Raw genomic sequence first — 576525 nt, 5'->3', positions numbered from 1 at the left:
TTAAGAGCAGGATCTAATGAAAGGTAATTAGGTCTTGTGCAGAGGCTGCCTTCAGAAGGGATTGATATTGTTCTCAGGGGACCCTATTTGTTCCTAAGAGAGTGAGTTGTTATAAAAAGAGAATCCTGGCCCCCGAATCTCTCTTGCCTTCTTTCTCATGGTAAGACTGTTCTATCTCACATGTGCTTCTGCCATGATGCCATCTTCCAAGTTGTGACGTGGCTAGAAGTACAGCACCAGAGGCTAAAATGGTGAATCTTCCTGACCTTGGACTCTCAGCTTCCAAAAACTGTGAGCTAAATAGGGCTCTTTTTTTTTTTTTTTTTTTTTGGTACCGGGGATCCAACTTGGGTCCTTGCGCTTGGGAGGCAGATGCCAGAACCACTGAGCTAAATCCCTGGCCCAGTAGGGCTCTTTTAAAATGCATTGTTCAGATATTTTGTTACAGCAACAGAAAATGGGCTAATAATTACAAAGGACTAAAAGAATTGATGGGGGGGGGTTATTGAGGTTATTTAGAACACTGTTGAATTATTTTAAAGTTTTATTTCCCAGGATATGGAAAAGCCCTTCCTTTTCCTTCTTTCGCTGTCTGAAATTCACCATAATTTAGTAAATTCTGCTTTCATAAACTAAAATGAAACATTTAAAAATGCTATATGATCCCCACTGATGCAGTTCCCTCCCTCCAATTTGAGAAGCACCCAAACTCTACATTTCATGGCAATACAGTTGTTTGCATAGGTTCAGTAAGAATCTGTTTTCCTTTGTGCCAGTATATAATTGGACAAATCGATTATGCAATCAAGACCTTGACCAAGAATGTCGTATGCGAAGGTGACACTCATTTGACTAATCATAGCAAGCCATTTTAAGGGACAAAGTTTGGCTGTATTTATAGAGTCCATGTCTATAAAATTGGCTTAGGTCTAATAATAGAGTCTAGATTGATAGGCAATAAAGAAGATCATCTCCAGGAAAGCCCTTATTTTTTTGAAAGCTGAAAAAAAAAGAATTTGCAGGTAAAATTTTGTGGAGCTTCTTGGGCTTGGTTCCTAGCCTCAGTAGGATAGCAAGCAATAGATGCCTTTAAAAGTCTAATATTCCTTATGGCAGCTTCCAGACAGAAGCTAATTTGGAATTGTTCAAGAGCATAATGGCTCAACATTTTGCAAAACCAGCTGATAGAAGCCTCTATGGTGATGACATTCTTTGATGAATCTATGGAAGAAGTCAGCCAAACCTAAGGAGACTAACCTCTGAGAGAAAGAGAGAGAGAGAGAGAGAGAGAGAGAGTGTGTGTGTGTGTGTGTGTGTGTGTGTGTGTGTATTCAAGAATAATCTGTCTTTGAAACTATATATAAACACAAGGAGAAGGAAGCTGTTCCAGAAAATATCATTAGCCTTTAAAATAGGCAAAAGAGATTACTGAATGTCCCTTTCATAGAATCCTGAGCCCTGTCCAGTGAACCTTCCCAGAATTATCGGATTTTATAGGATGTGTGCCTCTGATTGTCCTTGTCTCAGCTATTTACAACTCTGTAAAGGTAGACATTAAAATGTAGAAAACTGACATTAATGTATATCTTTCCTGTCTGGAGCTATACAAATTACTCCTTTTGTCTGATAGAGAATATAAATCTCTGTAGATCAGATCCTCATTTGAGTCATTTGTAACAGCTTACTGATCCCCTCACTGATTAATGAATTAAATAAAACTTTTGATATTTGTTCATTTTATAGGAATGTGAGAGTCTGCTTTTATGAGTCATCCTGTAACAAGACTGTCAAGAAATAGATGTTGACACATACAGAAATAAAGGCAGAGCACAGGATGTCTGCAGAGGTAAATGTGAGCTCAGCATGATTAGACAATTTGTAGTGATTTATCGACCTGAAGAACCAAGTGACAAAGGGGAGATATTCTGGGGCTGAGTACATCAAAATGTCCAGAGCACTAAGGTATGTCAGGGATTGGGAGGGCATGAATGGATATTTGATGCCAGATTGGAAAATATCTTTCTCTATTATTTAGAGGCCAGCTCCAGGGTCCAGAAATCTGGGCATAACCAAGAGAGCAAATCCAGAAGTCCTCAAACATGCATTTCCTATTCTGTCCCTCTCAGAACCTTAGCAGAGAGCTATCTCAGCAAGTCAGATTAGCTCAATTGAAGGAGAAGCTGATACTAGCTGCCAAGCCTTCAAGGCAGAGTCCTGGGGAGAGGGACCCCTCTTCAAGGCTTCTGTTTTTGCACCAGCTAACTACACCCAGCCCAAGCACTCCTCCCTCTGGGATCACAAGAGCCCAGAAAGCTGGGTACCCTTTGCTGCTCCTCTGCTTATAAGCATTTTAAACAAACTTCATTTCCCATTAACACCACAGGCTCTGCTGTGGAGAACATCTTTGCCGTTCTTTGTAGGACAAAGACCTAGCAGGTAGGACCAGCACCTAGTTTATGAAGGTTCTAGACTGACTGAAGTATCACATTTCCAGATCGATTTTTAAAACTATTTTTTTGGCCAAATTCAATCTCTTTCCTTTACTCAATATGTAATAGAGATCTAGAGGTTAGACCTACAGATGCCCAATGGGTAACTAAAAGCAAGATGAATCTTACCATCTCTACCTGCATTTTTGTGTCTGTCCCCTTTATTACCTTAAAACTTTAGGTCTGATTCCTGCTTGGCTCTTCACATAAGCATTCTAATCACTTAAGGAGTGTTACCAATATAAGGTTCATTAGCGCTAATTATCTAGCATATTTTATCTTCCTTCAAGACTGAGGATACTAAGATAAGAGTAACTGAAGTAATTTGTCAGGATTTGTGGAGACATCTAATTGCCTAGTTTTACAACTGTCCAGTTCCAGACACTTTGGAGTATACCTACTAGTCTTCAGCCATTGTCCTAAACGTGTAGTTACCTTGGATTCCAGCAAAAGCAGAGTGTTGCAGACCACCCCATGATGATATTTCCCCCTAACCAAGTGCAATTACCCCATGATGGAAATTAGGGCTGCTCCCCCGTCCTCCACAACAGAGCTGTCATGTCATGAAGGGTACTGAATTGCCTCCTCAAGCAATGATGGGTCTCCCAGAACCTCACAGAACCAGTCCTGAGATACAGTCTATTAGCCCATGTTTGACCAGGATTACCAACGCTACCAGCTATGTAAACTCCCAAGCTTTGCCTTTGTTACTGTCAAAGTTACTTTTCTCATTGCTGAGACAAAATACCTGAAACCCAAGTTAAAGAAGAAAAGGTTTATTTGGCTCATATTAAGTACAGGTTTCAGTTCATAGTTGGCTGGCTTCATGGCAGGGTGGCATGGCAGAGGGGCATTGAAGAGGAGAGACAGATCATGAAAGGCAAAAGACAGGAAGGCAGCAAGCAACAAACAACAAGTGATGACAGTAGCCCTCTTTCTATCCCTTATATTTTATCCAAGCTACCCAGGATGGGTAGCACTCACACTCAAGATGGGGCACCCTTAATCCTAGCATTGCACCATGAATCAATCCCAACATCACACACTCTACATCCAACCACCTCCGAAAATCTCCACCTGTGACCACATGAGGCTTTGGGAGGACATCTACACACAATCCATAACAGTTATGCTTTTCTATAAAACCCCAAAGTTTCTTTCAGCCCCTTGAAGAGAATCTTGAACTTTTTAATTTATTCTCCTGGCAAGGCCATGCTGATTAAAGTTCCTTTCCTCCCCTTCACTGCTGCTTATCTCCTTGACTGATTTTTTTTTTTGAAGGTTAATGTAGATCCTTTATTGATTCCACCAATGTACTAGTAGATATGATAATAACAAATGGTACTTTTACATTCTCTTAACCAAAAATATAACAAATATTTACACTCAGTAAAAATACAAAAAGCATACAGAGGCACTGTCTTTCTAAAAGACATAAGTTTTAAGAGGTATCAAAAAGTAGGAGGCAAACATTGCTTGTTACAGGATACCTTACAATCACTGAATTGTGCAGTATAACTGTTATTTGATTATTACCACTGTGCAATTTTGTCTTTTTAAGATAACCTTACACGTTTCAATTTAAAAAGATCAAGTTCAACTGAATTATGTATATGAAAAGAAAGAAGCTTTTTAAAAAGCGTAACAAAAGCTAATGATGAACTGGGGTTCAAATTGAAATCTGAAAATGTACTGTGACTGTGACACTTTTCTGAAGATTTATCCTTTTTTTAGCCTTTAATGCTAAAGGGATACATATGCTTTAACGTAATGTTTTGCAGAAACTTTTCCACCCAAATAACAATCACTGTTTTAACTAAATAAAGGAATATTTTCTCCTCTTTTTCATGGGTGAAAGAACACTTGATAACACTTTTCTAGGTTTGTTCTTAGAAATTCCATGATTACTGCTGTTCCCAGGCAGGGAGGTGATGTAGCTGTCACCCTCATGAAAACCCATCCATGGGAGGAGTTTTCTTCCCTAAGTAATAACTTGGCAGAAATGAGAGTCTATTATTTATAATAAATTTTAATGGAAGCATGCATTGGATCTACTGATTCTCTAGCTCAGCAGCTGGCCAGAGTCTGCACCAAGGGTCTGCTGATTCAGCAGGCTTGGTGTCAAGTTGTGGTGGGAAGAGAAGGTGCCAATCTCTTCAATGCAGTCATAAATTTAAAATGAAAATAAGAAAAAAGGCGATTTGGAATTGGAGCACACACAGGTTAAGGCTTCGTTGTTCTAGTCATAGGATAAACTAAGAACCCTCAGAAATGCACCCTAAATTAAGATTTTTTAAAATCAGGAGTTTATCTTTTAAGAGCATCAAACTGCAAAGCATTTGGTTTTAGTCCCTGATCAATGTGACCTGAACACTCACAGTTAAAGCCACATACAGCAAAGGCAGTGACATGGTGCAAGTCCAAAACCACAGGCCTCAGCTCTCTGTCCAGGTATTATTTATACCATTAAGGACAAAGATAAGTAAGGCTTCCATTTGTTTTGAAAACCTGCTAAATAAGGAGATGCAGTGCAAATAGCACATTTTTTCCTGAAGTAATGTAGATAAAATAGTGAGAATAAATACCAAAACTTGATAAAAAGGTGGTTATAGCAAAAATACTTTTCATTTTTTGTTTTCCTCTGGACATGAAAACAATAGTACATAAATCAGTGAATAAAAAGTCTAGACTCAGAGGACCACTGTTCAATAGGCCAAATCACTACAGTGTGACTTTCAAGCCAGGGTTTGGATTCAGGCAAATCGTCACTTCAAAGGACCAAGAAAACTGTGGAGCCACATAGCTTTATTTTTAACATACCTGGGGCTAATTTCTAGGGCTTAAGTTTCATGTTAATATTTTTACCCCAGGGGGATTTTTCAGATATGTTATTTTCCCTAAAATATAGTTAATAATTTTGATGGGAAAAATGAACTATTACCATTTACCACATGGAAGTGACATGGTTCTAAAAAGAAGGCGTTACCCAGCACTTGGAAATCTGAGGCAAGAGGATCATTGCAAGTTTGAGGCCAGCCTGGGCTACAAAATAAATCCAAGGCCAGCCTGAACTACATAGTGAGACCTTGTCTTTGAGAAAACAAAGAAAATCAGGGCTGGGGATTTAGCTCTGTGGTTTCACTGCCTGCTGCACAAGCATAAGGACCGAAGTTCGATCCCCGGTACCAAAAACAAAACAAAAGAAAAGAAAATCAGACAAACAAAAAAAAATGAAATGAATGGCATAGGCAGGAAATAGAAAAAGTGCAGTAGAGAAAAAAGTACACACTTTTAAAATAAAGTCACAAACTAAATCTTATATGGCCACATGCAGACAACCACTCTGAAGTAATCCATTTTGGCTCCAAGTTGGTCTGAGTAGTGCACCTTAATGTCTATGGCTTTCTTTTTTTTCTTGTAGTCACAGAATCTCATGAAATCTCACTTGCCTTTACACTGAAAACAAGTGAAAAAATTCACAATATATATATACAGAGAGATAGAATACATTAAAGTCATAAAAATGTGGAAAATCTGCTTAATCCAGTAAACACTTATTGAAATTTTATACTTAAATACTTAAATTAAGAGTCCCATGCCCAAGAGGCCAGAGAGGCATGTCCTCTCAAGGGCTAAGTGAGGACCAAGAGACAATCATTCCCATCATTCTGGCTCCTCTTTCTCCCACAGAATTTTCAAGCAGTTCTTTGACCTTTACTGAGAGCTCAGGGTTTGAAGATGGATGTAACCTGGCGCTGTGAGATGCGGCGTGGTGTGCTGCAAAACGCTGCACATCAAGCTCATCTTCACGACTACAAACACCTATGATCACACTTCTTTAAAAAACAGGAATTCGGGCCGGGGTTGATTGATGTTTTTGATGTTGTTATTTTGAGACAGGGCCCCACTATGTAGCCCAGATTGGCCTCAAACTCATGCCTCAGGCTTCCAAGTAATAGGATTACAGGTGGGCTTCACCATGCCTAACACTTGATTGGTGTATTGAGATAAGTGACTGACTCTGGTGTATTGGGACCCCTAGAGCAGGGCTTTGGCTGAAAACTCTGGTAACAAGTATGTCAGTCTCCATTCTCCCTCTTCTTTTTATTCCTCAGCCATCATAGCCTTCCCCACACCAGCACAGGGCATCCAGGGCAGAAATTCCTTCAGTGGAAGAAGGACCAGGCAGTACTTGACTTTAGCTGACTTCAAGTGTCCCCTTGGTCTTCAATGACCCCTTGCTTCTAGCCCTCAAAGCCACCCCAACTCTGCACACAAGGTACTCATTGACTGATTGGGTGAACGTCAGACTACACACCTAGCCTGTTCCAAGACAGCAGCCCCAGATGTTCATCAACTGCTTTCAAGTTGCGCCCTCTAGAACATTTCTAGGTGCAAGCACACTACTGCTTCCTTCTGAACATTCCTAAACATGGCCTCCTAGCATTGGGCTGGACCTGGCCATTTAGGGAATTAAAGAGCAAAGCAAAGGGATTTGATGAAACAATGACAAGAAGAGTCAGCTCTCAGTCCCTGATACAGGTGCTTCACTGCATTATCTAGCCCACAATATAAGCTGCAAGAGTAATCAAGACATTTGTATTGTTCAGCTTTCCATTACTGTAATAAATACCTGAGATAATCACCTTGTAAAAAGACTGAGTTTATTTTGAATCAGTTTTAGAGGTTTCAGTTCATGATCAGTTGGCTGTGTTGCTTTGGGTCTGTGTCACTACATCATGATAGGAGCACATGGTGGAACAAAACCTCTCACCTCATAACTGGGAAGCAAAAAAAAAGAGAAAGGAAGAGAACAGTTTCCCACAGTCTCCTTCAAAAACACAACCCAATGACCTAAAGACCTCTAACCAGGCCCCACTTCCTAAAGGGTCCACCACCTCCAAATAGCATCATAACCAGAGGACAAAACCTTTGACAGATGGAACTTTGGATGACATTTAAGACCCAAACTATACCAACATTCAAAGATCAACAAATAAAATAGGATATATTTATATTTCATGTGCAGAAATGGGTAGTTCAGGCTGATAGAGAAGTCTGCTCCTGGATGATGTTCCTTCCATCTTGTTGTTTCTTACATACCTGGTTAAATTCTGATTTTCAACCTGACTACAGTTTAAGCCATGGGGAAAAGCAAAGAGAAGAAATAAAGGGCAAGCTACTTTCTTTTCACCAAGGGACACAGTGGCTGCACTCATCACCTGTATTCACATTTCATTGCTAAGAACCTGGCCTCTTGAACACTCTTAACTACAAGGGGTCTAAAGAATGCAGTCTCTAGATGAATCATCTTCTACCTAGCTAAAACTCTATCACTGTGGAAAAAATGAAGAATAAATTTATTCAGCAGTCTGCTGAATTCACCAATTTCACTTTCTATTCTGAGTCAGGCAGCTTTCCTAGGCCTCTTTTCCCTTTGGCCTACTTTCTATCTGGGGCTAACCACTCAGATAAGTCAGAACATCAAAATAAAACAGCATGAGAACAAAATGTTAGTCAGACCATTAATATAGGGGCCAGGGCAGACCATTAATATAAGTCATGACAGGAAGGCTGTGGTATTTATAGTTTGCTTCCAAAGTAACCACCCTTGTTTTGCATCTACTATTTTAATTCAGGTCAGATTTCTTGATCTCTAGGTCTTTAAAAGCCCATCTGTAATGTGCCCTCTTTGTCATTTCTCTGTCATCTTTTCCTTGCTGAGTTTCCAATTCTGTCAACCAAATGGTGCCACACTGAAAGCACTTAACTTACTAAAGTTATTGAATATGGTGGTGACAATAAGCTATTTGGAGATTGCCCACTATCTGTATTGAAATTTTTATGACTGATGGGATATCTGGATTAATAAGAAGACTCAATTAGCTACAGTTAATTTTATTTTCACAATCTGGACACACCCAGCCCAATATTCCATAACTGCTTCCACCACAACTACAGTGGTAAGGATCAATAGTTCATTAAACTAAGACCTTGATAGCAGAGTTTAAATTCATTTTTTTTCCAAATTGATAACCTTTATTTCACAAAGATTCTCGATACAATTACTATAATAATCCATACATTATGGTTTCTAAACATTTACCCACTAATGGCTTTTGTGAGAGGCTGTTGTCCTTCATGGTTCGGGGATAGTTTAGATGGCTGATGTTTGTAAGAGCCCAACTTTTCTTCCTTTCTACTCGGCAAGTTAGTCTTTTCAGAAGTCTTGCCGGATGTTTTCTTTGTTTGCTTCTCCCTGTTGCTGCTTAATTTGACAGATTTCATTTTCTAGTTGCACAATAGTCTGTTCAATCTCGTAATTCTTACTCACCAGGGACACCCAATTTGACTCCATTTCTCTCGATTTAGATCCAGCTGTGAGTTGCATGTTTTTTCGCTGCCATTTTAAATCTTGAATATGTTTCCTTAACTTCTGAAGCTCTTTCTATGCATGTTCAATCATATGAACTAGATTTTCATTATATACTTTCCAGGCATTACATCCGTGCTGTTACATTAGCTCCAGATTCTCAATTCGTACTGCTTGGTGCTCTAATTGTGCCATAGAATTGTTTACCCATTATTGCCATGCAGTAATGTCATTTTTCTGACCTGAGGAAGGGGCTGGAAGCTCATATCATTTCATACTGAGCAATTCAATTGGTTGTCGAGCAGCCAATCTCAAATTCATTTCTCATTATGTCAGTTTTGAAAGCAGAATAATCTGGGGCTATTAAGTAGCTAAGGTAGTTCTTGGTAGGTCGGTATCTGCGAGTTTCCTCCTCTACCAGAGCCGCAGCTGCTTCCCGCACGCCTGGCACCTCATAGCCTTGATCAAGATATGGCAGCGAATCCACCACTACCTCTCCGGCCACCAACTCTGTGCCCGCCATGGCACAGAATGCACTCCTGCCTGCATTTTTTCGCAGAGTTTAAATTCTAACCATACATTTTTTCATCATAAGTACCACCACAAACTTGTTGTCTGACAATTAGCAAAAGCCAATTAATAAACATTTGTGTTTAGTTTTTTTTTAAATGTTAGTATCTAGTTGTTTCAATACCATTTGTTGGAAAAACCATCCTTTTTCATTGAACTGAATTTGCTCCTTTGTCAAAGATCAATTGGCTCTGATTTGTGTGGGTCTATTTCTGATATTCTTATGCTGTTACACTAATCTATGGTCTATTTTTTTGCCAATAACATACTGTTTTAACTACTATAGCTTTATAGTAAGTCTTGAAGTTGGGTAGTGTCAGTCCTCCAACTTTGTTCTTCAACATTGTATTAACTAGTCTAGGCATTTTACCTTTCTACATAAATTTTAGAATCAGTTTGTCAATATCCATTAAAAAAATTTGCTGAGATTTTGATTGGGATTGCATTGTGTGGTGGTTAGGATGGAGTTTCAACTAGATTAGCTTTGATATCCACCATGGGGATTGGTGGAGCACACTTCTAGGTGTGATGGGGGTTGGGGGAAGGCTGATATAGGCATGGCCTTGGAGCCTATATCTGGTCCCTCACCCTTTCCACTCTGTCATTCTTCCCCTGCTCTGCTTTCCAGCTGACATGAATTAAGAACCTTCACTTGGCCACAACATTCCACCATGATGTTTCTGCTTTGAAACCAGCCAATTTTGGACTTAAATCATAGGCAAATTAAGCCTCTCCTCCTTTAAATTGTGGGTGTTGGATATTGTGTCTCAGTGACAAGAAAGCTAATACTGAAAATTGGTGCCAGAGAAGTAAGGTTATTGCTTTGACTGTACCTGACAATGTGGTTTAAAAGCCTTTGAAACTGGTTTATGGGAGAAATTTGGGGAATTTTGGAGATGCAGGCTGGAGAAAAACCTGATGTGTAATTCTGATTGGAGATCATAAGACCAGGATGCTGATAGGAATATGGATAGTAAAGGCCAGGCTTAGGAGATTTCATTTGGGAACAAAGACTCCATTGGCTATTGAATTAGAGGGCATGTGTGTTACACTCTGGCAGAAATTTTGTCTACATTTTGCTCATGTACAGAGACTCTGCAGGTGACTGAGACTAAGAGGATTAGACTAATCTAGTAGAGGAAATTTCACAACATTCAGGTATGGGTATTGGTGTTTGCTTTTAGGTAGGTTTATAGTGAGAATAAAGGGGAAAAGACAGATCAGAAAAATGTGAAAAACTTAAACTTTGGCTCAGAAGATACCATATGTAAAGTTGGAAACAAAAGAGGGGTGGTTGTTAAAATGATTGGCACTGTTAGAAGGAAAACTAAGTACCTTGTACAGGGACAAAAAGAAAGATAACTTTAAGGCATCTTAGGAATAAAAAAGACACAACCCATTGCAGGTTCAAGGGTGCAAAACTGTTAACTTTTGTTTTGTTTTTTGAGAAGAGAATCCCTGGGACTCCTGCTTAAGAGAGGCCTCTTACAGAATTGATTCCTTGGATTTCATTTCACCACATTCAGTCATTCAGGACTCAGGGGTCCCTGCAGCCATGGTCCCAGGGTTCTAACTACTGCTTCCACTGATGATTGTCTATGTGTTGTTGGTTTTGCTGGTGTGCAGAATGCAAGAGTTGTGGGGTTAGAGAGGCTTCCACCTATATTTCAAAGCAAGGCCTGGAAGGCCAGGCAAAGAATTCCTGAGAGAGCAGTGTGTGAGGCTGTTGGAATGACACCAAATGTGCAGTGGAGTCAGAGATATCAGGAACATGGAATGTCTATGGAGGAAATCTGCAGGCTGTGAATGGAGCCAGCCCAAAAGATGATGTGGGCTGCAATGAGCAAGGCCATATGGGTGGAGGTGCCTAATTTGCATTTTACCACAGTGAGCCCCAGATACCAGACTTGGAATTAAAGGATGTAACATTTACCCTACTGAGTTTCAGTTTTTCTTTAGTCTGATTCTCTTCTATTCTCCTATTCATTCCTTTTGGAATGGGAATGCTTAGCCTGTGCCATTATACCTTGGGATTATGTAACTTGCTTTTGATTTTTACAAAGACTCACATTTAAGAATTTTCCTTGAGCCTCATGAGAAACTTGGACTTGAACTTTTGAAAAATGCTGGAACTGTTGACACTTTGGGGGAAGGGATTACTTTGTTTCTGGTTGTGTATGAAATAGTATTATGTTAGGTGGAATTATAAACTTTTTATTGTCTTTCTTTGGAGAGTAAGTATGGTTTAAGGAGATGTGTTTGAGTAGCAAGTTGAAAGGGGGTGGGATATAGTGGTTATGGTAGAGTTTCAATTTGATTGGTTTGGGACCCTTCCTAGGGTTTGGAGAATCATACTTCTAGGTATATCTGAATGGATCATGTAGGCATGGCCTCGAGTACTATATATGGTCCCTCACCCATTCTTTTGCTCTGATTCCCAGCTGCCAAGGACTAAGCAACTTTTCTCTGCCCTACCATTTTGCCAAGATATCTCTGTCTTAGAGCCAGCCAATAATGGATTGAAACTGTGAGCAAATTAAACCTCTCCTTTAAATTGTGGATGTTGGGTATTGAGTCTCAGCAATGAGGAAATAATATACGTTGAATCTAGAGATCAAGTTGGGAAGAATTAAAACTTTAATACTAAGATTTCTTCTTCAAGAATGCAGAGCCAGGGATTTAGCTCAGTGGTTCTGCTGCCTGCCTTGCAATTGCAAGGACCCAAGTTCAATCCTAGGTACCAAAAAAAAGAATGTGAAATATTGTTCTATTTAGATTTTCTTGATTTCTTTCAGTATATGAATAAATGAATTGATAGTATAGTCACTAATACTTTATGTTTGAAGTGATTTGAGGAATGTTAAGAATCCGTGTAATATTGTAGAATTCTCTTATTTTCAATTTCTCTTCTAATGAATAAGGAGACAAACTAACAGGTTTTGAATCCTACTTCCAATAAATAACTTGGATATCTATTTCTCTGGTTGTACTGCCACTACTCTCTTCCTTTGACCACTGCAATAGCTTCTTAACTATGTTCCAATCTCCAGTTCATCCTTAACCCCTTTGCCAATTATCAAGCTTTTTTGACTTTGTGATACTAGGGCTGACCCTGTAAACCATATTTTCCTTTGCCAGCCACCATGATGCCAGGCTTTGCCTATGGAGGGTACAGATTATAGTCTGCAAGGCTGGAAGAAAGAGAAGAAATTTTTCTTCTTACTGCTTTAATTTTTTTAAACTATTATTCATTAAGTTTATTGGTACATTTTAGGTATACAATATGATGGCATTCATCATATAGAATTTATACCTGTACATGATATATCTTGGTTCTTATTTTTTCCCCATTCCCCTGCCCTCCCTTCAACCCCTCCACGCCTCCTTATTTACAAAGATTTTGATTCCATTTTTTTCTTTTCTCATATTTTTTTCTTTACCTTCTTTCCTTTCCCCTACCCACCATTTCCCCTTCCCCTTCCTTTTAGGACCTTTGCTTCCTATTTCACAGTATCTATTGGTCCTTATTTACATTTTTAATTTCTCACACGAGAGAAACTATTCAGTATTTACACATATGTATCCTATTTCTTTCACTTAAGAGTATGGCCTCAATGTGCATCCATTTAGCTATAAATGTCTCTAGTTTCTCATTTTTTATGGCTGAGTAGTACTCTATTTTATATTTTAAAAATCTTCTTTATCCAGTCACCAATTGATGGGCCTTTGGGCTGTTTCCAAGATTTAGCTATTACAAACTGTTTCACTATAAACATGGGTGCACATATATCACTGTGGTATGATGCTTCTAATTCTTTTGGGAAGATGCCTAGCAGGGTCAAAGGGGACCTCTAATCTTAATTCTTTGAGGAATCTCCATACTGATTTCCACAGTGGTTGCACCAGTCTACATTCCCACCAATAGTAGAGAAGGGTTCCTTTTTCCCGACATTCCTGCCAGCATTTTTTATTGGCTGATTTTTTTTAAGGTTCCACTTGAACTCTTTTTTTTTAAACTAATTTTATTGGTACATTTTAGGTATACAATATAACGACATTCATCATTGGAAATTTGCACCTTTACATAAACACTCTTGGTTCTTATTTTTCCCCCTTCCCCTGCCCTCCCTTCAACCCCTCCATCCCTCCCTATTTACAAAGACTTTCTTTCCATTTTTTCATTTTCTCATATTAATTCCAATCCCTTCTTTCCTTTCTCCTACCCCTGCCACTTCCCCTTCCCCTTTCCCCCTTTTCTTCCTATTTCACATTATCTATTATACATTTTAGTCCTTATTTACACTTCCACTTTCTCACACTAGAGAAACTATTCAGTATTTACACATGTGTGTCCTATTTATTTCACTGAAGAGCATCGCCCCAATGTACATCCATTTAGCCATAAATGTTTCTAATTTCTCATGTTCTTATGGCTGAGTAGCCATTTTATTTAAAAAAAAACATTTTCTTTATCCAGTCTCCAGTTTTAGCTATTACAAATTGTGCTGCTATGAACATGGGTGCACATATATCACTGTGGTATGATTCTTTTACTTCTTTGGGGAAGATAACCAGCAGGGGAATAGCTGGGTCAAATGGGACTTCCAGTCCTAGTTCTTTGAGGTATCTCCATACTGATTTCCACAGAGGTTGCACCAATCAACACTCCCACCAGCAGTGGACCAGGGTTCCTCTTTCCCCACAGCCCTGCCAGCATTCATTATTGGCTGATTTCATGATAGCAGCCATTCTTTCTGGGGTGAGGTGGAATCTCAGCGTTGTTTTCATTTGCATCTCTGGAATGATCAGTAATGTTGAACATTATTCCATATGTTTATTTGCTGTTTCTACTTCTTTGTCTGAGAAATGTCTCTTCATTTCAGATGCCCATTTTTGGATTGGGTCTTTAAATTTGGGAGGTCTGATCTTTTGAAGTTCTTTATAGATTCGAGATAGTAGACCTTTGTCTGAGGAAGAGCAGGTGAAGATTTTTTTCCCACAATGTCTCTTCACACTGCTGGTGGTTTCTCTTGCTGTGCAGAAGATTTTTAATAAAAAGAGATCCCACTTGTTGATTGTTTGTGCTACTTCACAGGCAACTGAGGTTTTGTTCATAAAATCTTTTCCTACACCAATGTCTTCAAGAGCTCTACCTAACCTCTCTTCCCCCCAGTTCAGAGTTTCTGTTTTAATATTTAAATTTTTAATCCATTTTGATTTTAGTTTAGTGCATGGTGAGAGATATAGGTCTGGTTTTGATCTTTGGCAAGGTGAAACCCAATTTTTCCGGCACCATTTATTAAAGAGGCTATCTTTCTTCCAATAAGGATGTTTGGCTCCTTTGTCGAACATGAGGCGGCTGAGTGTGTCTGGCGTTGTTTCTGCATCTTCTAATCTGTTCCACTGGTCCTCAGGTCTGTTTCTTTGCCAGTACCATGCTGTTTTATCACAGTAGCTTTGTAGTATAGTTTCAAGTTGGGGGCTGTGATACCCTCTGCCATATCTCTGTTGCCTAGAGTTGCTTTTGCTATTCTAGGTCTCTTCTTGTTCCAAATGAATTTTTGGATTGTTTTCTCAAGGTCCATGAGGTATGCTGCTGGACTTTCAATTGGGATTGCACTGAATCTATATAGCAGTTTGGGAAGTATGGCTATTTGCACTGTTGATCCTTCCTACCCAGGAGCAAGGGATGTCTTTCCATTTCCTAATATCATCTTCAATCTCTCTTTTCAGAGTGCTATACTTTTCAGAGAAGAGGTCTTTGATTTCTTTTTTTAGGTTGATTCCTAGGTATTTCAGTTTTTTGGATGCTATTGTGAAAGGAATTGTTTGCCCTATTTCTCTCTCAGTGAGTCTATTTTTTGTGTAGAGGAAAGCTATTGATTTTGTGTGTTGACCTTGTATCCAGCTACTTTGCTGAATTTGGTTATGAAGTCTAGAAGACTTTTGGTGGCATTCTTGGGGTCTTCTATATAGAGTATCATGTCATCTGCAAATAATGACAATTTGACTTCTTCATTTCCTATCTTTATTCCTTTTACTTCTTTCTCTAGTCTAATTGCCGTGGCTAATGTTTCCAAAACTATATTGAACAGGAGTGGTGATAGTGGACATCTTTGTCTTGTTCTTGATTTTATAGTGTGAAGGATTTCAGTTTCTGACCATTTAGCATGATATTAGTTGTTGCTTTTCACATTGAAGTAGAAACAGTCCATTCCAATTTTTTGTAGGGTTTTTATCATAAATGCATGTTAGATTTTGTCAAATGTTTTTTCTGCATCTATTGAGATGATCGTATGGTTTTTGTCCTTGGGTCTATTGATATTGTGTATTACATTGATTGATTTTCGTATCTTGAACCATCCCTACATCCCTGGGATGAATCCCACTTGATCAGGGTGTATGATCTTCTGGATGATCTCCTGCATTCTATTTGCCAGTATCTTATTAAGGATTTTTGCATCCATGCTCATTAGTGAGATTGGCCTATAGTTCTCCTTTTCAGTTGGCTCTTTCTCTGCTTTGGGGATCAAGGTGATGCTTGCTTCCAGGAATGAATTTGGGAGTATTCCTTCCCTTTCAATTTCATTGAAGAGTTTAAACAGTAGTGGGAGTAGTTCCTCTCTAAATGTCTTGTAGAATTCATCAGTGAAGCCATCAGGACCCGGAGTTTTCTTAGCTGGTAAGTTTTTAATTATTTTTTCAATTTCATTGATTGATATTGGGTTGTTTAGAATTTTTATGTCTTCTTTGATCAACTTCGGTAATTCATATGTATCTAGGAATCTGTCCATTTCTTCTGTGTTTTCCATTTTATTAATGTATAGGTTCTTGAAGTAGGGATTGATGATCCTCTGGATTTCTGTTGGGTCCATTGTAATTTCATTCCTAATTACATGGATTTGGGCCTTTTCTTTCCTTTTTCTCATTAGGTTGGCTAAGGGTTTGTCAATTTTGTTGATTCTTTTGAAGAACCAACTCTTAGATTCATTGATTTTTTGTATCATTCTCTTAGTCCCATTGCATTGATTTCTGCCCTGATCTTTATAATTTCCTCTCTTGTGTGAGCTTTGTGTTTGTCCTGTTCTTCTTTTTCTAGAAGCTTGAGGCTCCGCATCAGGTTGTTTAGTTGGGCTCGCTCTGTTTTCCTAATATGAGTATTCACTGCTATGAATTTCCCTCATAAGTCTGCTTTCATTGTGTCCCATAGATTCTGATATGTTGTGTTGACATTGTCATTTAATTGAAGGAACTGTCTGATTTCTTCTTTAATTTCCTCTGTGACCTATTGGTTATTCAGAAGTGTATTGTTCAATTTCCATGTGTTTGTGAAATTCTTGTGGTTTCTTTTGCTACTGATCTCCAATTTCATCACACTATGGCCTGATAATATACAGGGGATAACTTCAATTCCTTTGCACTTACTTAAACATGTTCTATGAGCAAGTATGTGGTCTATTTTGGAGAATGATCCATGTGCAGCTGAAAGGATTATGTATTCTGATTTTGTGGGGTGGAACACTCAGTACACATCTGTTAAGATCATTTGTTCAAGAGTTTGATTGAGTTCTAGTATTTCGTTGTTTATTTTTTGTCTAGTTGATCTATCTATTTGTAACAGTGGGGTATTGAGGTCCCCCACTACTGTTGCATTAGTGCTCATTTGATTTTTCATGTCCATTAGTATTTGTTTTATATAGTTGGGCACACTTGTGTTTGGTGCATATATATTTATGATTGTCATCTCTTCCTCTGGGATTGTTCCCTTTAAAAGTGTGTAGTGTCCTTCTTTTTCTCTCTTAATCAGTGTTGGTTTGAAATCCACTTGATCTGCAAAGAGGATAGCTACTCCTTCTTTTTTCCAGGTTCCTGTTGCATGGAGTATTGTTTTCCACCCTTTAGCTTTCAGTCCATGAGTTTCTTTTTGAATTAAGTGTGTTTCTTGTATGCAGCATATCCTTGGATTTTGCTTCTTGACCCATTCTGCCAGTCTATTTCTTTTGATTGGAGAATTGAGACCATTAATATTGATGGTTATGACTGATACGTATTGACTAATCATTGCCATGACTTTTTCTTTCTGTTGGATTCTGCCCCTTTGTGTTTAATTTCTTGTTGTACCCAATGGATTCATTCTGCTGGGCCTCCTGAGGTTGTGATTCTCATTGTCTTTTCTTAGGATATTGTCTAAAATTTTTTGGAGTGCTGGTTTGGTATTCATGCAGTTCATAAGGTGCTCTTTATCATGAAAGTATCTTATTTCTCCATCAATTTTGAAAGATAGTTTTGCAGGGTACATCAATCTGAGTTGGAGGCTGTTTTCCTTTAGGGCTTGAAATACATCACTCCAAGCTCTTTTTTCCTTGAGGGTTTGCATTGAGAAGTCTGCTGTGATTCTGATGGGCTTTCCTTTGTATGTGATTTGTTTCTTTTCTCTCACTGCTTGTAGAATTTTGTTCTTCTGTTACGTTTCTGGAATCCTAACTATTATATGTCTATGCGTAGATTTTTTTTTGATCAAGGCTAGCTGGAGTCCTATATGCCTCACTTATCTGTATGTCAAGTTCTTTTCCCCTGCTTGGGAAGTTTTCTACCATCACTTCTGTGAACAGTTTTTTTATGTCATCTGCACTCTATCCTGTTTCTTCATTGATTTTAATCAGTCTTATGTTCTTCTTCTTTGCATTGTCTAGCAGCTGCTGGATTGATTTCTCACGGTCCCTTACTATTTTAAAGAAAGTTTTCTTTTCCTGGTCACTAATTGCAATCTTATCTTCTATAGCTGAAATTCTGTCCTCACATTGGCTCATTCTGCTGTGTAAACTTTCAATGGAGTTTTTAATCTCCTGGAAATCTGTTTGCATCTGTTTTATGGATTCCATTTGTTTCCTATGTTGGAATTCCATGATGTTCCTCAGCTCCTCTATTGTTTTATCTGTATCTTCTCTAGATTTATTAATCATGTCTTGCACTATGGCACAATCTCTGCTGTTATCTGAGAAATTATTTCTTATTTCATTTTTTCAAGTTGCCAGTTCAGAGAGTCCAGGTGATTGAGTATCAGATTGTTCCATCTTGTTTCCCTTTGGGGTTGCTTTAGGTGATCTAGAAGTCTGGTTTTGAGACTTGTTTATGTGTTTTCTCATTTAAATGGGGGCTGGTGCTGCTGGTGCCTGCGAGGCTCACCTCTTCAGCGCTGGGGGCAGTGGTACAGTGACCCGGAAGGTTCACATTTCACCTCCTCAGTGCTTGAGGCAGCTCTGCTCCTTGACACTGGGGCTATTGGTTGATTTGTTGATAGCAGCCACTCTTTCTGGGGTGAGGTGGAATCTCAGCATTATTTTCATTTGCATGTCTTGGATGACCAGTGATGTTGAACATTTTTTTGTATGTTTATTTGCTCTTCCTACTTCTTTGACTGAGAAATGTCTGTTCATTTCAAATGCCTGTTTTTGGATTGGGTCTTTAAATTTGGGAGGTCTGATTTTTAAAGTTTTTTATATTTTCTAGATAGTAGACCTTTGTCTGAGGAACAGGTGGTAAAAATATTTTCCCACATTGTGGGTTGTCTCTTCACTCTGTTGGTGGTTTCTCTTGCTGTGCAGAAGCTTTTTAATAAGATGAGATCCCAGTTGTTGATTCTTTGTGCTAGTTCACATGCAACTGAGGTTTTGTTCATGAAGTCTTTTCCTATGCCAATGTCTTCAAGAATTCTACCTAACCTCTCTTCCAGCAGGTTTATTGTTTCTGTTTTAATATTTAGATTTTTGATCCATTTCAATTTTAGTTTATTGCATAGTGAGAGATATGGGTCTCATTTTAATGTTTGACAACTTGAAACCCAATTTTTCTAGCACCATTTATGAAAGAGGCTATCTTTCCTCCAGTGAGGGTGTTTGGCTCCTTTCTTTTTTTTTTTTCCTTTTCATTTTTGTCAATTTATTTAGAAAAAAATTAACATGGGCAAATGAGATACCTCAGTGCTACAAGAGTATAGAAATGTCTAGCAATAGTCAAATAATTTGATCTTTAAATACAAAATAACCACATGAACACCTAATATACAGGTTTCATCTGAATACATATTTATTAGATAAATATTAGAGGTTGTCACATCATCTAACTACATACAGCTTTGCAAGACTAGAAATCACAATTAGTTTTCTGAGCAGTTTAAAGTATGAAATGATTTTTGCATTGTACATATGATGTACAAAGACGATGATGGTCTGTGGTAATCACTTCAGGCTGCACTGGTGGGTGTGTGGATGTGGATACGTGTGAATCACCTGCGATCATGATATCAAAAATTATACAAAGTATGAATTTGGTTACAATTGTCTTCTGAAATCCCCGTTTCTTTTCATTATTTCCATAGCACCCTAAAAATACACAGGTGGCAGGACTAAGTACACTGAAGCTAAATAGTACATGTAGGTAAAATAAAAGCAGAACAGAACTGCCTTTCCACACAGGTCAGAGTATATTACATGAGTGATACAGAAGTGGAAAACTCACAAACGCTAACAAACAGGATCTAGTTTTTCCACGTTAAAATGGAGTTCCAAGCCATTTTTTTTGTTTTGTTTTGTAAAATAAAAACAATACACATTTCGAGAGAAATGAATGCATCTGTTGACAGGTCTATTTCTCATTTACATATGTACACACATCCCTTGAGTCGCTGCTGCTCACCTGCCCTGTCTGGACCAGATGGGCCCGAGGCCCATTGGGAGCAGACTTGTAGCTCTCTGGGGGTTAGGGCTTCCATTAGAGAGAAAGTATTAGAAGTTTCTTAAAAAATAAAATGGCTACAGGGAATATGGTAAAGCTTCGAACCAAGGAGATGGGGGTGATTGCCTGTTCCAGGCCCTTCCACCTGCCCACTGGCTCTCAGTCCATCTTGTGGAGTGGCGGCAGAATCATGCCATGGGTGGGCTGATGCTTGTCATGGGAAGGTGGCTTGCTAAGGCCTCGTTTTTGCAGAGGTCACTTATGGCTGCAAGTCATTGTCTGAAAACATCATGGAAGGATCTTTCCAGAGCTTGGGCCTGCCTCTGCCCATGTTGCTGCCTTGACCTGCACCTGTGACTCCCCAGGGACCAGTTAGCCCTCAGTGATTGCTGCCTGTCCCTTACACCCTGGCTGAGCACCTGTCATTCTGGTCCCAGAGCAAGAGCTGCAGGCACCATGGATTGGAGCCAGCTGGAAGGGAAGCTCTGTAATGAGCTTGCTGGTGGAGGCTTGCTTGACAGGGAACCCAGGCAACCAGCCTCAGGTGCCAGCCCAGAGATGGCAGCGAGGTGCCTGGAGTCTGGACTGCTGGGAGTGGCTAGAACCTCTGCACTGGAAAGCTGAGGATAGGCCTGGGAGCAGGATCTGGGCACACTATAACAAGACCCAGCAGGGACCCCAGGTCTTTCTGGGGCAGTCTCACAGCAGGAAGCAGGAGCTGCTAAAGAAGGCATTTGTCAGTTTGTCTACAGCTGAACATTCCAGATGGTCGGAAACAGAGCGTGGCCATCTGCCAAGCCACAGGCACTGGGCAGGGACAGCCACCAGCTACCTTGTCCCCACCAGCTAATTTGGAGATGGCTCTCAACAGTGGACTGCCTGGTCTTCCAACTTCCAATGAAGCCACTCGTTCTGTTCGCCCCTCATCTGTACAAATAGCCCTGGTTGCTTTTTTTTGTTTTTGTTTTTTTTAAAAAAAGGACTCGGTTTTTGTTGTTGAGTCAAGGTATTTTTAAAAACACCAGCAAAGGCTATAACCAGGTCATGAAAATGTCAAATATTATCAAAGACAATACTAAAATATTCACAAAGATATTTACAAAAGCGATTCTTAAAATAAGTGATTTGCATACTGAACAACACACTGTTTGAAAAAACCTCGATGACAACAGGGACAAAGGAAGAGAAGGGGTGGGGTGATGGCAGCTCTCCTACAGAAAACCTTGTGCCGCTTGGTACGGTGACTGCAAGTCAACAGCTGGGGCCACCTTTCTGGTTTGATCCACAGAAGAGTGCCGGGGACCACCCACCATACAGAGGGAGATGGGAGAGCGACGATGACTGAGGACACTGACAGTGGACGGCAGGGCAGGAGAGAGCCCTGGGCGGTGGCAGCAGGGAAGGGCACAAAGAACTTACAGACAGGACCCAAGTGACCGGACAACCCAGCATCACTACAGGCCGAGGCTCAGGGGACACGGACCAGCTCCCTGGGGACCCCGAAGTGGATGGAGTTAAGCAGTGGAGGAAGACCAGAGGCCGCTCTTGTGAAGCAAGCTCAGGAGGGGGAGGCTACAGGGACACTAGGAGTGGCCACAGGAACACTGTGGTGCATGCAACAGTGAGCACAGATGGGCAGGCAGGGAGGCTGGAGAGACGTGGGGGTGCCGAGCTCCTTCTGCCACCAAGGCCTCATGTCCTGTGCTGGCCCTGCCTCTCTGCTGCACTGCGGCCACCCAGCAGGACAGAGGACATGGAGGGGAACGGATGTCCCATGAAAGTCTTGCAGAGTGGGTGGGTGGTGGGAAACAATGCAGGAAGGGAAACTGATTGCTTGCTGTTCAAGTGCGACGTTCCTGTCCTCCAGAGCTGTCACCAAATACCAAGTGGCCTGGGGTGAAGTTGTGAGTGGCTGGTGACATCCCCCATGGTCCCCAGCCCAGGGTACAGTCACTCTAGCTGGATGCACATGCACACTCTCTCTGCCCCTCAAGGCTGGGCCCTGCTCTGGGTTTCCTGAGATTTGGCTCCTTTCTTAAGGATGAGGTGGCTGAGTGTGTCTGGAGTTGTTTCTGCAACTAATCTGTTCCACTGGTCCTCAGGTCTGTTTCTTTGCCAGTACCATGCTGGGTTGTTTTTTTTTAAATCACAATAGCTTTGTAGTGTAGTTTCAAGTTGGGAATTGTGGTACCTCCTACCTTGTCTTTGTTGCCTAAAATTGCTTTTGCTATTCTAAGACTCTTCTGGTTCCACATGAACTTTTGGATGGTTTCCTTTAGTTCTGTGAAATATGTTGTTGGAATTTCAATTGAGATTGCATTGAGTCTATATAGCAGTTTTGGAAGTATGGCCATTTTCACTATATTGGTTCTTCCTACCCAGGAGCAAAAGATGTCTTTCCATTTTCTGATATCCTCTTTGATCCCTTTTTATAGTGCTGAGGTTTTCAGAGTAGAGGTCTTTTATTTCTTTCATTAGATTGATTCCTAGGTATTTCATTTTTTTGGATGCTATTGTGAAAGGAGTTGTTTCTCCAGTTCCTCTCAGTCAGTCTGTTGTTCGTGTACAGGAAGGCTATTGATTTTCATGTGTTATCCTTATATACAGCTACCATACTGAATTTGGTTCTTAAATCTAGAAAATTTTGGTGAATTTCTTGGGATCTTCTATGTAGAGTATCATGTCATCTGCTTTGATTTTTTTAATGGAGCAGTAAGGAGCCCAAGGTGTAGTTGATCCCTACTCCCCAAAGTGGGGGAGGTTCTGGTGGCTCAGCAAGCATCTCTCAATAAGGTCTTTCTTCTCTGCGGTGGTGGGCAGCTTTTTCCTGTAAGAGTCACACTCTCATCAGAATCTGGGTCCCAGACCTTACAGGACCTCCCCTAAGTTCCTAAGTTTCTTCTTGGTTCTTCCCTCAACCCTAAGGATTCTCTCTGCAGTTGCTGCCTTTGTCCAACCCAAGGTCCTATTCAGCCTCTTTTAATAGTTAACCTCCTTATCTCCAGTTAACAACTCCTCGTAGCAACTGTTCCCTGATTGGATTATTGGTGAGGTTTCTTCCTTTTGACAAGACTCTGACTGATATACTCCCTGTATTATTCCCCAGAGAGCATCCAGAGTGATTTATTTTTATTCTTTCTTTCTTTCTTTCTTTCTTTCTTTCTTTCTTTCTTTCTTTCTTTCTTTCTTTCTTTCTTTCTTTCTGTACCAGGGATCAAACTCAGGACCTTGAGCTTGTGAGGCAGGCGGCGGAATCACTGAGCTAAATCCCTGGCAGAGTGATTTATTTTTAAATTAATGTTCCCATCAATTACTTTGTAGAAAATGGAAGAATATGGTTTGTTATTTGTTTGTTTATTCTTTTCTTTTAAACATAATCTCACTATATTGTCCAGGCTCTAGACAAAAGTGATCCTCCTGCCTCTGCCTACCAACTAGCTGGGACTACAGGCATGTTGCCACCATTCCCCCTTGAAAAACAGGTTTTTAGGTATAGGATGGCTGAATCTTTTACTATATATTGATACTTCTGTGGTTTCCCAATGTACTTTGAACAAAATATAAATTCTTTACTTAGCTTTAAGACCTCTTCTCAGTTTCCCAAGTTTATCTAGTTTCTTTGAATGTCTCACTATGCTCCAGACATTGTGCTAGATGTGATAGTTTCCTGCTTTGGTAGTTTAACATGGCAATATAGCTATACCTTAGAACTCAGTTATTTAATCAAAATCTAACCTAGGTTTTTCTGGGGAACTATTTTGTAGATATAGTTAACATCTACAATCAGTTGATTTTATATAATGGAGATTATCCTTGATAATATGGGTGAATCTCATCTACTCAGTTGAAAGGTCTTAAGAACAAAAACTGAGACTTCCTCGAAGAAGAAATTCTGCCTCAAGAGTATAGCATTAGCTTCTGCCCAAGAGTTCCAGCCCACTGGCCTGCTTTGCAAACTTCAGATTTACCAGCCCCTACAACCACATAATAAAGTAGGATATATATACTGGCCTTGCCTTGAGCTCTGGCATTATGTTCAGAAAGTCCTTCTCTACACCTGTCTTGGAGAGTTTTACCTATTTTATCTTCCAGCGATTAAATGTTTCTGTTTTAGTACCTAGGTCTTTGAGCCATTTTAATTTTAATTTGAGATATATGGGACTGGATTCAATCTTCTGCATGTGGAAAATCAGTTTTCCCAGCACCATTTGATGAAGAGGCTGTCTTTCCCCCAGCATAGGTTTTTGGCACCTTTGTCAAAGATGGCTAAGTGTGCCTGGATTGTTTCTGCACCCTATATTCTGTTCTATTGATCCATGTGCCTGTTTTTATGCCCATACCATGCTGTTTTTATCACTATAGCCTTAATTATAACAGGAAATCTAGGATTATGATTCTTTCTACTTTGCTCTTATTATCCAGGATTGCTTTTGCAATTTTTTTTTTTTATTTAGGAGTTTTCTCTAGTGCTGTAAGGAATGCTATTGGTAGTTTGTTTGGAATTGCACTAAATCTTTACACCAGTTTTGGAAGTATAGCCATTTTGAATATATTGGTTCTGACAATCCAGAAACAGGGTATATCTTTCCATTTTCTGATGTCTTCTTTAATCTCCTTTTCTGAAAAGTACTGTAGTTTTCATTGTAGATACCTTTCACTTCTTTGGTTAGGTTGATTTCTAGATTCTTAATTTTTCTTATGCTATTGGGAATGGTATTGTTTTCTTAATTTCTTTCTCAGTTAGTTCATTATTGGTAGAGAAACTATTATTTTTGTGTGTTGACTTTGTATCCTGTTATGCTACTGAATTTGGGTATTAATTCTAGGAGTCATTTGATGGAATTTTGGGGGTCTTCTATGTAGAGGATCATTTGTCTGCAAATAATGATAAGTGGGCTTCTTCTTCATCTGTACCTACTCCTTTTATTTCTTTCTCTTGCCTGATTTATTTGGCTAATATTTGGAGAACTATATTGAATAGGAGTGGTGATAGTTGAAATCTTTGTCTTGTTCCTTAGAGGGAATGCTTTCAGCTTTTTCCAATTTTATATGATATTGGCCATTGGTTTGTCATGAATGGCTTTTATCAGATTGAGATAAGATCCTTCTACACTTTTTTTATTCAAGGTTTTTGCTCATAAATGGATGTTGGATTTTGTCAACGACTTTTTATGCATCTTTTGAGATTATCATATGATTTTTATCTTTGTTTCAGTTTATGTGATGTATTATATTTATTGATTTATGTATCTTGAACCATGTCTACATCCCTGGGATAAAGCCTACTTGATCATGATGTATGATCTTTTTGATGATTTGTTGCATTCTGTTTCCCAGTATCTTTTTGAGGATTTTTGAGATTTTTTGAGATTTTTTGTGTCTATGTTCATTAAAGAGGTTGGCCTATACTTCCGTTTTTTGGTTGGGTCCTTGTCTGTATTTGGAATCAGGGCAATGCTAGCTTCCGGGAATGGATTTGATAGTACCCTTTCTCTTTCAACCTCACTGAAGAGTTTGAACAGTATTGGCATTAGATCTTCCATAAAGTTCTTGAAGAATTCAGTCGTGAATCCATTGGGACCCCAGCTTTTTTTAGTTGTTTTTTTTTAAATACTGCTTCAATTTCATTGCCAGTTATTGGATTAATCAGGGGTTTTTTGGAGAAGGGTGCAGAAAGGGACCGCTGGCCCCGCCTTCAGTCTCTACCCTTCGGAGGACACCACTTGCCACCACTGCCTTGCTACTGCGGCCGACACCTAAAGTTTGCTTTTTTATTATGGCTGTAGTAAATCTAAAAAAGCCCACAGCAGATCAGGTCAAAATCTTTCCTTGCAGAGTGTGGAGGGCGTTTGTTTGTTGACAATGATAGTGAACCCTGTAAGGGATACGTGTTGCTTCTAGATTATTCCATAGTATTCACCATTAGTTTTTGAAACTAGAATACTTACATATATAAATTTTCCAGTTGCTTCTCTTTCAGGGATTATTTTAGAGAATTAAGGCTTTATACTTACTGCTAAAATATTTAGTTACTCTATGTAAAAATTCATAATGCATAATGCTTGATTTTTTTCCTTCCAAAGTAGTTAGTCCTCAGAGAAATACCCCACTCCCTACTGTTCTACAGTTTCTTCAGGAAAAACATTGAAAGTATAGGGCCAGGGATTTAGCTCAGTGGTTTCACCACCTGCCTTGAAAGCGCAAGGACCTGAGTTCGATCCCCAGTGCCAAAAAAACCAAACAAAAACAAATGAACAAAGAAGTAAAGTGGTAACTCTGGGGGGAAGGATAGTGAGTCATGACTAGGGCCTATCTTGTTTCCACACCCACTTTGTGTATGTGTGTGTGTGTGTGTGTGTGTGTGTGTGTGTGTGCACGTGCTGAGTCCTGCCCCACATTTCCTGCAGGGCAGGGACAGTTTCTGCCCTAGGGCTGTATTCACTCCAGAAGCTCTCAGTGTCCATGCCCCTATGTACCCTTGGCTGCTATCTCTGCCAAGCTCCATAGTCTGTTGATTTGTGAGGTGCCTCCTTGTTCCAGAGTCCACTGTGTCCATACACCCCAGAGTATAGTAATCATCTGAGCCAAGGTATATTCTGGATTACATTAGCAGATGGGGAAGGCAAACAGGCCACTGAGCTTTGTGCTGGATGTAGGCAGCAGCAGGTAAAGGTATCCTGCTGTCCACTGGACTTAAGGCCAGCACTATCAGACCCATCCTCCTCAGAAAATCACAAGCATTGGCTTGGCTTCTAACCCCAGATGGTGGAACCATCATGTCCTTCCCAATCTGAGCTGGCCACTGCTTAAACTTCTGAGCAAGTCTATGACTAGTCTGCTCTCTTTCTGCAACTATCTTTTGTGGCTGTTTTCCCACCCAGGCATGTGGTAGGGTGGTCCCAGAAATCCTGAAGTGTACTTGTTCCTTTACTTCCAATTCTTAGAGTATCACAGCCTTAAAAAATTAACTTCTTCTCCAAATGACTCCTGATTAATTGCTCCCAAATATGTTAGGAAGTACACTGGATTTTTTCTTCCACTCCAGCATACCATGTGGAAAGAGTCATGTTCAGAATAAAATTCCACACTGTGTTTGCATCTTACAATACTGTGGGCTTCTCTTGGGATCAATGCTGCTGATCTTTTGTTTCTTCTGGGGGGTTGCCAACCCTCTCAAGGTTCATCTTGTGTTTTCAGACACAGATCCTTTCCCTGGGAATTAGGGTTAGCTTTCCAGACTTCTTCATACTGTTCTAGCTGTGGTCTTCAGTTTTTCCAGCTTTTCTGTGATTTCTAATATTCCTGTCAGCTCTTTCTTGATTCTCAGATCTCTTCTCTCTCTCTCTTTTTTTGGGGGGTGGGCACTGGGGATCGAACTCAGGGCCTTATGCTTTCGAGGCAAGCACAGCCCCACTGAGCTAAATCCCCAGACACCCCCCCCCCCCGCCGCCAATCCTTCTTTTTCTCTTTGGTAAGTTGCTATTTTCTAGGTGTCTGGATTCCAGGTCCTGGAGGGGCTGTGTTATGCTGCTGGTCTTTATGCTGTTGTTTTCTCTCCTCCACAATTAGGTAGCTTAAAGGCTAAAGACCTTTGATTAGGCTCAGGAAAACCAAAAGAAATCCTTTTCCATACAGGTACTACATCTCTTCATTGTATTTGGAAAAAATATAGGTTTGACTGAAACCGGCTCAAACAAAAAAGTATTCTTTCATAAAACAAAAATTGCAGGTAACAGGGTCATTTGATTTAGTGGTCCAGAAATGTCAAAAACACAGGTTCTTTCCTTTCTTCCTTCTTACATGAGTCTTCTTTTTTCCCTCTTTTGCCATTTTCCTCAGGGTTGAACTATATTTGCCAACAGCTACATATTTCTTTGTTTATATCCAGTAGGCAAGAGAAGAAAAACATCTTCCTGGAGCATGGAAGACAAGCTCTTCCTCTCAGTCTCACTGGGCCAAGTACGATGACAAGTTCACCTCCCAATTAATTATATTTACCAGCAGGGAAATGTGCTCTGATTGCTCTACACTAATTGGGTCCCCTTGTGGACTGGGAATTAGACGGATATTGATCGATAGTAGTTCTGAGCAAGAAGGAGGAAGACAGGGTGGATGGTGAGTCAGCCACTAATGATACCCACTGTCTGTACACTGAATACATAATACTCCTGGGCTGGTGCTACCAAATGGCTTCATGGATGTTGTAATTAACAACAACCAAATCCCATTTGGGAAGTATAGCTGAATTTGTAATGAATTTTAGCTATGTACTTCCTCTAGACAACTTCCATAGACATTAAAACTATGACTACCATCATCTGATATGAACAGAAAAAGGAAGGAAGGCAGACTGGCTCTGTATGTCAACTTGCATTTTCTAGGGAAAGTGCAATCCTGTCTCCCTCTGCTGGAATTCTAGTAAAATTGTCTAAGGTAAACTTACCTCTTTGCAAGTCTCCCTTTAATCAAAACCCGTAACCCATAGGCTTCTAGGCATAAATATAACTTTACAAAATCCCCTGGTTTCTTACTGATGGAGTTTGGTGTGTTTGTCACATTTCCAGGGAATCCATGTGGCAGTCATCATAGTAAAAAGAGGAAATTTGAGATTCATTGAGGGCTAGGCTGAAGCCACAGTGACAGTGAGGAGCCCTTTGTGGGGGTTGTCGGATGAAGTGGGGTGTGGATATGGTGTCTCCTCAGCAGTGTTACAAGTTGTCTGAGGACTGAATATAAAATAGAGACTTCTTATCTACTGCTCCAAAACAACTCAGCTGCTGCTAAATAATAATTGTTTGTAGTTGAATGATCCTTGGTATTTAGAAACCATTTTCACACCCATATTTCATTTGGTGCCAAGAACAAGCCCTGGAAGTAGGCATAGCATTTTGTCTGCGGGGAACCTGAGGCCACAGACAGAAAGTTGTTTGCCCAGGACACGTGGTTAATAGAGAGGAAAATTTTGTGCTTTTTCATTGACTATATACTCCCCTCCCCTTCCTAAAATGGCTGATCTATAAAATGATTGTGACACAGTCTTCTTACTTACCATGTTGCACAACAAAGCATTTTAATGACAATTCAAATCTTTCAGCTTATTAATTTCAGATTATTCCCTGCTAATTATAGGAGCTAATTCACTTGAATGAAGTAGAGGCATTTTGGTAATGGTAAGACTGAATTCTTTGAATGAGAAGCCACATTTGAAATTGTCAACTCTTAAAGACATCAAATGGGGAAAAAATAAGAACCAAGATACATCATGTACAGGTACAAGTACCCAATGATAAATGTAAATGTATTGTATACCTAAAATGTACCAATAAAAGAATTTAAGCAAAAAAAAATATCAAAGAATCTAATTTAATTTTATGATAACATAAATAACAGATTTGAATTAGACTCATGTGGAAATGCACAATAGAAAAGAACACACATAAAAACAGCATAACATAGCATAAGTTGTACAATTTAATGGGTGAGTACCTTTTTCAGTACACAAATATCTTGACTCATAGATTAACTTTGCATAATTTCTTAAAATCAGTTAACTCCTACTCTCTCTTTGAAACTTTTAAAAAGTAAAAACAAAATAGTAAATCGTAGGGTTTTTGTCTTTGTTTTTTAAATTGCCATCAGAAAACTGGTCTAAATGGGTTGATTTGGGTTGCTTTTTCTGAGTGACTGTAAGTCATAGGAAGTTCTCAGATTTTAATTCCATGTAGGCAAAACTGGTAATTTCCTGTCGGTCTTCATCATTGCTGAAGATAGAACTGGCCAATCCCTAGTAATATGGTCTTTGGTGCTGTGACTTCTGCTTTGAATTGTTTTGTAGAAAATGCTAATTATAACAGTGCAGGTGGTTTTCTCAGTTGGTGTTTCTTGAGTTGAATGTGCAGTAGTTTCAGGAGTTGCTAAGTTTCACTTAGTTTAGAATTTCTACAACTCATGATCTGAAACCTCAGTAATAGGGACGTGTAATTTTTAGACAACCATTTACAAGTGTTAATTGTTGATCCCTAGCTATTTTTAAGTGGAAAAAAAAAAAGAAATGCTGTTCTGTCCATCCCCAGCTGTCCTCTCTGTCATGCAAGGTGTGTTTCCATAGTGTCCATAGCTTCTCACTAAGGAAGGCAGAGCATGAGGCACTAGAGAAGAGCGTGAGGCTACTGTAAGTAGCAAGGTCAAACTATCCAGGCAACGAGGACAGAAAGATTCAGATAAAAGACAAAATCCTTGGATGGAGAATTATCCTTTCTTGGCATTTGATGTCACAAGGCATTTTCCACTTTATTTGGACACTATATAGAGTGTCCTGGGAAAGACAGCCATATGTAGGAGTTCCTGGAGTCTGTTCCATCATGTTGGTGGTTCTAAGTGTCCCATAAATATGAAGATAGTCATGTGTGCAAAAGCAATGTGGTTGACTCAGTAGTCTCACTACAAATTTCCAAGACAAAAATGGGAAAAATTCTTGGAGAACTTTCAGCTCGCTTCTGTTATGTCCAATGGGTAATACTCCAAAGGGTGTGAACATAGCAACACTACCACGAGAAAAGGAGGAAAGGCAACATCGTCTTAGAAAAGCAGATGGCATAGAAGTAACAGCTGAGCCTTGAGTCAGTTCTGCCCAGATCCGAATCTCAGGGATGTCATTTACACTTGTGTGGCCTCTGGGAGATAAACCTAACTGGACCTTAAATTCTTTATCTGTAAAATGAGAATGATAGCAAGAGTATTCCTTTATAAGCGAAATAAATGAATTGTAAATGTAAAATCCTTAGAATCTTATGCTCAAGCTTAAATTCTCAATGTAATAATGTTTGGAACTGGGGCCTTTGGGAAGTAAATAGATCATGAGGGTGAACCCTTCATGAGTGAGGTTAATGCTTTTATAAAACAAGACACAAAAGAGGTGATCTCTCAATATCTCTCCCCCCTCATCTCAACTCCTCTATATGAGGATGAAGAGAGACCTCACCAGACACTGGTTTTGCCAGCACTGTGATCTGGGACTTCCTAGCCTCCAGACTGTAACAAATAAATGTTTGTTGTTTAAGCTACCCCTGCTAAGGCTTTCTGTCATAGCAAACTGAAGTGATGAAGACAGTCTTCCACTGTAGTTGCTCAAGGGAAAACTGTGTGAGTTTGTCACACAACTACAACCTTGCACTTATTCAGGCTTTTAAGCTGATAGATGCTTTTCTACACTTTTTCACCTTTACTTCTCACAATAACCTGTGAGGTAGCTGAGGTAGAAATCAGTGCCTGCATTTTAAACATAAGGAAGCAGAGTCCAAGAATTTTCTCCACCTTACAATGAAGCAATAATCGCCCATGAGGAACAACTAGTTTCCAAACTATAAACGTGTTTCAAACCAAGCCTATTTTCTTCATTTGATTGCATTTGGTACTTCACAACTTTAAAAAATACATGAATTGAGGGCTGGGGATTTAGCTCAGGGTGGTTCTGCCACCTGCCTAGTAAGAGTTCAATCCCCAGTACCAAAAAATTAAAAAATGCATGAATTGGTTTTTGTTTTTGCTTCTTGCTAATAAACTTTTTCCATAAATTCCTCACTTGACCCTATATCCACTTGAAAAAAGTTTACATTGTAAGTTTGCCACTTCTGAGTCATAAGTTGGCCACTCCTGCCACCCAAGAGTATCTGTCTTTGCGTGGGCATGTTTCTGCACTAAGACGTGCACATCTCTCACACACACTTGTCTGTTTTTTTAAAGACTTAAGTGAACACTTCATTTAAATATAACTCCCAAAACACAATTAACCAAGGAAAACAGATAAATTGGATTTCTTCAAAATTAAACACTTTGGTGCTTCAACAGACACCTTCAGAAAGCAAAAGGAAGCTGAATGTGGTGTTGCATGACTGTAATCTCAGGACTCTGGGAGGCTAAGGCAGGAAGATCAAAAACTGAAGCCCAGCTTGGGCAACTTAGCCATGTAGAAACACTCTTTCTCAAAAATAAATAAATAAATAAATAAATAAATAAATAAATAAATAAATAAAAATGTCTAGAGATGTAGCTCAGGGCAAAGGCTCCAGGTTCAAATCCCAGTACTAAATGTTAGACCCAATGAGAAAGAACCAACCAGAGACTGATATTAAATCCACACAGGAGTTTATTACTGGCCAGGACCTGAGCCGAGCATCGGACTTGAGCCCGGACTGGGGGGAGACAAACATGTTTTATGCACCTTTGAGGCCAACAGTTTCTAGGCCCCGCTATGGGATAGAACTAGCAAAGCAAGGGAAAGGTACAGAAGTGGAACATCCTGCTGTTAGAATATTTATAAAACAATAATTGATTAATTGTTATTTCTAAAGAGACTTTCTAAGGGGAGGAGGTTTCTAAGCTTTCTCCTTCTGAGTTCATCTAAAGGGCAGGCAGGTGGGTCAAGCAGCAATATGGAGTCTGTCTTGCTAACTAGGCTCCATCACTAAAAGCAAAACAAAAACCACAATATCAAAAGAAGAAGAAGAAGAAGAAAAAAAGTGAAAAGACAGTCATTGGTTGGGAGAAAATATTTGCAAAGCATATTTAATAAGGAATTTGTATCTAGGATATATAAACAATTCTTCAATTCAATAATAAAGAAAAGCCAATCTTTAAAATGGGCAAACAATCCAAATAGACATTTCTCTGAAGAAAGTATACAAATTGCCAAGAAGAGTTACCAGTGACCCTTGCAGCAGATCCTGATCTCCTGCTCAGTGCTATAACACATGGCAAAAAGAAAGACAGAGACAGAGTTAAAGAGACAGATATGGGGAGCCAAGATGACTAGTGCTTGAGTAGCTGTAGGCTTGAATAAGCAAAGACCCTGAACACTCAGAGCCATTGATATTTATTGGTGACATCGTAATTAGATTGAGGTAAAGGGGCTATGTTGGGTTGCTATGGATATGTTGCTAATGCAGGCAAGGCTTATAAAGGAAAAAAACAAAGCATTCTTTTTTTGTTGTTGTTTAAATTCTTTTATTGGTACATTTTAGGTATGCAATACATTTACATGTATCATTGGGTGCTTGTTCCTGTACATGATGTATCTTGGTTCTTATTTTTTTCCCCACTACCTGTGCGCCCTTCACCCTCTCCACCCTTCCCTATTTACATAGATTTCGTTTCCATTTTTTTTCTTTTCTCATAATTTTCCTTTCCCTTCTTTCCTTTCCCCTTCCCCTACCCCTTTGGATCTTTTCTTCCTATTTCAAATTATCAATTATTTGTTTTAATCATTTTAATCCTTAATTACACTTTCAGTTTCTACACTAGAGAAACTATTTGGTATTTACACATGTGTCCTATTTATTTCACTTAAGTGTATGGCCTCAATATGCATCCATTTAGCTATAAATGTCTCTAGTTTGTCATTTTTTATGGCTGAGTAGCACTCCATTTTATAAAAAAAAAAACAAAGAAAAAAACCACATCTTCTTTATCCAGTTTCCAATTGATCGGCACTTGGGCTCTTTCCAAGTTTAGCTATTACGAACCGTGTCTGTATAATCATGGGTGCACATATATTGCTGTGGTATGATTCTTTTAATTCCAAAGCATTCTTGAATTAGGAACAGAACAGACAAAATGTAGGTTGTGGTTAATAATTAATTTTGTCTTTTTAGTAAAGAAAGTTTTAACTTTGGGAATGGAATTTGAGTGTCACTCTGACCGGAAGGTAAGCTTTGGCCAGACTCACTTCTACAAACAAGCCAGTTGCGGGGCCAATGCTTTACAGCCTGCACTGCTTACAGCCTGCTTTGGGTATAATCCATGGGGCAGTCTACCACAAATAAGCGAGAGAAGATTCCAAAAATCATTGTTGCATCTACATTAGAAAAATATGAATCAGGCCCACCAGTCCATCGGTAAGTGCGCAGATCCCGGGGAGCAGCTGCGTGGGCCAGACCACGCGGCTGCAGGCAGATCCCAGCCAGGGCACACCCGCCCAAGCCAAAGTCCCACCCAGAAAAGAGCTCCACTGGCGCACAAGCTTCAGACAGAGGCCCGCCATCCCATCCGGCTGTAATCAACGATCCAGAACAAAATTTGAACATTGAGAAACAAGGAAATGCTCATATCCTTCCAGCTTCAAAGAGACCAACTCTTCAACCTAAGAGAAGAACACTACGTGAAACAAAAAATGGATGTGATGCCTGCAGAGATCTGATTGGGTTCTTTTTTTTACCAATGACCAGTTCCTTATAATATATGAATATCGACGGTTTGGAAAAAATAAAACAAATGTGCTTCCATTTGTTCCAAAAAACATTTATAATCATCAGTGTGGACGAAGAAAAGGAAAACAGTACCAACTTGGTGACTTTTATATTGGTGCAACCTTGACATTTTTGAGCTCTGATCATGCAAGTCTTCCACAAAGCATAAAAGAAAATATATTACTTAGACTTCGAATCACAAATATTGAACAAATGTCTTTGGATTCTATGAAAACTGCATCCATGGCACATGATGAAGATTTAATTGTTCAAGAAGCCAGTGATAGGCTGGTCTTCAAGGCCATTCAAGATGCACTAAAAGAAAAATTGCAGAAAAGAGGTTTTCCCATTTTGTCTGGATTGGGAAAATACTTTCAGCAGTTGGACAAGGAAGGACATGGACTTTTAAATAAGGCAGATTTTAAGCAAGCTTTAAAATGATGAAGTATATGAAAAGGTCACTTTGAAGTATATGAAAAGGTCATTCCGCAGAGGAGGAAATCAAATCAACTTTTCTAGAAACATTAAAAGATGCTGGCAGCAACTCTGATGAACTGTCATATGGTGAATTTGAAGATTACTATGGTCTAAGCTTAGGGATAGTACATGATGAAGATTTTGTTAACATCTTACGTACTCCATGGGGAATTTAGTTTTTAATAATCCATATACTATCAGCTCTAGACAGTTTATAGAGAAGATGAATTTTATGAAATATACAATCAAAGCCTAGGATATATTTTTTTCAGAACTCCCTTTATTCTGTTTTTTTCCTCAGAAAAGTTGAGTTTGGAAATAAAAATATTCAAAAAGATAGATGTAGGGGTGTGTGTGTGTGTGTGTCTGTACATTCACATGCTTACCTGTCCATGAGTTTGTAAAGATATACGTTTTTGGTTTATTACTTATTTTGAATCTATTTTAAGGATAACTTTTTAGCGTCCATAGGAAAGTTACATTGGCATCAAACTGTAGGAAAGCATTAACCATTTAGAATGATTGGAGTTTACCTCTATTATGCTCCTTTAAACCGACTTGACTTGGAAGTTCTTGACTTCTAAATTATGTAGAGTTGTTTATTCAATAGACATAATTATTTTGGCAGCCAATCATATATACATATATTTTTCAGTCTTTAAGTGCAAAAATGATTATCTGTAGCATAGAAATATCACTTGTCTAGAGACAATATAGGAGAGGAAATATTCCCTTAGATTACTGAAAAAAAAACTCCAATGATGCATTATTAAATATGTTGATCTAAGGGATAATTTAGTATTTCCTATCTAAAATATAAAAGCGTATTTTGTATCACAAAAGGAATGAATGCTATTCTAAATACCTTTTCATGTACCAAGCAATCAAAACATTTTCTTCTAAATATATCTTGCTTAATGATTAAAAGTATTATAATCATTTTTTCTAAATTCTATGTTTTTCACTTCTTCCCAGAGAGAAAAAAGAGAACTTTATAATAGAGTTGTTTCCAACTTCATAATATTTATATGTTAACAAATCAGAAAGAATTATATGAAGCAAATATAACTGGTTCACTTTGCCAAATACAACTTCAAGCATATCATTTTATATACAGTCTATACTTGGCAATATTATCAGAAGCCTGGTATATGTGAACTCAATAAACAAATCTTTCTAAGATTTCCTGAACTACTAAAATTTACTACTGAAATATCAGAAAGAAAAATGTGCAAACCCATGAGTGCAATTTTCACTGTTTTAATTCTTTATTTCTTGACATTTTTTCCAATTAGGTTATTGAAATTAAACTGATATGTTAGAAGATGTCTTGGCAGAAATAAGTTTGTACCAATATTTCTAAGTCACATTTTGTAGAATTCATCCAACTATTGACATCTTTAGCTCTATAAGTTATTCTTGTCTTAAAATAAATGCTAAGGGTCCTGACATATGTATAGTACTTTTCACTGATAAAGTTTTAATTCTCCTTTAAAATATTATTGTTGACACTGACAATTCATATTTTTCTGTGAATATGATCAGAATATATACAAATTGTCATATTGTAAAAAAGGGGGACGTATTTCTGGAATTTAACATGTTAATGTGACAGTGTACTCAGTATGTCTTACTATCAATACAGATGTTCACATGTGATTACTTGTGGTATCTCTACTTATGAGATGTAACATTTTGTAGTTAACTTATCTTTCATCTTTTTAAATGCAGATTTAAATCGCAAATAATACATGTTTTTTGGTATATTTTGTTAAATCAAAATTGGTGACACAATAAATCATTCTGCTTTTGATTTTGAAAAAAAAGAAAAATATGAATCAAAAGTACAATGAGGTACCACTTCAAACCCACTAGGATAGCTAAAATAAAAAAGCATCAGCAAGGATCTGCAGAAATGGAAAGATTCATATATTTCTGTAAGGAATGTAAAATGGTGCCTGCACTTTGGAAAGCAGTCTGGAAATTCTTCAATAAGTTAAATATAGAGTAGGCATATGACACAATTCTACTCTTAGATTTACACCCAGAAGAAGTAAATAAATATGTCTTACAAAAACTTGTACACAAATATTCACAGCAGCATGATTCCTAATAGCCAAACACAGAAACAAACTAAATGGTCATCAACTGATTGGATGGATGAATAGAATGCAGTCTACCTATACAATGGACTTCAGTGCTGAAAAATGCTATGAGGGCTGGAGATTTAGCTCATTGGTTCCGTCGCCTGCCTTGCAAGTGCAAGGCCCCGAGTTCGATCCCCGGTACCAAAAAAAAAGGAAAAAGAAAGAAAAATGCTGTGACATGGATGAACCTTGAAAACATAATAAAAAGTGAAATGTCAGTCACAAAGGACCACATAGCACATGATTCAATGTATGTGAAGTGTCCAAAATAGGCAAATTTACAGAAACAGGAAGTAAACTAAGGTTGCCTACAGAGAGAAGGAATGGAAAAATTAGAGGATGAAAGGACAAGAAGTTTCTGCGGAGATGAAAATGTTCTAAAGTTATTGTTGTAATGGTTACATGAATCTGTGAGTGAATATAAAAACCATTGAATATGTCAGACAGCTAAATTTTTCGGTATGTGAACTGTATGTCAATAAGGCTGTTTCAAAAAATATGTACTCTGACTTAATACTCAATAATTCTCTCTCTAAGTGTATACCCAGGAGAAATAACAGCATCTGTTCACACAAAGTCTTGTACACAAATGTTTTTAGAAGTAAATTTGTTATTAATTTATAATTAATTTATTGTTATTGTAATTTATTATAAGAAACTTCATTTCTCCAAACCAGAAATGACTCAAATGTCCATGAACAGAAGAATGAATAAAGAAATTATGGTTATTCATATAATGCGATACTACCCAGCTGCAAATAAGAATGAATTACTAATACATGTGAGAACACGAATTAATTTCAAAAATGTTACACTGACTGAAAGAAGCCAGACATTAAAAAGTACATACTAAAGAAATAAAAATAAAAAGTATGTACTGGCGAGGCACAGGGGTACATGCATCCAATCCCAACTACTCAGGAAGCTGACTTAAAGTTGCAAGTTCAAGACCAGTCTGAGTAATTTAGCAAGACTCTGTTTCAAAATAAAAAGCAAAAAGGACTTTGAGCCTTCACAGTCTGTTCTGAAGAGAATTGCCTTGGATTGGCTGGTTCCACTTGCTTGTCATAAAACTGGCAGAGTTGAAGGGGAAAGAAAGATATCCTTTAGGTACAAAGATAACCTGGATGACCTGTAGGTATAGAGCACTTCCCTAGCATGTGTGAGGCCCTGGGTTCAATCCCCAGCACCACAAATAGAAGTATATAAAATGAATCTACTGGTAATAGAACTCAGATGGTGGTGAAGTAAAAGGGAGGTGAGTAATAGCATTGTTCTGAGGCCTCAGAGAGCTTTATGAGGTGTCAGAAATATTCTGTCTCTGGTTGGGAAGAAGAGTTAATGGTACACTCTTGTCAAAACTCACCAAAATGCACACAATGATATGTGTGTTTTATTGCATGCAAATCATACATTAATACAAGTTGTCAGCTATAGGTAGTTTCACAGTTATTTAATGATACGTAAGCAATTAGTGGCGAAGCCTTGCCAGTCCATGCCAGGGAGAAGACAGCTTTCACAGTCTCTTCTGAAGAGAACTGCCTTGGGTTTACTGATTCCATTTCCTTGCCCTAAAACTGGCACTGTGTAGGGGAAAAAAGAAATTCTATGCTTTTTCAGAATAAGTGATGGTGGGGACTTAACACTCATGTCCTATTTCTTAGCACAAAAATGTTCTAGGTTCTCTTGAGCTCAGCTGTGACAGAAGCACCTGGTGTCAACACTGCTCCAAAAGACCCATTGATTTTGGACATCTGCTTTACCCTTGAGGTAGGAACAAGTGGGTATCTGAGTGGAAGGAATAGAGGAAGGAGGTGATGACTGAACATTTTGTCCTAAAATACAAGCTTCTCAAAGATTCTCAGCTGGTGCTTCATGGAAACAAGTGGCTGCGTTCTTGGGTCTCTGGCAGGAGCTCCTCTTTCCTCCACTAGATGATTTTCCCTTTCTTCTAGAATCCCATTTTTATCTAGACATATGCCTACTGAAAGCAAATACTTCCCCCAGCATCCTTTTCAGGTGGATGTGGCCCATAGACAGTGTGATAGCCTCTGGAGCCTTTCTTGAAAGACAGTTGGCATGCCCCCTTCTTTGTTCCTTTAGCAACTTTGCTTCATCAGATTCAGAAATGATGGCTAGAGCTTCTGCCACCCTCTTGGATCATGAAGTCCACTGGACCACTGGACCCTCTGTGGCAGTGAGCAACTAACTGGTAAAGCTTGACTTTTAGTCCTTGAGTACTTTGTGGAAGAGACCTAATAGACCATCCTCAATTATCTACTTCCAGGCTTATGTCTTATTTAACTTTTTGATCTTGTGTTTTGCTGTTTTGTTTTGGTATTAGGGATTGAACCCAGGGCCTTTGCACTGAGCTACATCCCAGCCCCCTTTTTTTTTTTTTTTTTTTTTTTGGTACTGGAGATTGAACTCAGGTCCTTGCACTTGCGCAGCAGGTGGCGAAACCACTGAGCTAAACCCCCAGCCCCTAGCCCCTTTTATTTTTTAAGAGAAGATCTCATTAAATTGTTCAGTGAGGACTGAAACTAGGCAATTCTTCTGCCTCAGCATGCCAGAATGGTTTTGTTTGTTTGTTTTTTCTTGGTTCTAGGGATTGAATCCAGGACCTTGTGTATACTGTTATACCTTCAGCCCCCTCATGTTATTTTTATGCTGTTACTTGTAGCTGAACCTAATTAAAACTGCTATAGGTGACTTTCAACAAGTCACTAAAAGCAAATGTATAAATTTGGTGGCATTTCATGATATCAAGTAAAAATTTTTGAAGAAAATATGCTCTAGGAAACAATGAATAATATGATATACTCTATTCAAGAGAGAAGTCATGAATAGGCAAAAAAATATGCCACCTGAAAGAGACATTATTAGGGCTTCTGTTGCAGCATAAGGATGAACCGTGTATGGACCGAGCCCTTACAGATATAGGAGCGGTTGCTTACATAGGAAAATAAAATGCAAATGCAGGGTATCCTGCTGGCTAACGACAGTATCCTCAAGGACCTGATTGAGAATGGCTGCAGAGGTCAGAGTGGTCCAGAAAGGCTGTGGTGAGGTCATCTGGGATGGACCTATGACCAAAGTTTGCTGAAACCAAAGCCCAGGTCTCTTGGAGCAGCCATGGGGCAGCTGATCCAAGGCACAGGGCAGCTATAGAAGAAAAAAAATAAAAATAAAAATACCTCATGGGGACTGCTGGGTCCTTCCTTCCTGTTTCACTCCCCTCTCCTCTCTTTTTTCTACTTTGTGTTTTCCAGGATGAGTACCTTAGACTCACTCAGTTTCTCTTCACAACCACCCCAGGATCCAAGAATGCCATCTTTTTTAATAATTTTTTTCAGATGGAGAAACTTAACACTCAGAGAGATTAAGTGAATGACTCAAGGTCACACAGCAAAGTGCATTTTCTTAATCTCCAGGCTCCTCCTCTATACTGAACATGAACGAAATACCTCAGTATCTAACAGGAGATGACAAAATGTAAGCAGCTAGAACAGTGTGCAGCACCTTCTGGGCACTTGCACAGAGGAGTTGTTCAATACTGCTCAAAATTTACCACAAACAGCACTCCTTAACTTCTATGGTCCTTCCCTCTTTTGAACCATGTCCACTGCAGTGTAAGCTTCTTACTCACTGAAGGGTGCTTCTCGTTTATTTATTTACCTGCCACTGCTTAATCCCTCAACAGCAAGGCCTTGAAGGCAAGTGCTTGATAAATCTTGGCTCCTTTCGTCTCAATATGTTCAGCCACCAGTTTTTGTATGTTTCCCATTTCTTTTATTCTAACATATACATTTTCCCATAATTTAATATTAGTGAAATCAAGATTCATCTTTTAATTTAACATCATCATGTCTAGATTTAATTAGCAACATTTTTACTTTCTTAGTGATACATAAAATATGGGAGCATCTTCTATTTGATGATACCTTAGATTCAGTGAAATAAAGTATCATTCAAGTATTCTTGATAATCCTGGGTCTTCCTGCCTCTTGGATGAATCATTCCACAGTCTCAACATTTCCTTAGTTCAGTTTCTACTCCTATTGTTGGTGCCTCCAGATTACGACCTTTAATTTTCTACTTTTCTCAAGTACAGTCAGACTATTACATTGCAATGAATCATTGCTAAATACAATAGTGTCATTGTATCATAGTCCAACATAACTAAACACTGTTAATGATGCTAAATATGTTTGGTATAAAATTAACTCAAATATATCAGCTAGCAAAAATACTCTTTATTTGTTTTGTGAATAGGCAACCATGTTATATGAGCCACAGTTTATGAAGACAATGTAGTTGGAAGTAATGTTAGAATTAAATAAAACAGCCAAAGCAACACAATACATTTAATCACAATATAATTATTCTTTGAATAGCATTGTGGCCTGGGAAAGTCTCTGGAGATTAAAGGTTTTTAAACAAATCCAGATGTTTTGTGCCATCCGAATATCCTGTTTATATACTTTCATTCTTCATTGATCTATGAGGTGGTCTTGGGCCTAGTAAGTCCGTGGAGGAGAAGCAGTCCTCATTAGGAGTGACATGGAGGGGGACCTGCCATAAGTCCTACTGTGGAAAGATCTGCCCTCTCGCCTGCTCTCCCCATAGCCTAGGACCCAAGCAAAATGGATGATTTCCCTCACAAACTCTATACTCAGCAATTCCTAACTTGTTCTCTTCCTTCCATGCCCTTGTGCTATCTGACAGAACATTCTGTCATTGTGGAAATATTTCACAGATCTGCGCTGTCCAATTCAGTAGTCACCAGGACCTGTGACTACTGAGCAGAGCATTTGTATGGTTAGTGCAACTGAGGAACTGAGTTTTCAATTTCTTTAAAACTTTACTTAATTTACTATATGGCAGGTGGTTACCATATTAGAAAGCACAGATCTAGCATGTACTTTACCCCAATTTTTCTTCTCCAAACCCTTAAACTTCATGGGCCATCTCAGTGGCTGTTTTCTTTATGAGATCCAGTCCTCCTGATGGGATTCAATCCTTCTTCACAATTCTCTTAACCATTTGTGCCACCAAAAACTGTCATGGTTTGAATGTGCTAACCAAAAGTTCATGTTTTGGAAACTCAATCCCCAAATTCTTATGTTAATGGGATTTGGAGGTGGGGTGTTTGGGAGGTAATTAGGGTTAGATGACGTCATGGGGGTGGGGCCCTGTGATTACATTAGTGGCTTTATAAGAAGATGAAGGGAAACCCAAACCAACACATGCTTTCTGTGTTGCTGTGTGATACCCTCCACCATGTTAGGATGAGGCAGGAGGTCCTCACCAGATGCTACTAACACTCTTGAACTTTCCAGCCTCTAGAACCATAAGTCAAATGAATTTCTATTCTTTAGAAATTTCCCAGCCTCGTGTATTTTGTTTTAAAGACAGAAAATAGACTAAGACAACATTTGTAAAATGTTATAGTTACTATCTGTCATGTCCTCTGTTAGTCCCTTCTTCTAGAGAGAGCTGTGACTATTCTGAAACTTAATTTGGACCCCACTATACCAGATGGTCTATGTTAAGAATGTGATTAATGATGTGGGTCTTGGGCCACAAGTTATCAGCTCAGCCTCTGGAAGGGCTTGAGACCAAGATCTGCTATGTATGAAGTCAGCTGTCTCTGTGTGACCAAACTCTATAACACCTTGTGAACTTGGGCGAGTTTCCCTAGTTGGCAAACCGCTATTCACAATGTCACACATCACTGCCAGGAAAAATAAGTGCAATCTACCTAACTTCAATGGGAGAGAACAATTCAGAGTTCTATGCCTGTCTCTCCTGGACCCTCCCCTGTGAGTTACTTTCCCTTTGCTCATTTTAGTCTGTATGCTTTTGCTGTAATAAACCGTAACCATGAGCATAGTGGTTTTTCTGAGTTCTGTGCATGTTTCCAGAGAATCTTTTAACCTGAGGATGGTCTCAGGAATCTACTGAACTTGCAGTCACTCAAGGTAATAAATGTTCTAATGGTGCCTGGAACTAGCCCAGCTGAGAGTTCAGTTTATTGAATCTTGTCCAATCGCACACCCTTTGGACTGGTGGGCTGGAAGCCACAGTTCAAGGCTGGAGACTGGGCCTCAACATGGGCAAAGGACTGGTGAATCAAGTGTCTGGGACCAGGCTCACACATGTACACAAGAGAATATAGGAAAGGAGTGGAGGTCTGACCCAGGGAAGGAACGGAGGAACATGAATTTGTACAGCAACCACATGGTCAGTGACAGTGAAGAAGTGGGAGGGTCAGGTAGCCACAACCCCTGACTTGAAACTCCTGGAGGCTCCCCAGTCCTCAGGAACTAATCTCTGCCCCTAGGAGTCATGAGTATGGAGCAGACTTTACAGGCTGGAACTTGATTTAAGGCTGGTTTATGCCCTCTTTTTTGATGACCATTTTTCTACTCTTGATCAAACATCTAGACCTTGGAACGAATCTGGTGGGGCAACAAGGGAGAACAGAGCAAGGTCCTTCAGTGAATAGGGAACCCAACTCCCAAGGACAGCCTTCTGACTCCAAGGAAGAGCACCCTTATAAAAATCATGTCCTGGGCCAGGGATTTAGCTCAGTGGTGCCGCCGCCTGCCTCACAAGTGCAAGGTCCGGAGTTCGATCCCCGGTACCAAAAAAAAAAAATCATGTCCTGGGGCCGGGGATTTAGCTCAGTGGCACCACACCTGCCTTGCAAACACAATGTCCTGAGTTTGATCCCCAGTACCAAAAAAAAAAATCATGTCCTTTATGCCACCTAATATTCCACTAATGAGAGATTCACTCAAGTTAGCTAGAAATCTCCTAAAACGGGTTTAAGAGAAATGGCTCTTTAGAGTTTAGTGTAGATTCAATAAATCAGATCGTTTTCCTAATTCTGAGCTTGGCTTTGTTAGAAGGAACCATCTCTAGCTTATGCAAGGAAAGAGAAATCATTCTCAAGTGTGGACTCTTCTGGTTAGAGTAGCTGGGATTCCTGCAGTGGGAGCTGGACTTGGACACAAGGATGAGTATTATCCCTCAGGACACTGTTGTGCTGGAGAAGGGAGAAGTCCAGAAACAGAAGTAGGATGGGTGTCTGAAATAGATTTCCACAGCAGACCTGTGCTCACTTCTCCGAGACCAAATGTGTTATCACTAAATCTCAACTCCATGTCATCCTCCCTGGATGCAAGTTGTTCCGCATGAACATTTCAGGGCAGGAAGCACTGAGATGGCTTCATGAGGACCCCACAGGAGACAGGAAGTAATTTTCTAGACAGACCTAGAGTAAAAGCACCAGTAAACAGAATGGGGCTATGAGATAAGAAGGGTGGAGGGAGAGGGAAAAGTACAAGTACATGATGAAATGTGAAGAATTAGCAGTTTAGAGAAGTTCTATGAAGAAAAAACTATTGTTCAATTCCATAGTTCCTGAAACAAAGTAGGTTCAATATTTAATGAATGGTTGAATGAATGGGTAAGTGAATAATCTCCCCTAATATTATACAAGCATGTGGGTTGCCAGCTTCACATAGGTCATACTATTTCCTGTCTAGAGTCTAAGTTTTTTCTTTCGTAGGTAGGCACTTAATCCAGTTATATGAGATCACATATTTTTTTTTGTTGTTCCTGATTTCCTGTATCCTACCCAGAATTCCCCTAAGCTTGCCCTTCATTTTTCCTTCCCCTCCACAACTGAAGTCTAGGCTTCATGGGTGTCTCAGAACATCTGGGAGGCATTTGAGTCTCTTTTTTAATAGGAAGGGAGTTCTTGTGAACAAGTTCACATGCCAAAACAGAAGACTATTCTGTTCAGAGATGTAAAGCATGACACAGAACACAGCATAAACAAGGGGAAAACCCATGAAGATAGGGTGAGGACAGTAAGAGGGCCCCTTGGTTCCTCTGAGAGAGAGGTGCTGTTCATGGTGGTCCAAGAGCTACTGCTCTGTCTGGTGTGTGGAGCATGGCCAACAGGTCCCTGTGTTCACCAACAGATGTTCATGCCTTTTTCTTACAACCTTGGATCCCCTAGGAAAAAACTGACCAATATATTAAGTTGAAAAATATGTAGGAGGCAGGGAATATCAACCTGGAGTATTTGTCGATGGCATGGGTGTTCTGGAAGAGGTGAAGCCCCATCTGGCCCTTGAGAAGTCCCTTCTTCCTGGAGGAGCTGGATTCACTGCTCAAGGCCAGGTGGACCACTATTTTGTCTTGCCTTTCTTCTTCTGTCAAAATGTGACTTCGTGGGTACCTAGCCAGGCTGTTGGCTTCAGACTCACTGTTGCTTCCATCCAGCATCATGGTTCTCGAATGAGGCATTCCACACATGCATGGAAACTACGGGGAGCAAACACAGAGCTCAGTGAAGCCTGTGAGCTGGGCGGAGGAAATGGCCTGGTTTGAGAGCAAAGCCATAATGCTACTCAGAAGTACATAAAGCCAGAGTTAGAAGGACTTCCAGAGAGCATTTAGTCCAGTAATTCTCTACCCTGGCTGCATATCACTCACGTGGGCCATGCCCAGGCCCCACACTAGATAATTAACTAAAAATGAACCTCTGATGTAGTGCAATTGCAGAGGCAAAAGCTGAGACCCAGAGAACTATACCCTTTCCCTGAGAACACAACACCATGTGAGAGCCAGGAATTTAAATTCACATATTATGATCCCAGTGCAGGAGTCAGAAGATGATTAGGTAGAAAAGTGCCCTTATTCTAAAGAGTTACATTTAAGAATTAAGGGTCATGGTGCCTATAATTTTTTTTTTTTTTTGAGACAAGGTCTTGCTATGCAGCTCAGACTGGCTTTGAACTCACTACGTAGCCCAGGCTGGCCTTGAACTTGCAATGATCCTCCTTCCTCACCCTCCTAAGTGCTGGGATAACAGGCATGCACCACCACACCTCGCTATAATGTATTTTTATTTACTGAACCAACAAAAAATGTTTATATGGGGAAAGAGTTCACACAAAAAAGACAAAACATTAGCAACATTGGATCTAGGTGTGGAGTATTTAGATTACAGTCCCCCATTCTTTTTCAATCATTTCCTCAAGCATGGAAATGTTTATAAGAAATTCTAAATCAGAGGGGAAAAATTATTTCCTTTGACTTCAGCCCATGGTCCAAGTCAGTAGAATGTGGCTCTCAGCGGATGCTTCACTGGTTGTGTTGGATGAAACATGAAGCATGCTGGGTATAGGCAACTGGCCATGGACTTATTCTCTTCAGCTTGTTGACTTTAGTTGCTTCTAACCAGGACCAGGATTTTTACCATCCTGGCAAGTGAAATAATGCAGTTTCACAACTTGCCTCTTATTTCTGTGTAAAATATACAGATAAATACCTTGAGGCTTTTGAATGCAAAAACAGATGGTTATGTTCAAAATTAGAATTACTTGAAGCATTCTCATACTTGAAGAAATCATTTGTGATTTAGGGGCTTTTTTTAAAAAATCAGGTATTGGGTCGAGGATTCAGCTCAGTGGTTTTGCTGCCTGCTGCACAAGCACAAGGGCCCGAGTTTGATCCCAGGTAGGTACAAAAAAAAAATCAGGTATTATTGTTTCATTATATCTATGCCTTGTCCCATCAGTAACAGTAATTAACACATCATATATTCCAGAATAATTAACATAGACTCATAGCCAGAGGAAGAGATTATCTATTCAACTCTCAAACTTTGATAAAATTGTGAAGTTTTGTCATTGGGTTTTTTTATATACTTATTCAATAAAGGCATAGGTCTTTACTTCCTTTCTTTGCTCTAAACTGAAATTCTTTCTGCTACACTGCAAACAGATCTGTTGCCTGAGATTTAGAGTTAGAATCAGGAAATGGCAAAAATAATAATAAGTCCCTGTTTTCCATATCAGCTTATTCCTGAGAAAGAGAATGGCTCCTGGCATGTTAGATGGGTCTGGATAATTGGCTCCTGGTATTGAGTAGCTGAGGAGGGGAGGCTTTTCTTTTCCTTCTTTTGTACTTTTTTTTCAGAGTAGCAGACCAAGCCCAGGGCTTTGCATGTACTAGGCAGGCACCCTATCCCTGAGCCTACCCTCCAGCCTGGAATCTTTATTTTAACAGGCATGGATGGGCCTTTATTTCAAGGCAGGTGCTCCTTGGCTCCCACATGGGACCATGGGCTTCACTGGGGCCAGTTTAATAATCATCAGTGTTGGTTCCTCTGTGGGGCAGCAGGAGAGAGATTTTATGCCTCCCACTGCTGCCTACCCTCCAGCAGCTGCACTTCCCATCCTCTAAATTGAACATGTGACCCCAGTGGAATATAAGCTCTCACTCCCCCAACCCCCACCCCTGTGTCTGTCCTCACATAGAGCAAGACAGGCTTAAGGACCCAATGGCTTTTCCTCCTATGACTTCCCTGTTGCTCTTCAGTGTCTTATAATCACTGGCAAAGACCAGGGCCCATGGTACAGCAATAGGTTAATGAACTGCCTGACTGTAAGATCCATGCTGTTAATGGATCAAGAGCCCATGTTTGTCAGATAAAGGCTTTGCTGTTCTTTGAAAAGGAAAGTCTAATGGATTATAAATCAAAAGTGTTTAAATATAAACCAAAGGCATTTGATAACAATCAACATGCAAATTATTGAAAACTCAAACAAATACTCAAACACTGAAGTAAAAAAGCTTTGAACAGTTTTAAAAATAAATTCTTAAATAATGGTATATTAGGAGACCAGCATAGAAATATGTGACCAGCATAAAGTGGGCATTAAAGACTTTTTTGAAAACGGAATATGCCCTCTTTTCCTAAAATGTAAAGTGCCCTTATGCTAAGGGCCCAGGAGTCACCTATATGTGTACAAACGTGAAATTCGTATGTTCGCTGATCTCTATACCTTTTAGATGATCACCATTTGGATTAATGCAATGATTAACAATGATTTGGTGACAGACTAGCATTTTATTTCTTATTGTGATTAATAAGAATCAGAATATGAGTGAAATAGACTCCTTTCTGTACCCCAAAGCCCATGAACATTGCCTTATAAAATTTCCCATTTGTGTTGTTTCATTCTATAGTGTGGTACAGTGCAGTTTAGTATATAGATAGTGTAGTAGCTCCAAAGAGTCTAAAAGTTAAAATGTAATACTTAGCTATCATCTTTACTGTGACTTAATTTTTACTAGACCAGAGCACTTATCAATAAAGCAGGTTTTTGTTCTAGAACTCTCCCTTCCTCTGGTCACAGAAGAGGGAAGCATGTTCCCTAGATGTGTTCAGAACAGTGATACTTTATATGCGTTCTTTATATGTGTTGAGAACCCTATGCTTTCAAAGCACCCTGCACACATGTTACCTCATGTGACTCTTATAATAACTCTGGGATGAAGGTGGGATGAGAGTTGGTTAACCCTCTTTTTACAGATGAGGAAACTGAGGCCCAGCTTAGGTGGCAAGTTGGGCCTACACCCTAGTCTTCCTGTTTCTAGTCTTTTTCCAAAGACTTTCTGCTTTCTCAGATTCTTTGTAGTAGAAGCTAGAACCCATTCTAAAACAAGAGGGTTCTGATTCTGCCACATACAAAATCCCCATATTGCCCCTGCTGGATGGACCACCTCATTCTCTTCCAACCAGCAGCACTGGCTGATCTGGGGAAATGATGAAACCTCCCTCACCTTCTCCCGAAGCTTCCTTTCCTTCCACTCCTGCACAGTAGTCAGGTAGTTGACAGCTGCGTACTCCAGCACGGAGAGGAACACGAACACGAAGCTGACCCAGAGGTAGATGTCCACAGCCTTGATGTAGGACACGCGGGGCATGGAGGCGTTCACGCCTGTGATGATGGTGGACATGGTCAGCACTGTTGTGATGCCTGCAAAACCCAGTCTTGATTCAGCCACTGATATTGGCATGGAGCTACCCCAAAATCTCACAGAGCCAAAATTCACATTCTCTATTTCTGAACTGGAATGAGAAATTGTCCAGGTGTGTTCCTTCCTAGTAGAGCTGTGGGGTTCTGCTCCTCAAACAGCCAGGGCTTTTCCACATCCCACTAGCTGGCTGTTTGTTCTCAAGCACTTTGGGACACTGAGTAGATTCGGTGGTGTGGCTGACAAGGTTAGGAGTGCTTAGAAAAGAATCTGCTCTAATGTGAAATTAAAAACAGCTACTCAAAGCTGGGTATGGTGGCACATACCTGTAATCCCAGCACTCTGGGAGGATGAGGCAGATGGATCACAGGTTCAAACCCAGCCTGCACAATTTAACAAGATGCTGTCTTTTCAAATAAAAAAGGGCTGGGGATGTAGTTAAGTGTGAAGGGCCTGGGGTCAATGCCCAGTGCAACAAAACAAAGCAAAAAGGCACCTCTAAAAGAATTTTACCAAACCTCAAGGAATGAACATATTCTCTTTCTCATCTAAGCTGCATTTATTAAGTCCTTGAAGATGTAAATTCCTGGATGCCTACCATGCTGCTTCTCCACTGTGTCTTGCTGTTGAAACGCTCCATTTCTCAGAGCTCAACTTGACTTTGTCCAAACTGCATTCATAAATTATAAGCACTTAAGCTGGAATTCAGGGTCTGGGAAGGGCTAAAACTACAGCTCCAGGGAACACAGCCCTTCCTTTCCCTCGAAACTGTATGGTAGGGGCCCAGCCTCCAGAATTTCAATCTGTCTAAACAAGACCAACAAGGGAAGTCTTTATAGTTACAGAATAAATTTTTGTCATATCCAGAATCATCTATTTATCTAAGTACTGAGCTCTAATACTGCCAGTTGCAGACATCTGTACCCCAAATAGGCTATGTCTTTATGAATTCATTCCAGGTTGGTGTAGTTTTAGCTCCCCATTGTTTTCATAATGTAGAGGAAACTGAGGCTTCATCTCAATGGTGCAGGCAACAGGCAGCAGAAAAGTTACTCCTTCTGACTCCACCTCCCCATCCATTAAGACCCCTGAAGAATCATTAGTTTTCCTTTACCTAGTGATCATTTGAAAAAACAGCCACTCTACCACACTTTCTCAAATATTTTACCCAATGAGACTCTGGCAGGCACAGCTTTGTGGTCAATCCAGAAGGACACCCAGGACAGCATGACCATCAAGGTAGCAGGGAAATAGGTTTGCAGCAAGAAGAAGAAGATGTGGCGATGCAGTGTGAAGTTGATGTACAGACGGTTGTACCAGCCTGGGAAACACAAGAAGCCAATGAGGTTCCATCGGGGGTAAAAACGAGCTCCTTCCCTGGAGCCATTCTCCCTGACATTGTTCCCATTAGCAGCAAATTAACTAAGTAATCAGTTGGCTTAATACAATACCTTTCTTTTCCAAACTCTAAGGTGTCTCTCCTATGAATAAATATCTTGTCAATACCTAGTACATTTCTTGTCTTATGTTGTGTTATCTAATATCTATTCATAACAGTTTGGGGAAAGGCAGAATAAAACAGAGATACAGATTTAGCTGTTGGTTTAGCATTCATTATTTGCAAACCACAGTAGTAGTTCCTGAATGACTAGCTGCTCAGGAGCATAGTTGGGGTTGGTTTTGTTGTTATTATTGTTGAAGCCAGTACTACTGAAACAGGAGCCAGGAGATCTAGGCTTTCCTTGCTGTCCTCTTAATTGTAAAATGGTCATTCATTCAATCTCTGTATCCCTCTCAAGAAGTAACAGGGCCATTCACATGACCTTAAAGTCTGTCATTAGTTCTACTCCTGACATTCCATCCTTCTTTTATAAGAAGGGTGGACCTTTTGATCATAGCTCCAAAAAAATGACAATATGGGTCCATCCTCATTATGGTAATCTGAAAATCACTAATTGAAGTTGTAAAAAGGGATTCAAATTGTAAAGTTTCAAAAGATTCACAAGATCATTGCACTACCACTGGGACCCACAATGGTGCAAGGACAGTGTGAATGAATGCAAAGTGAACTAAAGCTGTGTGCAACTCTTTCCCCATCTCAGCACAGTCTCATCAGAGAACACTAGAACTCACAGGTGTCGCAAAGTGTGGAGGACACACAACAGCACTATAATACAATGACCTCAGGGGTACAGAAACAGATATGGTTTGCTTGTGTGTATTTATTACATTTCCTATTAAAATCATCTCATATTTATGTCAAATGATACCAGTTTTCCATTGATTACAGTGATTTGCAGTGATTATGCTTCCTTTACAAAATAAAATACAAAAGGAAAATTGACTGAAAGAAAAATTAAGTTGATGAACATATGGGTAGCATAATAAGTAAAACAAACATGGTAGAAGTGTTGAGTGAGTAAGGGAGGTTCAGGAACCCCACACTGAGTCTGTCTTATTTGGGATTGATGAAATAAGACTCCCAGAGGCTTTTCCTGGACCTCTGCTTGAGTCTCATTTGATCTTGGTTCATGTTGGGTCTCTAATCTACAGCCTAGGGCTCTTCTCACACAATGTCTCTTTAATTGAGCAGGTGCTCACATGATAGCCCCTCACTCCTTTCACATCTGACTCCTGCTTGCCATGGGCACAGAAATCTGTTTGTTGAATGTATTCCTCTGATGGTATGGATACTCGTGAGTCCCAGGGAAATGGGACTCAGAGAAATGTTGTTGAGGAGACAAGGACTGTCCTGTGGAGTAGAAGGTTGGTACTGAGTCAGGAGAGGGAATGGCAGGGCTGAGCTACAGGGAGGGTCTAGGAAAGTGGTGAATTATTGATTTGAACTAAGTAAGAATAAGTAAGAAAAGGAAATTGTGTGACACATATCAGAGTGAAAGAGAAGACATGGGTGCACATGTACCCTGTGGGCATAAACTGAAGTGTGGTAGGGGAAGCTATCCTAATAGCCACACAACCTTGGCCAGGCCTCTCGGTGCTGGAACAAAGAGTAATGAGGTGAGAAACTCCCTAGGGTAGTGGTGGTCACAGAGAGCTGTTTGTTGTCTTGAAAGCTCTAAAATGTTCATCACTGCTGTAGGGGCCTGTGCTATTGAGGTTTACCTGTGTCCCCTAAAAAGATATGTCCTAACTCCCAATCCCAGTGAATGCGTAACCTCATTTGGAAATTGGGTCTTTGCAGAAGTGAGTAAGGTAAAATGAGGTCATTTACGATTAGGATGGGCCTTAATCTAATGACTGGTGACTTTACAGAAGAGAGAACTTTGGGCCTAGACACAGGGAGGAGAACAGCATGTGATGACACACAGTCTCCAGGCTGTGGGGTGTGGGGTGTGGAAGGCCATGCAATGACAGAGATTGGAGCAATGCAGCTTCAAGCCAAGGAATGCTAAGAATTCCTGGCAACCTTTGGAAACTGGGAACAGGCAGGAAGGATTCTTCCCTAGGGGATTCTTCAAAGGGAGCATGGCCCTCAGACCTCTGGCCTCAAAAACAATAAGAGACAAATTTCTACTGTTTTAATCATCTGGTTTGTGGTACTTTGCTACAACGATAGTAAGAAATGAATCCTAGAGTTAAAGGTGAGATTAGAGAAGAGCTGACAAATGGATCCTCTCAAAGCTTCAAAGGTAGCCTAAGGCCCAAGAAGACATTAAACTAGGCATGAAAAAATGTACCTATTGGCAGGGTGGGGTGGGGTAGGGTAGTGGTAGAGCATGTGGTTAGCGTACTCAAGGCTCTGGGTTCAATTTCCAGAACCAACCAAAAACAAAAAATCTATAGTCTCAATATAGCTCATAAATATATTCCTTGGGAAACCATCCATTTGTCCATCTATCCATCCATATTTGTAAGCAGAACAAATCAGTTTATAGAATAGCATCTAAAACATGACTCCCTCCTTGGAAAACTATGCAGTTAAATAAAGCTAGATACCCTGAAGAATGTTATTGCTGGTAATGGGTTCTCAGGGGAGAGCAATTTTTTTTTCCCCCTCTGCTCCTTGCTTTTAAATAGTTTATATTTTGGAACTACACATTATTTTAACATTCAGACTTTATTTTCATTGGAAATAGAAGAGTCTACAGCTGAAGAAGAATTTTAATGGATTTTTTTCTCCCACATTTGAATCAAACTGTGGCAAAAGTTAGCTACCAGTACTGCTGTAGAAGGCCAGTCTGGAAGTTGTGTGAAATTTCTGAATCAAAAACTGAGATAAGGAGATCTTTTCATCTGTTTTCAGGGATTCATCCCCATTCTTCCAATACAACATCAGGTCTTCATCTGTATATGCATCTTTGGGAAGAGGAAAATAAGTTACTTTAACTCCTCTGCTTCAGACACAGTGTGAAGCAACAGAGAAATCCTACATCAGCCGAGGGGGAAAGAGGTTCTAATGCTGGGAGGTAGTACTCAGTCTCAAGGTTATTCAACTAACAGAAAGATGAGAGGTGAGGAAATTAAAAACACTGATACTTACAGCTCTCCAGTTCCAGTGAGCAGGTCTGGGAGTCCAGGGGAAAGTGGCTGAAGTCCATGTTGCACATGGCAGTGACAGTAATCCTGCACAACCCAAATGCAAATGTTGGCTTGTGCAGTGAGTTACCAGCTCGTGCACCTGCCCAGTGTTAGGAAGACACAGAATACGGCAAAGAGCAGTTGCCTTCTCATGTCTACTTCTGAAGTTTGGAAACACAGGCACATAACTTTCACTTCTGGTTTTGTCTTCTATGGCAGAGGTTACTGCTGCCCTGCTGGATCCCCTTTACTGGGCTGCTGCTCCCCTCTCTGGCTACTAGGGAGTCTTGGCTGTTAATGACCCACCCCACAACCCTTCTCTGGTTACAACCCTCAGCCAGAAGGGCTGCCTCCTCTCAGAGATGTCTAGGAGGCTCCTGCCCTATGCCCCATTCTCCACCCAAGGCCACAAAGTGATTGGTATTAGCATTTAATTCTGGTGAACTATACAAGCAGGCCAGGAAGCTGAGGAATAAATGTGATGGTTTAAATCACTCTGGTTAGCCCAGAAGCCAATCTGGAATAGCATTTAATACCCATAACTATTATTTGGGTTTTTTTCAGCTTTATTACCAATCAACTAGAATTATAGACTCTCATAGAAGACATTTGTGTCCAGCAACTCATTCTGGCCAAAGTAGTCTTCTAATCTAAGCTTACAAGCTACAGTGATGAAGTCACCACCTACTGGAGTGACCGTTTCATCTTTAGAAAATTCTGACGGACCTCAGAAAGCTCGTACCATCCCACAGACCCAACCACAGTGACAAACTCTACAGGGACAAAGGGACTGACCGCAATATTGGCACGGTATGGGACAAAGGGACAGTGGTTTTGTGAACAGTTACCTCATGCTGTACAGCACATGGCCATCTGGGAACAACCTCAGCATGATGTTGTCAGTGGTGGTATCGTGGATGAATGACCTTTTGGAGTGAACAAAGAAGACATCAGGGACCCAGATCTTCTTCACCAGCCGGCCATCGAAGGTCATACTCTTGTTGCTGGTGCTGGAGAAGGCCAGCCTTTCATCCTTCCAGTAGTGTCTCAGATATAAAGTCATGGTGAAGTCCTGAGGAGCCAAGGGCAAGACCAGACAGCAGTGACTTAGAGAGCTCCCTTCCCCACAATCCCATCATACTTCACTGTGGTGGACACCTCGGCTCAGCTCCACTCAGAAGTGACAGTTCTGCAGCTCTGGTACAGTGGCCAAGGTAGTGGCACTGCAGGAGACTGAACTGCCCATTCTCGGCAAATAAACTGTAGCTGTAGCTATTGTGGTGGCATATGCCTAAAATCACAGCTACTCAGAGACTGAGGCAGAGGGATCCCAAGTTCAAGGCCAGCCTGGGTAACTTAGCAAGACTGTGTCTCAAAATAGAATAATTTTAAAACAATTTTAAAAAGGGTTCTGAGGATGTAGCTCAATGGTAAAATTTGCCTAGCACATACAAGGCCCTCAGTACCTCAGTTTAACCCTCAGTACCACAACAAACAAACAAAACCCTGTGTGTGATGCATTGGTAGCCAGCAGGGTGGGATTTCCCCAAAGCCTTGTGCTTTCTGATGAGACCCTGTGCACATGGCTCCTTAGCTGCTGAGTTAACCATTCATTTCAACTTAGTTCTCAGTTCCAAAATCCTGCTATTCAAATATCCCTGTAAGGAAAATTTCTACATTAGACTTGTAAGATCCTTAAAGGCAGAAATGTGTCCTGTTCACCACTGAATTCCCATTCACCATTAACTTTTATGCCTAGCAAGGGACATACTAGGTGTTCCATAAGTATCTGTTAGATGGAAAAGTGGGGAAACAAATGGATGAGCAACTACATACCTACTATAACTTCAGCCTGAAAGCTTATTCTGTTTAAACCTATCCCCCGCCTGGGTAATGAATGCCCTCAGTTAAGAGATTTGTCTTTATGCCATAGCCAGGGCCAAGACACAAGGTACAAAAAGGGAAGTGCCCAGAAGACCCACTCTAGGAGCAGATGGAGGAAGGATGGAGGAAGCATATAACTGGTAGTGATAGTCCAAGAGAAAGCCCAGGAGGGGAGAAAGAACCTGAGATGCTCCCTATATGCAAATCTGTCCTGGGACTGATCCTGGCCCCAGTGCATCAACACTGGCCCCAAACTTTCCTTCCACTCCCAAGGAGAACATCTAACACATGAGTAGGAAGAGAGCAGCCAATGTCTCTTCTAGATCACACAGCCTTGGGGCATGGCATGCCTTTGGGGACACTGCCCCCAGGGAAGTGCCACATTGCAGACTTACAAACCAGCTGTGAAGTCCGGGTCAGTCAGTTCAGGTGGTACCTATCTCCCACCTCTGTGATGGTCTCATGTGTTTGGAAGGTGATTGGGGCATGAGGACACTATACTCAACAGTGGATTCGTCCATTCCTGAGTTCATAACTGAAAGTGCTGCTAGGAGGCAGGGCCTGTATGGAGGTGGTCACTGGGGGTATGACTTAGATGGGTATATTCGTTGCTTTTTTAAATTTAATTTTATTGGAACATTTTAGGTATACAATATAATGACATTCATCATTGGAAATTTGCACCTTTACATAAACTCTCTTGGTTCTTATTTTTCCCCCTTCCCCTGCCCTCCCTTCAACCCCTCCATCCCTCCCTATTTACAAAGACTTTCTTTCCATTTTTTCATTTTCTCATATTAATTCTATTCCCTTCTTTCCTTTCCCCTATCCTTCCCACTTCCCCTTCCCCTTTCTCCCTTTTCTTCCTATTTCACATTATCTATTATACCTTTTAGACCTTATTTACACTTCTACTTTCTCACACTAGAGACTATTCAGTATTTACACGTGTGTCCTATTTATTTCACTGAAGAGTATTGCCTCAATGTACATCCATTTAGCTATAAATGTCTCTAATTTCTTATTTTTTATGGCTGAGTAGTACTCCATTTTATTTTTAAAAACCACATTTTCTTGATCCAGTCTCCAGTTGATGGGTATTTGGGCTGTTTCCAAGTTTTAGCTATTACAAATTGTGCTGCTATGAACATGGGTGCACATATATCACTGTGGTATGATTCTTTTACTTCTTTGGGGAAGATAACCAGCAGGGGAATAGCTGGGTCAAATGGGACTTCCAGTCCTAGTTCTTTGAGGTATCTCCATACTGATTTCCACAGAGGTTGCACCAATCAACACTCCCACCAGCAGTGGACCAGGGTTCCTCTTTCCCCACAGCCCTGCCAGCATTCATTATTGGCTGATTTCATGATAGCAGCCATTCTTTCTGGGGTGAGGTGGAATCTCAGCGTTGTTTTCATTTGCATCTCTGGAATGATCAGTAATGTTGAACATTATTCCATATGTTTATTTGCTGTTTCTACTTCTTTGTCTGAGAAATGTCTCTTCATTTCAGATGCCCATTTTTGGATTGGGTCTTTAAATTTGGGAGGTCTGATCTTTTGAAGTTCTTTATAGATTCGAGATAGTAGACCTTTGTCTGAGGAAGAGCAGGTGAAGATTTTTTCCCACATTGTGGGTTGTCTCTTCACACTGCTGGTGGTTTCTCTTGCTGTGCAGAAGATTTTTAGTAAGAAGAGATCCCACTTGTTGATTGTTTGTGCTAGTTCACAGGCAACTGAGGTTTTGTTCATAAAATCTTTTCCTACACCAATGTCTTCAAGAGCTCTACCTAACCTCTCTTCCCCCCAGTTCAGAGTTTCTGTTTTAATATTTAAATTTTTAATCCATTTTGACTTTAGTTTAGTGCATGGTGAGAGATATAGGTCTAGTTTTAATCTTTGACAAGTTGAAACCCAATTTTTCTGCCACCATTTATTAAAGAGGCTATCTTTCTTCCAATAAGGATGTTTGGCTCCTTTGTCGAACATGAGGCGGCTGAGTGCATCTGGAGTAGTTTCTGCATCTTCTAATCTGTTCCACTGGTCCTCGGGTCTGTTTCTTTGCCAGTACCATGCTGTTTTATCACAGTAGCTTTGTAGTATAGTTTCAAGTTGGGGGCTGTGATACCCTCTGCCATATCTCTGTTGCCTAGAGTTGCTTTTGCTATTCTAGGTCTCTTCTTGTTCCAAATGAATTTTTGGATTGTTTTCTCAAGGTACACGAAGTATGCTGCTGGAATTTCAATTGGGATTGCACTGAATCTATATAGCAGTTTGGGAAGTATGGCTATTTGCACTGTTGATCCTTCCTACCCAGGAGCAAGGGATGTCTTTCCATTTCCTAATATCATCTTCAATCTCTCTTTTCAGAGTGCTATACTTTTCAGAGAAGAGGTCTTTGATTTCTTTTGTTAGGTTGATTCCTAGGTATTTCAGTTTTTTGGATGCTATTGTGAAAGGAATTGTTTGCCCTATTTCTCTCTCAGTGAGTCTATTTTTTGTGTAGAGGAAAGCTATTGATTTTGTGTGTTGACCTTGTATCCAGCTACTTTGCTGAATTTGGTTATGAAGTCTAGAAGACTTTTGGTGGCATTCTTGGGGTCTTCTATATAGAGTATCATGTCATCTGCAAATAATGACAATTTGACTTCTTCATTTCCTATCTTTATTCCTTTTACTTCTTTCTCTAGTCTAATTGCCGTGGCTAATGTTTCCAAAACTATATTGAACAGGAGTGGTGATAGTGGACATCCTTGTCTTGTTCCTGATTTTAGTGCGAAGGATTTCAGTTTTTGACCATTAGTATGATATTGGCTCTTGGTTTTCCATAGATGACTTTTACCAGATTGAGGTAGAGACCATCTATTCCAATTTTTTGTAGGGTTTTTATCATAAATGGGTGTTGGATTTTGTCAAATGCTTTTTCTGCATCTATTGAGATGATCATGTGGTTTTTGTCCTTGGCTCTATTAATATAGCATATTACATTTAATGATTTGCATATGTTGAACCATCCCTGCATCCCTGGGATGAATCCCACTTGTTCAGGTTTTATGATCTTCCTGATGATCTTCTGCATTCTATTTGCCAGTATCTTATTAAGGATTTTTGCATCTATGTTCATTAGTGAGATTGGCCTATAGTTCTCTTTTTCAGTCGGGTCTTTCTCTGCTTTGGGGATCAAGGTGATGCTGGCTTCCAGGAATGAATTTGGGAGTATTGTTTCCCTTTCAATTTCGCTGAAGAGTTTAGTTTTGTTTTTTGTTTTTGGTACCAGGGATCAAACTCAGGTCCTTGTGCTTGCAAGGCAGGCGGCGGAACCACTGAGCTAAACCCCCAGCCCATCACTGGACAGTTTGAAGAGTAGTTCCTCTCTAAATGTCTTATAGAATTCAGCAGTGATACCATCAGGACCCAGGCTTTCCTTAGTTGGTAAGTTTTTAATTATGTTTTCAATTTCATTGATTGATATTGGGTTGTTTAGAATTTTTTAGGTCTTCTTGGTTCAAATTTGGTAATTCATACTTATCTAGGAATATGTCCGTTTCTTCTGTGTTTTCCATTTTATTGATGTATAGGTATTGATGTATAGGTTTTGATGATCCTCTGGATTTCTGCTGGGTCCATTATAATTTCATCCTTTTCATTCCTAATTGCATGGATTTGGGCCTTTTCTTTCCTTTTTCTGATTAGGTTGGCTAAGGGTTTGTCAATTTTGTTTATTCTTTGGAAGAATCAACTCTTGGCTTCATTGATTTTTTGTATGATTCTCTTAGTCTCCATTGCATTGATTTCTGCTCTGATCTTTATATTTTTTTTCTGTTGTATGAGCTTTGGGTTTGTCCTGCTCTTCTTTTTCTAGAAGCTTGAGGTTCAGCATCAGGTTGTTTAATTGGGCTAGCTCTGTTTTCCTAATATGAGTATTCAGTGCCATGAATTTGCCTCGTAAGACTGCTTTCATTGTGTCCCATAGATTCCAATATGTTGTATTGGCATTGTCATTTAATTGAAGCAACTCTCTGATTTCTTCTTTAATTTCCTCTGTGACCCGTTGGTTATTCAGAAGTGTGTTATTCAATTTCCATGTGTTTATGAAATTCTTGCGGTTTCTTTTGCTATGGATCTCCAATTTCATCACACTATGGTCTGATAATATACAGGGGACAACTTCAATTCCTTTCTACTTACTTAAATATGTTCTATGAGCAATTATGTGGTCTATTTTGGAGAACGACCCATGTGCAGCTGAGAAGAATGTGTATTCTGATTTTGTGGGGTGGAAGACTCTGTAAACATCTGTTAAGTTCATTTGTTCAAGAGTTCAATTGAGTTCTAGTATTTCATTACTTATTTTTAGTCTAGTTGATCTATCTATTTGTGACAGTGGGGTGTTGAGGTCCCCCACTACAATTGTATTAGTGCATATATGACTTTTCATGTCCATTAGTATTTGTTTTATATAGTTGGGTGCACTAGTGTTTGGTGCATAGATATTTATGATTGTCATCTCTTCCTCTTGGATTCTTCCCTTTACAAGGATGTAGTTTCCTTCTTCATCTGTCTAAATCAGTGTTGGTTTGAAATCTACTTGATCTGCAAAGAGGATAGATACTCCTGCCTTTTTTCGGGTTCCCATCCCATGGAGTATTGTTTTCCACCCTTTAACTTTCAGTCTATGAGTTTCCTTTTGAATTAAGTGTGTTTCTTGGATGCAGCATATTGTTGGATTTTGCTTCTTGACTCATTCTGCCAGTCTATTTCTTTTGATTGGTGAATTGAGACCATTAACATTGATGGTTATAACTGAAACATATTGACTCATCATTGCCATGACTTTTTCTTTTTGTTGGGTTCTCCCCCTTTCCATTTAATTTCTTGTCATGCCAGATGGGTTCATTCTGCTTTGCTTCCTGGGGTTGTGATCCTCAATGTCTGTTCCTAGGATATTGTGTAAAATTCTTTGGAGTGCTGATTTGGTATTCACAAAGTTCCTAAGGTGCTCTTTGTCATGAAAGTATCTTATTTCTCCATCCATTTTGAAAAATAGTTTTGCAGGATACATCAATCTGGGTTGGAGGCTGTTTTCTTTTAGGGCTTGGAATATGTCACTCCAAGCTCTTCTTGCCTTGATGGTTTGTGTTGAGAAGTCTGCTGTGATTCTGATGGGCTTTCCTTGTATGTGATTTATTTCTTTTCTCTCACTGCTTGTAGAATTTTGTTCTTCTGTTAGGTTTCTGGAATATTAACTATTACATGCCTATGTGTAGATTTTTTTTTATCAAAGCTAGCTGGAGTCCTATATGCCTCACTTATCTGTATGTGAAGTTCTTTTCCACTGCTTGGGAAGTTTTCTGCCATCACTTCTGTGAAGCTTTTTTTATGTCATCTGCACTCTCTCCTGTCTCTTCATTGACTCCAATCTGTCCTAATGTTATTCTTCTTTGCATCATCTAGCAGCAGCTGTATTGATTTCTTGTGGTCCCTTACAATTTTAAAGCAATTTTTCTTTTCCTGGTCACTAATTGCAATCTCATCTTCTATATCTGAAATTCTGTCCTCACATTGGCTCATTCTGCTGTGTAGACTCTCAATGGAGTGTGTAATCTCCTGAAAATCTGTTTGTATCTGTTTTATGGATTCCATTTGTTTCCTACGTTGTGATTCCATCATGTTTCTCATCTCCTCTATTGTTTTATCTGTGTCCTCTCTAGATTTATTAATCATGTCTTGCACTATGGGCACCATTTCTGCTGTTGTCTGAGAAATTATTTCTGATTTCATTTTTTCCAGATCCTCTTTTGTTGCCAGTTCAGGGAGTCCAGGTGGTTGAGTATCAGTGTCCCATCTCATTTCCTTTTGGGGTTGCTTTAGGTGATCTGAAAGTTTGTTTTTGAGGCTTGTTTATAAGTCTTCTCATTTTGATGGGGGAGGGGAGCTTCCTTTGTGCTGCAAGCAATGGTACAATACCTGGAAGCCTCCTCCTCTGCACTGCGAGCTGTGCTATGGTGACCCCGAAGCCTCTTCCTCTGCCAGAAGGGTATATTCTTGTTCCCAACTCCTTCCTTCTTTCTCTGCTTCCTGGCTGCCATGAGTTGAGCACCTTTTCCTCTGCCATGCCCTTATGCCATCCTGTTTCTGTCTTGGATCCAGCAGACCACGGACTGAAACAGTGAACTAAAATAAACCTCTCCTCCTATAAGCTGTGATATTTTGTTTCAGATATGGGAAAGTAACTAAGACAATCTTTTTTGTGCTGAACTCCACTTGCCTTCCCATGGGTTGGTGGTTGCTCTAAGAGAGGCAAGGCATTCTGGCTACCTCTCCCTGGTATGCTGAGCCACACTTGGAGAAGGGTTTTCACACCTAGAGTAGACAGCTGTGCTGACTCAGGCTTAGGGCAGTCAGGCTGTTGGATATTCTAAGGAGCTGGTAGTGTGCACTCTAGAATATTAGAGACTGTCACACTGATACCTTTCACACTCAAGCCCCATACTTACCACATGTTGGAGCTCTGAGGGGTACATGGCATCATTATCATATCAGCTATGCTGTGCTGGGTCAATTAACCAAAGAAGTTCCCTCCCTTCCTTGAAGGGCACATGACAGCCTATACATGGGAAGGAGGAGCATTTCCCACTTCTCTTCATTCCAAACATGTTTTAAAGGCCCCCAGTGGTCCCATACTAGGCTAGGTTTGGAAAGATAGGAAAAAAATAACTTCCTGCATTGATGGAACTTTTAGTCAAGTGTGGAAAATGACCAGTATATGAGAAACCCACAAATAAACATACAGTGTTGGATAATTATAAATGATGATGATGTGGACTATGAAGGAAAAACAGAAACCATTTAGACCAGGTGGTCAAGGAGACCTCTTTGAAGAAGACTTATCTCCACTGAAACCTAAAGGATAAGCAGGAGACAGCCTGGGGAGGACCAGAGGGAGAGCATTGTGAGGTCCCTGAGGCACAAGAAAGTGAAAATTCACAAACTGAAACAGGGTACAGAACAGGGAAGAAATGAAGTGGGAGAAGGCTGCTCCCCTTCAAAATGAACCCCTGCAGGATACCCAGGAGGTGTATTCCTGTGGCAATGGAGCAGAAATAGAGTAGAGTGAGGGCACTGCCACAGAGACGAAGATCAAAGAATTGCAGGATTTCCAACTAAATATCTGCCTCCAGTGCTCTTCCAAGTGTGCTTCAGGGGCCCACTTGCTCACTTGGGGTGTATGTTCCAAATGCACAGTCTGAGTCTCATTCCCAGAGATTCTGAAAGCAAGGAGTACAGGGTGGGACCTGGGGAACCTGCATTTTAACAAGCTCTTCAAAGTTACTTTTATCCATGAAGCTTGAGAACTCTGCTCTAGATTTTACTGTACCTGAGCCAATTTCCAAATCCCTGTTCATCACCTTCAGCTCTCACTGTGTGCTCACAGGCACAGCTGCACCACCAAGGCCACCATGCCACAGGCTCTCACAAAATCTGAACCACATGACCTTCCCTGGGGACTGCCAACCAAGGGCTTGCATACCATGTCCACCTCAGAGATGCTGTCCAGACTCTCCACCTGCACGTCCACACCCACCGGGATGGCAGGGCCTGCAGAAAAGCAGAGACAGCTGGTTAAAGCGAATTCCTCTCTGTGTTGAGCTATGAGATTGCCCCAACCCTTCACAGCAGCAGGGATGACAAAGTGGTTCACAGTTTTGTTCTCCTCTGTGCTACTCACTTTCTTATTGCTGAGACACAATACCCAACTCCCACAACTTAAAGGAAGAGAGGTTTATTTTGGCTTACTTTTTTTGTGTGTGGTTTAAGTCCATAGTCAGCTAGCTCTAAGGCAGAAATGGCTTGGAGGAAGGGCATACTGTGCAAGAAAACTGCTCATATCAGTGAGAGCGGGAAGAAGAGAGGAAGGGAGGCCCTGGGGAGAAAAGTAGCACTCCTCATATACATCACCTTCCAGAAACTTCACCTCTGAGCACAACAGACTTTGCAGGGACATTTCAGACCAAAACCACAGCACCCTCCAATATCCAAAAGCACAGAATGAGGCCCAACAGCCCCTGACCTGAGGTTGGTTCACCTGCATGCCTGGGTTTTGCACTCATTCAATCACTGGCATTCAGTCTACAAAGAACACAACATGAAGCAGGGGTCCTGTCCTCTAGAAGCCTTCAATCTAGTGGGAAACAAGATCTCTGTGAAGTTAGATCACAGTGAAAGAAAATATTGTACAAGAGTTTGAAATCTTTCAGGACATGTACCACAAAAACTAGCATTCAATTTCATCTGACCCCTGGCAGGATTTCTAAAACTGGAAACAAACAAAAAAGATTTCTAAAACTGGATTCCTCTGTGGGGTCCTGACCTTTTCCTTGAGCTGGATGATAGCTACTTTGGCAAGTTCATTTTGTGACAGTTTAGTCAGCTGTACATTAATAATTTGTATAGGCCGGGGATTTAGCTCAATGGTTCTGCTGCCTGCCTTGCAAAAGCACAAGGTCCCAAGTTCAATCCCCGGGACCAATAATAATAATAATAATAATAATAATAATAATAATAATTTGTACACTTTTCTGTATATATATTATATTTTAGTAAAATAGTTTTTAGATTTTAATATAAAAAAAAGGATAAAATTTAAAATCTGTATCTGTCAAGCATATAAACAAATGTCCTTACAGTCATAGCCAAAAAAATATTTCTGGAGAGAGTCCCAGGCTGTGCCTTTTGGGGAGAGGGCACTGTCAAGAGTCCAGCCCCTGTGTACCTGAGCCCTTTAGCCCTGCCCAGGAAGTGTAGGAAAAAGGTATTCTGATCCTGTGTGGCCTAAGCAGGGAGAACCATCGGAACAGGGTGAGCCTAGGTCTCAGAAAATGAGAACTGCAAGAGTCTGAGGGTTTGGCTGAGGACACAAAATGAGGAACAGAGGTCCTGACAAGGTGTAAGTAGGAACTAGATGGCTCAGTCCTCCATTCCAGCCCAAAGGTGGGGTGAAGAGTCCTTTTGGAAGTGGCCCAGGACATTGGATGCTCTCATAGACTCTCCTCAAATCTTCTCCAGAGATTTGCTAACCCTTAAAATTCCACAGTTCAAGGACTGGGGATTTAGCTCAGTGGTGCTGCTGCCTGCCTCACAAGTGCAAGATCCCAAGTTCGATCCCCAGCACAAAAAATACAAAAAAAAAAAAAAAAAATTCCACAGCTCAACATTGGGTTTTTTGGCTGAGCCTGATAGAATAGAAGCATTTTATTATTATGAGATTGAGAGAATGTTGTGTTCTTAAACATGAAAGTAAATGAGAGCAATTGTTTTATTTTTTTATTTTTCTTTTTCCCTCTCAGATAAAGTAGAGTGAGTTGACCTTTCTGGTTTACTGTGTTCCTCAGTTGTTGGCTTAGGTCAAAGCCCATGTGAAATTCCTGCTCTGACAGCATTTTCTCTTCTTACAACAGGCTCCAGAGTGCTTTGGGGTGTCCAAAGTGGAATGGTCAGTGGGGGAAGAGCCCTCTCCTCAGGGCCAACTACACTGCACCCCTTTTTCCCCAAGGGCTTGCAATCTGGGGGAGGTCTGCAGGAAACCTAGCCCAGACCCTCCCAGTTCCCGAGATCCCCACATGATGGTGCAGGTTCCCAAGTAGGGAACAGAGGCTGGTTAATTACTTCATGACCCGGGACCCTTCCTTCATCTGAGATATTAAAGCAGCCCAGCATCAGGGCTTGGAGATCCAGGGCAGCATTGCCTCTAGTGGAAAATATTCTATATTCTGTCTACCCAACTCCCGAGTACTCCCTCCACTCCTCCATGCCCTGATACTTGTTTCCAAGAACCAAAAGAAAGAAACACTACCCTCTTTGGACAAATGTCTAGTGGCCTGGTTTGCAGATAATACTCCCAGTGTTTGACCAGTTCAGCTCAGAGCATTTTTCAGATGAAATATATAAGTGTGCATGGTTTCATTACTGTGCCTTTCTGTTCTCAGTTCCTGGCCTGCTCTGCACAGCTCCAGCCAAACTTTCAAGAAATTTGACAAAACCTTTGAAGGCTCAGTGCTCTCTAGATGTTGCCTACATAGAGTGCAGGTCAAGACCTTTGGTGCCCAGGTTATTGGCAGCAAATACTCTGATAAAATGTATATTCAGGAGCCTACAGGGCTGCTTTTGGGGGAGCTCATCCCTCTAGCTCTAACAGAGCTAATGGCCCTGCTTTCTGACTTCTGAGCTCTGCCTTTGACCCGCCTTACTGCTGCTCACCTGACCTCTCCATTTTGTGGCCCTTTCCAGGCTGGTTTTGTGTGAAATTCTTCCAGAGTAATGGTCTTTCTCTCCTTCCATTAACAATTTTGTTTTGAGTGGAGCTGAATCCTATCAGTGGTTAGAAGGAAAATACTAGTCTAAGAGCTGAGGATAGCTCAGTGGTGGAGCACTTGCCTGACATGTGTGAAGCCCTAGAACACACTATGTGTGTGTGTGTGTGTGTGTGTGTGTGTGTGTGTGTGGCAGGGGGGTTTCATTTATCGTAGGGGTTGAAAAACCTAAAATAACTTTGTATTGCATTATCGGGGAGAACAGTAAAAGCAGCTGATTGACATACAAGTATGACAAGCCAATGGTTCATGTCATTTTCATTTCTGGCAGGACATCAAGAAATAGCAAGACAGAACGCACTTCACCAAGAAATAGTAAGAGGATGTACATTCCAAATTGAAATAGAAATAACCAATAATAATCCAAAAGAAAGCAGAGAGAAAAATAGGAACAAAGAGTGGATTGGACAATAGAAAGGATATAGTGGAATAACAATTACCATAGAGCATTTTAACAGAATTTTAAAGGACTAGAATTTATATAAGATATGACTTTAATGATCACTAGAAATTAGTAACAAAAATGTTAACAAAATCAAGCATGGTGGCACATACCTATAGTCCCAGTTCCTAGAGAGGTTGAGGCATGAAGGTCTCTAAGAGGGCCCAGAAGTTCAAGATTACCCTAAGCAAACTAGTGAGATTCTGTCTGAGATACAATATATATATATATACATATATATACTTATGTAGAAAATCTCCATATATTTGGAAATTAAGGAATATACTGAAAATCCCATTTAAAAGTGTAAACTAAATGATTTTTAAAATACATATCAAATTTTATAGAACATAGACTGTTTTTCTTATAGAGAAATTAATAATAACTTTAACTGAAAAAATCAGAAAAGCAGAAATGATTGAACTAATAAACTAATCATCCACCTTAAAAGTTAGGAAAAGTACAACAAATTAAATATATGGAAGGAAATTATAAAGATAAGAACAAAAAGTATTGATATAGAAGCAAACATACAACTAAGAGGATTAATAAAGCCAAATATTTGTTCTTTGAAAGGATGAATAAAATTGATAAAACTTTGGCAAGATTAATTTTGAAAAACAGAAAGAAGGTAAAAATAGCCAATATCAGCAATGAAAAAGATATCACTATATATTTTGCACACACAAAAAAGATTAAAAGAGGTTCTTCTGAACAAATTTTTGACAATACACTTTCAAATGCAGATGATATGGACAAATAATCAGAAATATATAAAATATCAATGAACATTGATAAAAGGCCAAATATGAAAACCCAAAAAGTGTTATAACTATTTTTTAAAATTTGAATCTGTAATTAAAAATTTCCTGCAAAGAAAATAACAGCTCCAGATGGCTTCACTAGCAGTCTACTCAAGGTTTAGAAAACATTAACAACAATGTTATATGTACTCTTCTGGAGAGTATCAAAAGAATATTAACAAATCAAATGATATCAATTTATTTTATGTTATTAGGAAAGGACTGTATGAGAAAGCAAAATTACAAGTTAACCTTACTCTGGAACATAGAATCAAAAATCCTATATAAAATATCAACAAATAAGCCAGGTATGATAGCACACCCCTGTAATCCCAGCTCTCTTGGAGGCTGAGGCCAGTGTATCACAAATTTGAGCCCACCTGGGTGACCTGCTGAGAACTTGTCTCAAAAATTTTAAAATTAAAATAAAATTTAAAGGACTGGAATGTAATTCATTGCTAAGGCTCTGGATTAAATCCCTGGAACCAGTAAAATCTTGAAGCAGGAGTGTGCTGGGCACGTAAATCTCCAGTACCACCACCACCAAAAAAAAACCAAAAAATATTTTTTAAGTGAGAGAAGGTGAGCCAGTCTCAGAGCCCAGGAGGAGGCTCCCTCACCATCATTCCATGCTCCTAGGGCAGAGAAGGTGAGCCAGTCCCAGCACCCAGAAGGAAGCTCCCCCACCGCCATTCCACGCTCCTCCGGCAGAGAAGGTGAGCTGCATGGGTGCCAGAAGCACCGCCCACCCCCTGTGGAAATGAGAAGACACATAAACAAGCCTCAAAAACAGACTTCCAGATCACCTACAGCAACCCCAAACAGAAACGAAATGGAACAATCTAATACTCAACAACCTGGACTCCCTGAACTGGCAACAAAAGAGGATCTGGGAAAAATGAAATCAGAAATAATTTCTCAGAAAACAGCCAAGATTGTGCTCATAGTGCAAGACCTGATTAATAAATCTAGAGAGGACACAGATAAAAAAATAGAGGATCTGAGGAACATATTGGAATCCCAACATAGGAAACAAATGGAATCCATAAAACAGATGCAAACAGATTTCCAGGAGATTAAAAACTCCATTGAAAGTCTACACAGCAGAGTGGGCCAATGTGAGGATAGAATTTCAGATATAGACAATAAGATTGCAATTAGTGACCAGGAAAAGAAAAATTGCTTTAAAATTGTAAGGGAACATGAGAAATCAATCCAGCAGCTGCTAGATGATGGAAAGAAGAACAACATTAAGACTGATTGGAGTCAATGAAAAGACAGGAGAGAGTGCAGATGACATGAAAAAACTGTTCACAGAAGTGATGGCAGAAAACTTCCCAAGCAGTGGAAAAGAACTTCACATACAGATAAGTGAGGCATATAGGACTGCAGCTAGCCTTGATCAAAAAAAATCTACACATAGGCATATAATAGTTAGGATTCCAGAAATCCAACAGAAGAACAAAATTCTACAAGCAGTGAGAGAAAAGAAACAAATCACACACAAAGGAAAGCCCATCAGAATCACAGCAGACTTCTCAATGCAAACCCTCAAGGCAAGAAGAGCTTGGAGTGATGTATTTCAAGTCCTTAAGGAAAACAGCCTCCAACCCAGATTGATGTACCCTGCAAAACTATTTTTCAAAATTGATGGAGAAATAAGATATTTTCATGATAAAGAGCACCTCAGGAACTTCATGAATACCAAACCAGCACTCCAAAAAATTTTAGACAATATCCTAGGAAAAAACAATGAGGATCACAACCCCAGGAAGTCCAGCAGAATGAATTCATTGGCCGTCACATATTAAATGCAAAGTGTCAAGGCTTTTAAAACTTTTAATTTCGTCTGCCTAATGAGTGTATAATTCAATCTTGTTATTGTACTGATTAATATTTTTCTGATTCTAGAGTTGCACACCTTTCCTTGTGCTGTACTGGCTATTTATCATCTTCTTGTGTCTACTTTTTAACTGGGTTGTCTATTAATGAGCTGTAAGAGTTCTTTATATATTCTGGTCATAGATTATATGCATTGTAAATACGATCTGTTTAAGGACTACTTTTCATTTTAATGATGTCATTTAAAGTTCTAAATTTTGATGGAATCTCATTTTATCAATTTTTTTCTTTTATACATCATGTTTTTTGTATCCTAGATAGTTCTTGCCTACCCTAAATTCATAAACATTTTCCCTTATAATTTCTTCTTAAAGTTTTATACTTTTAGGCTTTCATATTTAGGTTCATAGATCCTTTCAAGTTATTTTTATGTATGGAAATAAAGGGTTGAGGTTAATTTTTTATATACGGATACCAGGTGTTCTAGTGCCGTTTGCTGAAAACACTATCTCTTCCTCAGCTCTTGAATTGAGTTTATATTCTATAAAATGCTAATGTTAAATAATCTTTCAAAACTCAGTGGACCATATATGTGTGGTTCTATTTCTAGATTCTCTGTTTTATTCCAATGATCTATATGTCCTTCCTTACATCAGCACTGCCTTGATTACTGCAGCTTTAGAAGAAGTCTTAAAATTGGGTACTAAACGTCTTCCAACACTGTTTTTTTTTTCTTTTTCTTTTTACTTTTCTAGGTCCTTTGTACTCCTACATAACTTTTAAATTTCAATATCCAATTCTTCATTTATAGCAAGTATACATAGACCTGAATTTTTATATATACCTTGTGTTTTCTAATCCTGCTAAATTTAAATACAAGTTCTAGGGGCTCCTAGAGATTTCTTAGTATTTTCTCTGTAGATGATCATTTCATTTACATATAAAGATTTTGCTTCTACCTTGCAAATCCTATCCTAATTGTGTCATTTTATTGCCAGACTGTTTTGGTTTGGGCCTATGTTTCAAAGTTTAATGGACAGATGAAGAGTAAGCATATCTGCCCTTGTTCCCCACCTTAAGGAGAAAGCTTTGTATCTTCTCCATTCATATAAGGCATTCTCGCTGGAAGTATGGAGTACATGTCTTTAATCTGTTGAGAAGGTTCTGTTCTACTTCTAGTCTCCTGATAGCTCTTACCATGAACAGCTGTGGAATTTAGTCCAATACTTTTTCTCCAACTAGTGACAGGATCATATGGCTTTCTCCTTTTCTCTGTTAAAATGATGACTTTTGGGGGTGGATCTTCCAATGCTGAACCAACACTGCCATCCCTATAATAAAACCACTTTCTACATCCTGCCAGATCTGACTTCTAATAGTTTGTTTTGTTAAACAAATTTCTATCTATGTTCATACTTTTTTCTTCTATTATCTTTATCCAGTTTTAGGATTAGCACAATGTTGAGTTCCTAAAATGAGGGGAGAAGTGTTCCTTCTTTTTTCTGCTTTAATTGTTTGATATAATTTATCAGTTAAAATGTGTATGAGCCTGCTGTTGTCATATAGGTAGGTTTTCAAGCTAGGAATATACTTTCTTTAATAGGTGCTATTCAAATTTTATATTTCCTCCAGAGTTAGTTTCATTAATTTGTCTGCCAAGGTACTTCTTAGAAGTTGTCAGATTTATTTCAAAACAGATTTTTGAAATATGCTTTCTATATCCTTTTAAATTCTGTAAAATCTGCAGTAATGTCTCCTAGGTCTTGAGATTGTAATTTTAAAAATGTATAATTGATAATGTGTAATAGGAAGAAAAGGTCTAAAGGAGCAGGGGAAGTGGGAGGGGTAGGGGAAAGGAAAGAAGGGAAAAGAAAAAATGAGAAAAGGAAAAAAATGGAAACAAAATCTTTGCAAATAGGGAAGGGTGGAGGGGGTGAAGGGAGGGCAGGGGAAGGGGGGAAAAAATAAGAACCAAGATACTCATGTAATGGTACAAGATCCCAGTGATGTATGTAAATGTATTTTATACCTAAAATGTACCAATAAATTTAATGGGGGAAAAATAAATTTTTGAAGCTGTTTTTTTTTTGTTTTGGGGGTTTTGTGGGGTTTTTGGTAGTACCAGGGATCGAACTCAGGATCTTGCATTTGCCAGGCAGGTACAGCACCACTGAGCCACATCCCTGGCTCATCCAGTAATAAATTTTAAAAGACAGTAAATCAAGTTTAATATCAGGTTTGTTCCAAAACTTTAATATTCATTTTAACCTTGGAAAATCAATAAATAACTTCTACTTCCAGTAATAGCAAGCTAGGTAATTCAAACTAAAGTTTCTATTAAAAATTTAAAATCTGGGGCTGTGGATTTAGCTTAGTGGTTAGGCCGCCTGCCTCGAAAGCGCAAGGTCCCGAGTTCGATCCCTGTTACCAAAAACAAACAAACAAAAAAATTACAATCTGAACAAAAATAGACAAAAGAAGCTGTCTTCTTTTTGAAGACAGCAGAGTTAACAGAATAGTTTAGGCTCGGGGAGTTGGAGCAAAACAGAGGCCCAATGAGATGGGCTCAGTGTTTGGATTCACTTCTTCTGGAGCAGTTGAGGGTGAGCGATGCTCTTGATGATTTAATGCAGCCAGGAACCAGAGCACACCAGGTTGGCTGATTTGCACCCAGACCTTGAAAATCACACCTTAGCGATGAGGATAGACAGGTCCTTGCAAGGTGTGCTGCCCAGCTTCAAATTCTGTCATTGCTGGAAGTTGATTAGGGCTTCCTAGAGTGTTGCTGCCACCAGATACCTGACAGAAATAAATACAAATCCTCTCTGGAGGACAATAACATCATCTGAGGTCTCCAAAACCTTCCACTAAAATATTGTAAATATGTAATTCATAAGCAAAAGTAACCAGGCACATAAGAAAATAAGATATATAGATAAACAGCAGGAAAAACAGATAATAGAAACAAAGGGATCCAGAGATTGAAATAACATAAACTTTAAAGTATCTCAATCTATCACATGCAAAGAGATTTTTTTAAATGACCCCTGAGAGCCAAGAGCAGTGGCAGACTCTTGTAACTCTAGTTACTCAGGAGGGTGAGGGAGGAGGATTGTAAATTCCAGGCCAACTTAGTGAAACTGTCTCAAAATTCTAAAAATTTGAAACAGCTGAGAGTGTAGGTCAATGGTAGAGCACCCCTGGATTTAACCCCCAGAGACAGACAGGAGAGAGAGAGAGAAGGAGGAGGAGGAGGAGGAAGAGGAGGAGGAGGAGGAGGAGGAGGAGGAGGAGGAGGAGGAGGAGGAGGAAGAAGAAGAAGAAGAAGAAGAAGAAGAAGAAGAAGAAGAAGAAGAAGGAGAGGAGGAGGAAGAGGGGAGAGAGAGAGAAAGAAAAAGGAAGAGGAGAAAGAAAGGGGGGAAGGAGGGAGAGAGGAGAAAGAGAAAAGAAAGGAAGAGCTGGAAATTATAAAAATAAAATCAATTAATATAATTTTACAGACTAAAAGAGAAAAACGTATCTCAATAGGAGCAGGAAAAGCCTTTGTGAAATCAGTATCTATTTCTAATTTTTAAAGACACATGGGAATACAAGGGTCTTTCCTTTATCTGAAAAGAGATAGCTAGAAATAAATAGCTAGAGTAAATAACTGTATCTAATGGTAAAGTGTTATGGTTTCCTTTAAGATTGAGAATGAGTCCAAATGCCTATTCATGCCACATCTACTTAATGTTATACTATAGGTCCTAGCCTGTGCACTAAGGGGGAAAAAATGAAAAAAAAAAAGTCACAACAACTGGAAAGAAACCACAGTGTCATTATTTGTATGTTATGATTATCCATTTTAAATCAGCAGATAAATTACAAAATTAACAAGAGGCTTTAATAAAATTATTGAATAAAAAGTCAATATATTAAAAAAGTATATTGCTCTGTGCCAGCAGTTAGAAAAGGAATTTTTTTCAAAATGTCAAAATATCTAAGAATTAGTAACTAGAAATAGATCTAACAAACTATCTAAAAGTCTTTAAATAAGTGGAGAAATATATCAAGTTGATGGCCTGGAAGATTCAATCTTATACAGACATGAATTACTCATATTTATCTATAGACTCAATGCACTTCCAATTAAATCTCATTAGGATTTTTTGTAGAAGTTGAAAGATATGATTATAAAATTCAAAGGCCTAAGAGAAGTTCTCCTTGAAGAAAATGAAGGTAAAGATTCGTTCTACCAGTAGTCAAGATTCATTCAGCATGAGAGTAATTACGACAGTGAAGGGCTGGCTTGAGGATGGACAGTGGGCAGATGGAACAGAGTGGAGAGTTCAAAAGCACACAAACTTACAGGCACTTGGTTAATGATAAAGATATCACTGCAGGTCATTGGAGGAAAGTAGGATCTTTAATAACCAATCCTGGAACAACTGGCTATCCATATGAAAATCATTCAAAATACAAAATAACTCCAGGTGGATTGTAGATCCAAATATGAAAGGGGAAAACAAAACAAAGAAAAAAATCACCCCAAATGTAACATAAGAGAGTACATTCCTTTCTCAGGGTAACAATATATTCATATATTTATTAAAACACAAAAGCACAACCATAAGGAGAAAAACCAATAAAGATATATTAATATTAAGACCATTTAGCAAAACTAATCTTTGCTATTAGAAGTCATGATGGTTACCCATGATGAAGGTATAGTGACTAGGAAAAGAAGGGAGGGAGCTTTTCTGAAGTTGTGGAAATGTTATGTCTTGATGTAGGTGTTGGCTACAAGAATATGCTCTCTTTTTGATAATTCACTAAGCTGCACACTTATGTTTTGGTTACATTTCTGTATGTGTTATGTTTCAATGAAAAAATTACATTGAAAGAGTCAGTAATTTTTTCAAAAGACACCAAGAAGAGAGTGAAAAAGCAAATCACAGAATAAAAGAAGATGTTCATAATACACATAACTGACAAAGGGCTCATATACAGAAAATATAAGTAACTCCTAACAGTATCATTAAGAACAAGTCAGGGGCCAGGGATTTAGCTCACTGGTGCCGCCGCCTCGCAAGTGCAAGTTCACAAGTTCAATCCCTGGTACCAAAAAAAACCCAGAACAAGTCAGACAACCCAATACAAGAGCAGGCATAAGACTTCAATAGGCATTTCAAAAGAGAGGAAGTAAACAATGAACAATAAAATGTGCTCAATCTTATCAGTAGTTCCATTAAAACCAATAAAATCCAATTACTACCTACCAATAAAATTGGCTCAAATGAAAGAATGGCTACACCAAGTGTTGACAAGGATGAGGAGCACATGGAACTCTCATACATTACCAATCAGGGTGAAAATTGGTACAACCACCTTGAAAGACAGTATTTAGCAAAATGGAAGGTTTACATACTACAAGACCCAGTAATTCCACTTCTAGAAATGAATGCAAGTGTGCACCAGAAGACACACATAAAATGTTCATAAAATATTTTTGTAGTAGCTAAAAGTTGAAAAATCTCCCTAAATGTCCATCTATAGATAAGTTGGACTTATCTATAGTATTGGATATGTCCATTGTGATATATTCATACAATTTAATACTAATATTCTATTATGGATATTAGTATTAATATGGATTAATACTAATATTGGATGATATGTATGGCTCTCATTTAATGGATGAGTTTGTGCAGTATGATTCCATTTATATAAAATTCCAAAATATACAAAATTAAATTATGGGGTTGAAAGTTTCATACCTTGATTCTAAAAGCATTAAGAAAAGGGAGAAAGTGATTACCATGAGGTAACTAACTTCAATGGCATGTTGAAAGGGGATAGGTTTTTCTTTCTAGATCTGAATGTTGGTTACCTGGATGTTTATCTTTATTTTAAGCCTTTTTATTATACATTTTTAGTGTCCTTTGCTCAATGTGTATTATAGCTCAAAGTGTTAACAAATAGTTAAAACATAATAATATTTATTAATAGATTGGGAAATCAGTATCCGGAAACAGTGGCTTAAAAGTTTTTCAGAGAAGGTGAGGCTGATGAGTTTGAGAAACTTAAATCTAGTAAACTGGCCAGGTCTCAGTTTAAACACCATCTGACACTGTAGGTGAGGCTTCACTGCCTCTCTGAGTCCTGTTCATTTCATATCATAGATTAATGAGATTTACATTACTGTAACAAATACCTAAGTTAATCAACTTACAAAGAGAAAGGCTTGTTTTTGCTCACAGTTTTGGAGGTTCTAGTGCATAATGCAGCAGATACACTGTTTTCAGGTCTGTGGCAAGGAGACTTTGTGTCATGGTGAGTATGTTAAGTAGAGCAAAACCATTGCTCGTATGGCCAGCAAGAGAAAGGAAAAGGCCTGTTGGGGAGGGCAAAAAGGCTGGCCTGCGAGGGTTTAGTCTGCACTGAGAAAGGAACATCTACCAATCTCTTACGTTCCCAAGGAGGTCAGAGGCACCCACTGCTGCCTTGGGGACATGCAGCTTTGCTTATCTCTAGCAAAGCAGGCAGAACCAGAGGGTTTCAAACTGTGCCACAGAATAAAACGAGGGAAGCCCAGCAGGAGAAAAATTTGTGGGCTACACTCAAAGAAAGGTGGGTAATCATTAGCAACGCACACCCACAGTTAGCATGTCGATTTTAAAAAGACTATTTGTATAGTTCTATATTAGCCAGGGAGAATTTGTGATATTAAAATGAACAAAGAAATCAAGGATTTGCCAGAGTGTGATAAATGCTGTGGTCAATGAGCACTTTAGGTTTCTGTACAAAGCTTCTTTTTATGATGAGATTTTCTCAAACTTTTAAAATTAATTGAAAGAAAAAACAAAGCTGCAAAGCAATTTCTTATTATTACTTTTTTTCATTAAGTTTATTGGTACATTTTAGGTATACAATACAGTTACATTCATCTTTGGGATCTTGTACCTTTACATGATGTATCTTGGTTCTTATTCTTTCCCTAATCCCCTGCCCTCCCTTCACCGCCCCCCTTCCCTATTTACATAGACTGTTTCTATTTTTTCCTTTTCTCATATTTTTTCTTTTCCCCTCTTTAATTTCTCCTACCCTTCCCACTTCCCCAACTCCTTTAGACCTTTTCTTCCTATTGCACATTTTCAATTATACCATTTGAACCTTTAGTTTTTCACACCAGAGAAACTATTCAGTATTTACACATGTGTGTCCTATTTATTTCACTTAAGAGTATGGCTTCAATGTGCATCCATTTAGCTATAATGTCTCTAGTTTCTCATTCTTTATGGCTGAGTAGTACTCCATTTTATAGAAAAACCACATCTTCTTTATCCAGTCTCCAGTTGATGGGCATTTGGGCTGTTTCCAAGTTTTAGTTATTACAAACTGTGCCGCTATAAACATGGGTGCACATATACCACTGTGGTGATTTTTTAAATTCTTTCAGAAAGATACCCAGCAGAGGGATAGCTCAGTCAAATGGGACAGAAAAAGCATTCGACAAAATCCAACACCCATTCATGATAAAAACCCTACAGAAAATTGGAATAGATGATCTTTATCTCAAGCTAATAAAGGCTATCTATGAAAAACCAACAGCCAACATCATACTAAATGGTCAAAAACTGAAAACCTTCATGCTAAAATCAGAAACAAGACAAGGATGTCCACTATCAGCACTCCTGTTCAATATAGTTCTGGAAACATTAGCCACAGCTATTAGACAAGAGAAGGAAATAAAAGGAATAAAGATAGGAAAGGAAGAAGTTAAGCTGTCATTATTTGTTGACAATATGATACTCGACATAGAAGACCCAAAACTTCTGCCAAAATACTTCTAGACTTAATTGACAGATTCAGTACAGTAGCTGGATATAAGGTCAACACTCAAAAATCAATAGCCTTCCTGAACACAAATAACAGACTCACTAAGAGAGAAATTAAGGAAATAATTCCTTTCACAATAGCATCCCCAAAAATGAAATATCTAGGAATCAGTCTAACAAAGGAGACAAAAGACCTCTACACTGAAAACTACGGCACTTTGAAAAAAGAGATCAAAGAGGATATAAGAAAATGGAAAGACATCCCTTGATCTTGGGTAGGAAGAACCAACATAGTTAAAATGGCCATACTTCCAAAACTGCTATACAGATTCAATGCAATCTCAATTGAAATCCCAACAGAATATTTCACAGAACTAGAGAAAACAATCCAAAAGTTCATTTGGAACAAGAAGAAACCTAGAATAGCAAAAGCAATTCTAGGCAACAGAGACATGACAGAGGGTATCACAATCCCCAATTTGAAACTAAACTACAAAGCCACTGTGATAAAAACAGCATGATACTGGCAAAGAAATAGACCTGAGGATCAGTGGAACACATTAGAAGATCCAGAAACAACTCCAGACACACTCAGCCACCTCATCTTTGACAAAGGAGCCAAATACCCTCCCTGGTGGAAAGTTATTATTACTTTTAATTTGATATTTTAGGTGCTATATATTTAAAGAAATAAACTAGCAACACAGGTCTTATGGTTTATGTCTAGGCTTCCCACCAAAACCTCATGCAATTATGGGCAGAGCTTTAGGGAGGTGATCGGATCATAGGGGGCTATATATTCCTCAGTGGATTAGTCCACCAAGAAATTTATAGCTAAATGTGCTCTTAGGAGGTGGGACCCTTTTGGAAGAGGTGGGTCACTGGAGGCATGGCCTAGAAGGGTATGTTTCAGTTGTCAAGGGGTGTATTGTGATAGTTAATTGTGATGTCAACTTGAATGGATTAAGAAACCCAGGAGATTAATGGAGCACAGTTCTGGATGTGTCTGGATGATTGACATGTAAGCTGCAAACTGAGGAGGGAAGACTTACCTTGGATGTGGGGGGCACCAACTAACAGGCTTGTAGCCTGGATGGAATAAAAAGGGAATGTAGAAGAAAGTCTTCACTTTTGTTCTTTGGAGGAGCTCCAGTTTTTACCACTGTCTTTGAACATTCATCTCCAGTTCCTTCAGGCTTCCAACACAGGCTCTTTGGCCTTCCAATGCAGACCCTTCAGCTTTCCCATATAGGCTCACACCAGACTGCAGTGAGCTCCAGGCCTTTGATTTTGACTTGATCCTCTGCCTCTCCAGTACACAGACTGCCATTTTTCATTCTTCCACCCTTGATTCCACAAGCAGCCATTGTAAAGCTACTTTGTAAATTCATATATGTGTGTGTGTGTGTATGTGTATATATGTATATGTATATATGAGTGTGTATATATGTACATACATAAAGATATATATATATATATATATATCTTTTCCTCTAGTGAACCCTAACTGATATAGGTGACCTCCTCTTCACGGCCTCCCTTCCCCCCAACATACACTCCTCCCTGAGGCTAGTGACTCACAATCCTTCTCCTGGGCTTGATCTCTGACCAAACTCCAACTGTCTCTAAATGCCTAAAAGAGGTCTGACAAATTTCTTAAATTTTATGTCCCAAATAGATCTGAGTATGGTATGAATCTAGAACTGTCAAATTCACAGAAGCAGAGAGAAGGGTGGTTGCCAGGGCCAGGAGATGAAAAAAATGAGGAGGTATTGGTCAAAGGGTATAGTTTTAGTTATGCGAGATGGAGAAGTTCTGGAGATCTGAGAACTATAATTAATATTACTGTACTGTGTGCTTGAGATTTGCTGAGGGAGTAGAATTTAAGTGCTCCCATCACACACACACACACACACACACACACACACACACAAAGGCAAAGAAAATGCTGAGATGATGGATATGTTAATTAGCTTGATTGTGGTGATCATTTCATAATATGTATATGTATCAAAACATTAAGCTGTATAGCTTAAATATGTACACTCTTTTATTTGTCAATTATACCTCAAAACTGAAAAATTAATTTTAAAAAAACAACCCAGGTTGTGGATGTAGCTCCAAGGTTGAGTGTTTGTCTTTTATGAATGAAGCCCTCATGTAAGGTGCCTGTGTTTAGGGCGTCCAGACTAGATCCCAGCCCTGCCAAAAAGAGTTTTTTAAAAAAAGATAACTAAAAATTCTTAACAACAAAACACCTATAACAGGCCTATCTAGTAAGAGCCCAGACGTGTCTCACAACCCCACATCCATTCCCTCAGGAACAGGGTGATTTCATCAGACATCTGCCCTCAAGTGGGGTCACAAAACACAAGGCAAAGGAAGGAGATTTCCACAAGGGTGAAGACAGTAGAGAAAGGAAGTCTGAGGTGTCGGGGGAAATTCTACATAATTTGAGGGAAAAAATCATTTCACAATGAAAATTATCATTAGGCCTAGTTTTCCTGCCTACAGGCCAGCTGTGGTACGTCGAGACATAACTCCATTTTGGCCTCCAGTCACAGCTAAAACCTCAATGGTCAGGTGATGCTATGATGCTCTCGGGTAAGATTACACCAGCTGAAGACATCCCAGAGGAATAAAATCTTCATCTTCATAGTTCCTCATTGTTCTAGGATTTTCACCACCACTGCCCGCTGAGTTATCTGTTAGTTACGTTTGTTTCACCCAATGTACTGAACTCTCTGTCCTGAATCATCTGTTACATTTGTTTCTTCTGATGTACTGAATAAAAGGTGGCAAGCTGGGGGGCTTTCGTCTTTGCTGCCCAGAGCAGCATTGATCAGGCCCAAAGCTCAGCTTCTTCTCTAAGTCTCATTTTTTCTATGTTTTCTGTTTAATAAGTTAATTCGCCTTGTGCTGTCATGGCTCTCAGGGGACTAGAGGTTCTAGTAACGTCCACTTTCCCTGTTCCCTACACTGAGGGGTACTCAAAAGGGGAGGCCCTAGCCCCAAAGCAAGGTGAGGCCACCTTGCTCTTGCTTTAGCTGGCTCCATGGGCCTCACTGGCCCAGATGAGTGGCATCTGGGGTCCTGGTGACCAAGCTCCTGCGGCTTGGAAGTTCAAGGGTTGTTTCTCTTCTAGAGAGGAGGCCACAGAATCAAAGACCAGGAAAGCCATGGGGGCCTGGGGGAGGGTCTATACTCACAAACACAGAGAACCTTACATGTGGTGGTACTAAAGTTTCAAGCAAGGTGAAAATCATGTGTCAGAATTACCCTAGGGAGGGGGCTGGGGATTTAGCTCAGTGTTTTCGCCACCTGCTTTGCAAGCGAAAGAACCCAAGTTCAATCCAAGGTACCAAAAAAAAAAAAAAAGAATTACCCTAGGGAATTGCTTAGGAAGGCATCGCCTTGGAGACAGTCCAACTGGGGAAGCAAATTGCCAATAACCTGAGGGTTGCAGTTTGTGAGTTACATGTACGTCAGTCATCCAGAGGTACCCAGAACTGTGCTAATCCAATAGGCATTTCTTAATCCACTGAAGTTGATATCACAATTAACTATCAATCCACCTCTTGCTAGCTGCTCAGCAGTAACCTAAGCTGTATGTGCCCTCACCCTAGGGGTTCTAAAGGAGCTGAGGTATATCAGGAAGGCATAGGTTTTATGGTTTTGTTGTGGTGGTGCTTTTTGTTTTTTTGTTTTTGAGAGAGGGTCTCACTACGTAGTTCAGGCTGGCTTTGAACTATGGAGCCCAGGCTGATCTTGAACTCAAAATGATTCACCTACCTTAGCCTCCTGAGTGCTGGGATTACAGGCATGCACCACCACACCTGGCTTCTTGCAGAGCATTCTTTTTTCTTTTTTTTTCGTACCGGGGATCGAACTCGGGACCTTGTGCTTTCGAGGCAGGCGCCGGAACCACTGAGCTAAATTCCCGGCCCTTGCAGAGCATTCTTAATGAACAAAAACAGCATTTATTGAGTCCTTCCAAGGTGCCATCCACTACTAGGAACTCCATTTATATTACTCAATACTTAGAACAACCCTTTGAGCTGATACTATTATTATCCCCCACTTTAAATAGGAGGCCACTGAAGAGCAGAAAGGCTCTGGAATTTGCCCAAGCTCACACAGCTAGTAACTGGCCAAGCTGAGGTTTGCAACTGGGCAGCATAGCCTTAGTGTGTGATTTTCCTTAACCCTGTTCTTATGAGAAGACAGAACCTAATTCCCCTCCCCTTGAACCCAGGTGGACCTTTGTGATCCAGTCAATGAACAAAATGCAGCAGGAGTGAGGATTCAGGTTTCTCCTTAGCTACCAGGTGGTGAGAGGCCAGAGATGGGGGTAAGAAGAGTAGAAGGGTAGGGGGAGTCCTAGGGTCCAGCTAGGGAAGAGCGGTTGCATCTCATACTGTTGGATATGAAGGGAAGCCCTGGAGTTTCACTGAGAGCATCACCAAGGAAAAGATGTTTTCAGAAGGGGAACCTGACCAGGAGGGGGTGATGTTGGAGCAGCAAAGTAACATTGGAGGATTAAGGCCATGGTATTGGTGTAAGACAATGGTTTCAACTTCCTTATTATTGTTTCCTAAGGAGAAAAATTGAATTTCAGTTCATTAATGAATTAAAATTAATAAAGAATAAGATTTTGCTGGGGAGGGTTTTGCATCCCCAAAATATATCAAGAACATGTGGTGTAAGGAACAAGGGCCTGGACCAGACCAGGAGCAGTGTCATGGGGAAGATCTGCGTGGCAGTGATGGATAGATTGACTCAACTCCACTGATCTGGACAGGGATGGACAAAGGGAGACAAAATCAACAAGAGCTCCTGGCTCAGTTACTGTCATCTGAGGAAGGGCCCACAGCAGGACACTAAGCAAGGCTGGAAGGCCTAGCTTTGCAGTTATCTCAAGGAAGCAGGGGAGTCCATGTTTCCTGTCTCTTCACAGCAAACTTCAGAATTCTCAGGCTCCTCCACATCCTAGGCTGCCTGTGGCAGTTTACAGACCAGACCCAGCTCATGTACTTCCTTCCTTCCCATGACAGCAGCACCCTGTACGTGCATGTGGGCACCCCACAATATATTAAGCCATTCACACCTGCTCTAAACAGCTTCATTCTGACCACTTCATAGGACTAAAGCCTCATAGGCCCCCTTAGGTTCAGCTAGGGGAGAGGCCTGTGCAGGTTCTGGAATTAGACTCAGCCCTATGGATAGGTGATTCTAGGTCCCAGTATCCAGATGTGACCTGGAATGGAGGGGACAGTTGCCCCATCTCAGTGAATGGTCTCACTCAAGTCTGATCCTTAGAAGCTGTCCAACATTCCTCTGATTCTGTCAGATGCCAGGCCCTGGTTGTTCTCTCTCCTTAGCATCTCTTAAATCCCTCCACTTCTTTCTGTACTCTTGGCTCAATCCTCATCAGCTCTGGATGGACTACTAAAACCCCCAGGCAGTATTCTGCATCCATTCTGAGCCCCTCCAGCATCTTCCACACAGGCCCATGGCGAGCTGTCCTAGGCACATAGCTGATCCTGTTATTCCTCAGCCAGGGCTGTTCTCCTGAGAGTCTAAATATAGCAAAACCTTCCTAGAGCGCTATTGCTGGGGCTGCTCCTTCCTTACCTTCCTGTGCGTCCCTGCCCTGCACTCCTCCCCAATTTACACATGCCCACACTAGAACCATCCAGACACATGGAGCTGCTTCCTTCGACACACACTTCGCTGCTTCATGCTCCAGCCCTGTGAGCATCCTCTCTCAATTATCTTCTGACAGGTGCTCACCTCCTACCCCTGCCTCTAGACTCCTTGCAAGAGTCACCTCCTGAATGTAGGTTTTTCAGGTGTTCACTCTGGGCAGAACTGGCTGTGCCCTCGTCCCCATCCCACTCCTGCCCCACACTATCAGTAGGGATATCCTATGTTGCTTTTGTGATACTTCACTACATTTAACCATCTACATCCTTCAAGAGGTTTTGGCTGCCTGAAGACAATATGTTGTTTCACATAAAGTAATGTAAAGCAAAAAGGATGCCGCTAGGGCTAGTAGACCGAGCAAGAGTGGATTCTTCTCAGTCCATGAACGGACCTTGCTGTGTGCACCCTGACAGCTCCCACGACTCCTTCCCAGCAGCCCTCACAACTGGACATCCCCACATAAGATTTCATTAATACTGGTCTCCCTGACTAGACTAGAAACTTCAGGGACCCTTTCTTTATTGTTACTTAAGTGCCAGGGACCCTACCTAAAATCTCAAAAAGTAACATTCATCTTATGAACAAAAGCATTTTGGTCAGAGAACTTGATTTATGTTTTTACCACCATTTTTCCTGACCATTCTGACAAACTCCTTGGATATATTTTAAAAGAATACTTGATGATATTACATCTTTCCTTTACTACATCTATACAGCCTGAATTAAAAATCAGCACTATGCTAGTAGAAATGTAAAATACAGTCACTACTGTGGGAAACAGTACTGCATGATGCTTCCTCAAAAAGGATTACCATATAATCCAGCAGTTTTACTTCTGGATATCAAAAGCAAAGTCTCAAACAGATATTTGTATACCCATGTTCTTGACAACATTATTCACAATAGTCAAAATGTTGAAACAACCTATATGTCCATTCATGGATAATGGATAAGCAAAATGTATTAACATGTAATGGAATGTTACTTAGCCTTAAAAGGGAAGAAAACCCTATCGTATGCCATAACACAGGTGAATTTCTAAGACATTATGCTAGATGAAATGAACCAGTCACAAAAGCTCATAAAAACTGTATAATTACACTAATATGAGACACCTAAAATATTCAAAATCATAAGAGACAGAAAGTAGAATAATGAGGCTCAAGGGCTTCTCAAGGAATACTAGGTAGTTACTGTTTAAGGCTATGGAGTTTCAATTTGGAAAGATGAAAAACTTTGGGAAATAGCTGGTGACAATGATTGTACAACAATATGAAGGTACATTATACCACTGAATGTACTTAAAAATGGTTAATTTTGTGTTATGTATATTTCACCAAATTTTTGTTTTATTTTCAGCTCTATTTGAGGTATGATTGACAAACCATATAAATTTAAAGTACACAACTTTTGTAAATTAAAATTTATTCTTAAAACATCCGTCCTGCAGTGAGCCCTCTGGAAGTTCTTCTAACCAAGCCACACAACTGAATCAGGCAGCTGGTTGCTTAAACTAGATATTTGTATTTCAACTGATCCCTGAGATTATTAGGAAGCGGATAGATTTTTAATCTTTTCTCCTCTCAATCTAAAAAGGTCATCCCAGGGGTATCTTGTGTGAGAGGAATTCCTCTTTGCCAGTTACTTTTAAACAACAATCAACAAGAAAGTTCCTCTTAGAGAAATAAGACAGGAATGAGGCGCTGGGGAGAATGTGGCCTCTCAGGTGCACCTACAAGGAAGGCTCAAGGTACTGAGCCATCTTCAGATGCCTCCAGGGTAGGTGACAAAGCCCACTGAAACCACAAGTGGGGAGCCCCCTCCTGGGATGGCCCCTTTGCCCACGTGGCCAGTACTCTGAGCATTGCAGATTCTGTGTATGGAAACATGGGGGCATGGAGCCCTGGAACCCCCTTCCTGTTTTGTCCAAGTAACAGCTGGACCTCCAGGAAAGCCGGGAAGGCGGTGTGGCCCCGCTTTGCTTTAGTGACTGACATCCTGATAGCTCACTGTTAGAGCCTCGGGGCTTAGCATATTTGTTGTGCTGCTTCCCAAAAGTCAGGGTTTTTCCAGGGGTAGAAGCTTAGCCAGGCAGCCGGTGATGGGCTCAGCAGATGCAGTGACTGGGACATAGGAAGTACAGTTTGCTCCTCAGAGGTGCCTTGAGGCAGGAGTACCATGACTAGGACTGCTGCATGCTGCATGAGTCTGCTCCAAGTCAGGTTTTCTGGGAATGTGGCAGGACTTCACCTGTCAGTCCTAAAAGTTAACTCCTGCTTTCTCCCAAAGGCTTTCAGTTTACAGCACATATTACATGAGAAACCAAAATTCGGGCCCCAGCTCTTCTGTGGCCATCACTTATCCCGCTGCACCCCAGGATCTTCTTCTATTGACCCATCCTGGTCCTGACTGCAACAAGTAGAAAGGTACAAGGCCCATCCTCAAAAATGCACCCAGACACTGGCCTTCACTGAGACACTTACACCTGCCCCACATATTGTGTACTGAGGCAGGGTCACAGTATGACACCTGAGGGTTGGGGCACTTTTGTCCTCAAGAACCTCTTCCTTTATACAAAAAAAATTAAATATACTTTACAACTGCTTTTGTAAAAAGATAAGTATATTAATAATATAGAGTAAAATGATTTCTTCTACCTAAAATTTCATTTTCCTAATTTTAAAATAAAACTTTTTGTTTTGTTATTTTTTGGTACCGGGATCGAACTCGGGAACTTGCACTTGCAAAGCAGGTGGTAGAACCACTGAGCTAAATCCCCGGCCCTAAAATAAAACTTTTTGAGGGACTCCTAGAAGTGTTGTGGCCTCAGGCGGCACACCTTCTCCACCTAATGAATATGTCAGCTCCCCTAGGAGGGACTTGGGGATAGGAGATAAAAGAAACCCAGCTATGTGGGAAGGCTCAACCTTAGCTACAGTATGACCTTGGCCACTCATTTCATCTATTCTTGCCTCAATTTCTTCACCTGATGATTATGATGTATCTATCTCATAAAATTTGAGAGGATTACATTAAGATCATATATGGGCTGGGGGTATAGCTCAGAGGTGTGTGTGGCATGTGTGAGGCCCTGGCTTTGATTCCCAGACCACACACACACACACACAAACACACACACACACACACACACATCTTAGGATGGTGTCTGACACAGAACATGGACTATAAACTGGTAGCAGCCTTTCTTATTTTTGTTACTGTTCCTAGCCTCCCAGCTTACCACCCGTCTTAACTGATGCTATGTATGGGGAAAAAAGTAAGGTAGAGCCTCCAGCTTACGGGGACATCTAGTTTAAACTCCCTAGGGCACAGGCAGATCATTCAGTAAAATTTTATTATCATAGAATTCTTTGGCAGAATTTCCCATGACAAACCCTGAGGAAACCTAAACTAAATCTGATGACCTTCTCTTGACCTGAGACTGAGGTAAATCAGATTGCTGGGTGGAGAGGAGGGGAGTCACTGAACTGTAATCTGCCACCTATTTCTCTCCTTCTGTTTAACAGGTGTCAGAACCCAGAGAATTTAGTCCCTTTTAAAATCCAAAGGACTCTGGGATAAATTAATTTCTTAATCCCTTAACAGACACCCAAGAAGAAGGTCTGACAGCTGGGTTTTCTGAGAGGATGTGAATGAGTATGTGTCAGGGTCTTTACATACATTATCTCGTTTAATCTGGACAATAACTCTATTGGTATGGATTATGGTCCCCATTTTATAAATGTGCAAACAGAGGCTCAGAGAGGATTTGTGACTTGCTTGAAGGTCATACTCCTTCCTGACATCCTAGAAGAGCAATGAGTACTGAGAGAAGAAAGATAAAGTAGAAAGGGAAGCACTCTGCCTGACTACAGCTGATCTGCTGAAATGCACTGGCCCTTAGTTTCCCCAATGCTCCAGGAGAGAGTTGACCCAGGGATCCTAAGCAATCTTCTGTTCTCACCCCAGTCCTTGCCTGGTCAGAGCTACCAACTGGCTCCTTTCCCATGGCTTTGATCTGAAGGCTTGTGTCCTCATAAAATGCATATGTTAAAAACCTAACCCCTAAGGTTATGGTATTGGCAAGTGAGGTCCTTGGGAGGTAATTAAGTCATGAAGGTAGAGCCCTCTTGTGAGGGAATTGTCCCCTGATAAAAGAGACCTCAAAAAGCTCCCTCCTGCCTTTCACAGTCTGAGGTTAGAGTGAGAAGGTGGTAGACACAGACTTTGTCAGTACCTTGATCTTGAACTTTCAGCCTCCAGAAATGTAAGAAATAAATTCCTATTGTTTCTAAGCCACCTCACCAATGGTACTTCCTTATGGCCACCCAAACTGACTAAAATGCAGGCCTGCCTGTGACATTTCCTCAGTTCCTGGGAAGGACAATCCCCTCCTCCCCCTGTGATGCCTCCCCTCCCTGAGCCCCAAAGTATCGCTCCTTTGAGGTCTTTCTAATGAGTTAAATTGTTGCTACACTGGAAAGCTTGTGGGCCCCTGAAAACTGGAAATCCCCAGTTAGTCACAGAATAGCCACCCAGAGGATCTCCCTGCATGCTTGTTTTTTTTAGCAAAAGACACTTGCCAGTATGGCTGGTCTCCTCTGTGAAGGTAAACATGTGAGTCACCTGCAGCAGTCAAGAGCCTCTCCACCACTTCCTGCCAGCTCTCCTCTCCTCAGGAATGTGAGTGACTCCAAAAGTGGAGTCCTGGGGCTGGGATTTAGCTCAGTGGTTTGGCTGCCTGCTGTGCAAGCGCAAGGACCTGAGTTCGATACCCCGGTACCCCCCCCCCAAAAGTGGAGTCCTGCTTGTCTGACTGTGAGGCATGAAATCACACACCCAGGGAGGGCTGACAGAGCCAGACAAGGCAGCTCTGAACAGGAGCAGTAGGGGATGGGATGAGGCCCCACCCAGCAGTGAGGGGAGGACACAGTCCTACCTCCAAAGGCTGGTCTCATGGTGAAGTCATGGTCATCCACTCGGAGAAGTGGCTGAGGTTTTCCTGTTCGGATTCTGGTCACATCAAGGTTCTTTTTATATGAGTGACTGCAAAGACAAACCAGAAATACTTTTCCAGTAGTCTGCCAAGGCAGGGAGTAAGATGATTTGAGGAGCTGTCTCTATCCTGCCAGTCCTTCTCAGCCAGAGAGGGGGAGAACTGAAGGATCCTTCCCACCATCATCCCACATCCACACAGTATTATAGTCAGCTAAGTTAGATAGAAATTAATATACAGCCACAAAGGAAGTCAGCACACATACAAAAAAGACATCAGAATTGCAGGTGGAGGTACATCTGAAGAAAGCCAGTTCTCAAGATAAAGATACAATGTCCAGGCCTACATGCCTCCTAAAGGGATAAACAGTAACTTAAAATTATACTGTAATTAGCACCACCTGGTCCAGTAGGTTGAGCTAGGCTTCAGACACCCAGGTGACCAGAGCATCTGGACCCATTCCTTCCCCAAAATGCTTTTGTTCTTTCCTTGTACCCCTGCTATGTGACTCGTTTCCCTGCTGAATCAATATTAGCTAAGTGGTTATACTTGTAATTCTATAGGTTGATTGTAATTTGACCCATGTTGTGTGTATAAATTACCCCTGACAAAGGGTATCAGTGGCCACCCCATTCAGGACCCCTCCTGGAAATCCAGGAGCTATTCTTCTCCTTATTTCCAATAAAAACTCTTCTAACTTCTTACTTTGGTTTGCAACTTCATTCCTTAACGTTATGGGACTACAGACTCGGTACATTTGACATCAGCAGGTCAGGAGTTATATTTCTCCTATATCAACAGGACCAGATCTTTCCACAGTCTTCCTAAAGTAGACTCCACCACTACCTCCAACACCACCTCCAACCTGGGCAAGCTCTTGATTGTCTTGCCAAAATTATGATTGGATGAAAATGGCTGGGTTAGGAAGAAAATGTTCAAATGGGAGGGGACACTAAGGAGGGAGGAGTGGGAAAGGAAGAAAGAGAAAAGAAAAAAATGAGAAAAGAAAGATAAAATGGAAACAAAGCTTTTGTAAATAAAGAAGGGAAGAGGGGTCAAAGGGAGGGGAGGGGAATGAAAAAAAAAAAAAGAATCAAGATATGTCATGCACAGGGCTGGGGATTTAGCTCAGTGGTTCTGGCGCCTGCCTTGCAAGTGCAAGGTTCTGAGTTCAATCCCTGGTACCAAAAAAATATATATATATCTTGTACAGGTACAAATTCCATATGATAAAAGCAATCAATATGTATATCTGAATTGTACCAATAAATTTAATTTTTAAAAGATTTTTAAAATTTTAAATTCTTAAAGATTTTAAATTTTAAAAGATTTTTTTAAAAGAAAAGAAAAGAAATGGTTGGGTTGAGTGATGGAGGGATTTTTTAATTTCTTTTTTTTTTTTTGTCTTTTCAAAACTTTCTTGTTGTTGAGGTGCTATAGAAGAAATAAAAAGTAGGTAGAAAGGAGACAAGAAAATTGAGATTTTTTTAGGTTGTACTTTTAAGAAACACTGCAGCTTCAAGACAAGCTTTTTTCCTGCTTCTGGAGGCTACCCTAGCTTGTGACCCGACCCTGCCTTCCATCCTCTGGGCACTGGACTTGTCTTTTTCACCTGCAAAGTGTGCCTGCAGATTGCTCTTCCTCCACCCCAGAAAGCAGCTGCATTGGCAGCAGCATATCGCAACTTCAAACATGGATTGATGGCCCGCACTATAACCTGACAGACATGAGAATATACATCCTAGATCAGTGGTGGCAAACCTATGGCATGCATGTTGTTTTTCTTTTAAGACCAAAAATGTTAATGTATGAGTTGTTTTTTCTAAACTAAAACCTCAGTATTCAGGTTTAATTGCAGTGTTGGCACTTTGTGATAAATGAGTTTGGGGTTGCAGTTTGGGCACTTGACTCTAAAAGGTTTGCCATCACTGTCCTAGATCTCCTATCTTGAGGACACCCTTGAAATGTGCTCTGCTCCAGCTTGTAACATGTTCTCATTTCTCTGAGCACCCACACTCAATTCTGAGTGTGTCCTATATCTCCAATAAACCTTCTCATATCTCTTTTTAAACTAGTAAATTTCTTTTTAAACTAATAAACCTTCTCACATCTCTTTTTTACTGGCACATCCAGAAAATTCCTTTTCTATGAGGAAAGTCAGTGAACCTGCAAACTTACTTTAACAGGGTGGGATAGGATCTTTATTTCAGCCTCAGGGACCTCACAGACTCAACCCAGGGACGTTGTTTCTGGGTTTGTAATAAATATGCCTCTGAGACAAATGTAGTCACGGTTTTAAAATGCTGGGTTTTTTCCTAGCCCAATTCCATGCTTTCATTGAATTGCCATCCCAGTGGCAGGTCTACATGCCACCCCCTGTAGAAAGCTCCCATCCTCAGAACAGAAAACCCACAGCCAGCTGGGATCAAGACTGAGTTAAGAACTGAATTGGTCTGGACACCCAATGAGATGGTGGCAGCCAGGTGGCGGCCAGAGCTGAAGGCCAGGACTGCAGGCTTTGATCAAATCCTTTTCCTCTAAATTAAGTGACAAAGGACTGATTCTCTCTTCATTCTCTTTCCAGATCATTGTCTTTACCAAAACTACACACATCCCTAAAGCAGTCAAATTCAAAATACCTAAAGTCATTGTCTACTGACAAGGTTCTAACTAAGAAAAAGAAAAAGAAGAGGAAGAAGCAAAGAAAAGAAGAAGCACTGAACTAGCAATAAAGTTTTTTGTGATTGTGGAACTTCCTCTCCGGAGCTGGACATGGATCTGAGGTCCTGTCCCCTTGAAGCATGTGTGCTTGAAGCCTGGTGTCCCAAGGAGCTTCCACACCCACCAGTCTCTGCCCTAATCCTTGCATCCAGGGGTCAGTGTAACCCGGTTCCCTGGGCAGTCAGTGTAAGAAACCATGACCAGACATTCAGCAAAGATGCCAGGGAAGGCGGATGAAGGGCTCAGCCAAGGGCTTATCAGATCATAGACATTAAATTGTGAGTACAGCCGGCTCACTGCTGCTCTACCTCATGGGGAGCAAATCCCTCCTGTCAACACAGTTTCCACATTTATTTAGGGGAGGATTAGGGAACCGGAAGTCCCAGAATGCCTCCATCCCAACAAGAGAGAGGAGATTTAAATCCTGTTGGCACTGAGGGCTCAGAATTTGTTTTTTTTAAGGGCCCAGTTGTTTGATCACTGAAGCTGCTAAGATCCTGAGCCTTGGGCTGTTTCCATGTGCCGGCTCTGCTCTATTCGTCCTTTCACAGGGCTGGCCCATCACTGTCAGGATAGCCTCTACCCTCAGCCCCAGTCTCTTGAGACCTCTCCCCACAACAAGGCAGCCAGACTTCAGACCTGGCCTTTGGTGGGAGGATGTTGGTGATAGAAGAAAATTGCTTCAGTGTGCCTTTGGAAGCAAAGCTAGAGTCATCACGTGGTTTATTCAGCAGTAGCAATGATCACACCCCTATCTGCTCCTGCTATCATCTTTAGCCACTCCTCACCCTATTCTCACTCCCCCTCTTCAGTTGGAGAAACTGAAATCAGAAATAAGAAACATAGCCACATGACCAGAGAGTGGCAGAACCAGGCCCAAGCCTAGTTTCCTTGACCTCTCGCCTCCTTTTCCTTCCCGGGACCTTCAGCAATGAGCAGGAGAGCAAAGCTACTTCTTGGTCCAGCATGAGAGAACCATGACACAAACCAAGAAGAGGGCTAAGAGCAGACATCCCAGGGAGGCAGCAGATGGGAAAGGGAAACACAGGGGCCCTCCAGGCTGGCTCTGAGACAGAAGGGACCATACTCCCACAGCCAGCTGGACATTTGGTTTATTTTTCACATCTTAAAGGGAGAAGGACATCCACAAAAAGAAAGCTATCAGAAGCCAACTTGGACAGCAGACTGGGAGGAGTTGGGGCAAAGTGGGGAGGCTGAGAAGCAGAAGAAAACAGCTGGGAGAAAGCAGACTTGCTTGGCAGCCATTAAATAAACAGGGACACGAGCAAGAAACACGAAGCAGTTTTTGAAAAAGCAACTTTTGGGTAGAATAATTTTGTGTAGGTGCATTGGCCTGGGCAATGCAGGGAAGACTGACAGGATAGAAGAGTTCCTGACAGTGCATGTGAGTGACTGTGTGAGTGTGTGACCATGTGTGAGGAACCATGTATGAGTACAAAACCACGAGTAGTATGTGATGTGAGTGCACTACCGCATGCTCACAGTAGTTTTTGTGTATGACCAGAATTGCCAGGAAGTGTTCTAAGACTATAAGCAAAAAGAGTCAGGTCATTTTATTCCTAGTTATTAGTATACTTTTTAACCGTGTGTATAGATTAGATAATGAAAGTAGTTTTGAAAACTGGTGTCAGATGCACAGTTGGAATTTTACTCAGGGCCACAGTTGCTAGCCTTCCTCCCAGCCTCAGTCCAAGAATGATTTTGTTTCCCCACTTTAACACCTCAGGAGATGACTTTCAAGAAATTCTCCTCACCATAAGAGTCAGATTTATGTTGTCCCCATGTGCCCATGCAAGCATCTAGAAATGAGCCCCTGTTTATGCATCTGCACAGTGACCCTGTCTGGGCTGTTTCCAAGGTGTGCTCCCTGGGATAGCAGTCCTACAAGATAATTGTTGTCCCTGTTTTTCAGAAATACTGAACAATTCGTCCCCCCTCTTCAAGGTTCACCTTGCCTATTTGCATAACAAAGGTTCTGGAAGTTCTGCTGTAAAGAATTTCTAGAAAGACCATCTGTTTAAACTTTTTTTGTTTTTGTTTTTTGTTTTTAGTACCAGAGATCAAACTTGGGACCTTGTGCTTGCAATGCAGGCGCCGGAGCCCATGACCATCTGTTTAAAATGGCCTAACCCAAAATTTTCCAGTCTCCTTTGGCCACGCAACAAGGATAAATCCTCCAGTGCAGTGCCTCTTTCCATCATTCTGGGGTACTTTGATCTGTTTGGTTTCTAGAGTATGACTCAGCCTTAGAATATTTATATCTCTACTGTGGTGCCACAAGTAGAGATTATAATTCTTATTTATATTTGTTTCTTTTCTAAAAATAAGCAATTTATAATATTATAATAGTACATGTATATAATTTGTAAGTAAATATAGATATATTGGAGGGACAGTTTCAAAAGAGTGCTACTGGTAATAGTACATGACCACTGAACTAGAGAATGTGCCTTAAAATATTAACTTCAGAGCTGGGATATAGTTCAGTGGTAGAGCACTTGCCTTAAGCAAAGGAAAAAAGACACTAGTTTATATCCAAAACCAGTAGTTCACTCACTATTAAGAATGGAAAACAGTTGGGTAACAATCCACACATAATGTTTATATCTCAGCTTCTTGCTCTTCTTTTCTTCTTTAGGCCTAACAGTCCTTGTTTCTGCCTCAATTTGGAGTGTCACGTTCTATACATCAGTTCAAAACAAACTTACTAAGGAACTAAGATCTGTAGTGTAATGGTTTTGAGTGCTAATTCTGACTCTAACCAATATTTCTTGGAAATGTCTCCATCACATCCATGAAATGCCATTGATTGTTGCCCACACATTTATGATAATCTGGCAAATTTCAAATACTTTTTTATAAATTTGAAACAGCAAAATAAAACCCAATATTATTATAAGTTATTCTCTATCAAATATTTTAGAGAAAACAATTCTTGGTTATATTTTTTTCTTTTCTCTTTTTTTGTGGTGCTAGGGCTTGAACCCAGGGCTTTTCACATGCTAGGCAAGCACTCTACCACTAAGCTACACCCCCAGCCCTGTTTTTTCCTAATAGTTCAAGCTAAATTCCTATATACAAGTCCACCTAAGAACCTTGAATGTAACTATTCTGCAGGCCTCTTACTGTCCCTTGCAGAATGTAATCTTGAGAAACAAAGCAGCAGGTTCTAACCCACTAAGGCTTCAACAATCTTCCTTAACTCAAAACCCTGGCAAAATTCTTAGGCTATACAGGCTCACTCTTGTCTTGCTTTGCTCTTGGTGCTTATGACACTGAGTATTTGATTTATGCTCTAGTGAAGTACGGGTCCCTCTACCTGTAGCTGGAAGACAGATTCTAATAAGACATTTAAGGATGGACCCAGGCCCTCTTCGGGACTCTCCCACTGTGCTGCAGCTGCTGCTACTGCAAAAATGGGTTTCTCCCCTCCCACCACTACCTTACCTTGGCTTGGATATTTCCAGGTGCCCTGTCCATCTCTTCCTCCTGGGTTTTCGGCTCTCTGCAAGAACCATCAGGCAAAACAAGAACAGAATGATTCTTGTAAAATAAGGCATTTTGTGGATGTCTATGATGCAACAACGGGCTGCTTTCCAGTAACCTCCTGTGGGGCAAATCCCCCGTGGCTTGACCATTAATTCAGTCTTTGGCCTCCAGTGGATGCTGCTCGGAGGGCCTGTGAGAGGACGGTTGGCAAGGCCAATTTTCCCAAGTTACTATTTGATACTGATGCATTTCCTAACCCCCCCATGCCCCACCCACCAGGCCATGACACAAACACCAGCCTTGCCCTCCCTGCTGCTTCGAGATTGGCCATTAATCAAGAAGTTTGCCCTCCTGGGAAACTGCTTCCGCTGAACCCTAGAATGGCTTTGGCTAAATCTGTTACATAAAAAAAAAAAATTAAATCTCTTGAACATGCCAGCTTTTTTGCTGGGATCATTAATCCATCTCTCTGGGTGTATAAAACCAGTCTGTCACATCCAGCAGAGAGTCAGCATGGTTTCCAGATAGATCTGCTCGTGAAAAGAGTACATGAATGTGTTCAGGAAATGCTGAGAAAGCACACAAATGACCCATTTTCAGAGGGTTGTTTTATTAATCTAAGTAAATGTATATTTCCTATGGTCAAGGTTTACTATTTTCCCAAATATATACCTGGGTTTTGTTTTCTCAGTGTAAACAGCATATCAAAGCATAAAACAGATCTTGATATTGAAGGATAACATAATTCAAAAAAGAATTTCTGATTATGTAAGATCTTTTTCCTATCAGGATTATTAAGTTCACTTTGATCTGTGACTCTGAAATGTATATAGACAAACATCATAAACTGGGTTTGACTCCTATCCTGTGATATGGGATAATGCGCATTCAAAGTATAGAGATATATGCGGTTATGTTTAACTTACTGAACAAAATATAGTATGTTTAAAATTGCTTTCTGCTTGGCTGCTGTGCACTGGCAGTGGGGAGGAATGTGGTAGAAACAGAGAGGTGGGAATCAGAGGTCAGGAGGAGGGAGGAGGGAGAGCTGAAAAGGAAACAGAAATGGGGTTTTATTATGTAGGTAAGAAAAAAGCTAAAAGTAGCAAAGCAAGATGATATAATCCATTTTATTTTTTAAGGAATTCCTAATTGGGATCAGTTGAACAAGAGAAAATATAATAACCAAACAGAATGAGTTCTTTCTGTAAGTAAAGCAGGAGGGAAGGAGAAGAGGAAGAGAAAGAAATGAGATGGTCATTACTTCTGAAGTGGAATGCATTTGATGACTCCAGGAGGTGAAAGAATGAGAAAGAGAAGACAACAATGACATCATGAATTCTAGTTTAGAGGACTGAGGATGTAGCTCAGTGCTAAGAGCACTCACCTACTGTTCGAAGGGCCCCGTTTCAATCCCCAATACAAAAAAGAAAAGAAGTCCTCTAGCTTGGAGGTAGGTCTGAAGGCTTAGTAGGAGGGCACTACCATTAACTGATATCCATTAGAAGTGGACAAGTTTGGTGGAGAAATGAGATAAATTTGGACTTGTAGAGTTTATGGGTTTACTAGACCTTCAGGTGGCCAATATGCAGCTGGAGTATGAGGCTGGAACTCAAGAAAAAGATCTGGATTGAAGAATAGATTTGAAGTTATTAGGCTGTGATGGTAGTTTAACCCCAGGAGTGAGATCTTCCTGGACACAGAAAAATTTCAAGTCCAAGCACAGGATCCTGGAGAATCTAAACTGTTAATGAATGAGGAAACCAGAACAAACACATAGAAGGAATGGCAAAGAAGTTGACAGTGAAAATCAAAAGAGTTGAAGGGAGGGAGGGAGGGGGTAGTCAACAGCACTATGAGGGAGTCAAGCAACATGAGTACAGGAAACAAGTAATTGGATCTGGCTACCGGAACAGCATTCCTGACCTCAGCAGGTGCAGTTTGGGTTGTGAGATGTGATGAGGGTCCAAATTACAATGGGTTACATAGATGCTTGGGAGTGGAAATAATGTAGTGATTCCCAAATTGGGGCACTCACTGGAATTATCCAGAGGTTAACTGTTAATCAGGGCCTCACACATGGTAGACAAGGACTCTACCTTTGAATTACACTGCTAGCCCAGAAATTTGTTTACAAGTCTTGCTCCTTTCAAAGATTCAGTGGCGAGATACAAGACCTGTTAAAGTTCTTTTTTGTAGGTTTTGTTCAAAAAATCTTTTTTCCTTTCTTCTCTTCGGAACAAGTCTCTAAAGGACCAGCTAGAACACTAGAATTGTGCCTGGATGTTGTTTTCAAGAAATAGTTGTCTTTTTGCATTCAGTCCTGCTAAATATTTTCTTTAAAATTCTCATATCAACAGTTTAATTACTTATCTTTTTCTTTGATTGCTTGTGATCTTTTATCTAAGAATCCACTGTCTAGCCCACTGTGACAAAGATCTACTGTTTCCTTCTAAGAGTTTTATATTTAGTTCTACATTTAAGTCTTTGATACATTTTGAGTTAATTACTGTCTATGGCACGAGTCTATGTAGACAGCAGAACTTTTAACACTTGCTCATTTCTTTGAGGACAGAGGATCAGGCCCCACTGGTCCAGGGCTGTGGGAGGGCCTCAACACAATTTCAGGAGATCAGATTATTCCAGAAAGCTAGGCAGGACTCTGGTCAAACACAGCTTTGTGTCCTAGCATTAGAGTTAGGTGTACCTTAAGAGGAATAGGAGACAGTTCAAATCCGTGTGCTGAAGAACAGTCTGGCTGTGTGAGGAATGAAGGAAAACTAGAGACCTTTTAAGAGGTAATTGCAGTAACTTAGAAAAGAGAATGGCTATTTTAGAATAGTGACGAGAACATGAAGAGAAGAGGGAAGACAAGAAAAAGGTAATCAAGGGAGTAGAAGATATGAGAGATATGGAAGAATTCAACCTTTGGTCAAAAACAAGGTATGGACACAGCCAGTGGTTTTATTAAGCAGCTCAAACTGGTTCTGAAGGCACCTGACCTGCCCAAGAGGTGTTCCAAACAGCTTTGGGACATGCACACCTCCTACAAGGGCTTCAGTGGTGCATAAATTAATGTATACATTATTCTTGGCTAATGTCTGGTTCACTAAACACATTCACATCGCATATATGAATTTGCAAGAAATCAAACAATGTAGACTTACTTCACCCTAGGTTCCTGCTCAAGTCCAAGTGCATGAGGTTTACTTGTTCAGTGATTCTGATCTATAAAAAAGGAGTCTAAGGGCCGGGGATTTAGCTCAGTTGTTCCGCCACCTGCCTTGCAAGCGGAATGACCTGAGTTCGATCCCCAGTACCAAAAAAAAAAAGGAGTCTAAGACATCAGAATGTTTATTCATAAACCAAAAGGAAGAGTTATTTGCCTGAAATAGGAAATTTTATATTTCCATAGTCAAAACAATAAACAATTTTTAGTTTTAAAAATTGAGTATTTTTATGAAACTCTTCTATTTCAGTAGAATAAAATAAGCAGCATGGAAACAAAGTGCTACATAAAAGCCTCACATTACATAAAACCTGAAAGGTTCATTGGCTTAAAGTTACAGATGCAACATATGTATTTTGGAAGCATGCTACTTCAACCATCTTGATAAGTAGTCACGTATTGTGGTGCCAAAGAAAAATGTATGAATTACCTAAATTTCAGAATTAGGGCAATAAGGAATTCTAAGCCTTCACCTACCAGATTATACATCCAGTTTGGGCTTATGTTGGAATTAAAGGATTAAAGTGGAGCTTTAAAAATAAGAGTTTTCTGAATAGGACCTTTAGAGGGAGTTTCAATTAAAATGGCCCCAGATCAACTTTAATGTGGCTTTTTAGCCCCATGATGAGGGTCAGAGTGACAACTTAAGGATTTCTAGGGAGTGTATGTAAGGTGAAAGCAAAATGTGCCACTTTCAGATGTGCTATCAGGTGCTATAAATCCTAACACAAACAAGTAGCCGGTTACTTGATGGGTGAGGGAACACAAGTACATCAGATCAAACAGTCTGCACAACACTTAATTATAAACTACAGGCACACCTCATGGAAACATGCAGCGAGATCACACAGATCCACAGGCTGGCTCAAGTGTGATTAGAGAATTAAATGAAAGGAAGACTATTTCTAGCATACAACCTCAGCTTAGGTTGAGGGCATGAGTATTTCTTCCTCAGGTGACAATGCTACCTGGTCTTCCCAGTTGGGTCAGTGACTTCTAATATTTCTAATAGCTGTGTCATGAACCAAGACCTCAAAATGTATTTTCTCATGGCAATAAAGTTATAAAATGGTAATCTATAACTTTCCTGACATGAGGAAATTATAAATGCATTTCTAAAGCATAACTTGTTTGGAACCTGGAGACTGCTTATATTTAAAAATTAAATCTTCATTAGCAACATCCAAAGTGCTGCTAACTGAACATGCTGAAGACAATGTTTTTTGTGATTATATGGTCTCAAAAGACATTGTGATGATAAAATTATCTTACTAGCATATGTGGAAGTGGATAGCACTGAGATATTGATTTGTTTCACTGAAAATCTTTCTTGGGCTTTGTTAGGTAGACAATTCTAAGTAAAGGTTTTTCTAACTTCTATCACTGCTTCTGGGGCCCTGAGCTTTTCTATTAAAATGATACGTGAAATTGTACCTTATGTATATTCCTGGAATAATTAAAATTTATTGTGATTACAGAGCTAGGCGTATGTTTCAAAAGATACTTCAAAGCACAGCAAACATTCAAATCCTAAGATCCTCCCTCTTCTAGAAGAAAATCAAGTCTTGGGCTTTTCCTTCCAAAGATCTATGAAGGACTGTCTTTTCTTTTTTCTCTTTAATCTGTATGCATACTGGAGAGAGGGGGATGATAACAGCATATCAAAGTGGTTACAAAGTACTTCCTCTTCAAGTCACATCCAATAACAAAAATGTGATCTCATTTCCTCAGAAATGTTTGACCAAAATAAAGTTATTTTCATTCAAGTTATTTAGAACACAAAGTGACAGAATGGGCAGTACCAATATATATCCTATAAATGACACTTTAAAGAAGCTACTTGGAATTTTGCTTTTTCCCTTTTCAATTCTTCTATCCCTATGTCATTCTACCTATTGAGCAGTACTCAATAAATGGTTCTGAGTAATTAATAATACTCCTAGGAACTTAAAATAACATCTTTAACTGAAAATTTCGAAGAACTATATAGAAAGGTATTGCAAATTTAAAGAAGAAGAAACTGAGGCATGAGAAATAACAATAAGTTACTTCCCTGTGAAGCAAATCAAACAGTGAGATAAGGAACTCTGAATTCCAATCTCTTAAACTATGCAGGATACATTGCTTGGCATGGTCTGAATGTCTAGCTAAATTTATAATAAATTTATAAAAATCAAAAAAGGAATGAAGGGTAGATACAAAATAATTTCTTTGTAAACAATTCTTAGATTATACCCAATGCAGAATGTTTAATGAAGCAGCTGAGTCACAGCTCTTAATTCACAAAACAATATTATAACTCAAAGTCAAATATGTATTCATTGGCCATGTATATTCGTCGGAATATAAGAGCTGCCAATGCCAAAGTCAGGATGACAATCAGTACAGCTGATCCGCCATGATCTGTGTGGTTGTCTCTTGGCTGCTGGCCCTGTATTACATCTGGTGACATTGATGACCTTCTTTGACTCTGCTGTTGGGCCCGGCGTTGTCGAGGGCTCATGGAGGTATTCTTAGCTGCAGGTTGGGTAGGCTGTTGAAAGGATGCTGCTGAGGGATTCTGGACTCCATACTAGAAAATTTTAAGAAATTTTGCTTGAAACTGGCATATAAAATTTGTAGATATAGTTATCTATTCAAGAATACAAGGAATCTGAGAGTGTTAAATATGACTGGGGGCAAAAACTACTAAGAATTATGTGAATGCTGAGACAAGTAACTCATCCTGCTAAGTAACAACACAACTTATTCTGAGTACCCATGAGGTAAAGGAAGAATTTACCAGCAACAAAGTAGACAGTAAAAGTTTACCTGTTTTCTCCACAGATGGCTTTCTCATCTCCCTCAGATACAATTCTAGCAGTATTACTAAGTATCAGTTACTTCTCTTAGAGATCCAAGGAGGGAAATAATTTGATTTCCACTTTAAGGTTGAAAATTACACATTTTAAATGGCAAAAAGGCAACTCTCAATAGTGTGCCTTTCATTAACCAGGTTTCTTCCAGTATTATCTTACTATATCAATATACTTTACTACTAATAATAGACCACAGGAAGTAATTTCAAACCATAAATTCTTCATAGTAATACTGTAGAAATTTTAGATGTGGTTTTCAAACTAGGCTTACTCTTTCTCACAATTACTGAGAAGTGAACTGAACACAAGTCCATACATATCTTTTACTTAGTATTGGATACTTTACATTGTCAAGGTTCCCTGGGCACGTCTAAGAACAGTATCGAAGTAGTTAGATGCAGCTCAGAGTAGCTTCTACTTTGGCACACTGACTGCTGCTTTTATGACTGGTCACAGCATAACCACAATGTGACAGCAAGTGCTTTGATCTTAAACATGGCTTATCGATAAGAAAACTGGTGAGGGCATATTGGAGGAAGCTATGCAAAATATGAATTCCATAGTATTTATACAGGCACCTTAACTCTGTATAATAACTTGATGGACTTTCATTCTTTTAATGAAAACAACCAATGTACACTGGGTACATGTTGCCAGTACACATTCTTTCAAACAAAAAAAAGGCATGTTTTATACAAATAATATACATTAAGTATAAAATGCTTTAAAATGGTTTCTATTAGAGAACATTTAAATATCTGGAAGAAAAAATAATAATATAATTCAAATACTCTTCTTAAAAGGTAAGCAGATGAGCTTTGTGTTGGCAACAGCTTTAAACATAAAGAGAAAAAAATCTGCTGACCTAAATTACCTGCAGAAGAATTTCCATTTTAAATTTACCTCAACATTAAAAGGCTTAAATCTGAGTTTCTTAAAATTGTTCTTTAAAATCACTCAAATGTAGGACTCATAATATACAGGTAAAAAAGAACTACTGACTTTGAGTTAGAAATAAAAGTTAGTGCTGATACTGAATTGGAACTGCGTGTACTTGGGTGTCCATAATCCAAGACTCCAAGGAGCAATCTGCTCACTGAAGAGTGCAAACACAGCCCAGCATTTTATGAGTCACACACATTGTCACAAGTGTCATATGGTGAATTAATAAATACTCAAAGAGTTTAGTTGAGTTATGGCAGCCAGCAAGAAATATTCCAGTAGAAGCTTCCCATTCTTCTGACTGCTCAGCCAAGAACATAAAGTACCAAAGAGAGCCAACATATTCAAGACTTAAAGGGAAAGAGGTTCTTAAGGAAAAGAAAAAAAAATATGATGGTAATTTCCATCAAAAAATTAGCACAAGAGATTGGTTCAGATTAAAGCTTTTATTTTTTTCCATTAGTGTGAGGGGAGAACATTATCCTGCCTAAAAATCTGACCAAAACAGGAAGCCTTATCATTACTAGGCTGGCTTTGCCACTTAGTAGATGTGTAACCCTAAGCAAGTTATTTAACCAAATCTCAGCTCCCTCATCTGTACAATGAGGATAATATCCAATTCAGCAGTTGTGAGGATTAAATGAGATAATGATATAAAGTGCTTAGAATACACAACTGCTTATTATTTGGAAGCATCTAGAGTAAGGTTCAAAAAAATTAAAAATTACTTAGAGCTTTCTGGTCTTATATTAGTATGATATATTTAGAAAAACAATTCTTCAAAATATTGACTGTAGATAATAGTTCACTATATGGACTTAACAAAAATATTTATTTATATATAATGTTTTAATTACATTCCTACATTTCAGATGCCTTTTAGATGACACATTACTAAAACCTAGTGATATTACAAAGTTCTACAATGTTTCCTATTCAGAAGAATCATACTCATAGTTAAATCCCTAGAAATTTATATCAATTTTTCTATAATAACCTAGAATAACCAGCAACTGTGAGGGAGTTTTGTATTAGTTTCTATTAGGAAATGGAATGGCTGATTCAGAACCTCAATCCCTAGGAAGAGAGGAAAATCTAATAAACTGGAAGAACATAAAACTACCATCGGCTATTTTTTCCATTTCTACATAGCTAAAAAATCTGCATCAAAAACCAATAGATGGCCTGATGTTATCTGCTGTGGTTAGACTTTCCACAATCTCTTGCCCCCTCAAGGATAAAGAAAAAAAATGTAGCTTATCTGGGATATGATGTATAACATCTCAGTGAATTTATATTACACTTGCATCTAAAGCAGCTACCCCTCACCAAAACCAGTTAATTTCCCTTAATTCCATAGTGGTCAAATTATATAATCACATTTTTGAGAGTTTATATGCAAATGTAATTAAAAGATCCACTTGCAATTGTAGACAATTTATTACTCATGCATATTTTAACTAAAATTGGTCTCAACTAGTGAACTGTATCTATGAAAAAGAATTTTATGTACGTGAAAATGAATACTACTACAATAATGAAGTTGTAGTCTAGTTGACATATTTCTTGATTTCTTTACCTGTATTTCTACTATTATTTTAAAGTATCAATCCTAAGGTTTATTCTTTCATTCAATAAATATATAATGATCACCTACTATATACAAAGCTCTAAGCCAGGTATTAGGTGAACAGATCAAAAGAAAACTCTTAAGGAACTTACATTTTGGTGTATGAGATAAGGCAAGAATTACAAAATAAAATGCAATGGGAATAAGTAAAACTGGAATATGTAAGAAGAACACTTGACATAGATTTAAAATACACAAAAGACAGATTTAGGTACATCATCACAAATATTAGGAGACTGTCCTAATAGGTAAGATTACCCCTTCATTTTAGGAATAGAATGGCTCTATTGTGTGTGTGTGTGTGTGTGTGTGTGTGTGTGTGTTTGTGATACTGGGGATGAAACCCAGAGAGCCCTGCAAAAGCTAGGCAAGTGCTCTACCACTGAGCTACATCTGCAATCTAGGACAAAAACTTTATAAAATAAAAAATAATCAGAATACTAATAATGAAAAATAATCTGAAAGTTTAGCACTTCAAATTACAACTATTTTAAAATCAATTCATTATATTCCTCTGCATTCATACAATTGCTTTGGGATCATGTAAAAACAAACTCATCTACATTACTTTTGTCCCTTCATCTCCAGTCCTCCCCCTAGTACACACCTCCCTTAGCGGCCCCTCTCCCCTGCTCTTCTCCACCCTACTTTTCTCTGCTCAGTTCACTCGAAATAGGAAAAATCCACTCAAGACTATTCAGTGCACTTATATGTTATTCCTGAGTAAAGGACAAACCTGCTTTTTCCTAGCTTCATTTTCAATTTTCCTGACCTTTTAAAGTCCTCCATAAACGAGAGAGAAAAAAATAGATGTGACTACCTAATAATACAGTAAGAAATATTCCAGTAGAAACTTCCCATTCTTCTGACTGCTCAGCCAAGAACATAAAGTAACAAAGAGAGCCAACATATTCAAGAGTTAAAGGGAAAGAGGCTCTTAAGGAAAAGAAAAAAAAATACGATGGTAATTAGAAAGACCCCAAAACAGTTCAGTTTGTCTTTTATATATAGAAAGAAGTCATTGTTTTTCCCTGTAATCCTATTTAGCCCAGCCCAGTTAAACTTTTTTTGGTACCGGGGATCAAACTCGGGACCTCATGCTTGCGAGGTAGGTGGTGGAACCACTCAGCTAAATCCCCGGCCCCCCAGTTAAACTTTTTAAATCAGTCTCTCTGATGACCTAGGCCCACCAATCTTTTTAAGACAATAGGTCAAGGAACAACTAACAACATCCACAGCATTCATTCATTCTTTCTTCAAAAATTATTTTTTGGATGCTAAGGGCAAGGGAGCATCAGCCAATAGAGCTGTGCAGTGATAGTAAAGTTCTATGTCTACATGTCTATAGATGGTAACCACTAGCCACATGTGGCTACAGAGCACTTGAAATGTGGCTAGTGTGACTAGGGAATTAAGTTTTGAATTTCACTTAATTTTTATTTATTTAAATGTAAACTAAGATTGTCACATGTAGCTAGTGGCTTGTGTACTGGACAAAGGAGTCTAAGGTAAACTTTTGGCTCCATATATGTATCAAGTCAGGTTTTAACAAACCTGCCAAAGGTAGTGTTCATTTAGAAAGTGGCTAACATATTTTGTTTTATTCAGAGTCTAGCTCTATATTGAAAATAACTTTTCAAAAATATCACAGAATTCTGGAGGGACAACAGGACTGAAAAATTATTTAGTCTAGACTCACTTAAAAAAAGAAAACTAAATCCCAGGAAGTTTGAATAAATTGTTTAAGATAATGCAGTGGTACCTCAGTTCATGAACTTGATTCTTTCCATGATTCTGGTTGCAAACTGATTTGGACAAGAACCAATTCAATGGTTAAGTTCAAATTCAATGGTTAAGTTCAATGTTAACCTTATGGAGAAATTTGATTCGGTTCTCATACCATTTGGTTTGCAACAAGAAATGTGGAAAGAATTGAGTTCGTGAACCAAGGTACCATTGTACAAGTCATCAGAGCTGGGCTGAAACCCAACTTTTCAGAGAACCAAATTTTTCATATATTTGATCTGAGATCTTCTATTCCAAATAATGATAATGATATAGAAATATATATATTAACAAGTAAGAGCCATACCGAAGTGCTGGCCATAGCATCCTGGAATGTTGTAGGTATGTTATCTTGTAAATCATTTAGTGAAAAGGAGTGGTTTAACTCTGACTCAGCAATGGTCTTTCCAGATGAATTGACTTCTGCCTATAAACAAGAAATATCCAACAACAGTGTTACAAGAAGAAACATATAGAACAGCACACAACCTATTAAATTCTCTTTTGGATTTATTTTCATTGCTACTTTAATAGCTACTATTAATCAGTAACTTTATTCAACCTATTTCTTTTTTTTTTTTTGGTACTGGGGATCAAACTCGGGTCCTTGTGCTTGTGCAGCAGGCAGCAAAACCACTGAGCTAAATCCCCAGCAATCAGTAACTTTAACAGCTACTATCAATTACATAGCACCTATGTGTCTAACATTGTGCAAGGCATTATAGGAAGAGATAGAGACAATCCCTGTTCTCAAGGAGCTGTTACTTGGTGAGGAACAAAACCAATACCATGCTTCACAATCTGTAATCTAAAAAGTTCTCATAAAAATCTTTTTTGGACAATTTTTAGGCAAAGCCTGATATATGAAGTGATGTGAAACAACTTAAGTCTTTTTTTTTTTCCAGTGCTGGAGATCAAATGAAGCATGTCATATGTGCTAGGCAAGCACTCTACTACTGAGCCACATCACAGTCTTTAGGAATGTCTGTTTAACTTTGGCAGTGTTGGAGATCAAACCCAGGGCCTCACACTGCCAGACAAGGGCTCTACCACTGAGCAACTTTCCCAGGCCCCTAGTAGTCTTTATCCCTCATTACTGTAAACAGCCCTGGTTTGCTAAGAAAATATAAATGTGTTTGATTATGAAGTGCTGCTTTACATTCTACTGCAGCTTGAGTTAATATATGGTATATGTAAGATATTTTCTAAAATCTGAAAATTTGTGATGAACAAAACATATCTGGGCCAAATCCTCTCAAAGAAGAAATTATAACCAACACTTATACCTTCTCTTCCAGGCACTACAATAAAATAGAAGGGAAAACTTCCAAGAACTGGACCCAGAAGGACAGACAGGGTATAGAGAGGTAGAGAAGGGGAGGAGGTAGCATGTTGCTTAATACAGGTTGATATTTTTTTAAGAACTTATTAAATTAGAACTGTAAGTATAGCTACTCAGTGTTAAAATACTATATAAATTCTATGTTTGGGTAAAACATGCAGACAAAGGAATAAAAGGGATATATGGCAAAATGTTACACTTGATCTTAGCCAAAAGGCCAAGAAGCGATATGTGGCAAAATGTTAAGTGTTATTTTGGGGAAATAAAATTATGGGTGATGATAATTTTTTTTTTATTAAATTTTTCTTTTTTAAAACATTCATATTATTGGATAAATATTTCTTAAAAATATAACATGTACAAAAAAAAAAGAGCAGGCTCTCAATCAGGATGGGTCAGTTACTTCAGGTTCAGTCACTTGGTTTGCATCCCCCAGTAGGTCACCAGAGCTGTGGACACTGAGGGGCAGGCTGCTGCCCTAAGCTGGGCCTCTTCCTTCCCACATCCAGGAAGTCATAGGCCTGCTCCAAGAGGTCGAAAGGTTCATGGACCCTGTCCTGCAATAGCAGAGCCTGCAAGGCGCCCTCATTCTCATGGGTTTGCCTGAAGTCAGTGATGATTTTCTAACATGCAGCCTCGGTCTCTTCTTCAGCCCACTTGAAGCGGGGCAGGAGAGTGGAGTGCAGCAGCAGGAGCACGCAGTCATGGTAGATCAGGAGGAAGCTGACCTTCAGAAGCTCCCTGTCTCTCTTCTCTGATCTTTTCAATGTGCTTTCTTTCTCAGCTCACAAACTCCACAGAACATCCATCACTTTGGGCTGCTCCAAGGGCTTGGGGAAGGAGGCCAGCATTGGGTGACTGATTAGATCAGTACTTTGTGAGTTCATCCTGTCTTTCAGCAACACATCTCCAAGAATTTATTGATACAATACCAAGTGAGAGCAGCACATACTTCCAATCAATGTATCTGGCAGGAGACTTGGCATGTTTCTTGATCTTTGGTTCAGAGACCTGTTTTATTAGAAGTTGAGGCTGCTTTCTCATGGTCAGCATCTGATAGAAAACACTGCTGTGTGCTCTCCTGGACACAGAAGGGTCCACTTCCACACCTTTCTCATAGGGAGTCCTGCCGTTCAACAAGAGTTTTGGCAGGCATAGGAACACCATTGGCATCGAACAGCTTCAGAAATGCCCAGCCACAACTTAACTCTCCTCGTTCACCAACTGAATTGTGAACATAAGAAATTCCAAGTTCAAACAATATTCTGAGGTCTGGAGATGAAGAATTGGACCTGATGAAACAATCACTATCAAGCAAGCAGGGCAAGAGGCCAGTAACCTGGGGAGAAAAAGCCCATGTTTTGGGCTTTTTAGGTTGCCACGTGGCTCGGACTGTATGAATGTTGCTCAGAACCTTTCTGTTATTGATGTCTAATTTAATTCCATGTGCTCAAAGACAATATATTGTATGGGTTTCAATTCTTTCAAATTTGTGAGGTTTGTCTTCTGATCACCCATCTAACTTTGTGAATATTCCTATGTACCTGTTACTGTCGAACATACAAGAGGCGCACGTGCCTGCTGAGGACCTGAATGCTCGTTCCCAGGAGAGGAATCATCTTACAGCTCCACAGGGTCAGGACCAACGAAATATGGCTGGGTCTTGACCTGACAGTGCCCAACTTCACATCCCACACTAGGTCTTGGAAGGCCCGCTGCAATGCCGTGAGCTCTTGCTGTAGGAAGTAACCTGCTCAAAATTGATTCCCTTCCTCCAGCAGCCGGGAGAGTGTGGAGGGCCGGAAGCCTGCAGGAATCGCCCCCATTGCCGTCAGCACATCTACAGTGTTTATCTCTGAGATAGCTTTTCGAACAGCATTCCAATGGGAATTAGTTCTTTGCTTCACTTCATTTCCATCTGCTGCTTCGTCTCCCATCTCCACATCTTCTTCACTGTCTTGTTCACTTGATTCTTGGTCTTCTTTTTCTTTATTATAGGGCTCCACATAGGTTTTGGGAATAAGACCTTCATTTCCTTTGGTATTCTTAGCTATCCAGCAACCATCAGGCTTTTTTTCAATTATAAGGAGAATTTCCCCTTTCTTAAATGTAAGATCCCCAGCTTGCTGAGCAGTAAAATCTCCAAGTGCAATGTATTCTTTATTTGCTGCTTGAGAGATTCATCTCCCTGTTACTCTTCTTCCTCTTCAGATTCTTCTTCCTCTCCAGCATTTTCTTCACTGTCTTCTTCTTCTTTGTTGTCATTGTCGTCACTGTCATCATCATTTTGTTCTTTAGTAGAATCACCATCTTCTTCTTTTTCAGTAGGTGCACCTGTCAGTCTCTCCCCATGTCGGGATCTGCCCTGCTTGCTTGATGAGCGGTGCCTGCAGACAGCTGCTGTGATATTCTGCCCCAACTTCATGGTTAGTCATATTTTCTTTACTTATGGCCACAGCAAGTCCCTGCAGTTGGTGGGTAAGCTTGTCCAGCAGGGCCTGCTCCTCTTCTTTCCTCTGATCATAGTTTCCGACAGGTGCAGCTTCATCAGCCTTCTTTAATTTTTGAAGAGTACTTTTACTTTCATCTATTGCCTGTTTTAACTGAATACATATTTGGTAAATATCTTGCCTTTTATTGGGTTCCAGAGCTCCTTTCAACTGGCTTTCAGAAAACAAACTATCAACCTGTAGCTTCAGCTCCTGGCTGCAGTGCCATACCACCTACCTATTTATTTATTTTTTAAGAGACAGGGTCTCACTATGTAGCCCAGGCTGGCCTGGAATTTGTGGCGATCCTCCTGCCTCAGCTTCCTGAGTGCTGGGATTACAAGCTTGTGCCACCACATCTGGTTTATAATTTTATTCTTGTTACTTACCTGTGTTTTCTATAACAGCTAGAATTTATTAAGCACGAGGGGCAGAGGTAAATGTAATACATGTACTACCTATATTAACTCACTTAATCCTTATACCGTTCCAATAGGATGGGTACCCTTATTACTTAGGAAGAGAAAAAAAACACATTATGGTTAAGTAATATGTCTGACATTATACTACTAATAAAATGCAGAGTTGAGATTTGAACCTAGGTATTGTTGTATACCAGAGTCCAGGTTTTAACTGCTCTGCTGTTAATGCTTTAACTTTTTTTTTCTTTTTTTTTTCTCTTGAGACAGTGTCTCACTACGTAGTTCAGGTTGGCCTTGAATTCACTGTGTAGGCCAGGCTGGCCTCAAACTCACAGGAATCCTCCTGCCTCAGCCTCCAGAGAGCTGGGACTAGAGGCCTGCACCACCCCCACCAGCCTGTAATGCTTTTATGAATGTGAACTGTGAGTTTTGTGATAAGAAAGAATTATTTGTAAAACCTACTGCAATAAAACTATATTGCTTTCTTTCTATCCAAAATTCAGTAGTAAACAAAAAGTCTAGATAATTAGAATTTATTTAGTAATTTATGGTACCTTAAAACTGATTTGTCTTGCGAGTTCCTTGGCTTCTTGGTCAGCCTGGCTTGAGTCCCTTCCCATTTTTAAAGGCATCAGGACATCCTTCATGGCAGAGCCACAGCCTTCACAACAAAATTCTTGTGATCTGGTAGGAAATTATTTTGTATTAAAAAAAAAAGTCCAGAGCTTAGATTTCTTTTTTCAATAAACTACCAAAAGAAAAATACACTTCAAATCTATATAGTGACAAAATGTATAAATTATCTATGATATTGTCCTTAAGTTTAAACATAACAAGCTTATTTAAAGGTCATGAAAAAAGCCCATTATAAAGCTCAAACTATCTTTTAGCAGAAACATAAAGCAGTAAATAAGTCAACTAAAAATAGCTTCACAATTATTTCTTGAAAAAATTCACAAACCTCAATTAAACAGCAGTATAATTTGAAGACTTGGAAGAACTTGTGGAAAATACTAAGAATGAATCTATCACTGATTATAAAGATAAACCTGTTAACTCATCTATTTCCTTAGATATGATTTTCCATTATGCCCTTTGTATTCCAAATTGCTATGAGGATTTTAATGACTGAAAGTAAACATGTATAATCTACAGAAACACATAGTTACATTGCTGAACTTCTTTTTTAAAAAATGTTTTTAAGGGCCAGGGATTTAGCTCAGTGGTTCCACCGCCCACCTCGCAAGCACAAGGACCCGAGTTCGATCCCCAGTAAAAAAAAAAAAAAAAAAAAAGCAATAAATAAATAAATAATGTTTTAGGGTTGAGGATACCGCTCTGGGTAGAACAGTTGCCTACCATGTGCAAGGCTGTGAGTTCAATCCCCACCACCACAAAAAAATAAAATAAAAAAGTAAAACTTCTTTTTATGGTGCTTCTAGATTAAGTCAAAAGCCTAAGATCTTGCAGAACATGCTACATAAATTTATAAAATAAAAAAAGTGGAGAGGGGAAGGAGGGAGGAAAAAGTAAAAATGATCAAGATAGTGTTTGTACTAATTCACCAAGACAATTAGTTATTGTGTATAAAAAACTTTCTGCAGCAAAAGAATTTTATAAAATGATGTAAAAATTTCTAAAAGTAACATTTTGTATTTATTATAAATATTTTTTGTTTCATCAGAAGCAGCATTGTTGTTCATATTTCCTTAGGATATCTTGTTTTAACTGAGAAGTCAGATGAACCTTACAGGAAAATGTTTATTCTTAATGTATGGTTTATCCACAAGGACAGTAGGCTACCATGGCTGAATGCAAAGTCATTTTTATGCCTTTTTTGGGGCGGGGGGGGGGGGTACCGGAGATCGAACTCAGGACCTGCGCTTGCAAGGCAGGCGGTGGCACCACTGAGCTAAATCCCCGGCCTGCAAAGTCATTTTTAAAAGGGCTTCTATCATAGACCGAGAACCTAGAATATATATACTGAAAAGCTGTATGACAGTAAGAAACCAAATTCATTTTTTTTAAAAGGTTGTACTTGGGGCCGGGGATTTAGCTCAGTGGTTTCGCCACCTGCTGCACAAGCGCAAGGACCCAAGTTCAATCCCCGGTACCAAAAAAATAAAAGATTGTAGATGAAATCAATTGGATAAAATTATCTAGAGAGAAAGTCAACATAGGATCAAATAAAAATACTGTGTATGCGAAGTACATATTGTAAACTGTGAACAGTAGCTTCAAGTATCTCCAGAATTTGGGAAAAAGGTTTAAAAATAATAGTTGCTAGTAAGAACAGAGTGTCTATGTCTACCAAATCTTCCCTAAAATATTACTTTATTTTTATTTCCGGGTATTGGTAATCCAGTGTTGGCAAGTACTCTACCACTGAGCTATTCCCCCACCCCCTAACTATTTAATAAGTATCTATGGAGGGCCAGTGTGGGCTGTGCTAGGGTAAAATGTGCTTTAACTCAACATAGTAAGGCAGGCAGCAGATTCCAGTACAAGGAAATTTTCAAATCAAGAATTAGATCTCAGCACTAGCCATAGGAAAGATGACTTTAAATTGAATGACTAACCTTAGTTATGTAGACAAAACATGCACCTGGAAAAAGACAGTGTTAGGTAATAACACTGGGCAATCACAACTTGATAAAATCTTTATTCTAATCATTTATTATGTCAGTGCTATGAGGGAGATACTGTATGTACAAGTGGATTCCCTCTTTACCCTCAAGCAGTTTTTAATCTCATGAAAAGCTAAATAAAAGTAATCACTTTGATTCTTTTTCTTCCATAATGCTTTCTGAGCGGAGACAACCAGAAATGGTCTTCAGGAGAATATGTCTCCCACTATAGTAAAATGCATCTTATGGGAATACTATCGACTGCTTTTACAAAATGACATAGCAGGGCTGGGAGTGCAGCTCGGTAGAAGAACACTTGCCTAGCACTGGTAAGGCCCAAGGATCAACCCTACTCCTCCAGAGCCACAAAAAAAATCATAAAATTTTGTAGATTCTGGTAACCCCAAGGAAATCAGTAGAGTTGGATTTGTACAATAGCAACAGCAAGATAAGACTGTGAGGGGCCGGGGGTTTAGCTCAGTGATTCTGCCACCTGCCTCACAAGCGGAAGGACCCGAGTTCGATCCCCAGAACCAAAAAAAAGATTGTGAGCCAAGGTCACTCACAAAGTAAGAGACAGAGCCTGCTTCCTAACAGCCATTACCCACAAAAGCACTCAGACCTTAACAAAGAATGAAATGCAAAACTTACTTTTTGGCAAGTGCTCTTCTTTCCTCAGGTGTGTAATCTAGAGAACCTATGGCTCCCTCTCCTTTTGTTGGCATAAATCCAATGATGGCCAGTAATGCTGTCCTTACTGAAATAAAAAAGAAAACATCAATCTAAGTTGCTTTGTAAAGGGAACTGGGTTTATTCTGGAAAGAGAAAAAAGACATGAAGGTTTTCACAGAAGAAGTACAAATACAGAAGTTATATTAACATGCTAGCAAAAATCTAGACATGAAAAAGCATTTTTATTATTTATTCAAAAATATCAAATTATTTACTCAAAACAACTTCAATCTTGAGTGTATTTTTATTCATTATTATGAACTGAATAAAGCTTTATAAGGTTCAAATTCATTATTAATTAATACTCACTACTCCATGAAGGCTGCCAAGTTTCAGGATGATGTCCTGAGATGCTCAAACAGATTTTCTTGCCCACTTCAAATCTTCCATTAGCCTTAGAAATAAACAATAAAAATTATACAAGTGTTTACTGTTTCATAGCTTCCAGAGGAAATATATTTTATATATAAACAATAATTGTAAAGTTAATTTTAAAAAGAATATAACTCTAAGGGAACACATTTTTGGCCTGTTACAAACACTCCAAAATATTTGATGGATGCTGAATGAATAGTAAATAAGCTGCTTTTAAAAGTTGTATTGGCATGTTTTTGAAACTGATTTACACAACTGGAATCTAAATAATTAATATATAAAGATATACTGATGACCTCTATGCCCAGTACAGAGCTATTCTCAATTAAGGATCTTAAGCAGGCTAAGACAAGAGGCTAAGAATCTAAGAACTTAGTGTCAGCTGATTAGACATTGGTAAAGAGGGGAATACAGAGGAAGGCTTTGAGATAAAAAGTGATTTTCAAAAGGATGATGCCATTTAGTAAGTCAGGAACACAGAAGAGGTAGATCAGAGATAATGATTTCAGGTTTGGACATGGATCTGATGGCTTGGTAGGAGAGCTGTTAATGTTGTCTAGCAGGCAGGTGAAATGGAAGCATGATGATATACAAAAAAGAATGAATATATACATATATATTTGGGGTGGGCACCTCTCTTCACAGAGATGACCACTGATACCATGTCCTAGAAATAAGAAAGAAACAGGCTGAACAGAAAGGATACCTATACTTAGGCAAAGTGCTCTTCTTTCCTCAGAGGTGTAATCTAGAGAACCTATGGCTCCCTCTCCTTTTGTTGGCATAAATCCAATGATGGCCAGTAATGCTGTCCTTGCTGAAATAAAAAAGTAAACATCGATCTAACTTGCTTTGTAAAAGCTGTGTTTAGGGAAAGGATAAACCAGAAGAAGAATGAAGTTAGAATATATGTTCCAGTCGGCCGCAGACTTTAACTTATCCTCTGCTGCACCCACAGGGCTTGGCACAAGACACATGTTTACGAAATATTTGCTGAATACAAGTTGAAAAACATTTTCAGAAGCAGAAGTAAACCAGAAAGAGTACAATACTGAATAGTAAAAGAGAAGGGCTAGTTTTCATGATGGTAAATATAACCATACCACTGGTTAACTACTGAAATACTTCTGTACCTGTGGAACTGCTGCCAATGACCCCCCACCCCCACAACATATCCACCAGTTTCCCCACACACCTCCCTCTGGGCCCCTTGGTTGTCCCCCAGGGTCTGACAACTAAATGAAGTGACTACTGACACAGCAGGATGCCTCCAAGACCCAGCTCCAGCCCTACTCCCAGGATTAACAAGTCTCACTAACACCTAGTACTTTTTAGCAACTTCTATATGCCAGGAACTATATAGCATGATTATATTTACCATACACAAAATTCCTTTTGACAGGTGAAAAAACTGAATTTCAAAGTCAGTATATTTTCCATTATACAAAGTGTAATGGAAAGAGTATTAGTCAGAATCTAGGTCTATTGGCACTAAAGCAGATGCTGTTTCCATTGTATCAAATGTAGGTAAAAGATGCACTCGTTTGCTATTTATTGATGAACACCTTTTGTTTCACCATTTGCTACCTCTGTGGGTCAGGTAACTTAGATGGAACAGGATGAAGACTGAGAAGAGGCAGTGGGATTTCTCAGACTGCTCTCTGAGATTGGTGTAGAGGGCACTATGTGTGGAAGCCGGAATGCAACAGCTACACTAGAGTAAGGAGGCCCTAGAAGTTATCAAAGCAAAAAACAGAAACAGCTTGAAGTGGTAATAGAAAGGTTTTGTTTTTCAAGGGTAGGGGAGACTTAAATATACTTGAAATGGGAAAAGGAAAGTATAAGAGGGGAGTCGATCAATAGTTTTCTTTCACATGAAAATAAAATATGTAATTTGTAATAGCTAAAACTTGGAAGCAGGCCAACTGCCTATCAACTGGAGACTAGATAAAGAAAATGTGGGGTTTTTTTTTAATAAAATGGAGTTCTACTCAGCCATAAAAAAACGAGAAATTAGAGACGTTGATAGCTAAATGGATGCACACTGAGGCGATACTCTTAAGTGAAATAAATAGGACACACATGTGTAAATACTGAATAGTTTCTCTAGTCTGAGAAACTGAAAGTATAAATAAGGACTAAAACGTATAATAGATAATATGAAATAGGAAGAAAAGGGGCAAAGGGGAAGGGGAAGGGGAAGGGGTAGAGGAAAGGAAAGAAGGGAATGGAATTAATATGAGAAAATGAAAAAATGGAAAGAAAGTCTTTGTAAATAGGGAGGGATGGAGGGGTTGAAGGGAGGGCAGGGGAAGGGGGAAAAATAAGAACCAAGAGAGATTATGTAAAGGTGCACATTTCCAATGATGAATGTCATTATATTGTATACCTAAAATGTACCAATAAAATTAAAAACTTTTAGTTTTATTTGAAAAAAAAAAAAGAAAATGTGTAAAGACAGAAATTCTGAGGTATAAATTATAACAAAATAGCCAGCTTTTGAGGATTCTGTGTCAAGTCTATTCTAAGAGCTACACACAAGATTCTGACACTTAATTCTGTATCAATTCAATGAAGTAGGTATCATTCTCATTGCAAAGAGAGGAAACTGAGGAAAAGAACAAGACTAGTAGAAAGTTAAAGGAGATGATATGGCTATGAGATACCCTAACATTACTGAATACCTACCATGTGCCAGATATTATGCCTAGCACTTTGCACACATTACTTCATTGAGTCCTAATAACTACGCTGCAACATTTACACATTCATTAGTATCTCTAGCATTTCTCCGGTACATCAGCTTCTTAGGAATTCTTTTGTGGGGAAAAATATTGCAGTTCAATGGCCTGGACTCCAAAGGCAAAATTAAAATAATGCTCCACTTTATTTCTTAATGAAAATAAGCATCTGACTATATTTTACACCCATCAGGACGAGTTAAACCACACGTTGTCCAAAAAGCCAAGAATTCTTACTGTTAGGAGAATAATGCTTGGTGGTTTCATGGGATACTCTGGTGGTAGTACTATTCGTCCATGATAAACGCCTCCATCGAAATCAGAATCTGGGGGCCCTCTTACTGTGAAGTGCCATTCAAAAAGGTTATCCTAAATGAAAACAATAATTGACAAGGAATCAGTAACATTAAAAAGTGTGATCATTTTAATCAGTATGAATATTAGAAATATCAGGTGAGAAAAATCAAATATTTTATATTATTACTTAGTTTCTAATGCACAAAATGTCTTAAGAATTAAAAGGTATAAAGAAAAGCAGTTTAAGTTTTTGTTTTGTTTTGTTTTGTTTTTGGTACTGGGGATTGAACTCGGGTCCTTGAGCTTGCGAGGCAGGCGGTAGAACCACTGAGCTAAATCCCTGGCCCAGCAGTTTAAGTTTTATGTCTCGTAAGAGCTAAAATATTTTTAAGCAAATACATTAAAAACTGAATATTGTTATATATTCATAACTAAGATTACAGATTTAAATTGGAAGTGAATCCTTGAAAGGATACCAACTTGTGATAATTACCATATAATCAAATAGTTACTATAAATTTGAGTTATTTTAACAAATCTTTAAAAACTGTTCCTTATAACTTGTTTATAAACGGTCAGTGATATTAATACATTTGCTATTAATATCATCTTGGAGTTACCAAGTAATTTTCAATTTGTAAAATGCTGGCACATATATTATTACATTTTTATCCCTGCTATTACCATGAAAACCTGACCGAGCAAATTATATTACCATCCTTTTACAAATGAAAAGACTGAAGAAAGGCAAAGATGTTTGTGGAAAAACCCCAGAGGAGCTGCAAAGACTTCTCAAGGGACTGAGTCTTCTAAACTGTAAAGAGTTTGGGGTTCTTTCTACTTTTCCTGCCTCGCACTCAAGACCTAACACTAATTTGGTATCTGAGACTCACTTACAGACCAGAAATCTGCTTTATCTAAAATGTCTAATTCTGAAAGCTAATGAAATACAGAGAATAAAAGAGATCAATAGATTATATCAAACACATCTGTAATGGCTCTAAGCAATGAAAAAGCAGTTTTAAAGCACTTGTCTTAAATAGTAAAGTATAAAAATCCACATGAAGAACTAACCTCTAAAGGCTGTGCATGGTAATGATCTGTTGGATCTTTCAATTCTGCTGCTTCTTTCATTAAACGTTTAACAGCTAAAATAAAATTCATAAAATAGAAATATTAAAATATATTTTTCTGAGTGATTAGTGCCAACTTACAAGCCTAATGAAAAAGTTCAATGAAAACTGTAGCTCAACTGAACATATAGTAAAAGTTTAACTATGGGGTAACAATAATGAATGGAGGAAGAGAAGGAAATAGTAGCTTGGCATCAGAAGAATGGCATACTGTGAAATGTTATATATCAAATTAAATATATATGGAAGGTACTATTTTTATTTAATAAGTATTTATGTGTACTTCCTGTATGGTAGCATTTATCTATGTGGTTTACAAATACTGTGTTAACTCATTTAATTCTCAAAACAACGCAACTAGATTGCTACTATTTTTATCCCCACTTTCCAGATAAGGAAATTGAGTTATAGAAAGATTATTAAACTTGCTGAAGGTCACACAGCTAGGAGATGACAGCTGGGATTCCAACAGAGGCAGTTTAACTCTCCTTGTTAAATGCCTGTATTAAAAATGTGCCCCTTGGATCTCATGCTCAGGGAGAAGTAAACTGCCCATGTCCTCAACTCCTGGGGTCTTTCCACCCACCATCTAGCATTAACTTAATGCAGTTGTCCTTGGAGTTCACTGACTCTCCACAGCCTGAATTCAGAATGACTGTTCAGATTACTTAAAACCTCAAATACACTTATCCCATAACCTACTTTACCCCACCTACACCTATATTGTCTTCTCTCTTTATCCACACACTTGGCCCTTAAAAGTCCCTCTTTCATGCTTCCCTAATCAAATTCAACTCTAGCTGACTCACCACTACCTCCCTATTTGGTGTCTATACTCAAACAGCTAATCATTAGTGAAGGGGGGGTCCACAGGTGCTGGCACACTGATGCCATTACAGTCATCATCAACAAGTTCACCAAAACACAGTGCCACCTAATGCTCCTGTATTTCTCTGGTAAGCCACCAGCTCACACTCTCCACCTAGCATCCTAAGACTGAGTCACACCTATTTTCATCTCTCTTATCTTTCACCTCTTTCAGTTAAAAGCATGGCCTTTTATCTCTATGATAAGTAAATATCACCAGGAGAGCACTTGAAGCCTGCAATACTATCTGTATCTGCACCCTCTTTCCTTCCCTACTGTTCTCAAAGTTCAATCCTTTGATATGTGCTCTGGATCCCAATCCCTCTCACTTCAAGTTGTAGGTGTGAAGAAAATATCAGGATATTAGAGTTCATTGGCGAAGCCAGAGAGAAGGCTTCTAGAAACTTCCTGAAACCACTAGTTCAATATATGCTACAAGAGAGGCATTTGCCAAATGTTGGGAGGACCAAGTGGGCACTATATAACTATAGAAGAGACAGAAGAGAAAAAGGGTTGGGTACCAGTCTTTGAAAGGAAAACAAGTATTTAGCCAAGTGGATACAAACAGGTAGAGGGAATAACAAAACCAAACATGTAGAGGATAGTTTCAGATGTTATGGGGAGAGGTTAACAAAAAAGCAACTCTCACATAAATAAAATCAGAACAGTTTGGTATCACAATTTTTCCATAAAACTCCACTTAAATCAAGAGTTCATAAGATTTTTTAAAAGTGAAGTCAATATCCTATTTCATAATTATTAGTAATCTTTTCTACCTCCTACTCTGAACTAAGCTCCTATAGTCAGAGACTTTATTCACTTGATCATCAAATATTTATTGAGTTCCTACTAGGTGCTGGAGCAAAATATAGTTTTTGTTACCAAGGAGCTTATAGTTGAGAGGGGCTGTCAATATAAAGCAGCACGATGAATGCTATATTAGATACCCTTTCCCTGGGCTTTGTTCAACTAATTCTCTGAATACACTCCACCTTCTCTCTTCAGGCCTTCCTGGATAGTGTTTGCAAAGCTGCGCTGGCCCCCATCATCTAGATTGGCTCCCATTTTTATAATCTTTACATAACTTCCTCAGAAAGCTCTCCTCGACACCTTCTGTTACCCTCCTAAGAGCGACTAGAGATTCCCATCTGGGCAGGTAAAAATCTCTAAGGAATCCTGGGCAGGGGTGCAGACTAGTTATGCCATCCAAATTATTCTAATGCCAGTCAGGTTTGGAAACCACTGCCCTAGAGACAAGGTAGAGCCCCTTGCTATATGCCATCATTAACACTACATCTTTTAGAAAGTTTATCCCACTTGCAGTTATTGCTTAACATCTGCCTTTCCTGCTAAACCATGGTAAGGATGGTGTGCAAATCTACTTCACCGCGGTCTCCTCCAGGCTTAGCAGAGTAAGCACTCAAATATTAGTTGAACCAAATGTTAATGTCTTCTAACATACCTCTTTCCAAGAATCTGATTAAAGACAATGGTTTCAAACTTACTTGATAATAAGAAAAAATGCTTTATTCAAAGAAAAGCTTAAAGAGAAACCCAATGTGAAAAATAAATAACATCTATTTTGGCTGAAAATGCCAGTGTGGAAGGAGCTGCAGGCTATTTACTGCCATGCCTCTTTCCATATATTTCACTCCTAAGGGGCCCAAGGAGCAGGGACTGAAAGCCCCTGGTTTAAAGTCATATAGTTGGGTGTGTGTTGCATGCCTATAATCCCAGCATTTCAGAGGCTGAGACAGGAGGATCACAAGTTCAAGCCTGGACAGGGCAACTTAAAGAGATTCTGTCTCAAAAACAGATCATTCTTTTAAATTAATATTATTTGAGATATATAAAATTAAGGAAGCTCTGATGAAGTTACGTAGTTTGGCTGCTGTCAGCGTTCAAAAATGCCAAAGAGACTGTTATTTTGTTTGTTTTCTTTATTCCTTAACAGCTGGCTGGATACAAAAATGATTGAGCTGAAGAAGTCAGATTTTATGTCACCCTGTACCCTTACCACATTTTATCAACTCTTTCCTACTCAGCTCAGTTCAATACGAGAGAAGAAAATAAACACCCAACAGTTGTACCTGGATATTCTGAGACATGTATGAAAAGGTCAGAATAGTTAGAATACATTTGTTAGCCAGAAATGGTGATGCAAACCTGTAAGTCCAGCACCCTGGGAGGCTGAGGCAGGAGGATCACAAATTCAAGCCCAGCCTGGCAACTGAGCAACTTGGTGAGACCTTGGCTCAAAATGAAAAATAAAAATTTAATTATGTGCACCCATGTTCATAGCAGCACAGTTTGTAATAGCTAAAACTTGGAAACAGCCCAAATGCCCATCAACTGGAGACTGGATAAAGAAAATGTGGGTTTTTTTGGGCCGGGGATTTAGCTCAGTGGTTTCGCCGCCTGCTATGCAAGTGTAAGGACCTGAGTTCAAACCCCGGTACGAAAAAAAAAAGGAAAAGAAAATGTGGGGTTTTTTTATAAAATGGAGTACTACTCAGCCATAAAAAATGAGAAATTAGAGATATTTATAGCTAAATGGATGCATATTGAGGCCATGCTCTTAAGTGAAATAAATAGGACACACGTGTAAATACTAAATAGTTTCTCTAGTGTGAGAAACTGACAGTATAAATAAGGACTAAAAGGCATAATAGATAATGCGAAATAGGAAGAAAAGGGGCAAAGGGGAAGGGGAAGTGGGAGGGCTAGGGGAAAGGAAAGAAGGGAAGGGAATTAATATGAGAAAATGAAAAAATGGAAACAGTCTTTATAAATAGGGAGGGGTGGAGGGGTTGAAGGGAGGGCAGGGGAAGGGGGGAAAATAAGAATCAAGGCGATTATATAAAGGTGCAAATTTCCAATGATGAATGTCATTATATTGTATACCTAAAATGTACCAATAAAATTAAATTTTAAAAGAAAAAGAAAAATATAAAAGACCTAGGGATGCAAAGGCCTGGGTTCAATCCTCAGTACTGACAGAAAAAAAAAAACACCAAAACATTTGTACCAGTCCTATAAAGGAACAATCACTGGCTCAACAACTGGACATGTTGATTTTATTAGTTCTTACATCACACTACACAGGCACACATCATGTGAGCAATGGAGCCAGACAGCCAAACTGAAGGTGAGATTAGGGTTTTCACAAACTTTTTTTCAGGAATAACATATATTATGATTGCTTGAGTGAAAAAGAACAGGGATTCTGGATTTAGAGCTATATTAAAATTCTGGCCCTGACTTGGAGAGGGGAGGAGAAAGGAGAGGTTGAGAATACAGTCTTCTCAGTGATTCTTCCTGGTTCTAAATCAAGCCTAAGCACATGTAGTTGCCCTAAGGCAGGATTCCTTTGGCTCCTGAGGAGAAATAGCCAAGGTTCAGAGTGCTGCCTTGCAACTAGAGCTAAAGCACAGTCTGCTTCTCCTGATACCCCATATCTCTTGCTTCCACATGGCTAGAGGAAAGGTTTTTGCTCTAGCTCTTGTCCTCTCTTTGCAAAATGATTCTAGCTTGCAGGGCTGCTCCTGCATGCCTGCTCTTACTCTTCCTTCTCTAGGAGGCCCATGTGGTCATTCTGATGGAAGTTCTCAGCTGCCAAGCATCAGCACTCTTCACATGTCCATGCTGGCTCAACAAGCTTACACTGAGGTTTGGAGCCAATGTCTGGCTGGAGTACAGGGATCTTTTACAGGTTACTGTCTCCCAAACATCAATTTCTCTTGGAACGCAGCTTCCCAAAGCACAAGAAATACAAGAGGCAGGTATACCGAGGATGTGAACCCAACGTGATGCTCCCAACTGCCTTTTCCTGCCTCTGCACTTAAGCAAATGTTTAAGGACTGATGTTTCTGTCATGAAGACCCTGCAAATGTATCCATTCAACAAACATTTCAAGAGTGTGAGTGTTGGAGGCAGAGAATGACCAAATTCATCTTTCTGTTCCCAATAAGCTCATTACAACACAATGTGGCAATATTGACCGTATGTACAAGAATAGGGACTACGTTAGTCTGCCTAGGGGGGCTGGGCAAGGTTGAACCTTAAAGAAGCTTGAAAAATTAATAGGAATTGCAGGTGGATTAAGTGGAAGGCATTCCAAGCAGAGGTTCCAATAGAAATCAGGGTATATAATAACGGAGAAAGGCAGAGTGGTTCCAGTAAAATGGATAGACAGTGAAAATGCAAAAAGAGTGGTGAGCAATGAGGCTGGGAGGTCATATCTTGAGCAGTCCTGTAGGCCAAACTAAGTAGTCTACCTAGAACTTTATCCACAGCTATAAGAAAATTACTTAAAATTTTTCAATTTGGGGAGTGATCTAGTCAGTTTTTGTTTTGCTTTAATTGATCTGATGACAACAGTGACTGATTATGGGTATCTACATGTGCGTGTGTGTGTGTGCACACACACGCACATGTGTGTGTTTTATGTGTTTCAGGGTAGGGGTAGAGCAAAGGAGTTGGCCAAGAAATCAAAGATGACTCCAGGGCTGGAGGTGTAGCTCAGTGGTAGAGCATTTTTGAAGCCCTGGGTTCAATCTCCAGTACTTGAAAAAAAAAGAAGGCTCAGCTAGGCACCTAAGTGCTGTCAATCACCAGTATAAGGAATATCAGTGTGAGGTGCAAGATTGAGAGAGGTGAAAAAAAAACTGATGAGTTTGGATTTTAGAACTTACAGAGACTTTTTTCAATCTATGGAAAATCTGGCGTGCCTGCCTCAAAAGTGAAAGGTCCTGAGTTTGATCCCCGGTACCAAAAAAAAAAAAAAAAAAAAAATTGGGGGAGTTTTTGGTTGTTGTTGTCGTCTTGTTTTGTTTTGTTTTTTGAGACAAGGTCTTGCTACTTAGTTCAGTCTGGCCTTGAACCTGCAGCAATCCTACTACCTCAGCCTCCAGAGTGCTGGGATTAGAGGTGTGCACCATCATGTCTGGCAACAACAACAAAAAAATTTTTAAAAATTCTTCTTAAAACAGCAATATCACCTCTAGGAAATGAAACCAAAAAGATGATGCAATTTTTAAAACAGCTACAAGGATGTCAACCAAAGCTCAACCTGCTGATAGGTCACATACTTTGGAAATATACAAAATTCTGGAAAACTTTTAAAGATTATCATCTCAGCCAGGCTAGCCTATCAAAACTAAGCAATTTCCTCTCACTACAACCTCTTAGAACCCGTAACTTCTCCACCCCAAATTTCACTCCTATTCACATTGCATTATTCTCTGGACAATTCACCGAGTATCTCTGCTTATTAGGAATCATGTGACTGAGCACTCACCATACAATTTTACCACAGTTCTACTTAAATCTACCACAATCTAAATAATTCAATCATTCTATGATCAAATCTTGATAATTTAAGCTTTTCTGCCTCTCTGAATTTTTCTTCTTCCTGGGGTTCTTCAAGTGACACACTGGGAGGATAATTTGTGAACCAATGAAATTGCACTGTGTAAATGTTCTTGCAGAGGCCACAGCCTTCACTAGATTTTTAAAGGGACCTATAATCCCCAAAATACTTGGTTGATTCTACACAATTGGTCAATTAAGGGGTTTTTTGTTGTTACTGTTGTTCTGACAACACTCAGGCTAACAAAGCTCTGTTCAATTAATATTCTGAGACTTCTCTGGAGTTTTTGCAGATTCTGAAATAGTTCTTAAAAATCAAAGAGTCACAACATCAGTGCTTCTTAGAAGGATACTAATCTTGATTCCTACTCAGAAGCATTTATGGAAAGGAAATATAAGCAGCGGTAAGAGCTGATTAAACAATCACTAATATCCCATGATGTATCATTTAGAGCTAAACTAGAGTTTCTTCCTCTTGACAAATTTATCAAAGTACACATCAGAATAAATATCTATACTAAACATGTGAATCTTATTTGTTAAAAGGAAATTGAAAGAAAAACAAATGAATAAAAAAATAAATGTACTATCTAGTGATTCATTTCAAGCCTGTCTTAGCCTTAGAGAGCTGGTACTTTTATTGCATTTTTAATGCACCAAAAAGTAACTGGAGGCTTGATTGTCTGTGCTGCTTCTGAATAGAACAGGGGCATTAAACGAAGTTTTAAAAAACTCTATAACTGAATTCAGATATATATCATACTAGCTTGCGACAAAAATCATGGTTAGGTCTCAAGTACATGGCTCAATTAGATTTCCAGCTTCTTGGTTAAATGGCTTAGTTACAGAACACTTTCTTTGTCTGTAATTCTACTCGCCCAAACTCTGCAAAAAGAATACATTTAAGCGACCAAATCCTCAAATAGGACTGCATTAGCTAATAAAATCCGGTGGCAGAGATGCAGGGAGCTCGCGTCAGTATGGAGAATGCAGGCACAGCAAAGGCTGCTGAGAATCACGCACGGACATTACCCTTCCCCCTGCTCTTAGGCAAGGGTCTTTGACCCGGCTCTCGGGGCGAAAACGAGGAAAGGGAGTAGCTCGGCTGGCAGCGATGCCGCGCCGCGCCCCGCCCGGGCCGCCCTGCGGCCTGCACCTCACTGGCAGGCGGCGGTCTCGCGTAAGGAGCGAACACCGGGACGCAACCGCGAGGGGTGGCGGACGCGAGGAACCGTGGCGCCCGCCCGGAGTCCACGGCTGCCCGCCCCCGCCACCGCCACCGCCACCCACCGTCCCTGCCCAGCTCGCCGCGCGGCCCAGCTTACCCGGGCTCTTCAGGTTGTAGCGGGTCTCCATGGCAGGGCACTGGACCGGCTCCGGGCTCCGGGCCGCGGCTCGGGCCGACTGGGCCTTCTCCAGGACCGCGGGCGGGAGGCGGGGTGCGGGCGGGGCGCCACCTCCTCAGGGCTCCCCGCCTCCCTGAGGGCCCGGCGGGCGCCGGCGCAGGCGGGCGTTGCGCAACTGGGCGCCAAGGCTGCAAGTCACGGTCTCTCTGGCCACAGACCCAGCCACGCTGCAGTCGCTCGGCTTGCGTCACCGCCCTTGTCCGGGTTTGTGAAGTTGTCCTGACGTGGCAGCCGCGTCGTGGCGGCCGGTCGCTTCGCGAGGCCCTCCCGGCGCCCGCCAGCCTGGGCTGCGCCCTAAAGGCCGCGGTCAGCCGGCACACCCGGGTCCGGCCGAGGGGCGAACGGCAGGTTGTGGCAGCTGCTTGGGGTGGGAGCGCCGGACGGACTGTGTTAAGGGAAACTAATGATTAGGGAACGGGTAAGGTTATCAGGTGCAAGACATCGTTTTCGGCAATGCAGGAAAGTAAACCTGTTTTTAAAAAAGCTAAAGGAATTACTGTAGATTGAATTCAAGCGAAGGCATACGAACATGAAAGGTTAACCTCGAAAGACACGCTTCAGCTTCTTGGTCCCCAGAGTGGGACGGAGAGGACTGTGGGTTCTTGAAGGCTTAGGAGTGAGGACCTCAGGACAGAGGAAAAAAAAGGGGGGGGGCGGTTAGAAGGGGAAGGAAGCGTTTCTGTGTGGGACGAAGAGGTTTAAGCAAGTTGGGCAAGTTTTTGTTATATATAGAATAATCCTAGATTTGATCTGTTATAATGTCAGAATTAGCAATCTAAATCTATAAGTGAATGTACCAGCCAGCAGCCTTTTTTAAAGAGTGAAACTGAGAAAGAAATGAAGGATAGCTGAAATGAGATATACCCCCCACCAGCACCACCCAGAATTCAACCCTGGGCTTTGCACTGAGTTACATCACCAGACTTTTGTTTTTTTTGACAGGGTCTCCCTCTGTAGTCAGGCTGGCCTCTAACTTGCAGGGATCCTCCTATCACAGCCTCCCTAGTGCTGGGATTTCAGGCCTTCCCCTCTTTGCCTAGCTCCCACCTCTTTTTTTAAATTTTAAATTTTGAGATAAGAGTCTCACCAAGTCGCTAAATTGCCCAGCCGGGCTTTGAATTTGTGATCCTTCTTACTTAGCCTCCCAGAGTGAGATGGTGTCTTTTAAACCATTCCCTGGTGATAATTTCTGAATAGTAATCTAGTCAACATATACAAAACCAAAACAAATTCCAAAGTACTGCTTCATTCCCTAATTTATTCTTTGTGTTCAGTCTTCAAATTGTCTAAAACTTGACATCTTCTCCTGTATGGCTCTGTAAAAGGCCCTGGCTGGTGCAGTGAGCCCTATGTTAGTCAGACTTGCCAAATAGGTAGTTGGGTAGTTTTCCTCTGGGACTTTCCTTTTCTTCCTCTCAGCAGAGACAAAGAATATTTTTCTTTTCATTCATTTTGGAAGCCACCATTACATAATTTGGCCTTTTGGGGCTCTTCTCCCTACCAGACTGGTTCTGTAGGAATTAAGGTCTCTCCTTCCATAGCTAAAGAACAACAACAAATCAGTTCTGACAGTTTACCGGCATATGTCAAAGCTTAATTATAGTCTTGCTATACAAGCAAAGCCATTCCAAATTTTCTCTAGGCAGAGACATTTACAGAGAAAGGAACATTTAGATGCAAATAGAAGAGTAATTTTATTTAAAGGTTATTAGATTCTTGACTGGCAGCTGGGCAAGAAGGAGCTAGTAGTTTCCCCCAAAATTTAATTTTACCTGAAAATTGTTTATATTTTATCAAGTACATTTATTTCTTCCCAGAAGAAAGTTGTAATTTACATCAGGAAAAGGATTCTATTACAGATCAAATTTGGGTATAAGGCCCTGGGTTCAATTCCCACAGTGCCAAAAAGAAAAGCTTTGACATTACAGCTCTGGATATTAGTAATGGGGAAAAAGAAACTTGCTTAGGAATGTGCTTTTTCTCTATTTGCACGGATTGCATGTGGGTTTTTTCCCCCCTTAAAGGTGCTTTTAAAATTAATAACAAAACTTATGGTACTTCTCTTTACATCTTAGTTCTGATGAACTAATGAGTTTGGTAAAAGTGATTTCATTTTCTAAGTTTAGCTCTAAAGGATACACCTGCAACTAAGATAAAAACTGCCATTTGGGGGTGAGGGGACAGGCACCTCAGGGTGTGTTAAAAGACAGCTGGAGCACTACAGTATCTTTACACTCCTTCCCTCCGAGTCTTCCTCCGCTCTGCCCCTTTTCCACTGGGCATATGCCTTTTCTCTTGTGTCCCATACCCCATCACTTCAATTTGTTATTCTCTGAACCCTTTTAGCCACTTTCCAATTGATGAAACTTGATCATCCACATACTAACTTGGATAGCTTACAATTCTGGGCAGTTTCAGTTTCTGCTCACTAGGAAAATGCAAAATGACAAAAAATTACTGAGTTCAGTACTTTAAATAAATTAATATTTTATTCACTATAGCATCCACAAACTTTAAAAAAAAAGTTTGTAGATATGTGAAAATTCTTCACTTGACAAAGGTCAGCATTTACAACTTTTTACAGTAATTCTGCAGCCACAGAGCATGGGCAGTATTATTAATGTCTTTAGAACAGTCAAAGCAAAATCCGATTTCCAATTATAGGCAAACTTGAAGGATGGAACCAAGTCATCAACTTCTGAAAATCAGCCCTGGACTTCCCTACAATTTATTCTTTTAGCACTAAACCAAAAGGTATGGGTATACTACAATCTCTCTGCTTATAGCATTCTGTGAGAAAATATGGAGGCCAATTTAGCTTCCTCAGGGACTTGAAGTTGGGTTTAGGTGCATTAAATTCTTTTTTCTTTTTTTTTTTTTTGGTATGGGGGATTGAACTCAGGACCTTGTGCTTTTGAGGCAGGCGGTGGAACCACTGAGCTAAATCCCTGATCCTTGGTTCTTATTTTTCCCCCTTCCCCTGCCCTCCCTTCAACCTCTCCATCTCTCCCTATTTACAAAGACTTTGTTTCCATTTTTTCATTTTCTCATATTAATTCCATTCCCTTCTTTCCTTTCCTCTACCCCTCCCACTTCCCCTTTGCCCCTTTTCTTCCTATTTCACATTATCTATTATTATACTTTTTAGTCCTTATTTACACTTTCAGTTTCTCACACTAGAGAAACTATTTGGTATTTACATGTGTGTCCTGTTTATTTCACTTAAGAGTATGGCCTCAATGTGCATCCATTTAGCTATAAATATCTCTAATTTCTCATTTTTTATGGCTGAGTAGTACTCCATTTTATAAAAAAAACATTTTCTTTATCCAGTCTCCAGTTGATGGGCATTTGGGCTGTTTCCAAGTTTTAGCTATTACAAACTGTGCTGCTATAAACATGGGTGAACATATATCACTGTGATATGATTCTTTTAATTCTTTGGGGAAGATACCCAGGGGAATAGCTGGGTCATATGGGACTTCCAGGCCTAGTTCTTTGAGGTATCTCCATACTGATTTCCACAGTGGTTGCACCAGTCTACACTCCCACCAGCAGTGGAGCAGGGTTCCTCTTTCCCCACAGCCCCACCAGCATTTGTTATTGATTGACAGCTCACAATGTGGGAAAAAATTTTCACCTGCTGTTCCTCAGACAAAGGTCTGCTATCTAGAATCTATAAAGAACTTTAAAAAAATCAGACCTCCCAAATTTAAAGACCCAATCCAAAAATGAGCATCTGAAATGAAGAGACATTTCTCAGACAAAGAAGTAGAAATAGCAAATAAACATATGAAAAAATGTTCAACATCACTAGTCATTGAAGAGATGCAAATGAAAACAATGCTGAGATTCCACCTCACCCCAGAAAGAATGGCTGCTATCATGAAATCAACCATGCACTTAATTCTTAAACAGTAATATATACTATGTATGCCAGAATAGGAAGCAAAATTGTTCCACAACTATAATTTCTCAGAAAAGTTGCTTTATATTTTTATTTCTGCTCTGTCATTTTTGAACAAAGAACTCTTCAGGGAGATAAGATATCTTGAGAGTCTGAAACAATGGTACTTTCCTGTTATAAAAGTCATCCAACAAAATCAGGGGGCAAAAAAGGCAAAGACATGTTTATTATTCCTGAGGGTATGAGATTGGTGAACATATAGTGGAGATCATTATTAGTAGGTTTTCAGGCAATCATTAATTAAATAAAAAAGAACTTATTTGTGGAGATCAAAAATAGGTAGGAAAATAAAAACTGTCCTGAGTTGAGGATATAGCTAAGTAGGTAGCATTCAATTGAACCTAGCAGGTACAAGGCCCTAGGTTCAACTTCCAGCATTACAAAAATAAAACAAGCAAACAAAAACTCTTAACCTTTAACAAATGGGAAAAAAACCCAAAAAAACCACAAAGGGCTGGGGATTTAGCTTAGTGGTTCCACCGCCTGCCTTGCAACCGCAAGGACCCGAGTTCGATCCTGGGTACCAAAAAAAAAAAAAAAAACCTTTAACAAATGGTTCTAGAAGTTCGATAAAATCTGCACTGACAGCAACCTACCTAAATTTAAATCATGGTCTATTTTAAATAACTAGGAGGGAACTGTTAGATCACTCAAAATGTCCCAGTGATGAATGATAAAGAGTGAGCTATATAGAAGATGCATGTAAAGAATTTGAGTATAATTATTTGAGGAAAAAGCAATTTGAACAGTTTTTCTAAATTAACACCATTTTGTATAATTCTTGATATTGGGAATGACTAAATATCTAAGTTAAATTATTTAGGTGGGTTTTAAGACCATCTAATTTACATTTATAAACATTTCCATTTAAATTGTAAGTTGAACAATGTCAGTTTTCAAAGCTCCATAATCAAGTTGGAAAAAAATCACTGGATATTCAAGAAAGCTCCCCTAGGTGATTCCACCCTCTCTACCAGTTCCCCTCCCTATCCCTTTTAACACCTATATGGAAAACAATCTCTCAAATTGTAAGAATTGCCTAGGGTGCTTACCTAAGACACACAGAGAACCCTTCCATAGAGATTCTGAGTCAAGACTAGGGTAGGGAATCTGCCTGAACACCCTAGATGATTTTCCCCCAGTAGTACTCGGGATTGAACACAGAGCCTCAGGCAATCTAGGCTAGTACTCTACCCTTGAGCTACTTTCTCAGTCCTTTTGATTGAGATTTTTTGATTTGAGATTTTGAGTCTTGCTAAGCTTCCCATGGTGGCCTTGAACTTGTGATTCTCCTCCTGCTCAACCTCTGAGTTGCTAGGATTAAGGTGTGCTCCACCACACCCAGCCTAGAGGATTCTTAAGGCCAGGTAACTTTGGGAAATACTGGCCTAGAGTATTAATTGAAACAATATGCAAATTGGTGGCACTATTTCTTGCACATTATGAGTTTCTTCCTCTCCCACTGAGCTGGAAAGATGTACAGGGCTAGTCTCTGCAGGCCAGCCCCTTTAGTGCACTGCTTTGGAGGCAGGGTGAGCAAAAGCCTAATGACCACGGCTACCTCATAACGTGTATTCAAATATTCTGGTCTAAGTCCAGAATTAGTTACAGGTTAATGACTACCTAGTGGAGGAAGGCTGAGTATTAGAGGACTTAGCTCTCTGCAAGGGCAAAAAGACAAAATTAGGTGGCAGCCTGGGGGACACAGGCAGTAATGCAAGCAGGGGGCAAATAGAAGCAGCCTGTAGGAATGGAATTCTCCATGGTGGTGGTGAGGGTTAAGTTAGCATGGGACAGTCTAAAGTTGCTCTACTGTAGTTGAACATTGATTGTCACAGGAGTGGTCCCATTCAGAAGACTGTACTTAGTCTTATGACTCTCATTTTTGGGAGATTAGAATAACCCCACTTGTCCCAGGATCTAATTACTAAAGAGTGATGGTCAAGGGTCTTAGGCACTGGACACCAGTTAAAGCCCTCCTCTACTCTCAGTAATAGCTTGGTTGTTGGGAGTATGGAACCAGCACAAACAGGAAAACTCATGGGTTCTTTTTTTATTTTTGGTACTGAGGATTGAACTCGGGTCCTTGTGCTTGCGCAGCAGCCAGCAAAACCACAGAGCTAAATCCCCGGCCCATCATGAGTTCTTAATACTGGAGGAGATGATCTCACCTGACGTATTAACAAAGGTATGAGATCTTGAATCACTAAACTCCAAGTAAAGTCAGTTCTATCACAGTCAGTGATCCTGTTAGGACTGAAGCCCCCTGAACCTCTCACCCTCAATACAACCCAGTATGCAAAAAATATCCACAGGTGGACAGGAAAAGTAAAACTGCTAAAGTAAAAACAGAGCAGAAAACCCTGATCAAATAAAAGAAAAATTCAAGAACCTACTCAGAACTTCCTGTATGTTAAGCCCTTAAATGAACAAAGGGAAAACAAAAATATCTTATTCAGGAAAGAAAATCCTCAGGTGTACCTGATCTAGCCAGTGGGGTTCACTCTAGCATTGATTTACCCACCGCAGTTTGTGACTTATTAGTGGACTGTGAGATTTTTAAAAAGGAAACAAAAGAAAAAAAATGCCAGAACGCATGGCATTAGATAGGGTATTTCACGTCATTTTTTGCTTTGTTTTGTAATTACGAGTATGATAATTTGCAATGCAAATTGTATTTATTATGGCTCACAACAGTTTTAAATGGATTTCATAAAGGGTCAACTCCTATAGTCTATCCCTGGGCAGCTTTATCATTGCTTAAGGTGTAAGTACACATGGATAGTCTGCTTTTAAGATAGTTTATTTTTTAAATATTGAATATGAGAACCAGACTCCATCTCTGCTTCAACTGCTAAGTCACTTACTGAAGCAAAAGTGCAATATTCTACCAAGAAAAGCTATTAACTGGTGTTTACTAGGCTAGTTTTAAATATTTTTTAAAATTATTTTTTTCCTTCTTCTTCCACCCCCGCCTCCCTCACCCTTCCTCCTCTTTCCTCTTTTGTAATCATGGAATTGAATTGTTCCTTGGGAGAATACCATGATACAATTTGCACTATCTTTAAAACTATGATAGAGACTACTAAAATCTCTATTTTTACTTTACTGTGACTATTATGGAAAACTGCAAAAATAATGATGCTGCAACTGAAAGAGGATCACTACCTGAACTTAACTATCATTTATGATAAAAGTAGTCCTTTTATCAGATGCTGTGGTGCATGCCTGTAATCCCAGCTACTCAAGAGGCTGAGGCAGGAGGATTATGAGTTCAAGCCCAGCCTGGGCAATTTAGTGAGACCCTGTCTCAAAACTTTAAAAGGCAAGAGATGTAGTTCAGTGGAAGAGCACTTTCCTAGTATGTGTGAGGCCCTGGATTCGATTGCCAGCACCAGAGGAGAAAACAAAAGTAAGCCTTTTAAGGACCCCTTTAAATCCGGCATTTTAAAATATCACTCAGACATCCCAACTTCTATGTGATCTAAAAGGGCTCTGAATTACCCTCTGTTCTGCCACCAGATCCTTCTCATCTCTTCCTCAGGTCAACATATTAAGACCAAAAGCCACCTACCATTTTAGGCAACACTCAGTTCCCTGGTATAAACAGATTAAAAAGAGTAGAACCAGTAAATAGACTTTTCATTAAAATGGTTGTGGTTTCCCGTGTGCATTAAGTTAGGAAAGTATGGACATTAAAAAAACTTGAGGCCCAGGGATTTAGCTCACTGGTTCCACTGCCTGCCTTGCAAGTGCAAGGACCCCAGTGATCCCCGGTACCCCACCACCACCAAAAAAAACCTTGAAACTTCATACTGTTCAATTGGACATAGTGGTGCAGGTCTCTAATCCGGACTTGGGAGGCTGAACAGGAGGATCTTGATTTTGAAGCCAGCCTGAGCTACACAGCAAGGGCCTTTCTCAAATAAAAGCGAAAAGTTCATACTTTTAACATAAGTCATCTCTTAACTATAAGGAAAGGCAACATTTTCTTTTATAGCCTGTTTCTTATAGTATAGTCTTACATGAAATATTAATGTAATTATTGATCTATTGGTTAAACAACTCAGCTTCTCAGATGCTAGTTGCTACTCATAGACTACTGGAGAATAGTAAAGTTTTATACAATTACAGTTCTAAAAACTAACACCTATAAAAATCTAACTAAGATTAGTTTCTTTTCTATTTTTTTTTTAGGTATTAAAATCTTTTTCATCTCTACTATCTGCCTGTTAGCCATTTTACCAGCACAGTCCTGGGCCTGTAGTAGACACCCTATAAATATTTGTTGGATGAAAGAAAACTGTAATATCCCTCAGAAAATGATTAGCAAAGGAAGGACTAAAACTCCTGTCCTTCCCTCCACCTCACACCATGTGGACAGCATGTCCAGCTTTGCTGAGGCTGAATGAGCCAGGGCTGGTAAGAACCAGGGAGGTGGGGTCTTATAGATCTTGAAGGAGTTTGGACTGATGTCTGAAAGGAAGAGAGAGCAACTGGAGGATGTTAAGCAAGGGAGTCTAAAAGAATTATCATTTAGAAAGGTCACTTTGGGTCTTGGGGAGAGAATGTAACTGATGGTTAGATGAAGTAAACACTGGTGAGAAAGCTATTGTGACAATTAAGAGGACATGGCAGGCTAAGCCAAGATAGTGGCAGCGGAAATGGAGAGAAGAAAAACAATTCAACAGACATTGTAAGGTTGAGCTGAAAGAACTGGTGACTATAGGAAGTGTGGAGGAAGGAAGAGTCAAGAATGAAACCCAAGTGTCAGGCAGGGACATTAGGAAGGAAACCTACAATATTATAACAGCAAGAGGGAAGCCAATTTTTGATATAAAATTTGAAGGTCTTCTTATAGATGATCCCAGCAAAGGTATGCAAGTGGTAATTTTTATGTTGGTGTGAGCTTAAGAAAGGATTAGGATTGAAATGAACCTTTTTGAATTTTAATCCAAATCAATGTTTATTTTTCTATAAGTGAGTGTCATACACACTGAAAACTCAAGTAAAAGGTTGAATGCTTCTAAGATCAAGTTTATTCTTTCTCAGAGCTTGACACACTATTGTCTATTAGAAAACCAAATGGCTATAAAAGGTATTTAAATTTCTTTTTGGTATTTAAACACTGTCATCTGAGGCATTAGTTACTTAATGGATTAAGAAAAATGCATCTTTGTTGAATTTTTTCTCTAAGGGAAGCCTTCTATTTCTATTAGTTTTATAAATATGCCAGAGCAAAAAGAATAGTTATTTTTAAAATACCTTAGTATTTAAGCTTATGCAGCCCTAAATCCAAGTGGCCCTTTTCATATTTATGAAAGGAAAGCATTTAAGACATTCAGTGAAGCTACTTTATTGCTGTAGTTGAGTGGACTACCAGGTCAGATTCCTGGCCTTGCATCTTACTAGCTGCACGATCTTCACCAATTTAATTCTCTGGTCTTGGCTGCCTCATCTGAAAAACAGTGATAGTACTTACCTCTTGGATTCATGAGGATTGTTATGTAAAAGCTCCTATCTATTATTGTTGAATAATTCTGTTAAAGATGTTTTCTTCTTCTTAAACTTAACATCATCACTGATTAAAAATCTTGGAAATAATTCTTTCCAAGATCAGGTTTTCCAATCAAAAGCAGGGTTTCATAGTTAAGATATAACACCTAATGCTAGCCTTCTCTGAGAACTCCCAGGGGATCTGTAAAGGTCACCTACAGAATAGAATTTTACTAATAAGCAAAGTAATGGATGACAAAGTAGATTTCCAGATGACTAAGGGATTAGGATCAGAGCAACAGGAATCAATATCTCAAGTTTATTGAAATAACAGTCCTAACCACCAAGTCCCTCCCATAAAAAAAATCTGGAGAGAAAAGAGGATTTATAGGGGCTTAGAGTGTAGCTCAGTTGGACAGTACTTACCTAGCATGTGTGAGGCCTTGTGTTTGATAAGTTCAGTTTAAACAGAACAATTTATCCTTATTTCTCTAAAATAAGAGGTGGTTACCAAGACAAATTTTACTAAATAGCCAGGTGTGGTGGCATGGATCTGTAGTCCTAGTTAATCTGGAGGCTGAGGCAGGAAAATCACTTGAACCCAGGAGTTTCAAGACCAGCCTGGGCAACAGAACAAGACCACTGCCTCAAAAAAAATTATCTTTAACTAAAGGGACCTAGCAAAGTCTCTGAAACAGTAATAAAAAGTGTATGGTAAACAACTTCTCAAATGTGAAAGGCCATACTTCCTTTTAACCAAACAGACCATTCAGCTCCAGAAAGTTGAATCATGAATATGCTGGAAATAAAACGAGAGCCTTACCAAGCCATGAATATATGATGCATGCTTTTAAGTTGGCAGTTAACATTCTTGGAAGCAACAATTTAACAACACATATAAATGATGTACTGCTTAAAGTATAACACAGTACACTTGATTACAAATTACATCCAGTCTATAAAAATTGAATACATACTGTATTTTAATAATCACAACAGATCAGCTGTTTTTCTGGAGTATGTTTCAAACAGAATTGGCATATAACCCACACATAACAGTATTGCTGTGATTTTTAGCTATTTTATTTAAGGGTCCAAAATATATTGGGTTCACAAAATAACACTATTTGTGAATGTTCACCAGTTTTTTATTTATATTCCTTCAAAAACACTCCATACTGGTCATTCATGCTAATCTACATCACTGAAAATAACCAAAGATGATAATTTACAGTTTCACCTCTATATAGAAATTCTAATTGACTCAAAAGGCAAAGGCCTCCCCTGCTCTAGAAACCTTCAGGTCAAATTCTCAACCTTTAAAACTGAGCAAAAATGTCCAGTGCAGTCACTATAGCCATGTGTTTGGTCTTTCTCTTTATAGCCATGTTTAAGCATGAAATGTGACCATACAGATTGCCCAACGCTAACTCCAATAGCAATGATAAAATGCAAAAGGACTCAAAGAGGTGCAGAGATTCCAGTAGCACAGACTTGAAAAACTGAATGCTTAGATATAATTCCCATATCTTTCTTTAATTAAGAGGTCATTGTCATACAAGCTATCAGGCAGTAATCTATATTAGCATGTGATTCATCAAAGAGTACACTTACTACCACAAATTTGGGTCCTATATCTAGGATTATTTTTGCCTTTCCCCCAAAGAATCACTTGCTCTTGAAGTAACAGGCTTTTTAAGGCACATTTTAACAAAAACCCATCATATACCCAGCTTAAAAATGGAAGCTCCACTTGCTTATAATAATATATATACTAGGAAAAGTGTGATTTACCAAATAGGCAAGTGTCTCTATCTTGAGGATAAAGTTGTATTAGAAACTTGACTCTTTATTTGCTTAGAAAGAAAAACATTCCATAAAAAATATTCAAGAATTAGATCTGTAATAACCCATATGACCAGGCCTGTTGGCAACAGTTGAACAGGATATAGCTCCAGAAGTTAGGGAGAAGACTTCCCTGGAACCCTAGGTTTCTAACCATCCAGGTTTCTGGGTGGAAAATGTGAGAAGGGAATTAGGGTGCCTTAGTGATTTTTAGAAATCTCCTTTCAAAATGCACAGACCCTTGGTAGGCTCAAACCTTAAATCCTAGTGAACTACCATCTTCAATTGTAGTTATCATCTTTAAAGCAATAGGATTTGGGAATAGGGAGTAGAGAAAGGATGGAAAGAAGCCACTGGTATGAGTGGGAGAGTTTCAAGGACAAGTTGTTTTAGGGATTTTGCACATTTGGTTAGGACTAACTTTCTTGTCTCAAGCAGGCTCTGCTTTTTTTTAAAAATTTTTTTTCTAATGCCCCACAAGCATGCCAGAGTACTAACCTTTGAGAATTATCTACTTGGAATGGTTTGGCATAGGAGTAGAGTTAGGATTCAATTTTCTGCTATTCTAAGGTAAACTTAAGTGAAGGAACTTCTTGGAAACAATTGGAAAGCTGTAATTCCTGGTCTGGCTATCCTTTCTCACTATTGCTAGGGTTTTCAGGATGGCTCCTCAGCCTTGCAGAGCAAGCTGGGTGGCAAGCTGAGCTCAGTATACTGTGAAAACAGGTTGAGTACACGAGGCACATTATCACAGATGAAAAAGTGATTCAGGTGACAAAGACAGCCAACAAGATTAAGTTCCATGGTGGAGATTTGCTGTATTAACTGTGGCCAGGGAGCAATAAAAAACTGGTCTTAAATAAGATTTTAAAGGTAATACAACAGGTCCCTGCACAGGGACCAAACATACAGAATTGTACCTATGTATTTTAGGCTGCAGTTGCCATTCTCCTACATTTTATAAATCTTTAGCCTCTGATGTTACTTTAGTCCCAAGCAGCAGGTACAGAGGAGCCTCCAGAAACAGGCCTCAGTGACATTCTTATTTTTCCCCAGTGATTGGCACCATTTTGGAAATCTGGTCCGAAAGGTTCTAAAGAATAATGCAGTAAAAAGAAATCACCTGTCTGTATAAAGTGATTTATAGAGATGTGTACTGAGGAAAAAATGTTGATTTAGGAAGTACAGCCGTGGTAATAGAAATTTTTAGGTAAGTTTGGTGCTGAAATTATTCTATAAAACTGTTTACACCTGTTATAAATAGGGGACAGTTCTTATTGCTCCTGGAGCTTGCAGACCAAATCTGTTCCAGCTCCACTGAAAAATGATTTCTCTCAATAACTGGTAGCAAAGATTCCCAAATTTACAAAAAGTCATTACCAATGCATCATTTTGATTAATTTCTGATTGACATAGGATATGAGCTACAGTATGCATGTCCTTGACACCAAGTACAGAAAAGAGTTTAGAAATGTCATCTTATCAAAGTTCAGTTCAATGAGAAAAAAACATGAAAAAGTGCAAAATATATATACTTCCTAGCAGTTCTCACACAGGATTTTTCTAACTACTGACCACAAAAGTTTACATTTGTGTAATGAAAGTACAGTGGATTTTACTTCATTGTTAATATACAAGTTTTTGCTTCAAAGTGCTTACTTTATTTTAAAAAAGAGAAGATCAAGAGGGTTACAGGAATTTTTTTTAAACAACAAATCCATGTCATATGTTCTAGTCTCCTCCTTCCCCTTTCTTTAGTGCAACATGGTGCAGCAGCCTCATCAAAAAGGTCCGATTTCAAAGATGTTCCTGAAACCTCACCTACAGCAGCACTCGAGGGGTCCCATTAGGGGTAGCTCCTTTTTTTTTCTGTAGCCGATTCTGAACCTTTCGAGATTTCACCACTTTCATTCTCACTTCAAAAACTTCATGGATGGCCTTCCGGAAGCAATGAAAATTATAGTCAATAAGCCCTGAAGAAGAGAACAAAAATATTTATAAATGTCTCAAGAATGCCCATCTTTTCGCGTCAACAGTTTCGGACAAACCAGTAGGAGGCGGTAGAGGAGCAGTTGTGACCTAAAGGGCCAGCTTCCCTAGGTCTGTCCCTGGGCTGCAGGTACTGATGGCAGTTCTATGAAGGTAGTAGTTCCTGAGGCAATGTTCCAGAGCCATATTATCAAACAACACTGTGACCCAAAAGATTTGAAGAACCACTGAACTGCACTTTTTTCTTTTTACCTTTCAGAATTAAAGGTTACAATTAACATATTTTAAATGAAAAAGTTTCTCCCAAAAGACATTATTAAATTAACACTGAATGGAAGCATATCCTGACTTGGGGTGTAGTTGACATATTAACCAATCATATGTATTCTGTATCTATTATATTTAAGCCATCCTAAGCCCCAGGGAAAGCAAAGTCCCTGATTCTGGAATGGTAACAGTCTACTCCAAGCTCAGGAATTCAACAACCAGTGACATATTCAGCTTTTCAATATTAAGTAGATTTTAAATGGTGAAATAATGGGGGAGAATCTTCTGTGTTTTCAGAAATAAATATTTGTTAGAATAAAAGACAATCTAAACTCTTGAGGAATGTTTTCATTGTTACTATTAGATTGTAAGGGTTGAGAGCAATGCTATATTTACACCAATTAGGGTAAGGATGTTGGTTCTTGTTGCATCTATCTCTAGCCTAATAATTATTTCCATCTATCAGGCGATGCTTTCAGAGACTCAACCAAAGAGCTAGGATTCCAGCCAAGAATGAAATTCTTCAAATTAATTATACAGCTGTTTAGTGTACTGGGGCAGAAACAGCCATTGCCGCTTCCAGGGCAGAAGAACCTCTGAGCAGTGCCTTCTGTACTTTTGTGGACATAGTGAAGCCTGGTGCAGTAAAATGAGGAGCTGGTTCCCTCAAGAAAAGACCACCAAGGCAATCTGGGCAAAAGTTATAAGAAATAACAAGCAAAGAAGTGACTTTTATTTAGTGGATATTTGGATATGAGTCATGTTCTTTGCTTATATGTGAAAGAAACTGCCTTAAGAATAAAACTGAGCTCAAAGAATTTGGCTCAACAAGAAGGGTACAATTAAATGCTCAACTAAGGAAACTTTAGAGATATTCTATTGATAGTTCTTGACAAACTTCTGGGGGGTGAGTAGTACTAGAGACTGAACCAAGGGCCTTCACTCTAAGCCACATCCAAAGCCCTACGTATGTATGTATGTATTTTTGAGACAGGTTCTTGCTAGGTTGACCAGGCTGGGTTCAAATTTGCAATCCTCTTGCCTTAGCCTCCCAGAGTGCTGGAAGCACAGGCATGTGCCACCAGGCACAGCTCAACAAATCTTAACTCATTTATCCTCACACATTTCAAAATATGACAACTCTTGCTGTATTGAGTTTTAAAAGTTTTTTTTTAAAGTTCTTTTTGTTTTGTTTTGTTTTGTTAGTACAGGGGACTGAAGCCAGGGCCTTCTCACTGAGCTATATCCCCAGCACTTGTTTTTTTGAGACAGGGTCTAAGTCACTAAATTGTCCACAATGGCTCTCACTCACAATTCTCTTGCCTCAGCCTCCCAAGTACGGGGACTGCAGGTGTGTGCAACCATGCCTGACTCTACAACTGAGTTTTTTAAAGAATGTAACCACTCATAAAAAATGTTCACTTAGCTGGGAGTGGTGGCACACACCTGTAATCCCAGTGCCTGGAAGGCTGAGACAAGAGGAGCAGGAGTTCTAACCCAGCCTGGACTACATAATGCGACCCTGTGTCAGAAAAAAAAAAAAAAGACACTGGCTATATTGACCCTTTTGTTAAAGCCAGTTGAAAATACAAGAACAGAAACAGCAGAATAAATAGCTTTGCCATCATTCACAGTTAATACAACCCACATCCTCTGATTCAGTACACACTGAAAATGCTTGAGATTAAAAAAAAAAAAAACAACTAACAAAATCGAGGCCAAGTCCCATGAATTCTATTCTTTTTTCTTTTGGTACCTGGGATCGAACTCAGGATCTTGCGCTTGCAAGGCAGGCACCAGAACCACTGAGCTAAATCCCCGGCCCCTTGAATTCTATTCTTAAATCCTTGGAGGAGGGCCCCTGTACCCATATATTTAACCGCTCCCTTCCCTGTGGTGCCTATCACATGCATCTGATTTGATCCTCTGCCTTCTGCAGCCATGGAGATCATCAGTCAAAACTTGGAGAACCAACATGAGGAAAACTAATCAAAAAGTGCTGATTACCAGCACCAACAGACTCAGCAATACCACAATAAATTCAAATATTCTATTCATCTACAAGCATTAAGTTCTCTTTCAAGATACCATACAATAGCAAGGGTGATCAATGCATCAGGTTTACATGGGACTTTCGCAGCACTGAAGGTCTCCTGACCCAGCCACTCTAAAAAGCACCCAACTTCAACATGATGAGATTAAACAGTAAGTGTGCCCATTTTCTTATGTTTCTTAGTTATAGCACTAAAACTAACACCTAGGTTTTAACAGTCTAATCTGCCTGTCATTAGAGATGATCCAAACCTAGGTGGTTTAGCAGTAATTTACCACAGACCCATGTTATAGATTCCTGCTTTCATTTAGTTCCCCAACCATACATATGGATGTTAAAATCAGTGGGCAAAAACTGTAAGGAGAAATGGGATTTACATAGTTTAAAAGTACAGTGGTACCTTGGTTCACAACCTTAATTCATTCCATGATTCTGGAAAAGATGGCCATGCTCATGTTCATACAGGAAAGATGACCACAGCCATGTTTGTCACTCGATGCAGAGTTCAAAAACAAAAACAAAATTTTGCCAAACACTTCTGTTTGCAAACCAAACTGTTCACAAACAAAGTTGTTCGTGAACCGAGGTACCACTGTATTCATTAACTTGGAAGTTTACAGTGGAAAATCACCTATCTTTGTGGTACTCTTGCCAAAGTGCATAATCTCATCTCAACTGTAAGAAGTCACCAGACATTCTACAAAATGACTGATCTTCACAAGTGTCAAGGACACAGATAAACTTTCACAGACTGGAAAAGATCAGGAGAGATAATTAAACCAAGTTGGGGAGTTTAGGACAAAAAAAGAACATTTGGAAAATCTAGTGACATTCGAACAAGGCCTATGGTTTCATTAATAGTTTTATACCACTGCTAATTCCCTGGTAACTAATAGTATGTAAGATGTTAATGTCAGGGGAAGCTGGATGAGAAGTATATGAAAATTATATACTATTTTTGCAACTTTTCTTTTAAGTCTAAAATCAAGTCAAAATAAAGTCACCAGGTTGACTAATGTTTCCTAAATTTTAGAACCTGTCTACGTGCTTTTGGAGCTAAAGTTGTATTACTTTTATTTTCCTTAGCTTCCAAAATCAATATGAAATATCAATCACTAATAAATTTGAGAAATATCTTTAAGAAAATAGGTGTATAATGATTAAACACACACACACACACAACTAGCTCTCTACAAAGAGAAATCCAGCTTTACTTAGCTCTGACTGCCATAAATTGGTGGTGTGAGCTTAGGAGAAAGTTACTTATATTTTCTAGGCATGAGTAAAACCATCCATAAAACAAGATATAGTCCTGATTTATCTTCAAAATTCCATGAGTCTAACATATAATTTGTTCTTGCTTTCAGCAAGATGAAAATGAGTAAGAGATAAACATTTAATTAAAAGTTTTGAGGACAAAAGGCAACACGGTCAGTAATAATAAGCACAAGACAAATATATAGCTTCCTGAAGCAAGGAAACACAAATTTAAATGATATGCCAGCTTTCAATTATCAACTTTTTAAAATACTAAAATCCAGTAAGAATGATAATAATACACCAAACTGAACACACTCATATTCTCTTAGTAGTGTGAACCCATAAAATCTTTCTAAAAGACATTTTGGTAATACGCATGCCCACTCTTTTGATCTAAGTAATTCCTTTGAAATTTTTCCTGAGCAAACAACCAGGGATGCACGTAAATATTTAGTGTATCAACATACGTAAACCAATAACATTATGTAATACACTATATTAATAGAGTCAAGGACAAAAACCATATGATCATCTCAATAGATACAGAAAAGGCATTTGACAAAATCCAACACCCATTCATGATAAAAACCCTACAGTATAGGTCTTTATCTCAACCTGATTAAGGCTATCTATGAAAAACCAACACCCAACATCATACTAAATGGTCAAAAACTGAAAACTTTCACACTAAAAACAGGAACAAGACAAGGATGCCCACTATCACCACTCCTATTCAATATAGTTCTGGAAACATTAGCCACAGCAATTAGAAAAGAGAAAGAAATAAAAGGAATAAAGATAGGAAAGGAGAAAGTTAAACTGTCATTATTTGCTGATGATATGATACTTTACATAGAAGACCCAAAAAACTCGGCCAAAAGACTTCTAGACTTAATTGACAGATTCAGTAGAGTAGCTGGATATAAGGTCAACACTCAGAAAACAATAGCCTTCTTGTACACAAATAACAGACTCACTAAGAGAGAAATTAGGGAAAAAAATTCCTTTTACAATAGCATCCAAAAAAAGGAAATATCTAGGAATCAATCTAACAAAGGAAGCAAAAGACCTCTACACTGAAAACTACAGCACTCTGAAAAAGGAGATCAAGAAGGATATAAGAAAATGGGAAGACATCCCTTGTTCCTGGTAGGAAGAACCAATATAGTGAAAATGGCCATACTTCCAAAACTACTATATAGATTTAATGCAATGCCGATTGAAATTCCAACAATATACTTCACAGAACTAGAGAAAACAATACAAAAATTCATTTGGAACCAGAAGAGACCTAGAATAGCAAAAACAATTCTAGGCAACAGAGGGGTATCACAATCCCCAACTTGAAACTATACTACAAAGCTACTATGATAAAAACAGCATGGTACTCACAAAGAAACAGACCCAAGGATCAGTGGAATAGATTAGAAAATGCAGAAACAACTCCAAACATACTCAGCCACCTCATCTTTGACAAAGGAGCCAACCATCCTCATTGGAGGAAAGATAGCCTCTTTCATAAATGGTGTTGGAAAAACTGGATTTCAACCTACCAAAGATTAAAACTAGACCCATACCTATCACCATGCACTAAACTAAGATCAAAGTGGATTAAAGATCTAAATATTAAGACCAAAACACTAAACTTGCTGGAAGATAAGTTAGGTAGAACTCTTGAAGACATTGGCATAGGAAAAGACTTTATGAACAAAACCTCAGTAGCATGGGAACCAGCACAAAGAATCAACAACTGGGTTCTCATCTTATTAAAAAGCTTCTGCACTGCAAGAGAAACCACCAACAGAGCTAAGAGACAACCTACAATGTGGGAAAAAATTTTTAGCAGCTGTACCTTAAACAAAAGACTACTATCTAGACTATATAAAGAACTGAAAGGGGCCGGGGATTTAGCTCAGTGGTTTTGCTGCCTGCTGCGCAAGCGCAAGGACCTGAGTTCAATCCCCATTACCAAAAAAAAAAAAAAGAACTGAAAAAAATCAGACCCCCCCCCCCAAATTCAAAGACCCAATTCAAAAATCGGCATCTGAAATGAACAGACATTTCTCAGATAAGGAAGTAAAAGCATCAAATAAATATATGAAAAAATGTTCAACATCACTTGTCATTCGAGAGATGCAGATGAAAACAACACTGAGATTCCACCTCACCCCAGAAAGAATGGCTGCTATCAAAAAATCAACCAATAACAAATGCACCACTAAAAAAAGAAAAGTAGTTTTCTGAGTGAGAAACATGTTTGCTATTTCTAAATTTTCTAAGTAAATCTATTACTTTTGTGATAAAAAGAAACAAAATCTAAATTTTGTTTTCATGGCCAATGAATTAGGAAAATTTCATAATATAAGTGAAAAAAATAGGATATAAAACTACCTAAATAATATGCCCCCAGTTTTGTTGGAAGGAAGGAAAAAAGGGAGGAGAGAGAGGAAAAAGGAGGTGGAAGAAAAGCTCAGAAATTTAACATAAGTTTTAGCTCTAAGGCAAAATAAGTGGTTTTATTTTGTTCTTTACACTTTCCTAAATTTTCAAAGCATTTTATAATGAACATGCATTGCTTATAAGAGGGGGAAAGGCTATTTCAGTGAATGTTATCCTTGCCACTTTGTAGGGAATTTTTGTACTCAACAAATTGGTAAAATATATCCTATTTACTAACAAACTCCCTCTATACATCAGTAAGCTGGTATTTCTCAGTTTAGATAGTAGGAGAAAGATTGGTGTTATTTTATAATAAACTCAACTTTGGTCCTAAAAAGATATTTAGTATATTCATGCTTTGTCTTTTCAGATCCTTGTGTTTTGAAGATTTAAGGGTGCCTGAAGGCTAAATAGAAAATACCACCTAGCCTCAATGTCGTATGAGTTCTGTTCCCTCCTTTACTTGGGGAGAACAAAGGGTCACTCAAGTCACCTATGGCCTTCTAGCAGGGTGGACCAAGGAGGAGGCCACCACCTTCAATGCAGGCTGTGGAGTCCTTTTCCTGGTCAGAGATAACCTGGCAAGGATGTCCCAACATGCAGAAAGAAGCAAAGGCCCAGGGAGGGACATCTGGTTCTATTTCCACCCTTGCAATACCAGCTGCACCACTAGGGGCAACAGGATCTCTGGCCTGAGGCCTGCCCACCCCTGGCCCACCTCCAGCATGCCAGCCAAGGTGAGCTGGGACTAACGTTCACTTCCACAGTGGGCAGCCCTCGCCCACGTTCAACAGCAACAAAGGCATTATGAATTGAAAGGCTTCCTTTAAACCACAACAAAAAATTACCTTTTCTTTCAAAGCTTTCCTCTCTGACAAAGCAAACGAGAGCCAGGAACTTTGTCACCTCTTTTAAGTAAAGAACTGTTGTATTATTCAGCTTTATAATGGCTGTTGATTCCTTGTCATAGGGCGTTCCTGCACCATCTTCTTTGAGACTACATGGGGGCAGAAAATAAAATGTATTTACCAACTTTAACACACAGAAAAGCCATGACAAGTCAATTACATTTCTAGTGTTTTTCAACCAAAGAGCTCAGTGACACATAGCCACCAACCAACAGTCTGGTCATGACAGTCACTGTCCTACTGACACAATGAGTGGCAACTGGGTGCCTGAGGAACACAGGTGAGGGATGGAGGTGAACTCTTCCTCCCTCCACAGCCAAGGGCTTTTTATTTTCTCATGGTAGATTAATCAGGCTGTCAAAAGCATGGTCTGGGCCAAGAGTAGTGGTACAAACCTGTAATCCCAGCTGCTGGGAGGCAGAGGCAGAAGGATCCCAAGTTTAAGGCCAGCCTGGGCAACCTAGTGAGACCCTATCTCAAAATTTTTAAAAAACTTTTTTTAAAGATGTGGAGATGTAGCTCAGTGGTAGAGTACTTGCTTGGCATGCACAAAGAGGTACTAGGTTCGATCCAGTACCAAAAAAGGAGGGGAAAAAAAAAAGCATGATCTGATGAAAGACCAAAAAGATAAAAACAAAGCCTAAAAGGGACATAACAGCCAAATACTGGTCTGGACCATGAACCCAAGAAAAAAAAAAACTACTATAAATAATTTGGGACCTTTGGTAAAATCGGAATATGGTCTGTATATTAGATAACAGAGTATGCAGCCATGCTACCTGCTTAATTGGATAATTTAACCATGGTCCTGATGAAGAATGTCCATTTTCTTAACAGATCCATGCTCAAGTAAACAAATCAATGAATCTGGAGGCCTGCAACTTACTCACAAATGGTTCAGCAAAAACACACAAATAATAAGTATTAGAAAAGGAGAAATACTGCAAATACATCAAGTTGGTAAAAACTGCTAAATCCCAATGAAGGGTGTACAGGACTTTCTCCTACTAGTCTTGTTCATTTTCTGTAGATATGAATTTTTTTTCAAAATAGTTAAGTATATTGGTCTATTTTGTTAAGAAAAGATATGGTCTTCACTGATAGGGTTTGAATCCTACCTCTCTTATGTAGTATGTGAGCTTAAATCTGGGTGCAGTGGGGCACCCAGAACTCTGGGAGGCTGAGGGACGAGAATTGCCAGTTCTGGCCCGACCTGGGCAATTTAGCAACTTAGCAAGACCCTGTTTAAAATAAAAAAGGGCTGGGGATATACCTCAGTATGAAGGGCTTGGGCTTAATCCCCAGTACTCCCACCCAAAAAGTAAGTTTAGACAAACGGAGTAACTCCTATATACTGACAGCAATTTCTCCAAAGTTTCCTAATTATTTCCTCATTAAGAAATAATACATACATAGCACTGAATATAAAATGTACAATGAATGTTAACTGCTATTATTAGGATTATGGCTTTAATGATCAAAACTAGGTGTGCTGAGCTGGGGATAGCAGCACACATCTGTAACCCTGGCTACTTGGGAGACTGAGGTAGGAGGATAGCAAGTTTGAGGCCAGCTTGGGCAACTTAGCAAGTAAGTCCCTGTCTCAAAATAAAAGTTTTTAAAAGGAGGCTAGGGATGTAGCTCAGTGGTAAAGCACTTGCCTAGCATGCATGAGCCCTTGGCCCTGGGTAAATCAGTAACATCAAAAACAAAACAAAAAAACCTGGATGTGCCAAAGACATGGGTATAATAATCAGTTATGAGTGCTTTCTTCATAGCAAAGGACATGTCCCTATACTTGTTTTCTCTTATCTGAAACTATGCATATTTCCTAATTTATAGTTACTTCCTTAATCTGTGAATAACTGGCCATAAATTTGACTTAATTGGAATTGTGCTAAACCTTTCCAATTTTACATAAGAGGCAGCATTTATTAAATATTTACTATCTGACACCATTCTTAGTTCTGACCATTCATCATACACTGTCAGCCAGAAGAATCCTGTAAACTAGATAATAAGGAAACTGAGGCTGAGGGGAAATAAGACAACTTAGGCAAAGCTGTTGATGAACTCACACCTAGACTTGACTTATCAAAGTGAATGCTTTAATCTCATAAACATATAAAGGGAGGGAGTGATAAGGCTGATTTAATGAAAAGCCGAACTATAGAGTATTTTAAAGGAAATGTGATTTTCTTAGCTTTAAAGTATTTTAGGGGCCGGGGATTTAGCTCAGTGGTTCTGCCACCTGCCTTGCAAGCGCAAGGTCCCAAGTTCAATCCCCAGTACCAAAAAAAAGTATTTTAGATGCCAGGCATGGTGGTGTGTGCCTGTAATCACAGCATTTGGGAGGCTAGCAGGAGGATCGCCACAAAAAAGAAGAGAGACAGAGACAGAGACAGAGAGGGAGAATATTCTAAACTGCATATACCCAGCTAATTACAAATAAATTATAAGGGTTGAGGATCTAGCTCAGTGGAATAGCACTTGCCCAGAAAGCATGAGCCCCTGGGTTTCATTCCCAGCACCAAAAAAAAGGGAAAAAAAGGTAAATTGTAAGCAGGAAGACCCCTTAAACCTATGAGTTCAAGGCTAGCCTAGGCAATAGGGAGATCCTGTTTCCAAAAAAACAAACAAAACAAAATATATATATAGTTTACAAACAAACTATATATATTTATATTTTTTTAAGGGATTCAACTCACTACAACCTACTAAAACATTAAAGAAAAATTCTCTTAAGTTTTGGATCTTGGATATTAAAGATGATTTAACAGAATTTTTTTTTAAATGTTTATTGTGTTTACACTTCAGCTTTTTTTTTTTTGGGTACTGGGGATCAAACTTGGGACCTTGCACTTGCTCAGCAGGCGCCAGAACCACTGAGCTAAATCCCCAGCCCTAACAGAATTCTTAAATAACACTGCACTGTTTTTAACTTTTTTTTTTTTTTTTTTTTGGCACCGGGGATCGAACTTGGGTCCTTGCACTTGCGCAACAGGCGGCGAAACCACTGAGCTAAATCTCCGGACCAACTTTTTTTTTTTAGTACTAGGGACTGAACCTAGAGCCTTCGAAATGAGCTATATCACCATCTCCTTTATTCATTTTTACTTTTATTTTTGTTTTGTTCTGGGTTTTTTTTGAGACAGGATCTTGCTAAGTTGCTAAACTGCCCAGGCTGCAATCCTCCTGCCTCAGCCTCCCAGACTTTTTACTCAATGAAGAAAATTGTATTTAAATTTTTTAAGTAGATATAATACATATCCACTTAAATACATATATACCAAATATTGTTTATTAATAAATAGCACTTAACACAGGAAAATTCTTAATAATGCTAAATAAAAAAAGGACACAAAATTGTGTGTAGACAGTGATCTCATCCAAAAAATTACAGAAATAAGAGTAAAATATATAAAAATGTAAACAGTAGCTGACTTAGATGTGAAATTATAGGCTATTTTAATTTTATTCTTCATACTTTTATGTGTTCTGTGCACAACATATGTATCACTTTCCCTACCAAAAGAAAATATCAAACCAATTAGAAAAAACAAACAAACAAAAAACAAAAAATTACAAGTAGAAATTGGTGAGATTTTGCAATTACAATTATGTTCTATTTAATTTTTCTTCTAGGAACAATGAAAACATACAAAGGTGGAACATATTTTAAAGTGTGTGTGTGTGTGTGTGTGTGTGTGTGTGTGTGTGTGTAGAGGTGTCGGCCGTGGCAAAAGCTCAGCTGAGAGATTCCTGAGGCACCAGGTTACCTGCTTCTGGGGCCGTGACCTGTGGTCTCCACCGGCCTCTGAAAAGAGCAGCAAAACCTCCATCACAGGGCCCAGGGCTCCCAGGCATCCCCACCCTGCCCCCTGCTGGTTCACGGGGCTGGCTCCTTTCAAATCCAGCAAACAATCTGAAGACACCCCACTGCCCACAAATCCTCTGTGATCCAGTCTGGTTCTTACTGAATCCTATGGGTTCTCAGGAACACTTCACCACAGAAAAACAATCTGATGGCAAAGCCTAGTTTCCTCCTGCCAGCGTCCTCCCTTCCCCATGTTTGTTTTAGCTGTGTAAAAGTAACTCTGATTAATATCATTTACGCGAACAATTTACCACTTATGTCAAATTACCATATGGCACAATAATGATCATGCATATCATTAAATATGTGCCAGATTAATTGTGTTGTTCATTGTACTTGATTACCACAGTAATCTAGACTATAATCAGGGTTCACTCAGCTTCCGTGACTATTTCAAGGTCATCCACTTACAGCTTAACAATAATAAAATACTGCAGAGTGGTAATCTTGGGAAATAAGGTCTGTTTTGAAACCCAGAAAGCAGTGTCTAATAATAATAATAATGATGATGATAGTAATAAATTATGGCAGCTACATTTATCCACAGTCTACCAATTCAAGGCACATTATAAGCCTAATGGTGTTTCATCCTCACCACAATCCTGAGAGCTAAGTATTGTTATCCCTATTTCATAACAAAAGGGACTGACTGTGTTGTAGGGCAGGGTAACAGTTTGGACAAAGGATTTTCAGACAGTGGAAGACATAAGTGTTGAGACTGACAGAGGAGGCAGAGTCAGGCTGTGGCGGGAGGCAGGTCACAGGAAGTGAGTAAAAATGGGACACGAACCAGGGCTTTCCACCTCACCCATGACAGAATGAACATGCAAGATCCAATATAAACAGAGAGCAACATTTGATGTCATGAGATAGATAAACACCTAGTTCACACTCACTCGCTCTGCATAATACTTGTTCAACAAATTCATGATTATGTAGTATTGTTTCTATCTCTACAATCAATTTTCTCCTCTTCATTTATTTGATACGATCTTTTTTTTTTGGGTACCGGGGATGGAACTCGGGTCCACTTGCGTAGCAGGCGGCAAAACCACTGAGCTAAATCCCTGGCCCCTTTGATACAATCGTTAGTGTATAAGAAGTTGTGTTTTCTAAGAATGTGAGACCATAATAATAAGAAGCAGGTAATGTTTGCTTAGTTTTATAATTCTCTGTTGCCTATAGACAATCAAAATCATATGTTTTAAAAACAAGTTATTTTTGGTAACAGAGAGGATAATAGAAATATTAATTTGAGCTATTTATTTAGAGTTTTAGTCTCCTAGAAAAGTATATACCATCATAATATGTTGACAGCTTTTTTTCAGTAGAGGATCAGGTATCAGACCCGAGTTCAAATTCTAGTTCTGTTTGTTACTGACACTGAACAGTGGTTAGAGATTTAACCACTCTGAACCTTAGTCTCTTTATCTGTAAATTAAGTATAGCAATCCATGCCTCATGGGATAGTTGAGAATTAAATTATAAGATACATTGCAATAAGATTATTAGCACAGCCAGTAATTTGCTCAATAATTGTTTGTTATCATTATTCTACAGGCTAAATGGTATATTTATAGATCTCAGTCATTTAAAACAGAAGTATGAGCTGGGAATGTGATTCAGTGATACAGCATTTGCTTAGTATGCACGAAGCCTTGGCTCTGATACCCAGTACCACAAGAAAACAAAAAGTATTAAAATTAAATAAGTAAATGCACAATGCCTTGAAGGTTATGAAAGAGAATGATAGCTTGATGTGGCCTTTAAGAATGCTTTACTTGGAGTCGCGCGGAAGACGCCGAATCACCCCGCTGCAGACAGGCAGGTCTGCCCATGCCCTACCTAGGTCCTGAGTCGCACAGAACACGCCGAATCAGCCCGCTGCAGACAGGCAGGTCTGTGCACGCACTACCAAGGTCCTGAGTCCCGCGGAAGATGCCTAATCACCCCGCTGCAGACAGGCAGGTCCGCCCATGCCCTACTGAGGTCCTGAGTCGCACAGAACACGCCGAATCAGCCTGCTGCAGACAGGCAGGTCTGTGCACGCCCTACCAAGGTCCTGAGTGGCGCAGAACACGCCGAATCAGCCCGCTGCAGACAGGCAGCCAACTGATTCCACACTACAAAGACGCAGAGGACACCACACCACCAGACCAAGGTACTGAGTCCCACTGTTCCCGGCCCAGAGGTGGGGGCTTCTGAGCCGTCGTCCCACTGCTCCTGGTCCAGAGGAAGGGGCTTCCCGATCACCATCCCTCCCGCTGCTCCCAGCCCAGAGGAAAGGGCTTTTGAGCCACCTTCTGTCCCGCTGCTCCTGGCCCAGAGGAAGGGGCTTCCAGACCACCATCCCTCCCGCCGCTCCCGGACCAGAGGGAGGGGCTTCTGAGCCACCATCCCACTGCTCCTGGTCCAGAGGAAGGGGTTTCCCGGCAACCATCCCTCCTGCTGCTCCCAGCCCACAGGAAAGGGCTTTTGGGTCACCATCCCTACCGCTGCTCCCGGCCCGTTCCACCTCAACCAGCTAAGAGGAGGTAATCCATGCAGGCGCTAACAGCCCACCCGCCCCAGTCGAAATGAGAAAACACGTAAATAAGTCTCAAAACCAGACTTCCAGATCACCTACGGCAACCCCAAAGGGAAATGAGATGGAACACTCTGATACTCAACCACCTGGACCCACTGAATTAGCAATAAAAGGGGATCTGGAAAAAATGAAATCAGAAATAATTTCTCAGATAACAGGAGAAATTGTGCCCCTAGTGCAAGACATGATTAATAAATCTAGAGAGGAGCTGAGGAACATGATGGAATCCCAACATAAGAAACAAATGGAATCCATAAAACAGAGGCAAATAGATTTCCAGGAGATGAAAAACTCCACTGAAAGTCTACACAGCAGAATGAGCCAATGTGAGGACAGAATTTCAGATATGGAAGATAAGATTGCAATTAGTGACCAGGAAAAGAAAAACTGCTTCAAAATTATAAGGGAACATGAGAAATCAATCCAGCAGCTGCTAGATGATGCAAAAAAGAATAACATAAGACTGATTGGGCTCAATGAAGAAACAGGAGAGAGTGCAGATGATATAAAAAATCTCTTCACAGAAATAATGGCAGAAAACTTCCTAAGCAGGGGAAAAGAGCTTGACATACAGATAAGTGAGGCATTATAGGACTCCAAATAGCCTTGATCAAAAAAAATCTACACATAGGCATATAATTGTTAAGATTCCAGAAACACAACAGAAGAACAAGGTTCTCCAAGCAGTCAGAGAAAAGAAACAAATCACATACAAAGGAAAGCCCATCAGAATCACAGCAGACTTCTCAACACAAACCATCAAGGCAAGAAGAGCTTGGAGTGACATATTCCAAGCCCTAAAAGAATACAGCCTCCAACCCAGACTGATGTACCCTGCAAAACTATCTTTCAAAATGGATGGAGAAATAAGATACTTTCATGACAAAGAGCACCTTAGGAACTTTGTGAATACCAAATCAGCACTCCAAAGAATGTTACACAATATCCTAGGAACAGACATTGAGGATCACAACCCCAGGAAGCAAAGCAGAATGAACCCATCTGGCATGACAAGAAATTAAATGGAAAGGGGGAGAACCCAACAAAAAGAAAAAGTCATGGCAATGATGAGTCAATATGTTTCAGTTATAATCATCAACGTTAATGGTCTCAATTCACCAATCAAAAGAAACAGACTGGCAGAATGAGTCAAGAAGCAAAATCCAACAATATGCTGCATACAAGAAACACACTTAATTCAAAAGGAAACTCATAGACTGAAAGTTAAAAGGTGGAAAACAATACTGCATGAGACAGGAACCCAAAAAAAAGCAGGAGTATCTATCCTCTTGGCAGATCAAGTAGATTTCAAACCAACACTGATTAAGAGAGATGAAGAAGGACACTACATCCTTGTAAAGGGAAGAATCCAAGAGGAAGAGATGACAATCATAAATATCTATGCACCAAACATTAGTGCACTCAACTATATAAAACAAATACTAATGGACATGAAAAGTCATATATGCACTAATACAATTGTAGTGGGGGACCTCAACACCCCACTGTCACAAATAGATAGATCAACTAGACTAAAAATAAGTAATGAAATACTAGAACTCAATCGAACTCTTGAACAAATGAACTTAACAGATGTTTACAGAGTCTTCCACCCCACAAAATCAGAATACACATTCTTCTCAGCTGCACATGGGTCATTCTCCAAAATAGACCACATACTCACACATAGAACATGTTTAAGTAAGTGCAAAGGAATTGAAGTTATCCCCTGTATATTATCAGACCATAGTGCGATGAAATTGGAGATCCATAGCAAAAGAAACTCAAAAAATTTCATAAACACGTGGATATTGAACAACACACTTCTGAATAACCAGTGGGTCACAGAGGAAATTAAAGAAGAAATCAGACAGTTCTTTCAATTAAATGACAATGACAATACAACATATCGGAATCTATGGGACACAATGAAAGCAGTCTTACAAGGGAAATTCAGAGCAGTGAATACTCATATTAGGAAAACAGAACGAGCCCAATTAAACAACCTGATGCTGAACCTCAAGCTTCTAGAAAAAGAAGAGTAGGACAACCCCAAAGCTCATACAAGGGAGGAAATTATAAAGATCAGAGGAGAAATCAATGCAATGGAGACTAAGAGAAATATACAAAAAAATCAATGGAGCCAAGAGTTGGTTCTTGGAAAGAATCAACAAAATTGATAAACCTTTAGCCAACCTTCTCAGAAAAAGGAAAGAAAAGGCCCAAATCCATGCAATTAGGAATGAAAAGGGTGAAATGACAACAGACCCAGCAGAAATCCAGAGGATCATCAATACCTACTTCCAGAACCTATACACCAATAAGATGGAAAACACAGAAGAAATGGACAGATTCCTAGATACATATGAATTACCAAAGTTGAACGAAGAAGACCTAAAAATTCTGAACAACCCAGTATCAACCAATGAAATTGAAAATGTAATTAAAAACTTATCAACTAAGAAAAGCCCGGGCCCTGATGGCTTCACTGCTGAATTCTACAAGACATTTAGAGAGGAGCTGCTGCCACTACTATTTAAACTCTTCGATGAAACTGAAAGAATTTCAACTCCCAAATTCATTCCTGGAAGCAAGCATCACCTTGATCCCCAAAGCAGAGAAAGACCCAACTGAAAAAGAGAACTATAGGCCAATCTCACTAATGAACATAGATGCATAAAATCCTTAATAAGATAATGGCAAACAGAATGCAGAAGATCATCAAGAAGATCATACACCCTGATTAAGTGGGATTCATCCCAGGGATGCAGGGATGGTTCAATATACGAAAATCAATTAATATAATACACTATATCAATAGAGCCAAGGACAAAAACCATATGATTATCTCCATAGATGCAGAAAAAGCATTTGACAAAATCCAACATGCACTTATGATAAAAACCCTACAAAAAATTGGAATAGATGGTCTCTCCCTCAATCTGATAGAAGCCATCCATGAAAAACCAACAGCCAATATCATACTAAATGGTCAAAAACTGAAATCCTTCACACTAAAATCAGGAACAAGACAAGGATGTCCACTATCACCACTCTTGTTCAATATAGTTCTGGAAACATTAGCCACAGCAATTAGACAAGAGAAAGAAATAAAAGGAATAAAGATAGGAAATGAAGAAGTCAAATTGTCATTATTTGCAGATGACATGATGCTCCACACTGAAGACCCCAAGAACTCCACCAAAAGTCTTCTAGACTTAATAACCAAATTCAGTCAAGTAGCTGGTTACAAGGTCAACACACAAAAAGCAATAGCTTTCCTCTACACAAATGACAGACTCACTGAGAGAGAAATAGGGCAAATAATTCCTTTCAAAATAGCATCCAAAAAACTGAAATACCTAGGAATCATCCTAACGAAAGAAATCAAAGACCTCTTCTCTGAAAACTATGGCACTCTGAAAAGAGAGATTGAAGATGATATCAGAAAATGGGCAGACATCCCCTGCTCCTGGGTAGGAAGGATTAATACAGTGAAAATGGCCATACTTCCAAAACTGCTATATAGATTTAATGCAATTCCAATTGAGATCCCAGCAGCATACTTCATAGACCTTGAGAAAACAATCCAAAAATTCATTTGGAACATGAAGAGACCCAGAATAGCAAAAGCAATTCTAGGTAACAGAGACATGGCAGGGGGTATCACAATCTCCAGCCTGCAACTATACTACAAAGCTACTGTGATAAAAACAGCATGGTACTGGCAAAGAAACAGACTTGAGGACCAGTGGAACAGATTAGAAGATGCAGAAACAACGCCAGACACACTCAGCCATCTCATCTTCGATAAAGGAGCCAAACACCCTTACTGGAGAAAAGATAACCTCTTTAATAAATGGTGCTGGAAAAATTGGGTTTCAACTTGCCAAAGATTAAAACTAGACCTATATCTCTCACCATGCACTAAACTAAAATCAAAATGGATTAAAGATCTAAATATTAAAATAGAAACTCTGAACCAGTTGGAACAGAGGTTAGGTAGAACCCTTGAAGATATCCGTGTAGGAAAAGATTTTATGAACAAAACCTCAGTTGCCTGTGAACTAGCAAAAACAATCAACAAATGGGATCTCTTCTTATTCAAAGGCTTCTGCACAGCAAGAGAAACCACCAGCAGTGTGAAGAGACAACCCACAATGTGGGAAAAAATCGTCACCTGCTCTTCCTCAGACAAAGGTCTACTATCTCAAATCTATAAAGAACTTCAAAAGATCAGACCTCCCAAATTTAAAGACCCAATCCAAAAATGGGCATCTGAAATGAACAGACATTTCTCAGACAAAGAAGTAGAAATAGCAAATAAATACATGAAAAAATGTTCAACATCACTGGTCATTTGAGAGATGCAAATGAAAACAAGGCTGAGATTCTGCTTCACTCCAGAAAGAATGGCTGCTATCATGAAATCAACCAATAACAAATGCTGGCGGGGCTGTGGGGAAAGAGGAACCCTGCTCCACTGCTGGTGGGAGTGTAGACTGGTGCAACCACTGTGGAAATCAGTATGGAGATACCTCAAAGAACTAGGACTGGAAGTCCCATTTGACCCCGCTATTCCACTGCTGGGGATCTTCCCCAAAGAATTAAAAGAATCATACCACAGTCATATATGTGCACCCATGTTCATAGCAGCGCAGTTTGTAATAGCTAAAACTTGGAAACAGCCCAAATGCTCATCAACTGGAGACTGGATAAAGAAAATGTGGTTTTTTCATAAAATGGAGTACTACTCAGCCATAAAAAATGAGAAATTAGAGACATTTATAGCTAAGTTGATGCACATTGAGGCAATACTCTTAAGTGAAATAAATAGGACACACATGTGTAAATACCGAATAGTTTCTCTGGTGTGAGAAACTGAAAGTGTAAATAAGGTCTAAATGTATAATAGGTAATCTGAAATAGGGAGAAAAGGGGCAAAGGGGAAGGAAGTGGTAGGGCTAGGGGAAAGGATAGAAGGGAATGGGATTAAAATGAGAAAATGGAAAAATAGGAACAAAATCTTTGTAAATAGGGAGGACTGGAGGGGTTGAAGGGAGGGCTGGGCAAGGGTGAAAAATAAGAACCAAGAGAGACTATGTAAAGGTGCAATTTTCCAATGATGAATGTCATTATATTGTATACCTAAAATGTACCAATTATTAGAATGAATAATCGATAATGTAAAATTGGAAGAAAAGGTCCAAAGGGGTATGGGTAGTGGGAGGGGCAGGGGAAAGGAAAGAAGGGAAAGGAAAAAATGATGAGAAATGGAAAAAATGGAAATAAAGCCTTTGTAAATAGGGAAGGGTGGAGGGGGTGAAGGGAGGGCTAGGAATGGGGAAAAAATAAGAACCAAGATGCATTATATAAAGGTACAATTCCCAATGAGAAATGTAATTGTGCTGTATACCTACAATGTACCAATAAAAGAATTTAATACAAAAAAAAAAAGAATGCTTTACTTACCCATAAATACAAGAGATGTCAATAACCACATCTATCATATCACAGCAGAGTTCATAGGTTTGCATATCCACTGGAGTACTATCAGTTGCAATATAAATTTTACTGACCACATCAAATAGAAATGCCTTTTCAATTCCAGAATTCTGAAAAAAAAGGTGTTATTGGCAATAGCCAATTTCAGACCATGTTGTGTTTACATAAAATTATATACTACAGTATTCTCCATGTAAAATATGAATGAGCAAAATTAAGTTATTATAAACTCCACTAGTACAATTTTTATTACAATTTCAACTTCACTGTCATAAACTTCTTTATAATGGACTTGCAGAAGAAATGAAAACTAGAATTATCACACATTATTTATTTTAGATAAAGAACCTGGACAGTATTTTCTTATTCTCAGGCTGGTGGTTTGTGGAACTCATTCAATGCATCATTCATACAGGGTTAAACATAAAAAAAATTATTCAAGTATATGGTTCATCAGCAAAACTAAATTGTATGGTCTTTACTCTGGTAGAGTTCTATTAATAATGATGATTGCCTACAACTTGAATAAACACTTCAGTTATACTAGTGAAGTACACATTTTGAGAGTTAAATTTTAAAGGTAAAACATGTAGGAATAGTCATCAAAAGTAATCCTTATGTGACCTTGAAATGCTGTAAAAGCAAGCAAAAATAAGATCTTTTTCACTCTTACAGTGTTATTCTCAAATCCTGCAAATGATTCTAACAGGAGCAAATTATTTACTTACTGAGATAAAGATGTTTAGCAAATTCTCTAGAGTTGGGAGTTGTGGAATCAGTTTCTGAACCACCTTGCTAAAAGCTTCAAATATTGAATGATCATATATGCTTGTCAGATAAAAGCTAAAAGAGAAAACAAGTCTTCATTATGTTTTCCCTTTGACTGAGAAACAGTTTGCTTAGGCTATGTCATAACACCAGGAATCTCCCTTCTATAACTACAGTTTTAACACACATACTAGCCCCCTGCAGAATTCACAACAAACTTCGTAAAAAATAAATAGATTTTAAGTCATCCCTCCTCATCCCCTAAGATGCCAGAACTGTGCCTATTCTTGTCTGCTGACTGGCATCCTTAAAAATAAGGCCATATCTGTCCACACCATCTTCATATTCTTCGAGAGAAGCCACACCTGACCATCTTCACATAAGTCATTAGCTGTCTGGTTAAATTATCAATATTGATGCATGTAACTGTTTTCATTTGCCAATTTGCAAAATGAATGATGCATACACTACCCCACAAAGAATGATGAAAAAAATTGTTTTTCCCTGTATCTCTAGCTGACCTAAATTTCAGACTATGCCTTTATTTACAGTGATAGAGCCCACCATATTTATCAAGAATTATAAAGTTTAACATTGATTAACTTCATGGATTAGATTTTTTTGGTTTTGTTTATACTTTTCATATGAGGGAAGAATCTTAGTTTTGACCACTTGTTAAAAACAACCTTTCACCAAAGATTAGAATTAGAGTGTTCAAAACTAGATGTTTTTCCTAAATCCTATCCTAGTGTCCATAGCACAAGCAGGTAAAACAAGGTAAATTAGAACCCATGCCAAGCCAACCAAGGCAACTCTAGGGCCCAAGCTGCTTTTTTTCTATCCTTTACTAGGATCCCTAGGTGACTTCTGTTCTTACCTGAGGTGAATTTTTTCTAATCCAGCATCTGCAAGATCATCATTTGCCCTCTGGTGAACGTCTCTTTGGGTTTCAATTTTGTGGTCATCTGACAGACCATCCACTTTATGAATAAACACTTCGAAGTTGATGTCAGTATTCACCTTGTAGGCCCTGGTCACTGTAAGATGGAGCCTGGCCAGGGCTTCCATGTAGTCATCCTGGGAACAAAAGCAACACCTGTAAGAGGAGACTTCCATACAACCTCTTTGCTGGGATCACATGGTTATAACCCTAACACCACCATCAAGTACAGTATTTTGCAAATGCTCCTCCAAAAACTTGGCTTTATAGAAGTCAAGTTTGAAACCCTGTTTTGTTGACACAGAGAAGGGAAAGCTAACAAAGTGCAGTCATAATTTAGGCTGATGATAGCCATTAAGAGCAGAGTTGCAGTTTCAGGAAGAGAAACTGACCTCATACTACCTAGGACAGTTCCTCCCAGCTTTCTGAGTCTCTTGGTAAACTGTGTGACTGATTAGAGATGGAGACATGAGAGGTGTCACTAGGAGGATGGGAAAGAAGCTAGGGGAACAACTTTAGAACACCAGCTCAGAGGAGAAGTCAGCAAACCATGGTCCACAGGGCCCCTGCCTATTGTTTTTTTTTTTGGGGGGTTTTTTTTGGTACCAGGGATCGAACTTGGGACCTTGTGCTTGCAAGGCAGGCAGCAGAACCACTGAGCTAAATCCCCGGTTCCCTGCCTGGATTTTGTATGGAAGTTATACTGGAACTCGGCCATGCTCATTTGTTTGCACACTGTCTAAGGCTGCTTTCATGCCATGATGGCACAGTTGAGTAGTTTTCCTCTGTGGAAGCTCCTCAGAGACAGCATAGCCTCAGATATTTCACCATCTAGCCTGTTACAGAAAATTTGCTGACCCACAGGGTAGGACAGTAATTACCTGAAACAATACAAGCGGAAACCTTCCTACACTTATACAATACTATAAACACCTATGTATCCATCGATACCAAAGTTAAAAGTATTTCTCCCAACCCAGCCTGTCCCTCTATTCTCATCCTCCAGGGAAAACCTCTACCCGAGTTTAGTGCTTATTGGCCCTCATCTTTCTGCACCACACATATACATCCCCAAACAACATAATATTCTTTTACATTGTTTAAAATTTCACATACATATCAAGTTTGTATGTATGCCTTTTTTGTTCAACACTATGTCAGGGAGATTTACCTATGTTGAAGTGCATAACTCTAATAATTCCTTTTAATGACTCTGAAATTTCATTTTATGGATGATCTATCATGTATCACGTATTTGCTTGCTAACAGACATTCCAAATGTTTCCAAGCATGTATTATAAAGTGGTAATGTGTATCTCAGGTGCATACAGTTTACCTGAGGGCTTGTCTGTCCTAGCTATGAGCACCTTAAATGTGACTGGATAGTGTTATATAGCACCTAATGCTCCAGACTCTCACCAACACCTGGTGTTGCTAGATCTCTGAGTTACTGCTAGTTTAAAGAGTGTGGAGAGGAAAAAAAAAAAAAAAAAAAGAGTGTGGAGAGGGGCCAGGGATTTGGCTCAGTGGTTTCGCCACCTGCTGCACAAGCACAAGGACCCGAGTTTGATCCCCAGTACCCAAAAAAAAAAAGTGTGGAGAGACCTTGTTTTTATAGCAAAAATAGGAAAGGTACCTGTCATAAGAAATTTAAAGGACTTCACCACCACCACCCTCGGCCCACCCCCCAGCTGATTATGACTCCAACTCTGGAAAATAAAGGAAACTGATATAACAGGGCATATTTTTTTACTTTCTGTTCTCCAAACTAAATCAAAAGAAATGTAGGCCTAAGCCAGGTATGGTGACACATGCCTGTAATCCAGGTATTCTGAGAGACTGAGGCAGGATTGCAAATTTGAGTCCAGCCTGGCCAACTGAGCAAGTCCCTGACTCGCAATAAAAAAGTGCTTGATATGTAGCTTAGTGTGAAGGTTCTGGGTTTAATCCCCAAGGTATGCACATGCACACACACAGGCATGTACACACAGCACCTAAAAATGACATTAGAAGGAAGAAAGCACAATGGGAATGTAGCTCACTGGGAGAGCACTTGCCTAGCATGCATGAGGCCCTGGTTTGATCTCCAGCACTACAAAAAGAAAATGCTTCATTCATTAGAACAGAGGGGTTGGAGATGATTCTGTCCACTGTGACTGTTACTGCCTTCAATGACAAAGAGAAATAAAGGAAAAATATACTGCCTAGTTTCTACTCTGAAATTAGATCTAGGAATCATAAGCAGGTTACAGTCACCATGAACACAGGTCAAGTGGAGACACTGGGGTCCAAAGGTTTGTATGCAATGGTTTCAGGAAATGTGATACATTCCATGGTCTCCTTAGAGCGGCAGGGGTGTCACACATTCAGCTCCCACAAAATCACTCTTGCTTTTACTCTTCGTTATTTCTCAACATTCTGTGAGGACACATTTTCTCCTTGGGGACATATTTATCTAGCAGTCCTGTGATTGTGAAGAATTCATAGGCAAAATATAAAAACAAAGTGTCAGAGCAAAAAGCACTGCTTAGAAATAAAGGAAAGGACACCATGTGCTGCTGAGGCACTTTCTTGAAACCTGGTTTTCCTTTTAGTGCTTGTAATCACATCATGTAAATCTTCCAAATATAATTTTTGCAGTCTGGTTTCAACAGAAAAGTATTAGATATCTCTGAAACTGCTTTCTACATTATTACTTATCTTTAGTAAACAACAGTGCTCAACAATGTTTTTCCTACTCTGTTTCATTTTGCAGTGCTAGGGATTGAACCCAGGGCCTCTGCATTTTAAGCAAGTGTTCGGTACTGCTGAACCACATTCCCAAACCTCCTAGTCATGTGGTTTTTTTTTGGTACTGGGCATCAAACTCAGGACCTTGTGCTTGCAAGGCAGGCACAGCTAATCTAAATCCCCCCGGCCCTAGTCATTTTTAAAAAGTAACAAAAAGACAAATCTCTCAATTCTCTTACCTTCCTCTCTTTTACAGCTTAAAAAAAAGAAAAAGAAAAAAAGAACAAAACTAAAACAGGAAACACATTTACCAACCCAGATGGAAGGTCTGACCTCTTTCATGTTCAGGTAAAACCAAAAACAAATTACAGTTGCAATCTAAAAAATAGGCAAATGTACCTATTTCAGCCAAATTACAGCCATATTATAAACACCTAAAATAGATTTGCACTGGAAATTTGAATTTCATAAATGTAAATTGGTATGCAAGCACAACAATACTTTAGCATTTACTAAGCCATTATCTTGAAATGGTGAGTCGTCTGGTTACAATCTACTCATGGGCAGGACTACTATACTTGCTACCTAAATAACTATAGAAACAGGGCTGAGTGACTCAGGGAGAAAATGGAGCTTAGAAGAGATGACATCTGCAGAGCATGCCCTCCCTGGAGTATGTGCAACCCCTGTCCACTCCCTGCAGGCTCCAAGCTTCCTGGATTTATGGTGCTGGCATACAGAGATGGAAAGGCAGGGGATACTGCCAAGGCCACAGATGGGCCAGAAACAGGTCAGTACAAGTGGGACAGCCAGGAAAGCAACTGCTGACAGCAGGCCCTGGACAGATGCAGGTGTCTACAGCATGCCCAACACATGCATTGCTGGGTGGGCCCAGGGAAGAGACAAATGCTGTTCATGGATCAGGCAATGGATTTAATGTGTCCCCCATCTGCACTCTCACCACAAAGGCAAGAGAGAACCCCTTCTAACCTATGGCCATGCTTCCACAGCTACACAGTGCAGCCTCTTGAAACTAAATGGCTTCACTGAAAATTTCACTAGTATGTTATATAAACAGGCACCCAGATCCCAATCCTCTGAGGCATGAGCAAGCAGTCTCCTCAGAGAATGGCTGTCCAAGTATGGGCTCAAGACCATGATTATTAAGAATCTCCATAACATCCCTAGAGGGGACTGGTGTTCAGACAGGGGTCATACAGGCCAGTAGCTGGAGGACCTAATTGTAGGTGCAGTTTCAGGGAACTATCAAGATTTGAACTTCAGAGCTGGTTTAGCACACACCTGGAGGACTTGCCTTTTATTCCCCGACAACTACAAAGGAGACCCTAAAAGAGCCTACAGTCTGGGATGAGTCACAGTCATTTTCTAAGAGTGTTTGCAGAGCACCAGTACCCCAATCCTGATACAGGTACCCTCCCCGAAACTAATCTGTTTGAGATGCATCTGTGATCCTGCTGCCCCCTTTCCCTCCTCCCCAGTTACTGGAGAAAGGCCCCAGGTATAAAACACCAAGGTGTCAAAGAGCCAGTGCAAAGCTAATGTGAATCTGATAAAGAGAATGACTAATGGCTGGGGAATAAGGCTCTCCACTAGCCAAGGGATTCCTATTTCTTTGTTTCCAACAAAGCTGAAGGAGTACCTAAGCAGGACATCTATAAACTATGAAAGTAAGGTTTCATGATAGAAACCTGGGTAATGTAGGGGATATAACATGGAAAGATTTTAAATAATTGGACAAATGCTCTAACAAATGCTACTTCAAGCAGAACACAAAAAGAACTGCTCCAAATCTTGTCTTATTCAAGAACAGATATGTAAACTAAGCAGAAAAACATCAACTATCCATCTTAGTCTTTTTTCTTTGTAGTACTGGAATTGAACCCAGGGCTTTGCACATGCTATACAAGTGCTCTACCACTACAAGCTACATCCTTCTCCCTTTTATTTAACATAAAGTCTCGCTAAGTTGCCCAGGTTGGCCTCAAACTCACAATCCTCCCTGCTCAGCCTCCTGAGTAGCTGTAATAGGTGTGTCCCACCACGCCCTGCTATCCATCTTTTTAAGAGATATTTATCACCAATTTTACTTTTTAATAGTTACTTATAAAATACATAAAATAGTTATGTTATTTTAGTTGTATATTAGTTACAATTATTATTTGATACAAAGGTAAGATTTTCATTTAGTCCTTTATCTTCATAGGAAATAGTAAACATTTTAAAATGTAAACTTGTATACATGTTTTTTGCAGGGAACCTGTGTATAAGATGTTTGAAAAATTCATCTTTCTAAATTACAGGGTTGTTTTTTTTTGAGACAGGGGCTCACTATGTAGTTCAGGATGGTCTTGAACTCACTATGTAGTGCAGGCTGGCCTCAAACTCACGGTGATCCTCTTGCCTCAGCCTCCCAAGTGCTGGGACTACAGGCCTGCACCACCACACCTAGCCTGTTAAGTTTTAAACATGACTGGGAAAGACCTTTTGGAGATGTCTGTCAAGGGGACCATAAGGGGATGACACATATTTTTTGTCCTTCACCTGGACAGTCCCCACCATCTGTGAGGTTTCCCAGGTCTATGACCTGTGGAAGTGTATCCAGCTCCATCATGGTCAGGTGGTTCTTGGTCAGGGATGGATGGAGGACACCTTTCCTCCTTTGCAATGTCTGAGGGCCCTAGGAAACCTATCTGGTAAAAAGGCCTGTGCTAGACTTAAAAACCCAACAGAAACCATCACAAATGAGTAGGGTGAGCTTCTGCCTCTCCTGGGGCTACAGGGCCATCAAACCCTTGAGACTCGTGAGCTGTACCTGGGAGTCGATGACAAATATTAGTGCTCCTGTTCCCCTGAAGATCATCTCATAGTCAAACGTAGGGTCAAAAAAGTCGATCTGTCCTGGGAAGTCCCAAATCTGAAAATTTACAAAGGAGCTGTTGGAAACATCTTCCCGGCATATCTTGTTAGTACTCTCCAAGAACAGTGTTTCGTTGGGAGACATTTTGTGAAAGACAACTTTCTGAATAGACGACTTGCCACTTCTCCTCAGACCCATAAGCAGGATTCTCGGCTTCACCTCAGAGCTGAAAGGATCGCTGAAGTCCAGAACTGGAGAAACCACAAAACAAGAATGAGGGTGAGTTGTTTTCACAGTGGTTAATTAGAGGAGTTTCACTTCCACCTCGAATATGATTTATGACTCACAGATGACGCTCCTCTTCCAAATACAGGGAATGACAACTCCACCGGCCCGAACGTGCAGGGGACAGCTCTGGGAAGTGCAAAACACTGAAAAATGCTGTTTCACTACCTTTTGCCATCTCACAGGGGCAGAGACGTGTAATCCACATCCCAACCAGGGACTCTGGAATATGAAGAGCAAAGATTTCCTGGAGCAGACTATCCGTAGAAAGAATGCAGGTGAAGAATGCAGAATGCAAAATGTTTAGCATTCTGGAGCAATGTCCTTTTCTACATCATTATCAGAGTCTCTATGTGCTACAGAAACACCTGTATATTGAACTACACCTCTCTCGGTTCCCCTCTCCTGGCCAGTGCTCTCACAGTCCACAAAGGCCTACACAGTGGGCCTGGACTAGATGCCTCAGATTTAGACTAAGTCAGAAAGTAGATGCACATTTCGGGAGGGGCAAACCTCTTATAGGCCCACTCTGGCTTCTGGCCTACACCACCCATAAAGGTAATTACTAACCACATATACCTATCTAAATTAAATTAAATGGGTTAAAATTAGAAATTCAGAGGTAGGTATAGTGGTACATGCCTATAATCCTACCTGCTCAGGAGGCTGAGACAGGAGAATCTCATATTCAAGACTAGCCTTTGTAGTTTAGAGATCCTCTCAAAATTTTTTAAGGGCTGGGAATATAGCTCAGTTGTAGAGCATGCTTGCCTAGCATGCAAATGACCCTGGTTTCAATCCCCAGTACCAAAAAAAAAATTTAGAAATTCCGATCCTTCTTACAGGATGTTCCTAAGGTAGTCAAATGGAGACACAGAAAATAGAATGGCAGTTTCCAGGGCCTGGAAGGAGAAAGGAATGAGGAGTTATTGTTTAATGAATAAAGAGCTTCCACGGGGGAATATGAAAAAGTTTTAGAGGTGGATGAAGGTGATGAATGTATACCAATGTGATTACACAGCGCCACCAATTTGTGCCCTCAAAAAAGGCTAAAATAAAAGCTGAGTATGGTGGTACACGCCTGTACCCCAGCACTTGGGAGGCGAAGACAGAAAGACTGGTGAATTCAAGGTCAGCCTAGGCTACACAGCAAGACCCTGTCTCCAAAAAAAAAAGTTAAAACTACTGTATATATTTTACCACAATAAAAATGATTTAGTACCTTGGTTTCATAACTCCTGCCAGTCTCAATAGTCACAATGGCAAGTGGCTAACCTAACTGCACAACACCAATAACAGAACATTGTTATCATCACAGGAAGTCCAAGAGGTTAGCACTACTCTATTCCCTGGTAACAAAACCTTATCCCTAAAATCCTCTGCCAAGAGTGCTAGAGGGATGACCATTACTGGATAAGAGTAGAAATTGGTGCAAAACTTCAGAACACTGCAAGACTGTTTGGAACATGTAGTATTAGTTTCACAAAGCTCTTTAGTCCAAGACAGCCACTTACTTTTTAAGCAGTCTTCCTGCTTGACCAAAAGCTTGCACATTTCATAGAAGCAAAGGGAGAGTAGCCTAGTGGGTGTTAGGGAGGTCCCTGAGGTTACCAAACCTTAGGGCTTCAGCTATCAGACCTTGAAAAAGATACTTAGCTTTTAAAACCTAAGTTTCAAAACCCATAAAATGGAATTGGTAATGATAATGAACATCCCATAAAACTGTTATGATAGTTAAATGAGATAAAGGACCTAAAATAATTATTAAAAATAGGACTCATTTAACAAAGGGTGCTGGACCACCTAGTTATGCACATGCACAAGAATGAAGGTGACCCTTGCCTCACACCATACACAAAAATTAACTCAAAATGCACCAAACACATAACAGTAAGAGCTAAAACTATAAAACTCATAAGAGAAAACATAAGTATAAATCTTGGCATCTTTGAATTAGGCAGTAGTTTCTTAGCTTTATGACAACAAAACCAAAAGCACCCACAGAAGTAAAAGACATAAACTGGACTTCATCAAAACTTAAAAAGAAATTTTAAATTCATCAAAATTTTAAAAGACAGCAAATTATATATTGCAAATTATATCTACAATAAGGGTCTAATAACCTGAACATATAAAGAACTCTGAAGCTCAATAGTAAGAACCCCCTCCCCCGCAAAAAAAGGGCATATGAAAAGATGCTTCACATCAAAATCAATGAGATACCACTTCACATCCACTAGGATGGCCATAATAAAAAAGACAGATAGTAACAAATGCTGGTAAGGATACAGAGAAATTGTAACCCTCATGTACTAGTGGAGGAAATATAAAATGGTTTATTTTGAAAAATAGTTGGCAGGCAGTTCCTCAAAAGCTTATATGTAGAGCTACCATATGACTCAGCAATTCCATTCCTGAGAAGGAAGTGTCCAAGCAGAAGTTTGTACATCAATATTTACTTATAATACCCAAAAATGTGGGAAAAAACAAAACTCCATCAACTGATGAATGGATAAGCAGAATGTGGTCTATCCACACAGAAATTATTCAGATATAAAAAGGAATGAGGTGCTAATACACAATGTAACACAGACAAGCACTGAAAGCATTACACTATGTGAAAGAAGCCAGACACAAAACATTCCATATTGTATGATTCCATCTACATGAAATACCCAGAAAGGACAAATCTATTGAGAAAAAGAGATAAGTCGTGGCCAGGAGCTGGACAAGGGAAAATGGGAAGTGACTGTTAATTGGTATGTAGTTTCTTTGAAGTGAAGAAAATGTTTTGGATTTAAAGTGGTAATGATTGCATGCATTTGTGAATATCCTAAAAAAATCCAATGAATTGTACATTTCCGGGGGGTTGTTTTGTTTCTTTTTTGTTATTGTTATTTGTTTTGTTATTGTTTGTTTGGTTTTGGGGGGTTTTTTTGGGTACCAGGGATCAAACTCGAGATCTGGTGCTTGTGGGCAGGCACTGGAACCACTGAGCTAAATCCCTGGCCCCTTGTTTTGTTATTGTTTTGTTTATTAGATAGGGTTTTGCCATGTAGTCCAAGCTGGCCTAGAACTCAGGCTGGCTTCAAATTCACAATCCTTCTGCCTCAGCCTTCTAAGTGCTGCAATTACACATGAATGCCACCATGCCTACCTTGAATTACACTACACTTTAAAGTGGCAAATATTATGTATGCTATCTGAAGTATATTCAATTGTTTTTCAATACTAAGGATTGAACTCAGAGCCTTATGCATGCTGGGGCAAACACTCTACCACTGAACTAAATGCCCAGTCTTTTGTTTTTTTAGACAGGCTTCATTAAGTTGTCCAGGCTGACCTTGAACTTGCAGTACTCCCTCAGCCTCTTGAATAGCTGGGATTACAGGTATGTTCAGTTCATTTCTCGATTTTTTTTAAAAGGCTTCATGATGACCCAAAATACAGATACATAAAAACAAAAGTCGCATTATTAAATTTTGAGAAAGATCAAGAAACAAACATCTTTAGTGAAAGAAAATGCCAGACATGGTAGCACATGCCTATGATCCCAGCTGCTCAGATGAGGCAAGAATTGCAAGTTCGAGGCCAGCGTGGGTACCTTAGGAAGACCCTATTTTTAAAAAATTCAGAAGAGCTGAGGATGTAGCTCAGTGTAACCTGGGTTCAATCTCTAGTGAAGAAGGAAAAGGAGAACGAGGAGGAGGAGGAGAAGGAGGAACAGGATGAAGAGAAGAAGGAGAGGAGGAGAAGGAGAAGAGAGAAGGAAGCAGAAGAATATGAGCAAATATAGTTATACATATATTAAATTATTTTTCTAAATTTATTTTTGTTACATTACGTCTTTCTCTGTCCCTGGTCCTAGTAACACCATAATCAAATAAAGACTGAAAAAGTAATATTTTCCTAATGTAATTAACCATTTTCCCCTAAAATTCTAGTTTTCTAAAACATAATGTTAATATTTGATATCTTAGTAAATTTACTGTATATAATATTTTGATGTTTGAATTTGCAATAGTATAGGTAAACACATAAATTTCAGAAAAAACAATGATTAAATAAAGAAAAAATAGGCAGATACAGATGTGCGTAGACAAGACCTCACTATAAGCAACATCTCATCCATGCCAAAATATACTGTTTTCCAGTTCAACTTAATACAATTCAACAAATTGCTGATGATGTATGATACAGGCTGTAATGTGAATGAAAACAGCCCAAAATGTCACCAGCTTTCTTCTTCCTTAATGCTTACATGCTACTTACACTACTGCCATTAAAAGTCTACCTTACCAAATGCAGGTCATGAATTGAAAAAGACAACAGAACTTCAAGTTCAAAAATATCAGACTGCTAACACGTTACAGTCTCCCCCGTCAAACTAAATCCCTAAGGAAAATGGAAAAGGTCCGCATAATAAATAAATAAATACAACACGGATAGCTGAGCTTGAAACAAAAAGAACTCAAGAGTTGATAATTGAGAAAACCTCTAAGAAACACAAAGATCAGACTGAAGACAGAACCTGCAGTCCTTGGCTCTGAATGGTAGGGTTCTGCTGCAGAAAGTAGGACCCACAGCAGGAAGGAAATGAAGACAATCTACAAGGTCATTATCTGAAGAATCACAATGAGAAAAGCCAAGCAGAAAAACTCTGTGCCATTGCCCACTCATGCAACCCTCCCCCACCAACATATAAGCACACATATAGGTACTAGGTTATCTTCCAAGCGGGGGCAGTAAATTCCGAAGCCTGGGCATGAGAAGGAAGGCAATGCCTCAGGAGCTAGTGATGCCCAGAAGAAACAGGGGGCACCCACACTACTGCCCTCACTCTCACTACAAACCATGGAATACAGCACCATCAAAGAAGGAACCACACCATCTTCCCTTCAGACACTTCCTCAAATGCCAAACACTTGGGGAATACCATCATTATAAAACAAAATATACACTCAACAAGTGGAAGAATGTACAGCTGTAGAAACAGTTAATAATGGAATCAGAGCGATCTCTCAAGTATAATTACAATACTCAGAGATAAGACAAAATGTGACATTTGTGAAATAATAGACACAGAGCAAGAGCAGATATGAGAAAGGTCCATAGAGATCTTGGAGATAAAAATGTAACTGTGGAAGCTGTGAGTAGTGGGACACACCTGTAATCCCAGCACTGTGAGAGGTTGAAGCAGAAGAATCACAAGTTCAAACACAGCCTGAGCAACTTAGACATCTCAAAATAAAATATTTAAAAGGGTGTGTTCAATCTCCAGTACCAAAAAAATTTTTAAAATAAACCCTCCTTAAATTATGATGTCAACTCTCTATATTTTTTTCTCTAAATGACTGTCTTAAATTGTTCTGTTTTAGGGATACAATAAATATGTTGATTAACATACCAAAACTTGGTAAACCTTGGCTGGACAAAAAGATATGTATAACATAGTTCCCATCTTGGAGAAACTTCAAAATCTATTCTAAACAATTATGATGTTGACAGAAAGACAGACAAATAAATAGATCATTGGAACATAACAGGGAGTCCAGAGACAAATCCATGCATACATGGAAAACTGAGTTTTGACAAGAATAGAAAGTTAATGCCAAGGAAAAAGAATAATCATTTTCACCAAATGGTGCTGGATCCATATGCAAAAGAAAAAAAAGAATTTCAATCCACACCTTACGCCACATACAAAAATTAACTCAAAATAAATCATAAGCGCTGGGTGGCACATACCTACAATCCCAGCTACTCAACAGGCTGAGACAGGAAGATCACAAGTTCAAGCCCAGTCTGGGCATCTTAAAATAATTAATTAATTAATTAATGGGCTGGGAATGTAGCTCAGCTTTTCCTGGGATCAATCCACAGTCCTATGAAAAGAAAGAAAGGGACGGGGGGGGGGGAAGGAAAGAAAGAAAAGAAAGGAGGGAAAGAGGAAAAAGAGAAAAGAAACAAAGAAGGAAAGAAAGAGAAGAAAATGATGTTGATGAATATCTTTCTTCCTAATTTATACTGCCAGATGTGAGTACAGGTTTTAATTATCTTTCAGCAGGGTCTCTAAGTCTCTATGCAGCAGGATCATCCAGAATGGTGCACTGGAGGGGCTGAATCTCCTCCTCTGGGAGAACAGGGTAGTGAAGGAGACCACTGTGAAGAGGGGGTGGGTGTGTGCAGGTTTACAAACATAGAGCAGCTGAGAAATGAAATACACACAGCTGTAACAACACAGACACTCTGCAGTGGGAGTGGCAGAGGCAAGGAGCTCTCCCCAGGAAGGGAAACACCTCAGCCTCTTGGCCTCCTGGAGCAGGCTGGAATTATTTTCTTTTCCCTGCCTGCCAAATTCAAGACCATACCACTGACTATAAACAGCTGAGAAACGGTGGCCCAAATCAGCAGTGACCTCAGCTCTGCAGAGACCTTTTAGACCCCTGCGGATGCATTTTATCACATATGACTGCATGTATGGAAATACTCTGGGTGCCCAGGACTGCTCTGGACACTTCTACAAACTACCTAGCTGGTGAGGAGGTACAGGTCTATTTTACACCTGAGGATTCTGAGGGAAGGAAATTGTCAAGGTCACACAGCTGGTATGTGGCAGTGTGCTCACCAAGAGTCGAAGCCACCAATCAGCTCTCTTTGTCACATTAAATACTACACTATGGTTTAATCTGCATATGTCATAAATTAACATTCACAACAGAACTTTCCCTGGAGTCATTCTACAAAATGGCTTCATGCTCACTGTACAATCTTCTAACCAAATATTCTATACCCATTATTTTCATCATATTCATGATTCCCAAAACTTAAGTCAGAACACATTTGTCATCACAAAATCAATTAGTGGGCATTAAACAGCAACAGCACTAGACAACAACAAAGAAATTAAAAAAAAAAAAGCTAGGAAATACTAGAGTACATCGTGCATAGTAATACTGTACTACTTAGTGAAACTCAGGTTTATTTACACATATGTGGACATTGGTTTATAACATAAATGGGTTTTTTTTGGTACCAGGGATCAAACTCGGGACCTTGCGCACTTGAGTCAGGTGCCAGAACCACTGAGCTAAATCCCTGCCCCTACATAAATATGTTTTTGATTGTGGGCTATAGTCAAAAAAATTGTAGGACTCTGCTGTAGATTTCTAGGAAAAGTTCCTTTTACATTAGAGAGGAACTGCTGGCAAAGAATGACCCTCTAATCCTCTCCATTCTTCCCCTTAAATATCTGTTTAATAAACCCCAGAGAGCCTGAGTAGGTTGGTCTCTAGAACAACTTCTAACTTGAGACTTCTAACTTGAGAGTCTAAGGTTCAAGTTCCTGTCCAGGTATCCAGAGAATGCAGTTCAGAGTTCCCCCAAAGGGTCCCACTCTACAGTGGGAGTGGCAGGGGCAGTGAGCTCTCACCAGGAAGGGAAGCTCTCAACTTCTTGGCCTCCTGGAACAGGCTAAGCTCTCCACCAACACCTCCCTGAGGTCACCCACTGGGGTCAAGCTTAGTAAGAGCAACCTGAGAAAGGGGAAAATGTGAAAGAGAACAAAGGATGGCTGCTGCTCTGGAAGGGGAAATCACAGGACGAATCTTTAACAAACATGAAATCAGAAACCAGCTACAGGAGGTCTTGGGATGAAAGAGGCAGCCCCAGAGAGGGCTCTAAAGGTGTCAACAGAATTGGGGGCAATTGCTGAAGTGGGGTGAACTTTATAAGAAGATAGTCTGTTCTCGTTTCATACAGGTTCCCTGATCACCTATCAAGCAGGGCTGTGCCAGGGCTGCAGATACAGGGAAAAAAGGTCCATCCTTTAGCAATAGGAGAATAGACACGAGAAAAAGAGTATGATGCTCAGCTAGCTAGGTGTTCTAGACACTGAGAATATCTGAATCTTAAGGAAGAGCATGCATGAAAGAAATGACTGAAGGAGAAATTGCTCCATGAAGAGGTTCTGGCAAGTTGAGGAAACTGGAGGGTAAGAAATGCAGTTTGAAGAGGAGGAGACCCAGTCCAGAGGTTCCCCAAAACATTTACAGTAAAGTTCAGATAATGCTTCCTCTCCCCCAAATGCTACACTGGCTTCCCTCTTTCCCACACCTAGATCTTCTCCTCACTGATTCCCTCTTCTCCAGCCACTGAGGCTTTCCAGAAGGTTCTTCCTCAGGGTCTTGTAGCTTCTCCTCCACTCCATCCAGCTACAGTGTCACCTCTGATGTAGATCATCCCCTACCACTTCCCAGGCCAGAGCTCTATGTCTTCTTTGTTTCTGTTTTTGTTTTTGTTGGTAGCAGGGATCAAACTCGGGTCTTTGCGCTTCGGGGCAGGTGGCGGAACCACTGAACTAAATCCCTGGCCCCCCTATGTCTTAATAACCCTTTTCACTATACAATCATCTTTTTACTTCATGTCTGTCTTCTTGTCTCTCTCACAAGCAGAATACACTGTAGCATATGGCATGAGTTCAATAAATACCTCTGAATTAATCAGTTGACAGACTGGTAGCAGGTTAGTCCACCAGTGCAATACTGGGAAGCTTGGAGTTTAATTGTGCAAACACCTAGCAGATTAGGTTAGCACAGCTCTAGGTGCATCTAGATGACTGACTTGCTGAAGAGTGAAGACCCACCCTGAATATGGATGGCACTGACCGACAGGTTTGTGGCTTGAATGGACTAAAAAGGGAAAGAAGGTAGTCTTGCTCTTGCTTCTTTGGAGAAGCTCCAGTCTTCACCATTGCCTTTGGACATCCACAGCAGACTTCAGCCTTCCAATACAGACCCTTCATCTTTCCCATACGGACTCACACTGGACGCTGCAGTGAGTACCAGGACTTCAACTTTTGACTGGATTCTCTGGATCTCCAGTGCACAGACAGCCCTTCTGCATTCTTCCACCCTGACTCTGCAGGCAGCCACTGTTAGTCTATCTTGTAAATCCTTTATATATCATATAAATATTTTATATTAAATCTGCTCTTTTAGTAAACCCTAACTGGTATAGTCAGCAATAATACATTCTAATCTTAAAAGGGTTCCGAGGATAAGTCTCACAAGATGTTCCCATTATAATAAACACTTTTAAAAACTGCATAAACATAAATGGGAGAATATATGAACTAATCCGAAGATACTTTCTGGTACACCAGGGCATTAAGAACTTTTATGTTTGTAGAAAACTATATAAGGCAACAAAGTGTGTTTTACCTGCAGATGTCTAGTGTATATTAAACTATGGATAATGGGGCCCTCGCTGATTTTTAACTGTTATCTTCTTCCTATTTAGGAAATATCAATTTTGGCTCTTTACTATTCTTCTCCAAGTTTGCTATGTTTTGGACATGGTCTGAATGTGTCCACCAAAGACTCACATGTTAGAAGTGTGGCAGAACCTTTTTATGAAGTGGAGCCTAGAACATGCTTGGGTCTCTGGAGGCACTGCCCTTGGAAGGGATTAATGCTGGTCTCAGGGAGCAAATCACCTCTCAAGAGGCTGTTACAAAGCAAGGCAAGCCTACATGCTAGGCTCTATTTCCTTGTCTGTTTCTCTGCTATGTTGTTTATACAACTGGGGGCGGGGCACAGGGGCCAAACAGATGGGGCTGCCTGATCTTGGACTTTCAGCATACCAAACTGAGAGTTCTAAAAACTGTTTTTCTTTATAAAGTACTCGATATTAAGTATTCTGTTATAGTAACACAAAACAGGCTAATACAGGGTTATGAGACATATATGTGAAAAATGGAAAATGTCATTTGAAGAAAGTTTAGGTATTGGTAGTAACTTCTGCCAATCTATAAATTTTTAATAGTATTTTTTCCTTTACCTTCTTCCTTTTTTTCCCCCTTATGTTACTGAGGATGGAATCCAGTGCCTCATGGGTGCTAGGCAAGTGCTCCACCACTTAGCTATATCCCCAGCCCTAATAATATAGTATATTCTAAAGAAGGCTTTTTTCCTTCTGGCCTAAAATAGGTCCAATGGCCTGTGAACTACAAAGTATAGATTACAAAAACATCACTTTGCAAACAGTCTATAGCTAAGTACAATTAAAATTGTTGTAAAAACAAAACAAAACTGGGCATGGTGGAGCATACCTGTAATCGCAGCATTCTGGGAGGCTGAGGCAGGAGGACTGCAAATTCAAGCCCATCCTGCAGTTTAGCAACTTAGTGAGAAACTGTCTAGAAAAAATTTAAAAAAAAAAAAAAAAAAAAAAAAGGGCTAGAGATATAGCTCAGTGCAAAGGCCCTGACTGGGTTTAATCTCCATTACTGGAGAAAACCAATAAACGAGGCCTCAGTGCTTAGCACAATTAACACTTTAATAAAAACCTCCAATGATATTTGTTGGGATAATTTAAATGAGAGTGACAGAGAAGAATTTAAAGCTAAATTAACTAAAGATTTAAAAAGAAATGTCTTGTCTGACTTTGGCCCAGATCAGCACTTGGAACTGGATATCAAGAGGATCAGCTTTATGCCTAGGTAAATTTTATCTACTTATAGTCTGGGACACTAAAGAGAACTTATCATTTTCACCTGGCTCTGACAGCACTCAGATTTCCCAAATAGCCCAGCTGTGAAACTGACCCTGCCAAAACTCAGTCACCACCCAAGGAAATGGCAGTAAGGGGAGGGGCCGTCTAATTGTGCCATTATTGGTCTTTAACACCTGCATGCTAATTCTTAATCTGGAATTATCCAGTAACCAGCCCTGACAAACCTTGTAAATACAGAAAGAAAGATGGATTAGTGCTCCGACCACAGGGTTATCTGGGAACCCCTGCCCGGTTGATCTCTGGGTTGGGAATGTTCAAAACAAAGAAGGAAGCGGAAATCAGGAAAATGGGAATTGAAAGCCAAGTACCTCCGTACACAGCTCTTAACCACAGTGGCCCTACCTTCCTAAATCCAAAGGGTCTCTCTAGGAAGAATGACGCATTATATGAAATGGACTTCATAAATTCTGGCACATTACAACTGAGATGTATTAAAATTAAGAAAAGTTCTCTGAGAAATGAGAACAGGCCCCAAAAAGGAAAATAAAACAAAGATAATTTAATGAAAGAATCAGAAATAGGTAGTAGAGATTTGATGGCAAAGTACTGGGTTAGTGTCCCACGAGGGTCCAAGTTCCGGTTCTGCCATTTACAAGCCATAGGCGACCACATACATATCCCCTAGCCCATGAATCTTAATTTTTTTCTTTTACCCATCTCTCAATGTATACATACACACACACACACACACACACACACACACACACACACACACACGCACGCGCCTTTTTTTCCTCTCCAGCCCAAGCCTAGGCAACGACAGGATCTTTTGTGGAATGTGACTACAGTGAGAGGCTCACTCAACTTGAAGGGGAAGACAGAATGTCTTTGCCATTAATATTCTGTGGAGTCCATGAAGGCATATGGATCTACATACTTATGGTTTTAGGAACAGGCTCTCAATTTGTTTCTATTTGCAACATTATCTTTGGCTCCTTTAAATTTCTAGAAGTTTGCTGATGAACGTAACTACATACACATTCAAGACCCAGTTCTTCAAGAAGAAATTTCAACCCAAAAAAGACTGAATCCTTTCAATAATAATAGCACTACTAATAGGAGAATATACAAAAGTCATGAAGATTCAGTGTTCATTTGGTCAACTACTTAGGAGAATTAAATGAGAATCAGAGAAATTTTCAAAGACATTATGGCAATTTTTATTGTCTGTGAAGACCAACTCTTTCTCTACGAAATCCTGTCAAATCACACTAGCAGGCAACTAAAAAAACACCATTAAAACCATTTCCTTAACATATATATTCAATGACATCCCTACTGTGTTCAGATTTACCAATGCTTTCCAAAAGGGGAATAGTGCTCAGGGAGAACTTTTTAACAATCATTTTGAGAGCAACTCTAGTTGCTTCAGGTAGCGCTCTCATATTGAGCTGTGGTCTTTCTCAGAGGTCTGCAAGAAAAGAAAGTCAATTAGCAGGGCTGGGGATTTAGCTCAGTGTTTCCACCGCCTGCCTTGCAAGAGCAAGGTCCCAAGTTCGATCGCTGGTACTAAAAAAAAAAAAAAAAAAAAAAGACAGAGAGAGAGTAAATTAGCACCTTGGACAATTTAGTCCAAGAGTGAAAAACTTATTTGAATGTTATAGCTGAACAAGGGACAGCCACTGTAACCAGAGAATTCTAAGGCTATGACAAAAGGATTTTTAAAGCCTTTTAAAAATATAAACATTAAAAAGAGAAGTAAGAAAATTAGCAAGAAAGAGGTGGTAGCTAAGGTAGGAAGTGAAATGGTAGGAAATGAAATTGTCATGAACTGGTATGAGATGGGGAGGATGGAATAAAGCAGAGGGTGAACTGGGGCAAAGAGAAGAGATGATCTTTCAAACTCAGAGCTCTTAGGGCTGGGGATTTAGCTCAGTGGTTCCGCCGCCTGTCTCGCAAGTGCAAGGATCCGAGTTCAATACCGGGTACCGAAAAAAAACAAATAAAACTCAGAGCTCTTATTCAGAATCCCCAGAATGTCCTGTTTCTACCTCACAGTTCCATTAAACTATCCTGTGTATGTTCTAACAGAAAAATGAGAGAAAGGCATGAAATGTAGTTCAGTGGTAGAGAATATGCCTAGCATGCACAAGGCCCTGGGTTCAATTTGATCCCCAGTATGACCAAAAAAAAAGCAATTTCTAATAAAAGTAGAGAGTAAGGGTCGGGGATTTAGCTCAGTGGTTTCGCTGCCTGCTGCACGAGCACAAGGACCCGAGTTCGATCCCCGGTACCAAAAAAAATTTTAAAAAGGAGAGAATTAGGCTCATCTGACTCTGAATCACTGAACCTTGCTTTCAAAACATATCATACACATACGCTCTATAATATGCATATTAGAGCAAGCACTTGATTAGGGTGTGACTTTGGTCGCATTTTTTAAAAATTAATTTGCCTCTCATTCTTGTACAAGGGCCATGCTAATCTTCTCTGTATTGTTCCACTTTTAATATACATGCTGCCAAAGCAAGCACTGGTGACATCATTCTTAACTATTCTGTACTTCTATCTATTCCACCACTTCTGTATCACAGGCACTAGAGCCAGGAGGAACTCTAGAGATTAACTGTGGCCATGGGTGTAGTCAACCCAATGCTTTTAGAACAAAACAGAATTTTGAAGAAAGGGACTTACATTTCCACACACTTGACCCTCTTCTAATCCTCACTCACACGATGGAGCTTCAGAAAAATCCCGTCCTCTCTGAGCCATGACCTCAATATCAGAAGGACAACCATTTCTACTTATTCAAGAAATGATGAAAAGATAAATTCACAAATAATTTTTAAATTATTTTTTAAAAGGGCTGGGTATGTAGCTCCATGGTAAAGAATTCTTGCTTGGCATGTAGGAGGCCCTGGGTTCAATTCCCAGCACAGCCAGAAAAAAAGAAAAAAAGTAAGAGTGTGTGTGTGTATGTGTGTGTATTAAGGGGAAAAGCTAACACTTAGTAGATGGCAACAGTTGAATTCACCACATGTATGCCCTATAAGAAAGTATCACTTGCTGACCTTGGATCTCTTTCGTTGCCTCCAGTAAACACCTGAACTGTCACCTCCTCACTCTTAGGGGATGTGTCAGCTGCTGTGAAAACATAAACCAAACTTACCTGGACTGTGGTGACCTTAAAACTTAGAATCTGGTGGTGCAAATTCTCTATGATGAGTGTTAGCATTATGTATGCCTAAGATGTACCAATAAATGTTTTGCTATTAAAAATAAGTAAGTTTTTAAAAACTTGGAATTTTAGGGAAAATACTTTAAAAGTTTTTTGTACTCTGAATCAAACTTGGGGCTTCCCACATGCTTAAATACGATCTTTTGGGTTGGGGATGCAGCTCAGTGGTAGAGTGACTTCCTAGCACCACCACAAAAAGAAAACAAAAAGCCTTTTAATTGCTTCCCTTGTTACTACAGATTTTAAGATATAGAAATTTGCTAAAGATTTAAGGTTAAAAAAATAATTTATAGTGAAACTGTTTTTTAGGTAAGGGATGTTGCTGAGGATTGGACCCAGGGCTTTGGGCATGGGGCTCTACCACTGAGGTACAACACAGCCCAATGTTATTGTTTTTAATGGCTTAATCATTGCCTCTTTTTGGGAGTTTTATCTGTAATATGGGGATTGAGGGTGAGAAGCACCTATTCTGTGATTAACTACAATGAAAGAAGGGTGAAAAGTGCTGCAATCTGTCCTTAATGAAACTGAAGGGCCTGAGAATACTCCTGCTATTCATGAATAAAATATGGAGTGGAAGCCAGAAGTGCAATTTAAGTCTCACCTTAGCTGCACTACATTTTCAAACTTTGCATAATGTGGAAAACTTATAAGGCACTTGGTTTAAAAATAAGATCGGAGGTTTCTAAGTCTTAGAGACAAAGGGAAATGAAAATTGTATTACCCACCTTCAGACTACATTCTCTTGCACAGCTCCTGACAAGTGGTCTTGTAACTTAACTGGTGATGCTAGCTGGTCTTGCATCCCATTCCCAAGAGCCCCACTTCCAGCCAGGGTGGATTTCTGAACCTCCTGGGAAAAACCTCAGGTCTCAACTAAGAACAGGCACTAAACCAAAGCTGTTTAGAAGAGGAAGGGGAAGGAGGGTTCGCTAGTGAAAAGTTTTGCTCACAGTTCAGAGTACACTATATTCATCTTTTTTCAAAATAAGTAAGTCCTTGTTCTTCACATTCCATTTCCTAAGTCTGAGAGTAGGTAAATGTAAATTTCACTGAAACTACAACAGGATTATAGTGCAACATGTCAAACAACCTTCTAAAGGACACTGGAAGGCAAGTCAGATCTCCCAGCTTCCCCTCTCCCAACCCCAACATCCCTTATCAATGGACACAACAGTCAGGGATAATCCCTGCTGGAACTGAGGAGCCCATCTGTAGAAAGCAAACATTCTCAGACATTCTGCATCAAGCCCTAAATCTCCACATTAAAGCCGGGGAAACCTGGAAAAAGAAGAGTGGCCCAAAGATAACTGAGGAAATCTTAGAAGCAGTAAACCTAACCATAGCAGACTTAGGTGGAGAGAGGTTAGGCTTCAGTAATGTTTGCCAGGGCAAATATTAATGTGTTGCTCTTCTCACTACATACTCAATCCTTTTATAGCAAGATTCCAGGCTGATCTCAAGAACTCACGTAGGAGGATTTTATTACTGAAGTCATCAAAACATCAGTTACAAGGCAGGTCTGCCTTTAGGTTAGCAGCAGAGGGGAGCCTCCAAGTCTGAGCTCTGGGGAAGCCTTTGTTCAGGGAATCCTACCCCTCAGGCAGGGCTGTAATTTCAAGTCCCCAAATCAAATTTTAAAAGTGCCCCCTTGGAGAGCTGCAGAATAAACAAACAGGTCTGGTACTTTTCCTGGAACCTTTTTGCTCCCTCCCCCCACAATATCAAATTACTGCCCCCCCTACAGTTCCTTTTTTTTTAAACCGAATCACCCTATTGTGCATCTACCATTTCAAATACCTTGTAAATACATTCCCATTCTCCCCTCTCCCAAGTCTCCTAAGAATCTGGGAGGAGCTAACAAATGCAATTTGAATAATAATGAAGCAACCGAACAATTTAATTAGGAAAGGTAGCCCTAGAGACTCCAATAAAAGGGTTGAAAGCCTTTATCTATAAAAATGTGGCCGGGTACTCAACAGTGGGACCAATTAGGGAGAGTGCACAGGACAGAAATGCTCAGGTGCACACACCAGTTTAAGCAAATGGGAATCAGCACAAATCCTCCCAGGAGAGAAGACACTGGGGAAAAAGGGTGACTTTGCTGCTTTCTCATCTGCCATACTCAAGCTTAGTTAACTTTATTCTCTTTCGGATTCATTGCAAGTCGTGCCTAAACTGTCCTCGGAGAAAGACTTTGTACAGAGAATTTAAAGCAAGTGAATTCTCAACAGACGTTCTTAAAAATCAAATTACAAAGGTACTTTCATCCCTCACACAATTTCTTCAGGGTGAAGCATTAGTTATTTTCTCTAGGATGCAGACAGCTTCGCTGAGACTATCCTGTTTAACAGACGCATTCTACTGACCTTTTCAGATGACCTTACAGATCTTTTGCTTGCTTTTGAGGAAATAAAGATTATTCTTTCTGGAATCCTAAAAAGCTCTCAATTTCCTTAGGTCTTAAGAATAAAATTCAGGAAGCCCCCACAGGCTGAATGATTACTAAAACCAGCTTCTTGAACAGGAAACAGAGTTTGCTTCAGAGACAAATAGTTCCCCCGCCCCACTCTCACTCCCGGCCAGGCACTGCCATGCCCTGCTGGTTGGTAACACTTAGCACAGATAAGGTGTCCCAACAATGGCCTTCGCCTGGATCCCGGGAAACCCTCGGCCACTCGAGAAGTTCCTCTCCACCCGGGCGCGCGCGTCCACCCGCCCGCCCGCAGGATGAGTCCCGCGGCGACACAGGGCGAGACTGACACCCGCAGCTGCCGGAGACCTTACCAGTCACGCTGCCGCCCGCTGCCTTTTTTTAGCCTCGACATCTGAGCCCCCCCCCGCGTCCCCCCCCCTTAAACAGCAGTGTTCTTGGAGAGGTCCCAGGGCACGCAAGAGGTCCTCTCCTGTCCGAAACCCCCGGACCCGGCGCAGACCTCGCGGCGAGGGCTGGGGAGGCACCGGCCCGGAGGCACCGGCCGGGAGGCGCCGGAGAGCGCGCGTTTCTCCTTCCCAGACTCTTCCGCCTCCCCTTTCCTCACCGACCCTGGTCCCCATTCGGCCTCCAACACCGGGCTCCCCCATTTCGCAGCTCGAGGTCGCCTCTCTAGCGTCCCCCACGCGCCCCCCTAGTCAGTCCCCTGGATCCCCTCCAAGTCCGCAGCCCGCGCGCCCGGCCCGGCGGGGGCGGGAAGACTCGGAGGAGCGGAAGGGCGCTCACCTCCCTCCTCCGCCCCGCTGTCCAGATCAGCGTCCGAGGAGTCGGGGCCGTCCCCGTAGTCCGCTAGCCCCACCAGCTCATCCTCCTCCTCATCCTCCTCCTCTTCCTCGTCCTCGCCGTCGTCCTCGTTCTGCGGCTGCGGCTTCCCCAGCACCTGGCTCATCGCGCCCCCCGGACAGCTGGCGCTAGGACGGCTGGGGTCCCAGTGCGAGCCAAGCCTCCTCGCCAGCCGCTAGCAACCTTTTTGTGAATTGGGGTTTTGTCTGGAGCTTCGCGGTCGGCGGCGGAGGCACGGGCTGCGTGTCCCCTGCGGCGGGCGGCGCCCAGGTCGGGGTCCCGGGGTTCCCAGCACTCCAGGAGCCCCCTCCCCCGCCCGCCCGCCGGCGGACTCAGCCGGAGCGCGGCAGTTCCTCCCCAAGGAGGGAGAGGGAGAGACTGCGTGACCCAAGTCACCTGACACACACTGTCACACACACACACTCCGCACGGGTGCGCGCGCGCTCGCCCGCCCGGCCGCAGGCACCGCTCGGCGGGGCGCCGGGCCACACATACTCTCAAGCACTAGGGGTGCAGGATGGCACAGCGCCCCCCACCCACCCAGACACTCTCACAAGACACTCGCGCCGAACATGGGTCCCCGGGACGCGGCACTGTCACTCACTGCGGCGGCTGTGCGCCAGGGGCCCCCACGCGCGGCTCCCGCACGTGGTCTTGACACGGGCGGCTAAGCTGGGGGAGGGGAAAGCCTGCAAATCCGGAGAAGCCACCCACACCCCGCCAAGCGCGCACCCGCAGCGCCCCTACCTTGGGCTAGATGAGGTTCCAGTCCCAGTTGGGCTGCCCCCAACATTGCGGTGCCCAAGCCCTCAACGCAGAGCAGTATGGTAGGGACACCCTGTAGATGCTGAAGCGCCCCAGGAAAAGAACTCAGAAATGCACAGCGGCGGTGCAGTCTCCATACCAATTGCCTTTTAATGTGCCTTTATGGCTCAAAGTATTTCCCATCAAGAATATTTTAAAAATCGGGCCCACGCTGATGTAAATATTTCTGAAGAAATCACACGTCTCATGGTTGCCAAGACTAAATAATAATTCCGCTGCAGCCTTTTGGAAAAGGTCTCAGGTGTATAACAAGCTCAGGGTTTATTCATAGCTGCCTCCTCATGTCTCCTTGTTGCATAGACTGTGATTTAAATAAAATAAAATTTTCAAGGCTTTTGTGGGAGGTGTCTGGGGTGTGGGGACAATCCTCAAATAGGAATAGCAGCAATGCGGGGGCGAGCCTAAAACGTGCGATCCTCCTTCACAAGATTTTCACCACAGGATACACAGTACCCACCCTTTCCGAGTATTGCAAAAAAATCACATGGGTGAACTTCCTTCTGTTCAACACAATAAGAAAAAAAAACAAAAACGGGCTGGTCAGCAAGGTGATCCAGATCCCACAGGTGCCAGCAGCTCAGCAGGTGGTGTGGCACAGAAGAGGAGAAAGGGAACTCAGACTGGAGACTCCTGGGGCCAAAGAGGGACTTGCCTTACTAGGGACTGTTTATTTAGCACCTACTATACTATATCCGGGGGCAGAATTAAAGGGGTCCAAGAATTTGCGGGGCAGGAAGAAACGTGCTCTCAGTCTACCAAACTATGACTTGTGTCCTGGATCTTTTAGTAGTTCTGGGTATTGAAGGTGGGTGGCTTCTTCTGATAGGAAAAGTCCTAAAATTTCCGGGAGGAGCCAGAAGGAAACTATTGGTGCATGCAAAAATTTTAACTGAAAAGCCTTTAAGTGAAGTGACAATTTACAGGACTGTGGGCAGAGTTAGGGAATCAATACAAGGATTAGTGGTAGTGGGAAGATATTACCAGCCCTAAAACTCCAGGAGTAAAGGAAGGGGTCTAGGGTGCTGGAAAGGTCCCCAAAAAGGCATTATAACTGATGAAGAAGTGGTGACATCAAGGAGATCACTGTGGAAAGAAAACCCTGATACACACACACACACACACACACACACACACACACTCCCTCTACTCTCCAGTACATGTTTCCCATTAGTCAAAGCCAAATGAAAGTCAGAAGGCCAGGGAATCTGGAACCTCCTCCAGGACAGATTGAGTAGGGAAGGTAGAGGGCAGGTCCCAGTGAGGTACAAACCAGTGGGGTTGCAAACAGCATCACCAGTACCACTAGGCACTACTTAATCTTTTCTAAGGGAAGTTACCTTTCTGAACCTGGCTGCTCATCAGTAAAACATTACCTCCTAAAAGGTAGTAGGAAGATTAAATGAGAAAAAGAAATTCTCAGGTTCTTACAAAGCTCATTTTGTAGGGGCAGTTCTCCAACCCTTCTTTTTTTTTTTTTTTTTTTGGTACCAGGGATCGAACTCAGGTCCTTGCACTTATGCAGCAGGCGGTGAAACCACTGAGCTAAATCCCTGGCCCAGTCCAACCTGTTTTTATCCTTTACAAAGATTTTCCCAAGTAGGTGTGTGATTAGCCCAGAACAAGCCCACCAGCCTGAGGAGGCCTTTGAGCTGAGCTGATTCAAGCTGCAAAAAGCTACTTCTTAATGAGACCTGAGAAGTTTGTCCAGGTTCAACCCAAATTCAAACTGTCAGGGCATCCCTGGGCTGGCTGCTGAATGTGTCTGTCCCATGGACCCAGCAGTGAGAAGACAACTCATACATAACCCAACAACTTCACTTTGCCTGAGACGGAAAAAGAATGAAAATGTCTGATGATCCTTTGACTTTCCCCAGGAAGAGAGACCTTAGAGAGGGAAACACCAGCAACAGAACAAAGCACACCCTGAGATAACTGAAAATTAGGCTAGTCTTGAGGATAAAAAGGACCAAGTCCCACAAAAATCAGGTGAAAGTAAATTCCCCATCACTCTCCAGCCCAAGCTAGATAAATGAGATATTCAGGTTTAAGACATTCTAAATCACCATCATTTCAGAAATGTATAGTATTTGCAAAGTTTGACCAAACAGGAGGGGGAAAACCTTTAATGCTTATCTTCTGTTGCTATTATTGCAATACTGAAGCTTTCAAACAAGGGATATATTGGGGGGGAACCCTAGAAGCAGTTCTTAAATTAAAAAAAAAATTGTGTGTGGATTCTTTCAAAATTAAAATAAAGTTGAAAAACGCTACATGAACCCTGAACACCTTCAAGAAACTCAGTGTGGAATCTGGTGACTTGGCTGCTGCCTTGGCCCCTCATTGGCTCCAGCTCAGCCTGTCTGTGGATGTCTCCCTGGGAGAGTGTTCTCAAGAATGTGAGGATGTGACTCGTGGCTACTTTGTTCTTGCTGTTGTATATAACCATGGCAGGTGTCTTATATTTGATAGGTGCTTGATAAGTGCAGGCAGAAAGAAAAGGAGGGGAAGAATAAGGGAGGAAGAAAAGAAAGTTAGGAAAAAAAAGTAGATAATATATGACCTGTTATCCACACAGATCTCATATATTTTAGAAAGAAACATCAGCAAGAGTGAGAAGCCAAATCTGAAATGAACAGACATTTCTCAGACAAAGAAGTAAAAGCAGCAAATGAACAGATGAAAAAATGCTCAACATCACTGGTCATTCAAGAGATGCAGATGAAAACAACAGTGAGATTTCACCTCACCCCAGAAAGAATGGCTGCTATCAAGAAATCAACCAATAACAAATGCTGGTGGGTTGTGGGGAGAAAGGAACCCTTCTTCATTGTTGGTGGGAGTGCAAACTGGTGCACCCACTGTGGATATACCTCAAATAACTAGGATTAGAAGTCCCATTTGACCCAGCTATTCCCCTGCTGGGTATCTTCCCAAAAGAATTAAAAGAATTGTACCACAGTGATATATGCTCACCCATGTTTATAGGGGCACAGTTTGTAATAGCTAAAATTTAGAAACAGCCCAAATGCCCATCAACTGGAGATTGGATAAAGATGTGGTTTTTTAATAAAATGGAGTACTACTTAGCATAAAGAGTGAGAAACTAGAGACATTTATAGCTAAGTGGATGCACATTGAGGCCATCCTCTTAAGTGAAATAAATAGGACACACGTGTAAATATTGAATAGTTTCTCTGGTGTGAAAAACTAAAAGTGTAAATAAGGATCAAAATGTATAATTGATATTGTGAAATAGGAAGAAAAGGTCTAAAGGAGTAGGGGAAGTGGGAGGGGTGGGGGAAAGAAAAGAAGGGAAAAGAGAAAATGAAAAAATGGAAACAAAGTCTTTGTAAATAGGGAAGGGAGGGCAGGGGAATGGGGAAAAAATAAGAACCAAGATACATCATGTAAAGGTACAAGATCCCAATGATGAATGTAACTGTATTGTATACCTAAAATGTACCAATAAAGAATGGGGAAAAAAAAAGAGCGAGAAGCCAAGTTTGGGCTTGGGAAATGGGAAATGGCAGAGTGAGCTGAATATGAACTGTGAGCCATGCATGGTGGTACGTGCTTGTAATCCCAGCACTGAAGCAAGAGGATTGCAAATTCAAACCTAGCCTGGGCATCTTAGCAAGACCCTGTTTCAAAATAAAAAATATAAAAAGGACTGGGGTTGTAGCTTAGTAGGAAGGCCCTGGTTTCAATCCTCACTACTGCATTAAAAAAGAACTGTGGGCTACAAAAAAGCAACTAGGAATAAGCTGACACTCAAGAGCAAGACAATAATTTGTAGGCCTTCATCCTTCCAGGGTTTTCTGAAGATTTGAAGGGATTACAATATAATGACTAGTTAATGCTTATTTTATTTCTACTAAGTCTTCTTTCTAAAAAAAAGCCTCTTAAATTAAAGAGACATTTTGTAACATCATAAAAGACGAGCTTCGTCTATTGGCCATTAAAATTTAAGAGACTAACAACCCCTAAGAATTTCCATGAATAAGGCACTGTTCCAAAATAATGTGAACATCATAATATTAAGTAGTATTATTTCCCCTACTTAATAGATAAGGAAACTGAGGTTAAACCATTTACCCAAGGTATCACAGGGAGTGGATCCTGGAACTACTTGAGAACTCAGCCTTTACACACAACTATTCATGTTTTGTTTGTTTGTTTTTGCAGTACTGAAGAATGAACCCAGTTTAACTCTACCCCCGAGCTACAGTCCCATCTCTTTTTATTTTTCATTTTGACACAGGATCTCACTAATTTGCCTACACCAATAGATGATCCTTCTGCCTCAGCCACCTGAATAGCTGAGATTACAATCAAGTGCCAACAAACTCGGCCTTATTCCTTCTAATGGCCAGGCTAAAGTATACATTACAGCCATTCAACTGAAAAGGGTGGAAGACAAGGGAGGGGCTGGCTGCCAGTCTCCTAGGTCAAAAAGCAAAACTCACATAGATGAGGTTGTCTCAGGCATTTAATTTACAGAATTCACTAAGAGGAAGAGGGAAGAAAATGAACCCCGAAAAGTTTCCTAACCAACAAAAGATAGAAGACTTTTGGTTAAAATTGCTGATTATCGTCATTCCTTTTGTTAGGAATACAAATAGTGCTTACTGCCCTTTCTGGTTTATATGGCTCTGTTATACTCTATGCTAAAGTACAAAATCTACATGTACTTTGCTTGAAATTCTGAATTTTATTTTATTTATTTATTTATTTATTTATTTATTGGTACTGGGGATCGAACTCAGGACCTTGCACTTGTGAGGCAAGCGCCAGAACCACTGAGCTAAATCCCCAGCCCGAAATTCTGAATTTTAAAAGCCAGAAGTTTGTTTCCGTATTTCAGTGAATTATTTTGCTATTACCAATTAGATGTCTTGTCACAGAGAATATAAGAGCTATTTAAAAGAAACCTGTACAGCGTAGGCAGAGTAATTATAATCCTGACTAGGGCAAGCAACTAAATACACCCTGCAGCCTGAATCTGAGGGTATTTTGAGGCATCTTGTGGCAGTGAGTCTGGTTCCTCAGATTCACATGTTGAAAGCTTTTCATGTTTCCTTTTAAAATATGTATTTAAAGTTATTCATTCTCCCTCTCCAAGCAAACAAAGGAAAGAGCCTTCTGCAGAATCTTGCTGGACTCTTATCCAGGGAAGCCAATCACATTTCACAACTGTGCACCTCAAAGCCTCTGTTTCACCTAAGGCAGTCGATGACCTGATGAAATTATTACAAATCATTAAATCATTTTCACTGAGGCACACCATCATGAAAGAGATCTTAGGAAAATAATGTTTTACTATTTTAAAAACATACATATGGTAAAAGAGCCAAGCAACACAAAAGAATATTTATTGAAAAAAATTTATCTCCTTTCCCTGACCTATAGTCTCCAGGTTTCCTTAGAGAGAACTACTCTTACCTTTTTTTTTTCTTATTCAGTACTGGGGATTGAACCCAGGGCCTTCCACATGCTGGGGAAACAATCCACCATTGAGCTACCTCCTCAACTTTTTTTTTTTGGTACCAGGGATCGAACACACGACCTTGCTCTTGCGACGCAGGGATGGTGCCACTGAGCTAAATCCCTGGCCCTTAAATCTTATTTTGAGATACAGTCTCACTAAGTTGCCCAAGCTGACCTCAAACTTATAGTTCTCCTGCCTCAGCATTCTGAGTAGCTGAGAGGCTTAACATTCTGCCTTTAAATGTATAAACATGCTCATAGCCACTAAACATATTCATATTTTATAAGTGCATCCTTTTAAGAGATGACAATTTTTTTTTAAAGGGCAATGGGATGTTCAAGACTGTGCTTTGAAGGAAACAAACGGGGGTCAGTGAAAGAGTAACTGGGGTTGAGGTAAGGGAAGTCACTTGATTTAGATAGGACAGCAAGAGGTGACCTCTCTGAAAAGGTGATATTGGAGTTGACCATGAGCAAGAGCCAGCAAAGTAAAAGTCAGGGAGGAGAGTGTTCCTTTTTTTTTTTTTTTTTTTGAGAGTGTTCCTTTTGATGGTGTGCTGGCCAAAAGAAAAGCTAAGGAGGACCAGGGCTTGGTGTTGGAGGAAGTGAAAGATCAGTGTGATTAAAAAAAAAGGAGGATGGTAGGCTCCAGGCACAGGTCATCTTTCCAGCCAAGGTGGGATTTTTTTTTTTTCCAAGGTGGGATTTTGCCTAAGCATTGAAGAGTTTTAAGAAGAGAGGTGACCTGTATGGTTTACTTTTCTAACACTGCATTCTGTTAGAGTGTTTCCTCAGATACCACAACAATCCGTTCCATCCCACATGCTCTTTTGCAAATGTGACTTTGCCACTCCTCCTATCTACAAAGTCTGCCAGAAAAATGTGTACACACTTCAAGAAAAGAAAAATAATAAATATCTGGCTAATGGCCACCACTCTGAGCACCTCTTCTAATTGTAGGGGCCAAAGGTGACTTGTATTAAACTCATGATGTCTCAATAAATTTAGCATTAAAATATGTATACAAGTTTTTCTTTTCCTAAAATATGTATACATTTTTTAGCAGACTCTGTATTTCCTTCCTCTTGAATCTGGGCACGCTCTGTAATTTGCTTTAACCAATAGAATATAGTAGAAGTGACAGGAACATGGTGCCACTTGTGAGATTGGACCATAAGAGGCATGGCTGCTTCTTTTTGTAACTTTTTTGGAAGCTTGAGCTACTGTTATAGTTTATATCTAGATGTCCCCTCATGGCCTCATAGGTGGGGTTTTGGGGAGGTGATCAGATCATGGGGGCATGATACTCATCAGTGGATTAGTTCACTGATGAGTTTATAGCTAAATGTGATGTTGGGAGGTGAAGCCTGGTCAGAGGAGGTTGGTCATTGGGGACATGGCCTGGAAGGATCTATCTCCTTCCCTCCTTCCTTGATCACTCTCTGCTTCCTGCTGCCATGCCAATAGCTGTTTCTCCTCTGCCATGCTGCCATGCCTTGGAGCCAGCCAACTATAGACTGAAACCTCTACAAACTGTTAGCCAAAATTAACCTTTCCTACTTAGATCTGTGAGTGGAGGATGTTGTGACTCAGTGATGAGAGAGGGAACTAAAGCAACCAACTTGAAAAGAAGTCTGGGTTAGCCTGCTGGAGAGGGCATATGGCGAGGAGACCCTGAAGTATTCCAGAGCATGAATACAGAGGCCCCAGTGCTTCAGCCATCCCAGATGAGGGGCCAGACATGTGAGTGGCACCATCTTGGTCTCTCCAGCCCAAACATCAATCAGGAGAACAAGTGCAGCTCATTTCACATGGCAGACAGACTTACTGTCTCAGCTGAACCCTGCTCTGGCAATCCACAGAACCATGAGCAAATGAAAGGACTGGTTTGTAAAACCATTGAGATTCATGGTGATCTGTTAAACATACCCTGGCTGATATGGAGAAAATGGGTTGGAAAGGACATAAAAGTAGAACCAGAAATAACATTCAGAGGCCACTATAGCTGCCCAAAACACAAATGACAGGGAACAGTGGAAATGGAGATAAGTGGATAGATTTGAGATAAATTTTGGTGGTAAAATAGATAAGATTTATTGATAGATTTGACATTGGAGGTCAGGAAAAGATTTCTCATAAGTAGTTGGTTTGAGCAGTCAAATGTATGGTGATGCTGTTTATTAGAATAAGATTTAGGAATAGGATTAGCAAGCAGGAACAAAATCAAAATCCTTGATTTCTACATTTAGATTACTATATATTGTTACAAGGAGCTCTCTCTTTTAATCCTGCAGTTTTGGCCTTTTCTTTGTTATCTACCATGTTGACTTTTTATTTTTAGATTTGATTTAATTGTTAAATTTGGCAGTGCTAGGGACCAAATCCAGGGTGGACATTAGGCAAGTGCTCCACAACTGAGCTATAGCTCCTGCCCTATCATATTCTCTTTGAAATAAATAAGAAAGTTTTCCAGTTCCAAGCCATGGATGAACTAAAGATGACATTTGTGATTACCCAAGAAAAGTCCCAAATTAATGAGAGAAATTGCTGCCTATAGAACTAATTTACTTTGAATTCATATGGACTTTTAAGCATAAGCTTCCGACATAATGATACCAGAACACGAGAGCAGAAAGCTTTCAACAACAGAATCAGCACAACAGAGATATTAAGTGTTCCACATGTCTGTAGATCAGTTTGGACTTGGCAGCTCCTAGTTTGACTGAGCTAGTCACATCAACTCATATATTCAATGATGCAAGAAAACAGACTAAGATAAACAACTTTATTGAAAATTCACTAGAAGCCAGCACCATGTTGTAAGCATGCGTATAATCCCTGCTACATGGGAGGCTGAGGAAGGAGGATTTAAAGTTCAAGACCAGGGCCGGAGATTTAGCTCAATGGTTCTACCACCTGCCTTGCAAGCACAAGGTCCCAAGTTCAATCCCTGGTACCAAAAAAAAAAAAAAAGTTCAAGACCAGCCTGGGCAACTTTAGTTGCACTGTCTTAAAATACAGAAAATAAAAAGGGTTGCAGATGTCATTTAGTGGTAGAGTGCCCCAACATTCATCTCCAGTAACTGAAAAAAAAAATCCACTACAATGAAATCCCAAAACAATTGCATATATATTTCATTTATTTTATCTAACAAAAGTAGCAGACAGTACCATTCGTTACTTACCAACCATTCTCAAAGACCTTCTGGAGGAAGAAACATGCTGGGGAATTTCTAGGAAAGATTTTGTCTTCTGGTAAAAGAGGCTGGTGAATCAGAAGAGTCCCCTGATATACCTTTTCCTAATTGGAGCACAGTTGTGTTAGAACATGGTAGTTGGAGGTGGGGAAGCTATCTTACAACCATGTGGTGATAAGTATAAAATTAAAACCCCATCTCAGGAACAGTAGAATAGAAGAAGTAAAGGTCTTCTCTTTGATGACTTTGCTGAACTGCTACACTACAACCTGAAAATTCTTCACCCCAAACTTTTTTCACCCAAGAAGCTATAACTTTATTAATGATAGAAACAGTACATATTTCAAGCCAAGCTGCAGTCACTTTCTTGACACATAAAAAAAAAGTTCTCATTTTCAGCTGGTTAAATTGTTAATTGTATAATAGGACGTATGAGATCATTACTATTGTTCTTCTTAGGGCTTAGATTGCCTTTGCCCTGACTGACACAAGACTGACACATTTGGTCATGACAACACCAATTCATTCATTCATTTCTTTGTTTATTTAGAGACTGGTCCCCAGGCTGGCCTTGAATTCTTATGTTCAAGGAATCCTACTCCTGAGTAGCTGGGACTACAGTCACGTGCCATCATGCCCGCATCATCAATTCTATGTCTTTAAATTTCACACCCGATTTATCAACTTCCTCATCAGTCTTCTTTTGCACAATTGGAATCTGTGTAATTTCCCTATTTGGAGGGATACTGGGTATTGAACCCAGGGCCTTCTTATTCAGCTACATCCTCAGCCCTTTTTTATTTTCCATTTTGAGACAGTCTCCCTAAGGTGCCCAGGCTGCCCTTGAACTTGGTATCCTCTTTCTTAAGTCTTTAGAGTATCTGGGTTCCTAAATGTTTAAGACAACTTCACCTTGAACTTTGCCTTTTTTTTTTTTTTTTTTTGGTACAGGGTATCAAACTCAGGACCTTGTGCTTGTGAGGCAGGTGGTGGCACCACTGAGCTAAAACCCCAGCCCTTTCACCTTGAACTTTGAATTCCTCAGCTCCTACTAACTCCTACCCTACCTATGCTTAATGATAAAAATCCTTGATCTTGGCATTTCTCAAAACTATATAGGAATCTGAAGGTGGGCTCTTATAGACATCTGGGTTTATGAGCATAAAGAGGAAAGTGGATATTCCTATATTTTGGGATAGTGACTCTAGTAACATCTATAACCTGCCAAAGGCCCAGTTTGGAAGTAGTCTTCCATGCCTTCTTTTTATTCCAACTTTCTTTTGCTTTATTAACATTCTTCATAGATTTAAGCTGCTGCTGCCCACTGGGTTCCTTATGTGGTTGCCCATGTGGAATCTTGATCTTTGAGCTCTGACACTGATTCATCACTGTCAGATTTAGTTCCACACCTGTGCAGGGAACACAAATCAAGATGGTGGCAGAAAGAGCCCAAACTTCCTATTTCATGAGAAAAGTAGAAGTGTACTCCTTAAGATGGTACTTCTCCACCTTGTCCAGTCATGACACACATAGAAAATGATACTGGTTGTAAATGTTCAGAGTGCTTACAGCCAGAGGCAACTGGCCTGAACTTTTGTTACCTCAAGCCCTGCCTAGTTGCCCCAGAGTCTGTGGGGATCAATAACTTGGCCATGCCTGCAAACTACTTATGGCACACAAGTGGTGGTAGTAAATTAGTTGGGAAGTTCTGCTTTAGCTATGAGGGTAGGAGTGTTCTAAACTTTACAGCAAAACACAACCTATCTGACACAATATATACTCTTCATCCTAGGAGGAGAGATGGATGACACTTGATCACACTTCTGGGAATAAAGTTCAGAAATTATGTCATATTCAAAAGATCCTGCTGAAGGTGTCTCAAGATATAACAGGAGACAGGCTGAGGATTTAGCTCAGTGGCACTGTACCTGCCTTGAAAGTGCAAGGTCTTGAGTTTGATCTCCAGTACTGCAAAAAAAAGGACGTAACAGGAGATAATTGAGGCTCCACCAAAAAGAGACTTTGCTTTTGCTTCTCCTTGTATTTCGCCCTTCATTCTTCTCCCTATGCATGAAAACCAGTTTTCTGTGCTTTTCTTATCAAATGGCAGAAAATTACTACCTCATCTTCCTACCCTCAGGATAGTGACCCAGGATCTGGATCCAGCTATCTGGATTCAAATCCTAGCTCCACCACTAACTAGCCATGTGCCCTGGACCAAGTTACTTAACTTTGTGTCTTAATTTCCTCATCTGTAAAACTGGTGATAATGTTCTATCAATAGTTCGTGGAAATAATTAAATCTTTTAGGCTATATAAAATAATTTAAAGCAATAAGCACTATACAAGTGGGTATTATTATCTATTATTACTAGGCAAAAAACAAAACAAAACTGATCAGTTGAGTTTGGGCCAATAGTCCATCCTGGCCTAATCTCCCACTCATACTTTACATATAATCATGTACTACTCTTTCACAGCACTAATCTCAATTGTAATTTAATATCTAATTGAGAGCTAGGCATGGTGGCACACAGCTGTGTGAACTGTGGGAGGCCGAGGCAGGTGGGTCACAACTTAAAGCCCAGTTTTGAGACCAGGGATGTAGCTCAGTCGTGCAGTGCCTGCCTGGCAAGCACAAGGCCCTGAGTTCAATTCCTGGTACCCCCCCCAAAAAAGCCCAGTCTTAGCAACCCATTGACACCCATATCCAAATTAAAAGAAAAAAAGAGAGAGGAATAAGAAGAGAGGCTGGGAATGTAGCTCAGTGCAAAACTCCTAAGTTCAATCCCCAGTATCACCAAAAACAATTTTTTGACTGAGGACTAGACTCCAGGACTGCTATGGTTTAAATCTTAAACATCCCTCAAAAGTCTAGTGTTCAGAAGTAGGGATTTTGTAAGGTAATTGTATTATGGGAGTGCTATACCCATCAGTTCATAGATGATAAGTTCGTAGCTGACTGTGTTGTTCAAAAGTAAAGCCTGGGCTGGGGATTCAGCTCAGTGGTTCCGCTGCGTGCTCCGCAAGTGCAAGTACCCAAGTTCGATCACTGGTGCCAAAAAAAATGTAAGGCCTGATCAGAAGAGGCCACTCACTGGGGGTGTGACCTGGAAGGGTGTGCTCTTGAACCTAGCTCTTCCCTTTTCTCTCTCTGCTTCCTGGCTACCATGTGGTGAATGACTTTCCTCCACCATGCTGTTTCTGCTTTGGAGCCAGCTGGTCATGGACTAAATCTACTGAGACTGTGAGCCAAAATAAGCCTTTTCTCTTTTAAGTTTCCAGACTCAGGTATTTTGTCCCAACGATAGGAAAGTGACCAATACAAAGATCATCTGCCACTGCTCACCATTCTATCCTTTGTGACTAGACCAGTGGTCGGAATCTCCATGAAGTACAATCTTAGAGTACATCATTTTCACTGTATTTGATATGAAACATGGTAGCTTAATGCTGATCAAGTCCCAATAAACATGTTTTGGTGACTGAACTAATGATCCAAGTTATTATGGCCGGCAGTGCAGCTGTATGGCTGCTGAGGTCCACTTTCATAGATGAGGATGCTGTGCCTCAGTAGAAACCTCAAAATACATCCACCATTGGCCAGGAAAGGAAATACAAAGTCAAACAAGTATCAGGCAGACATAATCAATCACCTCCATTTACCTTAGTTTTTGTTTATTTCTGTGCAGTGTTGGAAATTGAACCTAGGACTTCACACTAAGCATGTACTCTACCATTGAACAACTCTCCCAACCCTTCCTTAGTTTGTTAGCATCAAACATTGTTAGGTATCAACATACTTAGGAAGGAAACCCAGACATGAAAGTTGGTGGCCCCTTCTCCCATCTTTGTGACTCAGTTGTAACCAATGACATGTGTTATGGCTCATATCTAGATGTCTTCCCCAAAGCCTCATGAGCTCATAAGTGGGGCTTTTTGGAGCTGGCTGGATCTAGGGTATGTGATACTGGGATTAAGTTAGTCCACTGAGTGGTTTAGCATAGATTTGGGTATGGATAATAGGAAGCCCCACTCTGGGTGCAGGTGGCACCACACAAAAAGCTGGCAGCCTGGATAGGATAAAAGGAAAAGGGAGACTTGCTGCCTACTGCCTGTTCTGCCATGGACTGTTTTTCTCTGTGATGCCCCTCATGCTACCCTGCCTTGGAGCCAGTCAACTATGGACTGAAACTTCTACCAACTGTGAGCTGAAATAAACCTTTCCTCCTTTAACTTTGGGTGTCAGGTATTGTGTCTCAGCAATGAGAAAAGTAACTAAGACAACATGTAAGGAGAAATATGTTTAAAGGATATCTGAGAATAATTTGTTCCTCAATTAACGTAAATACAGTGGGAAGGCCTTCATCCATTTCCTGCCTATGTATGAAGCCAAAGCAAAAGGCAAAACTAAGGGTTGCATAGTAGAACAGTAGATAAGCCCAGATTTCTTTTAATATGTAACTTATTACATGTCTTTATTGTTTAAGCCACTCTAGACAAGTATACTCTTTCTTGCAGCCAAACACACACAAACTAATGAACATGGTCCCCTTAATGAAAGGGAACGGGGTCCCAGAAATGGAAGTCAGTGCAGGAGATGAATCAGAAAATAAGTAGCTTAAAATTAGGAACAGAGAAGGATGCCCACTATCACATCTCCTGTTCTACAACATACTGGATATATTTGCCGGATGATAAGATAGAAAAAGAATCAAAAGAATCATGACACTAAAAGTACATACTATTGGGCCAGGGATTTAGTTCAGTGGTTCTGCTCCACTGCCTGCTTCACAAGCACAAGGACCCAAGTTTGATCCCCAGTACCAAAAACAAAACAAAACCCAAACTATAAAGTAAAAAAGTCAATAAATTGGACTTATTCACCAAAATTAAAAATATTTTCTCTGCAAAGACCTGATTTGAAGGATGAAAGTTAAGATACAGACTAGGGTAGGATACTTGATAATCACATATCTGACACAGAACTCATATCTAGAATGCATAAAGAATTCTCAAAACAGTGTAAAAATACTATTAGAAGGGCTAGCTCAGTAGTGAAGTGCTTACCTAACCTGCCCCAAGGGTTCAATCCCTAATAACGTAAAACAAAAGCCAAGCCAAAAACCCAACAACAATCAAACAAATACTATTAGAAAATAGGCAAAAGACATGAAGAAGCATTTCACTAAAGAGCATATAGATGATCTAGGTGAGATCTGGAATGACCTGCAAAGGCTCAAATGTTAAAGACTTAGTGCCCAGCTTGGCACCATTGGGAGACAGTGGAAGCCTTTAATGGTGGGGCCTAGTGGGAGGTTTTCCTACTGGGAGTGAAGGAGGCATCCTTCACAGGGGCTAATGGGACCTTATCCTCTCCCTCTCTCTCTTTTGCATCCCACCCATGGTTTTGCCATGAGTTCACAACATGATGTACTGCTTCACCACAATCCCTAAAGCAATGAGGTCAACCAACTATGGACTGAAACCTCCAAAACTGTGAGCCAAAAAATGCTTCCAGGGCCGGAGATGTAGCTCAGTGGTGCCACACCTGCCTGGCAAGCACACACACAGTCCTGAGTGTGATCCCTGGAACCAAAAAATAAAAAAAAAATGCTTCCTCTTTTCACATTGATTGTCTTAGGTATTTTGTTACAGTGAAGGAAAGCTGACTAATATAACAGGAATGTTAAGTAAACATTCGACCCAGGTGTAGGGGTGCATGCCTGTAATCCCAACACTTGGGAGGCTGAAGCAGGAGGATCACTGTGAGTTCAAGGCCAGCCAGTCTGACCTGCACAATGAGACTCTGTCTCAAAAAATAATGTAAACATATCAAAAGATGTTCAACATCATTAGCCATTAAGGAAATGCAAATGAAGACCAAAATGAGATACCACTAATACTTATCAAAATGACTGAAATAAAAAATAGTGACAATGCTAAATTCTGGCAAAGATGCAGAAAGACTAGATCTCTCATACCTCAATGATGGGGATTAAGTGGTATGACTATTCTGGAAAACAGTTTAGCAATTTCTTTTTTTTTTGTACCTGGGATTGAACACTGGTCCTTGTGCTTTTGAGGCAGGTGGTGGAACCACTGAGCTAAATCTCTGGCCCAGCAATTTCTTTATGACACTAAATACACAAATACCAAATGACCCAGTGTGTTAGTCAACTTTCCTTCACTATAACAAATATCTGAGATAATCAACTTTTTAAAAAGTTTATTTTGACTCAGTTTTAGAGGTTTCAGTCCCATAATCAATTGGCTTTGCTTTGGGTTTGTGGCAAGGTAGCACATCAGTGTGAGAGTATGTGGTAGAGTAAAACTGCTCACGTCACAGGAAGCAGAGAGAAAGAGACAACAGTCCCCCAGTCCCTTTGGGGGTAGGCGCTCAATTCCACTAGGCTCACCCTCTTAGAGTTTCTACCACCTCCCAACAGTGCCAAGTTGGAGACCACACCTCTAACATATGGGCCTCTGGGGGATGCTCAAGATTCAAGGCATAACACCCAGCAACAGCCTTTTTGGGTACTTATCCCAGAGAAATGAAAACTTATGTTCGTATAAAAATATGTATACATGTATACAAATATTCATAGCAGATTTATATATAGTAACCAAAGAATATAAACATTCCAGATGATTTTCAACAGGTGAATGGCTGAGCAAGCTGTGGCATAGTCACATCATGCAATACTACTCAGCAATAAAAAGAATGAGCTATTGATAAAAACAACTTGAATGCGGGCTGGGGATTTAGCTCAGTGGTTTCGCTGCCTGCTGTGCAAGCACCAGGACCCAAGTTCAATCCCCAGTACCAAAAAAACCACAACAACTTGAATAGATCTTAAAGGTATTACACTAAGTGAAAAAATTCAGTTTCAAACTCAGACTGGTGGTACACATCTGTAGTCCCCGTACTCTAGGAAGTTAAGTCAGGAGGATCACACATTTGAGTTCAGCTTGGGCAACATAGTGATTTGTCAAGAAGACCCTGTCTCAAAATACAAAATAAAAAGGGCCAGGGATGTAGGATAGTGCAAAAGCCCTGGGTTCAATCCCCAGTACCAAAGAAAGGGAAGAAGGGGGAGGAGGGAATGAGGGAAAGCAAGAGGAGAGGCAGCCTCACAGGGCATCACATACTGTATGACTCCATTTATATGACATTATTGGAGTGACAATATTACAGAAATGGGAAACAGATTAGTGGTTTCCAGGATTTAGCAACAGTTTGGGTGCTATTTTACTGTAGCTGAATGAGGAAGATTCTTTGGGGGCAATGGTATAGTTCTGTACATATACGAGGTCTGATAAATACAATGAATTGTTTAAATGTTAAAGTTATAGGAAAAGATACATCATCATTAATACTCTTCAAAATACCCCCTGCTTCAAATACACACACTTCATTTTTCTTGCTACTTTCTTTGATTTTTATTTTTATTGCTGAGGACCAAACTGAGGACCTCATGCTTACTAGGCAAGTGCTCTACCACTGAGCTAAATCCCCAACGACTGTTCTTGCTACTTTCTGAAGCAGTTCTGGATGTCTTTTTAGTGATTATCTTTAGTTGTGCTGTCATGGCTGCTTCAACGTCCCGAATTAATTGAAAACATTTTTCTTTCATGCTTATATATTTGACTTTGGGGAAGAACCAGAAGTCACATGGTGCTAGATCCGGCGAATAAAGTGTGAGGATGAGGACACAATGTAAAGTTTTGTTTTTTGGGTTTTTTTTTTTTGGTACTGGGAATCGAATTCGGGACCTTGCACTTGTGAGGCAGGTGGCGGAACCACTGAGCTAAATCCCTGGCCCCTACAATGTAAAGTTTTTACAAGCCTGACTTTCCATTGGATGGCACTTGGCAGCAGCATTCACTATGTTTTAAAAATCATACTTCCTAAAGACATGCATGAAACAGGATTTCCACAACTGCTTCAGAAAGTGGCAAGAAGTATTTGAAGTGAGGGAGAGTATTTTGAGGAAGACTAATAGCAATGTGTCTTACTGTAACAAAGTTTTCAAAACTTAAGTTATATTCAAGTTTTAGTTTGATGGGCTGGGGATTTAGCTCAGTGGTTTGGCTGCCTGCTGCACAAGCACAAGGACCCGAGTTCCATCCCTGGTACCAAAAAAAAAAAAGATATAGTTTGATAATCCCGTGTGTGTGTGTGTGTGTGTGTGTGTGTGTGTGTGTGTGTTCAGTACTGGGGATTGAACCCAGGGCTTTGTGCTTGCTAAACAATCTCTCTACCACTGAGCTCATCTCCAGCTCTTTTTATTAGTTATTTTGAGAGAATGTCATGCCAAGTTCCCCAGACTGGTCTTGAACTTGGGATCCTTCTGCTTCGGGCTCCTAAGTAGCTGGAATTATAAGTGTGTACCTCCATGCCTGGCTTAGTTGTGTATCTTGATTGTGGTGGTGGTTACATGAAACTAAACATGTGATAATATAGCATGGAGCTATGCACACATCTTGTATAAATGACTTGGTACTGTGAAGATGTTAATTCTCTTCAAAGAGTGACCAGTTGATTTCTCAATTCAATTACATAAAAGCTGAAAACTTCAGTTGCTAAGATGGATTCTTTGTGATTTCATCTATCTTCTCATTCTAGGATCCTGGCTAAAGAAGAAGCCACTCTTTGGGGGCATGATGCTCTCAGGGCAGAGGGAAGACCCTCAAGGGGACTGGAGAAAACAATAAAGCATACATCATATTCAAGTTTCTGCTCCAATGTGGCATTGACCAAAGTAAGTCAACACGAGCTCAAAACCAGTGCAGCAGAAAAGTCTATACCACATATGGGAAAATACTATAAGCCTGGAAATGAAACAAGTAATTTTGAATGAACAATGCAACACGTCACACAGATTTACTATGATTCCACAGCAATATCCCAAATTTTTCATGAAGCCTAATAAACCAATTCTAAATGTTAACTAAAGAGCAAAGGGCTAAGAATACTTATGATTTTTATAAAGGAGAAAAACAAGTAAGTTGGGTGAGATGCCCAAGATCAGAAATCAAGATATGAAATAAAACCACCACGGATTGTCAGGCAATATGCTACTAGCAACAGGATAGACAATGGAACAAAAGAGGGGACCTAAAACAGAACCAGACATACATGAAGAACCATTATAGGATACTGCTAGAACTGCAGATGAGAGAAACAATGAAGTTCAGATGCAATGTGGATACGGTGGAGGATGAAATTGAAAAACTTTTGGGAGAAAATATGGGAGAATAGTTTTACATCTTTGGGGTCAAACAGGACTTCTCAAAACACATGGAATAGAACTGAAGATAAGACCAATGAGCAAAAGAGAAAACAAGAATGGTTACCAAACGTAAAAGAAGCACCACCACACTTGTAATCAGGGAAATACAAATTACAGCCATTGTAAGAAATCATTTCACACACAAAGAAAATGAGCTGGTGAAGATGTAGGGTATGAGGACTGCTGGTAGAGATAAAAATTGGGACAACCAGTTTCAAAAACAACTTGACATTACCTAATGAATTTGCCACACCATACCTTAGACCTAACAACTCTACTTCTAGATACATATTTTGCACCACTAGTTGTGACGGTGCATGCCTGTAATCCTAGTACTCTGACATGCTGAGGCAGAAGGGTTACACTTTCAAGGCCAGCCTAGACAATGTAGTGACTTAGCAAGACCCTGTCTCAAAATAAAAAATAAAAATAAAAAGGGGCTGGGAATGTAGCTCAGTGCAAAAGTCTGAGATTCAATCTTCAGTACAGCAAAAAACAAAAACAAATTCTTTTGGTTTTTTTTTTTGTTTTTTTTTTTTGGTACCGGAGATCGAACTCAGGTCCTTGCCCTTGCGCAGCAGGGCGGGGAAACCACTGAGCTAAATCCCGGCCCTAAATGCACGATGAGAATTTTTTTTTTTTTTTGGTACCGGGGATCAAACTCCAGACCTTGTGCTTTCGAGGCAGGCAGCGGAACCACTGAGCTAAATCCCCAGCCCTACAAAAACAAATTCTTGCACACATGTATTAGAAGAAATATTGGAGAAGCCAGGTATGGTGGCACATGACTGTAATTTCAACACTCTGGGAGACTGAGGCAGAAGAATGGCAAGTTTGAGCCTAGCCTGGGCAACTCAATGACTTAACAAGATTCTCTCTTAAAATAAAATGCGGGGGGTGGGGAGTGGGGGGGTGCTGGGGATGTAGTTCAGTGCAAAAGCCCTGAGTTCAATCCTCAGTACTGGGAAAAAATTAGTAATATTGAAAATTGTTCACAGCAACATTCTTTGCAACAGCAAAAACTGGAGGTAACCCATTGTCCAAAAATAGAGTGGATAACTAAATCATGGTATATTCTTTTTTTTTTTTTCATGGTATATTCTTACAATGAAAAACTATATGACAGTGAATATTGTGAATCTTAGAAACAATGCTGAGTGAAACATGCAAGTTGTATAGTAATGATGCAAAATTGTACCATTTGCAGAAAGTTCAAAAACAGGCAAAAAATAAACCACATAGTGTCTAGTGTTTAGGGATACATATATTTGTGATAGAATTATGAATTCAAACATTCCAGGTGGTGGTTTCCTCTGGAGGAGCAAGATATGGAGGGCACATGGAAGGCTTCTTACTTGAGTTGAAGCTGTAGCAAAGCTAGGTCTTGTGGAGTGGCAGGGATAGAAGCCAGAACAGGGTACTGAAGGTTAAATGTTGAAGCTAACACCATGAAAGATAGCTAGTGCGGTGAATTCATTAAATAAATGCTGCAAGAAGTAGGAACAGATTATATTATCACAAAGCAGGGGCTCTTATTTGCAGAGCACACTTCTTTCTCATGAAGCTGAAGAAGCAGGTGGTGGGGTGCATATATGAGGCTGGCTGTGATTGAGCTGGTCAGAGGAGCAAGAACAAAGCTGCTGGCTGGGAGCCTTCCTCATACAGAGGGTAATGTAGGAGACTCCTTTCATTGATTGCTCTAAACCGTGTGTCTACTTGGTGATGAGCAAGCAAGATCTCCAAGCTGATCAGCCACTGCCTGCCTTGGCTTTCAATGGGGCCCCCTGCCAGGAATTGTCATTAATCAAAGTCTGGGAACAAATGCAGACTAATCAGCTCCCAGAAGCACATGTCTTACAGGCTGGCTTGAGCTTTCTAGTTTTTTTTCTTTCCAACTGATTGCTCTGACAGCCAACAAATATAACTTAAAACCCCTTCTCATAGTGACTTGTTATGGTGATATTTTAAAAGCCTCTCAGGGAAATGGAGCATTCTACATCTTTGGAAGTTTATTCAAGGGACCATATGAGACAAATTTCTTTATCTGAAAAGCAGAAAAAAGAAACAATCATATTGAAAAGTCATATGTACATACCTTGCCTTTGGGGGTTCTCCTGGAGCTTGGTTGTGACCTGCTTGGAGAGGAACCTGGAGCTACTATTGGGCAGGAAAAGAAAATGTGTTCTATAGCTTCAGAAGGGGAGCCACAGAATCAGGAACACTCAGATGGCCAAAGAACACTCAAAAGGGAGTTTTCATACCTTGCTAAATACAGCTACAGCTACGTCTATGGGGATGGGGGTTATTCCCAAAGCAGTGGTGAAAATCATACACTAACCCTTCCCTCAAGGGGGCAGGAACTCTTGGGATTTCTCCTGCCAGATTTTCCCTGGAAGAGAGAGGGAAACAAGTATCATAAGGAAATGGAGGAGATCCTCATGTTTCTTTCCCGCTAGAAACCAGGCCTATTTCAGAGAGGATAAGAAAAATCAGATTCACTATATGCTTATCCCGAACCTCAGGTAAGACCAAAACTCCACTTTTGGTGTTCCACCTGCCTCAATCTCCACTTCTGTGGTTGGAGAACAGACATCTGTCCAAGCCTTTTCAAAATGTTTAAAGGGTGAAAATTTTTTCCTACACTGTGGGTTGTCTCTTCACACTGTTGGTGGTTTCTCTTGCTGTGCAGAACCCTTTTAATAAAAAGAGATCCCGCTTGTTGATTGTGGTAGTTCATGAGCAACTGAGGTTTTGTTCATAAAATCTTTTCCTACACCAATGTCTTCAAGAGTTCTACCTAACCTCTCTTCCAGCCAGTTCAGTGTTTCTGTGTTTTTTGTGGTTTTTTTGGTACTGGGGATCGAACTCGGGTCCTTGCGCTTGCAAGGCAGGCGGCAGAACCACTGAGCTAAATCCCCGGCCCTAGTGTTTCTGTTTTAATATATAGATCTTTAATCCATTTCAATTTTAGTTTGGTTCATGGAGGAAGATATAGGTCTAGTTTTAATCTTTGGCAAGTGGAAAATTTTTCTGGCACCATTTATTAAAGAGGCTATCTTTCCTCCAGTGAGGATGTTTGGCTCTTTTGTCAAAGATGAGGTGGCTGAGTGTGTCTGGAATTGTTTTGAGAATTTTTTTGGGGGGGGGTACTGGGGATCGAACTTGGGTCCTTATGCTTTCAAGATAGGCGGTGTAACCACTGAGCTAAATCTGCAGCCCTGGGTCTGGAGTTGTTTCTGCATCTTCTAATCTGTTCCACTAATCCTCTAGTCTGTTTCTTTGCCAGTATCATGCTGTTTTTATCACAGTAGCTTTGTAGTATAGTTTCAAGTTTGGGATTGTGATACCCCCTGCTGTTCCTCAGACAAAGATCTACTACCTAGAATCTATAAAGAACTTTAAAAAATCAGACCTCCCAAATTTAATGACCCAATCCAAAATTGGACATCTGAAATGAACAGACATTTCTCAGACAAAGAAGTAGAAATAGCAAATAAACATATGAAAAAATGTTCATCATCTCTGGTCATTCGAGAGATGCAAATGAAAACAATGCTGAGATTCCACCTCACCCCAGAAAGAATGGCTGCTATCATGAAATGAAGCAATAACAAATGCTGGCAGGGCTGTGGGGAAAGAGGAACCTTACTCCACTGCTGGTGGGAGTGTAGACTGGTGCAACCACTGTGGAAATCAGTATGGAGATACCTCAAAGAACTAGGACTAGAAGTCCCATTTGACCCAGCTATTCCCCTGCTGGGTATCTTCCCCAAAGAATTAAAAGAATCATACCACAGCGATATATATGGACCCATGTTCATAGGAGCAGCACAATTTGTAATAGCTAAAGCTTGGAAACAGCCCAATTGCCCATCAACTGGAGACTGGATAAAGAAAATGTGATTTTTAAAAAATAAAATGGAGTACTGTAACTCAGCCTTAAAAAATGAGAAATTAGAGATATTTATAGCTAAATGGATGCACATTGAGGCAATACTCTTAAGTGAAATAAATAGGACACACATGTGTAAATACCAAATAGTTTCTCTAGTGTGAGAAAATGAAAGTGTAAATAAGGACTAAAAGGTATAACAGATAATGTGAAATAGGAAGAAAAGGTCCAAAGGGGTAGGGAAGTTGTGAAGAGTAGGGAAAAGGAAAGAAGGGAATGGAATTAATATGAAAAAATGGAAACAAAGTCTTTGTAAATAGGGAGGGATGGAGGAGTTGAAGGGAGGGGGAATGGGGAAAAAATAAGAACCAAGAGAGATTATGCAAAGGTGCAAATTTCCAATGATGAATGTCATTATATTGTATACCTAAAATGTACCAATAAAATTAATTTTTAAAAAATGTTTAAGGGGGGGTATAATTCATTCATATACTCATTCAATAATACTGCATTGAATGCTTATGAAAGAGTTAAAGACAAGCCATCTCAAAATATGCCAAACTGTCTTATTTAAAATATGCTATTTTGTCTTATTTCAAGACAAAATCATTTAAGGAACTGTAACTTTAGAGAGGGCCACTTGGCTTATCTTTTCCTATATGCAATGAGCCATGAAGATTTTCTTGGGAGGAATGTCCTCATATCTAGGCTGGGAAATAGTTTGGATCACCATTGTGGCTGTATTGACTCTGAATAAACAAACTCTTTGAAGTAACTCTTAGTTTCCACACTTTTGGGGGGGGGGGGACCTGGGATAGAACTCAGGAGCTTGTGCTTTCGAGGCAGGCGCGGTGCCGCTGAGCTGAATCCGCGGCCCTCCACTTTTATATCCCTTAGGCCCCATAGACATATCTTTTGGTAACATGACTAGAATTTACTACCCTAGTCTTATGTTTAGGGAGCTCTTCTAGGTATGGAAGAAGTAGTTGTGTATAAAAATAGACAAAAAGACTAAGACAATGATGTATAAGATGTGATAAGAATAATTTTGCAGGGTGCTTTTGCCTGCTCCGGATGGGAGGGACAGTTCTCACAACCAATTTACAATCTGTTTGCATTAAAGGCTTCCTTTCTCCCCTCCAACTACCTCAGCGAATCTGGATCATTCATCATTTTTGTTCCATTTGCACAGAGCAGCCTCAGTTAAGTGAACTAGAGTCGGAGGTTGGACGTTTCTTCTCCCAATTGCCCTCTTGTTCAAATAACCCCCCTTGGGAACCATTCGAGGAAAACGTAACTCCATCACAATTCCCCTACCCCACTTCTCAGAAGTCAACCTCAATCCAGAGAACTTCAGGCCTTGGGGGGGCGGGGGAGGTCCCCTCACACTCGGGATTCTGGCGTGTTCCGGCTGGCCGCTGCGAGGCGCTGCGGCTCCAGTTTCCGAGCCGCTTGCTGCGCGGGGGCTGTGGCGGGGGCGGGGGCGGGGGCGGGGGCGGGGAGGGGCGTTACGGGGCGGGGCCTGGGCTCGGCCACAGGTAACCGAGTGGCGCCTGGAGTGTGGCTGGGGGGAGCAAGCTCCTGGAGGCGGTGGCGCGGGGTGGCGCCCAGGCCCGGGGGCCGGCGAGCCAGCTGGAGCCCGTCGCCTCGTCTGCGCTCGCCCCCACCCTCTGGTCCGCGTCGAGCCCTGTGGCGCGGGCGACTGGTGCGGGAGAAAAGGTACGGTGCCGCCTCGCTGAGTCCCTTGGAGAGCCCCTACCTCCGAAGGTGGGCGCGCCCCACTCCCGGTGCCTCTGAGCCTGAGGACGGCGCCGTGGGTGGCAGGCGCGGCTCCTCGACGCCCCAAGGTCGCTGGCTGCCGGCGGTGGCGGTGGGGACCCAGACGGAGAGCGTCCACTGCGACCAGCGGCCTTCGGGAAAACCTGGGGGCGGGGTCTCCCCGGGGTGTCTCCTCGTCTTGCCTCAGTTGCCTCCCTAGGATGTGGAACTTTAGACCCGGCGTGTGTGTGTGTGTGTGTGTGTGTGTGTGTGTGTGTGTGTAGAACTCTCTCTTCTTTGCTCGTCCCCCTCTTTCCCTAGTGAGCTCCTGGAGTTTGAAGAAACTGGTGGTGGTGGTGGTGGGTCTCCAGGCGTCTCTCTTCGCCGCGGTCTTCGGGCTGAGAGGTCCTCGCTTGTCTCCTGGCGCTGCTCGCTGTCCCCGGTCTGCAGGCAGGGCTAGGTGACCTGGCTGGGCGCTGACGCGTGGGCAGCACGGATCTTGCACCCCACACCTTGGAGGATTGCGAAGGTGCGGGGGCTGCGGTGGTCGGGACCCCGCAGGACCCCAATTCTGTAAAGCCTACATGAGGGGCAACTCCTGCAGAGTGTGGTCTCGTTTGAGTTCAAGCATCAATTTACCTTGCCTTGGGGATTTAAGAGTGGCACTTTCCGGAGATGTGTGGGGAAGGAGGGAAAGTGAAGCATTATTTGTGATCCAAGAGGGACTTGAATTTTGGAAAGCTAGTCAAAAGTGTTTTCCCTGAGCCATAATGATGAGAAGATTCACTTGGTGGTGAGGAGATTCATTTTGGCCTGAGTGGGGAGTGTTGGGGGGAGATGGGTCACTAGTTTAGGGTCGTGAGATTGAGTCTAGATGCTGCCACTTGTTAGGTGTGTAGCTTTCAGAAACCCACTTTTTTAAACCTGGAAATATTGGTGTGGAAATTCAGTGAAATGATGCAAGTAAAATGCTTGGCATAGTGCTTTGAGTGTTAGACATCACTTTTGTGAACCTGTGGGATGATGAAAACCATTTATATTAAGGTAATATCTTTTAGGTCAATGTAAGTGGAAAGAACTTGGGAAATTAAGACAAACACACCTGTGTCCAAGGTGGTCCCACGATGTATGTACCCATTATTGTTCTTATCCTTAAAATAGCAATAGCAACCTTGTTCCTGCTTGTAGTGGGTGTGTCTCTACATGTTTAACTTCCTATGTCTCCCTAGTATGTGCTAATTTTTAAAAAATTAAAAAGAGCCGGGGACATTGCTCAGTGTGAAGGCCCTGGGTTCAATCCCCAGTACCATCAAAACTAAAGCTGAATGAAAATTTAAAAAAGATGATGAGAGGTGAAGAGGAACTAGAGACCAGAAAACAACTAATTGCACAGTTCAAGAAGTGAAAATTGATGTTGATTTTAAAATGCTAATTTTTGTTAATTCCTTGTTCATAGTGACATCAAAAATTAACCCTAGCCTCCCCATTAAGTCCATTAGCCTCTCCAAAGTAGCATATACTCCAAACCAAAGCAAACTGCTTGTGATACAACTCAGCGTAGTGATAAGGCTCACTTGCAACTCCCAGGGCCCTCTGTCCCATATAGAGGAGATTCTGGTCCTGTCTCTGATATATATACTTGGAGAACTATGATACTTACAGGTACAGGTTCCAGAAGAACGATCGAACATACACCTAAATACCCATCAGCTCCCTGGGTGATGAGCCTTCCATTTACTTCTACCCCATTCCTCAAGCAACCACTATTCTGGATCTTGTGTGGATTTAAATTTTTTCCCTTGCTTTTCACACATATTTTAAATAAAAAACTCTGAAGAAGTGATGTTCCCAAACAAGCATTTCCACTATAACTGGATGCATTCTGAAGTTAAAAGCAAGATATTGAAAGTAGGATATAAACACAAAAAACTTTAAAGTCTCATTGTGCAAGGATGGCCCAGTCCCTGTCTTCAAGGTTTTGCTCCAGTTTCCCCGGCACAGACTCCATAGGTGTGTTCTGTCTGTGTCAAGGAGGCTCTGTCTCTTCAAGCATAGCTTGGAGGCTCTAATTTTAAAAGCTTTGTTTGAATCCCTAAGAATTGGGAAAACAGTAATTTGTGTGTATGAGTTTTAGAAGAGTTTTTTAAACACACAAATTATCCAGAAGGTATTTATGAGATTTGAAGGATTAAGCTGACTGAAAGTGACCTCTAAAAATGGTTTTAACCCAAATTCTTCTTTTCTTCATTTTTGTGCTTGTGTTATATTCTTTGTTTTAAGCTATTTCTTCAGGATCACAAAACTCTGTTCAGTGATCTTGCACAACTCTTTGCCTTTATTTACTAGTGGATTCCTGTACAACACTGGGAGTCAGCCACTAACTCTTCTAGTAAAATAGGAATTTTTGACCCAGGATTCATTGGTGATCCTGTGAATTGGATCCTGATTGTTGGATCCTGTGAGCTACACAGGCTCTAAGAGCACCCTGAAACTAAATATTTGAGTGAATGCGCAAATGTGTATCTGAAGGGGAAGAAGTTCCATAGTTTTCATCAGGTTCTCATGGAGCCCTAACTTAAGAAAGATTAGTTGGCACTATAGAAGAGCATGGTTTACCGATCTCTGCCCATCCGTGACAGACTCCTTCACTTGGTCATGTTAGCCCCTTTTGGTTCTCTTTCCTCCTACCTGCTCTTGAGGTTCTTTCTGCTCAAACTTGGAATAAACCTGAGCAATTCTTTTTTGTCCTCAGAGCTTCTGGCCATTTGGTTGGATGCTGAAAACTCCAGGTACCGTTCCTCAAGGGCCAGAAATTGCAGGTGAACACTTTTGGAGTCCCCCATTGGGCAGAGGTGTAACCAGTCTGTGCAGTCAGCCTCAAAGCTGGCACATCTTTCCCCACCTTGATCAAGCTCTAGAAAAATATGGAGTAATAATCTGTGAGATACAGAGCCGTGGAAAACACATGAAAATGGTACTGATGACTAAAGTTGGCACTGGAGCTGTAGTTAAGTGGTAAGAACTTGCCTAAAATGTGCAAGGCTCTGAGTTTGATCCTTAGCACTGGAAAAAATTGCTTCAGTTGACTTTTGTTTGCAGTGCTCAAACAAACCAGGGCCTTTTGCAAGGTAAGAAAGCTACTGCTCTAGCCCCTTAGGGAGAACAAACTTAATTCTAAGATTGTCTTCTGGTTTATACAACATAAATATACAGTATATAAATAATACACAATACATTTGACACTGTTTAGAATTAAGTGATTTAGGGGAACAACAGTATTTATATTTTAGAAAAGATGTTAATATTTACTTAAAAGGGGCGGGGATTTAGCTCAGTGGTTCCGGGACCTGCCTTGCAAGCGCAAGTTCCCGAGTTCGATCCCTGGTACAAAAAAAAAAAAAAAAAATTTACGTAAAAATTGGGCTTTCCAGTTACTGAGACTGGTTTTTTACTTATCCAAAATGACAAAATTGGCAATTTGCAAGATTCCTCCCCTCCCTGCTTTGGTACAAGTGATTAAACCCAGGGGCTACATCCCCAGCCCTTTTAATTTTTCATTTAGAGACAGATTCTCACTAAGTTGCCCAGGTGGTACTCACACTTGTGATCCTCCTGTTTCACCCTCCCGGAGAGCTGGGATTTTAATAGTGCACCACCAGGCCTGGATTCAAGCTTTTCTTATATATATAATTCCTCAAAATTTGTATTAATCTTAGAAATTCTCTCAGAAATAATGCATAGTCTGTTAAGGTAGACTATCTTCTGGAACAAACATTTCAGAGTCGACGTGGCTTACCCATTGAAAGCTCATCACTAGCTCACACAAAGCCTTAATCATTTTAGGTTGACACTGTTCCTCATAGCTTTCCTTCATGTGACTTAGGGATCAATGTTTCTTTCTTTCTGTAATGCTACCATCTTAAACAAGTGGCCTCCAAAGTCACTATAATGGGGAAGAGACAACGGAAGAGGCATTCCACAATGACATATCACTTCTGTTCACATTCCATTAGCCAGAGCCATTTGCATGGCACTGCCTGAATTCTGGGAGGTTGGGAGTCTCCAAACTGTTTCTGAACATAATCATTTACTTTAGAAGAGAAAAAAACCTCGGTATATAAGTAACCATCTTTTATACAAATAAGCTAGTCTTTTTACTGGTCAGTTGAATGTAGTTGGCTTCATAAAATTTATTTCTGATTTTCCAAACAACCAAATAACCAAACACACACAAATGTTACGTCTTCATAGTGTAAGGTGTGGATGAGACCTTTGCACAGGAAATAATTGTATCGTAGTTGCTATGCAAGCAAATATAAGTGGTATTAAGCCATCTAGGTTAAAACATTTATTAGGGAATGAAGCATATTTAATTTATTCAGAGTCATCCAACCATGTAGAAAATTGTACATTTGAGAAAGATGGAGCAGAGGAAGATTAGCAAAGGACAAGAATATGCATGTCTTAATGGTTTCTTGAATGTTATTGTAAGAGTTTAAAGCAACTTCAAGCTGCTGGCAATAGGTTAGTGTGAAACTTTTTTCCCTTTCAAAACAAAAAGTCCTTGCTGTGGAATGTATTACATAATCACAAAATGTATGTGCCATTTTTACTTATTTGCTCTTATGAGAAACTAAACTTGTAAAATTTGGACCTGCTTAGCTTTTTCACTTGAAGTCAATATGTGGCTAGGAGGGCACCATCCTGGCTGTCTCCAGGATCTGACAGCTACAAATGGGACCCATAGAGGGATTAAAAGAAAATCATGTGAAAGATCCCAATATCCAGTTAGTCATGGAGAAACTTAAGTAATGTATATCAGCTATAGTACTGTTCCATTTATCCATTAATAATTAGGATTGAAATGGTCTACCAAAGAAAAAGGTCTAAATAATGATGATGATAATAATAATAATAATAGAGAGAGTCTTGACTATGTTGCCTAGGCTGACATTGAATTCCTGGGCTCAAGCCATCTTCCTACCTCAGCCTTCTGAGTAGCTGGGACTGTAGGCCTGTGACACTGTACCTTGCTTATTTACCATCTTTTAAGTCATAAACACAAATGGTTTGGGTCTAGATATCCCCCCAAAACCTCATGTGGTCATAGGTGGCTTTTTCAGAGGTGACTGAATCTAGAGTTCGTGATGCTCGTATTAAGGGCATCTGATTATTAAACCAGTACATTGATTGGTTTGACACCGCCCTAATCCCCGTAGTCTGGATAAGATAAAAGGGGCAGAAAGATGCTGTTAGGTTTCCTTGATTGCTTGCTTTTGCTGTCATCTGCTTGCCATGAACTGGTTCTCCTCTACAATGACCCCCTGAAGCCATCCTACCTTGGAGCCAGCTGATTATGGACTGAAACCTCTACAAACTGTGAGCCAAATAAACCTTTCCTCCCTTATGTTGTGGGTGTTTTGTCTCAGCAATGAGAAAGTAACTAAGGTATATGACTTAAAAGATGGTAAATACATATATATATATATATATATATATTTTTTTTTTTTTTTCCCCCTCCCCAGAACTGGAGATTGAACTCAGGGGTTTGCACACGCTAGGCAAACACTCTACCACTAAGCTACATCCACAGGCCTTAAGTCACAATTTTTAAAAAAGTTGTCATATTTCATGGTTCCTGTGTATGTGTAGGAGAGGAATAAGTAATACTTGATATATACATGGAAGTAAACTCAGGGAAAGAGTAACTCTCAAAAAGGGAGCTTATAACTCTGATTTATATGTCATCTTCAATATAAAACAATAAATTTCTAGAGAAACTACAACACAAAAGAAAAAGGCCTTAAGTCTTTAGAACTCGTAAACTGTTGGAAGGTGAATGTATGGAAACTAATGGTAGATAAAGGCTAGTTGGTCCAGTCTGATATATAGAGTCCTCTGGTGTCATTTCCAGGCCGGTAAGAATGTATGTAAAGTTAAATGTCCTTGTTAGTTGAGAGGGTGAGAAGGACACTTTTAAATTTATGTCGTACTTTTAGGCAGAGGAAGGGCAGACAACTTTGCTTGTATCTACTTCTCAGTTGCATTCAGCTTAAAATATTCTTATGTCAAGTTGCATATTCTGTTACCCTTCACTGGAATTAAAGATATGTTAGAGGGTATAGCTCCGTGGTAGAGTGCCTAACATTTGTGGAGCCCTGAGTTTGATCTCCAGCACTGGAAAAAAAATACAGTAGAATGTGCAAGGCCCTCATTCAATCTTCAGCAGGGCAAAGGAAAAAAAAATGCTGGAAGAAAGGTCAGCAAATAATAGCCATGGGGCAAATCCAGCATACTGCTTATTCTTGTAAATAAAGTTCTATGGAACACAGCTATGCCCATTCCTTTACCTACTGTCTACATCTGGTTTTACAGTACAGTGACAGAGTTGAGTAGTGAAATAGAGGGTTTTTTTTTTTTTTCGGTACCGGGGATTGAACTCGGGTCCTTGTGCTTGCGAGGCAGGTGGTGGAACCACTGAGCTAAATCCCCACCCCTGAGTAGTGAAATAGAGACCACATGGTCCACAAAACCTAAATATACTTCTAATCTATTCTTTTACAGGAAAAGGTTTGCTGAACCCTTTACTAGATGTGCAATTAGTATAATACTGAGAATAACTCTTGTCTTAGTTAGAACCTCCTTAATCTCTGTGGTTTACTGTTATTTCATGGGAATAATAAAACCTTCATGATATGATATGAAAATAAATAAAATGATTTTAATGTTAAATTAAATGATCTTGAGCAAGTTACTAAATTTGTCTTCCCATCAACTTTCTGTCCATTCTCCTATTAGTTTCCTTAGACCAATGCTTTTCAAACTTAGCATGCTTAAGAATTGTCTGGGGATTGCCAAATTCCCTTGCTAGATTCTGATTCAGTAGGTCTGAGAAAGTACACACTTAACAAGTACCCCAACTTCTAATGCAAGTAACCTGTGGTCCACACTTAAATTACTCAGGACTTGTGGCAACTTGTTTTTAGTGCCCTAAAAATAGTTTGTCTGGCAGCTCTGGATATGCTTCTTGTCTCAACCAGCACTGAAACTTTGTCTACTTGATAGGGGAACCAGAGGGAAATGCCCGGTGGCATTAATCGTTAACATTATCCTATAAATCAAATCACTTACTGCCTGAGCTCACCTACACAGACATCTGCTGCTTTCCTTCCAAATAGAAAAAACAACAGGAAAGTTGGCAGTGGGACTTCAGCAAATGTGACATATTTACAGTGGAACTCAGTACACCTCTTGATGCTAAGAGCGAACAATTTAAAGCTAAAATTAGCACTATTACCCTTGGTTAGCCAGGTTTAAAAAAAAAATCAAGGTAAAGGTTAATAGTAGAAGGAGTTATGATGAGAGGAAGAACCTAAGTCCTGGTGCTTTATAGGCACTTTAAGAATGGATGGTTGTTTAATTGTGAAGTCCTTAATCTCCAGAATGTTTTATCTGGGATTATGTGATATTGAATGGCTTGCTTACTGAAGCCTTTGTTTTCCTCCACATGTTCAAACACTTGAGGAAGAGCTGCAAAACCAGTAAGCAACAGTAGTGAAGCCCTGAAGGTTGGGTTTTTATGCAGTCTGGAAAAAAATCTGGACCACAATTTTTTTTAAATCTCAAAAATAAAAAATGAAACAATAAAAACCTGAAAAATCAAAAGACATGTTGCTTGAACCACTGTTGTAAAGCTGAGGGTCAGGGTTGGGCATATAGCTGAGTGGTAAAGCACTTGCCTAGAATGCACCAGGTCCTCTGTTTGCTTTCCAGCACCACAAAAAACAAAATGTGAGGATTAGATGCTTTAAATTACTTTGCATCTTTGCTACCATACTGAAATAAAATCTGGGTGTTTGGGTATAAATTAGGGTATTTTGTACTTTAAAATATAAATACTTTATCATCCAATGAAGGACTTGCAGTTAGATATCTTCCTTTTGGGAGAATATAGGGAAATTGATTTTTTAAAAATCCTTCTAATGGAGAATTAAAAGATCCCATATAGGATTATCAAAGGATTCTCAAATAAAGAACTCTCTTTGTCCCCACAATATTTAATATATAACTAGAATTACTAAAATTTGAGGCACATCTTCTTTCAAGGAGCCCATCATTGTTAGGAAGGGAGAAATATTTTTGAAAAATGTATTTTCAAACATTTTCTAAATAAACAACCATCCTCTATTGGTAGCTCTAAATCATTCCTCCTCCAAAATGTGTAATGGATCTAATCCATCTTTAGGTGACAGAACGTTTTTCCTTTCTATTACTAAATTCTGGAGAGAGGGCCATTTTGAAGAAAATGAGACTTCATTTTCTTATGTCTTTATAACTTGCGTCTTAAAATTTGATTATTATTTTGATATACCAGAATCTAGTTGTCTTGGTGTTTGGTGTATATACATCTTTTAAAATCCTGGACAAATTTATATTCTTCCTTAGTAAAGAATAAAAAAATAACAACACTGTACTTAGAATTTACTGGTTGTGTCAAAATGCATGTTTTTATGCATCTGAAAATAAGACATAAAATATTGTATCCATTTGTGTCCCAGGACTTCTGTGCAGTTTCTTATTACATCCTCTGTCCCTCAATCTTTTTGAAATTCCCTTAATGTCAGAGATATTTATTTTAAGAGTAAAAGAATAAATCTTAAAAGACATTTAGTGTATGCTCTGAATTACTAGCCAACCAAATTGGATGGAACTCAATATCCAAGTTACATAAGACATATTTCTTATTAGTATTAGTGAAAGATGTGTTAAAAATGAGAACATATTCCCCAAACAAAAAGCAGATAGAAGCCATGTGATACTTGATGAATTTTATATTAAAAAATAACATCAGAAGCTATTAGGGTATTTAAGTGAGAGAGAAAATGTTATGCTACAGTACTAAATCTAGAAGGAAAGACCAAGTATTGATTGTAAACCACTCAGATATCATAAATACACAGCAGAGCTGCCTGAGCCCTATAGAACAAAAGACAGTTATTAAGGCTGAGTATATTGTTGAGCTAGAATCAGGGAGGCAAACTGTCTTACTGTTTTCCATGAAGCCAGATTTCTCTACCTGAAAAATAATTTTTTTTCCTGAAAAATAATTTTAATAAGTTGTTTTTGAGACTTTTGACCTCCTGTATTTTTCACTTTTTCTCTGTGGTTAGCATTAAGGAATGCCTCTGAAAACCCTAGGCCTCCACATTCAAACCTAGCTGATTTATTTCCCTTGCAAATGGATAGTGAAGATGCCCTTTATGCCAAGTCTGTTTGATGAAAGGCTGGCAAGCTATAAAGAGAGGGGGGCAGGCCTGGCCACCAGCAAGGCCTGGGTTCTGATTTCATGTCTGACACCAGCCTTTGTGTTCTCTGCCAAGTACCTTTCCTACTTCTGTGGCTGAACTTTTCTTTTTTCATAGAAAGGTGACCACTGCCCCAGTGTTGAGACTAGTCTTCATTGATTGTTCCCTTTACTCCCATGGATTTAAATCACAGTAACATTGTTACTTTACAAATAATCAACATGCAAATACCCTTCTGACCACCATTCTCATGAGGAAGTAGAACTTGCCAGTCACTCCAAAAGCTCCTGCCTGTGTCCCATCCCAGTCATAACTCCCCCTCTGCCTCCAAAACTGACCATAGTCTTTGGCTTTCATGGTATTGTGGCTATATAAAAATGATGATGCATGCTGAAATCCTCATAAGCTACCTTAATACCAGTGGAAAATTGCTCTTGTTCTGGGACCTTTAAGTTTATTTTGTTTCACTTTTTTTTTTGGTGTGATGGGGTCTTACTGTATTGCTCAGGCTGGTCTTGAATGCCTGGGCCCAAGCAATCCTTGTGTCTCAGCCTCCTGAATAGCTGGGACTACAACTAATCACCACCATGCCTGGCTAAGAACCTTTACAGTTTATTACCAAAACATGAAAAGCTCACTTATTGCCTAAGTATATAGGGAAATGAAGAAATAGTAAAATTTAGTACACTGTCATTTACAACGTTAGCAACGTTAAGAATTAAACTTTGGAGCCAAGCATGGGTGTGCATGCTTTTAATCCCAGCACTCTGGGAGGCTGAATAGGAGATTACAAATTCAAATTCGGCCTGGGAAATTTAGTTGATTTAACAAAACCCTGTCACAAAATACAAAATAAAAAAGGGGCAAGGATATAACTCATGCAAAACCCCTAGATTCAGTCCCCAATACAACAAACAAAACCAGACATACACACATAGATAACTAAACTGCTTTAATTCTTTGTGAAAAGGTGGTTTGAACAGTGCTTGTCTTCTTTTTCTCACCATACAACATATGACATAGAGCAAGCATCTTTGGTATGCCTTGATGAATGTTCACACTTCTTTTGAAATTTAAATCAACTTCCAACATTTTATCCTTCATGCTCTCAGTTTTGTGAAGTGTCTCCAAGAGTTCCTTCGATGAGTTTTTGCTCATGTCATTTATCTCAACTGCTTTTCTCATTTATGTCAATAAATTCTCTTTATGAAATTCCTCTGAGTGCACATCTAGGGTATTTAAGTGGTGGCAGTGCCAACATCCCCATGATCAGCTATTTCCCCTGTAACTGTTCGCCTTCCATTCAAATTTTACTTCCAATGTTAACACTTTTCACTTCATTTCTGCACTTTCATCTTTGTTGGCCAGTTACTTCTTTTTCATTCATTTTCTTAAAATATTAAGTGAGTCTATCCCCAGAAGACTAGGAGGCAACACAGATACTGTGCATATTTACTTTGCTATCTGTTGAACTGGTTAACAGGTGAGGAGACCAATCGCAGACAGCTTTGAGAGGAGTGTTGTGATTGGTCAGTGATCATGATATACATCTATTAATTATGATGGCCTGAAGCTTGTACTTTATGCCATTTTTCAAAAGATAATATGGTGAGTGAAATTTGAACTGTGTTGTTAGGGAAATGGTGTAATTTAATCTGTGGAATTGAAATTGTGCATACTGGAACCAAGTAAAGTGAAGATGGCTTGTATGATTCCTTTTTGTGTGTGCAGTGCTGGGGGTGGAACCCAGGGCCTTGTCTATCCTTGGCCAGTGCTCTAGCACTGAGCCACATCCCCCAGCCCTATCTGCATGATTCTAACCTGTATAGTAGTCACTTCCTTATTCAGGTATGCATCTTTAGACACTGGAGTTTAGTATTGATCTTTTTTTTTTTGTTATGTCTTTTTAAAAACAATCTGTATTAGTCCACTAGCCACAGAATGGAGGGTTGAATTGACAGAAATGCATTTTCTCATGGTTCTGGAGATTAGAAGTCCAAGATCAAGGTATCCGCAGGATTGGTTTCACCTGAGGCCCCTCTCCTTGAAGATGGCCACCCTCTTGCGGTATACTTAGATAGTCTTCCCTCTGTTTAGTGCATATTGGGTATCTTTGTATGTTCTAAGGTTGCCAGTCAAACTAGATGAGGGCCCACTCTAATGGCCTCATTTTAACTTTTTTTCCCCATGCTGGGGATAGAACCCTGGGCCTCACACATGCTAATCATGCTGTCTACTACTGAGCTACATCTCCAACTCCAACATTTAAAAACCTTCCGCACTCCTCCCTTCTCCTCCTTCTCCCCTCACCTCACCCTTTTCCTTCTCCTTTTATGGTACTAGGGATTGAACCCAGGGCCTTTGTACTGAAAATCCAGTCCTTTTTTTATTTTTTATTTTGAGACAGAGTTTAGCTAAGTTGCTCAAGCTGGACTGAAACTTGCATTCCTCCTGCCTCAGCCTCTCATAGTGTTGGGATTACAGATGTGCACTGCCAAACCTGACCAAGATTTAAAACACTTTATTTTTAACAGCCCTCATTCACTAGTAGCAACTTAGAATAATTTGTTAAATGAAGATGTTTTGAGTTCATTTATAAAATTTGAATCATTATTAAAAGATCCTGAGAGTATAAGCACTTGTATACTGTACTTAGTTTAAATTTTAATGGCTTCAGAAGCAAGGGCAGTATTCAATCCAGACTTGTGAATAGAGCATTCAAAGTGATGTTGTTGAATCTTTATACCTCTGCAAATTTGTCCAATAAATCAAGTAGTTGTTATACTGTTTCATATATAGTATGGCCATATCTTTTAAATGTTGCTAAATGAATATATTTATCTTCTGCTTTACTCCACAGATACATTAGAGCCACTGCTAGTTTTAAAAATGAAGCTAAGGGGGTTTGCAGTGTTTGTGTCCTTTTGGGATCAGGCTGTTTTGCAGAGTTAAGGTTATGGAAATGTGTAGCAGAGATGGATGAATAATAATTTGTTTTAGACATGTAATATAAGCTCCTTGTTGGCCTCTGTCTGCCTTTGAAACAAAGATGTCTCTGTGCTTCAAGGTAGAGAACTGAAGTGAAGTGACTCTTCCTGGTAAATGCTAAAGAGCACAACAGCCCTAACCTGTGTAGGAGGTAGAATCACAGTGACCAATTATGATAACTAGATTGCTTATGAAATACTAGTATCCTAAGTATTGATCTGACTGGGCTTCATATGTCTGTATTCTGCCTTTCATATTTAATATATAGCATTTCTTTTTTTTTTTGGTACTGGGGATCGAACTTGCACTTGTAAGGCAGGCGCTGGAATCACTGAGCTAAATCCCCAGCCCAGCATTTCATTTTAAAGACAGAACAAGGTCTGTTGGGAAAGACAATGAAAGATTGTTTTTAGGCAATTCCTGTAACAGATTTTTCTTTTTAAACAGATCTCTTAAGTTATTAGAGCCATTTATTTATTTTTAGTGCTAGCAAACGCTCTACCATTAGCTATATCGCAACCTAAAATATAATTTTTAATAACTAAAATATTTTACATGGGATTGCCATAATTATACTGGTTTTCTCTTATTGGACATTTAGGAAACATGTAGAATATAATTTTTAAAAATAGAATGAAACTATATGCATAAATGTTTTGTACTCTAGTTAATTTCTTAAAATGAATTATTAGAAATTAAATTATTGGGTGAAAGATATGGGCATATTTTTAAGGTTCATTTCATACTTTCCAAATAATTATACCTTAACACAGTATTTCATCAAATTGGAGATCTTATGAGTTTTTCAAAGAATATATAGAAACTATTATTTAATATAATAATCTTATTTTACAAAAATGTAGAACTCATTTTTGATAAATCTTTACCATTGAAAGAGCTCATCCTAATCAATCTATCTCTGTAAGACAATCTTTTGTTGAGTTCATTTTTGCAAACAAAAATATGATAATGCATATCTGTGTACTAGAAATATGAATCAAGCTCTCTAATTTATCAGTTAGGCATAAAACCACAGCCCTTCAGTAGTAGAGTCTTGCCTTTAATAAGGTCTAGAATAACAGAATAAATACTTCTTTATGAACTGTAGCTGGGGAGGACTGTTATTAGTGCTGGAAATTAAAAAACTATCACTGTTCTTTAATAAGATAATTTTATCATTAGTGGTGATATTTTATCAGGTAGTCTAAATTCGTACTTCCACTGGTAGGAACTTAACTTCATTTTAACCTGATCAAATGTCCAATTTTAGAATAACAGGTGGCTAGAGCTTGCTCACTGATTAGTAATATTTTTTTCCTCTAAGATACAGAAAACATTTCCTTAGTTCCTTGCAACTTGATCCTCCATGCCCCTTCACAGAAAACTCAAGGCAGCAAGAGTACCTTATCTACAAGCACTTACATCTGTCAGGCTTTTGTTTGAAAGCCAGAGTAGGAATGTCACATGATACATAGGAAAAGATCCTAAGATCTTTCCTATTCATTTGTGACCTGCAGTAGTTTGTCTTTTGTATTTTAATAACACCTTTCCAAAAACTTTCACCTAAACTACCTTGTAACTTTCTTAGGGGAAGACAGTATACATTTCTTTTGGGAAGATTTATTCTAGATTGTGAGTCTAATAGATCTGGAGGGGTTACTGACGGGACCCACTTTAGCTTTTCTACCAATTCTAGGCAAGTGCTCTACAACTGATCTACAATCCAGCCCTCACCTTAGCTTCTCAAGGCCGGGAAATTGGATGAGCTGAGAAGGGGAGTAGGAGATGTTGCCATATACAGCATGAAATTTCAATAATGTTGCCTTCCTGTGTACTGAAAGGAGGGAAAATGGAGGAAATAGATGAATTTTCAGATAATTGTAGTGAAACCTAAAGTAAAAAGATTCAACCTGATAAGACAGGAGAGAAATTTCACTTTCTGAATTTATCCTGAAAAGTCCAGCCCATTCAGATTCTCTTCAGAACATGTAGTGCATATAATTAATTATAGGTTATTTTGCATGTGCTTGAAATTATTTATTCATCAAATTTTTCCTGATGCTGAGGATTGAACCTAGTACCTCTCACATACTAGCCAAGCATTCACCACTGAGCTACATCCCCAGCCATAAATTATTTTTAAAATTTCTATCATTGCAAAGTGGTTAACAGCTAGATCTGGAGCTAGGTCAATTAGGAAAAAATCCTAGCTCCATTACATAAGTCAGGTGTTCAAGTTTCTTTCATTTTAAAATGGGTATAATAATAGTATCCACCCTTTTAGGTAGTTATGCCTAAAGTATTTAGCCAGCAAAATTAATGTATATTTTCTTTCTTTTTTTTTGGTACTGGGGATCAAACTTGGGACCTTGCGCTTGCGAGGCAGGCAGTGGAACTACTGAGCTAAATCCCTGGCCCTTAATGTATATTCTTTATAGAAAGGTAGATACAGAAATGAGCAGAAAAGAAAGTAAACAGCGCCAATTCTTCTACCTGTAGTTAACCCATATTACAATATTGGTACATTCCCTTCTCTGTTTTTTGATATACAAAATTGAGATCATACTCCTTGTTATTTTGTAACTTTTCTGCCTTCGTAATGTATCATGAGCATTTATCATACCATTCAGTTTTTAATGTCATGTGTAAAAGATAGAACCATCATGCTGAGTGGATATATTTCAGCTTATTAAGCTTGTTTCCAAATTGTTAAAGTTTCACGTAGTTCTAGTTTTTCACTCTTACATGTGATGCTTTTTGCACATTAATTTCACACTTCAGATTACAGTGGACCCTTAAGTTAATGACCAGCCTGACATATGAACATCTTGGGTTAATTAGGTTAATGGGAGATTCATCTGCCTCTTGCTATCTATAGCATGTACCCAAGTAAACATCCAGATATCAGCTGTATTGACTTACAGCCAACCTGAATTACAACCAGCCCTTGGGAACTGATTGTGTTCATGAATCAAGGGCCCACTGTACTTTTCTTGAAGAAAAATGGAATTGCTGAATCGACAAGTATTGTTTATATTTTTAAGGTTTTGGACACATATTGCCAAATTGTCCTCCAGAAAATTTTGCCACCAATGAGTAGGTGTTTATTGTTTTCCCTTCTTGTCAGTATTTTTTTTATTGGTATATTTTAGATATTCATAATGATAACATTCATCATAGGGAATTTTTACCTGTACATGATATATCTTGCTTCGTTTTTTCCCATTCCTCTCCCCTCCCTTCAACCTCTCTTCCCCTCCTTGTCTACAAAAATGTTAACACTTTTTCCCTTGTCCCTTCTTTCCTTCCCTCCCTCCACCCTCCTTTGTTCCCCTTTTCGTTTGAACATCTTCTTCCCATTTCCCAATATCTTTTATACATTTTGGTCCTTATTTATACTTTGGATTTCTCATACCAGAGAAACAATGCAGTATTTAAACATGTGTGTCCAATTTATTTCACTTAAGAGTATGGTCTCAAGGTGCATCCATTTAGCTAGAAATGTCTCAAGCTTATCCTTTATGGCAGAGTAATACTCTATTGTATAAATAAAACCACATTTTCTTTATCTATTCATTAGTCGATGGACATTTGTGCTGCTATAAACAAGGGTGTGCATATATCACTGTGGTATGATGCTTTTAATTCTTTTGGGAAGATACCAAGAAGTGGAATAGCTAGGTCGAATGGAACCTCTAGTTTTAGTTTTTTGAGGAATCTCAATTCTGATTTCTACAGTGGTTGCACCAGTCTACACTCCTACCAAAAGTGGAGAAGGGTTCTTTTTCCCCACAGCCCCAGGAGCATTTGTTATTGGTTGATTTTTGTTGTTGTTACGGGGATCAAACTCGGGACCTTGTGCTTACAAGGCAGGTGGCAGAGTTGATTTCTTTTTTTTTTTAATTTTAAATGTATAACTTTATTATCAAACACACACATATACAAAAATTAAAATTATTCAAAGAAAAACAATGCAAGGGAAAAAAAACTAATAATATTCAAATATGGTAGAACTCAACCAAAGCAAAACTGAAAAGTACTTAAACATTTTTCCATATAATTTTTAAAAAATCTCAAGCATTAACAAGACATCAGAGGATGTGATTTGTTTTAGAAAGATTTTCAAAACTAATATTGAACAAATAGTGGTCTGGAAAAAAATTCTAATTAGCTAGTAGACTCCACATAGGCCAACTTTTTTAAAATTTATATTTCAATACAGTCATATGACACGTGCTGGAAATATAATCTGAGAAATATTAAGCAATTTCATCTGTGTGTATCCCAAAGTACCACACAGAGTGCCAGCTTCTAAGTGCAAACTGAAAAGGTATATGTCAATCATCTGTGATGGCCCCTTGATGTTATCCAAATATGCAGTTAAACACGAGATACATGAGGCTACCACTGGCATAGCAGCACACTGTTTTACAGTAAACTCTTTTATGTAAGGAGGATTATGCTCTAAAGGATGAAAAGCACAGCATGTTATGATAAGTACCTAAAACAGTAACACTCATTTATCACACTGTCGAGTACTGTGTACTATACAGAGTTGTATGTGCTTCTTCTGGAAACATACCCTTCTCTCCTTTGATCTCAGTGACTCTTCCTTCCCAACCCACTGATGAGCTCCAGCCTACTCTCTATCTGTATCTCTTCCTATAGTTTTAAACACAATCTATATATGGATTCTTTCCAGATTCCAGCTTGTAACTCTGACGTCTCCCCTTCCCCACCTGCCGTCCTTACCCCTTTGAGCCTTTTCTTTGTATTTCAAATTATCAATTATTTGTTTTAATCATTTTAATCCTTAATTATACTTTCAGTTTCTCACACTAGAGAAACTTCAGTATTTACACATGTGTGTCCTATTTATTTCACTTAAGAGGATGCCCTCAATATGCATCCATTTAGCTATAAATGTCTCTAGTTTCTCATTCTTTATGGCTGAGTAGTACTCCATTTTATAAAAAAAAAACCCACATCTTCTTTATCCAGTTTCCAGTTGATGGGCACTTGGGCTGTTTCTAAGCTTTAGCTATTACAAACTGTGCCGCTATAAACATGGGTACACATATATCACTGTGGTATGATTCTTTTAATTCTTTTGGGAAGATACCCAGCAGGAGAATAGCTGGTTTGAATGGGACCTCTAAGCCTAGTTCTTTGAGGTGTCTCCATACTGATTTCCACAGTGGTTGCATCAGTATGCATTCCCACCAACAATGGAGAAGGGTTCCTTTCTCCCCACACCCCCGCCAGCATTTGTTATTGGTTGATTTCATGATAGCAGGCATTCTTTCTGGGGTAAGGTGGAATCTCAGTGTTGTTTTCATTTGCATCTCTTGAATGACAAGTGATGTTGAACATTTTTTCATATATTTATTTTCTGCTTTTACTTCTTTCTCTGAGAAATATCTGTTCATTTCAGATGCCCATTTTTGAATTGGGTCTTTGAATTTGGGGGGTCTAATTTTTTTCAGTTCTTTATATATTCTAGATGGTAGTCCTTTGTCTAAGGTATAGCTGCTGAAAAGCATTTCCCACATTGTAGGTTGTCTCTTAGCTCTGTTGGTGGTTTCTCTTGCAGTGCAGAAGCTTTTTAATAAGATGAGACCCCAGTTGTTGATTCTTTGTCCTAGTTCCTGTGCTACTGAGGTTTTGTTCATAAAGTCTTCTCCTATGCCAATGTCTTCAAGAGTTCTACCTAACTTATCTTCCAGCAAGTTTAGTGTTTCTGTCTTAATATTTAGATCTTTAATACACTTCAATCTTAGTTTAGTGCATGGTGATAGGTATGGGTCTAGTTTTAACCTTTGGCAGGTTGAAATCCAGTTTTTCTGACACTATTTATTAAATAGACTATCTTTCCTCCAATGATGATGGTTGGCTCCTTTGTCAAAGATGAGGTGGCTGAGTATATCTGTAGTTGTTTCTGCATCTTCTAATCTATTCCACAGTTCCTCGAGTCTGTTCTTTGCCAGTACCATGCTGTTTTTATCACAGTGGCTTTGTAGTATAGTTTCAAGTTGGGGATTGTAATACTCCCAGCCATATCTCTGTTGCCTCGAATTTCTTTTGCTATTCTAGGTCTCTTCTGGTTCTAAATGAATTTTTGGATTGTTTTCTCTAGTTCTGTGAGATATATTGTTGGATTTTCAATCAGTGTTACATTAAACCTATATAGTAGTTTTGGAAGTATGGAAGATTTCTTGATAATAACCATTCTTTCCAGAGTGAGATGGAATCTCTTGAATAACCAGTGATGGTGAGCATTTTTTCAAATATTTATTTGCTGAGAAGTGTCTATTCATTTCAGGTGTCCATTTTTGGATTGGGTCTTTAAGTTTGGGGAGTCTGATTTTTTTTGAGTTCTTTATATATTTTAGATATTAGTCCTTTGTCTGGGGAACAGCTGGGAAAAATTATTTCTCACTCTGTGGGTTGTCTCTTCACTCCGTTGATAGTTTCTTTTGTTGTGCAAAAGCTTTGTAATAAGATGAGATTCCAGTTGTTGATTCTTTGTGATATTTTCTGTATGATTGGGGTTTTGTTCATAAAGTCTTGTAGTTGCGGATGACATGATACTCTACATAGAAGACCCCAAAAACTCCACCAAAAGGCTTCTAGATTTAATAACCAAATTCAGTAGCATAGCTGGATACAAAGTCAATACTCAAAGTAGACAAATAACAAACTCACTGAGAGAGAAATTGGGGAAACAACACCTTTCACAATAGCATCCAAAAAAATGAAATACCTAGGAATCAATCTAACATAGGAAGTAAAAGTCCTTTATATTGAAAACTACAGAACTCCAAAAAAAGAGATTGAAGAAGATATCAGAAAATGGAAAGATATCCCTTGTTCTTGGGTAGGAAGAACCAATATATTGAAAATGGCATACTTCCAAAATTGTTATACAGATTTAATGCAATACTGATCAAAATGCCAATAGCATATCTCACAGAATTAGAGGAAACAATCCTAAAATTCATTTGGAACCCAAAGAGACCTAGAATAGCAAAAGCAGTCTGGACAACAAAGGCAAGGCAGGGGCATCACAATCCCTGACTTGAAATTATGCTACAAAGTTACTGTGATAAAAACAGCATGGTACTGGAAAACAAACAAACAAACAAAAGACCTGAGGATCAATGGAACAGATTAGAAGGTGCAGAAACAACACCAAACACACTCAGCTACATTTTATATATATATATATATATATATATATATATATATATATATTTTTTTTTTTTTTTTCTTTTTTTTTTTGTACCGGGGATCGAACCCAGGTCCTTAGCTTGTGAGGCAGGAGGTGGAACCACTGAGCTAAATCTCCAGCCAGCCCAGCTACCTTATCTTTGACAAAGGAGCCAAACACCTTCACTGAAGAAAGATAGCCTTTTTAATAAATAATACTGGGAAAATGAGCTTTCCACATATGGAAGATTAAAACTAGACCCACATTTTTCACTGTGCACCAAACTAAAATCAAAATAGATCAAAGATCTAAATATTAAAACAGAAACACTAAATCTTCTGGAAGATAGAATAGGTAGAACTCTTGAAGAAATTGGTGTTGATTATTCTTCTTTTACAATTATCATTCTTGTTTTATTATTGTTTGATTTAAAGAAGGGGTTTTAGCTCTGGTATTTCTTTTTCTTCTCTGTGTGTGAAATGCTTGTGAATTTCTTGTATCCATTTTTTTCCAAATATCCACCTTAGTGTCAATTATGAACTTGTAAGATATATATATATAAAAGCTGTTGATTGACTTCATTAATTTTTTTCAAGTAAACTTTCAACAACTTTGTTAAACTAAGCTTGGTCAATTAAGCTTCATCCGTAAGCTTTCTAAGAGAAAATTTACAAATTAGGTGATATTTATAATATTACAAGGTATATTATTTATAAAAACAATAGGGACAATTTTTCCCACTGAACATACCAAGTACTTGCTAGTGAATTGATATAATTTTTGGAGTTAGCTTTATTGGTAGAATATGGCTCATTCATCCCCACTAGAAATTATGTGACCTATTTTGTGTGATACCTATGATATCTTGATGATCCCTTAACTATTTGCTGGACACTATTTCAGTATTTAGACACTTCAACTGCAGTGTTTATGTGCTATGTTTATCAATAACTCCTGTGTAGATAGATGAGAAGTCAAGATGAAACCCATAGATGGAAGGCCAGAGGGACCACAAAAGGTTCTAAAGCTGAGTTAATAGTGCTTAGTATCCTGATACATTCAGTGACTTGAAAGATGGAATTCTTCAAAAGACTGGAACAGTTGCAAAAAGTTTCTGCTTCACTGATTCTCTTTGAAGAGGACCACAAGGGCTGGCCTGTGTAGGGCTGATCATTGTCACTCAGCCTCCTGTTCATTCGGCCCCTGAAAGTGTCCAGTGTTGTTGCCTATGTTGGAGGAAGCATTATCTGTGCAGCATTGTGAGGCTTGAGCACGAGCATGTATTTTTGTAAGACTTGGAGCTGCAGTGAATTCCCTTGGAGTGCAGTTCAAAACTGTACCAGTACCTTTGAATATGTTTTAGAATTTAAAACTGCTGTTAAGCATTCCTGATCCACTGGCAGAGTTCCTAAAGCAATGAGGCTCCTGTTCCACCTTTATTTCCCAGGCTCCCTTGCGTACTGAAAGCTCCCTCCAGGTGTCCTAGTAAATGTTGCTGACAAGCAAGAAAGTATCCCCAAAACCATGAGGTGACCTACACCAAGCATGTATGGCTTTGGGTCTTACAGCTCACAGCTCACCGCACCCCCCCTTTTAAAAAAATAATTTGGCATCTCACTCTAAAGAGATTTCAGAAGTTCTGACCCAGGAAGCCTAAAAATGTCCATTTTATCTAATAGGAGATAATGAGGGTTTTTATCTTACCTCTCTGAATTATTTTGTTTTGTTTTTTTACTCAAAGGTTAATGAAATAGTCTGCATTACCTGCAATCATGTGTATGCATTTGTGCATGTGTTACTAGGGATTGAACCTAAGACCTTCACACCCAGCGATATCCCTAGTTCTTTTTATTTATTTTTTATTTTTTATTTTTCCCACTAAGTTTATTGGTACATTTTAGGTATAGAATACAGTTACATTCATCATTGGGATCCTGTACCATTACATGAGTATCTTGGTTCTTTTTTTTTCCCCATTCCCCTGCCCTCCCTTCACCCCCTCCACCCCTCCCTATTTGCAAAGACTTTGTTTCCATTTTTTTCCTTTTCTCATATTTTTTCTTTTCCCTTTTTTCCTTTCCCCTACCCCTCCTACTTCCCCTGCTCCTTTAGACCTTTTCCTATTACACAATATCAATTATACATTTTTAAAATTACAATATCAAGATCTAGGAGATATTACCACAGATTTTACAGAATTTAAAAGGATATAGAAAACATATTACAAAAATCTTTTTTGAAATAAATTTGACAACTTCTAAGAAGTACCTTGGAAGACAAATTAATGAAACTAACTCTGGAGGAAATAAGTTCTTTTTATTTTTTGAAAAAGGGTCTTGTTAAGTCTCTAAGTTGCCCAGTCTGGACTACAATTTGCAGTCCTCCTGTCTCAACCTCCCAGAGTGCTGGGATTACAGGCCTGGGCCAGAACATCTGGCTAGGCTTGGCTTTCCCTTTCCCTTTTCTTTTCCTTTCCCTTTCTTTTTTCCTTTTCCCTCCCTTCCCCTCCTCTTCCCACCTCTCCCCTCCCACCCTTCTCTCCCCTCCTCCTCTCTTCTCTTTTGTTTTCTCTCTCTCTCTCTTTCTCTGTCTCTCTTTTTTTTTCTTTTAGCATTGTGGCTCCAAAGAGGGCCTTTCCCATGTCAGGCAAGTGCTCTAACCCTAAGCTACACCCTAGTTTTGAAGTTTGCTCAGAATTAATTATTTTTTACTTTAATTTTTCCAAATGTCTGAACATAGTCTATAGGTTTTTCTAGCTACCCTACATAGTATTTCTTCAGTCATTTAATTTTTACTGATAATGGGATATATCATTTTGTAAAAAATTGTATTGGCAGACTTGTTTCCTTGCTATTCTTCTTTTAGCTCCTTTTCCCACTTTCATCCCCTCACTCCTCTATCCACCCATACCCAATTTATAGGCCTGCTTATTTCCTACCTCAAAAACAGCAGTTAAGGTCTGGCACTTGTCTTTCCTAATGAGACACTAGAGCTGTTTCTTGGCTTTTGGATTTTCTTTAGGAGAACTGTTGATTGCTTTTGTACCTCCCTGTACTTAGCCTGAAAGTAAATTGCAGAGAATGCACAGGGACCGCCTGTTTACAAAGTGTTCTATTTAAGTAAAATTCTTAATGTAAAAATATTGTTAACAGTTATAGTCTCATATAATAACCTCATCTTTGTCTTGAGCAGACTAGGGAGGTTGTGGATATAAGATGTTTCATCATAGATACTACTTTTTTTGCCACTATTTTAATTCACAACTTTGGCTCATACCTTGGCCACATTAGTTTTTTTTGCTGAGCTTTTCCTGCTTCCAGAGTCAAGTTCCTTTAATCTGGAAGTCCCACCAAGCAGCCAGTGGTTTAGTATGCTCCAGTGACCCTTAAAAGTGGGTCACTGTGCTGTTTGCCTGCCTGAAATTTCCTTCTTAGCCACTTCAGGCCTCTTCATGCTAGACCCCAGATGAATTTCTGAGTCTTATCAGTTGCTGCCCCTGGACCTAAACTTTACCTTGTTGATCTGAGTAGCCTGCCGTTTGTTGAGCAAACAGCACTTCTTTTCTTTCTTTCTTTCTTTCTTTCTTTCTTTCTTTCTTTCTTTCTTTCTTTCTTTCTTTCTTCCTTCCTTCCTTCCTTCCTTCCTTCCTTCCTTCCTTCCTTCCTTCCTTCCTTTCTTTCTTTCTTTATACCAGGGATCAAACTCAGGACCTTGTGCTTTCAAGGCAGGCAGCAGAACCACTGACCTAAATCCCTGATCCTTTTTTTTTTTGAGACAGGCTCTCTCTATGTAGCCCAGGCTGGCCTCAAACTTGTGGTGATCCTCCTGCCTCAGTCTCCCGAGTGCTGGGATTACTGGCATGCACCACTGCACCCAGCTAGCAGGCAGCACTTCTTACCACTCTTCTTGCTCCAGAGAAATTCAACCCACCTTGGAATCTGAGGTGGATACTCTCCTCCAGCATTCTTACCATGTCCTCCATTGGCAGGGTTCCTCCAGTCCTGTAACACCCAGGTCACTTATCTGGACTTAGTTGCACTTTTGCAACCCCTTTTGTCCTGCCTAAGGGTAGGAGCCAACTCATCTGTTCTACCTACCCTCAGAGACTCAAACTGGTTGGCCTACAGTCTATGCTTAAACTTTCATTCTATCTTTCATTGGTTGTTTTGTGTGTGTGTGTGTGGTCCTGGGGATTAAACCCAGGGCCTTTACAATGAGCTACTTCCCCAACTTCTTTTTATTTTTTAATTTTGTTTTATTTTTTGGTACCGAGGATCGAACTCGGGTCCTTGTGCTTTCGAGGCAGGTGGTGGAACCACTGAGGTAAATCCCCGGCCCTTTATTTTTTATTTTTGAGTTTAGTATTTTTTTTTTTTTGGTACTGAGGATCGAACTCGGGTCCTTGTGCTTGCACAGCTGGCAGTGAGACCACTAAGCTAAATTCCCAGCCCTATTTTTTATTTTTGAGACAGGGTCTTGTTATGTCACTAAATTGCCTGGGCTGGGCTTGAACTTGTGATCCTCCTGCCTAAGCTTCCCAGATGCTGGAATTACAGGCTTGCACCACCACACCTGGCTCTATCTTTATTCTTATCTTTCGAGGATTACCTAATTTTAAGTCCATCAGAAAATGTTGGTGTGCTAGAAGCAGAGTGTATATTAAACAAGTACGATAACATTATTTTGTATGGTAATGTAGCATGTTACCAATGATTTTTCTTTTTTATGTTATGAAAAAATAAAACATTTTCATAACCAAATAATAAGAGAATAACAATAGTTATTACACAGTTATCGTTATCTTCAGAGTACTTAATAAAGACATAATCCAAAAAGATTCTTAAAGAAACAGATAACACAAACTTTCTTTTTAATGAACTAAAATATAAATGAAACAAATAATAAAAATGAAAACAATACAATATAATATTAATAATATTATTATTAATATAATATAAACATTATAATATAATAATATTAATGAAAACAATAATATAAATGAAACAAATTAGCATGTCTATTGAAATATTTTAAAACAGCAGAGTATGTGATTTGGGGAAGTATTTGAATTTCTCCCTACTTCCTATTTATCTTCCATCTTGCTATTTATTTGTATATATACATATCTATATCTATCTATCTATAGAGAGATATAGATACATATAGTGTTCCTCATATAAGAGAAACCATATGATATTTGAGCTTGTGTGTCTGGCTCATTTCACTTAACATTATGTTCTAAAGTTCCATCCATTTGCCTATGAATGCCTTATCTGTTTTCCTTTTCTTTTTTTTTTTTTTTTGGTACCAGGGCTGGAACTCAGGTCCTTGTGCTTGCCTGTGCAGCAGGCAGGTGGAGAAACCACTGAGCTAAATACCCAGCCCTGCCTTATCTTTTTATGGCAGTGTAGTACTCCATTGTGTATAAATACTACATTTTACATATCCATTCATCTGTTGATTGGTTATATGGTGTTTCCATGATCTAGCTACTATAAATTGTGCTACTATAAGTATGGGTATGTGTATATCCCTGTAATATAATGATTTTAACTCTTTTGGGAAGATACATAAGAGGAGGATATCTGGATCATATGGAATTTCTACTTTTAGTTACCAATGGTTTTTCTAAACAGTTTCCAGGCACTGTCAGTCTAGTTAGTGATTAGACTCTGGCTTAAATGCTACACATAAAGGAGCCATGGGAGGGAATATTCATTTGTCAGATTTCTCTAACTAGCCCACTTTGTGATGCTGCATAATTCATTCAACTTCTTTTTATTCTTTGTTCTTCTTTTCTTATCTCTAAAACTTTCATTAGCTTGAGGTAGAGAAGAATGTTCAGATTGTACAGTGGTACCCTAATAAGTATCATCAGAGTTCATAAGGGTATTTTCATCTCTGGAATTTTTTTTTTTTTTTGGTTCCCGGGGATCAAACTCGGGACCTTGCGCTTTCAAGGCAGGCCTTGGAACCACTGAGCTAAATCCCTAGCCCTCAGGAATTTTAATATCAGTTACTTTTAGAATTTTTTGTGTTGTTTTTTAACCTGAAAGAATGCCTGGTACAGTGTTACACTGAATATCATCTAGATATAAAAGTAGTGTTAATTTCACTTAGTCTCAAAATTATTTGTTTCTACTCTGGCTCTTTTACAACTATAGGGAGAAGGTTTAACTTAACCTGTATTTTTTTTTTTTTTGGTACCGGGGATTGAACTTGGGACCTTGTGCTTGCGAGGCAGGCAGCAGAACCACTGAGCTAAATCCCTGGCCTTAACCTGTATTCTTGACCTGATCAGAATATTTGGACTTGGCATCAACATATAATGAGAAATTGGTCTGATTTATAAATCGTCAGAAAGCAGCAATTCCAAGGCTTTGTGTGTAAAACATGAATGGATGCATGGAAACATTATTTATTTAGTAAACAAACCCTGGGACCTCAAATCAAAAATCTGTACATTTCCTATTCATGAACATATGGCTTTTATTCCATGACTATTGTCAAATCAAGGGTTGTCATACTCTAAATTCTGTTTGTGAAGCTGGGAGCCAAAGCAAAAACAATCTAAAGCAGTGATGGCAAACCTTTTAGAGATGAGTGTCCAAACTGCAACCCAAAACCAACTTGTTTATTACAAAGTGCCAACACTGCAATTAATCTTGAATACTGAAGTTTAAGGGTTTTGTTTTGTTTTGTTTTTTAAGGCAAGGTCTCCCTTTATAGTTCAGGCTGGCCCTGAACTATGTAGCCCAGGCTGGCCTCAAACTGAGGCAATCCTCCTGCCTCAGCCTTGCATCCTTGCAATCCTCAGATGGGATTACAGGCATGTGCTACCACACCTGGCCTGAGGTTTAACTTTCGAAAAAACAGCTCATACATTAAAAGAAAAACAGAATAACAGAGCTTTCAATAATACAAACAGCCCGCTGCATCATGCATGCCATAGGTTTGCCACCACTGATCTAAAGCTTGCTTATTTCAAATGAATTTGTGTGGTATCCTTTGTACTGGCATGCATGTGATTGGGACATGCAGACTGGTGTCAGCCTAGTTTTTGGCCAGTTGCCAAAAATAAAGACATCAAGTGAAATAGGAAAACTAGACAACAAATCATAGCAGTTATTTTTGGTTTCTCACGTCACAGCTTTTTTAAGGGAAAGGATCCCTCCTATAGCCCCCGCTAGAAAAAGCCAGTCTGGCCCTAGATGCACTCTCGTTGACTGACTGTTCTTGTTATCTTTATATTTGTACATGTATGGATTTGTTTTTTGTACGATAGCTATCCTGATGTGGAAGTGTGCAGTCTAAGAGAGTGAAAGTTTACAGTTTTAAACAAATACAGACAATTGTCCTCCATAAAGGGTGTTCCCACGTGCCTGTTTACCAAAGTGAAAGTGAAACCCGCCTCTGAGTTTAGATGAAATCTCATGGAGTTGTCTGTGGAAGACAGATAAGCCTTAAATTTTACCCACCATCTTCTAGTCAAGGAGTTGATTTTTAGAATGGTTATGAACTGTTTTATACAGTGTAAAAATAATTTACAGATATTCTTAAGAAAGAACATTATCATAAGTACTTTAAATGAAATATAATTATGTTAAAGAATCTCAAGTAATGAATAATACTGTTCTTGATAAACTGTCATTTTTTGCAAATTACTATCTATATATGCATATCAAGTCCAATTAATGTGTATGTATTTTCATGTTTCACTTTTTTCACAGAAACTTCTTGTAAGCTGTTCCTGTTTGTACATATCCTTCATAATGGTCATTTAAAAGCTGTGTAATGTTGCACTTTGTCATTGAACCATAATTTGTTAATCTAGTTCTTAATATTGAATGTTTAATATACAATCATGTACTTAAACTTCATGTTCTTACACTTAAGGTCTATTGGTTTGTTCTAGTTATAAATAGTTCATTATAAAGAAATATTTTCCCATTTCCTCTGTTAATGAACTCTGTGAGCATATTTCCTTTCTGTCTTTTCTTTGTTTTTTTCCTGTCTTTTCTTTCTTTTTTTTTTTTTTGTACTGGGGATCGAATTTGGGACCTTGTGCTTGTGAGGCTTCCTGTCTTTTCTTTCTCTTTTTTTTTTTTTGGTACTGAGGATCGAACTCAGGACCTTGCGCTTTCGAGGCAGGCACTGGAACCACTGAGCTAAATCCCCGGCCCCTTCCTGTCTTTCTTAATATTGTATTTTTTATTTTACAATTTTTAATCACATTATGTATAGCATATATGTTTTTCATGTTTTAAACCCTTTAAAATTTTCATATTTCCTTATTTTAAAAAAGTGAAAGTTTTAAAAATTGTTATTATAATTCGAAATTGTTACTAAATATTGGAAAACAATCCCATTCATCTAAGATTCCATCACACAAAGGCAAACACCATTAACATTTTGGTTTATTACTTTCACATATTTTTTTTTTAATTTGAAATCCTACACCATCAGTAGTTCTTGATTTGGGTTGGTTGTTTGCCCTTTAAAAAATCTGGAAACACTCAAATTAAGAACTCTTATTTTAATGTATAGATTCATACTTTTTGCCCCCTAAAAAACATGATAAAGTAGGCATTTCTTTATAATTTGGATTCTCATGAGTATTCAAATCTGCTCATTGTTATTCATCAAATTATTTCTTCCCTTCCAAATTCATTTATTGAATTCCTAACCTCCTGTACCTCAGATTATGATCTTATCTGGAAATAGAATTTCTACAAAGGTAATCAGGTTAATATGAGATCACTAGGGTAGGCCTAGTATGACTAGTATCCTGGTTAGAGACATATATACATAGAGGAAAGACAATTTGGAGACTTAGAGATGTCCATTTGCAGTTAAGCAGATGTTTGCGTCACAGTCCTTAGAAGGAGCCAATCCTGCCCATACCTTCATTTTGGATTCCTAGCCTCCAGATTAGGGAGACAGTGAATTGCTATTGTTTTAGACACCCAGTTCATGGGTTTTGTTTATGGCAGCCCTTACAAACTAATACACTGAATAATGTAGACATTTGGATGAATACTTAGTGCCAGGTGTTGGAAATTCTAGAGCAAAAAAGTGAGGTTCTCTGTCTTTTTTTTTTTTGTGCCAAGGATTGAACTCAGGACCTTACGCTTGCATAAGTTCTCTGTCTTTAAGGTGCTTATATTGGTACATTCATATAGAACCCTGGGGTTTTGCTAAGATGGGTGACACAGGGTATCATGGAAGTCCAAGAAGATTTCGCAGGGGAAGAACCACTAGAGCCGAGTTTTAAATAACCAATGGGAACTTAATTAACTAGTTTTCTATTGCTGGAAACTAGGATATTTTCAACTATTGTAAACATCTTTCCTGTGTTTTTAGATTATTTCTTTATGTTAGACTCCAAGAGATAACACTACTGAGACAAGAATATGAATCCAGAAATATCCCTGTAAGCAGTGTGTTATAATTGGTCACCCTTATCTATAGGGGATATGTTCCAAGACTCCCAGTGGATACCTGAAACTGCAGATAGTACTGCAGTTTGATTTATAAGTTAGGCACAGTAAGAGATTAACAATAACTAATAACAAAATAGAACATTTATAACCATATTCTATGATAAAATTGCCAGTATTACTACAATTGTGCTTGGGGGTTATTATTAAGTAAAGTTAGGGCTACTTGAGCATAAGCATTCCGGCATTGTGACAGTCAGTTTGGTAACCTAGATGGGAACTGAGTGACTAACAGATGGGTAGCATAGATAGCATGGATATGTTGAGAAAAGGGATGATTCTTGTCCCAAGTGGAAAGGAACAGGATGCTATGAGATTTCATCATGTTACTCAGAATCTCATGCAAGTAAAACTTGTGAACTGTTTATTTCTGGAATTTTTCACTTAATATTTTTGGATCATGGTTGACTGAGGGTAACTAAAACTATGGAAAAGGAAACTGCATAGAAGGGGGTATTATTGTATTCTACCAAATAGAGGTTTCCTGGTTTTTCAAATCATCCTTTTATTGGATAGCAGTCTTCCTGATCTGTTTCCATTGTTCTGTTTCCACTATTACAAAAAGTGCTGTTTTGTGCATCTTTTGCATAAAACTTTTTTTCATTATTCAATTTTTATTTTTATTTATTTATTTATTTTGCTACTGGGGATCGAACTTGGGACCTTGCACTTGCAAGGCAGGCGCCGGAACCACTGAGCTAAATCTCTGGCCCTATTTTTATTTTTTTGCAGTAGTAGGAATTGAACCTTGGACCTTCACACTAGCTACACCCCTCAGCCATTTTTGTTTGTTTGTTTGTTTGTTTTGAGACAGGTCTTGCTAAGTTGCCCAGGCTGGGCTCAAACTTGCCATCCTCCTGCCTCAGCCTCTCAGTGCTTATAGACTTATTTTTTTTAGTGAAAGACACATAGAAGTAGAATTATAGTATAAAACAGGTCAAATCATTTTTCAGAAATGATTTATATTCCAAAATAATCAAGTGAAATTATTAACAAATTAACTTGATTTATTGTGGTCTTTTATTTCATATGGAGTGTGTTAAAATAGTTCAGCACTTCCCTCTTTTGTAACCTGAATTTTTCCTAGAAAGTAAAGTTTGGTTTGCATTCATTGGGATAGACCTCTTCCTCCCATCTGAAAGAAACTTCCTTTAAAGGTCATGGTACTGTTAAGGACTTGCCCACACCACTTGTTGTGCTGGTTTCTCACCAACAGATGTGTGCATGGACCTCCTTTTATATTGCCCTTGATCATCATCTATGTAAAATGTAACCAAAAAAATCAGCCATCCAAGTGAGCTATTTCTGTTCTATTCCAAGCTTCTTTCAAAATAACGCCCGTTATCATCACCAAATGCTAAATCCCACTATGTTGGCAGGATGTCTACTGTAACAGAGTAAAAAAGAATTGAAATTATGGTGACACACTGGGAAGAGGGACCTGATGGGAACAGGTTAGAAACAACAGGGTATTCTGTCCCTGTGAGAAGCATTTGCTTGTATTATTTTCTTCATCTTCAAGGGGAGTATGAGTGCATTTTACTGGCTAATGGGATAACAAGATTCAAGCACTATACTTTAACCTGGTTTTTTAAATCTAGTTTTGTAAAAAAAAAAAAAAATCCAGTTTTGTAAATTGACTTATCTGATAGAGTACCTTGAAAAATTAACTGATATTTAATGATATTCAATGTAATTTTTTTAAAAGATGCCCCATTGACCAACTACTTTTTTAAAAATTTACTTTTGAGATCAGAGGAAAAAAGCAAATTCATACATATTCATATTTTATTATATTTACTTATTTATTTTGCAGCACTGAGGATTGAACCCAGGGTCTTTCCCCTGAGCTACATCCCCATCGCTTTTTAAATTTTTTGAGAGTCTTGCTAAGTCAATAATGCCCAGGCTGAGCTTGAATTTGTCATTCTCCTGCCTCAGCCTCCCAGAATGCTGGAATTATAGGTGTGCACCACTATGACCAGTGAAATCATACGTATTTTTAAATATTGTGGAAGCACACAATATGATAGGGTAAATCTCCTGTTATCCTACTCTACAAAGATAACCAAACAATTTAGGACATACCTGTCCAAATTTATTACCTAGTATATTAGTTGCTTTTCTCATTGCTGAGACAAAATACCCAGCACCCAAAGTTAAAGGAAGGAAGGTTTATTTCAGCTTAAGTTTGTAAGGGTTTCAGTCCATGTTCGCTGGCTCCAAGGTAGGGTGGCACGGCAGAGAAGCATGGCAGAGGAGAAATAGTCCATGGTGTGGCAAGCAGAAGGCAGAGCAGCAAGCACCAGCAGCAGAAGCAGAAGCAGCAAGCCTCTCTTTTCCTTTTATCCCATCCAGGCTACAAATTTTTGGGTGGTGCCAACCATATCCAGGGTGAACCTTCCCATTAGCCACATGCAGAACTTTGCTAATTCCAATTACTGCACTAATTTAATACCACACACCCTTAATCCCATGCCCTCTCACACACCCTAGATCCAGTCAGTTCCAAAAAGCCTCACATATGAGTACATGAGGCTTTGAGGGGGACATCTAGATACAAGGTATAACACCTAGTATTTTAAAAAAATACAATGATGCTCAATCATATGAACAATAAATGAAATATAAAGTAAACAAAAATAAGATATTTTTCTACTATGAAGTCCTCAAAGATAAAATAAAAATGTGCAAAAAATTATGATTAGCATATACCCACGTGAATGTTGTTGAGACTATAAATTGGTATAATCTATGTGGAGGGCAATTTGTCAGTAATTATCAACATTTTATATACACATATCTCATGCATTTTCTTCTCACTTTAGAAAGATAGGAATCTCAATACCTGTCTAGGATGTCATTAGGATAGTAGTGGTGGTGATGGAGGTGGCACTGGTGGGATTATGGTGCTTAAAGCATTCATTGTCTGCTACTGTGTGATAAAATTCCATCCACATCTACCACAGTGCTGGGGGCAGTAAAGGTCATAGCAGTTCTCTTGATTCTTTCACAACATAGGCAGAAAGAATATTTCTGGGGAGGGAAAATTTTTGCCATTGCCTTGCCTTTCATAAGGCAGAAACTCCTAGCGTCCACCCAGCTGCTGCACACACAGTCAGAAGGCACTTCCTAGGAACTTCTCCCCTCCTCTGCTTCCAAGTCATAGACCAGCATTAACATTCTACCCTATGAAATATTCATAAAGCTCAATTGACCATAAAACACTTTGTAAACATAAGTGCTGTAAGTGACCCAAATTGTATCAGCAGCCTTTTGAGAAAAGGGGGAAGAAAGGAAAAGGAATTTAAGGGTATGCATCCAGTGAGCCAACCTTGCAATTTTCAAGCTTAATAAATGGGTCATGGATTTGCATTTTGTAATTTTAGAAATGACTAATGCTTCGACTTTTCTTGAGCATTGTAAGAGTAGCCTCATCTCAGTATAAATCTTTCTTTCTATATTACACAGATTATGTTGCTTTGTAAATCAATATTTTTATTCCATAGTCATTTTGTTTCCAGGTCTAAAAATCTGGAGACTGTTCTTAAGGCAGTCTTCTCACATCAGATGAAGTCATTGATGCCTAACTGGCTTCTGCCAGTAACCCCGTATATTCCCCCATCCCAGCCTGCAGGAAAGCCCCCTTGCCCACCTACACACAAGGACTGAAATTTTTCATTGTTAGAAATTCTTTCTAGCTTGTGGAGATGCTATTTCATCCAATCATCAGTCCTTTACTCTGCTGAGTAGAGCCCCTGAATAAATCTGCTCTTTGTATCCTTCATGGATTGAAGATGCTTATTCTTCTAGTGCCACCCAGCCTAAATTACTCCATTCTTGTAGGACAGGATTCCTCTATGTAAAACAGTACATGGACCATCTATTCTCTCCTGTTCCCATCCCCTTGTTCATAATACTGTATTTAGTGAACCCTAAAATTGTTAAGTCTATTTGTTTTTGGCACCCAAATTATACGAATGTCTCATGAAATTATAAACAAACTTAAATGCCAGTGTAGTTGCTTTTTGAGCCTAAGTACAAGATGGAACATCTATTTCTCTGGAACCATACCTTTTTTTTTTTTTTTTAATTTGAGCTCATTTTTTTCTGACCCACACCTCCTTTGGGATTCTGATTCTGTCCCATGGGTATCACCGAAGTATATATCTCTTCCTGCATGGTGTCCTTGGATAATATGAAAAGCCTGCCTGCCAGTTGCTGATGTGTTTACCTAGGCTCAGGGCTCTGAAGAGGGTAACAAATCCCTCATAAGGAGTTTTGCCAAATGCTGCTGGCAACCTTTGGATTCAAGGCTTCTTGCAGAAGGGAAAAGAACAAAACCCAAGGCCTGGCTGCCAGACAATTTGGAAAATCAGAGGAGCGCATTGGTTTGGGCATTGACATGTAAATATCAGAGCAGCTTGAAGCTGTTCCCCAGCAGGCCCTCCCGCCATCCTCCCTTCCACACAAAGCCCAGCTCATGAGGGCTGTGCTTTGCCTTTGTGAGGCCTCCCCAGCTGCCCAGCTGCAGAGGCAAGTCCCGTGAGTATTCTGCTCCTTTGTTAAACTGCATTTTTGACTGTGACTATGGACAAGAAAGTTATCCTAGTGTGGTGGGAGTGGACCCTCTGGGATGTAGACATAGGCACTATAAAAGTTTTTGAAATGAAAATGAAACTACTAAGTGAATTTTAATTCGACTTGATGTAAGTAGAGAAATAGTCACATTTTTATATTGTATGTGCAAAGAACAAGACTGGATGTCAGGTTTGAAGTATTTTTTTAAAATTTTACCTGGAATTTCTGTAGAATAATTTTATTTTGTGCTTTGTGCTTTGTGTACTCCCTCCTTGTGCTCTCTCTCTTTTCTAACCTTCCCTACCTCCTCTTCTCCCTCCTTATTTCTAGTGTTTCAGAGTGCATAATGGTGGCAAATTGTGTACATTGTGTAACTCTTTGTTTTCTCTCCATTAAGTTTATTGGTACATTTTAGGTATACAATACAGTTACATTCATCACTGGGATCTTGTACCTTTACATGATGTATCTTGGTTCTTATTTTTTCCCCATTCCCCTGCCCTCCCTTCACCCCTTCCTCCCTTCCCTATTTACAAAGACTTTGTTTGCGTTTTTTCCTTTTCTCATATTTTTTTCTTTTCCCTTCTTTCATTTCTCCTACCCCTTCCACTTCCCCTACTCCTTTAGATCTCTTCTTCCTATTTCACATTATCAGTTATACATTTTTTGATCAATTATACATTTTGATCCTTATTTACACTTTTAGTTTTCCATACCAGAGAAACTGTTCAGTATTTACATGTGTATGTCCTATTTATTTCACTGAAGAGTATGGCCTCAATGTGCATCCATTTAGCTATAAATGTCTGAGGGCTGGAGATTTAGCTCAGTGGTTCCACCGCCTGCCCTGCAAAGTGCAAGGGTCCAAGTTCAATCTTTGGTACCAAAAAAAAAAAAAGACAGTCTCAAACTAGCTATAAATGTCTCTGGTTTCTCATTCTTTATGGCTAAGTAGTACTCCATTTTATTAAAAAAAAAACTCCACATATTTATCCAGTTTCCAGTTGATGGGCAATTGGGCTGTTTCCAAGTTTTAGCTATTACAAACTATGCTGCTATAAACATGGGTGCACATATATCATTGTTGTATGATTCTTTTAATTCTTTTTTTTTTTTTTTTTTGATACCGGGCATTGAACTCAGGTCCTTCTGCTTGCGCAGCAGGCGGCGAAACCACTGAGCTAAATCCCCGGCCCTGAGTCTTTTAATTCTTTTGGGAAGATACCCAGCAAAGGAATAGCTGGGTCAAATGGGACCTCTAGTCCCAGTTTTTTGAGGTATCTCCATATTGATTTCCACAGTGGTTGCACCAGTCTGCATTCCCACCAACAATGGAGAAGGGTTCCTTTCCCCCCACAACCCTGTCAGCATTTGTTATTGGTTGATTTCTTCATAGCAGCCATTCTTTCTGGGGTGGGGTGGAATCTCAGTGTCGTTTTCATCTGCATCTCTCGAATGACCAGTGATGTTGAACATTTTTTCATGTTTATTTGCTGCTTTTACTTCTTGGAGAAATGTCTGTTCATTTCAGATGCCCATTTTTGAATTGGGTCTTTATATTTGGGGGGTCTGATTTTTTTTTAGTTCTTTATATATTCTAGATAGTAGTCCTTTGTCTGAGGAACAGCTGATAAAAAATTTTTCCCACATTGTAGGTTGTCAGCTCTGTTTGTGGTTTCTCTTGCAGTGCAGAAGCTTTTCAATAAGATGAGGTCCCAGTTGTTGATTCTTTGTGCTAGTTTCCATGCTACTGAGGTTTTGTTCATAGTCTTTTCCTATGCCAATGTCTTTGAGAGTTCTACCTAACTTATCTTCCAGCAAGTTTAGTGTTTCTGTTTTAATATTTAGATGTTTAATCCACTTCAATTTCAGTTTAGTGCATGGTCAAAGATAGGGGTCTAGTTTTAATCTTTAGCAGGTTGAAATCTAGTTTTTCCAATACCATTTATTAAAGAGGCTATCTTTTCTCTAGTGAGGATGGTTGGCTTCTTTGTCAAAAATGAGATAGCTGAGTATGTCTGGAGCTGTTTCTGTATCTTCTAATCTATTCCACTGATTTTCCAGTACATTTCTTTGCCAGTACCATGCTGTTTTTATCACAGTGGCTTTGTAGTATAGTATCAAGTCAGTTATTGTGATACCCCCTGTCATGTCTCTGTTGCCTAGAATTGCTTTTGCTATTCTAGGTCTCTTCTCATTCCAAATGAATTTTTGGATTGTTTTCTTTAGTTCTGTGAAATATTCTGTTGGGATTTCAATTGGGATTGCATTGACTCTATATAGCAGTTTTGGAAGTATGGCCATTTTCACTATATTGGTTCTTCCTACCCAGGAACAGGAGATGTCTTTCCATTTTCTTATATCCTCTTTGATTTCTTTTTCCAGAGTTTTCAATGTAGAGGTCTTTTGCTTCCTTTGTTAGATTGATTCCTAGATACTTCATTTTTTTTTAATGCTATTGTGAAAGGAATTGTTTCCCTAATTTCTCTCTCAGTGAGTCTGTTATTTGTGTACAAGAAGGCTATTGTTTTTTGAGTGCTGACCTTATATCCAGCTACTCTACTGAATCTGTCACTTAAGTCTGGAAGTCTTTTGGCCGAGTTTTTTGGGTCTTCTATGTAAAGTATCATATCATCAGCAAATAATGACAATTTAACTTCTTCCTTACCTATCTTTATTCCTTTTATTTCTTTCTCTTTTCTAATTGCTGTGGCTAATGTTTCCAGAACTATATTGAACAGGAGTGGTGATAGTGGGCATCCTTGTCTTGTTCCTGATTTTAGCATGAAAGTTTTCAGTTTTTGACCATTTAGTATGATGTTGGGTGTTGGTTTTTCATAGATAGCCTTAATCAGGTTGAGATAAAGACCTTCTATTCCAATTTTCTGTAGGGTTTTTATCATGAATGGGTGTTGGATTTTGTCAGATGCCTTTTTTGCATCTGTTGAGATGATCGTATGGTTTTTGTCCTTGACTCTGTTAATATAGTGTATTACATTTATTGATTTACAAATGTTGAACCATCCTTGCATCCCTGGGATAAATCCAACTTGGTTAGGGTGTATGATCTTCTTGATGACCCTCTGTATTCTGTTTGCCAGTATCTTATTGAGGATTTTTGCATCTATGTTCATTAGGGAGATTGGCCTGTAGTTTTCTTTTTGGGTTGGGTCTTTCCCTGGTTTTGGAATCAAAGTAACACTTTCTTCCAGGAATGAATTTGGAAGTATTGCTTCCCTTTCAATTTCATTGAAGAGTTTAAAGAGTAGTTCTTCTCTAAATGTCTTGTGGAATTCAGCAGTGAAGCCAAAATAATTTGTAATTATATTTTCAATTTCACTGAAATTGGGGTGTTTAGAATTTTTAGGCCTTCTTTGTTCAACTTTGGTAATTCATATGTATCTATGAATCTGTCTATTTTCTGTGTTTTCCATTTTATTAGTGTACAGGTTTTTGAAATAGGTATTGATGATCCTCTGGATTTCTGCTGGATCTCTTGTGACTTCATCTTTTTTGTTCCTAATTGCATGAATTTGAGCCTTTTCTTTCCTTTCTTTACAAGGTTGGCTAAGGGTTTATTGATTTTGTTTATTCTTTCGAAAAACCAACTCTTCATTTCCTTGATTTTTTTTGTATAGTTCTCCATTGCATTGATTTCTGCTCTGATCTTTATAATTTCCTCCCTTGTATGAGCTTTGGATTTGTCTTGCTCTTCTTTTTCTAGGAGCTTAAGGTTCAGTATTAGGTTGTTTATTTGACCTCACTCTGTTTTCCTAGTGTGAGCATTCACTGCTATGAATTTCCCTTGTAGAACTGCTTTCATTGTGTCCCATAGATTTCTGTATGTTGTATTGGCGTTATCATTTAATTGTAGAAACTGTCTAATTACTTCTTTAATTTCCTCTGTGACCCATTGGTTGTTCAGGAGGGTGTTACTCAATTTCCATGTGTTCGTGAAGTTCTTGTGGTTTCTTATGCTATTGATCACCAGTTTAATGGCACTATGGTCTGATAGTATGCAGGGGATAACTTCAATTGCTTTGCATTTACTTAAATATGTTCTATGAGCTAGCATGTGTTATATTTTGGAAAATGACCTGTGTGCAGCCAAAAAGAATGTATATTCTGATTTTATGGGGTGGAACACTCTGTACACATCTATTAAGTTCATTTGTTAGTTCATAGTAGTAGTTGCAGCACTAAGACTGTCCACAGTGTGTCCCGTGTCACAGATATAGCTCTTAGTGTTGGTACCCACACAGGTTTCCTTCTTCTGCGGGGTTCAGCCCGGGCTGATGGGGGACTGGGCAGCACCTGGAGAAGCAGGAGTGTCATGCCACCCAGGAGCCCCCTCTCCATCCCACCCGCTGCTTCTGCTCCTCCAGCACGGTGCTGCCACCCTCATCCTCCTCCCTCTCTTCTTTCCTCTTCCAAGGTTGTTTTCTTTTAGGGCCTGAAATACCTCACTGTAGGCTCTCCTTGACTTGAGGGTTTGTGTTGAAAAGTCTGCTGTGATTCTGATGGGCTTCCCTTTGTATGTGATTTGTTTCTTTTCTCTAACTGTTTGTAGTATCTTGTTCTTCTGTTGGATTTCTGGGATCTTGATTTTTATATGCCTAGGTGTAGAATTTTTTGATCATGGCTAGTTGGAGTCCTATATGCCTCACTTATCTGTATGTCAAATTCTTTTGCTCTATTTGGGAAGTATTCTGTCATTAATTCTGTGAACAGTTTTTTAATGTTATTTGTACTCTCTCCTGCTTCTTTGTGAACTCCTATCAGTGTTATATTATTCTTCTTTGCACCATCTAGGAGCTGTTGGATCAATTTGTCATGGTCCCTTACTATTTTTAAGAGATCTCTCTTTTTATGGTCACTGACTGCCATCCTGTCTTCTATATCTGATATCTGATATTCTGTCTTCACATTGGCTCATTCTGTTGCAAATACTTTCAATAGAGTTTTTAATCTCCTGGATATCTGTTTGAATGTGTTTCATGGATTCCATTTCTTTCCTATGCTGGGCATTTATGGTTTCCATCATGGTCCTGAGCTCATCTATTTTTTTTAAACTGTTTCTGTTCTAAAGTCTCTAATCATGTCTTTCATTTTGCTCACCATCTCTGTAGTTATCTGGGAAATTATTTCTGTTTTGAATTTTTTAGAGCCTCATTTATCTATTTTGTTACTTCCTGTGCTATCAGTTCAGGTTGTCCAGATAGTTGATTATCAGACTTTTCTACCTTGTTTCCCCAAGAATTTGCCTTTGGTGAGCTAGAAGTCGGTTTGCGCCTTGCGTAGGTGTCTTCTCATGTCTATTTTTGTTGTTATACTGTTTTTGGTTTAATTCCTGGGCTGATACTTCAGTATTGGTTATTGTAAGTATCATTGTTGCTTATATTTAGAACCCTTATGGAATGATTGCTTCTCAGAAGTGTCTTCCAGATATAGCTGGTCTTTAGGTTTCGAGTCTCTAATGACTCTTAGGCAATCAACTATGGTGGTCTGGTGTGCCTTTTTTGCAGAGATTTTCTTTACTTTTCCTGTGGGCTTCAATTTTCATCAAGGGGCCTCAGAGAGGCCCTCTTTCTGTTGTTTACTTCTGCTTTATCTTCTGGAGCTCAGGACAGTGGCCTTTAGACCCTCTGCACTGCTGTGGAGTGGATACAGGTACCAGTAGAGCCCAGCGGCCAAAGGCAGTGTGGGGTGGGGGTGTGGCGTCTGGTGGTGGTGCTGCAGGAGCCCATGGTGCTGCACGAACTCGCATGGCTGGACTCCTTGGCTCCTTTTCCATGGTCCAGGGTGGTGCTACCAAAATTGTGTAACTCTTAAAGAAAGTATTACTATGTGCTTTGCAAGTTAGAAGCAAGTAAAAATTATCTACTATTAGAAGAATCATGTAAATAAAGTAGGGCTAAAGAATTGGTATGATGGGTTTTCTTTCTCCTCTGAAACTTCAGTGAAAGAGTTTATGTGCTAGTGTTCTAAATTCAACATGTGAATATAAAATATATGGTGCTTTTGAGCATTAATCCTGATGTGTCAACTTTATTGGATTAAGAAACAACTAGTAGGGCCAAGGATTTAGCTCAGTGGTTTCACTGCCTGCTGAGCAAGCTCAAGGACTCAATTTCGATTCCTGGAATAAAAAAAAAAACCCAAAAAAACAACTAGTAGATTAGCAAAGCATGCTTCTGGTTGTGTCTGGGTGGGTTATAGAGGCATAGTCTCTGGCACTATGTGTGGTCTCTTGCCCATTACTTTCTATCACTGCTCCACTGCTTCCCAGCATGAACTAAGCAGCTTTTCTCTGACTCACCCTTCTTCCATGAGGTTTCTGCCTTGGAGCCAGCTGACCATGTAGTAAATCTCCTGAAACCATAAGCTAAATTAAACCTTTCCTCCTTTAAATTATGGGTGTTAGATATTGTTTCTCAGTGACAGGAAAACTGACTACTAATAGTGTTGTTATTACACTGTGGAAGGTATATGTCAATGCCATGTTTTGGTCCGATCTTGTTAGGCCCTTATGAACTAGTAAAATATTATTTAAAATATAAATTTTCAGAATGATGAATACTGGACTGATTTAGAAGAATATTGATTTTTAAAATTATTTTTGGCTGTGGTCTGAGATTGAACCCAGGGCTTCATGCATGTTAAGCAAGTACTCTACCATTGATCTGTATTTCTAGCCATAGGAGAATCTTGATTTCAAAAACTTTGAAGTCAAAGGTTTTATTTGGAAAAAGCTATCCTATGTAAACTCATTCTCCTGGCCGCTTATAGAGATAGTGCCTTTAAAGAAAAATTTTCTTAAGAAAATGCAAATGTTCTATTGCCTCGAAAGTGCAAGGTCCTGAATTCGATCCCTGCTACCAAAAAAAAAAAGAAAGAGAGACAAAAAAAAGAAAATGCACATGTTTCTAGATCCCGCCCTCCTTTTCTTTTCCTCTCTCTTTCTCTGGTACAGATAGTGTTCACAGTATGAATTCAGTATACAATGCATCTTTTGTTGTTGTTGTTGTTGTTTGTTTTATTTTGTTGTTGTTTAAGGGGGTGGGTGGACAGAGTCTCTGTATGTAGCTCAGGCGGACCTTGAATTCCCTATGTAACCCAGGTTGGCTGTGAATTCGTAGTGATCCTCCTGCCTCAGCGTTTCTAGTGCTGAGATTATAAGTGTACACCACCGTGCCTAGCTTACCACAATGCATCTTTAAGCATCGACTATTCATAGACTTTTTGCTCTTTCAGAGTAAATATAGTAGAATTCTGTGCTTACATACCAGAATACCCATCATGAGATTGGAAAAAAATCAAACAATCTTATATCCAGAAGCTATAAAACCTATCATTAAGTGTGAAGTCTATTCTTGATTTTTAAGTGTCTCTTCTCTTGAGCATAATTAGTGGAGTTTGGAACAGTGCAAAGATCAGTAAACTAAGTGCTTTTGGGACATGGGCTCTGTATCTACTCAAGTGGTTTTAGAGAAATGACTTCACTGAACTTCAGAGATGGCCTGGACTCCACCACAATAAATGTTGAGAGGTAGTATTTTAGGTTTTTACAGTGTACTGCGCCCTAATGGTTGGAAACCCTGAATACTAGATATTTTGAAATACCCTGAAATGTTCCACCTGGTCCAGTAAAGAAATAGCTCACCCCACAACTAATGGCACCCCCACTGAGCAACACTGGCCCAGATGACATTAAAGTTCTCTCAGCTCTGGTTTTTTTGAGTTTATTAGTGAGGTGTTGCGAGAATCTGAAACAATGTGAAGCCAGTGTACTTGGTGTGTGTATCCTGCATTTAGCATTAACTCCAGTCAGTTCAGAGTGAAGTCAGACCCCATAAGCTGGTCAGGATGGTTAGTCCATGGCAAATCAGATTCAGATGGCCCCCTTTCCTCAAGGGAAGAAGTGGATTTACTGTGGATATAGTCTAACTCCTGGGGCCTGGCCTTTTCTGGTGTAAACAAAGGACAACTACCTCTTCACACTTCCTGCTGCCACTGTCACATCTGTTGGAAAGGTGGTCATATAGAGGCTTCAGTGGTATACTGCATTTCTTCCTGCCTTTGTCACAGGCCAGGCTGGAGGAGACCATGTAGATAACTATGGCTGGCAGAAAGAGATTTAAGCTGGAATAAAGATTCCTGGGGTGTCTGAATTCTTAGCGTCTTAATTACTTTCTCATCACGGAGACACAGTATCCAACACCCACAATTTAAAGGAGGAAAGGTTTATTTTGGTTCAGAGGTTTTAGTCCATCGTCTCCTGGCTCCAAGGCAGGGTGGCATGGCAGGAGGCCATGGGAGAGGAATAGCTTACAGCACGGTGGCAGAAAGCAAAGAGTGAAGGGAGGAGTGAGAAGAGGTAAGTCCTTCCAGGCTACACCCACAGATCCCACCTCCTAACATAAAGACAGCTCTACACTCATCACTAATCCACTGATGATTACCATACCCCATGATCCAATCACCTCCTAAAAGCCCCACCTATGAGCACATGAGGCTTTGGGGAAACATCTAGATATAAACCATAACAGATAGGCTGCTTGATTAAATTGCTTTTTATTTGACAGTGAAGTGCCACTAAATGAAAGTCATACAAGAAAGCATCTATCAGGATTTTATTGTGGTTGTTGAATATAATAGAGGGCTGAGTTACTAATCTTCACCAGCAATTTGCTGTTATATTGTTCATATATGCAATGTATAATAATTGTAGTGCAGAGTACCAGGAACATATTTTTAAAATGAAGTGTTGCTTTCAATCTCAAAATGATTTAAGACAGTTTAAATAAGAAAAAATATCAGTAATAACTATATTGATGGAAATCCTACCAGTCCTTCAAAAATTTTACAAAAAATGAGGTTATAGTTTATGATGTTTTATAATCTGCCCTGTTCACTTGGTTCACGTATATACATCTCTGTGACATACATACTAGATATTACATACATTTACATGCCTTCAGTCTTGTTTCAGGGTGCTACAACAGTACTGTGGACTGGGTGACTTAAGCAATCAGATTCATTTGTGACAATTCTGGAGGCTGGAAAGGTGAGATTAGGGGTCAGTATTGGCTGGGTGCTGTTGAGGGTTCTCTTACTGGCTGGTAGGTGGAGATCTTGCTGTACTTTCACATTCAGAGAGCAGCGAGAGGAGGTAAGCTCTCCTCTCTTTCTTTTTAGAAGGGCAATAATCCCATCATGAAGGTTCCACCCACATGACTTAATTGCCCCCCAAAGACTCCATTTCCAAATACCATCGCGCTGAGGACTAGGATTTCAGCATACGAATTTGGGGAGTGGAGTGGGAATAAATATTCAATCTATAGCAACTTTTGGTTATCCATGAAGTACCTAGAGTTAGACTCTCTGGGTTCATACCTCAGCCCTGCCACTTATGAACTAGGCAGATAATTTAATGACCTTGTCCCTCAGTTTACTCATCTGTAAGTTGTGGGGAATGTTAATACCAACCATGTCAGTGTGTTTTGAGAGTTAAATAAATAGATATGGATGCTTAAAATAGTGTTTTGTATAAAGTAAACATTCAACATCTGTTAGCTATGATTTTCTTGTCAACATCAGCATGATTATATGATTATACCATCCTACTAATCAGTTCCCTGCTATTAAATATTCATGCAACTAAATCCTTTTTGATATCCTGAACTATTAGGATAATTTCCTAAAAATGGAATTTCTAGGTCAAAGAGCAAGCAACTATTGAAGGGTCGAGATACGGGAAACTTGTCTCAGTGTTCATTCTTACTATCTTTCCTCAGGATTTCAGAAATTCAGTGTAGCTTCCTTCAAACATCTATGAGCTCTGAGACCTCCCCTTCCCAATCACTAGGAATATAAGTTCATCTAATATGTTTTGGAGTAAGCATAGTTGAGAAATAGATTAGCCAAAACAAACTAGATAAAGCATTTCATGGTAAAATATAAAAACAAAATAAAAGAGGATTACCTGCTACCTCATTCTAATTGTGCTGCAACTTCTTTCCATTGATAAAGAACTCCTGTGTGTGAGAGGGTGCGAAGTGTGGCCCCTTGGTATAGTCCTAATGCTCTTTCCCCAGTCCAGTTTAATTTCTGGACATACTGAAATGAAAAAAAAAGTTATCTTCAGTAACATGATAAGAAAACCACATGAAGTTGAAAAAATAATTTGTAAAGTGGAAAATCAGTTCCTTTATCTTGTAATACATAAAAATCACTCACTTCATATGCTTTTGCATTTACCATGAAGAATTGCTACAAGTTTGTGTGTGCAGAGGTGGGATCCACTGTGTGCCCTTTTCTACTTGACTTGGCACTGAGTGCTGTGGTCCAGGCCCCTTGTCCAGCATATCTGTGCTGCTACCATGTGCCTAATAGTGACCCAGTTCTCTTCCCATCATTCTATTTGGATGATGGAAACTTATATGTACATTATGCTATGACCCAGCCTGACCTTCACCTGCATCTGGTTCATCGAAGCCTGCTTATGATTTGTTCTCAGCAAGCCACCCACCTGCATTTGATTATGAGAAAAATGCAAACATGACCATCCTAACCACAAAACATAATGCAGTTATGAGGGAGGCATCCAGATGATTCCAAATATGTTCAGTCTGTTAGATTCTCACTAGAAACACAAAAATGTAAAAATTCCCATCAAGAATTCTCACATTTTTAAAAATACATCTTAAGAAGCCGAAGTCATGCTTGGAAAAGGCTAACTTAGTTTGCAGACTCTGTCTGAGGTACTTTGGATAATTATTGGCATTCCAAAAAGAAATATAGGTTATATTCTTTTTTGTGGATTGAATACTTGATTCATTTCTGCTCAAGAACAGTAGCTTTCAAACTTTTGGCTATAACTCATTATAAGTAATACATTTTAGGGCTGGGGTTACAGCTCAGTGTTAGAGTGCCTGTTTAGTATGCAGGAAGCCCTGGGTGTGATCCTCAACACTGCCAAAATAGAAATATATTTTACATAGTGACCTAGTGTATATACATACATATGTAAACACACATTATTTCCTAAAACACATGTAGTACATGTTGGTCTATTCTATATTTCATTCTTTAAAATTCTGTCTGTAACCCATTAACCTATTTTTATGACTCACAAATGGGCCAGACCCACAGCTTAGAAATCCTATTCTGCAGATGGGTTCTGATGAATGTGGTTGACTGATAGCTTTAGTGGGGACTTGCAGACATTTTCATGATAAAGTAGATTGCCTGCCATTTCATGTCAGGTGCAGGGCAGGCTGTACATGTCCACGGCATTGCCTCTGGAGTAGTCTCGGTGCCACGGGGCTGGTCAGGAAGTTGAGGCAGGGTCCCATGTGTTGGCTGCCTGGGTACTTGAACAACTTTGCTCTCAAGAACATTTGTCCTCTGGACTGGCTGCTGCAACTGACATCTCTGCCTGAAAGGGAAGGTTTAAACAAAGACAATTCAGTTTGAGTGCACCTGAATCCGAGGCTCATTGTAAGAATGCCAGCTGCCTATGGATTGATCTCTGTAGCCAGAGCTGGCTCACTTTTGAATAAGTAGAGACCTGGCTCCTCAGTTGGTGTGTTCTAAAGGGTTAAGAAAAAATTTTTATTTAAAATGTGTATTGTCTCCTATACCTAAAATGTTATGATTAGAAGTTTGTTCTTTTGAATATACTAAGCATTGTCTTCCAGAATTTGTGATCATGAGTGGAATATCCTTGGACAAAAGAATGTTTTGCTTGTATCTAATGACATTAAATGGGGATTTGGACTGCCCCCAGCTGCAAGGTTCTGAGCATTTGGGTGGAGCGGAGCAGATGGAGAGATGGGAACTGAGCAGGAATAGGAGGGAAGCAGGCTGTAATTTGCTGAAGCCTCTGTGTCTAACTCATAACATGACAGAGTGTGAGAATGTGGAGGCCTGTCAGTGTTTTCATGAGAATTGTGTGAAGACCTTGTGGCAGATGGACTTGAACAGGGCTTATAGATTAAGGAAATGATGCTCGCCAAAGGTGACCAGAGCTCTTAGGACCACATGCTATTCAGGGCTTCCATGGCCTGTATTATTGCTCTATTGGTTTGTGTTTTGTTTAACAAATTTCTTCTCATGCAGACAGTGTGACTGATGTAGGATGCCTAAGGGTCACATTTATTTTATCTAATACCTTCTAAGCATCTTGAATTCATATGGGTATTTTCCCTTAATCTTAGTCTTCTGGTCATCAGATTGGTCCAAGTGACTGCAGTTGAATTGCTTGCTAGTTTGTTTTTTCAGAAGTTGGTGATCATACAGTTTAGAGCTGGAAAAGACCTTAGCAGTCACTTTGGTTAGTGGTATTCGACCCATTACTGGGTCATAAATCAGGTGAATGTGTTTGACTGACAGGGACTGTTGGTTGAATGGATAAGAACCCTATAAATATTTATCTTCCCCAGTAGGCTTTTGTGCAATACACAGCTATAGAATACTTCCTAATAGCATCAGACACAATAGTGCATTTCATGTAACTGATACAGATAGATCCACTCTTTTATTTGATAAATAACCAATAATGGTGACTCCTTATTATGTTAGGTATTATTATGTTAGCTGCAGGGGATGTGAATGTGAGTAGAATAGACCCCTTTCTCACAATGCTCAGACCATAGTCAGTGAGACTGGCACAAAAGGCCACTGTAACAGAGTAGTGATTGATACCTAATCACCTCTTACCCTATTCAGCACCTCCTACTCTAGAGAACTAGGGAACTGACTGGGTCAGCTGAACCAAGAACAGCCATGAGAAGCTGAGAATGTGTCTGTGAGAAGACAGAAAACCCAGCTTCTGAGATTCATAACATGAGACCAGGAAGGCATCAGGGGGAGAAGTGACATCCTGTGCTGGCCAAAAGATATGTTCATGTCCTAACCCCTGGGGCCTATGAATGTTCCCTTATTGGGAACATGTCTTTGTGGATGTGATTAAGTAAAGAATCTTTAGATGAGATCATCCTGGATTATCGAGGTGGGCCCTAAATTCTGTAACAAGTGTCCTTCAAGAGTGAGGAAGAGCCCCAGTGCCGAAGAGCAGAGCTGCCCCCGGCACAGAGGAGGTGAACCTTCCAGGCCACCATACTACCACCCCCAGCGCCAAGGAGCACTGCTACCAGTGCAGAGGAGGTGAGCTGCGTGGACACCAGCCGGACACCCCCCCCCACTACTATGTTGGAATGAGAAGACACGTAAACAAGTCCAAAACCAAACTTCCAGATCACCTAAAGCAACCCCAAAAGAAAAAGAGATGGAACAATCTGATACTCAACCACCTGGACTCTCTGAACTGGCAACAAAAGAGGATCTGGAAAAAATGAAATCAGAAATAATTTCTCAGATAACAGCAGAAATTGTGCCCATAGTGCAAGACATGATTAATAAATCTAGAGAAGACACAGATAAAACAATAGAGGAGCTGAGGAACATCATGGAATCTCAACATAGGATACAAATGGAATCCATAAAACAGATGCAAACAGATTTCCAGGAGATTAAAAACTCCATTGAAAGTTTACACAGCAGAATGAGCCAATGTGAGGACAGAATTTCAGATATAGAAGATAAAATTGCAATTAGTGACCAGGAAAAGAAAAATTTCTTTAAAATAGTAAGGGACCATGAGAAATCAATCCAGCCACTGCTAGATGATGCAAAGAATAACATAAGACTGATCGGAGTCAGTGAAGAAACAGGAGAGTGCAGATGACATAAAAAAAAAACTGTTCACAGAAGCGGTGACAGAAAACTTCCCAAGCAGGGGAAAAGAACTTGACATACAGATAAGTGAGGCATACAGGACTCCAAATAGCCTTGATCAAAAAAAATCTACACATAGGTATATAATAGTTAAGATTCCCAAAACCCAACAGAAGAACAAAATTCTACCAGAAGTTAGAGAAAAGAAAAAATCACATACAGAGGAAAGTCCTTAAGAATCACAGTAGACTTCTCAATGCAAACGCTCAAAGCAAGAAGAGCTTAGAGTGATGTATTTCAAGCCCTAAAGGAAAACAGCCTCCAACCCAGATTGATGTACCCTGCAAAACTATCTTTCAAAATTGATGGAGAAATAAGATACTTTCATGACAAAGAACACCTTAGGAACTTCGTAAATACCAAACCAGTACTCCAAAAAATTTTAGACAATATCCTAGGAAAAGACAATGAGGATCATAACCCCAGGAAGCCCAGAAGAATGAATCTGTCAGGCCTGACAAGAAACTAAATGCAAAGAGGGAGAATCCAACAAAAAGAAAAACTCATGACAATGATAAGTCAATAAATATCAGTTATAACCACCAATGTTAATGGTCTCAACTCACCAATCAAAAGAAATAGACTGACAGGGGCCAGGGATTTAGCTCAGTGGTGCCACTGCCTGCCTTGCAAGCATAAGGTCCTGAGTTCGATCCCCGGTACCAAAAAAAAAAAAAAAAAAAAAGAAATAGACTGACAGAATGGGTCAAGAAGCAAGATCCAACAATATGCTGCATACGGGAAGCACACAATTCAAAAAGAAATGCATAGACTGAAAATTGAAGGGCAATACTCCATGAGACAGGAACCTGAAAAAAAGCAGGAGCAGCTGTCCTCTTTGCAGATCAAGTGGATTGCAAACCAACACTAATTAAGAGAGACAAAGAAGGCCACTACATCCTTGTAAAGAGAACAATCCAACAGGAAGAGAGGAGAATCATAAATATCTATGCACCAAACACTAGTGTGCCCAACTGTATAAAACAAATACTAACAGACATGAAAAATCAAATAAGCACTAATACAGTAGTAGTGGGGGAACCTCAGTACCCCACTGTAACAGATAGATCAACTAGACAAAAAATAAGCGATGAAGTACTAGAACTCAATCAAACTCTTGAACAAATGAACTTAACAGATATGTAGAGTGTTCCACCCCATAAAATCAGAATCCACATTCTTTTCAGCTGCACACCGGTCCTTCTCCAAAATAGACCACATACTAGCTCATAGAACATGTTTAAGTAGGTGCAAAGGAATTCAAGTTATCCCCTGTATATTATCAGACCATAGTGTGATGAAATTGGAGATCAATAGCAAAAAAACCCCACAAGAATTTCATAAACACATGGAAATTGAACAACACACTTCTGAATAACCAATGGGTCACAGAGGAAATTAAAGAAGAAATCAGACAATTCCTACAATTAAATCACAATACGATTACAACATATTGGAATCTATAGGACATAATGAAAGCAGTCTTATGAGGGAAATTCATAGCAGTGAATACTCATATTAGGAAAATAGAGCAAGCCCAATTAAACAACCTGATGCTGAATCTCAAGCTTCTAGAAAAAGAAGAGCAGGAAAAACCCAAAGCTCACACAAGGGAGGAAATTATAAAGATGAGGGCAAAAATCAATGCAATGGAGACTAAGAGAATGATACAAATAAATCAATGAAGCCAAGAGTTGGTTCTTCAAAAGAATCAACAAAATTGACAAACCCTTAGCCAACCTTATCAGAAAAAGGAAAGGAGGGCTGGGGATTTAGCTCAGTGGTTTCATCGCCTGCTGTGCAAGTGCAAGGACCCAAGTTTGATCCCCAGTACCCCCCCACCAAAAAAAGGAAAGCAAAGGCTCAAATCCAGGAAATTAGGAAATTAGGAATGAAAAGGATGAAATTGCAATGGTTCTAGCAAAAATCCAGAGGACCATCAATATCTACTTTAAGAACCTATACATCAATAAAATGGAAAACACAGAAGAAATAGACAGATTCCTAGATACATATGAATTACCAAAGCTGAACAAAGAAGACCTAAAAATTCTAAACAATCCAATATCAATCAATGAAATTGAAAATGTAATTTAAAAATTGCCAACTAAGAAAAGCCCAGGTCCTGATGTCTTCACTGTACAAGACATTTAGAGAGGAACTACTGCCACTACTATTTAAACTCTTCAGTGAAATTGAAAGGGAAGCAATACTCCCAAATTCATTTCTGGAAGCAAGCATCATCTTGATCCCAAAGCAGAGAAAGACCCACCTGAAAAAGAGAACTGTAGGCCAATCTCACTAGTGAACATAGATGCAAAAATCCACAATAAGATTCTGGCAAATAGAATGTAGAAGATCATCAAGAATACTGTACGTCCTGACCAAGTGGGATTCATCCCAGAGATGCAGGGATGGTTCAGCATACGCAAATCTGTAAATGTAATACTCTATATCAATAGAGCCAAGGACAAAAACCATATGATTATCTCCATAGACGCAGAAAAAGCATTTGACAAAATCCAACACACATTTATGATAAAAACCCTACAAAAAATTGGAATAGATGGTCTCTACCTCAAACTCATAAAAGCCATCTATGAAAAACTAACAGCCAGTATCATACTAAATGGTCAAAAACTGAAATCCTTCACACTCAAATCAGGAACAAGACAAGGATGTCCACTATCACCACTCCTGTTAAATATAGTTTTGGAAACATTAGTTGTAGGGGACAGGGGAAGGGGACGTTACCAGAACCTCTGCAGTGAGTCCTGGTCTCCTGCGAGCCACGGCAGCACACAGCGAATTACAGGAAAGGTAGAAAAATGAGACTGAGAAGAAGCTGAGCTTTGGGTCTGATCAGTGCTGCTCTGGGCAGCAAAGACAAAGCCCCCAGCTTACCACACCTTTTATTCAGTACATCGGGAGAAACAAATGTAACAAATGACTTGCAGAGAGTTCAGTACGGCAAACAAGATGTTAATCAGTCCAAGAACAATGAGGAACTGAGCAGATGTTTGTTCTCCCAGGATGCTTCTTGTCCTGGAGAATCACAGCATCACTGGATCACTGAAGTCTCAGTTGTGAGCGGAGGCCAAACTGGAGTTATTCTGTAGCTGGGCTGTAGGCAAGAGAACTAGGCTAACCAAATGATTTATCCCTAGAATTATGTAGCATTGCTCCCAACAATTAGTCACAGCAATTAGACAAGAGAAAGTAATAAAAGGAATAAAGATAGGAAATGAAGAAGTCAAATTGTCATTATTTGCAGATGACATGATACTCTATATAGAAGACCCCAAGAACTCCACCAAAAGTCTTCTAGACTTAATAACCAAATTCAGTCAAGTAGCTGGTTACAAGGTCAACACACAAAAATCAATAGCTTTCCTGTACACAAACAACAGACCTACTGAGAGAGAAATAGGGAAAACAGTTCCTTTCACAATAGCATCCAAAAAACTGAAATACCTAGGAATCAACCTCACAAAAGAAATCAAAGACCTCTTCTCTTAAAACTATAGCACTCTGAAAAGAGAGATTGAAGAGGATATCAGAAAATGGAAAGACATCCCTTGCTCCTGGGTAGAAAGAATCAACAGAGTGAAAATGGCCATACTTCCAAAACTGCTGTATAGATTCAATGCAATCTCAATTGAAATTCCAGCAGCATACTTCGTGGACCTTGAGAAAACAAGCCAAAAATTCATTTGGAACAAGAAGAGACCTAGAATAGAAAAAGCAATTCTAGGCAACAGAGCCATGGCAGGGGGTATCACAACCCCCAACTTGAAACTATACTACAAAGCTACTGTGATAAAATCAGCATGGTACTGGCAAAGAAACAGACCCGAGGACCAGTGGAACAGATTAGGAGATGCAGAAGCTGCAGACACACTGAGCCACCTCATCTTTGACAAAGGAGCCACACAACCTCACTGGAGGAAAGCTTCTTTAAGAAATGGTGCTGGAAAAATTGGGTTTTAACTTGCCACATTTTAAAACTAGACCTATATTTCTCACCATGCAGTAAACTAAAATTGAAATGGATTAAAGATCTAAATATTAAAACAGAAACGCTGAGCTGGCTGGAACAGAGTTTAGGTAGAATTCTTGAAGTCATTGGTGTAGGAAAAGATTTTATGAACAAAACCTCAGTTGCCCGTGAACTAGCATGAACAATCAACAAGTGGGATCTCTTCTTATTAAAAATCTTTTGCGCAGCAAGTGAAACCACCAATAGTGTGAAGAGACAACCCACAATGTGGAAAAAAATTTTCACCTGGTGTTGCTCAGACTAAGGTCTACTATCTCGAATCTATAAAGAACTTTAAAAAATCAGACCTCCCAAATTTAAAGATGCAATCCAAGGTGTGCATCTGAAATGAACAGACATTTCTCAAAGAAATAGAAATAGCAAATAAACATATGAAAAAATGTTCAACATCACTGGTCATTCAAGAGATGCAAATGAAAACAATGCTGAGATTCCACCTCACCCCAGAAAGAATGGCTACTATCATGAAATCAACCAATAACAAATGCTGGCGGGGCTGTGGGGAAAGAGGAATCCTGCTCCACTGCTGGTGGGAGTGTAGACTGGTGCAACCACTGTGGAAATCAGTATGGAGATACCTCAAAGAACAAGGACTCGAAATTCCATTTGACCCAGCTATTCCCCTTCTGGGTATCTTCCCCAAAGAATTAAAAGAATCATTCCACTTTGAAATATGTGCACCCATGTTCATAGCAGCACAATTTGTAATAGGTAAAACTTGGAAGCAGCCCAATTGTCCATCAACTGGAGACTGGATAAAAAAAATGTGGTTTTTTAATAAAATGGAGCACTACTCAGCCATAAAAAATGAGAAATTAGAGACATTTATAGCTAAGTGGATGCACATTGAGGCAATACTCTTAAGTGAAATAAATAGGACACATGTGTAAATACCAAATAGTTTCTCTAGTGTGAGAAACTGAAAGTGTAAATAAGGACTAACAGGTATAATGGATAATGGGAAATAGGAAGAAAAGTGACAAAGGGGAAGGGGAAGTGGGAGGGGTAGGAGAAAGAAAAGAAGGGAATGGAATTAATATGAGAAAATGGAAAAAATGGAAACAAAGTCTTTGTAAATAGGGAGGGATGGAGGGGTTGAAGAGAGGGCAGGGGAATGGGGGAAAAATAACCAAGAGAGATTATGTAAAGGTGTAAATTTCCAATGATGACTGTCCTTATATTGTATACCTAAAATGTAACAATGAAATTAATTTTTAAAAAAGAGCATGGAAGAGAGAGATTTGACACAGGAAAGGAGGGGGCTGTGTAACTTATAAACAATCCACTTGTCAACAAAAAACAGGCTCTCTGTTGTGAGAAAAAGAAAAGTTTATTCCAGTGAACAGGGACATGGACTAACTAAGGTCCGGGGATTCTAATGGCTAGCAGGGGAGGGAAAGAGAGAGAGAGAGTGGTGGCTAGCTAAAAGAGATTTCATCCCTGAGAGGATGGGCTAACACCAGGGGAGAGAGATAGTAGCAATTAACTGGGAAAAGAATTAGGCTTATATACATATTGAAGGGGCTAAGGAATCTGGGGTGACATATTTATGACTTAGCTGCCCAAGGATGGTCTGAACAGATATGTGTACAATTACTGGACTTTTCAGCACCAGGGGTTTGTAAGCCATATTTTTTAGTCCATTTGCCTCACTTACTAGGAAGCTGCTGATATTTGTTAAAAGCAGCCTGTTTATTTGCCCTGTTGATTGAGTGCAGGCCTGACAAGTAACCAGGGAGGCAGAGATTGGAGTAATGTGGCCAAGGAAAGCCACAGTACTAGAAGGTGGAAGAGCTGAGGAACATATTTTCTCCAAGAGCATGCAGAGGGAGCAAGAATGTACTAACACCTTGACTTTGGAGTTCTTACCTGCAGAACAAAAGAGAAGAAATTTCTATAGTTTTAACCCACCATGTTTGTGGTAATTTGTTATGACAACCCTTGAAAAATGAATGCAGCCTGGATTTCTATAGGCAATGTATTAGTCAGCTTTCTATTGTTAGGACAAAATGCTTGGCATACACAACTTAAAGTAGGAGAGGTGTAATTTGGCTTATGGTTTTAAGAGATTTTAGTCCATTCCTGGCTGGCTCCAAGACAGAAACATCAGGATCGAGGGATACAACCAAGGAAAGCTGCTTAACCCATTGTAGTCAGACAACAGAAAAAGCTAGTAGAGAGCCACAGAAAGAGGAAGGGCTGGGGACACATATACCCTTCAAAGGCACACACTCAGTGACCTACTTCTCCACGGCCCCATCTCCTAACAGCATATTCAGCTATGAGCTCGTCAGTGGATTAGCTGTTGATGAGGTTAATGCCTACATGACCTAATCACCTTCTAAAAAACCCCATCTCTGAACATGTGTAGCTTTTTTTTTTGGTACTGGGGATCGAACTTGGGTCCTTGCACTTGTAAGGCAGGCGGCGAAACCACTGAGCTAAATCCCCGGCCCTTGAACATATATAGCTTTTGAGGGACATTTATGATCCAGAACATAACAGGTAGATGGTGGGGTTCAGGACAAGTAACCTCAAATATCTTAAAGCTGAAGAAATTTGAGAAATTGGCAGGAGCATTCTTGGCCTCCCTTTTGCTTTTCTCCCCTGAATCATGTGCACAGTTTAGGAAACATTTTTTGACCTCCCTGAGGCAGTTAGCAGATCCTCCTGTGAGAGGTTCCCTATCTGCCCCCACCCCTACTCCACGGCAAAGGAGCATTCTTGTTATCAAGTAGTTCCTTTAGAAATGACGTGCCAATCAAAAGTATTCCAGGTCCTTCTTGCCTTAAATGAAGAATTGGAGGAGACAAGCAAAAAATGGTGCCAAAAAGTTTATTTGAAAAATGTGGGATGAATGGGTATGGGAGAAACTAGCTTTGCAGAGCCAACTTGGGCCAAACAAGAGAAAAAGAAGGTAAAAGCAAAAATAAAAGTACACATTGCTTCTGAGAAATGCAGCGTGGGCTATTGTGTGAATTCATGATAGCGGCTTCCCATGACGTCTGGCCTTTTTTAATGTCATCCACATCTTGTGGGAGCTCCAGAGAAGTTCTACACAGGGGGTCCTGAGAATTATTTGGTGCTGTCCTGGGATCTTGTAATTGACAGGTCCCACTCATTTCCCCAGCCAGCTGTGCCAAGCTTTATTTCTTATATCATTCTTACACCAAAGACACAGGCTGGAGAGAAAATTCTGGACAAATAGGCCTGGCTAAGTTTCCTCCAATTTATTACTATTAATTAGATAATACTTTTTAAAAAAGTAATACTTTTTTATCCTGTTATACTTATTCATGACTATTTTTTCATAAAACAGTGTAAAAAAACCCAGATTTTACTCTTTCTTTGGTTCTTCATTTCCTCATGAAATTTCCCATATTGTGTGAAACTTACATTAAATAAATGTGCATGATTTTCTTTTGCTAATCTATCTTTTGTTACCAGGACTTCAGAACCCAGTGGAGGGTGAGGGAAATATGCTTTTTATCTCCTTCAAGCGCATTTCTGGAGTGAGAACAGGCCTGGGACACAAAGCAGTGTTTGGGATGAGGGAAGTGAGCTTCTGACCCTTTGTGGAAGGGAGTAAGAGGAGATGCGCTGGAGAGTTTGTCACTGACTCCTTGCCTTTGTGGTGGTTTGAGTAATAACTTGTTTACAAAGGATCGTTTGATAGTTCACTGTGCTGCCTCTTGTGTAATGGCTCTACACACCAGGTGACCAGGCAAAAAATACAGGCTGAGGTTTGTTTGTTCTCAGTGGCTGCATTCTTATGCATGTATGTGAGTGGTGTAAACAGTCTCGGGTTTGCTCCCTGAGGAGAGCCACACACACCACGTGAGAGAGTCAGTCACTTGCCACATTTGGTTTTTGAACATGTAGTTTTTGCTACCTTTTCCTAACAAGACTCATTTTGTGACATTTTATTTCTTTGAAATGTTACTAAAGTATCATTATCCTTGTAAAGTGAAGGAAACTTCTTTAAACATCTTTAAATCTTTGACAAAAAACATATCTACTCTTTCAGAGATTCATGAATTCAGATTCTAGAACAGATCCTCTTTCTTTAGAACTGGATTCTTTCTCTTTCTTTCTTTCTTTTTCTTTCTTTTGCTACAAATGTAGGAAGAAGTGGATTTGGGGGCCTTATCAAATTTTACTTCTTCAGGCTGAAAAGTAGCAAGTCCTCCTGTCCTTAAGTAATACAGGTATCCCAGATGTATTAAGATATGGACAAAACTGCTTGGGGCCACTGTTTAATCTACTACAGTTGTTAAGGAAAAAAATCAGTCAGGTGTAGTGGTACATGCCTATAATCCTAGCACTCAGGGAGACTAAGGCAGGAGAATTGCAAGTTCAAGTCCTAACCAAGCAACTTAGCAAGACCCATCTCAAGAAAAAAATTTTTTTAAAGAGCTGGGAATGTAGCTCAGTGGTAGAGCACCCCAGGGTTCCATCCCTGGTAGGGGCAGAAGAGGGAGGAGGAGGAGGAGGAGGAGGAGGAGGAGAAGGAGAAATATTCTGACATGTATTATAATAGTAAAGAAGACGTCTCAGGACTATCACAATAGGCAACAAGGAGCAGGGATTGATAGCTCTGGCAAGGTCGGCTGATGGAAAATTGCTAAGAGGAAACACAAAGGATTGAGGGAATTCTTGTTCACCAATAGGATTCTTGCTAAAGGCAGGCCAGGATGAATCTAGGGGCAAGGAATTTCATTGGATATTGTGGTGGTCAGACATAAAAGGTTGGAGGATTTTGTCTAAACTGACTGTGATTGTTGCTAACTCTGAGCTATTATGCAGACCTGGCAAGAACACAGGCCAAGGTTAAGGCCTGATCAAGGAGAGGCCTCAGGTGTAATCCTAGCACTTTGGTAGGTTGAGGCAGGAGGATTGCAAGTTTGAGCCCAGCCTCAGTAACTTAATGACTTAACAAGACCATGTCTCAAAACAAAATATAAAAAAGAGCTGGGGAACCAGTTCAACCCCTGTCTTAGTTACTTTGCTCATTGCTGAGACAAAATACCCAATACCCAAAGTTAAAGGAGGAAAGGTTCATTTCAGCTTACACTTTGTAGAGGTTTCAGTTTACAATTGACTGGCTCCAGGGTAGCGTGGCATGGCAGACAGGAATCACAGAAGAGAAATAGTCCACAGCAGGCAAAGCAGCAAGCAGAAAAGCCAGTGCCAAGCAACTCTTTCTGTCCCCTGTATTTTTCAGGCTACCCTGTTTTACCCTTAACCCTACTGTTGTTAATCCTAGCCAGAACTATGCCAAACCAATCTGGACTACAACCTTAATCTCACCATCACACACTCTAGATCTAGCCACCTCTGAAAAAGCCCCACTATGACTGCATGAGGCTTTGGGGGGACATCTAGACAAAAGCCATAGCAACCCCCCCAGTACTGTGAAGAAAAAAAAAAAGCTCAACTCAGGCTTGGCTGAGAAGAGCCTATCCCAATCCTCTCAGCAGTGTTTTACAGACTTAGAAATACTGTGAAAGTAAACACAGTTTTCTATTATGAGGTTATGGGCAACGAAGCCATCCTAATGGGGGAACTGTGGTGTGGTGTGGTGCCGCTGCCTAATGGCAAAAGTGGCTCCACATGGATTTTCTTCTATCCTGCAGTCAGTCTTTTCTCCTTTCCACACCAGCCTATCTCTGTGGACCTCCTGCTTTCATTCAGGGGTCACTCTGTTTTCCAGCCCCTCAGTTAGGAAGCTGCACCTAACTCTGCCCAAACGTCAATGTCTGGATTCCACAGACACTGACAAAGAAAATGAGGATGATACTAGTAATCTCATTGCAACATCAGAGAGAATTTTAGGTCAATCACTGTGTGAGAAGAAGAAGTTAACTTGGTCTGAGGCCCAGACTGGGTTCATTCAGGAACTGATAACAAGCCACATGGCCATTTTAAAGATCTGATTGGACCCAGCATTGGCTCAACTTCAAGCTGGTCCTCTAGTGGGCTAGGATGTAGGGGTCTCTTTCAGAGTAGGAAAGGAGTGCCTGCCTTCAAACCCGAAATTGACCTAATTCCTTAGATAGGACCAGGGTCTAACCAGGTCCAGTTCTGTGGCTGGGCTCCTCTCTGAGAAGTGGATGCCAGCCTGTATGGTATGCAGCAAGCCCATGAGCAGTAAGTAAATGGCATCAATGTTGTAGTGTTGCAGGTAGCTCCTGCTGTGCTTCAGGGACAGAGGAACTGTACTTCCATATTTTCCAGTGTTCTTCAAGAGGCTTGTTTCTACCACAGGATAGAAAAACACTATATTTTCTGAAAAATACTGCTTTTTTACCATAGAGCTTTATAGAAATTAAATACTATAATTTAATTATATTGGTTTGGGCTCACTACAATTTACTTTACTGCATGTGGTACATTGCACGTATTGAACATCCATCCTCTGTTGAATACTATCTAGTACACTATTTATTTTATTTAACCTTTATAGCCTCCTGCAGGTTATAGGCATCTCTCTATCCTTTTTTTTCCTTTTTGTGGTATTGAGGACTGAAACTATGGCCTTTACACTGAGCTACCTCTCTAGGCTCCCCTACAAAGAAGGGAAGGACTTCTGAAGCCAACGATGGCCACATTAGATCTTTAGGACATTTCACTAAGCCTGTCTTCTCCTTCTCCTTTTCCTTTTCTCCTTTTCCTTCTCCTTCTCCTCCTCCTCCTTCTTCTTCTTTTTTTCACAAATAGGATTTTTTTATCACTATTTAAAATTGGATTTTATTTTATTTTTGGTACCAGGGATTGAACTTGGGACCTTGCGCTTGTGAGGCAGGCAGTGGAACCACAAAGCTAAATCCCCGGCTCCAAAAATCTGGATTTTAAACAGACTCTTGGACTGGGGTTCATATCCATCAGCTCATTCAACTTTAGCTCCAGTCTCATCTCCAGTAGCTTTTCCAGAGCTACTACCTTTACCATGAATTTTCCCAATTCAAACTTGGGCTTCTTCAGCATTTTTACTTTTCTGACAAAGATATCATGAAGAGGATAGACTAGCAAGCCTTTTCTATGTCTTTCTCAATGCTGTCTGGAATCAATTTATTGACCACTTCCTTCCAGTCATTTGTCTGCACCTCTCGGGTCATAATTTCCGTCATCTTCTTCCAGATTTGGCGGACCTGTTGGTGCTGAGCATATGAGGTCTTCTATATCTGATTGTTCCAGTTTAACAAATGAAGCAAATAGCCATAGGTAGTATTGACATCAACATGAGCTTCAACCATGGTCTGCCATTTTTTGACAATGGAACACATTTTGTCACAAGTGAGATCCATACCATGGAAGTTAGGCAGTTTTGGCCCTGAATATCTTCAGTAATTAGGTTGAATTTTCTAAAGGCAACTTCCTTGTTCAGATCAGCAAGGCTCACTTCAAACACACGACCTTTGAGCCCATCAGATGCAATTTTGGTTCCTTGAGTTCTGGTGACTAGTGTTTTTCCAATATTTCTTATGTTGAACAAAGCTAGTACCTTCACATCATACCAGTCTTTTTTAGAAAATGGTTCAACTGCTTTCTTCTTGGCTCCCTTTTTGCCGCCTTTCGTAAGGCGCTTGTTCTTGCCCACTGCCATGGTGCTGCTCAGAGAGCCAAAAGGGGCCTGTCTTCTGCCCATCAGATGAAAAATATGGAGTTGTATTTCTCCAGGTCTGAGGAACACCAAAGAGAATGATTACCAAGCTTTGTTGTTTTTTCCAGTACTGGGAATCGAACTCAGGACCTTGCCCTTACCAGGCAGGCAAGGCACCACTGAGCTAAATCCCTTGCCTGTGTTGTTTTTTAAACTAAAGTGCTAATGAAATTCACTTGAGAAAAAAAATATGTAAATGCATAACAGAATGCAATTCTGTGTAGGAAGGATTCTGGCGTCCTGAAGTATGTAGTAGGGGGAGCTCTGCTAGAATGATTAAGGGCTATCAGAAGGCAGAGTTTGTTGCCATCTGGGATCTTGTGGGTAGCAACCCTGCTGAAAGCACACTGAAGCCAGTGTGTAAGTGAGGAGGTGGAGCAAACACAGGCCGGCTGGTGCCATCTGGGACAGGACTGTTTTTATGTCTGGCTGCTTTCATTCAGGACAACATTTTTTATGTTCATCCATGAAGTGTGCATTATTATCAGTTCAAGAGCTTTTTTATTGTTTTTTGAGACAGGGTCTCGCTTTATACTGGCCTTGAACTCACTATGTAGCCCAGCCTGACCTCAGATTTGCAGTGATCCTCCTGCTTGAGCCTCCTGAGTGCTGGGATTATAGACGTGTGCCAGCACAACCAGCTAAGAGCTTTAAAAAAAGTTTCTATCCCAGGTTGACCTGAACCTTGTGATCCTCCTGCCTCAGCGGGCTTCTAGGTGCTATGATTGCAGGTACATAGCACCATGCCAGGCACATCACTTAATTTGTAAATATTTTAATATATATGCATATGTATTTATGTCCTTTTCTGTAGCTAAAGAGCTAAATATTTTGAGAGAATGTGCTTATCTGGGTAAAGGGGAAGGTAAGAGAGCTAAATATTTACCTAATACATATATTTTAAGATTAAAAATTGAAAGCTTCAAATTTAAAGTTAAAGATATAGAATGTTTTGTTCTGGGCACTACATATGAAGATCCAGATGTAATGATGTATCAATCTTGTATATGCTATCTCTGCAATATATAACTGTAGTATTTAATTCAAATAATCTGCAGAGATGATTTCTTATTTACCTTGGGTGCATTTTGCTTTTTATGCTAAATGACAAGCTTTTTTTCATTTGTAACAGTAGAGACAGATGTGTTCCAGACAATGGTATGAAGTCTTCTGTTGAAATGTGTCATCCAGATAGGTAAAAACAGATAATTTCAAATTTGCTAATCAGACATTATGACCAAGGTGAGGATACTATTTGGTCATTGTTTCTGTTGATTTGAGATTTGTTCATTGTTCATTGTTCTGTTGATTGCACCATTGGCTGCAGATCAAATGGATTCTTTTCATTTTATTAAATGGATTCTTGAATTAGATTGGGCAACAAGAAATAACTGCATAGCTTTGCAGTATTAATGTTTTCAGAATTATTAAATGTAAGATACAGTGGATCCTTGACTTACAAACTCAATTTGTTCAGGAGGGCTGGTTGTAACTCAAGTTGGTCAGTTGCCTTCAAAGTCTTTCTCCTGTATAATTTTAGGCCTCACTTTCTTCCAGGCAGATCTCAGTGTCCTTAGAGAGACATTGGCCCAGGATATCTCAATTAACCCCACACAGGAAAGGATATAATATTCTTTCCAGAACAGTGTCAGGGTTAAATCTGTATCTGAGACCATCTAGAAGGACAAGTGGCTAGCATTTGGGTCATAACTCAAGACTTTGGTCATAAGTTAAAGCTAAAATTCCAGTTGTAACACAAGTTGTGCGTATGTCAGATCAGTTAAAACTCAAGAGTCCACTGTATAAGCCAGCTTCTTTGATTCCAGACAATGGGATCTTTTGATCTGAAGATGATAGAAACCAGACTGGGCCAAATGAGCAAGCACATACCCTCCTACACAGGCAAAGCTTTATGGGATAGGGGCTGGGGGGAGCTCAGGTGAATTGGGGCTTTCCTGAAGGGAGTCAGCAGTTGATCAAGAGAGTGACCAACCTACTGCTCTCTGAACAAAGAGAGCAGCAGGTTTTTATTAATTAGCGGGCATGGGCTAAAGTCTGGTAATTTCCATTGGCTGGGGGCATGACTTCAAAAGGTGTTGTTTCTTGTGATGGGCTTGGACCACTGCATGGTCACAGCTGACTCATCCTAGAGGCTGTTGAATTTTTGTGTAGCTGGCACTGTCATCCGTGCAAAATATCCTAGCCCTGTGATAGGGTCAGAGGACTTCAAGTACCTGGGCTTTTATGGCTTCCAAAGAAGCACAGAATGGGGGCAGAAAAGAAGGGAGAGAGAAAGAAAAGGAAAACATATGCCAACTTCAAAAGGCAATAGAGCAAGCTACTCCTGTATTACGGTCTTGGACAAAACATTTTAAAAAGATCAACATGGCTGTGTGCAAGGCTGACTAGAATTTGACTCAGGGGTTAAGATAGCAAAGGGGATAGACACACTATAAAGACAGAGATGCCAATCCTTTTATCCCATTTTAGTGGCCCATCAGATTTCTTTAAGCACAAGTGAAAGGCCTGTGTTTTCAGTAAAAGTGGTCTTCAAGTTCCTGCAAAGTAACCCTGGCAACTGTTACCTTCCTGGGACTGTGTGATTGTTACCACTTGCTCAGGTTCATGCTGCACGCTGCTCACTGCTCCCCGAGAACACAAGGAACAGTCTTTGGTGAAAAAGGAAAAGGCATTACTCAAAGCTAGCTCTGAAGAAGATGGAGGGGACACTTATTGCCTCAAATCACCATCTCACCATGTTCAGGTATGTAAGAATTTTATAGTAAGGAAGAGAGGAAAGAAATACAATGAGATAACCTACAATGAAATTTCTGCACTGTTTTATACTTTGGCCATTCTTGGCTTTTCTCTCGTGGTGAAAATGAAATTAGACTCAGACCACCTTCGGCCAGAATCTGCATATTCTGTCCATTGGCCTAAGCCGAAGAAAAGGAGGGGTGGTAGCTTATAGTCTTACCCTGAGGAAGTTTGGAGAACACAGTGGTCTTTAAGTTGGCTAAAACAAGTGAACCTAGAAGGTTTGCCTGCCTGCCTGCCTGCCTGCCTGTCTGTCTATCTATCTATCACTCTATCTCTATCTCTGTCTCTGAGACAGGGCCTCACTATGTAGCCCAGGCTGGCCTTGAACTCACTATGTAGCAAGGCTGGCCTCGAACTCATGGGGATCCTCCTGCCTCAGCTTCCCAAGTGCTGGGATTACAGGCATGTGGCACCGAGCCTGGCTGCTAGAGGGTTTATTTAGATTCTTCCCCCCCCCCCCCCAGTACTGGTGATTGAACCCAGGGGTGCTCTACTGGTTAGCTGTATCTCTAGCCCTATTTGTTTATTTGTTGAGAGACCAGGTCTCACTAAGTTGCATAGGCTGCCCTCAAACTTGTGATCCTCCTAGATTAGCCTCCTAAATAGCTGTGATTACAGGTCTGTGCCACTATATCCAGTTTAAGAGTGTTCCTTGGTAACAATTTCTCATTTCATGCAAGCATTCTATTACTCTGGTCTCATGACAGGTTTGTTGAAACATGCCATGCTACAAAGGGTAGTAGTTTACTGCACTTAGGGGTTTATTTTGTCATCCGAGCCTTCTGTCACGAGATTGAGATTGTCACTCTAAAATGGTTGCTATCTCAGAATGTGTACACAATTGGATAAAGATTCTTGTAGAGACATAAGATTGGCATTCTCAAGGCCCATTCCCAACCACCATTTCAGAGTATAAAAATTTTAATGTTCAGTTTTCCTAATTACCTCCAGCCAGTGATGGCCATATGACACAGTTTGTCCAATGAGATGAAGCACAAGTTCATTGGGAAAGGTTTCTTGAATAAGAAAATATACTTGGGTAAAAAAAAGACTTTGGCCTTTTTGCATTCTCCCTGTCTGAATCCAGATGTGACACCTGGAGGTAGAGTAGCCATTTTGAAATCATGAGGTGACTGAGGATAAAAGCCATCAAACTAAGGCAGCAAACAAAAATAAAAGGAACCCTGAAGGTATTACAGAGCAGTCACCTAAGGTAGCCTGGCTTCTTCAGGACTTCTTTATATGGGAGAGAAATAAGCCTGTATCTAGGGAAGCCTAGTTAATCTTTTTTAAAAATTTAAATCTGTAGCTTAATGTATTCATGGTTAATACTGTACCTGCTGCACCGGTGTGGACAACCTAGAGGAAATCCCCCAGGTCCACTCCTTGCCTCTCTTCAGTAACCTGTCTTCCCTACCAGCTCTGTTCCGGTGCCCACCTCAACTCCTCAAGACTTCAGCATCAAGGCTGTATTCCAAGCTGAAGATAGATGTGTAGACTAGAGCAGTGCCCACTGAAATGCTGAAGCCTCTGCAAGAGGCTCTGAAGATGTTTGAGGCATTAGGCTTCCAATTTGTTTACTGTATCTCCTAGATTCCATCACTTCCCAGTCTTAGGAGGTCTGGGCTTGGAGTGACTGATGGCTGATAGCTCTTCAATCTTGCCCCAGTTGAGGCCTTGAGGCCCTGATGCTTTCAGGGGAAGGAAGCAGAGGCTCCTGTCACCTGGACAGCTGCTGGTCCCCTGAGGAGCAGCCCAGGGCTGGCTCTCGAGCTCCTTGCCCTGCTTCCCAGGAGAAAGCAAGGCCACTCACTCTGCTTTTCTCCTTCCTCTTTACTTGGAGGTGGGATTCCAAGGAAAGAGGCCAGGGGTTGTCTACTTTATGCTATCCATGGTAGAAATGTTACTGGCACCAAAAAGTAGACATGAGATGTCATGAGATATATGATGGTTAGAAAAATGCATCACTCTGTAGAATTTTCAGCACACGGTAACTGGAATTGAGAAAGTCCTTGCTCTGTTGCCAACTGTGTTTTCTTCAGTAAACCACCAAATTTCTGAAAGTTTTTACAACTTGCACTGGGGAAAGAACATAATACCCACCTCCAAGGTCCCTAGTGGAGATTAAAGGAAATGTGGGATGGGAAAGCATTTTGAAAGTCCAAAAAGGCTACACCAAAGTTAATCACTAGAAGGGCCGGGGATTTAGCTCAGTGGTGCCGCTGCCTACCTCGAAAGCGCAAAGTCCTGAGTTCAATACCCACTACCAAAAAAAAAAGTTAATCACTAGTCTTATCAGAGCAATGATGCTTTTTGTGGCCCTAGGGATTAGTAATAGAAAATCCAGTATAGCAGGATTGTAGATCATGGTTTTAAGTTTCTGTTGATTCTTTTTGTATTTTGATTTATTAGATTCAACTTATTTTATTTAAGACCAAGCCAATAAGTTATGTGCTATGTAAGCTATAAAGATAATTGAGATCAACTTAGCAAGTCAGAGGAAGGCTATTCTCAGCTTAGTCATAGTTTCTGCTAACAATGAATGATGCTATGGTGGATGAGAATGTGCTTTGGAATGGGGCTTGTAGTCAAGGCCACTTAGGAGTAGCTTTGGTACATCATAGTTGTAGAATACTTGAAAATTGAGGTGTTTCTCGCTATTGAGGTTGACTTTTTCTTACAAGGAATATAAATCCTAGAAAACTAAGACTTAGGCTTGTTCAGTTGTTTTCCCTTATGAAAAACTTGCTGCTAATATTTCTGGTGTTTTGCCTTTAAGGAGCATGTGACTATAAGAACCTATAAATACTTTAAGCAAAAAATTTCTTGTGTCTCCCTCCAATACTTGAGCTCCAATCAATAGACTTCTGATCTACATTTGCCAGCACAAGGGAAATGCCTTCCTGGCAAGTCAGTATACCATAGAAGTCACTATTGGGTTGCATGGAACTCCTTAAACTGACTTAAACTTTCCTTAGGGACACAGTCCTTTGAAAAGCTCCACAGAACTCCCAGCCATGGGTCAGCTTATTTCTGGTTTGGCTTTGACTCTGTCACTAACCCACAGGCGCCTCTCTGGAAGGAAACAAAACATAGCAAAATGCCTGTTGACCGTGTGTCATGTAGTATCTTTACATTAGAGAAACTTGCTTATTTCAGACTTATTTCAAAGACTTTAGGAGGGGCTTTCTGGGCGACATCCATTTGGAGATGCTTGCAAATAATGTTTCTTACACCAGAATGAGTGGTGTTTTGTGCTTCACATGATGTTTAGTGCTGTGATCCCCCGTCTTATTGCTTTCTTATTTAAAAGGCATTTTGGTGCTTAGTCTAAGATGAGGACATTATCTTCAAAAAAAACAGGAGTAAATGGCAGGAATAACATTATTGCCATCCAGATTTCTTTATTCTTTTGATGGGGCTGGTTCATGGGATTATTTATTAATCACTCATCTTCGGTTTCCAGCTGAAAGCCCTGGTTGGTAGTGAGTGTAGGTAATTAATACTATCACCCATGATCTCCTGTATTCTTGTTGTTAACATTAACTTACATTTGCCCTTAAATTTCTTTTTATTTTATGTCTTTCACTGGTCAATAGATGTTTGCAGGTTTTTCCTCCCAAGGGCTACCAGTCTTCTTCACACCAACAATGGTAATGATTAGAATAGTTGTCATAGCTAGGATTAAATGCTGCTTGTTTACTTGAAAGGGTTTGTGTGTGTGTAATGTATATAGTTATTTTAAATAACATAACATTACCATGATTAGAGTGAGCAGAGTAAAAATAACCTAATTATTGTAATTACTTTGTGCAGAACAACCATTTGACATTCCAATAGAGATATACAAAGAAATAAGTTCAAATCCCTGTCTACCAAAGACTTCCAGCCTCGTCTTCATTTAGTCTTTAGAACAGTCTGGGCTGATAAAGAAATACTTTTCTTAGAGTCAGCTTTTCAAGCATATACAGATTTGATCCTTGCATTTCTTACTTGACAGGACCCTTTTTTCTTTTGGCTATCATAACAGTGATTAAATCTCATTATGATAGTAGCTATAGAAATATAATACAGTGTGGCAAGTGCTATTCTAAGCATGTTACTTATATTAATTCATTTAATTAAAAACAGATCTCAGTGTAGGGTATAACAAGAATGATGCTAATCACTAGCTAATGATCTGCCTACTCAGAGATACATTTCATTTAGCCAAGGTGGGGTTGGCTGGTTCTAACAGGATTTCACTCCTTTGCAGCTGCTTCTCCTCTTTCTATATAACCTGGGCTCTAGCCCCCTCCACCATTCCTTCTGCAGCCTCCTCCTAATGTTGTGTATACCCTTCTACCTGCTCATGCTGAAGATAGCAGCATCCTTCGCTTGGACCCATACAATCCTTTTACTCAGAATTGGAGGTCATTTGCAGAAGCCATTTCACCAAGGTTAGTAACTGGAATGAAGTGCAAGCTCTCAGGCTGTGCCCAGGTTTTTGCATTAGACCTCTGAGTGGATCTGCTGGACTCAAGAACTGGCAAAGAAGGACAAGGAGCAGCCTCTGAAATGTGTCCCACTGTTTTTAAGGTGTGGTGCACTGTCCCTAGTCAGGAAGCAGTGCATATTAGGTCAGTGCGCCTGAGTAAGCACCTCTGTTAGATAAATGGCAGAAAGCCATTTGACTTCCTGTAGTTCCAGTATTATTCATATGGCTACTGCATTTCTAACAACTCCTGGGCTCTAGGATAAAGACTTCAGGTGTTTTGAACAGAGTATGCTTCTGAGTCAGAAGGAACCTCAGTTTGGCCCCTAGCATTGCCCCTTTCTACATGTGCAGAGGTGAGCAAACTACATAGTCACTTGGATTCTTCACTTCCTTTAATTCAGCAAGTATTTATTGAGTGCCTACTGTGTGGTAGATTTAGCCTTGAACAAAACAATTCCTACCTTCATGGTAGAGAAGTTAGGAAATGGTGAACAAAATGAATATATAGTTGGTGATAGTGCTAAGTGTACAACTTTTAACTAGGATACTCGAGAAAGCATTGCTGAGAGGAACACCTGGAGGAGCTAAAGGAGAAGGCCATGCAGCTATTGGGGAGAAGAGCGTTCTTCAAAGACAGACTGTGATGTAGAGCCCTGAGGCACAAGTATGGCAGAAGCAGCAAGGAGGCCAGCGTAGAAATAGCAAAGAGAGCAGGTCCTGGAGGCTTTTGTAAACTGTAGCACAGAGCTGCACTTTCGTCCTAAGTAAACAAGAAGCTGTGGGAGTACAGGAGTAGGGAGTAAGAGAGTTGTGATTTGACCTAAGGCTTAAAGAATCACTGTGACAGGTTAAAACAAGAGACTAGTGTGTGGGGGAGAGGGAGAGCAGCATCCAGGTGAGAGATGATGGAGGCCTGGGCCAGGTGGGAATGGTAGAACCAGGAAAGTGGTCACATGGATCTAGTAGTACTTAATAATATCCACCTGATGGAGTGTTATGACGTTAACTGCTGCACAAAGTGCAGGCTTGTGTAAATCCTCAGTCAAGGGCAGCTGCTGTCATTTTGACAGGTTTGTGGTCTTGTAAAACATGCGTGACACACATAGGTTAGAGATTGAGGATTTGTTCATCCCATCAGCAGCAGCAGTGTTGGGAAGGAAACTCAGAATACCTCCTGCCTTTCCCTTTAACTGGAAACCTGAGTCACTATTCAGCCAGCCTAAATTGCAGGCACGTGAAAGAGCTGCACCAGCACACTTTCCATTTGGGCCTTACCTGTGTGCCCAATTTGTGTGATTTCAGCACTTCCCCCTGATCCTAAAGTGTTCAGAGATGGAGTAGTGGGGAAGTAAATATGGGAAGGATAAACTGCATTTGTGTTTTTTAAAGTATCTTCAGAAGATACAGGATTTCAGTTGTTAATAAGTAAGTCTTCAGGGTCAGAAACAGCAACCACTCCAGGCATTTTAAGCAGATCTGGAGTCACTGGCAGGGCTAGAGGAGTAGGCTGTCAGCTGAGTGGTCATGACTCTCAGCACAATGAAAGACTGTGAGCTGATTTCAGGTCTTCAAGTCACTGCCAACTCAAAGGACAGTATTGGGCAATGGGTACAAGAACCCACTTACTACCTAGATCTCAAAGAGCCAGAAGCCTGAATGGAGAGGGAGCTGCCACCACAGTGCCTCTCAGCTTACAGATGGTCCTGGAATGTACCTACAGTAACCAGCCATTTGGTACAGTCATTATAGAAAACAAGATAGAAGTTCCTCAAAAATTAAGAGTAGAACTACCATGTGATCTAGCAAGCCTGCTCCTGGTTATATATATCCAAAGGAAATGAAATTATTGACTCAAAGAGGTATCTGCACTCCCATGTTCATTGCAGGATTATTCACAATTGCCAAGATGTGCAAATAACCTAACTGTCCATGGATGGATGGATGGATGGATGGATGGATAAAGAAAATATGGCAGGTGTATATATAAATATATATGAATACTATTCAGCCTTAAAAGAAGGAAACTGTCATTTGTGATATCAAAGATGAACCTAGGCAGTGATGGCAAACCTTTTAGAGCTTTCAGTGGTAACAAACAGCCCATTGTGCCATATGTGCCACAGGTTTGCTACCACTGACCTAGAGGCATGATGCTAAGTGAAATAGGCCAGACATGGGCAAATACTAAATAATTTCACTTGTATGCGAAGTGTTAGAAAAGTTGGGCTACTAGAAGCAGAGTAGAAGAATGGTTACTGGGGGTCATGGAATGGGAGGAAATGAGTACATGTTGGTCGGAGTACAAACTTTCAGCATAAGATGAATAAGTTCTGGAAACTTAATGGTGACTTATTAAAAAATTTATACTTGAAATTTGCTGAGGGTAGATCTTCCACATACATGCACACAAGTAACTATATGAGGCAGTGCATAGGTTAATTAGCTTGATTGTGTTGACTGTTTAACACTGGGTATCAAATTATCAAGTTGTACACCTTTAATATATACAATTGTAATTTTTCAGCAATACCTCAGTAAAGCTGGACCAAAAAAACCAAGCAAACAAAATTTCATATTCCATAGCTGTCCAAAGAAAGTCTGTTTCACTTCTAGCATCTTAATTTTGCACAGGTGTGTCTAGTTGGTTCCCATCCCAATCTCTAGTTGTAAGGTGTGGGATCTGAAAACTTAGCTTTCAGTCCTCCCCAGCCAGGGGGTGGATGAGGTCCCATCCCTCTTGCTTGTTTACAGTGAGTACCACGAGGCCTTTTCTTTCAGTCCTGTGGTGTTGGTCAATGTTGAAGATACGACATGAAACACAAACAAGTGCCTGTGCTGAACACTGGATCCAACCATCAATATTTCCCAAGCTCATCTATAGTACAATACTGTGTGCTTTGTAATAGGGTAGCTGTTATTATTATTAACATTGTGATGACCATCTCTGATATCTAAAACAAAGTGGGCTTCAAATCACTGACAGACAAATTTCAGTTTTTGTATTTGAAGAAAGTTATGGGTCTGGATTTCTGTTTACCACCAAATGTGTTTATGGTTCATGTCCTTACATAGAAAGACTGTTGCACTGTTTATCTAAAAATACATTCTCCACATCTGGCATGAACAGCAAGTTTAGCACACTATTTCCAGTATAAAAATAAGCAGGAAGAAGTATCAGGTCCAGGTGAACATCAGTGAAAATTCAGACTGGCTTTAACACTGGTCTGACCAGTCTGAATTCTCAGGAGTGTAGAACTATCCGTGTCTTATAGTTCTGGGTTGAGCATATTCCTGAAAAGTCGATCAAATTTCTCTAATCATTACCTGTTAAAACAGCAGGAAATCAGGCTAGCTTAATTAGGCTAAGAACTAGATCAGATGGAACAAACAGTAAAGCACAGAGTAGAGCAAGTGAGTGTTTGGTGACCTCATCTGAGGAACTATTTTGCTTTTATTATAATGTTAATTTTTTATAAAAATTGAGTTTCTAAGAAGTTTTTTTTGCTAAGAAAACCAAAATTCCAGACTAATGTCTTCTTGAAGGTTGGGGTAAAACTAAGTGAAGTAGCACACATGCATCTAGTATGTATGTATATATATATATAGAGAGAGAGAGAGAGAGAGAGAACCAAAAAAGTATACATCAGGAAAAAAAAACCTTGTTATAAATATTTTAATACTAAATTTATTGAAACATCATGAGATTAATAAATTTAAAAAAATTTCTTTTTGGTACCAGGGATCGAACTCCGGTCCTTGCGCTTGCGAGGCAGGCGTTGGAACTGAGCTAAATCCCCGGCCCAATAAATTAAAATTTATCTTTGGCCTCTACAATTACAAGAGGTACTCAAAGTGATGGCCATTAGCTTCCAGATATTTATCAATACAGTGAACAGCTGAAGTGTGTATACATTTTTTTGGCGGACTCTGTGTGTGTGTGTGTGTGTGTGTGTGTGTGTTTAATACCTTATAATACTGTAAAGTATATCATTTATACTTTAATGTAAAAATCTTGAAGCACATCTTCCTAATTTTAAAATTTGTGTTCTTGTTCCTGACCCTAGGTTGGATGACAGAAAGTTTGAGGGAATGTTTGGCCCTCCTTAACCCATGACAGCCACCACTCCTCCAACCCCGAGCTACAGTCCCTATCTAGGACTTTGGTAGAAGGTGAAGGTGGGAACATATGTCCCTCCGAGGGGTTTGTGGAGCCGTTTTGAAGGCTTTGCAGTCCTCCCCCAGGGAAAGGAGGAGCCAGCTTGGCTCTCTCCCAGTTTCCCAGGGTGCTTTTCCAGATCTAGAAGATCTACCTAGAGGGAGAATCTAGGAAAGGGTCCGCTTTCAAAACGAGGTGGGAGAGTCTTAGTGCTCTTTTGATGTGAAGAGGAGGATCCTCCTTTATGGCCAAAGAGCAGAGTAAACAATGGAAAATACCACACTAGCAAGTGACTCATAAACCAAGGAATTCACAGATTTTAGAGCTGGAAAGCCATGGAAATCCCTTGTACAGCCCTTTCAGGTAAAGATTAGAAAGAAACTAGAAGTCTAGGGACTGGCCAGCTACTTCAAGACCAGGTCAAGCAAGATCCCGGAGATCTGGTTCCCTGTTTTTAAAGGCTGCTGTTTATTTTGTAGCTTCATTGTATGTATTGAATTCTATAGACCAGTGCTTTACACAGTGCTGTTTATTTTGTAGTTTCTTTGTTTTGGATTCTATAGAGCAAAGCTTTACACAGTGCCCACTTGCTAATTACATTACAAAGGTAAAATACTGCCTTTAAAATTTTTTCAAAATAATAAAAAATGGGCTGGGGATTTAGCTCAGTGATTCCGCACCCTACCTCGCAAGCACAAGGTCCTGAGTTCAATCCTGGTACCAAAAAAAAGTTGTGATTTTTGGTCATTAATTTTTTAATACAATATTTTATTGATATAGATCAAATACCATAAAAATCACTTGTTTAAAATATGCAATTCTGTGATTTTTAGTATATTCAAAGTGGCCAGCCATCAACACAATCTTTGAATGTTTTCATCACCCCCTAAAGTAACCCAGTACCTGTTAGCCATTATTCCCATAGCCGGAACAAGTACTACTTTCTGTCTATATATCTACCTTTTCTAGACATTATGCATAAAAAGAATGGTATAGAATATAAGTTCCATGGAGGCGAGGATCTTTGCTTTGCTCTACATTATGACTCTGGTGCCAGACTGGCGGGTGGTTAGTGTATATCTGTAGGGTGAGTGAGTGGTTGTTGAAGGGAGGAGCTGATAGCTGGGAGCTCCTTAGCACCATCCTGGATGGAGAATGGAGGAACAGTAGAATAACCTGCTGTCAGTCTTTGTCTCCTGTTTGTTCTGAGACTTCTGTCTCAACCATTATGAAGATGCAGAGAAGCCCAGTGAAAGCAGCTGCCCTTGATGAGGAGTACAGATTATATATAAAATGGGCCCACCACAGCCCAAATTCCTCTTTCTTCATGGACACGTCCCAAAACCACACTTTTCTCAGGACCTCAGTGGATTGCTTCTCCATGGACACCTACTATTTCTGGCTTCCCTTCCCTAGATCTCTGGCCAGGATGGGATTTGAATCCATGCATTGTACTTCATTTCTCAGGCACACACTGGGGCACTGGGAGGTTCCTGCTGCTCGGAGTAGTGCTGCAGCCCCTGCTGTTTGTTGGCCTGTGCATCTTCTGCTTGCTTTTTTTTGGGACTGGGGATAGAACTCAGGTCCTTGCGCTTGCGCAGCAGGCAGCGAAACCACTGAGCTAAATCCCCAGCCCTTCTGCTTGCTTTTTTAGTATCAACTGGCTTTGTTCAAAACTACAAGGAGGCAGAATAGTGCAATGCTTTTAACCATTGCAGCCTCTGCTCAGTTGATCCTGAGATTGATACCAGGTTCTGGGGTACTGAAGTTTCCTTTTAGAAGTGATATCTAGGTCTTTTCTTTCCTGGACAAAGAATTGAATGAAATAAGCATAAATGGTGGCAAAGTTTCACATTTATTAAAGGTAGGATAAAAGAGAAGGGTAAAGGAAGAACAGGCTCTACAGAGCAAGTTTGGGCTGTGCTACTGAGGATTAATCCCAGGGCCTTTGTACTGAGCTATATTCCCAGCCCTTTTTTATTTTTTATTTTGAGATAGGGTCTCACTAAATTGCACAGGCTGGCCTCAAACTTCTAGTCCTCCTGTCTCATCCTCCTAAAGTGCTGGGATTCTAGACATTTGTCACCATACTCAGCTCCAAATATTTTGATTTTTAAACAAAAGTGTCTCTGTCCATATTTAGGGCCAGAGATATGGTCATAGGTTTTGAGAATCACCACCCTGTGATTGGGAGCCAGCATGCAGTAGGGAAAGTGGTGCTGCAGGCCTTGGGAGGGTACAGGGAACAGCATCTGTGTTTGTTTGTTGATGTGAATTTAGACTTTGAAAGGAGATATTTTCAGTGATTTACAAGTAGAAGAAATTAGTTTCTTGACACTATCAGAAATGCCTCTGAGCTTAGCAAATGGCTGTAGCAGGACACTGTTTGTTAATATCAATTTTTTCAGTGGTGCAGTGCCACTGAGCTACACCCCCAGCTCTCATTAATATCAATTTTAATCACAGACACTGACAGGGAGATTTCTTGGCTAATCTGGAAACAGTGATAATACTTGTTGCCTTTCCTAGAAAAATGAGTGATTTCCCCTAAAAAAAAAAATCCAGACCCAAGGCTCATAATTCATAGCTGCTTTTTAAAATATACCTACTGAAAAGGACATAAATCATAAACATGCAGGTCATGGATTTATGTGCTCATGTGACTACCTCCCAGATTAGGAAGATGACTGCTGCCAACCTTTCAGAAGCCTCCCTCAGGTCCCTCCCAAACACACCTGCCTTCCTCCCAATCACTTTCTTGACCTCTAGCACAATGGATTAGTTTTGTGTTTTTGAATTCTATAAAAGAATCCTATAACAGGTCCTTCTTTGCTTAGCAGGATGTTTATGAGATCATCCACATGGTGTTGGATAGTAATAGCTTATTGATTTACATTACTATATAATATGAATATATTACAGTTTATTTTTGCTATTGATGGACATTGTGGATGTTTTTCAGTTTTAAAAAAATTACCTGTATTCACGCTGGGTAGATCAGTGGCAGAGCACCTGCCTAGCACTACATGAGGCTCTGGATTTGTTCACTAGGTATAGAAGGATGTCTGTATTTCAAATTTTATTTTCAACTTTGTGGCTATTAAAGCAATTACTAAACAAAAAGCTACCTCAGAATATAACCTAAATATTTTGTTTAATTTCATTCTGGATCAGAAAGGTATTAATGTTAGCCTTAGCTGGCAATGAACTTCACAGAAGAGACAGAAGTTTATACCTCATTATAAAGTGATTAAATGGCTGCCTGTTTGTGTCATGGTAAGGGGATTCCGAATGCATTCTTTCTGTAGATAAAAATTTTAAACTACAACAGTAATTTTCATGTTCTGATTTATGAAAACAAAAATTATCAGATTATCATATTTCAATTATTTAACCAAACCATAAATGGAACTGTAATGTGCATATAACGTCCTCAAAAGCTTGTCATGATATACAGTATTTTGTGGAAATAGAGATAGTTCATATGATCTTGTTATGGGAGTTCTAGGATGCTGTGGGCTCCTTCTAGTGATTCTTACCAAGTTTTTGTTGTCCTGAACAAAGAACTGGATAAGACAGGTGCAAAAGGTAGCAAGCTTTTATGCTTATTGAAGATAGGAAAGGAAGTTTGCTCTGCAGAGTGATTACAGGCCAGTAAATGATAGGAAAAGAAGTACTGTATGCTCTCCAGAGTGAGAGTGGGCCACTGGGAAGAAGAACACAATGACCCTGAGGTTAATGACCACCTTCTTTTGTATCCCTGGCTCCTCAGGCTGACATCAGATCTGGCCTGTTCTATCAAAAACCTGCTTGATCTCATACCAGAAAAATTGAAAGCAGCATTTTTTGATTGGTCCCAGGTGCAGGGCTCAGGTGGATGTGTCTTGGATCTCCATGATTGACAGGTTATACCCACTTGCCCAGCTGACTGGCCATGCCCTAGTCTCCAGTCTCAATCTCTGTGCTTCGACGGATTGCCAGTAACTTAATTTACAGTTTTTTACTATGCTACTATGATGATAATGCTGAAATTACTTTTCCCAATTGTCCTTTGGTGCACATATGTTTGCATTTCTATTATGTAAGTTGTAACCAAAAATACAATTTTTAAACGCTAAAAACTTATTTCAGAAAAAAACACATCGCCATTAATCCCCTTCAATATATACTCCCAGCCTGGGCTATGTAGTGAGTTCAGGGCCAGTTTGGACTACATAGCAAGACCCTGTCTTACATAAAAACCCAAATAAATAAAGTTGTCATGGGCTTTTCTAGTTGTTACTTGTGGAAAGAACAGTATAAAATGCCCTTCTCCAAAGGTATATTTACTTCCTCATCCTCAAACCTTGTGACTATTATTTTATATAAAGGATAAATATTACATTATATGGCCTCAAAATGTGATTAAGAATCTTGAGAGGAGGGACTTAAGTGGGATTATCAGGAAAGATCCTAAATGCAATGACATGAATTCTTATAAGAGAGGCAAAGGGAAACTAGGCAGAAACACAAAAGAGAAGGCAAAGTGAAGACTAAGGCAGAGATTACAGTGTTGTGGCCACCAAGAAAGGTCCATCTTCAGCCAGCAGAAGGAAGAAGAGACAAAATGCTTCCTCAGAGCCTGGGCAGTCCTGTCAACACCTTGATTTCATATTTCTTTAGGCCTCTGGAACTGTGAATGTGATAATTAATTTTGGGTCAACCTTGACTGGGCCACAGAATGCCCACATATCTGGTTAAATATCATTTCTGCTTGCTTGTAAGAGAGATTAGCATTTGAATGGGTGGGCTGGGTAAAGAATATAGACCTCCTTACAGAGGGCCCAATTTAAACAGAAATGTGGAGAAAGGTCGAATTCTTTCCCTGACTGCGTGAGCTGTGACATTAGTCTTACCTGCAGACTTAAACCATTGGTGTTCCTGGTTCTCAGGCCTTGGCCTCAGATTCAGATTTACACCACTGGCTTTTGTTCAGTCTCTAGCTTATAGACAGCAGATCATGGGGGTCACCTCAACTTCCATAATTGAGCCAGTTCTTTATAATAAATTTGATGTTACACACCACACACACACACACACACACACACACATACTCACTTCCTATTGGTTCTGTTTCTCTGGAAAACCTTGATCAATGGAGAGAGAATTTTTGCTTTAAGCCACAAAATTTGTGGTAATTTTTTACATTTCCTACAGGAAATGAATAGAGTCAGATGTATGTTTGTCTAGAACTTTAAATTTTTTAATTTATATTTTTGTTTCATTTCATTTTCTTAATTATCAAGATTGTATTTTTTATTTTTTCAGGATAGTGGGATTGAACCCAGGGTCTTAGCACTGAGCTACATCCCTGATCCTTTTTTACGACAGAATCTGCTAAGTTGCTAAATTGCCCAAGCTGGACTCTAATTTGCAATCCTCTTGCCTCTGCCTCCCAGAGTGCCAGAATTACAGGTGTGTACCACCATGTCTGGCTTAATTATCAAGATTAAAAAAATTTTTTTTGGTAGCACTGGGGCTATAGCTCAGTGGTAGGGTACTGTCCTAGCATATCCCCCCAAATTTATTAATATGTATTTTTGAACATCCCAGTGGAGTTCAGTGGGATACTGGGTTTCTATACTTGTATATGGTGTGCATTGATAAATTTAGTCTCTATTTTCCACCCTCTTACCTGTACAGTACCATTTCCAATTTCTGGTAATGACGATTCTACTTTCTGCTTTAGTTGACTTTTTAAGTTTCCACTTATGAGACAGAACATGGGTACTTGTCTTTCTGTGTCTGGCTTACTTCATTTAACACGATGTCCTCCAGTCCTACTCATTTTTGCTGCAAATAATAGATTTCATTCTTCTTCAGGGCTGAATAGTATTCCAGTGTGTATAATTTTTTTCATCTGTTCATTTGGCAATTAGTAGCTAGGCTGATTCTGTATCTTAGCTATGGTGAATATCACCACAGTAAACACAGGTATGCAGTATCTCTTTAGCTATGATAATTTCATTTCCTTTGGTTATATACTCAGGGGTAATGGGATAGCTGGATCATATGGTAGATCTATATTATTGCAACGCAGAGAGTCAAACCCAAAGCCTTGCATATACAAGGCAAGTGCTCTACTACTGAACTACATCCCCAGCCTAAAAATTTTTTAAAAACCTTTTTCTGAGACAAGATCTCACTGTATTGCCCAGCTGACCTTGAACTCCTAGGCTCAAACTGTCCTTCTCCCTCACCCTCCCCAGTAGCTTGGACTATGGGTGTGTACCACCATGCCTGACTATTTTTTAGTTTTTTTAAGGAACCTCCATGCTTTACTCTGTAATGGTTGTACTAATTTACATTCCTATCAATAGTATATGAGTTCTTTTTTCCCCATGTTCTTGCCAGTATATGATATTTTTATAATAACTATTCTAACTGGGATGAGATAGTATCTCATTGTGGTTTTGACTGGCATTTCCCTGATGGCTAATGACATTATACATGTCTTCATAGATTAACTAGCCATTTATGTTTCTTCTTTGAGAACCGTCCTTTCAGAGAATTTATCCACTTTTCATTAGATTACTTTTTTTAAAAAAGTTCTTTGGATTCCTTATATATTCTTGATATTAACCCTCTGTCAGATGAGTGGTTGGCAGACATTTTCTTCTATTCTGTACCTTGTCTCTCCACTCTGTTGTTCACTTTGTAGAAGGATTTTAGTTTAATATCACATTTGTCAATGTTGGCTTTTATTTCTTGCACTATTGAGGTCCTAACCAGAAAATCATTGCTTGTACCAATCTCTTAAAGTTTTTCCCATATGTTTTCTTCTAGTAGTTTCTGAGCTTCAGGTCTTACTTTTAGGTCTATGATCCATTTTGAGTTGAACTTTGTACAGGGTGAGAAGATCAAGTTTTAGTCTTTTGTATGTGGATATCCAGTTTCCCCAGCACCATGTACTGAAGAAACTGTCCTTCCTCCAATATGTTTTGGGTACCTTGTCAAGATTCAGGTAGCTGTAGATTCATTAATTTATTTCTGGGATCTCTCTTCTGTTCTATTCATTCATTTATCTGTTTTTATGTCAATGCTATGCTGTTTTGGATACTAAGGTTCTGTAGAATGCCTTTAAATCAGGTATTGTGATGCCAGCTTTGGTCAAGATTGCTTTGGGTATTTGGGGTCTTTTGTGCTTCCATATGAGTTTTAAGAATTTTTCTAGCTCTGTGAAGATGTCATTGGTATTTTGGTAGAGATTACATTGAATCTATCGATTCTTTTAGATAGTATGGGCATTTTAACAATATTGATTCTTTCAATCCATGAATATGGGAAGTCTGTCTTTTTGTGTCTTCAATGTCTTTATCAATGTTTTATGATTTTCATTGCAGAGGCTTTCATTTTCTTGGTTAAATTTATTCCTAGGTATTTTGTTTTATCTATCATGAATGGGGTTACCTTGATGATTTTTTTTTCTTGGTAAATTAGTTATTGGAGGTATAGAAAAGCTACTGGATTTTGTATGTTGATTTTTGTATCCTGATAGTGTACTGAATTTATTTAATAGTTCTAACAGTATTTTGGGGAAGTCTTTAGGTTTTTCTGTATATAAAATCACATCATCTGCAAAAAGGGATAGTTTGACTTCTTTTTCTACTTTTTTTCCCACTAGTACATGTTTACAGTACATTATGATTACATTCTTTGTGGAGAGTTGGTACATGTACATAGCACATCTCGATTCTTTTTTCATCCCCTTCCCCTTCCCTCCCTCCTCCCCCGTCTCTTGGTCCCTCCCCCATTTGTAAAAGATCTATCTCTCTATTTTCTATTATCATCATGTATTTTGTTCTTTATAATTTGGGTTTCTCATTATAAGGTAAACCATGTGATATTTAAGCTTGTGCAGCTGATTTACTTCACTTCACATTATGTAATGTTAAGGTGGATTCATTTTCCTACAAATGACTTGATTTATCCTTTTTATGGCAGTAGTATTCCATTGTGCACAAATACCACATTTTCTTTATCCATTCCTCTGTTGATGAACATATAGTCTGCCTCCAAGATTAAGCTATTATGAGCTTGTAGTAGATTAACTATTGGTCAACTTGGAACATCCAGCTGAACTGAATCAGCAAGATTTGGGTGTGGAAGAACCACCTGAGGATTGTTGCCAAAGACATAAAAAGAGAACTGGAGGGGGAAGATCATTGGCTTTTGATTTTCTTGAGGAAGCTTGATGTGGGTGGTTTTTCTGATTCGAACTTGGCTGTTCTCATCAGAGGAGGTCAGGTCCTTGCTGCTGCTGGGAATGACTGCTGTTCTCGTCAGGGGAGCTCTGATTTTTGCTGTGAGCATAACTTCTGGCTCCAGTGTAGATCCCTCAGCCTAGTGGCACAAATCCTTCACCTCACCACTGCACGCTTTCTAGCTTCCACCATTGGCCTCTGGGCCTTCCTGGTGAAGATCCTCGATATGGATAAGCATGAGATATTGCCATGGTCTCTAGGCTTCTTGCTGGACTCATAGGGGACATTGCCTTGAACTCTAGGCCTTCTGCTGGACTTGTGCAGGACATTGCTTTGGGATCCAGGCCCTAGACTGGATTCTTTGGGTCTCTAGTGCGCAGTTAGATCTCTTGGACTCCTCTGCATTTGACTTTTTGGGTGAGTATTATAATACTATAATTATTTGTCCTGTATTAAATCTATTGTCTTGCAAACCCTGACTACAACAGAGCTGAACTACTATAAACATAGGTATGCATGTATCACTGTAATATGATGTCTTTAACTACTTTGGGACAATACCTAAAAGAAGAATAGCTGGATTGAAAGGAATTTCTACTGAAGACACAGTCAAGTCACTCTGCCTGGCTAAGTTAGGTTCACAAGGTGGCTAACCCCCAGGCCAGTGCAGTAGTATGTCTGTGGAATCCTAGCGATGAGAATACACAGGGGTTTATGACCCTAGAGCAGCCCAGCTTAGACAATTGCTCACTTCTTAAGATTGCTCCTGGCTAATGCACCTGGGTATTTGCTGGGAGAGGATGTGGGATCATTTTACAAAGACTGCTGTACAGAGTTTGGGTTACTTATCTAAGAGGGCTGGAAGCCTGTGAGGACTGTGAAAGTTTTCAGTAGCTAGGATTGCCAGCATCCACAATGATAGTTTGCTGGGTTTCTGTCTTTAACCCTTATCCCTGCAAAGGAGAGAATCCCCCTTCTGTGGCTGAAGAGCCAGATGGCAGATGCTGGGGTATTGTGTTTCTTGTTCTATGCTGTTGTCCCAGGTCTGGGAATCTTAATAGGTTCCAGTTTCTCTCTTGCTGTTTTCAATGTTTTCCTAATTCAAAATGCAACTATACACTTATTTTTGTTCTTTCTGGAAGAGGTGGTATATGTTGAATGCCCCTATCCATCTTGAATCTCTTTATTATTTAACTGATAGATAAAATCATAAAATCATGCATAGTAATGGTGTACCATATAATGTTTCAAATACATGTACACATTGCTTAATGTTTACATTAGGTTAAACATTTATGTCTCTCAAACATTTATCATTTATTTATGGTGAAGATATTTCAAATCATTTCCTCTAGCTTTTTGAAATGTTTAGCGCAATGTTGTTATCTGTAGTTACCCTGTTGTGCAATGGTACAATAGAACTTCTTGCTCCTGACTGCAACTTAGTGTCCATTGATCAGTTTGTCCCTATCCTGTACCCCTAACTTTCCTTATTGTACTTTAACTTCTATGATTCCTTTTTTATAATCCATACATGAGTGAGACCATGTGATACTTGTCTTTCTATCACTGACTTATTTCATTTAACATAACGATCTCCTGTTCTGTCCATATTGCCACAAATGACAGGATTTCTTCCTTTTTATGGCTGAATATTCCATTGTATGTACATACCATGCTTTCTTTATCCATTCATTAGTTGATGGACACTTAGATCGTTTCCTTTTCTTGGCTATTGTGAATAGTGCTGTGATGAACATAGGCATGCAGCTATCTCTTTGACATACTGATTTCATTTTCTTAGAATATATACCTAGCAATGTTTTGCTGGATCATATTCTATTTTTAATTTTTTGAGGAGTAGCCATCCTGTTTTCCATAATAGCTGTTGTCTTAGTTACTTTTCTTGTTGCTGAGACAAAATACCCAACACTCAAAGTTCGAGGAGAAAAGGTTTATTGTAGCTCACGGTTTGTAGAGGTTTTAGCCCATAATTAGCTGGTTCCAAGGCAAGGTGGCATGGCAGAGGGGCATTGCAGAGGAGAAACAGTTCAAGGCAGGCAGAAGGCAGCAGCAAAGCAGTGGGATACCAAGCAGCAAGCAGCCCTCTTTCTATCCCTTATTTTCCATCCAGGCTGCATGCCCTTAGGGTGGGTAACACCCACATCCAGGGTGGGCCTTCTCATTATCCACACCCAGATCTATGCCAAAACAATCAGTGCACTAATTTAGTAACACACACCCTTAATCCAGGCATCACACATACTCAATCCCAGCACCACATACTCTAGATTCAGCCACCTCTGACAAGCCTCACTTATGACTACATGAGGCTCTGGGCGGGGGGAACATCTAGACACAAGCAATAACAGCTGTACTAATTTACATTTCCACCAACAGTGTGCAAGAATATCCTTTTCTTCACATCCTCAGCACTTATCATCTTTAGTCTTTTGATAATAACCATTCTTACTGGAGTGAGGTAATAATCTTATTTTGCTTTTGATTTACATTTCCTCAATTAGTGATATTGAGCAATTTTTTGTATACTTATAGCCATTTTATATTTTCCTTTGAAAATGTCTATTTAGATCTTATTGCCAATTTTAAAAATTAGTTTGTTTTCATTTATTTTGCTATTGAGTTTTTGAAGTGTTTTATGTATTCTGGGTATCAGCTTCTTGTAAGAGAGATAGTTTGAAGGTTTTTTCTTATTCTGTAGGTTCTCTTAACTCTGTTGATTCTTTCCTTTTTTAATTTGATGTAATCCCATTTGTCTAGTTTTGGTTTTGTTTCTTGTGCTTTCAAGGTCTTGTCCAAAAAGAAAAATCTTTTCCCATTCCAATGTCCTGAAGCACTTTCCCTGTTTTTTTCTGGTAGTTTCAGATCTTAAATCTTTAATCTTTCTCGAGTTTTTTTATTTGTAACTGGTTAGAGATCAAAGCCTAATTCAATTTTTCTGCATGTCGATATCCAATTTTCTCACCACTATTTAGATGCTTATTCTTAGTTGCATATTCTTACCACCTTTGTTGAAAATCAATGCACAGGTTTACTTCTAGGTTGTATTTTGTTCCTTTGATCCATTTGTCTGTTTTTATGCCAATACCATGATGTTTTGATTTCTGCCTCTGTGTAATATGTTTTGAAGTTAGGTGGTATATTACCTCCTGCTCTATTCTTTTTGCTCAACATGACTTAGGCTGTTTGGCATTTTTGTGGTTCCATGTAAATTTTAGAATTTTTTTTCTAGTTCTGGGAATACTGCCATTGGTATTTTGGTAGTGATTGCATTAAATCTGTACCTCTTTGTGTAGTATGGATATTTTAACAGTATTGATTCTTCCAATCTATGAACACAGGCTGTCTTTCCACTTTATCATGTCCTCTTTAATTTCTCTCATCAATATTTTTAAATTTTTCATTGTAGAGATCTTTCATCTCTTTGCTTAAACTTGTTACTAGGCAATAAATTTAGTAGCTATTGTGAGATTGCTGTCTTTATTTCTGTTTTACATAATTTACTATTGATATATAGCAGTGCTACTGATTTTTGTATATTGTTTTTTAATCCTGCAACTTTGCTGAACTTATTAGTTCTAATAGTTTTTTTATTGAGCTGCAGGGGTTTTCTATATATAAGATCACATCATCTGCAAAAAGTGACAATTTGACTTTTCCAGTTTGGAAGCCCTTTATTTCTTTCTCTTGCCCTATTGCTCTGGCTAGGACTTCAAGAGCTATGTTAAATAAAGGTGGACATCCTTGTCTTGTTCCAGATTTTAGAAAACTTTCAGCCTTTTTCCATTCAGTATGTTAGCTGGGATTAAGTGTGTGATGCTGGGATTAAAGGTGTGTGTTACAAAATTAGTCCAGTGATTGGTTCAGCATTATGTTGAGGTATGTTCTTTCTATACCTAATTGATTCAGTTTTTATTATGAAGGGATGTTGAATTTTATCAAATGCTTTTTCTGCATCTATTGAGATAATTACGGTTTTTGTCTTTCTGTTGATGTGGCATATCACTTTTATTTGCATATTTTATATCCCTGTGATGAATCGCACTTGATCATAGTGAATAATCCTTTTTTTTTCTTCTTTTTTTTTTTGGTACCAGGGATCAAACTCTGGTCCTTGTGCTTGCAAGGCAGGCGGTGGAACCACTGAGCTAAATCCCCAGCCCCAAATAATCTTTTAAATGTGCTGTTGGATTTGATTTGCTAGTATTTTATTGAGGATTTGTGTGTCTCTGATTTTTGAGGTTATTGGCCCATACTTAGCTAGTTTTCTTCTTTCCTTTCTTTCTTCCTTTTTTGTTTTTGTTGTCCTCATCTGTTTTGCTCTCAGGGTAATCCTGGCCTCATAGAATGTGTTTGGAAGAATTCCTATCTCTTCTATTTTTTTTTTAATAACTTAAAGAGAATTGGTATTATTTCTTCGTTAAGAGTTTACTAGAATTCAACAGTAAAACCATCTGATCCTGGGGTTTTCTTTGTTGGGAGGCTTTTTATTATCTTCTCAATTTCCTTACTTACCTGGTCTCTACAGGTTTTCTATTTTTCCTGATTCAATCATGGCAAGTTGTATATCTCTAAGACTCTGTCCATTTCTTTAGGTTATCAAATTTGTTGGCATATAGTTGCTCATTATAATCCCTAATGATGTTTTGTATTGCTATGGTGTCAACTGTAATGCTTCCTTTTTCATCTATGATTTTGAGTCTTCTTTCATTTTTAGTCTAGCAAAGGACTTGTCTATTTTATCTTTTCAAATAATCAGCTCTTTTTCATTGATCTTTTGTATATATATTTTTAGTTTCAATTTCATTTCTTTCCTTTTACTAATTTTTGGATTGGTTTTCTAGTTCATTGGGATGTAGTGATAAGTTCATATGAGATCTTTATCTTTTTTTTAGATAGGGATTGATTGCTATAAACTTCCCTCTTAGTACTGCTTTTCTTGTATCTCATAGGTTTTGGTACATTGTGTCTCCATTTTTAATTTGTTTCCAGAAATTTAAAAATTTCCTTCTTGGGTTCTTAACCTATTGACTATTCAAAAGTAAGTTATTTAATTTCTGTGTGTTGATATAGTTTGCAGTGTTTTTCTTTTTGATTTTTAGTTTTACTGCTTTGTAGTCAGAAAAATACTTTATTGTTTCAGTTCTTAAAAATTTGTTGAGACTTGTTTTATAAACTATCACATGATCCATCCTGAAGAATGTTCTATGTGTTGAGAAAATGTGTGTTTGGTATCTGTTGGATGGAATGTTCTGTAAATGTCTGTTAGGTTCATTTGATCTAGGGTACAGTTTAACTTTGCTGTTTTCTTTATTCATTTTGTTTGGATGATTTGTCTATCACTGAAGGGGTTAAAAATCTCCAATGATTGTATTAGATTTGATTTTTCTCTTTAGATCTATTAATATTTGCTTTATATATTTAGGTGCTCCAATATTGGGTCTTTATGTATTTAAAATTGTTTCCTCTTGCTGAACTGACCCCTTTAACATTATATAATGACTAAATCTCTTTTTACTGCTTTTGTTTAAAAATCGATTTTTATCTAATAGAAGTATGGCTACTCCTACTTTCTTTTGGATTCCATTTGTATGGAGTCTTATTCCAGCCCTTTACTTTCAATCTGTGTGTCCTTAGAAATAAAGTGAAATTCTTGTAGGGAACATATAGTTGGGTCTTATTTTTTTTTCATTCAGTTTATTGGTACATTTTAGGTATACAATACAGTTCCATTCATCATTGGGAACTTGTACCTTTACATGATGTATCTTAGCTCTTATTTTTTCCCTATTCCCCTGCCCTCCCTTAACCCCCTCCACCCTTCCCTATTTACAAAGACTTTGTTTCCATTTTTTTCCTTTTCTTGTATTTTTTCTTTTCCCTTCTTTTCTTTCCCCTACCCCTCCCACTTCCCCTACTCCTTTAGAACTTTTCTTCCTATTTCATAATATCAGTTATACATTTTGATCCTTATTTACACTTTTAGTTTTTCACACCAGAGAAACTATTCGTATTTATATGTGTGTCCTATTTATTTCACTTCAGAGTATGACCTCAATGTGCATCTACTTAGCTATAAATGTCTCTAGTTTATTGTTCTTTATGGCTGAGTAATACTCCATTTTAGTTGGGTCTTATTTTTTAATCCAGTAAGTTACTCTATGTCTTTCAATTGGAAAATTTAATCCATCTATGGTCAAGATAATTGCTGATAGGTAAGGTTTTACTATAGCCATCATTTAACTTGTTTTCTAATTTGTAGTTCTTACTTTCTCCCTCTGTTCCAGTCTTCCTTTGTGGTTAAGTGATTTACTGTAGTAGTGTATTCTGATTTCTTATTATTTTTGGTTTGCCTATTATAGATTATTGCTTCGTAGTTACCATGAAGTTAATAAGCTGTTTTGAAATGATGCCAACTGATGTTCATAGCTCCTGGGATGGTAGCATTCAACTTCGTATGTCTGTGGGGGAACAGTCATCAGAGGATCTTAGCTGCCACCTTGCTCCACCTCCTAGAACTTTTTTTGAATGAGTAGTAGTTTAATAACTTTACTGTATTCAGTTTCTAGATTTTGACTGCTATTTCAGATTCAAATAGTGGAATTCAGTTCTTTGATTGTAGTGTGCCAGGTGTATAATTATTAACACATTGTGAAAAGCAGCATATGGAAGGAATAAGCTTAGTTATTACAATGCTAAGTTCTTTTATTGCAATAATAGAATCAAAAAACTCATATTCAGTCTGGTTGAAAGTGAGGCTCATTGTTACTTCTTCTTAGAAGTGTTTGTCTAAAAAGTTATTGAGGCTGTCATAACTTGCCAGGATAGCTGCACTGTGTTTCCCAGATGGAGCATGTCCTTTTATCTTTGCTCTTACTCTCTTTTTCTCTTTGCTCAGCCCAGACTCATTCTGCAGAGCCAGTTTCTGCCCTCTTCACTTTTTCTTTCTTGAATATACTTTACCACTGCTTTAAAAAAAAAGTTGTCGAGACACTGATTTAAAAACAGTAGAAAAAGCTTAGAGTGGAACAATTATAGATGAAATTTGGTTTAAAATTGTTATTAATACATGTTTATAATACATAAAAATCACATTAATTTGGGGGAATTGCTGCATACATGTGCATATTACATCTTGATAATTTTTACCCTTTTACCCCTTCCACAGCTTTCCCTTTCCTCTGTTCCCTAGATCCCCTTCCCATCCTTACAAAGTCCACCTCCCTGTTTCCTACCATTTCTTTTATTTTGCCCTTTGAATTATTTCTACTTTGGGTTTCTCATATAAGAGAAACCGTGTAATATTTAACCTTCTGTGTCTGATTCATTGCATTTAGTATAGTCTCAAAATTCATCCATTTTCCTACAAGTGACCCAAATTTATCCTTCTTTATGGCTGAGTAGTACTGCATTGTGTTGATATACTGCATTTTCTTTATCCATTTATTATAGATGAAATTTGGATTTATATCAATATAGATTGTTTAATCAACATAATCATTATCACAATTTACTGCAAGAAAAATCTTGATAGTCATGTTTATTCTGACCACTGCTTATTAGTCAATGATGCCAATTTTTTTTTTTTTTTGAGACAGGGTCTCACTATGTAGTTCAGGCTGGCCTTGGACTCACTGTGTAGCCCAGGCTGGCCTCAAACTTGCAGCAATCCTCCTGCTCAGCCTCCTGAGTTCTGGGATTATAACCATGCACCACCACACTTGAGTTGTCAATAATGACAATTTAAAAAAAAATTATCTTGTCCATGTGATAGTTTAAAATTTCTAAATAGAATAGACAGAAGCCTAGCTGTTTTCCTAAGGCTGACTGTGATATGTAGTGAGTTGAGAGTAGCCACCATATTTGCCTAGATCCTGGGATATTACCAGTCATACCTCTTGTAACAGTTGGTTGACTCTTTTGGATATATACCTATATGCAAGCCCTTGAAAGCAAAGCTACTATCTCAATATGTTCACTATTTTATTGAATAGTTGTTGCTCACCTACCTTGTAGCAGGTCTGTGCTAGTTATTGAAGATACTGTGAGTGGCAAAAGCTAACATGGTTTCTGTTTTTGTGGTATATAACAGAGACCTACACCCAAATAATCATAAATAATAAACTGAGATAAGTGATCTGAAAGAAAGAATGAGTCTATGAGAACATGGAGCAACAGAGCTTAGTCTAAGCAAGGGGGCTCAGAAAGGCTTCCCTGAGGAAAGCTTGATGAACAACTATCTGATGGAAGAGTTGTCTTTGGCTAAGGAAGAGGTGGGAGCAACTGATATTTCAGGCAGACAAAAGAGCTCACATAGAATTACATAATGCAAAAGAGCATGTCACCGATGAGGAACTAAGGGAAAGCCAGATGTGACCGATTCTCAGAAAGTTAAGAGACTGAGAGTTGGCCGGTGATTTAGCTTAGTGGTTCCATGGCCTGCCTCACAAGCACTAGGACCCGAGTTTAATCTCCAGTACCAAAAAAAAAAAAGAGAGAGAGACTGAGAGTGACACCGGCTGGGTGGCTGTATGCAGAACCTTTAAAGTCAAGCCAGTGGCATTGGTCTTTATCCTAAGAGCAATGAGAATCTATCATTACTTTGCTAGGGCTGTCTTTACAAAATAGCAGACTGGATAGCTTAAAAAGTCAGAAATTTTATTTCTCACACTTCTGGAAGTTGGGAGTCCAAGATCAAGGTGTTACTGGATTGGATTCTCCAGAGACCTGCTCTTTAGCTTGGAGGTGGTCACACTTGTGTCCTCCCTCCTGTTTCTTTCTCTGTGCATTTACATCCCATGTCTTTTCCTCTTCCTCTAAGAACATCAGTCTTAATGGATTAGGGCCCCACCTTTATGACCTCATAAACCTTGCTTCCCTTTTAAGGCTGTCTCTATCTGGAGGTTACTTACATTCTAAGTTACTAGGGGTTAGGTCTTCAAAATATGAAATTTTGGGGGGAAAATTCAGTCTATAATAGACTGTTGAAGGTTTTTAAGCAAGAAAGTCATTGACTTTATAGATTGAGCATATTCATATTGTAGAAAAGATCAGGGGTAGCTGAAATAGATGATTAGTTTATTTCAGAAGCCCAGGCAAAGCACATGCCTGAAATATGGTGTAGTATTGGTGGGAGAAAGAATTAGGAAACAAAATTAATAGGAAGCAGTGATGGGTTTCAACATTTAATAGAGGGAATGAGAAAAGGGAGATTTCAAGATTGACTCCACGTTTTCAAACTTGCATAGATGCAATAAGAAGCACTAGAGGAGGGGCAGTTGGAGGGTAAGTGTGGTCTTAGATTGAGTTAAGGTGCTTTTGAGATATCCATGTGGAAACTGTGAGTAAGCAGCTTAGATATATGGGTCACAGGTTTAGAAGATTTGGAATATAGATATGAATTTGAGAATCATGTGCCTGCAGATGCCAATAGTACCTAATGTATTTCCTGTTATATTTTAAATTATTTTAAAATGTTTTTGAATTAAAACAACTTGTATTCTAAACTATTTCTTCACCATAAGCTGGAGGTGAGTTTAAGGATAATGCTAATCATGTCTTTGGAAGGGCTATTTTTAAAGAATATACTAGAATGCATCTCCAAAGAGATGATTATTCAGATCACGTGACATTTTGTGTGGGGACAATTGACTTTACTAAGAAGAATTTTGGAAAGAGGTTAGAAAATGAATTCAAGCTATAAGATTAAGTGGAAATCTGGTAATTCTTTTCATTTTCTTGCACACCCTGCACCCCACAGTTGTCTAATCTGTTGCATAGCCCACATCAGGCAATTATCTGCACAGATGCACGAACAGGAGTGTGATGCATATGCTTAGCTGCAAGGCTGTCAGTGTCACAACCAATGGCAAAGACTGGAAAAAAATCTTGGCAGTTACCATAGCTAAGCCACAAAGAATAAAACAATGGGGGCCAACATTGCACCAAAATAGTATTCTGTCAGGACTTGGTGTGGAGCTCTGCGGTAGAGCATGTGCATGCCACCACGGGGCTAGGTTCAAGCCCCACATCAGAAAACCAAGAACAACAAAATAGTCTTTTGTCAACAGTTCACATTATTATTTCCTGGACTATTAATGGGTTCTGCTGAGCCAGGTTGCACTTAGACTTTGAATTCTAGGCTGCAGAATGGAAGAGATGAGTAAGCCCCCCCTTCATGTTTCCTGAGAACAAAAAAGTACATATTTTTTATTAGTGCACACTAATTGTACAGAGTAATAGGTTTCATTGTAGCATTTTCATACATACATATAACATATTTGGATCATATCCATACTTGGACTACTTTCTTAGCCTCCTTCCTCTTCTATCCCATATCTGCTTCCTCTTCTCTAAGTCTCCCTTCTACTTTCATGTCATTTTTTTAAACTGGTCCATATATTTTTTTTATTTTTTATTTTTTGGTACCAGAGATCAAACTTGGGTCCTTGCACTTTCATGGTGCATGTATTTTAAAGGTAGCCAATTATATTAGCTTTAGTTATGGTAGTTGCTATTTGTCTTGTCATAGCACTTAACAGTAGGCATGTAGATAAAGAAAAATCAGCACAGTAAATATTTTCCCATGTTCTCTTTTAAAATGTGGTGTGTGTGTAGGTGTGTGTATATGTGTTTGTAACAGGATTGCACTTAAGGCCCTGACCAACTTCCCCAGTTTTAAAATTTTTATTTATTTTGAGACAGGGTTTTGCTGAATTTCCCCATGCTGGGCTCTAATTTGCCATCCTCCTGCCTCAATTTCCCAAGTGCTGGGATTACAGGCATGTGCCACTCTGCCTGACCTAAAATGGAGATTCTTAAAGTCATAGGAGAGACAATATGCTAAGAAATAGATATTATTTATTTATTTCAGAACTTCATCTTTAAAGAAGTAACATTCTTGATTCAATCTGAGGGCCCACCATGTACCAACCTAGAGCTGCAGTGGTCCATGCCTCACTGAGCTTGCAGTCCTGCCCAGGAGAGGGGAATTAAACAAGTCTGATCAGAATCATACAAAAAACCCTAGAAGGTGCTGAGTAGATTTACCTGGACTAGCAAGTCAGGGAAGGCCTCCCTGGAGGAAGTGACATTTAGACTTAGGCTTCAGAGACCAGTGAGGATTAAATGAAGGGAAGGAGGGAGCAAACAGAGGAAGAAGCATGTTGACAAACCAGAACTTGGGAGGGCAGGAAGCCCTCAATGATGCCACAGTGAAGGGGCCTAATGGGCTCCAACTGTTTTATGAATATAAATTTCAGCTGTGTATGGTGGCGTATGGCTGTAATCTCAGCATTCTGGGAGGCTGAGGCAGAAAGATTGCAAGTTTGAGCCTCACCTACACAATTTGGTGATTTCGCAAGAATAAAAAATGGCCAGGGAGATAGCTCAGTGTGGAGGCCCTGGATTCAGTCCTCAGCACTACACACACAAATTGTAAATTATATCTTAAGGGCAACTGATAATGCTGAGAGAGGTTTTCAGAATGGAAGTGACATAATCAAATTTCTGTTTTTAAAAGAGCCCTCTGGCCTCAGTGAGAAGCTTGTAGAGTGAGTGAACACAAGAATGCTTTAAGACCCACTTGTAGGAGAGGTTAAGAAATGACGTAGGATTTAGGGTATTATCTTGAAAGTGTGATGACCCCTCTTGACAGGTCATAAAACAAACCTATACCCTTCTAAATTGTGAATTCCTTTCAGCCTTGTTTGGTTTGTCTCTTTCATTGTGACCATGGTTGACTTCTGCTTTGCAAAATCTGTGAAGAGATTCTAGTTTCCTGGGTCAACAGTGCACACCACGGACCTCGGAAGTTTTTCTAGAGCTCCTGAGAAATTTTAAAGAATAACATCTTAGTTCTAGGAAAATTTTCTGTAGTATTTTTTATTTTCTTCCAGAGGAGATTAGGGGTAACTGTCTCATGGCTTTGAGCCTCATCCATTTGGATTTATACCCTTTCTGCTTTCCAGCATCCATCCCCAGTAGCATACCTAAGAGGAAGGGATTGATTCTAGTGTCCCAAAGCCCTGCCCCAAACCTTTTGGAACCCAGCCTCCAGCAAGTCAGGGAGGCAAGAGTGCAGAGATTTAGGATTGTCCCAGGCTGCAGGCAGTGATGTAAGATGACACTTTGGGTCCTAGGTCAGCCTAGGTGAGATGAAGGCAGTAGAATCTGAGAACTGGAGCAGTTTCTTCAGTCTGTTGCAGTATCCTTACTTAATGAAATCACAAAGGAATTCTTGGGGGCCAAAGTGTTTTGGGCTGTAGGCCTTGGAAAAGCATAGTTAAGGAGCTGTGTACTATCAGTTGTCAAGTTTGCATTAGACAAGTTTCCCCTCTTCCCTTTTCTTTCTGAAAGCCCTTTGCTTCTTTGTATTGGTAAGCAAATACCTTCGTAGGAGAGGCCAGGGATGGCTAGCTCTTGGTGGATCAAAGGAAAGAATTTGCTTCCAAAGACTGTCGTGCAAAAGACCTAAAGAGATGTTTCAAGAAGGCTTTTTCTGCTATTGGATCAGCTTATGATTGGAGGACCTGTAGGCTGTTCAGGGAGTGGGTTACTGTGCACACCTAAGTTCATATAAATAGTGACAAAACCAAGCCCTGAAATTTTTCTAAGGTCTCAGAGGCACTCATTAGTGGCCACAAGGGGACAAATCTTTGCATTTATCATTGTGTACATGCACATGCTTGGGATTGAATCCTTGGCCTTATGCTTACTAGGGAAGCACTCTACCACTGAGCTCACCCCCTAAGCCTGTGTTTATCATCTTAATTACTCATTCTTTTTTTTTTTTGGTACTGGGGATTGAACTCACGACCTTGCGCTTTCAAGGCAGGCGGCAGAACCACTGAGCTAAATCCCAGGCCTTTAATTACTCATTCTTATCCTGCCCAAAGTAGAGCTTTATTTCTCTTCTGGGTCTACACTTCTGTCTTTACCATAAGTCTAGTATTTCTTCTGTTCCAAGTACCATAGTGATGTGAAAGGGATCCTATAGCAGGATTTGTAGTGAGCTCAGGCAGCCAGCCATGGGCTTTTATGTTCAGTTACCTTAGTAGCTGAAACGTATAGCTTTTTTTTTTTCTGACCAGTTTCAGATTTTATTTATAATTTACTCAGATGAGAACCCATCCTTAACTATAAAAGCAATGATTTCACCTCCTTGTCCTGGGATCAGGAGAAATCAATAGGTTAAAGTAAGCAAGCTATGAACCAAGATCCATTCTGGTATTGCAAATATGTGAGATCTTTCCTCCTGGAAATAAAAACCTCAAGACCTCTATTGTACTTTTATTTGAATGGAGCATATAGCTTAGTTTATTTATTCTTCAACGACTGAAGGCACCTACTGTATTAGGTCCTGAGCATGCAGAAATGCATACATTGAAGTCATTGTCCTCAATGGGTTTACATTATGAATGATTTTTTTTTGGCAGAGTTGGTAATCCGTCAAAGAATAATCTAGTAATAAATTCTCTATCTCTGTTGTCTGATAATGATACAATCCCTTTGGCTACCAAGCATATTTCTGTAATAAAATGAGCTGATGTGTAATTGGCTAATTGTAATTGATGAATGATGTCAGGTCACATAGGATTTTTAGCTTGGGCCTGAGGAGCCACAAAAACAAGAGTGAAATAATAACCTTCAGCAGGAGAGAAAAACTCCCTCAGCTCAAATTTAGCACTACAGGAGCTCTTTCTGCCTTGTTTTAAGGAAGTAAAAAAAAAATGAATTGCTGTACCCAGGCTTCCTCTCTGAGGAGGTACCCCTGGCCTTGAGCTCTCAGCTGGTAGCAGGTTGTACTTCTTCCTGCCTTGTCTCTCACTAGGAAACCAACATTTCCATACTGTTGTTTTTAATATTTCCTGTGGTATTCTTTTGCTTCCATGAGCTGCTGGTTTTCTTTTTTTTTGGTACCGGGAATCGAACTTGGGTCCTTGCGCTTGTGTAGCAGGCAGTGAAACCACTGAGCTAATTCCCCGGCCCTGCTGGTTTTCTTTTGATGTACCATTTGTGAGTGAGTGAGTGTGTGTGTGTGTGTGTGTGGTTCTGGTAGTGGTAGTGGTTGCTATGGTCCTGAGTGGTTTGGTACCAGGGATGGAACTCAGGACCTTGCGCTTGCCAGGTAGGTGGCAGAACCACTGAGCTAAATCCCCAGCCTGTCCTGAGTGGTTTGAATGGTCTGCCTTATTCAACTTTTCCCAAAACCCTGGTGCTGACATCTGGAAAACCAAGGTGTTGAACATCCACTTTGAATCAGAGGTGGGAGTTGGAGCTTCTTGTGTAAATCTTCAAGAAAGAGGTAGTGACAGCAGCTGTTAGCCCACAGCAGTCCTGATTGCAGGTTCTGAAATGTGGGTCCTCAAGTTGCAGCCCTTGACCCAGCTGAAGAGATTACCTGGTGGGAGGCTTCAGATCCTGCAAGGCATAAAATGCCCTGTTCACCATTTCCTAAGTGGGATATGGAATTAAGGCCCTGGAACTATTTCATTAGGATTCTCCAGGGAGGCAGACTTAATAGGAAATCTGCCTAGAAAGAGATTCATCATAAGGCAGTGATCACACTATTAGCAGCCTGAGAAGCTGGAGACACTGGAAAGCTGGTAGTATAATTTGAAGGCCTAAGTGTAGATTCCAGTGTATGAAGAGCAGAAGGTGGATTCCAAGTAAACAGGCAGGCAGCGACTTTAACCTTCCTCTGCCTTTCTGTTATATTCAAAAAAGGTTGAACAATGCCACCCCCCTTCAGGAGGTCATCTGCTTTCTTCAGTACAACAATTCAAATGCTAATCTCTTCTGGAAGCATCCAGACACACCCAGAAATAATGTTTAGATATCTGGGCATCCCTTAGCCTAGTGGACACATAAAATTAATTATCAGAAGTCTTAATATCAGTAAGGGGATGGGGAGTAAATAGCTGTTTTGGAATCCTTTTGGTTTGGCCTGCTGTTAAGTGAGTAAAACACTCTCTGTAGCAGTGGGAGTTCAGAGAGACAGATGTCAGGGGTATTCATGTGGTGCAGAGTCCAGATAGCATCAGTCTGGCCACTGGCAGTGCTCCAACCTTGGACCTTCTGGGGCAAGCAGGAAGGGACCAAGTTGGAGAAATAAAGCGTGGTAGGCCCAAGCATGAGGACTTGCTTTGAAAATGTTCCAAGAGCGTGGATGATCTGATTCCAAAAGTCTTATGGGGTTGAAGAGGTTTCAGCAACAGCCACATCAGTATCTCCCAGCTTTATCATTGTTTATTCTTCCAGTCTGTGGGGCACCTTTGCATCAGACTGTGAAAATCACACAAATATCTTTCAGAAACAAAGCTATTAAACTTCTGCATTTGAATGTCAAATGTTAAACAGGCTGTTGGGTTTGTTTTCATCACACACATACACAGTGTAATAATGGGGATCTGTGTGAGGCATTAGATCCTCAATTTGCTTTAGGAATTGTAAGTGAAGGATACAGAATAAATTGTGGCTGCATGCCCCAGAGAGAGCTGTGTGTCTGTGGGAAGGAAGGGTGGCTCCATGTGCCTGTGAGCACCACCTCCCTCCCAGTGGGTGGGAAGGTGCATCTCCTGTCTGGGAATCCAGCCAAACTCCCCGATCTGTTCTTTCTCTTAGCTCCTGTTTTCACAGTTATGTCATGTTAGGCTGAGGAAAGGAGATAGCAGAATCAATAGAATGGAAGATATGAACACATAAATATGTTCAATCTGAAAGAACCAGTGAATCCATTTCATTAGCAAGTATTTTCCTTAAAGGAGAATTATAGAATGTTTTATCTCCCTTTACTAAGAGAGAATGTTAATATCCAACTTTTAAAATATCTTGATATTCATGGATCCTTCTTTTCTCTTTCTGTCTGTCCTTACCCTGGTCCAAGCCTCTGACATCTGCTCATTTTGCAGCAGTAACGTCCACATCGATGTCGCTTGGCTCTGCCATTGGCCCATCCCATCAGTCTTCACACTGCACCATGGCAGGCCATTTAAAATTCACAACTGGGCACGATCCTTCCTTTATAATGCCCTCTGAGGGCACACCATTGCCCCGTACCTTTCCTTTGACCTCTCATTCCATGAATTACCCACTGGATCACTGGGTGACCACTACCCTATATCACCACTTTGTCTCTCCTCATTCTTTTCATTACTCAAGGTTCTCTCAAAAAGACCAATAGGATACATGTGCGTGTATATATGTATGTGTATATTGTCTGCATGTATATATGTGTACCTGTATGTATATGTGTGTAGGGAATTGGTTCATGCAGTTATGGAAACTAGCAAGTCAAAAATCTATAGGATGAGTCAGCAGGCCAGATACTGAGGCAAGTGAGTGGTACAGTTAGAGTCCTAATACTACCAGCCTGGAGACCCAAGGAAGCAGTACAAGTCAGAAAGCCATCTGGGGCTGGGGATTTAGCTCAGTGGTTCCACCACCTGCCTTGCAAGCACAAGGACCCGAGTTTGATCCCCGGTACCAAAAATAAAAAAATAAAAAAAACTTCTGCATAACAGAAAGCCATCTTATTCAAAACCAGAAAGAACCAAGTTTGCCAATGAAGTATGAAGACAATCTTCTAGTCTTTTGGGCTTATTCAGCTCTTCAACTGATTAGATGTGGCCCATCCACATCATGAAAGGCAATCTGCTTTACTCAGTCTCTTGCTTTAAATTTTAATCTCATGTAAAAGCACTACCTCAGAAACACCCAGAATACTGTTTAATCACCTGAGCACCCTGTGACCCAGGTAAGTTAACACATAGAATTAACTGTCACACTCTCCCTTTGCTTTTTGTCATCTGTTCATATTGGACCTCTTTTAGCTTTTCTGATGTGCTACATTAATCCTAGATTCTGGGCTTTGCGCAAGCTATTTATTTCATCTATACTATTCTTATTCACACGTTATGTGTCAGCCTGAAATTCTTTTTCTTAAAGGATATTTCTTCGAGGTTAGGTTTGTCTCTACAGATATATATCACCAGAGCACACTAAACATTTCCATTTAATTACATGTCTCACATTTATAGTTCCTTGTTCATCATTGGCCTTCCCCACTACATTTTAAGCTCCATGTGGGCAGGGCCTTATCTGCTTTGCTGTTACATGTCTGGCACTTACTAGTTGGTCAAGGATCATTCTAACAAATTAACAAATGAATGAATTGAAAACTCACAAGGTGTACTAGGCTCTCAACATACATATACACAACTCTATGAAGTAAATGATATTTTCATGTTTATAGACTGAGGTCCAGAGAGGTCAGGGACTTACCCAAAGTCATGTTACTAGTCATGTAGAGACTGAGCTTCAAATAAAATAACTGTTAGAATGTATAGCATGTATCTAAAGGCCCAACATCATCCTAGTCATTTTTCAACTTACAGTCACCTAAAGCAATAGACAGCCCATAAATAACTGCAGGATACCCTGCCTCCTGGTGTTTACCCTGGGGGATCTGCTTCTTTATGTCTCATGAGCTTGGAATCTGGAACATAAAGGCTGGCCTGGTCCCGTCTTCCCTCCGCACTCTTCTCTGAACCATCTTTGTTTCCCTTCTCCTCTATTTCAGTAAATGGTGGCAAATTAACAATCTTATTGGCAGAGCAGATGTCCAGATGAGAAACAGAGTTCTGCTCTCCCCCTGTCAGAAATACTCCTAGTAAGTCCTGGCCTCCAGCGACTGTGAAATTGTGTGTGTAGAGAAACCTATCTCCATGGTCACTGTACTTCCCAAAAAGCATCCCTTTCTCCCTGACTTCTGGATGGGTTGATTGGGTGGGGGGATGGATGGGGTAAGTCTGCTTTTTCTGAGTTGCCATCTCTGTGACCCGGGGAAGGGGGCTGTCCGTATACGATTTGATTTTCTGAAACCCATTGTGTATCTGTTTTGAGGCTAGATGTCTTCCCAAGGTGACTTGGAATGTGTCTGCACATCCAGAATATTAGGTTTTGTTAGATAAATGCCTATTCCATTGTGTTAAATTACAAACTGATGCCTTGGAAGAATTGAATCCCCAGATGAGAGGGTAAGATCCTTTTCTCCTTTGCTAAGTCATAATATTAATAATGCAGCTCAATGTGACTCTGTTGTAGAATTTAATTTTCAAAGACACTTGGACAATTTTATGGATGACTTGAAGCGTGTGTCTCTAATCACTGAGCTGATAACATGTTGCCACCCTAACAGAGTCTTTCGGGCAAAGGAGAGGTAAGTGTGGGAAGTACAAAGCTTCAGTTAGTATATGATCCTCTTAGGTGTAAAGGTTATACTTACCTTGTGGCTGTTGCTTTTGCCAAAAAAAAAAAGTGTTTTGTAGAATAGTTCTTTTCTGAACTTGAAAAAATGGTGTTGGAAAAAAGGTGTGTACCACTCCTAAAAGCAGGGAGGTATGAACATGTATCCCTTTCTCTTGGCTAATGAGTTTGTAAAGTGGTTTTTGGTAAATAGGGTGGTTATTTGCAATAGTCTTCAGATCCTATTTTTACATTCTTAAATACACATACCTATTTCATTCACTCATTCAACAAATATTTGTAAGTGTAGCTGTGCCTAGGGACTGTCCAGGCCTATGGGTGTAGCACTGAATATGGACAACTCCTGCTCTCCTGGAGCTCACAAAGGGCCTCAGGGGAGGGAGAAAACAAGGTACAAGTAAATAAGTGAATGAACAAGGACATTCAGATGGTGTTGACTGTTGTGCAGAAAATGAACTCAATAACATGCTGTTGTGTGGAATAGGAAGAGGGCAGGAGGCAGCTAGCCCTGAGTCCTGCTAAAAAGGTTGCATACTTAGGGAACTCATGAGAGAGTTTCTCCATTCTGGCTCCTGCTACTGGACTCTGTGAGCTGGGGCTGAATGCTTGGCAGGCGGAAATGGAAGCCTTGCAGGAACCTGGCAAACTATTAGCAGAATACTTCAGCTTTCCAGTTCAGCTAAGTAGAGCATACAGCTTCTTTAGGGAAAAGAGAAAAAGGCATTGAAAGTCTTAAACAAGAGTAAGGTTCCCCAACCGCTGCCTTAATGAAGTTCATTAAAACAGAATATATATTTAAACCTTCCTCATGATTAAATTTATCCCATTGTAAGTAATGATATCTGAATTCCTTCCTGATGCCTGCAGCCATTCTGATTTAGGTTGATGAGGAGAAGACTGCCCCTGAATATAAACCTTCGGATTTCATTAAGTGTATGTAGTAAACCCCAAATGCCTACAATATAAAATGTGTTAAGATTCAGCTTCTCTGTTGAAAATAATACTTGGCCTCTTAAAAACTGTTATGGACTGTTTGCATGTTTCCCCAACTACTCTATTTTGACAGCTGAGACAAAAGTAAAATAAACAAGAATTTTAAAAACACATGTGGAAAGATGAGTGCAAAAATAGTTTGTGCTTTTGATTTCACCGATAACTGTGGGATCTGGTGCACAAGTGGTTGTTTGGCTGAACTTCTGTCTTGTACCTGGCTGTGAAGCACATGGGACGCTTCTCTATTGAATGGGGAGCTTTCTCTGGGTGTTTCTAACCATGGTCAGTGTGTTGACATGCCTGGCTTGCCTGAGCTGTATTGAGCGAAATTGTCTTGGGCTGCATATAAAATATGTAGTTAGTGTATAAAAGTAATGCACTTCTTCAGTATTTTTATTATAACGCAAGTGTTTACAACCCCTGCAGCTGTGACCAGAAATTTAGGGCCTTTCTCCACAGGTCGTATGCTGGGCAAATGTAAGTCATAATGCATTTACCTAGAAGAATACCAAAGAAATTGCCCCAGCCAGGCGTGGTGGCGCGCGCCTGTAGTCCCAGCTACTCGGGAGGCTGAGGTGGGAAGATCGCTTGAGTCCAGGAGTTCTCGGCTGCAGTGCGCTATGCCGATCGGGTGTCTGCACTAAGTTCGGCATCAATATGGTGACCTCCTGGGAACAGGGGACCGCCAGGTTGCCTAAGGAGGGATGAACCGGCCCAGGTCGGAAACAGAGCAGGTCAAAACTCCCGTGCTGATCAGTAGTGAGATCGCGCCTGTGAATAGTCACTGTACTCCAGCCTGGGCAATACAATGAGACCCTGTCTCTTGAAAACTTCAAGAAAAGTAAAATTCCCTATCTCTAAGAAATTGGCCCAATGTGGAAAGCTGATCCTTCTGGAAGCTAGGAAGACAGCATCCCACAGTACTTGAGCAGTTGCTGTGGGTTCACATCCTGAGACAGTGGTCCAACTTTTCCTTTAAAATTTTGTCCCCTGTGAAGTATGGGCTTCATAGGGTCAGCTCTTTGGGTTGTCAGGAGGTTTAGGTGAAGACCTTTACTAATAAAGCCTGTGGCAGAAATCTCAGTCAACATCAGTGCTCTCAACACTCATTATGGTCCTATGGGCTCCACCTGGCTGTCAGGTGGGGCTCTCTTTCCCTTGTGTGTCCCAGCTGCCTCTCCTCTGTAAAGTGGCATGAGAGCTACCTCCCCAGCACCGCAGGGGCACAGGGAAGAAAGTGTCTTTCTCTCAGGTTCACAATGGTAGGACATCCTCTTGGTGGATGCCCAATGATTGCTCTCTCTAGCCACCCTGCAGGGTTTTTTGAAAAGACTGATTGCAGAGTGTACAGTTACCTACTTGTAAAGATATTACTTTCCACCCCTTCCTTCCTTGAGAACCCCCATATTCTTCAAGGTTTCAGAGTTCGACACTGGTATTTTTTAGATGCTAATAGCCAGTGATTATTCAGTGAAAATCCATGATCAGCTCAGATGCTGAGTGAATCCAGTAATGACCAAGAAAAGGACAAGTGTTTGTAGTTAAACTTTGGCTGCAGAGGAGACTTTCCTGCTGGGGCCTCTGCCTGGACCACACAAAGCCCTTTGTCAAACAACTGAAATGTGGGTTAGTAAAATGGAGCATGACTAAGAAGATGATATAAGTGCCCAGGTGATTTTAGCTTTGAGATCACATGATTTGTGAGAGCTAAATTTGTTTGGCTTTAAATCTCCAAAGCTTCCCCCAGCCCAGCCCATTTTTTTCAGTTCTAGGTATTGACCTCAGGGACTCCTATATACTAGGCAAATGTTCTACCACTGAGCTATGCCAGCAGCCTTAAATGTGTACTTCTAAGGGGAATACATGTTGGGTTAGGGATTGAAGAGTAAAAACTAACTTCTTAGGAAGCAAGATTAGCTAGGGAGAGGCAGAGGGAGAGGGAGAGGGGTAGATGATAGATGATAGAGAGGGAGGGGTAGATGATAGAGGGGGTTATTAGCTGTTCAATAAGGGCTGGTTGGAGAGGAGCTGGACTCCAGCCGTTCATGCTCAGAGAGACTTTCTGAAGATGGCCTGAATCACAGGTGTGGAGAATTGACTGACCTCTGGGATGGGGATTTCCAATAGGGAAGGGTGTATTTGAAGTACATGATTGTGTGTCTGGGAGGGGGACAACTACAGAATATTAAAAAGTATATTCTAGGTACCTATTTTTGTAATATAAAGTAATAAAAATATCAACAGGATCTTCTAAACTGGCTAAAATACCCCCAAAATACTATGAGACCTAGATTAAGAACATTGAGAACTACCCTGCATCCAGACTAGTTGTGGGCTTTCTGTGCATCCACCCCTGCAGTAATTGTATAAAACGTATACATAATTATGTCCTGCCATTAAAAAAGGTCTACCTGATCTAAAGGGAGAGCATATAGCATAAAAGTTTTACTGTTATGGTCCTATCTTACAAATATGGTATTATGAAAGCATTTCACTCATTTATTACTTGGTCTATGGTGTGTATGAGAGACTATGCTGTGTGCTCCACAGGTATGAGAATGTAAAAAATGTTGCTCCTGCTGTTATATACAGACATACTGTTTAACTTTTACAGTTTATCTATAAATAGAAAATATAGCATAGTATATAAATATATATACTGTAATTTTTATATATACTTTATTATATATACTTATATATTATATTTATAAATATTTATTTTATATACTTTTATATATGCTTATTTATATGTGCTTATTTATTTATAATCACTTCTCAGCCTTTTGGCTAAGATCAAGTGTAGTATTTATATATATTTATTTATATATATATACTTTATATATATATAATATATTTTAAAGCTAACCTAGTTCAGTAGAAAGCAGACTGCTACTGATTCTAGGACATTAGTGTTGCTAGTTTAATAGAAATTTAAGTCTAAACCTTATGTGATGTTCCAGTGTACCCTCAAATATGTTAATATTTTTGAATCCTAAAAAGTAACACTATAAATATTAAACTATGCCTATCTCTAAAATTTATTGTACATGTACATATATGTAAATATATTTATGTATAGAACACTTTAAAAATAATAGCTTTTTAAAGATATAATTTACATTGTAAAATTCATCCATTTAAAAAGTATATTATGGGGGCCGGGGATTTAGCTCAGTGGTTTTGCCGCCTGCTACGCAAGTCCAAGGACCCGAGTTCAATCCCCAGTACCAAACAAAAAAAAAGTATACTGTGCATTGTTTTTAGGTATGTTTGCACAGTTCTGCAGCCATCACTGCTATCTAATTTTAGAATATTTTTGTCATCCAAAAAAGATACTTTATATGCATAAGCAATCAATCCCCATGTCCCCTTTGCCACCAGTCCCTGGCAACACTGTTCCATTTTACATTTCTATGAATTTGTCTATTCTTAACATTTTATATCAGCGATCCCCAACCCCTGGGCCATGCGTGGTATCTTACCTTAGCAGGTTAGGAACTCTGCTGCACAGCAGGATGTGAGTGGAGAGAGCCAGTGAAGCTTCATCCGTATTTACAGCTGCTCCTCATGGCAGGCAGCACCACCTGAGCTCTGCCTCCTGTCAGATAATCAATAGATTCCCATAGGAAGGACCAACCCTACCGTGAACTGCCATGCCAGGGATCTAGGTTGTGCACTCCTTATGAGAACCTAATGCCTGGTGACCTGAGGTAGGGCTGAGGAGAAAGACCCACCCCAATCTATGGAAATAGTGTTTTCCCCAAAACTGGGCCTTGAGGGCAAAAAGGTTGGGGATCACTCTTTTATATACCTGGAATCAAACAATTAAGTCTGCAGATTAATAAAATACTAATTATTCATTGTAGCTTTGGTCACTGGGTATTTTTTCAACCATTTAAAATCTCATTTTAAAAAATTCCAGACACATACAAAAGTAGCAGTAGCAGTGTAAAGACCTTACTTATCAGTCCTCCTAGCTTCAACAATGAGCAGAATATGGCTGTTGTTGTTTGTTTGCAGTACGCCTCTCCCTCATTCAGTTTGATTGTAGCAAATCCCAAACAGTGTACCACATTGTCCCTGATTATTTGAGATTGTCTCAATGCATCCTTCTGAAAAAAAACAACCCTACAATATCTTCATTGCAAAATTCCAAAATTAAAACAACCACTGGTTAATTATTTAGTTTTTCACATAAAATTTTGTTTATTTTAATTGAAATTCAAGGAAGGTCATCCATAGCACTGGTAAGTGTCTTAAATCGCTTTTAATCTTGAAGTTTATTCTCCATCTCTTTTTTTTCCTTGTGTCATTGTTGAAGAAATGTAGTCATTTGTCTTTTAAAGCAGTGATGCTAAAAGTGTGGTTCAGTATTGTGACAAGTATAAATATTGGGAGTAAATGTTTGGAAACAAAACAGTTTGATATTGCTGCAACATCCATCCATATGAGCATTATTAGCACACGTGATTGGATGTATTTTGTGTTTGACAATGTTCTAATGGTTCGGTACAATAATAGCATGTAATTATATGGCTGAAGAGGCTTGTGCCAGAATGAAAATCAGCATACTGCTTCTTTCATCAAGAATGTCTCACTGTGAAAAAATGTCAACAGAATTAAACAAGAGGTTTGGTTAGATAGTAAAAGCTATAAATTTACACAAAGGCTAATTGTTAAATTTGAGATTATTCTCTAAGAGGAAGCTGATAGTAAAAAGTAGTTATTGCCTGCTATATTAGGATTGTTATTAAGGAAAAGCTATCAAATGTTGGAACTCATAGTGTTCAAGATAAAAAGCCACTTGGGGGCTTAGGGGTGTAGCTTAGTAATAGTTCCCTTGCCTACCACCAAGACCCCAGGTTCAGTTCCTAGCACTGTACAAAAAATAAATAAAAGGCCAATTGGTTCTAACTTTTTAAAAATGTGCATTTGTCTATCTCTGGCTTTCAGTGGTGAGTGTGTGTGTGTGTGTGTGTGTGTGTGTGTGTGTGTGTTACCAGGGATTGAACCCAGGGCCTTAGCATTGAGCTATGTCCCTAACCATTTTAAAATTAATTTTGAAATGGAGTCTCACTAAATCTCCAAATTGCCCATGCTGGGCTCAAACTTTCAAACCTGCTGCCTCAGCCTCCTAAAGTACTGGATTATAGTACAGGTGTGTGCCACCAGGTCACCTTTCAGTGATCTATCTAATAATGTCCTCCAAAGAAGAAAAATAGCACGGTTTTTTTCAATGACAGTTAAGATTAAAGGATTTTTAATGTAGAAGAATGGAGTTTCAGCTGATTTTTGTTGTGTAATCTATAAGTTAATATCAACAGATAATATCCATGTGTAATATTCTACATATGTAAAAATGATCAAATACTTTTTGAATGTGATCAAACATTTTGAATTTAGTTCAACAAAAGATCTATTTTGGGAATTTTGTGGAGCTAGAAATCCTTTTCTGTCATTGGTAATCTAAGTTTTTTTCCTCCCTTTTTAAAAACTGTTTTCAGATTTTATTTAGGACCTTATCACAAATATAGGAACTACTAATTACTTCAATACATACTTCTTTTAAAACATATGTTATTGTGGTAAAATATACCTAACATAAAATTTACCATCTTCATTCACCCTTTTAAAGTATATTAGAGTTCATTGTTATCAAATACATTCAAAATGTTGTACAACCTTCACTACCATCCATCTTTGTAACTCTTTTCATCTTGTAAATTGGAATCTCTGTACCTATTAAACATTAATTCCCCATCATATTTCCTCCCAGCTCCTGACAACCACCATTCTCCCTTTCTATATCTGATTTTGACTGCTTTAAATTCCTCATATAAGTGAAATCATACAGTATTTCTTTTTTGTGACTGGTATATTTCACTTGGCATAATGCCCTCAAAGTTTTTATTTTATTTTTTTGGTACTGGGGATCGAACTTGGGTCCTTGTGCTTGCACAGCAGGCAGTGAAACCACTGAGCTAAATCCCTGGCCCTCACCCATAATTTAAACTCAGTATTACAAGATAAATTATGAGAATTGACTACTATAATTGGATAGATTGAAGGCAAATTTTGAAAATGGAATATCAGTTATTTTAAAAATTTAAAAATAAATATCTTGACCTTGCTAACATAACTTTAAAATCTATTCTTCACTTCCATAAGCACACATTTGTGATTTTTTTTCTCTACAGTGATTATTAAAGTGAACATTGAGAGAAGTGATGCAACTATCTCCAACTAATAGTGTTGTGCTTAGTCCAACTTAGATCAGGGAGCAGGCTAGAAGCAAGCTTAATTTTCCACATTAAAAGTTTTGAATAGTGATAAATATGGTCTCCCTTCAAAGTGTGTATGTAAGTATTTAATATGAGGAACCATTACTTCCTTTATAACTTATTTAGTTGCAACTGCAGGGCGGTAGAAACTTGTGTGATGGCAACTTTGTTAATGGCCTAGTATGCATTTCCAGTGAATAATGTATATAGCTTTCCCAGTTCTTTTTTCCCTGTTTTTTCTAGTTACATTTATTGGAATGTTCTTTTGTGTTTGGAATTTATACATAAATATTGGGGCTTGTATTTTGTATAATTTTTTCTCCTGATGTATTTTTATTATATTTACAAATGTAATTTTAAAAACTGCAACAGGCTAGAAATAAAATGCCAGGATAGAAACACATATCCCCTATTGTTACATAACATGTTCCTGTCCCTTGAATTTTCTGTAATTTGATAATTAGATCTCCTAGAAGCTTGATTAGAATCTGGCTCTTTTTTGGAGGGATGAGAGAAACAAGACTACTGTACTCTACAACTGTGTGCTGCAGGACGGTGACCTTAGAGCTGACCCCATTTTGTCAGCTTTCTTGCTCGAATTCTCAAGAATACCCACAGAACTAACTAGGAATGCAGCATCCTGAGATAGAGAAACTGGTGGGAATAGCCTTGGGTCTCTCTCTCCCCTCAAGAACCAGACTGTCTTTCATTGCTCTAGCCTATGATAGCCTATCTCCCGGGGTGAAATGCTCGGAGTGGGCTGCCTTTGGGGTCCTTCCAGTGTTACAAGTAAGGGATGCACAGCCAAGGCTCCATTCACCCTAGGCAGGCTTCCCGAGCCTCAGGGGACTGGCTTGTCATGGACTCACAGCTACTCTTCTCACTTGTTGTGTCTCTATACATAATAAAACTACTGCATGGAACTTGTAAGTGATTATTCTGTCTCACTGAACTTGTGCAAGTGATAGAAATTGGCAGAGTCCACGGTGCAGAGGCAAGGTGCTAGAATTCTTCTCTGGGGTTGGTGACCAGTTCATGGTGAACTCGAGTCACATGTACTTCCACCAGGAGGCATACAATATTCAGTGATGTCTTCCTGTGATGTTCTTACCCACTAGTAATAATCACTGAGAACCAAAACCTCATTAGTGCTTAGTGGTGATACTCTAATCCCATTGTTCATTTATCTCCATCCTTCTGTACTATGGGATACTTCTATAATGCAAAACATCCTTTCATCAACTGTTTGATTTCCCTGAGTTACAGCAGGCATAGATAGGTAGGACACCAAATCTTTTCTGACATTATCAAAAATCTTTTTATCTGGTACCACTTTTTCCAGAAGTCTTTTAGTCACACAGAAATGGTCCTTGAGAGCTGGGTGTGTTGGTGCCTATTTGTAATCCCAGCATTTGGGAGGCTAAGACAGGAGGAGGATCACTACTCCTCCTGAGGAGTTTGAGGCCAGCCTGGGCTACATAATGAATTCAAGGCCAGCCTGAACCACTTAGCCAGACCCTGTCTCCAAAATCCAGACCAAACAAAAAAGGCTCTCACAACTCTTTAATGAGTATTTACTCTGTGCAAAACACAGTGGAGATGAATAAGGGGGTAAATAAAAGTAAGACAGGGTTTTTCAACCTCAAGAATTTTATTGTCACTGTTTGGATCAGCTCTGAAAACTGGAATTATTTGAGATCACCCACATAAGCAATTCAGTGCTAAATCACTCCAGTTTACAGCCTACCCTTGTGAAAGCAAAAATTAGCACAAAGGTATTCCTAATTATAGCCTTTTCATTTCCATTTCAGAAATGGGTAGCATTTTTCCTTCCTGACTGCCTAAGAAACTTCCGTTTTTATTGAAAAGAATGTTACTTTGTGGGGAGAGTGGGGATTTTATTTGGTCAAGTGAGTAACTTTTAACTGCTCAATTTAAAATTTTTGAATGTCTGTTTGTTCTTGGGGTGATTTTGGTGTTTTACATTAAGTCTGGCTGATATTGGACAGAATCTAGGTCACTAAATGTCGCAAATTGCAAGGGAAGTCAGACATGGCTAAAGGCAGATGTGGTGTGAATGTTCCTTTATGCTGTCTTGTACCAGGAGGTAGTACACATTGGAATAGTAAATGGTTGTCAACTATTATTTCAGAGACAAGATGCTGTGTTTTGATCTATGGACAGAAGAAAAATAAGATTTATAGTTCTTTCTTTTCTGTGTAGTGTCCTAATTCTTCATCCACAGAACCATTGTGTTTTTCTAGTTTCTAAAGTGCGTCTGTCTGAATCATACACTTAGGGACCTGTACACTGTGGTCCTGCTAGACCTGCTATGAAACATGTAAGACCACAGCTCCTTTTGTCACCTGGGTCCCATAATCCCCCACTCTAACTGGGAGCCACCATTTTATGTCCTGTTGTGTAAGAGTCACTAAGACCCATATCCAACAGTGTTTGAAAGACCTTATTCCATTTCCCCAGTTCCCATGGTCCTAGTAAGTGGTAGCAGGTCCTTTTTGTAGAAAGGCCAATGAAATATTTATTATATTTATTATTATATCACAGGGTCCTTTCTCAAGGAGGCCTAGCTCCTCCTCCAACAGTGGACCCTGAGTCTATGAACTACAGCAGCTGATATCAGCTCTCCACCTTGCTTGATATATATTTTTTTTTTGGTACGGGTCAGGTAACACCCTAGTAAATTGTCCATTGAGTTTGCCCAGGGCCAATTAGTCATTGATACAGATCCTAAATTGTCAAAGCATCCTGACTGACACTCTGGCCTCACTATCATTTACAGTATTACATCCATCTAGCCTGTGATGGTTAATTGTTGTCGCTACCCAGCCTCTGCTATTTTAGAATCCTCTCATCTTCTATTAATTGGGATGCTCAGTAACATAGCAGTATGTTCTCCTGTGAGTTCAGCCAACAGAACAGAACCAGTGGGCTTCTCCATGTCAACATGCCCCTCTCTAGTGTACTTAGTGACCTCTCTGTCCTCTTGGGACCATAGTCAAATAAGAGGTTCTTCTGATGCCTCATAATAAATCCTCCTCGTATGCCCACCTTTGAGCCTTTTGACCCTTTCCTCATTATTTTGCCAAGGCAGTTCCAGCATCTCCATTTAATTTATATTTGGTTATTGTGCCAGGCTTCAAGGAGTCATCCTAATGTATGAAGACCAGCTTCATGTCCATGCCTGGATGCCAGACCACAAAGCAAAAAGGAATACCCCCTTGTAGATGAATTTCCACCAGCCTAGGCTGGCATTCACCCCTTTCCCCCGTACATTTTGGTATATAACAATGGGTCCTGAAAGTCCTTCACCTTGAAGTGGTTCCCTGCACAAGCAGGGACCCCCTTTCCCTGTAGACTGTGCTGACATCTTCCCTAAATAACAGCTGGGCTGGAAGCATTCTGAGGAGGAGAAGCATCATCTTATGAGGCAGCTGGCTTGGGCGAGATCTTTATAGGGTCTCTAGGCAAAAAGAGAAGAGGCTGCTTCTACTGGCCCAGGAAGTTCAGGGGAATTTAGGAGTTCAGTATTCTGGGATTAATGTCTTATCACAAGTCTCAAGTGGTTCCATCTGGACAAACCCCCCACACACCTGTGTGTCATGATGGGTTCCCTGTGGAAGTCTCCTTGATATCAGAGAAGTTACATCCCAGGTGGGAGGCTGGGTATTCTATTAGTGGTGGTAGCAGCAGTGGCTACAACCACTGCAGAGATGAAATCAGAATCGTGAAGTGCTGCCCCAAAAGTGCCTGAAACAAGGGTTTTCCATGAAATTTCAGTTCAGGTGCCAGAGAAATACTACACTTTACCCAGAACTTCCTGTGGTAAGTACAGGTACAGGGTTTTCAGGAGGCCTGATGTTGCTTCTGAAGTTTCTGAAACCCCAAGGGATGAACTAAATCTTGAAAAAAAGCAACATTGAACTCAAAGCATGGTTATCTTACCTAATAACAATACTGGTTACCATTTACTGACCATTATTAAAGCCAGCTTCTGTACAAAATGTCCCATGTATATTATTTTATTTTCATAGTTATTATGCCCAGGTTATAGGAGATGCAGCTGAAACTTAAAAGTCCTCTTCTCCATAGTAAAATGGCAAGGAAGGAGTAGAGCTTGAATTTGACCCTAATTTATCTACCCTAAAATGTTAACTGTCTGATTTTTAACACCTGTGTTGCTTCCCTAAGCCATGAAAATTTAAATGTGTGTATCAGTCAGAAATTTTCATATACAATTAAGTGTAGCATTTCAGTTGATGATAGACTGCATATGTGTTGGTCTCATACGATTGTAATGCAGTTGAAAAATTCCTTTTGCCTTGTATTTCTCCTGCACCTTTTCTGTGTCTAGATATGTTTACATATACTAAAAGTGCCATTGTGTTAAAGTTGCCTATAGTATTCAATACAGGAAAGTGCTGTTCAGGTCTGGAGTCTAGGGGTGATAGGCTGTTATAACATATAGCTTGGGTGCATGGAAGGCTATCCCAGCTAGGATGGTATGAGTACTCTCTGATATGCACACAATGATGAAATCACCTGACAACATGTTTCTCTGAGTGTGTTCTCACCAATAAATGACACATTACTACATATGATTTCTAAAAAAGGAATAGCACAAATAATGACAGTTCAAACATTTTTTTTTAAGTTGAAGGCAGTGTGATGATATATACATTTTTAAAATTTCAGCAGTCCACATTTAGAAAAAAAAATCAAATGAGAAAAATAGGGAGAAGTCCCTTTTACCTGGGATCTTCTTGGCTGTGTCTGGTAAGGATGACTAGAGAAGAGTATCCCTGAAGGCAGCCTTTCTCCTGCCCTTGATAGAGGATCAGTGTTCAGCTGCCCTCCCTGAAATACTACTGTTATGAAAATGTATAGAGAGACCCTACTGCAACTGTCATTTGAGGCATTATGTATAATGTGTCCCTGTAACAAGTTGAGGTAGGGGGCAACAAGTTGTAGGGGGCAGGGGTTGGTCTGGCAAGAGTTGGGCTATAGAGGCGGAAACCACCATTATCACACTTTGTCCTGCCGTCTTGCTAGGCACTGGCCCTGCTGAGTGGTGCCAAGGCATAGTGGTGCCTTCCCTCTGGCCTGGTGTGGAGGGTAAGAAGGAAGATGGGGAGCCATCAAGTGGAGTTGTTCCCAGGTTGTTCCCAGGCCCCTGGGGGTATTCAGGGGTAGGCAGCTTGCCCCGCTGGTTCTCAGGTAGGTTGAGCAGGGGCTCTAGAAAGAGCTCTTGTCACCCCCTCGCATTAGGTACTATTTCTCTGCTTGTGACTACTTCTCCCTCAGTGGCAAGATTTTCCTTGTTTGACTGAACAGCAAGCCTAATTTAACTCCTTACATAGTATTATATGAAAAAATTATATCTTTTATCTGGTCTGATAGAAATTATTGAATATATTCCAGGAATGTCAAAAGGTATATTGGCTAAGGGCCAGTTCCTCCTATTTCTATCATTTTAATAGTTTATTGGCCACTTTCTGTTATCATCACTGTGCTCAATACTTTTATTTCCTTTTTTGGATCTCACAATAGCCACACTGATCATTCTTTTATTACCATCCCCATTTTGCAGAAAAAGAAACTGAAACTTGGAGGGTTTAAATGACTTGCCCACAGCATATTGCAGACAGCAGATTGGAATTAAATCTGTCTGATTTTTCTGTCTAGAACTAAGCTGGACCTTTTTCTAAAATTGAGATATTTTACATACCGTAAAATTCACCCTTTTAAGGTGTACAGTTCATTCATTTTTAATATATTCACAAAGATATCAGTCATCACTACAAGTTCCAAAACATTTTCATCACTCTGAAAAAAAATCCCTTATGGCCAGGCATGGTGGCACACTCCTATAACCCCAGCACTGGGGAGGCTGAGGCAGGAGGATCTCCGAGCATTCAAGGCCACCCTAGGCTACATAGTGAGTTCAGAGCCAGCCTGAACTACGAAGTAAGACCCTGTTTTCAAAAAAAAAAAAAAAAAATTCCCTTATGCATCAGCAGCTATTCCATATTTTTCTCTCTTCCCCCTTGCAAGCACTAATCTACTTGCTGTTGCCATGGATTTGCCTATTCTGAAGACTTTGTATAAGAAGTATACAATATGTGATTTTTTTTTCTGTCTAACTTCTACTGAGCTTAATATTTTCAAGGGCTATCTGTGTTATAGCATGTATCAGTAGTTCATTTCTTTATTTGACTGAATTATATTCATTCTATGAATATACTGCATGTGGTTTATATAGTAGTGACACTGGGAATACTTGTGTACATGTTTTGTGTAGTCATGTATCCAGTTTGCTCAGATTATATACCTAGGAGTTCAGTTTCTGGGTCATGTGATAATTCTGTGGCTTAACTGGACGTTTGTTTGAAAGTTTGAGTCTTCAAAGCATGGAAATAAAATGAATTTCAAGGACGTTTCTGTGGCAGTGCTTTAGCAGGCTGTCATGTTTTAGACAGGAGGGTTCTCCCAGCTGTGAGAAAAGGAATTTCTTTTCTTTAGAGTTTGTTACTTTGGTAAGAGCATCCAGTGGTGATCACTGCCTAACTGTGTGTTACATAATCTCATGTGAAGGCCAGAAGGCATGATTTACATAGTAATGCTTATTTTACATTTCTGGCATCATTGGAATATAGTCAAGGTATTATTATTATTATTATTATTATTATTATTTTGGTTTGGTGGTTTGGTTTTGTTTTATACTGAGGATTGAACCCAGGGTCTTGTGCGTGCTAAGCAAGTGCTCTGCTACTAAGCTGCATATGCAGTCCTTTTAATTTTTTTTTTTTTTTTTTTTTTGGCACCAGGGATTGAACTCAGGACCTCACGCTAGCCAGGCAGGAAGTCTTTTTAAATTTTGACACAGGATCTTGCTGAGTTTCCCAGGCTAGACTCAAACTTGTGGTCTTCTGCCTCAGCTTCCCAAGAATCTGGGATTACAGATATGTACCACTATGCTTGGATCCATTCAAGTATTTTTAAAATCTAATTTGATACAGTCACAAACTAAATAAGGTGTTGTTCTTGATCTTCTTTCTCCAACAACTGGTCATTTGATGCCTGAAGCTGTAGCATGTGCAGCACTGTTCCTATGCAGGACTTTGGGAGAATCCCCCAAGAGGACTGTCAGGACTAGAGTATCCACCAGGAGAGAGTTAATGGGCTCATCCTACATACTGCTCCTCCAGACCCTTGAGGGCAGGGAAGAGATAAGCCCTAGGGTGGAAGGGCCACCATCCATCATAGTGGGTTTCTCTACAGAGAGAAAACAAACCCTCTCACTATGAGAACAGGATCAGAAGAGAGAACAGGGTTAAACCTCTACTATGACACAGAAGGGCCTTAAGCTTTGTAATTTTTTCAGGTTGTCTGTGGGGAAGCTCAACTAATTATATATATTTTTGTTGTAAAAATAATTTAACTGTGATAATGTCATCCTAAGAGAAATGACTATTAAGATTGTTTAAAACTCTTGGGGATGAATATCTCTGGCACTAATTCTGGTCATATAATAAGCAATTTTAAGGTCAGTGTAATTTCTGTTCCCATTATCTTTTTCTTGTAGCAATGAGGCAGAATTTTAATTTTGAATAATTCATAATACTTGATAATGTTAACAACAGAGTATGTTTGTCACACATGATATAATTTTTGGCTAAAGAATAGTGGACCAGACTAGCCCATTGCTAACCTACAACTGAAATTCAACATTTGAATGATACTTATCTGGAAGAAAGCCTGAGCTAGGAAATAACTAGGACTAACCAGGGTTGGGGAGATGCTCAACCTGAAGGTGAGCTGACTTCAGGCAGGGCATTCCCATGAAACCTGCTTTCTACTAAGCTGAACCCTTACCTTCCTTAGGGGTTGCAGACCACCAGATCAGGGTGTACCTCCCTGAGCTGTGCACTGTGCATGTGTGTGTCTAATCATCAGGGTGTGATGGCCTGAGAGTGGTAGAGAGTCCCAGTTCCTCCCTGATGTTCAGCTGTGCTTAAGTCCTAATATCCCTCCTCTACAGGGACACATGATGGGGGGGTGCTACTGAACCTAAGCACTGAGTGCTGAGTAAGGCCAACAGACCAGTCTTCCTGGGGCAGCCCTTGGGAGATGAAATAAGCTGTTGTATAAGAGACCCATGAAGGATTAAATATTGAGAAGGGCTTGGAAATCTAACTAGTTAGATTCCTGTTGATTTCATGCATAAATACATCTACTATTTACTGGGTACTTTCTCTACGCCAGTGATGGTAAACCTTTTAGAGCTTTCAGTGATACAAACTGCCTGCTGTGGCATGCATGTCATAGGTTTGCCACCACTGCTCTATGCCAAGCACTGTGCTAAGTACTTATCTACTCCCTTGGCAAATCCTCTTAGCTATCCTATGAAGTCAGTAGCTACTGTTGTTAACCCCATTTTACAGATAAGAACACTAAGGCCCAAGGAAGTTAATTATGTAATCTGTCCCAGGTCATGAATTACATTCTGTGGGTGATTATTTATTTATTTATTTATTTAGGTACCAGGGGATCGAACTCGGGACCTTGCGCTTTCGAGGCAGGCACCTGAACCACTGAGCTAAATCCCCGGCCCTGTGGGTGAGTTTTAAATAGATAGGCCCTCCTTTCCCCTTGCTTCTGCCACCCCTGCCTCAGCCAGTGTGACAGAGTTGAAGAGCACTTTATGGTCTTCTGAAAACAGTGGCACTCAGCAAACTGACGCAGCACTACCAGCATCTCCAGACCATGATTTCTGCTCTTATAGGAGATGGACAATATTTGCATAAAATCACATCTGACCTGGGCATACTTGCTGATAGTTGCAGCTTTTAGAGTTATTAGAGGAAGTCATGTGGGTTAGGGGAAATGGGATCAGGAAGGAGGAGCAGTGTGTGTCACAGTATCTGCAGTCTCTGATGTCATATAGATGTGAAGGACTATTTCCGTAGCAGGGAGATTGAATAAAAGGGAGCCCTTTAAATAGAAATGAAGTCCAGGAGAGTTAGAAGTGACCATTTATGGGGGCTCACAGCGGATGTCAACAAGCAGAAGCAAGGGCGTGTCTGGTAGAGGGGAAGTGGGCTCTCTGAGGGTCATGGGCTTGCTGGCTTGGAGGTCTCTGTCCTCTGGGAGATCTCATAGAAGAATGCTGTTGAAAACCAAATGAGAACAGCAGAGCACAGTTGGAATTTACTTCTGAGCAGACCCTCATGTCAGTCTCTTTGCTGTATTCGGGACCATGTCTAAAAGCTTACTTTCCAACACTCACTTCCTGGCTAGTAGAGTAGCATCATGGTTTCCTTTATGCTGTAGAGTAGGATTAGAAACTGACAGCTAACCTGGCTCTGTTTCAGTGCAGCTGTGTTTCCTGTAGGTGGACTTCTGAGTGCTTAGTTGGAGTCAGCTGTCAGCTAGGGTGTCTCTCCACCCTCACTGGCACAAGCTATTTTTCCTCCTGGCATTGTACTGGTATCAAGTGCTTTCTACAGTACTCTTAGCTTTCCAAAGGAATAAAAGACATTATGCATGTGGGAATAAAAAAACATATGAAGGAGTATATAGCCAAAACTACTTAGCCTCTGGAACTTGACCCTTAACAGTGGAGAGAGAGACCCTTTGGTCAAGAGAGAATTTACTAGTGTTGAAGTGACAAAGTATAGTTCTGACTCTTTCCATGAAAGTGTAGGGGTGTGAGTTACTTCAGAAAGGAAGTATTGCCTGTGATTTTAAGTGACTAATACAATAATTGATAGTTATTGAGCTTCCATTATGTGTAAGACATTTCTTTTGGTATGTAAGACATTTATATTAATTTTCTGTGGCTAATGTAATAAATTACCACAAAGTATGTGACATAAAATAACAGAACAGTATCTCCTCACAATTCTGGAAGTAAAAAGTTTGAATTCAAGGTGTTAGTGGGGTTGTCCCCAGTCTCCGGTGAAGAGCCTTGCCCTGCCCCTTTTGTCCTCTGATGGCTCCAGTTGAAATTTGCAAAAGTAAGTGACAGAGCTGGAATTTGCAATCTCATTTCAAAGCATATATTTTTAATCTTCATGCCTTACTGTCTCATATCAAGGGTTTGGTGATTTGTTGAATGTGTGAATGGAGGAAGGGGAAGAGGAGGAAATAAGAGCAATGTTCCAGATTAGGGGAATGTTTCCTAGATGAAAGATGGAGCCCCTTACCAAGGTGGGGGACACAGGAAAACACACAGGTTTGGAAAGAAGGATGGTGATTTGATTGTGAACATATTGATGGGGACATATAAGTAAAATGTCTGTTAGGTGGCTGAGTATTTAAATATAGAGCTTCAGAAAAAGTGAATGAGTCTAAAGAAGTAGATTTGGAGAAATCTGTATCTAGGCAGCAGAAGAGAATGTGGGCAGAGCGGAGGGGGAATACTGAACTCTTCTAGAGAAGGAAATGAGCAGAAAAGATAACAAAGAATCTCTGGGACCTGTAACTCTTAATATACTAGTGAAAAAGCCCTTCAGTGAGAAAAAGAGATATCTAAATGATGGTAGGAGAGGATACAGTGGGTCGCAGAAACTAAGGAAGGAGGATGAGGGATGGGTGGTAGCAATACCTAGTACAAGAAAGAAATTGTATAATGTAAGAGCCAAAAGGTTACCACTGCATTTGACAATTGGGTCAATGTAAAACCAGCTAGTGAGAATGCAGGATATCACAGCCATGTTGGAAGATAGTGCAGCAGTTTCTCAGAAAGCTAAACATTGTTTTGTGATATGATCTAGCAGCTCTACTCCTTGGTGTTTACCCAAATGAGATGAAAACATATCCATGCAAATACTTGGACACAGATGTTTATAGGAGCTTCATGCATAGTTGTCAAAACTTAGCAGCAGCCAAAATCCCCCTTAGTAGAATAATAGGCAAACTGTGGTATGTCCATATAGTGGAATATTATTAACCACTAAAAAGTGAGCTATCAAACCATAAAAGACTGTGACCTTAAATATATATTGCTAAGTGAAGCCAATCTGAAAGGACCACAGTACTATATGATTCCAGCTATATGGCCTTATGGAAAAGGTAAAAATATGAAAACCATAAGTAGATTAGGGTTAGGGAGGCAATGGACTAGAGGAATAGGTGAGCACAGGGGATTTAGGACAATGAAATTAGTCTGTATGGTACTTTAATGGCAGATGCATGGTATTGTGCATTTGTCAAAATCTGTGGAACTACACAAAACAGAAGAAACCTAATGTAAACTGTAAACTTTAGTTAATAATAATGTATCAGTATCAACTCATCAATTATAGCAAATGTACCACATTAATACAGGTTGTTACTAAGAGGGAGAAGAGGGCATGAGGAAGGGTGAAGGGCTATATGGGAACTCTGTACTATCTGCTGTTTTTCAGTAAACCTACACCTGCTCTAGAAAAGAGTCTATTAAAATTAAAAGAAGAAAAGAAAGGAACAAAAGAAATGAAGGGAAGAATGGAGAAAGAGAAAGTCATGTACATACCATCTTGAGAGTGAGGATAAATCCACAGCCATAATTTAATTCTGTGTGCCTGTGTTGTAAGTACAGTACAGTAAAAATATGAATGGTCAGTCTTCTGCTTACCAGTTTCCAGGGTTCCCTATCACAGATACACTGCAGTCTTTTGGCATCATGTGAAAATTTTCTATACCCTTATCCAGTATCATCTCTGGTTATTGCCCACATATTGTAAGCTCCAGCTGCAGTTGTCTCTTGTTTTGCTCCTCTTTCCTACTCATACCATGTTCTTTCAGACCTCTTTGTCTTGTTCTTCTTGTTACCTCTACCTGCCTTCCTCTAGTTGTGCCTAACAAAATCCTACACATCCTCCAGCACCTTCCTGTGAAAGCTCTGCTGACCTCTTTTTCCTCCATCACTAAGCAAGAATGGTTTCTTGCCTGGTTTCCATAGTTATTTATGCCTCTTTCTTCAGTAAATGCTTAGTATACCACAAAATAAATTACTAGTTTTGGCAGAAAAACTGAGGTGGAAGGAAGGCAGATCAAGGCAGATTTGAGGAGTGAGTAGGGGTTGAGATAAAACTACATGTAAGGTAGACTATATAGGGATAGTTTTATTGTTACTTTGTGTGTCTTTAGCATTTTCGGCTTTGCCCAACTGGCTTTCAGAATGGTGAGAAGAAAATTCCAAGTGACTGTGGTGCTGTCCACTGCTTTGGTTCTGACAAACCTGTATTACTAAGGGCTGCCTTGAAAGTGGTAATTTTTCTGGCCCCAAGAGCCATGATCCTCTATTTTTGAGAGAAAAGGAGAGAAGAGACTGATACCCACTCTTTTTTTTATCTCTTAGTGGGTTTGGAGCCATTGCCTGCCGAATCTATTTGGAAAGGTGCAAGATTAGTGGCCTAAGTGAGTACTTCTTCCTTGTGGGATCCACAGGCTCCTGTAGACCAATTAATGATTACAAAAAGATGTTTGTTTTGGTTTTTCTATCAATTTAATGGACATTAAAGGCTGACTGTGTTTAGGCACCCCATCAGGCATTGGGGATACAAGATGACAAATAGTTTCCTCTTGAGCTCAGTCTAACCAGGAGACCAACTGTGCACCAATAATAACAGTTACACTGTGAGAGGAGCTATTGTAGTAGACTCAAGCCACCACCACATAATACTACAGCCTGGGTGGCTTACACAACAGCAACTAATTTTCTCCCAGTTCTAGAGGTTGGAAGTTCCAAGTCGAAGTCCAGCTGTATTCGGTTTTTGGTGAGGACTCTCTTCCTGGCCTGCAGACAGCTTTTTTGTCCATGTTTTTCTCCTCATATAACCTTCTGCATGGCGAAGGTGGGGACAGGGGAGGCATATCTGCCATGCAAGCTCTCTGGGGCCTCTTCACTAATCCTATCAGATCGGGGCTCCAATCTTATTACCTCATTTAGCTTAATTACCTCCTGTTTTCAAATATGGCCATGCGGGGGGTTGGAAGGTGAATGTTGCAGCTTCACAGATGGATGTGGAGGGGAGACACACCTCAGTCAATGGCAGGAGCTTATGGAAAACTGTAGGTGACAAATGCGAATGATCATCTTGTCTGGGGAAAGGTAGAGACAGCAGAGGACTCAGCCGGGGTGGCACAGGGTCTGGATTTTGAGCCTGTGTGCAGTTATCTAAATGATGGGGAAGCCCAGCTCCAACTTGGGAGGCGTTGGTGGCCTAGCAGTGTCCTTTAGTCAATCAGTTATCATCCTATGTGAAAAGGAAACTCTGCATCATAAGCTTTCTGTCACATCTTTATTCAGTGATATGTCTGTATCAATGATGTAAGCTCCAGCTACAGTTGTCTTTGTGATTTTTATATCTGTAAGGTTTTCATCATAATAGGGTATGTCACAGGTTTCCTAAATAGCATTCAGGTTTCACTCAATTTTCACTGCAACAGCCTCTTTATGCCTGCTGCAAAGATGAATATTTCAAAGATTCAGTAACTGTTAGGTTCAGAAGAGTTACTGACGTAAAATGGCTCAAGAAATAAGCATACTTGTTGCTTTGCAATGATGGGGTATATAGAATGAGTCAGTGTCTCTTCCCTGTCATTTCCATTCTTTTGCCTTCCTAGACACCAGGCTCTGCAGTTAGTCCCTGTGGATAGTCTTGTGTAAAGGACCCAGACCTGTGGAAGTAGATATTCTCAGAAGAAGGAAATGCCCTAAAAACTGAGAAAGATGAACCACTCCTGGCTTTATACTTGGTTTGCATTTATCTCTTGGAAGCTAGTCTTTTGGGCCCTGATTATGGCTTATTGGTGGCCAGATGATGGATGAGTTTCTTCAAAGTGGGGACTATCGTGTTCATCTATGTTGCAACCTCTTGGCCTCCAGTAATGACCACAGTATTCTAGTAATGATTGCTTTTGGATAAACTAGTATTAGATACTTCAAAAAGCTTGTGCTATCATTCTACTGGCATTTGTTTCTCCAGTGAAAGTCACCTTTCTGCAGTGCACTGGCCAGAGTCCTGTCCTGTTCTGTCCTTGGTGTAAGCCAAAGAATGGCCACAGCAGAACCCCAGCTCATTGCCCATAGGAGCTGTTACCCTCAGGGAACTAGGGGCAAGGCTTTGGGATAAGAAGGTGGTCAGAAGATGTATTTTGACAGAGCAGTTATTTCTTCATCTCTGGGCCCAACAATTCTATCTTTAGAAAGCAGAAAATGTAGGGATACTGGCTGAAGTCAAAATGAAAGCTTTCTTCCTTTCTGTGATGTCTCCAGGAGGGAAGTTCCTGTTGCTTCAATAAGTGAGCCAGAAGGGCATACCTGGGGTGTTTAGAGCTACTGGAAGTATTTATAACAGCTTCTTGGGGGCTTAGCTCCCCACTTTCTCTTTCCCTACTCCCCCTGTGGAGACAGTGTAGAGGCGAGTTTGCAGGAAAAACTGGATTTACAGTCGCCAAGGATGGCTGCTCAGCCAGCTGCTGCCTCCTGTGCTGCCGCAGGAAGTTCCTGCCCAGGAGGGTGGCATGTCTGCACTTGCTGCTCCCACAAAATGAGCATCTCCCTAACTGTATTTGAGGAGGATTTAGTACAGAATTCACCCTTCCTGCATCCTCCCTCCTTTACAACATACACATTCATCTTTTCTTACATTGCTGCTGAAAGAATACAAACTTCATTTCTCTGTCACTGAGCATCATTCAGAAATGCTGTACAGATCTGTGAATTGTTCTCTGATCTCCAATCAGGGGAGTGTTACAGGTCCTCTGCTGGTGGGAGGGAGCAGTCCAACAAAAATCTGAAGACCCAACACTTTCTCAGGAGCAGTGAGGAGCAGACTGGCAAGCCACAAAACACTGGCGCTGAATGGGTGTCTTAATGAGCTTTTAGATGTGATTTGGCTGGCATCGGCAGAGGAGACTAAAGGAGAAAAGGCTGAAAATATTGTACCATAAATCACTGCAGACCCACCGGCAGTGACAGTCCTAGGAAGCTAATGATCTCGCCAGGAAAGAATTAACTGCAGTTGTCCAGAAACAGAACACGATGTAGAACAGGGAGGACAGACCCCCAGATGTGAGTATAATGTTTTCAATGCAGGATTTGGAGCAGTGGGAGCAAAGCTGGTTGTTATGACTGGGGACGGTCCCTAACCACCAGCTCCTGGGTGTCTGCAGGCTGTCTCTGGGTGGGTTGTGTGTTATCCCTATCTGGGACTTTTGTTTGAAGGTTTCATCTAAAATACTTTGTCTGTCAGGAGCCTGAATGTAGTGGCTTTGGGATATTGGCACCAGGAGACTTTGTTGTAAATCTACAGGAAAATAGCAAAAACAAACTGTATAGATCTTTTGCTGTAAAAATAAAACCTATCAAAACAGCTGTGTGACCCTGTGGCATTTGGGGTGAGAGATAAAAGGATTGGCAAAATGAAGAGCAAAGAAAATGAGGTAGTGGGGTGGGAGGGAAGAGAGTAATCTTTCTTAGGAAGCTAAATCCTTTCTAGATGCAGGGTGCTCATTGCATACTTATGCTCACATATTTATTTCCTTTGTGGTTAATGAATGAGCAGCATGTTTGCATCTAATGTTTTCCTCCAGGATGCTGTGAAAAATGAGCACTGTGATAAAGAGGGATGTGATTAATACAGGTGGGGAGGAAGAAATTCCTCAGTACCAGCAATGGGAAGTGTCTTGAATGATAGCCATCTACTTGGAAAAGGATGCTCAGATTTAAGGAGGGAATAAATAGGTCTGCTGCAGCTGGGATTCCCAACAGGTTGGCAGTAAAGTTTAACTCATTGACTACAAACTAGTCACCACCCTTGTATTCCTCTATCCTCCCCATTCATGGTCAGGGGTTCTCCATCCCTTCTTAGCCCTTTTCTCATTGCCTGTCTCTGCCTGCCCTGATTTGTTGGTTTCTAGATGTCAGATGAGAAGCAGATTATCCTCTCACTCCGAAAGAGGGTACAGGAGGAAACAGAATGAAACCAGAGAAGACTCTGCTTCTGTGATCCCTTTGCACCCACACTGTGTAGAAAGGCAACTGCAAGTGATGCTGGAGGTCCTAGCAATGACAGTATTCCTAGGCTTAAATTGAGAATGAGCTTGGGATGGACAAGTATATAGGGATGATGTTGGCAACAGACTAGGAACTGGAAACCTGAGATCCTATTGCTGATCTTGCAGGCAGCTTTTTGGGGCAACTCTGATGAGGTGGTGGGTATCCCAAATCCTGTGTAAGCAACCTGTCCTGGGAGCTGTTTTCTGGCTATATTTGTTGTGGTCATAAGGAGGAGGTAAAGAGTATTCTTTAATAGCTATAGCTGAAAAGCAAAAAATAAGATGGCATGTAGTTAGCCAATATTTTCTCACTGCTGTAGTGTTTTTGTTTTATTTTTTAAAGGAATATTGGCTGGACTTGCAAAGGATATTTATCTCAGTAATTATCTAAATAAGTCTATCAGTCTGCAGCTATGGCCATAAGACAACTTGGGCTTTGGATTCAGTATCTGAGAGGCTGAATTTGTTGCATGACTGAGGAGGATGAGCAGAGAGTGGCTATCATTTTATCAAAAGCTGGGTAGACCTTGCATCTGTTGCTGAGGAGGCTGAGTGCTGTTGGTCTGGAGCTCATGACTTCAGCTGGGTCTGCACTGAAGTTGCAGCAGAAATCTTTACCCTAGGAGCTAAGCTGGAGAGTAGAATGAGTAGAATTTTAGCCAAAACAATATTTGTATGAATTGGGCCCTTACACTTAAATGCCCATTGTCAAAGGGTTCGGGAATGGAAGAGGGTGGATGTACAGATATAACGAATCTCTCTCCCAGAACTGTGGCCAAGTGTAGAGAGATAACAAATGGGTAGATGAAGAGGAAGAATGTGGTTGTGTGAGAGAGATCATTTAGGAAGTCCTAGCTAACACTGTATTTTCCTGCATTTGGGCTTAGAGTGATTTTGCAGTATTTGGGCAAACAGAGCAGAAGCTCAGTATAGTTGGTTTGGTTGTACCTCAGATTATCTGAATAAAAAGAGACAGTGTGCCTTATGTTGATAAAAACAAACCACTTCCAAATAGTCTAGGGAATAGAAAGCCCCAAATGTAATTGTTCAGCATGGCCATGGGCACTTAGAAAAGCATTTTGAGCTGCATTTCTCTTAGTATTTTGAGTCTCAACTTCTTTCATTGGCTCATTCATTCAGGAGATATTTCTGGCATATCCAGGGATCTCAGACTGCAGCTAACTGAGGTATCCTCTGCTTCACATAATCACTTTCTCCAGATTTGCTGTGCTTCTAATGAGCCTGGTGAGCAGGAACAGGTCTCCTCTCCTTGCTCTCCTTTACCTACATTTTGGGTGAAAGATTTAAAAGAAAAAGAAGGAAAAGAACCCACAAGTGAAAGGGGTGCAAGTTACCCTTGTAAAGTTATTGTTGACATTGTTTCAACAATTTGCATAATGAAATAGCATTTTTAATTCCCACCACAGTCCTGGAAGAGAGATGCTCCATGTCTGTTCTGTACATGGGCACTTAACCCCATTCTCCTGGAGTCCTTGGCCAGATGAACTGCCTGAATGTCACAGTGACTGAGAGTTAGAGCTCAATATGGTCCATACATTTCCCAGCCATATTGTGGCCAATTCCTTAGTCATTAGAGATTGAAAAGATCATTGAGTTTGCCTGAAAACAACTGTAGAAGATGCTTACATCTCCCAGGGCTTCAAAATTAGAATGAGTGATGCGGTCCAGGATAAAAAACCATATTCTTTTGTTATAGCACTTTCTCCACATGTATATACTAGTATTTTTAATAAGTACATTTTGAAATACAGAGACATCATATATGGTGGTAATCCTAGCTTCTCAGGAGGCTGAGGCAGAAGGATCACAAGTTAATGGCTAGCCTGGACAATGTAGTAAGACCCTGTCTCAAAAGGCTGTGGGTATAGCTCAGTGGTAGTACTTGTAGAGCATGCACAAGGCCCTGGGTTCACATACTGCAAAAATAAAATAATATTAAAAATACAAAAGAAGTCCTCACTTCCTTGTTCTCCTAGCAGGAGTGGATTAGACATGTAAGCATTTGTTCTGCTCAAAGAACCCTTTGCCTCTGAAACATTACCAATGCCTTTGGTTTGGTCTAATGGTGGTAGGGCCACTGACAGAAATCAGTCTTTAAAATCCTATCAGTTTTGGTCATTTTGTTTGTTTGTTTGTTTTTTGGTGCTGGGGATCGAACTCGGGACCTTGCGTTTTCGAGGCAGGCAGCGGCACCACTGAGCTAAATCCCCAGTCCAGTCATTTGTTTTTGAAAGAAGGTCTTAAGTTTACTACTAGTTACTACTTCCAAACCAGTGCTCAGAGTCAGGGCTTTGTGTCCTCCTGTAGGTGGTTTCAGAGGGCCATTCATTTTCCTCCCATTATGCAAGGAAGCAATGCAAACTGCCCCTCCTAAACTGGCAGAGCACACGCTTAGCATCAGTGTTCTTCCAAAGGGGATTATTTGAGCAGTGTGGAAGTGGAAGTCAGCCCAGGCCTGTGCCCTGTTCTCCATCTGTTCCAGAACTCAGGAAACTGTACTATTTACAGGAAGGAAAGGATGAAGGAAGAGAACGGCAATAATTGCTGGGAGAAAGCTCCAAGGGTCGACTGGGGGTATAGCTTGCCTAGCTTTATTATGCCCTGGGTTTGATGTTCAGTACAATAAACAAAACAAAACCACACAGAGAAGACACCCCATGTGTCAGGGTCTCTGTGAGGTGTGATCCACCACCATCCATCCTGCTTGGGCAATCAGTGCATGAGCTATGGTGACCCATAAAACCTTGTCTGTAGGCTGTGGTGAACATGCATGCCACAGTTACTAGATAGAGGTGGTGTGTGAACCAGGTGGTATCTGAGGGATGGTATCAAGTGTCTTCTACCCAGGACATATAGTAAATGCAGAGCCAACTTTGCAGACCTGGCCATAACTCCTCTGGAGAATGTCCTTGAGGAGGGAAGAACAGAGAGAGGTTGGCACCCTCTGCTGCCTTCTTCCTGGAAGCTCTGTCCAGGGGCTTTGCTGTGGAGAGTGTGCTTTCCTCTCCTGCATTGTGCATCTGGCAGAATGCCCTAAAATCAGAGACAAGGTATGGTCTGTCCTTTGTGGCAAGTAGCACTGATGACAGCTTTGTTTTGTAACCCTTAGGTGGCGAAGATGGCATAGGAATAAATCACCTTCCAATGAATGAGAACATCTTTACCTGTGGGTGCCAGCCCAAGCCAGTGGCTTTGTGTTGAGCTGAAGGAACTTGTCCACTGCTTTCCCAGAAAACCTCTTTCTCTCAATTCATGAGCCAGCAGGATGTGGTCGCTGCACTTTCAGAACGCCTTCTCATAGCTGCATACAAAGGCCAAGCTGAGAATGTGGTTCAGCTCATCAACAAGGGCGCCAAGGTAGCAGTTACCAAGGTAACAAAACGAAAATTGCTGTAGCCATTCCCTGGGAGTAGCCTATCTCTGAACCATTGTCTGTGAATCTGTTGTATTTGGTTGGTGCTTTCAGAGACTTGGGTTTTGGTCCAGGGATTAGGAGTTTGAGGAGAAAGGAAAAGATTTAAGAATACTTTCGTTATTGTCTTTCAAATAGTATAACTTGAAATTTGCATTTGACAGTCATTAAAAATCATATTGTGGCTTTTTCTTACCTACTTTTTAGACAGATGGACAGATTTCTTGGGGGAAGTTGGGACTCAGAAGCTTACTGGGCAAGAGCATTTGTGTGATAATCATGTTAGACAGACTTCCTAAGAATGTGGGTGGGTTATGGTTGAACCTCTCACTGCAGAGTCTAATTGTCCCATCTGTGTAGTGAAGGCCTAGACCAGGTGACTGTAATGACCTCTACAGGCTTCGATTTCATGTGAGTCACTGGAAATGCATGCCAAGTTTTGTGGGGCACTGTTTATCTCACTGATAGATGATCCCATGGCAAATAAGTGAACATATAGGCATTTTGGTAGCAAAGCCAAGGAACAACATGTCCTGCACATACAATGATGAAGGAATTCTGATGCACTCATCCAACTCATAGAACTGCTGGGAACACCTAATAGATCTCCGGAGGAAGTTCTCTTCTCATCCCCACTTTGAAGATGATGAAACTGAGGCACACAGAGATTTGAGTAATTTGCCAGACAGATGCAATTTCTGTCCAGAGTATGGCTCCTGAGTCCATCCTCCAGAGCAGCCCAGAGAGAGAGATGCAGAGATGGACCTTAATTTTCAAATAATATCATCTGTTAACTTCTTACTTCCCAAGCCAGAGATTGGCCAGCCTGCATTCTAGTTATTCACATACAGTCTCTATATTACATGTTGGTCTCTAGGGAGAGAGAATCTTGAGCTATTTAGGTCTCCCATGGACCCTGACAGTGGTCTGTGCATAGATTGTTGGGAAAGGATTGTGAAGGGATCCTTAACTTGGGCCTTCTAGGAAATCACAAACTGGAATATGTGAACTCTGCAGTTCGGGTGCATGTGCCCATGTTATAACTCTGCTTTGTTTGCTAATTGTGCAAGTTGCTTAACTTTTTCAGCCTCAGTTTCCTTATCTATAAATTAGGGATAATATTAGCAACTTTTCAGGGTTGTTATAATAGCAATAATTTATTTAAAGCATTTAGCATAATAGTCTGCAAGTTTTCTTTTTAAAATAGATTTCATTGTTTAGAAAAAAAAAAAAAACGCTTTAGCTAGATGTGGCTCATTCCTATAATCCGAGCGGAGATGCAAGGATCACAAGTTCAAGGCCAGCCAGGGCAATTTAGCAAGACCATATCTCAAAATAAAAATTTTTTAAAAAAGGTGGGGATGTAGCTCTGTGGTAGAGTACCACCAGGTTCAATCCTCAGTACTGCAAAAATAAACAGGTATTACTGAGGTATGTTTTGCTTGGAAATATACCAAAAGTTACTGAATTGTATAGAGTTGTGTAGCCATTGCCACTGCTAGGGACTGATTTGTTTTCTCCCCCAATTCATATGTCATAACTTAATCCCATAAGATGATGGAACTTGGAGACAGGGCTTTAAGAGATAATTATGTTCAGATTGCAGTCATGAGGATGAAGCCTCCATGATGAGATTAGTGTCCTCATAAATAGGGACCCTGGTGATTTTACTCTCTCTCCCTCCTTGTCATATGAGGATGCAGTGAGAAGGGTGCACTCAGCAATCTGGAGAGACCTCACCAGAACCCAGCCATGTTGGCACTCTGATTTTGGACTTTCAGCCTCCAGAACTATGGAGAAATAAATTTCTGTTATGGAAGCCTAAGCAGACCAGTAACAACCACATGCCAATTTTAGAACATTCCCATCATCCCAGTAGCTATCACTTCCCATTCCCACTCCCCAGTCATGGCAACCCACTGATCAATTCTCTCTCTCTCTCTGAATATACCTTTTCTGGACATTTCGCATAAATAGAATCATACAGTCTGTGGTCTTTTGTTCTGACTTCTTTCACTTAGCATAATGTTTTCAAGGTTTATCTATGTTATGGTATGTCAGTACTTGATTCTTTTGTATGGCTAAATACTGTTTGATTGTATGCATATAAAGTATTTCCTCATCTGTAGAGGATATGATCCAAGACCTCCAATGAATGCCTGAAACCTTGGATGGTATGCTAAACCTCATATACTATGCTGTGCTTTTTCCTATACACACATGCCTATAATGAAGTTTAATTTATGTTAGTCCAAGCATAACAATAATGATAAAATAGAACAGTTATAACTGTTACAGACGGCACTTGAATCCACTCATTTAAAATAGGCTTTTTCCATTCTGGGCACAGAAAACAGCACTCATATCCTCAAGGGTATGGCACTGCCATGTGTTCAGCCCCAGCAGGGCCTTACAGAGGATGGCGTCACAATGACAGAAGTGTGTGTGACAGGAAGGGTCACCTGGTAAGACAAAAAGCAAGAAAGAGACCCTCCCATGCCCTCCTGAGAGCACACCCCCAGTGACCTACAGACCTCCCATTAGGCTCCTCCTCTTAAAAGCCCACCACCTGTTAACACTGCCACACACTGAGGTCCAGAACCTGGGGGCACAGACCATATCCAAATCACAAATGATGTTGGTCACCCTTTCGTGTGCTTGTTGGCCATTTGTATGTATAATTTGAAAATTATCTATCCAAGTCCTTTGCCCATTTTTAATTGAATTGTTTGGGTTTTGTTGTGTTGTAGAAGTTTTTTGTCTAACCTGGATTTGCCCCTTGTCCATATGATTTGCAAATATTCTCATTCCATATGTTGGCTTTTCACTCTGTTAATTCTGTTGATTCCCAAAAATATTAAGCTTTGATGGGGTCTAAAAATTAAAATAAAATAAAATAAAATAGGCTTTTTTTGTTGTAAGGAAAAGAAAAGTTTATTCCAGTGAATAGGGACTAAAATCAGGGACATTCTAGCAGCTAGTAGGAAAGAAAAACTATATACCTATATAGATTTTGGGGAAGGGGCTATAATCATAAGGACGGTTTATGATTTGGATGCCAAAGGACAGTCTGCTCAGGTGTGTACACAATCACTGGACTTCTCGGCACCAGGGAGGTTGTATACTTCATTTTGAGTCCATTTGCCCCACTTACTGAGAAGCTGCTATTGTTTGCTGAAAGCAGTCTGTTTGCTTTGTACCATTTGCTTAGGCCAGGCATGACAATAACAATATACTATGATATAATTGCTAGCATCACTTTTCTTGTGCTTTGGGACCATTACTAAATATAATAAGGGTTACTTGAACACGCGCACCATGATACCACAACAGTCGATCTGATGATGACCTGAACAGCAGGCCGCATATACAGCATGGATCTGGTGGAGAAAGGGACAATTTACATTTGGGGGGGTGAAATTGGGGCAGCATGAGATTAAATCATGCAGTCAAGAATGGTGTGTGATTTAAAACTATGAATTGTTCATTTTTTCATTTAAGATTTTCAGACCATGGTTGACTGTAGGAAGCAACTATGAAAAATGAGATCATGAATAAGAGGGGACTACTGTACCATATTTTATTTATCTTTTTATCAGTTGATAGATATTTTAAATTTTTTTTCCAGTTTAGGACCATTGTGAATAATTCTGCTATGAATTTGTATACATTTTTTCTCTTTTTTTAATTGAGTTTATTTGTACAGTTTAGGTGTACATTATGATCACATTCATCAGGAATTTGTACCTGTACATGTTATATCTTGGTTCTTATTTTTCCCCATTCCCCTGCCCTCTCTTGCTCCCCTCCACCCCTCCCTATTTACAAATGCTTTGTTTCCATTATTTCCTTTTTTTTCTTTTACTTCTTACCTTTCCCCTGTCTCCCCTCCCTAGTTCCCCTTCCCCTTTTAACATTTTCTTCTCTTTTTCACAATATCTATTATACATTTTAGTCCTCATTTATACTTTGTTTCTCACACTAGAGAAACAATTCAGTATAAAAATATGGAATGCTTCGTGAATTTGCGAGTCGTCCTTGCACAGGACCCATTCTAAATCTCCTCTGTATAGTCCCAATTTTAGTATATGTGCTGCCGAAGTGAACACTTGTATACATTTTTTTTATGTGGACACATGTTTTCATTTCTCTTGGATATATGAGTAGAATGGCTGGGTCATATGGTAAATCTATGTTTAGCACTTAAAAAAATCCCAAGTTATTTTTCAAAGTGTTTTTAGCATATTACATTTGCACCCGCCGGGGATTTAGCTCAGTGGTTCCGCCACCTACCCTGCAAGCGCAAGGACCAGAGTTCGATCTCTGGTACAAAAAACCCCCAAAAAACCTCAAAAAACCCCCAAACATTTGCACCAGAATGTATTAGGGTTCCAGTTTCTTATTCTTCACCAAACGTTTTTATAGTCTATTTTTTACATCATTTTTTAATATAGATGCTCTTCAACACATAGCAGGGTTACAACTTGGTAAAACTATCAGAGTTGACGATATTGCAAGTTGAATGTGCATTTAATACACCTAAACTATTGAAAAATCCTATCCCTCCCTCACACTACAGAGTGCCATCTATCTTCATGATCACATGGCTAAGTGGGAGCTATGGCTTGTTACTACTGCCCAGCATCACAGGAGGGTACTGTCCTGCATATCACTAGTGGCATTCAGTACATTCGCATTGTATACAGCTATTCACAACCATCTATTCCCAAAGCTGCTTTCATCTTTCCAAACAGGTATCCTGTACTCATTAATCATTAACTCCTCATTCTTCCTCCCAGTGCCTAGGAGGGAGAGATTTACTTTCAATCCCTATGAATTTGACTACTCTAGCTACTTCAGATAAGTAGAATTGTACCATATTTGTCCTTTTGTGATGAGGTTACTTCACTTAGCATAATATTTTCAAGGTTCCTCCATTTTGTAAAATGTTTAGAATTTTATTCCTTATTAAGATTAATATTCTATATTTATGTCACATCTTGCTATTTTTCCTTCAATGGACACTTGGGCTGTTTTTACCTTTTGGCTGTTGTGAAAAATGCTGTGTGAATGTGGGGCTAAATGGGTGTTTGAGTCTTTTCTTTTACTTTTTTGGGGGGATATACCCAAAAGTGAAATTGCTGGATAATAAGTTTTATTTTTTAATTTTTTGAGAAACCTCCTGTTTTCCATGGTGGTTGCATTTTTTTGCAGTCCTACCAATAGTATACATAGAGTTACCATTTCTCTACATCCTTGCCAACACTTGTTATTTTCTGTTTTGTTGTGTTTTTATACTAACCATTCAAATACTTCTCTTATGATTAAGTGATGTTGAACATCTTTTCATTTGCATGTTGGCTGTTTGAATATCACCTTTGGAAAAATGTCTACTTAAGTCCTTTACCTGTTTTTTAACTTACTTGATTTTTATTGGGTGTGTTGATTTTTAGGGATTGAGTTTTATTGGTTGAGTTGATTTTTGTTGCATTTGAATCATACTGGTTTTAATTTTTTTGGGTTGAGTTGTCAGAATTTTTAATCTGAATGTGAATCTTTTATTAGATATGATTTCTAACATTTTTTCCAATCTATAGGTTGCATTTTTTTTAAGACTTTTTAAGTTTTAGATTCCTTTTTTAAATTTTGAGACAGGGCCTCACTAAGTTGCTGAGTTGCTAATTTGCCCAGGCTGGGCTCAAACTTGCAATCCTCCTGCTTTAGACTCCCAGAATGCTGGGATTACAGATGTGAACCATCACACCCAGGCCTAGACATATGCATTTAAGTTTCCTCTATGCCTATTCATGACTCAATAGTTCATTTCTTTGTAGTGCTGAATAATATTATATGTCTATAACAGTTTTAATATATTCACCTACAGTAGGACATCTTAGTTGCTTCCAAATTTTACCAATCATGAATAAATCTATTATATATGTTCCCATGCAGGTTTTTTTGGTGGACATGTTTTCAGTTCTATTGGGTGTATACTAAAAAAACTGGATCATATGATACTATGTCTTGTTTTGTAAGAAACTGCCAAATAGTCTCCCAAAGTGGTTGTATTAGTTACTTTTCTCTCGTTGCTGAGCCAAAATACCAGATACTCAGAGTTAAAGGGGGAGAGGTTTATTTTCAGTCCATAATCGGCTGGTTCCAAAGCAAGGTGGCTTGGCAGAGGGGCATCGCAGAGGAGAATAGTTTGTGGCAGACAGTAGTAAGGCAACAAGGGGCCTTATCAGCATCTTTCTGCCCCTTTTATCTAGATTACTTAGGGTGAGTAGCACTCACGTCCTTAATCCTAGTGCCTGTAGGCCTTAGCCCCACCATGAATCAACCACATATTCTAGATTCAGCCATCTGTGAAAAAGAATGATGCTTTGGAGGGGACATCTAAACACAGCTGTAGCAGTGTTGTTACCATTTTGTATTCCCACCAGCAATGAATGAGAGTTCCTGTTGCACTACATCTTTATTAGCACTTGGTATTGTCAGTGTTCTGGATTTTGGCCATTCTAATAGATAAATGTAGAACTATCTCATTGATGCAAACAGATTGCCTCTTTATTGAATGTGTCCCTTGATGAACAAAATTTTAAAAGTTTTTGAAGTATTTTTTCATTTGTCTATTTTTGCTTTTGTTGCCTGTGCTTTTGGTGTCATAGCCAAGAAATCATTGCCAAATCTAATATGATGCTTTCTCTTTATATTTTTTTCTAGGAGTTTAATAGCTTTAGGTCTTTTGTTTAGGTCTTTATTTCATTTTATGTTAATTTTGTATATGGTATAAGGGCCCATCTTCATTCTTCTACATCTAAGTATTTAGTTTTCTCAACCTCAAATTTTTTAATATTCTTTTTTTCTTTTTCCCTTTCTTTTCTTTTGGTACCGGGGATCAAACTCAGGTCCTTGTGCTTGCGCAGCAGGCAGTGATACCACTGAGCTAAATCCCCGGCCCCCTTTTTATTTTTTAAAAATTTGATTAGCATGTAATAATTGTTTATGTATATGGCATTTCATCACATGTATATAGTATGTACTGATCAAGTCAAGGTAATTAGCATTTCTATTCCCTTATCATTTTTTATATTTGGAACCTTTGAGCCTCTCTATTCTAGTTCTTCACAAATAGGTTATTGTATATATATATATATAGAAGGGGGCAGAGCACAAAGAAGTTGAATAACCGTAATCCAGACACAATTAGAAGGAGTAAGTTCTATTGTCGTACAGCATAGAGAAATGACTATAGTTTACAATAACCTATTAAACTATTATATAGAGAGAATTTTTTCTTTGCAAGAAAGCTTTGATTTTATAAATGAATATATTCTCCACAGTTACCTCATGTCTTCATTAAATACTTCACATACAGTGTAATTTTGTCTCCTCAATACCAATAGTTGTTTGTCACCTGTATAAACCCTGTGCATCACTCTTTTGCTTTTGCTTTTGTAATTCGGAGGATTGAACCCAGGACCTTGCACATACTAGACAAGTACTCTCCCACTGAGCTACATGCCCAGTCTTGTAATTCTCCTTAATGCCCAGTATGGATTACTTGGTAGGGTTAGGGTTGAAAGCCAGGAGAAGCCCTCCAGCAGAATATCTTTTTATGGAACTGTTAGGAAGCTGCTCCTTGAGGGTGATTTTGCTGCATTTCTTGTTTTCTCCAATTGTAACTAGACAAAGCTTACTTGATACAACTTCTGTTAAGAAAAATATGCATATGCAAGGATTCCTGGTTGAACCCTAGGTTCAGTCCCTGCAATATACACACAAAATTCTGTTTCATTCATAAAATATTTATCAAATCTCCAGTTTAATACTTACCACTACCATTGTATAATGCAGTAGGGTTCTTCCCAAAAGAGTTAAAGACATCATTTACAGTGATACATGTATACCCATGTTTATAGTAACACACTTCATAATAGCTAAATCTTGGAAGCAGCTTGTATGTCCATCAATAGATGAATGGATAAAGAAAATATGGTATTTATATACAATGGAGTACTACTCTGCCATAAAGAATGATAAACTTGAATCATTTGTAGGAAAATGGATGTACCTTTTTATTTTTAATTCTTTTATTGGTACATTGTAGGTATATAACACAATTACATTTCTCATTGGGAATTGTACCTTTATGTAATGCATCCTGGTTCTTATTTTTTCCCCATTCCTAGCCCTCCCTTCACCCCCTCCACCCTTCCCTATTTACAAAGACTTTATTTCCATTTTTTCCATTTCTCAGCATTTTTCCTTTCCCTTCTTTCCTTTCCCCTGCCCCTCCCACTACCCTTACCCCTTTGGACCTTTTCTTCCTATTTTACATTATCGATTATTCATTCTAATCATTGGTATATTTTAGGTATACAATATAATGACATTCATCGTTGGAAATTTGCACCTTTACATAAGCTCTCCTGGTTCTTATTTTTCACCCTTGCCCAGCCCTCCCTTCAACCCCTCCAGTCCTCCCTATTTACAAAGATTTTGTTCCTATTTTTTCATTTTCTCATATTAATCCCATTCCTTTCTATCCTTTCCCCTAGCCCTCCCACTTCCTTCCCCTTTGCCCCTTTTCTTCCTATTTCACATTACTTATTTATACATTTAGTCCTTATTTACACTTTCAGTTTCTCACATCAGAGAAACTATTCGGTATTTATACATGTGTGTCCTATTTATTTCACTTAAGAGTATTGCCTCAATGTGCATCCACTTAGCTCTAAGTGTCTCTAATTTCTCATTTTTTATGGCTGAGTAGTACTCCATTTTATGAAAAAACCACATTTTCTTGATCCAGTCTCCAATTGATGGGCATTTGGGCTGTTTCCAAGTTTTAGCTATTACAAACTGTGCTGCTATGAACATGGGCGCACATGTATCACTGTGGTATGATTCTTTTAATTCTTTGGGGAAGATCCCCAGCAGTGGAATAGCGGGGTCAAATGGGACTTCCAGTCCTAGTTCTTTGAGGTATCTCCATACTGATTTCCACAGTGGTTGCACCAGTCTACACTCCCACCAGCAGTGGAGCAGGGTTCCTCTTTCCCCACAGCCCCGCCAGCATTTGTTATTGGTTGATTTCATGATAGCAGCCATTCTTTCTAGAGTGAAGTGGAATCTCAGCATTGTTTTCATTTGCATCTCTCGAATGACCAGTGATGTTGAATATGTTTTCCTGTATTTATTTGCTATTTCTACTTCTTTGTCTGAGAAATGTCTGTTCATTTCAGATGCCCATTTTTGGATTGGGTCTTTAAATTTGGGAGGTCTGATCTTTTTAAGTTCTTTATAGATTCAAGATAGTAGACCTTTGTCTGAGGAAGAGCAGGTGACGATTTTTTCCCACATTGTGGGTTGTTTCTTCACACTGCTGGTGGTTTCTCTTGCTCTGCAGAAGCCTTTGAATAAGAAGAGATCCCACTTGTTGATCGTGCTAGTTCACGGGCAACTGAGGTTTTGTTCATAAAATCTTTTCCTACACCGATGTCTTCAAGGGTTCTACCTAACCTCTGTTCCAACTAGTTCAGAGTTTCTATTTTAATATTTAGATCTTTAATCCATTTTGATTTTAGTTTAGTGCATGGTGAGAGATACAGGTCTAGTTTTAATGTTTGGCAAGTTGAAGCCCAGTTTTTCCAGCACCATTTATTAAAGAGGCTGTCTTTCCTCCAGTGAGGGTGTTTGGCTCCTTTATTGAAGATGAGATGGCTGAGTGTGTCTGGTGGTGTTTCTGCATCTTCTAATCTGTTCCACTGGTCCTCAAGTCTGTTTCTTTGCCAGTACCATGCTGTTTTTATCACAGTAGCTTTGTAGTAGAGTTGCAGGTTGGGGATTGTGATACCCCCTGCCATGTCTCTGTTACCTAGAATTGCTTTTGCTATTCTGGGTCTCTTCGTGTTCCAAATGAATTTTTGGATTGTTTTCTCAAGGTCCATGAAGTATGCTGCTGGGATCTCAATTGGAATTGCATTAAATCTATATAGCAGTTTTGGAAGTATGGCCACTTTCACCATATTAATCCTTCCTACCCAGGAGCAGGGGATGTCTGCCCATTTTCTGATATCATCTTCAGTCTGTCTTTTCAGAGTGCCATAGTTTTCAGAGAAGAGGGCTTTGATTCTTTCATTAGGTTGATTCCTAGGTATTTCAGTTTTTTGGATGCTATTTTGAAAGGAATTATTTGCCCTATTTCTCTCTCAGTGAGTCTGTCATTGGTGTAGAGGAAAGCTATTGCTTTTTGTGTGTTGACCTTATAATCAGCTACTTGACTGAATTTGGTTATTAAGTCTAGAAGACTTCTGGTGGAGTTCTTGGGGTCAAGAGTATCATGTCATCTGCAAATAATGACAATTTGACTTCTTCATTTCCTATCTTTATTCCTTTTATTTCTTTCTCTTGTCTAATTGCTGTGGCTAATGTTTCCAGAACTATATTGAACAAGAGTGGTGATAGTGGACATCCTTGTCTTGTTCCTGATTTTAGTGTGAAGGATTTCAGTTTTTGACCATTTAGTATGATATTGGCTGTTGGTTTTTCATAGATGGCTTCTATCAGTTTGAGATAGAGACCATCTATTCCAATTTTTTGTAGGGTTTTTATCATCAATGCATGTTGGATTTTGTCAAATGCTTTTTCTGCTTCTATGGAGATAATCATATGGTTTTTGTCCTTGGCTCTTGATATAGTGTATTACATTGATTGATTTTCGTATATTGAACCATCCCTGCATCCCTGGGATGAATCCCACTTGATCAGGGTGTATGATCTTCTTGATGATCTTCTGCATTCTGTTTGCCATTATCTTATTAAGGATTTTTGCATCTATGCTCATTAGTGAGATTGGCCTATAGTTCTCTTTTTTCAGTTGGGTCTTTCTCTGCTTTGGGGACCAAGGTGATGCTTGCTTCCAGAAATGAATTTGGGAGTATTACTTCCCTTTCAATTTCATTGAAGAGTTTAAACAGTAGTGGCAGCAGTTCCTCTCTAAATGTCTTGTAGAATTCAGCAGTGAAGCCATCAGGGCCCGGGCTTTTCTTAGTTGATAAGTTTTTAATTACATTTTCAATTTCATTGGTTGATATTGGGTTGTTCAGAATTTTTAGGTCTTCTTCATTCAACTTTGGTAATTCATATGTATCTAGGAATCTGTCCATTTCTTCTGTGTTTTCCATCTTATTGGCATATAGGTTCTGGAAGTAGGTATTGATGATCCTCTGGATTTCTGCTGGGTCTGTTGTCATTTCACCCTTTTCATTCCTAATTGCATGGATTTGGGCCTTTTCTTTCCTTTTTCTGACAAAGTTGGCTAAAGGTTTGTCAATTTTGTTGATTCTTTCCAAGAACCAACTCTTGGCTCCATTGATTTTTTTGTATATTTCTCTTAGTCTCCATTGCATTGATTTCTCCTCTGATCTTTATAATTTCCTTCCTTGTATGAGCTTTGGGGTTGTCCTGCTCTTCTTTTTCTAGAAGCTTGAGATTCAGCATCAGGTTGTTTAATTGGGCTCGTTCTGTTTTCCTAATATGCTTATTCACTGCTCTGAATTTCCCTTGTAAGACTGCTTTCATTGTGTCCCATAGATTCCGATATGTTGTATTGTCATTGTCATTTAATTGAAGGAACTGTCTAATTTCTTATTTAATTTCCTCTGTGACCCATTGGTTATTCAGAAGTGTGTTGTTCAATTTCCACGTGTTTATGAAATTTTTTGAGTTTCTTTGTTATGTGAAATAAATCAGACACACAAGCTTAAATATTGCATTGATTTCTCTTATATGAGAAATTCAAAATATAAAGAGCAAAATAAAAGATAGAGGATAGAAAATGGGGAGATAGATCTTTTGCAAAAGGGAGGGGGGCCGAGAGATGGAAGGAGGAGGAAGGGCAGTGAGGGGAAGGGGATGAAGAAAGAATTAAGATGTGTTATGTCCATGTACCAACTCCCCAGGAGGACTACAATTAGTATGTGCTATTAGCATATATCAATAAAAATGACAATTTAACACAGAATGTAATCATGTAGTGGGGATTTAGGAGATTAAGAAATATAATCCAGGGGCTGGGGATTTAGCTCAGTGGTTCCGCCGCCTGCCTCGAAAGTGCAAGGACCAGAGTTCAATCCCAGATACAAAAAAAAAAAAATACAATCCATAAACTTCAAAATCTTGTTCATAGAGTGAACCTCCTCCCAACCCAGAGTTCACTGCAGAGTATGTGGGTAGAAAACTCAGGAAGGGGTTATCTGAGTGGGAGAGAAAGTGAAGAGACTGGGTTAAAGTGTGAAGTGAGGGCTCCCCACCTGATAAGAGTGACTTAAAAAAGATTCCACAGTTTGGTGGTTTTATCTTTCCTTTGTGAAAGTTTGGCATCTGCAGGCAACATAAAATTAAAATGATATAGAAAGGAATAAGGAGCTACAACATAGGCACATAGCATGAAGACAAGATGACAGCTCTGAGGCCAACTACCTGAGTTTGTTTCCTTGCCCCTAGTTACAGCAGTGTGACCCTGCATGTAGTTGTGTAGTTTAAACTCATCTTTCCTTGGTGGCACATCTGGGTAGTAGGGATAATAACAGTACATAGCTTGTGGTATTGGGAGGGACCAAAGAATCCAGTACAAGTAAAGCCTTAATTATATCTCATACCTCAAAGCAGTCAGTTTGCTTTTTCCTGTTTTTTCTAAGTGTAATCTTCCTATCACAAATCCTGCTCCCAGAACCAACAAATATTTTTGATACTCCCTGGCGAATCTGACAGATTCAGGCTCTTGTGTATGAGGAGCAAAGAATTCCAAGTGTACATCCAATAGTAAAAGAAAAAGCAACTATATTTTTTGAAGATGACAGGAAGATGTGCTCTGAGCAGGTCATGCCAGCAGAAACAAAAAGGGTGGCACAGACAGGAAAAGTGATGTCACGGCAGCAGGGAAATACGAAGCACACAGAAAAGTCAAGCTTTCAGATTTTAAAAGATGTGCACCCCAGCCCATGTGCCTCTCACTGGGTATCAGGATAAGATTGACAGGGTGCTGAGTCATCTCAGGGGCTTCCAACACATGCGCCTGTCCCAGAATTCACTGGTTAAATTACATACATGAGGGCCGGGGGTTTAGCTCAGTGGTTCTGGCACCTGCCTCACAAGCGCAAGGCCCCGAGTTCAATCCCCGGTACCAAAAAAAAAAAATTACATACGTGAGATGCAGACCATATTTATGAACCTTTAATGAGGCTCAAGTGTGGGGGAGTGTTACTGAAGGTCAGGTCATGAGATCTAATATGCATGTGCTCTGACCTGTAGCTTTAGAGATTTCCCGGGTCTTTGTTGTTTTATTTTTGGCTTCTTTTAGAATGGAGAACTGGCCCTGGATATTGCCCAAATTCAAGTGGGTAGAAGGGTCCCAACTGTGCTACCTGTACTACTTTGTCTTTCAAGAAATATTTGTGCAGGTCCAGGGATTTAGCTCAGTGGTTCTACCGCTTGTCTCACAAGCACAAGGTTCCAAGTTCAATCCCTATACCAATAAAAAAGAAAATAAAAGAAATATTTGTGCATATAAAAGCAGATCAAAATCATTTTAGCAACTGGATGTGATGACACACACCTGTAATCCCAGCACTCTGGGAGCCTGAGACAGGAGCATCAGAAGTTTGAGTCCAGCCTGGGTAACTTAGTGACTTAGTGAGATTCTGTCTCAAAATAAAAAAGGAATGGGGACATAGATCAGTGCAAAGACTTATGTGTTCAATCCCAAGTATTGCAAGGGAAAAACATTTAAAATATAAATAGACCCATACTATACATAGCAATTCTTCTCATTAACTTTAGGGCATGTCTAAGGGATCAATAGCATCATATAATTGAACATAAATCTAATCATTTGCTATAAAGTCTCTATAACCTTCCACTGTATGGGTAAACTATAAAGATCCATATCTTGACTGGCAGTTGGATTGTTTACAAGTTTTGCCTTGTTTGCTATAATGGACAGTGCTGCAATGGATATACTTGTATGTGCCTTTTAGATGATTTAGAAAAATGCTCTATTGAGCAAATTCCTGGAAAGAAAATCACTGGGGAAAAATATTTATTTGTTAACATTTTAATGATTCCTGCTAAATGGGCTACATTAATTTACCTCCCTTCCAGAGAAATTTTGGGAATAAAGTTTAGTGGACCTTGTGGGTGAAGAGCCAAGGCTTAGGTATTAGTTTGCTATGGCTACTGTAAAAAATTACCAAAAAGGTGTGACCTCGCACAAAAATTCATCTCACAGTTTTGGAAGCCAGAAGTCTGAAATCAAGTAGTTGACTGGACCATTCTCTGTCTGAACCTGTAGAGCAGAATCCTTCCCTGCCTCCTCTTAAATTCTCCTAATTTGTCAACAGTCTACGTCAATCCTTGGCTAGAAGCAGTGCCCCACCCCGCCGCCGCCTCTGTCCTCACGTGGTATTCTCTCTCTGTGTGTTTCTGCTGTGTCTTCTTCAAGAACATCTGTCATATTGGACTAGGGACCCAGCTGACTCCAGTGTGACCTCATCTTATATCTTTATTTTATTTGCAAAGATCCTATTTCCAAATAAGATCACATTCACAAGTACTGGACTCAACATATCTTTGCGGGGAGGTGCAAAATTCAATCCATCCGAGTTCAACTGAAGAAAGGAATCAGAGTGGGAATAACTCAGGAGGGAGGAGCAGGAGAAGGGTGACTTTGGGAGTGGTGAGGATTGGGGCCTTAAGAGGCATAGGGTATGTGCCCCATTATCCGAATGAAAATCTGATAATGTTTTGGAAAGTCCCAAGTGGATATAAGTGGGGAGATGATATATTCTTTAGCCAGAGCAGGGGGCACTTTTGAGAATGAAGAGGTTGTGCTGTAGTTTGGATAAGTGTTCCCCAAAAGTTCTGTATTGTAAAGGTTTAACCCTCAGCTTGTGGTGCTATTAAAAGATGGAACCTTTAAGAGTGTGGCCTAGTCTTTAATTGATGCCCACCAGTGGGATTAGTAGGATCTCAGCCAACTTTGTCTTCCTCTCTTTTGCTGCCTGGCTATGAGTTGAATGATTTAGCTTCACCATGCATTCTTACCATGTTCTGCTGCTGCCTTCCCACCAGAGGCCTAAAAGCATAGACTCACCTAATCATAGACTGGAACCTTCAAAACCGAGTCAAAATAAACCTCTTCTCTTTATAAACTGATTATCTCAGTGCTGGTTACAGTAACCGAAAAATGACTAATATAGGTTTCTATTAATAATACCATCAGCAGAGCATGCATAAACCAGACTGCTCTGGACTAACAGGGGTGTGTGGCCACTCATATAAAGACGCTATTTTCTGCTAGGATCCTGGTCCATTCCACTTTGTCGATTGTTCTTAATATTAGTACTTATTGGAAAGTTTTGGTTCAGAACTTGTGTTTGCCAGCTGGCTGGTGTGTAGTCATTTTCTTTCAATTGCCCGTTTCCTCCTGGGTGTGGTGTGACATGTCTGTAATCCCAGCATCCCCAGAGGCTGAGTCAGGATAGCCACAGATTCGATGCCAGCCTGGGCTACATAGTGACCATAAGCTCACTGCATAACAAGACCCTGACCCAAACAAACAAACCAAAAACCCAAAAAAACCTGCCCATTTCCAGGAAGTAGATACACTTCTAAGGTTGTTGATCAGTAAAAACTTTCACTTGAGAAAATGCACTTGTTTTGTATGTACAGTGCTTCTTCAGGAAGACTCCATACACTTATTTAAAAAGATATAAGTTTTAAAAATTGGTAAACAAATAGGTCTAATAGAGAAAGTGCAAAGTTCAGCTAGTCTTTCTGTCATGCTGTTTCCCTACTACTCTGTGTTTCCCTCACTGAAGGCAACCTGTTTTCTCTTTCTTACATTTTGCCCGCATAACATTTCATACATGTATGTGCAAATAGATGTGCCTCTATTTTCCCTTTTTTATACAAATTGTAGGCTATTATGTATACCCTTCACTTTGCTTTATTCAATAATATATGGATGAATTATAATTGACATATCCAGTCCCCTTTTGATGGACATTTAGGTTAGGTTAATCTTCTGTTCTTACACTGCAGTGACTTTGTTCTGAGATCTTGTTACACAATGTGGTTATATTTGTTGGGTAAACTTCTCTAAGTGGTACTGATGGGTTATGTGGAGGAGGTCCATTAGGCAGGCACCAGTGTGACTCATGTTTCCAGCAAAGGTGGTAGGAGCCTTCCATAGTGCTCTTTGGAGGAAGGAGAGTTGGTTCCTCAGATTGAGAGGGACTGTGTAAGAATTGATGTGGTAGGGCCGGGGATTTAGCTCAGTGGTTTTGTCGCCTGCTGCGCAAGTTCAAGAACCTGAGTTCAATCCCCGGTACCAAAAAAAAAAAGAATTGATGTGGCAGATCCAACATGAGTCCCTGCCTGGGCCTATGGGTACATACACTGTAATTGAGAGCAAGCCTCAAAACTGTAGGGATGGACTCAAAACTGACTCCAGCATCTTAGGTGAGGCTGTTGAGGCTACTGTTAAGGCAGAGTCCAGGAGCTGGCAATGAGTTCTAGCTGCTCTTTCCTGCCTGTAGGGATTTTCTGGGAGTGTGACCTTGCTCTGCAGGGCTTCTCCTGTGTGCTCTCTTGTCATGTGTATAAGGCCCACTTTAGTTACAGTGGTGCTCAGTGTGGCAAAGGTGGCCCTGTTTGCTCTCCACCTTCCCCAGTTCTGGGAAGCCTGGTGAGAACATTGACCCCAAAAAGGCCCAGCTGGCACTTGGATGTTCCTTCAGGGAGCTGTCTTTAATCGATGCCTACCAGAGGAATTAGTGGGATCCCGGCTGATTCCATTTTCTGCCTATGGATAGCCAGTTTCCCCAGCACCATTTGTAAAAAAGGCTATTGTTTGTTTGTTTGTTTGCTTCTTTTGTTCTGAGACAAGTCTCATTGTGTAGTCCAGGCCAGCCTTGAACTCACTATGTAGACCAGGCCTTGACTTGCAGCAATTCTCCTGGGATTATAGGCATGCACCACTATGGCTGGCTAAACAGTCTATCTTTCCTCCAGCATAAGTTTTTGTCCCCTTTGTCAAAGATCAGCTAGCTGATTGTGCCTGGAGTTGTCTCTGCATCCTCTACTCTGTTCCACTGATCAACATGTTGGTTTTTTTGTTTGTTCTTTGTATTGGATTTTTTTTTCCCCCTTCCCATGCTGTTTTTATCACTGTAGCTTTGTAGTATAACTTGAAGTCTGAGATTGTGATGCTCTCTGGCTTGCTGTTTTTGCCCAGGATTGCTTTTGCTATTCTAGGTCTCTTTTGGTTTTATATGAATTTTAGGATTATTTTCTCTAGTTTTGTGAGGAATGCTATTGGTATTTTGATGGAGTTGCATTAAATCTGTTAATCAATTTTGGAAGTATGGCCATCTTGAAAATACTGCTTCTGATTATCCTGGAATGGGATATCTTTCTATTTTCTGATGTCTTCTTCAATCTTCTTTTTAGAGTACTGTAGTTTTTATTGTAGAGGTCTTTTACTTCTTTAGTTAGGTTAATTTCTAAGTATTTTTTTTATGCTATTGTGAATGTTATTGCCTCCCTAATTTCTTTCTCAGTGACTTCTTTATTGGTGTACAGAAATTCTGATTTTTTTTTTTTTTTTGAACCAAAGACTGAACTCAGGACCTTGCAGCTATGAGACAGGCAGCGGAACCACTGAGCTAAATCCCTGGCTCCAGAAACTCTGATTTTTGTGTGTTGACTTTGTACCTTGCTATGCTACTGAATTTGGTTATTAATTCTAGGAGTCTTTTGGTGGAATTTTTTGGGTCTTCTATGTAGAGGATTATGTCATGTGAAAATGATAATTTGACTTTTCCTTTCCTACACATATCCTTTATTTCTTTTCTTGCCTGATTGCTCTGACTGTTTCAAAAACTCTGTTGAACAGGAGTGTAATACCAGAGATCTTTTTCTTGTTTCTGATTTTAGAGGGAAAGCTTTGAACTTTTCCTCACTTAATATGATATTGGCCATTGGTTTGTCATAAATTACTTTTATCAGATTGATATAAGTTCCTTCTATACCTATTTTCTTCAGAGTTTTAATCATGAATAGACGTTGGATTTTGTCAAGGGCCTTTTCTACATCTATTGAGATGATCATGTGATTTTTGTTTTTCTGTTTATATGATGGATTACACTTTTTGATTTGCATATGTTAAACTATCCCTGCATCCCTGGGATGAATCCTAATTAGTGATAATGTATGATCTTTTTGAAGATTTATTGTATTCTGATTGCCAGTGTCCTGTTGAGGATTTTTGCATCTATGTTTATTATAGAGATTGGCCTATAATTCTCTTTTTCGGTTGGGTCCTTTCTGGTTTTAGAATTGGGGTAATGCTAGCTTCCAAGAATCACTTTAAGAGTACTCCTTCTCTTTCAATTTTGTTGAAGTTTGAGGAGTATTGGCATTAGATGTTCCCTAAAGTTCTTATAGAAGTGACTCAATTAGCACTTGGGCTTTTCTTAGTTCATAGGTTTTGTTTGTTTTTGTTGTTGTTGCTATTTTTTACTATTTGATTTCATTGCCTGTTACCTGATTATTGAGGGCTTTTATATCTTTTTCATTCAGTTTTGTTAATTCATATGTATCTAGAAATCTATCCATTTCTTCTGAATTCACCAATTTATTAGAGTACAGGTTTCAAAGTAGTTACTAATAATCTTGTGGATTTGGGCAGTGTCCATTGTGATTTGACCTTTTTCATTTCTAATTGCATTTATTTGGGTTTTTTCATTGCTTTTTTCTGGTAAGCTTGGCTCAGTATTTGTCTATTTTGTTTATTCTTTTGAAGAACCAGCTCTTCAATGATCCTTTGTATTGTTTTTTAGTCTCAATTTCATTAATTTCTACTCTGATGTTTATAATTTCCTTTGGATTTGGATTATTCTTGTTTTTCTAGGATCTTTTGAGTGGGGAATTGAGACAATTCACATTGAGAGTTATTACTGAAAGCTAATACATCAACACTTATTCCTGTTATTGTGTTGTTTTCCTATTGCTGATTTCCTTTATTCTTTTACCTTTTGTTTAACTGCTCACCCTGCCTGGTATATTCATTTGGTTAGACTTATTGACATTGTTGGGCTCTTTGTCTCTTTCTAAAATATCCTTGAGAATTTTTTGTAGTGCTGGTTTGGTGGTCATGAATTTCTTGTGGTGCTCTTGTCATGGAAATACCTTATTTCTCTGTCAATTTTGAAAGATAGTTTTCCAGGGTATATCAGTTTGGGTTGGAAGTTGTGGGTTTTTGGGGGGGTTGTTGTGAAATACTTTGCTGCAAGCCCTGCTGGGTTGTAAGGTTTGTATTGAGAAGTCTGCTGTAATTCTAATGGGTTTAGCCTTACACATTTCTTTGCTCTAACAGCTTTTAAGATTCTGTCACTGTGTCAGATTTCTGGGATTTTGACTGATAATGTTGAGAGGTTTTTCTTTTTTTTTTTCTTTAATCATGGATATTTGGAGTTATATATGCTTGACTAATCTGTATGTTTAGTTCTTTCCTTATATTTGGAAAGTTTTCTGCTACTATTTCTGAAAACAGGTTTTTTTAATGTACATTTGTGCTCTCTTCTATTTTTCACTTCTTCCAGTTAATTAGGTTATTTTTCTTTGCATCATCTAGCAAATGTTGGGTACATTTTTCATGTTCTCTTGTTGTTAAGATATGTCTGAATAAGTAGTCTCTGACAGCAGTCCTGTCTTCTAATTCTGACACTCTGTCCTCACATTGGCCACTTCTGCCCATACTTTCAATATAATTTTCAATCTCCTGGATTTCTATTGGGAACCTTTTTATGGACTCTAATTCTTTTTTAAACTGGTCATTCATGTTTTATTTAGCTCAGCTAACTTTTCATTAGTGTCTTCTCTAAGCTCTCTGATCTTGTTTATTATATCCATTATTTAATTATATGCTCTGTGAGCATACTGAACACCTTATTGATCCATTTTTCAATCTCTTTTTTTCTTTTTGTATAATTTGGCTGTGTTACTTTTGTTTTTCCACCCCTTCTATACTCCATGGATCAGCTTTGGGGAGTTGGGAGTTTGAAGAAGCAGTTTGTTGCCTTGTCTTTTTTTTTTTTTTTTTTGGTACCAGGGATCAAACTCAGGTCCTTGCACTTGCACAGCAGGCAGTGAAACCACTGAGCTAATCCCAGCCCTGTTGCCTTGTCTTGACATGTTTCTATTTTGTTTGTTTTGTTCTATGCTGAGGTTTGTTGGGGATTTCTTTATTTAGTGTCTGCTTTTCAGTAATGCACTCTGGGTGTGGCTAATTTGGGAGGTGAAGATGAATTGTAATTGATCCAGCACCCTGTTCTCTGGAAATGGATCTCAGTATTGTTAATGAGACAAAAGTAATCTGGATATTGGCATACAGAGAAAACCTATTAGTAGCAACAACTATGGGACCGTGGCAATGGCAAGTAAATCAGCAACAATAATATCATCCAAGACAAACTAGATATCGATATAGTATAATAAACAATAATGTACCATCCTTAACCATAGAGAAGATATCTATAATTATAGTATAAGCACTAATTCAAACCAAATATTGATATACAATAAATACTAAATGTGACAACTGTACCTCCACTAACAATAGAAAATTCTAGGGTAATAATATATAGTTAACTATCTAAAGATTAGTAAAGATTAATGATTATACTAGTAAAGATATAGGGAGTTGGGAGTGGGAGAATGAAAGAAGAAAAATTTGAAAAATTAAACAATGGAAAATGAGAAGGAGGAGGGAAAAGTGAGAGAAAGGATCCTATTAAGAAGTAAACAGAGGGCTAGGGATTTAGCTCAGTGGTTTCACCACCTGCTGCATAAGCTCAAGGACCCGAGTTTGATCCCCGGTACCAAAAAAAAACTAGTTCTAAAAAAAAAAAAGAAGTAAACAGAACCACTCCCACCTCACAAGTGCAAGGTCCTGAGTTCAATGCCTGGTACCAAAAAAAAAAAAAAAAGAGTAAACAGAAATTAATAGAATTAGAAGTAACAGGGCCAGCGATTTAGCTCAGTGGTTTTGCCTCCTGCTGTGCAAGTGCAAGGATCTGAGTTCAATCCCGGGTACCAAAAAAAAGAAGTAACAGACAAGAACAAATAGGAAAAATAAAGAAAAAAGAGCAAAATTTCAAAATTGGAGAATAAGAAAAGAAAAAAAGTATAAGAAAATATTAAAAGGAGAAAAAGAAAAAAGAGAGAGGAAAGAAAAGGAGAAAGGAAATTCCCCAAATCCCAATAAATGAGTGAAGAAGAAAGAGAAAAAAAAGAAAATGAGTCCAAAAACAGAATTTTAAAAAATTCTCTAGTTTTGAATGAGTAGCTTACTTTCCAGCATCCAGAGTTTTGGGATTCAGCAAGTCACAGTTTTCTCCCCCTAGCTTTAGGACCTATGGATTTGTGAGGTGACCTTCTGTTCTAAAAGCCCCTCTGTTTACCCCAGGCTATGGCAACTGTCCAAGCTGAAGTGTGTGTCCCTGATCATGTTGGTAAGTGGAGAAGACAATCATACCTCAGATCTGTGCTAAATGTAGGCAGCAGGGCAAGGGTTTAAGTATTTAATGTCTGCATTTTCAGACCCAGCCATTTCTATGTGCAGCACAAACCCAGCCTACCTTCTAACTATGGAGGCCGGGGCCTATGTCCTTCCTAGTCTGAGTTTAAACTTTTCAGGGGTTCTATAGCTCACCCACTCCCAGTCTGGAACATTCTCCTATGAATGTCTCACCCAGTCACTGTGGGAGGGTTACAATGGGAGCCCTGAAGTGAAGAAGTTCTTTGTTAGTTGCTCTGAATCTCAAACTTAATTCTTTCTTGAAATGGCACCTGATTAGATACTCTCTGTCAGTGTGATGGGCACCACACTGTATTCCCTCTCTGGTAGTTCCCTGCTGTGTAGAAGGAATAATCTCATAGCCAAACCTTGCACTTGTCTTGCAGTTAACAGCCATGTGTTCCTCCTTGGTCTGTGCCAACAGCCTGTCCACCATTTCCCCCTGGAGTGGCCTGCTCTGGGGGCTTACTTTATATATGTGGAAGCAGCTCCCGCTTTCTGGGAGCCCGGGTGAGCTTACAGAGTGCTTTGGGGTTTTTTTTTCTCCATTATAGTCTGTTTTTCCAACTTCTCAATAGCTTCTAATTTTCCTTTCAGTTCCTTCTGGAATCCTAATGATCTACTTTTCTTCCCTCTTCACCAAGTTGTTATTTTCTAGGTGTCTGGATTGCATATCTCAGAGAGGCTGAATTTTACTGCTCATCACTACTCTACCCTGTTATGTATATTTTATCGCAATAAGAAAAGTTACCAAAAAATTGATCCAAGAAGAAACAGAAAACTTAAGTAAAGTCTTAAATTACCATGGCAAAGATTAGACTTCCCACTTCTTTCTATTGTCTATTGTCACCATGGCAGCCAAGAGTTTATTATAGCAGGCTTTAGTCACTGTGGTGACTACTCTGTCTGGCTGCTGCCTTGGCACCCAACTCAGATTTGGAGCTTTTTTCACCTGTGGCTTTCTGAAGACTATCACTCCTGTACGATACATTGGAGACCCTGGGAAAAGACTGTTCATCATCAAACCTTCATACTAAGACAAGTAGTTTTTGGATTTAGTGAAATCCTACCTTTTGTTGAGTGAGATTCCAGTAGCAATTGGCATAGCCCTGGAAAATGTATTTATTGGAAAAGCTGAATAGGCAGAAATTCCATAAGTATATTTCCCAAGACATTGGGAATATTGCAAACATCCTATGTCAAGGTGGATTTCATATAATTTCTTTAATGGTCCTGAAAAGAATTATGAGAACTGCTCAAGCTCAAGGACCTGAGTTTGATCCCCGGTACCAAAAAAAAAAAAAAAAGAATTATGAGAAAACAATGGCTACTCAAATTGAAAGCAAAAAGGCTGAATTATGGTTAAAAGAGCTGAAAGATTGAAGATGAATACATGAGACAGGAGATGGGCCCCAGTATCAATATCAAACCAATGACAAGGCACTTATTGATCATTCTCCAACAGCAGCTCTTGACAACGAATCATTTATTTCTCCAAATACAAAGTTGTTGTCACTTATGTCTATATGTCCCCCAAAAGCTTCATGCAGTCATAGGTGGGGCTTTTTCAGAGGTGGCTGGATCTAGAGTGTGTGACACTGGGATTGATTCATTGGTGCAATGCTAGGATCAAGGGCATTAGGATTAAAGGTGTGAGTGCCACCCTCGTTAGCCAGATCTATGTTGAGAATCAAGAGGAAAGAGCCCAGAGGAATAATTTAAAACATTTTGAGTTTTGCCAAAAAGGAAGCTCCAGTAAGGCTGTGGACTGCAAAGATAGAGCAGAGGAGATCTTCGTTGCTGAGAAGGAACAGAAGAGTTGAAAAGATGGCCTGAGGGCATCATACGTAGCAGTTTGACTCCACCCTTTGCAGCCTCACAGTTGCAAAAGTGAAAGACTTTGCTTTGAGAAGAGAGCCCCAGAACACCATGTTCCAGAATGGCAGTGGGCTAGGAAAGTTGTTCCTAGGATTTGGCTCATAGGCATTGGACCCCTAGAGCCAAGAGAGAAGGAAGCCTGACTACTGCTCCAGCTGGCAGCAGACCTTGGCATCATCCACATGGTGCTGTTTTAGACACATGCAGAATGCAAGAGCTGTGGTATAAGGAAGGCTTTTCCACCTCAATTTCAGAAGAAGCCCTGGGAGGCCAGGCACTGTGTCTCTGAGAAGGCAGTGCGTGAAGCTGTGAGTGTTAAGGCAAAAGTACAGTGGAGACCCCAGAAGTTTGGGGAAGCCAGGAACATGGATTGTCTGAGGAAAACTGCAAGAAGGGAGCAGAGCTGGCCCAAGAGAGAAGCCGTGGGAGCTTCTGTAATACATTTGTGAATTACAGATATCTGGATTATTCAGGCTACTTAGGATTTCAAGTAGTACAAGAAATATTGAATCAACTATATAAAACATTAGCACCTAGGGCTGGGGATTTAGCTCAGTGGTTCCGCTGCCTGCCTTGAAAGCAGAAGGACCCAAGTTTGATCCCTGATACCAAAAAAAAGCACCTTAATAAACAAATTTCAGTGAACCAAAAGGAAGAGGAGGAGAAACAAAAAATTGAAAATATGATTAAAGATACAGCCTTTGGAAAAGCACTAAGGCCAAACATTTTGACAGTGCTATGAATTTTATCAAAAATTTTCCAATGTTATTTGAAATATTGTAAAGCAGAGCAAAATGGAAAGCTAGATTGTTTTATAAAGCCAATACAGGTAGTTATAAATGAGAATGAGAACCAGAACCATACTCTAATCTCACTTATGAAAATAGATACAAAAATTTCTAAATTTACCTGAAAGAATACAGCATTTATCAGAGGAATAATATAGTATGACCACATATGTTTGTTTCAGAAATGCAAGAATGGTTCCATAGTTCATTATACAGTACCAACAAAGGAAGAAATCACATGACATATTAATAGTTGCTGAAAAGACAGTGGTGCTTACTTTCTGGAGAAGCCAGTCTTAATCTCCCACCCCTTAGCACATCAGACATCAAACTACATGCTTTGCCAGCTGATTGGAAATGTAATCTAAGTAGCTCCTTGTGAGGAGCATGAGAGCCATTCACTGATGCCTTATCACTTAGCAACATGTATTCTATGTAATCCTCAACAACCAGGTAAGTTGACTAAAATATTTTAGTCTTTTTCTGGTGGACTTGTCTTATTAATGAAATATAATTGTTAGGAATAATTGATTCCTAAAAGTGCCCGTTTCAAATCACTTCTCCAAATTATTTATGATGCTTGTCACTTTACAGGACTATCCCAGTATCTCTGTTCTTGTGTGGATGACTACTGGCCCCCAGTACAAGAGTTTCTATTTGTCTCCATGACATTTTGTCTTATTTTCCTATTCTTCCAACCTGAGACTATCACTGTTTCTTGATTTTTGTCATCCAAGGACATTACTTCTTTGCTACTGCTTGTCACCTATAGCCTGATTAAGATGTGATGTGTCACTCATCCAAGTAAACAAATAGACAAAACATATTCCTAATAAGGCAAGAAAAGGGGCAAAGGGGAAGGGGAAGTGGGAGGGGTAGGGGAAAGGATAGAAGGGAATGGAATTAATATGAGAAAATGAAAAAATGGAAACAAAATCTTTGTAAATAGGGAGGGATGGAGGAGTTGAAGGGAGGGGGAATGGGGAAAAAATAAGAACCAAGAGAGATTATGTAAAGGTGCAAATTTCCAATGATGAATGTCATTATATTGTATACCTAAAATGTACCAATAAAATTAATTTTAAAAAATAAGGCCAGAAAGCTCCGAACACTTTTTAAACTGAAAGTTGCTTTAATACGTAGCTGTGTTTTCTTTCTTTTCTTTGATCCGTGGCACATTTTCTTCCCCTATTTTCTTCTGAATTTTTTCATTGAATCATAGCCTCAGAAGGACTTTAAAGTTTTCTGACCCAAATCTACATCATTCCAGACATTGATACTCTCCAGGAATACTGTCTATGATAAGAAGACCCTGGGGCCACCTGGGAAAGTGGGGTTCTGCCATTTAAAATCTAAAAAAAGGCTCAAGTGGCCAGGATTCCAGTTATTGCCATCCTGTCACAAATGAGATTTGAAACTTGAGAATTCATTTAATCTCCGTTAGCCTTACTATCCTCATCCAAATTAAACTGTCAAAGACCTTTTTCCATTTGAATACAGTATTATGTTTCTAAAATATATGCCACTCTTATTTGATCAGCCTTACAACTTTCTTGCCTCATACTACTTCTGTCCTTAATGCTACAGATAACTCAAATGTTTCTTACCTTAGAAAAAAACTGCATGATCCTACTACCATATATCTCAAGATCTCCTAAAGAAAGGAAGCTGCTTTATTCTGGAACTATTACACTTATGTAACCTAAATTCTGCCTATTATGTGATTTATTCTCATGTGGCTCATATCACCTACTTGACCTTCTTGTAATACCCTGTTAAGATGCTTAAATTGTTTTATATATGAACTAATAAGTCTCAATTCCTTTATCCAGCCCCCACTTCAAGTTTCTACTCTTTTATTCCTTTGGCTTGTGACCCAGGTCTGTCTATGACTCTGGTCATAGGAGTATCATTGAACAAAGATGGTGCTGGAGGAATGGCTAAGCACCAACCAGTACCCTCACTTCTTACTGTTGAGGCGCACTCTGTTCTGTAGACCTTGTCATTCATGGGACAGCTATTATTCCTCTGAAAGACCTGCTCTATAGTAAGTAGGATCTGAAATGCTTAAGCAAGACCGAGGAGCTGGAGTAATAAGTGACCAGAGTCATCATCCAGGGCTCCCAGAGCCCATGGAGAGTGTGTGTGGTGGTGGGGTGCTTCCCCAGCTTGTTTCTGTAGGTTCAGGTTCTTAACTGATCGCTTCGAAGTGTGACCTTTCCTAAGGAGGTGTTTCCAACATAACTTTGGTCTGCCTGCAGAGTATCTAGTGATGAAGGTCAATTCCATACATGAATAAGTACATGCTGGGAATGAAACACCTCCACTTCTTTTCAAGGTTTAAGCTGGCTGTCTTTGTCTGGGCTCCCTTGTCACCTTCACTGGTGGGTGATTTTTGTCTTAGCAGGAATCTTCCTCCTAGAGTGTTCCCTGACAGTCTTCCCCACCACCAGAATGAGAAGCAGGGACCCTCTGTGCATCCTCTGTTATGACCTGTATATGTACCTTTTGGGTTACCTGTGGAATGGGAGTCACTGTGATGCTCCTGTGGGAAGTTCTGCTGGAGCCTAGCCCATAGGGCTCAGCCTGCCTGAGTAAAGCATCCTTCCAGCCAGCACCCAGAAATGTTCACAGTGGGGCCATATTTCTGTGATTGTTGTTGGGCAACATCTCAAAGCCCTTCCCTGTTCAGTTCCCTGGAGGTGTGCCAGCCCTGATTTCTGGTTGAATGAAAGGGAAGTTCAGGGATGCTGTCTTCTCTGGCCTCAAGTGCTCTATCCTGATACCAGGACCAGGAACTGGCCCTTTGAAGGGGCCAGAGCTATGGTTTGTAACCTGTGGCTGTACATTAGGATTACCTAGAACTTTAAAACCCACACATCAGACCCTACCCTAGGTTGATAGAATCCAATGCTTTGGGGATAAAATTTGGGAATGGGTTTTCTGGTGAATGGTAAGATTTTAAATAACTCTAATAGGGAATAGCAGTGAAAAACTAGTAATTTAAGTCAATATCTCTTAACATGTGGTCCTTACCCAGTAGTACCTTCTTCTCAGGACATTGTTAGAAATGCACATTCTTGGGCTGGGGGTTTAACTCAGTGGCGCCATGCCTGCCTTGCAAGCACAAGGTCCTGAGTTTGATCCCCAGTCCCGGGGGCGTGGGGGGAAGAAGAAATGCACATTCTCAGGTTCTACTTCAGACATACTGAATCAGACACTGTGAAAAAGGATTCCAGCAATCTGTTTTAACACACTCTAAGAGAATCTGCTGCCCAATTAAGTTTAAGAACCACTGGCTTAGAGTATAGAACTATTGCAAAAAGCAGGATAGTTTAATGTGACCTGTAAATAAAATTGTGCAAAAGCATCAGTAGAAGAAATGAGAAAGACTGCATAAAGATTAGTTGAGTTGGAGATAGGATTTAGCTCAGTGGCACCGCACCTGCCTCTTAAGTGCAAGGTCCTGAGTTTGATCCCTGGTACCAAAAAAAAAAAAAAAAAAGATTAGTTGAGTTGGGTTGTGGAAGTAAAGATGATTTTCTTTTACTTTACAAATGCATTATGCTTAGTATGTATTCTTTGAAGATATGGGACGCTCTGGGTCATGGTGGGTCATGAGTTTTGCACTGACAGGTGGGGACAAGAGCGTCATGAAGAATGTAGCAAGAGGAATGGCTCTTGCTTGGGCAGGCCCAGTCCGGCAGGTTTAGCCTGTGGGCCTCTCTGGGGAGGGGTTATCTGACCTCTTCATTTTTTCCTGTGTTCTTAACTGTCACACAGTAGAGTCATCTGAGGAGTTGTATAAAAACTGATGCCTGGGCCCCGCCACCAAGAGTTGATCAGACTCAGGAGGAGGAGTCAGCCATCAGGACAGACAGACCAGCCTCCTCAGGATATTTCAGTACAGAGAAAAAACAGATAACCTCTGCTCATCCCTGAGGTTTCAAGAAAACCAAATTACTTCTAAGAAACCCCAGAGGTCAGTGTCCAGGCTGGATCACAACACCCAAGAACTTGGGAGCAAGACGTGGAGCCCCATGTCTGCCAGGAGACCCCACCCCAATAGCACCATCAAGGCAGCATGTAGGTGGGTAAGAGCTTGGGCTGGAACAGATGGCCTAAGAGGTGAGTCCATACTTCATTTACCTGCTATATGGCATAGAACAAGTGACAGTCTCCATGCCTCAGTCTCCTCCTCTGTAAAATAGGCTTAATAATAGTGCTTACCTTATAGGGTTGGGAAGATTGCCTGAGTTAACATATATAAAGTTCTTTTTTCTTTTTCCTCTGCTACTAGAAATTGAGCCTGGGGCCTTGGCACTGGTTCACTTTCCCAGACCTTTTTATTTTTTGAGACAGGGTCTTTCTAAGTTGCCAGGTGGGACTTGGAGGTGCCATCCTTGTGCCTCAGTCTCCCAAGTGCTGAGATTATCAGCATGAGCCATTGCACCAAGCAACACATCTACACTTCTTAAGATGATGTGTGCCATGCAGTAAAGTTAACTGCTGCTGTCTATTGCTTGTTGCCTTTATAAATATTGGTCTCCCTGAGCCACCAGGGCCTGCGGTGAGTCAGGCTGAATTGATCTTTTAGGTTAAAACCCAGGGCAAACTAGTGCTTCAAAAGCTTCTTCCTCTCATCATTCACAATACTGGGTGTTTTACTTCTGTCACCATTTCTTTCCCTGACCAGACCTAGGGGCATGGAAATAAGAGCAGTTGCATCCTAAATCTGAGTCATTTAAAATTGCCTCTAAGGACCAGGGTGTTTGTGATGTTGTTGTTCCCTCACACTGGGGCATCCCAGCCTTCCCCATAAATTAGGCACAGTCTGAAGATATTTCTGTGCCATGGACAGGGATGACCACTCCACTGAAAGGCCCTACTTTTATTGCTTTGTACTACAGAATGTTCTGGAAAGCCAAGCCTGTTTCTTCATTCTTGCTTTCCTCTTTTGATTGGTGGTATATGTATGGAGGGACTTTGTCTTGTGCTGAGACAGCTAAGGGGTCAGAATTGGACAGCATCATGCTCTGAAGGAAAGAAGTTTCTGCCTTTACTGCCCCTGAACCCTTCCCAGATGCCAGCAAAGAAGCCAAGCATACAAGAGGGTACAGACCTTTGTGTCACTGCTGCAGCTGTTGAAATTTTTCTGAAGTTCCTAGTATGATATTTCTTCTGAGAGGCAGAGATATTCTAGAAACTAAAGCTTGTACCCACCTCAAGATCTCCATATATTTCCCTGAAGTCAAACCTAGGACTATTGAATTTGTCCCTGTCCTGTGCTTGAGAAACACTGGAGCCTCTCTGATATGGCTCTCAGACTACCCCAGAATTCACCTGGCTCATGATTTGGGGAAAGCATAGTCCTTGCCCTTCAGGAGATCACAGCCCAGGTAACACAACAGGATGCTCTGGTTCCCTCACCGGGAGCTGAAGTGCTGTCAGTGTGGAGAAGGCAAGCTGAACACATGTCTTACTGGGGAATCAGAAGGCATAGTTTGGAGAAGTTTGTTCCCAGTAAGGCCTTTCCAAGCAGAGACACAGAAAATAGGAACCTCAGTACATTTCAAGAGTGGAAATGGAACACCACATCAGGACTGGCTGGTGGGAACTCCACCCTCCAGCTAAAGCCCATCTAGCTGCCCAGTGATTTAAGACCCAACTTTTCACCCAGATCTATTTGACAGTATAAATATCTCACTGGTCTTTGGTAGGGCTATGATGTGGAGTATTGAGGAGAGGTAACCATTGAGCTATCCTCGGGGGTGGAAGGGAGCATAAGGAACACACATGAGATGGTGGATGCTACCGAATATCTTTATCTCAAGCCTGTGGAGTGGGCAGTGGAGACTGTTCATGTTTGACACAAGAGAAAGCATGTTTAGGAAGTTGTCATGCACAAAATCACAGAAGTGTTGTGTGTCAGCTGGGATGTGAACCAGACCTGTCCAGCTCCAGTGCCTCTGACCTTTCATTTCTCCACAGGGAGGACCCTTTGTTAACAGTGGATAAAGGAGATGGCCTCCAGGCCAGGGTATCTTGTTTGTAATTTATAGCTCCTGCAGCACCTTCCCAGTTGTGATCTGGTTTGAACTTGTCCTAGTCTGTTCTGACTTCTGTAAAGAGATACCATAGATTGGGTGGATAAGCATCAGATATTTATTTTTCATGGTTCTGGAGGCCAGGAAGTCCCTGGTCAGGGGCCAGCACCCATGGTTGTGTGAGAGTCCCACTTTCTGGTGTGTGGGCAGCTGCCTTCTTGCTGTATCCCCAAGTGATGGAAAGAAAAGCAGCAGCAAGCTCTCATATCTTTTGTTATAGGGGCACAAATCCCACCATGAGAGGTCATAGGTATGACCTAGTTACCTCCCAAAGCCCCCATCTCCAAATACTGTCACAGTGGGGATTAGACATGTGAATTTTGGGGCCAAACATTGATTAAGTATAAACATACTCAGTCTATAACAGAACCACAGCAGCATTCCTTCTCCTGACTTTCATTATTTTTGTTCATTTGGACAAAACTTTTATCCATGCTGGGCTTCTACCTCTCCACCAGAAAGACCTGGCTGGTGGCAAGTATGTTCCCCAGGGTTCCCCAATACTCAGTGACTCTATCTGTGTTCCTACTCCCAGCATCTCTCCACACTCCCTTTCCCATTATGGTCTATGTTTTCTGGTTACTTGAAGGCATTTTTGTCTAACCATGTTGTCACCTTCCTCACAACTCAAACCTTTCTCCTCACATTTGTGATAAACTCTCCTGTGCTTCATAATGCCTTAGGAAACTTGTGAAGGTCACTTATTCAGTGTCAAAGTGGGGGGTCCTTGACAAGGACACACGACAGATAGTACCTGATACTAGGCCCAAGGAATGAAACCCACTCATTTTGCTCTGTCTAATCAGCTATGGACAGATCATTTAAAGAATCACGGTTAAGTAGCATATGGCTGAGCACAATCACCAACAAAGAAAGGTCACTCCATCTCATCTCAGACATGGTCTTTTTTTAATAAAGGCATTTAATAGCCCACTTTTTGGGAATAACTTTGTTCTTAATTAAGAATTCTAATTTTAAAGTGAGCTCTGACCTCTTTCTTTCCAGACTCATTCTAGTGCTCTGATTGCATTTCATGGGTAGAAATTAAGATCCTTTATTGTGTGTTACCTCTGTCTTTCTCCATGGCTAGTTATCCATGGCAACTTGTGCTTTATTGAGATTATAAATGGGCTTATCCTGCTAGAATAATAATAGCAACCTTTGGGTCTTTATGGAAATGCTAAGCAGGAAGTAAGGCTTGGTGAGACCCTTTTCCTTAGTGCTGTGTTTCAGCGTGGATGGTGCTGAGGCTAAATGATGCACAAACCTTTTTTCACAGTGAATCCTGAGAGAGAAACCAAAGGAACAGAATATCTCCTTTGGAGAAGTAGGAGTTTGGCAAGGTCAGTTAATTTAGACCAAGAAGTGTTATTTCCTCTGGGTGTCACCCTTGGTGTTGTACCCCAGGAGCCATGTGCTTAGAGCAGCTGAGGGAACAGACTTCTCTATGATGCAGCCAGAGGGCTGAGAAACCCACTCAGGTATATAAGGAGTGGAGCACACAGATGTGCTCTGCAAACTGCAGGAAGTTCTAGTGCCCATCAGTAGGAGAATGGGTAGTAAACTGAGCTACATGTGACAGTGTGGGGGAAAAAATCTCCAAAATATAACGGACAAAAAATGTTGAGTGATAGTGTACAGTTTAATATCATTGATATAAAGTTTAAAATATGCACAACCATGTTTTTCTACTGTCTCTGGCCACCAATAGGTAGTGAAAACATAAAGCCAATGAAATGATGAATACCAAGTTTGAGTGAGGGGTTCCCTCTAGGGGTGGAGGGGATGAGATCTGGAAGGCATTCCCAAGGAATGGCAGTAGTTCTCTGAGCTTTTCCTAAGGTGGTTGGTGAGTATGTAGAGTATAAAATACTATATTTTTTGGGGCCAGGGATTTAGCTCAGTGGTTCTGGTGCCTGCTTCACAAGCACAAGGTCCCGAGTTTGATCCCCGGTACCAAAAAAAAAAATTATATCTTTTAATGTCTGAAATAGTCCATAATTACACAATGGAGTACTGCTCTGCCATACAGAAAAATAAACTTGAGGCATTTGTAGGCAAATGGATGCAACATGAGAACATAATGTTAAGTGAAATAAGTCAGACATACAAGCTCAAATATCACATGGTTTCTCTTATCTGAGAAACTCAATACATACATATATTATTAATATTATATATACATACAAATAAAGAGCAAAATAGAAGATAAATAGGGAGTAGGGAGAAATTCAAATAACTCCCCAAATTACCTATTCTGTTGATTCAAAAATATTTAAATATATATGCTAGTTTGTTTCATTTATACTATTAGTTTTTCTTAGTAGTAAAAAGAAAGTTTTGTGCTATTATCTGTTTGTTTCTTCTTCATAAGGGTCTTTTTTGTCTATGTCTTGTACTCTGGGTAACTACTCATAATTATGATACCCTGTGTATTAACTATTGCTATCTTACTTTGATATGAAATTGTGTTTCATTTTTTCATAAAATGGAAGAAAACCTTTCCTAATCAGTTTGATTGTGATTTTTAATTTTAAGGAGTTACTAACTGCATTTTTCTGGAGCTGATTAGCTTGAAATTTGCTATTTTCTCACCCTTTGCCTGGGTCACCTTCATTGTGGCACTTCATCTTCCCATAGTATTAGTACCAGTGGGAAAATAAGATATGAAACCCCTCATCTTTCTACTTTTTACTTTGCTGCTTCTGAATAAGGAATAGAAATTATATACTGTACTCAATGAAATTGGCACATTTTAAGTATATTTAGTTCATTGATTACAAGGCCAGGACCCAAAGTTAATTGAGACAACTTCAGTTCTGGGTCAATTTCTAAGTCTCTCCCATCAAACCAAAGTGACAAGAGTAGTTATCTCCTTGAAAACTATTGTGCAAACCTTGCCGCAGTCCCCTGTTGCCAACCCCAAAGGAGTGGCTTTGATGTCATGTTCTGAAATCAGTGTTTGCTTTGCATTGACAGCATGGCCGGACTCCCCTGCACCTTGCTGCCAATAAGGGCCATCTTTCTGTGGTCCAGATCTTGCTGAAGGCTGGCTGTGACCTGGATGTCCAGGATGATGTGAGTAGAAGCCCTCATTCTAGCTGGATAGGATCTATTCTAGGAGGATAGGGGTGGGGGATAAATTTCATGGAATCCAAGTAAACAAAGGCCTCTAGAAAGAGTTTACTCTGGTGCTGTGCTATCATTGAGACATGGCTGCCATCACCTCAGCTCTGAGTCTGTCCATTCAAATTGTCTAGAGAGGACTCAGGCTGGCTCCTCTGGGATGAATTGGCCATTTCTGAGTCAATGAGTAGGGGCTGGGGATGGGTCATAATGTACATAGTGTTGCCCTGTTTGATCTTTGGAGAAGGTGAGTTGTCTAACAAGGGATTGTCCTCCAAAGAGTTATTAGGAAAAGGTCCTGTGATAATGTGATCGGAAACTATTTTCAGAAACTGTTTGAACTCTTAAACTGTGTGGTAGACTTCTAAGAAAAATGAAATTTTGTAAGCAACATAGACTCTTGGAGAGTTTCCCCTTATCATAGTGTCTTCCAGATTCACCTTTAATATCAGTGGCTAGAAAGCATTATTCAAATTTCAGACCTTCAGTTGTTCAAGGGTATTGTTTACCAAAGTACTTCAAGTTTTCCTTCAGTCTCTGTGCAATGTCTTACCACTTGGCAAACACATTTACAAGTGAAAAAGGACAGTGTTTGTGAAGACAATACGGCATTACTTTTTGCACAGGCAGAAGGCCACCTAGTATGTCTCAGATCTCTAAATATGTCTGAAACCTGTTAGGTCATCAAGGATGTTATTTTCAAAAGATACTGCTTAGCTTTAAGCCATTGATTTTTACCTTGAATCATAATACTTTGTTTTCTACATTGTAACCAACATAACATTCCTGACCCAAATCATTTCCTTAGATGACGGGAGGAAAATACAGGGAGAGGAAAGAGATGCTGACCACAGAAAAGGAGGGGTCTTGAATTGCTAGCACAAACATGTTGGCATCATCTGGTCTTCTCTTTGCATATTCAGAGCCCTCATTTGCCACGATGGCAAGGCCGAAGTGCCCAGTGTGCTAACCCATCCCACCCAACAGTCCTGGCCAGGACTGGCACCCTGAAGATCACTGTGTTCTTGTGCAGCCAAGGCCATGCTAATTCCTAAAATTGTTGCTGCTTCTATCAGGAGAGGCAATAAGAAAAAAGGCAAGAATTGTCACAAAGTAGCCAAGATGAGATGTGTTGACAGAAGGAAAATCTGCTCTGCTTGTAGACAGGAACACTCTCTTTTATTGAAATTTTCTTACATCTTTTCTTTGCCCTAGACAGAGAACACATAGCACAACAGTAACAAACAATGTAAAAAAATGTGGATGTGGAGAAGGTAGGTTTGACCTTCACTACTTCTGAAGTTTTTCATTTGCCATTATCTGATCCATGTGTGTCCTTATCATGATTGTTGATGATGAGCCTTGAAATATATGCAAGAATTCAAGGAGGAAATCTCTTTATAAACTTTATAGAGGCTAGGAGGTCAATTATTGGAGAAAAATTATTTCATGTTACCTCTCTTGGATGGTGGGTAGAGAATGCTAATGTGAAGAATTTACTACTAACTTCATATTCTACAGATACTGATCTTTTTGGCATGGTAAGGACTGAGAATTAGCAGAAGAATGACCTCCAGTGGCCTGGAGTGGGATTATTATGAATTTCAACCTGTGGTAACCAGTTCTTTAGAATATGCAACTCCAGGTGCAAATTCTTTCTTGCTTCCCGCCCATCCTGGCAACCCTCACTGGAGCCCTAACGCCATCTCTGCTTGGTCAATGAACAGCCACATGCCCTCCTCCTCAGAAATAGTCCAAGACCTTGTGGCCACAGTAAAAGGCATAAAGGAAGAAAAAAATAAGAAAAACCAGAGAAGAAAGGCTAGGAAGAACCCTAGCAGATCAGAGAGAGAAACCGAGGTCAGCAACTGCTTTGCACACCCACCTTGTCTTCACTTCCTTACAGCGTGTTGCCCTTGCACCTGGGGAGGACTCCACCCTTTAACCTTGCCTGCCTTGGGTTCCTTTCATGAGCTTGGCTTTGGAATACTCAACTGTTTCTACCATGTAGGAGCAAAAAATAAAAATATTTCAAAACAAAATGTGGACCTCAGAGGTTCCAAAGCACTTAAGCAAGAAACACCGATGTGCCAGAAAAGCTGAGAGCTGGCAGTTCACGTTCTTTTGCAAACAGGTCAGCATATTCCAAATCAAAGAGCCAAACTGCAGGGTTGCTGGCTTTTCAAGTTTCTGACTGCAGCTTTTTTTTCCCTTTGCTTCTTTGCACTTAATCATTCAACAAATATGACTTGGGCCCCTACAGTGGCCAAGGCTCTAACATAAACACTTAGCTTACATAATGAGGCAGCCCCAACCTTCTGAGACCGATCTTAGGGTTAGTTGGCCTCATAGGTTGGGAGCAGCTTGGAGTGAATACAAAAATCCTTCACAATTTGAATTCAGGCCCAGCCACAATAACTCAAATTAACTAGTTATCCTAGGTGAGGCTCACCAATGTAATGAAAGAATTAGATGCCATGCCACTACGTAGTAAGCAATGAAAAAATACTGACTAAAATTGAGTAAGTGCTATGTGAGACCTATATTTTACCCAGGATTTTCTTTTCAGAGTTTCAGGATTTCATGATTGATTAAGATTATATAGAAATAAGGATTATGTCAAAATTGGGTCCATTAGTATGTAAAGCTCATCTTCTTTGTCATGTTTTGAGTAAATGTTTTAGCATTAAATTTCAATACATGGGAGCCAAGAGTGGATTCCAGGGGTAACTGATGGGATTTTTTTTCAACTGAGGGTCTAAAAGTGTTAAATTGTTTATGTGCGTGAGAGTGGTTCCAAGGTGATAACCCGAGGCAATCCTTTATTGTTTGAGACAGGGCCTCACTATGTAGTCCAGACTGGCTTTGAACTTGTGATCCTTCTGCCTTGGCTTCCTGAGGGCTTGGATTAAGGTGTGTGCCAACACACCTGGCCCTGTTTGTGTTTTGTCTCTCTGTCTTTAGTTGCCATCTGGTAATTTAAGAGTATTTGGTTTTTAAAAGCCTGAGAAAGGTTATTGCTCAGATCTCCAGAACCATTCCAGCTAGTATGACGAAAGCTAATGATCAAGGACAGCCACTTATGAGAGGGAGAAAAGCGCCCGAGTGTCTCCTACACAGCAGTGTTTACCTGACTGAGGAAGCAAAGAGCGGGCTTTGCACAAGTCGCTGTCCAACAGGAGTAAAGGGGGAGGGGGAAGCATTGTGGCGGACAGGCAGGGAGTGCAGCTAAAAGCTCCCCACAGAGAAAGGGGCATACAGTAGACACCTGTGCCAGTCACCTGGTGACAATTTGTGTTCAGTAGAGCTCCTTGAATCTTGATAATCCATCTGGAAATTAACTCCTAAGAACTGCACTGAAAGTTAGCATTAGATACTTGCATTGAGCTAGAGTTTTAGAAAGGAAAGTTGTCCTGCAGGAAACAAATACATTCAGCGATGATGAAAGCAAGTGGTAAATACCGGTACTAGGACAGCTCAAAATCTTCCTCAGCTCATGATTTAGTGGGCAGCTATGAAACATGATGCAACATTTGACCTGAACCAAGACGTAGGTCAGACTGTGCCCTAACCGGGAAGACCCTTCCTGTGGTCATCCGGACAGTGAGAATGGCTGATGCCACCTTCGTGCTTGGGGCTTGTTGCCCACACTTTCTACACAGCACAGACAGAATTATGTTTCATCTTCTCAAAGTTGTTCTCATTGATCTAAGGAGTGCTAGGTAGGGTGCTTGCAGTTGCTGCGATTATTAAAGGCCACCAGTTGAAAATCTGGCCAAGTCAATACTACCGTGATGGTGCAGTCTCACACTTCTTGCTGGGAAGAGAACCATCTCTCTCAGCGGGCCAGTAATAGTAAATCATACTTGAGGCCCATTTTGAGGAAATCTGTGACCATTCTGATAGGGAAATGGGAAGTCTTAGAAATTCATATGGAATTTTTTTCAAGTTAAATGTTTGAACAATTACTTATGACTTATTTGAGCAGCAAGCATTCCTCTTCTGGAAATACTTCTGAAGAGGTTTGGAATGGGTAATATAATGGCCCAGCACACCTCCCACAACCATTGGCCTATTGGCTACATTCTCTTATTGACTGAGTGACATACAAAAAGGTTCCCCTTTCAATAAAGGGTCTGGGGAAGTGGACAAGAAGAAAACCAGTGTAAACCTAACTTACAATAATGGGATAATAGCAAAAAACAAAAACAAAGCAAAAAACAGAGGGACGATAACAGCTTAGGAGGCAAAGGAGAAGGTTGCTGATGGCAACACTGAGGATAGTAAATGCGGTTGGGTCATGGGGTTGGATGTCTGGACCACATCACTCTGGAAGTCCCCTGAATTCTACAAATGAACCATGAAAAAAATTCTGAGATATGAACAGTCAGTCCCATTCCTGATACATAGTTATTGTTTAGACTTTTAATTAGTAGTAGTTTTTCCTGATGCTCAAAGTTACATGTGTAAAATATTAAAAATTATAAGCTATTAAAGTATAAAGAAGAAAAAATAAAAATCACTTCCCTTTGTGGATTTTTAAAGGAAGATTTTTATTTTTAAGAAAGCAAATTTGAATTTTAACTAGGATTGAATGAGTTTTTACTATGGTAAAATATATATATAACTTAAAATGTACTATCATGACTTTTTTTGAGAGCTTGTTAGGAGATTCTAGCAGGGGAGCGCAGGTACTCGTATACCCTTGATCAAAGAAAGGATCTCCCCTTCCATTGACCAGGTGCGCACCTTCAGGAAGGACACACATGGAATGGTGAGGGAGGAAGGGGCACCCACTTAGCCAGATCAGCTGAATCACCCCTGGATATCAATGGGCTGACAGACATCGCAGCCAGATCGCCCTCACATCCGCATCATGACTATTTTTAAGCATACTGTTCAGTGACAAAAAGTACATTCACATTTTTGTGCAACTATCACCACTATCCTTCACTATAGCTTTTTTTTTTCAGATTAAATGCTTTTGATATTCATTGTTGATTAGTCAGATTAGTAAATTGCATCTGCATTTTATTAAGGCTATTTGTAGTTAGTAGTAGTATGTCCTTCTTTTTAAAGATCTGTCATCTGTCTTACAGTGATCTCTCTTGGGATAAAGACCAGGGGTGTGCTGGAGTATGTCCTTTGCCTCTCCACGCTCAGTCAGGAAAATTCTCTTATATAAATCTTACCAACCAAATCATAGACTCCAAAAAGGAAAGAGAAGGACCTTTGGGATCCCCAGCCTCCACTTTTTGCAGGTGAAGATCTGAGGCTCACCAAGGTGACAGGTGTCTCCTAAGGCTGTTTACAACCCAGGTCTCCTGACCCCCTTGCTGTGTGCTCATTCCTGTCCACCAGAAAGTTTCCACACTGTTGACCCATCTCTTCTTTCAAACCTGGGGCATGCACTTGCTTTGATTTGCCTTAACTTGACTTCCTGAGTACATGTGAGAGATAAAATGTGCTCTTTAGAGACGTGGAACTCTCTTGTTACAGTCTTGATCTTTTTACCTCTGGGAGTGTTTCATCCTTCTCTCCACTGCAATTAGGGGAAAGAGTCAAGTTCCCTTTGGCGCCTGAAGGAGAAAATTGGTCAGCAATCCCAGGAATCTGATCACAGAGAAAGGAGGTCCAAATGCAGCATAAATCAGTGAGGATGCAGTGATAGGGTACAGTCCCTGTAGTCCCCCGATGAAGCAGGGCAAACCGTGTTGCTCTTGGCTAGTGCAAATCAGTGAACAAATTATACCTCTGTCATCAAAGCATGAGTGCTACCAACTAAGTGGCTGGGAAGCAATTCCTCTGTAAGCTGGGACCTCAGGGGTAAAGAATACAGGCATCACTGGCTTAACTGCATAGTGCACACAGCCCAGCTCCCAGACCCACTCTCTACACATGTGGCAGTCAGTCTCCAGGGTGGCAGGACAGGATCTGACCTTTAATCTGAGGTTGATCTGAGGCCAAGGGTTTTTCTTGCTAGTGATTTCAGGTCCCAAGAATTATATTGCTCTGCCAGCATGCATTGTCTACTAACAAGGCCACAAAGCCCACCTTGCCTGTGAGGACCAAGATCTTCTGCAAGTGACCAGTCTGCTCCATGTGGGGATGGGAGGTATCCTGGTGTTGAGGAGTGAGTGTATAGGGGTGTGCTGGGAGAGCTAACCGCTGTCCCTGCCTCTGTCACTTTGCAGGGGGACCAGACTGCCTTACACCGGGCCACGGTGGTGGGCAACACCGAGATCATTGCAGCACTCATCCAAGAGGGATGTGCCCTGGACAGACAAGACAAGGTGAGGGGGTGTCAAGGTGAGAGCTGTAACCAGCTCCCAGAGGAGGCTGCTTTGGTCACTTTTGAGTAGTCAAGATGTTCTTCCTACCTTAATCAGTCATGATTTAACAAGATGAAATCAGCTCACATTTCTTCTGAAAGAATATCTGGTATTTATTTTAAAACTTCTCCCTCTGTTGTATGGTACCAGTAACAACCACATAAATACACAGGACACACAGGACACACAGGACACACATCCCCAATACCATTCTCAGTACTGCCGCACTCCCTGGTGACTGGGACCCTAGATGTTTTTATGTGGATATCAGCTAGATTAGGCCTTGTCTTTTTGTGTGTATTTCTAGGTATTTCTAGGGGCATAGATGTAGTTGAGTAAAAGTCTCAGCCAAAGCCTGAACATATTTGGTGAAGAATGTGCCTACAATGATCTTGCTAAGTGCCCTGTACCCTGGAACAGCATGGGGTCTTTACCTCCTCATCCATGCTCTTCCCCCTTGTGACCCCTACATTCCTGGCTCTGCTCCACTTAGTTCATTGCATTTAATGATATTTCTGTTCTTTCAGTAGTAAGGTAAGCAAATACAACTATTTTTACTAATTGGTTTTATTTAAAACCACATATTTAGGACACTTATTTATCAAATTTACAAATCACTGGTTCCTTGGTGCCTACTCTTTTTTAGGGCTTTAAGAATAAACTGGATGGGCCGGGGATTTAGCTCAGTGGTTCTGCCGCCTGCCTCGCAAGCACAAGGACCTGAGTTCAATCCCTGGTACCAAAAAAAAAAAAAAAAGAATAAACTGGATGACATTTTGGTTAAAACAAAATGAAACAAAAACAGCAGTAGGGAATGGGAACGGGACCTACCTATTAGGGCCTTGGAACCTGTGAAGCAGAACTCTCCCCTCATCTTTGCAGGGTTCACTCTGGTGTCAGGAGCAGAGCAGAATGCAGGAGGCAGGTGGGAAGGAGTGGACAATGTGCCATCCTGAAGATGCTGCTTTCTATTAGGAGTTGTGGATGAGTCTGGGGCCTTTCTCTAGAGGTTCCCAGGGACATTTAGGCCCTAATGCATAAGGCATCTATTGTACATCCGAATTCATTTCTCTATTGTGCACCTACAATGGTTTTTAAGTACCATTTCTGGGAGAATGCAGACACTGGCCACCCAAATCCTTTTTTGTGTTCCATGGTTCAGATGAAGAACCCAAGCTGATCAAGGTCCTGTGGTATTCAGGGAAAATCCAGTGTGATATGTTGACTATTATGAGAAGAACTCGGCTGTGATAATGTACCTTGTCCCCCATCTGTTCCTCAGGATGGGAACACCGCCCTGCATGAAGCATCCTGGCATGGTTTCAGCCAGTCAGCAAAGCTACTTGTTAAAGCAGGAGCCAATGTGCTTGCCAGGAACAAGGTGAGCCCCAGCAGGTGCTAGAACTCCTCACTCACAGGTGAGGATGGCCATGGATTTCCCTCTCTGGAGGAAGAGTCTCCGCTCAGTGAGCAGAGATAGCTCCAGTGGGTACAGAGAACCCTGTGGGTCAGTCTTGCCCGGAAGTTTCATTTACAGAGAGGGCAAACACAGATGGATGGTCCAGGACAGGAACAAGCCCAGCCACAGCTGATGTGAGAGAACCTGACTGTTGCTGGGAACTGACTGGTTACTATACCAATCATGGGATCTATGAAAATACAGCAAGAGAGAGCCAGATTAAAAAATACCAGCTAAGAGCTTTAAAATACTAAGACCCTAGAGTAGCAAGAGTGCAGTGAAGTGAGTTCTGATGCTGCTTGGGGAAGTGTAACGGGAACATCCACCTCTGGGAGGCAATTTGGCAAAACAAATCAAGAATCTAAAAATGGTTTCAATTGGCTGAGGATTAAGCTGAGTAGTACAGTGCTTGCCTAGCATGCATAGGGCCCTGTGTTTGATCCCTAACATTGGAAGAAGGAAAAGAAAAAAAAGATTCTATCTTTTTACCTAGTAACTACCCTCCTAGGACCTTGTTATAAAAAAGCAACAAAATATGTTGGTCAAAATTTACCCTCAAGGATGTTTATGACAGCAATATTAATAATTGTTTTTAATATGTAGGAAGAGGAGTATAAAGTTCTCATCTACTTATATAATGGAATCAATTTATATCCCTAAAGTCATTGTTTTCAAAATCATGCTCTTGTGAAAGAACAAACAAATGGGTACAAAGTCATATACACTCAATCCTTCATATAAATTTATATATATTAAAAAGTTTAAGCCTGGAAGGATATTATCAAAATATTAACATGGTTATCTATGGGGATTGAGACTGATTTCTATTTTTGTTTTTACTTTGTACCTTTTTCAAAGTTTCCAGAATCCACTGATTTTTTTTTTTTTTTTTTTTTTTTTTTACAAATTGGGAGAAGCTCATTTTAAAGGTTAAAAAAGCATTATCAGTATTCTTGAGATATTTGCAGTAGTGGTGAGAAGAGATCATAAAAGGGCTTGTCCTCTTTTCAGTCCTGGGATTGCCAGGCTGGGTCTGTGGCAAGGATTGCAGAGGCCTCAGGATTTCCCACAGTGCACTTGTGTGGTTGGTATCACAGTGGTGGCCTCACCTAGTAGTTAAGGAGTAATGAATCTGATGTGCTGGAATGGGTAGCAGCAACAAGTAGCTTCCCTAAAACATACTGGTTATGTGTGTACCTTTGTGTCAAAGTAGGATCTGATACCCAGTATCTCTAGCCTAAGATCCTACATACACATCTCCATGCAAGACCTTCAGCAGCAGTATCAGGCAAGAGATCTAATACAAACCAATCTATCAGAAATACACTCCATCAATGTAGTGACTTCTGTGGGGCTCACTTTCTATAGGAAATAAAAGTAAGAGCTGTAAACTCTTCAGAGAAAATAGCCTACATAAGGAGCAAGAGAACCTGCTTCAGTGGCTTTGACCTCCTTTGAAATCTCCCAGCTCTCCCTGCTTCTCCAGTGGTTTATTAGTGTCAAGAAGCAAGCTATCCTTGTCCTCAAGGAGATAGGGACAGAATAGGTGTTTCATCTCTTTTGTTTTCATGTCTCCCCCCTCTGGTCACATCACACTGTAAGATGTTCCTTTAATATCTCCCATCTGCCCCTCTTTCCATGCTCATTATTAAACATCCCTGGATTATCTCAGAAACCTGGTGGCATCTTGAGTAGCCTGAGTCTAGTGCCTTTTCCATCTTGCTCTTCGTAGCTCAGAAACCTTCCAGTAAAGCTCCCCAGCCTCCTGCTGCCCTCTGGCTGTCATGTGTCTCCTCCTCCAGTTACATACTCCTTTAGGAGTAGCCTTTCCTATCTCCCGGCAGACCTCCATCCTGGACCCCAGCCTCTCTCTTCCGGAAGGCCCACCAGGCTATTTCCTGCAGCTCTTTCTTGACACTGCACCCAGCTTTGTGCTGCTGTCCACTGGTCACATGTCTCCTGTTTCCCTCATGGGTCAAAAGCTTGAGGGAAAGAAGCAAAGTGTGTGTGGCAATATCACCAATAATGCCTGGCTCACTGCTTGGCAGGCTGGTGGCTGCTCCAGTTTTTTCAAGCTGGTACATGATCTGGAACATAAGTTGGTGTATAATCACATCATCGTTTTATCCCAGCTGTGAGAAATACGTGGTCCCAGTTCGGGATAAGTAAGCTTAAGCTGTGGGCGAGTTGACTCTTTGACTAAGATGTGTGGTTTATGACACATTTAGGGCCATAAACTAGCCCTAGTCTGTCTGGTCCACCGCTTTGCCTTTATCTCATGAAGGGCTCCAACAGAATTGTGGAAAGCCACAAGTTTTCTCTGTAGATAAAGTGGTAGAGCCTTTGGAAGTACTGGTATGGTATCTCCGGCCATCCGAGAAGAAGGGCTTTTATATTCTGCCCTAGACAGCTGGTGGTAGAATTGTAGAAAGATCCTTCTTACTCAACAAATAAAGCAGCCTCTGTCTAGGAAATGAGTGCCCATTACTTAAGTTGGCAAAAATGTCTGCTACGAGTTTTAGGTCATGAGTTTTTTTTGTTTTTTGTGGTACTGGGGATCGAACTCAGGTCCTTGCGCTTGCAAAGCAGGTGGCGGAACCACTGAGCTAAATCCCCAGCCAAGGTCACATTTTTTAATGTTAGGTTTTGAGGTAGAATTTACATACACAAAATTCATTTTTTAGATATGAACTATATTGCTTATGAGTTTTGTCACCACCCTAGAAAGTTCCTTTGTACCCTTTAATGGCAGTCCCCTAAAACCCAATCCTAGCCCCTGGCAACCACAGATCTGCCTTTTGGAAAATGTTGTGTAAGTAGAATCATGGAACTACCGTCTTCTTTGTCTGACTTCTATCACTCAGTGTGATGTTTGCAGTTCTGTATGATTACATGTATGGATAGCTCAGCACTTTCTATTGCCAAATAGTACTCCACTGGAGATGTACACAAGTTGCCATCTAAATCTACAGTGTTTAATTGTCTTTATCCAAATATTTTTCCACATGATTTTGTTATTGGCAGAGTAAACTTTGGTATATTTCTAAAGCCATCAGATTTGTCTTTTATTTAGCACATATTTAATTGACTGCCTTGAAACCCACAAGTTGGGAGCAAAGCATTTAAAATGTAGGCAGATTCTTCATTGTTGAAAATTAAGCTAGCAGTGGTTTTGTACATAGCTGCACATTATATTTTCCTGGGGAATTTTAAACAACAAAAAGTCTAGGCTAACTGACTGTCCTGGTTTTCCCAGAATATTGGCAAACACTAGGCCAGCCCAGGACGAGTCCCCAGAAGAGTGGGAGCTGTGCGGGGCCTTTCTTAGACACAACCCCAGGTGACTGTAATGTGCAGCCAGGAGTTGAGAACCGCTGGGCTCACCAAACCTTCAGGCTTAGAATCTTCCATGTTCCTGCAGGTAACAGAGAAAAGATCTATCCAGGCTGGTAAGAGCTAAGGTTATGACAGGAAGTGAACTGGTGATGGACAGTGTCATCTGTCTGTATGTGTCTGTCTTGCTAATTCCTCTTTTCAAAAGGTCAGGAATCTGATATCCTGGAGTTTTGGCAGACAGTGCTGTAAGATCCAGAGGGAAGTAAACTAGATAGAAACAATCAAGAGGCCCCATAAGGGCTGTGTGCCCATGCAGCTCCCACCTGACCTGGCTCCTAAGCTTGGCAGGACAGACCCTGAGACTGTGCATGTAGCCTCCCTAGTCTGCAGGTACTCTCAGAGGATGCCAAGTCTCCTATTGTCTTTCCTGCTCTTGTTACTACTTCTCTAGAGGTTAACTGCAGCCTTGCAGGCCCTGTTCCCATAGAATCACAAAATTGTGTTCATGTTATGCAGTTCTTTCTGCAAAATCGCTGTGGGAAGTATTCTGCCCCTGGTTGTCGTTGTGAGGTAACATGTTGCAAGGAAAGTCCAAAAAAGCAAGAGGATCTCTCTGTGGGAAGTGGCAGATACAACTGCATTTACAGTATTTCCTGTCAGGCGGACACCTTGTTCATCATTCAGTTTTTGATGTTTCAAGAAAAATACAAGAAAAGCCAAGAAGACTGGAACATACCTGTAATACCAACACTCAAGAGGCTGAGAGAAGAGGATCACTGGGAATTCGAGGCCAGCCTGGGCTACACAGATGAGTTCAAGGCCAGCCTAGACTACATAGCAAGACCCTGTCTCAAACAAGAAAACAAAAACAAAAAAAGGAAATTTGATAAATGCTTACAAGTTATATCTAAGTTACTGTTAACTGGCACTTTCAGGAAGTGGTCTGTTTGCCTTTTTTACTCCACCATTGGTAGTATATTGTAGCCACAGCTAATACTCCTGCTGGGAAGGAAGTAATCTCTAAGAGGGATTCACGGCCCTGTCCATGTGCTACTGCACTTTATGCTTCAGAATATGCCTTCCAAGACTCTCTGAGTCCTCAGAGGCTCAGGAGGGAGGGCTCATGCTCCACTTTCCAGGTGAGGAATGGAGCCTGAGCATTTGAAGAGCTTTGCCTGGTGGCTTTCAACTAGTAAGAGACAGAGCTAGAACTTACAACCAAGGTTTTACGTGACATGGAACTCTTCTGCTTGTTTGCATTCCACATTCAATATTTTTCCTCTAGGGCCAGGGATTTAGCTCAGTGGTTTCGCCGCCTGCTGCACAAGCACAAGGACCCATGTTTGATCCCCGGTACCAAAAAAAAAAATTTTTTTTTCCTCTGAACCACTCTCCTGACCCCCTCAGGAGGCAGAGCAGTGAGTACTGACTTCTTCCCAATGGGTGAGGACCACTTCTCGGCAAAGTGTGCAGGTCTGTGCAGAAGCATGTCGCTAATGTGTCCTCCCTTCTTTCTGCCTCTCTCCAAGGCAGGGAACACAGCTCTGCACCTGGCCTGCCAGAACAACCATTCTCAGAGCACGCGCATCCTCCTGCTGGGCGGCTCCCGCGCCGACCTGAAAAATAATGTGGGTGAACAAATTGGCTTTTTCTGTACTATTTCTCTTGTGTCCCCCTTGGAAAATAACCCCAAAAGTGTACTTGAGTACCCCGTCTCTAAACTTTTCCTTTAAAAAAATCCTTCTCCCTTTGCTCCTTACCTTTAGTTTTCATGTAGCATGTGTCTGGCCAAGACAGTCTAGGAAACCCATAAATACTTTAAGAAAAGCTCCACCATGTAGTATTGTACTATTAGCAAATTCAAGGCAATGCCAGGCAGTGCAGGTCCTGTGATGCTCCCTACCCAGCCTGCACACAGGGCAGGTCCTATTGGTACTGAGGCATCCTTCTGATGAGTTGACCAGAAAGATCCCCTGAATGTCCCTCCACCTTCCACAAATAAGCTGTCTCTCTTGTATATAAATCCATGCCTTTGATGCATTGGGAAGAGGATCTGGGGCTTCTCTTAGCAGTGCCCTTAGCTGGAGCTGTCCCTATTTGAGGACAGATTTATCTGAGGCAGATCTAGAATGCTCTGAACCTCAGCTTTGGGCTTGGCTCTTTCTTAATCCAGGGGAGAGGGTTATGCTGAGTGGTTACCATTCTCTCCATACAGCTAAAATCAAAGTATCAAGAGAATACTGGAGAACATCACAACTTTGTCTCCAGAAGTTTGTTGTTGTGTCTCTGGGAGTTGAGTCCGTACCCACTAAGGAAGAACTTGAGTTTTCCTGAATGCCCTTTTTTACTGCCAGTGACTACTTGTGCATCAGGCTACTTTACTCCATATGGTAAAGTCCTACCAGCCATGGTGGCTCTGTGCCATGAAAGGCTTGTTTCCAAAGTAGTGCCATTGGCTTTAATTCATTTCACACCAGATCTTTTGGGCAGCTGGGGAGGCCAGGCTTGTGGATCCTTATTCCCTGCCTTAGCTCTTCTCAAGGTCTTGTGAAGACTAGGGATCCAGTTTCGTAAACATTAAAGAGATTCGGTTGACCACACGGTTGTTCTTCGCAGGTGGAGAGTTAGCAGGAGTGCAGACACCAGCCATAACAGCATAGGACTGAAAGTCTTAGAGTGCAGCTTCTGTGTGTTGAGTTGTTTATAATCCTGTTAACATTCCTTAAAGAATATACAGTAGTCTGCCAGCTTTTAAATGATATTTTCATTTTATTTTTCTGTTTTGTTTTGTAACTGCTAACTGCTTAGAGTTTGATTTCTGTCCGCAGGCAGGCGACACCTGTTTGCACGTTGCTGCGCGCTATAATCACTTGTCCATCATTAGGCTCCTCCTCAGTGCTTTCTGTTCTGTCCATGAAAAGAACCAGGTCAGTGCATGAATCCTCTTCATGGTGCCTGCACCGTTACATAAGGCTGCCTGACAGTGTGTTAGCTCCAACGGGAGCAGAGGCTGCTGGGAAATGTTGCCCTCTGACCTATCTGGGTCTCCACAAATGGTTCCTGCAGGGTATCCCGCTGAGTTCTAATGGCCCTGGCTTTTCTGGCCTCCTAGAGAAAGCATACCCTTACCATTCCTGTTCCTACCACCATATTTGCATATTGAACATTTTTAGGGGAAATCTTATTGTGAGTTTTGTTGATAACATGATTTTGAAAAGGAAATCCACCAGGAGCGTGGCTTACCATAGAAGGGAATTAGTTTCATGACTTCTCTGAGTTCTGTTCCTTGTACTTCCACTTTTACTTGAGCTGCTACACTCTCTTATTTCTGTAAAATGGGACACATGACTTAGTATCATGTAATGGGGGTTTTGAAATGAAGTTTTGATTATTATAGTCTTCTATGGAAAGGTACAAGTTTCTTAGTAGTCATTTAGATAAAAGAAATAATTGTCTTGGTATTTATTAATACCTAAATTATGTATTATTTGACTTTTCTGAGTTTGGGTACATAAATCTGAAATATATTTAAAAATTAGATTATGTTCAGATTACATACATGTACCCTATAACAGTGTTTTGACCCTGACTGCATATGAAAATCAACAGGAGAACTAAAAATATCATTCCTAGATCCCAGCCCAGTTTAATAGAGCTCAAACCTGTGGGTTCAGGACCTTGCAGGTCCTGCCAGGCAGGTGTGGCACCACTGAGCTAAATCTGAGGCCCACCTCTGAGTTTTTGAGGTCTAAGCAATAGTATTTTTTCAGAAAGCTCCCTTTCTGACCTAATAGTCAAGCCTGTCATTCTATAACTTTGTTAGTGGATTCTAGTTTATGAAACCCCCTCTACAGCCCCCACCAATCAGAGCTTCTTAAGCTTGGCAACATCTTACAGTTGCCAGAGAGCTTTAAAAAAATCCTCACACCCAACTGAAACTGCAGACCAATGAGATCAGGTCTGGGAGTAGAACCCTGGCATCATTGTTTTTTGTTTTTTTTTAACTCCCTAGTGGATTCCAATATACAGCCAAGATTGGAAACCACTTCCATAGAGCCTTCCCCCTAACATACACAGCTAGGTGACTCAGAAATGAAATAACTATTTTTTCCACTTCTTACAGAGATGGCTGAGTTTTCATGCTGCCTGTGAAAAAAGTATCAAGGCTCTTTGCCTTATCACCTGGCAGGGGAGAGAATGAATATTTCACTTCTCCAGTGTCTGTCTGATTTATTGATATCATATTGTTTGAAATATTTGCATTTGGAATTGGCCTACTAAGTTGCAATTGTTTTTTTTTTCCTCCTTTGTCTGAAAACACTTTCTGTATAAAGAAAATATAAAAACTTATTTCTAGGCTATACGGTAAGAGATAGAAAACAGTATTAAATGAGCACTGATTCTTGTTGTATCCACCCAAACAAAGAACACCCCAAGGCTTCAGGTGGATTTATAACTCCCTGTGGCACCTTTAGATCCCCGTGTCTGGCTGAGTGCTGGAGAGTACCCCTCCAGTCTTATTTGTACTTCTGCTCACTCCAGCAGTCATAAGCCAAGTTGCTCTCTGACCTCCCTGGATAGAGGCACAGGGTCCAGGAGCTCCAGGATGAGAAGCCCACCCACCCCTGGGTTTCTGCCCATCATCCCAGCTCTGTGACACTTTGGCCCCCACCATTTTTAGCAACCAAGCCCAGCACAACTTTGCCCCTGCATTTAATCCTATTCTGTGACTTCTGGAATCCTCAATCAGAATGTGATATGGATCCGTGTATAGTTCCAAGATCTCTTTAAATAGAACCACAAAACACTTTAACCAAGGGCCTCAGGTTTGTGTAAGGCCAATCTTAATTTGACTTTGGAGAGCTGCCCTAGGCCAGGAATGAAAGGCTACGGAGCTGAAGGCTGAAATCAGATGGAGTTTAGCAGGCTTTCTTCTGATTTTTAGGCTGGAGACACAGCCCTTCATGTTGCTGCTGCTCTAAATCACAAGAAGGTGGTTAAAATCCTACTAGAAGCTGGAGCAGATGGGACCATTGTGAATAATGTAAGTTGAGTTACACCTGGTTTCTAAAGACTTTCTCACCTCCATCCAGATGGGGCGTGTTTTATTGCCTAACTCCTTACAGACCCAAGGGTTCAGTGAGCTCTGCTGAAGCTACAGCCCTTGGGGCCCTTAGATTTTTGGCTTAGCTAGCACCTACATTATGGTCATAACTTCTTCCCCACTATTCTCCAAGAAGAGTCATTGCTACATGGATTTTAGGATGACTTTGTGTTGTCCTCAGCAGGAGCATTCCTCCTTGATCCTTCTGATATCTACCTTTTCTCCTTTCTTTTCCTAGGAAGCATTCTCCTGTGGGCAGTGTCCTGGACCTTTGCCTCCTAAAGCACTTCTTGCACCCTGGGTCCGCACTTGCCCCCTGTTGCTGAGAAGTGTTAGTTAGCATGTGCTCAAGTGTGACGAGGTGTGAGGTAAAAAGCAGAGCCATTGTGTGGCTGTTACTGAGCACAGGCAGATGCTGGGTGTGACCAGGAGTGGAACTGCTGGGTGTTGCAGGTCTGGTGTCCCTCTCTCACCTGTCCCCCCTCTGCCTTTCCTTAGGCAGGCCAGACTCCGCTGGAGACTGCCCGCTACCACAACAATCCAGAAGTCGCTCTTCTCCTCACTAAAGCTCCCCAGGTAGGATTTACTGTACCTTCCACTGTATTGATTATGTGGCTTCAAACTTGTTGAGACTCCTCATTCCAAACTGTTGAAGCCAAATGAAACTAAGTCAGTAGAGAATTGATGGGTTTAGCCGGGCAGTAGAAAATGTAGGAATATAGTGGGCCTCCCGCATGACTGGAACCAAAGACTTCAAGTCCAGCTCTTTGTGGGGATCATTTTCTCCCTGCAGTTAGATCACTGTCATTACCAGCTTCCTGAACCTTAGTTTCCCAGCTCCTCATCCAGGGAAGGTGCTCCAGTTTAAAACATGGTAGGAGAGAAGACCATGATTGAAGAGGTTGGACAAATGCCACTCTTGAACAAATGGTACAGGGCCTTTGAAAAGAGAAGAAGCATTTCCCAGAGAAAGGTGGGAGGGAGAGGATCATTCTGTGCAGACAAAGTAGTAAACACCCACCAGGGGCAGATAAATATACCATAGTTTTTGTTCCTTTTTTATAGGATAATGGTATTTTGATCCTCATCCAAAAATAGTGGTTGGTATCTTATCATTTGAATTGAGGTTGAAATAATCTAAATAGCAATAAATAAATGTAATAGTAATTTATAAGCTATTCATAATACCAGCATTCTGAAATAACTTTTTTTTGTACTGGGGATCAAACTCAGGACCTTGTGCTTGCAAGGCAGGCAGCAGAACCACTGAGCTAAATAAATCCCCAGCCCTGAAATAACTTTTTGTCTCTTCACATTATCTATCACAGGTGGTTTTTCTATAATTAGGCCGATATTATATATACCTTGTTGTATTCTGCTTTTTATCCTAACCATAATGGGACAATATTCTGCAGTCTTCATAATGGAAGACTACAATGGAAGCATTATGTTCTTTTTTATTAGTATCAATATTTTGAAACCATTTATTTAATATTGGACATTTAGGTTATTCACAGATTGGAGCTGTTCTATATCACAGTACAATAAACACTGACTGATTTCCTATCTAATTCTGGCTACTGCTGTGAAGTCATTAGCCAGAGGCAAAGTCATGAGGAATCAAATTCTCTGAATTCCAGCCTAGATTAGGATTTTGTGTGGTCTTTATTTTTAAGTTTAAAAACATACCTAACATGACCAGCAGTTTCTGGAATAATTAAGATTTTTGTCTTTTGCAAAATTGATCAATCTCTTGAGCATGGTCTGGTCCTTGTGGTTTCTGAAAATCCATAGACTCCTGATAAGAGGTATGAGAACCTTCTAGAAGTGGAATATTCCATCCTTCCAGGACTTTTGTTTTTGCAAAGAATCATTAATTGAATCAGATCTATAGATCCAGATGGAAAAATGCTGTTTCTCATGGATCAAAATGTACAGAGTGGGGCTAGGCATTGAGCTCAGTGGCAGAACTGTTGCCTAGCATGTGTGAGGCTCTGGGTCCAGTCCTCATCAACACACATACACGTGTGTGCACATGCACAGTACAAAGTGCTATCTAAATGTCACAATCCATCACATTTAACTGGTGTTTCAGCATTTGGCAGTTTGATGGACAGCCAGCTCTCCTCAGCCATATGAAGATCATCAAGTCTTGTGTGGCTGAAGTCCCTAAGCACATGAAGGCTGATGTATCTTTAATCCACCTGTCATTTGTCTTTGAGAGTGCAAGGATCTTCACTTACAGGGCAAATAGCCTTGTCATTTCCTGGTGCAGCTTTCTTTTTGTGTTTATGTTTAAAAATAATTTAAGTTTTTCTGTGACAGTACTGAATAGCAAATAAATTAGATGACATGTTATGAAAGTTTCATACATAATTGTAGATGCTAAGCCTTATTTGAAACACAGAGAAGGAACTTTAGAATATGTATAAAGTTTTATGCATACCATTTCTGATGATCTGTGGTTACAGAAGCAGCCTTACTGTTTTATCTATAAAGAAAACAACCCCTGGCCTCAGCTCCTTAGTTAACATGGACTTGAAAGGGCCACAACAATACCAACAGGAAACTTCTTTCTTAGCCTTCAAGATCAGTGTTCCCTGATTTCTGTGGACTGGCAAAGATTGATAGTATTCCATTTGATAGATAGTATGGTTCTCTGAGAGGCTGGAAGCCACACCAAGTTATTTTCAGTGGCCGAAAACATGGTAAATGGAGGGAATCCTTTTCATGATTATTTTGTGTTTTTATGACCTCTATGTATCATTTGTCATATTTGATTAACATAATTCACACATGCTCTAAGAGTGAATTGCAGCCCGGTTTTTGGACTGTGTCTTGTTCTAAAAGTCCACAAATCAGGTGAGCAATTAGAACTAGGCTTTCATCAGACTTGACTTCCAAATGGGTCTGAATATAGCATCGAGATAGCTTAGAGCAGTGGCTTGCAGACTTTTTTGGACCAAGCATCCTTTTATGTTCTTAAATACTACAGGCCAGAGGTTGAAGGGTTCTACCAGGTCAAAGATCTGTACTGTGTGATTGAACATCCACTGCCAGTTAAGCAACTCTAAGGCAGGTGGGGAGGCACCTGGCAGTGATGGTCACCTGCTACTACTCTTGCTTAATCCCAACAACTCCCCAGTTTTACTTGTTTTTTAAAACGGTCTCACTGTGTAGTTCAGGGTGGCCTTGACCTCATAGCGATCCTCCTGCCTCAGCCTCTTGAGTGTAGGGATTACAGGTGTGGACCAACATGCCCAACTTACAACTTTACATTTGAGAAAGTAGAGCACAGAGAGGTCACATTACTGTATGGGGAAGACTAAATTCCTTTTGGAAGCCACAGTTGGAACAATGGCTTCAGGATGCACCTTAGTAACATTTGGATCAAAGTGAATATGACTTGCATGCAGTTTAGCGAAGGGAAAATCTGATGGGCCAGTTCAGGTCCAGTGTACCAAGGTCAAGACTCTGCCAGGCACTGGCTGTCACACTGCACAACCCCAGGGGACACCATTGGTATCCTGATTTTCATGAGTGGTGTTCTTGTGTACACTTACTTGGCTGTCCTGGCATAGTACATAAATGCCTATGTTCCTGTTATCATCATATAATCTAAACTTCCTGAGGTTGGGGACAATATTCTACCCATCTCTGGGTCCCTGTAGCACCCAGCACAAGACCTAAGAGGCACAGTGGGCACAGAATTGCTCATTTTCTATGAATACTTGGTCTCCTCCATGCAGCTGTAGTTCCCAAGGTCAGAGCACTAGGCCCAGGGATAATTCTTTCCCACCAACGCTGCACATACCACTGGCCTGTAACAACACCCTTTGCCTCCCATAGGTCTTGCGCTTCAGTCGTGGGCGAAGCCTGAGGAAAAGGAGAGAGAGGCTCAAGGAGGAGAGGAGGGCGCAGTCTGTACCAAGAGAGGAGGTGGCACAAAGCAAGGTGGGGGTCCTCCTGCCCGCCCGGCCACAGCCGCCCACTTGTCCAGTGCCCTGGCTTCTTCTGCTGGCTCACATGGCTCTCATGCCCTCCTCCCCGCTGGGGATCCTCAAACTGTTCCCAGCCTTCTCCTGCATCTCGTCCTCCCTCCACTCTGCCAGGATTCTAGATCCTGTGCCTCGGTGTGTCCTGCACCATCTATCTAGCACCCTGGATGGGCGTGTTTAGCCCCCATCTGTGGCCTTTGTCTCTGCCCTGGGGACAGCACTGCCTCTGACACTGTGCCCTTAATTGTGCATAGCAGTGTTTCTCTAAGTGCAGTGTCCATGTGTCACGTGGGACCTTGTCACAAAGGCAGGTTCTCAGGCCTCTCCTCACACCCAGTGGATGAGCAACTCTGGGTAGAGCCCAGCATTCTGGGTTTGAAAAGTCATCCAGTTGTTCCTGATGAGAACCACTGGCATAGGCTGCTTCCTCACTTAGAGAAGAGCTTGCACAGCCCTTTCAAGCCTCTCAGGAGGAAGGCAAAGATATCGAGTTGACTTTTGGCGTATCAGATGTTCCCAAGAAGCACTTGCTCTTCTGTCTGTTGTTTCTTTTAAAAGCCTCTTCAATTTCCAAGGTAAAGGCATTGTGACTCTTAAGTTCCTATATGTGAATTGTACATATTAAATTGTAAAAGTTAATTTCTGAATATTTTTACTCTGTTCAAAGAATGAAAGAGGTTATATTTTGTTGAAATCCAAAAGATCAAAAATCTAATGCTTTATTGTGTATGATAGGTTCCTGGAATTCTAGTATTTGACTCAAGAATATATTTCACTTGAGACCTGACAAAAGTCAATTATTTAGCCAAACAGGAAAAGCATTATATATTAAGACCACCAGGCTGTGTTCCCTGTGTCTGAAATTAGTCATTGGTAAAGTCTTGTGGGTCTCACTAGATGGAGTTGTGCAAGCATACAACTTTACTCTGTTGGTAAAAAAAGGCTAAAGGAGCAGGTGGAACACGTTTCTGGGCTCTTTCTTCTGTAGGGAAGTGTCTCAGCAGGAGACACCCCCAGCAGCGAACAGGCTGGGGTCAAAAAAGAGGAAGCCAGAGAAGATTTTCTGTCCGCCTCCCCAGAGCCCAGAGCAAAGGATAACAGGAGGAGAAAGTCAAGGCCCAAGGTCAGGAGGCACATGAAAGCAGCTGGGAGGGAGATTGGCGGAAGCTCCTGGGACTGGTCATGCCCATTGACTGAGAAGCCTCCTCACCTGGCTGGCTGGTTTGGAACCAGAACATAGAACTTAAACCTGCCTAACTAGAAAGGAGGTGGGCGTGCTAATGTGGTGTTTAGAGCAGAACACCACACAGTGAAGTAAGGTGTGAGATTCTTTGCCAAATGGGGGAAATAGGAGCCACTGATTGGGTGTCACTTTTGTAGATGTTACAGGGCTCAAGGGTGTTGGCACTCTCTCCCTCACAGGTGTCAGCATTATCTGACCTCACCCCACCAGCAAACCAACAGCCTGGACCCCAGAAGGACTCACATGCTCATCATCACCCTAAAAGGAAGAGCAGGCATCGGTGCTTGTCTCCACCACCACCCCATGAGTTCAGAGCGTACCAGCTGTACACACTGTACCGGGGCAAGGATGGGAAAGTGATGCAGGTACTGTGGAGCCTGCTGGGGAAGGGCCAGAGACCACCAGCAAGGTTGTCTGTGGAACTCTATTCTAGGGGGCTGGTAGGCATCTCAGGCCCTGACCTAGTAGATGCTTCTGCCGCTTAGGATCCATTAGATGGAAGCTCAGTTACACAGCCTCACCATTCTTGCCATCTTTAGGTTACTAGGGAATAAAAGCAGCTTGAAGATAGAGGGACCATGCCTTACTCTGAAATTTTCTTAGTGCCTACTGAGTCCAAAGCTCAGGCTGTAGGACATTCCAGAGTGAGGACAGGATGAATCTGTCTCCTCTATCACTTATATCTCCCTGATACTCTGCCTGGCACATAGTGGATGCTCAAAACATTTGTTGAAGGAATGAAGGAGAGTTTGATTGCTTTTTGATTTCCCTCTTAGGCACCAATAAATGGTTGTCGATGTGAACCTCTAATCAACAAGCTGGAGAATCAGTTGGAGGCAACTGTGGAGGAGATAAAAGCAGAGCTGGGATCAGTTCAGGATAAAATGAATACAAAGCTGGGGCATATGGAGAATAAGACCCAGCACCAAGTAAGCAAGCAGTCGGGCCTCCTGACCACCTTGAGTTCTGGCAGAAAATGAAATCAAATACTTAGGGGCTGGGGCTGAAGCTCAGAGGTAGAGCACTTGCCTAATGTGCACAAGGCCTGGGGTTCCATCCATAGCACCAATCCTCTTGTCTCCAAGGGAGATAGGGGAGTGGCTTTAGCACACCCTTCTGCCCTGAGAATGTCCGATGAGCTGTCAGGGAGGAAGCGGTATATTTAGAATTTTTAAGAAGGGGCTTAAATTGCTTCTGGTTATATAAAAGGTGAAAACTGGAAATCACCTATAAGCCCACTGTGATGAGAAAACACTGAATATTTGAGGTTTCAGTCTTTTTACATGTCAGCGTGCCCTACACCCCTTCCTGGTTGTACACAAAATTAGAATAATCAGGTCTATAGTTTTTTTGTTTATCAACTTTTTATTTGGAAAATTGTCAAATATACAGAAAAACTGAAAAAACAAACTAATGGTTGCTATATTTGCTTTGTCTCTGTGACTTCCAGGCTATTTTTTCCTCTTGAACTATTTGAGATTTAGTTGCAGATTGTTGTGACAGATTACCTCTCAATACTTCAGAGTGCACTGATGAAGAATAAAGACTTTCTCCTTCATTACAACACACTCATCATACCTGAGAAATTAAAATAATTGTGTGGTATCTAGTCTACCTTCAGATTCTCTCAGTTATTCCCCATTTTTTTTTAATAACTAGGTTTGTTTTTAATCCCAGTCTAGGCAAAGTAAAGGTTTTTTGAGTATTTGACTGTTAGGTCTCTGTCCTTTCTTAATCTGGAATAGTCCCTGATTCCTTCTTCCACATTTTTCTGTCCATGATATTCACTCTTTTACATATAAAGGCCAATTGTTTATATATGATGTTCTGTATTCTAGATTTGTCTGTTAGTTTCTTCATGGTCTTATTTTAATTGTCCCTTTATCCTTATTGCTGTAAAATGAAAATCAGATATAGAAGAATAGTTCTCAAAGTGTTATCGCTGGACTCAGCAGATCTTCTATGGATTTGGAGGGCTCAGGGAAGCAACTTCTTGGGCTTCATTCCAGATCTACTGAATTTACTTTTTATTAGTACATGTTTGCAGTATGTATTTACATGTGCAGAATTGGTGCATGTACATAACACATCGCAGGTCTTTTTCACCTGCTGCCTTTGCCCTCTCTCCATCTCTTGATCGCCTCCCCATTTGAGAAACATCTATCTCCCTGCTTCCTATAATTTTTATTTATATTTTGAATTTCTCATATTAGAGAAACCATGTGATATTTAAGCTTGTGTGTCTGATTTATCTCACATTAACATTATGGTCTCAGGTGCATCCATTTTTCTACAAATGACTCAAGTATATCTTTTATGTCAGAATAGTCCTCCACTGTGTGTAAATACCACATTTTCTTTATCCATTCATCTGTTGATGGACATATAGGCTGCATCCAAGATTTAGCTATTATGAGTTGTGCTGCTGTAAACATGAGTATGCATGTATCACCATAATAGGATGTTTTTAACTCTTTTGGGAAGATACCTAGAAGTGGAATAGCTGGGTTGAATGGAATTTCTAGTTTTAGTTTTTTGAGAAATCTCCATACTGATTTTCACAGTACTTGTACCAGTTTACATTCCCACCAATGTAGAAGAGTTCCTTTTCCCTACAGCCTCACCAGCATTTGTTATTTGATTTCTTGATGGTAACCATTCTTTCTGAGGTAAGATGAAATCGAAGTGTCATTTTAATTTGCATTTCTCTAATGGCCAGTAGTGTTGAACATTTATTCATGTATTGATCGGCCATTTGTACTTCTTGTTCTGAGAAGTATCCATTCATTTCACTTGCCCATTTTTTGATTAGGTATTTTATTTCGGTAGGTATATTTTTTGAGTTCTTTATATAGTGTAGATAATCTTTATATATTCTATATGTTGTCTTTTCACTCTGGTTGTTTCTTTTACTGTGCTGAAGCTTTTAAATTTGATATGATCCATTTGCTGATTCTTGGTACTATTTCCTGTGCATTTGGGGTTCTGTTCAGAAAGTCTTTGCCTATGCCTATGACTCCTACAGTTTTACCTATTTTATTTTCCAACAGGTTGATTCTATTTTAACAGTTCATTTTGATTTTAAAATCCATTTTGATTTTAAAATCCATTTTGATTTTAGTTTAGTACATGGTTGAGAGCATCTAGATTCAATCTTCTGCATGTGGAGAGCCAGTCTTCTCATCATCATTTATTAAAGAGTATGTCTTTGAATTGAATCAAATTTGACTGAGTAAATCTCTGGGCTAGAGTCTATTAACCTGTGTTTTAACAAGACCTCCAACTGATGCTGGTGTGTATTAAAGTTTGAGAACTGGCCTAGATGGTTATTTAGGTTTAGGTATGCTGGCAAGAATACTTTATAATTAATGATATAAACTACAAATTGCCTTACATCTACAGGTACATATTATCAGGATGTCTCATTAATGATACTAAGTTTGATCACATGGTTTATTTAGCTAGTAACCTACATATTCCTCCATTGTAAAGGTTAATTTTCCCTTTGCAATTAATACAAGGGATAATCAAATGTTTAAATTTTTATAAATCATTACAGTAAAAGATGCATTACCAATAAGCCCCCTCACAATACTCTCCCTCACTTTAAACACACTTGCTCTATCATTCTTCCTACTTTCTGAGGCAGTTCTGGAAGTAGTCTTTTGTGGGTGTCTTTACAGGATGTGATCAAAATTCAGTGAATCCAACTACTGAGTGCAATCCAATAAGGCAGGCTTGTAAAAACATAGTATGTCTTCATCCACCTTATTCACCAGACCTGGCACTGTGCAACTCTGGCTCTTCCCCAAAGAAAATGATCATGAAAGGTAAACATTTTGAATCAACTCAGGACATCGGGGCAGCCATGACAGTGCAACTAATAACTTATATGTTATCTTTTTTTGTTTTGTTTTGTTTTGGGGTTTTTTGTTTTTGGTACTGGGGATCAAACTCAGGACCTTGCACTTGTGAGGCAGGCGGTGGAACCACTGAGCTAAATCCCTGGCCCAACTTACACATTATCTTAAAAAGATTATACCACCATCCATAATATTACCCATCAAGACTGCCACAAGAGTGCAACTAAAGACACTTGGGAAAGACTTTCAGAACTGCTTCAGAAAGTGGCAAGAACGATAGGATAATAAATAGTGTTTGAGGCGAAGGGGAATATTTTGAGGTGGGAATAATGGCAATGTGTCTTTTACTATAATAATTTTATTTAAGCATACATCATATTTTTCAATCACACCTTGTAAGAAATGTGTGATGGGTAAGATTTTTCAGTAAAAAAATACAGAAATGTGCAAAGTAATACCTGTGCATTGGAAAAACTAAAAATATGAATCTTAGTGACATTTTAAGACCCTTCCCATCTCCCATAGGAGATATTAAACAGCTTGCTTTTTTTTTTTTTGGTACCGGGGATCAAACTCAGAACCTTGCGCTTGCAAGGCAGGCACAGTGCCACTGAGCTAAATCCCCAGCCCCAAACACCTTGCTTTTTCATGTAGCAAGTGTCTTAGACATGCAGCACTACAGTGTGGTTTTTCTTTTTTCTTTTTTTTTTGGTCCCGAGAATTGAACTCAGGGACTCGCTTGCCAGGCAGATGCTGTGCCACTGAGCTACATTCCCAGCCCTAAAGTGTGTTTTTTAATGACAGTGTACTGTTCCTGCCTAGGGAAGAATAGTATTTTGTTTTCTGCTTTTTTCACTTATGTCATGAGCATTTTCTCATGTACTTAGATCCATAATATTCCAGCATACAAATACAACATAACTTATTTTTAATTTTTTTCACTTTCATAAATAATGCTATCATGAATATCTATGTGCATTAACTTCTGATTTCTTCTCAGATAGGGATAACTGAATTAGGGATTTTGCTCAGAATTAGGATAACTGAATACAAAGTTAATGTTTAAGGCTCTTGATAAATATTGGCCAGTTACTTAATAGAAAAGCTCTACCAATTTATATCCCACTCAGCAATGTCTGAGTTTCTATCTCAAACCTTTGCCATCATTTAGTATTAATGTGTTTTTTTAAACGATCTTTTTTAAAATTAAGGATATTTTACTGTTTAGATTTCATGTCCTTATTTACTGGTAAAGTTGAATATTTTTAAGTGTATTAAAAATGTGGAAAAACTTTAAAAAAATCTTAGGGCTATGATGGATTGGGTAAGGCTGTTTTAGCTAGCCTTGTTCATAAAGGACTAGTTTAGACTGACGCTAGGATCCCAAGGGCCTCTCTTCAGTTCAAAGAAGGTGAAAAATTGGGATGTAAGATCCAAATGGCAGGGTCTGGGCCAATCCACTGTAATCCAGGAACAAAACCCTGCATTTACACAACTGCTCTTAGCAGAGACACCTCCACAGGAAGTAGATGAGGAGCAGGGGAATAGGCTGGTCCTAAGAAATAGTGAGAGAATAGTTCACTAGTATATGGGGACTAAGGAGACAAAACAGAAGGTACTCCCCATAGCCCCAGAACTGGTGTTTCTTTTTTTAATTTTCTGAACATCTGTTTGTGGAATGACATACTGAATACGCTGCCAACAGGAGAGGAGCTCACCAGTGAGCTGTCATGGGCTGGCTCCTGTTAACAGTAGTTCCAGTCTCTTCCTTGGACTATGACAGAACAGTGCTAGGTTTTAGGGCCTCCAGAAAATGTCAGAATGGAGGGAGGCTCCTGAAGGGTGTGACTAAAAAATGAAAATCACTTGCTGTGTAAAGCAATCCCTTAAAATCTTCCCACACCCTTTATACACATCCTTTGACTACTTTTAATGTAGCACCAAAAATACCTGCTCACTGAATATTCTGCTTGTTTCATTACCCCTTGGGGATCAGTTCATGTTTGCATAATTGTGTGAATAAGGGTAGAATAAGGCAATAACTCCATATCTTAGAGAGAGTTTTTCCTAATAATAGTCTTGAAAATAATGTTCATGTTTGCCTACAAGATCTGTATTGTTCAAATTGTATATTTACTGTGTCTTCACAGTCTTAAATCCATTAAGACTTTAACAAAAAGAGAAAGAAAGACCATTGGCTTATAGAAGTATGCTCAGGAATTCTGAAAAGCTAGTGTTCCATGAACACTATATGGAAAGGAAGTGAGAAGTTGGTTTGCTTGTGTGCTTTGTGGACTCTGTTCTGAATACCTGACTCTGTCCTCAAGAGTGGAGAGACCAGGGCCTGTCCCTACATCACCTCAGTGTGCACTCTGTTCCCCTTGAATCCTAGATTCGTGTTTTGGACAAGCTGATGGTTGAGCGACTCTCAGCAGAAAGGACAGAGTGCCTGAACCGCCTGCAACAGCACTCAGATGCTGAGAAGCATGAAGGAGAGAAACGACAGGTAAAAGCCATTAGCTGTCAGTTTTCACTTAGGATTTACCACATGTCCACTGAGTTAGAAAACTCAGACCTATCACTGAAAATGCTTGGACTGAGTCTCCAAAAAGCATTTGCACTTATTTTTATGACCTCAGAATGAAGTTCACAGCAAAGAACCTATAATTTGGTCTCCGTCTGTTGCTGACATGCTGACAGTAGGTACAGTAAGTATGTTGGGGAAAAAGTCATCCCACCTTGAGTCAGCTCCATGTATCATTGGCTTGTACATTGTTGTTGAACAAGATATGGACCCTGCCCTGAAGGCATTTACTCAGAAACAAAAGATATGGAGTTTGTGAGGGTTTATGCTTCTAAGCAGCCAAAAATGTTTGGTTTGAAAGATCGGGGCATTTGAGTTTAAGGTGGCTCTAAGTCACTTAATGAAGATTATAGATAGCTCATGGTTTGGGTGCTAGGTATGGCTTGTGGGTGAATGGGTAATCCACAGCTTTTAGAATTATCAAAATGGTAACCTCAATTATCATAACTCAAAAGTTCCTTCTTAATACTTTCAGAATTTACATATCAAATTCACTTGATTTTTTGTGTACTAATTACTTATTTTTAGATGTCCTTGGTGGATGAGTTAAAAACTTGGTGCATGGTGAAGATTCAGAATCTAGAGCTGAAGCTTACTGGGGACTCTAGGACCTCCCGGGCTAAATCCACACCATCTACTTGTGACTCCTCTACAGGTAACCCATGTACAGAGAGAGCCTCTCTGCCTGAAGGTAATGGAGCCCCCCAGATCTTGTTCTCCTCTGCCTTGAAGGCCAGGGCTTAAGCATATTTAAATGAAGGAATAAAACTGTTGGTCAACACTAGCAGTACATCAGGTTGATCAGTACAATGTTGATGGGGTTGGAGTGGACCCCAAAGAGGAAGTGATGAATGACCATGTGTCTCCTCAGCAGGGCTTTCTCCTTTGTCTGTTGTGTCCTTTTCCCCATTCCCCTCTCCTTGCTTGGCCCTTTACTTTTGTCTAACTTAAAGCAAAGCATCTTTATATTAGCCATTAGTGATTACTCCAAATGGTCATTTCTTTTATTGGTACTGGGACCAAACCCAGGTCCTTTGCAATAAACTATGTCCTCAGCCCAGCCCCCCCCCCTTTTTGAGACAGTATCTCAATAAGTCACTGAATTGCCCAGGTGAGGCTTAAACTTATGACCCTCCTGCTTCAACCTCCCAGAATGCTACATATGTTTGCCACTATGTCTGACTCAATGGTGATAATTTTGAGGCCACTCAGAGCCTTGATAACTAAGCTTACAGGAGCACCTGGATATATAAAATGTTTTGTTATCACAGCCATTTCTGGAAACATAGTTTTATCTTATTTGTGCCAACAACACTGGGAAACATCCTGACAGTTTTCATGCTAAGACTAGTCATGGGGCTTGTCATGGAGCTTTGGGTATATGGAGTAGGACCACTTTACAAAATGGAGCTCAGGACAAGGAATTAGCCCATAGATTTTATAGAAATCAGAGTGGGATTATTTTTTCTTATAGATGTCCATTCTGTTTTGAGACACATGTTGAGCTGTCATCCTTATATATCAGGAAATGGGCTGGGTGGGTTAGCTCAGTGGTTCCACCGCCTGCCTCACAAGTGCAAGGACCCAAGTTTGACCCCTGGTACCAAGAAAGAAAGAAACTTATATATCAGGAAATGAGACCTAGAGCCTTCTAAGGTAGAATTGAGATAGGGAAAAGGAAAGCCTGGCAAATTATTTGGCTTAGATGTGACCACTATGGCTAACACAGAATCCATGAAAGTCCTGATGTGCCAAAATGATAATCTTGGGAGATGAAGTGGGAGGGAAGGACAAAAAGGAGAAGAAAACCAGAGAGAATATGCTGGTGGTTTACAGGATCCCAGGACTGTCAAATAAATGCCACCCCACCCCCACCTGGTTTTGAATGTGGGTTTGCTCTGATGTCTGTTTTCCTTCTGAAACCAGGTGTGGATCAATCAGTGGTGACAGCAGGTCCAGCAGCAGCCTCTGACAGTTCTTCGCAAGTGGTTAGGCCCAAGGAAAAGGCCCCCAACATGACTGCTACCCACAGACTCCAGCAGGAGCTGTCCTCCTCTGACTGTACTGGCTCCAGACTGAGGAATGTCAAGGTCCAGACAGCCCAGCTGCCCTTGAATGAAGCAGCCAAATGTGACCAGCAGGCTGGGCCATGTGTCAACAGAGGCACTCAAACCAAGAAGTCTGGGAAGAGTGGGCAGACAAGGCATCGGGCCCAGCAGCCCAGTGGCACCTGTGGGCGGTCAGCAGCAGGCAACGAGCAGGCTGCCCCTCACGTCCGAGACACTTCCCAAGCCCTGGAGCTTACCCAGTGTTTTTTTGAAGCTGTTTCTACCCAGATGGAAAAGTGGTATGAAAGGAAGATTGAAGAAGCACGAAGTCAAGCCAATCAGAAAGCCCAGCAAGACAAGGCCACACTCAAAGAACATATTAAAAGTTTAGAAGAGGAACTTGCTAAACTGAGGACGAAGGTGCAGAAGGAAAATTAGGACATGGAGAATAGAACAAGAGAATTCTTGAGGATTTCTAGCTTTGCAACTGCAGAATAGCTATGGCTAAGAAGTGAATTATTGTACATGTAACAGATATGCCTTTTAAAAAATCATTAATTTCTAAAATATGCCAGACAAGTGCTTCATATACCTGAAGTTACAGAGAAGAGACTTCAACAATTAAGTTGAAACCAGGGGAAGCTTGCTATATTAGGTTTCAATACAAGCCCTAAACCTCAGTCCAGATTCATCTGAAGGTCAAAAGTTCAGATTAAGCAAGCCAAACTAAGAAACAGAATGAAGTCTAAACCTTAACCCTTAAATTCAACATGTGTGAAATTATAAGTCAAAAGCAAGAAAATTAAATCCTTGCAAACTCAATGAGTCATTCATATGAATACACCTGCTGTGCCTAGACAAGAGTGTCTTTATAAGAGAAGTGTAATTCTGAGATGTGCTCAACCCACTTTGTCAGAACCCAATCCTCAAAATGGTGTTTTAACCAGGTGAAAATTTACCAAACAGATTTTTGAGGGGAAAGAGATTTTCATGATGTCATAATTCAGTATATCTTAATTTTTTGAAATGTCAAGAGATTAAATGATGAGTAATTGGCTAACAGGACTGGAAATGTTAATAATTAGCTAAAATGAGAAAATTTCAAATGACTTCATTATGGTTACTGTATTTTCAACCAAAAAAAATCAATGATAGCAGATTAATGGAAAGAACATTCATGTAACAAGTACCTGAAACTTCTATAATCCACTCATAAACCTAATTACCTTAGAGTACCTTTCTGAATGAGATTGATCTACTTTAATATTTTTTAAAGAATATTCCTTTAAAGTATTTCATTTTAAATTGAGTTCTATCACTAAAGAACCTTAAACTTTCTATGGGTTTGTAATGACTGTGTTTATGCCATGTTCATGTCAGTGACTAGCTTGAAATCTCCCCAGCTTGATGGAGCCCTTAAGACTTTACTTTGGTAGCAATGAAATGAACACAGGGAAAAGGCTGTCAAAGCAGCTTGGTTATGCTGAAACTCTGGATTTAATTATCTTTCAAGGTTTTTGTTCTTTGAAATGTGAGATTTTATCAATGTCCTCAAAATTTCACATATGATAGAAATTTCAATTCTGTTTCTATAAACAGGAAACTAGTTAACTATTGGCCATAATTGTGAATAAAATAGTGCTTATTGAGCCAAAGAAAAATGACTTGTTGACATGGAAATACCCTGAAAAACAGTATGCTCTTAGTCCCTTTGTCAAGCTCACAGTTTTGGGGTTTTTCTGATAGTGACAATCCACGGATATAAACATTTCTTAAAAATATAATTCAGTATCACTGTTAAAGCTGAAGATGAAATGCATGTGATCTAAAGTTGATGTCATGTGCCATGAGCTGTCATGTTTCTCAGATCCACGGTTGGGAAGTTCTTCAGCTCATTGGGTTGATCATCTAGGGGCTGTTCACTCTTTTCATTTCACTATCTGTTCTTAATGTAGAATCACAGTTTTGTAGAGCTAGGTGGTATCTTCAGTTTTCTAAATCTATTCCCAAGACATCAAAAATTTCTGTAGGATCATTCCTCAATATCTACTGATTTACTGGGACCTGCCTAACATTCTGAGATAAAATCCTGATGAGTTAAGTCATGCCCCAAGCAGGCGTTATTTTTACTTATCAGAACATTTTCTTTCCTCAAGGTTTCCTCGTGAAATGCTGAAATCAATTTTAACTGAACCATCAAGGCTAGACTATAAAGTGCTTTGGTGGGAGTATTTTGGTTATATACCTCCTGTCCATTAGGAGCAGGGAGCTAGCTTATCACTGTGAACTGGGTATTTTTGTCAAAAGTCACAGCTAGGGAAGAGATGAGAGAGGAATTAGAAAGGTCAAATGGACCTAGTCCAGCAGTCTACAAGGATGTCTCTTGGTGCTCTGTCACAAAAGAGAAAACCAAGAGAAGCGGCAAACAGAACAGAGTTAGTCAGCTTTCTACTCAGTGGGCTCAAGTGTCAGTGAAGACCAACACAATAGTGTTGCAATTTCAACAACTCTGTCAGGTCTTTTTTGTTCCTTAGCATCATGAAAACAACTGCAGGTCTAGTGTGTATTTTCCCGTATTTTGCCCCTGAGCTATCTGCTACAAATGCTCCAACTTTATTTTTCTGAAGAAACAGAACTATTAGCAATTTATAGCTTGCCATGTAGGCTGTATTTCAGTTTGAAGCTGAAACTTTCAATACCTGTGGGGAAAAGTGATATAAAACAGAAAAAAGCTGTACAATATTACAATGTTTTAAAATTGTTAGTACATTATTTCATTGTGTATACTAAATATATGTGATAAACTGAATGTTAGTTCTAATCTCACTTTTGACTTTGGGAGCCCAAAATAAAGGAAATATTTTTATGTTTATACCTCTTTTTTGAGTCAAAGGTTGATATACTGAGAAGCATGTTCCTTGTCTTCCATTTAGTATTTTTATCACCTTGAATTTGTGTCTCCTCCAAGTATCAAACATTGTTCCCAATACTACAGACCTTAAACTCATTAAAAAATGAAAACGTGACTACCTTGTTTAGCCTATAGTTTCATTTGTTGTAGTTGAATGAATTTTATGGTTCTTGAAAGAGTATCTTGACCCAGCCACACTTTGCCTTGCATTTGTAAAAGTGTGATTTAGAGCAAATCCATCTACCTGCTTTAAAGTTGAGATCAGGTGCACTAGATCAGCTGTATAGCATGGCAGATTTCTCAGTGTAATTGTAAACGCTTTAACTATTGACCATTTGGAAAGTATTGAACAAAAGTACTATAAATAACGTGCAAGCCAAGATAACATGCTTTTTGACAAATTGTTGCTAATGGTAAATACAGTTCCTCTTGCAAAATGTAGATTGTAAAAGCTAATTAAATATGAGTTGAGCCAATTTAAAAAGACCTTTTGTGAATAAGACAAATATTTATAATTTTAAGTGGAAATATTCTTTCCCTTAAGTCAAATGTGAAAATATTAATCCCATGAGATACAGAAGACTGAGTAAAGCCCTTTTAAAAAGTGATCTCTCTTCAGTAAACAAAACTCATAAACTTAATCCTAATTTAATTTCTTAAAGGCCTGAATCAAACAAGGAAAACAGCCAATGGTGATTTCTAGGTTGGCAGACTGACAATTTGTCTTTGATCTCATACAAGTGTCTGCTGGTGTGACTGCAGTAATACAAATGACGGGCATGTTCTGCTTTCCTATTATTACAAAGTCATCTGTCTCAGCAGGCTCACCCACAGCACTGCCTGTACCATGAATTTAAAGTTTCCAATCTGATGGCACCATTTTAAAGGGGAGAACATATAGGGACAAACAAGTGCTATGTATAAAATGGACTTGGCCATTTCTCGTTATAAAAGGATTATTGTTCAAATGCATAGTTATTCACACATCTTAAACTTTTTTTTTTTTTTTTTGGTACCAGGGATCAAACTTGGGAACTTGTGCTTGCAAGGCAGGCACCAGAACCACTGAGCTAAATACCTGGCCCCCCCCACATCTTAAACTTAAGAAAAGTCTAACTCTCAAACAAGAGTACAGTTTATAGGGAATTCCCAAAAACTATCTAATCTGGAATACTGATGAAGATCACTTCATGATGAATAAAATGTGAGGCCGGGGATTTAGCTCAGTGGTTCCACCGCCTGCTTGCAAGCACAAGGTCCCAAGTTCAATCCCTGGTACCAGAAAAAAGTGTTAACCAGCAGTTCTATGCTGGCCATTATCTTAAGGACTGTGGTTCCTTAGCTGAGAAAATGTAAAAATGAATCTCTTTAGCAAATGAGAAGACTTGACGACAACTCAGAGGGGAAATCAAAGCATACAACTGAACAAAGTAAAGTGCTTTGTAGAGATGAAGATAAAAAAGCACGGACATTTTGTTAATTTTAGCCCCTGGAAAATAATTCAATTTCTAGTGTTTTATCTATTTAAAAAAACAACACAAACCCCAGCTTAAGTTTTCTTGGGGTCTGATATTTGCATCTTAAATTCAAAGCACAAATGTTCAATTTTTCATATATATACACGGCTGCTAGGAAGACCATCCTCCAAAGTTACTGACTGCATGCTCCATAAAAGGATTTTTTTTTTTAGTTTCAAGCTTTTAGGTTTATTACGACTGTTTGACTATGCATGTCAATCATACCACACAAAATATTTCCAACGTGTTCTTTATTCAGAAACTTCATAAATGCTTCTGTCAGATGGTTTTGCAACATACTAGTGCTTATTTAGGAACCTAAAGCCTCGTTCACACAAGCACTTTGAATTAATTACCCCCTCAGAAAAGTATACAGAAATATTTTGGGTTGTGAACTCTGAGGCTACAGGAAGGTAGGAGTGGGCTCTGGGAATCCAGGTCATTAACATACAAACCATTGGTTTATGCCTCTCTACCTTATTGTACAGTACTTGATACCGTGTATCATTCTGCCAAATTGTATCTACATCTTTCAGATGTTGGCCAGATTCCTGGATTAGCTTCTTAGCTCTGTTCTGTTGATGAACAGGACTTCAGTTTGCAGGACTGATAACCCCAGCATCTTCCATAAGCTTTTGCTTCCAAATCTTTCATTAACTGTATGTTATAAATTTAATCACTTTCAAAAGTGTCCTATAGTCAACTCTGGCTGTGATATAGCTGTCTCTGATGTATTCTTCAAAATTCTTTGTTTTTCCTATCCCTGCAGAAGAACCTGACACAGCAAGGATTTTCCTCCAGCATATACTTCTATCCACATCAAAATTAAGATAATCATGGAAGTTTCATCCAGAAGTTGCCTTAAGTTTTCCCTTTTTTTTGGTATTTAATGTGTTCATTAAGTTCTTTTTCTTTTCTTTCCAACACAGATCCAGATTTGCCAGTAATGGTCTTTTTAGAGTCCTTTGGCTATCAAATCATGGCACAGCTGAAGAAAGTACCTCAACAACCCTTAAAAGTAATGCAGAAGGATTTTTCAAGAAGGTTCCAAAATGCTGGGATTGCAGGTGTGTGCCACTGAGCATTTTCTCCACATCATCACCAATATTTATTTCCCTTTTTAATTATAGCTACTATAGTGAAAGTGAAGTGCTATCTCATTATGGTTTTGATATGAATTTTCCCTATGATTTGTGTTGAGCATCTTTTCATGTGGAAAGTGGTTAATAGTTTTTGCTTCTTATGAAAACGGTGACCCATCCAGAAACATTTTCAGAACTCAGGTGTATTTCTTAGTTCTAAGGCAGTTGTTTCACTGTGCTTTTCTTTGCTATGACGTACTATGCTCTGCCTTCTGATACTGTGCCTGAGTATTATACATACAAACAGTTTGACTTGGCTTTGAGCTGTCCATTAAGCCTAAACTCAACAAAACACATGAAGATTTGGAAATCCTTCAGAATAATGCTAGAGTTAAGATTTTGCTAATGCGAGTGTTTTCTCTAACTCCTTTAGCTGGATGTTGCCTTGAGTAATCATCATCTGGATTGTATCCTGTATTAGAAAGTGAAATTTGGTTATCACTCTACCCGATTAAGGTACAGTTCTACCTTTCTATTTGTAAAATTCAAGGGCCAATAGTGGTGGGCTATGGGTGTAGCTCAGTGGTAGGGCATGGACTTACTATGCACAAAGCTCTGGTTCAGCTTCAGCACCAAATACGTACACTCCAACAATAACAAAAAGTCAATAGTGAAATTGGAACTGCTACACATTAGGAAAGCTAAAAACTATGTGGTACAGCATAAAAGCCGAGGGATGCTATTGTATAGATAAAACAATTTAAAAACTTTAAATATCATTTGAATAGAAATAAGTACCATTACAAGCAATGATCAAGATACACACCTTAGCTGGGTGGGCACCTATAATCCTAGCACTCTGGGAGGTTGAGGCAGGAAGATCCCAAATTTGAACCCAGCCTGGGCAACTTAGCCACTTAGTGAGACCCAGTGTAAAAAAACCAAAACAATCAAGCTGTGGATGTAGCTCAGAGATTCAGTGCTTGCCTAGCATGTGGAAGGTCCTGGGTTCAATCACAAATAAACCCCCTCCCCAGGTTATACCATCTCAGTGACATTTATATTCCAAGATGTCTACTAAATTTTTAAAAATCACAGATCAATACAAAAGAGCCAGGCTATTCTCACCGTGATTTTGTTCCTACCTCTTCTGTGGCGCTTTTATTTCTTTCAAATTCTTCCCTTGCCCAGTGCTTCAAGTATTGGCGATCACATGCATTTGGAATTTGCCGGATTGCTTGCAAAATCCTTCTGTAGAGGAGGAGAACTTGTTGCCTTCTCAGGAACTGTTCAGGGGAGAACTGACATTTACAACTGCACAATCGCCAGGTCTACTTTAGCAAAACAAACTGTAACCAGGCACTGTCTCAGAATTGAGGAATTCTGAAAAGGACAAAGAAAAACTTCTTTTTGACAGAAAGCAGCAAGAAGTGCATTTCGGCGTTTGCTTACTCCCCTGTCAAACCTGAGACCTTTTAAAATCAAGAGCTCACTGCTGGGCAAAAAAAAGGGCTTCTAGGAGCTGTAGTAGGTGCATTTTCTAAATGAACGCAGTTGTTCAAATTCTTTGTTATTTATCACGGAGCAGTCTTTGCCGCGGCTACTGGGGAAAAGAGCCAACTAGGTTCGGAGAAATAAGAGCCTGGCCCGTCTTAGGTGCCCAAGTAAGCCCAGCACGCTTCCCTTGACTCCCACGGAGGGAACCCCTCCTCGGCCTTGGGCCTATCACAGGGTGCAGGCTCAGGACCTGCCCAGGTTCCAGAGGCCACTCTGGAAGAGGTGGAGGACCGAAAAGCTCAGATCTCCGAATGCTGCTCTTAGCCGGGCGTTGGGGACTGTTCGCACAGTACCTGCTTTAGAGTTAGCGTCCCCGGAGGTAAGCGTGAGGCGGCCATGTCTGCCGAAAGGAGTATCTGGATGGAGCGCGCAGGAGCGGAAGTGGTGGGACCGATCAGGGGGCGGGGTGAGCTCGGCCTCCTGGGAAACCTCGAGGGACAGGTGCTCTGTAAAGCCCGGGAATTTGCGAGTCGGAGATGTAGCTCAGTGTTGCCGGCCCTGCCTGGCAAGTGCAAGGTCCTAAATTCATTTCCTAAGAACGGTAAGGCATTTGGACACTTCTTAGCAGGGGATGTAGTTAAGAATTAATTAAATGGAAGGTTAACTTCTTTGGTGGACAAAATTAGTGTACTCATTTCGAGTCTATTCATGTGTAAGTTTGAAAGGACTAAAACGTTAATTTCTTTTAGAATTTGCATCCTGCACTTTCCGCTCTCATTTTCCTCATTCTTTTTGCATTTGCCCAGTATAGTCATCACGATATTTGTAACAGGGCTTTTAAGTGTGTGTCCCATTGTGTTTTTAAACATTTTTTTAAAAATCGCTGCTGCGGAACTGAACAGGTCACAAGCTTTTACTTCCTAGTAGTTTTACCCGCACCACATACACCAGTCCGTGGGTTATGTATCTGGAAGTGAGGCTGGCGATCTTTGCCATACTGTGGAATTAAAGTGCAGAAATCTCCATTCAGCTACCCATTTACAGTGCTCTCTTGAAAACAGCACCTGTTGGAACCCTGGCGCTTCCTTTTCCTTGCTGTGTTCAGGGTACTTCTTCTGGCCTATTTCCTCATCTGTGAAGTACCATACAAAGGGAAGTAACAGCGTCTCGCGGTTGCATCGTATGTTAACTTACTGAGAACATGCCCTGGTACAGGTTAGAACACAATTCTCAGCTCTCTTACTAGGCATTGTATGAGTGATGGCATTGTCAGTGTTGTATTTTTCAAGTTTTGTCCTAACAGGTGAGTAGTAACAATTCTTGGCCAATTTATTTTAAAGGTATTAGTGAAGCTCAGTATCCCTAGACACCTTTAGTCATGTTGATTTTGTGGATTATGATGCAGCTTTTTATTGTGGTTTTACATGAGCTCTATGGTCTATTGAATTTTTATATTTATAAATATTTATATTTATGAGCTTTAAGGCTCCATACTATTGTATTTTTATCTTTTGAGATTTTCCAGTTTCATCTTTTCGCATTCAGAGCTTTGTAACTTTTACAGTTTCTTTTTTTTTGGTACCAGGGATCAAACTTGGGACCTTGCGCTTGCAAGGCAGGCGGCAGAACCACTGAGCTAAATCCCGGGCCCAAATTCTTAAAATATTTACTGCTTCCAGACTTTATAGTTTATAGCATGATGTTGACCTAAGTTCTTTTCTCACTACTAAGCTATAATTTCAACATCACGTACTATACCTTCCTTTTCCTGGTCTTTGTTATACCTTTGGGATCATACGGTAAATCTTTTAGGGTCAGAAAAACCTGTTAAAGCCAGGACTCTATAGGTTCTTCTAAGACTCTTCTATTAGTAGTGTTCCATATGACGTTTAGAAATGTTTTATATATTTCTCTCGGAATCTTTTTAGGAGCTTTATTGTAATTTTAATGAGTGTTGAATCTATAGGTTAATATATGAGCAGATATTTTTACTACTTCTTTCCCTCCAGAAACATTTTCCCATCCTAGACACAGTTAATATTGTCACGAGTCACATATACTTTGTCTTCAAAGGTTCATATTTTGGACAGGAACTTGTAAGATGAAATGAATGCAGTGCCACTAACTGTTGCTGTTCATATTGTGGAATCTCATTCCTCTTGAAGATCTTGAACTGTTTGTCTGAAAGGCAAAGTAGTTAAGATTCCAGACAACACATGAACACTGGCAGATTGTAGAACTGGTTTGCTGTGACCAGATGAGTGGTGATGTCGGTAGAAAGGGCCAGGAGAGTCAGGCAGGAACTGCATAAGTTGCAGTAACTTGAATAGTATCCTCTGCACAGCAGGAAGCGCTGGAGGGATTTCTAGCTTGAGAGGTTTTATAAAGATCTCCTTGGATGTTGTGATTAGGAAGAAATGAAGCAAGCAAAGATAAATTACTAGATCACTGACATACTCCAAGCTAGAGATTGAAAGAGCCCCAGCTACCTACTGGAATCACAGAAGGGAGGGGAGGATAGGATAAGTGTTCAGAAGTCATATCAGAAAGATGATACATTATAATAAATGAAGATGGAGAGGGAGGTAAAGCAGATGTATAGGTTGAGCGCTAAGTCTGTAAACAGTATGGCTGTTGGGGAGGTCAATTGATACAGAATTCTGGAAAAGAAAAAGTTTGGGATCAGAGGAGTAACTGATGCTTTTGAACATGATGCATTTGATGAGTGCTCAAATAGAGCTCCAGCAGGCATCTGAATATACAGTAATGTATGGCATACGTTTTGATCAAGGGACCATATTTATGGTGGTGGTCCCATAAGATTTTATTAAGTGACACCATAGCTGTCTTAGTTTGCATAGTACAGTCTGTTATATTTTTAACCACAATAAAAATGTCCAACACTGGATTTCTCAGAATGTGTACCAGTCATTCACTAACGATTGACTGTAACTGGCAATGTAAAAGAGCAGCCTTGCTAGATATCTAGATAGATTTTTGCAAGCCATTTGCTCAGATGATGGTTGAAGTTGTCTAAAACGGGATTATTGCAAAGCATGCAAAGTATTTTGTGTCCTGATGCCCATTCCTTAAATGTCAGAACTGGGCATCAGCTCCTGTGACACACTCCCTATTCCCAGGTTGGAAGTGGCTCTCTTGGTTAGGTGCTCACCAGAATTCCTAATTTCCCAAATCCCAAGAGCCATGGGAATCACTTTAGGCACCCCAGTTGGGAAGACCCACCTTATATATAGACCTGCCCATTAAAGATAAATGTAATAGATTACAAAACTGTCAGTGTTGCTTTCTCTATCAAACCCAACTCTGCTGGAGGATTAACTTTTTTGCCCCAGAGATAGCTTGGGCCAATGAAATTTGAGTGTGAGAGAGGTCGGTATGGAGCAGGATCATAATGAGCCTCCATGTAGATCTGCTAACTCGCCAGCATGGAGCAGCTCACCCACCACAGGCATTAATATGTGAGAAAGTCTTACTGTACTAAGTTTTTGAAGTTGCTGGGTCATACCAGCTTGGAATAAACTGAATGGTCTGCTGGTCAAGTACGTAAATCAATCCCCTAGGACACCTGTTAAAATCCTTTGTCTTATTCTATTAAGAATGATCGTTTCACCGCCTGCTGTGCAAGCGCAAGGACCCGAGTTTGATCCCCCGTACCAAAAAAAAAAAGAATGATCACAAATGACCTCAACAGTGGTAAATCTTTTAATAGTTTTCAGAATATAAACTGCATAGATTTTTTTTAGAATAAAAAATAACAATGATATAACTTCAGGTACATGCTTTAGGACACTTGGTTAAACAAGCAAGCTGTGTCTAATGGCCACCGTATAAGGACTTCACATTGTAACCTGGAGAGACATGGGGATAAGGAGATAAGATGACTACATCATGGCATACTGTCTACAAAAGAACATTCTGACAGAACATTAAATAGAACACAGCACAGTTTCAAGTATTCAAGCACTGCTTTTTGGCCAAGGAAAAAGTGCCTTAAAACCACTGATGTGTTCTGACTGGGAGAAAAAGAAAAATAAATGTAGGGGCTTAGTTCTTGTGGACACAGCATTTGTTTTCCAGAATGAGACTGGCTCAGTCTAGCTTGAAAGCACTGAGGAATGATTCTTCCCCTTAATTTTTTTTTTTTTTTTTTTGTACCAGGGATCAAACTCGGGTCCTTGTACTTGCAAGGCAGGCGGTGGAACCAGAGCTAAATCCCCGGCTCTTCCCCTTAATTATTAAGGGGGGAGGGGAGAACTAAAGAAATAAATTACTATAACAGGGACTATGGCACTGAAAGTGTGAAACAAAGGAAAAATCATCTTTCTATCATTGCATAGTCTCCCGGAGCAGCAAATGTGAATGGAGAACACTGAAAAGCCACTTCTTTATTTTCAAATCCCAAGGATCTTTGTTGATTACTTGGGCTCCCATAACATCATGCTAAACATGAGAACACGTACACCATAAGCTTCCTACCCTTGGAGAGAATACTCTTTTCACAATAAGAAAATATAAAATCATGCTCTCCAGAAAACTGTAGGTATCTCAGCCATAGGATAGCTTTTGGGTTCGTATCATGAGCTTGCTGTGGCAGAGCTTAAAGTAGAGTCCAAAAGGCAGCTCTTTATTCCTTTGTCCAAAGAACTGGCACAGTCCATTCGCTTAAGGAATGTGTCCAACAGTCAGCTGTGGTGACACACACCTGTAATCCCAGGTACTCAGAAGAATCATAAATTTGAGGCCAGCCTGAGCAACTTAATGAGACTCTGGGTCCAATCCCCACTGTATGACCCCTCTCTACCAAAAGGGGACTGAATGTGGCTGGGTTCCTAGAGGAGGGCATCAGGCTCCCCAGTTAGGATTTCTCCCCAGATTTCAAAACAAGGTACTTGAGCCCAGGCAAAGCAAGAGCCTGAAAACTCTCTCTGAGCTATGCGAGTGGCACGTTCAGAAACAGTTGTCCAAAAAGGAGTAGGGAACACCTGGGTAAGATGTCACTTTCTGACTGTGGTTCAAATAGTCTCACTTTGGACGGCTCTTCCTGTGTTACGGGTGGTCAGAGGCCGTCACTAACTCAAACCACTGTCTGAGGGCATCGCTGAGTGTCTCAGGAAGTGCATTCACATCTCGAAGAATGATATAGAATGGGAATGGGAATTCTTCCATGTAGGATCGGATTTCAGGCATCTCTCCAGGTCCTTTGAATATTGGTACTTTAATGTCCAAGATGGAATCCTGTCACCAAAAGACATTTTGTAAGAAAAAGGAAAAATCAGTTTCCTTAGCTAGGTCTTCTGTGATCTCTTGAGCTGACAATTTAAGTCTCCCATGTCTTATTTCTACATATGAAACTAGCTCTTTTTTAAAAAAACTAGCTCTTACTGGGGCCGGGGATTTAGCTCAGTGGCACTGCGCTTGCCTTGCAAGCATAAGGTCCTGAGTTCAATCCCTGGTACCGGGAAAAAAAAAATTCTGAAAAATGAGGCAGATCTCTTTGAGCACCTGTTCCAGGAGAATGAAGACTTAAAAAGGACGAGGGATAAACAAATCTACATTGCTTACAATAGTGTCTTCATTCTCCATAGGAGTAATTCCTACTAAATCTTCATCTTGCCATCAGTGGTATTATTGTGGCCTGCAGAGACGGTGCCTCCTCAGAAATAGAACCGCTTTGCTCTGAGGACTCGGGAAATAGAGTGGAAAGGCTGGCCTTTTGTAGTAGTGAGGGCCCATTATCAAGGCTGTAATACCTGCTATACAGAAGAACTAAACCCAGAAGGTAGATTCTGGAGTCTGTGTAATTCTTGGCTCTCCTACTCATTACCTGTAATATTCCTGTGTTGCTGTCCTTCACTGTTAAGTGAGAAAAATATTCCCTCTCTCACTGAGTTTGTGAATATCACACAAAGAATAGTGCCTGGTAGAACACCCAGAACACTAGGAATTCTCAATACGATAAAGCAGCCCCAAGCTGTATTTCAGAACAAGCTGAAGGGAATCCCTTTATCTCCAGAAAATGTGGCTTCTACCAGTCACTCACCCGTGAACTGGGACTGTCCAAAACAACAAAAATGACAAAGATATTGGCATTCCGGGCAGCCTGAACTGCTGCCAGGACTCTTTCTTTCCCTTCCAGAAAAAGGCCTCGCCCATCAGAGACTATCAGGAGAAGCTGTGCAGTTTCTATAGAAGAGAAAAAAGAGAATAAAATGAAAATCCATTTGTAACAACTCAAAACCACCTACAGTATGACAAATTAGTGTAGGCTTTCTCTGTGCTATTAAGACCAAACATCTGGAAAAGTGATGAATTTTGGGTATGAAATCTATTACTTAGGGGAGACAATACATTCTACACTTCTGTCAATATGGCAGAATTTCCCATTAGTGCTTCAGGGAATGTCACATGTAGATCAGCTCCACTTGTACACCAATATATATTAAGACATATGTTTATGGGGCCGGGGATTTAGCTCAGTGGTTTTGCCACCTGCTGTGCAAGCGCAAGGACCTGAGTTTGATCCCCCGTACCAAAAAAAAAAAAAAAAGATCATATGTTTATGACTATGACCCATATGAATGGACAAGTGCTGAGTACCGCAATAGAAGGAAGTGCTCAAGTCAGAACTGGAGAGTCCAAATTTTAATTGTCTTATCACCTTCAGGTTTTTGTCAATTCCTTGTACTTAATTTATTTTTCTTGATATTGACTCATTTATACAACTTAGAAAGGAACTAAAACAGTGAATAAGGTGTTTTAAAACTCTGGGCTACATGTTTCTAGCTAAAGATTACAATGCTTGAAGGTGGGCTCAACTTAGGTGTGAATGACTTATTTCACAGATGCATGCATGACAGTATCAGGATTGAGAGATTTTGGAAAGGCTGTGTTTAGATTATCTGATTTGTTATTACAACATTCCAGAATTGTCTTTATACTGAATTCCACAACCTGGTTCCTTTCTTTCACAACTCTGATATCAATCTGTCACGTAAGATTAATATCTGGTTCACTGACTGATTATAAGCCTCATAGGATGGGTTCAGTAGAAATTTCTGAATGAATAATAAGTGAGTAAAATATTTCATCAATTCCTAATGGTCCTCCTTCATCTGTTTATCTTTTCCTGTGCAGCATATACTTAAAAAGATGGTGACAGATTCAGAGAAGGAAATGCAGCTCACCTGGACTAATGTTTTGTGAGAAATGCTGAGCGACTGCAAACATGCTGGCTACAGACTCTAGAAACTGAACCAGACAAAGATAATTAGAAAACAGGTTAGCTTCTCTTCCCACTGTCTTAAAGACCAATGACTTCTGACACTGCAGTGAGTATTGGGTAACTAGCTTGGGTTAATAAGCAACAGGCTTCCCTTTCATCCACCTGGAATAAAGAAGGAATAATCCTTGTATTGCACAGCATTTGCCCTTGAATACAAGCATTTTCAAGCTTAGATGGTCATGTGTTACTGACTAGTCACCCCACTAGTGTTCTACAGTATACCCTAAAAGAAAAGGAATACTTCCCTAGGAATAAGAAGATAACGTGAATACCCATGAATAAAACAGCTGTTTTCTCTTGAGAAAATAAGATGAGTACAAAAGAAGGTAAAGCAGGAACCAGGAGAACAGAAAATATTACCCCCTGCTATTTTGTTACCCTGAACAAATTACTGGCTTTATCTCATGTTGTTTCTTCTCTGGTCTAAATGAGAGAGGGAAAGGCCTTGATCCACCTGATAGGGTACTAGGAGATTAGTTTGTTCAAGCCACACAGAAAAAATAAGGAGCCAGAAAACTCAATGGTGCTAAGTCAAATGATCTTTGAGGAACTGAGAAAAAGCAAGTCACACCAAGGAGGATGCTAAGGGAGCTTCCATTATAGCAGTATACCTGCTGAGGTATAAGACTATTCATTTCAATTTTTTTTGTCCTAAATACTATGGGGAGTAAGGGGGAGGAGGGTTGTAAAAATTAGTCTGTCCAACATCAACTTACAAATAACCAAAAAAACATTTGATTTCATCAGCATACCTGAGCAATCTTGGTTTTCTTTTGCTGGAATTTGCAGAGCCGTAGAATCTGGGTCCCCGAGTAATCACTGAACTGCTCATGGAATGGGTGTAACAGCTTCACTGACTCTCCAAAACTTGGGGGAGAAAAACAAATACAATGGGAGTTATTTTTTTATCATGAGATCAAACTGTGAAAAGGGTTTTCCCAGTGAGATTAAAAGGCAATCCTACCTGCATACAGCAATCTGACCCACTTCCAGGAGGGTTAGAGCATTTCCAATCACAGCCAGTGACTCAAATGCAAGCTATGAAAAAGGGAACGGTCTAAGGAATCAGAAGTTCTCTAAAACAAGGCCTCTCAGCCCTTATTTAACATCAAGATTCTCACAGAAAACATTTTTTGTATGACACACAGGTGAGTATTATTGAGGCATTAATGGTCTCAGGTCCTCCTCAGTACCAGATGCTGAAGCACAGAATCCATGAAACTGGTAAGAATGGTATTCCCTAGAAGTCATATAATAGTGATTTTGAGATAGATGGCCCCATAAATTAACATTTTTCCTTCTGTTTTGGGGGAAGACTACATAAAATAATCTTTTACGGATAACAAGATTTAAAAACCAATTAAAACTAATGTAGTAAACTCAGAATGTAGAATTTAAATTAGTCGAAACAGCAAGTATAAGTTACATATTGCTATAATCTTCATTTATTTTTTAGAAAATGAAACAGGCTTTTAAAGTAAATAAATTGCCCCAAAGTCACATGGTAGTAAGCGGAAAGCTTAGGTGTGAACACAAGCTCACAGGTTACTCCTTTTCCAGCAGGACATACACCTTTTAGGGTGCTCACAGGCTTATGCTGGATAACAGCGTCACTGTAAAAAATGACAAACATCACGCTGTCTATAATGGTGGCACCATAAGTAATCCTATTTAGGCTCCTAATAAGCCTTGTCAACATTACCAGAATACTAACTATACATAATTTCAAACTATATGAAGTGTTCTGAACATATTTTTAAAAATCAAGTTTTACATATTGATATGTTGTGTATATTCTTAAAGAATAAATAGTGCATTATTGCATTTTATGGAAAACGGACAATCAGATTTACTTAATCTTCAGGTAGACAACAAAATAGTATGGTTAAGAACTAAAACAATTTAGAAGATCTACAACAGGAAGGGACCAAAATAACTGCCCTTTTGAACTTTAAAATCTTAGATCTTCTCAAACATGTTTATCATATTCTTTTTGCCAGACTGTATTTAAAACATTTAAAATGGGCCATGGACTGTGGTTTGGTGTTAATCTTCCATCAAATTGCCATACTTTTCTCTTTCTTACCTGTTTGGTATGGTTGTCCACCATACTAGAAGAGTCATCAATAGCCAAACAAATCTGATATTGGCGTTTACTGGGCTTGGTCCTTCGCAGCCAAATCTTGTCTTTCCGAAACTGACTGGCAATGTAGGGAATGACCTTCCGCATGTTCAGTCGCTTCCCTGTTCGATAGTCTCCTCTATTAAATGTACCCAAACAGAGCAAAGATCACATTAATAATATCTTAAAACTAATAGTACCAAGTAATTAGTCCCCTAGCACAATTAAGTGTTATTATCAATTGAGGACAAAGGACCAGTGCCTTCCTGACTGCCAGCTAGAAACACTGGCTATGTATGTTGCAATAAAGTTTGTAATGAATACAAAGTCTCAGATTCTTCCTTTTTTATTCTAAACAATGGCTTTGGAAAGATCTAGGTGAGTCATGCAACAGGTAGACAAGAGACCAGCAAAGGCTGAGCTAGTTCCCATCCAATAGTAATGGAGATGGAAACTGCCTTCATAACGAGTATCACAGAAACTCTTGTGGTAGAGATAACAGGTAAGGAAGGCCCACTGGTGCCTGTATGGCAGAAGTGGCAAACTAGAAGCCAGCACCATAAATGGCTCATTGCTCAGCTCTAAAGAAATACTAGCATCGTTTTATACAATGTGAGAGCTTCCAATGGAAGACTTACTTCAACTTGGCTGCCTGGGTGGGCTCTAATATGAGACGAAGTTGCTCACATAACTGTTGTGAAAGAGGTGCAGTTAAGATCAAGTATCTCTGCCACATCTCAGCTGCAGCCTTCTCCTGGGACAATGACAAAAATGAAGGATAACTTTAGAATATCAAAGCCAACCAAGTCATTCTAGCAGAAAACTTGCACAAACCACCGCAACAGAGCACTTTAAAGTTTCTCTAAGCAAGCTGCCAATTCACTAGTTTAAAAATGCTGTCTCTTTACCCAAACCAAAACCCACAGTTCCAAGAATGAAAGAAGCTGAGGATTTAGCTCAGTGGCACCACACCTGCCTTGCAAGTGCAATGTCCTGAGTTTGATGCCCAGTATGGGGATTAAAAAAAAAAAAAAAGAAACAAGACAGTAAATTATTGGACTTTATGGCCAACCAAATCACATCATTTATAGTGGAACCTATGTGAACAGATGTGAATGAGTAATTTTGGTGCCAGCAGGTCCAGCTACTTATTTGTGGGCTCTGCCATATTTCAAAAGTGACAAATACAAATCTCTCAGATAATACACTTAGCCTCACGATTTTTCTACTATAACAGCACTCACTACACATATGCTATAGGAGTAAAATATATTGTGATATAAAAATATAAAAAAATATATATATAAATATAAAAATATATTGTAATTTTAGGATGCAAAGTCATTAGTCCTGGCAAATCCACATGGCCAACAATAAATTGGTGGAGGGCACAGTATAGACTCTTGCCCAGCTTTTTGAACACTAGGTGTTCAGAACCAGCAAAGAAGTTAAAGGAACTAAACCTATCAGTTTCTCTATTTTTACTAAAGCTATGTATCTAGTGGCAAGGCGGGCAAAAAGCAATGGATAGACTTAGGCTTTAGGTTTGTAATTATAGTCTGAGTTGGCTATGTGTTTAAAAAAAGTTTAATCACATTGTTTCTCTTATATGAGAAACCCAGAGTAAATATAAAGAGCAAAATAAAAGATTACAGGAAGTGGGAAGATAGATCATTCTCAAAGGGGAAGGGGATCAAAAGATGGAGGGAAGGGAAAAGGGATGAAAAAAGGAATTGGGGTGTGTTATGCTTATGCACAAACTCCACACGAGGAATGTAAACATTATGTACTGTAAACATGTACAAAAAGAAAGGGAAAAGGATCAAGGGATGGGTAGAAGGGATAGGGAATGAAAGGAAAAAGACTGAAAAAAGGAATTAAGAGGCTATGTATGTGTACCAACTTCCCAAAAAGAATGTAAACATTATGTACTAAACACATGTACTAAAAAACCAAAACTATATAGTGTTCATAATGTTAGCCAGTCATGTAGTAGGAAGGTACACAGTAATAGTATGTCAATTGAAGGAATCAGAAAATAGGTTCACAAATACTTACAATGCAGTTTCATAGTTCTATAGATGAACAGAAATACTTCCATAAAAGTAATTAACACATACTTGAACTCACATTAACTGCATAATTGTTACTGATTTTTAGGATCCAGTATAGAATCTACTTTTCCCAAAAATCCTTCCCTGACAAAATCTGAGATAGATACACCTATGTTTATAGTAATTTTTAAGGTATCAGGTTTGTTTGAGGTGGTTGTTTGCTTCTTTCATCTAATAAAGTATGAGTAATTGCGGGGAGGAGAGGTATTTATGAAGAAAACCCCAGTGACTTACTTCTGCATTTCCAGATTCATGCAGCTGCCAGGTTTCCAGCTGTCTCTCCATCTCCTGCCTTAGCTCACTGACATCTTTTAAAAAGGGCTAAGAAAAAAACACAGATAAGAGGTGGCCCAGGTTGGAATCTCCAACTTATCATTAACCGTCTTCCTCCCTGCAATATGAACTTGATGGAGGCAGTCACATCCCTGAGACTCAAAACGTAAGCAAATTTAACAATGCAATACAGGGTGCCAGACGAATGTTCTGCTTTCCATTTTATTTGTTTTTTGGTGGTTTTTTTTGGTACTGGAGATCGAACTCGGGTCCTTGCGCTTGCACAGTAGGCAGTGAAACCACTGAGCTAAATCCCCAGCCCTCTGCTTTCCATTTTAGAGAGACAATATGGATTAAAGGATGCTTTCAACATTTATAAACCCAGCCCAGCCAAACAAAATATTAACTCATTAATAATGAAAATGGTCCCCGATAAATCTATACTGCCATTAAATCAAACTATTAGAGGAAAACAAAAGTTTCTGATTGTAGACATTATGCTAAGATTCTTGTCACTTAACCATCATGAACTGTTAACTGACCCAAAAGTTCTTTAAACAAAGATCTAAGAAGAGCAGAATATAAAGGCCAAGGACCAGACCCATTATCCTAGACAAGTCAGGGCACTGGGACCATTATGGTTTTAACAAGATTGTGGTTCATGTCAAGATGTGCCCCTACAGCCTCATGTGATCATAGGCAGGACTTCTGAAATGTGATTGAATTATGGGGCCTTGTAGCTGGCTTGCTGTTAGGAGCTGGGGTCTTGTTGAAAGAAGTGAGTCACTTCAGGGCATGGCCTAGAAAGCTTTAGCTTCCTCAGCAGCTCCTCCCTTTCACACTCTGCTTCCGGTCCTTCATGCCAACCTGCCTTGGAGTGCAGACTTAAATGTGAGCCAAAATAGTGCTCACTTTGGCAGACATATACTGAAATATGAGCCAAAATAAAAGAAGAAAAGTTTAATTTATGGATGTTGGGTATTTTGTCTCAGTGATGAGGAAAGTGACAGAGACAATGACCCTGAGATTAACCAGATGACACTCTTCCAGCAGTTAAAGACTTGTGGGCTGGGGTATTGCTCACTGGAGGAGGACTTGTCTAGCATGCATGAGGCCCTGGATTCAAACTCTAGCAATGCATTAAAAAAACACAAAAGAGTATTTGTACACCAATAATATTCTTGAAAATTTGATAAGGACACGATAACCCCAGACAATCAGATGTTCCCTAAAGGTCTAAAGACAAAGATCTAAAAAAGCAATTTTAAATTGTTTTGCCAATTATTAAAGCAGCAATTTGTGCAAGTTTTAGTACCTGGAAAATTGTATCCACTAGAAGCTGATGGGCCGTATGAATGGTTGAATCTTGGCTTCTTTCTGGTTTCTTATCTATTGTCTCCTTGTGGGATCTGTCTGTCTTGAGGTCTTCTTGCTCCTCTGCTGTTTTAACAGTGTGGGTCTCCATCTCCATCTCATCAAAGCCTATTTTCATGGGACAGTTTCATTTATTATTATTTATTTATTATTATTATTATTTGCATAAAGAGCCTTTTCTATCGCATATCCTAACAATGAATCAAATTACACTCATTCACTCAATACATTTCTGTATGTTCTTGCTCTCTGAGACAGTCACTGCAAGTTCTTACTACTTTCCCCTCTCCTCACCCTGATGTTGAAAGCAATGCTCTGAGAGGAGAAACAAAGAGGGCTGTACTTTAGTAAGTCTTATAAAGCTGTCTCTTTGGGTCATGTGCATGTAACAGCTTTGATAAAAACAGAAACTAAGGGGGCCAGGGATTTAGCTCAGTGGTGCTGCCGCCTGCCTTGGGCAAGCACAAGATCCCGAGTTCAATCCCTGGTACCAAAAAAAAAGAAAGAAACTAAGGAGTTGAGGGCATAGCTCACTAGTAGAGAGCTTTCCTATCAGGCATGAGGCCCAGGGGTCCAATACTCAGGGGTGCAAAAACAAAAGTAAAACCATTGTTCCATCTTATTGATAGGGAAAATGAGGCAAAGAAAAACAATAATTTGTCTCAATATAAAGTAACAGGCAAACCTGGAGTTTGAATTCAGGGAAATCTAAACTCACAGCTTTGTTGTTCCCACTATAGTAAATGGCAGGACAGTAGACAGTGTCTAACATTCCTGAGAATAGATATAAAAAAGAAAAAGCTTTTGAATTTGGAAGGTTATTTTGAATTTGCAATTATTGCACGGCCCTTTTAAAAATAAACTGCCTGGTGGGCCAGGGATTTAGCTCAGTGGCACCATACCTGCCTTGCAAGCGCAAGGTCCTAAGTTCGATCCGTGGTACAAAAAAACCAAAAAACAACCCTGCCTGGTAACAAGATTTGGTTAGTGTTACCAAATAGGTAGAATCCAAAATATCTCCCAAACGGCATACTGTGTTAAAGGTTTGGTAATTAGCTGATGGGCTCCATCTTTTTCAACCAAACAAAATACAGTCAAATTATTATTTGCTCAGGTAATTACCTGAGCCATGGGTTAGAATATGAAACAGGAAAGACCAGACTAAATTACAGGCCAGAGAACTGACATCTCTACGACAGCTTAGGGGAGGTTTGGTCACTAGCAGGACCTACTGGGAGCTGCCATGTTTCCTGACTTGACTTCGTCTGGCTTCAGCTGCTCCGTGTCTACTGTTCTAAGTTCTTCCTGCTCCTCCAAATCCATGAGGGCATCCTCTGTCTCCTCCTCTTCCTGATCCCTGCTGGACTCTTTTGCAGTATGTTGTTGCTCTTTGCTGGCCACATCTGCGAAAAGTGCACATATATTAGCAAGCTTAGGTTTTTGCAGAACAAAGCAATGAGTGCGTGATGGTAATTGACACAATGTAACTAGACACATGACCAGTGACCACAGTAATAGTGTTTAACTGGGATCTTACTAGTATTACCACAAAATGAACTAAGATAAACAGTTTGGGCACATGACTCAGAACAGCTAATGAAAATCATACTCTGCCAGGGATTTAGCTCAGTGGTTCCACCACCTGTGCAAGTACAAGGACCCAAGTTTGATCCTAGGTACAAAAAAAAAAAAAAAAAGTTGGAAAATCATCCTCTGTCACCAACCTGAAGGTAAAGTGTAGTTTACCAAAAGTTTAAAGAGTATTTAAGCCAAACATGGTGCCACAACCTATAACCCCAGCACTATGGGAGGCTGAAGTAGGAAGATCACAAGTTTGAAGCCAACTAAGGTAATTTAGTGAGACTGTCTCAAGAAATTAAAAAAGAGCTGAGGAAGTAGCTTAGTGCAAAGGCCCTGGGTTCAATCTCCCCCTCTCCTGCTCTTTCCCTCTATTACAAAAAATAAAAATGGTTAAAAAAAAAAAGGAACCCAGACCAACAATGAAATCACAGCACTGTAATCTTAGAAAAATTGTTAACCTTCTTTGGCCGTGGTGTGCTCACCTCTACAGGACCTATCCTAGCTCATGCAGCAAAGGCTCAGAGACGTTTTGGACACAAAGCAAAAGATCAATACATGGTACTTCTTGTTTTTAAAGTGTAGACAGGACTTGTAGACAGCTTACCTCAGTCCACTTAGGTCAAAGTTTTAGAATAGTATTCCTCTCTGTGCCTAGATCAGGGGAGGAATCTATGCTCTGTGCCCTTCTGGTCACATTCAGGTCATTTAGAATGACAAATGCAAAGACAAAGATCCACAGGAGGGTGCTGACACACTGCCTGAAGTGGTAGGAGCTGGACCAATTATAGTTTTCAGTAAATGTTGTTCTCAGTTCAAGTAAGTGTGGACAGAAAGACAAAGTTAATCTACTACAGAATAGTCATTTTTATACCATCTTTATAGCTAGATTATTAACACTAATTTATATACTAGGAATGAAACCACCAAGAGTACTAGAATCCTTTCTGTGCTGAGAATTTTTCTCCCTCACTTCTTCACTTACAAGTAAAAACATACAACTCAAGTTCACACCCCCTGCCACCGTAGAGACTTACCTGGAGATGACCATGAAAAAGTATTCAGTAGGAAACCCTGAGATCAACAGTGGGTTTGGATTTGGCTAACTGTTCACAGGATATTTAGAACCCTAAGCATTTGAAACTAAAACCAAATTGTATTTCTGCATTAGAGAAATACTCTTATTTATTCTGTACTTCTTTTTAGAGTGAAAATAGTTCAGAGACATTTCCTCTCTAATTTGCCTGGCAAGCCCATAGTTGCATGGCCTAAGATTTCAGAGAGAGCTCAGTGAGCAAAAGAAGCCTTTCCTGCACCATACCATAGGTCTGTGCGTCGTATGTATCGCTGCCTTGTTTAATGTGCTCAAATGCATCCGAATCTTCCACCTGGGTGCGGGGCTCTGATGGCCCCTGTTCAGCCTGGCTGTCGTTATCCACAGTCTTCAGCCTCTTATGCACATGCTCATTGTAATCACCCACTGAGCGCTCATTGTCAGCCTGCCCAGGTTTCCTCTTAAAACTCTGAGGGGAAATAATAAGGAAATTCATCAGAACTTTGTCTGTAATGACAAAAGACTCAAGGAACCATAGTAAACTAGGTATAGTCATACAACAGTGAAATTCAGTGCAGCTATTAAAACAGAGAGAATGAGGCTTGTATATACTTGATCTATTTTTATATCTGAAATACAGGAAGTGAAAAATTTCATTTACACATAAATCTGTATCTACAATAGATATGAGGAAAACCTCTCTAAAAGATGATAAAACTAGTAGCATTAATTTGCTGTGGGAATGGTCCCTTAGGTGGCTTGAGGACAGGACAGCATACCTTTTTAGGGGATTTGTTTTTATATAGTAATTTTATGAGCATGAATTATACCTCATTTTAAAAAACCTAGTAACAGTGAAAAAAGTAAGACTGGTTGGTGCTGGACAGCAGGGAAACAGGACTGGGCTCTAAGGCTCTGGAACAGGAAGAGGTTGGGAGTGCAGGGAAGAAGCCCCAGTGACAGGTTCCCACTGGGAGAACCCCTTAGTCCTGGTCTACTCAGTCAGGCTGTCATCATCACGTCTGGTGGGGTAGCAGAGGTTGGAGGCATTTTTTTAACCTACTAAGTTTTAGAGCATCTTTTTCTACATACAGATTTCACGTAAGTTTAGTTGAAGAGTGATAGAAACCTGTGTATTTTTTCTGGTGTGTTTTTGGGAGGCCAACCGGGCAATCAAGTTGGATTCGTGGCCTTCTGCCTGGTTTGCGTCTGCGGTTCCACTTCCGTGTTCCTAGGAAATCCAAACCATGAAAGAATGAGATGCAGAAGCTATTACAAATACTGGTTACTGTGCTGCACAGTGTATAATTCTCCCACCATTACGCTCATCTCAGACCCAGCTAATCTGGCTACCTATCTGGCTGCTCTGGAACTCCCCAGCCCACTTGGGACAGAAAAACAGAGGTGTCAAGACCCATATTAGTCCACTCTCCTTGGTGTCTTTGCTCTGCAAGGCTGATGGGTTGATTGTCTACAAAAACAAAACATCTTACACCAAAGGGAAGACAGACCTCAGAGTTAGAAACTAGGCATCATCATCAACCAGCTGACCACCCTTTGGGTTTGTCATTTAACTTCACTGAGGCTTATTTTGCTCAAATATAAAACGCAGAAAATAGCAAAAACTATATTATCTATCTCAGGGCCATTATGGAAACTTAATGTAAATGCTAAGCATACAGGTGCTTAATGTATGATGGTGGGGAGGTATAAGAAGTACAGTTGGCATTATTGGTGAGTAAATGGCCTCAAAGAGGCGTATCACAAAGTCCTCTGATATTCAGTGCTGTTTAATAATACAAATGACACCTGAACTGTAAGCATACCACAACACTTTTCCAGCAGATCAAGGAACAAAGTGCTTTGGTTTTTAAATTAAAATGTTTAGAAGCCTTATGAAGTGCAAGGAAAAGTAACTTACCCTAAAAGACACATGGGTGCATAAAGTCTAAATTAACCCTTCCTTCCTTAGAAGCTTTCTGAAAAGCCATATGAACCAGATTTTCCTATTGAGAACTACCAGTCTAGTAACTTTTCCTTATTAAGCATATCACTTAAATAAGCCTGTAGCAAATATTTTGAGGTTTGTCCTGAGTGGCAGATAAAAATGCGTATACAATCATTTTCCAAAAATCAGGGCCAGGGATGTAGCTCAGTGGCACCGTGCTTGCCTCCCAAACGCAAGGTCCTGAGTTCAATCCCCGGTACCAAACAAAAACAAAAACAAAAATCAACAGTAGCATAAAAGACCACACGTAAACCAACTATGGCAAAAGAAAATGTGATGTCAGACAAGAAGAGGCAGCGGGCCCAGGCAATGAAGATGGCTCACCTCTTTCCCCTGCTCCTTCTCAGGTGCAGCCCCAGCCAGCTCCACAGCCTGTGTGCTCTGCACATTCTCCACACCAGTCTGCCCACAGGACGCGTGTTCCTTCCTCTCAGCAGCTTCTGGCTCCTGCTCTTCTGTATCAGATTTCTCTCCTCCTCCTTCCTGGTTCAGCAAAGAAATTAAACAGCATTGAATGTACTGGGAGGAGATGAGCCTGAGTAGGAGTCTGGGCAGCAAGCAGGCTCCCCACTCTACAAAAAGAAATTGGCCGGAGGGGATCTTTAAACAGAAACTTAAAAGTCTTTTGGAGCGCCATCTGGTGGAAAAATATTCTAAAGGAGATTCTGAGTAACTGGAAATAAAGCATTTTCTCCTCCCCTTTTTTGTTTGTTTTTTGAGACAGGGTCTCACTCTGTAATTCAGGCTGGCCTTGCAGCAATCTTCTAGTCTCAGCCTCCTAAATGCTGGGATTACAGGTGTGCACCACCACACCCAGCTCCTATTTTAACCAAAGAAAAAGCCACACGTCCCATAATACCTGGGACTGCAGACTTTGATCAAGAGGAATGCTCTTTTCTCCCCCTTCCTTGGTGTCTTCCCTGTGCTCTTCTTCCAGAGACTGCTGCTGCTTCTCTGAGTTTTCTTCAGGGTGTTCGGCACTATCTGTGTCCTGGTCATCAGCTCCTGTGTCCATCTCCTCCTCCCTTTCCACATTGTCATCCCCACTGGGGTTTTCCTCAGGTGCAGGTGCACCTTCACCTTCACTCTGGTCAGCCTCAGTCTCTTCGTTCATTTCCTCAGTTTCATGGTCTGCTTCTTCTGTATCTACTGATTTTTCTTTGATCTCCAATGGATTTTCTTCTGGGTAGATACAACAAAGAAGGAACTCAGGGCCGGGGATTTAGCTCAGTGGTTTCGCTGCCTGCTGTGCAAGCGCAAGGACCCGAGTTTGATCCCCAGTACCAAAAAAAAAAAAACAAAGGAACTCAGAATTCTTTAAACTTACAATTTCTTAAACTGGGAAGCAGTTATGCAGAGCTTTTATTATCCTGTAAGCCAGGGATTGGCAGACTACAGCCCAAAGGTCAAACCTGGCCTTCCACATATTTCTGTCAGTGAAGTTTTACTGAAACACAGCCACATCCATTCTTTTACCTATATATAGCCCACAGCTGCTCTCATACTGCAACTAGAGAACTGAGTATATGCAATAGCACGCTTATGGACTGAACAGCGTAAAATATTTAGCTTATATTTTATGGGAAAATGTTTGCCCACCCCTGTCCTAAACCATATTCTTGTGTTACACACATTCATTTCAATGGTGTATTTTAATTTTTTTAAAAAGGTAATCTACTTTAAAAATCATAATCTGAAAAATCCCAACAGGAAAATGTAAGTTTAATGCTCAGTTATCACTGCTGTTATTAGTAGATATCATTATCACACACAGAAAATACACCGCACATTCAAATGGAAACAATCTTATTTGTACAAGTTACACTTTGGTTGTTCATAAATCAGTTCACTTCATTAGCAAGTAATTTAAAATAATTGTTCCTGGGCCAGGGATTTAGCTCAGTGGTTTCGCCACCTGCTGTGCAAGCAAAAGGACCAGAGTTCGATCCCCAGTACCAAAAAAAAATTTAAAAATTGTTCCTTAGTATGTGTACACAATATCCTAAGTGAGCCTGGTTATTTCAAAGTACATAGCTTGTTACACTCTCAGTGGGTTAATCTTAATTTTAGGTCTGGTTGATTGTTGACTTCAGGGCTTTAGTCAGATTCCAAAATTGCGTTTTTCTATGAATGGTACGTACCTCTTATTCTCTACCTTGCTAGTTTTGTTCCTATATGATATCTTTATTTATATATATGTATGTATATATATTTAGATATTTAAAAATAGCTTTTTAAAGTTTCTTTCTTTTTTGGTACCGGGGATCGAACTCTGGTCCTTGCGCTTGCGAAGCAGGCAGTGGAACCACTGAGCTAAATCCCCAGCCCAATAGCTTTTCAAAGTATGTAACATCTGAGTGAAGCTAACTCACATCTCTGTCTACTTAACTAATCAGCATGGAGACCCTTCATTGTGAGTGGCTTCCTATACAGTACTCCACTAGAGAGCACGCCCTTGAGGGCCACTAGGGTTAAAAAGTTGATGACAAAGGCATTGATTACTGTCATGTGCATGGATTTTCTTGGAATTATTCAGTTTCATTCCCCTTATAATGACTGCATATTTCAGAAAAAAAACAAAACAATCAATAACTGAAATCATCATTTCCCTGAAAGAACTGTACCTGGGCTACATGAGAAGCCTGGAAATACGCCAAGAGTGCATAGTGTTGATGATCAACTCACAAGATGGAAACACAGTAATAGTTCTGGAGAGATGGAGCTGTGGGTGGCAACACACCACCAGGGCACAGCAATGCCAAGATACAGGACAGGAAGTGTCAGATCTGCTAGCTTATCAGCTCTAGGTCCACTCACATGAGAAACATTATAAATGAAAAGCAAACCATTTTCTCAAATTGGAAGTGAGCTAACCAGACAATATATATGAACTGGCTCTGACACCTGACTCGCTCTCTGGAGAGAAAAGTTATTGTTCATGATCAATGACTTCTTTGGGTTTCGGAAAGACTTACCTTCTCCTTCCTCATTGTCTGTGTCCTCACCCCCATTCTTGTCTTCACTGTCAAGGTCCAAGTTATCTGGAAGGTCCAAGGCCTCTGGTTCTGGAAGCTTTTCCTGATTGCCATGGTAAGGGTCCACCTCATTCTCATCATACTCTCTCTTTGGGGTAATAAGGGAGAATTGCCAGTATTGTTATTAAAAACATACAACAGAAAAAGAACATTTTAAAAACCAGAATGCACATAAAATTAACTCTTAAGTATTTATACCACACCAAAAGAATACCCTGTCTCTCTTCCCTAAAATTATTATTAAAGCACACTTTAGTACTTTAGTAGCATTTTTAGGCCTTTCGTATTAGAATTTCAAATTTCAACTTCTGTTAGGAAGGATAACAGGCCCTGTTTTACTTTAATCTCAAAGAAAAAACTTATGAGAATAAAGAACCACATGTTTTAGCTTCCAAACTACAGCCCAAGTCCAAACACCATCCATACTCATCAGTAACCAATACATATTTTATGTCCATTTAAGAGCTTCTGTTGCACATTTCTTTTATAAAGCAGTGGGATAAAAATCAAGGACTAGGGAAAAAATGTATTGAAACACTCTAAGAACTATACAAAGCAGGGGCCCTGGTCTTGACACAGGACCCACATGAGTTTCAAATCCGTATTACCTCATCTATTTGTTCATTAATTTTGTCTTGGCTTTGTCCACCATCATCGGATTCTGCTTTTTCTTCTTTCTTATTTTGCTGGTTTTTATCTTTGTCCAAATTCCCAGCATCCAAGTTGTCATCTTTAGCAACAAGTTCAGAATCTTCCTACATGACACAGTAGGAAAAATAAGTTCATCACAATCAAGCCAAGAAACTTTCTGCATGAATTAACTCTGCTTAATGTAGCCCCCTTAGACATGGATAATTTCTGCCTATTAGGTGTGCCCTACAGAAATATGCACAACCTGCAGAACAGTTCAAGTCTGCCCAGACTGCAAAAAGAATAACAACTCTTTGAGTGGTGGGTATGATTATTAGATGCATCACACTGTAACTGCATGTTATAACCCAGCCTGGAATCCTCCTAAACTAGGACTAGAGAAAGTCAATAACCAATGAGAGAACTAGTTTAGAGAATCTGTTCTAAACCTTAACTTCCCTCCTCCATAAAACATGGGACTCATGTCAGGCTACTCTTTTAGCTGTGCATACAATCAATGAGACTAGAGAAAAAAGGAAAAAAGGAAGAGAAGAAAAGTGACAGATGGTAGGAAGATTACCTCCTCTCTTAGTCTGTGGAGTTTGGGGATAGGGAAATCTTTTAATTACCTCATCCATTCCTGGTCCAGTTTCTTCAGTTTTATTGTCCTCTTCATCATCATCATCGTCTTCATCGTCATCACCCCAAAGCCTCTCATCTAGTTTGTCAGCTTCCTCACCATTGAGATCGCCCATCTGTTTATCCAGTTCTTTGCCCTCACTATCTGATTTATCATCCTCCTCTTCTGAAAGGAAAGGCACTGAGCTTACTTATTAGGCAGATCCCCCAAATGACCCCATCTTCTGTATTTATAAAAGGCACAACAACCACTTCTTGACAAGGGTCCCATGTGGGATTTACTTCAGTTCTGCTGTATTTTGCATGCTGGATGAGTAAGACTGAAATGTGTGAATAAACAGTAAGAAGAGTGCTGTCAGGGTATCAGGATCTAGCCCCGGGGAAATGCCCGTTATGGGACTCAGCAACCTCCCTGGGCTTCAGTTTCTTACCTATGGAGTGATTGACAGGATCAGGTGATTTCTGAGCCACTTCCTCCCATCTCCAAAATATTGATTTCTATGATTTTATCAAATATCTAAATCAGAACTAAAACAGATTACAGAACTGTATGTGGTCTGTATGTGTGTGTGTGTTGTGTGCGCACGCGTGTGTGTGTATATACACACATACATACATACATACCATACATGGAAAACATACATCAGTTTGTTAAGTGGCTTGAGTGGTAGGCCTAGGGGTCTTATTTCTTTCCCATTTTCGTTCCGACAAATGTCTATTATATTTCTAATTATGGAGAAAGCTTATTTTTAAAAAAGTACCCAGAACAACTTGCTTCAGGTTGACAATCACTCTCTATTAGAGATGGAAACTTGCCCTTCTGGGGTTCCCCAAAGTACATGGCTAATAGGAGGCAGCCAGGACATCAGTCAGGTTTACTCAAGAAGCATCTGCAGAACTTCTGCCTCACTGGGATGATAACAGTACACCAAGCTGCTGAGGTTGTCATATGCAGTTATACAGGGAATCAGAGTTTTTCAAGAGATTGCAGTAGACCTATTGAGAACCTGTAATTTCCTAGATAAAACATTTATGCTTTCAAAAATAAGACTCAAGTGACAAGTAGTCTCACACCTTGTTCTTCAAGCACCCCATCATGCATTTTCCCATCAAAGTCCTCTGACATCTCAATGGCGTTATCTTCGCCCTTAATATCAGATTTTGAGTCAGGCTCTTCATTGTCCTTTTCTTGTCCCTTCTGAAATGAATCTTCTACCTGTATCAAAAAGCATTATAGAAAACATAAACAGGGCTAGGGATTTAGCTCAGTGGCGCCGCCTCCTGCCTCGAAAGCACAAGGTCCTGAGTTCAATCACCAGTACCAAAAAAAAAAAAAAAAAAAGAGAAAACATAAACAGAAGTTTAAACTGTACTAAGATTTACTTTAGTTCTGTAATGTAAATGCCAAGACTAACAGTGTAAATGTATTCTGGGGAGAGAAAAAAGACCCAATAGCCACATGCAGTAATTTATTAAAAACTTATTTTAATTACTCAAGTTAACTTTCACTTTGTGGCTTTTGTGATCAGAGAATACGGGATTTTGTTTAGGTTTTCTTCACAGGAGTTTAAAAAAAACTTTCTCAACACTCCAAAGATATGTTAAAAGAATATGTATTGTTTTCAAAGATTGAAAAAATTAGGGGCCAGGGATTTAGCTCAGTGGTTCCCCAGAAGCGCAAGGTCCCGAGTTCAATCCCTGGTACTAAAAAAAAAACAACAGCAACAACAAAAAGATTAAAAGAACTCTATTGTTATCCAAATCTTTTATATCTAGTTTTATCACTTTGATCTCTGAAAGACAAGATGGTACTCCGCCGTGAATATAATTTTATTCATTTTTTCTTAATGGTACCACAATTTAAATAATTTCCTTCTGCTAAATATTTGAATCATTTTACAATTTTCACCACTATATAATGAACATCCTTGTATAAACATACATATATGCTCATATTTATTTATCTTTGACCCTTACTAGCATTTCTGTATGGAAACATGGGATTACTGGATCAAAGAATATACATAATGGGCCGGGGATTTAGCTCAGTGGTTCCACCGCCTGCCTTGAAAGCACATGGTCCTGAGTTTGATCCCTGGTACCAAAAAAAAAAAAAAAGAGAGAGAGAGAGAGATACGTAATTTAAAAATTTACCAAATACTGCCAAATGTTCTGATAGCTTTTTATCCCACTTAAGGTTTTGGATTGTACTTTTTTTTTTAAGCTTTCACCTTCTTAAAAAACTTAATTTCTTTTCCTTTAGAAAAATAGTATGGTTAAGTCAGAAATATATAGAAAAGCCAAAATAACAAAGGCAGAGTTCTACCATATAAACACTAACATTGCCCTCTTAGTTTTTAATTTCTTTGCAATTTTCCTTGCCAAGAAAGAGAAGGAATTGTTTTGTTTCAAAAAATAGCTGTAATTGGAACTGGTTATTTTTAATAGCTGTAACCATAGCCTTGAATACAAATTTATGATCTGATTTAGATTTAGAATATAAGTGATAAAAAAATTAACCTTTATTTCCTCAAGCAAGTTGATTAATCTAAATAACTAATGCATTAGCTGGGCATGGTGACATACACCTGTAATCCCAGTGCTTGGGGAAGCTGAGGCAGGAGGGTCGCCACAAATTTGAGGCCACCCTGGGTTACATAGTGAGTTCAAGGCCAGCCTGAACAACATGGTGAGACTCTTTCTCAGAAATAAACAAACAGGGCTGAGGATTTAGCTCAGTGGTCTCTGCCTTCCTCGAAAGCATAAGGTCCTGAGTTCGATCTCTAGAACCAGAAAAATAAATAAATAAATACAATATAAATTAAATGGCTCCCAAAGCCTCATATGTTTGGAAGGTGATTGGATTATGTGGTGTGTAGCCACCTTGCTGTTGAGAGGCAGGGTCTGGTCTGAGGAGACAAGTCATAGGGGGCAGGGCCTGGAAGGGTTTCTCTCTCTCCCCAGTTCCTCCCTTCTCTCTCCAGACTTCCAGAATGCCATGACATGGAGCAGCTTTCTTCCACTCAGGACCTTCTTCCATGCCACCATCCATGCAAGGACTGAAGCTCCTAAATTGTGAGCCAAAATACACCTGTCCTTTTAGGTTGCGGCTATCATGCATTATGATCCAGAGATCAGGAAAGTAACTAAGATGTGTCCCAGATGAGGTGAGCATTTTATTTTTTTTCTTATTTTTTTTGGTACGGGGGATCAAGCGCTGGACCTTGTGCTTGCAAGGCAGGCGGCAGAACCACTGAGCTAAATCCCCAACCCCTGAGGTGAGGATTTTAAAAGATAATGCAATAATCATCATAGTCATAGCATCTGAACATTTTAAAAAGTATTCTTGATTCTAATCAAAAGAGGATATGGATTTTAAAATTTCAACATGTTTTAAAGACATACAATGACAAAATCTATTAATAGTAAATGCTGGCATTATTGTTTAATGCAGTTATCACTACAATAGTCTCAGCTTTTTATCCTTAGAAGTACTATTACCAAAAGATACTCTGCAGAGATCATGAGCATGTATCTTCCCATTTAAAAACAGTCATTTCCTCCAAAATTACAGCTATAAACAATGAATGGGTTGCAAAGGTCCTCCCTGTGGATTTTAGGCTATTTATACCCACTGCTCACACTTCAATATCCCTGAAGCTTCACAGATCATGGGGAAAACCATTACCTTTGTACAAACTACTTATATAGATAACTGAGATGCTGAAAAAAGGGAAAGGAATCAGCTTTTGTAATCTGCGCCTATTACACCCATGTGAAAACATACCTGCTCTTCACTTTCTATCTTATCACTCACATCCTTCATGCCCTCGCCTTCTCCAATTCCACCTCCCTCATAGTCATGGAATTCAGTTGCTCCATCTCCTGATGAATCTTTCATAAATTCTTTGGGCAAGCAAAATCCCTTGGGAAAAAAATGGAATGAAGGATTAGGCACAAATCCAATTTTAAAAAGTGCTTACAGTCCTGCCACAGGGCTAAAAAAAAAATCAAAGGCTTAGTTATTTTTCTAGTTATCTTAAAGCTGAGGAAGTCCAGCAGAACTCATTCTTTTCCTCCTTAGTGATAACAGTTATTAGGCAGTTGACTCTGTAGAGGCCTCTAGGATAGGGTAATTTGTCACTCTGCCACTACGAAAATTTCAATGAAATATACTACAAGGAAGAAACTGAGGAGCAAATCACTGAGCCAGGGCAGAATGGGGTCTTCAGAGAACATAGCCAGACCTGCTAACAAAAACAAAACCGTTTCATGTCCAAAAGTAGTCTGAAAAGAAAAAACCTACTAGCTTGTGGGACAAAAGTAATAGAAAAAGGAGTATATGAAAGTAAAGACTTTCAATCCAAAGAGAAAAAAACGTTATCAAGATATTTGTCGGGCCGGGGGTATAGCTCAGTGGTGCCTCCGCCTGCCTCGCAAGTGCCAAGATCCCGAGTTCAATATCCAGTACCAAAAAAACAAAAAGAAGATATTTGTCAATCTAAGGATGAAAATGTACTAAAAAAAAATAAGCTGCCAATTAATAAGAATTACTCTTATCCAAGTTAACTAGCAAACACTATGACTTCATTACACAGAAATGGCTGTGGATTAATTGCTTTAATTATAACGTAAATCTATCATTGAAGCTCAGTGTCTAACCTACTTCCAACTTCCCTCAGCTCTACTCAGGAAGTTTATGAATAAAACTTGGACACTTAAAAACAAACAAAAAACCTCACTTTGGGTGCATGTATTTTCAGAAAGCTCACTGGAAAATGCATTTTAACTTATTTTTCCACTGAGCTACATTATAAGAACCACATTTGGATGCAGGCAGGTGGAGAGTCAAATGCCCTTAGGGCACATCACTGCGGTAACTACATTGGGACAGCCTTGGGGCCCCTACAAATCATCAGATCAGAACGACTCCCATGCTCAGATGCCCAGCACCCAGGCCTGAGGAACCAATTATTCTAGAGCCTGCAGACTAGAGTACTGGTGCAAATGGACAAATACAGCTGACCTAGATCTCAAGGCATCCTTGTCTTGTCTCTTATGGCTTGCTGATTGGCTTATGGAGAGGGGACAAACCTGAAAATCAATCACTCACTTATAGTTCAACAGATACACACATACTTATGAGGCACTGAGCTTGCCTCTCACTTTCTCTTTCCAGTATTTCAGAGTTAGACTAAGAATCTGAGTGTTTACAAGAAGACCAGATCCCATCTTCAGTTTGTAAATTCATTATCTTCCACAAATGAATCTCATTTGTATTGTACTTATTTGAAAAAAATTATCTCAAAATACTAAAGAAACAAAACAAAACTTAGATCCTCAGTTGAAGGTAGTTCTCACAAAAATGCTAAACACAGACAAATCTCATTTTACATACGAAGAAAATGAGTTCCAGGGAAGTTATGTGATGAATTCAGAGTCCAAGAATTGGACACCCCTGTGGCTGGACCAGCCATCCCATGCTGTGTCTTTTAGAATTCACTATCTCGAGGGCTGGTCTGTAATCTCTACATCTTTGGTTGCTTTTCACGGTACTGAGTACATGGCTGAATGAATTAGTGACTTCCTTCGTGAAGATGAATGCTCCTCATACCAAGAGATCCTTTATTAATCATAATCAAATATAAATAGTTTAAGGAAAACAGCTGTAAGGATTTATCCCACAGGTCAAGGTCAGTTAGTTCAAAATGGGGGCAAGGGAGAGCAAGCTGTGTTGGCAGAAAGCAGTGGCCTTTAGTCAGCCTCTGTAGTCAAGAAATTCAATGTGGGTGTTCTGCAAGTTCTGAGACTTTACTGGAAACAGCATGAGCAAACAAGTGCTGAACAAAGCCCTAAAAACTTACAGCGAGCAAATCACCTGCTATTTGTGACACTCCAAAATATCCATCAAACCCAACACCGAAGGATCCCTGCCGTTCATGTGAACAGTCCTTACCTTCTGGGCAAGCTCTGTAAAGACCTGGGCAAGCACAGAAAGCAGCTTTGCAGTGTTCCGGTGAGTTGCCAATGACATGGTCAAGAAGAAGAGGACAAGGTCTGAGAAGCTGCAAAGCATGGGCACCAGGCGCACCAGCAGGCTGCAGGACTGGCTGAAGAGCTGGGGACAAGACAAACCAAAAGGCCTGTTGACACTGCTATTCTTTGGGGCAATACACTGATTCTAGAACTAGTGGCAATGGCTATACAACTATAAATGGGCTAAATGTCACTAACTGTAAGTGTCATGGGTTTTAAAAATTTTTTTATTTTTTGGTTTTTTTGGAGGGGATGGAACTCAGGACGTTGCGCTTGAGAGGCAGGCACAGTGCCACTGAACTAAATCCCTGGTCCTGTCATGTGTTTTTATATATTCCCCGCATAACTCAGTGAGATTTCTTCCTTATATACACAAACTCATAAAAAGTACACTTACAAGCTCAGTTACTTTAGTCTCACTTAGTTTACAGTGCTTTTTTTTGGTACTGGGTATCCAACTCAAGACTTTGCACTTGTGAGGCAGGCAGCAGCGTTTATAGTGCTTTTAATAATATATTTATGGGCCGGGGATTTAGCTCAGTGGTTCTGGCGTCTGCCTTGAAAGCACAAGGACCAAGTTCGATCCCTGGTACCAAAAGAAAAAAAAAAAAAATGCTTAATAATATATTTATAAAGAAATTTTGCTAGGAAATCAAAGTTGAAATTAAAGCAGTGCTAAGAATAACAAACAATGAATATCTTACAAAATAAGTTACCTCTCTGGACTGAATACAGATACTGTAATTTACTCTGCTGGCTTACTGTGAAGGGAATGGGGTTTTCAGCAGATGCCTACTAAGTCTCCTGGATAGCAGCAACATCCCCTGTTAATATCAAATACCTGGGAGTACATAACTGGGATATGAAAGAATCCTAAAATAATTGCCATTCTGCATTGTTTATTTTGCACCTAAGCAACTCATAATTGTAACCCTTAGCAAGCCCTAAGCTTTTCTCAAAGCTTGTCAATGATGTTTACATTTATAAATAGACCAAATTCTTAGTGATTTCTGAGGCTTGCTTTAGGACTCTCCACATGGAGTGAGATGAGGGCCACTCTGCCTTTGCTTAGTTGATTCTCAAAAGCAACAACCTTGTAAAAAGCAACTGATTACCATGTGCTTTGACGCTGTGCCATCTTCTCCATATGATTTTATTCTCTCCAATAGCTCAGAGATAGTAGAAATTATTTTCTGCACATGCAAAGTGCTCACGTCAGCCCAGAAGTCATCCTCTAAGAGTTTTGTTAGATGTCCTGGTTGTAGTCTCTCAAAGCCTGCTCCCGCTTTCATTCACAAAAAACAACATGATGAGCAATAGAAAATAACCCTTTCCATCTCTACTCATGCACAGTCATCTATTTCTAACATCTATCCTTAACTATTTACTTACAGAAATAAATCATTAAGAAATAAACCAACAGGGGCTGGGGATTTAGCTCAGTGGTTCCGCTACCTGAGTTCAATCCCCAGTATCGAAAAAAAAAAAAAAAGGAAAAGAAATAAACCAACTACAAAACTAAATTTTGTCTGGTTTTAAACATACCCTCCTCTTCTTGTGGTCTTTTTTGGTCAGTGCTCTCCTCTGCTTTTTTACTGTTTCTTTCTGCTAAGTTCTGGACAGCACAAAGGATGGCCTGGATGGCAGTTTCCATTTGCTCTGAAAAATCTTCCACTAAGCTTTCATCCAACATTTGGTTTCCTGCTAAGAAATGTGGTACAAAACAAAGAGAAAACAATCACTTGCTTTGGTGCCTCTGGAAATCATTAACAATATTCATTTGTTATTTGAACAGCTGTTTTAGTGGGTCAGTCAACCTAGGCTGGATGCAAAACTGTTTAAAACGTATTGCTTGCCTAGACAAACCTACGAGTTTATCATTCTGTATTAAACAATTTGTAAAAAGAATGCCCCCCCCAAATGAAAATAAGATGGTGTGTCTAACTTGGTCCACATATCAGCCCCAAGCTTTTTAGCCTAAGAGAAACTGGTGCACACAAGTGAACCTGTGCTACCTTCCTACAGGTGTGTACTAAGTATGTGACAAAAAGACCATCCAAAGACAAGGCATTCATACAAATGAGGAAAAAAAGGTGGAGCCATGGATTCTAACCCACGTCCTTGCCTCAGGACCCCAGATAGGTACAGCAAGACCAAAACAATCTGCTTAAATCTATAAGACATCATTCTATGATGGGCTTTTACTTCTTTATGAAAAGTCCTTACCTCCTTGGCTGTTTGAAGTGAGTAGATGTGTTTTCCAAGTAGTAAAGTCATCCGTGGCTTTATCAATTTCCCCTTTTACATATTCCAGGCTTTCAACTAATGCCATTTGTGGGTCTGTTTGCTCAGCCTCCATTCCTGGAACAATGAACAAGGACTCTAGGCCTTGCAAATGAGCTGACACCTGGGACAGGCAACTGAGCCCAGAAGAGCAAACTTCAAAATCTTTCCTGCAACAGAAATGCCACAATGTTGAAAGGAAGAGGGGTCAGACACACACACACACCCTCCCTCTCAACCACTAAACTGTATACAGAGCAAAACTCCTGGTATCTGAAGGTTTATAGCAAAACATCTGACACAAAGTACCATGTAGGTCCTACTGAACAGCAGAGGACTGAAACACAATTTTTCGTAACTTTATCTGAGAACTGAATACTGAATGAGTACTCAAGCACACAGAGGAAGAGTACACATAGAAACACTCACCAAGAATGAAAGAGAGTCTCACAAGACTGCTGCCTAATTTTGTCGACATCAGCTTTCACTGTTTTAATGGTTTTCAGCATCTCTGTTATCCTGGCAGTCGACTCTTGCCAAAGCTGGTCCTGTTTACGCATCCGGCAACCAGAAGGCAGTTGAATTCTAGGTACTGGGGATGGGTACCCCACATCAGAGGGAATTATGTCTGGCACTGCTCCAGACAGCTGTCCCTTGGTGAGTTCCAGTCTTTCCAGGTGGGAGGCAGAAGGCTGACCCTGCACTGAAGCTTGATCATGGCCTGGCGCCAGCCCTGCACTGGGACAGCACTGGAAGAACCAGGAAAGCTGCTCAAGCAGGATCTGGCTCTGCATGGCCACATGCTGTAGCCGCTCTGTCCACTGCTGCATACTGTCCTGAGGTGGGAAGGCCACAGGGTAGACAGGGGGCCCTGTCAGCCTGCTGTGGATCTCCTGCACACAGCTGAGAAGGTTCCTATACAGAGAAACCCAATGGAAAACACAATGGCATCTTTAACCACGTCACCATGTTGCTTTTAACAAAATTTTTCTAACTTCTGAAGAAGCATGGGCTTTTCCATGTAATTAAGGAGGAAGGGCTGAGGTTGTAGCTTAGTAGTAGAGTACTTGCCTAGCATGTATGAAGCCCCAGGTTTGATCCCCAGCACCACCACCCCCAAAAAAGCAATCCCCCAAATAGGTAAGAAAATAAGAAGTCGGTTCAGATGCCTCCCAAAGTACTTAGACACAAACACATCCTTCAATCTTTGAAGAAGTATCAAAACTCATGTCTTATCATCTGACCCTTAGAGTCCACTGCAGTGATTTCAATTATCTATCACCTAGTAAATGTTTGTACTTTGGTAAATAAACCCTAATAAATGCAGCAGAAATCTGATGAAGCCAAAGTGAATAGAGTCTGGAAATACTACCTCTCAGCCTGAATCCATTAAGTGAAATGATGACAGCCTTCCTGTTTTACCAAGGAACTTTGTGTATTCCTCAGCAAACTGCCAGCTGGTGATTCCAAAAGACTAAGAGAAGCAGACTCAAATCTGATCTGTGCCCAGAGACTAGGACACCTGATATAATGAACACTACCTGTCTATCAAGTATCAAACCTATTTTCAGCCTCATTCTAGATCCAGACGGAATTTACCCATGACAGTCTCTACAGTCTGACTTGGGCCTGTAATCATTCCCCAGGCTTCATTTTCTCCAGAGGTATGGTCACAGCATGGGGGAGCAGAGGAATCAGAGACATATCACCAAAACCAAGTAGCAAGCCAGGCGTGGTGGTGTATATCTATAATTCCAGCACTCTGGGAGGCTGAGGCAGGAGGATCACAAGTCTGAGCCCAGCCTGGGCAACTTAGAAACCTTATCCCTAAATAAAAAAGGGCTAGGGATGTTGTTCAGTGCAAAGACCCTGGGTTCAATCCTCAGTACCACCAAAGAAACACCCAAACAGCAGAGACAAGAGAAAACCCTTTTCCTCTTTGGGGCTCAAATTTATTTCACAGTTCTACTGACAGCAGATTCCATTTTTCTCATCATGTGCAGCAAGTCTAAGATGACCTACACAATACCTAATTTATGCCACCAACTGAACTCAGCGATACCTGAGGATGATCCACTGCTCCGTCAGTGTTGTCAAGGAGCGTCGCTGTTGGATGAGTATCTTCATCAAATGTGCTGAGAACCCTTTACACCTCTCAATGTTCCCCACGCCCATCTCCTGGCAGAGGGAGAAAAAGCATGTTGAAGATGCTGCTAGCAAAAACCACGCATGCAGGCTCAACTAGAAAGCTGTTTCATGGAACACTCTGTCAAGTAGAGTCCCTTGCTTTTATAATGAGCTGTGGGTGTGTTTAGAAGCAATACATTCATCTTTTCTTGTTTCCCTCCAGGTACTGGGGATCAAACTCAGGACCTTGCACTTGCCAGGCAGGGATGGTGCCATTGAGCTACATCCCCGGCCCACACATTCATCTTTTTTGAGCAATGATTCTCAGGTTACACTTCCACAGATAACTGAAATTCCATCAGGTGGAACTAGGTTTAACCTAAAAAAAATAGGTACTAATCGTCTTAATTCACAATGAAAAAAAGATTAAGATGGCATTCTCAATAGGAAGTTTTTGGGTTTTTTTTTAAAGCAATAGGAAGTTTTTCTTACATAATTTTTCTTACACAGCTGGTTCTACTAAGTGTACATAATAGAATTTATTATGAGATGCTTTACAATTTACCACAAAATTACATTGATTTATTGTATTGAGTTTAATGATGTCCTGCAAAAAGTTCAGTCACTTCCACTAATCGGCTATTATCACTTGACAAGGTCTGAGACTGCTACCCTGGGATATACTGAATAGGAGCTTTCCCTGGGCTCCTGCAATTCCTACGTTCTATCATTCTACCTTGGCAGGAGTTGCTAGGGCTGCAGTAAGCCTGGTGTGCCGTGCAAGAGAGCGATAAAAATACTTCTGGCATCCATCCCACGAAGATGAAATTTCTGCAAGCAGCCTGCAAAGAAATAACAATGATTTTATTAAAACCACAATCTCCTATCCCAGAAACTAAAGACTCAGAGATTGGTCTATCTGGCCACAACCAAAAGTCAACAGTCTAAACACATTTATTTCTATGAGGATTCACTCAAACTTATTCCTTCATTCAAAAGAGGTATACTGAGCATTGGAAGTATCTTGGGGAATTAGATGATGATGACAATATGGTTTCCTCAGTTAAGTCTCTACAACTGTTCTGACATGGGAGGCTAGGAGTCATGAACTCTGGTGCTTACCAGGGTTACACAGACAATATAAATCATTAAGAACTGACTGATACATGGTATTAGCTGACGAATGTGAGAGAAGTCACAGGGCTGGTTGAGAACTAAAGTAAATTGGAGACTATGTAAATTAGAGCCATGACTGAGCTATGGCAAACTGCTGACAAAATGGAAACACAAACTCACTTGGCAAATTATCCTGAAAGAGCCAAAAGTCCAGGATGCTGGTATAAAATGTTCTCTTTTTTATTATAATGCTCTATGGTTCAAATTTAAAGCCCTCTGAGCAATCCTGAACAAACAAAACACACGCAAAGTATTGTTTACAACAACTTCTGTGTGATTATTAATAGGGAAATAACTGTCTCAAACCTTTATGGGGAAAAAAACCACCTTTACAGATTCTCACATTGAAGATTATCAGAGGATATACCAGAGGCAGCAAAAAATGTGGCCAAAGCCAAGTGTGGTAGTGCATGCCTATATTCCCAGCACTTGGGAGGCTGAGGCAGGAGGATCGTTGAGTTTGGGGCCAGCCTGGGCCACATAGTGAGCTCAAGGCCAGCCTTAGCTACATTAGTGATACCCTGTCTCAAGAAAACAAAACAAAACAAAATAGGGCAGTTTTTTAGCCTTCTACTCATACATACATTCAAATCAAGACAGCAAACCTCAGGAAAACCAAAGCACCAGAAAAAGAGGACATAGGCTAAGGATGTTGTTCAATAGTAAAGCACATGCTTAGCATGCCCAGGGTTCAGTCCCCAGCACCACAAGAACAAAAAACAAAACAAAAAGATTAAGAACAGGAAAAGTGAATACAAGGAAGAGAGGAAAAAAAGAAAATCAATACTTTTTGAATGTTCATCAGGGCCGAATTCTGAGCCAGGCACTTTTATAAATGGTATCTTTCTTAATCTTTACAACTCTGCTGGAGAGGCAGTGCTATTCTCTTTTTGGCAAGTGAAAACATGGAGGCTTAAATGGCTTGTAACTAGGGAAAGAATATCAAACCTGGAATCAGCCTCTTGAGTGCCGCTGACTATGGACAGTGCTCTCCGGAGATCTAATGGGTGAAGATGAAGCAACTCCTGCAGATTTTTTGAATGGGCCCAGGCGAGACCTTTGCGGTATGACAAACCTAGAAAACAGCATTCATTTAAGAAAAAAAAAAACCTCAGGAAGAAAAGGATGCATCCCCTTTACCCCTGCCACTCAAAGCAAAGTCCCATGAATAGCAACACCCAGAAGCTTGTTGAAACACAGACTAGTGCCCTGCCCCTCAGGGACGAGATCAGCACCTACACTTTAACAAGATTCCCCAGATGACTCATGCTCAGCAAAGTTGGAAAGTCTCCGTTCTTTCTTCTACATTGGAAGGGTGGGTGCAATACCAAAACACGGTGATAAAAATAAAAAATTTGGACTCAGAAACCTCATTACAAAACTAAATATTTGGGAATCAAAAGTTCATAGTAGTAGCATTGTGCTGACTATGAGAACTCTTAGAATGACATTTCAAAACCTTGCTTGCCACTCTGTTTTCTACTATCTCTTGAATTTCCCCCCAAATCACCCATTGCTTTTCTTCCCCCCAAAGCTGGTGATTATATTTCATAGTGCTTCAGGCAAAAACCTTACCAGTTTTTGTAAGGTGTTTAAAGAGGTCTGATAAAGCTCGCTGCTTCTGCATGAGAATGTGCTTGGCTTCTGACCTCTGCTTCTCTTTCTCTGCAGATGGCTCCACCTTTAGGCTCTGAAGCTCACTTACAGAGGAAATCATTTCACCTGAGGGGAAAACATGAAAATCCCAGAGGGTTGTGAATGTGTCCAGGTAACTCAATACCTAGTAGGACTTTCTGTAACAGTGAGGACTAGGTACCATTTATCTCTGTATCTGGGTACTTAATATAGTCCCTAGCATTTGATAAATGCCCAATATGTGCTTGAAATAAACTAGTCAAGCTGTATAGAAATAGAAAAATAAGAGTACACGGGATTTCATATGTCTTCATAATAACCAAAAACAAACCCAAAACGATGCTTTCTTAAATTTAGGGCTTTTATAATCAATCAAGCAAAAAAGCACTCACTGAACACCAACAATGTGAAGCATATATTAGGAATTTTAATCACCTGAGGGAAATTTCTGATAAATACCATTACGTGCCTATCCTGTAGCATTTACTTAGTAAATGCACTTTTAATCTCCAAAACCTCAGAAGTGCTTACTTATAGTTCCATTTTACAGACTTTAAAAAAGACTCACAAAGGTCATTTCTAAAGGCCATTCAGCTAACAAGTGGCTAAATTAGAACTTCAACCCAGACATACTCAACTTCAAAACTCAAGTTCTTCTCTAGCACCATGCTGCCTTCCTGAAAACACATGTGTCCTGCCACAAACAGTGTTATGGCTAGACTGTGCCTACCCCCACGAAATTCCTGTTAAAGAATGAGTGCCCCCACCTCAGAATGTGACTACATTTGGAGATAGGGTCTTTAGAAAGGTAATTAATATAAAGTGAGGGTGTGCCCTAATGCAAAGACTAGACTCCTTAAGAGATCAGAACACAGAATAGAATATACAGAGGAGAGTGGCCATCTGCAAGCCAAGGAGGGAGGCCTCAGAAGAAACCAACCCTACTGGTAATGGTGATCTTGGACTTTAGTTTCTGAAACTGTGACACAATAAATTTCTTTTGTTTAAGCTATCGGGCCTGTTGTACTTTGTTAAGGCAGCCCTAGCAGACAAATGCAAGCAATCAATCAGGTAAGGACAAGTTCACCACACTCCTTACACTGACATCACAAGACAGTTAACGGAACAAATCCTATACATTACTAACAGTGTGTCCCCTTCCAGGAGATGCACATGGATGTGTACTCCACATATCCTCATCCTAGGGCTCAGGGACAGGTCACCTTAAGCAATGGACAGTAGACTATTATCCTATTTAAACTGCAAAAATCAAGAGCTCCCTGACATCAGATAGTGATCTCATTAAAAGGAGGCCAGCTTCACTGAAACATCACTCACTGGGAGGTGTGGGTGGACAGGGATGAAGGAGGTGGTATAATGCCACCCAATCTATTAAGACATGGATTCCTCTATTACATTACAAAACAGATCTCAGCTCTCATCTTTTGCCCTGAGGAAGGACAGCCAGGGAAATGAAACTGCTATGCCTCTTTGGAGGGAAGAAAGCAAGAAGATGATAACTTTGGGTGAATCTTCCTTCTATTTAGGGGAGGACAAATGAGCAGGGGATAGTCTACAGACTCTGAGAAATTCACCTGTGCCCCTTTACCCATGCTGCTTGCCAACAAGAACCGGTACAGGCAAAGCTATTAGAGAAAATGTTCAGGTTGGGAGTGGTGTTGTGCTACAGATAGGAGGATCTCTTAAGTGAACTCGAGACCAGCATTGGCAAATGTAGCCAAACTCTGAAAAAAAGATGGTGTAACCTATCACTAGTTTACATCAAGGATGGTATGAGGAAAGTGAGGACAGTCTGTGTGTTCTCAGTAGGCTCCTGTGTTTGGGCTCTGCTGTTTTTTAGCCTGTGTCCTTATTCAATTAACTAACACTATGCAAGATGTAAAATAGGACACAGGTACCACCTCCAAGCCCTCCTGGGCCACAGGGGAAAGCAGAACAATTGCCACTCACCAGCGAACTGATCAAGGCCCTCCACTAGGTGAGGCAAAGGGCTCTCCTTCATGAATGAAAGGCACATCTTCCTCATTCGTTTTGTGAGCTTTGGCAAGCGACGCAGAAGCTCCCCTTCCATAGAGAAAGGAGTAGCACTTGGACACTGTTCTGGAATTGTGACCTATGAGACAGAGTACTGGTTAGTCTAAGAATGACAGTAATAATTTTAACCCGCAGGAGTGCTAAATTTAAGTGGTATATACACAAGACCTTAGTTCAGCATAAAATTATCACGATCTCAGAAGTCTCATAACAACACATGTAGTAGCACCAACGTTAAAGTGCGCATATATTTTGAATATTTAGAAAACTGTTACTGCTTTGTATGAGATCACTGTAACAGCAGCCCCCCCCCCAACTAACATTTTCTATGCTAATCACAAGAAGACTCTGGTTTTGAACACAGCAGAATGAAAATAAAACTGCTGCCCCTGAGGTACTTAAGCCACACTGCTTCTCAGACATACAGCTAGGCAAAATCCACCATCTCCCATCCAATCCCTCATTAACAGTTCAAATATTAGGAATTTAGATATTAGATGAAGGAAGAGCTTTCATATTTTGGGGTATATTTTCATTATTTTTCTTCGTGAAGAATCCATGAAATTCCTGTTACTGTCATTAGCAAATCACCATTTTTAACTAGAATGACAGATGCTTAAGCTGGTGAATGCAACAGAAAGAAAAGAAATTTTGCAGTCATATGGCATCATCCTCTATACTATCCCCCAAGCTAGTACCTGCCTAGCTGGTGGCCAGGCTAACAAGGTCTCCCTCAGTGCTCTATTCAGACACTGAATGGGAGATGTCTCACTCATGGCTTCATCTGCTGGCCTGGGCAAAAAGTCAGGCTGTTCTTCCTTGTCACTCTCCACCAAGCATGACCGGCAGGGCTCACTTAGAACAGCTTCAAATTTCTTCATGAATTTAAAAAGGGTCCTGACCACGGATAAAACAGAGATAAAAAGAGAAACATGGACTTAAAACTAAAGAAATAATTTTCAAAAATTACAATGCTTACACACATAACTTAATAACATGTACTTTTTATATACAACGATCTCCTTCAATATTCATAATCATTTTTGGGGGGGTACCGGGGATCACCCTTGGAACCTTGCGCTTGCGAGGCAGGCAGCAGAACCACTGAGCTAAATCCCCAGCCCAATCATTTTAATTTTTTAAGAGAAAAAATATGGCAAGTATTATTATCTCCTTTTCTAGAATACTAGAGCAAGGAATGGTGGGGTTGCTTTGCTCAAGATAAACAGCTATTTTGTAAATGGAAAGGAGACTAAGGGGGAGGAAGGGGAGGACAAGAGACATAAAAAGAATTAAGACGGGGCCAGGGATTTAGCTCAGTGGTGCCGCCGCCTGCCTCGAAAGCACAAGCTCCTAAGTTCGATCCCCAGTGCCAAAAGAAAGAATTAAGATGTGTTATATATATATATACCACCTCCCCACAATGAATGTAATCATAATGCACTGCAAACAAGCACTAACAAGAAAATCTTTTAAAAATTATAAAATAGAGGTCATTAGTCCAATACACTTGATGAGTTACAGAATTATGAACTATTAAATGGATATTGTGTTCATTAAAAAAAACAACCAGCTAATGAGTGGCAGAGACCAGCTCTACTAGATCAAACAGTTTGCTTTGTCTCAAGGCATACTCATTCTTCTTGCAGACAGACTTTGCTCTGGGTAACACTGGGGTGGCATAGGAAGCCACACCAACACAATTTAGTGAAATGGGGGGGTTGTTTGTTTTTTGAAGACAGAGCCTTGCTATAGTTCAGGCTGGCCTTGAACACACTATGTAGCCCGGGTTGGCCTTGAACTCTCAGCGATCCTCCTGCCTCAGCCTCCCAAGTGCTGAGACTACAGGTGTGTGCCACCATGCCCAGCCTCTAGTGAACTTTTGTAGAAGTTTAAGGCGTTTGTATTAAGTAAGGCCATGATAAGAATATAGCCTTGCAGCCTCCACGCAAAATTATGAGTTTTGGTCACACCTAGTTTTAAAAAATAAATTACCTATGTGTCTTTTCCACAGATTGTTTAATGGACCAGAAGCTGACATCATTCCACCTCGATATCTTAACAAATTCCTGAAAGATAAATGAGGTTCAAGAAATGGCTTATAAAGCTGGTGTTATTCTGTTTCTTGCTAGATCATCTGTTTGCTAAAGACCAGCGCCCACATCATCCACACACAGGTCTGTGTGTCGAGGAACAAGTAATATAAGTGTAAAAGGGGAACCATACATTTGTCATAATGCAATCAAAAAGAGCTATAATCAATAGGCCATTTGATATGTACTCCATCTTAGAAGTCACTGAGTCAATACCAGGGTTCCTTATCACAGGGTTGGTTTCACAACCACTGAAAATGTCAAAAGGAGAGGGCCTTCCTTTCCCCACAGCAGAACCCAAACAACATGGCACATCTCTGAGAGGGACAAAGTGCCTGGGCAAGCCCAGGGGAGCACAAACCTTCAAGGAACCTGAGGCAGGGGCTGCTCCACTGACCCCTCACATACTCGGACAGTTAAGTAGCGGAGCCGATACCACACAATGACAATTTTGTCATCCTACCTAGCAGTTGCGATGCTTGCCTCTACTCCCCCTAGTACCTGCCTCGTTGTTAAATGTATAAAAGAATGGAATGGAGAAAAAGAATATTCTGATTTTGTTCTCCTAAGGGTGATCATGACAGCTGTTTATCTTACTTTAAGTTCTTTTTCCAGGGGGGACCGAAGTTCCACAATTTTGACCTGGACTCGGTCAAAGAACTGCTCGTAATAATGGTACAAATTCCACAGAACACTGCAAAGTGAATCTGGAAGAAATGAAAAGGAAACAAAAACATCACATTTGCTGCATTTGCTACCGGTGCCACCTATGGTCTTCACATTTCAGTGATGATCCTTCCTCATTACTCTTTTTTTGGTACCAGGAATCGAACACGGGACCTTGCACTTGGCAGGCTGGTGCAGCACCACTGAGCTAAATCCCTGGCCCCTTCCTCATTACTCTCTATTATGAGGTTACAGCACAATTCACAAGCAGATTAATTTAAGGAACCGGTCTGAGCTTAGCAGAAATGCAGGCTGTCAACCCTATCCTATTTTTCATTTCAGCTTAAAGCACATTTTTTTGTTGCACTTTTGTTCTTAGAGATGTTGTACACAGAGTTTCTTATAAAATCACTATTTCAAACTCTTTCTCTGAATCTTATAAAATCACACTGCACCTATCTTAAAGGATGGCACATAAAGAGGTTCACTTCAACTGCTCAATCATGTGTAGTGTAGTTAAGACTCATTTTTTAGTGACAGTTTTATCCAAACCCTGCTGTGGTCAAGGACAGTTTTATGTGCAGTTCCTTTATCCATGGCAGTGCTCTCACTGGATCAAAGAACATAATAATGGCCTGTATCAAGCAGCAGCTTAGCAGAAAATATATAATGTCTAGACAGACAGATGTGCTGCCTTGACATGCCAGTTCCTAAGAGCTTCATTTGTCAATTTACTTCCGCAACAGTTCACTGTCCAGTGGTTTATAAATCAGCCTATATTTTGAATGTTCTTTTCTGTATCTAGTGTGAATCACATTAAAGTTAAAGATGATTAGAACTGTCTTTTTAAAAATCTGGTGTGCAACAACATACCTGTCTCATGTGGAAAATTAAAAGCATAGCCCAATTAGCAGTGCAGTTTACAAAGAAGGGGAAAAAATTTTCTTACCCTTTCCTTCAACTTGTGGCATTAGCAAAACATGACAATGGAAAACCAGTAACATCTGAAGTCGCACATGGAATTCTCCCAGAGAGGATCCTTCAATAAATGCTTGTAGCGTGCTAACCAGCAACATCAGGGTCATCTGTTTGTCATCTTTATAGAGATTCAAAAAGGAAAACATGTATGGGCCTTCAGCCATTACTGCCTACTCTAAGCGCATTCAATCTACTATGGGATATACCAAGAGTTGGCCATTTAGGTAGAGACCACAATTAAGGTGAAGCTTTGAAGCAAGGATCGTGGACTTACTTAAACGTAACAGTTGTATATAAGGTGTGTACTCACAGCACTCATATCAAATTATGAAAATGAATTACAAGGTGCTTGCTTTAAGTACGAAACACTTAACTCAAGCATGTTAACTTCTACCTACCAAAAAGGCAACCTTTATTTTGACTTTATCTTTGGACACAGAGAATAACACAACCTTATCATATAACTGGTCTCCAGACTTGGATAAGTCACTTGAACCTGACTTTTCTTATTCTCCCAGTAAGACTACGTACACAGCTTTCTTGGCTGACCTCTGAGAAACAGGAAGTCAAATGATACCTCCTAGGTGAAAGCAGCAATGAGAAGAAAAACAGGAGCAGGTAAACGTAACACTCTGCAGTACTCAAATGACCAGGCAGATCCTGCCAGGCTTTACCTTCATGATCCTCTGTTTGTTCCTGCATGTGCTTTTCAAGCATCTGATAGATGGAGAACCAGTGCTTGGTGGATTTTTCAGTGTGGCGTTTCATGGTATTATCTAAACTCATGGACCAGCAGCTGAAATATGAAGTAAGAGACCATGAAGGCACTTAGAAAAATCCATTTTGAACAGCTGAAATCACAAAAGCTGAAGCTAAATGCTCACTAGTCTCATAAACACAGACAGTGAAACAACCCAATGTGCTGCATCAAAAGTGAAGGCGTGTAAGGTCATTTTGATGTCTTGCTTTAAAATCTGTGATTAATAGTTAAAGAACAGATTCTTCAACTGCTATACTAAATAAACACTGAAGAAACTCAAATTCCAACAGACGGTAAGCTCATGAGGGGGACAGAGAGTCACTTACTTCAGCTCCAGTTTGCGCCAACGAATGATCATCTGACTGACCAAATTGATATGTTTGCGCAGGGACAAGGCTCGACTTGCGTTCTCCTCCCAATCCTAAAGAAACAAAGAGAATTCACTATAGCCACTATTAAACCCCTGAATTACTTCCTCCCCCAATAACATCTTGGACTTTCCTTGAGAAGACTACTGGGCCCTTAAGCACTTTTACAAGTAACTGCAAAGAGCTTAAAAGTACATCCAGCTTCAAGTTCTTTCTGGACACAAGGCAGAACTGTAGCAGGGTCAACGTTATAGGCAGGTTAAAAAAAAAAAAAAAAATCACTGGGTTTGTAGATTAGTGTTTGAATTCCTGCTGTTAAAGATCTGACCTTGGACCGGGATTTAGCTCAGTGGTTACAGCACCTGCCGCGCAAGCGCAAGTTCCCGAGTTCGATCCCTGGTACCAAAAAAAATAAAGATCTGACCTTGATCAAAATCAGTGATCTTTTCCTATCAAATGGGGAGGCACCAGCCACCTCAGTGGCTGTGTGGGAACAGAACAAGACAGCTTTGGAATCCCTCAGCCAGAGTGACAGCCTGCTAAACATCCTGGCACAGGAAATCCCTCAGTACAGGTGGATATCACATTCCACTCTCAAAGAGTGAGGCAGCTCATACCTACCATGTGAGCAGTGTAGTCACTTGGGCTGATCTCACTCACCCCTTGCCAGAAAAACCAAGGATGTTTTTTACCCTTCTCCAACACAAAGTATAACTTTCTGTCTCTCTAACAACAAAGGTGCCACAAGACAAATCTGTCAAATTGTTAAAAAATTAAACAAGGAAAAGAGGGAATCAGCTTACCTGTGCTTTTGCCAGAAGGATCTCTAAGCCATTCAGGAACTTTGAGATGGGACTGGAAAGTGGGAAACTACGAATTCTGTCCATTACAACCAGTAGCTATAGAAAAAAAAGATTTGGGCATCTCAGCAGAAATATCAATGACTCAAAGTTACAGAATACCAAACAGAGTCCTGGCAGCAAGTTTTACTTTCTGCTTTGAGAACTGGATGAAAACTGCCAGGGCTATGGATCCAAGATAAACTTCATTAGCTGCATTACTCTAGAAATAAGGCTGAGTCTGAGAAGATAGAAGACTTCTAAGAAGTCTTAGAAGATAATTGCTCATTCTCTATACTGAGAGTTACTACAGAGTTGTGTGAAGACCAGAGCCATGTCTGAGTTGAAACTGCCAATCTTAAATAAGCAAGGTCTACTCCTAGTAAATAAGAAAATGCTTGTGTACAGACAGCAATAGTATGTGAAGAGCAACTCTTGAAATAAAATTTTGAGCCCTGAATTGAGGTTCTTTAAAGCTTTGTGGAAGCGAATGTTCCTGGAGCTGACATGAGGTCACATCCTCAGTGATTAGATTCCAGTGGGCATTTCATCCCTTAAGTGGCTGCCCTACCTGCTCAAGAGCAGGGTGTTCCGGCCAATCCTGCAGCAATTGACTGACAGCCTCTGAGAAACCCTGAAGCACAGGTTGACACTGTCGTGCTTCTGGCACATTGGGGTGCTGGTAGAAATCATAGGGCCCGGTGGGCGTCACCATCAGGTCTGATGTTGCTTCCCCACAGAGTGTGTTGTGGGAGATGGTGCAGGCTAAAAGTTGGCTGCCTAAGAATTGGTCATTCAGTTCAACACCTGTGAAGTTAACAAGACCATCATTAAAGTCAGTGCTTTATCAACAAATTACAAAGATGCCAGAATAATGAGCTAACTGGGACCAATGAAGCAGATATTTCAATGCTATTCTCCCCCAAAGCAACAACTAGCCTACAAAACTGTGACCCCTAATATTACAGTAGCTACCACAAGCTCTCTCAAATTTCTGGCATATATGCTACACAGGTAGAAAGTCAATGTGTTTAGGTAAAAAGAAGGGAGTAAAGAGTTTCAATTGACCTAATCAAATTCTCAGTTTTTGTAGCTATTCTGGGTTGAGTAGAAAGAAAATTTAAAGCTGTCTTCCTACTTGCATATGATAATAACAAGGTCACACAGGAAACAGCATCACACTCACTGCTACCAAATCACATTTTGAGAGATTAATTTCTGGATTCTCAGGTTGCTCCCAAGAATATATGATTTTTTTAGAAAAGCACTAAAGCTATTAAAAGGAAAGTAGAAATAACATTAAGGGAAAAGATCATGTAAACTAAGTCTATATCCTTTACCTGAAACGACCCCAATGATGAAAATCCATCGTATTGCACAATTTTAAATCACTTTTTAAAACTGTTAAATCCCTTAAACTAAGGAAACTATCAATAAAGAATTAAATGAAAATGAAGAATTCATTATTTTAGTTGTTTCATAAGTAGTGATTGCATCTATCTATTTTGATTTTCCATGAGTACAACAAAATTAAATGCCATACCCATCAGGGGGTAGAAATGTGTCACAAGAGATGCCCCAGTCTGATAGCAAGACAGAAACAGGCTGAGGTAGTCCTTTGTCTCATGTGATGGCACAGTCTGCTGCTGGTACCACAGGGACCGAGCAAAGTTGAGGCACAACTGCTGGTGTATCCGCATCACTGCTTGCATTGAACTTTGGGAGAGGAGAGCTGGGTCTGTGGCTGCTTCTTCTTGACCATCTGAAGTTCCTTTTGTCTCTTCTAGTACTGGTTCTACCAAAATATCTGCAAAGTCCTATAAATAAAGTTAAACTTTTAAAATTTCAAATGTGGTTGTAATCATCCTAAAAGGAAACTGAGAAAGACTCATGAACCACAACAAAATGACATATGCATTAAGCCATTCAGAAGCGACGTATATGGCGTCAGGGTAATTAATTTCTAAACAAATCCTAACACCACCACCCTACCTTTTCGTGCAGTGGAAACTGTTTTCTGAATTCCCGTTCTTCCTCCTCCTCCTCACTCAAGGCTGTCCTGGAGCTCCTGCTCTTGTATCTGTACAGGCTGCTTTCCTGCTCCACCTTCTCTTGGGCTACACGTTCCTGTTCATCCCACTCATTGATGATCTCCTGAAAAGGAACATATGCAGAAGGCACTCACAATGAACACAGGCAAGATTTACACTAAGTTCCTCATGAAAATGAAAGTACCATGACTCCAAAACAAATAACAGCTAATATCCAAGAACCTAATTACTACTTAAGAACAAATGGGCATTGTTTTACTTCCATATATCTTTAGTAATCAGTTTAAGATACCCCTTGTTAAACACTTTCTAGAGTGAAGTTAATGGGAACTTCCTGCCTGGGGCTAGTAGTGCTTTGTGCCAAGGACAAGCTCAGGATTAGCTGTACTGGGAATGCAAATGAGACTGCATTTGCGAAGCATCTCCAGAAGCTGGCCCAGAGCTCAGGAAAGGAAACTTTGGACTAGACCAGAGGTAGGTGGTTCTAAAGTATTGCCAAGGCAGAAGTGGGCTATGCTTTAGCATAGACACATCTTGAATCTTCTACTGCCTCTATCATTATAGGTCCCTAAACTGGCAAAAAGTATAAACTCAAGAAACTAACAAGTGATGCTGAGGGTTGAGAAAATGAGCATATACCATCAAGGAAGATAATATGTACTGAAAATCCAAGTGTGTCTAATCTTTGTCCCAGCAATTCTGATCTCCAGAATTTATACCCAAAGATACACCTATAAGACTGTTTATTTTGACCTTGTGGGTTTCTTCCCCCAAAATAATACAAATAAAATTACATATAAATGTAAATTTTCAATGACAGGAATTAGTTAAATGACTTACAGCATATACACATGGTAGAAAATTAGGCAGTCACTAAATACGTGAAAAATACACAGAGTAGGGAGGGATAATGATTAAGTCTTGTTAAATTTTATAAAACAGAATAAGCTTTTTAGCACTCTGCAGCTTTATAGTTCTTGCATTTTAAGGACAGGTATCAGGATGGACCATGAACCTTAACCAATACAACTGTTTTTTCTGATAAATATTGAGTAACTATGCTAAGTTTTACATCTTTTTTTGGTATCGGGGATCGAACTCGGGTCTGTGCGCTTGCGGAGCAGGCAGCAGAACCACTGAGCTAAATCCCCAGCCCAAGTTTTACCCAGCCAAGCTGCTGCTACTAAAAAAAATCTGTAAACTCCTGAGACACAGTATCTAAAAAAATTTAGTGTCAGAGACACGCATCTGTAGGAATATATCTAACACATGCATGTGCATGCAAGCTTAGAATGGGATATACTAGAATGTTAACAAGGTTAGTGATAGGAGTATTTTAAAATTTTGCTTATACTTACTCTAATTGCCTACAGTGATAAGACATTTTTGTTTAATAAAGGAAAATGAAGGTATTTTCTTAACATCGATAAAAGCTAGTACAATTACATGGCAAAACCACTGTCAACAAAGTTGAAAGATGATCAACAAAGTAGGAGAAAATGTTTGTAGTGAATTTCTCAAGTGTGATGTTTAGTATGAGTGTCAACTTGACTGGCTTTGGGATCCTCCCCGAGGAATTGGTAAAGCACACTTCTAGGTGTAACGGAGTGGGTCATACAGATGTAACTTTGAAATTTTATATCTCATTCTTGCCCCTTCCTCTCTGGCACTGTTCCCCTGTTCTGCTTCTTGGCTGCCATGATCTGGGCAACTCTGTTCCACCAAACCCTTCTGCCATGTTTCTGCCTTGCAGCCAGTCCACCAAGAAATGAGTCTCCTGAAACTGTAAACCAAATTAAACTTCTTCTCCTTTAAGCTTTAGGTGTCAGGTATTGTATCCCAGTGACAGAAAAGCTAATACAGAAAATTTCTATCAGAGAAATAGGCTCATTGCTGTGACTCTACCTGGCCATGTGGTTTAAAATCCTTTGGAAATGGTTGGGGGGCAGCAGCTGAAAAGACTTGGAAAAGGAGGCTTGAGAGCACCTAGAATGTTGCAAGTACATCAGGAAGGACGAATTTCATCAGCTCAGAAGACCAGAATACTCACATGAATGCAAGCAATAAAGGACCATCTCAGAAAGTTTCAGCTAAGAACAAGGATGCCAATGGGAGTTGGATTAGAGGCTGTGTGTGTTACACTCTAGCAGAGAATTTGTCTACATCTTGCCCATGTCCTGAGACTTTGCAGGAGACAGAGATTAAGGTTATTGAACTAACTGATTTGGTGGATGAAATTTTAAAGTAGCTCAACATTTAGTCTGTAGCATGGATACTGCTAGTAGGTTTTAGTCCTATTTACAGTGAGACTCAAGAGGCAAAAAGTAGATCAAAAAAATCTGAAAAACTTAAAAAATTTTGCCCAGATGAAACCATGCATAAAGCTAGGGCCAAAAGAGGTGTGGCTGCAGAAGAGATTAGCATCATTCAAAAGTTCTTTGTAGGCCTCAGGATTTATCTCAGTGGCAGCGCGCCTGCCTTCTAAGCTGCCTGCCTTCTAAGCGCAAGATCCTGAGCTGGATCCTCAGTACCACAAAAAAAAAAAAAATGTTCTTTGTACATGGACAAGATGACTTGAGGGCACCTCAAGAATCAGCAAGATCCCTTCTATAGTAGGCTTGGGGTGTTAAAGTATAAAAGTTTCATTTGAAAAAGAGCCCTGGGCCCCCTGCTTGAGAAGGGCCATCTAAGAAAATTAGTTCCTGAGGACTCATTTCACAGGGGTCAGCTATCCAGGTACTCAGAAACTGCTGGGGCCATGGTTCAAGGGAGGCCAGCAAGAAGCCCCTAAAAGGACAATGGATGAAGTTATGGAAATAAAGCCAAAGGTACAATGGAGACTCTAAGTCAGAGATGCCAGGAAGTTGCATGATCTGCCAAGGAGAGCTGCAGCCTTGAGTGGAGCCAGCTGAAGAGAGAGAGAGAAGCCATGTGTGCTGAAGCTAGCAAGGCCATACAGTTGGGGTTGCTCAAGCCCTCTGGAAGCCATACCTCACCATGTGCCCTAGATATATGACATGAGAAAAGACTTACTGTTTACCTTGCTGGGTTTCAGTCTTGCTTTGGTCCTATTATTCTTTTCTATTTCCCTATATCTCACTTTTAGAATGGGAATGTTTACCCTGTGCTACTCACTGTACCTTAGGATCATATAACTTGTTTTTGATTGTTACAGAGGTTCACAGCTAAGAGTTTGCCTTGAGTCTTAGAAGAGACTCTACTTGAACTTTTAAAAAATGCTGGAAGGGCTGGGGATTTAGCTCAGTGGTTCCTCCACCTGCCTTGCAAGCACAAGGACCTGAGTTCGATCCCCAGTACCAAAAAATATATAATAAAAATAAATAAATAAAAAATGCTGGAACAGCTGACACTTTGGATAGTGTTCGCAGTTGTATGCAGAGCAAAAGTATTATGTTTGATATGGGATTATGAACTTGTCTTTATTTAGAGAGACTAAGTAGTTTAAGAAGATGTGTTGGGTGTGAAGTTGACAAGGTATGGGATATGGCAGTTAGAATGGAGTGTCAATCTGACTGGCTCTGGGATCTGCCTGCGGGATTGGTGGAGCACATTTATGGGTGCGTCTAGGTGGGTCATGAAGGAGTGGCTTTTGAGCAAGTCCTTTTTATCCCTTCCTCTCCAGCACTATTCTCCTGGACCTGCTACCTGGCTGCCATGAACTAAGCAGCTTTGCTCCACCAAGCCCTTCTACCATGTTTCTGCCATCCGACCACAGACTAAATCCCCTGAACCATGAGCTAAATAAAACCTGTCCTCCTTTAAGTTGTGGATGATGGGTACTGAGTCCCAGCGATAAAAACCTAACACAAGTGAAGGCTAGCATCACTAATTGTTTTCTTAATATCTTAAAAACCGAGAGGCAAAGCCCCTCAAACCTGGTAATTAAATGGGAAAAAGAAAGGAACAGACAAGAATTCCCAATTCCCAAACACTGTTTCTATACTTGCCAAGTAATCCTATTGTTCTGCAGAGCACCCTGCTGTGCACCCAGAGATGGGCTTACCTGACACACATGTCTGAAGAGCAGCAGGGCCCTCTGGTCTAGCTCACCCTTGCACAGCACATGGGAGTGCAGGTAAAGGAGTGCGTTCATTAGCAGCTGTTCCCGGGTGGGGCAAGGTTGCTGGCCTTTGCCTTCTGGCTCCTTTACTCCCAAACGTTTGATGATCAGCTTCCCAAGGCCTCGAAGAACCTCCTCTGACTTCACCAAACACAAAGCATCCGCATGAGCGTAGTAGGTGGGGAAAGTAGGGCCCACTGATGGAAAAGCCAACAAAGCTGTGGCCAAGGCCCCGAGCCTATCTGTAATCACACTGCTATGGGATGCGGTGTGGACTTCAGATGCCACAAGTCTCATACCATGCTGTAACTGCAAGATGGATGCCTGTAGTGGGGTCACGATGTCTGGATACAGGGCATACTCCTCCCCTAATCGCTTTCTGAACTGGTGGTGTGACTGCTGCCAAGAAGCCTCCTCTTTCAGAAGGCTCTGGGCCACCTGGGAAGATCGCATCCCATCTGTAAGGAGAGCCTGCAGGAGCCTTGAGAGCAAATCCTGAACACTGTCAGCCTTGGCAATGCTGGTGACATAGTGGTGGATTTCCTGTACCAAGGATTCATAGGCTGGCAGCTGGGGCCTGAAAGCCTGCTTCTTTAACAGCCTACAGACTGAATTTTCCAGCTGATCAATCCTTTGGCGAAGTAACCTAAAGGCAAATTAACATAATATGCAAATTCTGTCAGAAGAGTAATAAATTTGGATTGGGCCCTCAGCTGAGAAGAGAATGCACATATCAGCTGCTGAGGACATGAGGATAATATTGACAATTATAATGAAAATGGAAGTAGTAACTGTAAAACATTTACCACATGCCACATTTTGCTAGCACTTTAGACACTCACATCCAGCTTCTTCCATGCTGGCCCCATGTGAATTCACACCGTGATATTGTCCCCCTTCTTTTAAAGTGTATCATTTTCCTGACTATAACAAAGGCTTTGGGGTATATAATTGCTAATAAAGTTCAGAGATGTACATCATCACTTAACACTATAATTACATTGGAAAGGTAAACCTTATAATGTCTTTTTCAAAAGTAGAGTTAATAAACTCCAATACAAATCACTTTGCTGCCTTACCTGACATGAGGATGAGAGTAACTGACAATCACTTCATCTGCCAGGTCTCTTCCAGTTTGCAGCTGGGATGACAGATTTCGGATCTTTTGCTCACATTGCAGCTGATGTAACTAATGATAAAAGTGAGAAAATGGTCTGTTGCGTTCCATGCACATGAGACAATACCCTGATGTCCTGGGATGGGTACAGGAACAAGATGGAAGTAATCTGGGTTCCTAAATGACTAAAAGACAGATGATTCTACTCCACTGATACGGACCACTCACCTGACAACTGTTATATCACTAAATTTCTGAGTCTCTCCATAGCAGCATAGCCTTCACCCTAACATAATTTTCCTTACTCAAAATATAGTAATAGTATATAACAGTCTTAATGTAGTCAATCCCTGAATTTGGCTGGAAGTTCAAATAGCAAAGATAACCACATATGAATCTACTTTATGTCTGAGTTTTAGATAATAAACACCAAAATTTCAGAATCCCAGGGTGTAAGGATTATTCTCTAAAACAGTAATCCAAATTCAAATATCCAAAACCTAATTCAGGTAGAAAGAGCCTGGACAGTGAGGAATACCACTATTTCTGACAGAGCCTCTAGTATTCTACCTTCTTGGTCTTTGCTCATCACCCCTATTGGCATATACATCAGAAACTTAGGAAGAGCCCCTCTCTAGCCTAAACCTAGTCAAAAGAACTCTCAAAGAGGAAAAATAGTTTTCAAAACAGACACATAGGAAGTCACAAGGTAGCTTATGCAAAATAACTTGATAATCTGAGAAGCCACAAGGGAGTAAAAAGAGCAGTACCCTAAGCAAATCCATTAAGTCAGGGAAAGAGCATATGCTTCAAATTCTTGCCTCCCATACCTCCTCCTTGGCATACTTGAGCTTGTATTCTCTCTTCACTGCAGGGTCGAAGCGTGTCTGGGGAAGCCAAGTTTCAATCTGGAGCAAGCCAAGGCTCACCCAGAGGCTCCCACGCTGGGCAGGCTCTGACAAGTTCCTCTTACTCTCCCCTTCTCCAAAAAGGTAGTGCAGGGAAGTAAGCAAGAGACAGAGCAATTCCTTGGGCAGTGCCTCATGACCAGCCAAGTCCCCAAGAGTCTGGCAAATGTGCTGGAAGGCCTGGCTGTCCCCAAGCAGCAGCTGCTCACAGTTCTGCATGTACTCCTGCCGCCGGGGCTCTGGGAACAGCTCTGCAAGGCCCATCAGGTGCCGACACAGCACTAGCCCCTGCAGCTGGGAATCTGTGCGTCTGTGGGGACAAGGAAGCAAGTAAGGTTTCACACTGTAGCAAAACTATCCCTTTTATACACTATTATTCTTTCAAGAAATGCTAACTATAGATCTGGAGTTGAATTTCTGCTCTCATGTAATCCTTTTATGTGATTTCCTAAGCATTATCTTCCCCATCACGATATGCTTAAAACAGAGGAGCCAGCCAATTCCTCATGGGCTCTCATGAAGTAAAAACACAGGTCCACATGGAAAACACCTTCACTATAGCGCCCACCAGAACCAGTCACTTCAGGAGCAAGTACTGATGGAGCCTCTGCTCCATGCTCTGTAGAACACAGAGGAGCTTTACTGACTCCTTTCAGCAAGAAAGAATACCTGAATTCTGCTACTGAAGGGACAGCCAGGTTGGTCCAAAGCAATGAATTAATGTCCTGGAGCTGCTGGACTCTCTCAACCCACTCTCCCAGGGTGACATGTGAGGAGGACAGAATAGGAAGGCCGCTCACATCCCAGGGACCTGCTCTGCAGCTGTTGGTCAAGATTTCAAAGCAGCACTTCGAGAACACAGCTGTACAGAAACTGCCAGGGCCCTGAGGGACAACCGAAAAATTAAGTAACTTTTAGAAATTTATTAAAATGACTTCACCAAGCAGATTTGTGGCACCTTAGAGGAAAAAAGAGAACAGAGAAATTCAAGTTTCTTGGAACTAGGGAACATCAGCCAGATATGAGACCAGGTGTTATTCACGTGTCTGATTATTACAATTTAAAGCATTTTGCCCTTCTTTGAGTATCTGTAAGAATGATCATCTTTTCACATTTGTTGATCATTTTCTCTGAACTTTTCAGTCATACTTACTGTTCAGTTTTTAAAAATATTGATTTGTCTCCTGCCTCGCAAGTGCAAGGTCCCGAGTTTGATCTCCGGAACCAAAAAAAAAATTTATTTGTTTAGTATCTATTTATTTATTTTAGTACAAAAGATGGAACTCAGGACCTTGTGCTTGCGAGGCAGGTGCAGTGCCACTGAGCTAAATACCTGGTCCTAGTAACCTTTAAATTGTAACAATCAGACACGTGAATAACACCTAGTGTGTTAAGCATATGGGAAACAAGTCCTTGAACATATCAGGAGTGAAACTGCTCTGGTTCAGAAACTTCCCTTCCTATAGTAGCCCAGGGCTTCAGGGCCTTGTGTCTATGTCAGTTCCTCACATGTTTAAAAAGTTAAAAAAGTCAACTCCCTCAACAGTCTGGTATCAGACCCCCATAAGTGTGCACGCACATGTATGTATGTATGTATAGGCGGATATTTATAATCTATTTATGTGTTACATATTTTACTATATACATATATACTTAACATACAGTAACGCTGACCAAAGGTTAAGTTCTAAAAAGTTATCTACAGAAATACCCAAGACAAATGCAAATGCAAATTTATACAAGGCTACTCAATTCAGCTACGCTTGTTAAAAGGAACAGAGCCCTCGGCCATCACTGTCGCCTCCTTCTGCCGCTCCTGGAGCTGCTTGTGTGCTCGTTCGGTGTGGACCTGGTACCTCTTGTGAAGCGGCAGCTGAGAAGACTCGGGCGGTCGCTATGGCCGATGAAAAGCCCAAGGAACGAGTCAAAACTGAGAAAAGGGCCGGGGATTTAGCTCAGTGGATTCATGGCCTGCTGTGCAAGCGCAAGGACCCGAGTTCAATTCCCAGTACCAAAAAAAAAAAAGACTGAGAACAACGATCATATTAATTTGAAGGTGGCAGGGCAGGATGGTTCTGTGGTGCAGTTTAAGATTAAGAGGCATGCACCACTTAGTAAAATAATGAAAGCCTATTGTGAACGACAGGGTTTGTCAATGAGGCAGATCAGATTCCGATTTGATGGACAGCCAATCAATGAAACAGACACACCTGCACAGCTGGAAATGGAGGATGAAGGTACAATTGATGTGCTCCAGCAGCAGACAGGAGGTGTCTACTAAAAAGGGAACCTGCAACAACTCTACTCCAGAACTCTGTTCTTACAGACCAAGAATACATTCTCAATTAGAAAACTGCAATTTGGTTCTACCACATCCTGACTACTACAGTACAGTTTTCTCTATTCTTTCATTTACCCCTTCCCCATTCCTTTATTGTACATAAAGTATCTGGCATATGTGCATAAGCATATTGCATTTTTTTTTTTTTTTTTTACTAAATGGCCAACAATATGTTTTGATTGACATCAGATGGAGACGGGATGGGGAGATACTGGTTCTGTAAAAATAATTCCCTCTCTCCATTAGTGGCATGCGCATCAGCTCTTATCTTTATATTCCAGTAAGTTATTTTGCTCTCACTGTTTTAACAGAAAAGACAACATAAAAATCCTTGCATATCTTGTTTGATTGGAGAATTTTAATGTTTTTCATGTATCACTGTAAAACCAAGGACAATTTTATAACTCTTTTGTACGTAGCTGTTACATGTAGGGCAATCTGTCTTTATGTAGGAGTATATTACTCTTTAAAAGAAAAAGAATCCTAGGATAGTTTTCCCTTTAAGTCAAGTGTCTTGTTGTTTAAATAAACTTCTTGTTTAAAATGAAAAAAAAAAAGGAGCAAAAAGACAAGAAACTTCAACACTTATCAATAAAAAAGTGATTACATAAATTCTGGCATGTCAGTACAATGAAATAACTTAAAGAGAATAATATGGAATGAAATATACACATTTCCATGTGAAAAAAGAATATTATTTTTGTTTACATGTATATATTATACTGTAAACACAAAAACCCAGAGCAGATCCGTTATTTCTAATATATATACACACATTTCCGTAGTTTAAATACTTTGTAATTAGAAAATCTTCTTAAAAGAAACTTGTATGACTGTAACTCAGAACTGCACAAATCTTTTAAGATGAAACACATGTTTTGACAGAATGGCTCTTAACATCTCACAGAAAATAAACATATCGCCATCACCTATGTAGTCAACTGCTTTCTCCTAGGAAAATAATGTTTACTGCTGTATCTGTTTGGAAAAAAAACAATTTTTTCCCATTACCATCAAACATTTTTATGATTTTATACCAACAAACCTTCAACGTGGAGTCCAAAAGGGACTTGGGTACCTCTTTCTGCTGCATACCAAGCAGAGGGTTCCACGTTAGCCAGAACTCTGGATTTGTGGTGACAGTACTGCTCCAGAAAGATGTAAATGTGGAATTAAATAACTCAGACCACAAACAAGTAATTTCTTCAGCAAACACCTAGAGATAAAGGAACAATTAGATAAAATAATATTTGAAGATTCTATAAATCAAACTTGGATGAAAACTGAATCAAATTCAATGGTTAAGGTACAATGTTGACCTTACACAAAAATAATTCAATTCTAGCCCAATCGGGTTTGCGACGAGAATCGTGGAAAGAATTAAGTTCATGAACCAAGGTAGCACTGTATTTTTGAGCAAATGGGAAAATTTTAAAAATCAAGTATCTTCACCTCACTTAACTGGAATCAAATGTTCCCATGTTAAGAACTGTGGTACACTTTTGCAATTACTGCAGAAGAACGTTCAAAATTCTCCCACTTCAAGAGGTAATTTAGGGCCAGGGGTATAGTGCCATAACACAGTGCCTGGCTGGCAAGCTCGAGGTCCTGAGTATAATCCGCAGTACCAAGGCGGGGGGTGGGGGGTGTGGGGGGTGGAATTCAGATAAATCTGGGGTTGGGAAAATAGTTTTTGTCGTTTGTTTTGGGGGTTTTTTGGCAGAACTGAGGATCAAACCCAGGAGTATTCTACATTAACCTTCATCCCTGGCTATTTATTTTGAGACAGGGACTCACTAAGCTGCCCAGGTTGGCCTCAAACTTAAAATCCTCCTCCCTCAGTCTTCCCAGCAGTTGGGATGGCAAGGTATGCCACCATGCCTGACTACAACATGGAATATTGAGAGTAAATAAAACAAATGGTTCTATAACAAGTCTGCCATAGAAAAATCTACTTAATTCAGTATAAAGGAGGCTTATTTCCTTTTTTTTGATTTTGATTTACCTTCTTATAATGCAGCAAAGACCAAAGATCTAGAAGTTCTTGAGAAGCCACTGGTGTGTGTTTAAGACAAAATGTGATATGATGACTTATCTCCTCATCTATCCAAGGTTGTTGATTTTTACTAGACCTGTTCCAAAAATAAACAGAGATAGGTTGGAATAAGGACTATCAAAAAACTACTAGAGGGCTGGGGATTTAGCTCAGTGGCACCGCGCCTGCCTTGAAAGCACAAGGTACTGAGTTTGATACCCGGTACCGCAAAAAAGTTAATTAATTAATTAATTAACTACTAGAAAACTGCTATGTACAGGAAGACTATGCACAAAATATCTGGTGCACTTTTTTAAAAATTAGAAACTCTACTCATAAAACACCTTCTGAGTTTTAAGGGTGAACTGAGGACAAGCAAAGAATCATCGAGATCTGGCTTTCCAAAGTGGCAAGTGACCCCCTGTGCTTCACCAATCATTCCTCCACAAGACAAGTCTCTGTTTTGTTTACATACAGGATACAAAGAACAGTACAATAACAAAATACAGTACCTCAAAGGAAGGAACTTTCATTTTTTAAAAAAACTTACCTTGTCAGACAGACCTGTGTCATAAAATCAGCTGTCACTTTGTACCGCCAAAGAATAGCCAAGTACTCCATTGCAGGCCACAACTGAACACTCCTGGTGAGTTGGATTAAAGAGGTAAAATCTGGCTGGGACAAGGAGGAAGCTTCTCCAACTTTTTCTTCCAGAAAACCAAGTGGAAGACCTTTAGCTTTCAGTTCTGAACACTGAACACTCACAAGATTCTTCAGTTCATCTTTAATTTAGATCAAAATAAAATGCATTAGAGCACACTGGTCAAAATGCCTGGGTCTAAATTCCCAACAGCTAGCAAAGTGACTATGAGCTTAACCTGAATTAATCAGTTAGGTTACTCAAATTAAGCTCACCTCTTAAGGAATATTAATTCCTGCACATATCCAGTGGTGGAACTAAATAATGTGTGCAACATTTAGCCCAAATACTATCACTTATTCAATAGTATTTATGCCACACCCACAATGGAAAAATGTTAAGGGAAAAAAAATAGTCAACCAGCTAAATAACAGAATATATTACCCAGGTTGACATCTTCCAGAATATTGGCCCTCAGGATCATGGCCCAGGACTGCAGGAGATTTTTCTTTAATGTCCATTCCAAAGCAATCACTTGGAGACGATGCATGTCTTCCTGCCATCCACTCTCACCAAGGACAGGCATCCATTCCCTGATGGCAAGGGCTTTGTTAAGGACTTTCAGTTGTGAAAAACATTCCATCACTAGCTTGTCCTGAAACAATAAAACCCAGGAGAGCCAATTAAAGAGCTAAAATGTGGTTTATCTTAGCATACTAGATACGTCAAAGAAAAAAATTTGACATTTTCTTCACACTCCTAGAAAACAAGGCTTATTTATTCCTATTGCTCTGGAGAAATTTTACAATAAAACTCGACCAAGCCTTAGTAGTCTTAGGAAAATAAAATTATAATACTTAACAAATCAGCAGTATTCACAGAATAGTTAAGAGTTAAGCTTCTGCAGTCAAGGGTGAGTCTAAGTGAATGTCAGTTCCCAAATACTTGAGAAACTCAGAAGGGCTCAAATCTATTTATTTACTACACACTTCCTGGTGTACCTTAAAAGGAAATGGTCGACCCAGGAACTTCTGCAATTTCTTTATACCAGTGAAGCCACCAGTTGGGCTACCCAGACAATTCTGAATATGTTCTGAGACTGTCTGAACCTCTTTGTAATATCTGTAAAGAAAAAAGGGAGAGAGGGATTAGGAAAAATGTTAGCTAGGAAGAGAAATTATTTACATTTTATTTTACTATATTCACCAATATGCCAAGGGAATAAACCAAAAAAAAAAAAAAGCAAGAAGAAAGTTTTAATTTCAAACCCTCTTAGGTATTAACGTTATTATTCTAATAGGACTCTTACTTGTCTTCATGATTCATCAGGAGTTGGGGAATCTGGAGGACCAAATGTTTTAAAACCCAGTGCCAATGGAGGGCAAGCAAAGCCAGACCTGGAGCATCCACTTTAACTGCATCGGCCACAGTCCAAAACCGGTCCCGCCACTGCACAGAATCTAGAATCTAAAAACAAAACAAAGCAAGACTGTTCACAAACACATCTCAGTAAAAGACACTGACAGAGACTCAATACTCAACATACATACATACATGGAAAGTCTAAGGCTAGACAGGAATATTTTTAGGAATATTAAGGCAGACAAAGCAAAGATCTTCTTTCCTAATACTTGAAGTGCAAGCCTACTACTTCAGAATAAAATGAAATTATTGAGTCACACATTAAATTGTCCATATTATTTTATAAGAAATTGCCAAATGTCTTACAAAGCAGCTGCACTATTTTGCATTATAACCAAAGGGAGTTCTGGTTGTTTCATTCCCTTTCCAGTTACTATCAGCCAATCACAATTCTTAGTGGTTGCTTGATTTTGTTTTTTTGGAGGATGGTACATCACTGTAGTTTCAACTGACATTCCCTTGATAACTGATGATGCTATAATTCTTCAGGTTCTTCCTAGGCATTTATTTATCTTTGGAGAGACACCTATTCAAACCTCTTATTCATCTTTTTTTTTTTTTGTTACCGGGATCAAACTCAGGACCTTGGGATTGAACTGAGGCCCTCACACTTGTGAGGCAGGCAGCAGAACCACTGAGCTAAATCCCCAGCCCTCAAACCGCTTATTCATCTTAAGAACTAGGTTTGTTACAATCAGTTTACATAGTCTATATATGTTTGTGTTTTCTCTTAGAAGTGACTATAAATGCCGGGTGGTGGCACACACCTGTAATCCCAGCATTCAGGAGGCTGAGGCAGGAGGATCACCTCGAGTTCCAAGGCCACCCTGGGCTACATAGTGAGTTCAGGGCCAGCCTGAACTACAAAGGGAGACCTTGCCTCAAAAAAAGAAAAAAAAAGAAGTGACTATAAAGGAAAACAAGTTTTGAATTTTATTCAAATATAATTAGTTTTTTCTTTCATTGAAAATCTAAGAAATCTTTGCATATCCTTAAATTGGATAGATATTTTCCTTCACTTTCCTTTAGGCAGCTCCTAATTTCATCTTTTCTATTTAAGTTCCATCCATTTTAAGGTAATTTGTATATTATGTGAGATGATGGGAAACTCAATTTTACTTTATACAGACATAGTTACATCATTATTTCTCATATAAGATGTTCTTCTCCACTTAATTACTCTTGCATTTTCGGCAAACAAAAAACATACACAGAGATGTGTGGGGAGTTTATTTGTGAATTCTCCTTTTTGTTTTATTTGTCTACAGGTCTATCCTTTGGATAGTTTTTCATTATCACTTTAGGAAACTTTAGGAAAATCATTTGAGAGTATTCTCGGGAGATTGGTCCTTGGACCACTATAGATAGCAAAATATGGTCATGAGTCCCCATATATAAAATTATATATTTACTTCTAATCTACATATACCTTCTTGTATACTTTAAATCTTGTATAGATTACTTCTAAAACATTAATACCACACAAAGGCTATGTAAAGAATTGTTATACTACATTGTTTAGAGAAAGAAGAATGACAAGGAAAATAGTCTGTACATTTTTAGTACAGATGTTCACTTTAAAAAAATAAATTTGCACCTGAGGTGGCTGAATCTGTATTCGTGGAACTTGCAGAAACAGAGTCAACTGTATTTGCTGCTTGTGATAAAATGAACTGTCAAGCAAAGCTTCTAATTTTGTAAAACTGAGTTTGACAAATTTCCAAACTTCCAAAATTTACAAACTTTTCAAATGAGAATTGTGACTTTTTACAAGCATGACCTTCTTTTTTATTCATCTAAATGAAGATATGTTGCCAACTCTGAATATTTCTAAGTATTACCAATGCATGAGCCACAAATTCACAAAATGCAAACTAGACCAACAGATTTTAATGCACAACAACTTCAGTGATATATTTTTCAGGTTCTACATTGCAAGTAATCTTTATAAAACTTTTTGTCAAGTTTTTGGAGTGCCATACAAGAAGAATATTCATGATTAAAGGAACTAGCTATTAAAGTATTCCTGCCATTTTCAACCTCAAAACTACAGGAAGATAGTTTTTCTTTACAAACTTAAACTCATGCAATATACTACAAGAGTCTGAGCTTTCTTCTCTTAATCCAGATATTAATGAGACTTGCAGAAGTATAAAATCCCATTCTTCTCATGTATTTTTATTTGAAAATACCTATTGTTATTATACAAATTACTCATATTAACTTAAAAAGGACTTTCATTTTTAGGTAAACTTATAATTTTTTTTTTTTTTTTGGTACCGGGGATTGAACTCAGGTCCTTGCACTTGCGCAGCAGGTGGCGAAACCACTGAGCTAAATCCCCAGCCCCACTTATAATTTTTTTTTAGGTTCCTCAGTTTTAATTCCTAATATGGTAAATACTGATAAATGTAACCAACATAAATAAATGCTCTCCACAGTTGCTGGTTAAGCTTTTAAGATTATAAAGGGGTCTTGAGATCAAAAAGTTTATGATCTTCTACTCTAGACTGACTATGATAATCTACTCAAAAACTCCATTTGACTTACATACGACAATGATATCTAAAAAGGCTTAAGTGAATTAAAACGTAACTTAAAAATCCAAATGCTCATCAACAGGTAAATGGATAACAAAGCATAGTACATTCACACAAGGAAGCATTAATCACCAACAAAAATGAATTAACTCTTGATACACAAAACCATTTAGAGCATCTCAAAATTATCCAGACATAAAAGAATATATGCTGCACAATTCTATATAGAGAATACGAAAATATTCTACAGTAAATGAAATCAGACCAATGGCTACCTGGTTGGGACTAGGGGAAGAAAGAGGAAAAAAAAAAAAAAGGATGTAACGAAATCTTTAGAGGTGGTGGATATGATCTGTTCACTATCTTGATTGTGGGGATGCCTTCAGTTACAGACAGGTCAAAATTTATCAAACTGAACTCTCTGAATATACACACTTTATAATATGTCAATTATATTTCCACAAAGCTTTAAAATATGTGGCTATATATTAAAACTAAGAACAGTTAGATTTCTCAAATAATACTGGATACACAGTAACAGTGAAGTTAATCTTGTCCCTAAGAATCTCTGGGTCAAGATAAGTCTTGATGTTTAAAATAAAAATAGGTGCATTGCCTTACCTCGTGGACATTAGCATCAGACACCATCCCCTGTGGAGACTGTACCCAGAGCAAGATCAATGCATCACAAAGTTCAAAAAAAGCAGCAAGATTGACCACAATTTCATGGGGCAGGCTATGATAACTCTCTGGATCTTAAAGAATTGAAATAAATAAAAGAACATTCCATAAGACATAAATTAATCTCTAGAAGTTTTCAAAATTAACCATAATCTAGAATTTACTGATATCCTTAATACAAAGGTCACTTCTGAAAGGTGAAAAAATAAAAGCAGCTATTCAGAAAGCTGAGGCAGGAGGATTACAAGTATGAGGTCAGCCTTGGCAACTCAGCAAGACCTTCTTCCAATATAAAAAATAAAAATGATTGGGGATATAGAGCATCCCTGGGTGGGGGAGTGAGCAAGCAAGCAACTAACTCCATGCCTATTATAAATAAGTTTGGCAGGGCCGGGGATTTAGCTCAGTGGTTCCAGTGCCTGCCTTGCAAGCGCAAGGTCCCAAGTTCGATCCCCAGTACCAAAAAACAAACAAACTATAAATAAGTTTGGCAGATGACACATGAAAACCTACCAATATAAATAAGATCTTAATGAAAAATGCAAGACACAGAACAAAGCATTAAATACAAAGTTATATATATAGTCTGTGTAGTCAATTAACACAGATGTCAGGGAGGTAGAAGTCAAACTACTATTAGCTCCTGCAAGGATGAACTTTTTCAATTTTTACACTTCTACGTAGTTTAAATTTCGTCCAAAAAGCATAGCTATCTTTTCAATTTACAAAAATTAAAAGGCAGAAATGCTCTCTTCTATAATCAAATGTTTCTATATATGTATTTTTTTGAGTCAACAGACCTACTTTTCAAGTCCTAGCTCTGCTGAGCATCTCTGTCTTCCTTTCCTTATTCATAACATGAAGACTTATTTCATACAATTGCAATAAAAGGTAAATGACATCAAGAATATGTGAAAAGCATTTAGCTAAGCACCTGGCACAGAGCCAGTGCTCAGTAAATGTTAAGTCATTACTACTGAGTAAGGGGATATGGCTAAAATGAGGTGAATGAATCAAAAGAAATCCGAACGGCAACAGGTGATGAATATGTCTCTTAACTTTGGCTACATAATAAAACCAGATTCTGAACTAAAGAAGACATCCTTAACCCTTTTTACTATATTTTGAGGTAGGTCTCACTAAGGCTGGCCTTAAACTTAGGATCTCCTGCTTCAGCCACCTAAAGTAGCTGGTATTACAGCCATGTGCCACCATGCCCAGCTTTAAGTAAAGAATACAAAAAGTAAAATGTTCTTACCTTTATGGAATTCAAAAGACATTCTCAAAACACTATTTAAAGTTTTGCCACCAATGGAAACCAAATTTGCTTCAGTAAAACTCCGTTTTTCCCGGTCAAGATATATAATTGTCCTGGAATGAAATTCAAAAACTTAACAAAAAGTTATGGGTTAATAATATTCTTTAATCATAGTTTCTATGCGTGGAATGCTTCAACCTCATGGAACATTGATGTCCTGCATCCTGCCATTCCTCTCCGTCTCTGCAAGGAGACTAGATAAAGGAAGTGCAAATGATGACTACAGTGAGGAAAGAAGACAGATGGACAGAGAAAACTGGGACTAGGGAGACTGCTGGACCTCACTCTACTCCTTTGCTGTGATCTAACAAACTGAACTCTTCAAAATGGCCACCACAGGATGTGAAGGTGATCTGGGTGTGGAATCTGTCTCCCATTCATCAGCAAGGCTGATTCCGCTGATCTGGCTGGCTAGGCGGGTGTCCCCTTCTCTGTCAACACTTCCTGATGTCCCTCCAGAAGCTGTGTGCAGTGGAAGAAGATAACCACTCCTGATAAAGGAGGACGATTTCCTTAGTCAAGCATATACAAGTAGCTGTTCTCCCTTGCTAGAATGTCCTAACAAAGTGGCTATCATAGAATTAATTTCTGGTATTAGAAGTTACCAGGGGAGGAGGCACAGCAACGTGGCCTCTGAGGTCCTAGAACAGACCACAAGAGTCATCATTTTAGTATACTGCTTTGCAATGCACATTATATTTCAATTATAAAATTATTCTTAAAATTTGAGCCAGGCCTGGTGGTGCAAGCCTGTAATCTTACAACTTGGGAGGCTGAGGCAGGAGGATGAGTTTGAGGCCATGTTGGGCTACATAGCAAGTTTGAGGCTAACCGGACTACACAACAAAACCTTACCTCAAAAAAAATAAATAAAAGGCAAAAAATTACATGGCCCCTGTAATAAAAATAAAGACTAGTTTATATTATAACTACGTAAATTTACATGCAAGTGTGTATGTAAGTGAACAGGTACTATATATGTCTCCAACACGCGAGGATGGGAAATGATACAGACAGATGGCTAAGGAAAGGATGTGTGAGAGAACAGAGACAAAAATGGGAGGAGCTGCTAGGAACCAAAAACAGTAGAAACATGACTATCCTGCCATGAAAGATTAACCATTACATAAGTCTCACAATTTATATTAAGATTGAAGGCAAAAACGCCTAGCACCCCCACTACTTGTTAGGTTCACAAAATTCAATACCTATAAGTAACATCTGACAGTCGTAGGAAAAGTGTATTATATGAGGTTAGCAAGATAGTGGGCAGAGCTGCCTGCTTCACCTACTTGTTTGCAACTGATTCTAAGAGGGCAAAGAGTTGCTCAGGTTGGTCTGTCTGTGGATCAAAGTCCATCAAATTTCTAATGATGTCCAAAGCCTGCATATTCCATCGGGGGTCCAGAGGGATCACAAAGTCATCTAGTTTAAAAAAAAATTTTTAATTTTTTAGGTAAAAAGCTTTTCCTGGTTCAGCTGACTATTTTCACTGTTTTGTTTTGATTACCCTGAATCCCGAGTGGAAGAAGTGGAATAGAGAAATGCTGTGGGTTTTAGTCCATGAGAATACCTTTTATACTATTTACTTTCCAAATGCAAAATATCTAGAAGTCCTGAAAATTCATCCCACTATAGAATATAATCCACGCAAGAACATAAATATTTCATTTAATGAGTTCACTTCCTCAGACCCATTACTGATGTGTAAGAATCCTGGACTTAATTACCCCATCTCTCACCATTTGCCACCAAAACTTTTAATTTACATGAAAGAAAAAGAATGAAAATGTCTTATCTGCTTCCAGTAAGAAAAACAACTCCAGATGATTTTGCTTAAAAACAATTTCCCAGCCAAGCAACGTGGTGTATACATTGATGCCTCCACCTACTCCAGAGGCTGTCAAATGATGAGCCTGGGCAATGCGGATCCCGCCCCCCCCCCAAAACAAACAAAAAACAAAAACAACTACTGCTGTTTCTGCATCATAAATCTTTGACTCACACTTGGTACTTCTTCTGTATGGAGTTGCAAAAAGACTCTGACCCTCTCCAAAGGATGGTGCACACCTATAATCCTAGCACTCGGGAGGCTGAGGCAGGGAGATTGCCTTGAGATCAAGGCCAGCCTAGGCTACATAGTAAGTTCAAGGCTGGTCTGAACTACATAGCAAGACCCTGTCTCAAAACACCTGCTACCCCCAAAAAACTGAGGGTATAGCTCAATGTGAGGCCCTGGGTTTAAGATGTTCTCACTGGCTTGACCACCTATCGGTCAACTTGTGCCACTAGTGAGTCAAGCTGGCATTAACACAAAAAGTTCAAATCAGAGCCATGTGGCAGCAAGATACATGAATTACAGCCCCAGTGTGAACATGTTAATCATCAGTACTTAAAAAAAAAAAAGTGGAAGGACCTCAGATAAATAAAAGCTTAGTCCCTCTAGTTTTCAAACAAAGGCCAGACAGTGAATTATAAGCCAAAAACTGACAAGCTACTTTCAGGCAGAGTTAAGTCTAATCTTCCAACTCCCAGGTACATCAGCTTCCTTTAGATGCTAAAAGATGAATGGATAGTTTCAAACAAACAAGAAGAATTTGCATCTGGATATTCTGAGCCTTTTAAAAATTACTATTATGGTGGGAACTGTGACAAGTCTTTTCCCCATAAACTCAAAGGACAAGTTTCAAAAGTGGTGCCAAGAGCTAGAAATCAAAAGTGGGTGTGTACCTGTTATATTTGACTGTAATATTTTAAAGACATTAGTAACACCAGCTGAGAGAGAATTTGAGTAGAAGTTCCTAAGAGATGCAGCACTGGCTTCCAAATGAATCTGTATTGACTCTGTGGGGGAAGAAGAAATGACATTAGGACTCTAAAGCAGTGCTGTCAAAGAACTGTTATTGCTATACTGTCACATGTGAGTTCTTGAAATGTGGTTAATGCTATTAAAGAACTGGACATTAGATTTAATTTAGTTTTAATAAGTTTGTTTTTGAGCTGGACGTGGCGGCACACGCCTGTAAACTCAGCACTCAGAGGCTGAGGTAGGAGGATCTCCTTGAGTTCGAGGCCAGTCTGGGCTACACAGTGAGTTCAGGGCCAGCCTGAATTACAAAGGCAGACCCTGCCTCAAAGAAGAAAAAGTTTGTTTCTTTACATACAGTAGCTCTCTGTGGCTAGTGGCTATCCCACAAGACAATGCTATTTATAGAACACTTATAAAAGTTCTCTATATACATATTTAGATCACCATGTGTCACAAACATCTTCAATCAATTATCTATAAGCTTTCATGGAGTAGAAAGGTTCGTGTAAACACATTTACTTTAGCCAACAATCTCTACCAACAAATTTCATGTCCTGCTCTTTGCAACCTAGTCAGTGTTGTTATTACTGTTTTTCTCTTCATGGACTAAAGAACAAAGAAAGTGTACGTGTGACAACTTGGAGAACTAGTAGCATGAAATTAGAAGCTCACACACTTTAAGTGGAAATGGATCAAAAGTAACATCTTCCCCAGACAGAATGGTTGTATAGCAGCAGTACAGCAAAAAAAACCCCAGATATTTAAAACTAAGAAGTATTGTACCATAATATATTTTTTCTTATGAATTTGATAATTCCTGACATACGGAACAAAAGTTTCTGTTGTGATACATCTAAGGACAGACTTGCTCCTTAATTTAACAGGTATTCAAACTAATGCTATCCTATAAATCTCTTGCTAAGAGATCTCTCAGCTATAATTTTAACAGTTCAGTCACAGAATAACACAGCTGCTGAAGCACTTAAACAGGATAAGTATTTATAAATCACCTCACTGTACAAATTACGTTTTTCTACTCACCAAGCCCCTGTGGTATGTTCCTGGCTAAATGATAAAGCCATTTAACTCTGAGCATCCAATCCTGATTGGTTGCTCTTTCTATGAGCAATTTAACAGCCATGGGCAAAACCTCTGGTTCATCAATCCAATAAGCATCCATTTGTACTGCATTGAATTTTAGGTTCTCGGGGTTGGAAGACTGCATAATTTTCTCTAAGTCTTGCAAAGTAAGAGGCTGACTCCTAAAATTGGACAAAGTTAGTATTAGTATATCCTTTTACTTTACATTTCAAAGAACTAAGAAAATTACTTTACAAGTCTTTTATCAAAGAGGTAAGGAGAAAAAAATTCATTTCCCCACTAAGGTAACATAAAACATGTATCCAGGGCTAGAGACAGAGCTTGGTGGTAGAGTACATGCTTAGCATGCATGAAGCCATGTGTTCAATCTTGTGTATGTCTCCCTAATAAATAGAGAATAATAGTAAAAATATAACAGCTGGACCATAAAAGGGCTAATGTTGGGTTGAATATACTGTGTATTGACTGTTACCAACAAAAGCAAAAATCTGACAAAAAACCAGAGCTACGTAAGATGAAGGCTCTGCTGACCTGGCCCAGCTGCTGGTTTTCATGCTTTTCCTGCTGAGGCAGTATGCCAGAATCTGCCCATCACTTCGAACAACAGAGAGGTGAGAATCTTCCGTAGCAAAGAGAGCAGAAGGCACAGAATCAGGCCACAGCCCTGGGGCAAGAATGGAGTTTCCCCAGTTTTCCCGTGCTTGCAAAAAAGAAGCATGTTTCTCCAGCAAGGCCTGCACAAGCTGGTAGGAGATAAAACACATGGTTTACAGGAATCAATATAAATGCTATTACCAAATACATTGGCAGACAAAGCTAATTTTCTATAGTTCACATGACTGTTTCCCAGCAATTCTTAAGGCATTCTTCAATGCACCAACACCACAAGTTATATTCTTTTTGCCCCTGATAGATCTAGTTTCCAGAAAAGAACTTGGCACTAGATCTCTTCTAGAGCAAAAATGCAGTGGTCCGCTCTCAGGTCATTCAAGTTGCTAGCTTATATAAAAATGATTTCCCCCTTCTCTATACAGTAGAGTGTTACAACTTAGAAATTTGTTGTAAACATTTGGCAGTACCTTCTGGTTTGCTGCTGAATGCTGAGAGTGGACATACACTTCCCAGCATGCTTCTGAAAAGGCTTTGTCTAAACCCAGCCCTCGTTGTAGATACTGGACAATTAGTGTGGCTGTCTGAATTAGAGCAGACACAGAAGATGTTGAAGAACCTATAAAGAAAAAACATTGCGATCTGTGAGCAACAGATTTTTCAAAACCTCCAATGAAAATTTATAAATTCTACGCTTACATCAAACTTCTTTCTACTCAACCTCGCCCAGGTACTTACAGAAAACCTTCTGTTTTGGGTTGTCTAGATGAACCCCAAAGCCTCATGTGGTCACAGCTAGATCTAGAGTGTGTGATGCTGGGATTAATGATGTAATGCTGAGATTGATTCATAGTGCAATGCTAGGGATTAAGGGTGCCGCACCCTGGTTGTGAGTAGGGTGGGCAGCCTGGAGAGAATATAAGGGGCAGAAAGAAGGTCGCTGCTTGTTGCCTTCTGCCTTCTGCCTGCCATAGACTGTTTCTCCTCTGTGATGCCCCTCTGCCTTGGAACCAACCATGAACTGAAACCTCTACAAACTGTGAGCCGAAATAAACTTTTATTTCTTTAACTTTGGGTGTTGGGTATTTTGTCTAAGTGTTGAGAAAAGTACCTAAAACACTTTCTAAGCAGACTCTAGAGCAGTGGTGTCGAACGTATGGCATGTGTGCCACAGGTTGCTGTTTGTTATCGTTGAAAGCTCTAAAAGGTTCACCATCACCGCTCTAGGGTCTCCTGAAGGCCCAATGGACTTGTAGAAATATACACATTCCCATCTCCTATTTCCCTTTCTGTTCTCTCACACCCTCCCCCTCTCAAGCCCACCCTGTTTTGGATGTCTATATATTGTAGCAAACTCCAGCTTTGAAATCTAAGGCCTAGGCTGGGCACAGTGGCACACACCTGCAATCCTAGCACTTGGGAGGCTGAGGCAGGAAGATTGCTGTGAGTTTAAGGCCAGCTTGGACAACATGGCTGAGTTCAAGGCTGGCTTGAACTATATAGCGAGATCCTGCCTCAAAGAAAAAAAAGAAATCCAAACCCTACTTTGAAATCTGAGCTGTCATTATTATTTTTTTTTTTTGTACCGGGAATTGAACTCGGGTCCGCGCACTTGCGAGGCAGGTACTGGAACCACTGTGAGCTGTCATTATTAACTGACTGACAAGTTATTTATACTTGCTGACCTTTATCTGTAAAGTGGAAATACATGTGTCTTAACTAAATAAGCAACCAGCATTGCACCTAACAGAGTAAATATTCAATAAACAGTATTTTATTTATTATTACTCCTTTTTATACAATGAAACATTTAGAATTTTATACAATGAAACATCATCACTATCTGTTTTAACTGAAAGTTTCTTTTTTTATTCTACCTTTAAGAAGAATGATGACCCTGGAGTTACGATGGGCAAAGGTCAGGAATCCCAGCATCTAAAGTAGAATTACTCAAATGTTGGGCTCTGACTGCACACATCATCTATCTTGGGAATGTCTTTAAAATACTGATTCCTATGTCTGATCCTGACAAACTGAGTTCATTCTGGGAGGGGAGCATGGACAGCTACATTTTTAACAGGCTTTTCCAGTACTTTCTATTTCTGTGTACACTAAATCTAAGAACTCCTAGACTAGTAATTCATCACAGAAACATGGATCTCTACAGGACTAAGCTCTACAGAGGACCAGAGGTCAACCATCTCACCTATAATAGAGCTTCGGGTCTCGCTGTGTAGAGCCAGGAGGATGTCACACACACTGTCTCCCACCAACCCAAGGCTGTGCAGCAGAACTTTCAAATCCAGGTTATCTGGATTTGTCTCATTCTCTTCTCCTGAAATGTAGATTTCAAGTCCACGATTCCTCATTGCACGGGATATTTCTCCATGAACAGGATCCATTGAGAGAAAAAGCCTGGTAAAGTAGCAATACAGAGGGGAAAAAATTTCTTTAATTTCCAGTGCAACCAATTGTGTAATTCACCAATAATAATGAGTAAGAGCAAATCATATGTGGGTCATCTCTAGGAAGCTCATCAAGAAAGCTAACAGTAACTTAAAAAGTGTACTTTGATCATCTACATTCAATCTTTAACTTTTAACATGAACCAATACAGCGAATCAGTTTCTCTAAGTCTACTTTCTTAAGGAACTATGCTATCTAAGAACTTCATATGGCAACCTCATTTACCCAATTAATCAAGCTAAAAACTTAGGTGTCAATCTGTTTCTTCTTTTTTTCAATTCACAAGTCCATCTGCAAGTTCCATTCATCAGACCACCCTAGTCTAAACCATCAACACCTGCCTAGATTACTACAAAAGCACTTCGACTGGTCTCTAGCTTCCACCTTTCACCAACTCAAGGGAGGGACTTCACCCCTTCCTCACTAACTCTCTCTCACGCTCTCTCCCTCTCTCAGCTGTATTAGTAATATGCTTGTGATACATAAAATTACATTGATCTTGGGGAACTGGTACATAAAAACACCCCCATCTTGATCATTTTTATATACCTCCCATCTCTAGAGTCTTCCTCCCTGTTTCCTACCATCTCTATTTCACCTTCTTCTTTAAATTTAAATTATTTAGATTTTGGGTTTCTCATATAAGAGATACCATGTGATACTTAACCATATGTGTCTGATTTATTTCACTTTCATTATGGTCTCAAGATCCATCCATTTTACTACAAATCACTCAAATTTATCCTTCTCTAAGGATGAGGACTATTCCATTGTGTATAAATGCCACCTTTTCTTGGGCTGAGGATTTAGCTCAGTGGTTTTGCCACCTGCTGCCCAAGCACAAGGACCAGAGTTCGATCCCCGGTACCAAAACAAAAAATCCACACCTTTTAACCATTTGTTGATGACTATTCCATAATATAGCTTTTGTAAAGTGTGTTACTATAAATATGGGTATACATGTATCAGTGTAATAGGATAATTTTTTCACTTCTCTTGTTTACTGCTGTGCCCCCAGAGCCTAGCAGTACCTGGCAAACAGCAGGGCCTCAATAAAGATTTGTTTTAATTGAATGAATAAATGGATGGCCTTCCTTGATGATACTTGGTACCTGAGTATAATCTACAATGAAGTCCTACAGAATGGAATGTGTACGTCTGCTGAGGTGGTCAGACACTTAGGTCAAAAATTAAGAGATACAAATACCTGAAATTAGGATGAGGTGTTATGGTCATAGTGGATCCATCTATCATTCCTCTCTCATTAACAGTGAGGACGCCTCCAGGTTCAAGCAAAGCATTCAAACGATCCAGCACTGATGGGCTATACAGAGAAAACTCAAATGACTGCCCAGGAGACATCTGACTCTAGTTGCAACAGCCTCCAGCCATTTCCAGTCCATATCTTCCTTTCTGCAGGGATTACTTCCCATACAGACAAAGCACTAATCTCTTTCAAGAGAAGACTGCCCAGAGATTCCCTTTTTCATTTCTTAAGGCACATAGCCCACAGCTTTACACACAAAATGAAATTAAGAAAACTGACAGAACGTTTCCTGCTCTGTATAACCCTTTTTCCCCTCTTATCCTCAACAGTATCAAATGCACTGAAAAAGAGCTAGACTTTAAAAAAAAAAAAAACCTCCAGGAAGAAGAAGCTGCCATTCAACCTGTAGTGGCTTCTATTATGTCAACTATACACTTTAGTTTTTTTGTTTTTGTTTTTGTTGTTGTTGTTGTTGTTTTTTGAGATAGAGTCTCACTAAGTAGCTTGGGCTGGCCTCAAACTTGTGGCGATTCCCCTGCTTCAGCCTCCCAAGTGCTGGGATTATAGGCATGTGCCACTAGCCCGGCTCTATCAACTTTATACTTTAGAATGACCAACTACCACTGTTTATCAGAGAGTGAGTGAGTGAAGTTTATAAAACATGGGTGAAGCTACATTGCTAGTAAAGAAAAACAATAGATCAAAAACTTAAGAGAGTCTTCATTTTGGTTTCTACTTTGCCAAGCATATCTCAAGTTTCCAACAGGCCCTCTCATGATGATTGGACGTAAGATTCTTACTTGCAGAAGTTAACATTGTCCATCAGAAGCCAGTCCCCAGATTTCAGAGCCTGAACTAACATGCTGTCAACCCACTCAAATGTGCCATGGTTACAGCCACTAGCTGACTGCATAAGCTTCATCACAAAACTTCGGAAATCTTCCAAAAGTTTGGCAAACTCTGGAATGAGAAAATCAGGTTTGGGACAGAAACAAACAAAAAACTCAATGGCTTTATGAATTAATGGTTAAATGCACAGAGTTAAATCTTAAGTGATGAAGATGGGTTTCCCTACCTACTCTGTACCCAGTAACTGCTTCAAGGCAGAAAGCCAGAATGATTATAGAGCTTCATCTTACTTTTTGCCTCCGTTCCCTCAGGTATCACAGTCCTGTGCAGTCTGTTGTCCACTGTCTAAAAGCAGTTATTTCATATATTTACCCAAGTTTTCTACTTGGTAACAGTGAGAACTTAAGACTAAGTACACTCTTGGCTTGAAGTAGGAATCCATTATATATTACCTTGTGATATGAAAAAGGATCATAAAACAATTTCTAACAACAAAAAAAGCCAAGTGAAAAATTTTCAGGGAAGGGTTATATAAACTATAAAGTACTTGCCAAGTAAATACTAGTTATTACAATAATCATATGACATGGTTATTATAAAGAAAGTACAAGTTTACTCATTGGACTTACAGATAGCACTTTCATATAGTAGCATAATGCAGCAATGTGGCAATCTAATGACAAACCGAAACTATGGGCCTTTCAATTAACATGTTCCTGCCAGATTGGACCATCAGCAGTATCTGCATGACTGTCCCATCAGGCCACACGTACCACTGGTTGTATAAATGGTATACTCATGCATCAGTCAGGCATGCATGTATCACCACCAGTGGTTCAAGCCGCCTGGCAGAAAGACATAAAAATTACAGCCGTGTCGTGAACATGTTAATCCTCCCTAACAGCATGCTCATCACCACCAAGAAAGCAGCACCACAAAAGGAAAGAATTAAGTTTCTATCTTAACATTTTATCATATAAATGACTTCTTTCACTTAAATAAATGCATCCTATCAATTCAGACACTTGATTCTTGAATTTAAAATGCTGAATTAGTTGAGAAGTTACTATTATTAAGTTTTGAAAAAAGAAACAATAAAAACAGCTTTACATACAAGATACTGTTCATTATAGTTGAATACACACGTGTGCTCACAAGCACACAAGTCATAAAGCTTAGTAACCAATTATTTCCATTTGCTTTATTAGAATACTAAATACCAATTTAGAATACTCAACCTTGGATTCGCTATACTTTCTAAGCCAAACATGTCTAAGTTTTCATTATTAATCATTAAATTTATTAAAAATATGGGTACGACAATCACAAATATATTCCTATAAATGAACACATGGACATTGCTAAGCATATGATACACATATTCAGATATACATACCTGCCTTGGAGTATGAGTTGATTTTATTATTGAGTCGTTGCATAAGCAACAAGACTGCTTCCAATTTATTGACAATCTCCATTGTGATACCTTTACCATCTTCTCCAAGACACTTGGGTTTATATGTCAGAAGGAAATGGCTCCACGCTCGCAGCACTACTTCTGCATCATCAGCACTGACAAGGAGGCTAACCCTCAACAGTCCCCTTATAATATCCTCTACCTTCTCTAGCAGTTGTCTCCAAGGTCGTATAAGATCAACCTGCAATTTCCAGAGCACATGAAATCATGACCATTGGCAAGAGTCATAAGACACTGTTATCTGTAATCACCACTAATAAGGAAGACCTTCAATCAGACCACAGGGTTTAACAGTGTTTTGTCTAAAAATGAGGTGTAACAGTTACCTGCTCAAATCCACCAAGAAGCTCAGTAGTATCCATTGCACTGTTCATAGCCATGATCTTTAATGTGCGGCCAGTAAAGTGTGCCAGAAGCTGAACTAGACTGGTCTTGCCCACAGATGCTGGCCCCACAAGGATGACCATCCAGCTCATCTGCACACACTTCATGATGGACTCCAGAGACTGGAATGACTGGTGCAGGAGCAGAAGGGGCCGACGAGATGGGTGAGGAACATAGCTGCCACGGGAAAGGATTGAGTAGCCCAGCTACATGGGGAAAAAAAAAATCCAGTGCCATGTCACAAGTATACCTGGTAATAAGAGCCATAAAAACCATAGAAAATTGTAAAGGAGTAGAGAGTTACCTTTTATCTCCTTACCTGAACATCATAGGGAGTGATATGAAATAGTCTAGTTCCCATGTATGGGCTGGAATTTGAACCAAACACATCCTTGAATACAGCAATGACCTTAAAAGGAGATGATACCATCAAGACACAAATCACTGAATTCCTATTCAAACCTTCTGGAATTAATACTTCTAGAAAACAAGCACACCAACAACTCACTATATCCTCAAGATTAGCCATAATTTTCTTATCCCTTTGAATTTTCTCTTATAAAGAGCACAGACAGGGCCAGGCATTTAGCTCATGGTTCCACCGCCTGCCTCGCAAGCACAAGGACCCGAGTTCAATCCCCAGTCCCAAAACTAAAAGAGCACAGATAACATATATTTAATTCTTTGGAATGAAAGTAAACAAGCTCAAGAAGAGAGTAGAAATATAACCTCAAACTATTTATGAGATTTCAGTGAGATTACACTGTAAATTAAAATGAAACCAAGGCCAGACACTGTGGAAAATCTAAGAGACAAAAAAAATTAGCTTTTATCATTTGAGATAAAAAATAATAGAATAGTAATATTAAAGTGATAAAGAATAACTATGGACGACCATCTACTATGTACAAGACAATGTGTTAGGTACTCTTATTGATGAGTATTTCTGACCTTTACAGCTGCAAAATAGCCATCATTTTCATTTCATAGATAGGACTAATAGGATTCAGAAGAGTAATACAATATGCATGTGGTTGTTAACTGATTTTAAATCTAAGCCAGGCTGATTCCAAAAGCATGCTATCCATCCAAATATTTATGCAGATATGACAAAGTTAGTCAATTATTTACATTCAGTTTATCTCCCTTGTCGAATTATAATGCTGTTAGAAAATTTTCTGTTAACTGTTTACTACATGGATCTCTTAAAAACCTACAAGTGTGGGAGATGAAGGAGTGGCACGTAAAGACTAATGATTTAGCCCATAACAGTAGGAAAACAATTACACTATGTCAAAAGCAATATTCAAATATAATTGTACATTCAACTGAAGTTAGCAAATAATGAAAATAAAATCATAATCAGTGTCAAACATTTGACTGAGATTAGAAGAAGCATGGAGAAAGTACTCCTATCACACACTTCTGGGCTCAGGAGCTTCTTACTGCAAACTCTACTTTAAAGCATGTACTATTATATTGTCCTCTCCCTGCTGAAGGTTAAAATTACAAATTCACAATCTAGCTGGTTTGTTTGCTTTTGTAAAACCAGGTTAATTCACCAGGACTCTTTCTGCTCGAAAACTTGATGAACTTAGTTCTTTATTCCTAGAGGATAATGCTGTTTTGAAAATGTTGGTAACTTTGGGGATTTAGATAAATAAGCAAATTGTATTCTCTAAAACAAACTATGCTATGACAGGGAGATGTTTCATATATTTCTATAAATTCTAAATTTCCAAGTAGTTTTATTAGGTTTGGTATTATCCAGTGTTGAGTACTACTATATTCTTTCTCTCCCTTAGGAGGAAATCAGCTTTCAGATAGAAATATAAAGAGAAATTGAAACTCACCTTTTCTTCATCTTCCCTGGTTCTCATTCTTTTACCATAGACCAAAAACACATGCTGACCAGGGTCATAACAGCCAGGGGACTGGTCAACAAGCATCAACTGACACCAACGGAAAAGGTCCCGGAGATTGAACTCCCAGGGTCCTCCTTTTTGTCCCCATTTCTTCTCAACAGTAACTTCATGATCAATCTAGAAATAAAATATTCTTACGAGAAACATGTCCTGCTGTAAGGTATTGGAGTAAGTACTGTCAGTGCACAAAAAATGCTCATGTGATCTGAATTAACAGGCTTCATTCAGATGCTTCTTTCTCTCACCTCAGACTTTCAAATGCCAGGAACACTCTACAGGTATTAATAGTGTTATTCACAATACAGAAATGAGTTGCCATATCCCTCAAATGAGTAACCTGCCTTCCCACAGAAACTTATAGAATTCTATGACTTATTTTAGTTAGCTGATAATTTAGTAAAGTCACATGTTGAGAAAATGCCGGTTCAAACACAGCCAGGAAAACAGAGAATAATTAATACAAGTAGACACTTACTTGGTTATTGAAAGCTACCATTTTCTTAACAATATTTTTGTCAATGGCTGGGAACAAAGTACTGGCAATGAACTCCATGTCAACTACTGTAAGGGGATCCACAAAAACCTATAGAATCCAAAAATAACAAAAACATTTCTCTTTACAAAACACTAGAAAAGATTATCATGTTGTTAAAATCTTTAACACCACACCAAATTACAATGACTAAGTCGAATATATAATTTTCAGTATTATAAAGTTCTATTATTGCATTTTTAAAGCTACAAGAATCAAAATTTTGGAAATATAGAACAGTGGTTTCATTTTTAAGCTCCATGCTAGGTGTTTTTTTAAATGACGTTTGTTTTTTAAATTTTCCTATGTGCAACATTAAATGCTTTCAAAATTTGGGATGGTATGTCCACTGTAAAATTCATTCAACCTTTCAATAGACTTGAAAATTTCCACGGGAAAATATTCTTTTAAAAATATTCTCAACAAAACGAAATAGCAGAATAACAACAATGAAAAAAAATTCTCAACAAGTTCATAATTACCAAGGGATGGGGATAAAGGAAAGCTAACAACATTTGAACATTTGGCTTCTAAATTAGGCAAACTGAAATATGCCTGTTAAAACAAGTAAGCATATACACACACACACACACACACACACACACACACACACACCTCTGTAAACAGAAATAAAAGCATAAGGAAAGATATCAAAATGTTAATAATAATAGACTGGGGAATACTGGATTTTTAGACTTCATGGTAGTTTTCTTACTTTAAAATGTATTGTTTTCATTATATAAATTTTGCTTAAGTATGTTAACAGATCACATAGACACATAAAGATCACAGGACTCCTCACTGAGTATAATAAAAGAATCCTGAAGAGGGCAGTGACCTTATTTCCAGCTCATAGGACAATATGATTCCAACCAGGCGAGAAGTGATGGTGGGAAACAATCACATTAATATTCATTATATAAAGCCAAGAAAAGAAGCATTAAACTGAACCTCTTTGAACAGCAAAGATTCTAAATAGTTACTTTCCAGCAATCTTAGGTACCTTTCATCTCTATGAAAACAGCAAATCTTACCTGAGTGAATCTGTTAAGGAAAGACCTGGGCAACCCCTTTCTCCCACCTCCTTGTCTAAAGGGATTCTGACACCCAAAAATCTTCGTCTTTTCATGCTGTACTTGAAAGCTCATTCCTAACTCAGGCACATAGATTTCTCCTCGGTGGTCAAAACAAGCATTGAGTCCTTCCAATACAGACTGAGAAGCCAGATTAAGCTATTTGAAGAAGAAAATATGTATGTGTTTCATTATGTATGTTATACAACTACAACAAAAATCAAGAGAACAAAATCCAGCAAATCAAGAGTGTTATCTTCAGAAGATGGAGGCTAAAACAATATTGGTTGTAATCCCCTATTTCTTAAGCCAAGTGACGAGTTGATGTGCATTCATTCTATGATCCTCTAGGTCACACATATGATAAGAGATTTTAGATAATATATATGTTTATATATATGCCAATAGTTTCTAAATAAAATCACTAAATATACAGAATGAATTTTGAAGTTAAAATCTTCTTTAACATTGAACTGTATCCACTGCATGCACCTACTGACCTTACTTTGTACATTATAACATCTTGCCAATACAGATTTCATTTAACACTAATTATAGGTAACAGATAAGACTTGATGCTCTTTACACACTGTTTCCAAATGGGTTTCAAAGTCATAGTATAAATAACATGAAACAGATCTATGCAATTAGCTTTCACCAACAGTTTTGTAAAAATGAACAATTAAAATTCTTAAGCAAAAACTGAAAAGCTGAATGGAGGTCTTCAGATGCTGAGGTTCATAGCTCAAGAATAAGATATGGGGGGCCAGGGATTTAGCTCAGTGGTTCCGCCACCTGCCTCACAAGCACAAGGACCCAAGTTCAATACCCAGTACAAAAAAAAAAAAAAGCTTAAAATATGGGTAGTTTTTGGGTAACACACAAAAAGTCAATTGGGAAAATGTGAATCAATAAAATACAATATCCAGACTACACTCTATTAGAGTTTCAACTGTCTGGTTTACATAAACAGTATAAAGTATAAACTTCTCTGTGTACTCTCAACTAGAAAGCTGCACTTAAGTGTGTTGGAAAGCCTAGGATGTTTTTTAGTAGTTTATAGTACTGCATGCATTTCCACCAAAGCTGAGCGTGGTCAGTAGCCTTCAGCTTTAAAATGAAGCTTTCTCTTTTCCTAGCTAATGAATATTCTATCAGATATCTTTTTCCAAAACCATCTGGAAAAACTTCCCTCTTCTTGATGTCTCCCCAACAACAGCAGGCAGCTCCTAGGTAGACAGAATCTCACAGCGCCCTCTCTAATGTCTAGACCCAAAAGGATATAAATCTAGTCAATCTACTAGGGCATGTGTTCAGTTCCTTCTGCAGCACTTTCCTTATTCTAATCATTTCCGCTCCAAAATACTTCTAGCCTTCTAGCCTGTTTAATGTTAACATTAGACATTCCAAACAAACTTGACTCCTTATATCTAGCTGTCTGCTAGACACAAATATTCAGTATTAACTATGTCTCATGCTGTACTTTCTTCTGATCAATAATTTATCCAGTATGCACATATAATACTGATCATTTGCTCATTTTTGTATGTCATCATGTATATCCATACCATCTCTCTAGAGCACTGACCAAACATGAAGTAGTTGACGAACATTTCTGAGATAAGTATAAACACCAGTATATCAAGCCTGCAGGAGTTGAGAATAAGTAAGCCAAAATGCATTTTTTTCTTTGTCTGAAGGATTGCTTTAAAAAGTAGGAGCATTTATTGGTTCCAGGTAGAGAGGGGTTCTGAATGTATGTTCTGCCAAGTGACCTAATTCTTAAAAGAAACCACAAAGGACTTTTGTCTTTACTAGTCATCAACATGCTCACCTACTAAAATATTCCCTAGAGCTACGAGAAGTAGGAGTGTTCCTCATATATATGATCTCAGCCTGCACTCAATGCACAGGACACTTACCTCATCCAGCACAACCCAATGGCCTGCCTTCAAAGCTGCCAGCAAGGGGCCATCACGCCAGGCAAACTCTCCTCCCTTGCCACCCTCAACGGGTAGATCTGCACCAAAGAGGTCTGTGATGTCCTTTGAGAAGGAGAAAAAATGGGGGAAAAACTAATATTATAAAAAAAAATTAGAGTAGATACTAAGACCCTAAGTCTGAAGTGATAAATACTTCAGCCTTACGCCACCACTCTTCTTTCTTCTACCCAAGATAGAACCAATCACTCCCAACACATTACCGGGAGTCCAAACAAGCCCTAAGCCCCGTCTCATCACAATGCTCCAAATATCAATCAGTTTAAGCAGATGGTCACATTAATGGTTCGGAGTACTTAGAAATTAATGAGCTTTAAAACAAATCAATAAACAAATAAACCAGTAACAATGCCCAGGCCCTGCTCCCAGGCCTCCAATCAATTTGTCATCTCTGTCTCCTGTTTTCATAAGATTGTCATTTTATCTCTACCAAGTTTTCTTCAGAAAGAAAATAATTAGGTAGTATTATATTACAATAAATACCAACATGAATACTTCTCTCTCAAAAGAGAATTAGTCTAAAACAGTTAATTAAAAGAAAATAATGTGGGCCAGGAATTTAGCTCAGTGGTGCCACTACCTGCCTTGCAAGCACAAGGTCCCGAGTTCAATTCCCGGTACCAAAAAAAAACAACATAAGAGGTGTTAGTTAATAATGAATCCAGAAGCAAATCAGTTTGTAAGGTCATCCTGCTGTGGTATTTATCATCATATAAAATATGGTTGCTGATAATGTCAGAACTATTTCTAATTAGGAAACCATAAACAGACATTATTACCTATAACAATCCCTATGAGCTACAAGTACACTTACCGTCTGCTCTGACAGGTTAATTCGAACAAGGGTGTTTCCTGAAGCCTTTGCTAAGGCTCCTACCAAACTTGTTTTGCCAACACCGGGGGAGCCCTCCAGAAGAATTGGTTTGTTCAATTTGGTAGCTCTTAAAAGTCTTTGGGCATTCATAGCTGTGGTGCCTGCACTGAGTGCATAGTCAGCAATATTATTCCTGTGCAGGACAGGTCCTTCAGTGAAGAAAAACAAAGCCATGTATAAAGCTAAATGTACACAAATCCTATGTGTATGTCAACTCAATATTTTAAGAATTCACCCAGTAGGACAGCCAGTGAAGTAATATCTGCAATGAAAATATTTAGCTAACATTTCAACATTACCTCACTTTTAGAATTTAAATCTTCTTGACAGAAAGAGTCAGTAGCATACTATTTTCAACCATCTTAGTACACAGCTTCTCTCCACCTCTACACACATATGTATACATACATACATAGGTCTAGTTGCAAACATGGAACTCCTTTCACAACCTACAGCAAGCATACTAGATGTACTTAAACAATTCATTTTACAAACAGGTATTTTTCTAAAAGCCAACCATAAACCACATGGTTCCAAGGTTTTTAAGCCATCAAAACACTGCAAAATATATTCTCAACCCTTAAGGTCATGGAGGAGTAATAACAGTCTTCTAGAGCTTAATGCTTGTGCTACCAAGTCTTTTGGAAGAAGCTTTTAGTATACCAGTCTGGAGACAACAGGCAAGGAAAGCATGTCTCTTCACCCTTGCAAGCAAAAGCAAAACCAGCCAGTCCCAGGACACTGCCATAAACCTCTTTCATAGAAGCAATGAATATTATCACAACGTAAGGAAGGGATCTAACAGTTATATCATGAGTGCCCATCAGGGATAAAGAAAGTACTGTCAAAGTAAAATGACCTCTGAGAAGAGGGAAGAGGGCATTGTTAATGATCAGGTACCTTAGTTCACCACTGAACTCCCATTATCTGCCACTATACCTCTGAATATTTCAGGCATTCGATGATAATTAATGTTGAAAGGAAGGGAGTAGAAAACAGATGACCTTACTACAGAATAATTTAAAATATTAAGAGTGCCCTAGAAGATACATAATTTAAATTCCTTTGTAGAAGGTGTGATAGAGCATTGCCTAACACATGCAAGGCTCAGGGTTCAATCCCTACCACCACAAAAACATGAATGAATGAATACGTAAATGCTATAGGTAACCTAACCAGGAGAGCCTAACAAAACTCAAATCCGTTGCCTCCTAGAATAATATATTTCCCATTTAATCACTCATTCATCCACTCACTCAATAAACAAGCATTTTCTTCCGTGGCCTGCCTCGCAAGCGCAAAGTCCCAAGTTCAATCCCCGGTACCAAAAAACAAACAAACAAGCATTTTCTGAGTACCTATGACTACTAGGATACATGGCAGATGACAGAGACAAGAAGTCCAGTAACACAGTATCAGTCCTCAAGAGTAAACTATCTCACTTTTCTACGGAGCAACAAGGTTCTATGTTAACATATATTATGGGTTAAATAGGCCTGTGTAGGCAATTTAAGAATTTACTGACTTTAGTAGGTTTTATAGCTTTACTTAGCTGTTGTGGGTACCAACTAGTAAATAAATGCATTTTTAAACAATAATCTCTTCACAGATTGAGTCTATACTTCCCCATGTTTTTACATGCCAGTTATATATTTATAACCATTCACATAATTAGGGTTATATGAAATCAGATTCTAAATTAGATATTAGTTCAAAGATAACATGACTATATCACATTAAAAATTATATTAACAGGCAAAAATCTATGATCTATAGTATGAGAATAATTTATTTTGAATAATTCTTACCCCTTGGTATAAAAAATGGATGAATTCCCCAAAGGTTGTCAATTCCAGTGAATTCTTTGGCCTTGAGTCTATCATATATCTTCAATTCATTTTTCTGATATTCTGTAAGTCGGACTATCTTGGAAATTTTCTTTACTAGGAATTCCAGACATTCTTCTCGAGCCAAGAGGGCCGTACCAAACCCAGAGGAAGTTACTCCTAAAAGGTAGAGAATGACTAGATCAGGGAACAAGTACAACACCAAACTCAAAACTGTTAAGCAGCTCTACCACAGATATATGGGGAAAAGATGCCTCAGCAGAGTTATAGCTAAATACAATTTCCAATGTAAGCAGTCCTACAGAAGAAGCCTGACCTGCTCCCCATCCCTAGTTTATGCATCAATCAGTAAGCACGTAGCTCAATGACAAATCAGTCTGGAAAAAGACTCATATGGCAATATTTTTTTTTTTTGGTACCAGGCATCAAACTCAGGACCTTGCGCTTGCAAGGCAGGCAGCGCAACCACTGAGGTAAATCCCTGGCCTCATATGGCAATACTGAGGATTCTGGCCTACATTTCTAATCTTCCTGGCTGAAAAGCCAAAATTTAAATATGTAGTGAATTTATTTAAAACGAAACAAACTAAAAGATTCTGACCATTGACTAGAAATGACCACTCGTGTTAAGGACTATCTAGTGTTTCAAGAGCAAGGACATTTTCAACACTCTTTTTACTCATCATCACTACTTCACATCTATTGTCTGGTCTACCTTTCTAAAGCATCACCTCTTTCAAAAAACAGAAAGCAAAGGAAAGCTATTCTGGGTTTTGGAAATGTTTGGTCAAGTGATTTTAGAAAATACCCAGTCCAGAAGCCTGGGTTTATTCTTCTTTCCACTCCACTCTACCCTTTACCCTTTGTCCCAAACAGTAACAGACAACATACCTGAACCTATTCCATCTATGTACACCAGGCATGCAGCGTGGACAAAAGACGTCACAGTGGAAATGGTCTCTGGCCTTTTAACAGCAGTTTCCTCACCCATTGTGTTCATGAAGTTAACCCAGGACAGGATATCTCTGATACTGACCACACATTTTCGACCGAACTCCTGATGGGTCAACCAGTCAATGAAATCCAGCATCACTTCAGCTATGTCAGCTCCTAAGATACAAGGATACATTTGCCTCTTAGGGACATCCCATAATATGACTTCACTACCTAACACCCACAGATGGACAAGAAGGGATCCACGCTCCTTGGCTTATGTGCAAAATTTTATGAGTGCATATTAACATTGTTTTCTAAAGAAGGAGGTTCACAGTTTTTATCATATTGCCAAGGGATTCATGAATAGCATTCCATCTATTAAAAAGAAAAGCAAAAAACAAAAAACCCTGAGAATTACAGCCTGCAAACTGCTCATAGAAAAAAGTATACATTTGGTTAATTTTCAAACAGAAGTATGAAGTTATGTCATAATAATTTTACAAGTATATTTCATAATTTTACTTATATTTTAATACAGGTTTCATAGAGAGACGCTGATTTAAGATGATCTGATTTATGATGTCTTTTATTATAGTATGAAAGCATTCACATTCTGTAGAAACTGTACTTTGATTTTTGGTCTTTATTTAAGTCATACAGTCATACTAGTCATATGCAGTTATGATACTCTCACAATGCTGGACAGCAGCAGGGAGCTGCAGCTCCCATTTAACTGTGGGTAAATACAGCCGGGGATTTAGTTTAGTAGTTTAGCCGCCTGCTACGCAAGTGCAAGGACCCGAGTTCGATCCCCGGTACCAGAAAAAAAAAAAAAAAAAAAAGAAATAACTGTGGGTAAATAACTAATCTTCTACAGTTCATTGTTGATTAACCTGTCATGGTAGTTATCTGAAATGTCTCCCAGAAGGCTTGGATGGTTGCTGATGGGCTTTTGGGGTAGGGAATGGATCATGAGGGCTCTAATTACATCAAGTGGATTCAAAAACTGCTGAGCTCAAAATCTGATGGCTTCATTGGGGGAGATGGTGGAAACAGAAGAAGGGTCTAGTTGAAGGGAATGGATCATGGAGGCATGATCTTGGGAACTGTATCTGGTTGTCCCTGGATCCTTTCTCTTGGGCTCTTTTCCTTACTCTCAGTTGCATGACTGTCATGATATCCTACTTAACCTTAGGGCAACAGCAATGAAACCAGCTAACCAAGAAGCAGAAGTTGTGAAACCATGCGCCAAAATAACTTTTCCTCCTTAACACTGATTTATGTCAGGTATTTTGCTATAGTGATGGAAAGCTGAGTCATATAGTATCTGTATAATAGTCACTGTTAATGGGGAATGCTACTTTTTAGTGTAAGCATATATTTATTTATTTATTTGCTGTGCATCAGTCAACTCTGCAAATTAAGGAGGGTTCACAAAATTTATTTCATGACTCAAGTTGAATGACTATTCTAATTATATTTTTTTGCACAGCAAAAAACTATCAACACAGTAAAGAGACAACCCACAGAAGGGCAAAAAATTTTAACAGCTATTCCTCAGACAAAGGACTAACATCCAGAATATATATATATGAAGAACTCAAAAATATCAGACCCCACCAAATTTAAAGACTCCAATGCAACAATGGGCATCTGAAATGAATACACACTTAGATGAGAAATACAAGCAGCAAATAAATATATGAAAAAATGCTCAACATCACTGGTCATTCGAGAAATGCAAATTAAAACAACACTGAGATTCCATCTCACTCCAGAAAGAATGGCGCTCATCACAAAATCAATCAATAACAAATACTGACGGGGCTGTGTGGGAAAAGGAACCCTTTCTCTATTCCTGGTGAGAGTACAAACTGGTACAACCACTACACTATGGAAATCTATGGACATTCCTCAAAAAAGCAGAATAAGAAGTTCAATTTGACCCAGTTGTTCCCCTTCTATCTTCTCAAAAGAGTTAAAAGTATCATATACCACAGTGATATACACATACTTTTGTTTATAGCAGCACAATTTATAATAGCTAAATCTTGGAAACAGCCCATATGCCCATCAAAAGTCGAATGGATAAAGAAAATGTATTTATATATAATGGAGTACTACTCTGCCATAAAGAAGGATGAACTTGAATCATCTGTAGGAAAATGGATGCACCTCAAGACCATAATCTTAAGCAAAATAAATCAGACACACAAGTTTAAATATAGCATTGTTCCTCTTGTGTGAGAAATCCAAAAGGTAAATATGGAACATAATGGAGAATAGATATTGAGAAGTAGGAAGAACATATGCCAATGGAAGGGGAACAAGGGAAGGATGAAGGGAAAAAAAAAATGGAAACAAAGATTGTGTGAATGGGGAGGGAAAGAAGGGCTGAAGGGAGGGGAGGGGAATGGGGAAAAAAGAAGCTGTATTATGTACAGATACAAATTCCCTACGATGAATGTGATAATATGTATGACAAATATGTATTAAGAAATAAAGTTTAAATTTTTTTAAATAAATTTTTTAAATGGTCCCCATAAAACATTAAATATAATTTTTGTCTGGGAATAAAGTATTTCTTAAATTACATATATACATTCAAGGGCCGGGAATTTAGCTCAGTGGTTTCAGTGGTTTCGCTGCCTGCTTCTGAGTTCAATCCCCGGTACCAAAAAAACAAAACAAAACAAAACAAACATATATACATTCAAAGCAATGTCAATGATATTTACTAGAACACTTTATCTAAAAAGTACAAATACCAAAGAATGTTTAAAGATAAAAAATAGGGAGAATAAGCACAGGTATAAAATAGATTTAAAGGGCCGGGGATTTAGCTCAGCGGTTCCACCGCCTGCCTCACAAGCACAAGGTCCCAAGTTCGATCCCCAGTACCAAAAAAAAAAATATTATAAAGCAACAGCCTTTAAGGCTATGTTATGGTTTGGGTTTAGATGTCTCCCTAATGCCTCATGCAGTCACAGGTGGTTTTTTCAGAGGTGAATGAATCTATAGTGTGTGGTTCTGAAATTAAGGGCGTGTGATTACTAAATCAATATACTGACTGGTCTGGCACTGCCCTAATCCCAGTAGTCTCGGTAGGATAAAAGGGACAGACGACGTTAAGGTTCCCTGTTGCTTTTGCTACCATGTGGGCTTGGAGCCAGCCAATTATGGACTGAAACCTCTACAAACTATGAGCTAAATAAATCCTTTCCCCTTTAACTTTGTTTGTTGGCTATTTTGTCTCAGCAATGAGAGAAAAGTAACTGAGGCAGGTATACTAAGAATTGTTTAGAAGAATACTACTTACAGGAAAAAAAAAAACAAATCTCCACCTCCCCAAGCAAAAATGCCCACATTTTCCTCCAAGCTGCAGCATTTCTAAACCATAGCCAAAGTCCACAAAGTTGATTCAAACCTGCGAACAAGGTAGCAAGTGCTCTCAAGGCCAGTGTGATACCCAGAGAGGTAGAAGCACACAGCAATGACACGGCATAGAAGGCTACAGAGGAGAAGCAGGAAAGAGCCTAAGATGAGTAACCTGGATCCACACAGAGCCAGCTTCTCCCAGGTGAGCTGTCTGGAGGGTTAGCTTAAGGCATGAAACCCTCCTAAACCATCCTGGGGTTCAGGTTGACATGTTCTGCTCTCTTCTCACAGCAGGATATAGCTACTACAACTGGATGGCAGAATTCCTGGAATAGTATTAAAATAAAGGCAGATTCCTGGAGTTTTTTCTGCTGTCATGCTGGCTGTGATGAGATCAGCTCTCCTGCAGAAAATCCTTTCAATCTCACTTGGGATCCTGTCTTGGAATACCTGAGTCTTATTCCTGTCTGAGCCATCTCCAGTTCATGGTGATCAGTAAGCCAATCTCCCTGTGACTGCCCATTCATGGAGTACATCAGCTGGACAAATGACCTCAAGAAGCAAAAGGACGCAACCAAGACTCAGGCCTCAGAGACCAAGCAGCAGCAGGATCAATGTACAGACCAGGGATAGATGGTAGGCCAAAAGGTGATAAAAGGTTGTACCCTATCTGGCACCTGTTCATGGGGAGCAAAAAGGTCCGAGCCTATCTCTTATTTCACAATTTGGGATGGGTGCATGTGTGCCTGTATGAGTGTGCATGAGTGCGCATGTATGTGTGTGTTACACTGAGCCTTCCTGATCCATTTCTAGATGGCAGAACTGCTGAAAATTATTGTCACAATTTCCTTACTCTCCAATCTCCCTCAGCGTCTCTAATGCCTCCAAAACAGAGGTGGCAAACCTATGACACACATGTTATTCGCTCTTCTTTTAAGACAAAAGATGTTAATATGTAAGTTCTTTTTTTTAAACTAAAACCTCAGTATTTAGGTTTACTTGCAGTGTTGGCATTTTGTAATAAATAAGTGTGTTTTGGATTGCAGATTGGGCACTCAGCTCTAATGGGTTCATCATCACTATTCTATGGGAAGTATGCTGCTGGGCAGCCTGGAAAGTCTGGTGTCAACAAGCTCCCTAAGCACAAGCAATGAGGGTCCAAGGAAAGTCACTTGGGCTACTATGCTTACTGCCATATGGACTGTTCATTTTCCTTAAGCATGAAGCATACTGGTGATAGAAGAGTGATGGCAGTGAAACAGCAGTCTATGGGTTTTATAGGTTACTTCTTGATCTATCTCCATGAGCCTAAGACCATACTTGTTTACCAATTTCTATCTACCTCTCCTCTTTTCACACAATTCTCACAATAAACACACTAATGCAAACAGTGTACAACCTATTGAGTTGGTGGCTCTGACGGCGGTCCCTTGACCACCAGTCGTAACACTATTATGGATTTTCTTGGGCAAATTATTGAGCTTCACCTCAAACCTACAAAATTAGAAATAATGCATGTGGGGCCCAATAAGCTGTATTTCAACAAGTCCTCCAGGTAAGTTTGAGAACCACGGGCTTCTGGCAGTTCTTGTGCCACTGGATAACTGTCATATTGGTGGGGACTAAGGAGAAAGTGGCAAGTTTATTTTTTTATTTTTAATTTTAATTTTAATTTTTTTGGTATCTGGAATTGAATTCAGGGCTACATCTCTGGCCACAAAAGTGGCAAGTTTAACAAGACAAGGGGAAGTTCACCTGTTCAGAAGGTGGCAGCTCAGTATGGGCCCTCTGATTTAAGTATGTGCTCAGATGATTACAAAGCCAGTCTTTTTGGAAACAGTGCAAGTGAGAATGTGTTCCATGCAGATCACCCCTCACCCCACCCAGCTAACCTACAAAGTTTTAGGACACTTTAAAAAGTAGAACATATCCATGAATCTCATTCTCAAAGAAGCAGGAAAGGAGGAAAAAACGATTTTTAATATATAGGAAACAGAGAGAGAGAGAGACAGGCAGACAGACAGACAGGGAGACAGAGAGAATACATCTAACATAAATATACATACATCAAACCAATACAGCCTTAAAACAAAGAACCATATAACATTTCTCAGACAAAGAAGTAAAAGCAACAAATACATACATGAAAAAATGTTCGACATCACTGGCCATTCGAGGGATGCAGATGAAAACAACACTGAGATTCCACCTCACCCCAGAAAGAGTGGCTGCTATCAAGAAATCAACCAATAACAAATGCTGGTGGGCTTGTGGAGAGAAAGAAACCCTTCTCCATTGATGGTGGGAGTGCAGACTGGTGCAACCACTGTGGAAATCAGTATGGAGATACCTCAAAGAACTAGGGCTAGAGGTCCCATTTGACCTAGCTATTCCCCTGCTGGGTATCTTCCCCAAAGAATTAAAAGAATCATACCACTGCGATATATGTGCACCCATGTTCTTAGCAGCACAGTTTGTAATAGCTAAAGCTTGGAAACAGCCCAAGTGCCCATTAACTGGAAACTGGATAAAGAAGATGTGGTTTTTTTTAATAAAATGAAGTACTACTCAGCCATAAAGAATGACAAACTAGAGACATTTATAGCTAAATGGATATATATTGTGGCCATACTCTTAAGTGAAATAAATAGGACACACGTGTGTAAATACCGAATAGTTTCTCTGGTATGAGAAACTGAAAGTGTAAATAAGGATTAAAATGATTAAAACAAATAACTGATAATTTGAAATAGGAAGAAAAGGTCCAAGGGGGTAGGGGAAGTGGAAGGGGAAGGGGAAAGCAAAGAGGGGAAAGGAAAAATTATGAGAAAAGGAAAAAATGGAAACAATGTTTTTGTAAATAGGGAAGGGTGGAGGGGGTAAAGGGAGGACAGGGAACGGGGGAAAAAATAAGAACCAAGATACATCATGTATAGGCATGAGCACCCAATGATAAATGTAAATGTATTATATACCTAAAAAGTACCAATAAAAGAACTTAAGGGGGGGGGGAAGAACCATATAATAAACATTTTCTTACTGGATATTTTAAGAACTGCTAAATCTATTAAGATGTGTTATATATACGTACCAACTCCCCATGATGAATGTAATCACTATGTACTGCAATACTATATTAATAAAAAAGAAAAAAATTGCTAAACTAGGTTATAAGTATATAGAAATTTTTAATTTTATTCTGATTTCCTAAAAGTTGAAAGTTGTTATAATAAAAAGAAAACTTTTAAATTTATGAAAATATAATAAATTAGTTGCTAACAACTAGAAACATAGTTTAATTCTAAAAAGTTTTTTAAGGTGGTAATGATTAAAATAAGAAATTTTAATGCCTAAAATATGAAGAACAGGCTAATTCTGTATTTTCCTATTTTGTTCCTATTTCTGTTTCCTTTATCCTTCTAATATATACACACTACTAAAGTCCTGTAATACACCTCTCACTCCCAATACACTTCAACCCATTACCACAACCACAGCCTACAAACTCACCTTTATGATCTGTTTTGCCTAGAGATAATCCTGGACGAAGATTACGATTTATTATTTGAATTAAATCTTCATGTCTTGTGCTTTGAGGGCACCATATTTCTGTAAACCGGTTTCTTAAGGCAGGTGACAGCTGCAAGGAACACACACTGTAATGTAAACTTAAAACCTATGAAGAAAACTGTAAAACAAGTCCTTTGAAAGAATGTTAGCTACGAATTTAGCAAACACTAGATGCCTCTTAATTACCTCTAGTACTAGATACTTAGTGAAGGACTACTTTGTCCTGGCTCCCTACAGATATATCTCAGGAATCTCCATGACACACTTCATGTCAGCATTTTCACCACTCTCTATAAGTGTGCAACAAAGCTTCAGGGTCTTATATACAGTAAATAGTACAAGTAGGACTCCTGTTCCAGTCAATGTGAGTTCTTTCAGCAAAGGTTCTTCCTTTTACATTACCTTACTCTATATTCAATTACATAAACAGCAATCTTCCCATAGGAATGTCTGAAGTACAAGGGAAAAAAATCAACTTTTATGTGGCTCAATGGAAATAAAATGATAAGAATATACTTCACTTCTTGAATAATAAAGAATTGTTTAGCTCCTCCAGCCTCAGGGTCTTTGCCCTCTTTGATCCTCTTACCCTTCCCCAAGGTCAGTTAACCTGTTCACACATGTTTGCAAAGCCACATGTGTATAATTACTACTTTGACAACAATTTCCTTTCTCTTGACAATCATCTATCTGGTCTACTACCAGAAACAATGCCTATAATCAGAAGCACCTTCTAAAGAACTTGTGAATGTGTTTCTTGCTGCCACCCTAGACCAGTCCTCTGGTGTTCAAGATCTTACAGGCATGTAAAATCAAAGTGTAACCTCCCTTAGATAAGAGTTGGCAACCTTGGTCCTAAGAAAACCTTAAGCTTACGTGACAGGAAAATTAACAACATAAACCGTCTTAAAATTAGATCTTGGTGGTACTTCTTGTGAAGCCAGTTTTTAATTTTGAATCTGAAACTGATAAATTTTATTCCTTCTCTTCAGGGCATTTCTTGAGGTACAAAGATAAGTCTTTTTTCTAATGCTACTGAGGAAAATTAGGCCTAAATATCATGTTCACATTTTAGGTACCCACCAAGTTACCAAAATCTTAAGTGACTTCAAGATCAATCCATGTTTCTTCTCATCATCCCTGACCTATCACCACACTATCCTTTCTTCTTTTTGCAGGGGTGTGGAGGGGTACTGGGGCCCAAACTCGGGACCTTGCGCTTGTGAGGCAGGCAGCGGAACCACTGAGGTAAATCCCCAGCCCTACACTACCCTTTTTTATTAACTTTAACAGACTGAGAGGAACATAATGTTGACTTCTCCACTGAAAGGTTTTTTTGTTTGTTTTTTTCCCACAGAAAGTGGTTTATTGCTTCCGTTTTAGAATAAAATAAGCTCTTAGAAACTTTAGAAAAAATATTCTTAGAACTGCAGAACTCTTCTAAACACTGTGTTATCAGTCAATCCAGAAAACATAGCGGAGGCTGGCGCTGGGCTCAGAAGTGGGGCCTGCACTTGCGGCCGATGTACTGGGTGTCAGGCCGGACCTCCTTGCCCGGCCGCCTGCAGCGCTCCTTCTTCTCCAGCACCCACTCTCGGCTTTTCTTCACCATGCCCCGCCGCGCCAGCCTATACGGGGCCCTGTGGCAGGACCTACTGTGGGGCAAACTAAGCCAGGAGCAGGGCTCAAGGAGGCAGAGGCCCAACGTGAGGCCCAGCTTGGGGTCTGGCACGCCTGCTACAGCCCGAGTTCCCAGCCACCACGCATGTCCGAGGCAGGAAAACAAGGCTGCCCACTCGCGGCAGCTCTGACGATGCTCCTCCAGGGCTGATCTTGGCCTCCAGCCCTGGCCGAGGAGCAATGGGATCCCCACAGCCCAAGGGGCAAGAGGCCCTGTCCACTGAAAGGGTTTGCCAACCTAAAAGCTACAGAGTTGATGGTTCTTGGCTATATCTGAATACAAACTTTTGAACAGAAGGAACTTGACCAACAGTGACTTACACAGACCTTAAGAGAACAGATATGTTATCCAGGCAAAACCAGAAGTTTCCTGGCTAAGGCATTTTTGTCATTCTAAAATCAGTCATTAAACCAGACTAATTTTAAGAATATAGACTTCAAAAGCAGAGATTTAACTCATTCCCCCTGGCTTGAACCACCAGTGGTTTATGCATAACTGTCCCATCAGGCAGCTTGACCTGCTGGTAGTAGAACTGGTACAGTCATGCATGGGACAGTACCACCAATGGTTCAAGTCACCCAGTAGCAAGACATATAAATTACGGCCCCATTTTAAACGTGTTAAATTGTAGAAAAATTAGAATAATAAATTTTACACACAGCTCTTGAGAGCATGCTTGGGTAACCTAAGCAAAGGGCTAGGCCAAAGGAAATAATAACATTTTAGGCACATATACAAAGTGAGATGTCAAATAAGGAAATGTATCTGTCAGATTTTTCAATATAATGATTCTAACTATTTTTTGGATTTTTATCTATTATCCAGTATTACATACTACATTTATCAGTGTCAGTAAAGCTCAGTAAAACCTAAAAAGACAGCTGAGCCTAGTGGCTCACATCTATAATCCCAGTACACAGGATCCTGAAGCAGAAGGACTGCCACAAGTTCGAAGCCACCCTAAACTACAAAGCGAGAGACTGTCTCAAAGAAAGATTAAAACACAGGGCCAGGGATTTAGCTCAGTGGTTTCGCCGCCTGCTGCGCAAGCACAAGGACCCGAGTTCGATCCTCAGTACCAAAAAAAAACCCCCCCAAAAATAAAATAAAATAAAACACACACACACACACACACACACACACACACACACACGAAGAAATTATGCTTCATGAAACAATTTTACCTCTTTTTTTCCAAAGTCGCCACCAGGGTTCATGGTTGCTAAAATACGAAAATTTTTCCCAGCAGTCAACAGTTCTACCTCATTATCCTTGTCCTCTGGGCTGCCTTTTTCAGCTAATACCAGAGATTTTTCTACTTCAAGGACACTAGAAGAAAAATTGGAGAAAATTGTAAAATGTTTACATGTTCTATTTTACAGTCTTTGCCATTCATGAAAAGGTTATCTCTTTCACTTTAGTTAATGGTTTCCTATCATAAATTTTAATATGACTCACTATCCCAGTTTCTGTGTAGTGGAACGTATTTCTGGTCAAGAGAAAAATAACTCCTTTTTCCAAATATGCCCTATTATAGCATTTGTCTTAATAATAGGTATCTGCCGTGCAAATGTTCATGACAACATTATCCATAACAATCAAAAAGTGCTAACAACTCAAGTACCATTAAATAGTGAATAGAGCCGGGGATTTAGCTCAGTGGTTTCACCGCCTACTGTGCAAGCACAAGGACCTGAGTTCGATCCTCGGTACCCAAAAAAAAAAATAGTGAATAGAGTAAACAAAATATGAGATGTCCACTATTAGGAATGAAAAAGAAAAGATTAATGATATATGCTGCAACATGAATCAATCTCAATGATATAAAACGAGAGAAGAAACCATTTATACGAAAGATTCAGAAAAGACCAATCTCTAGGCAAAGAAAGTAGATTATGATTGCCTAGAGAGGACAGAACCAGGAATTAAATATAATGTGCACAAGGAAACCTACTGGATTATGGAAATGTAAAACTGGATTGTCATGCTTACAAAACTCAGTAAACTTACTATCACTGAAATACAGTGATATCTGGGTTGTCACACTCAATTTGTTCTAAATTTGTGTTTGAACACTGAAAAGTTCTTAAGAACTGAACATATTTTTCCTATAAGAAACAATGGAAAGGGGCAGGGATTTAGCTCAGTGGTTTCGCCACCTGTTGAGCACTAAGCACAAGGACCCGAGTTCAATCCCCAGTACCAAAAGAAAAAAAAAAGAAAGAAAGAAACAATGGAAAATGAAATAATTGGTTTTGAGACCCAAAAATTACACTTATAAAGTCATTTTTTCAGGACATTAACAAATTTCACAATGCTTTCTTTAACTATCGTGGTTCTCACAGTTTTCCTCTTAGCTTTACTGTTGGTATCACTAAGTTTCTTTGGAGCCATGGTTACGATATTTTATACAAATAAAGTGCCAATAAAAAGAAAAAAGCACAATAATGAATGTTTGATGCACAAACACAAGCACTACATGTTGTCTGGGCAAGACCAGTGCTTAGAATGAAGTGACAGTCCTTTGTTTTAGCACTGAGATCCAATGTGTGAGTCACTCTCGGCCAGTACTGGTTTTTTCAAGTTGAATTTTTGCTATTGAGTAAAGTTACAAACACCTACCCAATTTTTGTTTAACTTTACTGTTCAAGTAGTAGAAAGTTTGAGCTTGGAGTCATTCAACAACCAAGGTATCACTGTACATATTTTAAATGGGTACATTTTATGATCTATACATTATACCCCAATAAGGAGAGAAAAAAATTGGTATTACTACATCAAGACTAACATTAGTTTGAGATACTGAGATAACTTATGACCATAAGACCTAGGAGTATGATGCTAGCTCTTTGAAAACATTAAGAAAGTATGCATATATGTTGCCTTAAAAAAATAATTTTAATTTAGGCTATTTGTTTTAATCTTGCCATGTCATAGTCCCATCTTTCTGGGTATTTCCTTTTGAAAATTAAATGATGAAAACTAGATTTCTTAAAGATATTCGAGTGCTAAAGCCAAAAGTAATGACTCATCAACTTTCCTAACATTTATCTTGTACTCACGAGGAGTGTGGATATGACTGGATATTTGTAAAAACCAGGCCAACAAAAACATCACACACAGGGCAAGTCTCTCATATATGTACCTGTTGAGTCTTTCCAAGACAGAATCATCAGCCAATGAGATCTCATCCAAGAGGAAAAAGCTGTCCTCTTTCATAGCCAGAACCAGAGGCCCATCATGCCACTCAAAGAGTCCTGATGTGTCGATTTCTTCCTACAATTGGCAACGAAGTGGGGAGAATGAATAAGTAGGTGGCTTCACAAGACAATGTACACAGCTATGTGTTACCTGCTGGGGTAAAATGGTCACTCTGTAAGAAGTAAGAGTCTGAGAATAGGGGACAAAAATTGAGAACCAGGCCAAATACCAATAAAAATCCCAATACCAATAAATACCAATAAAAATCTCAAGAAATCAGAGTCCTCCAAAAAACTGTATACACATTTCAGCAGTTTGCTCTACTAATAAATGTCTGGAAGCTAACGGCCACCACTTTGAGCACATCTTGTAATTAATCTCATGATGTGTCAATAAAATTTAGTATTAAAATACTTGTATACAAGTCTTCTTTCCCTGATATATACTTTTTTTTGTGATAGATTCTGTATATGTACTATACTTATCAAAACAGAACTTGGGTACAGAAACCAACCTCACCATGCACAAAATCCCATAGCTGACTCATGGTAACTGAAGTTCTTTGTACAGATCAACATATGCTACTGGACAAACCTTGTCATTTGGCCTCTGTCTCACTGGCCGTAGCCCTCCTAGGAAGTCCGATGTCTCCATGTTTAAGTGGCAGTTGACTGAGTATAATTTCTGATTTGCTAAGGCTGCAAATATCTGGCAAATTGTAGTTTTCCCACACCTATTAGAAATACACACCAGTTTAACAAGAAGTATGGGTTCCAAACATATATTCACAAACATCCCGAAGCAAAAGGGGATAACCGTGGTGAGAATCTCACTGTGACAGGAGACAGTGCTAACCAATGCAGGACCTCTGTACCTCTGGCTCACAGTGCCCCTTTGCAAAACACTAATGCTCTCCCATACTCATTATCCAGAAGAACATGTACTGAACAAATTCCATCCTTTCCTACTTGTACCAACCACTAAGGAAGGAAAGGAGGGAAGGTGAAAGAAATCTAATCCTGGGCCGGGGATTTAGCTCAGTGGTTTCACCGCCTGCTGTGCAAGCACAAGCACCCGAGTTCGGTCACCGGTACCAAAAAAAAAAAAAAAATCTAATCCTTATCGACCTTCAGGAGATACTAGTTTCTCAACTGTCTCCTTCACACATACCTATCAGATCAATCTCCCCATTTAAAAGAATTAGACAAAAATAGCCCCCAATGATAATGACAAAATTTCCATGAATAAAGTCTAATGGTGAAGGTAAAGGAAACATCTTGTCCCTTTAAGAAAAAGGAGAAAATGAAGAGAAATCACAAAAGTTTTATAATGAGTCATTCAGAGGTAACTCAAATAATCATATGGAACCAAACTGAAATCTCTTGATGAGTTAATGTCACAGAACTTTACCCAGTGTCTCCAACCAGCAGGACTGGTTCGCCAAATTCCAATGCCCTTCCCACCAGGATTGCCAGTCTGCGCATGCCCTCAGTCCACACAATATGGCTGAACTTATCAGGCTCCAATGTAGATATCTGGGTAGAAAATTTACCTATCCAAGGTAAAATAAATATTTAGGTTCTAACAATACAACTTGACTTATTCTCCTCTGGTGTTTTTGATCTACTCACCCAGTAATTTTAGGACATTATCTTTGGAGAAAAGATATTGAGGACACAATTTTTTCTTGAAATGTTTTTCAAGGACTTCTTGAATCACATCAACCTCTTCTTGCTTCCGGACTCGCCCTGCCAGAAGCATAAAACCTAAGGATTGAAAAAAAGAGGAGCCATCAAGTGTATGGTGGTAATACTAAAGTATGGTGAGAATATGAAGCAGCAGCAATTCTCACATGCTGGTGGAGGGGAAATCTTAAGAACTATTTTGAAAAACTAGGAGAGCCTATTCTAGCCCCAGCAATACGATCAGTAGGAACCAAAAACACAAAACTAACACATGTATGCTTCAAAAGACATATACAAAGGGCCGGGGATTTAGCTCAGTGGCACCGTGCCTTGCAAGCACAAGGTCCTGAGTTTGATCTCCAGTACCAAAAAAAGATGAAAGACATATACAGGGATGTTCCGAACACCTTTATTCATAACAGCTAAAAACTGAAATGATCCAAATAGTTATGAACAAGAGAATGGATAAACTATTATCTCTATACAATGGGTAACCACATAACAAAAATGATGAGTTCTTGACAAGCATAACAATACGGCTGAACGTCACATCAGGTTGGGTGAGAAAGTCATACTCAAAAGTATACTGCATGATTCCTTTTAGATGAATCTTATGCACAGACAAAAATCAATCAGTTGTGACACAAATCACAGCAGTGGTTATCCCCATTCACATGAGACAAGAAGGACCCTTCTGAGGTGTGGAAATACTCGATCTCAGTAGAAGTGGTGATTTGCATTGGTATATACATATATAAAAATGCCTTACCATATATTTTATTCCAATACAAAGTTTTAAGAATTGTGTTCTTTCTTCTCTATTCTTTACCAGTAAAGAAGAGAAAAGAAAAGATCAAGGGATGTAGTGTAATGATAAAGCACAAGCAAGGTCTGGGATTCAATTACCAGAATGACAAAACAATTTTTTTTCTAAAAAGAGGGAGACAATTTTGTTTAAAAAGAGAGGAAAAAACCAGAATGTTCATGGACTAGTTTTATTTATTTACCTTATTAAAATACCCCATTAATGATTCATCTGATTTCTTAAATCAGAAGATCTCAAAATGCTTTCTCTGCTATTAATGGAGAATAACATATAAATTATTCTCATGAATTAAACTAAAATGACCAAACCTGAGTCTGGACTATCTGTGGCCTACAGAGCTACCTGCAACCACCTGCCTAAACTCACAACAGGGCTACGGCCACACTGAGACTCCCACACGTTAACACCTGAAGCAAAGAGTATAAAAAATTTAGTAACTGATGTAATAGCAGCATTACCACCTGCAAGAATCGCAACCCCACGACTCACAAGCACAAGGTCCTGAGTTTGATCCCCAGTAGCAAAAAAAACACAAAGAATAGGAACCTCTTACAAAAGCAGTGAGGAACTGATGGAGACAGGGCTTTTCTGGAATACCCAGGAAAACATGTATATCAACCACAACTTGGGCAAGAAATGTCTTAACAGAAAATATGACATTTAACATAACTTTATACTTTGAAAACATACCATCATTGGCTAAATGCTGTAGCCAGTCATATTCTTTCTCAGTCTGCTCCGCCAATCTGTACCGTTCAGCCCATCGGAATAGATCCCGAAGGGTGATGAAGCCCTGCTTTCCAGCAAACACTGAAGAACTTCTGCGGTAGGACTAGTGAAGTGTCAAACCAAATAAGAAAGGCCATTGGTTGTGCTTAATGGTAGTCATGTACTATAACTTATGTTTTTAACATTTAAGCATCCAATAAAATTTTATTCTACTAAATACATTTTTCAGAAATCCAGAAACACTATAATCATGTGAAGAAAAATAGTCAAACTCACATATAAATATAAATAACAGAATTTCATCTTATATCCCATACAGAAAAGGTAAATAATAATACATATGGCATCAAAGATCCAAGGAGGTTAGTTCCCCAATATGGACCACAATGTTAAGAGAATTGTGCCTTACCTTCTGGAAAGTAATTTAACAACATATACTTCCTAACAACACTTATAACTCCATAAAATGTCTCTTGAAAAAAAAAAAATCAAAGGAGTTGAGTACCGTGGTATACAACTGTAAATTTGGCTGCTTAGAAGATCAGATTTTTAAAAAATTTAACTATAGATTTGAAGTTGACAAGGGAGAACCGCAAAAGATCCTTTGTTGTGTTCAATCAAATTTCCATAAGTATGGAAATAACCCACATTATATTTATTTAAAATATAAAAAATTGTACTTTGCATATGCCAAATTTTATCCTAAGCAAACTACTCCAAGTTACATACAAATAGGGAACTGTCTTCTTATATAAATTTCAGGAGAAAATTTTATGATGTAAAACTGCTGCTTAATAAAAGAATCAAAAAATGGGGACTGAGGATGCAGTTCAGTGGTACAGCATATGCTCAGCATGCACAAGAACCTGGGCTCAGTCCCCATCAATGAAATAAAATAGGAATTAACAAAAACTGGGTATTAATAAAATGCATTAAAAAAAAGTAAGGCCCCAGGCCAGGTGTGGTGGCACACACCTGTAATCCCAGCACTTGGAAGGCTGAGGCAGGAGGACCCCTGTGAGTTCAAGGCCAGCCTGGGCAACATAGCAAGTTCAAGGTCAGTCTGAACTACATACATAGTGAGATCCTGTCTCAAAAAACCAAAACAACAACAAAAAACTGCTTAAGTCTATAAAAATAAATGAATGGACTCATTTTTACCCAAACAAGCTATAAAATTTTCACCACCAATTTAATCAACACATTCCATCTGAAACTAAGTACAGTGATGAAGATATAAAATACCTGAAGGTCCAGCATGACTTTAACCAATTTGGTGCAATAGGAGGGTGGCAAACTACACCGCTTGTGCAAAATTGTTTCCAGCTCAGGACTAGGCAATTCATCAAAGTGCAATTCCACAAACCTATTCCTAAAGGCTCTAGAAAGCACCTAGGAAATACACAGAAAAATACTGTGATGAGGCTTTGGTCTAATTCCTAAATTACAGCCCCTGGTGTTCAACACAAAAAGAAAAACTCAATAGAGGTAAACACTGTCTCATTTCGGCCAAGAAAGATTTGTTTGATATGGTAATGAACAGAAGAGAGGGGGCATGGGATATATACCTTTCTGCCTCCATAAAGCCCGGGGGGATTTTGGGTGGCAAAAAGCATGAACCGAGGGTGAGCTTTAACAACTTCTTGCGTTTCTGTTATGAGCAATTCACGGTTATCATCCAACAGTCTGTTTAGTGCCTCTAGCACATCAGTAGGAGCCAAATTTAATTCATCTAAGATAATCCAATAGCCTTTTCTCATAGCATCTATAAGAACACCTAGGAGGAAATGAATGCTGAGAATGAGTGTATAAATCAATGTTTTAAAATGTGTATAAAAACCGGCAAACCCTAGATCACTAAATTTTAAAGCAAGCTGCCCTCTGCCCCAACAATCTGTGTCACTACACATTGTGAAAGCACAATTATCAATTAAAAGTCCCTTTCTTTTTACCCAGAGCAGAAGAGCCAGGGCTTGCAAATACCTCTTTTCCAAAGTTAATTTTTCCCTGCAACCTATTTTCATTTAATCATCAAATCCTCTCATCTATTCTTAACTTCCCTAAGACTTACTGCATTCTTTGAATCTCTAGAAAATGAAGCAGTAGTTTAAATGCTTTCTTCAAAATCTGACCATAGTTCTGTACACAATGATGGCAAGATTAGTGGGATCCAAAGGAAACCAGTCCCTCCTAACCATCACCCCCTATCTGTGATTCGGGGCAGAGGTTGATGAGCCCCATTTAAAAAGAATGAAAACTATTACTTAGGGAACTATGTCTAAAAGTGAACTTTACCTTCTTTAAAGACAAGCTTCCCTAAGCAGTCAGATGTGTAACAACCAATGTACTCCTGAATATCCGTGTGTTCATGATTGTTTATGCGCACGCAGTGGTTGCCAGTAGCTGCAGATAGCCACCGGATCAGGCTTGTTTTACCAACTGATGTCTCTCCTTGAATCAGGACTGGGTAAGTTCTGAAAAATATTAGCAGCCAATAAAGCAATTATGAGGGGAGGGGACTGAAGGGGAGGGGAGGAAGGGAAGAGAAAAAGAAACCAGAATTCATATGGGCAGTGATAAAAAGGATAAAGAACACTCTGGGAGGCTGAGGCAAGAAGATTGCAAATTCAAACACAGTCTGAACAATTTAACCAGTCCTTGCCTCAAAATAAAAAAGGGCTTAGATATAGCTCAATACAAAAGCCCTGGGTCCTATCCTCACTACAACAACAACAAAGAATAATGGATGACTACATTATTTAATATCATCATAAAAGAGCTTTTTTGGTTTAGGGGTTGCGGGGGCCTCACTATGTTGCCCAGGTTGGCTTTAAACTTGCAATCCTCCTGCTCTGCCTCCTAAGGTCCTGGAATTGCAGGCACATGCTACCCTGACCAGCTGAAAAGATCACTGTAAAGTTTCTATGTAAAAATTGTTCCTGAGTAAATACTGAGGAATTGGGGAGGGGGGGCCCACAAAGTAGGAAGATTCAAAATTCAAGATCAGCCTAAGAAAATCTCAAGGTTTTCTTGATTAAATATTCTTAAATTGTTAAAAAAAATAAAAAATAAAAAAAAGATCAGCCTGAGAAACACAAGGCTATGTTTAAAAAAAAGAAGAAAACTGTTTATATTTGGGGGGGGGGTACCAGGGATCGAACTCGGGTCCTTGCATTTGCAAAGCAGGCGGCAGAACCACCGAGCTAAATCCCCGGCCCCTAAAACTGGGTATGTTGACAAAGGTCTAGAACTCCAGCTACTTGGAAAGTCAAGGAAAGAGGATCCCACTTTCAATCCCAGTTAGGCAACTTATCTCTAAATTTTAAAAAATTATAAAGAATACAAATGGCTGCTGGGTGGAGCACACCTGTAATCTCTGCACTCAGGAGGCTGAGTCAGGAGGATTGCTATGAATTCGAGGCCAGTATGGGCTACATAGTGAGTTCAAGTCCAACCATGAACCTGCAAACCCTGTCTCAAAACAAAAAAAAAAAACTGCCTGGTGCTATAGCTCAGTAGCAAAACACTTGATTAGCACACTCTAGGCCCATGGCAGTAAGCCCATGACACATGTGTTGTAGCAGGCTATTTGTATCATCAAAGCCCTAATAGGTACACCATCCATCACAGCTCTAGGCCTAGGATTCAATCCTAAGTACTCGAAGTCCCTGACTTGCAAATATTCCAAGTTGCAAACTTTCACAGGTGTACTGTGTAAGACTCACTTTGTTGGTTTAGGAATGGAATGAATCATGAACAATTCTCTTGGAACAAAACTCCTCTGTAAGTCAGCAACTTACTATATGGAGATGGAGATGGAGGAGGAAGAGCAGGAGGAGGAGGAAAGAAGGAGGGAAGAAGAGGAGGAGGGAAGGAGGGAGAGGAAGAGGAAAGTAGGAGGAGGAAGAAGGAAGGAGGAAGAAAGGAAAGAAGAGGAGGAAAAAGAGGAGAAGGAGGAGGAGAAAGAGGAACAAGAGGAATAAGAAGAGGAAGAGGAAAAAGAAGAGGAAGAAGAAGAAGAAAACAATTCCAACCTTTCTGGCAATACCTATAAAAAAAATATGTGTTGGCTGTTACTTAACAATGAATGATAAGTACTCATCGGCAAAATATGAAAAAACAACTTTAAAGAAAGCCAAAATAGTCCATACATCCACACTGCTCCCCCAAAATGTACAACTAGAAACAATGCTTTGCACCAGGAGAAAAAGAAAAGCAGTGTAGATTTTAGAAAGTAGTAATTCAGTTTGTCAATGAGTAGCAGTGAAGCTCTTCCAAAGTTAAAGAAGGTGCTGAGTTCAATCCCCGGTACCAAAAAAAAAAGTTAAAGAAGGTAAACAAGAGTAACATCGATACCCAGGCTTATAGTAATGTCACAGTAGTGGGAGAAAAGGCTCACATACCCTGCAGACACCACTCGGACTATATCTCTCAGGTTCAGCTTAACAGAAGATGTCAGAACGTATGTCTCATCTATTGTAGGCTCCTTGTCTCCCACTGAAATCCAGTAGCCTTCAACCTGAATAAGTCGACCTCCTTTGGGCTCTGGAATAGGCTAAAAGTCAGAAAAATGTTGAAAAATGACCAACAGTCTCAGGACAACTGAGGCTTTCCTCCAGACAAGGGACTAAAAAAGGAAAAGAAATTGTTACCAAGAATGCTGCCTAAGTGCTCCTAACATTAAAACCACAAGCAAAATATGAACATTTAAGAAATGAAAACAAAATGTCATCATACATTGGTTTTAAAACTGGGATAGAGACAGATAAGTATGGAGTAAAACTTGAATCAAATTAACTTCCTAAACCAGGCTAGTGCAACACACCTGTAATCCCAGCACTTGAATGGTTGCCATGAAGCTGCCATGCGTTTGAGGTCAGGTGGGGCTACATAGTGAGTTCAACACCAGTTTGAACTAAATACAGCAAGACTCTGTTTCAAAAATCCTTTATGTTAAACAATCCTTTATGTTAACATACCTGTTTTAGCAGACTTTTGACATTACCAGAGATGACATGCTGACAAATGAGCTTCTGAACTACTGGGCGTGATGTCCTGTCAAGTTGTGTTAAGAAACCCAAACAAAAGCCCTAGAAAGAAAAGGTAAATATGTATAAAATGAAGTGCCCCTCTGTAATAACAGCTCAACTTATTTCAGGAACAAAATGCAAGGTTTTTGGGTGGTACTACCTCCCGGAACAATGTTAAGATGGTTAACATTGTTAAATATTAAAGTGGTAAGGGTGGAGGGGTACCTTTGGTATGAAGTGTGCTGGGTTAATGTGACTAAAGCTTAGACAAATCTATTAACTCTATCCCCATTTTTTCCTTCCCATCGTGAGGCCATGTGCCCAGCTCCCAAATCAAATATACTTTAGAAAGACCTCATAGAGTGAGCGCTGAATGTTGCTGCACGGATTGGAGGCTGCGAATCGCAAGGCTCTGCAGAGAGTCCGAAGGCTGTAGTGAGGTCTGTGGCCAGTACCATCCACCAATTTGGTGCTAGACTCTTTCCGCAAAGTTGTGTAGAAGCTACAAAGAGAATAAAGTTTAGGCAATTTTATTAACTAAGGTATTATTTTATAATTCAAGTATTATTGTTTCCAGTTCTCTACAAAAGAGCCAAAGGCCATTTTTATAAAACACAAATGATATGGCTTATAAACACTCCCTGATACACTGAACCCTCTCAGTCTTTTCTTTTCTTTTTTTTTTTTTTTTTTGGCAGTGCTGGAGATTAGAACCACAGCCTTGCACAGGCTAGGCAAGCACTCCACCATTGAGCTACACCCTCAGCTGCTCTGTGCTCTTCAAATCTATTTTTCACATAAACACGGGCTATCTTTCAAACAAGGCAGCACACAAAACTTTTGTCTCTTAGAGAAAGGAGAATAGGAGTCCCTTAGCAAGAAAATACTAATGCCAACCCATTGTTCCAGAGCTGGCTCTAACTTGAGGAGGAAATAAAGTCCCTATAAAATCTATAGTGGTAATGTAAACTCACAAAAAACAGAACTCATACTGCCTTCAAAGGCCACAGATACAGGTATACTCAGTAATGACAAAGAGTGAGGAGTTATGATGAAAAACAAAATATATTAATCACTATCATACTTCACAAATCCAGATGATGACAAGATTTAAGAAGTTTCATACCAAAACAGGATTTCACATACATCAAAATTTTATAAATTCATGATCTACCACAAGATCAAATGTAACTAAGTATGTGTCACAGATGTTTGGATGTCCCCAGTTGGATTTGCCTTGTCTCTTTGAAATCTAGGAAGATAATCTTTCTTTGAATAAATGTCTCCATTTAATGGTTATTTTAATCTCTAGCATTAAGGGTGTATGTGAAGCACCAAATTTTGTCTTATTTTCAGTACGTCCCTAGCACTGAGGCACTCAATACATACTATTTTAAAAAACAATATAACTGAAACATTAATATGATACCATTTCTATTCTTTTACATGTTGTATTTCTTTCTCAAGGACAGAAAGACAGTTTAGTGATATGCCCACAAAGACATTAGTAGCTTCTAGAGGTAGTACTAGAATTCAGGTTGGCTGATACAAAATCTATTAATTCCAAACTAAATTCAATCAATTTTACTGACCTTCCATGCTCCCATATCTAGCATGCAAACTGTAAGCAGTAAAGAAATGTAATCAAGCTGGGGATTTAGCTCAGTGGTACTGAGTCTGCCTTGCAAGCACAAGGTCCTGAGTTTGATCCCCAGTATAAAAAAAAGAAAGAAAGAAAGAAATTTATTCAAGACAGTAAGCCTTTTTTTTTGGTGATGGGGAAGCACTGGGGATTGAACCCAGAGCCCTTGTACTGAGCTATATCCCCAGTACTTTTTTAAAGTTTTGATACAGGGCCTAAGTCAATAAATTACCCAGGTGGGACTTGAACTTGAAATCCTCCTGCCTCAGCCTCCCAGAGTGCTAGGGTTACATGCATGCACCACCATGCCCAGCTACAAGCCATTTATATCTCATCTAGGTATCTAAACTTTTTATTTTTGGTACAGGGAATCAAACTCAGGACCTTGCATTTGCCATGCAGGCACAGTGCCACTAGCTGAATCAGTGCAGAGGTAACTGGGAAAATATTATCTAAAAAAGAAAATATTATCTCATCATTCACATATTCTCATAGGTGATGGTCCTTAAGCTCTCTATGTAGCTTCCTTAGAAAAATCTGAGGAAGTTCACATAAGTTTCCAATTTTAAAACAAATCTAAATAATAATCCTTCCATCAGTCTTCTCCAAATAGAAGCAAAAAAGAAGGAAAATAAATGTATGTGTGTCTACATGGAATACATTGTTATGTTCAGAGAAAAGGCACATAAAGACAAGCCAAAAAGAACCTACTTTATGATTCCTTGCACTGTAGTTTTGTTTACACTCAATCCTTTCAGATAGTCCACAATAAGAATTTGTAGGTCTTCTTTACTTTCCAATTCTTCTATGTAAAGTTCTGTGAACCTAGAAGACAGTTACCACACAATAACTACTTTCTAGGAAATTAATAATCATGATGACAACAGAAAAATATGAAAAAAAGTTATAAAAGTTCATTTTTTTGGTACCGGGGATCGAACTCGGGACCTTGCACTTGCGAGGCAGGCAGCAGAACCACTGAGATAAATTCCCCGGGCCTACAAAAGTTCACTTTAATCACTTGTAATATAAAACAAGTCATTTAACTTGAGATACAAACTGACCACAATGAAACAGAAGATAATAACTGGTTAACCAAATAAATATCATTATTACTTTTATCTGTAATTCTTACATGAGGAAACAAAACTAAGACATATTTACAAAAATAAGTTACAAAACTAAGACGTATTTATCTTCACTGTAAGGTCTTTTTAGGAGGCAGAGGGAGGAGGATTGTCATGAATTCGAGGCCAGCCTGGGCTACATAGTCCAAGGCCAGCCTGAACTACATAGTGAGACCCTGTCTCAAAAAAAAAAAAAAAAAAAAAAAAAAATCCCAAGTCTTTTTATCAAAACTAAAGTGTTAGCAAAAAATATATGCAACAAAAAACAATATACTCTAATATAGTTTCTAAACTTTCCCCATGAAGCTTTTATTACTTTTCTAATGGAGAGGGCATCTAATAGACTTTAAACACTATTTTAAAACTTGAATAAAACAAAAGAGTACCAATAAAAAATTTGGTTATGTATCCTTTTTTGAATGTTACATATATAAAATACCAAAAAACTAAGTGCTTTTTCATGTCAGTGTTTAGTGATGACAAAAATCAAAGAAATCTTTCTAAAAGGCCTTTTACAAATCACTAGCCTAATTCAAAGAGGACTGTCTCCCCCAAATACACTTCTATTGTTACATGCTACACTGCTACATTTTTACAAAAAATTTTTCTAATAGCTAAGAGGCTGTTTGAAGAAGTTTTATTTTGGTTTGTGTTTGTGTTTGGTTCTGTGTGGTACTGGAGCTTGAACCCAAGGTCTTGTACATACTAGAAAACCACTCTACCACTGAGCTACAACCCTAGCCCTTTTTACTTTTTTTTTTGAAACAGGGTCTTGATAAGTTGCTCAGGCTGGCCTTCAAGTTGAAATTCTCCTGGCTCAGCCTCCTGAATAGCTGAGATTATAAAATGACACCACTATGCTCATCATAAAATTATTTTAGACAATACCCATCTGCTATTAAGTATCATACTAACAACCCAAAATATTCTCCACTGCTCTGCAGTTTCCTATATGCCTACAATCTATACAAAGTAGAACATAAAAAATAAAGAAGTTAAAATTCCTCCATTAGAGATCAAGAAATTTCAAGCACTATTTTGAAATACAGTTATGTTACCATTACCAGTGAATAATGAAAGATAACTTTAAAAACCTTACCTATTTCTTATTCCTGGTGGAAGATTTCTTTTGCCCACATCAGTGGCTGGATTCATACAGGCAAATAAATGAAAGTCAGGATGACGAACCAGGGCCTCTGTTAAGAGAAAATTAGAAATTCTCAACAATTTGAAATAATCAGACGATCAGCCACAGATGCCCATGGAACTCCACAGAACCCAAAGCCCAGTAACGCCCTCTTAGGATCAGCCAGGTTGGTGCTAGCTCTTCATACCATCCTTCCCTTTTCTGAAATCCCACTGAAATCACTTTTAAGACCCATATGCACAACTTAACCATATACTTCCACTTTTATGGTATATTTGTTTATTGTTCAGCTTTTTTGATCCATGAATATTTTGTCAATGTGTGTATATCTATTATCCACAACCCAAATGTCTTGACAAATTATCCAATTTTTCTTTGCATAGTCTATGTCACTTAGGACCAGTTTAATGATTTTGTAGAAACTTAGTATGTAAGGAATAAACAAATCCCATTGGGAACCTTATGTAATCAATCTAATCAAAAGAATCTCATTCTTGCCAGGTGGAGTGGCACATGCCCTTAATCTCTGAACTCTGGGAAGCTGAGACAGGAGGATCACAAGTTCGAGCCCTGCCTGCACCTTAGTCAGAAAGAATTAGAAAAAATTCACAAAAAGCCTGGGGATAAACATCAGTGCAAAAATCCTGGGCTCAACCTCCAGTACTAAAACAAAAACAAAAAACAGAAAGAATCTTTCTCTAAGTGACCAAAGACTTGTCTCCAAGTCAAGCCAAATGCTACCTGTGTCTCCTCGATCAAGCAATACCAGGGAGCCAGAAGATCCTTCAAGTAAACCACTCAGACATTCTAACGTTTCCGGAGCAGCCAGATTAATCTCATCCAACAAAATCCACTCTCCTTTCTTTACAGCCTGAGCTAATGTACCCTAGAAGATGAAGCAAAAAGTTAAGACTGCATTTCAAATAAAGTTACATTCACCTAGAGCTGATATATAAGCAAGATTAAAACTGGAGTAAGGACAAATCTCTGCCACTTTCAAGTATGATTTAACTGCTAAAGCAAGCCAGTAGTTAAGGCCATGTCAACTTTGTAAATGTCCAAAAGTGTCAAGTGAGTATCTGTGAATAGTGAGATGAAATAAAGCAGATGTTCTCAAGTCAAGTAAATGGCAACTTACAATACATTCAGGTATTTAAAAGGATCCAATTAGCTACTGAACCCACCCCCAAAGTATGCAGTCAAGTTATGAGTATACCTCCAAGAATGTTTGGAGGTGCAATGCATGGCCTTTCACAGTTACTGAAGGATATTAAATGAAATCTTTCCTCAGATCTACTATACTAATATTATATCTAGTTCTATTTCAAAGAGCAATAAAAACATCTTACAATCCACTCAGCTGACACATCAAAACCTGTTTCACTAAACAGTCCTATACTTTTATTTTAATGTTGTTTCTAATTTTTAAAAAATCTACAAACTTGACTGAGACAAATACAGCAGGACAAATGTATTAACTCCCATGTATTGTTAAGTCATAAAATATAAATCTTTTGAGAGCCCTTGACATTTTAAGTGATTACTTTGGAAATAATCATATTAAAGGATTAGGAACAGATGACCAGACTTTCTGAACTGATGAACATCTGGTTAAGTGAAACTTGTCTCTTACCAAAATATCAACTCAAGGATCCTGGTCTGCAAGAGCAAAGCATAACAGACTTTCAGAATGTTTAAACACAAAAACCACTGAAGTATGTTCTTTCCCTGACAGCATCACAGGACAGCGAACAGTAGAGATAAGCATGCCCTAGAGTCAAAAATGGGGAACTAAAGCAAATGGGCTCCATCTTCCTCACTCTCCAACACTCATAATTAGCCTGGTCTCATGTTCCACACACACAAAGAATATAGAATTCACTATTTGGCCTCAACTGTAGCTTTAAAAATAATAATTATGGCCAGGGATTCAGCTCAGTGGGACTGTGTCTGCCTCACAAGCACAAGGTCGTTAATTCAATCCCCTGTATCAAAAAATAAATAAAATAAAAACTAAAAAATAATAACAATAGTGCTCATAAAGACCTCAAAAATCAAAAGAAACAAGGACATTTAAAATAATCTCCATCTTTAATTATTACTTAAATGTTCTCTAAGCAGCAAGCACTAAAAATAACAATAAAAAAAGTACAAAATACAGTGGTACCTTGGCTCACGAATTCAATTCTCTTCAAGATTCTCGTTGCAAACTGAACTAGATGAGAACCGCATCTGATTTCACCATTAGGTCAACATTGAACTTAACCACTGAATTTGATTCGGTTCTCATCCAACTTGGTTTGTGACCACAATCATGCAAAGATCAAGTTCATGAATTGAGGCTGCACTATAGTAACCTGCCAGGAACTTGCAATCTGCATCAAGTCAATACTGCTTTCCTTTAACAAATAAATAAACTAAAATACCTCAACAAATGCAAATAACAGCGAATTTTCAGTCATTTTCATCTGTTGTTGGGCATGGTTGAGTCTAAGGCCAAATGCTTCCCATTTCTCCTTTAGAAGTACCCCTAGAAAAGAATAAAGGCAAGGATTTAATACATATTTTATTTATAATACTGTATATACATACAACTTTAAAACACAAAAATCATACAAGGAACAATATTATCAGAAAAATTAAGCATCTTAGACAATGATGTAAAAAGAACTAAAAGCAAACAATATACAAATGCTAACTATTTCCCAACCACTATGACATTCTGGCTCACTTTTATGTCCATGTATATGCACTAGTTAATTCATTTACCCTTACAATGATATTACTATCATTTTATAGATGAGACTGCACAGAGAAATGAACCTAGCTAGCAAAAACTCCTTGGCTGTGGAATCTAGCTCTATAGAAACAGGCTTTTTGTGAGGGAGCATGACATACTGACAACTAAGCAATTGTATATCAGCATTATCAACCATTTGTTTTTTAGGGAATCATGCCCAGAAGCATGGCAGCAGCAATACTTCAAAACTGCCATAAACCCTAGGATGCTCCAATTTGTATTTCTCCATCCTTCCCCCCAAACTGTTCTCTTAGTTCTGTTCATTAAGGCCCAGCCTCATGCCCTCCTACCAGCAGTTTGGGTAACATCCTTACCGGCTTCACTCTCTTTTCCTTCTTTGTTAACAGCAGACTTGTATACATGTTGCATTAGTCTCAGGAGATCATGCCACCGTTTCTGCCTGTAACAAGTCTGTATGTGTCCCAAAAAGGTGAAGTTTTGTTTCTTGGAAAACGTCTGGGCAAAGAGTTCCTCAAATGTCTCTCGTAAGGGCAGCCAAATAAGTTTATGGTCCACTGGCTTATAACTGAAACAAATGGTAAATGTAATTCACAAACTTCTGAACCTAATAGAAATTAGAAGGATAGCTCAGCTGAGTACAGTGGCACAGTGGGAGGCTAAGGCAGCAGAACTGTAAATTCGAGGCCAGCCTTGTCAATTCACCAGGACCCTATCTCAAAGAAAAGAGCTGAGGATAGAGCTCAGTCCAGAATCCCTGGGTTCAAACTCAAGATTCCAGAGAGAAAAAGTATGAGAACTTTAAACTTGTTTTCACCTACTGACACAATGTGCACCTACACATTGATAAAAACACTTATTTACTCCATTTATTCAACAGAAATTTATGGAGCATCTATCATATGTTAGGAACTGAGTGAGTTATCAAGACCTTTCTGTTCCTATGTAGCTTACAATCTTTAAAAGGGATAACAAAAAAATACATCTATTATAAAATAGCAAGCAGTGGTTTAAATATTATGAATGTAAATAAAGTAAACATAAAATAGGTGAGGAGGTATTGATAATTTAACTATCAAAGTCAGGAAAATTGCTAAGAAAAAATATTTCTAAGAGACCCAAATCAAATGAAGTGAAAAGCAGGTATCTGTGGGTGGCAGGAGATGTCACACACAAAGAATACCAAGTGTCTATGTGGCAGAGGGTGCTATTCATTGGTAACAGTTAACAAGGGTCTGCCAAGATGCAACATGAAAGGAAGTGGCTAAAGGTCAGCAGCACAGGTAAAGGAGGGAAAGAATATCAATGAAGTGCCAAGCCTGGCATATGAAAGACCTTACAGGCAAAAAGAAAGCCTTTGGGGCACCTAAAGAGGTTAAAAAGTCAGTGGAGATTTGAAGAAGAGAGTAATATAATCTTTTTACATTCTAAAGGAATCACTGTAACTACTAAGTAGAAAGAAATTAAATGAGGTTAGGAATAGAAGCAGAGATAAGACTACAGCACTGGAAAAGGGAAAAAATAATGAAATAGAATGACCACAGTGGTAATGGTAAGAAATTAAACAAAATACATGTCATTTAAATAAAACTACAAGTCTTAAAAGTAATAGTACAAATGAGATCCAACAGTGAGCTAGCAGTGTTGGCTAAGAACACAAAAACTGAAGACCAAGACTGCTTAAGCTCAAACCCTGTACCTACTATTACCCTGAACAAGTAACAATATATCCATGTCTCATTTTTCTCCTGTGTGAAGTGAGGAGACTAAGTCTGTGCTTCACAGTTGTTATGAAAGCCATTAACATGGATAAAGAACTCAAAAGCAGTCAGGTGTGGTGGTGCACACCTGTAATCCCAGCACTTGGGAGGCTGAGGCAGGAGGATTCCAAATTCAAGAGCAGACTGGGGTTAGTGAGTTCAAGACCAGCTTGGACTATATACAAGAAGTTGTCTCATAAAGACCAAAAAAGAAATGAAGAGAGAAAGAAAAGACAAAAAGAGGGAAGGAGGGAGTGCATTTGTAGGTCTCAGTAGAGGAAAAAGAAAAATTCAACTGCAACACAAAATACTCAATAAGAAACAACACAAGAGAGAACTGGGGAAAACTATAAACTATTATAAAACAAAGGGTTTTTTTCAACATGTCTTTTTCAGAAAAGGTACCTTATGAGCAACTTCAACGATAAGAAGGATGTGGGTCCAGAAGACCTGCCCCAGGGAGAATAACTAAGCTACTTATTACATTCATTGTACATGGAGGAATTTATTTAAAAACGGTTTCAAAAAAAGAATCTCCAAAATAATAAATGAAAGAACTGAAAGTGCAAAAGAGTCACATAACAGTATATGCCAAGAATGAAAGTAAATGGTATGTCTTCATTTTGTGGTAGGCTTCTGAGATAAAAGGTGAGTTCTGTCCATTTCTGGTTAGGATTTTTATGGATACTTTTTACAAATGGCAAGAAAGATGCAGCTGGCCCTTTTATTTCTATAATATCTTTAATTTTCCTCAATCATTACCTTTCATTCATTGCCAGCTTCTCCAAAGGAAAGCTCTCTTCTCTACATATCTCCCTCTCTCACAGGCTGCCCCTCTCAAGCCTCTTCCCTTGAGCCAGTGCTACAAACCTGTGCTCTATATTTTCATGCTAGACGTTCTAGAATGACTTAATCTGCTACATCTAAATCCTATGTCCTTTCATAGATCCTCTGTCCTTTCACAGAGCGTTGGGGGTGAGACATGATCTTACTATAAGGCCAGCAGGTCAGGCTGGCCTTGAACTCACTATACAGCCCAAATGGCCTCAAACTTGTGATGATCTTCCTGCCTCAGGCTCCTAAGCACTGGGATTACAGATGTGCACGACCACACACAACTCATGGAGGGTTTTTTTGGGGTTTTTTTTTTTGGTACTGGGGATTGAACTCAGGACCTTTCACTTGCAAGGCAGGCACAGTGCCACTGAGCTAAATCCCCGGCCCTCATGGAGTCTTTTAAAGCGTAGAAATTAAAGCTGTCCTCACCCCCAACTCTGGTGGAATTTGGTTTTACTCTCTACTCATTAAGCAATACGAAGGTCTATGTGCTGCCTGCCAAGAGCCCACTTTACAAACAACCAAAACAAGCTATTAAATTACATGAACCAGCTTGGGATTTAGTTCACTGGTAGATCCACAAGGCCCTGAATAAGATCCTTAGGATTGCAAATATAAGTAAACATAGAAAAAAGACATCACATGCTAACATTAATCAATAAGCAAGGGAATGATATATGTACTAACAAAAATTTCAAGGCAATCTGAAATAATGTGAAAGTTTGATGGCCTTTAATATCGTTAGTTTTTTTTTTTGAGACAGGGTCTCGCTTTGTAGTTCAGGCTGGGTCTGAACTCACTAGGTAGCTCAGGCTGGCCTCGAACTTGCTGCGATCCTCCTGTCTCAGCATCCTGAGTGCTGGGATTATAGGCACGCACCATCACAAACCTGGTTAACATCCTTAATTTTACACACCCTCTTTACCTATAATAAATTTTTAGGGCTGGAGGTGTAACTGAGTGGTAAAGTGCCTGTCTAACATGTGCAAGCCCCTAGATTTGATCGCCAGTACCCCCCCCAAAATTAAAATTAAAAAATCAATCTCAACCAGATTTGTAACCAAGACTAATTAGGCTCATAAATATCTTGAATTCTTATGGTGACATCTGATACATTACAAATATATTTAACAGGACATTAGCAAGTAGGCTCACGCTGGATGCACAGTCTGTTACCTCACCCTCCCCTTTCAAGGGTGTGACCATCCACCAACTCGAAGCTTTCTCTACATTCTGTCCTCTTGGCACAAGGCAGCAAAGGTGAGGAGTAACCAGCCAACCTGATCCTGTATTAGGAGAATACCTGGGGAGAGAAGGGGGCAGCCAGTTCCACTGACTGCTGACATTAAGTCAAATAGCCCACTTGAAACCACTAACTACAGCCTAGATCTAGCAGAGACCAGAGTCTTTTTTTTTTTCTCTTTCAACTTTCTCTTTCCTATCTTTCGCCTTCTGTATTTTGCACTGTTTACTTTTGTTCTTGCTCTTTCTTTCCTGTGACTATTCTCTAACACTACTGATTTTCTTTTACTCAATAGGACTGCTTATCCCACTTTTCTCTCCTCCTCATATCCCACTGATTTAGTTTCTTAAATTTTGTTTTTCTCATTCTGCAGTTCCCTACACCCTCTACTTTTAGTAGTGTAACTACTAAGCTTTATGAATCTCTAGATACCTAGTTAACTTTACACTACTGCTGTTAAATACTGTTCTATTATGATAAAAATGTTCCATGTAGTAGACATTTACTGTAGGTCAGTAATAGGTCATTTGGGTTGTCTTAGTGTTCATACTATAATTACAAATCTGTCTTGTATGGTACATTATGTGTCCTTAGGATCTGAATACTATGTATTTGATGCTATAATTGATGCTGATTTTATTACTATAGCCAAGGTGACACAGCTGCTGGTATTAATTGCTTTTCTTAGGATACCAATACAGAAGTACCTCAGTTCAAACACTTTTGTTTGCAAACAATTTGGCTCAAAAACAGAACCATTTGGCAAAATTTTTTTGTTTGCAAACTGCATCGGGTGACAAACAGAACTGTGGCCATCTTTCCTGCACAAACACCAATATGGCCGTCTTTCCCAAAATCATAGAACACATTCAGTTCGTGAACTGATGTACCACTCTTTCTGGTATCTGGATTGCTATGGTGTCATTAACGATACTGTGGCTCATTCCTGGAGAACTGGGTGCTGGGTCAAATATACTGCAACCTCCCATCCCAAGTAAATGGAGGTGGTTGGATCTTGGAACAGAAGCAAAGGCTATAGTCAAGCCCACAGGATACCACTGAAAAGTAGACATCAATTAAATATGTCTCCATACTAAAAACAGTTTTCCATTTCTAACAGCCCACAAGCCTCAAAAAACCAAAAATTACAGAAACAGAAGCTGGGTGTGGTGGGGTGGCACATGCCTATAATCCCAGCACTTGGGAGGCTTAGGTAGGAAGATCGCTGCAAGTCTGAGGCCAGCCTGGATCACACAGTGAGCTCAAGGCCAGCCTGATCTATGTAGTGAGACCCTGTCTCAATAAATAAACAAACAAATATCTAAATAAATAAATAAACAGAAATAAAAAACACACATGAAGACAAGACAACAAAATCCCTCTCAAAACTACAAATTCCCTAAGCTGATCTATGGGGTATTGAAGGAAATGAAAACAAAAGCCACAAACCTAAATTATCTGAAATTTTATCAGGGGAAATAATAAAACATACACATCAAAGCATTTAGCAAGCTCACAGAAGATGTAAGTAAACAGATACTGGGCCAAATAAAATGACCAGTGAGTTTATATAACATGCTAATAAAAAGTTAGCAGAGCCAGGGATTTAGCTCAGCAGCATAGTGCCTTGGCAAGTGAGAGGTCCTAAATTCAATCCCCGGTACAAAAACAAATAAACAAAAAGTTAGCAGAGCTAAACAAAATAATCCAAAACATGAATGACCACCATAGAAAAGAATTAGAGACCATAAAAAGACTCCAAATAGAAATTCAAGAGATTAAAAATTCTATCATTTTCAGGCAGAACTGTAACGTTCCGGTAATTTGTCAAAATGATAAACACAAAGGGAAAGAGGAGAGGAACTGGTATATTTACTCTAGGCCTTTTACAAAGCATGAGGTTGTATGTGAATCTATAAAAGGGATCATACTGTAGACACAAAGGGAATGGGCACTATTCAAAAAAGAATGTCACACCGAGGATTTGGCTTATTGGTTTCGCCGCCTGCTGCACAAGTGCAAGGACCCAAGTTCAATCCGCGGGACCAAAAAAAAAGGAATGTCACATAAATGTTACTATAGCAAAACTGGAAGAAACCACAGGGTTACCCAGCATGCTGCTAGCATCATTGTAAACAAGCGAGTTAAGGGCAAAATACTTGCCAAGAGAATTAATGTCATATTGAGCATGTTAAGCACTCTACATATTGAAATAAATTCCTGAAATGAATCAAGGAAAATGATCAGAAAAAGAAACCAAAGAGAAAGGTACTGGATTCAACTGAAGCGCCAGCCTGCCCTGCCCAGAGAAGCACACTTTGTGAGAACCAATGGGAAGGAGCCCGAGTTGTTGAGACCTATTCCCTATGAACTCATGGCATAAACTAGGTATGTATCTATGCCAGTCAGCACCTAATTAGTGGCTAAGGTGTTCTAGGCCCTGGTTAAAAATTAAAAAGCATCCTGAATTGTAAGGATAGTTTTCTTAAACTGAACAGGTATATGGTCCCCTAAACTCAGAGAAACAAATACTCAATATATTCCCACTGTACCTAATTATGTCAGGTCTTTACTCTTAAGTGTTTTTCTTGCTGAACAGTATGAGGTACTGTGCAGGTATATACTCAAACACCAAAGTATTTACAAAATATTTATACTGGCTTAAAGATCTCTATCACCATGGAAAAAGTGTATCAAAATAAATAGAAGGCAGCACGGCATTAGAGTTAAATTGTTTAAAGTACCCTGTGAGTTATTTTCTAATTCTAAATTGCTCTGACCATTCATGAAATAAGACTCAGAAAACAATACTGTAAAAGCATTTGTTTTTGTTCTCTGTAATGAAATACTACAGATGTTGGTAATATATTAAAAAAATACCAAAACACTCCTATGGCAAGTATGAGCAAAAGAAGTGACCAGGGCCAGGGATTTAGCTCAGTGGTTTCATCACCTGCTGCACAAGTGCAAGAACCCAAGTTCAATCCCAGATACCAAAAAAAAAAAAAAAAAAAAAAAAAAAGAAGTGACCAATGAGGGCAAAGAGTGTCAAAACTAGAAGATAAAGCTATTGGTGAGCAATTAATGGGAGATACTGTGAAAACAATAAGAGAAGCTGATGTAGTGGCACATGCATGTAATTCCAGCACTTGGGAGACTGAGCCAGGAGGATTGCCACAAGTTCAAGACCAGCCTGGGCTACACAGTGCCAAAGCCAGCCTGAAGTATATAGCAAGATGGTCTCAGAGAGAGAGAGAACATGAGAACATGAAAAACGGATCCCACAGCTCCTAGATGATGCAAAGGAGACTAACCTAAGATTAACCGGAATTAGTGACAAATCAGAAGATAGCTCAAATGGCATAAAAATATGTTTACAGAAATACTAGCAGAAAACTTTCCAAATTAGGGAAAAGAATTTAACATGCAGCTAAGTGAGGCATACAGAACTCCTAATAGCCAAGAACAGAAAAGAACTTCTCCATGACAAATCATGGTCAAAATTCCTCAAGTCCAACACAAGAACAGAATCACTTATAAAGGTAAAAACATCAGGCTTCTCAATACAAACCTTAAAGCTAGGAGAGTGTGGAGTGAAGTGTTTCAAGTCCTAAAAGAGAACAATTTCCACCCCAGGCTGATGCATCATGCTAAACTGAATGAGAACTCTTTTTTTTGATACAGGATCTCACCATATAGCTCAGACTGGCCTTGAATTCACTGCATAGCCCAGGCTGGCCTCGAACTCTGAGCAATCATCCTGTGTCAGCCTGAGTGCTGGGATTATAGGCAGGCCAGATATTTTCATAATACAGAGCACCTAAAGAAATTCATGAGCACCAAATCAGCACTCCAAAAAATTCTGAAGGATATCCTACAGAGAGACAATAAAGCCAACAATGACAAAAGGTCTAACGAAATGAATATACCAGGCACTGTAAGCAGTTAAGCAGAAGGGAAAGACAGAATCAGCAACAGGAAGATAATGTGATGACAAGAATAAGTCAATACCTATGGATTAACAAACAAAACCTAATGAGATGCAGTAAAAAAACAAACACATTTAATCCAAAAAGAAACTCACAGACTAAAAATGAAAAGGTAGGAAACACTATTCCATGTAACAGGAAGCTGTAAAAAAAGCAGGAGTAGCTATCCTAATTTCAGACAAAGTGGATTTCAAGACAGAACTGATCAGAAAAGGTAATAAAGGTCATTACATATTGGTTCAGGAAACAATTCCACAGAAGAGATAACAATCATAAATATATAGGGCCGGGGATTTAGCTCAGTGGTTCCACCGCCTGCCTCGAAAGTGCAAGGGCCTGAGTTCAATCCCCAGTACCAAAAAAAAAAAAATCATAAACATATATGTACCACACAATGGCACGCCCAACTTCATAAAACACACAATAGTGGACATTAAAAAAAAATTTTTATAGGGCTGGGGATGTAGCTCAAGTGGCGCCATGCCTGACTAGCAAGTGCAAGGTCCTGAGTTTGATCCCTGCTACCAAAAATAAAATAAAAATAATTTATAAGGAGGGACCTCAATAACCCACTCTCACAGAAAGATCAACGATACAAAAAAAAAAAAAATCAACGAAGTTGAACCAAACCTTCAATGGTCTTAATAGTTATTTACAAAATGTTCCACTCAACGACAAAGTACATTCTTCTCAGCAGCATATGGAACTTTCCAAAATAGATCACATACTGGCCAATAAAACAAGCATAAATAAATGTAAATGCATTAAGAAATGCTCAACATGACTGGCCATTAGAGAAAGGCAAATTAAATCAATACTGAGATTGCATCTTACCCCCAGAAAGAATGGCCATCATCAAGAAAAAACAAATGCTGGCAAGCGTGCAGGAAAAAGGAACCCTCTACAGTGATGGCAGGAATCCCAGCTATTCCTCTTTTAGGTACAATGGACCACTGACTTAGGAACTCAATTTGTTTGTGAGGGCTGCCTGTAATTCAAGTTGGTCAAATGAAGGCTCAGGCTCCTCCACACAGCCTTCAAAGTCTCTCTCCTGTATACAGGCAGACCTCAGTGTCCTTAGAGAGACATTGGCCCAGGGTTTCTTGGTTAACCTCACACAGGAAAAGATGCTGTAATGTTCCTTCTAGAACTCTTTAAGGGTTGAATCTGTATCTGAGACCACCAGGAAGCACAAGCAGCTGGCATTCAGGTCTTAACTCAAGACTTTGGTTGTAAGTTAAAACTAAAATGCCAGTCGTTCATATGTCAGGCTGGTTGTAACTCAATGGTCCACTGTATATTCCCAAAAAGAGTTAAAGGCATCATCTTACAGTGATAAATGCACACCCATGTTTATATCAGCACAATTCATAATAGCTAAATCTTAGAAGCAGCCTACACATTCATAAACAGATGAATGGATATAGAAAATGTGGTATTTATACACAATGGAGTACTATTCTGCCACAAGAAAGATAAACTTGAGTCATCTGTAGGAAAATAGATACACCTTGAGACCATAATGTTAAGTGAAATGAATGAGACACACAAGCTTAACTATCACATGACTTCTCTTATATGAGAAACCCAAAGATTAAACAAACTGAAATAAAAGACAATAGGAAGTAAGGAGATAGATCTTCCTCAAATGGAAAGGGGATCAAGAGATGGAGGGAGGGGCAGGCAGGGGAGGAAAAGGGAATGAAAAAAGAAATAAAGATGTGTTATGTACATGTACCAACTCCATACAAGGAATATAAACATCATGTACTGCAAACAAGTACTAGTAAAAAAAATTTTAATGTATTAATTATAAAGCAGGTGAAACTAACCACATCCTAGAAACAGGAATGTTACCCCTTCCCTAGTCGATCTCCTTGCTAACTCCTTTTTTTTTCTATTCCCTTTACTTTTTCAAAACTGTTTTTGGACTTCCCATCCATATTAGTCAGCTTTCTAGTCACTGAATACCCAATACCTGCAACTTAAAAAAATTTTATTTGACTCATGGTTTTAGAGAATTTTAGTCCATGGTTGGCCAGCTCTAATGAAGAAATGTATGGAAGAAAACTGCTCAACTCATTATAGCCAGGAAGCAGAGACAATGCAGGGGCCAGGGACAAGAATACACTCTTCAAAGTCACAGTCCTAATGACCCACCTCCATTTAGATTCCATCCCCTAAGAGCACATTCAACTGTGAACTCATCGCCAGCTTAATCCACTGATGAGTGCACCCCCAAGATCCACTCACCTCTGAATACAAGAGGGGGAGGGGTCATTTTAGATCTAAGTCATTACACCATCCATCCTACACACAATGATGGAGGGAGGGCAGGGGTGTTCTGGGGATCCAACTCAGAACTTCATGCGTGCTAGGCACAATCATAAGTGTGGAGCATGATGAAGTAAGAAGATAGGGAGTGGAGGGAAGGGGGGGAAGGTGAGGAAGTGAGAGACAATGGGGATTGAATACACGGCCTTAATATTAAACTACAGCCCCAGCCCTTTGTCATTTTTAGACAGGGTCTTACTAAATTGCCCACACGGGGCTTGAACTGGGCGTCAACTTGTGAGGGTCCTCAACCTCCAAGAATGCTGGGATTAGAGATTGCATCAACATGCCTGGCTGTCCCAATGATCCTTAAATAAAGGAGTTACTTATGCATCTAATAAGGGGAGGGGAGCTAATGGGGAGGGGAGAATCTGATTTACAGTTCTTTCCAATAATACAAAGGTATATGGCATATTTTCCACCATACAAAAATTGAATAGCATATATAGTTTTCTTTTGGTAATTTGAGCTAACTCACTAAAAATATCACTAACAATGTATCACAGAAGAAATGGCCTCCTGTATAAGCCATATATTTAAAACAACTCTGCAGTGGCTGTTGTAACACTATAAAATTTGTGGCAGAAGAAACGGACCCAGTCTGTGTTCAATTGGTAAAAGCTTAATGCTATCTATGTTAGGAATACTTAAAAAGTAAAAAATTGCCAAAGACACATAGGTGGAGAAAAGGAGATATACAATAGTTTAGATATGCTGGTTAAATAAAAGACCTGTAGAAATATCTGTGAAGGCAATATGACTCTAGAACTTACTCTTTGGATCAACTATATTATACAAACACTAGTTGATATTACACTTTAATTTTTTCTCTTCTTTCCAGAGTATCTTTTGAAAGCAAGAACTTTAATCAAATGTTTTTTAAAATGAAGAGAAACATCTAAACATCTGAGAGTGTCTCAATAAATACCCAGCTGGGCTGGAGGAGGGAGTTCAAATCTTTGAGCATTTTTCCCAGACTAGTTTTGAACTTTGTAAGAAAAGATATTTCTCATTTCAAGCAGTAAACAAAAGTAACATGAAAAACAGAGAAAAAAAACTGAACCACACTTACCCCCCAAGCAAGTCTGCAGTATCACTTTGTTGATTCATATTTACAACCCTCAGGCGGTGGCCTTTAAAAAAGAAAGAACAAAATAAAGAATTATCCAAGTATTTAAGGGCTGATAATAACCAGAGTATTCCTTAAGGAAGCAGGGACATGCCACAGAATAAAGTTTTAATGTGTATTTCCTGTTGTTGTTTTTTTTAATGATGCTGGGGATTGAGCCCAGGACATTATACAAGTTAGGCGAGCACTCTACCACTGAGCTAGCTATATATGCGTAGCCCTCCCTCTGATAGGTTCGGGAATGTCAAAATTTCAAAAATTTCATATAATCCAGAAATATATACACAGAAAAAGATTTACCATGGCCTTACTATTTCAGCATCTAATAACTATAAATAACTAAAACAATCCTTCAGCCAGGCACGGTACACCCTTGTAATCCTAGCACTCTGGGGAGCTGAGGCAGGAAGAGTGACACAAGTTCAAGTCCAGCGTGGGCTTACATAGTGAGTTCAAGGGCAGCACAGTGAGATCATGAAACCCTTAATAAGTCAGTGTCTATAAATTAGAACTAAACAAATGTCAATTGTGTGTTATATTTGGCCATTAGAATGAGAAGAAATTTTTCTATCTACATTAATTTTTTTTTTTTTTTGGTACCGGGGATCAAACTTGGGTCCTTGCACTTGCAAGGCAGGCGACAGAACCACTGAGCTACATCCCTGGCCCAGAAGACATTTTTAAGTTGTCCAATTTGCTTAACTAAATACAATATGTAGAGTATAATTCAATTTGTTTCAAAACAAAATGTGTATTTGAACAGCACAGATTAGAATGTACTGAGATAATATCAATCTGTTAGGAAAAAGAACACATGTGGAGTATGGTCACTTTTTAAATTCTTTAAAATTAGTTAATTTAAAAAAAAAAAGAAAAGGTCAATATGAAATGTCTGGGGGCAAAATTCTTTTCCAGGAGTTACCTGTAATGTGAGCTAAGTACTGGACAGTAGAGGTTTTGCCAGTTCCAGTCTCTCCCACCAACAATACAGGCTCCCCTTTGCTGACACATACTGCAAGCTGTTCAATGAGAACAGATGAAGGCCGCGTAGTAGCAAAAGTGAGCTTCTCCCTAGGAAAGGAAAAAGGAATTTAAAAGCCAGGGTGGGAGCTTGGATACAGCTCAGTGGCAGAGCAACTGCCTAGCAAGCCCCAAGTTCAATCCCCAGCAACAAACAAAATGAAAAGAAAAAAAGTCTGCAAGCTTTTCTTAGAGCTGCTTTAAGTAACTAAATATTCAAAGCTCAACAAACAAGAACAGATAACATCCCAGAGAAACCGTCTTCATACTACAACACATATTCTTTTTTGGGGGGCGGGGTACAGGGGATTGAACTCGGGACCCTGCGCTTGTGAGGCAGGCGGTGGAACCACTGAGCTAAATCCCCAGCCCCTACAACACATATTCTTATAACACATGAATTACAAAACTAACTCATCCTGCAAACATTGAATAATCATATACCAGGTAAGATGCTAGGCTCTAGAGATTCAAATATCAGTAAGACATTATTTGTACTAATTGTGTATCTTGAGCAAATTACTTCACCTGCTTTAACCTGTTTCCTCACCTCAAAAATGTAATTAAAAAAATAAATAAAATGTGGTAATAACACTACCTAGTTGTAATGGGTTAACAGTCTTCCACAAAGATTCAATTTACTGAGAATATGTGAATATGACTTCAGCTTGAGTAGGATCTCTGCAGATTTAATCAAGTTAAGATAAGGTCACTCTACACTGGGCCTTACAACCAATGTCTGGAAGATTTGGAGACAGAAACACAGAAACACACACAGAAAAGTCCATGTGACCAAGGAGACAGAGACTGGAAAGACACAACTGTAAACCAAGGAAAATCAAAACTGCTGGAAGCCAAAAGAAACCAGGAAAACCCCCAAAAAACAATTCTTCCTTATGGGAGGAAACATAGTCATGTCAGCATCTTTATTACAGACTTCTAGTTTCAAGACCTGAGTGAGAATAACATCTATTGCTTAAACCCACCAAGTTTGCGATAACCTGACACTATTACTAGGCCACTAGTAATACTTGTCCATGGGATTATTAGAACCATTATATGAAAAAGCAAATGCAAAGCACTCAGCACAATGTCAGATAGCTGGTATGTTTATACCTAGAGCTCAGAATCTTACATAATTCTAGCCTTCAAGGAATTTACACTTTAGTGTGAGAACCTGACTTCTAGCTGAGTCTTACTTCACTTAATACACTAGAGTGAGTAAAATCAGATTCAACTTTGCTAATCCCAAGTCTCTCACACTGATGGCCTTCATCATTTCCTTCACCTATTAATATTTGGTCTCACAAAATATACTTCGGGAAAACACTGCTCTGTTCTACGAAGCACACTGGAAAGATCGCAGTTGAGGCACATGTTTTGAGCAGGGATAAGGGGCTGCACTAGATCTTCTATCAAGCTCCTAAAGACTACACAGTTCATAGGTCAGTTTAGAACCCCAACTTACTTCTGTATGTGGACAGCCTCACTTTGTTTCCGAAGAAGTCGTACTCGACCTACTTGCACATCTAACTCATTGATCACAATTTCTGGTTTATAAAGCTGACAGAAGAATTCAACCTGTGTAACAGAAAGATTTAAACTGAGTAAAAATTCTGAATGTTCTCTGAACATTTTCTTATCCAAAGAGGCTTACTTTGCCCCTCTAATTAGCTCTCGACCAAGAAACACTCTACTTCCAAGATGGATATTAGCTTTCAATCAAAGTTAAGTTTTGTTTTTCTTCTTTCAATTTAAAAAAAATTTTTTAAAACACTGACTATATTTCCCTGAAATGGTACTTTTTATTCATTTCAATAAGGCTCTCCCTGTATGTGATACGAAGATTCTGACATTTTAAAAAATTCTACTCCTAAAAAAAAAACCCAAAAAACAAAAAACAAACAAACAAAAAAAATTAAAAATAAAAATTAAAAAATTCTACTCCTAACATATTAAAAGTAAAAGTATATTTTGTTTCAACTATGCTTTTCTTTGCTTTAAATTTCTAATAGTGCAGGAAACAATGGTCCATCTGGCTATGGCCAAAGTACAAAAACAAACTATGGAGATGCCTCTGGCTGTTCATCCAATAGCTATTTATCACTTCCCTTGTCACAAACTCAGATTTTGTACAGGCTTGGAACAAGAGTAAAAGTGGAAAAGTATTCAGGGTGGCCCCTCCCAACCAAATATTGATCAGTCTAATCCAATCATGTTAGTTTCATTATTCTTGGCTACATGAGTATCATTTAACATGTTGATAATGGGGCCATAATTCGTATGTCTCACTGCTGGGCAGCTCTGATTTAAATGTGTCACGTTCCTGCTGGCTTGGACCACGGGTTCACATGCATGAACCACCTGTGGTCCAAGCCAGCAGGAATGTTAAATCCCTTTCAGTTGGGTGTTACATTATCTGCAGCCCAAACCTTCCTAACTATTTCACAAACCTAAGAAACAGGTCTACTATTTCAATTCCTGATATAGTCATCATTCAAGTGGGAACACCTGATATCTGTTTCAAGATGCGCCCCAGACATTTCTCCAGTCAACAAACACATCAATACTACTGTTGAAAAGCTTTCTCTCCCAAAAATATTTTTTTGTGATGCCAGGAGACTAAATCTAGGGCTTTGCACATACTAAGAACACACTCTACCACTGACTTACACCCCTAGCTTCTCTGAAAAATACACATTTTGATATAAAACAACAATGGCACAATATTAACAGTTTCAGTGTTGATGTACCTACATAGTTAATATACCGATATTCATTGGTACTATTTTTTCAACTTTTCTGATGTTTGAAGCTATTTATAATAAAAAATGAGGGAAAAAAAAAATCTATGCACTACACTACAGACCAAGATGTCACTAACATATAGTTACTCCTGAGTCTATAACCTGTAAAATAAAATGGTCATTAAAACACCGGAGAGTACAGTGTACATGACGTAGTGCAAAAGGAAGCTCATTTTAAGAATATATAACACATGGGGAACTACTTAGCAGGGGGATATTTAAAGTTTTATGTCCATGACAGATAATAATAAGACTGTCAACATTTACACAAGATTCAGCATTGCAAAAGCTATCCCAGGAAAGGACCAAAGACCAGTAAGCAAGCTAAATTCTTTATACAGAAAAGTAAAAATAGCACCACATACCTTTTTCTTAGAAATATTCAACTTGCTTCCAATAATTTCTGCTATTTTCAGTTTGCTTGTATGCTCAGAAAGCATTGCTGTGAAACAGTCCAGAGCCTATTAAAATAACCAAGGTAAATGCCAACTGATTTAAAAATATATATATTAGTCACAGAGCATCACTATCCTGGCCTCAAGAGGAAAGAACATAAAATTCAGATGGAACATTTCTGCAGGACTGAAGGGAATGCAACTCAGGTACAAAGAGGACATGTAGGATTTATTGTGGAAATATTAGTTATATTAGAAATAAATAAAAATCATCTCAGGCCGGAGATTTAGCTCAGTGGTTCCGGCGCCTGCCTAGCAAGCACAAGGTCCCAAGTTCGATCCCCGGTACCAAAAAAAAAAAAAAAAAAAAACACATCTCATTTTGCAAATTTTAACTTCATGCATCATGTACACAGTTCATGGGATAAACCGACTGTCAGTGCTAACAGAAGACCAAACATTGTTCCTAGCAGAAGAGGATACACATGGTGTGCAATAGAAGGACCACTGGGTCATTATCCTAATCTAGCATTCAGTATTAGTGACAACCAGTGGGCCAACGAAGTATGTGTTCTGATGCAATGAAATACAAAGTACCACCAAACTGTGCCAGGTGCAGTAGCACACACCTATAACCCCAGCTATGTAGGACAATGAAGCAGGAGGATCACAAGGTCAAGAACAGCCAGGGAACTTAGTGAGACCCTCTCTCAAAGTATTTTTTTTTTCTTTTGTAATACAGGGAATTGAACCCAGGGCCTTCACACTAAGCTACATCCCCAACCTGTTTTGGGTTTTTTGAAGACAGGATCTCACTAAGTTGCTAAGTTATCCAGGCTCGGTTCAAAAGTAATCCTCCTGCCTCAGCCTCCAAGAGTGCTAGGATTACAGGCATGTGCCACCATGTCTAGCTCAAAATAAAATTTTAAAACAGGGTTTTAGTTCAATGGTAAAGTTTTTGTCTGACATGTATGATCCCCTGGGTTTAATCCCCAGTCCTGAAGAGAGAGAGAGAGAGAGAGAGAGAGAGAGAGAGAGAGAGAGAGAGAGAGAGAGAGAGAGAGAGAGAGAGAGAGAGGCACCACGAAAAATCAATTCTATTCCAAAAAAGTTAAACTTGCAAATACCAGGTACTTTTTTAAGCTTCTATTTACAGATGATTCAAAGGATAAACTAGGGTCAAGGACACCATTACTGTGGTATAAAAAAAAAATCTGCCAGATGTGGTGGCACATGCCTGTAGGCACAGTAGGAAAGTTAGCCTCAGTATTTAAGGCAAACAGGGTAAAATCAGTGGTGATTTATAGCAAATACATCTGCTGAATTACTGAAAAAGTAAACCATTAGGCATGCAGCAGTACTTCTGTGTATTAGGTCTTTAGAAACCGATTGCACTCACTAGGAGACTGAAGCAAGAGGATTGCAAATTTGAGTCCAGATTGGGCAACTAAATGAAACCTTGCCTCAAAATTAAATAGAGGGCTGAGGATATATATATCCAAACACACATACATAAATATATCTATATAAGATATGTAGATATTTATATACTATATATCCATTTTGTCTTTGTCCCCAGTTCTTGTCTTGGCCTAACATTTAAAACAAGATAAAAACAGAATTACCAATGATACTTGTTTTTGTTATTAAAAAAAGGTTTTTATTTTTTTGGTATTTTTGAGACAGGGTCTCACTGTGTCATTCAGCCTGGTTTTGAACTATGTAGCCAGGCTGGCCTCAAACTCACTGAGATCCTCCTGCCCCAGCCTCCCAAGTGCTGAGACTACAAGCATGCACCACCACACCCACCACCTGAGTTAATTCCAACAGTAGTGACTCACAGCAGGGAGCCCTGAAGGGAGGGGCTGGCTATGTCAGAAACAGCACATTCCTAACAGGAGGGCTGAAATTTTCAGCCTCACACCTGACCTCTGAGAAGGACAGAGATTGGAGACTGAATTTAAAACAATGAGCAATGGCAATAAGGTCTCAATTAAATCTGGACCCCCAAAGTATGGAGCCTTTCCTGGCTGATAAATGTAATGATGCACTAGAAGAGAAGCTCTTCCACTCAGACTCTCTAAGACCTTGCCCTGTATGTCCCTTCTTTGCACATTCCGGAAATGCACCCTGTATAATAATACTAACTGAAGTATACCGCTTTCAGTGAGTTCTGAGTCATTCTACCAAATTACTGATCCTCAAGGAAGTCATGGGTACCCCCAAATCTATGCCACAAGCCATAAATCTGTGTGCCCTTTCCACAGACTTGCAGTTGGGTTCTGAAGTGACAAGAGTCTAGTGGAGGACTGCGCCCTTAAGGCAGTAGGGTATAAGCTCACATTGAGAAGTGTCCAAATTATACTGAATTAACTGCAAGACACCAGTTAGTGTGAGAGCAGTATGGAAACAATGATAGAAAGCCAGATAATGAAACACTGCCTAAAGCAAATGGCCTGACGTCGTCAATAATGTAGTATGTTTAAAAGGGGATTCTGGGCTAGGGATTTAGCTCAGTGGTTCCAGTGCCTGCCTCACAAGCACAAGGTCCTGAGTTCGATCCCCAGTACCAAAAAAAAAAGGGATTCTGACACTAAGATTCCTTAAGTCTACATGCATAAGAGAAAGATGTAGAAGGAAACACATTAAGGTGTTAACAGTGCCAGGCAATATTTGGATGTGGAAATACATTTTATCAATTTTGTTTTACTATAGTTTCACATTTTATGCTTGCTTTGGCAGCACATATACTATAGTTTCACATTTTGCAACAATACATATATATTGCTTCTTTATATACCTGTTCACAAAAACATTACTCACCATAGCCAAAAGGTAGAAACAACATAAATGCCCATCAAGAGATTAATGCAAAAACAAAATGTTGCATATGGAAAATTATTCCACCTTAAAAAGAATGAGGCATTCATTCATGTTACAACATGCAGTAACCATAAAAATATTCTGGGTAGACTAGCCTACTCCTGGAGGCTAAGGAGAGAAGGAAATAAGTATCACAGAAAAAAAAAATTGAACTGTACACTTTATTTATTTATTTATTTATTTTTCTGGTACTGGGGATCAAACTCAGGTCCTTACGCTTGTGCAGCAGGCGGCGAAACCACTGAGCTAAATCCCCGGCCCTGAACTTTAAAAGGGTAAATTTTGAAAATATAAAAATGAAAGTGTAAATTCTGGATTGTGGATTATATCTCAAAGTTTTTGTTGTTTGAAGAGACCGGCTCTTGCTGTGTTGTCCAGGCAGGCTCCAAATTCCTGGGTTAAATAGATCCTCCAGCCACAGCCACAGCCACCTAAGTGGCTAGGACAGCAAGTGTGGGCCACTGTGCCCAGCTAATGAAGTGGTTTTATGCACACGCACACACGTGCACACACACACACACACACACACACAAACAATAATATTCTATCCAGCAGTAAAAAATATAAAAGGAATCCTATGAAAGATATTAGTAAAGTATAAAACAAGGTTACATGCAAGAGATAAGAAATGTGGGAAATAAGTTCGCTTGAAAATGATAGACAAGAATGCCACACAGCATTTCAGGGTTCAGCTTAGCACGAGTGTGCACTCCAAAAGAAATTTCTAGGGGCTGGGGATTTAGCTCAGTGGTTCTGCTGCCTGCCTCGCAAGTGCAAGGTCCTGAGTTCAACCCCCGGTACCAAAAAAAAAAGGAAAAAAATTTCTATCTACTCAAAAGTAATGTTACCATACACAAAGAGATACTACAAACCAAATTGGGTCACTGTTCTTTCCTCAGCCCCAACTGACAAAAACCAGAGCACAACACTGAAAACTGGCTCATGTAGTAAGATCCCATAGATCTACAAGTAGCACTACTTTTACTCTTGGATAGGTGGGAATAAATCTCACTTTGTTTTCATTATATTTGGCAGAGCTGTACTTCGATACAGCTTCCCTCTCACATAACACATTTTTTCCCAGTTATACTTTGTAATTCCCACATATTTCTCTGAAATAAAGATAAAAAGTTCTACTGAGGTTAAATAGAGGAATCAAACAAATACAAATTATCAAGCAGACTAAAAAATTATACATAGGAATAAATAGGTATTTTGGAAACACTTTTATCATGCTTTACTATGATCTAGGAGTTTTCATTCTACCTTTACTTTCACTGTTTTTTACTCTATCTCAAAGTATACTTCATTTGAAATTAGTAACAATTTGTTTTAAAAAGTTTTAAGACAACTTTAATTCAGTTTTAACTAGCTATGGATAATAAACCATACTTAGCCGGGTGTGGTGGCGCATGCCTGCAATCCCAGCTATTCAGGAGGCTGAGGCAGGAAGATCACTGGTTCGAGGCCAGCCTGGGCAACTTAGCGACCCTGTCTCAAAATAAAATAAAAAATGCTGGGCATGTGGCTCGATGGTAGAACTCTTGCCTGGCATGCGCAAGACCCTTGGTTCGATTCAGAGTACCACAAATAAATAAACAAACAAAACCATACTTATACAAAAAGAAAAACAAAACAGACTATCAAGAAACAATAGATAAATCAACAGCTTTATGGAGCAGAGAATACTGACAGGAAAACTATATCTTACCTCTTGAAAAATATTGAATGATGCCGATGAAGATGAACTGTCAAAGCTATGAGCAATCCTATTACACCAATTCAGCAGATCCCTTTAAAGGAAAAAAAGAAAGAAAACTCTAAAGAAGTAAAAGAACATAAGCTAAAGACATCAGAGTTTATAGGGACCACTTATATTTGGGAACACCTTTTAACCAAGTGTCCCCTTTATTCTGCCAAGAGGAAGAAAAACGTATTAAGAGATTTGTCCTTACCCTTAAGGGGAAGTCAACTATCTCTTATGTCTCCCCCATGCATGCCAGATAAAAGAGTAAGGAAGCAACAAACTCAGATAAAAATAAAGAGAGTTGTTCGTTCTTAGCACACTTCTTAAAAATCAAGTAATGACAATGGAGAACTAAAGAGCAGAACTCATCACACAGAGCAAACTCCAAGAAATCTTATTTAAGACACTAGGAGTCAAGAAAGGACATTCAGTGAAAGAATGTTAACAACTACTTCCAGGTTTTTCTGTAAAAGTATTTTTTGGGTTTTTTTTAAGCTAAAAGTGGCATTACCTTTACCAAGCTTTCCCAGTCAATAACTATAGATCTAAAAGGGGTTTAACCCCATAAAGTAACCCAGAAGTTTAATTTCAAAACCTGTCATAACCATTTAGTTCTAGCTGGTAAAAACTTTTCAGGGAAGCTGATTCTAAAGTATCAATTCAAAAGAGAGTGTAACATAGTACCTTAGAGACAATTCTCTTCCCTCAAGGACTGGTCTTTTGTTTTCTCTTCTGGATTCTAAAACTTCCTCAGGAGCCTGTGCCCATCCAATAGAACTCTCACTCTGACAGTGATGTTTCTCTCCAGTAAGCTGGATGTAGATGTCAAGCAGGTGATCAGCTGCTGCCAACAGGCTGGAATATCTGCTCCGAAGAACCTGACAGAGGGAAGAAAAAAAATTTAGTACTAAGTACAATGATTTTTGAAAAGTATACATAAGCTGAGGGCATAGCTTAGCATCAAATATTTGTCTAACATATATGAGGCCCTGGATTTGAATGAAGCACCACAAAAAACAACCAAAAAGTATACATAAAATATTGCTGACAGACACTAGTCAACCCTTCAAAAATGGACTTCACTATGAAACTTGTAATCCTTATTAGGCATAAGAACTTTGCACCCTTACCTGCTCCTGCTCCCACTCATTCACTCTATACAAATGACATGACTTTTTTCCTACCTAAAATTCAGTTACCTGGCAATCTTACTACATAAACACAATTTAGGGAGTAGATGTCAGATGTTAAAAGGGTCTCCAAGCAATCAAAACGTACCCATCTAGGCTGGAGGCAAGTAGTAGAACACTTGCTAGCCTGTGCAACCCCAGAATTCAGTCCCCAGCAAAGAAGAGAGGGAATATATTTATTCAAGACCAAGGAAATACTCACTGACGAATTCTTCAGGTACTAGTTACTGTGGTTCCAAAGATAATTCTAGTCAGCTTTATTATATTACTTTTCAGTCAAAAGCAAATTAGAACCTGGCATGGTGGCACACACCTATAATCCCAGTACTGTGGGAGGCTGAGACAGGAGGATCAAAAGTTTGATCAAAGATTGAGCAACTTAAATGAGTCTCTGTCTCAAATTAAAGGGAGAGGGGGACTGGAAGGACTAGGCATATAGCTTACTGCAAAGGTAGTTCAATCCCTAGTACTGCCCCCAAAATTGAATTCAATTCAATTTTTTACAACAAAACAGCAAATTAAAAGCAGTTTTGAAGAAATTTAAAGAGTAAGTTTTTACATCAACAGATGGAGGGAGAAGGGAGGGGAGAGGAAGGAGATGAAAAACAGAATTAAAATCTGTTATGTACATGCACCAACAAGAGGAATATAATCATTATGTACTATAAACATGTACTAATATGCATGAATGCACACACCTGTGATCCCAGCATGCAGGAGGCTCAGGCAAAAGGATGGTCATGAATTTGAGGCCAGCCTGAACTATATAGTAAGGCCTTGTCTTAAAAAAACAAATAAACAGGGGCAGAGATTTAGCTCAGTGGTTCCACCCCCTGCCTCACAAGCCCAAGGTCCCAAGTTAAATCCCCTGTGCCAAAAAAAAAAGCCCAAAACAAATAAATATGCACAAAAAAATAAAAACAAACAAAAGAGTAATTTTAAAAGCACAAAGAAGTTTGGTTTTTTTATTTAAAATTTAAAAGGCAAAAAACAGAATTTAAGAGGGCCAGGGATTTAGCTCAGTGGCACCATGACTACCTGGCAAGCACAAGGTCCTGAGTTCAATCCCCAGTACATATATACATATATAGATATATACATATATATGTATATATGTGTGTGTATACATACATATATAATGATATTATATATTATATTTTATACATATTATATAACATATTGTAATATATTATGTTGTAATTATATTATATAAATACATATATATGTGTATATGTGTGTGTGTGTGTGTATATATATATATATATATATATATAAAATTTAAAATGCAAAAGATTTAGTCCAATTCACTTCAACAGATATATTAGGAATTACTGCAGTAGTGTACTTGGTATTTATAATATTGGTTCCAAAGATTTAATAGGTTCAGTCAAGTTTGTTTGAAAAGGCAAAGAAATACTTAATCATCCAACACTTTTAAATTACCTTGAAAAGAAGTACTGTATATTGTGATTCCAACTTGCATATGTAATTGCACACACACACACACACACACACACACACACGCACTTTATGTAATGTCTATATAACTAAAGGCCTTACAGTGTCATCCCAAGTAATAGATCTTACAGTTTTTATTTACTTTTTACAGAAGAATTTTACAGTTGACACTATGTAACACATATATTTCAGATGTGGAAAAACAGAGACAGAAGAACAATAAAATCAAGAAATCATTTTTTCGAGGAGAGGCACTGGTGATTGAATCCAAGGGCCTCTGCACTGAGCTACATTCCCCAGTCCTTTTGCTACTGTTTTATTTTGTTTTGAGACAGTCTCAAAATATGGACTCAAACTTTCAATCCTTTGCTTTAGTCTCCTAGTGTTAGAATTACAGGTATGTGCTACCACACCAAGCTCAAATTCAATTTCATGAATTTTTCAAATACAGAATATACATTTTTGTGTATAAAGGGAACATTTCCAAAATTGTTATATATTTAGGCATTGTTATGGCTTATGTCTACATGTTCCCCCAAAGCCTCACGTAGTCATAGGTGAGGCTTTTTCAGAGGTAGCTGAACACAGAATGTGTGATTGATTCACGGTGCTATGAATGTTAGAATCAAGGGTGCAAGATTAAGGATGGGTGATTACTAAATCAGTCCAATGATTTAGCTCAGCAAGGCCCAGTAGCCTAGATAGAATATAAAAAGGGCTTAAAAAAGCTGCTAAGGTCCCTTGCTTGCCCTGCTGCCTTCTGCCCACCATGAACTGTTTCTCCCCTGCAACGCCTGTCTTCCAGGCCACCGGACCTTGGAGCCAGCCAACTATGAACTGAAACCTCTACAAACTGTGAATAAACCTTTCCTCTTTTGAGTGTTGGATATTTTGTCTCAGCAATGAGAAAAGTAACTAAACAGGCATATAATACTGTCTAAGTATTTAATTTTAGCAATAATAAAATTTAGGCAGCCTTAGATTTATTTTTCCTAAGTTAGTTTTATTGAGGTATACTGCAATACACTGTAAGATTCACTCTGTTATAGGTGCAGAGTGTAGACAAACATATGTAAACATGTAACCACTACCACAAGATATAGATCATTTTGCTATGCATAGTGATGCACACCTGTAATGCCAGTGCTCCGAGAAGCTGAACCTAGCTGAACAAAGAGGATCAAAAGTTTGAGCCCTGCCTGGGCAAGACTATCAGGAAAGAAAGGAAGACAGAAAGAAAGACAGAAAGATGGAGGAAGGAGGGGAGGAGGGGAGGGGAGGAGGGGAGGAGGGAGGGGAAAAGGAATTTAAATGGAAGGAAATGCAAAGGTCTATCACTCCCAGAATAAAGTTTCTTGTATTCCTATCCTAATCAATCTCTTCTCCACAACCCATCCCAGAGAATCACGAATCTTGATTCCCATTCCTGTGGTTGTCTTTTAAATCTAACATCTACGTAAGATTATATAGTTTGTAGCTTGGCTTCTCCTACTTAGCATATTTTTTAATTCATCTAGATATTACTGTACCTATCAGTAGTCATTGCTTTTTACTACAAAGTTAAGGATGTCATTATATGAGCATGTGTTCTATTTATAACGGGGGGGTGCTAATTTTACTTGGAAAAAACCTTGTCAGGGGTAGCTCAGTGGTAGTAGAGTATGTGGTTAGCATGCAGAAGGCCTTAAGTTCAACCCAGCATCCAAAAACGGAAAAAAAGAAAAATCAAGTTTACCACTTTAGCAAAAGCCCCAAGTATTCAGAAAGATTCTAAAAAGGAAAGTTTATTATTATTACTATTTTTTAATTTGGGAGGAAGTTCTGGGGATTCAATCTGGGGCCACCAGCCTTTTTAATTTTGTGTGTGTCTTGCCAAGTCAGTAAATTCCCCTAGCTGGGGGGCTGGGGATTTAGCTCAGGGGTGCCTGTGCCTACCCCACAGGTGCAAAGTCCTGACTTCCATCCCCAGTACCAAATAAAATAAAATAAAATTGCCCTAGCTGGGCTCAAACTTACAATTTTCCTGCTTCAGCCTCCCACAACACAAAAAGTTTTTATGTACTCACTGAACAGTCATTTTTGTACCATAGCCAGGAACATACTTTTCTGTACTAGCACAAATGTCAAAAATTAAACACAATAACACTTAAAATCTAATCTGATATGAAATGGCTCTATTACCAATTCAAGATGTATTTTAGAAATTCTTCCCTTTAATAAGCATTTATTATGTACCTATTTTGTATCATACACTGTTCCATGAATGGGCAAATAAATGAAGAATGGAGTCCACCCTCAAGAAGTCTCAGGGGGAATGAGAAAACATGTAAAGAAACCAAACTTGGAGCAAAAATGACAATGCAGTCAGCACGATTTTAAAGACCAAAGAAAGTTTCAAAGAGCAGGAGATGGGCCTGTCAGGTGTCACACAGGCTGTGAGCAGACACTGCCAGCACAAAAAGCAGAGCACTTAAGACACTGGAGACCCTTAGACACATTCTTGATATATGAGGGAAAGTAGTCTTGAGAAAATGCCAGGGGTGAGTTGAAACATACTCAACTCATTTTTTAAAGTAGTTTTATTTTGGGGGGTTGTTGTCTTGTGGTTTTTTGTTTTTTTTTTAAAGGTAGGATCTCATTTTGTAGTTCAGGTTGGCCTTGAACTCACTATGCAGCCCAGGCTGGGCTCAGCCTCCCGAGCGCTGAGATTGGAGCCATGTGCCACCATGTCCAGTTGTCTGACATTTTAGCAAGAAGTCAAAAACACATCTTTCTAATAAGACACCTGCTCTTTGCAACAGAAATATAGTTCCTCATGCTCCCTATGAATCTCCTAATCATATGCATAAGAGTTTTAGTCACAATACATTTATTCAGAGTAGTGCTTTTAGAATTTTTATTACTAAGTCTGGAAACTGAAAAATAACTCAACTATGTATGATGTGGCATGAGGGAGTAAACACTCCTGTTGACCTCCTGTGAGCAGAATGACATGTGCACTCATGGCAGGAACAGAAAGATGAATGATAGCCTTTACTTCAAGAACAATACACTGAGTAAGAAAGAGCAGTTGTCAGGTCGGAGATGTAGCTCAGTGGTTCCATACCTGCCTGGCAAGCTCAAGGTCCTGAATTCGATCCCCAGAACCAGAAAAAAAGAAATAAAAAGAGCAACTGTCAAATATTCTATCCTCTCAATCCTCAATAAACCACATCTATATACAAATTTCAGTCTTCTCTTTCAAAAGAACAGACTGCTAGATTTAATTTTTAAAATGAAACATTTAAATGTATACAACTACAAAAGGAGCTACATTATGACAGTGACACAAAAGCACTGTCTTACAATGTGTGAAAAGTGGGTAGATGATTTGAAAGGAAAGGTAAAGATACTGAAGGAGTTTACAACTAAGGCACCAATCCGGTGGGAAGAGGAGGACATACCAGACACAGAAAAAGAGAACCACAATGCAGAGTGTTAAGAAACACAACTGAGGGCCAGGGATTTAGCTCAGTGGTTTTGCTGCCTGTTGCGCAAGCAAGAGGACCGGCTTTCAATCCCCGGTACCAAAAAGAAAAGAAACATAACTGAAAACCACATCGCCAGGGAAAGGTTTCATTCCTTGATTACAATAATAAACCTTTTCTCAGCAAATATGGTGAACCAGATATCCTGAGGACCCCTCTGCTAATACACATCTAAAATGCTGGAAAAAGTATCTGTGGCTCGGTTAGGTTTGCCTGGTATAAGTGAGACCCTGGATTCAATCTCCACCAACACACAGACACACACACACACATGCACACATGCACGCACGCACGCTGTCTAATGTCATATATTTATCAAGAAACTTACAGCAAAGGGCCGGGGATTTAGCTCAATGGTTCCGGGGCCTGCCTTGCAAGCGCAAGGTCCAGAGTTTGATCCCCGGTAACAACAACAACAACAAAAAACTCTATGTAAAAGATAATTTTATTCAATATTTTTAGTTTACCTGTATTTTGACTATAGCCCACCACATGAAGGCTGGTGTGGCATTTTCCACTTGTGGTATCATGTTGGTGCTCAAAAGTTTGAGATTTTGGAGCATTTTAGATTTTGAATTTTTAGGTTGGGATGCTCCATCTGTACTATTTCCTCTTTTGGTGGTAACTTTTCACAATATTAGGAAAAAAGGAAAGCACTGATACATTCTAATACCACATACCTCACTCAGTTCTTTCTTATCCAGATTATCCAGGTGAATTTTGGTCCAATATTTGTCTAGTAAAGTAGCATGACTATTTAGTGGCCGATGCCAATTTCCTCCACAGCTTAAAAGTCTACATTTCAAGATTAAAACAAAAACAAAAGCAGATAAACTAAGTATTATGTACTTGTACCAATTCCCCCCTCTAAAAAAAAAGGTAACAGGGTTGAAGAAAGCAATATATTTTTAAAAACCCATAAAATGATAGGGTTTGCTGTGGGTGTAGCTCAGTGATAGGGCACTTGCCTACCATGTTCAAAGACCTAGGTTAGATTCCCAGCACCACAAAAAAAAAAAAATATCCAGGTAACAAGGTCTAGCAAGGTGTTGCATCTAGAAATGAAGACTAATTTAACGAAGTAAATACTATACGATACTAGTTTCATTCCTGAGCAATTTAAGATCTTGAAGAAGCTATATAAAGGTAGAATGGTAGTATAAAAACTTTTGCCTTCTGGTTATTATAAAAGGTAGACCAACACTACCTTGTCAGGAGCCATTCTACATAATTTTGGTGGAAAAAAATCATTTCACAATTAAATTATGATTAGGGCTATCTGAGGCCTCAATAGTCCCAACATGCTGTGATGCTCAAGGGCAAGATTCCATCATCTAAAAACATCCTGGTTCTTTGAGAACCCAGCAGCAATATAAAAAGAGAATGGTTTTTATCTGGAGAGGGACAAATTCAGTTTAACTCATCCCACCTACTGTTGTAAAAACATTTTACTCATCTCAGCATCCAGGTCCTAATCAACATAAGCTCCTCATTGATCCTAAGATCCTCATCAGCATAATATCCTCATGGTCATAGGATTACCACCACCCTCCAAAGCATCTGATACTTCCTCCAATGATTTTAAGATCCTTGTCAATTTACGATTATCACCACCCTGAGTCATCTCATACTCTCTATGACCCCAATAGTGGCAAGCTCAGGGTGCCTTTGTCTTTCCTGCCCACTGATGAGGCCCAAAGCTCAGCTTCTTCTCTAAGTCTCATTTCCTGTCTTTATTCTTTAATTCGCTTTGTGTTGTAGTGGCTCACAAGAGACCAGGACTCATCACAGGGGTTCTGGTAATGTCCCCTTTCCCATTCCCTACATTATCTTTTATTTATAACACTACATTACTCAGGGTTTATTCCCTTCTTTGTGCTTATATGTTTTGTTGTTCTTTGTTTTGGTTTGGTTTTTTGGGTGTGCATGTATGGTAGTAAGGATTGAACCCAAGGCCTTGCACATGCTAACCAAGCACTCTACTACTGAGATACATTCTCCAACCCTCTTTTATTTTTGTATTGATAGAGGGCCTCCCTGAGCTGTTCAGGCTGGTCTCAAACTTGCAATCCTCCTGTCTCATCAGTTAAGTCTTTTAATTGCTTGAATCATCTTCACCACAAACAAGATAAGCCATTAATTCCATATTTACCATATGACAAGTCTTTAATGCAAGTCATTTCAGTTAATCTTTACACAGACATGATTTAAAGTACAGGCAAGGTATACACAGGTACTAAATATTAGGATCCAGATTCAGAGCTGACAACAGTCTCACCTCTGATTATTTCTGAAAATATGAAAACAAGATAAAATGTTTTCAAGTGGCTACTTATGTTTAAGAAAAAACTCTTATAAATCAACTTTATTAAAAATAATAAAAAATAAGAAGGGTGAATCTGTCATCAGTTCCTACTAACTTTGCTTGAAGTGGGCCCAGAGAACTCTATTCTATGAATTCTGGACTTAACATGCAGGTTAATGTGGATGAGGCTGTAGAGCTGGAACAGAAAGGTTAACAGCACATACCTCCTGGTTGCAAAAAACTGAAATCCAGGAGCCACTTTCAGACAGTCACTGCGGCCAGGAATCAAGAGCTGTCCATTCTCCAAGAGAGGGATCAGCACAGAAACCTAAATCACAAAACCCCACTGATAAAGCCATTAAAACATTAGAAATCACAAAAACAAAACAAAACAATGGACACATCCTCAGAGGAAACTCCAGTTACCATACAGCAAATTAGGGTCAAATGCAGGTAAGAATCTCCAAGTCACCTACTCTCCAGCACAGCACTTTATTCATCCAACATTCCTTGAGTGTCAACTGTGGAACAGAACCAGGCAAGCTGCCAGGATAGAGCTTTTAAAGCCTACATTCTGGTGGGAAATAACAGACATGGAAACCACCACACAGCAAGACCGGCATGATCTAGCAGTATACAAAGAAGCAGAGCAATGATGTTGCCCAAAAGATAATCTTTTTGCTGAATCTTAAAATATAACCAGGAACCAGGTGGGGTGGTCTATAATCTTGTACTCTGGAAGGCGGAGACAGGAGGATCTCAAGTTCGAGCCCAGCCTGAGTAACTGAGCAACTTAGCAAGACTCTATCTCAAAAACTTTTTAAAAAGAAATGGGAGTGTAGCTCAGAGCAAAAGGCCCTGGGTTTAACTGTCAGTACAATACAGACAAAAATAAAGAGTATGAACAGAATTTAGCCAGATCTGGTGGGAAAGAAATGGTAAGTAAAAGGCTAGGGATTTAGCTCAGTGGTTCCTGTGCCTGCCTCGAGAGTGCAAGTCCCGAGTTCGATGCCTGGTACCCCCCCCAAAAAATAAATGGTAAGTAAAAAGTAGTCATGGTGGCACAGGGTTGTAATCCCAGAGACTTGGAAGGCTGTGCAAAAGGATTGCAAGCTGAAGGTCAGCTTGGGCAATTTAGCAAGATCCTGTTTCAAAATTAGATCAGCCAGGAAGGGGTTGGATAGCTCAGTGGTAGAGAGCTTGCCTCACGTGTATAAGGCCATGAGTTTTCAATCCTTAATACTATTTTTTAAAAAATCAAATGCAAGGCTGAGGACTTAGCTCAGTGGTTCCACCACCTCCCTGGAAAGCACAAGGACCCGAGTTCCATCCCCGGTATCAAAAAAAAAAAAAAAAAAATTAAATGCATAAAAATTCATATGCCTGGGCCAGGGATTTAGCTCAGTAGTTCTGCCGCCTGCCTCACAAGCGCAAGGACCCAAGTTCAATCCCTGGTACCAAAAAAAAAAAAAAAATTTCATATGCCTAAGAATATGGTATAAGAGGATTCTATTATGATTGGGAAAGTATGTGCATGGGGGGAGCCAGGGATTTAGCTCAGTGGTTCCGCCACTTGCCTTGCAAGGGCCCGAGTTCAATCCCTGGTACCAAAAAAAAAAAAAAAATTAAATTAAAGAAAGAAAGAATATGCATGGGAAACAGAAAGATGTCAGGTTTACAGATAGGTTAAAGGTCGTCTATGTTGGATTAAGGACACTGAACTTTTTCATAAGAAAAACGTTACTGAGAAGATTTTACACAGACAAAAAAGTTTTTAATTTTAGAAAATCAACTACGCAACAATAAGGAACATAAACTGAAAAGGACTCTGAAAGAAAGGAGGCCAGGAAGGACATTATTTAGGTAATAAAGGCATAACAGATGATTAAGTAAGTAAAATAAGAAGCCCAGTGCTAAGGTAGTGAGATAGGAAAGAGGAGACAAAGACATTTAAGAAGAGGGGTGGAGATGGCAATAAAGGATAGACTAGAGGCTGGGGATGTAACTCAGTGGCACAGTGCCTGCCTGGCAAGCGTGAGGCCCTAGTTTGAATCCTGATACCATAATAAATAAATAAATACATACATACATACATACATACATAAAGAAATAACTAATTGGATGAGAAAAGAAACAACAGCATCTAGGGTCTGGCTTGGTGACTGCAGAGCAAAAAATGCTACTCTAAGAGCAGACAAGTATCAATTTGGACATCTTGAACTTGCACTAGTTATGGGACATCGAAGCTGAGATTTCATAGTGGGGACAGTGGTCTTGATATGTTGTCCAGGTTGGCCTAAAAATTATGTGCGACCTCCTGAGTAGCTGAGACAATAAGGATACCAACATATCAGCCCCAAGTAGGGATTTTTATTTTAAGCAGGTGAATTAGACATATCGAGTCATCTAGGAGTTACGGCTTCATAGACGAAGTTTATAACAAAAAGGCCAAGGAAGAGGGTTCTGAAATATCAATTTTTCTTTCTTTTTTTCGGTAATGGGGATCAAACTCAGGTCCTTGCACTTGCAAGGCAGGCAGCGGAACCACTAAGCTAAATCCCCAGCCCCAATTTTTTCTTTTTTGAGACAGGGTCTTGATACATAGCTCAGGCTGGCCTTGAACTCACTATGTACCCCAGGCTGGCCTCAAACTCATGGTGATCCTCCTGCCTCAGCCTCCAGAGAGCTGGGGCTGCAGTTGTGCACCACCACACCTGGCTGATTTTTCTAAGTATAATAATTTCTTACATGGCTAAGAGCTAAAAGGGAAGCCCAAGAGAATGCAGGGGCAACTCCAGAATATTCTAAAAGTTGGAAATAAACAATACCACCTTAAATGAGATACGTAAATGGCATCTTAAAATGGTAATGTATCAATACTCTGGTTTCCCTTTAGATCGTATAAATCTTTCATCTTAAAATGACAATGCAAGGGCCAGGGATTTAGCTCAGTAGTTCCTTTAGCTCAGTGGTTCCTCAGTGGTTGCCTCACAAGCACAAGGTCCTGAGTTCGATCGCCGGTACCAAAAAATAAAAATAAAAAAATAAAATAAAATGACAATGCAAGGGGCCGGGGATGTAGCTAAGTAGTACAGCACTTGCCTGCCAAGTGCGAGGCTGTGAGTTCAATTCCCAGTAGCAAAAAAGAAAAAAAGTGGGGGATGGATTTAGTTCAGTGGCACCATGCCTGACTTGAAAGTGCAAGGTCTTGAGTTTGATCCTCGTTACAGGAAAAAAATTTTTTTAAAATGGTAATGCATCGAGGCCATGGGTATAGCTAAGTGACCTAGCAAACGTGAGCCCTAGGTTCAATCCAGAGCACTATTTAAAGTTAGAGGGGTTCTAACTCAAAAAAGAGACAACCTAGCCTAATTATACTAATTTCTTTAGGCAAGAGATGTTATTTTATTGGCTTTTTTTCCTTAACATACTCCAAAATACAATCTTGTCAATTTGTCTCAGTGTACACTTGGTAGTCAGCTGTTATTATAGAGCCTTCAAGTCTTCAGTAAGTCTTTAAACCTGGCAGAATAGTTAAAGTTAATAATTATATTTACAAAGCATGTGAGCCAGCAACTAAGAAAACAAATAAGTATTTACAGTATAGGACAATGTCTACCAATACTAAGGATATTCAGTATATTAACTTCTAACAATGTTAAAAAATAAATCTATTAGTTTGAAGCTTATATTATCCCAGATGCTATAAATGCTTAACTCAAAGCGCTAATATTAGATGGCAGGATATCAAAACAATCATTATAAATCCTATAGCTGAGATCAGAAAAACACACCATAGTTTTACAACTGCCAAAAAAAAAAAAAAAAAAAAGCTTGGGATGGGAAAATGGATAAACTATTAGCTGAGTTCTGGATACAACAATCAAGGAATCTACCCACTTTTTAAATAAACATAACTTCATAATAATAAAGTTTAAAATCTTCTCAAGTGAACCACATACCCACCAAAAGAAAATGGGTTACAAGAGAATGATTTGTACAAAATGGAACTCTAAAGTACAAAAATTTTCTCATGTTCATCAAGCACTGCAAAAGAGAAACTAAGAAATTGTCAGTTTTGTCTTTAATCTGGATTTGGTCACCACAGAAATAAACTCAGCTATGCAACAGGGACAGATCCCTAAGCTTCATCCTGGCCTGGGTGGTGTATCTCTTATGTTTATCTAGCTTCTTCAGTTTTAATTCCAAGATGCATAAAACTAAAGACTTTCCAGATAACACACTATCTGAAAAAACTATCAGAAGTAGAGTACTAAAGAAAAAGTCAGGGGGCCAGGGATTTAGCTCAGTGGTTTCGCTGCCTGCTGCGCATGTGCAAGGATACGAGTTCGAGCCCCACTACAAAAAAAAAAGAAAAAGTCAGGGGGAAGGGTTAACAAATACTTCTAAACTAGTCATGAGGCTTCTATTTTAGTCTTACTTTTAAGTCTTACAGATAGGAGTCAGTCCTAGATCTGCGTTTCTTAAGATAACTGAGTTTACAACTGTGTAAACTATGTCCACTATCAAACTAACTATATCCACTATATACACTATGAGCCCTTGTCTAGGGTTATACTCCCAGAGTACCTTCTCATTATCACACTCTAAAATCAATGATACATATTTATTTTTCAGCCTCTCTTTGTACTTCATATTTCTCTAAACTTAGACATGCACAATTCATTCTCTTATCCAAGAAGGAAAAGTCCATATGCAATTAATTTACAGATTCATTTTAAATAAGAAAATTGAAACTAATCTCAGGAAAAAAAAAAACTAATCTCAGGAAAAATCTGTCCAAAGAAATTCTTAATACTAAAATACATTTTTGATCATGGTTTACAGAATATTAAAAAAAAAAATGAACTGCTCAATAACTGAATTTCATATACAAGCAGTCCTTTTAAAAATCAAAATACACATCCTGGGGCCGGGGATTTAGCTCAGTGGTTCCGCCACCTGCCTCACACAAGCACAAGGTCCTGAGTTCGATCCCTGGTACCAAAATACATATCTTGTATCTTTCTTCAATGTGACAGACAGCCACACTATTTCCTTCATTTGTTCTCGGCCTACTATCCCATAGCTGCCACAGCTCAGGAGCATGATCTCAAAGTTCTCAATTTAACTCTAATACAGTTAAGATTGTTTCCCAGCAGGGCTACTCTTGGAAAGGCTATAAAACTGGTTATATATTCAACAACAATACAGGTAACATTACACAAATTTTACAGATTCTCTATCAAATGAGAACCCAGCCAAGTAATCCAAAACCTCAAATCAGATTAGACAGGTAACAGAAGGAGCTTCCCACAAGTTATCACTTTAAATCAAACACCATGTCATTATTAACAAAATGCTATTCAAAGAAGGAAAGTCTGGAGGGCAATGGTTTAGCAAGACAACATACCACATCTAATGGGGCATAGTCAATATCCTCCAGAAGGATCCAGTGGCCTTTTGTAGCTGCCTGTGTCAGGGTGCCAGGCTGCCACACAAACTCTCCAGGGACATCCGTGCATCGATACATACCCAACAGCAACTGCAGAAAGAGTACAAGGTAATTAGTTCACCTGAGGTGTCCAGGCCACATTCTCTGATTAATTCTGTTAAACTTCAACACAAAAAGTATGCACTTAGGATTTATATAGCTTGCCCCAATAGTCACGAGCAAGAGCTGTAACTATTCTTCTATGCCTGTAGCAAAAACAATCTTTGAATGCCAACATTTACAAGCATGTCAACCCACCAATACTTGCCATTTGTTAATTACCTTACTGTCAGTCTGATCTCCAAGCTGGACTTTAAGAAGCTGAGGAGGTTTCCTTCTACCTGTCACTGCAGCTAAATATTCAACTAAGGAAGTTTTTCCGCATCCTATAGGTCCTTCCAACAACACAGCATTCTGAGAAGCCACTGCCATAGCCAGGGTCTGAAGATTCTTGCAGACAGACTCAATCAGTACATATGACCTAAGGGTCAGCTCTTGTTCACGTGAAAAACTATCACTAGCCTAAGGAAGCAAATGAGAAACAAAAAGCATATCCGTAAGACTCCTTCCCCCAAAAGATATAAGTTCTGTAACAGTGGTACCACTGAACTTACATAAATCACAGCCAATAAATTAATAATACCAGAACTATAATAATAATAACACATATGTTATCCAAAGTTGGGATCAGGCCGGGGATTTAGCTCCGGTGCCTGCCTCACAAGCACAAGGTCCCAAGTTCAATCCCTGATACCAAAAAACAACAACAAAAAAAAAACAAAACAAAAAAAACCCACAAAGTTGAGATCAGACTTATTTCTCCGCTTGTTTTGGAGGGAGGGTGGCATGTGGAAGCAAAATATTTTTTAACAAGTTTAAGAAAATGTCTCCTAAAGTTTAAGAAGGTAGAAGAGTTGACAGATTGGAACAGGGAGGACACAAATTTCATCTGTAACGGTGAAGACTTTTATTTGTTTTCTTCCTCTACTCATATTCTAGGACTTCACATCTAAGATTAGGAATGCAAAAAAGGGCTGGGGATTTAGCTCAGTGGTGTCGCCCCTGCCTGGCAAGCGCCAGGGTCCTGAATTCAATCCCCATACCAAAAAAAAAAAAGAATGCAAAAAAAGCAGAACAGGCATGGTGGCGCATGCCTGCAATCCCAGCACTTACAAGGCTGAGGCAAGAGGATCTCTATGAGTTCAAGGCCAGCCTGGGATACAGATACTAAAATAATCATGTACAGTATATGACAGTTAATCTAGATTGTCAAACTGATTGGCATGACAGAAGTTTAGGAGATTACTAGTAAAGAACTTCTAGGTATGTCTGGATGGGTTGTGGGGGCATAATCTTGAGAACTATTTCTACTTCTCTGTCTCTTCCGCTGGGGCTGTTTTCTATAACTCTACTTCCTGGCCCCCATGAGGTGGGAAGCTTTGTTCCACCATGCCCCTGACCATGTTTCTGCCTCGGGGCCAGCTTACCATGGACTGAAAACCCAGAACTATGTGCCAAAACAAACCCTTCTTCCCTTAAGTTGTATATGTCAAGTTTTCTGTTCCAGCAACAAAAAGCTAATACAAGATGATACCTACAATTTGCTTAAAAATAGTATGGTGTGGGAAAATTGTGCAGAAATATAAAGGAAATAATTGACATGAACTGATAATTATTGAAGCTGGGTGATAAGAGACACAGAGATTCATTACACCATCCTTTCTACTTTGAAATATATTTGACATTTTCCATAACAAAAGTTAAAAATGATAATAGCACATTCAACATGCTTAATGGGTATATGAAGTTTCAGTTTTGCAAGATGAAAAGGTTCAACAGATTGGTTGCTGAAAAATATGAATGTTCTTAAGTATAATCTTAGAAATGTTAAAATGGCAAATGTTAAATGTATGTTACCACAATTTCAAAACTCTTAAAGGAAAAAAAAATTAAAGAGACAGAAGCAGTACCCCACTCCTGTAATTCCAATCCTGTAATGCTTAACGAGGTTGAGCAAGGAGGATCATAAGTTTCAGGCCACCCTGGGTAACTCAGCAAGACCCTGTTTCAAAAATTAGATGGTTGAATGGATGGATGGATGGATGGAGAATGAATGGATAGATAAGGCAGACAGACAACATAGACAGGGCTGGGAATGTAGCTCAGTGGTAGAACATCCTGGGTTAATTCCTAGTACAATACACACACAAAAGAAGTTAAATAATAAAGCACCTACTATACATGGGGGAAAGACCTTTCAGAAAAGTGGAATAATTAGTAACTTTTTATTTTTACTTTTTGGTGTTGGAGATTGAACCCAGGGCCTTGCTCTATCACTGAACAACCCCAAACCTGTTAATACTCTTAAGGAGTTAAAACTTCTCAAACATGGCTAAGCCCCTGAAGATATGTGCTGAGTGTGGTGGGGCAATCCCTGTAATTTCAGCACTCAGAAGGCTGAGGCAGGAGGACCACAGAAATACAAAGTGAGACCCTGTCTCAAAAAAAAGAAAACCTTTGTGATGACAAAATGGACAGTTCAGGAGTGGAAGCTCAAACTTCCCTCAGAGTTATCTCCCTGAGCAATTTAGCAGGCAATCTGGGACATTCTGCACTTTTGCCTTAGCGGTTCCATTATCACTGACCATCAGGCTCCTTCCAACCAGAATCTTTCTCTATGCCCCAGAGTTACTCTATGTTAGAAGAACAGTTACAGGATAGGGCAGTGGGGGAGCCAAGAGGTGAAGAGTATGAGCATGAGAGGGCTGGGTCACTGTGACTAAAAGGAAACCCAAACGGCTTTGGAGGCACTGGTTCTTTGGTGCCAGTTATACAAACACTCAATGTACTCACTACACTAAATACATATAGTATGTACTTTCATACATATATACTTTAATATTTCTTCCCTTGTTTGAATGCTATTTCCCAGAAATAAACTGATGGTTTACATGACCTGGGACTTGTTGCAAGGAGAGGAGGTGCATTTGACCATCAAGGTGACAAGTGACTAAAGACTGTTAAGGAAAAGCATAGTGGCTCCCACTGGTTCCAGATGTATGATTTGTAAGCCTATCTAAGTGAGTGGCCTTTCTTGGAAAGGTCATTTCATATGGTAGCAGGCATCTTACACCATATATACTGACCTTCCAACGATGAACGAAGAGAATTTCTGATAAAAAAAAAGAACTTGAGAATTTTCTCTAAGTCTAGCCCTGTATTTGCCACACACCAGTCTAAGGGTCTCCAGGCAAGTCAGCCTGCCTTTGTATTGCATGAATATGGGATCAGAGCATGTGCTGCTCAACTTCATACAGTTGTTATAGCAACCAAACAGAAGATTTATGAAAATATTTGCTCACTTTTTTTTTTCTTTCCTTTTTGTGGTGCTAGAGATTGAGCCCAGGGCCTTGCACATGTACTAGGCAATTAATTCCCCAATAAGCTGTAACTCCAGCCTTTTTTATTATTTAGATGAAGCCTCAGTGTTGCTCAGACCAGCCTCAAACTCCTGGCTCAAGAAATCCCCCTGCCTCAGTCTCCTGAGTAGCTGAAATGACAGGTATGTGTTACTTTGCCTGGCTCAGGGTTTGCTGAAGCTAAAGGCATCACACAAGCACCATTACACTTTCTAATTTCTTGTTAAACAGAGATGAGAGCTGGGGATCTACATCAGTGGTGCCGCACCTGCCTTGCAAGGGCAAGGTCCTAAGTTCAATCCCCAGTATCGAAGGAAAAAAAAAAAAGTGTCAGAGATGAAGGCAATACCAGGAAGGAAGGCCCAAGGTAAATTTCTCTTAATTTCTCCTTGAACATTTCCAAAACAGCAGCAATTTAGCAAACTCAACTTGGCTCACAACTAATTCATAGTCAAACCAGGGAAAGAGCACATTTGGTGTTTAGGAGGGGAAAGGGAGCACACCCCTATTTATATCAACATACCTGCTCTCCAGAAGCCGGCTGCTGCCTGGGCAACACCACCCCACAGACAGCTGTAACCCTGGAGGAGAGATCAGCTGAAACAAGGTGTCCTTGTAAGTACTGTAACTCCTTCTCCTTGTGCCAAAGGGAAGCTTCAGGATTGGCCAAAACCAAGGCCTTCTCCAAGTTCTGTAACTGGGCCTCTTCCAATAACCTGAGGGAGAAGAGTCTCATCTATTACTGAGCAGAAAAGGCACAGCAAGAATTCCAGGAAGTTTCCGCTTACCTCAAACGGAAATGAATCAATTCATCACTACTAAAAATCTTCTTAAGAAATGATAACTTGTGTTCTTCACTCATACAGGTAATCAAAGCAAGACAATTGGCTGTGTACCTAGAGAAAAGGAAGTATGTAAATTCAACTGATGTGCAGTTGATTATTAGAAAAAAAGGAAACATTATAACACACATTTAAGAGTAGAAAATACAAATCAGGCATGAATTCACTCAATCAAACATGAAAAAAGGTGGAGCTACACTCAAATCATCTCACTTTTTTCTGAAGTGACACAGGGTTAAGGAAAAGGAGTAAGAATTTAAAAGCCACAATGACAAATACAACAAATTTAAATTTTTTTCTTTTCTCCTTTCACACACCCCTTCTACCAGCCCCACACTAGAAGCATAGGAAATGTCCAACAACTACTTACCAGCGGACCAAGGTGTCGTGGCTTCTGAGGAGAGGGACACACACACTCCAGTCCCAGAGCTCCCGGAACACAGACTGCTCTTGCTGTAGAAACTTGTAGGCAGCTTCCATTAGGTCCCGAAGTTTCATCCGCCTGCGCCCATAGCGAACTGGATTAGCATCTGAGCTCTCTAGGAAGAGTCTCTGAAAGACTGGAGAAGTGTCTCTGAAATACCTCAGGGCAAACCTTCAGAAAAAAAGAGATTATTTTCATTGGTTGAAATATCCAAGTATACATCTGTACTCAAGACAGGACTGCAAAACATAACAGAAATCCCAAGGCTTTGAGAACACAGGGAGAAAAATGCTCAGCCACCTAATCTTAAGAATGTAACCCACTCAAGTTCAGCAATCAGCCTGCATGGTGAGTTCAAGGCCAGCCAGGACTACAGAGTGAGACCCTGTCTAAAAAACCCAAAGTTCAGGAACTAGGATAACAGCATGATACCTAACTCAGAGGATATAAATAAAAATAATTGATTACCCACAAAGCAGAAGGATTTATCACAGAGTTTACTGTTGAAAGTGCATTCACTTCCAACAAACATTTATTGAATTTTCACTATGACCCAGACACTATAGCTGATTCAGAAGCAAGAAGACGCTAGGGATGTAGCTCAGTAGTACTGCACCTGACTGGCAAGCACAAGGTCCTGAGTTCAATCCCCAGTACCAGGAAAAAGAAAAGACAAGAAGATGTATGGCTCCAATATCAGGGCATCTAAATATGTGAACTAAACTTTTGACAGAACTCAAAGAACAAACAACAGTAATTATAGCAGACTTCAATAACCCACTTTCAATAAACTAGATAAAAGATGAATAAGGAAATAAAGGACCTGAATAATACTACAGCCCAATTAGACCTAATGAGACTCATAGAATACTCCACTCAACAACAGTCCCATATACATTCTTCTCAAGTGCACAAGAAACAGAGAATACACTACATAAGAGGACATAAATCTTAAGAGGTTTAAAAGACTGAAATTATATATTTTGCCTAACACAATGGAGTAAAAGTAGGAATCAACAGCAGAAAAACAAGCAAAATTATAAATAGTGTCCCCCAAAGTCTATAAACACAGGTGAATGTACATAATGTACCCAAGGGCATTTCTCATCTTAAGAAAATTGTGTTCCTTGGGCTGGGGATTTAGCTCAGTGGTTTCACCGCCTGCTGCGCAAGCGCAAAGACCCGAGTTCAATCCCCGGTACCAAAAAAAAAAAACCGCAAGAAAATTGTGTTCCAAAAAAAAGAAAAGAAAATTGTGTTCCTAAGCTCGTGGATACCCTATAGAAAAGCATCACACTGCTACTAAAAATATGTATTACGGCCCCCAAAAAAGAAAAAAGAAATCAACAGCAGAAGGAAAACTGAAAACCCCACAAATTAACGGATAGTAAACATACACAGACAACTAACAGGTCAAAGAATATATCACAAGAGAAAATAAAAAATACCTTGCAATAAATGAAAACAAAACCACAATACCAAAACTTACAGATACAACAAAAGCAATGCAAATAGAGAAGTTTATACCTACAAATATTCACTATAAAAGAAGACTTAAAAAAATAAATAAATAAAACAAAATAAAAGAAGAAAGACCTTAAGTTAGTAGCCTTTCTTTACATCTCAAGGAACTAGCAAAAAAAAAACAACCTAAACATAAAGTTAACAGAGAGGAGAAAATAATGTTTATAGTAGAGATTACTGAAAGAAGAAGAAAAGTAATGAAAGTAAGAGTTGGTTTGTTTTTTGTTTTGTTGTTGCTTTGAGATAGGGTCCCCTGATCTTGCCCAAACTTGCTTGGAACTTGTGATCCTCCTGTGTGAGATTACAGAAATGTGTCACTATGTCCAGCAAGAGCTGTTTTGGGGGGCCAGAGATTTGGCTCAGCAGCACCATGCCTGCCGTACAACCAAAAGGTCCTGAGTTCAATCCCTGGTACCCTCCCCCCCAAAAAAGAGTTGTATATTTAAAAGATCAACAAAATTGTAAACCCTTAATGAGATTAAGAAACAAAGAAAACTAAAATCAGAAATGAGCTGGGCACAGTGGCACATGCCTGTAATTCCATTACTCTGGGAGACCAAGGCAAGAGGATACAAGTTCCCACCCGGCTCATTAACTTAAGAGACCTGTCCCAAAAAATAAGAGACAGGATGTAACTCAGTGCAAAAGCACAGGTAGAGGGGGGAGGGAAAGAGGGGAAAAGGGGGGAGGAAGATAAGGAGAAGCAAGGGAAAGGGAGGAGGGGGAGGACAGGAGTGAGAAAGAAGAAAAAGAAGAGGAAGAAGAGGGTCACCTAAGCAAGGGGTATTGGTTGTGAGGGGAATTAACCCTGTGATTAGAGGGCTGGAGCTTTGAGCCTAATCCCAGATCTCTGGGAAGGGAAGAAGGGATGAAGGCTGAGTTCACCATCAATGACCAACTACTAAGTAAATAAGTCTCCATAAAAACCCAAAAAGATAGACCCATATCTATCACCATGCACTAAGCTAAGATCGAAGTGAATCAAACATCTAAATATTAAAACAGAAACACTAAGGGGCCGGGGATTTAGCTCAGTGGTTTTGCCGCCTGCTACGCAAGCGCAAGGACCCAAGTTCGATCCCGGGTACCAAAAAAAAAAAAAGGGCATCTGAAATGAACAGACATTTCTCAGACAAAGAAGTAAAAGCAGCAAATAAATACGTGAAAAAATGTTCAACATCACTGGTCATTCGAGAGATGCAGATGAAAACAAAATTGAGATTCCATCTCGCCCCAGAAAGAATGGCTGCTATCAAGAAATCAACCAATGGGGCTGGGGATTTAGCTCAGTGGTTCTGCTGCCTGACTCAAAAGCTCAAGGACCGGAGTTCAATCCCTGGTACCCAAAAAAAAAAAGAAATTAACCAATAACAAATGCTGGCAGGGCTGTGGGGAGAAAGGAACCCTTCTCCATTGTTGGTGGGAGTGCAGACTGGTACAACCACTGTGGAAATCAGTATGGAGATACCTCAAAGAACTAGGACTAGAGGTCCCATTTGACCCAGCTATTCCACTGCTGGGTATCTTCCCCAAAGAATTAAAAGAATCATACCACAGCAATGTATGTGCACCCATGTTCACAGCAGCACAGTTTCTAACAGCTAAAGCTTGGAAACAGGCCAAGTGCCCATCAACTGGAAACTAGATAAAGAAGATGTGGAGCCAGGGATTTAGCTCAGTAGTTTCACCGCCTGCTGCACAAGCACAAGGACCCAAGTTCAATCGCTGGTACAAAAAAAAAAAAAAAAAGATGTGGATTTTTTATAAACGGAGTACTACTCAGCCATAAAGAACAACAAACTAGAGACATTTATAGCTAAATGGATCCATATTGAGGCCATATTCTTAAGTAAAATAAATAGGACACACGTGTGTAAATACAGAATAGTTTCTCTGGTGTGAGAAACAAAGTGTAAATAAGGATTAAAATGATTAAAACGAATAATTGATAATTTGAAATAGGAAGAAAAGGTCCAAAGGGGTAGTGGAAGTGGGAGGGGAAGTGGAAAGCAAAGAAGGGAAAGGAAAAATTATTAGAAAAGGAAAAAATGGAAACAAAGTCTTTGTAAATAGGGAAGGGTGGAGGGGGTGAAGGGAGGACAGGGAATGGGAAAAAAATAAGAACCAAGATACATCATGTACAGGTTCAAGTACCCAATGATAAATGTAAATGTACTGTAAACCTAAAATGTACCGATAAAAGAATTTAAGGAAAAAAAAACAACCCAAAAAGAACCCGGGCACAGTGGTGCACACCTGTAATCCCAGCATCCAGAAGGCCTGCCATGAGTTTGACCCAAGGTCAGCCTGAACTACATAGTGAAAGCGAAGAGAAGGGAGAAAGGGGAAGGGGAGGGGAGGAGAGTTGGGAGGGGGAGTGGGTTGAGAAATTCCAGGTTGGTAAGTATGATGGTGCTGGGAAGGTGGAGTTCCAGAGAAGGCACAGAAGTTCAATGCCCCTTCCTACGCACCTCTTTCGTCTAACTATTCAGGAGTTGTGTTCTTTTTTAATAAATTTGGAAAATGTAAGTGAAATGTTTTCCTGAATTCTATGAGCCATTCTAGCAAACCACAGACATCAAAGAAGGTCTCATGGGATCCTAAGATTTTTTCAGTGGGTTGGACTGAAGCTTGTCAGTGGTAACTTATATTTGAGACTCAGGTCTGAACTAGGCAAAAAGGGGTCCTCTTGTGGGAATACAGCCTTAACTTGGGGTTCTGCACTAATTCCGGGTAGATGGGGTCAGAATTGGATTTAACTGCAGGATACTCAGCTGGTATGACAGAAACAGTGAGTATGGGGAAAAACAATCTACATCTGATGCCAGAAGTGAAAACTTGTGGCCAATACTCACATACTTTAGGCCTGTAATAAATGTTGTGTGTTCTTTTCCTTGTTTAAAAAAAGAAGTGGGGCCGGGGATTTAGCTCAGTGGTTCCGGTGCCTGCCTTGCAAACGCAAGGTCCCGAGTTTGATCCCTGGTACCAAAAAAAAAATTTTTTTAATTTTAAAAATAAAAAAAATTTGAAAAGAAGTGTTGTTAGATACAGAAAGAGACACCACTTTGGGTTTCATAAGGTTCTTTGTTTCTTTTACCAAAACGCCACAGAACTTCCATTTACCACAGAGAAGATTCTCAACAGAGTTGATACATGCAGAACTCAGAAAAAGGTATTCCATAAACATTAAGGCTCAAAATAAATCTTAAATCAATGTGAAACTATCTACAAAGTTACAGCTGAAGAAATTTAGAAATAGAAGTTTTATCAAAATGAAGAATGTAAACAAACTGGATTTGATTTTTTTTTTCCAGTGATAAAGATCAAACCCAAGGCTTCCTGCATGCTAGGTAAGCACTCTACCATCGTGCTATTCCCCTAACCATGGATGACTTTTAAAAACAGAATCTTGAATGAGGACTGAGATATATAATGAATGTTGAGAAATGGGAAGAAAGTATTCAAATGGAAAGGGGAACAAGGGAAGAGGGAAAGAGAAAGGAAGGGACAAGAAAAAAAGTGAAAATAGAAGGAAAAAATGGAAACAGCTTTCGTACATAGGGAGGAGAGGGGGCTTAAGAGGGGAATGGGATAAAATAAAATAGAATTTATTCTTTAAAAAAACCAGAATTGGGCCAGGGATTTAGCTCAGTGGTTCCGGTGTCTGCCTTGCAAGCACAAGGTCCTGAGTTCCATCCCCAGTAACAAACAAACAAACAAACAAAATTTTAAAAACCAGAATCTTGAAACTTAACAGAGAATACAGAAGACTCAGGAAATCAGCAATGTTCTCACCATCAAAGACTAATGACAAGTTCAAAGGCTCTCGATGAAAAATTAGTAACAAACGACCATAAGAAACTTTACAAAAGAAAGGCCTGATAAGGCCATAGGGACTTCATGGAAGGCACTGGGCTTCAAACCGATGTGAACCCAGAAATGAAGACCTCAGGACTCTATAGTCCACCTGCATCTACATGGGTTCCTCCTCTCTGGTCTCCTCTATTTTTTCTACCCCAGCCCATTTCGCTTCTTTTCATTTTCTCTCCTCACTCTTTCTCCACAATCTACCAAAGAACCAAACTTCTCTACTTTCCAAGAGGCTGACACACTTATCTTTCTTCCTTTAATGATTTCCTCGGTTTCGGAGTATTTCTCTCACACCTCTACTCCGGTTGTTTTGTTGTTTTTTAAAATAGGGTCTCACTATGTAATTCAGGCTGGCCTTGAACTCACTACATAGACTAGGGTGTCCTCGAACTTAGGACAATCCTCCTGCCTCAGCCTTCTGAGTGCTGGGATTACAGGCATGTGTCATCACACTGCTTCTACTCTAATATTCACATGTATTAAATGTTTGCAAATTGGGGCTCAGTGGTAGATCCCCTTTTTAACCCCTTGCAGGGTTCTTGAATCAATCCTAGTAGCGAAAAATAAATACATAATTCTCCATAAGTCTGTTTCTACTTCCTTAATTAAAGAGAGGAAGCCTATTATATTTAACTTTCTTATCTACATGATGTGGCTCATAATTTTAAAAAAAGGCCTCATCTACTGAACAAATGGCTGCATCCTATCTGAATACATTAGGTAGAAGCTACCATTACATGTCTGTACAATGTCAATGAGGTGAGGTACCAAAGTAACCTACTTTCTTAAAACTAAACACGAAAATTCAATTATACATCATTACATACAGTTCATTTTAAGCATTCAATAATTCATCATTTATATTTATACACACAACTTTCCCCTTCTCCACTCAGATTCCTTACTTCCTAAGAGAAGGAAGGTTCTATCACATTTCTTTTTTTTTTTTTGAAGCAAGGTCTCATTATGTAGTGCAGGCTGGCCTTGAGATCACTCTGTACCCCAGACTGGCCTCGAACTCACAGTAACCCTCTTGCCTCAGCCTCCCAAGTGCTGGGATTACAGGCATGTCCCACCACACCCGGCCTGGTTCCATCACCTTAAGGAGAAGCATGAAGAATAAAACTGTTACTCACAGAAGGACATCAGGATGGCCACCAATGAGCCTGCTCATGGACACACAGAGCCGTTCATGCAGATCATGGTTGACTTGCCCTCCAGTTTTAATGGCTTCAGCATTCCTTTCCAACAAATCCAAAAGGAGAGGGCGCAGCTGGCGGCCAAGCAGCAAAGTATAGTCTTTATCCAGTAGCAATTGTGCTAAAATACTCAGGATACACTGGCGATCTTGAGGTGTCCACACCTTGAGAGGCAAAATAAAACATCTATGTAGGCAATATTAATAGCCCATGTCTATAATCTCAGCACTCAGGAGACTGGAGGATCACAAAAACAGGGTCTGGGGATATACCTTAATGGTAGACCTTGTGATTAGCATGTGAGAGGCCCTGGACTAAATCGCCAACACCAAAAATACACACATACATACATGCATATATCCCGGAAATGAAGGTCTCAGCCTCTAAGAAACAAAACATCTGAGTGCAGTGGCACATGTTTGTAACACCAGCACTAAAGGGAAGTTCAACCAGGAAGTTCAAATCCCACCTGGGCAATTTAGCAAGCCTCCATCTGAGAATAAAAATTTTAAAAAGTCCTGGCAATGTAGTTCAGTGGGAAGACCCTAGATTCAAACCTAAATAAGTAAGAGATTCAAAGTAGACATCCACACTTTGATACACAAGATGAAGAAAAGTACAAAATTATAATGCCTAAATGTACCATAAAAGAATTTAAAAAAAATGAAAAGAAAAAAAAATTTTAATGCCTAGGCTCAAAATATCCACAAGCATAGAAAGGAAAACTAAAAAGTATGTAAAAGATCTCATATGCCTAGTGTGTATATAGGTCTGCATGACTCTCTACAGGCCAAGGTAATGAAGTTCAAACTAGCAAAGTGGACATGCCCTTTGACCCAGAAAGTTCAGTGCTACAAATTCATCCTAAGCAGTTTCACACTGAACAGTTTTAACTCTGAGAGTGCACCCTAAACACAAGCTAAATACTACACATATGTGAAAATATGACAATTTTTTTTTTTCTACCAAGCATCAAACCCAGGGCCTCAGGCATGGGTGGGCAAACACTCTACCCTTGATCAATACCCCAACCTGTTCCCAAAATTATCACAAATAAAACATAAAAATTTTTTTTTAATTATCACTCAAGGGCTGGGGATTTAGCTCAGTGGTTTCGCTGCCTGCTATGCAAGCGCAAGGACCCAAGTTTGATCCCCAGTACCAAAAAAAAAAATTATCACTCAAAACAAGGTCACCTTACACCTAGGTGTAAGGTGTAAATAGTATTTTCTCACTAAAGCATGTTTCCAAACAAAGCACTAACTGGGGAAAGACATTAACTTAAAATACTTGCTATCAATTCTACCGGTTATAAGAAGGCAATAGAAGGATTCCATAAAAAGTCACAGAAATTTAACAAATTTGGTCATGACTCATAGGGGTATAACCTTAAGTTTTCAACTGCTGAATGTCCCCATAAGCAAGCTCTAAAGGTATTTTTCAAAAAATATGATCTGTGGATATACTGTAGAGAAAAATACATATCTACAAAATTAATGAAAACAAATCCACTGTCCCAGATCCATTCCAAAAATGGATTTGTAGACAGAGAACATCTTTTTATCTTTCAGAAACATGTAATTAATTTTTTCTTCAAAAAGCAATCTGGGGCCAGGGATTTCTGCTACAAAAAAAAAAAAAAGCAATCTGGGCAGGGTGTGCTGGTACATGTAATCTCAGCATTTGGGAGGCTGAAGCAGGAGGATCTGAGTTCAAGGCCAGCCTAGGTTACATGGTAAGTCTGTGTCTAAAAACACAAAACAAAAAAGAGGAATCTGAAAAATTGTGTTAACAAAAATAGAAATTTGACCAGGCAAGGTAGGGCATGCCTATAATCCTAGTTACTAGGGAAACCGAGGATGGTAGGTTAGCTATATCAAATGAAATTTTTACTTAAGGTATTTCCAACTTAACAGTGGATTTATCAGGATTTAACCCATTATAAACTGAGGAATAACTATGTATCAAAATAGTAACACAGGGGCCGGGGATGTAGCTCATTGGTTCTGCTGCATGCCTCACAAGCACAAGGTCCTGAGTTCAATCCCCAGTACCAAAAAAACCCCATAACAACAAAAATAGTAACACAGGTACTCTGAGTAAATTTTTTTCCTTTTTCTTAGTTTCCCAGCACTGCCATAACAAAGTATCACAAACTGGATGACTTAAAGCAATAGAAAAGTATTGCATCACATATCTGGAGTCTAGGCCAGGGATGTACCTCAGTGGCACTGCGCCTGCCTCACAAGCACAAGGTCCTGAGTTCGAAAAACAAAAACAAAAACAAACAAAAAATCATACCTGGAGTCTAGAAGTGTGAAATCAAGGTACTGGAAGAACCATTTGTCCTCTGAAACATGTAAGGGAAAAATCATCCTTTCTTGCTCCTTCCTAGCTTCTAGTAGCAGCTGTCAATCCTTGGTGCTCCTGTGCTTTCAGCTGCACCACTAGGATCTCAGCATCTGTCAATCCTATATGGCCATTGTCTATGCCTTTCTTCTTCTAATAAGGTCAACCGTTAAAATGGATTAGATCTAAAATGTCCTCCACAAGTCTCACGTGTTTGGAAAGTGACTGGATCATGGCAGCACCATATTCATCAGTGGAATCACTCATTAATGAGTTCAGTACCAAATGTGCTGTTAGAAGGCACGGCCTGGTTGGGGGTGGGTCACTGGGGGTGTGACCTGGAAAAGTTTACTGCGTTCTTGCCCCTGTTCCTCCCTTCTCCCACTGCTTCCTGGCTGCAGTGGATTGAAGAGCTTTCCTCTGTCAGGTTGCTGCAAGAGAGCTGCCACAGAGAGGGCTGGCCGACCACACCCGGGAACTACGGACATGTAACCTCTCTGTTGGAGGAAGGGGGGTGTGAATTGGGGTGAGAGACAGACACAAGACTGTGTCAGCTCCTAGTTGCAGAGGTCCTCTGGTATTCCCCCTGCTGTTATCCTAACCAGGATCAGGAGCACCTAAGAGGGACCTTTGCTCTCAGTGGCTGGGACCAAAATGTAGAATGCTGTGTCCTAGTGCCAGCCACCTCACAGAGCTAAGATGAATACAAAATGAACCAAAAGAGCAAGGGCCTTTTCTGGCACTGCCTTTTTGTTTTATTATTTATTTGTATGTATGTATGTATTTGCAGCAGTTCAGGATTGATCCCAAGGCTTCCACATGGAGCGACATCCCAAGCCTTCCCTCCCTCTCTTCCAACAGAGTCTCACTAAGTCACTAAATTGTCCAGGCTGGGCTTGAACTTATGGATGGCATGAAATTCGCACTGTCTGTCCTCCTGGGAAGGCCAAAACTGGGGTCCCAGGAGGCTCAGGCAGTACTAGTTGGTTAAAGACAGGGATGGAGAAGGGAGGCACAGGAGACTTGGAGGGGCTGTGTCCATATGGCAGAATGATGATGGAGTGTGATCGAGCCCTCCTGTGAACTCTGGATGGGGAGGTAAAGATGAGCCTGTTTAGTCTGTTTTCATGCATGGATTTCTGACACCCACACTGGGTCCTCCTGCTCCCTCGTGGTGTCAAGGAACCAGTGACAAGACAGAGCGCCAATTGAACAACAAAGAAAATTCTGTTCTTGGCCAAAAAATGGAAGAAGTGGGAGGGAGTTAGCATTTACAAACACATGGGCTTTTGGGCCCAGGAGGGAAGGTGGGAAGAAGGGAGGGAGAAAGGGAGGAAAGGAGGGAGGGAATTGCTGGGAGGTGACTGAGGTAGGAGAAAAGGAAGTAGGAGGGAACTTAATGAGGGGAGAAATATTCATGTCATTTCTGGGAATGGGGCAGAAGTTTTCTGGGAATCTGGGCAGAGCCTCTCTTGTTCCGGTTCTTTCCAGTCATTATCAATGCCAACTGTCATGGAGGCCAAGGGGCAGCGTGTGGTGGCCAGCAGATAGGGGATTCTGAGGGGGCGAGGGGTCATCTGATGGTCACAATGGTGCCCATCTTTGATCCAACAGGTTTCATCAGCCCTCCCCAACAGGAAATTCTGGCTCACCAGCCTCCCACCCTCAGAGAGGAACAATATTAGCGCAGAGTCGAAATACAGTTAGGTCCAGAAGGCAGGAAGATATTTAGGTGGGTAGGGTGACAGTGATTCATGGACCACTCTGGTTGCGTGCGTGCGCGTGTGCGCGTGTGTGTGTGTCATCTGTCAGTGTAGCCAGGGACCTGGGAGGACTCTGTATCTTCTGCTCAAAGTTCCTATGAACCTAAAGCTGTTCAAGAAAATAAATATACTTCCAAAGAAAAGAGGAATAATAATAATCACGTGTGGTGGCACATGGCTGTAATCCCAGCATCCCAGAGGCCTAGGCAAGAGGATCACCATGAGTTCAAGGCCAGCCTGGGCTACAAACCGAGACCCTGTCTCCAAAAAAACAAAAACAGGGCCAGAGATTTAACTCAGCAGCACCGTGCCTGTCTCACAAGCACAAGGTCCTGAGTTTGATCCCTGGTACCAAAAAAACAAACAAATAAATAAAATGGCATAGTGACCCATAACTTTATTCCCAGCTACTCAGGAGGCTAAGGCAAGAGGATCTAAATTCAAGGCTAGCTTAGTGAGCCTAAGTCTCAAAAAAAGGTCTGGAGATCTAGCTCAGTGGTGGAGCAGCCCTGACTTCAAGCCTCTGTACCCCCCACACAGAAAATATATGGGCCTGGGTTACAACTCTGTGGTAGAGCACTTGCCTACCATGGATGATCCCCACCACCAGAAAAAAAAAAAATTTGGAGGGAGGGGGAGGTTTTTGAGACAGGGTCTTGCTATGTAGTTCAGACTGGCCTCGAACTCGCAGCAAACCTCCCAGCCTCAACCTCCCAAGTGCTGAGATTACAGGCATGTGCCACCATGCCCAGCTGAAAAAATTATTACAGTTCACATTCACCTGACTTATTACATGTCAGGCACTGCAGACTCACATGGATTTTCTAGTTATGGCAACATTCTTATTTATAGCAATAACAACAACCATTTTCAACCATTTTTATAGATACACTTACTATATTCCAGGCATTTAATCACAACAATCCATATATTAGATATGAATCCATTTTACCAATAAGGAAACTGAAGGAATACAAATGTTAAGGTGACAAAGCTAGTATACAGCAAAGCTTGGAATTCATGTCATAGAGAATGCTCCACAGTCCTTAAAAAAATTTTTTTTATAGTATTGAGGGTGGAGCCTAGGCAAATGCTCTACCAATGAGCTGCATCCTCCGCCCAGAGTTCCTGCTCTTAACTACTCCCTGTAACTATGCTGTAGCTACTTTATGTCACACACACACACACATTTTTTTTTTGGTACCAGGGATCCAATTCACAACCTTGCACTTACCAAGTAGGCCCGGTACCACTGAGCTAAATCCACCCTCACCTGATTTTATTGGGTTTTTTGTTTTTGGTACTGGGGATCGAACTCAGGACCTCACACTTTCCAGGCAGGCACTGTGTGGCTGAGCTAAATCCTCAGCCCCATGTAACATATATTTAATCAAGAAACTGAGACTTAGCAGAGTTAAGAAATTTAACGGAGGGCACAAAAGCAATTAAGTAAAAAAAAAAAATGAGCCAGGCACGGTGGCACATGTCCCAGCACTCTGGGAGGCTGAGGCAGGAAGATCTCAAGTTCAGGCCCAGTCTGGGCAACTTAATAACTTACAGAGACCCTGTCTCAAAACTTAAAAAAATAATAATAATAAAGGTATAGGGATGTGGCCTTGCATAATGTCCCTGGGTTCAATGGCGGGGGCAGTGATAGTATGGATGACAATGATAGTAGAGATGAGAGGAATGAATAGATTCAGTAATTTGGAAGTAATAGCAGGAACTCTTAATTGCAAAGAAAAGGAATGAAAAGGGGAAAAGTTGGTGGGGTAGTTCAACAGTAAGCACAGGCTTCGAGTGCGTGAGGCCTTGAGTTCAATCTCCACCACCCATAAAACAAACAGCTGAAGAAAGCCAGCTGTCGGAAAGATGACTAGACATAGAGTCACTAGCTAGGATAAAGACAATAGAAAGAAGCACACTCTTAAGCCACGAGTGGTGCCACATGCCTATGATCCCAGCACTCCGGAGGCTGAGCCAGGAGAGTTGCCACGACTTTGAGGACAGCCTGGGCCATATAGTGAGTTCAAGGCCAGCCTGAACTACAGAGCAAGATCCTGTCTCAAAAAAAAAAAAGAAAAGAAAAAAACCGGATGAGCTGGGGATTTAGCTCAGTGGCACTGTGCCTGCCTGGCAAAGGCAAGGTCCTGTGTTTGATTCCTGATACAAAAAACAAACAAAAACACACACTGGCCCGGGGATTTAGCTCAGTGGTGCCACTGCCTGCCTCAAAATCGGAAGGTCCCAATTTCCATCCCCGGTACCAAAACACGCACGCACGCACGCACGCACGCACACACGGACGCACGCGCAGCCTTAAAAACTCTTTCTTAGGGCCAGGGATTTAGCTCAGTGGTTTCGCCGCCTGCTGCGCAAGCGCAAGGACCCGAGTTCGATCCCCAGTACCAAAAAAAAAATTCTTTCCTAGCCAGGTATGGTGGCACATGCCTGTATCACTTGAGAGGCTGAAGCAGGAGCACTGCCGCAAGTTCAAGGACAAACTGGGCTACATAGTGAGGTCAAGGCCAGCCTGAAATACATACCAAGACCCAGTCTCCAAAATAATCACTCAATCATTTTCCTTATCCCAAATATGAACAAGAATCAGTATTTCAAGTCTTTGCCAGTAAAAACATTTGTTTACAAAAACAGAATTAAATAAGAATGGAAATACAATCAACTCTTCTCTGAGCAAAAGGGTTGTATGGTAATTATTACCTTGTCAGGTGTGAATGCCTGTAATCCCAGCTAATCAGGAAGGTGAGGCAGGAAGATCACAATTTCAAACCCAGCCTGGGCAATTTAGCCAGACCCTGACCTGACTGGGGGGGGGGGGGGGGACAAGCATGGTGCATGGTGCCGCACACCTGTAATTCCAGCACCCAGGAGGCTGAGGCAGGAGGATTGTAAATTCAAGGCCAGTCTGGGATATATGTTTGAGACCCCGTCTCAAAAACAAAAAAAAAGGGCCAGGGATTTAGCTCAGTGGTTCTGCTGCCTGCCTCGCAGGCGCAAGGACTCCGAGTTTGATCCCCAGTACCAAAATTAAAAATCAAAAAAAAAAGTAAAGGCCTGGGGCTTCAGGGGGCTGTAGCTCAGTAGTAGAGTGCCCCTGGTTTGACCTAGTACCACAAAAACAAACAAAAAACCGAATCTAATACAGGTTACACTTTTCCTACCCCATTCCAATACATAAGCAACAATTTTTTTCCTTGAGCACTAGGCATTTGAACCCAGGGCTTCTTCCACAACAAACACGTTCCCTGCCAATGAGGAACACCCTCAGACCCATAAACACCAATTTTGTGTTCAATTACTAAGGTGGGAGTTCTAAGTCCTCTAAAGCTAGTCCATAAACCACTACACTCCGAGCCCAGGATTTAAATTCTCACTTATAGAAAGATACTGCTTGCAAAAATAGGTAACTCAGAAGCCTTTTAAAAGCTCAGCTCATCTGAATTTACTATCTCCCTCCTTAGCCCAACTCACCAAAAAAACTTTGCCATTTACGTTACTGAGTCCCTTCATTGCAACTTCACTGATAGGGGGCCAGACATTCTGAAGACATATCCAACTCCCTTTGGCTATTCATCTTCAATTCGTTATCTCCATACTGGAATGTCTCTTGGCTTGGGGTTTAGGCCAGTGATGGAGTGTGGTTACCATACCTAGAAGCCATGGGTTTGATCCCCAGCACCACCACTCCCTCCAAAGGAAAAGCGAAATGGCTCCCATGTGAGCTCCCAACTATCCCAAATTGGTCAAGTGCCTCGTTTCTCATACCAAACATTGGTCCTTTCCTCAGTATGTTTTGGGTTGTTTTTTTTTTTTTTTTCGGTACCATAGATCGAACTCGTGACCTTGCGATTTCGAGGCTTGGCGACTGAACCACTGAGCTAAATCCCCGGCCCTACTGCTCCTTTCCTAAGCAATGGAATATATACGTGAGTACAGCATGTGTGACTAAATAAGTTCTACAAAAATTAAAACACATTTTCTAATCTTAAAAAGCTTAAAGACTTCAGGAGTGTGGAAGCATAAAACAGAAAATTAAAATGCAACGTGAACAGATGCCTAGCGAGGGTTCTCAGTTCAGGCAGAGGTAATCAATGAGAAAAAGAAAATCCCCAGGCAAAGACTCATTTCCCAGGAAACTAGTTCACCTCACAATTCCTGCAGTTAGTTTGTTGGCACTGATTGTCTAGCTTCGTCCTTCAAATGCTTTGTGTGTTTATGAACTGTGTTCAAAATGAGACACAAAACTTCCTTTGGGGCAGAAACCTACACAGACGTATCCATCTGCTCCGTACCACACTGTGACTTACGCACAGCAAGAACGCAATCAATACTCATGATTGGCCAGCGGAAAAGACAGGACAAAAATAAAAAACAGAACCCACTCAAGATGACAAGGGTGGTTACACTATACACCCGTAAGTAACACGCATATTAAGAGGGCAGGCACACCTCAAGTTTCAGAAAACCCGGCCACAATTCTTTTGGCAGGGAACGCCTACCGCCACAGCCTGACCTCCGCATCTGGGGGCGAGGGGGAGGAAGGCTCCCCCAGAGATTCCGAAACGCTCACCACCCACCCATGCGCGGACGCCTCCGCCACCCACCGCCCGGGAAGGGGGCTGAGTAAGAAGACGCCGCTTCCCTCTCTCCTAGCACAGCACAGGTCTCCAGGGGCGGTAGGGGAGTGCGAGGAGCCGGCTCGCAGTTCTTCCTTTCACTCCCGTACCTGCTTGGCCAAGAACCTGCCCAGATCGCTGCGGCTCTTCTCGTTCTTAGCAGCGATTAACCGCAGCGGCGCGGCGGCCACTTCCAACGAGAGGTGTTCCATGGCCCCGGAGCCTGCGTCCCCTGCGGCCACCGGCGCTCGCTGCTCGCGCTCGGAGACCCCGGGCTGCACCGAAGAAGCCCCCAGGCAAAGTGGCCGCCGAACGCCGGGGAGCGGCAGCACACGTGGGGTGATTTCTGGGCGCTGAGCGTCACCACCGAGCGACTGCAAAAGCAGGCACTGCCTGCTCCGCCCCCGAGGCGGTGGAAAGGCTGGGGGAGGGGAACGGAAGCCGGAAGGGCGTGTGGCGGTTCATTCCTGCGTGATGGATTCCCTCAGACCCTGCGTGACAAGAGACAGGAGACTTCCGGACAACGCGTGAAAGGACAGACAGATTTCTACCGGCAGGGGCATGGAGTGAGGCCGATGGACTTGTGACTTCACCATGCTCCTTCCCTTTGCCTCGGCACGGGAAGGGATCAGATGTAGAAGAACAAATTTAGCTTTCTAGGACTTAGCCTTCGAAAATTCTCTTGTCTTGGGCCGGGGATTTAGTTCAGTGGTTCCGGCGCCTGCCTCGCAAGCGCAAGGTCCCGAGTTCGATCCCTGGTACCAAAAAAAAAAAGAAAATTCTCTTGTCTCACAAGGTCTTCCAGACACCGTCCAGCAAGGCACATCCCGGTGTGACAAACAGCTCGTGAAGCGTACTTAATATAAGTATTGAAACAGTTGTTCCATAAATACAGTATATATACTAAAGAATACTCTTAACCTGGAATGTGGTGGCACCAGCCTGTAATCCCACCATTGGGAAGGCTAAGGCAGGAGGAGGCTCCTGAGTTTGAGGCCAGCTTGGGCTACATAGCAAGGCCCTGTTGCAAAAGACACAACCAACAACAAAATTCTGAAGCCAGTAAGACGAATAGAGTACATTAAAAATATATTTTTTTTAAGAGTAGGAAAAATTTATTGAGAGAAAGAAAGCTGTCTAAGAGAGACAGAAGGGAGTTAATATTTTTAAAAATAACAATGTGTTAATATGAAAGCCATGAATAAGCCAAACTAATCAACGATGATGAAATTAAATTAATGGTTGTTGGGCTGGGGATTTAGCTCAGTGGTTCTGTCGCTTGCCTTGCAAACGCAAGGACCCGAGTTCGATCCCTGGTACCAAAAACAAAAAAATTAATGGTTGTGCTGGGAGAGTATTGACTCCAGAGGTTTCTGAGGAAGCTTCCTAAAAAGAAGGAAATGTTTTTTTATTCGCACTGAGCTGCATCATTTTTTTTTTAGTTCTTTATATATTCTAGACATTAGTCCTTTATCTGAATAGCTGGTAAATTTTTATTTTTTATTTTTCATTTTGGGGCAGAGTCTCACTTTGCTAAATCGCCCAGACTGGGTTTGAACTTGGAATCCTCACAGAGTGCTGAAATTAGATGAATTCACCACCATGATGAGTTCAATGGAGAAAATTTAATCTGCAAAGTTTGTGGTATTATTTACTTATTTTTCCTGATTACATCCTCCTGTCCAGCCTTTGTACACAGCTGTTGTTGTTTCAGCAAACAATAGTATTTCAGCCTGACATTAAAACCAACCTCTGAGGGCCTGGGATTTAGCTCAGTGGTTTCACACCCTGCTGTGCAGTCACCAGGACCAGAGTTTGATCCCCGATAACAAAACAAAACCCAACCTCTGAAATTTACTCTAGGAGATTTATAAATTTTTCCTAGAGTATCTCCATGTTAATAAACATGTTTATTATTCCATACCTAAAATGTACCAATAAACTTAATGGAAAAAAAATAAACGTTTGTTTTCCTCTCATTCTGTCTTTTGTAACAAGAGTCCATCTTGATAAAGAGCTTAGAAAAGGTGCAGGGAAAGTTATTTTTTCCTACCCTAGGGTTCTGAATGTAAAGGGCTGAGATAAAGTTGCTTTTCTTCACCATTAATTAGCTTATGTGACTTAGGTTAAGTCACTGAAGGGGAACAGAATATGCCACCATCAGCTTTATTAATCTTTAGATAGTTAACTCTATGTTACTATTTTTTAATTCTTTTTGTTTCTTTTGTTTTTTGAGACAGGGTGTCACTATGCAGTTCCACCTGGCCTTGAACTTACTCTGTAGCTCAGATTGGCCCAGAACTTGCTGAGACCCTCCTACCTTTTCCTCCTGAGTGCTGGGATTACAGGCATGTGTTGAATTCTTTTCTACTGTTAATGGTGTAATTGTTTCACTAAGTAGATAATTACTGTATGTCAATATTTGGTTTGTCTTTGTATCTATTATAATTATAGATCCCTTTTCTATGGTTAAGGGTGGTACAGGGGTAGCTTTGAGAGAGGAGGATTGAGATAGGGTCATCCATTGTAGTTTATGTTTGCGGTAAAGAAAGATAAGGGCTGGGCCGGGGATTTAGCTCAGTGGTTTCGCTGCCTGCTGCGCAAGCTCAAGTACCCAAATTCGATCCCCGGTACCAAAAAAAAAAAAAACAAGGGCTGGGGACTTAGCTCAGTGGTTCCGCTGCCTGCCTTCCAAGCGCAAGGACCAGAGTTCGATCCTCGGCACCAAAAAAAAAAAAAAAAAGGAATTAAGATGTCTCATGTACCAACTTCTTAGCATGAATGTAATCATTATGTACTGCAAACATGTAGTAATAAAAAATTTTAAAACTTCTATATGATAAAATTCTGTGGACAGTATACATAATAACCTACTGTAAATCTGGCTTTTGCCTAATTTGCAGGGCCCAGGCACTATACCTAATAGAGTAGAGGAAAAAGGAATTTTTCTTCCCATATATATTACTTACCTTTCCTAGGCCTTGGTTTTTCTTTAGAAGTTCTGATTCTGTGTCTATCAGTCAATAAAAGTTCCTAAGAAGCTGGGTATAGTGTCACATGCTTATAATCTCAACACTCCAGAGGCTGAGACGGGCGTTTTGAGTTTGTGGATCCTGCAGGTGTTGTGCCCAGATCGCGAGATCCCCAAAGACCACCAAGGAGCCGATTCCGATGCAAACACACGAGGGTCGTTTATTCAAGCTCAAGCAGGGACTCTCATCCAACACCGATGCAGCGGGTCAGGATTGAGAGCCTCGACTCTAAAACACCAGGGGTTTTTATAGAGGCTACAGCAAGGCGCGGGGTTTCAAAAAGGCGCGGGGTTTTAAATCACACGCAAATCACACAATTGGCTAGCATTTAGCAAGTTTTGAAAGTTTAAACCTAATTGGTTGGGCCTTGCGTGCTGAACTGCAAACAGCTGTTCAAGTCATCGAAAAGAACATCTGGGATACTGGGGTATTGGGGTAACTACTGATTAGCTGTTGCAGGCCATCGAGAAGAGCATCTGGGACATTGAGGCAGCTACTGATTAGCTGTTGCTAGGCTAGTTGTTAGGGGACTGTTGAACATTATCACAGGCAGGTGGCCAAAGTGCATCTTGTGGTTTTTCTTGGAACTAGAACTTATGTCCAGGCCACCTTACTCTAAGATGGGGCCAAATTTTAAAATGGAGTTACTCAGGTCTCACACAGGCTACATGGAGAGTTCAGGGCCAACCATGAAATACATAATGACACCCTGTCTCCAAAAACCAAACACGAAACTCATGAAACATGGGAAATGCCTTGCTCATCATTATATCTCCCATAAGCACTAACATACTGTATCTTATATATAATAGGTGTTTTTTAATGAATATTTGATTCTCCCAGGTATTTATGACTTGGAAACTAAGGAGCAATTTACTTGTTACTGTATAAATTATAAACATATCCATTTAGACATTAATGTACTATCTACTTATAAACTATGTGAGAGCAAATACAAATTTAAAATAAGAGGCTGGGCTATGAATGTAGCTCAGTGGTACAATACATGCTTGGCATGCATGAGGCCCTGGTTTTGATCCCGGCATCCTCCGCTCTAATAATAATGATGATGGTGATGTTGCAAGAAATTCCTCTTTTTCCTCTTTGCTTTCAGAAGTTTTCAAAAATGTGTGAAACTATTTTGTTTGTTGAAAGATTTGCTATGTAGACCAGGTTGGCATTGAACTTGGGATCCTCCTGCCTCAGCCCCCAAGTGCTGGGATTATAGGCATATGCCACCAACCTGTTTGGGTTTTTTGTTTTGTTTTTGAGCTAAGGACCAAACCAAAGGCCTCAAGCATGCAGAATAATAATGTACAAACCAGCACCACCATGCTTGGCTTAGATGGTTAATCTTGATTGCTTTGAGAGATAGCCAGGAGATTATTAAAGCACACTTCTAGGCATGCTTGATGGGTCATGGCATGTTACTATGGGGACTATACCTGATCCCTAACCTCTTCTCTGACTCCTCCCTGTCCTCTACTTCCTGGCTACTATGAGTTGAGCAGTTCTTCTACCATGCCCTTCAGCTATGATGCTGCTGCCTCAAAGCCAGCTGACCATCAACTGAAACCTGTGAAACCGTGAGCCAAAACAGACCCTTTCTTCTTTTAAATTGTTGTTCTCAGATACTTGGTTACAGCTTCCAGTGAGCTGAAATCTAGCCAAATTCGTAGTGAGAGCTATAAGCAAAAAGCAAAGCTGACCAATACAGAAAATTAATGCTGAGGTTTGGGTTGTTGCTATACCTGACCATGTGGCTCAGAAGTCTTGGATACTAGTTTATTGGAGTTTAGAAAAAAGTGGAGAATTAGGGTAGAGAAAGCCCAGAAAGCTGAAGGCAGAGCTTATCAGGTAATTCTGGCCAGGGCTCAAAAGGCCAGAATGTTGATAATTTGGAATGCAGATAGTGAAGACTATGCTCATGAGGTTTTAGATGGGATTGAAGACTCTACAGGGGAATAAGGCTAGAGGCCATTCATATTACATTGTTAAAAATGTACATGGAAACAACGTCTTTGTAAATAGGGAAGGGTGGAGGGGGTGAAGGGAGGGCAGGGAAATGGGAAAAAAATAAGAACCAAGGTAAATCATGTAAAGGTACAAGATCCCAATGATGAATGTAACTGTATTGTATACCTAAAATGTACAAAGAAACTAAATGGAAAAAAATGTAATACAAGTAAATATTAATAAAAATATAAAAGCACTCTTCTATGAAAAAATAAAACAAAATTTTATAACAAAATAGAGAATAGATAATATACTGTGTATCTTGATCTTACTCTTTTTTTAATAGAAAACCTAGATTTATTTGTTAAGCTATTACAAAGACAAAACAAGTATCAAAGGTACTTTAAGGACCTCATCCAAGTTCACTTGCTCTGTTACAGAAAACTAACCTAAGAAGGTAGAAATTAAAGGATATAACTTAACAGGCTATAACAAAGCAGACTGGAAAAAACGGCAGAAGGGACAGAAGCTAGCCATAAGCACTTTTATTTTTTGTTTGTTTGTTTGTTTTGGTACGGGTGGGGGGGTCAAACTCAGGACCTTGCACTTGTGGGGCAGGCAGCGGAACCACGGAGCTAAATCCCCGGCCCTTAAGTGAGTTTTGAAGAAGGCAAAAGACTTTCATCAACCTCCCTTTAGAGTGGAGAGGCACCAAGTTCTCTCCTACACTTATGAACAGAACTTGAAAGCAACATAAATCATTTTCAGTGATCAACATCTGCATTCTCAAACTGTCCTGCAATTGCTGGTGTAGTATCCACTTCCATGCAATCTTCATAATCTCTTAATGAATTTTCTGTCCATCCTCCAGCCATGTTATATCGGCTACTCACAGACTGGAAAAGCATTCCTTCTAGTCTCTCCAACGTGGCTTGCCATTCTGTTGTTAAATGGAATAATCCTTCATAGGTATAAAAATGTGGGAATATCCCCTTCCTTGTTCCTGTGCTTCCACATCATACTCTTCTCCATCATAATCATCTGAGTCTTCATCCTTCAGATAAAGGATGCAAGGCCCAACATTCACACATTGCAGTGAACATTGCTTCCAATGCTAACTTATCACTAGGCACAAATCTAAATTCAGTAATAGGTTCAATATCTTGCTGGGGCTTTAGCTCAGTGGTTCCGCCATCTACCTCGCAAGCAAAAGGTCCTGAGTTCAATCCCCAGTACCAAAAACAAAACATCATCATCACTGTCTTCCTCTTCATCAGCAAGAAATTATTTTCTTCTCCAAATTTAGCATTCACCATAACATACAAATGCTCTTGTGGATAGGCATTTAGGTCCCTGGACACAGCATATAAACTAATGGGGAATTCCAGTGAGAAACCTAATCCGGAACCATCTAACCAAGACAGGCAGCTCTCAGCAATATAAAGGGTACCAAGTGCCAAGGCTGTTCCCATTCAGCATAGCCTTGGGATCTGGCTGCTGGTGCCCCTCAGCTGGCCCTGGCAGTGAAAAACTTTTGAGGAAGCTCATTGTAGCTGGGAGCATCGAAACACCCATGATCTTATTCTGTTACTTTTTTTTTTGGTACTGGGGATCAAACTCGGGTCCTTCCGCTTGCGAGGTAGGCGGCAGAACTACTGAGCTAAACCCCTGGCCCCATGATCTTATTCTGACAAAGAATTTGTCTACATTTTGCCCATGTCCTTAGACTTTGTGAGAGGCTAAATTTAATGGTGGCAGACTAATTGATCTGGTGGAAATTTCAAGGCAGCCCAATGTTCAGGCTGCTATAGGTTTCATTTTAGCAGATTCATAGATGCATATGGCATACTTTGATCATTTTTTACCATCCCTGTCAGCTCATCTTGTGCCGCCCACCCCACTAATTCCACATGGGTGTGGGATTTCAATGTGTATATTTTGCTCATATCCATCCTATTACTCCTCCTTTTTTTTTTTTTTGGTACCAGGGATCGAACTCGGGACCTTGTGCTTGTGAGGCAGGTGGCAGAACCACTGAGCTAAATCCCTGGCCCTAATTTTTTTTTTTTTTTTTTTTTTGGCACCGGGATTGAACTTAGGACCTTATGCTTTCAAGGGAGGTGACAGAACTACTGAGCTAGATCCCTGGCTCACTCCCCCTCTTTTTGAGATGGGATCTCACTAAGTTATGAAGTTGCCAAAGCTGATATCAAACTTGTCCTCCTGCTGGGATTACAGCTGTGGACCACTTTGCCTGGCTCTCTGGCAGCTTTTAGCCAGATTTATAGCGAGTTCTATAAGGAAAAGGCAGAGCAGGAAGTATATTACATTGGGTTACAAAAACCTATCTTATACTTTTTTACTGTTAATTTGTACTTTAGCATAATAGTAGCCAGCTGTGCATCTCAGTAGCTGCACTTGGGGGGTACAGAAGCAATCTTTGTGCTTAATCACTTGGTACAATGAATGGTAAGGTGTATGTACATGTACAAAAATATCAAAATGAGACTTTTTCCTACAAAATGCTTGTGTAAGTTTTTGTGTATGTCTCCATGGGAATCACAGTGGATAAAATATTGTACACCTATACCATTCTTCTGTTATGTAAACATGTCATGTACCATAGGGGAATGTGGGTGTGGCTCACGAAGGACCCTAGTTAACAGGACAGACTCCATATTGTTACCTGACCCACCTGCCTGGCCTTTAGATGAACTCAGAAGGAGGAAGCTTAGAAACTTCCTCCCCATAGAAAGTCTCTTTAGAAACAACAATTAATCAACTATTTTTTTACAAATGTTCTAATGTTCCGCTTCTGTACCTTTTGCTTGCTTTACTAGTTCTATCCCATAGGGGGGCCTAGAAACTGCTGGCCTCAAAGGTGTATAAAATATGTTAATCTTCCCCCAGTCGGGGCTCAAGTCCTATGCTCGGCTCAGTCCCGGCCAGTAATAAACTCCTGTGTGGATTTAATATCAGTCTCTGGTTGGTTCTTTCTCACTGGGTGCAACAGCTCACAACAGCTGCACCTGGAGAAATCAGGAACACAAATTCAGTACAATGGCACATGAAAAACCAGATTTGCAAATTTTGGAGGAGGTTGAAAGTGAATCATCAGGTAGCTTATGCACAGATGATGATGATGATGACTTTGACAATGGGCATGTGAGCCAGTTTCTGTGACAGTAAATGGAACAAGAATCAACTAATAATGACACAGGAATGAAGATGTCCTTTATTTTGATGATAAATAAAACAGCAATGTGAGTATATATTTGACTAGTTGAAATGATACAAAATGGTCAGACAACCAAATGGAGTGACAGAATGTTAGAAACAAGTCTGAAAATATAATGAGGATCCTGGCAGGTGTGAAACCTATTGGACAGAATGCCAGCACTGCCATTCAGTGTTGGAAATTGTTTGTAACAGACAAAATACAAGATGTTGTGAAATACACAAATGATGATACAAGTAAAATGTTCTGTATGCTCCAATAGCTATACTCAAAAAAATATTTATTATGACACCTCCCTAGCAGAACTGAAAATATTCATAGAGCTTCTGTACTTAGCAGGGCTTTCTCATGGTAGTTGCAGGAATGTAAAAGACTGATGGAGAGACTAAGGGTGTGGGCTTGAGGTTTGTAGAATAACAATGACACTAAGATTTGGTTTCCTTCTAAATTGCCTGAGGTTAGCCAGGGGTGGTGGTACATCCCTGTAATCCCACCATGAGAGAGGCTGACACAGGAGGATTGCCAAAAGTTTGAGGCCAGCCTAGGTTACATGGTGAGTTCAAGTCAGCCTAAACTATAAAGTGAGACCCTGTCTCAAAAAAAAGCCTGAGGTTTGATGACAAAAGCACCTGCCAAAAAAGAAAAAGAACTGATAATCTGGCTTCTATCTGCTCACTGTTTGAGTTTTGTGGTTAACTATCAAGGAAGTTACACACCATCTGAATACATGACTATTGATGAACATCTTGCAACATTTTGTAGTCACTGTAGCATCAGGCACCATATGACAAAAAAGCCTTCAAAATACAGCATAAAAATACATCCCCTGGTAGATGTGAAGACATATTATACTTTCAATTTAGAAATTTATCCTGGAACTCAGCTACCAAGACTTTATTCATATAGTAATAAATTGAATGATGTTGTGAACAGACTTGCTGCTTTCATCTCCTAATGTGACAATCAACAATTGGTTTACCAGTTTTTGATTGATGTTACATTTGCTAACAGAGAACAAGTTGACCAGCATAGGAACTGTACACAAGAACAAAGCAGAAATTCCTGATGAAATGTTGCAATTTATGAAGAGAACTGCATAGTACAACCTTTGATTTCAGAAAGACATAATATTGGCCTTGTTATGGCAAAGAAAAACAAACTAGTACTGCTGTCAATATTGCACCATGATAGAAAAACTGACAGGGAAACATCAACAAAACTAAAGCTTGAGGTGGTAACTTTCTACAACAAAACCAAAGGTGGAGTGGATGTTGTTGAGTTATGCAGCAATTATGAGGTCACTTGAAGCACAAAGTATTGATCAACGGTTGTGTTTTATTCGATTCTAAACATGTGTGGGATAGCTGATGGTTTACAAAGAAAATAATAAGTGTGAAAAATCATGGAGAAATTTTCTTAGAGGACTGGGACTGGAACTCATAAGAGATCATTTACAATAGAGGAAGAACAAAATGTTTCTGCCCGGGGGACTACACAAAAAGATTGTGGAACACAATGGTGAGCTGATAAGTGAACAGGGAGGTCTATGTTCATGACATCTTCATGTTCCATGTTCCATGTTCCATGTACAGATATCACTTATGCTGATAGTACATGTTTTGTTTTCCTATTCTTTCTTGTAGGGCACAGTTGACATCTTTTTGGTCTTCTTGTTGTTGAGGTGGGTCTTTGTGATGTTGTACCTGACTGTTCACCTGTCAGGAATTTCTGTGGTATAATTTTGTTTGTATGTACATTGCAGTTCACATACATTTTTATTTTTGATGTTATCTTTTAGGTTTTGTAAGCAATTAAATGGCTCATCTGAAAATGTTGATGTCTATTCTAAGCACTCATCACACAGTTGATATTTTATTTTATTGATATTGCATTTTCTGGGGCTGGAGATTTAGCTCAGTGGTTCTGGCACCTCCCTTGCAAGTGCAAGGTCCTGAGTTCAATCCCCAGTACCAAAAAAAAAAGGTGAAAATAGAAGATATTGCATTTTCTGCTAAATGCATGTTTTAACCATCTTAATCTCAATCTGATAAAAGCCATCTATGACAAACCCACAGCCAACATCATACTAAATGGACAAAAACTGAAAGCTTTCACTCTAAAATCAGGAACAAAACAAGGATGGCTACTACCACCACTCTTGTTCAATATAGTTCTGGAAGAACTCCTTTAAAGAAAGGAAGAAGTTAAATTATCATTATTTGTGGATGACATGATACTCTACATAGAAGACCCCAAAAGCTCCACCAAAAGACTTTTACATTTGATAACAAAATTTAGTGGCATAGCTGGATACAAAGTCAACACTCAAAAATCAATAGTCTTCCTGTACACAAATAACAGACTCACGGAGAGAAATTAAGAGAAACAATCCCTTTCATAATGCCATCCAAAAAAAAAAAAAAAAGAAAAGAAATACCTAGGAATCAATCTAATGAAGGAAGTAAAAGACCTCTACATTGAAAACTACAGCACTCTGAAAAAGGAGATTGAAGAGGGCATCAGAAAATGAAACAGCCCTTATTCTTGGATAGGAAAAACCAATATAGTAAAAATGGCCATATTGGGCCGGGGATTTAGCTCAGTGGTTCCATCGCCTGCTGCGCAAGAGCAAGGACCCAAGTTCGATCCCTGGTACCAAAAAAAAAAAAAAAAAAAAAAACCAATAAAAAAATGGCCATACTTCCAAAATTGTTATACAGATTCAATGCAATCCAAATCAAAATTCCAACAGCGTATCTCACAGAATTAGAGAAAACAATTCTAAAATTCATTTGGAACCAGAAGAGAACTAGAATAGCAAAGGTAATTCTGGGCAACAAAGGCAAGGCAGGGAATATCACAATCCCTGACTTTAAATTATACTACAAAGCTACTGTGATAAAAACAGCCTGGATTTAGCTCAGTGGTTCCGCTGCCTGCCTCACAAGCACAAGATCCTGAGTTTGATCCACGGTACCAATCCCCCCCCACCGCGCAAAACAAAAACACAGCACGGTACTGGCAAAAGAACAGACCTGAGGGCAGGGGATTTAGCCTTGTCTCACAAATGCAAGGTTCTGAGTTTGATCCCCAGTACCGGAAAACAGAAAGAAAGAACAGATCTGAGGATCTATGGAACAGACTAGAGGATGCCAAAACAACTTACAACTCCAGATATACTCAGCCACCTTATCTTTGACAAAGGAGCCAAACACCTTCACTAGAAGAAAGATAGCCTCTTTAATAAATGGTGCTGGAAAAACTGGCTTTCCACGTGCTGAAGATTGAAACTAGACCCATATCTTTCACCTAAAGTTACAATGGATCAAATATCTAAATATTAAAATGGAAACAATCTGCAGGAAGAGAGAATAGGTAGAACACTTGAGGATATAGGAGTAGGCAAAGACTTCATGAACAAAACCCAGACCACACAGGAAATACTATAAAAATCAACAACTGGGACCTCATCTTATTAAAAAGCTTTTGCAGAGCAAGAGAAACCAACAGAGTGAAGAGACAACCCACAATGTGGGAAAATTTTTTTACCAGCTATTCAGATAAAGGACTAATATCTAGAACATATAAAGAACTCAAAAAGAAAATCAGACACCCCCCCCCCAAATTTAAAGACCCAGTCAAGAAATGGGCATCTGAAATGAAAAGGCACTTCTCAGATGAAGAATTAGAAAGAGAAAATAAATGTATAAAAAAAAGTTCAACATCACTGGTCATTTGTGAAATGAAAATTAAAACAATGCTGAGATTCCATCTCACTCCAAAAAGAATGGCTGCTATCAAGTAATCAACCAATAGCAAATGCTGGAGGAGCTGTGCGGAAAAAGGAACCCTTCTCCACTGTTGGTGGGAGTACAGACTGGTGCAACCACTGTGGAAATCAGTGTAGAGATTTCTCAAAAAACTAAAACTCGAGGTTCCATTTAACCCAGCTATACCTCTTCTTATCTTCCCCCAAAGAATTAAAAGCATCATACCACAGCGATATATGCACACCCATGTTTATACCGGCACAGTTTATAATAGCTAAATCTTGGAAGCAAAGATTATTTTTGTTGCAGAGTTCTATTAGTATTTTCATTGTAGTTCATATAGGAATTTGTTATTTTTTAGACTTTGTAAGCCAAAAACCAGTCGATGTTGAAAACTGATGCTTTTTTAATAAACAATATTAAAAGTTCAACGTTTTTTGAGATCTTTTCCTGTTTACTCATTAATATAATAAAACTCATAAAATTTAAAATGCATCAATAGAAATATTCTAAAGAATAAACGTGGTTATTATACACCCACAATGCTCTTTTTAACACAAAACTGGTATCATGCCAAGCTTGCAGTTTGGCCAGAAAAGAAGTGCTTCTTAAAACAATTACTCAGGAAAGAGTAGTTGTTGAAGAGATCAGTGCTACTAAAAAGATGGTTTGAGATGAGTTCCTTACTCCCCTGCTCCGAAATGGCCACCTAGAGAATTGATTCCCTGAGATTGATTTCACCCTACTCAGCCTTGCTGGTACCAAGAGCCTGTGGAGCTTTGGTCCAAGGGAGCACAGCTACTACTTGTGTTAGTGACAGGCTTTGGCATCATTCATATGATGCTGGTTTTACAGGTGTGCAGAATTCAAGAGTTGGGAGTTCTATCCAAATTTCAAAGAAGGTCCTGCAAGGCCAGGTCATGTGTGACAGGGTTGGTCAGTGCCAGGAACCTTTGAGAAGGCAATTGTGAAGCTGTGGGAGTGAAACTAAAGCTGCAATGGAGATTCCTGAAAATTGGAGATGCCAAAACATGGAATGGATGCTGGAAAAAGCCAAAGTTAAGTGAGCAAAGCCAGTCCACGCGAGAGGCTGTGTGGGCTACAATTGGCGAGCCTATAGGGGGCATAGGGGTTGAGCTGCCCAATGCCCCTGGAACTGTCTCAGGACCATGTGCCCCAGTTGCCAGACAGGAAGCTACAAGACTTAATGTTTACCCTGCTGGATTTTGGTTTTGCTTTGTCTGATTTCTATCCTTCTATTCCTCCATTTTGTAATGGAAATGTTTACCTTGTACCATTGTATCGTGGAAACATGTATAACTTGGTTCCTGAATTTTAGAGGGGTTCACAGCTAAGTTTGCCTTGAGTTTTAGATACAACTTTGAAATCTAAACTTATGTTCAGACTGTTGAGATTTTGGAGAAGAATTAGTGTATTTTAGGTTATATGTTGCATTGTTAGGCAGAATACGTCACTGTATCATTCTCTGGGATGGTTAATCTTGTATTCTTTTTTTTTCAAAAAAAATTGACACAGGGTCTTGCTAAGTTGCCCAGGTTGGGTGAAACTTGTGATCTCCTGCCTCACCCTTTTTGCCCTCCCTCCCTCTTTCCCTTCCTTCCTTCCTTTCAGTATCTTGAGACAGGATCTTGCTATACAATCCAGGAGCCAGTTTTCAACTCAGTATGTAACCCATGCTGGCATGGAACTATTATTAGTAATAGTATATTCAGAGGGCTGGGGATTTAGCTCAGTGGCAC

The 576525-nt window shown here is 39.7% G+C and overlaps 6 protein-coding genes, 1 long non-coding RNA gene, 3 other non-coding genes and 9 pseudogenes across 43 annotated transcripts; 6 read left to right on the top strand and 13 right to left on the bottom strand.

The window, feature by feature from the left end:
• Positions 1-8485: 8485 nt before the first annotated feature.
• LOC101724378 (pre-mRNA-splicing factor SPF27 pseudogene) lies at positions 8486-9385 on the bottom strand (annotated as a pseudogene).
• Positions 9386-34062: 24677 nt separating this feature from the next.
• LOC110345004 (calcyphosin-2 pseudogene) lies at positions 34063-37861 on the top strand (annotated as a pseudogene).
• A 3167-nt stretch (positions 37862-41028) lies between these two features.
• Gabrr2 (gamma-aminobutyric acid type A receptor subunit rho2) lies at positions 41029-93752 on the bottom strand. Its single transcript, XM_004860211.4, has 9 exons — positions 93471-93752; positions 87225-87331; positions 62837-62904; positions 54268-54491; positions 53382-53464; positions 53057-53197; positions 50049-50201; positions 48686-48882; positions 41029-45376 (listed from the first exon to the last, which is right to left on the bottom strand). The coding sequence occupies exons 1-9, from the start codon at positions 93659-93661 to the stop codon at positions 45065-45067; spliced, it is 1476 nt and encodes a 491-aa protein (XP_004860268.2). The 5' UTR covers positions 93662-93752; the 3' UTR covers positions 41029-45064.
• A 2699-nt stretch (positions 93753-96451) lies between these two features.
• On the bottom strand, positions 96452-123810 carry Ube2j1 (ubiquitin conjugating enzyme E2 J1). Of its 2 annotated transcripts, XM_021240787.2 has the most exons (9): positions 123677-123809; positions 119148-119230; positions 116056-116129; positions 114922-115053; positions 111878-111962; positions 111488-111593; positions 108764-108893; positions 104264-104383; positions 96452-99313 (listed from the first exon to the last, which is right to left on the bottom strand). In XM_021240787.2, exons 3-9 carry the CDS (start codon positions 116113-116115, stop codon positions 99035-99037), a joined length of 912 nt encoding a protein of 303 aa, XP_021096446.1. In that variant the 5' UTR covers positions 116116-116129; positions 119148-119230; positions 123677-123809; the 3' UTR covers positions 96452-99034. The 2 variants fall into 2 exon arrangements, with proteins under 2 accessions (XP_021096446.1, XP_004860267.1); XM_004860210.3 differs by lacking the exon at positions 119148-119230 and having other exon boundaries at positions 123677-123810.
• LOC110345011 (nephrocystin-1-like) lies at positions 104390-108349 on the bottom strand (annotated as a pseudogene).
• A 214-nt stretch (positions 123811-124024) lies between the features above and the next one.
• LOC101723772 (uncharacterized) lies at positions 124025-143927 on the top strand. Of its 7 annotated transcripts, none has more exons than XR_015441547.1 (4): positions 124025-124175; positions 126422-126511; positions 131922-139526; positions 143444-143927. It is a non-coding gene; the product is annotated as an uncharacterized LOC101723772 (long non-coding RNA). The 7 variants fall into 7 exon arrangements; XR_015441546.1 differs by having other exon boundaries at positions 124025-126511; positions 131922-132146; positions 139261-139526; XR_015441545.1 differs by having other exon boundaries at positions 124025-126511; positions 131922-132146; positions 137788-139526.
• Rragd (Ras related GTP binding D) lies at positions 134051-181389 on the bottom strand. Of its 5 annotated transcripts, XM_021240786.2 has the most exons (8): positions 179674-180033; positions 178033-178204; positions 163222-163517; positions 157596-157795; positions 156679-156793; positions 155918-156060; positions 143922-144070; positions 134051-137038 (listed from the first exon to the last, which is right to left on the bottom strand). In XM_021240786.2, the coding sequence occupies exons 3-8, from the start codon at positions 163462-163464 to the stop codon at positions 136887-136889; spliced, it is 1002 nt and encodes a 333-aa protein (XP_021096445.1). In that variant the 5' UTR covers positions 163465-163517; positions 178033-178204; positions 179674-180033; the 3' UTR covers positions 134051-136886. The 5 variants fall into 5 exon arrangements, with proteins under 5 accessions (XP_021096445.1, XP_087044132.1, XP_004860265.1 ...); XM_087188006.1 differs by lacking the exons at positions 178033-178204; positions 179674-180033 and adding an exon at positions 181329-181389; XM_004860208.3 differs by lacking the exons at positions 178033-178204; positions 179674-180033 and adding an exon at positions 180525-181181.
• LOC147824983 (U6 spliceosomal RNA) lies at positions 176508-176600 on the bottom strand (annotated as a pseudogene).
• Positions 181390-190721: 9332 nt separating the features above from the next.
• Positions 190722-191744, bottom strand: LOC101701440 (nascent polypeptide-associated complex subunit alpha pseudogene; annotated as a pseudogene).
• A 12917-nt stretch (positions 191745-204661) lies between these two features.
• LOC101701076 (small ribosomal subunit protein eS1 pseudogene) lies at positions 204662-264098 on the bottom strand (annotated as a pseudogene).
• On the top strand, positions 204789-395440 carry Ankrd6 (ankyrin repeat domain 6). Of its 16 annotated transcripts, none has more exons than XM_087187990.1 (20): positions 204816-204997; positions 317960-318038; positions 328600-328862; positions 356998-357342; positions 362301-362399; positions 363667-363721; positions 363969-364307; positions 368642-368740; positions 370062-370160; positions 375104-375202; positions 376403-376501; positions 378520-378618; positions 379177-379254; positions 382528-382632; positions 383665-383799; positions 384099-384284; positions 384696-384848; positions 390175-390288; positions 390895-391021; positions 392293-395440. In XM_087187990.1, exons 7-20 carry the CDS (start codon positions 364014-364016, stop codon positions 392850-392852), a joined length of 2247 nt encoding a protein of 748 aa, XP_087044116.1. In that variant the 5' UTR covers positions 204816-204997; positions 317960-318038; positions 328600-328862; positions 356998-357342; positions 362301-362399; positions 363667-363721; positions 363969-364013; the 3' UTR covers positions 392853-395440. The 16 variants fall into 16 exon arrangements, with proteins under 16 accessions (XP_087044122.1, XP_087044129.1, XP_087044125.1 ...); XM_087187989.1 differs by having other exon boundaries at positions 363663-363721; XM_087188001.1 differs by lacking the exon at positions 363969-364307 and adding an exon at positions 367547-367708 and having other exon boundaries at positions 204817-204997.
• On the top strand, positions 303646-303945 carry LOC110344990 (signal recognition particle RNA). Its single transcript, XR_002388001.2, has one exon.
• LOC147824982 (U2 spliceosomal RNA) lies at positions 305888-306030 on the top strand (annotated as a pseudogene).
• LOC147824980 (NADH dehydrogenase [ubiquinone] 1 beta subcomplex subunit 5, mitochondrial pseudogene) lies at positions 328873-356979 on the top strand (annotated as a pseudogene). Its single transcript, XR_015441540.1, has one exon. The product of XR_015441540.1 is annotated as an NADH dehydrogenase [ubiquinone] 1 beta subcomplex subunit 5, mitochondrial pseudogene (transcript).
• Positions 332904-333011, bottom strand: LOC147824981 (U6 spliceosomal RNA). Its single transcript, XR_015441592.1, has one exon. It is a non-coding gene; the product is annotated as a U6 spliceosomal RNA (small nuclear RNA).
• On the bottom strand, positions 374298-399868 carry Lyrm2 (LYR motif containing 2). Of its 2 annotated transcripts, none has more exons than XM_087188005.1 (3): positions 399775-399868; positions 399053-399210; positions 374298-375190 (listed from the first exon to the last, which is right to left on the bottom strand). In XM_087188005.1, exons 1-3 carry the CDS (start codon positions 399817-399819, stop codon positions 375148-375150), a joined length of 246 nt encoding a protein of 81 aa, XP_087044131.1. In that variant the 5' UTR covers positions 399820-399868; the 3' UTR covers positions 374298-375147. The 2 variants fall into 2 exon arrangements, with proteins under 2 accessions (XP_087044131.1, XP_004860260.1); XM_004860203.4 differs by lacking the exon at positions 374298-375190 and adding an exon at positions 397077-398396 and having other exon boundaries at positions 399070-399210; positions 399775-399863.
• A 3260-nt stretch (positions 399869-403128) lies between these two features.
• Mdn1 (midasin AAA ATPase 1) lies at positions 403129-563160 on the bottom strand. Of its 5 annotated transcripts, none has more exons than XM_021240695.2 (102): positions 562880-563160; positions 553958-554184; positions 547374-547598; positions 546950-547057; positions 546685-546877; positions 543025-543264; positions 542662-542793; positions 537473-537576; positions 535624-535738; positions 529453-529646; positions 528733-528814; positions 524109-524204; positions 522405-522517; positions 520839-520987; positions 519860-519920; positions 508981-509192; positions 508293-508396; positions 506608-506752; positions 505819-505915; positions 504304-504417; positions 502305-502452; positions 501900-502010; positions 501324-501475; positions 499216-499394; positions 498489-498697; positions 498166-498312; positions 496882-497023; positions 495312-495446; positions 495091-495232; positions 494275-494413; positions 493625-493755; positions 491664-491808; positions 488739-488868; positions 481806-482024; positions 480876-481073; positions 479008-479216; positions 478116-478238; positions 476155-476352; positions 475064-475171; positions 474517-474705; positions 472983-473072; positions 472606-472869; positions 472199-472460; positions 470754-470913; positions 469894-470010; positions 468427-468635; positions 466691-466839; positions 466143-466354; positions 465552-465772; positions 464432-464545; positions 462994-463126; positions 461642-461754; positions 460324-460457; positions 457050-457207; positions 456742-456862; positions 456185-456395; positions 455651-455882; positions 455071-455197; positions 454111-454281; positions 451394-451608; positions 450647-451034; positions 449779-449888; positions 448643-449345; positions 444560-444721; positions 444111-444384; positions 443139-443374; positions 442532-442627; positions 441687-441781; positions 441275-441396; positions 440572-440718; positions 439554-439663; positions 438859-438932; positions 437562-437760; positions 436780-436942; positions 434749-434895; positions 434122-434248; positions 432734-432839; positions 431933-432048; positions 430300-430785; positions 429814-430040; positions 429133-429291; positions 428703-428872; positions 427508-427669; positions 425339-425476; positions 422626-422767; positions 421542-421717; positions 420891-421037; positions 420223-420370; positions 418107-418429; positions 417572-417730; positions 416369-416470; positions 415507-415708; positions 413840-414010; positions 412549-412715; positions 411195-411281; positions 409485-409600; positions 408811-408985; positions 407689-407762; positions 407477-407591; positions 406627-406690; positions 405483-405625; positions 403129-404677 (listed from the first exon to the last, which is right to left on the bottom strand). In XM_021240695.2, the coding sequence occupies exons 1-102, from the start codon at positions 562979-562981 to the stop codon at positions 404489-404491; spliced, it is 16797 nt and encodes a 5598-aa protein (XP_021096354.2). In that variant the 5' UTR covers positions 562982-563160; the 3' UTR covers positions 403129-404488. The 5 variants fall into 5 exon arrangements, 4 of the variants coding, with proteins under 4 accessions (XP_021096354.2, XP_021096355.2, XP_012933419.2 ...); XM_021240696.2 differs by having other exon boundaries at positions 421542-421714; XM_013077965.3 differs by having other exon boundaries at positions 429133-429288.
• Positions 490562-490691, bottom strand: LOC147824979 (small Cajal body-specific RNA 20). The gene has a single exon (XR_015441609.1).
• Positions 563161-565501: 2341 nt separating the features above from the next.
• On the bottom strand, positions 565502-576309 carry LOC147824978 (methylosome subunit pICln pseudogene; annotated as a pseudogene). Its single transcript, XR_015441539.1, has one exon. The product of XR_015441539.1 is annotated as a methylosome subunit pICln pseudogene (transcript).
• Between the last annotated feature and the right edge of the window lie 216 nt (positions 576310-576525).

The sequence above is a fragment of the Heterocephalus glaber genome, unplaced genomic scaffold (assembly GCF_053883595.1).
Source record: "Heterocephalus glaber isolate CG9 unplaced genomic scaffold, H.glaber_assembly_v1.0 deba00001523, whole genome shotgun sequence".
NCBI lineage: Eukaryota > Metazoa > Chordata > Mammalia > Rodentia > Bathyergidae > Heterocephalus > Heterocephalus glaber.
The sequence above is the reverse complement of the archived record's forward strand: the minus strand, read 5'-3'. Positions and strand labels throughout refer to the sequence as shown.

Excerpts from the sequence above, each read along its gene's own strand:
- Mdn1 (XM_021240695.2), bottom strand. The coding sequence starts at position 562,981 with ATGGAACACCTCTCGTTGGAAGTGGCCGCCGCGCCGCTGCGGTTAATC. Across the intron at positions 466,840-468,426 it reads GACCCGAAGCTCTATTATAG|GTTCTTCAACATCTTCTGTG; the intron begins GTGAGATGGTTG and ends TTTTCTTTATAG. Across the intron at positions 416,471-417,571 it reads AGAAGGAGCAGGGGAAAGAG|GAACACGGAAGTGGAACCGC; the intron begins GTGAGCCATCTT and ends TGGATTTCCTAG.
- Ankrd6 (XM_087187991.1), top strand. The coding sequence starts at position 364,014 with ATGACCTCCAGTGGCCTGGAGTGGGATTATTATGAATTTCAACCTGTG. Across the intron at positions 376,502-378,519 it reads CTGTCCATGAAAAGAACCAG|GCTGGAGACACAGCCCTTCA; the intron begins GTCAGTGCATGA and ends TCTGATTTTTAG. Across the intron at positions 378,619-379,176 it reads ATGGGACCATTGTGAATAAT|GCAGGCCAGACTCCGCTGGA; the intron begins GTAAGTTGAGTT and ends GCCTTTCCTTAG.
- Ube2j1 (XM_004860210.3), bottom strand. The coding sequence starts at position 123,707 with ATGGAGACCCGCTACAACCTGAAGAGCCCGG. Across the intron at positions 115,054-116,055 it reads ACCATGCACAGCCTTTAGAG|GATAACCTTTTTGAATGGCA; the intron begins GTTAGTTCTTCA and ends GTTTTCATTTAG. Across the intron at positions 99,314-104,263 it reads ATGCTATGGCCAGCACTTCG|TATGGAGTCCAGAATCCCTC; the intron begins GTATGGCTCTTA and ends AAAATTTTCTAG.
- Gabrr2 (XM_004860211.4), bottom strand. The coding sequence starts at position 93,661 with ATGGTCAAGCCACGGGGGATTTGCCCCACAGGAGGTTACTGGAAAGCA. Across the intron at positions 62,905-87,224 it reads CATGAGACCAGCCTTTGGAG|GCCCTGCCATCCCGGTGGGT; the intron begins GTAGGACTGTGT and ends GCTTTTCTGCAG. Across the intron at positions 48,883-50,048 it reads GCCTGCCAGAGTCTCATTGG|GCATCACAACAGTGCTGACC; the intron begins GTAAAATATTTG and ends TGGGTTTTGCAG.
- Rragd (XM_004860208.3), bottom strand. The coding sequence starts at position 180,687 with ATGAGCCAGGTGCTGGGGAAGCCGCAGCCGCAGAACGAGGACGACGGC. Across the intron at positions 156,061-156,678 it reads TGCTAAACATCTTTATCTCA|AATTCTGGAATTGAAAAGGC; the intron begins GTAAGTAAATAA and ends CTTTTTTTTCAG. Across the intron at positions 137,039-143,921 it reads GGAAAGCTTTGAAAGAAAAG|GGCTTATTGACTATAATTTT; the intron begins GTAATTTTTTGT and ends TCTCTTCTTCAG.
- Lyrm2 (XM_004860203.4), bottom strand. The coding sequence starts at position 399,819 with ATGGCCGCCTCACGCTTACCTCCGGGGACGCTAACTCTAAAGCAG. Across the intron at positions 399,211-399,774 it reads GGACGCTAACTCTAAAGCAG|TTCCTGAGAAGGCAACAAGT; the intron begins GTACTGTGCGAA and ends TCCCCTGAACAG. Across the intron at positions 398,397-399,069 it reads ATAAAAGCGCCACAGAAGAG|GATACAATCCAGATGATGAT; the intron begins GTAGGAACAAAA and ends TTTCTAATACAG.